General features: G+C 39.3%; 2 protein-coding genes, 1 non-coding gene and 3 pseudogenes across 21 annotated transcripts; 2 read left to right on the top strand and 4 right to left on the bottom strand.

Annotated features, from left to right (window-relative positions):
- Window positions 1-29,698: 29,698 nt before the first annotated feature.
- Window positions 29,699-278,462, bottom strand: NEK10 (NIMA related kinase 10). Of its 11 annotated transcripts, none has more exons than XM_058442270.1 (38): window positions 278,300-278,462; window positions 261,984-262,094; window positions 261,636-261,696; window positions 255,239-255,369; window positions 253,425-253,523; window positions 231,431-231,515; window positions 222,841-222,882; window positions 220,660-220,738; window positions 219,511-219,578; window positions 217,494-217,573; window positions 216,432-216,518; window positions 213,315-213,539; window positions 210,266-210,405; window positions 205,753-205,814; window positions 204,191-204,268; window positions 202,167-202,231; window positions 200,094-200,196; window positions 199,872-200,000; window positions 199,233-199,370; window positions 196,341-196,386; window positions 193,735-193,856; window positions 193,497-193,599; window positions 176,110-176,185; window positions 122,199-122,328; window positions 121,287-121,357; window positions 112,149-112,362; window positions 94,581-94,764; window positions 94,399-94,485; window positions 91,787-91,841; window positions 82,632-82,669; window positions 82,392-82,532; window positions 63,395-63,424; window positions 61,438-61,538; window positions 51,790-51,900; window positions 39,669-39,777; window positions 35,935-35,987; window positions 35,800-35,855; window positions 29,699-29,712 (listed from the first exon to the last, which is right to left on the bottom strand). In XM_058442270.1, the coding sequence occupies exons 2-38, from the start codon at window positions 262,055-262,057 to the stop codon at window positions 29,706-29,708; spliced, it is 3,480 nt and encodes a 1,159-aa protein (XP_058298253.1). In that variant the 5' UTR covers window positions 262,058-262,094; window positions 278,300-278,462; the 3' UTR covers window positions 29,699-29,705. The 11 variants fall into 11 exon arrangements, with proteins under 11 accessions (XP_058298253.1, XP_032018156.1, XP_058298252.1 ...); XM_032162265.2 differs by lacking the exon at window positions 29,699-29,712 and adding an exon at window positions 31,214-31,391; XM_058442269.1 differs by lacking the exons at window positions 29,699-29,712; window positions 63,395-63,424 and adding an exon at window positions 31,214-31,391.
- LOC116473895 (MICOS complex subunit MIC10-like) lies at window positions 132,596-133,959 on the bottom strand (annotated as a pseudogene).
- LOC116473931 (U6 spliceosomal RNA) lies at window positions 177,171-177,274 on the bottom strand. The gene has a single exon (XR_004249494.1). It is a non-coding gene; the product is annotated as a U6 spliceosomal RNA (small nuclear RNA).
- A 3,322-nt stretch (window positions 278,463-281,784) lies between the features above and the next one.
- Window positions 281,785-387,316, bottom strand: SLC4A7 (solute carrier family 4 member 7). Of its 9 annotated transcripts, XM_032162262.2 has the most exons (26): window positions 386,974-387,315; window positions 356,261-356,342; window positions 352,555-352,701; window positions 346,681-346,819; window positions 345,661-345,821; window positions 343,178-343,366; window positions 340,558-340,929; window positions 333,327-333,442; window positions 330,921-331,078; window positions 329,997-330,084; window positions 327,788-327,934; window positions 321,000-321,106; window positions 318,712-318,886; window positions 314,215-314,348; window positions 312,522-312,767; window positions 310,146-310,251; window positions 307,587-307,748; window positions 307,083-307,196; window positions 304,020-304,181; window positions 303,584-303,835; window positions 300,820-300,888; window positions 299,015-299,188; window positions 294,991-295,122; window positions 292,257-292,354; window positions 288,330-288,437; window positions 281,785-285,922 (listed from the first exon to the last, which is right to left on the bottom strand). In XM_032162262.2, exons 1-26 carry the CDS (start codon window positions 387,031-387,033, stop codon window positions 285,841-285,843), a joined length of 3,780 nt encoding a protein of 1,259 aa, XP_032018153.1. In that variant the 5' UTR covers window positions 387,034-387,315; the 3' UTR covers window positions 281,785-285,840. The 9 variants fall into 9 exon arrangements, with proteins under 9 accessions (XP_032018153.1, XP_032018154.1, XP_032018149.1 ...); XM_032162263.2 differs by lacking the exon at window positions 288,330-288,437 and having other exon boundaries at window positions 343,217-343,366; window positions 386,974-387,316; XM_032162258.2 differs by lacking the exon at window positions 340,558-340,929 and having other exon boundaries at window positions 386,974-387,314.
- A 992-nt stretch (window positions 387,317-388,308) lies between these two features.
- On the top strand, window positions 388,309-389,778 carry LOC116472475 (ubiquitin-ribosomal protein eL40 fusion protein-like; annotated as a pseudogene).
- Window positions 389,779-420,010: 30,232 nt separating this feature from the next.
- On the top strand, window positions 420,011-420,164 carry LOC116474062 (U1 spliceosomal RNA; annotated as a pseudogene).
- Window positions 420,165-513,537: the final 93,373 nt, after the last annotated feature.

Below are 513,537 nucleotides of genomic sequence, written 5' to 3'. Positions count from 1 at the left end.
ACCTCAGTTTCAATCTGTCCCCATGATGTCTCATGCTCAATGTTGGCTCTATCCTCAAAGTATAGCAGAATGACTACCGCAGCTTCAGGTTTTCACATCCAGTATCTAGATGGAAAAGGGACTCCTCGGCCCTCTCTTCAGGGTCAAGGAACTACCCAGCAGAAGAATTCCTCTTCCTTCTCAGTGGATATAATTGGGACAAGTGTCCATTCTTAAAGCAAAGGGTGTGAGGTTTACTTTGACTGAGCTGCATGGCTCTATGGAGGAAGGATAGAGGCCTGCACAAAACTATAATTCAGTTGGAAAAAACAACAAAGGAATGGATACTGGGCAGGCGGCAAACCATTGGCCACTATGTGACAACTATTGCTATCTTCTGAAAGAGAAAAGAAAGTCCAGGGAAAATTGAACACACTTCCCAAGGTCACACAGCAGTCAAGAGGCAGGACCAGGATGCCTCCCCAAAATGTCTGATTTCAAAGCCTACCCCTTAGGCCTCTGGCCATACGCCCATGTTGATAAAAGAGGAGGGAAATGTTGAAATCAAAAGAAACTACCCAAGAATATCTGGCAGTTATCTTGAAAGCAGACATTCAAGGTCCTAGAGTGCTTTGGCATTTGGTCCCTTGTCATCGGGACTCTAGCCAATAGCTGTAACAAAGGGAGCAAAATTCAACCTTCTCAAATAATCAGGCCAAAAATGAGACAGAGAATTAAGATCCCAGACATGCACACAGGCTAACGCACTGCAGCAGGGTGAGGGTAAGTTCAGCAGATAAGAAGACCCCCCTACCTAAGGCCACATGACTAACTCCAGGCCCTGGGAAAACAGAACGTGGCTGAAAGTTCTGGTGAGACATAACCCAGGGAGGAGATGAGGCTCAGCCAGCAAATCAGTGAGCCTGGAGAAGCTAGAAGCTGGCTGGGGAAGTCAGGGGCTGACTCTGCTTGTGAAGCTCTAGTTAACTTTGAAACTAGCAAAATAGGGGAATCCACAGTCCCAGAAGAACTTTGCAATTCCCTTAGGAGTTGCTAAAATGCATACTAAGCAACAGGCACCCACCTTTCACCACCACAAGCCTCTAATCAGAAATGGACTATTAAATACTTAAAATGTCTACAACTGGAGCAATGGAAACAGAAGTGTAAAAATAATAATAATGATAGTAACAAAGTCACAGTGGGATTTTTTTCCCAGTAGGGAGGCTGACAATTACTCAAACTCTATATCATGTCTAAATTAAAGACATAAAGATTTACTTCAAGGACATATTTGATACTAAATTTTTAGAACCATCCTTGAAAACACACTGTATTGTACTTCAGGCCCCTACTTGTGTCTCAATACGATCTTTTCTGACCACTTCTCTTAAGACATGAGAGCCCTCCTCTAATTCTCTCTGTTCTTGAGAAGGGACTGCCTAAATTAGTCACCTTAATGCAACCTCTGAAAACACAAGGGTGAAGGACCAGTACTATTCTCCAATAATTGTATTCCTATAGAAAATATCTACACATTTCCCCTCTTGGGTGAAATCATTTATATTTAAATCAAAACAAAGCAATGTATGAAGCGGAAAGTTGAGCAAGAGTCTGGCTCATTTAGGCAACAGGGCCCCAGTTTCTCTTTAATTATCTGGACAGTTTGCAAACACGACGAGTGGGTAGGAGGTGATGTAAACTCTGTGTATCATGATTTTTTTAAAAAAAGTTTTAAACAAATCTTTGTATTATTCTTCTGCAATTTTCATTCACTCCTATCCTGTCCCTGCCATTCACCCAGCAACAAAGACTTTCTGCTCTACATGCTGCCCTCAGGGTAAGGTTGTTACAGCAAAAATGCATTGAAAAAGAAAGAGTAGTTGCAGGGCCTGAAATTCCAAGCACACTTCTGAGGTTCTTGGTTTTAAAAAAAAAAAAAAAAAGTTGCTTTTAAATGAAAGGAATTTCTTTGCAAGAGCCTACGTATTCAGAGTAGCAAAAGAAAAACATTTTATGGTTAATAACACATGTGGGGATGAAGAGCTGGCTATCCCCATCCCATTCTGAGAGGATTAGAAAGAATAGCTCAGGGAGAGATGTGTGTATCTTGGAGTGGGCAAGGGGACACAGTGAGGAGTTAGGAAGTGGAGAGGCTGGAAGGGACCTTGTAATCAGCAGCAGAGTTAGTGTCACAAAGCTCCTCAGAGTTGGCCTGGTAGAGGAGGTCAGTGGGCAACACTAGCAACTATCAGGAGCTGAGGCGGTGTCTAAAGATCCTCCACTTGCCAGGGAAAGATGTACCACACTATTACCTCTACCATGTACCAGTCATCCTTCTCAGGTCATCAGTAAACAGGATTCAGCAGCCAGTGACGAGCCTGTACATTGCCCACCAAGAGTAGCATCATTTGATCCCTCCCCCAGTTTGCTCAGTAGTGTCTGAATTACTCCACGGGTCAACTGACACTTGTCAATGGCCCAGGGCAAATGGCAGCCACATAAGATGCTCCTATCCTCCTGACGACAGGAGCCTGAATGCCTAGAAAGTTGCTGATGTTGAAGATGGGAAAGACTCTACTAGGGTGAATGAACAAACTTGCTTGAGGGGACTCTTGAGTCCCTCCGGTGATGAAAAATCTTATCTCTTCAACATTGTAGGCTTATAACTTTGGCCTATGTAAGCCAAGTCTACCATACCAGTTATAAACCTAAAATGGATCAAATCTCCTTCAATAATATTGTTGTAGGACTTTCTCCTTAGTTCAGCTAAAGCCAGGTTCTTGTCACACGACCACGAAAGATTAGGCTCGCAGACAATTTGAAGGGTGAGAAGACAAGGGTTTATTGGGTAAAAAAGAAAAAAAATGGAAACACCTAATCTCAGCAAAGCGAGAGTGCTGTTAGTAGGCTTCCTGCCTCACAGATTGAATCCCAGTTTCCCACTCCAGATCAGGAGAGGCCAGGCTCCTCCCCACTGCAAACAGCACGAGCTTCCATGGCTCCACTCCATTCACCCAGTGCTCAGGCCACTCAGAGTTTCTCCAGGGAATCCTTTGTTCTTGGCTGTCTTAATATGATAATAATTTCCTTCAGTTGCCACAAGTGCTCACAGATTTAACCTGAAAGACTGAAAGTCATTCCATTTCAATATTAGTAGTAATACGGGGACCAAACTTTCCAATTGAATCATTCAGCACACCCCAGCCTCAGAAAATCCCGTGAGCTCCAAAGACCTTGCCTGCCAGTGAGACAATGACTTAACCTCACAGGCCTCATTTCCTAATCTGTAAAGTGAAGGAGTTGGGCTAGACGGTTTCCACAATAACGGCTTCTATGATTTCCAGATTTCTGGGCTGGACTCCAACAGAAATCTTTCACTTTGATTTATTCTTGCCTCCAGGACTAAAAGCTGTGAAGCTAATTGGCAATCGCCAAAAAGATCAAGAACTGCAGAGGAGAAGAAAGCCATCTGCCACTATTAAAGATACAACCAACAGCTGGAGTTCCAGTGACTCTAGACATCCCTATTTCCTTGGAAGACCTGGCCACCTCCTAACTGATTGATGACCCCTGTGAGAAACAAAAAAAAAAACAAGAATATGAGCGAGAGGGGAAAATTCCTTGCCAGGTTGTCACTGCAGAGTTAACGGAAGAGTTTTCTTCTTGAAGGAAGGGTATGCCTCAAATGTGAGATGAGCTCTTTCTTATAATTCATTGGTTTGGGGCTCATTTATGATTCCTTAGTGACTCATGCAACTGATGTGAAATTCCTGAGGTTTCTAGAAATCAAAGGTCATACAAGGGTACCATAGGCCAGATTAAGCCTGTGGACATGATTTATTTAGCCCACTCAGGTCTTAATATTTTTAAAATAAATTGCTGATATTTGCCAGAGAGAAAGGCTTAGCAATTCTATTGGATCTCAGTAGCAGAGGACATGAGGTCTCCACTCTCCTCTCAGGACGTGGGGCCTTCGTTCACCTCAGTCTCCACCTGCTCACTTTACCTTCCATAGTCCTGGCCTGCCCCTGTAGGCTTTGGAATGTGTAAACCCTGTTGTGAAATCACACATACAGAACAAAACCCATATCCTCCAGCCTGGAGGGTTCTAGGAACTCACAAAATAATTTATCGACTTTCCTGTAAAATTCTATGCCTTTTACGTGGATAAGTAACACTATTTCATTTAAGTAGAACTTGAAGCTGTTTGCATGAGAACAGTTGGCAGTTTATGCTGAGATTCCTCACACTATTTTTGGGGGGTGGCTGGGGGGAGGCATGCGGTTAGTAAAATAAGCTCCATGGGGACTAACACAAAACTTCCAAAGGGAGATGTCCCCGAGAAGACTTTACAGTGTCTCCTGATCTCCAGTGATTTTCTCACGGCCTCTCCTCCCATAGCTGGCTCCTCCCTCCAATATGTGTTACATATTCAAGATTACAGCCCTGATTGCATTGTACTGTAATTATTTGATTAGAAATCAATCAACCTTTCTCACCTGGGAGCTTTTCTAGAGGAATAAAACACAACATCTGAAATACTTAGCTCATGCCTGACACCTATTAAGTGCTAAGTAGTTGAGTCCTCAAATCGTCGTCTAGGAGCTGCTTAGGCAGTTGCCGTACCCATCACCCAACCCAGGGGCATTTCCAAGGACAGAGCCTTGATTCACATTATGTACGTGTGTGTGTGTGTGTGTGTGTGTGTGTGTGCACACCACAGTCACAAACTGTCTGTGGCCTTTGTCCCTGAGGTGGCAAATTAGTAAGAATAAAAACAAGCACAGTCAGGTTATATGCTAGTGCCCCCAGAGCAGCTTGTCTTCCAGGTAGCATGTTCCCCAATTCAGCTCTCCCCTTCTCTAACACACCTCAGCCCTGTCACGATTACCAACTTATGTGGCCAACACATCACCTATAAGGTAAAGTTCTAGTCACTTGGCAGACGTTCAAGAACCTTTACTGTCTCATCTCAACCCACTTTTCCAATTACTTGCCACATGTCCCCCGCTTTTCTTTTTCTACCCCCTACCTTTGAGAATCTACAATGCTCTAGGGCCATAAAATGCTGTGGCAGGTTCCACAGCAGAGCCTATTTTTAACACTGCCATGTCTTTGCCCCTGTTATGTCCTCTGCCAGGAACGCCCTTGCTCCCTTTCATCATCTGGTCCCAGCAGAACATGTGGTTAATGCCAGCTTCTCTGTCACAGTGGCTGAGCTGCAGAAACAATGCCTGAAGAGTTGGGCATGTGAGTGCAAAGAACTGTATGCTTGGAACACAAGTGTGGGCCTCCATTATTGCTTATGCAGTGAAATGAAGGGGTAGATGGGTCATCATGCCAGCCACAAACGTGTGAGATCATATGGCATCGGCAGGAACAATGACAGCCAAAAGACAGGCCTGCCCATTTCTGACCAGACTCCCCAGTTATACTGCTTCCTATTATTATGGGTATGCAGTAGCTTCAGTGATAAATATGCAGAATAAACTATCTTTTGCTAAATGTAGACATGAACCTGATATAGCAGGTGGCACCTTCTTATGTGAATGTTCTCTCAGCATAGATCATACCACCCTCTTTCCTCATCCTGGAAGAAACGACTTGGGAAGTAATAAATTTTCAAGCCAGACTGTGTATACTCTATCTGTGGTGCAAGACTGGAAAATTCTGTCAAATAGTGAAGCTTGCATTTTTGAGCTTTTGTTATATGTTAGGCAGTTTGCTAAGAACATTGCAAACATTATCTCACCTCACTTAAAGCTCATGAAACACCATAAATCATGCCTGTTCTTAAAGAGGGTACAGAGATGCCTGTGTGTTTATGACCTAAAGACCCTTGTTTGGCTTGGGCAATACAGCATGCAGTGGTTAAGTCACATCCAATAGAGTTCTAGGAAAATGACTCTTCTCTATTTTGGCCTGTCCAAGACTTTTCAAGAGGGAGAGAGAAAAGCTTGATAACCGCAGCAATTTTGCTGCCTATGATTAAAAATCTGAAACCAAAGGCTGCAGATGAGGCAAGTAAGTCTGAACCTGGTGTATTTTAGTATTTTAGCAGAAGAGGAGAGTTAGTGGGAGGATATAGAGGTCACAGGCTCTTCCAAGAGGAAACAGGGCCCATTCAGGACATTCTAACTGTGATGTGGGCCTGATTTACACTTAAATATATGGCCTTGAGTCCGTGTCTGCTGGGTTTCCCTGGCAGCTTTGCAGTCTATAAAATGAAGGCAAAAAAGCAGAAAGAACAAACATTCATAGGTATTGTGCATACCGTGTGCCAGGTACTGTGGGAGTGATAACCATTCAGTTCATCTTGTTTGATCTTACAACTCTACCAGGTGGAGAATGTTATGACTGTTTTACAGATGAGCAAACTAATTCAAAGACACCTGCTATCTTCCCCCTTCCTAAGCTTTTAGGACTTTCTTCCTAAGCTTTTAGGACTTTCAAAAGCTTGGGTCAGGGAGTAGGAACTTTGATCTGTTTCTTTCCCTCCTCCAGAGATAAGCTAGCCAAGGAGACAGGGATTAGGAAAAGAGCAGTCTTACGTGGTCCTGTTGTGATCTTGCTGTAGGAACAGATAGTTCATTCTCATATGAATCATCATAAGTCATATAAATATGATACAGCAAAAGTTATCTATCACCTACTAAGTACTGTTTCAGGTACTTGAATACAAAAGCAAACAAAAGAGACATAAACCTTTGCCCCCATAGAACTTTCATTCTTTAGCTCAGGCCATTTCTGTGGGTTCTTAGGGACTCCCCATCATTTGAAGTAGGCAGTACCTCTCCTCCTCTACTTGCTTCCTGCCACATCAGCATCTGAAAGGGCATTTCCAGCCTTTTGGACAGTGGATGCTTAAGAGGAGGAGCTTTTCAAACTCAGCCCCAGCCCACTCCCTTCTACAGCCCACTTTCCACAAGTTCACTTGGCGTGCTCTTGGAAGTTTTGTGTCTTTGTGCCTTCTCCAGGAGAGTGGCACCAGCCATTCTCTTCACCTCTGGTCTTTACCAGACGGAAATTACATGCCAAGCCTTCTGTTGTACAAATTACAGGTGGTGTACACCAAGGCCTTTGAGGAGACCCGTTGAATCCCTGTCACTTGGCTTGAGGTGAGAGGATGCACTCTCCTCCTAATTCCTGTGGAGAATGCAGAGAAGAAGTCTATTTTGTCAAAAAAAAAAAAAAAAAAAAAAAAAATCTCCTCTCCAGGCCTCATCAACTTTTACCTTTTCATGGACTGTGTATCTGCCATGACCAATGCTAACCACATGTGGCTTTCGAGTATTGAAAACATGACTAATCCAAATTGAGATGTGTTGTAAGTGTAAATTTACAGACCAGATTTCAAAGACTTGGTGTGAAAAAAATATAAAACCCAAAAGTAAAATATCTTCTGAATTTTTATATTGGCTACATGTTAAAATAATAATTTGGATATATTGGATCAAATAAAATATATTATTATAACTAATTATTTTTAAAAACACTAACAACAATAACAAAAGAACCACAAATTGCCTACATGGCTCACATATTTCTATCAGGTGTCACTGTTGTGGATGAACAATCTAATATGCTAAAAGAACCAGTTTCACAGCCTGTCTTGCATATATGGCCTGAAATCTCTACTGCGAGCTCGCAGTATTGAACATCTATTATATTATATTGTTTTAGGCCTTTGGGGGCTCAGACTTCACAGAAAATTGAATTGTTACATCATTTTATATATGTGTTTCTCTCAATAGAACTACGATAGGTTTCTTTGGATTCTTTATAGGTCATCAGATTTTTTTATGAGCCTGTCATTCTTTCTCAAAAAAATTAATAATTTGTGTTTAGTACATTCCTAATATATTGTTGGATCTAATGCATCAGAGACCATTAAAACCTAGGATATGAGAGAAACACAGCAGGTTCTTGGTCTACAAACCCAGTAGTATTCCCAAGAGTTTTAAGAAATGCACCTAAGCAGTGGCCTGCCATCCATATATGGCACTCTAGGACTGAGACTCAATTTTTTTCTCCCTTACATGATGTATTTTAGTATTTTACTATTTTCAGATATTAGATATCATTTCTTTTTCATTATACTTTGTTATTTTTCCTCTAAAAATGTAACTCCATTAATTAATTAATCCCCAAAGAAACAGAAACACAAGAAGTAAAAAGAAATATGAAAAAGAAAAGAAAGGTAGTATCATCCATAACCCTTAGTCTTAGTGAATCTGGATCCATTTGGGGGAACTTCCTTTTGTTTTTTTTGCAGCCTTGAGCAGACATTTGACCTCTCTGAGCCTGTTTTCTCATCTGTAAAATGTGGATAACTATGCTATATAAAAAATGTTTTTGAGAATTAAGAGAAATAATTAATTGGAAGAATTTTAGGAATGTTATTTTGTTTTTCTAATCCTATCCACCAAACATAAATACTGGCAATATTTTTGTATATTTTCTTCCAAGAATTTTTCCGATGCATAAAAATTTGATTGTAGTGAACAAAATATGGACATAATTTTAGTATGTTTTTCCAAATTACTAATATGAAATAATTTCAGACTTACAAAAAACGTAAAAATAGGAGTTTCTGTATATCATGCATCTAGCTTCGCTATTGTAACATCTTAAGTAACCACAGTAAATTATCAAGACTACAAATTAACATTTATGCAATACTTTAAATTACAGTCTTTATTTGGATTTCACAAGGCTTTTGACTGTCTTTTATTTTATAATTGATAAATGTTTTGTGGCGGATACTTTGGGACTATGTAAATATCCTATTTCTCCTCAAACTTCTTCCATTAATTTTTGCATCCATTGGTGCCTCTTTCCTTACCTGCACCGTTGTTAATAAGGCATTCTACTTGTGATTTTCTATTTCCTTCATTTTTTCTGCATGTTTTCATTGGAATTGTTCTGTAAGGAAGAGCTGCCGCTCCTACCCTTCTCCTACTTTTGTTCATTTAGATATTATTGTTTCACTATGGAGTCATGGATCTGGCATTTTATTATGTACTCACGTTAATTATTTTGCTTCTCAGATTGTTTCAGCTCTGGCCCATGGGTGTTTGTCTACTTTGGCTCCTGTGCCCTTTCAATATATCCTCATCCTTTTTTGAACACAGTCTTACCGTATTCTTGTCTCTTCCCAGGAGCACATGTGTTTTGCTTTGTTTTTTTCTATTCCCTTCCTGAGATACAGTGGGTTCACCAGTGCCCCATGGCAATATTTCTATTCTTCCTCCTCCAGGCTAAGGGTTTTGCTCCATAGCAAAGATAGGGAGCAGTGTTTAAGGGTTTTGTGCCTGTCCTGTTGTCACTGCTTTTTATCTTCCTTAACTAGCACTAGGGTGAAAGTTTTTTCAGGACTCTTCTCTGTGTTTCCTGTGTCTGGTGTGTTTAGAAAAGTCTGTAAGAGAATATAAAATCTTGCTATGCCTGCAGCCTCAGGAGTTTCATATTGTCCCAGCAGCCCATATTTGGCCTCCGCCAATTTGTCAACAATTCCAGCTGAAGTCTCCTTGCTGGAGTGTAGTGGTAAGCTCCCTGCAGGGGCCTGCCTATCTCCAGATTTTAGGCTAATTTGTTGCCCTATAACTTTAGTCATCTGACAGGTTTAAGAAAAGTTGAGAATTTGTATTCACTGTGTCTTTATTATTGCTGGAAGTGTTGGAGTGATGCTCTTTCCAACTCTATACTCCGAGTAGAACCCAGGAGACCCAGAAGGGCTAGGAGCTTACATTCGCTCTTCTTGGCAAGTTTTCTGCCTCCCTGGGTCATGGACCCAAACCTCATTAGCCTAACCTTCTTGCTTAGTAATCATCCTAAAAACATGCACAACTCCCCAAGTGCTATTAAGCTTAGCTTTTTATAATTACAAATTTGGTTAACCTTTAGACTTCTCTGTTATTCTTCAATAGCTGCTTCTTGCTATTCTGGTTGAAATCCAGGGACCTTAGAATATCATTACAAGTTCTTAGTGAAGATGCTGGTAAAAACAGGGATTTAGAGAAAAACTGCTGATGCATCCCAGCCATGCTAGAATAGAGCAAGGGGCTGATCAGAGAAGGAGAAGTCAATCTAAAACACTTGTGTTTGATCAGTATTGGGTGCCTGCTGTGTGACAGGTACATGCCAGGCAAGGAGGCTACACGAATTAGAATGACATGACATGAGTCTTGCCTCTACTACATCACAGTCCAACACATAAACAATTTTAATAAACCGTTATAAATGCTACACCAGAGATATGTACAAATGTTATAAGAAAATATACGGGGAAGCAATTATTTTTCTTGGGGCATTCTCAGAGAGCAGAGAAAAGGGAAAGCAGACCCTGAGATAAGAATCTGAGGGCAAATAATTTCTTTTGGAAATAATTCCCAAGAAATACCAGCAGGAAAGTGGGCAGGACAGGCAAAGAAAGGACACTAATAAAGGGCATGCTACCAAGGGGACCAATCTTGCTGCAGAGCATGGGGGCCAGTGTACAACAAACACCTCAGAGTTATTCTGTCCAAAAGCAATCCTGCTGGTTACAGATGAGAACTGCTGAGGCCAGGGAGACGGATATTAAGTGAATTCTCCTGTGCTTGCAGTGAGCCTTGCACAGGCAAAATGGACTGTGTGACAGTAGAGGGCTCCAAGGCACAGTCACAGGGACTGGCGGTTGGAAGTCAGGTTGACATGCACAGAAAAAGGAGTCAAGGGGACATGGGTGGGCTGCTGACAGCAGTAGCTACATCATGTGTCATTTGAATTGAGCATTGAAGGATGAGTGGCATCAAAGAGAGAAGAAGGAGACATCAGGCAGAGGGACCAGCAGGAGCAGAGGATGAGAGACAACCACGTCACAATGTGGTCAAGAGAAGATGCATAGCTTAGAGAGGATAGAACATTCAGAAAGGGGGTAAACAAGCCAGATGTGGAGGGTTTGATAATTATTCTGTGAGCAACAGGAACCATCAGAAAGGAGCAAGTGGGGAGAGATGAACAACTGAAGAATGAGTGTGGTCAAGAACATGTTGTGATGATGTGTCTTTCTCTCTACCTTTCTCGACAGTGGCTTGGGTGACGGTGGTAGAGGTGGACAAGATGATCTGGCATTGGATCCTGGATATATTTTGAAGGTAAAGGCAGCACGATTTGTTCAAGATATGAGGAATGTGGGATATGAGGGAAAGAAAAGGACAAGATAATCAAAAAGCTAAAAGTTTGGGAAACTGAAATAAGGGAGTTGACATTTACTGAGATGGGAAAGACTGAGAGGAGAAGTTCTGAGGGCCAGAAAAGCAGGATAACTAGAGGACATTGAATATTAGAGATACGGAGTGAACCTTGACATGAAGCTAGTCACTTGCATAGATGAGCTTAGAGCACAGAAGAGAGGTCAGGTTAGCTATAAATTTGGGAGTCACCAGTACATGGGCTTTGGATGGTATTTAAAGGAGGAGGTGAGTGTAGATAGAAAAGAGAAATCACTGGAGTCCCCGGAAACTCCATATTTAGAAGTCCTAAGAACAACGAAGAGTCAGAAAATGAGGTGGAAAAAGAGTGAACAAGTAGGTAGGAAGCAAATCAGAAAATCATGGAATCCCAGAATCCAAATGAAGGAAACGTTTCAAGCATGAAAGAGTGATTCACATGAAACAGTCACCAGATTTAGCAGCATGGAGATCACTGGTGACTTTGACAAGAACAGTTTTGTTGATGTAGTAGAGATGAGAACCCAAGTGGAGTGGGTTTAAGAAATAATGGGAGGAGAGAGAGTAGATACTGTGACTACAGAAAACTTTCTGAAGAAGTTTTGCCATAAGAGGAAAATGATTTGGAGGCTGGACAGTGAGTGGAATTAAAATACATTTTTAATAATTTTTTTAAAGATGGAAGACATCATAGCATGTTTATATGCATGGGAAAAGAAGGAAAACTAATGATGGAGGAGAGAGAGAACACAGTTCCCTGGAGCTGCATATTTGAATTAATGAGAAGAGATGTATCTAGTACATAAGGAAGGGGTTGGTTTTAAGAGGAAGGCTGGTTTGACCCTGGGAGCAGGAGGATAGGTAGAGTGATGGGCACTGATGCAAGAATTTAGGAAGATATGCTAGTAAGAACTGGTGGACATTCCCTTCTGGTTGTTTCTGGTTGCTTAGTGAAAGAGTAAGCAAGGTCATCAGCAAAGATTGGGGACGGGGGAGAAGGTATTACAAGTTTGAAAAGAATGAAATTAAGTGATGATAAAAATCAAATAAGGAATAACAGGAGGTTATGAGAGTAAAGGGCCTAGAGCAACATAGTGGTACTGCTAGGCTGCACCAAGAGCCCATTTGACATTCATAAACCAGCTAGCAGGTTCTGGCTAGGCTCAGCTACATTGGTATAAGTGTGGTATAGGGTGAAAGTTTGATGTAATTAAGGTAGGAGTTTCCCAAATTATAAACTTTAGTATGAATGCAAGGAAGTAATTATAATGATAAACTATAGAATCTGTTGGATACAAATAAGGCTATAAGGAATGTAAGGGATGGTGGAAATGTGACAGGATCAATTGACCACAGGACCAACGAGGTGAAGGAAATGTTGAAAATGGGGTGTGTTTAACACCATTCCAAAATTTAATGGCTTAAAACAACTACAATTATTCTTTCTCAGTTTGTTATAGTTCAACCTAAATTGATTCATTTAGATTGGGCTTGGCTGGGCTTGCCTGCAAGCTGCAAACTAAGCCAGGTTTGCTTCACGTGTCCCTCATTCCCCTTAGAATACCAGGCTTGCCTGAGTACGTTTTTTTCAAGGAAACAGCAAACTTATCAGGTGCAAGTCCCATCACACAAGTACATGCCAAACCACTGCTTGCAGCATGTCCTGTCAATATCCATCGGCCAAAATAAGTCACATGGTAGCGAAAACAACAATGAGGCTAAGGAGCTATAAGTACAAAGCTCCACCCAATTATATGTCACATCCTATCAAGTTGGGAGTCTCAGGAAGCTGCACACGTTATTTTTGCTTAGGGTCAACCTGCCCTTAGAATGAGTGTTGAAAAGGAAAACATTCCCCTTGGAAACTGGGCCAAGCTTGAGAATTCTCAGGTATTTTTTTATATTACTCCTCTGTATATAACATAATGAGTTTCCTGCCCAGTAAGAAATCCTAGATTGACAGCTGTGACTTTTCTAAGAATAATATATGTAGATCAAAGGGAAGGAAAAACAACTGGGCCCTGGAACCCAAATCCAGAACATGACATCATAGTCAGGAGGGAATGTGTGTGTGTGTGCAGAGCAGCAGCCCACGCAGGGATGCACTGCATATCCCTTGAGGTGCCACTCACAAATATTACTGTGCAAATGGAGCCTCCGACAAGGATGTACTCACAGTTCCCCCGAATATGGGTGGGGAATAAGTAGGGGTTCTAGGAAAAGTAAACATAAACTGCAGCCTTTTCTTCTTTCCCATGAGACCACCTCGTGTATAACCAGCACAGTGCTTTACAACAGTAGTTATAATAATGCCTGCAAGTGACACCAGTCGGTCACTTGCAGCTTACATAAAGTTTTTCAGTCCATTACTGTATTTGTTCCTTATAATAACCATTTTAGTGATGAAAAACAAAGTTAGGGGTAGGAAGACGGGAAAACAAAGCAAATAGTAGCAGAGCTGGGACTAAATGCAGGCCTGTATATTTCCAAATCCCAAGCACTTACCAGTATGTCATGATTTCTTCAACAGCCTCTCTGCATTTTAATGAAAATTCACCAACAAACCCTGACAACTTAACCAAATAGGCCAAGTACCCTGGGCAAGCTCCTATCTCAAGGCCCGAAAGCAGTGGAGCTCAGACAGGAAGTAGCCTGGACAGCTTTTCTACCTTCCGGCTTACCTACACGCCCCTCCCCTAGGAAATGCACTCAGATAAGCAACTACTTCTGTAGGAGCAATCACATGGTTAACCCAGTGACAGCTGCTGTAATACATTCCCAGCTCATCAAAGTTCCTAACAAACAGTTTGTCTGCAAGAATTCAAAAAGAAGCATGTATGTTCTTTAGGCAAAGGACTTTTTTATAAAAGCAAGAAAGGAAATGATTCCTCAAGTAGATCCTAATGACATAAGACTTGTCTCTCTGTGTATATGGGTTTTTTTTTTAAAAAAAAAAAAAAAAAGAAAAAAGAAAAAAAAAGGTTCTCTCTAGTCTAAATAAACCTTGATGGCGTCCCAGAAGTTACGGCAGCCTGTTGAATAAACAGACAGTATTTACATCAACATTTCTTTAGTTCTGTTTGCATGCAGTGGTTTTTCTTACTAAAAATAAAAAACAATTTCAGCGCCATGATGCAATCCTTGGCTTTAGGAGCCTATGCTTCCTTTATTCTGTCAACTGGATTTTAGAGAGAAATTGGTATAAGTAAAAGGTGGACTTAGGTCCACCTAAAGTAGCACTTCTCAAACTTTAACATGCATAATAATTATCTGGGAGGGGGTCTTAAAATGCAGATTTTGATTCTGATTCCATGGGTCTGGAGTACAGCCTAAAGTTCTGCGTTTCTAACAAGCTCACAGGTGATGCCATTGCTGCTGATCCGTGGCTCGTACTAGGAGTAGCAATCATCTAAAATTTAGACTCTAGTGGATTCCACATGGGTGTTCTTCAGGATAGGCCCTTATTTCTGGAGTCTTCTCTTTCTTTCCACTTTCATGCACATTGTTAAGGGTCTACTCTCACCAATGCACTAGCAATTCCAAAATCTTCGTATCCAATCCAAAACTTGGACTCTTCACCTGGGTGTCTCTCAACTTGACAGGCCCAAAATTGTGCCCATCCTCCTCCTCACCACCTCCTATATTTGCGCTCTTGTTTGTTATTGTCTAATGTCCAATGGAACCATCACCCATATAAATGTTCAAGCTACACATTCATAAATCAACCCAAATTCTTTCCTTTACTTCTTTTTCATCACTTTGACTTTATTAATGGTATCATTTATGTATTACAGAATGCACCTATTTGAAGAGTTTATACTTCAGTAAATTTTGACAACCGTATACATTTATGTTACCACCACCACAATCAAAACATAGAAGATGGTCATCATTCCAAAAGATTATCTCAATCCCATCCCATCCAAGGCCCCTAATAACCACTAATCTATTTTCTTTCACCATGGTTTTGCCTTTTCTAGAATTTCATGTAAATAGACTCTTGTGTCTGGCCTCTTTCACTTAGCACAATGCTTTTGAGATTTGCCTGGGCATGCTTCAGTAGTTCAGTCATTTATATTGCTGTATAGCATTTCATTATATAAATTCTCTTACTCAGTCTCTGACTGGCTGGGAAGTCACCCTTTCCACTGGCGTGGAAGAGAAAAAAGCCAACAGAACTGGTCCCACTAAGATTAAGTGCAGTGCCAGGTTATCCCACACAGAGAAAAGAAAGCTGAGCTTATATACAAAATCAACTAGGTTTTTTCCAGCAGAATCTTTGATATTATTAATATTAGGTGTATACTACATATATTATTAATATTAGGTATATATAAAGATTATTATTAGGTGTATATAACACATATGCACCTAATATAATTAATATTAATAATATTAAAGATTATATTTGCCTTTGAGTAAATATATGTAAACACGTGTGTTTTAGGGCCATAAGAAGTGGTTAACAAGTGAAGATACCGGATAAATGTTCCCCACTCTTTTCTGCTTTACATTTTATCTTTCTCTCTGCATTGTGAAGAGATGGAGGCTACTTTAGACAAAATGCCCAGCATATATCAGGTTATAAAGGGGGTCCTGAGGAACTTAGGGCTTAGACCTAGTGCTATATAGCAGAAGCATAGCAGACTTCTTCAGGCCCTGGCTAAAGAGAAACCTGAAACAGAAATAACTTAACTTGCCGCATTCCATCCATGGCAGCCTCCATCACCCGAGAATAGGCAGCTACCAAACCCTGGGCTATTAAAGGCTGGATTTGATTACTTACTCTTAGTGTCATGACAAACTCATAAAAGACATAACACAAGCCCCCCAGTCAAACCACACTTGTTATCTCCAAGCTGGCTCCACAGGCTGACTTTTGAATGAAGGTGTTTTTATGAGGATGTGGTGTACGCTGAGCTGAAGGACAAAACCATTGGAAGATAGATCATCTCTCAGTCCTTGTTTTCAGCAATTGCTAGGGCTGCAAATTTGGAGCTTGATAATGGAGTGTGCCCCACTGCCAAGTTCCATTAGATGGTCTGTGTGGTCTTGAAGTCTCGTGCTCTGTGAGTATAGTTTTGTAGATGATAGGCAAGAGAAACTATGGAAAGGGCAACCCCTCTGTATCAGCTATTATCACAATAATAAGAGCTCCTCTATGTAGAAGTGGAAAAAATATGGGAATGGCTACCAAAATCCCTTTAGAAGATTGAAAAATCCTTTAATCTAGTAATTTTTAATCTTCAGACTACTTCTTAATGGGATGTAAAGATATAAGCAATGATTAATGATGTTAGAGCCCAGTGTTCCATGCAATGGGAAAAAACCTAAATGTTATTTAAGACAGGAAATAACTTAAATGTCTCTCAATAAGGACTGATTAAACAAATAATTATATGATGATGCAATGAAATGTTGCTCAACTATTAAAACATAATAATGTAGATCAAGGGTTAGAAACATTTTCTGCAAAGGGCCAATAGTAAATATTTTAGCCTTCATGGGTAAGGTTATCTCTGTTGCAGCTATTCATCTCTGCCATTCTAGCTCAAAAGCAGCCAGATATCATACATAAATAAATAGGCATGGCTGTGTTCCATTTGAACTTTATTTATAAAAACAGGCATTGGTCAGGATTTGGCCCTTGGACCATCATTTGCTGAAACCTGGTATAGATGATGTTCTCCTTGACATATAAAGATGCCCACATTATATTGATTAGTGAAAAAAAATCACATTAGGAAGCATATAGTATCCTTAAAGAATAATAACAACATATAAGCCTGGAAAAAGCCCTAAATGGCAGGGTTGTGTTTTACATTTTTTCTTCTTCATGCATGTATTCTTTTCCTTCCCAGGGGAAGGGGAATATAAAACAGAAAATGGGTTTTAACTTTAAAAAAAAGTGATTGTACCAGAGAAAGAAATTGTCCTAATGTAGAGTTAACAATGGCACTCTTATTAAATAAAATCTTCCAGTATTTTGCCACTGTCAATCAACACAGAAGCTGAAAATACCACACTGTCACCAGCCACAGTAAAAAGCTAAATTGCATTCATGGAACAAGTCCAACTCAAGCCATTTTTTTATTCAAGTATGACTTTTTCAATTTATCCTTTCAAATTCAGCCTGAGGGCTCCCCCCAATCTGTGATTCTTTCACTAGTCTGAAGTGGTGTGACATTTGACAAGTTTTTGAACCTGCAGAGTGAAGCCTTAGAATTCTTCTCTCTGAACCCTTTCTGCAATAAAAGTTCACAATTTGGTGACTCTTTGTGGAAGCACCTTTTACTGTTGACAGAGAGTAGTTTCTGCCCCAGGATGCCTAATAAAGTTGTAATGGTTATCACAGTTAGGACGTTGAAACTGTGGTCAGCTACTGCCTATTCAGGAAGTTGTTGTGTGTCATGGGTTGTTTCCTAAAGCCTGTTCCATTGTGGTCATGGGACATGCACATTTTCTATTCATAAGCTCAGCTAAGCTTAAGTTGACAGCAGTTTAAATTGAAATGGTGTGCCAGCTGAACAAGAACTATAATTTTCTCACTTGCTATCTAAGTTGGAAAGAGAACCCATTCCAGAGAGAACAAATGAAATTTAATATATGATGGGGTTGGACTTAGGAGCAAAGCCAAAGTTGTTTAAGTTGATGTTCTCTTAACATAAAATTTGACTTTCAAAGATATAGCTCCAACTTGACATATCTGAGGAACCAGAGGTCTCTACAATTCTTGTCTGGGACCATGGAGTCTATGGTCTAAGACAAGAATGCAGCAAAGAGAGGCATTTGGCGGAGAGGCAGGGAGATAACTAACACATGAGCATTCCATCATTTCCAGCGAGTTTTAGTTAAGGGAAAATTGTTCATTAAATGGAGAGCCAGAGTTCTGGGGTAGGAATGACAGCCCTAACATTTTCAGCAGGCATTTTTATCCCCCATCTCCTGATCCCAGCCTCTTCTTCGGGCCTCTTGGGGACCTCTAAAATGAGCTCTCCACAAGGCAAGATTCCTATTATCGAAAGAGAACGGGCTCCCAGCTGACCTCTGTGAAATAATTTACCTTTTACCTGCTGAGTTCCTTCTTTAGAGAACAAACCGCACCACACATTATGCTGTGAGCTAAAAATGGAACTTTCTGGGAGTACAACAGAGTGTTTGCTTTGTGCAGTAAGAAATCTGTGTTGGCAAAGAAATCAAGCCAGAAAGAGTCAGCAGAAAAAAAAAAATAGGGAGAAGAGGGTTTGTCTCTAGTGTGGTATTCTAGTACTTCCTCTTTTCACCTGTTTTGAGTTTCTGTGGCATTGCTGAGAATCTACATAGACATGAAATGCCATAAAATGTCTTGATATCCAGTAGGGTTGGGGATGTACATTCCTTGTTATACCAAAATTGCCAGTGATTGGGCATTGTGTGTGTATGTGACTACAAAGCCATGCTTCTGTTGAGAATGTTGAAAAACTATGGGTGTGGTTCAAAAAGAACAGGCTTTAAAAGTCAGGCAATTGGAATGCTAGTCTGAAGTTGGCTATCTTATTCCCTTAGCAAGAGGCAGGGGAAATGGGTCAAAGGCCATTAGAATGGATAATGAGGGGACAACACCAGGCAAGACTCATTGGCAAAGGCTACAGCATTTGACCCATTAACTGTCATTTACCAGTAACTCCATCAACATTATACTTCTCTTTTCTATCTAAAGTGAAACAATTATTCAAAGCTTTTATTCAGATTTTCATTCATTTAACATTCAACAAATACTTCCTGAGTTTCTATAGTCCTTGCTACCCAAATTCTGGTTCATAAAACATCAGCATGCACATCACCTGGGAGCGTGTTAAAACGCAGAATCTCAGGCCCTATCCCAGCCCTACTGAATCAGAATATGCATTTTAATAAGATCCACAGGAATTTGTATACATACTCAAGTTTCAGAAGCACTAAATTATGTGATTAATATTCATTGTATGAATAAATGAATGAACACCATTAGTTCACTAGAGGCTCCCCATCAGGATAGTCCAGTTTTGCTGTGTTTACATAGGAGAATTCCCACCGCAACCCCCCAACTTCCCTCTATGCCATAGATCATGAAAGCAGGCTTGGTGCCATTGCGCACTGGGACCTCAGAAACACATGAGTACAGAATTGGGTGAGTGAACAGGAAAAGTGGGACCTTTGTGAACTGAAAGAGTGAGGGTTGTTGCTCAAATTTCATGTTGAAAATTTGGGCTTGATCTGGGTGAGCCATTTGCAAGGAGTTACTCTGATGTTTGGTGTACAGCGGGCTAGGTTTTAGATTCTAGAAGGTAAGTTTGTTTTGGATTCAACCAAATGGGTTGGAGTCAAAGGCCAGACCAGGATTTGGGTTACAATCAGGCGGGTAACCCCTGAAAGAAGGTTAGAGGACAGGCTAACACAGGGACCTATGTGAATGTTCAGGGATCTGACATACCTGACTTAGCCCAGCAGGAGTAATGCAAGACCTTAACAGTTGCAAGAGATGGGAGAAGTTTTGTGTGGCTCTGAGTTGGCCAGCAATATACTGCTGGCTGCCCTAATTAAGATGGGCCCAAAGTTTGAAGGACTGAGCCTGTAGGTTAGTAATCAATGGTGCAGGCTGAGGAGAGGAATTTGGAGAAAAGCTGGAGCATGCTTTCACCCAGAAGGAGGAGGGTGGTGAAGAGAAATAATGGCATCCCTGCACAGAAACAACATCCCTTTTGAACTGAGTATTATAAAACTGAAAAACAGAGAGTTAACAGGTGTTACTTCAGCAAAGCTGGAAACTGACCACAGGGCATTTGCATATTCTTGCAGCTTGTTTAGTGTTACTATTCTGTCCACTCTTACCCAGTGGGCTCTGTGACAAATGAAACACAAGAGCTATGCAAATATTATTCATTTTTTCCCAGACTTCCTAGCCTGCCTTGATTATGCTTCTCTGCTGATATGTTTTGCTTAAGTGATGGTTTATCTCAGTACTTCTAAGCTAACTGAGGTGATGGAAGAGGAAGGCAGGAGCAATTGGTCAGGAGTCCCAGCCAATGATCAGATACAAACGCTTTCTTGCAAGACTAAGCCAAGTTCATAGACATCTGCTTTTCATCTACCAAAAACCTAGTTCCTCATTATCCTTAGACTCATGATTTCCCCCATCAGCATCCTCGCAGTGTTATTCCTTCCCACTCTCAAACCATGCTGTTCCAGGGCTCCTCCGCTCTGGGCTCCAGGGATGGACACTGCATTCCCTTGGCCAGTGATTGGTTCAGGTTTGGCCCATGACACAGGCAATTGGCATATCCCATTATACCATCTTCTCCCAGCTAAAGCCCCGAGTCTGTTACTCACGTTGGCCTATTAAGACTTGATTCTGGAACTTCTGTCAAACTGGTAAGGGAATCTTCTGATGGCCTGGAAACTGGAAGGGTTTCATCTCCATGTTCCTGGGAACTACCATGGGAAGAAGGGAACCTACTTGAGAGTAAGGCCATGATGGACGAGAGCAAAGGCCAAAAATGAAACAGAAACAGGTAGGGGGGCAGTAGAAAGAGAGAGAGAGACTTGTTGATATCTTCTGAGCCCTTGCATTTAGCAATGCCTCAAGATTGTCCTTTTGTGGACAATTATCATTTCAATTATATAAGCCAATAAATTCCCTTTTACTTATTGAACCAATTGATATTCTATCTCTTGCAACTAAGAATTGAACAGGATGCTAGGTTATCAGCAGTCCTCTGACACTGTCACACTGCAACAGACACCCTTAGAGCTGGACATCCACAAAAGAGGAGGCAATGCTGACTGGGTCATTTTTTAAATGAGGAAAATGAGACAAAAAAGAGTCAGCAAGTGCATTCCCTCATCTCTGGGAAATTACAGCTTAATAAAACTAATTGTTTTTATTTATTTGTTTCCTTGATCTGCACATTGAACTTACCATTTCTCATGTTAGTCACCACCTTTAATCTTATGATAATACAATGGAAAGCACTACTATCTTAGAAAATTGAGGTTCAGAGTGGTTAAGTCATTCAACTTAGGTCAAATGGCCAGTATATCTCTCACTTTGTCTCTGAAAGGAAATGCTTCAGTCCATTGACTTTTTTTCTTTCAGTCCATTGAGTTTAGGAGTCAAAATGCCTGACTGATTCTTGAGCCACTTAATTAGTAATATTACTTGAGCTCTCATTATATATCAAGAGTTGACATGAGCAGAGTTACCAAAGCGCTTTATGGAAAGTTGGGTCCAAATAAAAACATAAAAAAGGCTGGGTTGTGAGTAGTCTGGGGAGGCTCAGTCTCCAGTAGTAAAATAATTATTTAAATGCTATGTAGGCACCAGGTGCGGTGACTCAAGCCTGTAATCCCAGCACTTTGGGAGGCTGAGGCGGGTGGATCACCTGATGTCAAGAGTTTGAGACCAGCCTGGCCAGCATGGTGAAACCCCATCTCCACTAAAAATACAAAAATTAGCCGGGTGTGGTGGTGGGTGCCTGTAATCCCAGCTACTCGGGAGGCTGAGGCAGGAGAATCACTTGAACCTGGGAGGTGGAGGTTGCAGTGAGCCAAGACTGCATGTACCCCAGCCTGGGCAATAAGAGTGAAACTCAGTCTCAAAAAAAAAAAAAAAATCCTATGTAGGCTACATTTGTGCTTTTGAAAAGAATTAATTGAGCATTTTTCCCCTACAACTATTTATAATCGTATGCATCAATGACACGCACAAAATGGCCACTAAGAGCTACAGGCAAGGCAATACCATTAAATAAGGCCCATATAGAATGTTTAAATCCCATAATTTTAATAATCTTATCTCTATGATATAAACATGGTTTTGCTTAGTGTAAATGGGGAAAAAAAGCATGGGTATTGGAGCAATGTAAAATCTAGGTTTTTTTCCTTGCATTCTGCCTTTTTTTGTTTTTTACAACTAGCTACTGTCTTCTTAATGCCTCTGAACCTCAGTTTTAAAAATATCTACAATAGTGTTAGTTATTGTAACACCCTTCAGAGTGGCTGTTATAATGAATAAATAAGGTGCCTTGCACAGTGCCTACCACATAGTAACCATTCAACACATCTCTCCCTCTCCAGGGGAAGGTAAGAAGACTGATTTTCTGGTGAGAATTTTAGAAATTATCCTCATGAACACATGGTCCCCTGTAAATCTAGCACTCCTTTAAATTGATCCAATTAACCTTTAAGTGAACAGAACTTCTGATTTAAATATTAAGTTATTTGTCAAACTCTTATTTGTGTTTGTTTTTAAAACTCTATATAGCTCCATAAAGCTTTTTAAATACTAGTTAAAGATGAAACATAATTTTATTTTAAAGTTAGTGATTCATCTGTATTGTTTCTGAGGTTATACAAGTAGACTATCATGGAGCTGGCATTCATATCCAAGTCCATGTGTGCTCAGGTTCTAAATTCTTAATGATCCTTACTTCTTATGTGCAAATAAATTTAGGAAATTCTAGGCTTTCAGTGATTTGTTTCTTGATCCTTGAATGGTGTACAATATAAGTATCTATATACTTATGAAAATTACAAGTATTTTCCTGAGTTATATAAACAACTTTTTTGCACATCCCAAAGATGGTTAAAATGTCTGTGACAAACAGCATGGCTCAAGAGATTAAAAAAACAAGTGTATGGACAAAATAAATTTATGATATTTTAGTCTTTCTAGTGTGATGACAAATTAAATCTGCATTATAGAAGTAGCATCATATTAAAAGTAAAATGAATATAAAATTATATGCTCAATCTTGAGAAGAGAGACAGAATCTTTAAATTTGGGAGACTTGGGAGACATTTTCCTTTATTCATGGCTTTTAAGGTTTTTCTTTAAGATTGTAGTTTGTAGCTGTATCAAGATATACTCTATAATTCATTTATTTAATTCCTGTTCTCTGCTATATGAACATAATTACTACGAACAATCAATATGTCCCCATTTGATAAAAGACTAAAATAAGAATAGCAGATTACAACACACCGAATTTTAAAGAGGTGAAGGATGTTTACTGTGATGCTACTGAAAGCTCCTATGGCTTCTAGAGAAAGAATAATTTCCATTCCTCCTTCTCATTCCACTGACTGAGGTTTGTCTGTTTGCTTGGTGGATTAGAAATGATTTTCAAATAGCCTGCTGGATACATCTAACAGAATCCTGGGATGGGGACTGGAAACATTCTGGAATTTATGTCCTGCACTCTGAGGTCATTTTCATAAGACTCCCACACAATTCTTTCTTCTCCAGACCATCGAGCAGTCTTCCATCACAGCTGTTTGGGAGGAAGGAAGTGGGTGCAGTTTCTGGGCAGAAGAGCCATGATCCCACATCAGGGGGATGAATGTGTGTGAGTGCCAAGGTTCTGCTGGGGGCCACACACCTTGGCAGCCAGGGTACAGGTGGCCATATGCACCTAAGCTCAGGGGCAAAGGAAGGCAGCGGGGAGGCATCTGCTCAGGACCCTGTGTGATACCATCCAGAGACCTCCCGTCGAATATAGGGCTCTCGGCGTTTCTCCAGCATTTTTATCATGTGGTAATTTGATATTGTGGCATTTGGTACTTCATGGCCCCAATTTTTCAGGTCTACTTTTTCTGTGTTCTTTGGTATTGCACTCTGTGGCAGACACCATCCAAGGTGACCCCAGTGACCTTGCTCTTATATAACCCCCTTCCTTTGAGTGTAGAGTACACCTGTAACTTGCTTTTACCCACTAGAATATGGCAACAGGTTATCATTCCTGTGATTTGGTTATAAGATTCTATCTTGGCAGACTAGAGAGAGAAAGAGACTCTCCTGTGGACCTTGAAGCGGCCAACTGCCTTAATGTGAACTGTCTCTGGAGAAGGCCACATGGCAGGGGACTACGGGTGGCATCTATGGTATCTAGCTGCTGAGGACCTCAGTCCTACAAACACAAGGAAATAAACCCCGTCAATAATCACAGTATCTTGGAAAATGATCCCCAAGCTCAGGTGAGACCCCAGCCCTAGCCAGCACGGATTATAGTTGTGAGACACTGAGCAGAGGACCAGCTAAGCCCTGCTCAAACTTCCAACACACAGAAATTGTGAGATAATAAATGTATGTTATTTTAAACTGTTAAACTGATAGCAATTGGTTGCACAGCAGTAAAAGCCTGATACAGCTCCCCACACTAATGATAGATTTGACCGTGAGAATGAAGAAAACAACACAGAAGTGGCTTGTCAAAATAGGAGTGCATTTCTGCATTCTCTTTTCAACTCTTGATACTGCCACAAAAACACATCTGGGCTAAGTTGCTGAAAAAATGTGTGAGACCAGGGTAGAGAACTGATTTGTCCCCTCTAGGTCCATCCTAAATCAGCTAGACCTCAGCCAACCTGTCAACTAACCATAGACACAGGAGACAGTCTAGCAGAGATCAGTGGAGCTCTGCTCAGATAGGCAGAACTTCCAACTGACCCATGAACTTATAAGAAAAAAATAAATGGTTGCTACCTTAAACCACTAAGTTTTTAGGTGCGTTGTTACACAACATGTGTAGCAATAGATAATTGCTACAGGGACCCACCAATGAAAGCTGAGGTATGCATTTGAGCTTTCACACATATATGATTGTTTTCTGGAAAATTTTTTTTTAATCAAAAGACTTAAGAGCATAAAAGAAGAAATTAGGGAAGCTGGTGAGAGAAAAGAGATGATCATTTACTGTAAATTCTCAATAAAAGAGAAATCATTTTCCAATAAAATTGAAAATAACTTTTTAAATTATTTTAGCATTTTACAGGGCATATTTAATCATAGCAAAAATAAAAGCTGCTTGCATATCTTATATAAATCTTTTATAGAATCATTTCTTTCTCCTTCTTTTGAGGATCTCTGACTTTGAGGTCATTCTAGAGTAGGTGTGCTCATGAAGGAAGTGTTGCGGAGGTTTTAGAAAGATAGAAATCACGTACAGAGAAGTACTTCCCTCTGCCTTCCACATGGCACACCATTAAATAACTATGGAACATTCATTCCCTCTAATAACACAGCTCTGTGCAAAAAACCTTGTTTGTTCCTTGGGTAGGAATAGTGGAAGGGGAAGAGGTGTCAGGAGAGACACCCACATGGGAGGGGTGCTAGAACAACAACAACAAAAAGATACTACGTTAGAGGCTAATAGGGAAAAAAAAGCACATTGCAGGTATTTTTGCTTCTGTGGGCACAGGCCTTTGTCTTGGATCCTGGGCTGTCCAGAAAATAGAAGCTCTGGGCAACATGATAGATTAGGGGGTTCTCTTCCTTTCAGAGGACAGCTCTGTTCTTTTTTATCCTCACAAACTCACCACTATGAACAATGGAATACAGGAAGCACTATAGTTTTGTTTTGACCCACTAAATGTCAGTAAGCAAAATGCACCCAAAAATTTTTCAAGTAATTTTTGTTTTTCAGTTTGGAAGAGTAAAATAATAGAATCTTTCTACAGCCTGATTATCAACTGGTTTGCTTGCAAACAACTAAAATAGCTTGCAATGTTTCTTTTCTAATTTAACTGGTATAAGTATATTCAAATCTGCCTGCACTTATCCATTTAAGTTTCACATACACTTCTTGTAAAATATGCATTGTCAGACAAAATGGGCCTGAGCCCATGGATTAAAGATGGGGAACATAACCCCTAGGGCAGAATCGCACTCACTTAATGGCAGATAAAACTGCTTCTTTGAGGAGTCTAATGTCTTTGGAATGCCTCCTAGGGACCCTGTCCTACGGATTCCACCAGCCAGCAGGTTATGAAGAGACTTTGGGGCCTTTTGCTACTGTTCTGGGTGGTCAACTTGTTGGTGACGGTGCCTGGCTAAACGTCCAACAACAGCTGCATGCTGGGGAAGCATCTGGTCAGCTGCTTCTGGGAAACCCAGCAGCAGGAATCACTGAAAGCTCTGGAGCTACCCTTTGCCATTGCTCACCCGCTAGTGGGCAGCCTGCTGGGCGACCCAGGCACTAGGGAATTCCTTGCCTTCTTCTTGCTCTCCGACTTCTCAAAACATAATTTCTATTTGAAGATTGTTCCACCTCCATGAAAGATCCTTAATCTTTAGCAAGTCAAGGTTTCCCTTCTGAGTGCTTACACTTATTAACCTCCCTCAAAGTAAGGTTAGGTTCATGTAAATACTTCATGTGTTTTGTCATGACATGAAGTATCCCTAAACCAGCTCCATTTCCTCCAAAATTCACTGCAGTATGAGGCAAACACATAGAACACGGAGGGCAAGAGTTTTAGCTAAAATTTAATAGCCACTTACAAGCTTTATATTCTATTTCAGAATCTTGACTCAAATGGCACTTGAAATGCAGAGCTAAATCATGGGTTAAGAACATCATTTTGTTAAGTGACCTTCACAGTCTGACTTAAAGGTGCTAAGGCCTTAAAGCAGTTGTTCCTCTTGGTTTGTTATTTCTGGCACAAACTTGTCTCTGCATGTTTTATGGGACCAGTTTTTCACGTTTGCAAAAACTTCAGCTAATTTTTCATTTGTGAACTCACCATATCAATTCCGAGTATCCATCTGAATTTGTTGATTGTCAAAATGACAGTCAGCCATAATCCTCCATACATAAAGACAAAGTTCCATCTTTGTTCAGGAGAAAGAAAGGTAAGCTATTTCCAAATGACAGCATTTAAACAGTCACACACTTCTGTTATCACTAAATACAGTAGATGGGGCCAGTGCAAATCTTCACAGTACAAAAGGAGAGGGGAGAAAAAGGCAGTTTCTCATGTTTTGAGGAATAACATTCAGTTTTGAATTAAGACTACAGTTCATTTACTTTTAGGATAAAGCAATGCACTGTATCTTAATTTTTTTATATTATTAGACAATTGTTACATACATGCAATAAAGCATCTAGTATACCTCACATAGCAAGTATGCAGCTGTGATTTTAGGGTATGTGATCTTCATTTTTAAAAACAACTATTGCGCATGAACTCAAAAAATACATAAATTGGCCATATCTATCAGTCACCCCATGAAACTCATAAAATCTTTCCTGTCCCTCTTGCAAATCTCAAAACAACATCACAGCGGGACTATAATCAACCACAACAGTCATATTTACAATATGCAATTTACTGTAATGACATACATAAGAATTCCTTTATCACAAAGTTGTTTCCCTGAGAAATTTGTGTCTTCCTATCAATATGAAAAACAGCATTCAAGGGTAGCAACACATTTCAACTGAAAAAATAATCTACCCAAAGCTGTTGATTCCCACAAAAGGATAATTAATATAATCTCAAAGATATCATATAAGTATATATGAAATTGTTAGCAACACATTTCAACTGAAAAAATAATCTACCCAAAGCTGTCAATTCCCACAAAAGGATAACTGATATAATCTCAAAGATATCATATAATTATATATGAAATTCATTTATTACATTTAGTTGTTGAACATGAAGAATTTTATATTTGGACAGAATTTCACCCAAGGAGTCAATGTCAATATTCGGAAGCATTAAGCTTCCCTTACGTTGGAGCCCTTCATGGCTGTAACTCCAGGGTGCCAAGAAGCTGTTTCAGATAGATTTCTTTGCATTGCCTCTCCAAGTGATTTCAGTGCTCATGAAAACCATCATAGAAAAAGTAAAAGGCAATGATGAAAATTCCTTAAAAAGAAGTTTTTCCTGCCTTCAGACAGAAGCTAAAGTCATTTCTAAAGGAAACCAGCATACTGACTGTGCATGATTCCTCACCACTTCAAAAAAAGAGAAAAATAGCAACACATACATGTTATAATACATCAAATCAAAAAGAGGAATGTGGGTTCTATGCATATTAATACTGATAAAATTCACTAGCCAATATTACAGTCTTCACACGTCTTAAAAATGAGTGATTAATTAATGATATTTCTGGAATTGTACATAACCAGTCTTGTATTTGTTTTTGGACATCCAAATTCATAGTATTTAATGAGTCATAGATGATACTTACAGGAAGACCTTAACTCTTAATCAATTATATCATTTGAGTAAATTTCCTAACAGTGTTTCTTAACTGTGTTCTGCTTTAGAATGCCTAAACATTCTGTGAACACTGCCTAATGCCACACAAATGTCCACAATAAACAAGCAGCATCTCTTTAGGTTTCTGAAATTCATCCACAAGCAGTGGGTCTAAGTGTCCATGTTACTATTCCCTTGAAGACTCCATTTGAAGACTACCTGCCTGGAGGAAGATAAAGTTAACAACAAGCAAGCAAATATTCCTGCTGCAGTCGCTTCCCTGAGAATGAAACATTTTGCTTTTAAAAAGCAAATTAAGGTTTCAAGTACACATAATTCAGAAAGGGCTGGTGGATCGAAACATAATTAACAGAAGCATTTGTGTTTCAAAAATACTCCGAAAAGACTTATTCATATTCTATTCCATAAAAATATTCAGTTACGGAAATTAGGTGCATTCGTAGGGATTTCATTGCACAACAAATCATTAAAAATTATACAAGAGAAAGGGAAAAAATATATAAATGCAATCAAGAAAAGATTAGGAGGTCTATTAAGTTCATGTAACAACTCCTTTGTACTAATAGACAGTTTGGAGAATCAAAACAAAATGATCATTCTTGGTCATGAGGAGAGGTGCTCCATATTTGAGTTAGAAAGGCTTCTGAAAAGTTAACTTCACTGTTGGGATGTGACTATGTACAAAACGGTGCTTTTGCCAGAGCCTGACTTTCTCTTAGAGAAATGGGAAAATATAGACTCAGTGATTGTGGTAGTTTAGGGAGAATTCAAATAGAGCATATTCATACTTTTAGCAAAACAATACATCTATCCACATAGAGTTGATAGGCCTGAAGCTGTTGTTGAAAAGGACAGCTTCTACTTACTTAACTTTCACTGACTTCTAACATAATAAATGCCCATTCCTATCACCTAAAAGAGTTACATGCAATGGTTGGGCACAGTGGCTCAGGCCTCTAATCCCAGCACTTTGGGAGGCCAAGGCGGGCAGATCACCTGAGGTCAGGAGTTTGAGACCAGCCTGGCCAACATGGTGAAACCCCATCTCTACTAAAAATACAAAAATTAGCTGGGCGTGGTAGCACATGCCTGTAATCCCAGCTACTCAGGAGGCTGAGGCAGGAGAATTGCTTGAACCCAGGAAGCGGAGGTTGCAGTAAGGTAAGATCTCGCCATTGCACTCCAGCCTGGGCAACAGAGTGAGACTCTGTCTTTAAAAAAAAAAAAAAAAAAAGAGTCAGATGGAAACATTTTGCTCACTTTCTGGTCAATAAGACCAACTATATGCACTTTAAAACATCTTCAAGTAAACCATTTATCTTCTCTTACCACGGTATGCCTTTTGAATACTGTTCTTTCCTAAATTCTGTTTACTATATATTACCATTTGGGAAATAACTTGATTTCAAACTCTCACCCCACAATCAGAATTTGTGCCCCTCCAGGTCTGTGCTTCCTGCATGAAGAAGAAATGTGCCCCTTTCATACACTGAAAGATATAAAGAATTATAAGTGCAGGTTCAAATTAACTTGGAACAGAAATAAAATTTTCCCTGGGTAAATCAGTATCATAGCATTCTGATTTTATGAATTTCACATATGGATAGAATTGGTTTGAAAGCTGAAACTGAAATTTTCATTACTATATTTGCATCTATTATCTTACATTACAGTGTATCTGTAATTATTAATTTGGCTTAAAGAAAGATCCATTGACAATCTTCAAAAGCATTAGTGTATGATTAAAGGGAATTTGGATATAATTTAAGTATTAAATACACTCATTAAAAAAATAGTGTAGATTTTCATACTATACAGGAAGAAGGTTATGGTCTTTCAACCACTGTAAATAAATTGAACTAAAATCGATTCAATTATACTAAAAAAAATCAGTGTAAACAAGGATGACAGAACTCCATGAAAAGTAAATAAAAAATATAATTTCAACTTTCAGGTTACTAATTACGTAGAATAAATTGCTCTTTAGGTAGCTAGAAGTGTAGACAGATTTCACAATGAGGGCATTTCTTGACATTACACCAGAGTTTTAAGAAGCCTATTGAAGGGAAGGAGTTTAAGCCCAGTGAGAATCTAGCAGATTTTCATCATAATTCTCCCTGTATAAAGGATGTTACACAGTTTGGCATTCTGATTTCACTTTCGTCGAGCTGCTTCAATGAGTAAAAAAGGGATTTAACTTATTTTTCATTTCAAATTCCTAAACAATAACAATTCATAAACAATTTAGGTAATTGTAAAAAGGAGGGATTTAGGATGAGGAATATTGCATCTTTTTCATAGATTCTATAAACTCTTCAAAGTGCTCTAAAAATACTACAAGTTTGATTAGCAGCAAAGCATTAGTCTAATCAAAACCTCTCTCCTTCCGCCCTCATATATGTACATATACACACACTGTCAGCAATATATTCTATTAGTCTAACTTAAATCTGACAGTTTGACAGCTACCCCCAGAGGCTGTGCAAGGTTACAAATACTGTCTACACTGTATCACAGTTCAAGACCACTAGCACCCAAGTGGTTAAGCGAAAACCAACCCGACCACTAAAAAAAAAAAAAAAAATTCAATCACATATTTTGAATTTCTTTAAATATAAAAATGGAGGATACAGTGAATCACCCAATATATTATTCTGAGTCCTGTAACTGTCTTTATCTAAAATATTTTTTACATATAGAAGGCTAGATGCCTTTAAATATACTTTTAGCAATTCTGAGTACCAAATGTGCCTTTGAAAAATATGACAAGTTTTTTTTTTAATGTTGAGGAAAATTCTGTAAGAGAGTTTTTTTGTTGTTGTTTTTGGGTTTTCCCCCCACCCCCACAGAGATGAATTTTGCAGCATTTTCTCCCAGCAGCACACTGACAGCTCTGACATCCTGTATATAATGTGTTCTGGCAATGAAGCCCTCAAGTACTGCAGCTGTCATATACTCCAGCACAGGACCCCCAGAAAGAAGTCCTGCAGGCCCCATGGCATCTTGGTCTTTTCCACACCCTCTAGCAGCACCCAATCCTTGGGCATCTTGCAATAGCGGCTGAAGTCCAGAACTCAAACTTCACTGAGAAAATCAAGTCCACTCAAAATGCAGCATTTTCATCTTTTGGTTGGGTGATTCTTGGTCCCCCATGGATAGGAATGATATCTATAAGATTCAGAAGTGGAAAGAATTCTCTATAGTTACAAATATTTTAGTTCATACATTCAATTTCAAAAACTGGGGCTCAGGCATATAAGTAAATAAATCACAGTAAATAAAGATTATTTTTGTTGGGATGGGGACATTTTTAGAAAGCTGCCTTTGGCTGAAGTCTGGTGCTAACAAGGCCTTTCTCAAATTATGAACTCAAAAGGAACTGATAACACTTTGTAGTAGAAAAACAAATACTCATTCAAAGTAGCTTGTACATTTGAATACCTGTGTAGGTTAAAATAACTATTTTACATGCTTATCAGTCAATTGGGGAAATAAAGCAATTCAAGTGGATTCAATGTAGATTTCTTGTTATCGTGTATATTGTTATTTCTCAACATATTTTATTATTAAAAATAAAATATTAATGTAATACATAAGTATATTCATAAAGATTATACGCTCATTATCTGTTTATTCCTGACTCAAATGATTTTATCCTCACAAACAACAATGATAAAATTAAGGCATATTAAGTTGCACCCTTCTGGTAAGCGACCTAAATGCTTAAGTACGTAAAATGTAATTTATCATACAACCACGCAAATGATCAAAAATAGAGCCTGCTTTGGGAACAGCTATGAGGCTGGCCAAGCCTTTTCGACCTTCTTTAACTTTCTTTACACAGCTTTCTTCTTTCCAACTCGGTCCTAGCTCCCTTTTTCCCAGAAGCCCAGAAACGAGAAATACCCAACCTTGGTCAGAGGTCCTTGCTGCTCTTTCGGTTCCTGTTACCATTTTCTTTTTCTAATGCAGCATTTTATGCCTGAGACATTCTTCCTAACTGTCCAAGCAGTCTCCTCATGATTTAAACAGTTCCAGAAATCTTTCTCAAAGATAGATAATGGCTTTATCCTGAGACTTTCAGTCTGAAAATGGCACCTCTCTATTCTCTTCCTTAACTAAATATAAAACCTATAATTTAAGCCAAAAATGTACCTTACCTTGAATTAATCCTTTAGTGAGTGGCTGGCTAGATTATGTGTGCACTATTCAAACTGACAGTCTTGAATTGTAAACTTGAATAACACAGGAATTATGTATGTAACTTTCTCAGCATGGTGCTTAATTCATTTAAGACAAATTTTGCAATGATGATGATGACAATGATGACCATGCCAATGAGAACAACAGGGATCTGGGTAGACCCTGGTGAAGGAGTGAAAACAGTGTTCCCCATTTCCAACCACATAGCTAAAACAGCTTTCCTCAATTGTGTTCCATGTAAAGAGTGAGGAAAACACTGAGGTCAACAAACAAGGTCAACAGATTTCTTTCCTGTAGTACATCTCAGAGTCTTTAATATGGCAATAGGTGTCAATATTCTCCAAAAATAAAAAATTGTACATTCTGAGTTTCCCAAATATATGTGGTCATGAAACTTTATTTTTCAGAGACTATCTATTAACATCTTTGATAATATTGCCCATTCTATGAAACCTACTCGGGAAAAATGCAGTCTACTAATTCTAAATACTGATTCTAAATACCTCTACATATGCTGTGACATTTAGCACCCTCCACCCTTTGACTGTGGAAAAAAGCATGACAGTACCAGCTAATCTGATTTGTACTTGGAGTTATGTGTTATTTGCAGTTTGTGGATTATTAGGTGCTTCTAATTTAAGCCTGACTTATTTCTTGGGAATTATTTTGGAACACTAGTAAACAAACAGTGGCTTTAGGCACACACAAGGGTTATTTTTACAAGCAAATTCTGGACAGTTTTTCTCCCAAGATATGTTCTATCATTGCTATTAGAAGCCAAAAGGGGGTCAGGTGTAGTGGCTCATGCCTGTAATCCCAGCACTTTGGGAGGCCGAGACAGGTGGATCACCTGAGGTCAGGAGTTCAAGACCAACCTGGCCAACATGAAGAAACCCCGTTTCTACTAAAAATACAAAAATTAGCCAGGTGTGGTGACAGGCGCCTGTAATCCCAGTTACTCGGGAGGCTGAGGCAGGAGAATTGCTTGAACCTAGGAGGTGGAGTTTGTAGTGAGCTGAGATTGCACCACTGCACTCCAGCCTGGCCTGAGCAACAGGGCAAGATTACATCTCAAAAAAAAAAAAAAAGAAGCCAAAAAGGGAATACCATGGATATATGGATTTTTAAATGTGATTCATTTTAATTTGGAGCCCTTTAAGGAAATTTAATGCAATACCCAACTTGTATTGACTTGTATTGCTTAAACTTGACTGTTTCATCATACCTTCATAATAGATTCACAATTACAAATACAACTGAATAATTTTTTGCCTTTGTTATAAGGCATCTTATTATCTGTTTATCATAATAAGAAAATTTACAGTATCTTTCAATAAAGCCATATGTTTTTGGAACTAGATCTGTTTAAAACCTAATGAAAGTAGAATTGAAAAAGAATAATGATAAATTCCAAAATAAGACTTAAATATTTTTTAATAAAGGGAAAATAAAAGTTCTTGTAAGAGCTTCCTTAAGTTCCTTGCACACTTAGTTTTCCTTAATGTTTTCCTTAAATGTTTCTGCAAAAAATATGAAGACACTCCTTGCCCATGATCCCAAGTTTCTGAGAAAATGCAGATAAAATAACAAGAGTGATCTTTGCCCCAGTACAAGCCAAGGGCACTTGAAATAATAAGGCTCAGAGTTAAAAACAGAAACATTCATACTATCCATGAAAGGGTGGATATACTCAGACCTTGAATAGAAAATGAAAATTCAAAAATCTCTCCAGGGATGGTGGGAGGAGAATAGTTGTGGAGATGGTAATTTCTATTAACGATATATCTTTAGAAAATAAGAATTACTCATCGTTCCTCTGCAGTTATAAATCACAACAGATCTAAATTTATAAAGGTAGTATTTTGAAACTCTGTTATCCAGTCAAAAGAGCAAGTAGTTGAATAATTTTACTTGTGATTCATAAGAAAAACTCCTTGAAATGGGAGAAGAAGAAGAAAAAGGAGAAGAAACACTGGAGACTGAACTAACCTTAAAAAAGAATCTAATTTCTATATAATGACCTTAACAGGATGTTCTTGAGCCTCTTTCTCTTCCTTTTGTTACTAGTCATCTTTGGTGAAGACTTCTGGAATAATTTAAATGGTGGTCACAAAATAGTTTCAATAATTGAAAAGGAAGGCAGTCCCTCCAGGCATAAAAGACCACTTTGAGAGAATAGACTCCAAAGGACTATGCCTCCTAAAACAACTGTGGCCCATATAGAGTGTGTGTGTGTGTGTGTGTGTGTGTGTGTGTGTGTGTGTGTGTGTGTGGATACTTGCAATCAATTTGATGACTCAGCTATGAGTAGGCTCCTTAGGTAAGTCAAGAGACAACTCTTGTGTAGCAGACACTGTAAACGCCCATACCCCTATCTATTCCACTTCAAAGCATGCTGGCGGATTTCTACCTGCCAATACATAAAGAAATTCATAAAGAAATACCTGCATTTCTTTCCCTGAGGATTTCTCTGACCCCTGGAGTCTTCTTTGTTCATATTTACAAAAGGCCAGAAAAAAACAGGGAATTAACTCTTCCTAAGGAAAGGCCTTAAACAATGACTGATGGAGATTGGAGGATAAATACCTCAGCTCTCTCACTCTTCATGTGGGATGGCCCTGGTACATGTTCTATACCAGCTCTTAGATTTCCCCAGTGGGATCAGGCTCCAATCAACTACAGTGCTAATTTGCTTGATTATAAAATCTTTCTTGAATAACTTCTTAGTAAACTAATTGTACTCAAATTGTTGTGCCAACACTATTTCCAAAACTAAAATTATAAAAATTGATGTGGTTGATAAAATAGCATATATTCTTAGAACAACAATAATAGCTATATTGGAAGATAACATACAGCTCCAGTAAATGGAGGTTTTTTATTTAGGGTAAACAAATGGCAACATACAATAGCAAAGTCTCTTCTCCACAAATATATCTCAAATTCACAAGAAATGATTCTTTGTTCAGTTGCACTTTGTCCCTAGCCTTCTGTGCAAATAGTGGGTAGATTTAAGTGATAGGAGTGAGTTTTCAGCTCTTCTAGAATGAGACAAACAAATATTTGATTTTTAAAAAACCGATCTAGAAATGCTTTTCCACTTACTTATGTTTATTATTTTTTATTGGAATAAATTTCTACTAAGCAATCACCCTTTTTGTTTCAACTGAGAATACAGCAACTGTGTCCGCACAAAAGATGGGCACATATATTCTACTTATAGATGTATCTAGTGTAAGCAAAGATATTTTATAAAAGTATTTAAAATAAAATTTGAAAAAAAACCCTCTGGAATAAAGGATAGAGAAATTAGATCTAACATCTGATTACCTCAATTCATCTTTCACAATTGAAAGTAAACTCTAGCTGTTACCTGTTAGATGTAAAATTGTAATAGCCACTTTCCTCAAGGACTTCTTCAATCACAATCTAAAATTTTAAAAATCAGGTTAGTATTGAATTAAAAGCAACAAAATAAAATCATTCAGAGACACTGCAAAAACCTCACCTGCATCTGTTCATACGTTATTCCTTCCTCCAATTCAAAGCTGGTTGGTAAACCTAAAAAAGATAAACTATGGAAAGTCTGACATTTGGGTTCACATTTTCTTAGTTATTTTTACTGGCAATTATGACTTCAACCATAGGGCAAACAGGTCAATTTCTTAATGATAAAGATGGAACGAGCAAATTCCAAAGCATCTGCCTTGGCTTTGAATATTCAAATGTTTTGTTTTTCTTTCTTTAATAACTGACTTCCTTGGGCATGGCCATCACAAAATGATATATGAAGATTAAGGGGCATTGCTCATAGTGTCCAATTAAGTTAGAGGTGTGTGTGTGTGTATGTGTTAAAGGCAAGTGAGGGGTGATTCCAAATGCAAATTACCTGATGGTTGTTTTCTGATTAAGAAACTCTCCCTAATCCACAGGCTAAGAAGAATAAATATACGTTAGAAAGAAAATTGATTCTTACAGAGAGGCAGATACAGATGTAAAGAGACCAAAGATCTCACCCTTTCATATAGCTGCCTAGAGGGAAAAAAATATATTTATTGCCAGAAGACTTTTAAAATGTTTATTTTTACTATTATTATTATTACTATTATCATCATCATCTTGTAGAGATAGGGTCTCACTATGTTACCCAGGTTGGTCTTGAATTCCTGAGCTCAAGTCATCCTCTTGCCTACAGCCTTCCAACGTCTGTATATTATAAGCATTTGCCACCATGGCTGGCCAGACTTTTTTTTTTTTTTTACATTTAACTTAATTTTAAGTTCCAGGATACATGTGCAGGATGTGCAGGTTTGTAATATAGGTAAATGTGTGCCATGGTGGTTTGCTGCACCTGTCAACTCATTAGCTAGGTATTAAGCCCAGCATGCATTAGCTATTTATCCTGATGCTCTCCCTCCCCTCACACACTCCACCACCCCGACAGGCCCCAGTGTGTGTTGTTCCCCTTTCTGTGTCCATGTGTTCTCATTGTTCAGCTCCCACTTATAAATGAGGACATTTGGTGTTTGGTTTTCTGTTCCTGTGTTAGTTTGCTGAGGATAATGGCTTCTAGCTCCATCCATGTCCCTGCAAAGGACATGATCTCATTCCTCTTTATAGCTGCATGGTATTCCATGGTATATGTGTACCACATTTTCTTTATCCAGTCTATCATTGATGGGCATTTGGGTTGATTCCACGTCTTTACTATTGTGAATAGTACTGCAATGAACATACGTGTGCATGTATCTTTATAAGGGAATGATTTATTTTTCTTTGGGTATATACCCAGTAATGGGATTGCTGGGTCAAATAGTATTTCTGGTTCGAGGTCTTTGAGGAATAGCCACACTGTCTTCCATAATGGTTGAACTAATTTACATTCCCAGCAACAGTGTAAAAGCATTCCTATTTCTCCACAGCCTTGCCAACATCTGTTGTTTCTTGACATTTAAATAATTGCCATTCTGACTGGCACAAGATGGTTTCTCATTGTGGTTTTGATGTGCATTTCTCTAATGATCACTGATGTTGAGCTTTTTATCATGTTTGTTGGCCGCATAAATGTCTTCATTTGAGTAGTGTCTGTTCATGTCCTTAGCCTACTTTTTAATGGGGTTGCCTTTTTCTTGTAAATTTGTTTAAGTTCCTTGCAGATTCTGGATATTAGACCTTTGTCAGATAGATAGATTGCAAAAATTTTCTCTCTTTCTGTAGGTTGTCTGTAAACTCTGATGATAGTTTCTTTTGCTGTGCAGAAGCTCTTTAATTAGGTCCCATTTGTGAATTTTTGCTTTTGTTATAATTGCTTTTGGCATTTTCGTCATGAAATCTTTGCCCATGCCTGTGTCCTGAATGTATTGTCTAGATTTCCTTCTAGGGTTTTTATAATTTTGGGTTTTACATTTAAGTCTTTAATCCATCTTCAATTAATTTTTGTATAAGGTGTAAGGAAGGGGCCCAGTTTCAATTTTCTGCATGTGCCTAGCCATTTCTCCCAGCACCATTTATTAAATAAGGAATCCTTTCCCCATTGCTTGTTTTTGTCAGGTTTGTCAAAGCTCAGATGGTTCCAGATGTATGGTCCTATTTCTGAGTTCTCTATTCTGTTCCATTGGTCTATGTGTCTGTTTTTGTAGCAGTCCATGCTGTTTTGGTTACTAAAGCCTTGTAGTATAGTTTGAAGTCAAGTAACATGATGCCTCCAGCTTTGTCCTTTTTGCTTGGGATTGTCTTGCTGGACAGACTTTATGATGGTTGATCAGAATTTGGTATACCAGCACCTTAACCCACTCTGATGCCACCCAAAGCCGTGTTGACCAGCTTTCACTCAAAGCAATCAACACTGACATGTAGAGGCCTAGGCCACTTCTCTGCCAATTCAAATAGAGAAGAGAGAATGGCTTTGGGGTCAAGAAGAGACATGAAAATGTGAGTACTGGTAGCTCATTTTTAAAGGCATTCCCCAGAGTACTGGCAGCTCATTTTTAAAGGCATTCCCCACAGTACTGGCAGGCTCTGCTGTTTTTGCTTTTGCCCAGCTGGCTGTGACATGGGCCAAGCCTAGTCAGCTCTGGGGTGGGGCATCCAGCTGCCCTGGGAGGAGTTTGTCAACTCACCCTCAGGTTTTTGAGAGACTTTTATCAAAGTTCTTCATTTCATCAGAGTTTCTATAATGAGGAGAAGTTTGGCCTGCAGATAAACTTCCCTGTCTTGGAAATGCTTTTAAAAGCAAATGACTTTAAACAACATTTTATCTTGGATTTCTCAGGGATTATTTTAAATAAAATTCTGCATGCATAGGGGTTAGCTTTATCCCAGAAGACCAAAGGAAAGTTTGTCAATTAATTCACGAAATAATTCGTTCAGTCAACAACAAAAGCACAACAAAAGTGAGCATTTTTTCCAAGCTAAAGAGATGGCAAGTCTTCATTTAACTGTAAAATCTTCACTTCTATCCACTCCTCCAAGTGACATAGTTACCGTTTATAAAGATTCAAAAATTATTTAAGAGTACTGAAACCTAAGAGTAGCTTGAAAGCTTCCTCTCCAAATTCAGATACGACAAGAAGAGTTCAATTATGCTGAGCCCCCACTAATAGACAAGCACTTTTTATTTTTACTCTAATCCTCACCATAACCTTAAGATGCAAGTATTTATCCCCACTTTACAGGCAAGGAAACTGGGGTTCAGAGAGGTTAAATAATTGTCCATAGTCAGCTACTAAATGGTTTAGCCAAGATTTGAATCTAGGCACCCAGGTTTCCAGAATCTGTGCCTTTAAATCCCTATGCTATACTGCCTCCCTATGTGAATTTTATGTAAAAGAGAAAAAAATTCAAGTGTCTAATGTGGATTCTTCAGGTGAGTTTCAAGGTTTCTCTATTTTGAATATTTAAACTCTTTATTTCTGCTCCTTATCTCCCTATATGCTTTAGGAAATTTGATTTCCCATCATCAGATAAACAAAAAGAAATAAAAGGAAATACAAGTCACCCACACAGATTCTACTATTTGTTTATGATATTAATAAATGATCAAGGAAGCTGCCACAACTGGGTAAGATACATTTCAGGGAATTTCTAGATTCCTACCATATGTGCCTTCCAACTATTGCCATAAATAATCAAAATAAGCTCTATTTAAAAAAAAAAATTGGAGATAATCTTTTAGAAATAGCTGTTGATCCAAACAATATATTTCTTCGTGAAAGCCAGGTTACCCACGTTGATCACTATTACCTGTAGGGTCATTTGGGGACATGCTGTTTCCACTGGATGAATGATGTAATAAATGGTAATCTGCTGTGAAAAAGTTGGGCTCAATCGGTTCTGGAGATCCCTGAGATAACTGAAATAGAAAAAGCAAAATCACTTCTTAGTTTACACTCAGAAGGAAATGGCAGGAGACGTCTGTGTGGGGTTTTTCATTTCCGTATGTCTCTGCACAGAAAATTTAGTGTTCTGTGGTTTTCAATCCCCTGTAAATTGATAAAGAAATAATCTTCTTTCCAAAAGAACTTATAAATTGGATGCAGCAAAATTACAGTGAAAGCAAGTTAGACAATTCTCTGGTCATATGAAAAAATATACTTTATGGCCTTATGAGAGCAAAAGAAAAATGAATATAAAAATACTGGCATGAAGCTGGGACATCAAGATGTTATTTTTATCAGGCATGGGAGGAATAAACTCCAATTATTCAACAGAACAATATGTTTAGCTCAAATCACTATTTCTTTTCCTGTATCTGCTTTGAATAATTCCTTTTTGTTTGATCAAGGGAAGTAAGTTTCTTTTTGTTTCTTTTTTTTTTTTTTCTGCGACAGTGTCTCACTCTTGTCGCCCAGGCCGCAGGGCAGTGGCACAATCTTAGCTCACTGCAGCTTCCACCTCCATGCTCAAGTGATTCTCCTGCCTCAGCCTCCCAAGTAGCTGGGATTATAGGCACCTGCCACCATGCCCAGCTAATTTTTGCATTTTTTCTTTTTTTTTAGTAGGGATGAGGTTTCACCATGTTGGCCAGGCTGGTCTCAAACTCCTGACCTCAGGTGATCCACCCACCTCGGCCTCCCAAAGTGCTGGTATTACAGGCGTAAGCCACCGCATCTGGCCAAATAAGTTTTTTAATACACTTTTCTAAATTACTATTAATTAATTTTAATCTCCTATTATTAATTCCCAGCACTCTGAAGGAAAGAGTAATTTGCCAAATGACAGTATTTATTAAAGTTTCAATCATTTAATGCCTTTCTCTAAAGCTGAATTTTTAAAGTAGAATTTTAGACCATAAATGTTTTTCAACCTCCTTTCGCCTTTAATTCCAATTATCACTTGGGCTGGCCAAGTTTTAGTGCCTAAGTTACTTTTAAAATATAAATTCATAATAACAAATCAGAAAAAATGGCATAATTTGTACTATGCAATAGTAGTTAGCTTGTATTCATATACTTTATGAGTTAAAATACATCATTGTTCAATCACTTGAGAAAACTACTTGGCAATATACACTACAATTTAATAACAGATGCCTACCCTATGACCCAGCAATCTCACTCTTAAGGATTTATATGAGAGAAATAAGTGCATATGTCCCATCAAAAGATATGTATAAGAATATTCATCACACCTTTTTTTCATAATAACTAAAATCTGGAAAAACCCCAATTGTCCATGGAGAAAAGAATGGATAGATACACATCATGGTGTGTTCATACAATGGAATTCTGCAAAGCAATAAAAAAGAACAAACTATGGATACTCATAGCAACATGGTTGAGTGTTGGACAAAAGAAGCCAGAAACAAAATACATAGTGTATGACTTCATTCTTATAAATTTTCATCATCAGTGATATGGTTTGGCTGTGTCCTCACCCAAATCTCATCTTGAATTGTAACTCCCACAATTCCCATGTGTCATGGGAGGACCTGGTGAGAGGTAATTGAAACATGGGTGTGGGTCTTTCCTGTGCTGTTCTCATGATAGTGAAAAAGTCTCACAAGATCTGATAGCCTTAAAAACTGGAGTTTGCCTACACAAGCTCTCTCTCTTTTTGCCTGCTGCCATCCGTTTAAGATGTGACTTGCTCCTCCTTGCCTTCTGCCATGATTGTCAGGCTTCCCCAGCCACGTGGAAATGTAAGCCCAATTAAACCTCTTTCTTTTGTAAATTTCCCAGTCTTGGTATGTATTTATCAGCAGCATGAAAACAGACTAATACAATCAGACAAAACTAACCAAGGGTAACAGAAATCAGGTAATGATTACACTGTGGCAGGAGATGTAATGTGGCTGGGAAGAGGCACAAAGGGGGCTTCTGCAGAGCTAGAAATATTCTATATATTGATGTGGGTGGTGGTCGTATGGGTGAAAATGTGTTCATAAAACTTCATGAGGCTGTATATGTACCTCATTGTACTCACTATGCATTTATACCTTAAAATATTTTATATTAGCAATTTAAAATTAAGTTTTTCTATCAATGTACTTTGGATATTGTAAATACAAATCATTTATGGATTTCCTAGTCTCCATGTTGACAAACACCTACTACCCTCTAAGGAAAAAAATATATGATTATATCCATTTTTATCAGTGATAACCGATAACTGAGGTAATTGGGTCATGGGGGTGGTTTCCCCCATGCTGTTCTCATGATAGTGTGTGAGATCTCACGAGATCTGACGGTTTTATAAGTGTCTGGCATTTCCCCTGCTTGCACTCATTCTCTCCTGCTGCCCAGTGAAGAAGTGCCTTCCACCATGATTGTAAGTTTCCTGAGGCCTCCCGAGCCATGTGGAACTGTGAGTCAATTAAGCCTTTTTGCTTTATAAATTACCCATTCTCGGGTATTTCTTCATGCAGCCTGGGAACGGACTAATATATAACCCATCTGTAATATGACAAGATTGTAAGATTATAAATACCGTAATACGGGAGGCCCTGATAGTCACACACTTAATAACTTTCTGATCTGTGCTGTAGGGTATCATGGAGGTAGCCCTGAGCATTCTGTATGTCTCATATCCCAGCTTGTAGGTGGCTACAACTAAGCTTTTTAACGTCTTGTGATGCTGAAAGTGATTTCCTGGTATTACCTTTCAAATGACTTCAGATGGAATTTTTCATATGGTTTAGCACAGGAGTAATTGGCTGCCTGAAATATCATCCTAATTATAAAAAGCTTACTTAATTTAATTATTAAGTTTATACCTTGGAATTCTAAAGATTTCAAAGGCAGAAAGATATTTAAAGCCTTAAAAAAAATTATGTGAATTGTGACTTGGAGAGGTCAAGATTGCCATTTTAAGATGACAAGGACAAGTCCTTTTCGTTGATCTCAAACCCTGAAGAGAGGAGTTTTCGAGATTTCCAGTGCTTATGTCATGTTGGAAGCCTCATTGAGCTTAAGAACTGGAAATTCTTAGAGAGATCTTAGAAGGCAAGGACTAAAATTCATTTTGTGATGAATCCCAGATACACTGACTTTCATTCTAAGAACTTCCCAGAGCTACTTTTTGCAGTTCAGTTTCTAGATATACACATTGTTTTGGCAAACTATTTTTTACCCCCTAGTATATGTTGGACAGCATGGTTTATGATCTGAGCAGGATGCAGAAATGATCTGGTTTCTGTGAGACTTGTAATATGACTAGGAAAACAAGATAATAATGTGAAAAAATAGGGTGATATCATAAATCATGAACTATGAAATGAAATAGTGATTTGTAAACTGACAAAAAGAAGGGTCCTTCATGAAGACTAGCATGGTTTTTTTAGAGGTTCTGTAGAAGAAACACTGGAGCTGATCTTTGAAGGATAAATTTAGGTAAATCATAGCAATCAAAGTGGACATTCCAGGTAGGGAGAACTTGGAGGTAAAGGTTGGGCATTGCATTTTAATGGAAAAATGATGACAGGGATATGACATGATTCCATGTTATAGAGATATGGGCATTCATGATGAAATGGGGAAAACAAGTTCCATTCATTAATGTATTATTTTTAATCAATTATTTTGTGCCAAGCACAGGTCCAAACAATGAAAAAACCCATTGATGGGCAAAAATTATACTCTTGGAGTTCGCTAACTACTTAAGGAGAAATAGGTCTGTGAAATATCCACCTAGATACATGTAAAATTGCAACTGTTCCAAATGCATCAAAAGATAGGTTTGTGGCTTTAGGAGGTAGCAGATAGATTTGACTTAGTCAGCAAAGGCTTCCATGAAAAAGTGACATTTACGCCAAGAGCTGAAAGAATGAGTAAGAATGAGTAGAAGGGGTGAGAAGAACATTACAGGCAGAGGAAAAAGCATGTACAAGACTATAAAGGAAGCAGCATGCTAGATAAACAAATTTTAGAAAGGGCCTGGTGGCTGACGTGGAGACAGCAAGGGGCAAGAGTGATACGAGATGAGGGTGAACAGAAGGGCAGGAGTTAGACCTGATTTTGGCATTTTATACTGAGTTCCTTGAAGGATTTTCTGTGTTGTGTGTGTGTGTACAAGTGTAACATGATCTGTTTTGAAAGGTTCATCCTGGATGTAACACACAAAACAGTTTAAGAGGGGCTGGGATCATCAGGGTGAATGCAGACAGACTATGAAGAGGCTCCTACAAGTAAGGGGGACCTGGAAAGCTGGATCCCAGAGTTTAGATGATGAGACAGAAAACAGGAATCTACTAAGATTTTTGAGTATGCTAATAAAAAAATGCTTAATAACTATTAGTCTGACAAGATAGATTGGAGAACAAGAAGATCTGCAAAGAAGCTGTGACACTAATGCAAGAGACAAGGGCCCAGAACTTAGACTAGATGGCAACCAAAGGAAGGAATGGATATGGAAGACTGAATATTCTTATTTAACAATAGTAGCACTAATTGACATGTATTGGATACTTACAACATTCTAGACACATTAGATATTCTATTTGATTCTTACAACTACCCTCTAAGTCAAGTATTACCCCCTTTTACAAACAAGGAAATGGAGAATGAAAGTAATTTACACAAGAAACACAGCTATTAAGTGGCAGAACCAGGGCCAGAAGCTAGGGCTGACTTACATCAAAGGTCAGAACCTTGGAGACTACAGACTACTCAGGCATTAATGACTTAGGGGGTAAAAGAAATGAAGCAGAGCAGGTGAAAAAGTGTGAGGTTTAAAGAATGAGCTGAAGGAAAACTGACGCTTTCAAGGAAACTGATGTAGACACAGGAAGGGAGGAGAAGGTGGTGAGTCTAATTCCAGACATGCCAGATGGCAAAGTAAATGTTCACCCAGCAGGTGGAAATATGGAGGACACAGCAGAACATCTTTAAGCAGAGGCCCCAGTGGCTGGATGAGGCCATGAGATGGTTCAGTAGTCTAATGCCAATGTTGTGTGAGCCCTTTTTTTTGCTTTGTGAGCATTCAGCTTATAGTTGTACCTCCTTTTTAGCATTCAAACTGTTTGAAAGGATGTGTAAGAGCCTCATTCTGAGCTGACATAATAGGGCCCTCCTGCTCTGAATAGACACCGACAGTTCTAAAGAGCAAATGATTGAATATACTTTTGAACTAAACTAATATATTAAGGAGAACAGACTGTATCATTGTTACTACCTCTCCCCCCCAAAAAAAACATTGATTTTTGAGCAAGTATTGAGCAATTTTATCCTTTATTTGGTCAATTGGGAATATAGTACTTTTTAGGCAAAACCTAAATAGAAAAAAAAAAGAAACTATACATGTAATATTTATTAAATTTCCCAAACTATATCTTTTTCATATGATAAAATAGGGTTATCCTCACTGTAGAACAATTACACACAATATTGGGGAATCTAATCAACTGAGGTAGAACTCTGAAGGAAACTGAGCCAAACGTAAATAAAATGAGGTGCCAGAAGTGAGAAAATTTTCAACACATTTCATCACTCTGCACTCGCCAGTCTTCCGGTCTTACTTCCCTCAGATTTTCCTTATCTTCTTTGACTGAACTACACTATTATAAGATACAACAGATTGCCTAATTTTTTTTATCTTTTCTAACCTACAGCTTCTCCATATGAGTTTTTATTAGCTTTCTATGGGACATTTTGTTAACAGAAATGTCCAGTATTCCTACTCACTATTTTCTTATACACACACACACACAAACGCACATATGCATGTGGACCCATACATGCATGGCCCATCACTGGCTCCACCACACTTTCTAAGCCCCAGGGATGTACACCTCACCCTCAACCCCCTTTCTGCCAAAAGTATTCCTGTTGCCGTGGTGTTTACATTTCCAGCAAGGATTGTGTTCCTAACAGAAAATCCCTAAACTAAAAGAAGGCTGGGAAACCACTGTTCTACACTACTTACAACTAGGAGATCATCCTCCCAGGAACTTGACTCAACACTGAAGGTGATGTCAAGGAAGAGTGAATGGTGGCTTGACCTGGCTGGGCAGGAGAGCCCTGCTATAGGAGCTTCTCTACTTGTTCAGAACAGGTTGCTGCTGGGCATTGCTGATTCACAATGCCTCTATGGGGCCCTAATAAGAGTTGGGCAGATCTAAGTCATGATTATTATATGCATAAAGAGCCATTAATTCAAGTCTGAGGACCCAAGCAACCTGCCTACTTGGAAAAGAGCTGAAAACTTGGAGTTAGGAATTAAAGTGCCAGCTGCTACATAAAGCAAACTTGACCTTGCTGATCTGCATTGAAGCAGAGATTAGGAACTAAATAGAAATGTCAGAAACGCCCATGCCTACAAGAAGCAATCTGGGTAATAACACAGGGAAAATGTTACTGGGTTTTGTCTGGGCTTTCTTATCAAAAGCGTGATCTATAGAATTACAGCATCGGTAACATCTGGGAGCTAGATAGAAATGCAGAATCTTGGCTCCAGGATACAATTGCATCTGGATAAATATTTGGCCTATTAGACAACCTGTCTTTCTAATAAAAAGTCTCAGGCCTGTTGGATATACCATAAGTTCACAGTGCGCAGGTACTATATTTTATAGCTTTGCCACTCAAAATGTGTCCCTGGATCAGCAGCAGCAGCAGCCATCACCTGGAAGATGATTGGAAGAGCACAATCTCCACCCTTCCCCAGACCTACTGAATCAGAATCCACACATTAACAAGATCCCCAGATGATTGATATAAACAATGAAATGTAAGAAACACTGATCCTACCAGGCCACTGATTCTCACCCTTGGCTGCAAATTGGAATCACCTGGGAGCAAAAAACCACAAAAAACAAACAAAAAATCCTTAATCCAACTCCTAGAGAGCCAACTAGCCCCTACTGTGTCTTAGTGCAAATTAGAAAAAGTCACTCCCTTCTTCCAAAGGATGCAACCCCAGTCAGTCTCTTCATCCAGGTGCTCTTGAACAGAACATAACCTGTCCAATTCTAACTGGCAGCTTTGATGGGAGAGTTGTTTTCAAAATGCTAATGCCCAGTAATTGATCTAGGAGAAGCCCAGAATACACTAAAACAAACAAACAAACAAACAAACAAAAAACCCATACATATTTTTATTATAAAAAACTTCAAACATTTACAAAAGTAAAGATAACAATTCAATGAATTCCACGTACCCATTACCCAGTTAAAACATGTTCAATCTTGCTTCATTTAAATCTTCCCCACTTCCCTTCCTACCTTGTCTCACTCTCAAGAATTGGAAAGCAAATCCCGTACAACATATCACACTATCCATAATATTTCAGCATGGCTCTTTAAAAAAGATAGATTTCTTTTTTAAAAAACAAAACCACAATATAATTATCCCACCTAAGAGGTTATTGATTCCTGAATACTGTCATGCACTGCTTAACAACAAAAATCCATTCTGAGAAACACATTATTAGGCAATTTCATCATTGTGCAAACATCATAGAGTGTATTTACACAAAACTAGATGTTACGGCCTACTACACACCTAGGCTATATGCTAGCAATAGGAGCAATAGGAGCCTATTGTTCCTATGCTACAAAACTATGCAGCATTTTACTGTATTAAATACTGTAGGCAACCGCAACACAATGGTAAGTAGTTATGTATCTAAACATATTTGAACATAGAAAAGGTACAGTAAAATTATGCTATTATAATCTTGTGGGACCACTGTCATATATCCAGTCTCTCACTGATCACAACATCATTATGTGGTGCATGACTCTCTAACAAATATATAATCAATGTTTTAATTTTCCCAACTTTCTTGTAAGTATATATTTCAAACATTTTTAGAGTTTCTATGTTTAAGTCAGGAATAAATAATTCCATATATTGCAAGTGGTTATTTTCACTAAAATGCTTTAATCTTTACAGGCAATCCCTCTCCTCTTCTCCACACTCTTTCTCTCCCTTTTCTTTCCTTCTTCTCTCCTCCTCCCCTCTTCCTGAAATTTATTTATTGAAGAAAACAGGTCACTTTTCCTATGGATTTCTTAGCTGGATTTTGCTGATTATCCCCCTGGTGTCATTAAACATGTTCTCTTGTCCCCTGTATTTGCTGCAGGTAGATAGCTAGATCCAGAGCAGAGACTGACAAACTTTTCCTGTAAAGGATCAGATAGTAAATATTTTTGGCATTCCAGGCCATATGGTCTCTGTAACCGCTATTCAACTTTGTCTGTAAACAAAAGCAGCCATAGACAGTATTAAGTGAACCTCTGTGGTTGCGTTGCAACAACACTTTGTTTACAAACACAGGCATCAGAAATGATTGGCCTGAGGGCTACAATTTGCTGACTTCTAATCTACAGCCTTAATCAGATGTAGATTCAAGCTTTTAGCAAGAATATTTCATAGACAGTGCTGTACACTGCCATCAGGTGGCATATAATGCCTGATTTTCCTTCTTGTGATGTTAACCCCCATTGGTGATCATATCTAGGTGCTATCATTTAAATAGGGACTGCAAAACGGGAATATTCTTTATCCCTTTTGCACTTATTAGCTTAAGTACTTCTACAATAAGCAACTTTTCCTCTCAATGATTTTGTTAACATGGGATAGAATTCATAAAGGAAAGGCAGAATAAAAGCTTTCTTCTTTCCTATGTAAACAATTTTCAATATAATAAGTTGGTTACTTAGCATCTTCCAAAGGTAACCAATGAGGGATTCTTTTTTTCTTTTTTGGTATTATGAACTCTTGGGTTTAAACTTTATTTAATGATTTCAATTTATTATTCTTATTGATGTTCCAATTATCCCATAAATAGCCAGTGGGAGCCTCTTCAGTTTGGCTCCTGAGAACTTTTGATATACTCTCAGTAGTCCTTGACACCATATTTACTATGCTATCTGTATGTCCAAATATTCCAGTCTAATCTTGTACAGTTCCTGCTCTAGACCAAAACCAGCTATATCCCCAAGGAGTCATGGGTGGAGGAGCTCATTGCTGCTTGATTAATTTCTAGACTATTTCAATGAAAATATTAGGAAATGTGTATATTTTTTAATAGATGAGATTTATCATGAACTCATATTCATTCACACTGATACTTCCAATTCCAATTTAAATGAATCTCTTCTATCTTGCTGCTGTTTCCCCTTTCCTCCATGCTGAAAATCCTAGTTCCCAAAGGTACCTATACAATTACTTAGTTGCTTTATTCCCCTCGCAATTCTAGCCAAGATTGAGCAGACTGGATTGAAGACCAATTTAGGTGAGGTATAAATAAAGAGCTTAATTTCTTAGAAAAGGGCTTTTGCACTTTTTGAATCTTCTGTATCCTTCTGGGTCTTAGGCTATTAATAAGTAGGCACAATCATCCCATAATGGCTCCTTCAAACTAGGGACACAGGGCCCGTGGATTTTAGAAGTTTCAGTGAGAAAGGTAGAAATCAAGTGCATTTATGGGCTGTCACCACTTACTGCTCCTATGGCCCTGGTATGGGGTGACTGTGTCAGTCAAAGGCTAATTGGCCACTCCTCTATGGTTATACGGGGAATGAAAAATCCATTTATGAACAAAAGTTGTTGCTATCAAAAGATTATATCAGAAAGGGGGTAAAAATGGAGGTCACAAACTTTTCTCATTTAAGTTTAGATGAAGCCAGGAAAGCTACATATATGAATATATTTTATCAGTATACCAATAAAGAATAGAACAACTACATATTATACAGAATATATATTAATGTATTATATATCCTATCTCCAATTATTAAACATTAAGTACCTACCACATGCCAGGCACTGTGCAAGGCCCTGGGGAATCAAAGATAAATAAGACACACCCACTAACTTTGGGGGAAACAGAATGTAAGGTAGATAAAAAGCTATTTAAAACACAGTAATACAGGTGAAAAAGTGGATTTCACTCATAGAGAAAGGTAAGATTAATTCTGGACAGGGAAAATTAAGAAAGGTTTTTTTTGTCAGAGCTATTTTTTTCAGTTCGGTGGTAAAGAATAGGAATTGTTTTAATATCCCAAGCTGAGGATTTCTTTAGCGCCCAGGAGGCCTGCCTCTCTGACTAGGAGGATACACCCCCATGAAGGTATCATCCAACTTCATGGGGAGATGGCGCAAGCCTGAAGCTGCCTGTAGAGGAATGGAACCACAAATCTGTTGATCATGAGCCCTAAAACAATATATAGGGCCTTTCCCTACCTAAAGGTCCATACTAGATGTCCCAAAGACCACCATGGGCTTGTAGTATCAGAGAAGAGAACCATGGCAGTCTTTATACGAGAGTATAATCTGCCTCTTAAACAAGTTAACAATAAGGATGAGTCTATTCCTGAGGGTTCTCTCACCCATGCTTCCCAAACATCTACTACCACCCTATCAATTCCTGTTTTTATTTTCCCAGACAAGGTGTATCAGAAGGTAAATGCCCAGTGAGAGATGCTGCCACAATGCACAGGAAGGAAGACAAGGAGTGGGTGGGGGAATTTAACAAACAAACAAAATCTTCTCTATCAGGAGAGGAAAGAAAGTGAGGAATAGTTGCAAAACCAAAAACACAAGTAATAAAAGAGAAAATAAAGAGAAGCACTGATGGAAAATCACTCAGTGGGAGTTGAAGTCACCTTTATGTCTCAGACAGTTTGTAGCAGATGCTTTCATCTCATAAAACTAGGATTTCTGTTAAAATAAGTCTATGCTCAAACCAGATTATTCTGACCTTAGTAAGAATAAAAAATAAGAGTTATATGACCTTAATAAGAATAAAAAACCAAGCAACATATTATCTTTTCATGGGAGATTTAAGCTTTTGTCTTTTAAAAATGTGTTTATTATGATACAATATATAAATATCATAAGATAAATATATGAAGCCTCTTCTACTGCTTTGATCTCCTTCAGCTTTGTTTCTTGGCCCTATTTGCCAACACAACCCAGGAAAGAAACCTTGCTCTCTAATCTCTGATGGAGTAGGCTTTATGTTTTCTTTACCTGCAGCTGTGTCTTTTTCCCCCATCTGTTTTTGGTGTATGCGCAGATACCAGTGATGTGAGACAACAAAGCTAAACCATGTTGTTTGCATTTCTTATCAAAGAGCCTATCATAGTTTCTAAATAATGAGTAAGTTTATGCTGAAGCTTTGATGCATTAAAGGAAAGTGAAATCTTAAAGGAAAAGTTCACGGGCAGCATGACTATGCTACTCATTTAAAAATATGATGAAACTTTCTAAAAAATATGAAATTGGGGTGGTACCAATTGTCTTTACTTAGGTGGGCCTGAATTGCTTGTACCTTGGGGCTTTCAGGGGAGCTTATGGCCACTTCTAGGGCTGCATCTAAAGGTCTACCAACCAGGACAAAGGGATTTTCCAACATCAAGTTTTGTTAACCAGAGGTAAACAATTTTCTTTCTGCCCAGTTGATTTAGTATTTTTGTAGTTTAGTTGCTATATGTATAGATAGAAAAGTCTGCTAGTATCGAAGGTCTAGAAGATTGTAGAATATCTAAGATGGAAGAACCTTAGAAATAGTTCAGTCAGCTTTCATAGATAATAAAAAATCAATGGCCCCAGATGGTTAAATGACTTCTTCAGAGTGACAAATCTCAATTTTGGAGCTTATTGAAGATTATTCTAATAAAATATCAGAATGTAATAATCTAGAAGAGGCTAAAATATACACATTTCAAATTAAATATTACTTTTGCTTAGGAAAACATACAAAAATACTGAAAAAGCTATCCATTTGTTATGTAAAAATAAGGGCCACAGGATTAGAGAAAATCAGAAGCAAAGACATATCCTCAATTTAGTATCTAAAGCAGCAATAAGAAACTTTAATAGAGGATAGAGCTTAAAGTATGAAGTAAAGGAGGTACAAAATGTATCTCTTATGATGTGTTTTTGTCAGCAAAAGAATTGCTATATATAGAATACCATACCTTTTTAATTTCAGATTTCAAATTACAAGGGTTACTCTGCTGGCTGAAGAGGGATTTCTTGAATCTCTCTATAACCCTTCTTTTCAAATTGTGGTGCAAAGCTGGAGGAAGCTGCATAAAATAAGAAAACAATCATTATAAACAAATTGTTAACACTACACAGCTGACTACAAAAAGCATTCACTGAGGGCCCATGGAACAATATTCACTCAATAGGACTACATAAGAATTTAAATTTTACTGCAAATAGCATGACTAGATGCTACAATTTTTTACCCTGCGATTCAGAAGGAATATATTATTTTGCTCTTTTTGAAATGGCTGCTTCCATTTATCTTATTGTTTCTTCATTGATTGATATTATTTTTTGTTTAACAAATTATTTGTTAATTGCACACATATACTGAATTTTGTGAAGAACAGTCTTGACACAGAATGGTGCACTTTTATCAGATGTTTAGGTGCTTATAATATGCCCAGAACCATGCCAAACACTGTAGCCGTGGTACTATAGGATCTGACACTTTGGACCAGGAAACACATATCTGCATTAGTAGTATATATGGTCAGATGCCTGTCTGGGAGTGCTCCTGAAAATTCAGCTGCAGAGAGGTCAGATTTAGGTACCAATCATTCCAGAAGAAAGAGAGGACAGAGCAGTATATATTAAGACCAGACTAGGATGAGTTACATTTAGTAAGTGAGTAGTAGAAAGTCATGGCAGGACCTTAGAAAACACGGTAACAACCAAAAAAATGGGGATTAAAAAAATGATTTGTCATGCTTTGTAGGTTGGATCTCTATAAGAAAATCAAAAGTCCTGGAAAGCACAGAAAGATGAAGTGACATTTAGAAGAAGAATAATAGAAAAGAAATTGGGTCAAAGGGTCTCAGAGTGGAAATAATATTTGGCTTTGTTTAAATTATGGAGAGAACTTGAAGGGAGAGAAAGAGGAACCAGTCAGAAAAAAAGATGGCTAGGTGGAAAGGAAAATGTGATAGTAAGAGATCTCAATATTAAACAAGAATATAATTCAAAGTTCAGATCAAAAGAAAGAAGAATGTATCAGAAATAATTATTACTCCAACCCTGCTCTATTTTCTAGGCTCCTTTACAGGCTTAGTTAGTACCATGTGACTACTTTTGGTCAATAAAAATGATGTGTGTCACTCTGAGGATAAGACAATTCAAAGTCAGTGTGTTTTCTCCACCAGTGTCCTCCCTACTGCAAGGAGCTTGGCATTACCATCCTATTCTGACTGCACAGCCACAAGAAGGAACAGAGCACCTGAGCAGCCCAAATGGAACTGAGTAAGAAATAAACCTCCATTGTGTCAAGCCAAGGAATTTCAGGGTGTAACTGTTCATTCAGCATAACTTATCTTATCCTATTTACTCAAGTTTTGTTAGACAGGAGGACATATAAAAGATAATGGCAGAGCAAAGTATAGGGCCTACAGAGAGGGGCTCACAACACTGATCGCACGGCCAAATAAAAACTTTTCATCATCCCAATACGGTAGAATGTAGGGCCTGTTGTGAAGTACTGTAATTATATAAAACAGGAAAATAATTCAATTGAAAAATGTTTTAAAAAATATATCTTTGGCCGGGTGCAGTGGCTCATGCCTGTAATCCCAGCACTTTGGGAGGCTGAGGCAGGCGGATCACCTGAGGTAAGGAGTTCGAGACTAGCCTGACCAACACGGAGAAACCCCATCTCTACTAAAAATACAAAATTATCCGGGCATGGTGGTGCATGCCTGTAATCCCAGCTACTTGGGAGGCTGAGGCAGGATAGTCGCTTGAACCTGGGAGGTGGAGGTTGTGGTGAGCCGAGATCATGCCATTGCACTCCAGCCTGGGCAACGAGAGCGAAACTCCATCTCAAAAAATAAAAAATGTATCTTTTATCCTAGTGTTTGAGTCAAAATAAGTTAATTAGTGAAGAAATAAGACTCTTCTGGAGATACTGAAGCACTTTAGTGTACTTTGAAATGTTTTGTAGGTTGGCAGCACTGAGTATCCACTGACCTCTTTTCATGTCAATATTATAGTTTCTTTTGCCTTAATCCAGATGGGATCCCTCCCTCTACTCCCTGCAAATAGTCATAATTATTATTGTCCTTTCACATGAAATAAAAGGAGGAAATTTAAAAAATGTGGAATAGAGAGAAAGAAGAGAGAGGAAGGGGGGTGCAGGGAGAGAGAGAGAGATTTCTCAGCATTAAGGGGCAAATTGAAGACAGATGAGAAGGAAAATGAGTATAAATGACATATGCGTGTGAGACAGAATAGCAAAAGAGAAATGAATTTAACTTAGAATAGAAACAGACATGAAGGTGAGGAGCATGTGCATGTATATTCCTACCAGGAAGATGGGATGGAGTGATGAGGGGACCAGAAAATACCTGGACAGAGCACAGTTTTGATAATTCCCTTTTGTAATGCGCCAAAAGTTGCCACTTCCCCAAACCAAACACCAGAGAGCAGTATTGGCCCAGATCCCTCTAGTTGCTGCCCAGCTGACTGCAAGGGGCTGTCAAACAGAAAGGCAGCGAGCCTTCTCTGCTATGACAAACTTTTGAAAGTGTGGAACACCAGTGGGCTCATAGCTTCCTTCAAAGGGGACTCAACCCACTACTGGAAGCTATGAGTATCAGATTATTAATTCAGGTATTCTGAGAATTCTTGTGATTTATTTAACTTGAGAAGCCTCTAGTTAACTTAGAATTGTTTTTACTGCTCCTGATGGCCTGAATTAAGCCTCAAAAACTCATCTGAGTAAGTTAACATTCAGTCAAATTAAGCTGCATATATATTAGAAAGCTATTGATCTTACTGGAATAATTATCACAATGGACAGCACCCCATCTTTAAAGTTTTCATACAAGAATTTAAAATTTTACAAAATGATGACTCATGCATAGTTTAATTGCAGGTGATATAAACATAATAATATATATAAGGACTATAATACTAAGAATAGAATATTAATGTATATGATTCATTTGAGCCAGACACTATGATTACTCATTTATGTCCAGCCTCACTTTTTTCTCCACGACAAACTTATAAAGCAAGTACTATTTCATAAGTGAGGAAGTCAGAGCTTAAAGACATTATGTACCATGCAAGAATACTTTCTGAGCAGTGCCTTCTAGCACAGCCATTATTCTAGAACAGATGCCACCATGACTAGCATTACTGTAGGATAGCACTTTATAGTTTAGAAACATTTTCAGCCAGGCACGGTGGTTCATGCCTGTATTCCCAGCACTTTGGGAGGCAAAGGTGGGAGGACCGCTTGAGCCCAGGAGAGTTCAAGACCAGCCTTGGGCAACATGGCAAGATCCATCTCCAAAAAAGAAACAAAAAGATAAACATTTTTACATACTTTATTTCATTTGAGGCAAGTAGTCTCATAAGCTCCCCCATCTTACAAATGAAGAAAGTGATTCTTAAAAAGATAATTACTTCCTCAAAGTCATACACCTAAAAGCTTGGTTTTTGTTTGCTTGTTTTTACTGTACTACACAAAGTAACAAAATAATGAAAACCGATCTGCATCTTTTATACTAGTTTTCCCAAACTTGTGTAATATTAATATTGGAATAGAATATACAGATTTCTACATATGGAAGAATATATGGATTCTTTTAAAGAATTTACTATATTCTCTAGTACCTCCAAATATACATCAGAAAACTATCCATTGCTCACAGGACTCCATTTGATAAAAAGTGACTTAAGTTAGTACCTAATTCTATTTTTAAAAAAGTTATTTTGACTTCACTGCATAAGGGATATTTCCCTAAATACTAAATACTAAATACTACTGCATAAGGGATATTTCCCTAAATACTAAATACTAAATACTAAAACAGAATGTTCAAAGACTGTTATCAAACTAAATACACAAAACATAACACTTCTCTTAGAATTTACAAACCCTGAAAACGGCAGTGAATTTAAGAAATACAACTTTACCCTAAATATCTTATTCTGTTAAATCTAGGTCACCCTTGCCATTAGTACAGGAGATCCAGATGAGCAGGTGTGGATGGTTCTAGTCTTATCCCTCACTACTGTTGAAAACACACAGAACGTTTCACCAGTGACAGTCAGTAGTATAATTGTCATCAGAGGATAACACATTGCTCTTCTGAACCACATTTTTTTCCATTGGCAATAACTGTGGTTGTGAAGATGGGCAATCCAAAGGCGCTTCAAATAAATGGCTTGCCTGTTCTCTAGGAGACCAATGTTTGATTTTTTTTTTTTTTTTTGAGATGGAGTCTCGCTCCATTGCCCAGGCTGGAGGGCAGTGGCGCCATCTCGGCTCACTGCAAGCTCCACCTCCCAGGTTCACATCATTAACCTGCCTCAGCCTCCTGAGTAGCTGGGACTACAGGTGCCCTCTACCACACCCAGCTAATTTTTTGTATTTTTAGTAGAGACGGGGTTTCACCGTTGTTAGCCAGGATGGTCTCGATCTCCTGACCTCATGATCCACCCATCTTGGCCTCCCAAAGTGCTGGGATTACAGGAGTGAGCCACCGTGCCCGGCCCTGATGTTTAATTTTTAAAAGATGCTATATATCCTGATTTTCAAAGCATCTATTTAACAAAACAATCTAAATGTAAGTATAAAGTTAAATCCAGTGCTTCTTTGGGTTGTGCAGGTGTGACCTAAGCAATAACACATAAAGACTCATACTCAAAGGTAACATACGTACTTTAGTCACCTTATATGCCCAAAGGTAGATTCGGGGTTCCAGAAATAGAAGTAAACCACTGATTTCATTCTTAGCTTGCTGGTCTTAAGATTACCATTTCAGTTTTGATAAAAACAGAGGTCAAATCAGTAAGAAAGCAAGGTAAGGATTTTAACATCCTGCCTTATAAAATAGTTGCTTTTAGATGATTTTCACTGATCTGTCTCCATGGAAATGAGATAGAAAAGGCCACCACCAACCAAAAGCAGGAAGTTTTCCTTGTAAGTTCATCTGATGGTTGTCAGGAGATATGTGGCCCCTCAGTTCAGGGCAGCTACCAAGTGTAAGTCTGAGAGAGTTTGATTAGTAAATAAATATGTGAAAAAATTGTCTTTTTGTTTGTTTTTCCAATTCATTCTTACTTTCAGTCTTCCTTTGCAATTAGCAGAGTTAGAAAACTGATCTTGGTCTTTAACCTATAGCAAATACACTAGTATAATATTTACATGTATTTTTCTTTTTTATTTGAAAGTCTTTGACTTTGTTTAGCACTATAAGTTAAAGTTCCTCAAAGGGGAATCATTCCCGACTGTGTGCAATGTCATAAACTTTAGAGTATTCTGGAAATACATTTTAAAAATCACAATAGTTATATTTGAACTTGTAGCAAGGAATGCCATTCTGCCAAAAAATATGAAATCATTTGTTACACTGGCAGTTCAAGAGCATAATAACAGGATATTTATAATAGTTTTACTCTTGCTTTAAACTACTTTGAAATCCAATAAGAAAATTGTATACATTAAAAAGTTTTTTATTACATAAAAATTAGCAAGACAGGCATATGAAAACTACATTTAAATTTCAAAGGATAGTTCTCTCAATTGAATAGTTAACAGTTAAGAGAACTAAAAAGCTATTTAAAGGTATTTCTATAACACTAAAGTTAAGAATGCTTTTTCCATATTTCTATATCAGTATTTAAATGGACATGCATTAATATAATCACTTGACTCAATATAGATATGGCAGATTATATTTTGATGTATTAATCAAGCTGCCCCCAATATTTCCCTGTACTCCTTCACCCTCTTTTATGTAAATAGTTAGACAATTCTGTGGTTGCCTAAGAGAAAGCTTGACAGCAGAATATAGAAAAGTAATCAGTTTTAGACTCCTGCATCTCAAAAAGGCAGCCATCAGGAAAGAAAAAAGAACACCAGAGTTTGGACAAAACTTGATAGATAAGACCCAGGCTACTCAGCCCCAGGCTTAAAGACTACCAAGGCTAAAGGGAAAGCAATGAGAACTCAGAGGTAGGGAGACACCAAAGAAGGCAGTTCCTTTTCTAGTCCCCTAGGTTAAATGTGTCAGTAAGCAGCCTGTCAGCTCCAAGTCCACCCTTTCATTATCCAGCTTGTGATACTGGAACATTTCTCCCTTGCCATTTAGCAGGATGCTAAGCTCTATCAGAAGAGAGCCCTGGAGGGATGCTGGAGGAGGATGGATCTTGTTTCCTGGCTCCAGTGATGCTCCTGCGTTGCCTTGCTGCGGCAGCTCGTAGTAAACAGCACATGTGGGACCCCTAGAGGTTGGTGCTAACCGCCAGTCAAATCCAGTGGTACCAACTCTGCAGATAGCTCCCCAGAGAATTCCATGGAGCAACACCTAACTCGGGGTGGCCTCCCCTGGTCCCATGGAGGGTGCTACCCAGCACAACACCCTCAAGTGCTGATTCCCAGTTATTTCCAGGGCATAGTACCTCACTGTGGAGGGCTTGCCCAGGTCCTCCAGAGGGACCCTTCACTTCAAGTTTCTCCAGTATAGCACCTTACTAATTTTTCTGATCTTTTCAGTAAGGTCAGGACTTCGACCCAGTGTGGGAGTGCCCACTTCTATATTTGTTCCTTTCTTGGTTGCTCTGCCTCAGCCCTAGAGGTTGTGACTCCTTTAAGTGCTCTTCCTACATTCTTTAGATTTCTCTTCCCCTCCCTAGTAGATAATACCCATCATAGTGAATAATTCTTTACATTAAACCTTCCCTGCTGAAATTATGGTATGGTTTCTGACTAGACCCTCAATGATACAGATACAGGTTTTAGGAATGTCCCAGAAGAGCCCACACAGATAGGATTTGGGAATTGGTTTGATTGTGCTCTTGGAACTGAGCCCAGTGCTGAGTTTTGTTTGTTCCTTTGCTTGTTGCCAATAGGACATGAGATGCTAGTAATCCATGGCATGCAGTTGCATCACAATTAATCAGGTTATCATCCTGATGAAGCGCCAACTGAAGCAGGTGCCTTGGAAGCCCAAATAGCTGCTGTTCTTGACTGGTACACAGTAATGAAGAACACAAGGACTATGGCACAGAAGGGATTCTTTTGAATGCACTGGAGCACTTACAGAAAGAAAATGACAAGCTTGGGTCCTTCACAGCTCAGCTCAAGTCATGGTCTGAAATGTGGAAAGATCCCATGATAGCCCTAAAAGAATCTGTTGCTTTGTTCTGCTACAGTGCTGATATGGCTGATAATCGAAATTTAATTGAGCAGCTTACTAAATTACTAGGTCGGATGAAGTCACACGTTATCAAATTTCTCATGTGAAACTTAGAAAAAATAAGAATTGTAAAACTTGGAATAGGAACATCTTGTTGAGACCACCCAAGTAAAACCAACAATCCTGAAACCAAGGTCACTCTGAGCCTTCATAGCAATTAAAAATAGCTTGCCACTCTGTGTCTGAGAAGACGAGCCTTTCTTTGCTTGAAAACCCTATGATAACCTCATCTAGGACAAATGTCTTTAAAAGGGATGTTCATTTCTTCATGAGACCCAACACAATGAGGGTCAAATCCATAACTAGGGTCCTATTTCAATATGATCCAGGGGAATTCATGTACATCGTGACCCAGTAGGAAATAGGAAAAGAATTGCAAGATTTTGCTATTACATTTCAGCAGCAACCCAGAGAACATGTACAGGAGTAGATTCTAAGAGGGATAGGCCAAGAAGGGTAAAAACTATAGCACTAGATCAGGCTGAATTCATTGATATGAGTACACGTACTACAGATTCCAGATTTCACATGTTAGTTCATGCAGCTGGAAGTAGTTTAACTGGTTGTTTGACTAAAACTGGTACTTAACCATGGTCTGTGTTTGATGAGGGTAAAATGCCAGAGCTTCTCTGGCATGTGAAGGGGTGATTTCAAAGGCTCAGAGAGACGGGCTTATTGGGGTAGATTTACCATGTGTGACTTGCACACCCAGTCCCCAACCACATTCAGCAAGAACATCCAGAAGCCACTCCTTTCACTAAGGCACTGAGAAATACATTGCAGAGGGGAGCACCAGCATCCTTGAAAAGCCCTGTGGTTGCTCTCCTTTGGAGGCCAGGTATGACACCGAACGATACATGATTTCAGTGTATCCAGTTGGCAAGGGCCAACTGACAGCCCTTGACCACCAATAGCAAACTGAGAGCATCTTCCAGAAAGGGCAGCAGGGAGGTACTATCATTTAGAATGCCTTAGCCAACAGAGATTTTTGGTAGTGGTTAGTTGACTAGGGTGTTCCTGGAAAAGAAATAGATGGTCTGCCTATTAAAGTATTCCTTGATCAGTTTAACAGAAAAGAATATCTAGGTGTGGTAGACAGAAACCTGCCCTAAGTTGCCATTGCTACAGTGGAGAGTTATAGCCTCTCACACAGTTTCCAGATGCAAGTCAATTCAAAGACTCAAAGCCCCTTGATTGAGTGGAAAGCTGGGACCCCTTGAGGAAGGGCCCTGAAACATTACTACAAGTGCACACTATAAATTTTCCTCCAAACCTCCCCAAGGAGAACTGCAGCCATTTACTAGAGTGACTGTTTACTGGGGAAAAGGAAATACAGGCTTCCAGCGAATACTAGACACTGGTTGCAAACTGACATCAAGATTCCTAGAGTCTTATAATGTTACTATGGTACACCATTTTTAATGACTTTTTGTTTGGGGATGTTTTGGGTAGGGATGGGGGTTAGTTAAATGGAATATGAGCCCAGTGGGCCCAGTTGGTCCATTTAACTTGTGGTATTTCTCCTCAGTATCTGAATATTTAGTTGGAATTGCCACAACTGGCAGCTGACAGCATCCCCCGTTGGTTCTTTGAATCTAGAGCAAGGCAATGTTTATGTTTTGCTCGTGGATGTATCTCAAGTCCCTGAAATAGCATCTGGCACATAGTAGGCACCTAATAATTATATGTCAAGTGAGTGAATGAATGAATAAACCACATAAGATATACAATTTTAGACTTCAAAATAACAGGGACTTTCATGTCTAAAGGTCTTCTGCACTTCTTTGTCTAAAAAAAATTTTTATTAATCATATATAACAATGCCTTCAAGTTGTTTATTTCTAGACATATTTCTGTCAATAATTAAAATAGCCATTTTTTAGCACTGATTATTTTCTCAGTGCCAGGAGTCAGAGATTTACAAGTAGAAAATTTTAACAATCCTGGATTTTGTGTGGTTTTGGCTTTCACTCTCTGAAAGGTCTTATTTTCAACCTAGCATTCTCAGAATTAATGTGTGGGCACTATTTTCCTCTTTCTTTCCTATAGTAAAGCTGCTTAAGAGCAAAGAATCCCAACTCTGTCTCCACTTTCACCCCTACAGAAGGGTCATTTGTGTTGAAGTTTGGTTTGTTTGGGCACTAACAGTAAGAGAGGATGTTAGGAATCATAGGGAAAATCCTATATATTTGCTTTTTTACCCTACTACCTTCCCAGCTCTGCTGCTAAACTGAAGTGTCCCCACATGTATGTAGCTGGGGAGGATAAGAACAAGTATTCAATCTAAAGTCCTACAAAATAGTTCTTCAGCAATATTAGCACCAAACTTGCATTTAAGATGAAAAGGAAATAAAAAGCTAGAACACTGACCTGTGTGATATAGATTATTTTGTGCAGCTGTATTAATATCTGCTGAATAGGATCGCTGATCTGACGCACTTTCCTCTGGGACACAGCAATTCCTGCCGATGCTGTGGGTGATAAATTTTGTAGTTAGTCAAGTTCTCTTTCAAAAGTTACATTAATGAAAAAATGAAGTAAAATTCTAACACAAATTTTAAAGCAAAGACTTCACCTTATCAATGAGACAATATGCAGAGACCCTGTAATACTTCAATATTTTATGACCTGGAATAAAAAGTATCTTCCCTTTACTTCTCAGACTTCTAAGTAACACAATGATATTACCTATAATAACATCTGAAAGACTGCTTATCACTTGGATATTTTGCTGGCAATTACAGCAGGCTGCCATCCGGAGTCAGCAGTGCCTTAGATACAGTGGCCACTGAAAAGCCAGGCTTCAGACATGTATAGTTAAGAGGCTATCATGCTTTTAAATTTTAAATTCATTATGCCCTCCCTAACATATTTTAAGACTAATTTCATCAAAACTATGAAATGTAATCACTGAATAGACATTCTTACAGAGCAAAAAAAAAATGAAAATTCTTTTAGCTAGAATTAAATAACTTTCAAACCTTTGATTATTACGAATTATAATTTTCACCTAGATTTCTTTCCAGGTCTAAGTGGGGGAATATTTATAATTTATCCTGAATTCTCATCATACAGCCACACCACCTTCACAGTTTTCAGACTAATTTGGTGTCAAATTGTATATTAGTTGCTTTCCCAGCATCCTCTGTCATAGCCACAGTCTGTTCTTAACCTGAGGACTATAAAACTATTTAAAGGAATGATTTTTTTTCTCTAGATTACCTACAAGGCCACCTCTGCCTCTTTTCACCCACAGAACCATACTGGATAAAACAAAAAGAGACTTCAGATATGTGATGTGCATTATCTTCCTTCCTTTCTCTTCCTTCTCTTTCTCTTTCCTTTCCTCCTCTTAACCTAGAGTGTGCTTTCCGCAATAAAACTTCTCTTGCCAATTTCCTTTTAAAAAAAAAAAAAAAGCTGAAAGTTCCAAAGACCCTCTTTTCTTCCCTTCACACAACAGTGAGACACTATGAAGTTAAACACGAATATAGTCCTCGCTTTAACAACAGCTAAACATTTTTTAAAATGCTTCTATTATAAGCACTTCCTGAGAAAGCTTGCGTATTTTACCATAAATATTTTGTTTTCAAGACATTTAAAGAGAACATTCAATGTGGTCATTTAAAAGAGTCAACTTGTTTTATTATAAGCACAGGAAAATGTATATTTAAGACATAAAATGCAAAAAAGAATAAAATATAAACATTCAAAGAAATACTACTTTCTTTACAGATAGCTTTACTGAGTCGGTTTAGAATTTAGCACAAGAAATAATCTAGTTCTAGCTCATCTTCAGTTAATACCTTGTTTAAATGTTTGAAATTTAAAGAGTCTCTATCCCATGGACAAAATGTTTACTCCTTTTAATATGAATTATTTGATTATTAATATGAGGTTTAATAAATACCCTTGGGATAAAAATGTAAAGGGGCCAATAGAGTTAATGTAGCTCTAAAATAGAAAACAGAGAGCTGGAGTTGTCTGCTCCATCTTCTGGAGATGACCAAGGGTACACATGCCATATTTTCTACAGTAGTGCTTCTTGGAGAAATAATTCTTAAAATATAACCGTTTGTCCAGACCCAAACCAAATACTAGACACTGTGTAACATGACCAAGTTGCTGTTGCTACAGAAAAATTAACTTTGCATTCTCTGAAAATGGAAAGCTTGATTTTTTAAAATCATTTTTATACTAACTACTTTATGTTTTTGATTTGTAGATGCAACATTCATAGGTAATGAGTTAAAATCTCACAACATGGCAGAGAGTTCTTAGGTCTGTGATGCCTTTTGAAGGGGATATCACATAGGTTTGACTCTACCTTGCCACAAGAATGTGCCCATCTGTGGCCCTAAATACAAAAACAAAGAGTTAGCTAGAATGTCTGCCTTCTAAATTAATCAACTATGCAATATTTTTAACTTAAACATTATTTTTCTTGAGACCCTTTGACCACTACCCTCACAATCCCAATACATCCTTGACTTTTGGAAATACTTTTGATTACTTAGTTATTAAAAAATAAAGTTAAAAAGATTTAATTATGCATGCCCCTATAAAAACAAGCAAGCAAACAAACAAAAATGTTAGTATTACAAATGAGATTCAAGGCTCCCAGGAGCCACCACCCATCACAGCCACCTCCCCAGAAATAACCTGTGATATCAGAGGGGTGTGTTGACTTCCACTCACTTTTCTATCCATTTACATACATAAATGTATACTTCAAAACAGTATTTTTCAAACCATACTTGAGTCCTGAAGCCAATTTTAATGTGTCATGATCAGCATTTTGAAAAATGATATCAAGTGAATCGGAACTAGATTTTAAAATTTCAGAGTACATTGGAAGGGTCCACTCAGTCAAGACATAAAATGTGTTTTCTATTGACAGTCATTTCCAAGCTTTTGAAAGCTACTATTACGGAAAATCTATAGTAGTCTGTCCGTCCTGCCTCCCTCCTTTCCTCTCTTTCTCCCTTGCACTCTTCCTCCCTTCTTTCCTCCCTCCTTCCTTCCCTTCTTTTGTAAACAAATGGTGACACATCACATCACATGGACTGTTATACAATTTGTTTTTTTCACTTAGTCTATCATGGAGATTGTTTATGATCAACACATGCAGTTCTAGCCCATTCTCTGTAACCACTGAAGACTACTATGTGTCCTGGATGCACAGTAGTTTACATAGCCACTTCTGTGTTAGTGGACACTTCATTTGCCTTCAATTTATCATGATAATAAGTGATGCTGCAGTGAATATACATGGGCATGCCTCATTGTGCATAAGTACAAGAGTTATTTTAGGGTAGATACAGTGAAGTGAAATAGCTGGACCCAAGGATACATTTTAACAAATATATTTTTAAGTGGCTGAGTCAATTTACACTCTGACCAGAAAAGAATCCATTTTTCTACACCTCGGTCAACACTATATATTATCAAACTTTTTCACTGTGCCAATCTGATTGTTTTTGTATTTATCTAAATGCTAGTGAGGTTGCTGTACTTCTTTGGTAAATTTCTTGCTTGTATCCATAGTTCTTTGTTCTTATTGATTTGTAAATGCTCTTTAGATATTCTGAATACTCATCCTTTTATTACATTTTTAAAAAATTGAAACAGGGTCTCACTCTGTCAGTCAGGCTGGAGTGCAGTGGCATGATCACAGTTCACTGCAGCCTCTGCCTCCTGGGCTCAAGCAATCCTCCTGCCTCAGCCTCCCGAGTAGCTGGGACCACAGGCATGCACCACCACACTTGGCTAACTTTTATATTTTTAGTAGAGACAGGGTTTCGCCACATTGGACAGGCTCGTCTTGAACTCCTGGCCTCAAGTGATCCACCCAACTCGGCCTCCCAAAGTGTATTTTTATTCTTTATTTAAAGGTTATTAATTGTCAAACATTTGGCAAATTGTTAGCCATATCATTTTATCTAGCTTTAAAAACATTCTCTCTCAGTATATCTTTTAGATTAGCCCACTGAAAACACTACACTTCCTGACTGTTCACCAAAAAAAAAAAAAAAAAAAAATGCAGCATATATTCATATTACCAATTTTGTACTGAGAAGATTTGTATTAAAACAATTTTTTATTAAAGAGACATCTGTGAGGCTGATCACAGTTCATGTGCAATGTCAGTCATACATAATATGCCCATGATTCATATCTATGCGGTATTTCCTACTGCAAAAATATATACACAATATTTGGTCTCCTTAAAATTTAAATAAAATCAAAGTTTAAAATATTGGGATACTTTGTATTCTTTTACAGTTTTTATTAAAATAGTAAATTTGACTAGTGTTTTAAAACTTAGAAGGAAACTACAAAATTTCTTATAAGAGGCAATTGACTTAAAAGCGTCAAAAAGTCATTACATAATTATATTTGCTAGCTTACTCTGTTGCAAGCATGACACTAAAGAGCTATTTGTTTCCCCTTTGCAGTGTTAGGTCAGAGGACTTGCAAGAAGAGCATCCTTCTTTTTTAGCAAGAACTTGGGTGAGAAACTGGGAGGTGTTTTACGCATTTAGTCTCCTTTAATCCACGGAGGAGACTAAATGCATAAAACACCTCCCAGTGCCTGTAAACTGTCTGCTCCTTTATTGGTGTAGATTCTATCCCCATTTTACAGATGAGGAGACTGAGTGCTATGGTCTAAATGCTTCTGAACCACCAAAATTCACAGGTTGAAATCCTAATCCCCAAATGGCATTTGGAGGAAGTGAGCTTGGGAGGTGATTAGGTCATAAGGGTGGAGGCCTCATGAATGGAATCAGTGCCATTATAAAAGAGGCCAGAGGGAGGTGGTCACCCCCTTCCACCATGCAAGGACACAGCTAGAAGGCGCCTCTGGTTACTGCAAATACAAAACAATATCTCCTTCCCATAATGAAATATTATTTCTCTCCTTAAAAGGAATGCTACTTTTAACACGATGTTCTACCTATATCTCTCAACATTGAATTAATTATTTTTGGAAAGCATGTAGACATAATAAGCTGGAAGCATTAGGTATTTACAACTAGTGCTGTGCACTACATTCTGCTTTAGTATCTCATTGCATAATAAAATAGCCAAGTTAGTTGCCCATCCCTGGTGCTTTGACACTTGACTTATACTATATGTCCATTCTATTGAAACTATAATTCACAACATACACTTTGAAGATGTTAATAACTACAAATTAAACCCAAAAAAGTGGGTTACACTGTATTCTCCCAGTTGATCAAAACATGGTATCAATGTATTATTTTTCTGATTTCTCTCAGCTAAGGATCAGGAACTTTTGGACAACTGGAGAAAAAAAGATTAAGGAAGGAAATCTGTGAAGAAGCAAAAAATATATTGTTTTCATGAATGGGGGGCCAAAACACACACGAGCTTCTCTATATTGGACCAACAGTCTTGTCAAACTACAATACAAATTTACTCTCACCTCTTTACTATCATAACAATGAAATAAAGTAACGTAATTGTAGTTCAAATCTGTAAGTGTTCAGCAATCAATCCCTGTGTCCCTGGTTAGATGAAGAATCTTGAACTCATAAGGATTTCATAGAAGGTTCACCCAGACAACCATGGATGTAGGATAAAGAGCAGATTCAAATGTTACATTTGAGAAGACCAGGAAGAATTAGAAGGTCTTCAATAGCACAGGAAATGTATTGGGTGTGAGGGAAGTTGTATGTGAGTGTGGGTTCTTAGGAGAAGGAATAATTCCAGCAAAGGGCGAAGTCAGCTAAGTGAGGGCTGCAACTGAAGAACAGCAAAGTGTTCAGTTTGGCTGGTGTGCAGTACAATAAAAAAAGTACAGTATGTATACAGCTGAAGAGGTAGCCAGGGGCCATACACAATGGTGAGGAACAATAAGGCTGACTGTATTTCAGGAAAGGTGATCTCACGGGAAGAGGCTCATACAGTTGAAGTCAAAGGCCTGGCTTGCATTGTCTCTCTGCTAGGTACTAGCAATATGGTTTTCAGAAAGTCACAACTTCTTTGGGCCTTAGTTTCTTCATCTGAAATGGCAGCATGGTAAAAATGGGACTAGAACCAAGGGGGCTGAGCTCATACACGTTGCGGGGTAAATCAATCTACAGTGCACTGTAGCTGTTTCCACGTGGGGAGCAGGAGCCAAGGACTGCTGAAGCTTGGGACTGAGACACTGAGAATATGATGTTCCATCAGAAGAGAGAGGGAAGTGACAGAGGAGATGGTGCATGGACAATGAAACTTCCCTACACAGACCAGTAGACCATTCTATAATCAGACAAAAATTGTTTGGAAGGAGCTTGGCAGTCTAGGCCTAGATGCCCCTGCTACCCTCGCCTCCGGTGGAGTTTCTCACACAATGGCAGGAACTGAGTCAAAGCATCAGCTCCTTTCACCTCTGGGTGATCAGGCAACAAACTTCCTTTCATTTGAAACTTCAGGAACAAGCTGTTTAAAGGCCAGGTGCAAGGCTGCTTTGAAGTCCTTAACTCTTGAATTCTGGCTGAGCCTCTTTTAAGTAATGTGTCTTATATTCCTGTAATGGGTAATGTCACAGTATATTTAACTAACAATCTACACCAATAAAGGAGCAGACAGCTCACAGGCCTGTAGTGTTAGAGGTTAACCTGAAGAAATTAATATACTGGTATGATTTTACACCCAGTCAAGAACTTGATTACAAAAATGGTATCGTTTTATTGCCCTATAGAAGTTCTACCACTCACACTTAATTTAGCAATCTTATGTCAGCTTTTCTTTCTTGCCTAACTACATAAATCTCTGTTCTTCAAATGCTCTGGAATCAGCATTTTTGTCTTCCACCTGGTTCTATCATTAATGCGTTCAATAAAACTCAGACACTTGCTAAAGAATAACTTTAAGAATTGTGCTTTTGCACCCCACTATAAAAAATAATAAGTAGTTATATAAACAGAAAAATTTTTAATTGACACACTATATGAAACATCCCAAATAAATTATTGAATCCATACTGAGCAGAGTCAATTAAGAATGAACAAGGTTCCAGCTATAGTGGAGGGCAGGCAGGTAGCCCAGAGAGAAGAAAGAGGCCTCTTGCTTTCAGGAGAGGGAACTGCTGTAACAAACATTATAGAATGGTTTGGACACAGCCTTAGTTGTATCATCACTTTTCTTGAAGAAAGGGAATTAATAGAAGCTTAATGACTGATTCAATGATTAATACTCCCTTATGGTTTAAATGTACTCTGAGATCCTTAAAAAAAACTACTCCCTAGACAGGAGCCAACACATGGATAGATTCTTAGCTACTGGTGCTTACATTTCTACACAGTAATAATTTGGTTAGATGTCCATATGTATGTCCAAAATGGTATGGCTCATGTGCAAAAGACTCCACATGAACCTAAGGTCTTTGATATCCAGGTTTCTTCTTATTATAATTGGCTCTTCTGTCACTGTCCTCAATTCTCAAATTGGTAATTCAACAAACTAATTCAAAGCATATTTGTAAATACTTTTAACATATTTTTAAAATCCACTATGAATTACTAATAATGGCAATTTGGAATTTGAGGGTGATGCTTTTCTCTATTGATTCAATTATTTTGTACACCATGCTACAATCATCACCCAAGTCATGCTGACCTACCTCCCTTTACTCCTACCAGACAGTGGGATACCTTTCAACCCCTACTTCCTTTAGCCTTTCCTCCCAGGCAGAAACCCAAATGGCATGAGTATGAGCTGCCATTTAACAGGTGATATGCAATTTGGATTTAGGCTTGAATTGGAACCACCAGTAACTCTTGTGAGATGACTATCCCTTTGAAAACACATTACCCTAAAATGACCATGAAAAAAATCTACATCTCCAAGCAGCATCCTCCTGGCACCTTGTACACAGTCGTTTGGCACCTCCCTTGGTATGAAGAATGAGGAAGCAAATAATCATTGGTAAAGGAAATTTCTTATCTCAATCTGAAATCTAAAAAAATATATGTATGTATTTTAATATAATAAAATAAGTTTAAATAAAATAAAATATTTTAAAAGTCTAATACAAAAAAATCAGTGATTCCCTTACTGCTTCGGATTACTCATGCAGTTGCTCTCAATATAATAGCAAAGATAAACAAGAGTTTATACAGTGATGGGTCTAAATCAGTTACTCAATAAATAGTTTTCAAGGGCTTGATCTCAGAGGAAACACTCCAAGATATTTACAGGCATACCTCATTTCATTGCACCTTATTATATTGCACTTCAAAGATGTTGCTTTTTTTTTTTTTTTTTTACAAATTTAAGTTTTGTGTCAATTCTGCATTGAGCAGGGCTACTGGCACCATTTTTCCAGTAGCATGCATTTACTTCATGCCTCTGTGTCACATTTTGGTAATTCTTGCAATATTTCAAAATTTTCATTATTAGATCTGTTGTGATGATCTGTAATGACTGATCCTGCATGTCACTATTGTAATTGTTTTGGGGCACCACAAACTGCACTCATATAAGATAGTAAACTTAATGGATGGATGTTGTGTGTACTCTGACTGTTCCACCAACCAGCCATTCCCCCATCTTTCCCTTCTTTGTAGGCCTTCCTATTCCCTGAGACACAACAATACTGAGATTAAGCCAGTTAATAATCCTACAATGGCCTCTAATTGTTCAAGTGGAAAAAAGAGTCACATGTCTCTTACTTTCAATCAAAAGGCAGAAATGATAAAGCTTAGTGAGGAAGGCATGTCAAAAGCCAAGATACCAGAAAGCTAGGCCTCTTGCATCAAATAGTTAGCCAAGCTGTGAATGCAGAGAAAAGATTTTTGTAGAAAATTAGAAGTGCTACAACAGTAAACACATGAATAATAACAATGACAGCCTTATTGCTTATATAGAGAAAGATTTAGAAGATAAAAGACCAAACCCGCTACAACATTCCCTTAAGCCAAAGCCGAATCCAGAGGAAGGCCCCAACTCTCTTCAACTCTATGAAATCTGAGAGAGGTGAGAGAGCTGCAGAAGGAAAGCTGGAAGTAGTAGATGTTGGTTCATGCAGTTTAAGGAGAGAAGCCATTTCCATAACATAAAAGTACAAGGTGAAGCTGTAAATGCTGATATAGAAGTTGCAGCAAGATAAGATCTTCTTATGATCCAGCCAAGATAACTGATGAAGATGGCTACACTACACAATAGATTTTCAAGGTAGACAAAACAGCCTTTTATTGCAAGTAGAGGCCATCTAGGACTTTCATAGCTAGGGAGGAGAAATCAAAGCCTGGCTTCAAAGTACAGGCTGACTCTCTTGTTAGGAGCTAACACAACAGGTAATCTTAGGTTGAAGCCAATGCTTATTCACCATTCCAAAAATACTAGGGCCCTTAAGAATTGTACTAAATCTATTCTGCCTATGCTCTATAAATAGAACAACAAAGCCTGGATGACAGCACTCTGTTTACTGAATATTTTAAGCCAACTCTTGAGATCTACTGCCCTGAAATAAAGATTCCTATCAAAATATTGACATTCATTGACAAAATACTTGGTCACCTAAGAGCTGTGATGAGGAGGTACAGGATATCAATACTGTTTTCATGTATGCTAACACAACATCCATTCTGCAGCCCAATGATCAAGGAGTCATTCTGACTTTCAAGTCTTTATTTCAGAAATACATTTCATAAGGCTATAGCTGCCATAGATAGTGATTCCTCTGATGAATCTAGGCAAAGTCTATTGAAAACCTCCCAGAAAGGATTCACTATTCTAGATGCCATTAAAAACATTTATGCATTTTAGCTCCAGATCAACTCCAAGAACAAACTAGGAATCCCGAGAGGACTCACAGACCCTCTGAAGGAAGCAGACTGCTCCTGCAGGACCTAGGAGACACCCCAAATGCTCAGCTGCAGCAAGATCTGCCCAAGGAGAGGCTGAGCTCAGGCATGCCTAGCTCTGCCCCCACCGGATGGTCCTTTCCTACCCACCCTGGTAGCGGAAGACAAAGGACATATAATCTTGGGAGTTCTAGGACCTCACCCACTGCTAGTCCCTCTCCATGCTACCATAGCTGATGCTCTTTGGAAAACACCACCTTCCAGAAGGAGGCCAACCAGCACAAAAATAGAGCATTAAACCACTAAAGAACCCTCATGGAGTCCATTGCAACCACCACCCCGCCACCTCCACCAGAACAGGCACTGGCATCCACGGCTGAGAGACCTATAGACGGTTCACATCACAGGACTCTGTGCAGAAAACTCTCAGTACCATCCTGGAGCTGGGTAGACTTGCTGGGTGCCTAGATCCAGAAGAGACACAACAATCACTGAGGTTCAGTTCACAGGAGGCCACATCCATAGGAAAAGGGTGAGAGTACTACATCAAGGGAACACCCCATGGGACAAAAGAATCTGAACAACAGTCTTCAGCCCTAGACATTCCCTCTGACAGAGCCTACCTGAATAAGAAGGAACCAGAAAACCAACCCTGGTAATATGACAAAACAGGGCTCTGCAACACCCCCAAAAAATCACACTTGTTCACCAGCAATGGAGCCAAACCAAGAAGAAATCCCTGATTTACCTGAAAAAGAATTCAGGAGGTTAATTACTAAGCTAATCAGGGAGGAGCCAGAGAAAGGCGAAGCCCAGTTTAAGGAAATCCAAAACACAATACAAGAAGTGAAGGGAGAAATATTCAGGGAAATAGACAGTTTAAAGTAAAAACAATAAAAAATTCAGGTAACATTGGACACACTTATAGAAATGCAAAATGCTCTGGAAAGTCTCAGCAATAGAATTGAACAAGTAGAGCTTGAAGACAAGGTCTTTGAATTAACCCAATCCAACAAAGACAAAGAAAAAGGATAAGAAAATATGAACAAAGCCTCCAAGAAGTCTGGGATTATGTTAAATAACCCAATACCAAGAATAATTGGTATTCCTGAGGAAGAAGAGAATTCTAAAAGCTTGGAAAACATATTTGGGGGAATAATCGAGGAACAATTCCCAGCCTTGCTAGAGACCTAGACATGAAAATACAAGAAGCACAAAGAACACCTAGGAAATTCATTGCAAAAAGATCATCACCTAGGCACATCGTCATCTGTTATCCAAAGTTAAGACGAAGGAAAGAATCTTAAGAGCTGTGAGGCAGAAGCACCAGGTAACCTATAAAGGAAAACCTATCAGATTAATAGCAGATTTCTCAGCAGAAACCCTACAAGCTAGAAGGGATTGGAGCCCTATCTTCAGCCTCCTCAAACACAACAATTATCAGCCAAGAATTTTGTATCCAACAAAACCAAGCATCATATATGAAGGAAAGATACAATCTTTTTCAGACAAACAAATGCCAAGAGAATTCATCACTACCAAGCCACCACTACAAGAACTGCTAAAAGGAGCTCTAAATCTTGAAACAAATCCTGGAAACACTCAAAACAGCACCTACTTAAAGCATAAATCACACAGGACCTAAAAACAAAAATACAACTTAAAAAGCAAAAACAAAAAAACAAACAAACAAAAAAAACAAAAGTACACAGGAAACAAATAGCACAATGAATGCAACAGTACCTCACATTTCAATACTAACATTGAATGTAAATGGCCTAAATGCTCTGCTTAAAACATACAGAATCACAGAATGGATCAGAACTCACCAACCATCTGCTGTCTTCAGGAGATTCACCTAACACATAAGGACTCACAAAAGTTTAAAGTAAAGGGGTGGAAAAAGGCATTTCATGCAAATGGACACCAAAAGTGAGCAAGGTAGCTATTCTTATATCAGACAAAACAAACTTTAAAGCAACAGCAGTTAAAAGAAACAAAGAGGGACATTATATAATGGTAAAAGGCCTTGTCCAACAGGAAAATATCACAATCCTAAATATATATGCACCTAAAACTGGAGCTTCCCAATTTATAAAACACTAATAGGCCTAAGAAATGAGAGTGGCCAGGCGCAGTGGCTCATGCCTGTAATCCCAGCACTTTGGGAGGCCGAGGTGGGCAGATCACAAGGTCAGGAGATCGAGACTATCCTGGCTAACATGGTGAAACCCCATCTCTACTAAAAATACAAAAAATTAGCCGGGCATGGTAGCGGGTGCCTATAGTCCCAGCTACTCGGGAGGCTGAGGCAGGAGAATGGCATGAACCTGGGAGGCGAAGCTTGCAGTGAGCCGAGATCATGCCACTGCACTCCAGCCTGGGCGACAGAGCAAGACTCCATCTCAAAAAAAAAAAAAAAAAAAAAAAAGAAAAAAAGAAATGAGATAGACAGTAGCGGGGACTTCAGTACTCCACTGACACAATTAGACAGGTTATCAAGACAGAAAGTCAACAGAGAAACAATGGATTTAACTAAATACCTTAGAACAAATGGACTTAACAGATGTATACAGAACATTTCATCCAACAACCGCAAAACATACATTCTATTCAACAGTGCAGGGAAATTTCTCCAAGATAGACCATATGATAGGCCATAAAATGAGCCTCAATAAATTTTTAAAAACTGAAATTATATCAAGCACTCTCCTAGACCACAGTGGACTAAAAGTGGAAATCAACTGCAAAAGGAACCTTCAAAACCATGCAAATATATGGAAATTAAATAACCTGCTCCTGAATGAGAAATGGGTCAAAAACAAAATCAAGATGGAAATTTAAAAATTCTTTGAACTGAATGACAATAATGACACAACCTATCAAAAGCTCTGGGATACAGCAAAAGCGTTGCTAAGAGGAATGTTCATAGCCCTAAACACTACATTGGAAAGACTGAAAGAGCACAAACTGACATTCTAAGGTCACACCTTAAGGAACTACAGAAACAAGAACAAACCAAACTCAAACCCAGCAAAAGAAAGGAAATAACCAAGATCAAAGCAGAACTAAATGAAATTGAAACAAAAAATATACAAAAGATACATGAAAAAAAGCTAATTCTTTGAAAATATAAATAAAATTGATAGACCATTAGCAAGATTAATCAAGAAAAGAGAGAAAATCCAAATAACCTCACTAAGAAACAAAACAGGAGATATTACAACTGATACTACTGAAATACAACAGATGATTCAGGTTACTATGAACACCTTTATGCATATAAACTAGAAAACCTAGAAGAGATGGATAAATTCCTAGAAAAATACAACCCTCCTAGCTTAAATCAGGAAGAATTAGATACCCTGAACAGACCAATAACAAGCAGTGAGACTGAAATGGTAACTAAAAAATTACCAACAAAAAAAGGTCCAGGACCAGAGGGATTCACAGTAGAATTCTACCAGACATTCAAAGAATTGGTACCAATCCTTTTGACACTATTCCGTAAGATAGAGAAAGAGGGAACCCTCCCTAATTCATTCCATGATGCCAGCATCACCCTAATACCAAAACCAGGATAGGACATAACCAAAAAAGAAAACTATAGACTGAAATCCTTGATGAACATAGATGGTAAAATCCTTAACAAAATACTAGCTAACAAAATCCAACAACATATCAAAAAGACAATCCACCGTAATCAAGTGGATTTCATACCAGGGATACAGGGATGGTTTAAAATACATAAGTCAATAAATGTGATATACCACATAAACAGAATTAAAAACTAAAATCAAATGATCATCACAATACATGCAGAAAAAGCATTCAACAAAATCCAGCATCCCTTTATGATTAAAACTCTCAGCAAAATTGGCATGCAAGGGACATACTTCAATGTAATAAAAGCCATCTATGACAAACCCATAGAAAACATAATACTGAATGGGGAAAAGTTGAAAGCATTCTCTCTGAGAACTGGAACAAGACAAGGATGCCCACTCTCACCACTACTCTTCAACACAGTACTGGAAGTCCTAGCCAGAGCAGTCAGGCAAGAGAAGGAAATAAAGGGCATCCAAATCAGTAAAGAGGAAGTCAAACTGTCATTGTTTGCTGATAATATGATCATTTACCTTGAAAACCCTAAAGACTCCTCCAGAAAGCTCCTAGAACTGATAAAAGAATTCAGCAAATTTTCTAGATAGAAGATTAATGTACACAAATTAGTAGCTCTTCTATACACCAACAGCAACCAAGTGGAGAATCAAATCAAGAACTCAATTCCTTTCACAATAGCTGCAAAAAATACAAATACTGGCTGGGCGTGGTGGCTCACACCTGTAATCCCAGCAGTTTGGGAGGCCAAGGTGGGCAGATCACAAGGTCAAGAGATCGAGACCATCCTGGCCAACATGGTGAAACCCTGTCTCTACTAAAAATACAAAAATCAGCTGGGTGTGGTAGCGTGCACTTGTAGTCCCAGCTATTAGGGAGGCTGAGGCAAGAGAATCACTTGAACCCAGGAGGCGGAGGTTGCAGTGAGCCAAAATTGCACCACTGTACTCCAGCCTGGCAACAGAGTGAGACTCCATCTCAAAAAAATAAAATAAAATAAAATACTTAGGAATATACCTAACCAAGAAGTTGAAAGACCTCTACAAGGAAAACTACAAAACACTGCTGAAAGAAATCATAGATGACACAAACAAATGGAAACACATCCCATGCTCAGGGATGAGTAGAATCAATATTGTGAAAATGACCACACTTCCAAAAACAGTCTACAAATTCAACACAACCCCCATCAAAATACCACCATCATTCTTCACAGAATTAGTAAAAAACAATTCTAAAATTCATATGGAACCAAAAAGGAGTCTGCATAGCCAAATCAAGACTAAGCAAAAAGAACAAATCTGGAGGCATCATACTACCTGATTTCGAACTATACTATAACACCATAGTCACCAAAACAGCATGGTACTGGTATAAAAATAGGCACATAGACCAATGGAACAGAATAGAGAACCCAGAAATAAACCCAAATACTTACCAACCAATTTTCGACAAAGCAAACAAAAACATAAAGTGGGGAAAGGACACCCTTTTCAACAAATGGTGCTGGGATAATTGGCTAGCCACAAGTAGGAAAAGAAACTGGACCCTCATCTCTCACCCTATACAAAAATCAGCTCAAGATGGATTAAGGACTTAAACCTAAGACCTGGAACTATAAAAATTCTAGAAGATCCTAGATCTTCTAGAATTCTAGAAAAATCCTTCTAGAGATTGGCTTAGGCAAGGATTTAATGACCAAGAAACTAAAAGCAAATGCAATAAAAACAAAGATAAATAGCTGGGACTAATTAAACTATAGAGCTCTTGCATGGCAAAAGGAACAGTCAGCAGAGTAAACAGACAACCCACAGAGTGGGAGAAAATCTTCACAATCTATAAATGTGACAAAGGACTAGTATCTAGAATCTACAACAAACTCAAAAAAATCAGGCAGAAAAAAACAAACAATCCTATCAAAAAGTGGGCCAAAGACATGAAAAGACAATTCTCAAAAGAAGATACTCAAATGGCCAACAAACATGAAAAAATGTTCAGCATCACTAATGAGCAGGGAAATGCAAATCAAAACCAAAATGCAATACCACCTTACTCCTGCAAGAATGGCCATAATCAAAAAATCAGAAAACGGTAGATATTGGCATGCATGCAGTGATCAGGGAACACTTCTTCACTGCTGGTGGGAATGTAAACTAGTACAATCACTATAGAAAATAGTGTGGAGATTCCTTAAAGAACTAAAAGTTCTTTAAGCCAGCAATCCCACTACTGGGTATCTACTCAGAGGAAAATAAATCATGCATGTTTGTGGCCACACAATTCACAACTGCAAAATTGTGGAACCAACCCAAATGCCCATCAATCAAGGAGTGCATAAAGAAACTGATATATATATATATATGATGAAATACTATTCAGCCATAAAAAAGGGAATGAATTAACAGCATTTGCAGTGACCTGGATGAGACTGGAGACTATTATTCTAAGTGAAGTAACTCAGGAATGGAAAACCACATCGTATCTTCTCACTGATATGTGGGAGCTAAGCTATAAGGATGCAAAGGCATGAGAATGATACAATGGACTCTGGGGACTTCGGGGGGAAGAGTGGGAAAGGGGTGAGGAATAGAAGACCACAAATATGGTGCAGTGTATACTGCTCAGGTAATGGGTGCACCAAAATCTCACAAATCACCACTAAAGAATTGTACCCCAATAACTTATGGAAAGAAATTTAAAAAGTAAAAAAAAATTATGATTAATGGTCAAAATATCAACAGTAACAGGAGGTTGGAAGAAGATGGTTCCAACTCTCATGGATGACTGTGAGGGTTTAAAACTTCAGTAGAAGAAGTAATTGCAAATGTAGTAGAAATAGCAAGAGAACTAAAATTAGAAGTAGACTGAAGATGTGACTGAATTTCTGCAGTCTCATGATAAAACTTGAATGGATGAGCAGTTGCTTCTTAGGGATGAGCAACAAAAGTGGTTTCTTGTGATGGAATCTACTCCTGGTAAAGATGCTACGAACATTGTTGAAATGGCAACAAATAATTTAGAATAGTCTATAAATTTAGTTCATAAAGCAGCAGTAGGTTTCAGGGGACTGACTCCAGTTTTTGTAAGAAGTTCTACTGTGAGGAAGATGCTATCAAACAGCATCGCACGCTACAGAGAAACTTTTGTGAAAGACTGAATTGATTGGGCAAACTTCACTGTTATCTTATTTTACAAAATTGCTACAACCACCCCAATCTTTAGCAACCACCAACCTGATCAATCTGCAGCCATCTACACGGAGGCAAGACCCTCCACCAGCAAAATGATTATGTCTTGTTAAAAGTCTCAGATGATCTTTAGCACTTTTTAGCAACAAGGCATTTTTAATTACAGTATATATATTTTTAGACATAATGTTATTTTGCACTTAATAGACTTAGTATAGTGTAAACATAACCTTTATGTGCAATGGAAAACCAAAAAATTCAGGTGACATGTTTAATTTTGATATTTGCTTTATTGCTGTTGGCCGGGACGGAACCTGCAATATCTGTGAGATACACCTATATCTATAAAAGTTGCAATGAAGATGCTTACAATCTGGTTGGAAAACATAAGTAATACTTCACAAATCCCAACAATGTATGTAATTATATGCCAAATTATATAGTATCGACTAGTATCATAGAAGTTTTGACTAAAACCTGTGAGCAAATTTTTATATGATTAAAAATGCTATGCAACATAATAAAAGATGGTATGTACTTAAAATCACTTTGGCAATTGTGAAAATGAGTTTTAAGTACTTTATGTTAATAATTAACTTGAAAGTAAACTACTAAAAGTTGTTCGTATAAGGACAACTAGAATGTTAGCTATGCTTTCTAGAATATTTGAGGAAAAAAATTGACAATTTGATTTAGATCTGCCTTTACTAACAAGATGGAAGCATAAAAATAGATTCACAGTCATCCAATAAGAAAACATAATTAAGGACCCAGAAATCATAAAGTGACAATTTCTATTCAAAATGCAGTGCATAAGAACCCATACATCAGTTCAGTGCCTGAGTGTCAGATGCTGTCTAAATAAAAACCTGAGCAAGGGAGGGGAAAATGTCAGTGTTAATCTGGTCAAATTAGGCCATATTTTTAGTTGACATTATATTTGCACTTGAAAATTTAGGTTTGACCTACACACCCCAAAATTTACATTTGACCCACACTAATAGAATCCATAACATTATAGTATGTACTTGAACACGTTTCCTGTGTTATATTTTTGTGTGGTTTAATTTTCACAAATATATACCATTTCCCTTGCCTTGAAAGGAAACGATTATTTCTTTTTTATACAAGACAGACCTGAGACCTTTTTCCCCAATTCCAAATACTTGGTAATATCCAGTTGTTTGATTAACTGATTTGACTTTATAGACCACAGAATCAATCTATTTTTAAAGAACTGAGTTTCCCAAGGCATGGGACACCTACACAGCCTAATTTCATTAGTAGGTAGATCAGGTATGAAATAGTCCAGTAGGAAAGGTATTCCTTTTACAGTTTTCTTTCTGTTGTTTATATCAAGGATTAAGTTTCAGTATCGTGCAAGTATGTTTTCATCATTTCTCAAATATTAGGTAATGTTTCTTTACAGCAAAGACAACAGACCTCAAAATAAGCAGACAACAATATCTACCTGGAATTTAATGTTGTCTTTCTTAGATTTGTATTTACTTTTACAATGGTTACCTACTTATGGCAAGTGATACTATACTGGTTCTCATTTACAGAAATAATAATAACTTTCCTCTAAAAATGAATTTAAATTGAGTTAGTCAATGTAAAGAAAAATATTAGGAAAATTATAGTACACATAGTTCTCAGATATAGGTAAATTCGTACCATGGTAATTCACTAGTGACTAAAGTTGGGAAAACAGAGCTAAAATAATTAACATGTTAAAAATATTTCTTCATTCAGTTATTCATATTAATTATTGTTAATATTTTCATTTGTATAATATATGAATTCCTAAGTTTTCTTTTCTGTTGCCAGGGAATTGCAATCTATTATTTAATCGAAATAATTTGTAGAAAATAAATTATTGATACAATTTAGTTAGTATTAAAAGAACAAGGGGATTTTTAATACAAGTAGTGTAAAATAGTTTCACCGTTATTTGTTCTAGAAGAGTTTGGAGGTACTGCTGTTATTACCATGACATGAACCTAGAAGTTCAGCTTTTGGGAGTACCATACAGGCAAGATCATATTACAATATAGGCACTTGGCACTCTAAAATAATGGTTGTAACCCCGTATTCTGCCATAATACATGGAAAATAATGGTCACATACTAGATATATTCCTGAGGGAATACCCTGATTTTGGCAAAATTCTCCCCTTTCTGCTATTTTTTCCAGGACATTTAGGCAATACAGGGCTGTAAATGTTGGTTAGGCATAAGTCCAACGTGTTCCTTTCTATCCAAGAAAGCGAAACCAAATGTTAAGTAAATGAAAATACACTAATATAATCAGCTTATTTTTTTAAAAAAATAAATCATTCACAAATTTAAGTGCTTTACCTATTTTCATAACAAATACTTAAGGTATAACTCACTACTGACAGGACCAACAATGTCTCATGACACCTTGGTCCAAACGTACTACTTTATTGTTGGACTACCAGATTAATATCACCTCTTTATACTTTAGTTAAGACAGAGATACCAAGGTAATGACTGGATTACAGCATCGTTTGCAGATGGGGTGACCTAAATGAATGGCACTGGCACCAGCTGTTTATAATTTGATAAAGCAACTAATCATCCAAATTTACCTGCAACATTTAAAAGGTATGAGTTTTATAATTAATGGAAAAAACTTTCATATTAAGGTTGAGAAAAATAAAGGTCTCATTTTCTGACATGAAAGTAGAATAACTCTCAGGTGGTAACCCAAATATTCCCTGTGAATTAATGTGTTGTACAATATTAGTAAAACCTAACCACTCCTTTTATGTGTAAAATTTGGCACTCAGTGATAACATTTAAAATGGCCAGGAGTGGTGGCTCACATCTGTAATCCCAGCACTTTGGGAGGCCGAGGTGGGCGGATCACTTGGGGTCAGGAGTTAGAGACCAGCCTGGCCAACATGGCGAAATCCCGTCTCTACTAAAAATACAAAAATTAGCCAGGCATGATAGTGCACGCCTGTAATCCCAGCTACTCGGGAGGCTGAGACAGGAGAATTGCTTGAACCCAGGAGGAGGAGGAGGCTTCAGTGAGCTGAGATCACACCACTGCACTCAAGCCTGGGCAACACAGCGAGACTCTGTCTCAAAAAAAAAAAATGCTTTTATGTATTCTGATACAAGTTTTAACAATATATGAATCAGCAGATTTTAAAGAATTAGATGATATAGCAAACTTTAGGGATAAGAAAGAAATGTATGTAAACTGTGCCATAATGTAAATAGTTTGTTTAAAGGTCCAGAGATCTGATCAGTGTCACTGACATAAAATCAAGTCTTGCACTGAACTAAGTCAACATACTGACTGAACTAAGTCAACATACTGACTAGGAAAAAGAATTTCTAATATGGATTACAACAGAACTGCCAATTGCTTACATACATATGTGTGTTCCATTCTTGCTGTTATAACATCAATTAATAACAATCATCTTAATTTCATAATTATATTTTGAACTTACCTTTGCCAAATAACAGGAGCAGAGCATGGTCAACATGATAGTTTCAGGCATCTTAATAAAACCATTATTTTTGGCATCTATGCTGACATTGTAATGGCCTCAAACTGTCAATAACTCATCCAAAGCAAATTTAATAAATGTGGAGACATGGGCTAATATTACAGTCAGTTTGCCTATATTCACTATACACATTAGCTCTACAAAAGAATGTGAATCAAGGAAGCTGAAGTGAAAATAGCATTAAACAATAATCCCAAATTAACCAATAGTAAAGTAGAACTCTATGCTCAAGAGGCGTACACTCACACATACGATAAACGCATAATCATCAAACTCTTTTCTGAATTGCCTAGGTTAACTAATAATTTTAATGTTACTGATGGACTTTGGTCTTCTTTAACAAAAAATAGAAACATTAATTAACACATTCTTCTCAAACCTTTATTATAAACTTTTATGTTTAAGGATCTATAATTTTTCAATTATTAGGGAAACATTGTGATATGTCATTTTAATCGTGGGCGGATCACCTGAGGTCAAGAGTTTAAGGCCAGCCTGGCCAGCATGGTGAAACCCCATCTATACTAGAAATACAAAAATTAGCCAGGCGTGGTGGCAGGCACCTGTAATCCCAGCTACTCAGGAGGCTGAGGCAGGAGAATCACTTGAACCTGGGAGGTGGAGGTTGCAGTGAGCCGAGATCATGCCACTGCACTCCCGCCTGGGTGACAGAGTGAGATTCTGTCTCAAAAAAAAAAAAAGAAAGAAAAAAAGAAACATAAATAAGTAAAAAATAATTATTCGTGTAAGGGTAGAGGAGATAAAAAAATATGACTTACTTTCTTCATTCTACATGTATCATGTAGGTGTAGAGTTTACAGCAATACTTATGTAAAATATGGTTACATTTTTTGTTTGTAGGTAGGTACTTGAAGCATCAATAGGTCAACTGGCTAACATTCCCACCATGGCAGAAATGCAAATTTTGGAAAAAACAGCCCATAATATTTCAACCAACAGTGAACACAGAAGGCATTTTGTTACCATCAAATTGCCAAACTAATAATGGTGAACAAACAAGGCAGAATTCTCCTGCTCTTTGTATTAAAATTACCACTCCAGCATCGTTCAGACATCTCAGGCCCAACTATAATTCTGCATTTGCCCATTGTGTGCTTAATATCAATGTGATCTAGTAAGTACTACCATGATCTTTGAGATTTCGAAGAATCACAGCAGGAAGGCTATGGGACTGCCACCCTGTCACTAACTCGGCCTCTAGTTCCTTAATGTGGGCCCTGAGCATGAGGGGTGGCACTTTCAGAAGCAGGTCAAGAGGCAGCAAAGCTGAAGAAATAAAAGGGGGAAAGATATGAAACTGTAACATAAATTACATTGAATTTTAGAGAGTTGTGTTTGATTTTATTGCTACCAACACTAAGTTACCTGGTCTTGGTCTTGATCCTGTTCCTCCAGTGAAGTCCCTGAAAATAGAATTACAGGCCATTAGAATGACTTGTTCAACTCGGATTTGACAAACTAAGAGCCTACATTTTGCTATGGTCTACATTATAAAGATTAATAAAGATTATTTTCCCTCAAGATGCTCTCAAGAGTTTAATTAAGAGGGAAATAAATATATTGCAACACACAGTACAAATGACATTCTACTGACAAATGGCAGAATTGTCTCACCACAGTTGTTTTTTAGGCTCTAAGTATGACTAAGAGCCTAAATTTTAGGATCCTGAATAATTTTCTTGTTACACTTAAACTCAGAATACGATTTTGCACAAGGATATAAGATTTAAAATGTTATATTCAGTATTTTCTATGATTTGTTCCTGCTCTATTAAAAAAACAAAAAAAACCTTATACCTCTTCCTATAAAATGTTTTTTGCATTGAAAATAATTATCTTTCCTAAGGTTGCCAGTGTTAACATCCCTTGTATGCCTTGCTCCAAAATTCTAGGTTATTTGATCATTTTACGAGTTGGTCTCAGTGTCTTCTCCTCTGTGGAGGTGGCCTTGGACCCCACCAGGGATATCTGTAAATTACCTTCAGCCTTGTTTTTTCCACTGTACCCGAGAACCAATTTTTTTTTTTTTTTTTTTTGAGACGAGTCTAGCTCTGTCACCCAGGCTGGAGTGCAGTGACGCGATCTCAGCTCACTGAAACCTCCATCTCCCAGGTTCACGCCATTCTCCTGCCTCAGCCTCCCGAGTAGCTGGGACTATAGGTGCCTGCCACCACGCCCGGCTAATTTTTCTGTATTTTTAGTAGAGACGGGGTTTCACCATGATAGCCAGGATGGTCTCGATCTCCTGACCTCATGATCCACCTGCCTCAGCCTCCCAAAGTGCTAGGATTATAGGTGTGACCCCCACACCCAGCCTAGAACCAAGTTTTTAATAGTTTTCTGGAATGAAATAGGAAACATCTGTGCCCTGACAAGTTGTAAGAATCATTCTTAAACTTAATGCAATCCAACAAAAATATATCATACATCTACTAGGTATAAGGCACATGATAGGTTATTTGTTAAGTAGGAATAAATATAGGAATTCAAATACAAGTAAACATGGCTGATAATTCTCTTGTCCCAACCTTTTCCTTTCAATCACAGAATTTTTGATACATGCATGCAACGCCTACCTAAGTTATTAAGCGTGGCAAAATTGGGACTCATTTACCTACCACCCAACTTAAGCACTAGAATAATGCCAAAATCTTTGCATCCACCTGAGTTTCTTCCCTGTTCCTTTCCATTCCCTCTTGATCCTCACCAGGCTAACACTCTCTTGATCTCATAATACATTCTGTTCCATTCTGAGCTCGTTTCCAGAGCCTTGAAAAGTAAATGGAACCTGCCAGCCTTTAACAGTTTATATACTTTCCCTAACCCTGAGATAAGGAGCATGTTTAAAAAAAGAAATGAAGCTGATCCTGCCCTCAGAAAGTTTGAAAAGAGGCATGATGACAGCAGTGCCCATGTGTAGGCAAGACAGCCCCAGGGCTGAGCTGAGGAACAGAGCATGTGTTCCAGCTCCTCGTATGACTGCACAAATGCCATACCCCAGCAAATGCTTTCCGAATAACTTTGCCCCTTACCCTTCTAGATGAGACTAGTACTGTCTAATAGAAACCGATTGTAAGCATCAAACATAATTTTAAGTTTTCTTGTAGCCACAGTTTCAAAAAGTAAAAAGAATAAAGTGAAATAAATCTATTTTATTTAATCAAAAATATCCAAAATATTATTTCAACATATAAAAATTGAGATATCTTATTATTTTATATCTAAATGAATATTAAATGAAATTAAAAATTCAGTCCCTCAGTTGCACTGGCCATATTTAAGCTGCTCAAGAGTCACATGTGCCCAGTGGCCTCCATACTTAACAATGTGGTCCAGGCCCTTCCTTGAGTGTTGGTCATTGTCTTCATACACTTATTACATCCATGCCATGTAGCTGCTAAACCTGCAATACCTCCTGAATCCCACTCTCTTAAAAAGTGAATAAAAATGCAACTTGTGGCAAACTTGTATCCATCAGGTTATACATGTTCTTGAAAAGCTGATAATCACTCACATGATGAGTTTGCAAGATGACTATTCCAGATGTCCTGAAGAATCTAACATTTCAAACATTTTTACATATTAACAAATGTTACGCATAATGTGTGCTAGTGGGATATGTGACATAGAACACCCTGACAATGCTGAGTTGCTGCCGCTTTTGCTATTCCTCTATATAATTTTAAATTCCTCTTTAATAAACTTTAGGGAATCTTTAAAAAGAACCATTACACATTCATTCATTGATTCAAGAAATATTTATTAAGTGCCCACGATGTGTAGCCACCATGCTAGACACTGGAGATGGTATGGCGAAAATAAATAGTTTCCACAATCTTGGAATTTACAAGATTGCACAGAGATAGCAGAAAATAAAATGTCAATTTCTCTGGAAATTATATCACTAACCACAAGAAAATATAGTCATCTGAAATTTCTAAATAGAACAGACTCATTGTTACCAGAAGTGACAGCTTTTAACTATGCAATTGTTGGGTTCACAGATGGACAAACGATTGAAATTATGCAGAGCCTGGGGGAAGTCTGCCTCTAGATTGAACCACATTGAATGTTTACGCCTAATAGAGCATTATGGCTACAGAGGGTGGTGTTCCCATCGTATCACAAGCTGAAAATATACCAAAGTGGTTTCATACAGAGAACATTCCAGAAATAGTTTCTGGTGAAGAGGCTTAACATATTACAGTTTGTGTTCTCTGAAAATTTTGAAATGGGCATTGACCAACAGCACTTCAGGCTGATGGAAGAATTTCAGAAAAATAGAAGGCTGAAAGAATTCTATAAGGCCATCCCTTCCAGCTCTCTTCAGACCTAGTGTGACCTCATCTGGAATTAATAAGGCAAAAGAGAAACTGAAGTGCTGCAAATGAGTGTTAGCCTACAACTTCCACCCCAAAACACTAACAGATAAACTGAATAATCCAGGAATTAGCGTTGCAATTTTTTAAATAGACTTTTCACTGAATTAAGTCAAGAGCAAGGTGAATTATTTGGATAATAATTTTGCCAGCAGAGTCCTGGCCAAGAAGAAGATGAAGCCCTAGAATTTCATCTCTCGTAAGAATTCCTTGAAATATGTATGTGAACAAAGAAAACATTTTCAAATGCATTATAAGGGTATTCCATCATTTAATTCAATTGTGAGAAGTATCAATGTTATTTGATATTGATAAAAATAATTAAACCTTATGAAATGAGAGGTTTGGCTTACAATAGTAAGGTAATGCCTTCGGAAACTACTGCAACCACACCATGTGAGCTAATGAGCATTTTATAGCTGAAGGTCTCTTTCAGGCAGTAACATTCATAAATATGTCCTGTGTGAATAAGCAACATTATGTAGCTTTGAGTTCTCCTATTTATCTATAATGTTAATAGAGTTGGTATCATGACGACAAAGTAGTATAATGCTCCTGTGGCTATCCCCTCCTACTCCAATAACAGCTAGAAACAAATGAGCAATAAACCAGGAAAGTATACAACTATGACAGAAAAGAAACAAAGTGGTCTTACTATGTGTTTTTTTGTTTGTTTGTTTGTTTTAAGACTGCTGGAGTGTGACATTAGCAGATGGGCCAGGTTGATTCTAGCAAGGAGTAATCATGCAGTATTTATTCAACCAAAGTAAAACCAGATACAGATTATGAAAAAGATGGAGGGAGAAGAGCTACAAGTAAAAATAAGCAAGACTTCTGCTTTTAAGAGGCAAGATCCACAGGTCCTGAAAATACACAAGGTCTTTCCAGTCACAAATATGATGCTGAATGGTCACAAACATCCACAATCATCTTTACATATAAAGACTTAGAGGCCTGGCGCGGTGGCTCATGCCTGTAATCCTACCACTTTGGGAGGCCCAGGCGGGTGTATCACCTGGAAGTCAGGAGTTCGAGACCAGCCTGGTCAACATGGCGAAACCCCATCTCTACTAAAAACACAAAAATTAGCTGGGTGTGGTGGCAGGAGCCTATAATCCCAGCTACTAGGGAGGCTGGGGCAGGATAACTGCTGGAACCCAGCGGGTGGAGGTTGCAGTGAGCTGAGATGGCGCCACTGCACTCCAGCCTGGGCGAAAGAGCAAAACTCTGTCTAAAAAAAAAAAAAAAAAAAGATAGATTTAGACTTAGGAGAGCACACTGTCAAATACAATTATGCATACACTGATGAATCAAAAAAGTTGTGAACCACAGGCATCTCTGATACCACAAACATCCAGTGTCTCAAACCAGCCTGCCAACTATACCCTGTTGCCTTGGTGACAGGAGGCAAGCAGACGTGGAGAAATCTTGTTGCAGGAGCAACAGGATCCTTTAAAAAAAAAAAAATGTGCCTTAAGCTGTGGCTATGGCAAAGGCTGTCAGTAGGCAGGATTTCAGTCCTTGGTAATGAGATAAAGAATTTACACTGAGATAACAGTCATTCATGTATTAATTAACAAGTATCTGTAGGTTGGTACCTATGTGCAATACACTGTGCCCTGGAGAATGCAAAGATGAATTAAGCATAGTTTGGCGCAGGCCTGGCACACAGAAATAAATATCCATCAATTAAACGAATGAATGAAGGTTCTTAAGATGGTCGTAAAACAATGACTAAATTTTACTAGGATCTGAGAATATGTGATAAAGAGGCTGAAGCCCCAGCGAGCATTACCAAGTTCCACTATACAGAGTATTTTATTTATAAGTTGAAATAACATGCTATGATTTGCTGGATTAGAATCCTTCAATGTGTATATACTAGGTCAGCCTATGAAACCTGCATAAAAACTGGTAAAAGTCAAGCCCATTCTTAATGCCTTCCTAGCAAATAGTAATAGATATAAAAGATTTCATATCAAGTTTGAAAATGATTAAAGTTGGAAATTTCAAATAAATTGGGGCTTATTCCTCTCTTGATCTTGCCATTAACTATATTCCTTAAAAAAAAGTTTTATCAACTGATGATGGCTTGGATTCCCAGGTGCCTTTCAGTTCTAATATCATTCTCCAGCCTTGAGACTTCAAAACTTCTCTGAGCAGGCAGGGGCTATCCCTCCTAGTTCCATTTGCTCATGTTTTATCCATTTGTCTGGCTCATTTGCCCAAAAGCATATCCTAAGTTATTAGGGAGTTATATTAGTTCTTCCGCAGGCAATTGGTTTAAATCTGGCTCCTGATACCTGATATCTGACCAAAGTTATGAGTTCATGCTTAAGCTTTCTCTTGGTACTATTAATATTTAGCCAGGGCCACGTCTGACTTCTATATTTTGGAGGCTGTGGTCAGAACAGGTATGTACTTCCCTGTGACTTCTCTCATTGGGCCTTTTTAAAGAGTCAGTAAGGGTCCCCAAGTGAGAGAGCTGCCTAGGGTCTCCTTGAAATTGTTATACCATTTTATACATGGCACAGAATAGGAAAAAAAAAAGAAAGAAAGAAAACCCTCTACAGGCTTGATTTTCAATTTATTTTTTTTCTATTATGTAGCTTTGCTATCTTCTTTTATATTCAAACTTATTTAGCTTCTAAATATTTTGCAGGATGGGTTCACATTTCACATTAATAAACAAAGAAACCCAGGAAAATCCTAAACAAATTAGATTGCAAATAACTTTAGCTCTATTTAGCGTTCTTTAAAGAATTATAAATACATTTTGGTATTGTCTCCTTTTAATTCAGAGAAGCCCCAGGGATTACCTGGGAGGCAGTCAAAAGTTATTAATTTTCTCTCCTCTTATTTGGCATAAATCAAAAGCTGTCTTTTATCATTTTTCTTCTGAAGTCGGCCCTTGTCTTTCAATTTCGCTGTGAGCTCCCTGAAGGAAGAGAGTTTGTCTTAAACAAACCTGTGTTCCCTGGTGGCATGTCGCGCTGTATTACCACATTTCACGGCACAATTTTGCAAATGTTGCTTTAGGTCAGGTCCTGTTCACCTTGGAACATATTTTCCAAAACATCAACTTCAATGTATGGGCCACTTTCCATATCTCTCTGTTGACTTGGTCATAACCCCAAGTTAAACCTTGTTCTATAACCCTGTTTCAATGGTCTTCAGATTAAACTTTGCCTTTCTGCTGATTCTAGCTTACCAATTTGTTATAAAGTATTTAATTAATGACTAACTTTTTAAAAACCATCTCAAGCTCTAAAAGATATAGACCATATGGGGTTTTTGTTTGTTTTTGAAGGAGTGGACATCAACCAGATTTGTGCAAATAAGACAATTTTCCATGGATCCTTTCAAAAAAATAATAGAATTATTTTTGACAGAGCCAAGATACCTACATTCATCTGATTGGAAATTTTCATTTTAATATAAAACTCATTTAATTGGGAGTACATCATATATCATAATTTACTTTTGAACTAAAATACTTGCTTTGTTAGCAATAGAAAGTCAGTAAGTGGCGAATGTTGGGTACTAGCAAGCCCTAAAGATCCTTTGGAAGATCTTCTAACTCAGATCTCCAGTCCCCACAAACACCCATTGTGGTTCTCTTTGGCATTTTGGAGTACTTTTCTTTCCCCTGCCCTCCCCATTACTTCTGACCATGACTCCTCTGCACTTTGGCCCACTAAAGAACGTCATGAGGTCTTACAGGGTTTTCTCGAATACCTTTCTGATAGATCACACACCCTGTTGATAAGTTTTCCTTGGGTTTTCATTCCCAGAAACATGGAAAAAAAGTTAGGAAATTAAAAGGCTCCACCCTAACTCCTCCTGATCTTCATTTGAAGATAAATGTATCAGTGATGCATCTTTGACTAAACAAGAAAAGGATTTGTCTATAGGAACCTTCCTTTGTCACCTAACTGAATCCCCCAGGAATTTTCTGAGCAGGATCTTCTGAACTTCATTTATGTTATGTGATTCCCAGCACCCTCAAACCCAGAGGTAGATCCAAGTGGTTCCATTGAGGCTGCCCAGCACTAACACCTGCTCCCTTCAGCAAGCACCCCTGATGGACTAGTCAAGGATCTCAGCTCTCCTCAAGGCAGTAAACAGGAACCTGATCCCAGCCAGGCCAATCTGGCTGTCTCTCTCTGAAGATTTTGAATCCTAAGAAAGGTGACATAAGAATGGAATAAACAAGCTGGGAGTTCATTTATCCCAGAGTTCTTGAGCCTTTATAAGCCTCCCCAAAATGTCTCCTTTATAGACTTCAGGGACTGAACTGGCTCCTATGCCTTCCTAAGCTTGATCCTCCAGAGCCTAAATTACACAAGCCCCACAATGCCTTCTAAAGAACCCCCTGTCACATAAGTTAGCTAGAGTCAGGCTCCTTTGCTTGTATCCAAAAAGCCCTGCCTGCTATAACACATCGCAGCCTTAGCCTTTTGTCACACAGATGCTGCCACCTCCTGAGTGGGAGTCATCCCACAGCTCTGAAGACTCCTGCCTGGCGTCACCACTTATATGCGGCCCAACCTCAACAGGTGCCCCAGCCTCAGAGAAATCTGGCAGTTCTTCCACCATTCTCTGCTCAGTTCTCACCTCAACATTGGCTGCTCCTAGCTGAATATACTTCTCAAATCTAGACATTCCTCTCAGCTGTCTAGAATATTGGCCTAGAATATCAACTAATACATAGAAACCGGCAGGGCACAGTGGCGAAGGCCTGTAATCCCAGCACCTTGAGAGGCTAAGGTGGGTGGATCACCGAGGTCAGCAGTTCGATACCAGCCTGGCCAACATGGTGAAACCCCATCTCTCCTAAAAATACAAAAATTAGCCAGGTATGGTGGCAGGCGCCTGTAATCCCAGCTACTCAGGAGGCAGAGGCAGGAGAATCACTTGAACCTGGAAGGCAGAGGTTGCAGTGAGCTGAGATCATGCCACTGTACTCCAGCCTGGGCGACAGAGCGAGATTCTATCTCAATAATAATAATAATAATAATAATAATAATAATAATAATAATAATATAAATATATAGAAACCATAAAGTATATTCTTCCTTAATCTGCCTTTCTCTATTTCTCTAGCTTAATTTTATCTTCACCTCCCTTTCTCCAGACACAAAGAAGGAGTTGCCACTCATCTTTTCCAGGCCCACTCCTCTGGCTCTGGTCTATGATGCAACTGTATACTGTCAGTTATCTCTTTTCCTCTCTAATCTCTCCTCTCCATTGGTCTCTTCTCCTTCTGCTGTCCCAAATGCCCTGAGTTCATCCTGATTCTAGGAGGTCCTTTTCCATCAAACATTCCCCACCAGCTCATTCTCCCAGCTCATTTCTCAACTTCTTGAATGCCTCCTATCTCTGCCTCTGGAACATTGCAATCAAGTTTCTGCTCCCTCTAATCTCACCCAGTGCCAGTGAAGGGGCTCTCATGAAGGTCAGGAGAACTTGCAGAAGGCTCAATCTAATAGTTTTGTTTCAGTCCCTACTCTAAGAAACAACTGTCACTGACACAGCTAGCTGTCCCAAAATAACAATTTTGCTTTGCTTTTAAAAGACAATCTCTCAAACATATTCCATCCTCCCTTGCAACTAGCTATGGTCATATGAGGAAGTTCTGGCCAATGGTATGTGAACAGAAGTGATGAGCATAACATCTGGGTCATATCCTTAAAAGGAAGAGGGGTGCCTCTAATTCCCCTTTCTTCTTCTTGCTGGCTTGGAGGTAGGATGTGGTCTCATAAGTCATATTGGTCAAAAAGATGAAATCTATACCCTGGGGATATGGAAGAACAAGGTATAAGACCAAGGCTCCAGATGACCTCATGGAGCACAGCTGCCCTACCCGCTGGCCCACCCTTGAGCTCAGAGAGGCTAACTGATTTGCTCAAGGTCACAAAGCTAGAAAAAGGCAGAACTAGACTAAGACGCAGGTCCAAGATCAGTACCTGTTTCAGTATGCTACTTGGTGAACTATAAACGGTTCTGGGCAAGTAAGCTCTAACTCCTTCTATTTCTGCAGGCACATGGAAACTTCTGGCTATCAGGTTTCAATTCAGCCATCAATAACTCAGCTCTGCAAAACCAAAAAATATTTCTAGGAGCTCAATTTGTACCTACCTTGTTTGGGATTGTCTTTCTCCTCCTGAAGCACTAAAACTTCTCTTTAAAATGTCTGAGACGAGAAAATAGAAATAATTTTATATTATTTCCTCTGCAAATCTTTTATTTTTTATGTTTTAATAAAACAATACTGAACAACAAATGCTGGTGAAGATGCAGAGAAAAGGGAACTCATACACTGTTGGTGGGACTGTAAATTAGTGTAGCCATTATGGAAAACAGTATAAAGGTTCTCGGCCGGGTGTGGTGGCTCACACCTGTAATCCCAGCACTTTGTGAGGCCGAGGTAGATGAATCATGAGGTCAAGAGAGTGAGACCATCCTGGCCAACATGAAATGCCGTCCCTACTAAAAAGTACAAAAATTAGCTGGGTGTGGTGGAGCATGCCTGTAGTCCCAGCTACTCGGGAGGCTAAGGCAGGAGAATCACTTGAACCCAGGAAGCAGAGGTTGCAGTGAGCTAAGATCGTGCCACTGCACTCCAGCCTGGTGACAGAGCGAGACTCCGTCACCAAAAAAAAAAAAAAAACTTAAAACAATAAATAAATAAAGGTTCTCTTCAAAAAACTAAAAATAGAACTTCTATATGATCCAGCAATCCCACTACTGGTATATATCCAAAAGAAGAGAAGTTAGTATATCAAAAAGATATCCCCACTCTCGTGTTTATTGCAGCACTACTCACAACAACCAGGATATGAAATCAAACTAAGTACCCATCAGTAGATGAATGAATAAAGAAAATGTTTAACAATAACTTATTGAATATTTAAAAATAGCTAGAAGGGGAGATCTGAAATGTTTCCAACGCAAATAAATGGTAAATGTTTGAGGTGATCAATATCTGAATTACTCATACAATGTGTAATTTAATGACTACACATTCTATGCATATATCAAAATATCACAAGTATCCATAAATAGGTACAAATATTATATATCAAAAAATATTTTAAATAAGTTTTTTATAAAATTAAAAATAATAAAGAACATATATATTCCATGAACGGCTTTGTCTATAAACACTCTCATATTGTTCTAAAGTCAAACTTTTCTCTGTAAACGGTGGGTAGGAAATATTCTAGGCTTTGCAAGACATACTATGTATGTCACAACTGAATTCTGCTGCCATTGTAGCATGAAAGCAGTCCAACAACATTCAAGAAACAAACATGGCTTTATTCATGGCAAACCACAATAACAACAACAAAAAACAATGCTGAATTTCTGTTACCTGAGCAATTGTACATACTGTAAAAATTGTCTTTGATTATGAAAGCATGAGCTAAAATATGTTACAAATTGTTATTTATTTGTCAGGTTTAAGGGCTTTTTTTCTAAAGCTAATGTGCTAAACAAACAAAAAACAACCCTGTTATTAATATCTAACAAAACACAATAAAATGTCATGTAATAAAATGTCATAACCATCCTTGCCAAGTTACCATATGCAAATTTAAGGGTCAAGCATCTCTTTCCTACCTCCCCACTAACCCTCCCACCATTGCTGCCAGGTATATAGAACACTGAACTTATCAGTCAGTAATAAACTTCTTCTGGAATTTGTTACATATGTTTATATGCATAAATATTTTTTCCCATATGAGATTCATGTTTTCCCAATCGCAAATTAATACACCTAGAAGGCAGGGATTTACAGAGAAAATAGGACAGAATATTGAAAACTGGAGTGGTCCCAGAAAATCTGGAACATCTAGTCATTATTTCGATGGACCAATTAAGTTTGGAAAGGACAAAGAATGTAGCTAAATCCTTAGAGTTCTACTTTGATCCTTAGAGAAGCTATTTTAAATGTTCTTTTATGAGATTTTCATAGTATAGTCACTGAGGAGAGAGAATTATTTTCACTTAATTTATTTCAGAATATTTCTATCTAAAGTTTTTAATATTTTATCAACTTACTCTTTTTTAAAAAAATTGTTTCTCTTCATTTTCTATTTTAACTTCTCTTTAAGTTTCAGGTTTGTTCCATGTATTTGATTCTATCTCTCTTTATAATCTTTAAATTTTATCTAAATATACCTTCTCCTTTTCTTTCCCATATCCCAGTATGACTATTTTCTTTACTATTTTAAATTAAGTGTCAAGATTAACACTATGGACTGAATTTATAGGTCATATTTTTTATAACTCTAAAAAAATTTCTTTTATTTTATTGTTTTAAATGTAACACATCCCTTTAGAGTTATATAAATAAAATTGCACAAAAATTAGTCTACACCAAGACCAATTTCTTCTACAGGCTTTGAATTCATCTAACCAACAGGCTCATAAAAGGTCATATCCATTACTCCTGTGGTTATTTGGCTGTCTCCAAGTTAGATATCTTGACTCTCTAGTTAGAACCTGAAATTGCTGGTAGAAATAATAAGACTATTCATCTGACAGCTGAGAAAATATAAAACCACTGTGCTGGCTAACCTTTGGGCTCTGTCAGAGAGACAGACATATCTGTCCTAATTAGCAATGTACCTGAAAAACAAACCACTGGGTTATGTATATGGTGATATTTGCTTGACTCAAGTATGATTTCCAAACTACTGTCTTCCGGAATCCCACAAATAGCAAATTGATAAAAGAAAGCTTACTGAATGTAGATTCTTTCAGAGGGCTTGAACTGGAGCTGCTGGAGTTATCCGAAATGTCCAATTCATCATCTACCTCTGAATATGTACCTGTACATTAATAAAAACAATAAAAAAGCAAATGAGTCTTGAATCAGGAAGGAGTCCAGAATACATTCATGTTGACACACCGCCACTAGCAGTACCTTTCTCAGTATTTTCCAGGTTGAAGTTATCATCTGATAGGATTTCGTCACAGGCCCTGTCTTCATCTTTACCACAGGAGGCCTGGAAGCCTTCAGGGGGCAGGTCTGCGCTTTCTGAAAGTTCACTTTTCAGGCTGGCTGCTCCACTGCTGCTGCTACTCAAGCTTGCCTTCTCAAAGGTCTCCTGGAAAGAAAAATTCAGTTTTTCATAGCCTCTTTCTCCATCCTTCCTTCTATAGGACCTAAATCTTGTTAGAACATATATTAACTGCTTCAAATATCAATATAAATGTTTGATGCAGAAGAAGCATCAGTAGTTCCACCTATACACCTGTTATAGAATCTATTCAGTCCATAAATACAAAAAGATGCAGGTCTATAAGCTACATTGGATCAAAAAGGATGGAAGTGGCAAGAGTGCTCAGTAGAAAAGGCCCATACAACCCAGTGGCGGGGCGGCGGGTGGCGGGGCGGGGGTTGGGAATGAACTTTTAAGAAATAGACTATATTAATTTAGGAGAAATTTCTCTCCTTTAAGTTTTTTCAAAAATATTTGATAGCAAATATTTTTGAAAATAAGTAAGGCTTACTCTCTTCAAAACTCCAGGAAAATTAGTAGCAGACAAAGCCAGGCCATGGAGAGTGAGAGGCAAGGTCTTCCAAAAAAAGAAGAGCTACAGAGAACAGAACTTACAAACCACTTGGGACTCTAACACTACTGCCTGGCTTGAACACTCTCTGCAGAACTAGCCACAGGGTCCTCCTGAATCCTCCAAAACAGATGGATGCATTTCCATTATGATAGCACTACAAAATCATCAATCTGGTTGTGTAATTCCACATTTCCCTAAATAATAGTATTAGAAACTGCAAAAATTATGTCTCAAGGGTCAATAAAAATTAATTAATTAATGCCACTAATGCTGGAAGTTTTCATTTTTCTAAGAAAAAGACCGTGCGGAAGGAACGACTATGAATCAGTAAAAAATTACCACTTGTTTCTTTACCCAAGCAATTCCTAAGATGTTCATTGTATGGGGACTATTTGCAGCAAGTGTGAAGAGCCTTTTTAGGCCGTGAGGCTAAACAGTGCTGGCAAAGTAAAGCTACAGATCAGGTAGACAAAAAGACAAAGAAAGGCCGTGATGGAGGAAAGGATAACAGGCAGAGAGTGTGAGAAGAAAGAAAAAGGTGCATTTATTGAAGGGGAAAGAATTCCCTCTATGAATTGTGTCCAAGATGATTTAGTCGCAAATTACCTAGCACTTCTTGACTAAAAAGGCTCCAACGATGCTCATTTGAGAGACAGACTTATTTATTTCAGATTTATGTGTTTTTATTTTTTTCCTACAGTAAAATGACACAGCTCCAAGGCACAGGTTTCTAAAAACTCCATAATAATAGAATTTGCAGATGAAGAAAACCTAAGAACTTAGGGATAACTAGAATCAGAAGTAAACCTCTAAAAACTTTTATATGTTTATGTTCTACAGGTAAGATGAAAAGATTTTTAAAATATAAAAAACATTTGCGCATTGCAAACTGTCTGATCAATTGCTGTTTATTCTTTCTTTTCCCTGAGATTCTTTTCAGTGATTCTTCAAAGTTTCACCAAGCTCCTTGTTTTGTTGAAGTTAATTTGCAGGTGAAGGAGTATTTTAACTTTGATTTTCCATAATTAGTACATCCAATGTTCAAAGACTGTTTTATGACTCTGAGTTGTTAATTTCTGCTTCTGAGGTCCGCCCTGGTTGGCTAACTTACAACCTGAGATGGGAAATGCTTTGGCCGCTCTCTGGCAAAAGATATATGCTACTCAGAAATTTTTCCAATGCCTAAGGCTAGTATGGGGCTTCTAAGGCCAGCCTCAGCTCTGCCACACTCAACCCCTGATACCAAATCCAGGAGCTCTTTCTAAGGCTCAAAACTTTAGTGCAAAACCAACTCAACTTCTTCCATGCATACCTTTTTTCTTGGTCCCAAACCACAAAACCCTTCTTCCTCTAACTATCCTCAACTGAAGTCATTAGAAATTTACGTAGAAGTAAAAACCCAATTCAAGGCCTTTTCCTTTTATGACCTTTTTTATTCTAAGTAAATCATCTTCTACCCTATCCTGAAGACCACAGCTGGCATCTGCAATCTTTTAAGGACTTTACACCCAAGATGTGTCAACGTTACCAAGGTTGAAAAAAGATGAAGGAGAATTTTTGAATTGAGAAAACTTTTAATTTTGTCGATGCAATTAAGATGCTGGAATTCGAATATCTCTAAAACTAGTAAAACTTTAACAAAGGCTTTGTTTCTCTTAAGAACAGTCATGGATAAAACATCAGAGGAAAACATTTTCTTTAAACAAATGAAGAGTCAGGAGAAGCTGGAGTCCCCACTGAAAAAGGCAATACGAGACTTAAGAACGCTGGACTTGCAATCAAAACCCAAGAACCAATTGGGTCATAAATCAATAGTCACTTGTAACTGCCAAAATTTCATCCATGGGTAATTGACTGTTTGCATAAATTCTGATAAAGGGGAATTTACAGTCTGAGAGAGATGCTTTTTCAGACTCTGTATGCATAAAAATATGATAATATAGATGGATAGTTTTGGTTTAAAATTTGTATTTCTAGGCCAGGCATGGTGGCTCATGCCTGTAATCCCAGCACTTTGGGAGGCTGAGGCAGGTGGATCATGAGGTCAGGAGATGAAGACCACCCTGGCTAACAGTGAAACCCTGTCTCTACTAAAAAATACAAAAAAATTAGCTGGGCATGGTGGCGGGCGCCTGCAGTCCCAGCTACTCCTCGGGAGGCTGAAGGAGGAGAACGGCATGAACCCGGGAGGCAGAGCTTGCAGTGAGCCGAGATTGTGTCACTGCACTCCAGCCTGGGCGACAGAGCAAGACTGTCTCAAAAAAAAAAAAAAAAAAAAAAAAATCACATTTCTATAACAGTCCCTTGCAGCAGTTTTTGCTTCAAAAAAATTGATATAATTTTTGACCTTGCCATAAACCATATGCCACACATTTTCCCTACTGTGATTTCTGGAGTTTTTCACTGTGAGTATTTGAGTATCCAGCTCTTTATAAAATTGTTCCTTGAAGAACTGGGGGCACTTTAGTCCGTTTTAAATCCTTCAGTGCTTTGCACAATGCCTTACACATAGCAAAGGCTCAATAAATAGTTGAGCCATTAAGTTGTCCTCAGAAGACACATCCAGCAAGTACATTAACCCATTAAAGGGATTTAGGCAAGAAAAAAGACAGTTTTTGGAGACAGAATTTGGCTGCTATCATCTTTTTCACTTTCTAATTACGAAGATTTTTCAAGGAGTAGGAGAGGGAGTTAACTAGATTTTTTTGGCATCTGCATGCATCTATCCTAGGAATGGATAGACACATTCTGGATATCAGTACGGCAGCAAGGAGAATACAATGCAAATCAGACAATAAAATTATCGCTGATATGGAAATCAGCACCATTATAGAAGATGCTTCCTGTCACCACGCTAGTATAGGCACAATTATGTTTAGCTCGGTTTTGCGCATTATAATGTAATATTTTTATGTGTGCAGCAGATCATAATACATTTTCAGTTGAATAGCAATTCTAACAGTAACAGACTGACATTACCCAAATTAACTGCTACAGTAGGAAAATTAAGGGCATCTATTTTATTAAAATCAGTGCAATTTTTTTAAATTGCCAGAACGTTAGTTTTAGGAGAGAAAGAAAATCAAGAAATAAATATAAAGCATAACACCAACTATATCCCATAGATGCTTTACTTTAGAACTCTAAAAAATACACTATTTCTTTGTGTTCTGAAATATTCATATTCTATTAGGTATATTTTTACCCAGTTTCTTCCATCTGTTTTGTTAATAAACTGTACCCTTAAATATCTCAATTTAGTGCTACCAGGTGCTAGAAATTCATCCGGCTGAGGTGATCTTTTATCAGTGGCACCGCATTCTATGCTTTTCACGGATGATTGCACAAAGAAAATTCAAACTAGGAGACAGGCCATTGATTGCATACTATTATAAATAAACTTAGTTCCTACATTTTAAGGTATATTTTTAAAAATCAACCAGTGTGGTCAGATGATTAAGGAACCTTGTGGACTAGACCATAGCTGAGTGAACTGCTCACTGTAGTGGTGAGATAGGAACCTTTTCTCCAGGCCTCCCTATGGAAGACTTGGCTTTGCCACATCAGACAGGTGGGCTGATGAAATAAGCCTGGAGCCTGGTCCCACCCCGCCCCCACCCCAGTGGTAGATGGAAATCTTTCCACCTTTGATCCTGAAAGTTAGTTTTTGTTTATTTTTTAGAAATAGGTTCTCACTATGTTGCCCAGGCTGTTCTCGAACTTCTGGGTTTAAGGGATCATCCTGCCTCGGTCTTCTGAGTAGCTGGAAATACAGAGGCACACCACTGTGTCCAGCTTTCCCAAAATGGTTTGGATGGTAACATCGTCTATTTTCATCAGGGAATCTTGAAGAATTTCCCTTCTCCCATTCTCCACATATAGTTAAGAGAGCAATAGTTAAATTTAAACCAGAAAAACTGGTGTTTTGGGACCCTAAAAATAACTAATTTATATGGATTATATAATAAAGAAAATATTCTCTTTCGGTTGGATCTTATCTATTTTGAACTTCTTAAATATTTACACAAAGCTAAAAATTTTACTGTCATGACATAGTTATGATCTCATTATTATGATACTATCTTAATTAGAACTTCTTAAAAGCACTATTACATATTAATGAGCTGTGATTAAATTAAATAAATTAGGGAATAAATTGGTCATTACAATTCAATCTAAAAATCCAGTATCAAATTTATTATGGTTAAAAATGTTTCACTGTTATCCCATAACAAACCTAGTAGTGCATCAGAAATGAATGGATTTTCTATCACTTTTAACTCAAATGCAGGTTTTCTAGAAGGAATAATACTAACAAAGAGGAGAAGAAAAACAATGTCATAATCTGAAATTATCATTTGTTAAGAATGCAGAAGATCTGGTCCATCACAACAATACTGACCACCATGTTTTTCTGAGACAGCAGACTAACATGTCAATAGAACTAAATGTATATACCAATATATTTAAAAGCATTTCAAATGAGGCCAGGATCAGGTAATTCTATTTAACATTTAAAAGAAACAATGGGGGCTGGGCGTGGTGGTTCACACCTGTAATCCTAGCACTTCAGGAGGCTGAGGCAGACAGATCATCTGAGGTCAGGAGTTTGAGACCAGCCTGGCCAACAAAGTGAAACCTGGTCTCTACTAAAAATACAAAAATTAGCCAGACATGGTGGCGGGCACCTGTAATCCCAGATACTCGCAAGGCTGAAGCACAAGAATTGCTTAAACCTGGGAGGCGGAGGTTGCAGTGAGCTGAGATCATACTACTGCACTCCAGCCTGGGAAACAGAGCAAGACTCTGTCTCAAGAAAAAAAAGAAAAAAAGAAAGAAACAATGGGCCAGGCATGGTGGCTCATGCCTGTAATCCCAGCACTTTGGGAGGCCAAAAGTGGACCGATCATTTGAGGTCAGGAGTTTGAGACCAGCCTGGCCAAATGGTGAAACCCCGTCTCTACTAAAAATATAACAATTAGACAGGCATGGTGGTGGGTGCCTATAATCCTAGCTATTGAGGAGGCTGAGGCAAGAGAATTGCTTGAATATGGGAGGTGGAGGTTGCAGTGAGCCAAGATCACAACACTGCACTCCATCCTGGGTGACAGAGTGAGACTGTATCTCAAAAAAGGAAGACGGGAAGGGAAGGGAAGGGAAAATGTACAGAGAACAATTAAGTGGGCAAATTTTTTTTTTATTATTATACTTTAAGTTTTAGGGTACATGTGCACAATGTGCAGGTTTGTTACATATGTATCCATGTGCCATGTTGGTGTGCTGCACCCATTAACTCGTCATTTAGCATTAGGTATATCTCCTAATGCTATCCCTCCCCCTCCCCCCACCCCACAACAGTCCCTGGAGCGTGATGTTCCCCTTCCTGTGTCCATGTGTTCTCACTGGAAATTTTTTGTTTCTCAAAAAAACAATGCCATTGAAACTTACCAATGCTTAAGGAATTAAAGAGTATGGAATTAGAAATGAGTGGTTATCAACAGGAATGAAATACACAAATTAGAACCTCATTAACAGAGTTACATAAGGAAAGGTCAAGTTCTTGTTAAACTGCACATTTTGCACATGTTGTCAAAATTCCAAACTGATTAAATGCCAGTAGAGAAAGAATTAAAGGTCAAGAAAAAGAGTCACCATTGTCTTTTGCTTGGCCCACTGCAATCTCTTCTTAACCAATTTCCCTGATTTCATTCTTGGCTCTCAGTGGTTTATTCCTACTCAGCGGCCAGCTATATCATTTTAAAGCCTAGTGGTGCCACCTTGGCTTGCTCAGAACTCATATCACTCAAGTGCATGCCAGGGACTATGGCACCCGCATGTCCAACTGTCTCTCCCTGCTTCACCGCACTCTGGACACACAGGCCTCCTTGCTGTTCCCTGAGCTTGGCAGGCTCACTCCTACCTTAGGATCTTTGGGCATGCTACTCCTTCTGCTACCAATGTTGTGCCTTCGGATATTTGCAGAGCTCATCCCTTTAACGTGCAGTTGACCCTTGAACAACATGGGGGTGAGGGGCACCAATCCTCCATGCAGTCAAAAATCTATGTATAACTTTTAACTTTCTAAAAACTTAACTACTAATAGCCTACTGCTTACTAGAAGCGTTACCAATAACAGAAACAATTAATACATACTTGATGTGTCATATGGTAAATATAGTTTATCTTCCTTGTGATTTTCTTAATAACATTTTCTTTTCTCTAGCTTGTTATTAAGAAAATCACAAAGAAGAGAAACTATATTTACTATTCATTAAGTGGAAGTGGATCATGATAAAGGTCTTCGTCTTTGTCATCTTCACATTGAGTAGGCTGAAGACAAGGAAGAGGAAGAGGAGGGGTTGGTTTTGCTGTCTCAGGAGTGGCAAAGGCAGAAGAAAATTCATGTATAAGTGGATTCATGCAGTTCAAACCCAGATTGTTTAAAGGTCAACTGTATTCAAGTCTCTGCCCAAATGTTATGTAATTATAAAGCCCTTCGCTGACATCCCTGTTTAAAATAGCCTGTCTCCCTGTGTCTACAACCACTTTCTATTACCTTGCCTTCCTTTATTTTTGTTCATAGCACTTAAATATAGTTTTATTTATCTATTATTTGTCTTCCTCACTATGAAGGAGGGAGTCTGTGGCTGTTTGGTTCACTACTGTATCAGGAGAATACTAGAATAGGTCCCAGGAAAGAATAAATGCTTAATAAATTTTGTTGAATAAGTAAAATAAAAGATTGATTTTTTAAAATGTTGCCAAGATTCTCCATGTTAAAACAAAGGGTAAAAATAAAAATTGTAGGTATGATTTTTTGAAGAAATTGACAAACTTATTCTAAAATTAATAAGGAAATACAACAGACCTAGAATACCCAATTCAAATTTGACAATGAACAACAAAGTTGGAGGACTTACAGGGCTTGTTTTAAGACTTATTAAAAAGCTACAATATCAAAAGATACAGAGTTTCGGTTAGATGGGAGGATAAGTTCAAGAGATCTATTGCACAGCATGATGACTATACTTAATAACAACATATTGTATTCTTGAAAAATACTGAGATTAGATTTTAAGTGTTCTCACCACAAAAATTATACTGTGTGGTAATGTATGTGTTATGTGGTAATGCATATGTATGGTAATGCATATGTTAATTAACTCAGTTGAACCATTCCACAACGTATATATATTCAAAACATCATGTTGTATACAATATATATAATTTTTTGCCAATTAAAATTAAAACATTTTTTAAAAGCCACAAAAATCAAAACGGTGTGGTATTGGTCTAAGAAGAGATGTATAATCCATGGAACAGAATAGAGTTCAGAAATAGATCTGCAAGAAAGGGGAACCCTTGCAGACTGTTGGTGGGAATGTAAATTAGTACAGCCACTATAATGAATAGTATGGAGTTTCCTTTAAAAACTAAAAATAGAAATACCATATGATCCAGCAATCCCATTGCTAGGTATTTATCCACAAGAAAAGAAATAAGTATGTTGAAGAGATATCTGCATGCTCATTTTTATTATAGCACTATTCACAGTGGCCAAGATTTGGAATCAACCTAAGTACCCATCAACAGATGAATTGATAAAGAAATGGGAAATTTTTCAGTGATAAAAAAGAATGAACTCTTGTCATTTTCAACAACATGGATGGAACTGAAGGACATTACGTTAAGTGAAATAAGCCAGGCACAGAAAGAGAAATACAAAATGTTCCTACTTATATGTGGGAGCTAAAAAATATGAATTCACGGAGATAAAGAGTGGAATAATGGTTACCAGAGGCTGGGAAGAGGAGAGGAGAGAGGTGATAAAAAAGGAACAGTTGGGCACAAAAATACAGTAAGACGCAAGGAATAAGATTTAGTGTTTGGTAGCAAAATAGGGTGGCTATAGCTAACAATAATTTATTGTATATTTTAAAATAACTAAATGAATGCAATTCATTTACAAACAAATGATAAATGTTGGAGGTCGCTGATACCCCAATTACCCTGATTTGATCATTAAACATTTTATGCTTGTATCAAAACTTCACATGTACACCATAAATATGTACAACTATTATGTACCCATAATAATTAAAACTTTAAAATTTAAAATTTAAAAATATCTATAAACAAAGAAAAAAGTAAATAGATCTACATATATATTGTCAAGCAATTTTCAGTAAAGATGCTTAGCAAAATCCATGGGAAAAGACTAGACATTTAAAGAAGTGATGCTGGAAAAACTGGATACCCAAATGGCCAAAAAAAAAAAAAGTCAATCTCCTCATTATTCTATACACAAAATTAAATCAAAAGGGATCATAGGTCTAAAACATTTACAAAAATATAAAGAATCCTATTTTTGCAACCATGGGGTAGGCAATAATTTCATCACAAAGAGGCAAAAAACACTGACCACCACAAACAATTACATGAATAAGTCTTTATCAAAATTAAAATTTTCTGTTTATCCAAAAAATGCCATTAATTAAAAAAAAACAGGCAAGCCATAGACTATACAAAATGTTTGCAATACATATGTTTGACAATAGGCTCGTTATCTGGCATATATAAAGAACTCCTACAAATCAACAAAAACAGACAAGTAATCCAATAAAATCACAGGTGAAAGATTTGAACAGATATTTAACACATACACACACACAAAGATATATAAATAGCTAAAAATCAAACATAAATGTGCTCAACATCATTGATCATCAGGAAAATGCAAACTAAAACCAGAAAGAAGTACCATTACACCGCAAAGGCTAAAATCGGAAAGACTGACAATACCCAATATTGGCAAGGATGTGGAACGCCTGGAACTCTCATATACTGCTTCTGAAAGTGTTAAACAGTACAATTTTGAAGAACTATTGGTGCTTTCTTTAACAGTTAAACATACAACTACCTATAACCCTGAAATTCTATTTCTAGGTCTTTATCTAAGAGAAAAAAGTTATAAATATTTTTGTATGGGTCTTTTTGTAAATATGTTTTCAACAGTCTTAGGAAATTCCAAATCTGGAGAAAACATAAGTGTTCATCAACAGGAGGACAGATAAACAAATTATGGTGTAGTCATATAATTTAACACTGCCTAGCAATATGAACAAATTACTAATACACACCATGTGGGGGAATCTCATAGATATTTTGTCATGGAAAAAAAGCCAGCCACTAAAGAGAACACATGTTTTATTTAAATGAAGTCAAACAACAGGCAAAAGTAATTTATAGTGACAGAAATCACCAGTCTTCATCCTGGGGCAGAGAATTGTATAGAAAGAGGCTTAAGGGAACATTCTGAGGTGAGATAAATGTTCTGATTCTTGTTTGGGGTAGGGGTTACACATGTGCCAAAAGCCCCAGAACTAGGCACCTAAAGATGTGTACATTTTACTACATGTAAATTATATGTCAATAAAAAAGAGAGAATTGTAGTGTCGATGTGAGAATTGTGTCTGTATTTGTGAGGGAGCCTATAAGGCATTGCTTTATTTTCATATAACATAATGAGCATAGAACATTTCCAAAACAAGTCATGATTTTTCCTAATATTTCTCTTCCTACATCATTACTTGTAGCATTTTCACAGGGTTGGGAGAAATTCAGTCAACAATTAACCAGACAATAAAAGCAAAGATGTTCACAAAAATATTGTCCTTTAAAAACACATCATTTTCTACATGGCTTAATTTAATCTCCTAGCAGAGGATTGCAGACATATGCCTTTAGTGGTGTGCTCAGCAATTGTAAATGACATATGGTATAATAAAAATAAAGCAACCCAGATAAATAAATGGCACATTTTTCTAATTTGCATTAAAAAAAGAGAATCTAGATGCTTACATATCTGTTCAATTCTTATATGCTCAACTTTAAAGACATCTGAGAATTTATGAAAAATATCAGTATCTGTCAATGTCTGCTAAAAATCATAGATTAGAAAACTACAGTAAGAATTTTATAACAAAGAAGTGAAGTTATGAACGGTTTGTGAATTTAAAAAATAATATTTGCTAATAATTGCTCTACCAGCCTGGTCCTCCACAGTAGATAGAATTTAAGATGACACTTATGTATGCCATATTTTGACTCTTTGGCAATATCAAATCATCATAGGAATCTTTTTTTAGATTCACCAAAAGCTTAGACAAAATTTTTAGGACTCACTACATGAGCATTTACTTATTGTCCTAAGCATGAAACAATTTACCAAGATCAGATATGTTTTTTTGGAAAATAGTTTGGGTAGGAATGTGGAGGATGGCTAAAGGAAGGAGATGATCCCCGATAATCTGGATGGAACTGATTTAATCAGGTGGCAGGTCTCCAAACTGGAGCTGAGGCATCTCTGAGATGAGGAAGAGATTCAGCCTGTGGACAACAGCTTCAGCCCATGACCAAGATTTCCAGCCTGCTCCTCCTGCCAACCATCCCTATGGATTTAGCACTTGCCTCGTCAGTCCCCACAATCATGTAAGCCAGTTCCTTGCAATAAATATCTGAATATGTATCTACTGCTGGTTCTGTTTCACACATTTTGTGCAGGACTGTCAATGTATATGACATATCAGCATCCCTGGCTGCTAACAGTGATAAACAACAATTATACCACCCCACCCCCAGTACACACATTCCTTAATGGCCCCTAGTGGACAGTGCAGAGGTGATATACTGACTGAATCACTTGGTAGAGGTAAGGAAAAAACTAGAGACAAGAAAGTTGGATCTTGCAATGATCCAATGCAAGATAATGAGAATGAGAACTGAAAGGATAAGATGGATTTGTCAGACATTTCAAAGACAGAATTAGTAGAGCTTGCTAACAAAATGAATACAGGATTTTAGAGAGTGTGAACTGAAGATGTCAAGCTTACAATTAAGGTGATATGAGGAGACAGAACATGGCTGATCAAGGGAGGAGAATCCGTTCATTGTGGACTTGCCGAGCATAAGTACCTGTTAGACATGCAGGTGATGTTCGGTTCAAAATATAGGTCTGGCACACAGAGAGACTGAGATCAGACAGGCAGCTTTGGTGATCTCCAGCAAATGGGTGTGGAAATTATGTTGTGAAACACATCCCAACATATCTTGCCTTCGCAGAAAATGTTGTGCACTTCTCCAGAGCTCTTTTCTTCTACTATTAAGATAAGTTTATGAGGCTGAGATTTATAGACCCAGGAGAAGATAGGGGAAAAGAATACCTGGAGAAAAAGAAGGATATAATAGATGCAAGGGTAGCTTCTGGCAGAAAGGTGGGAACTGGAAATTTCTTCTGGAGCTCAAAATAAGAGCCTGCCAGAAGGAAGAGAAAATGAAAGAGCAAGTGCAAGCCTCCTTGTTTTTCCTTCTCACATCCACTCCAGCAGATGTGAACCTTGGGATTAGAGCTGGGCTGTTGATGGAGATACACGGAGAGTTTGAGGGGGAAACTGGGGCACAGACAGAAAAGACTGGGAGCTTTGAAGAAGCTTCATGATCATCATAACACTATATACATAAGGCCCATGAGAGCAGAGGCCTTGTCTATTTTGCTCACTGTGGTATACTTTGTACACATAGTGCCTGACACCTATTAGGCACTCAGTAAATACTTGTTGAATGAATAATTGCATTGTAGGCACCTGGGATAGAAGAATAGAAAAGGATGAAGAAGGCACTGGAGCTGATGGGGCTGAGATAGGGTCCCCTAGTGCCAGTGAGTTCCCCATGGGCTGTGTGTGGTGTGGATGGGAATACAAAGCCCCCACGTGTCTTGTGCCAATGTAGAAGACAGCTCTAGGGCTGGCAGGTGAGTTCACTTGGTCATCACTGCACTGAGGGCCACAGAGTAGGCTGTTTAAACTAAGAATGCCAAGAAAGTCACAATCAAGCCTCAGAGCATCAAAAATAGTAACCCCAAGTTGAGAGTTGGGGCATCATGTGTAATTCCTTGGGTTTAAACCATGATGACAAAAGAGGCCATGAGTTACAGATGCCATAAACGTTTAATAAGGACAGAGGTCAGCATCCCAAAATCACAGGGTTCATGTCGTCTAAGTTCAGCAAGGGCCAATAGAAGAAGACCAGAGCCCCTGCCCCTCTCTCATCAACATGGAGATGCTTAAGCTTTCTCCTGTACTCTGTTGCCATCTTCAAAAGAGGGCATGGAGAAGAGAACCCTTGGGACGGTAAAAAACTTTTAGACCAAAAGAGACCGATATAATTGATCCTGACTACTACTACCATTTTCTGCTACCAGCACAAACAGGGGTTCAAAACAAAATGATATATAATTATAGAAAATACAGTTTCCATCTTGTACACCAATTTTTACCCAAATTCATATGAAATGAAATACCATGGGACTAGATGGAGACCAAGGGAAGTGCAAGAGAGGCAGAACATTTAAAGTTAAAAGGCCAGGGATGGAAGAGAAAATGAGCAAGAGTATTCAAAGAGAGAAGACAGAAACCAGGACAGAGGAGTGGAATGGAAAACACTGGGGGGTAAAAAACATTAAAAAGCAGGTATGTACAATAAGAAATAATTAGCCCGTAGTGAGGTGGAGCTTGCAGTGAGCCGAGATCGCACCACTGCACTCCAGCCTGGGCGACAGAGTGAGACGCCATCTCAAAAAAAAAAAAAAAAAGAAAGAATTAGTTCATAGTTTGGCAATTTGCTTGTTAGGTATTTTGGAGAAATTCAAAGTTTTAGTCCACGTTACCCACAGGATTTAATTTAAACAGCTTAATGAGGTATTCACAAACATCCATCATCTAGCTCCAGCCTACTTCCCCAGGCTTTTCAAACTACACATATAAAAATATGCATTGTAAATCAGCAGACCCAGTTTTCGGTCCTGGGGCTGTCTCTAACTAGCTAGATGACCTTGGACAAGTCTTTTAACTTCTCCTGGTTTCCCTTTCCTTGTGCAATTAAAACATAAAACAAATCCATTTCTAAGTTTGATTCTTAGTATTAAGTGAGCTGAGCTGGAATTTCTGCACTTAACGTTATTCTTTTCCATCCAGGAATGACTTCCTTATCTAGTTATCAAGACCCTATCTTCGTTTGGCTCTGAGATCCTCCTCCCTAGGCCTCATTAATTCATTTCCCTCCCTTATCTCATTTATTTACCCAAACTGTTCGGAATCATTAGAAAGTTCCTCCTGCATATGCACATCTATCTTGTCTTTCCAAGTAGATTATCAGCTACTTCATGACTGGGGTCATTGTTTATATTTTTTTATAAACTTCACTATACCAAACATAATGCCTTACATTCAGAAGACATCCAACAAATCCTTGTTCCTTCATTATTAATTATATACCACAGGGATTTTCAATCTTTCTCTCTTTGTGTTATAGATGTGAAAGCAGTTCTCCAAACTGAACAAACTTACTAAACTAGTAAAAAGAAATCATCACTCAGCCTTTAAATAGGGGGTGGTGAAGATAAACTTCCTGTCAAATTTCACTGGAAAAGTAGTTGTGATTCCTCCAAGTCTCGCACTGAGAGCATGCTTCTCTCATGATTTCTCTTCAGTCTCCCTGGAACACTCAATTCTGCTCCATTTGTACACTTAGAAATATGCTTTTTTCACCCATTTAAATATTAGTCTAAAGCTGTCTCTACAAAATCCCAATAATTCTAACGGAATTGAAGTTTTCCATTCATTCTCCAGGTTTTCTCAGGCTGAATTTCTTTAATACACATTATTGTATTTGTTGGGAAAGATATAAGCAGTAGACTCTTCAGAAATGTCTTTGATTTTTCTGCCTGGGATATAAGATCGAAAGGGTAATGATTCCCTGTGTTCACTACACTGTGAACAGTGCCAAAACATGGATCACGATTTTCACTACTATGATGCCACAATACCCTCTACATGACAATATTCTAATTATTACACATTTAAGTTAAAATTTTACTTCCTTTTATTCTGCATGATTCTTATCATTCTCAACTCTATGCTCTCCTTATGATCTCTTATTTTAAGTTATAAGAATCAGAAAACATTCTTCGAAAAGAAAGGTTTGCTTCACTTTCATAGTGGGTAAACCACAGCACGCAGAGTGAACTTTTTAGTGAAGACTTCTCTGTCCTTCTAAAATACATATTAGTACTTACCTTTACTAGGCCACTATAAAAATTGCCATAATTAAGAATAGACTAAAATATGAAAGTAAATAGAATACTTGCCCATGAAATAGAAACTTTTAATGTTTCTTATCAATTGTTTGCTTACCCACTAATTTGCAAAATTTCAGTAATTCACAGTGGATCTCCTTATTGATGTTGGGAATTCATAAAGTTCTACTGAACCCACTAATTTCTCTTTCCCTTGACTATAATTTATCACTGGATTATGTAACTGCATTATTGATAATAACTGACCTGGGAGAACATTTCAGTATATCTGAAATAAGATAATCATAATACTGCTTAAGAAAAAAGAGTCATAAAATTTTAAACCTATAATTTTTCTGCAGCAATGGTGTAGATGTAAGTTTTTAAAAATAATAATTGGTCCCCAGCGAAAAAAATGCCAATTAACTGCATACTGTCTTTTGATGAAATGCAATCATACTTCCTTCGTGCTTCTTTAATAAAGCTGCATTTTTTCCTTTTAGTTAACATTTGGTTAACCTTGAAATGAAAATATATCAGTAGACTTAAAATAGTGCGAAAGGAGAAAGTATTGTATGACTATTTAAAGCAGGAATATAAACTTTGCTTTGAAGTAAAGCATTTCTGTATGGTCCATAAAAACCTGAATGCTCAATGAGGGCACTGAGGCTGGCTAGCAGCAGGTGCTAATATATATGCATTAACTGTATGCCTGACATAAAGATTTAATGTAGAGACTACTTGGACAAGTTAGCACTAGATTAACAAGTTCCATCAACAAACTATTCTAACAAAAGCTATGCTCATTTATATAACTGATGCTATCTTACAATTTACGCCACTTTTAAAGTCTTGCAATATATTCAAACACATTAGCTCATTTATCCTAGTACCCTCTGAGGTAGATAATATCCTCCACCCCTTAATTTACAGATGAGTATACAACCTCTGGAACATTAAAATCCCTCCCTTGGCTTCAGAGCCTTCCCTTTATTTTACCTGGCGATAGCCTGAAAACTATATTTCTATAGCTAAAATGACTCTCCAAATACATATGGAAATACTGATAGAGGAAACTATATGGTATCTGGGATTTACTTCAAAATAATCTGGGGAAGGAAGGAAGCAGGTGGGAATAGAGATGATACAGGATTAGCCCTGAATAGCTAACTGTTGAAGCTGGGATGGGTACAGGAAGCAATCTTTGCATTTATAAATGTTTGAAATTTTCCATAATAAAGAATTTTTTAAGCTGAGAAGTACAAATAAATAGATAAGTAATGGTCCTTCTCAAGGTGTTTTGCTAAAGATAACAGACTTTCTGCTGTTAGATTGTAAACTAATGCCACTCAGCCCCACATCAGCCACACGAATCTAATATGAAATGACTCTTTCACATACAACTGGAAATTAGCTAAGTAGCTCTGCAGTGCAGAACTTAATAATAGAAGGCCCCAAATACCTAAGATATATAGAAATAGCTAAATCTCTTGCATTTTAGTCTACTAGGAATACTCTATTTAGAATGCAACATGACATACATAGAATGATGCATTGTTGCCTAGTTATTATTAAGTCAGGTAGTAAAATAAAAAGCAAAGTGAGCTCTAACTCCCTGTCTGAGATTTAACTGTGTTTAGTAAGGGCTATAACTCCAAGTTATATGCTCCTTTACATAAACATATAACTTAAATAATCATCATGGAGTGTTCTGCAAAATTACAGCTAGGCTCAGCATTTAAGGCAATGAAGATGAAAGAGTTTCCTTTCCAAATGAAAACTGCATTCAGTCTTCAACTTCTGGATTCCAAGTACCTGAAGACAAACCCACTAAACAGTAGTACTTTCCTTCTTTTCAGAAAGCAGTTCACTGGAAACACTGTTATTCAAGAAATCAGAACTGCCTCTCTGAGACCAACTTCTTACCTAATTTTCCCAGCTGAGATGGAGCAGGTCCTTAGGATCCTGGGAAGGAATTTAATGACCAGGTACCCTAAGAAAGAGTTTTATGATCCAATTGCCTTGGGCCCACCCCCAGGACAGGGAAAAAAAAAAAAGGGTGAAAGTCCCCTTACGAGGTCGCCATTGGGTGGAGGCCCAAAGCATGAGCAAACAACAGAACATTGATCGTGATTGCAACAAAGACACAGAAGAAAGAAAATAAGAGACAGCAACAAGAGCATCACTGGCACCATCGCTTGCACATGTGGACATTTGTAGCTTTGGCATCTCTTTTCCAAGCAATGTTCAGAAATATACTTAAATATCAAAACAATCTAAAGGTTCTTGGCAAGAAAAATAAGACATATTCTGATTTGAAGCATGGCAACATTATTAATACCACAAACGGCAATGAAAGAAATTGCAAAGACCAATATGAACAATTTTAAAGGCAAATATTATTTCTTTCTCTGAATTAACTCACAACATTTTCATCCATATTCCCAAAAGTTGCAGTCAGATTGCTAAAGAAATTAAATATAAGTATTCACTGCTAATTTTACAGTCTGTAACTTAAACTTCGCTAAGAGAACTTTGTGATACCTCTGATTTTTGCAAAAATACAATAAATTATGGATTCATTCTTAGGAAGGTCAGTTATATTTAATTATTTTAATTTGTGTATAAGATACAGAAATGGATATAAATATGTAACTATACTACTGAAATATTGCATGTAACTATTTTTCTAACTTTTTGATGAATGTTCCTTAAAACAAGCATGAACAACTTCAGACAGCCCATTGGAGTGCATCATGAACAGATTGAAATATTTGCACTTACGTGAGATAGAAGAGCCAGCTCATGGTGACATGTGACGGTGTTCCGGTTGGCTTCCATAAAATACCTTTGTGTGCGTCTTCGTTCCCGTTCTAGCTTCTTCTCCAAGGACAACTGGGATGTAGATAAGTTGTCTAAATATTTCATCATGACATCTGATATCATCGAACTGACTTCTACAATATCTGGACGAGCTTCCGCATCAGGAGTGAGGCACCTAAGATAACATAAGATAATTATAACACTCTGGTCAATGTTGGGAACAGGCCACAGAGTGTAAAGGGTCAAGGTTAAACCACTGTGTGTCCACTATGGTATTTTCACCTAAGGTAACCTGGGATAAGATGGATATCAAGCACAGCTTTGAGTCCAAGACTTCTCAAGAGGCATTTGGAAAGCTAAGGAAGGAAAAAGAGGCAGTGTTATTCTCTTTGCACTTGGGCTGGAAGGTAAGGTTTCCAGGCTGAGCACGAAGATGCTCTTTGGATGGGCAGATGGGACCATCTTCTCCTGCATGGGGTGGCTGCTTTCTGAAATCACTGCCAACTCACTGGCAGGTGGAAAAAAAAAAAAAAAAAAAGCCCAGTATCTAAGCCTTTCATTAGTGTGGATATTCTAAATTCTTAGACTGCAGATGTTCAAGCTGCTTCAAGGTAATATTGGCAGCTGAATTATCAGCTGAGCTTTTTTAAAAATCAAAAAAAAAGCAACGTAAACTAGTTTTATAAATTATATAGCTACATATTATGGTATATGGGAATGGAAATGACCTTTGTTCTCCTGGCATATAGTCATCTCCTTGCCCAAAGTTACTCTCCTGGTCCTGTATTTGCCATCACTAGAAAAGGCACCACAAAGAAGATGCAGTTTAGCATCATAACTCAGCATGCAGGCTCTGGATCATTTTGCTGGGGTTTAAAACCTCATTTACCATTTATTAGGTCAGATCCTCGGCAAGTTACATAGCTTCTAAGATGCAGATAGCCCACCTGTAAAATGGGATAATTATAGTATCTACCTCATTAAACTGCTATGGTGTTTGAATGAGGTAATCTCTGTGAAGTGCACACACATTGTAAAATTTCAATACATTGAAAACAAAATCCACACTTTTATGTATCCTCCACCCCTTCCTACATTTAACAAACACTAAGTCCTGTGACTTCTACCTTCTAAATATTTCTTGAATCCACATCCTTCCCCTGTAATCCCACAGCTATTTGGCTATTACAACGTCACTTACTTGGACTACTAAAAGAGTCTCCTAAATAACACACTCATTTCTTGTCTACCTCTGGTCTGTACTGTAAACTGCTAACCGGAATAATATTCCTAAATCTGACTATATTATTTCTCTACTCAAAATTCTTCAATAGTTCTCATGGTCCAATAGGATAAAATTAAAATTCCCAGAATGCTATACAAGGTCTCTCTTGAACTGGCCCTTAAATTCCTCCACTCTTTCCCCTCCTCCAGCAACACATCCAATGCGGCTACCTGCACTTCCCCAAATAGCACCTGTCTCTCCTATACCCCCATTTCTTTGCTTATTTTATTCCACATGCTTGATTTCTTTTTTTTTTTGCCAATGGTATCTTGTCTTTCCAAGCCACCATCTCTTATATACTTGCCAAAATCCCACTCTTTTTCCAGGCTCCATTAGGAATACTTTTGGACTGCCCTCAGACAGATATCCTGAGCCCCTTTTGTACATTCTTTTTGCACCATTTGCACTTAAGTACTTAAAACTATTGTAATTATTTCATTATAATGGTCTGTTTCACCACTAGACTGGAAACTTCTAGAGAAGAGGGACAGGTGTCCCCTTCACTATGATCTCCCAGCATATACAATGGAATCTGAGTCCTGATAGGTATTCAGCAAATGAATGAATGAATCAATGAATAAATCCACAAACAAACTCAGCCTAACATCTAAAAAGTTTACCTACCCATAACCCAAAATATTTAGCCATAGACTTTTGGATTCCCAGGAACATTTCCTACCAGAAGTTCCAGGATAGTCTCGTTGCTCTGAAATGACTCCCTGCTTAGGTATTTCAGAGAAATTCTTAAGAGCAACTGAATCAGAGTAATAATACATGCTAAAGATTGTGTACCAATGATTCTGTAAACAAATAAGCATAAAATCTGGTCCTAAAAAAAATTGGGGATATTCTCACCTCATCCACTTTGTCCCCACTCCACTCTGAAAGGCCAGATGGAAAGAATTAGGATATCTTGTTCAATTACATTCATGTCATGTTTTAAGATACAAAGAATTGAAAGGGGTGAAAAATATAAAGATCCATTTGTCCTTGGAGCTAGCTGAAAGTATTAACTTTGTTAGTCCTCATGACTGCTTCTGAAGCAAAGCACCAGGCAGCTTATGCAACCAGGCACAGAGAGAGAAAAATAAGGCAATTATTTTAATAGAATATTTTATGCATAAAAGGAAATGTTCTTCCTTTTTAAAAAGCAAACAGACAATATTCTCTTAATAGCATACTGGTAGGTAAAAATAGTAATCCTAGTACTGAGCAGAACAAAAAAATATATTTATTTTCTGCCCCAAACTCCTCAGGGTTGCTAAGTTATTCTCCCAATTTGAAGGCCTGCTAGGAAAGACAAGTTTCAATAACAAATGTGCTTGTATACCACATGAGCAAACAGGAAAAAGGAAACATGCTGCACATTAGAAATGCAAACTGTGTGAGCTCTACTTGACAAGGATGTGAAAAATAATGAGAAGATAGTAAAATAGAGAAAAGAAGATATATATGATTAGAAATAACATATTGTTTAGGAATGATTATAATAAACGTTTCTGTCAAGAGCTGTCTTCTATTTCAAAGGCCATATCAAATTACTAAAGATTGGCTGTGAGCCTGATCTGTTGCTGAGTCATAAATGATCATTAGGAACACTTGCCTTTATGTGTCCCTTGCATCACTGCTTTAAGAAAATAGGAAATTTGAGTTTGTTCCCTAATTCTCCCAGAACTCAATTTTTTAATACTAAAAATCCAAAGTAAATTAAATATGCAATTGCATATAATGCATGATTGATTTCAGTTTTAAGTCAAATTTTCTGAAGATAAAACTTTATTTGGAATGTAAACCCAGACAATGAGGAGTCTTAACTTTAAACGGAAATAAATTTATTACAGAATGCACCCTGCAATCTTAATTTATTGTCAGATATAAAGTTGAATTGTCAGTTCTAACTTATTATGGCATCTTAGTATTTTGAATTAAAAGCAACCTCAAATTAAGAAGCTCTTTCCCTCAGCAAAGCCTTCACAGATGCTGGTCTGCGAAATGCTGCTTACTATTTGAGAGTTAATGAATGTTCCAGGTCTCAGATTACATGTCCTTTCTTCAGAGAAACTTTTCGCAAATTCCCAGAGTAAGACAGGTCCTTCTGTAATCTCTCATTGCCCCCTTTACCATTTTTCGTCACATTTATCACAATTTGCTTTATAGACTTCATTCTGTAAATAATATAATATCATTAATAATAATAATAATACCTAATTTTATTGAGTGCCTACCACTTGCTGGGTACTGTGTTAAGTGTTTCAGAAGCACTATCTGATTTAAGCTTTAAAACAAGCCCATGAAGTTAAGGGAGGAGACCACCCTCATATTGTCTTATGCCCAATTTCTGCCTCCAAAGAAAGAAGTAAAAACTAAAAGGCAGAAATGGAATCCACAGGCAAATAGCCCAGCACTGTGCCCTGGACTTGTTAGTTAAAAATCAACCCCTGACCTAACCGCTTGTGTTATCTATAGATTTCAGACATCGTATGGAAAAGCATCGTGAAAATCCCTGTCCTGTTCTGTTCTGTTCTGATTACCAGTGCATGCAGCCCCCAGGCAAGTAACCCCTGCTTGCTCAATCAATCACGATCCTTTAACACAGATCCCCTTAGAGTTGTAAGCCCTTAAAAGGGACAGGAATTGCTCATTCGGGGAGCTCAGTTTTTGGAGACGTGAATAAAGCCCTTTCCTTCTACAACTCAGTGTCTGAGGAGTTCATCAGACTCATGAACTCATCCTGCTACAGAGCAATTACTACTGCTACCCACACATCATAGATGAGAAAATTGGGCCTCATCCTGCTGCAAAGTAGTTACTACTGCTATCCACACATCATAGATGAGAAAATTGGGCCTCAGGGAAGTTAAATTGAGTGGAAGAGGAGGCATTAGAATCCAGTTGACTCCAGAACCTGGTGACGCTCTAAACCTTTACACTCTAATGTTGCTATCTGACTCCCCTACTAGTATGTTAACCCCAAGAGTCCTGGGTAGCCATAGCCAGGGTCTATTAGTTTCAGAAGAGATTTACAGTCCTATTTGCCCAGATTTACAAAATCAAAGCAATGTCTCTGCAGCTTGTTATTTGCGCTACCCCTCCCTCGCCCTTTGTGGCACTCAAATACCTATTAAAAGGAGAAATTAAATGAGCAAATATGGTACTTTTGTCTTGACACCTCTGACGACTCTGTCAATTTTTAATGTACTTTCCAAAAAACAATAAAGAACAGGAACAAACATAGAGATGAGCAGTTTAAATATATTTGGATTCATTAACAACAAGGCATGATCCAGTGTTTGTGGAATCAAATGATTTAAAGACAGGTTCGTCTCATTTCCCATAATATTAACCACGATGATTGCCAAAATTGCTCAAGTATTTACCATTCTGCAAGCCCTATCCTAAGTGATTTGCAAATGTTACTTTGTGTAATCATCACATCAGCCTAATGAGACTGGTACTATTATGATTCTCATTCTACTAGATCAGAAAACAGGGATGCAGAAATAATGGTCAAATCACTCTTTTTTTTTATTTTTATTTAAAATTTTTTTTTGAGATGGAGTTTTTTTCTTTTCACCCAGGCTAGAGCGCAATAGCTCAATCTCAGCTCATTGCAACCTCCACCTCCCAGATTCAGGTGATTCTCCTTCCTCAGCCTCCCGAGTAGCTGGAATTACAGGTGCACACCACCAGGCCTGGCTAATTTTTGTATTTTTAGTAGAGATGGGGTTTCACCATGTTGGCCAGGCTGGTCTCAAACTCCTGACCTCAGGTGATCTGCCTGCCTCAGCCTCCCAAAGTGCTGGGATCACAGGTGTGAGCCACTGCACCTGGCCTCAAATCACTTTTTAGAGTTTGCAACTGTTTACATGACTTAGCCCCAGGTAGGCCTGTCTTCAGAGCCTGAGGCCTTAAGACTGTAGATTTTGGCTTCACTGTTGTTGTATAGAAATGCTAGTGATTTTTGCACATTGGTTTTGTATCCTGCAACTTCGCTGAAGTTGTTTATAAGCTTAAGGAGCTTTTGAGCCAATACTATTGGGTTTTCCAGATATAAGATAACGTCATCTGCAAACAGGGATAGTTTGACTTCTTCTCTTCCTATATGGATGCCCTTTCTTTCCCTTGCCTGACTGCTCTGACCAGTACTTTCTTTTTTTTTTTTCATTATACTTCAAGTTTTAGGGTACATGCGCACAACGTGCAGGTTAGTTACATATGTATACATGTGCCATGTGGGTGTGCTGCACCCATTAACTCGTCAATACTATGTTGAAGTATTGTCTTGTGCTGATTTTCAAGAGAAATGCTTCCAGCTCTTGCCTATTCAGTGTAACATTGGCTGTGGGTCAAGCCAAGAGCCACATCAGGAATGCAATCCCATTCACAATTGCCACAAAAAGAATAAAATACCTAGGAATACAGCTAACCAGTAAAAGAGCTTTACAGAGAGAACTACAAAACACTGCTCAAAGAAATCAGAGATGACACAAACAAATGGAAAAATATCCCATGCTCACAGATAGAAAGAATCAATATCATTAAAATGACAATACTGCCCAAAGCAATTTATAGATTCAATGCTATTCTTATCAAACTACCAGTGACATTGTTCACACCACTAAAAAAAAGATTTTTAAATTTACATGGAACCAAAAGAGCACCTGAATAGCCAAGGCAATCCTAAGCCAAAAAAAAAAAAAAAAAAAACAAAGCTTGAGTCATCATGCTACCTGACTTCAAACTATACTACAGGGCTACAGTAACCAAAACAGCATGGTATTGATACAAAAATAGACACATAGACCAGTGGAACAGAAAAGAGAACCCAGAAATAAGGCTGCACACCTACAAACATCCGATCTTCAAAAAACCTGACAAAAACAAGCAATGGGGAAAAGATTCCCTATGTAATAAATGGTGCTGGGATAATTGGCTAGCCAGATGCAGAAAATTGAAATTGAACCCCTTTACAAAAATCTGAACTGAACCCCATATACAAAAGTCAACTCAAGACAGATTAAAGCCTTAAATGTAAAACCCAAAACTATAAAAACCCTGGAAGACAACCTAGGCAATACCATTCAGAACATAGGCACAGGCAAAGATTTCATGACAAAGATACCAAAAGCAAAAATTGACAAGTTGGGGGCCAGGCATGGTGACTCACGACTGTAATCCCAGCACTTTGGGAGGCCGAGGCGGGTAGATCATGAGGTCAGGAGATGGAGACCATCCTGGCTAACACCGTGAAACCCATCTCTACTAAAAATACAAAAAAACGGAGGTTAACTGAGGCATGCTCCACTCACGAGGCGAGACAGGAGAACGAACTGGAAAGAAGAACACAAAAAAGAACTACCACTGCACTAAAAAAAAAAAGAAAGAAAAAATCAACAAGTGGGATTTAATTAAACTAAAGAGCTTCTGCATAGCAAAGGATACTATCAACAGAGTAAACAGACAACCTATAGAAGAAAATTCTTGCAAACTATGCACCTGACAAAGGTCTAATATGCAGCTTCTATAAGGAACTTAAGCAAATTTACAAGAGAAAAACAACTCCATTAAAAAGTGGGCAAAGAACATGAACAGACACTTCACAAAAGAAGACATACATGTAGCCAACAAGCATGAAATAAAGCTCAACATTACTGATCATTAGAAAAATGCAGATCAAAATCACAATGAGATACCATCTTATACCAGTCAGAATGGCTATTATTAAAAAGTTAAAAAATAACAGATGCTGGAAAGGTTCAGCGAAAAAAGAACACTTATGCACTGTTGGTGGGAGTGTAAATTAGTTTTACCATTGTGGAAAACAATGTGTAGTGATTCCCCAAAGACATAAAAACAGAACTACCATTCAACCCAGCAATCCCATTACTGGCTCTATACCTAAAGGAATACAAATCATTCTATCACAAAAACACATGCACACATATGTTCACTGTAGCACTATTCACAATAGCAAAGACATGGAATCAACATAAATGTCCATAAATTCTAGACTGGATAAAGAAAATATGGTATACATACACTATGGAATACTATGTAGCCATAAAAAGCAACAACCTCATGTCTTTTGTAGGAACATGGCTGGAGCTGGAGGCCATTTCCTTAGCAAACTAATGCAGGAACAGAAAACCAAATACTACATGTTTTCACTTATAAGTAGGAGCTAAATGAGAACACCTGGACCCATAAAGGGGAACAGCAGACACTGGGATTTATTGGATGGTGGAGGGCAGGAGGAAGGAGAGTATCAGGAAAAATAGCTATTGGGCACTAGGCTTAATACCTGGGTGATGAAACAATCTATACAACAATCCCCCATGACACAAGTTTACCTGTATAACAAACCTGCACATGTGCCTCTGAACTTAACAATTTTTTAAAAAATCAATTAAAAAAATCAGACTGTAGATTAGTATTGTGCCAAAGAAAGAAAGGTTTAGATATCATCCTACAAAAACAGGTGAGGAGTAATATTAGCACAAACAATGGGCTAGGAGGAGAAATCAAAGGGACAGGGGTATAGCCACAATAATACATCTATTATATTTCATCAGAGATGGGGCTAAGTGCTAGCACAGATACCAACCCAAGTTTTAAAAGACTCAGAAGGCAGATGAAAAAAGATTCTATCTGGGGTGACTCTAGAATTTCTACAATCCAAAATACTGAGGATTTGGCTCAGTTTGATGGGATGGAGAAATCCCATCAACTTAAGTACCCAACTTAAGTACTCAAGATGCAACTTAAGTACCCAACTTAAGTACCCAAGATGGTCCAGAAATAGCAATCAGCCAGATACATGAGTCATTTATTCTTACAAGCAATATTTATTAAGGGTCTACTCTGTGCCAGCCACGGCTTTGGGCAATAAAAGCTGCAAACTAAACTGACTAAGTCCCTGCTCTTGAGTTTCCATTTTGGTGGGGAAGAGACAGACAATAAACAAAAAGCATGTATGCACATGTATAATATGTCAGGGATGATGAGTGCTGTGAGCTTTTTAAAGCAGGCAAGGAGGTTAGAGAGTACTGCGAGGTAGTGGGGCCATCAGGGTGGGGAACATTTTAGCAGAGACCTAGAGGAAGTGAGGGCCTGTGTCACACATATATCTGAGGAAAGAGAGTTCTAGGAAACCATGAAAGCAAGGGCAAAGGTCTAGAAGGAGGGTGCATGCCAGGACTGGCGGGAAGCACCATGTGGCTGGAGCAGAGAAAACAGAAGGGGAAGTGGGAGGGAGCATGGGTGACAGGCCAGCAGGCATTGGCCAAAACTTTGGAAGTACAACTAAATAATGACTTTCATTAAACTCCTGCTATAGTGGTAGCTGGAGCTCCTGATTCTCTATGAAAAATTATGATAAATCACATTATCAGTTTAAAAATGGAAATTAAAAAGTACCTGCAACTTTATCATCTAACATAGCTTTTTGTTTCATGTGTTCTTGTCTGGCCTTTTTCCAATTTTTTGCATATTTTTATGGGGTTTGTCATGGTTACAAACACCTTTACATCATATTTGTCTTACCCACATATCACAATGTGTTTTACGGGTTGTTACAAACCCTTCCAAATAATCGTTCTAGTGGTTGCACAGTAAGTGAATGCTCTACTTCCTCTTGGATACTTAAGTAGTGTCCAAATAGTCACTGTTACTGATGATGCACAAACATCTTTCTAGATTTGGATCATGTAGGGACTCTTTCTCTTCATGAGCTTTTATCCATAAATAGTGATTAATTATAGACATGAGGTATTTCTTGATTGTCCCTACATGTCTGAAGCCGCAAGACTAATTACCTGCTGATGGTGTCTGTTACTTTTTCAGAGTAGATACCTTCTGGCACTGGTTCATATACCGCCTCCACTATCTGCAAAACAAACAGACTAGAGTGATGGAAGCAAAGGGGCCACGGATGTCTTTGAATAGTTAGTACTTGACCATAACCTGAGAGTTACTAATTAAGCAGGATAACTTCATACACAAATTTTACTCAGAAATCCTGACCAAATAAAACATTTGCATCAATTAAACAGTTCTTGAATGTGGAATTATATTCTCCAAGCTGAGTTAAAAATTAACCTTAGATTCATAATAAAATGGTGTATGAGATAATATAAGGTGCTGGATTGTGAGTAGTCCAGACTGCAATTAAAAATAAAAGACTAGCCAGGTGCAGTGGCTCACGCCTGTAATCCCAGCACTTTGGGAGGCCAAGGTGGGTGGATTACCTGAGGTCAGGAGTTCAAGACCAGCCCGGCCAACATGGTGAAACCTAAAAAAAATAAATAAAAAATTCAGGCATGGTGGCACATGGCTGTAATCCCAGCTACTCATGAGGCTGAGGCAGGAGAATTGCTTGAGCCTGGGAGGCAGAGGTTGCAGTGAGCCAAGATCATGCCACTGCACTCTAGCCTGGCTGACAGAGTGAGACTTTGTCTCAAAAATAAATAAATAAATAAAAAATAGAAGACTAAACGTCTTTTTAAAAATAATTTTGTATTATAAATAAAGACAATTATAGAGGGAAATAAGCCATTACATGAGATATATACTTAGAAGAAAGCGGAAAAAATAAACTGGATCATGCAGTTAAAAACAATTCTTGCTTTTAATGGGCAGTTATATACAAATCACAGAGATCTGTTTAATAAGAAAAGGAATTGCATTTTTAACTACACGAGACCCTTTTGTCTCCCAGCGTTGCTTACTTTTGTAGCCAAGGACAGCATGTTAGTGCTGTAGAAGGGGGGATTCAAAGTCGCCATCTGATAAAGGATGCAACCTGCTGCCCAGACATCAACCTTCTCCCCATACGGCTCACTCTTCAGTACCTCAGGGCTGACGTAAAATAAGGACAATACATGCTAAGGAAGGGAGAATCTGCTCAGAAAGATCCAATTTTCAAGCTTTATTAGAGTTATTTTTTAAGTATCTGAAATGCTTAACTTAATCACTATTTCAGGAAAGGATATCAAAAAGTCTGTTTGAAATTTCCCAGCCTCAGATGAACCAGGAAGCATATCAAGCAATTCCAGCTTAAGCACTAAATACCAATAACTCATATAAATATCACCTAGTATGCATCCAAGGATGTGTTTATTTCCAGAAAGAGCTAGCCCACTGTGGTAGATGGAGTTGCTGGCCCCAGTTCTTTGCTGCCGTGGGAGCTTCTCTACATCCCACCCTTGCCGTAGCCTCTTCTGGGCAGTGTTCATCATCTGCTCCTGCCTTTGGTTTTGACTGTGTTTTCTTCCTTTGACCAGTGGAATGTGGAAGTGACAATAACCTGATTAGAGCCTCAGTCTGAACAGGTACCGAGGGCTTCCATTTATCCTTCTAGGAGCTTCGGTCCACTACCAGAGGAAGAATGTGTAACAGGTAGCTTCCACCCTTGCAGCCGGGGCCCAGCATAAGACACACAGAACCCGTCTGCCCCCAGACAACCCATATACCAACAGGCTGGAGAACTAGCCTAGCAGGCTCACATACCTGTGATTCTGAAGTTGAATGCCACTGAGACTTTGTGGTGATTAATGATAAGGTGTTAATTCGGAAAAAACTGACTGATAGAGCCTTCTCCTTTGCTATTCAGCTCTAGCATATAAAGTAGGGGGAAGACCATATTTAAATATGTTGCGGGAAATGACAATATCTACCATGTTCACTGCTTCTGAATTTGCCACACAATTTAAACAACATTTAAATAATCTGCAAGGGTTCTTGAATCTATTTTTTAATTTAATTGGATTTAATTTATGTGGAGGCGAGTGTAGTTCCCTTGGACATTTTGTAATAATAGAAGTTTCCTTTAACATATATGTACACTAAAAAACAAAGTACTAAAAGTACTCAACACACACACACCCTAAATTAAGTAGCTTGCTAATTCAGTTCCATAATAAGTACTTGGGTCTGGCCTCAGTACTCTAATGGAGTAAAGATTAATATAGTTAGCATTGACAGTGGGTTAAGGTATACAGAAATTCATAAATTAGCATCAAAACAATCAGGGCAGGTATACATCAGCATTGACTTAAAAATAATCAACAAATTACTGTTCTTGAGAGGAAGAAGAATTCCTAGTGTAAGATTTATAGTATGTATTTGCAAAGAAAAGTATGATTTCTAGGTCTATCAGTTAAGCATTTTCATTTTTAGTGTTTTTCAGTTCAATAGTATGGAAATGGGGGAATTGGGGCTTAGATTTCCACAGGGCTCTGCTGGTTTTAACTGTGCAAAAAGTATTCCCTGCCATCCCTTCATCAGCTGCTCACATTAAAAAAAAAAAAAAAAAAATGCTTTAACAAGAGGAAAACATGCTCAACACAGAAAATGTCTTTGGCTCCCCACAGACAAATTTCTCATATTCTCATCTACTGAGATCTCAGAAGATTTGCTTCATATTTGCAAAAGATCACGAAGCACAAGCTGTGAGTGTTCCACCCAGATCCCCTCAAATCCCTTTTGCATTTCCTATTTTTGGTGTGCTTTCACTCCCCACAGCCAGCACCTGCACTTGTTTGGAGGACAGCTTTCCATTTTTTCCTCAAAAGATAAATTTTCAATGTCTCGTTTATAAGGGCACTAATCCCATTGGTGAGGGCAGAGCCCTCATAATCTAATCACCTACCACAGGCCACACTTCCTAATACCATCACGTTGCAGGTTAGGATTTCAATATAAGAATTTTGGAGAGACACAAGCATTCAGTCTGTAGCAGACTTTCCTCTCGAAACACTGCTATGCTTTTCACTCATCCAGTAAATATGACTAAGCACCTCCAAAGTACTAGTCACTCTGCTACCTGCTTGGAATCTGTCCTCATGGGGCTTACCTTCTAGTAAGGGACAGGAGGCAGAGAAGATATAAAATAAAACACAAGAAAATAAAAGTAAATGATGTAGTATTTTAATAAGTGAAAAATGCTATAGGAAAATAAACTTGACTAGAATAAAGGAGGTCTGGAGAGGAGATAAGGTGGCAAGTTGCAATATTAGAAAAAATGGCTCCTTCCTCCCTCTCAGATACCATATAATGACCCTTCAGTGGCTTCCTCCTTCATTCACTCGTTCATCTTCTCTTCATACTTTACTCTCTCCTTGGATAATTTCATTCACATCCAAGGCTTCTATTGAAACCATATGCTGGTAACACGCAGACCTAATTTCCATTCCTCAAGCCCCTCAAGTGCACACAGAGATGAAGACTCTGTTACAAATCACTGACTAAAATAGGGTTAAAGCAGTGGACTCTAAACAATTTGCCTATTTTATAAATTAGGGTGGAGAACTCATCCCAAGTCTACAATGCTTACTTTCTTGAATTTCAAGCACTGTTTCTGAGGTGTACAAAACAACCCTGCAGGACAAAGGCGTGAGCATCTGCAACAGGAAGATAGCTCCCTGGGAGATATCTTAAAGCCCTGGGCCTGTGACTGTCTTTGCCCACACATGACTTCCTGAGGCAAACATTTCTATTTATTTTTCTACTTCCACCTCTGCTTCCATTTGCACTTCAAAACTAGTCACTTCAAGCAATCCTTTTAAATATGTGTGTGTGCTATGGGAGCTTTTTCTTAATCTGCAAGACTCCGGGGTGACTACTCTGCATCCCAGGGAACCTTTCTGATGTCAAGAGTTAATGTTTCCAGGACATCTGCTGGTTTCAGATTTGCCCCTAATTCCTGGTGTGTCCAGCATTACCACATTAGCAGTTAAATTTATCCTCTAAATGCTAGTTCTTTCCTCAAAAGATAAGATTATAAGATTTGACAACTAAGAGTTTATAAGAACTAGCTTATTTTCATCACTAATGAGCTGAAAGAAATACTGGGGCACAGGTATGAGAAACTGAAGAAGAAATTAAAACCTTAAGAGAAATTGAAAAACTATCATTGAAGAAGTAACTCATTGACAATATAATGATATAGCAACTTGGAAACAATGACATTTAGAGATGTCATAAAAGAAAATGTTCCCTTAACAAGCGTTAGAAAATACTAATAAAAGAATCTCAAGGAGTTTGGGACACAGTGAGGGCTAAATTGTTTGAAGACTATTACAAAGTCTATTTGATAAATAAATAAAAATAGACTTACTACTGTAAGTCTATTTTATTGAAGTTATTTATCCAATAATATTTGCTTCACTAGGTACAGATAGAAAAGGGATTTTTGCAATCCACTGCAATGTGTTAATTCTGAGTCTATTAAAAAGTACACTTAGTTCTCAGGTATTGGCTATCACAACTTCATCTCCTGGGAGTACCTTAAATATAAAGGAGAAAGAGAACTAACTTATCGTTACTGAGAAAAGAACATAAACCTTCTGTATGAAGATTTAAGATGCATTATTTGTGCACCCAAGGAGGCAAAACTCCATCTGAACTCATGAGGATAAAATTCTGACCTGAGATGACATAATTAAGTCTCTGTGCCAATAAGTAACCATTTATTTAGACTGAAAATCAAATGATGCTCTAATTATAATTCATCGTGCAGCATGTAGCAATATAGGATGAATAAAATGTGTGTGTGTGTATTTTTGTGTGTATGCATGTATTGTGGATGTCTGTGTATTTGTATGTGTATGTGAATGTTTGTGTGCATGTCCATGGATATTTATGGTTGCTGAAGGTAGGTGAACCGTTGCTGAGAAATGGCTCAAAAAACCATCACTGTGGTAGGATAGGAGTTAATGAGAACTAATGAGGATGTGGAAACTTGGAAAAACCATGGGGAAATAAATCTCAGTGCATTTTCTGGAAAAACTGAGCAACATAATATTCAGATATATGGTGAGATAAGCATAGCTTAGCAGAAAAGACACTAGGCAGGAATCATGAATGTAGAGAGATTCATCCATGCCTTGATCTTTTTCTATAAGGTCCTACTTATTATAAGCACTTAATAGCATTGATAAAATATAACCTGGTCCCACAAGAGCCACAAAAATTAAAGAGCACCCTGATCAGCCTTGTGGCATTCTCCACTATGGAGGAGTAAAGGGATTGAGCCAGAAAAGAGACTGGAAGGCTGGACAAGCCCACTAATGTGGTGATCAGGGAAACGAGAAGATGAAAGCCACAGGACTTCAGAATTGATTGGATGTGGGAAGGAGAAAAAGAGAAAGGAAAGATGATCCCCTCCTTCTCTAGGCTCCCAAGTATTTGGTTCTGGTGACTAAATGGGTATAAGAGTCATTAACACAGATACAGGGGGAGCAGATGTGCAGGAAGAAACTACATCAATTTGGAATATATTAATTCATGTATGTCTGCAAGATCCACAATTGGGGATATTCAATGGGCAACATCATTCTAGATGTGAAGAGTCTCTCAAAACCTTATCCTCAGAGCATGTGCTGTCTATAAGCCTGGCATCACGGAAATGTTCTCAGCTCATAGATGACTACTGCCATTACGCAGTTAGTTAAAAAGATTTGATACCTAAACAGCTCTGACTTTTCTGAACACAAACCTCTTACAGAGAGACAAGAGAATTAGAAGACACATTCAAGAGCTGTGGAATAATATACTATGCCACTAAAAGAAATTGGCACACCTTTAACACAAATTTGAGAGCCTGCCTGCTTCTGGACAGCATCCAGCATTGACAGCTTTATCCACTAAAAATACAGGACAGCCAGTTAAATTTGAATTACTTTTAAAAATGCAATAGTTGAAAAATATGCTAAAAAATACAGTAAATGGGACATAAACTAAAATGTTCATTGGCGTTTATTCAAAATTCAAATTTCATTGGCCACCCTGTATTTCATCTCGCAATCCTAAATTGCAGTATTATTCATGTACTCTTCTTTGTTAGTGTTTAAGTCATCTTTATTCCAGAAAGGCACAAAAAGAGCTATTTAAACACTATCTACGGTTTTCTGTACTTACGTTACAAAAATAGCAAAGCAGGGTGTTTATACTGGGCATTTGGGACACTTCTCTAAATGCTATTTCTCTCATGTTGCATGAAGCTATGCATTAACATGACTTAACCGCCAATGAAATCAATGATTTAAAAGTTCTTTAAAATATAAGCAGCATCTTAAAGTACAAAACACATTTGAATATATGAAATGTTAAATTCAGGCCTAGTTTTTACAAACATTTTTACCAAATGTCTCTGTAAATGTTAAGTTAGATAATAAACAAACTGGAGTAGAAGCCATCAGAATAGCCTCCGTAGTCCCATAGCAAAGGTGGGCCACTACTGGTTTCTAGATGCCAAACCCTCTTTTTAGGTCACCTAGCTCCTGTGGATTGTGTTTAGGGACATGCATGTGAACAAAATCAGAATATCTCACCCCCAAAAAACACTTCTTTGGCATATTTCCATATAGCTATTCAAAGGAACTGCAAACCACGGAAATCTTCTTGAAAATCTCTTTTGTGGAGAATATTTGCATCTGTAGAGAAAATCTACATTCATGAAATAAACAGCTAGGGTTTCTCTGAGCCCACGCCCACCCCAGTCCTATCCAAATCCAGGAAAGATTAACTCACAGGAATGAGAGGGAGAGTATGATACCTCTGAAAGTCTGACAGAGACATGTTACCACAGGCCACCATCTATTCTGAGAACTGCTACCTGTGAAATTTCATGTGTCTTAGTCTGTTTTCTGTTTCTGTTCCTTATAACAGAATACCTGAAACTAGACAATTTATAAAGAAAAGGAACTTATTTCTTACAATTCTGGAGGCTGAAAATCCAAGGATGAGGGGCTGCATCTGGTGAGGGCCTTCTTGCTGGTGCAGACTTTCTGCGGAGTCCTGAGGCAGCACGAGGCATCACACAGCAAAGGGGCTGAGAGTGCTCACTTGGGTCTCCCTCTAGTCCCATTCTCATAATAACTCATTAATTCCTTAATCCATGAATGGATCCTCATGATCCACTAGATCATAAGGGCTCTTCTCTCATGATCCAGTGATCTCTCAAAGGTCCCATCTCCTAATACTGCCACATGGGGAATTAAGTTTCAACCTAAGTTTTGGAAGGAATAAACTTTCAAACCATAGCACTCTGTATAAGAAGACCACCTTCACTAGCCAGGCCTTTTCTTGTCCCTCCCTCCCATAACCTGTCTTGCACAATCCAAGCCCCTATTCCTTCTGCAACTTCCGGATGGTATAAAACCTTCAGTCATCTGGCCTTTTCTGAGTTTTCATATTTCATATTGTTCTCATGTACACATGCGCAAGTAATAATTTGTATACCTTTCTCCTATCAATCTGTCTATTATGCATTTGTTTTATAGACTCAAATTATCAAACCTTCAGAAGGGTGAGGAAGGAGGAAGTTATCTTCACCCCTACACATGATTCAGACCTCTAAATAACATTTTATGAACCAGAGTGACAAGACACTCCACCTGGAAGAGTTATCAATGTACATTTTATGAATGAGTGGTAGACAACTGCTACAACTAAAACCAATCCTTTATTTGATAGATTAATGCAATACTTCTTCAAGTTAGGGCAACATTTTATATCTAATATATATAAAATTCATAACAGTAAAAAGCAGAAGAGACTGACACTGCATTATGGAAACCAGGATCTGTGATTACCAGTGTAGCTGTTGATCTGCCTTTAATTAGTTTCTTGTTTTTACTGCAAAATGATGAGTCAAATTAGACTAAATTTTCATCTCTCCACTAGGATCAGTGGACACTGACTGAATGATACAATTGATTTCAGATCATTTCATGCGACACTCCAAATTATGTAGAATCTGTTCATGAGATAATAAATGTGCAAGTGCTGTGAAAAATACTAAGTACTATACAAATACAAAGTGGCATTATTATTACATAGAGAGATCTGTCACATTTCATAAGGACTGTGACAATAAGTGAGCTAGAAAAAAACAGGCAGCAGAATAAATATGGTAGTGAAGAAGGGACTGTCATATTCCTGAATTCTGAGGAGTTCTGAGTGGACAACCAAATAGTTGACCTTCTGTCTATCAAAGTCAGATAGACCAAGAACCTTTACTATTACAGGTAAAAATGTTGGTAGTGGTGACAGGGGTGTCAGTTGTCCTTTCCATTAGGTCCAGTTTGGTAAAAGTATGTATGATCTCAAAACACGAGTGGCAGCCTACTCTCACCTTGTCCCACCCATGTTAGCCTCCCTCCTGATCTTTGCCCCTAGTTCATGGAAACCCCTATCTGGCAAGTTTACCCATTCATCTCCAAGCAATACTATGAGCCAGGAGCACGTAGTAGAATACAGGAGCAAACAAACACACACAAAATATCTGGCCTCATGGAGTTTACATTCCAGTAAAGGAGACAACCAATATACTAATTGATTGATTGACTGATTGATTGATTGACTGATTTAAAATTTATTAGATGCCATGAAGAAAACAGACTATTTTTTAAAATAACATTTATCTCATGAATTGACTTTTAAACTGTTCTGTGGCCTTAATAGGCTGTTTGACTTTGGAGGTGAGGTTGGGTAGATATTAATTTCCTCACATCTGTAAGACAGAGAGATAATTTGTAGTATCTATTCCTGTTCCAAATGCTATGTCCGTCGATTAAAGATTGAAAATACCTTCGTGACAGATATGCACATAGTTTTAAATAAAGATTACATTTGTTTTTCAGTGTGGTTTAATCTCTGAGGACAGAGTCAACAATATTTTCCAAATTAAAATGTGTTCTATCAAAACAAATTCATGAACATGTAAATAATTTTTGATTATTGCTTTGGTACGGTATTAAAATCTGTGTTTTAAGATTTTTAAGCAAAATAAGGCATTTTTATTTTAACAGATAGCTAACACATATTTCAAAGTCACTTTTAAGAATTATAGATGTCTTAACCTGAATCATCACCACATTTGCTCAAAAAATGCTGGGCAAATAGATCCTAAATCTGTAAACTTATGTAGCTGAAGAACAAAAGAAATGCTTTCCTCTTTCATCTCTGAAGCAGAAGTTCCCTCACTGAATATGCGAAAACCAATGGCCATGGCCTTTGACAACTTCCTCATAACCAATTTCACTCTGTCTCCCTATTCCCATTTGCTGAGCAGATACAAAGACACCTGTCAACAGAAAACACAGATTTGATGACATCTGAGGACCAAGGAATGTCCTTTACCCAAAATATCTTCTCTGACACCAATGTGTGAGTTCTCACAATTAGTGATTTATTCTTCTATGTTATATAGTAGTTATTTCTGGGAAGTAGATAAGGAGAAAATGAGGAAGAGGGGTGAAAACATAGGGAACCCAGGGCTTGAGTATGTTTGACAGTGACTGTTGGTTGGTGGTGGACTAAAAGATAATAGCTTGATAAGATACTGAGGCCAAGGCCACACAGGGAGTAACTTTATCGTAATTTCCCTCAAACTAGAGTGTGAGATGGAGGCAGGAGAATAGAGTCTGGAGGCAGGAAACATAAGGCCAATTCATACTGACTTCCTGGAACTAAATTAAATGGGAAATTTAATTAAATGGGAAATTAAAATTAATTTCCTATGACAGGAAATATCCTCTCCATTTACGTTGGGCGTGCCCCAAGTAAATGACTGTAACTTTACTTCATCCTCTTCATTTACATAGGGCATACACCAAGTAACCAATGGAAACCTCTAGAGGGTATTTAAACCCCAGAAAATCCTGTAACAGGGCTCTTGAGCCCCTATGCTCAACCCACTCCCACCTGTGAAGCATACTTTCATTTTAAATAAATCTCTGTTTTTGTTGCTTCATTCTTTCCTTGCTTTGTGCATTCTGTCCAATTCTTTGTCCAAGATGCCAAGAACCTGGACTCCCTCCACTGGTAACAAGATAAAGACAGAGTAGGGGGAATAAAGAAAGAAGGGGTTTCAGAGAGGAAGGGAGGAGGAACTTTAAGTCACATTTTATTAAAACTGATCTTTGCTGTCTGTACCTCTGACATGACAACAAGCCGTTTTCCTTGGTATTTTGCTTTATTGACATTCTGGTTTGCCATAATTGGTCATAGTTTCTACTAACCTGACCAAAAATTAAGGTTTGAAAAAATGAGCAATTGTCCAATATATGACTCCTAGGTTTTGTAAACCAAAACTAAAATTCAAAGCCCCTCAACCGAATCCATGGACCCTTCCTGTTAGGCCAAGGGAATTCCAAAGAAACCTAAAAACTAGTTCAGGCCATGATAGGTAAGGGTGCTCAAACATGCCTCATTATACCCTCCTCTTTTTGGAATTCAGGCACAGCTGACCAGCATTAACATTACAACAGCGATCTTAGAACTGATCTTTGTAGGAATAAGATACCAAATTCCAACACGACTCTAGTGTAGCATCACAGGACAGATAGCAGGCCCTGAAAAAAATCAAAGTATTTTATCCCAAAATATATTCCTTTGACATATTTTTAAAGGCCCTGCAAAGCTGTCTCTTGTGGGGGAAATGCATTTTGTAGAGAACCCCCTTCCCTTTCCAGGTCTTTTTCTGATCCTGAAGAGATTAACTGAGAGTCTAGAACCTTTTAAAGGTTGGAATAGAAAGCATTTGCCATCTATTGCCTCTAAGGGCAGGCACCTATGCAACTTCATCTACATAATAAGAACCTTGCTCTCCACAATCCCGTATCTTAACCCAGACACTTGTTTCCACTGATTCCAGGTCTTTAGATAATACCAGTTTTAACTAATCATCAATCAGAAAATCTATGAATCCCACCCACACCTCCTGCTTCAAGTTGTTCTACCTTTCTGGACCAAATCAATGTATACCTTACATAAGTTGATTGATGTCTTAGGTCTCCCTAAAACATATAAAACCAAGCTGTAACCCAACCACCCCTAGGCACATGTTATCAGGACCTCCTGAGGCAGTGTGACGGGTCACCGTCCTCACATGTGGCTCAGAACAAATCTCTTCAAGTATTTTACGGAGCTTGGCTTTTTTCATCAATAATTTCTAGGTAAAAGTTAAAAAATGAGAGTCCATATTTACTACCATTTTACCTGCACTAAATCGCTAATTTCCCTCCTCCTGTAAGCAAGAAGCTGAATGGCCTACCTCAGCTTCCCTTTACTTATTCAAGTCATTCAAATGCAATGCAGGCAGCTTTTACTTTCTTTCTTTTTTTTTTTTTTTCCTTTTTTTTAAATTTATTTAAGACCACCTCCTTACAATTTCCAGAGAGAAAATACAAAACAAGAAACAGACTTGGTTTCAAATACATAACCAGGTGCTGGAGTTTAAAGCATTACTGATAACATTGTTACAGAAGAATGGCAGCTTACTCCAGGGCACTTCAGTATTCCTGAGGAATAAACACGATTTCTCTTGTCCTCCTACTGGGATGTTTTCAGGTGAAGTCACTGCTCCTGCTCTTTGACATATTTTCCGTGTAGAAGATAGGGAGCCTGGAAATCACGTGACAGTTGGAGTACGCCATTCCTAATCCCATGCCAGAACCGGAGGCTAACGGCCACATTCTTCCTTTAAAGAAGATGAGAAAACAATTCCTAATCCAAAACCAGTGCCTATCTTCACGACCGCATCCGCCAGGCATCGGTCCCACTTCCGGCCGGGCTCCAACTCCGACCTCTTCCCCACCCGCGCCTCCAGCTTTCCTCTCGGCCGGCCTCCTGCTCCAACCCCTGCAAGTCTCGCGAGCTATTTTTTTTAAAAGCATTACCCTTGAAAACTTCCATAGTTTCGGCTCTTAACACCCTCAAAATCAGTCTTAATCTCTGAACACATAAAGATAATCCTTTCTTTTCTCTTTCTGCAAAATATAGATTTTCAAAACAGAGGGAAATAAAGCACTTTATTTAGTTCCAGATTTATTGTGTTCCATTTGGGAATGAACTACTATCTGGGTAACCCATGGGATGCCAACTCTATAAGGAGAGAATAAACCATTTTAGCAATGGACCTGGTGTGGCTGAATGAAATGACACTTCAAAATTGTAGGACTGTGGAAAACAAGATATTTGCTTTGTGCCTTAGCTTCCTTTCTTATACAATAGGAGAATGACCGGTTCAGTGTGTTATAAGAATTGCCAAATGCAATACATTTTTAAAATACAAGGCATAGAATATCTTTATATTTACTCAAATAAGTTTTGAGTCTTCTTTCCTTGGATGTTGGCAGTTTAAATGAGAGAAAGGCAAAAGGTAAACAAAGCTGAAATAAGGATTGTACTTTGTTTTGTTTATCACATTTAAAGAGTGTATGAATCCGTTCTTGCACTACTACAAAGAAATACCTGAGACTAGGTAATTCAGAAAGAAGAGAGGTTTAATTGGCTCACGGTTCTGCAAGCTATACAGGAAGCATGATGGCATTTGCTTCTTGGGAGGCCTCAGGAAGCTTCCAATGATAGCAGAAGGCAAAGGAGGAGCCAGCACGTTTTATGTGGCCAGAGCAGGAGCAGGAGAGCGAGGGGAGAGGTGCTGCACGCTTTAAACAACCAGATCACACAAAAACTCACCATCATGAGAACAGCACCAGGGGAGAAATTTGCCCCAATAATACAATCACCTCCCACCAGGCTCCACCTCTAACATACTAGATTAAAATTCAACATGAAATTTAGGTGGGGACAAAGATCCAAACCATATCAGAGAGTATACCTTGATTGTACCAACACTAAAGTTTCACTGATTTTAAATTGACATACAAATTACTTTAAAATTTTTCTCTACTGTCTCAAATTTATGAAAAGTATAAACTAACCAGCTTTGTGAATGGGGTCATTGAGAAAGAAAAGAAACAGAAAGAAAAGAACCCCTGCCCAAGAGAAGGGTCCTTAATAGTCAAAGAAAAGACAAATAATTCTAGACAGTATCATTACAAATTCAATACAGTAAATATAGTTGGATAAATATATATTGAGTACTGCAGTCTAAAAACAGAACACATTATCTTCAAGGAATTCATAAAACTTACATAAACTTTTCTATATATCAGGTGTGGCAAACTCTTACTTTGGTGATCTATTGAAAAAACACTTTTACTAGTATATATGCCCTTGTGTAGTCCCTCCATACATTATTTCTGGTTCTGGCCATGTGACTGGCTTTAGCCAATGGGACATTAGCAATTGTGATGCATGCCCGTACATGCAGGCTATATTTTCAGAACTCTAACTCTTGGAACATTCCCTCTCAGATTCCAACCACAATACTGAAAAAAACAAAGCCCAGTCTAGCCATTTAAAGAGAACGCATGGAAGTAAACCAAGAACCCAGCCAATATCCCCAGGTAAGCTCCTAGCCAAAAGCCAGTACCAATATCCTCCTTAAAAGAGATTCCTCCCATTCCACTTGAGTTGCCCTAGTTAATGCCGCATGGAGCAGAGATAAGCTGTTATTAATAAGCCCTGTTGAAACTGCAGAATTTGAGCAAATAAATTATTATTATTGTATTAAACCAATAAGTTGGGGATAAATGCTATGCAATGATTATCTGAATCATCAGAGTATGAACAATTTATCAATTTATTCTAAACTATAATTGTTCAAGCTTTATTCTGACATAGTAAAGCCAAATAAAATATAAGCTTTGAACAAAGAGAAAAAACCAAAAACTTTGAAATAAAAAACATTTTATAAATTACTTACAAGTGATAAAGATAAAAAAATTTTACTGACAGTCTTCTTAGAAAATAAGGACAATGAAAATGATGACTAACCTCTGATTTTTTTTATCTTGCCCAAATTCCTATCTAAGGCATCTGGCGAGTCATGGCCTCAGATAGGTTTTATTTAACCCTACACATCATGATTTACTTTCCAACCCAACTCTGGCATAACATTACGAAACAAAGAAGAAAATCCTGTATTAGTCCATTCTCGCATTGCTATAAAGAAATCCCTGAGACTGGGTAATTTATACAGAAAAGAGGTTTAACTGGCTCACAGGCTATAGAAGAGGCATGACTGTGGAGGCCTTAGGGAACTTTGACTCATGGCAGAAGGTAAAGTGGGAGCAGGTATCTTTGCATGGTCAGAGCAGGAGGAAGAGAGAGAGTAGGGAGGTGTCACACACTTTTAAACAATGAGATCTTGTGAGAACTCTATTACAAAAACAGCACCACCAAAGTGGGACATCCGCCCCCATGACCCAGTCACCTTCTACCAGGCCCCACCTCCAACACTGGGATTACAATCCAACATGATATTTGGGTGGGGACACAAATCCAAATCATGTCACTTCCCAACTCATTCTGTGAGGTCAGTGTTAACCTGCTACAAAACCCGGGTAAATAAAATCACAAGAAAGAAAACAGACCAATATCCCTTATAAATGTAGACACAAAAATCTTCAATAAAATAATAGTAAACTGAACCCAGCAACATATAAAAAGAATTACAGTAGTACCCCCTTATCCAGGGAAAATATGTTCTAAGACCCCCAGTGGATGCCTGAAACCAAAATAGAAGAATTATAACAATATGCCAGCATCACTACTTTGATGCTTTGGGGCTATTATTAAGTAAAATAAGGGTTACTTGAAGAGAAGCACTGAGATACCATGACAGTTGACCTGATCACTGAGAAAGCTAAGTGACTACTGCGTAGATAGAGCATGCAGTGTGGATACACTGGAAAAAGAGCAGATTCACATCCCAGGTGAGAAGGAGCAGGACAGTGCAAGATTTCACCACACTGCGCAGAATGGTGCGCAATTTAAAACTTACAAATTGTTTATTTCTGAAATCTTCCATTTACTATTTTCAAACTGCAGTTGGCTGAAACTGTGGAAAGTGAAATCATGGATAAGAGGGGACTACTGTGGGCTGGGTGCAGTGGCTCACACCCGTAATCCCAGCACTTTGGGAGGCCAAGGCGGATGGATCACAAGGTCAGGAGTTTGAGACCAGCCTCACCAACACAATGAAACCCTGCCTCTACTAAAAATACAAAAATTAGCTGGGCTTGGTGGCGCATCCCTGTAATTCCAGCTGCTCAGGAGGCCGAGGCAGGAGAATCCCTTGAACCTGGGAAGTGGAGGTTGCAGTGAGCCGAGATCACGCCACTGCACTCCAGCCTGGGCAACGTATCAAGTCTCCATCTCAAAAAAAAAAAAAAGAGGGGACTACTGTGTATACCATGACCAAGTGGGATTTGTCTTAGAAAAGCAAGGACGGCTTAAAATACGAAAATCAATCAAGGTAAAACATCATATTAACAGAATGAAGTCTAAAAAAAAAAAAAAAAGGATCATCTTAGTAAATGCAGACAAGAGCATTTGACAAAGTCCAACTGTCTTTCATGATACAAGCACTCAGCTAGGAACAGAAGGAAACATCCTCAGCCCAATGAAAGACATCTGCACGATTCTCAGGTAACATTATGCTTCATGATAAAGACCAACAGCTTCCACTCAGACGGGTAAATAAGATGAATCTTGAAAAACACACATATACACACAACCACCTACGTTCTCCCTCAACACAAGAAGGGTAAGAGATTTTCCACACTCTCCGCCTTTTTTTAGTGCATATACCTTAGAAAATTTATAATTGTTCATTCTTTCTCTGCCTCTTTAAAATGAACTCTGTAAATCTTTCCAAAACTTAAATAAGCCTCTTGTCAGTGTTATAACCCAGGAACCTTTTCCTTAAAGGCGTAGCCACCATCTCTTTGAAATGAAGCCAATGAGGAAGACAATGCATCTACTAGGGGAGTTTCCATGGGAGGGTGGGAGCCTAACTCAGCAGGCACCTGGGTCCAAACTACAAACCTACCTCCTATTGTAAAGATATGATAAATTTGTTTTTCTTTTGGATTAAGGCAATTAGTAAACACAGATGGCTACCCCAATTATCAGGTGAATTTAGGATGAACTATGTGTGACAAATGGTGAGTCAAGTCCTCTTGCTTGAAGACTAGTTATCATTTATCTTAAGAATATGTATGACAAGGGTTACATCTGCTTAGCTGTATGAGATTTCTTTCTGTCTTTTCTATCTCTTTAGTGGATTGCCTATGTTGAAAATGACATCTGGTTTAATGTTTATTCAAAAATCCAAACTGTTTTCTTTTCTACTTTTGGGTTGAGCTTGTCTGGGTTGGCAAGAGATTTTGTTTTTTAATTTATATTCCCCTAACACTTCTTCAGATCAGGAATAAGACAAGGAAGTCTGCCCTTACCACTTCATTCAACATTGTACTAGAATTTCTAGTCGAGTCACTTAGTCAGAAAGGGAAATAAAAGGCATCCAGATGGGAAAGAAAGAAGTAAGACAATTTCCATTTGCAGATGATATGATATTTTATGTAGAAAACTGCAAGAAATTCACAAAAAAATTACAGCTAATATATGAGTTCAGTAAGTTTATAGTATACAAAATCAATATACAAAAATAAATTATATTTCTATACTCTAGCAATGAACAATCCAAGACGAAATTAAGAAAACAATTTATTTACAATAGCATCAAAAAAACCCAAAACTTAGGGATAAATTTAACAAAAAAAGTACATGACTTGTACACTAAAAAGAGCATAACATCACTGAAAAAAGTTTTTTTAAAAAAGACCTAAATAAATGGAAAGACATTTTGTGTTCAAAAATTAGAAGACTTGCCATTGTTTAAATGGCTGCATTAGTTTCCTCTTGTTGCTGTGCAAATCACCACAAATTCAGTGGTTTAGAACACACATCTTATAGTCCTGGATTGATCTAAAATGGTTCTTGCTGGACTAAAATCAAGGTTTTGGTAGGGCTGCATTTCTTTCTGAAGGGTCTAGGAGAGAATCTATTTCCTTGCCTTTTTCCAGCTTCTAGAGACTGCCCACATTCCATGGCTTATGGCTCACTTTCATCTTCAAAGTCAACAATGGGCAGTCAAGTCTTTCTCACAGCACATCACTCTGGCACTTAATCTTCTGCCTCCCTTTTTCATGTTTAAAGACACTTGTCATTACACTGGGTCCGGTAGCCTCAAATCCATCTGCTACCTTAATTCCCCTTCACCATGTAACATAACACATCCATAGGCTCTAGGGATTATACTAGAATGTAGACATCTTGGGGGGGGATCATTTTTCTGCCTATCACAATAGGCAAATTGATCTACAGATTCAACACAATTGGCTTTTTTTTTTCTTGCAGAAATTGACAAGATGATCCTAAAATTTATCTAGAAACACATGGGACACAGAACAGCCAAAACAATTGTGAGAAATACGAACGAAGGACTCATACTTCTTGATTTCAAAACTGACTACAAAGCACAGTAATTAACACTGTGTGAGAGTGGCATAAGGATATGCATATAGACTGATAAAATAAAACTAAGAATCCCTTGAGAAATAAACCTTATATATATGGTCAACTGATTTTTGACAAAAATGACAAGAAAATTCAATAGGAAAAGAAGTTATTTCAACAAATGGTACTGGGACAACTGGATACACACATGCAAAAGGATGAAGTTGGAACCTCACCTCATACCATATGCAAAAATTAATGCTAAATGAGTCATAGACCTAAATAAAAGAATTAGAACTGTAAAACTTATGGAAGAAAATATAGGTGTAAGTCTTTGTGATTTTGGATTACACAATGGTTTCCTAGAATGACTCTTAAGCACAAGCAACCAAATCAATAAGTTGGATTTTATCAAAATTGAAAACTTTTGTGCCTCAAAGGACATTATCAAGACAATGAGAAGAGAACACATAGAAGAACACACTTACAAATCATATATCTGATACATGTCTGCTTTCCAAAATAAGTAAAAACTTTTATAACTCAATAGTAAAAAACACAAGTAACCTAGTTTAAAAATGCACAAAAAAAAGGTGTTAAACTTAATGAGTTATAGAGAAATGCAATGAAAAACCATAGTGAGATACCATGTCATACCCACTAGTGTGGCTATAATCCAAAAGACAGATTAAATAATAACTATTGGCAAACAAGTAGGAGATTGGAACCTTCACATATTCCTAGTAGAGATGGAAAATGGTGCAGTCACTTTGGAAGACAATTTGGCAGTTTCTCAAAAAGTTAAACATAGAATTACCATATTGAGGAGTATGGCTGCAGGCCAAAATTCTATGTATTATCTTTCAGGCAGGACCCTAGACAGTTACAAGGCTTTGCCCGGTAGACCTCATTGGGGGAAACTGCCATCTCCACACCAGACTTGGTACACAGCTAGTATGTTACAGCTTCTGGAGGGATTTGCAGCCAAGAACTCACTCCCTGTGCCCTCCACCCCAACCAGCCCTGCTCATAGGCTTCTCTGCTTTCCTAGCTCAGGCACTTCCGTTCAGAGGCTTCAGCTCAGGCCCTTTTCAGCAGTCCCAGCTGAGACCTCCTTAGGGAGGGCTTGGCTGAGGCAGCACTTTCAGCTACTAGTGATACTTCTTCATATTGAATGAACAGTTACACACATCATAAAAGTATAAAAACATAGAAACGATGCATACCACCTTCTAGATAGTGGTTACCTCTGGGTAGGAAGGGGAAGTAGGATGAAGAGGAGCCTTCAGTTGACTCCATAACATTATTTCTTCAAAAAACTTTTCCTGGGCGGGCACGGTGGCTCATGCCTGTAATCCCAGCAATTTGGGAGGCTGGGGTGGGTGGATCACCAGAGGTCAACAGTTCAAGACCAGCCTGACCAATATGGTGAAACCCCATCTCTACTAAAAATACAAAAATTAGCCAGGCATGGTGGCCGGTGCCTGTAGTTCCAGCTACTCTGGAGGCTGAGACGGGAGAATTACTTGAACTTGGGAGGCAGAGGTGGCTGTGAGCCGAGATCATGCCACTGCACTCCAGCCTGGGTGACAGCGAGACTCCATCTCAAAAAAACAAAACAAAACAAAAATCTTTTCTTAAGAAAATATAATAAAGCCATAATGTAGTAAAACCTAGTATGCATAAATGGATATTTGTTACACATATGAAATATTTCATAATACAAAAGAATGAAAAATATTGAAATAATTCTTAGCCCCAGGTGGTGAAATTATATGTGATTGTGATTTTAGTTTTTTCTTGATATGTATATACATTTTTTCAAACTCTTCCAACCAACATGAATTTCTTTTATAATGATAATAAATAATACATGTGTTTCACAGAGGTATTACTACCCATAACTTTAGTTAAGCAGAGAGCTATAAAAATATATTTTGTTAAACTGTAATATATGGCTTAAAAATTGAACCAGTATTAAAATCTCATTTTCATGTAAAAAAATCTCTACAAATATTTTAATAGTTCAGTGCTGAGAAATGCTTTTATTTTTCAAACGCAAACTAAAATTTAAAAGCTGAAATTTACACATGTCCAAATTGTAAGAGCTAGTCAGGAACTGAAATGCAAATAATTACAGCTTTAATAATTATTCCTATTAAGTTTTTTTTTTGGCAACATGACCTTAAATAGCCCAGGATTATCTGAATGTGGTCATTCAAGCTATTACTATAAATTACTCAGTGTAGAGGTATAATTAATAATTAATAGAACTTTTTAGAGCTAGGACATCTAATTCAACAGTTTCCAGTGATTTTCTAGAAACCTTTCTTCATATTAAATAATGTGCAGAAGCTCAACATGTAGAAGAAGCCATAACAAAGGTGCTGTGTTTGAAGCTGGGAGCTGCATTCTGAGCCCTTGCTTGCTACCTTTCTCACACCTTTATCCTCTTCCTCCATCAACGGCTCTTTCCTGTCTGGAAACAAGGATCGTCAAGTCTCCTGATTTCTAACCACACCTTCTGTTCTCATATTTCATCATAGCAAAGTTTTCCTCTATTGGCTGTTGCCACAGTTCTACCTACCATTGCTTGTCATGATCCCCCTGCACCCCAGCCCTTACCACTCCCCTGAAACCTCTCTGGATAACCATTGTCCATCTGCAAATCCAAGGGATATTCGTCCATCCTTTAAATGGACTCATATGAAATCACCATACAAAAACAATTCTCAATACCTGGCTGCTCTGTAGTACTATTGAGCTTACAAAAGCATTGTGTTCCTCCTTAGGAACTTTCTCACATCGTGTCTGACACTACTTTCTCCTAGTTTTTTTCTTTTGAACTTGCTGTCTGCCTACTCCTTGTAAGTCACCCCAACCTTCCTGTCTCTGTGTTTTCCTCTTAAGCGTTGTGGCTCCTCAAGGTTTTATTCATCACTTGTCTATTTCACAGCAAGTTTCACACAGATGCTGATGACCCTATGTCTCCTTACCAGCCAGAAACACTCCCCTGAGGCTCCAGAAACATATTTGGGTTGCTTATTGGACATTAACAGTCTTACCGTCTCAAAAGCAATTCAAACTCAACCTACTCAAAACTAAATTAATCACTTCATTTTCTCTGCAAATTCTATCCATGTCTTCTCTAATCATCAAGATGTTGTGTGGGTTGGATTGTGTCCCCCGAAAAGATATGTTGAAGTCCTAACTCACAGTACCTGTGAATGTGACCTTGTTTGGAAAGAGGATCTTTGCAGAGGTAATCAAGTTAAGATGAGGTCATACTGAATAAGGGTTGGCCCTAATCCAATATGACTACTGTACTTCTGAGAAAACAGACACACAGGCATAGACACACAGAGAATGCCAGGTGAGGCAGAGACAAGAGTGATGTCTCTTGTCAAGTATGTCCCTTCCCAGATCTGTCCCGTCCCAACTGCCTCCTCGGCTTTTGGTAGCCTGTTCAATGGACAGTCCCATTTCTTAACACTTTCAGCTGTCTGGCTTCTTAGGGTGAGGGCTGGCTTCCAGCATGAGTTCCCTCATGGCAGTGTGGTGAGAGCTATAGCGGCTTCTGTACCCAGGCCCCTGCCAATTGCTCTAAAAGAGGTGCTGGCTGCATACTTCTGCCCCCACAACACTTCCAGTGGGGTTGAGTGACACAATCCAAAAGAATCTGGCCTATGAGCAAACTTTCATCAATGAGAGACAGGAAATGAATTATTCTTCCTTCCCTCCCAAAATCGACTCTTCTAATGCACAGAAGTCCCATAAGATCTGTCCAGAGACATCTCCCATGACCAAGTAAATGCTGCTTCTTAATAAAGCTGTGACAAGCTCAGTAACAGTACATTGTATCTGCTGTCCTTCCTTCCCTTCTTTGTTTCTTGGTTTTTTCTTTACTCTCACTACCCTGGGATTACTACCTCTGCTCTCCAATAAAAAGCTCACATGTAAGCTCCATTTTCTATGGAACCCAGGCTAAGATAGCAAGTTGCTTAAACATCATTTTTTCTCTTCTAAAAATAGAGATAATGATGGCTCTTCTCATAGGACCACCAAAAGTATTATATTAGACAATATCTGAAAAGCACAGTAACTTGAAATTGTTAGTGTACACAAAATGTCACTTGTTACTATTAATTATAACTATATGAAGATCCAGAGCTATTTTTGCATTCTTCTCCCACTGTGTTAGTTCAGGTTCTCTGGAAGGACAGAACTAATGGAATCGATACGTATATAAAGGGGAGTTTATTAAGTGTTAACTCACACAATTGCAAGGTCCCACAATAGGCAGTCTGCAGGCTGAGGAGCAAGGAGAGTCAGTTGGAGTTCCAAAACTAAAGAACTTAGAGTCCAGTGTTCGAGGGCAGGAAGCATCCAGCATGGGAGAAAGATGAAGGCTGGGAGGCTAGGCCAGTCTCTCTTTCCACATTTTTCTGCCTGCTTATATTCTGGCCATGCTGACAGCTGATTAGATGGTGCCCACCAAGATTAAGGGTGGGTCTACCTTTCCCAGCACACTGACTCCAATGTTAATCTCCTTTGGCAACACCCTCACAGACACAACCAGGATCAATACTTTGTATCCTTCAATCCAGTCAAGTTGACACTCAGTATTAACCATCACGCCTACTTTGCAGGAAGAAGAAACCGGAGAATGTGCACATAATGTCCCTTCTTTTCTTTAATCCTACTGTGCTACGTTAAAAACCATTACCACTGTACCTTGCACTATGGAAGCATTAAAGTTCATTTACACAGGAAAACACTTATTAAAGGCTGTCAGAAGGCTTAGAAAGTCCCTGGAGTACCCAGCAGTCAGGCTTGAACGCCATACGGGGAGGAAAAAAACTTTAGCCAACATCGTATTGGGTCAGGCACAACTTGTACCACCGACAGTGGAAAGTTGACCCAATCCTGCCATCTTCCAACACCACCCTTTCCCCAACCCCAAACTGGAATCTAGCCAATACACACTTTCTCCCATTTCTCACTTGCAAATCCAAGCCTTGCTGACGTAATCTGATTGATGGAGTCTAAGTCACATGGTTGTGCTTCAGCTGCAAGGGAGGCTAAGATTACACATTTTTCTGTTGACTTGCTTAAGGAAAAAATATTCATAAGGTAGGAAGTCCCCTCCAAATATAGAAAATGAGTTTGTAAGATTAACTGAACAGCCAGAAAATATGACAAATGTACACTCTATATCTACTTGAAGAAACGTCCCAAACCAAATAAAATATGGTTACAATTTTTTTTTTTTTTTTTTTTTTTTTTTGAGATGGAGTCTTGCTCTGTCACCCAGGCTGGAGTGCAGTGGCATGATCTTGGCTCACTGCAAGCTCTGCCTCCTGGGTTCACGTCATTCTCCTGCCTCGGCCTCTGGAGTAGCTGGAACTACAGGCGCCTGCCACTACACACGGATTTTTTTTTTTTTTTTTTGTATTTTTAGTAGAGACGGGGTTTCACTGTGTTAGCCAGGATGGTCTAGATCTCCTGACCTCGTGACCCGCCCACCTCGGCCTCCCAAAGTGCTGGGATTACAGGCATGAGCCACCATGCTCGGACACAATTGAAAAGAAAAGAAAAGAAAAGAAAAAAAAGAAAAGAAAAGAAAAGAAAAGAAAAAAGAGAGAAAGAGGAAGATGGGAATAATCTACTAATTGAGGGAATTCTTGCAAAGTATATTCCATGTCTAGATAGTCCATAGTGCACTAGCTATTTCTTGAGTGGACCTAACGGCTGCTGCAGAGGTCACAGTAATGCTTTCAGATGCCCTGGGCAAAGTGGGCTAAATGCTTTTTAACTCTGGGTCACCTCTTTCTAGCCCTCTGCTGGCTCCAAAGAGTAATTACAACTCGTAGTGAACAGAGGCAAATTCCTCTGTCTCAACATTAATAATCTACCATTAGTTATTAAATCTTAAAAGAAAACATTCCCTGGCCAATGCACATATGTAATATTAAGATGATAAGATTTTTATTCTTAGAAAAAAGATATATGAAAAAAATGGAAATAAAAATACTTGAAGGAGGAAAACAAACCACTTCTATCAAGTATATCCTTATTAGTTATACCACAAAATAATCTCATTATCAAACACACAATCCTAAAATTACAGGTTATTTCCCCTCCTGTATTACATATGTATATAATAACTAACCAAGGATTTTTAATTCTTTCTTCAAAGTTTATATCCTACCTCCCATTTCTTTTTATTCTCATTGCCAACAAGTCCAAATCAGCCCACCCCTAAATTATTACAAAAGCCTTACTCCCTTAAGTGCTTTCATTCATTTATTCATTCATTCATTTATTCATTGAACAAGCATTTTCTGAGCACTTGCTATGTGCCAAGTCCTCTTTTTCATGGATTATTTTTCTAATGGGAAAAATGACAGAATGCTAGTAAATTGGCAGAAACGAACTAATGGAGGTGTAGAAATTGATACATGACAGAGAATTGCTGGAGTGATGCCCTTGAGGAAATGGACAGACAGGAGGAGGGTTGGCCTTAACCAGGACCATGGAAGCAGAGTCACATGAGAGAAGGTCGGTTACAGGAACACAGGTATGGGTAAGGGCAAAGACATGGAAGCAGGAGCTTGTGGAATTTCTCTTCTATAGCTCCCAGCTTCTCTGTGAAGTAGGGAGCAGGCTCATTAGCATAAAGGTTAGAGTCAAAACTTCTTCCTCCTGCCAAATCCTCCTAATCCAAATATTAATTATAGTCAAACACCTCCTCAGACATCGGGCACATATTGAGTTCCCATTTCATGGACCTCCCGCAGCCCCTTCAACTCCTGTAACCTTCCCAGGCTTGCTCTGCTGTTCCCTACTGACATGGTGGCTGAAGGGGTACAGGATGAACACTTGATTCCATCATAACACACATTGTATGTCAGCAATTCAACAGCATAAAACCTGAAAGTAAATATCACTAAGTAGGTGATACCCATAATCAAGGAAACATTATTTTATTTATATGAACAGGTATAAACAGAGAATAATAAAAATGTTTTTCTAATTGTACATAAATAGTAGAAGGGCCCTGTTGATCTGAGAAGTGCCACAGGCATGGCTACTTTGCCTATAGCCCTTGGCCACTCTTGAGTGATATAATAGTGTGGCAGGCAATTTGAGTAAAAACTGCTTTGTCAAAAAGCATTCAAGTTAAAGCAGATCTTGTTTAAACTCAGACACTGACACATATAAGGGCACAATAACTTCTAGTTAGTTATTATTACTTTAATAACTTGCAATAGTCAAGAAGTGAACATTTTCCTGCATAAAATGAGAAAATGATCACCTATGAATATTCCTAGTCACTGGACATTCTACATCTTAATCATTATCTTGCTACTAAGAAAACCTTTCTGTCCTTTCCTTTTTTTTAATGCTGTATCAGGCGAGACCAAGTTTAAATTTTCACTGCCCAATTTACTAGCTATGTGATTTGCTTATTAAAGCAAAGATATTAAACCAACCTCCACTTCTTACACATCTTACTCTCTTCATTTCCTCATGACGACTTAAAATAATATATTTGGAATTACCACTTTCCTTCCCATTGCTCAGATTTTGTGCTCTCTTCAGGCCCTCCTGCTATCTCCTATTATAGAGAAACTATCTGGCCCTATTTTCTCAGTGGTCCAAAACAATTTCAGTAAATAATGTTAGCTAGATGCTGTTGTTTTCTCCCTGGCAATTAGCACATTCTGCTTATTTCTACCACGGCCCATCACATCTTGGCAATATTTGAAAGCTGCATAAAGAGATTTCATGTAGGACAACATGATCTAAGAGGCAGGAGCTAGTGGAAGCAGGTTGTTTCAGATGAGAAAATGGAGGGCATCAACCTATAGACAGCCTTCCTGGAACAACTTAGAATGATTGTAGCCCCACAGGAGGAGCACTCCCCAGATTCAGGCTTGCACAAGAGGCAGAGTGACAATTTCTCCCTACTTGGAACATCAACATTCCTACAGATGAAAAGAGATGCCACGGCCGGGCGTGGTGGCTCACGCTTGTAATCCCAGCACTTTGGGAGGCCGAGGCGGGCGGATCACGAGGTCAGGAGATCGAGACCATGATGAAACCCCATCTCTACTAAAAATCCAAAAAATTATCCGGGCGTGGTGGCGGGCGCCTGTAGTCCCAGCTACTCGGAGAGGCTGAGGTAGGAGAATGGCGTGAACGCGGGAGGCGGAGCTTGCAGTGAGCCGAGATGGCGCCACTGCACTCCAGCCTGGGCGACAGAGCGAGACTCCGTCTCAAAAAAAGAAAAAAAAAAAAAAAAAAAAAAGATGCCTGTCTGATCTGAATAGCTGGAACTCTGGGATAGGAGTAAGGCTGGGAGGTGGATTCCTTTCCTGCTGGCCTAGCAGAGGAGCTGAGGTAGCTCCCACGCTTCACCCTGATAAAAACCTCAGCACATCGAATGGAGAGCTCCCCCAGCAACCTTCATGGAGACTGGGACCTCTGGGTATTACCACTGGGTATTACATCTACCCACCTGCCCTAGCTACAACTGGTTCCTATTCAGGGATACCCCCCCTACTGGCCTGAAGCCTGAATCATCAACTCAGTAAATAAAATACTGGGGGAAAATTAAATAACTAAATAAATTTTGCACCTTGAGAGAATGAGATAAGCTTCAAGATACCCCTGCCATTCCAACCCAATAGAAGACAGTGAACTTGCCCACACACCAAACACATAATTACTACAACCAGCATCTAGGAAAGCCAGTGCACAAAGTCTACAACTTAGGAACTCATACAGAGTCTTTACCCCTAACAGTACAAAGAATCAAATTAGGCTATAATAAAATATAAACATTAAAGTCTGATCCTTAAAATGAAAAATAGGAACTCATGAAAAATAGAGTCAAATCAAAAATAAATTCAAGAACAATCTGAAGAAACAGTCTACCCAAATGAGAAGGAACCAGAAAAGTAACTCTGGCAATATGACAAAACAGGGTTCTATAACACCCTCAAAAGATCACACTAGTTCCACATTAATGAATCCAAACTAAAGGGAAATCTTTGAAATGCTAGATAAAGAATTCAGAAGGTTGATTATTAAGTGACTCAAGGAGATAACAGAGGAAGGTTAAAACCAACATAAAGAAATTTTTTAATCTAGAAAATGAATAAAAAATTTTCTGGAGAGATAGATATCATAAGGAAAAACCAATCGGAACTTCTGGAAATGAAAGACACACTTAGGGAAATACAAAATGCAATGGATAGTTTCAACAATAGACTAGAACATGTAGAAGAAAGAATTTCAGAGCCCAAAGAAAAGGCTTTCAAATTAACCCAGTCAAAGATAAATAAAAAAGAATCAAAAGACATGAACAAAGTCTCCAAGAAATACGAGATTATGCAAAACAGTCAAACCCAGGAATAATTGGTGCTCCTGAGGGAAAAGAACAAATAAGTTTGGAAAACTTATTTTAGGGAATAATTGAGGAAAACTTCCCTGGCCTTACTAGAGATCTAGATATTCAAATACAAGAAGCTCAAAGAACTCCTGGGAAATTAATTACAAAAAGATCATCACCAAAGCACATAGTTATTAGGCAAACCAAAATCAACATGAGGAAGAGAATTTTAAGAGCAGTGAGACAAAAGCATCAGGTGACCTATAAAGAGGAACCTATCAGACTAACAGAAGATTTCTTAGGAGAAACCTTACAAGCCAGAAGGGATTGGGATCCTATCTTTAGCCTCCTTAAACAAATTAATTTTCAGCCAAGATTTGTATAGCCAGAAGAACTAAGCTTCATAAACAAAGGAGAAAGAAAGTCTTTTTCAGACAAATAAATGCTGAGGGAATTTGCCACTACCAAACTAGCACTACAAGAAATGCTAGAAGGACTTCTAAATCTTGAAACAAAAGTTCAATGTGCACCAAAATAGAACCGCCTTAAAGCATACATCTCAGAGGGCCTACAAAACAATAATACAATGTAAAAAAAGTATCTAGGTAACAACTAACATGATGAATAGAACAGTACCTCACATCTCAGTATTAACAATGAATGTAAATGGCCTAGATGCTCCACTTAAAAAGTACGGAACAGAAGAATGGATAGAAAACCACCAACCAAATATCTGCTGTCCTCAAGAGACTCACATAACACATAAGAATTCAAATAAACTTAAAGTACAGGGGTGAAAAAAGATAATCCATGCAAATAGAAACCAAAAGCGAGCAGGAGTAATAATTCTTATATGAGACAAAACAGACTTTAAAGCAACAATAGTAAGAAAAGGCAAAGAAGGATGTTATATATTGATGAAAGGATTAGTCCAATGAGAAGACATTACAATCCTAAATACATATGCACCTAACACTGGAGCTCCCACATTTATAAAACAATTGCTACTAGACCCAAAAAATGAGATAGACAGCAACTCAATAATAGTGGGGGACTTCAATACTCCCAACAGACAGATCATCAAGACAGAATGTCAACAAAGAAACAGTGAACTTAAACTATATCCTACAACTAATAGACTTAACATGTATTTACAGAACACTCTTCCCCACAACTGCAGAATATACATTCTTCTCTTCAGCACATGAAATATTCTCCAAGATGGACCATATGATAGGCCACAAAACAATTCTCAATTAACTTAAGAAAATCAAAATCATATGAAGTATCTTCTCAAACCACAGTGGAATAAAACTGGAAATCAACTCTAAAAGGAACCCTCCAAATCAAACAAATACTTGAAAATTAAATAATCTGCTCTTGAATGATTTTTGGGTTAAAAATAAAATCAATATGAAAATTTAAAAATTATTTGAAATGAATAACAGTGACACAACTTGTGGAAACCTCTGGAATACAGCAAAAGTGGTGCTAAAAGGAAAGTTCATAGCATTAAATGCCTATATCAAAAAGTCTGAAAGAGCACAAATTGATAATCTAATGTCACACCTCAAAAAACTACAGAAACAGGAACAAATTAAACACAAACCCAGCAGAAGAAAAGAAATAACAAACATCAGAGCATAACTAAATGCAAGTGAAACAAAAAAGTACAAAAGATAAATGAAACAAAAATCCAATTCTTTGAAAAGATAAACAGAATTGATAGGCCATTAGTGAGATTAACCATGAAAAGAAGAGAGAAGATCCAAATAAGCTCAATTAGCAATGAAACTGGAGATATTACAACCAATACCACAGAAATAAGAAAGATCATTCAGGGCTACTATGAACACCTTTACATGCACAAATCAAGAAATGTAGAGGAAATGGACAAAATCTTGGAAATATACAACCCTCCTACATCAAATAAGAAAGAAAGAGAAAATCTGAACAGACCAATAACAAGCAGTGAGAGTCAATCAGTAACAAAAACACTGCCAACAAAAAGCCAGGACCAGACAGATTCTCAGCTGAATTCTACTAGGCGTTCTAAGAAGAATTGGTACTGATTCTACTGAAACTATTCCAAAAGATAGAGAGAGAGGGAATCATCCCTAATTCACTCTAGGAAACCACTGTCACCCTAATACAAAAACCAGGAAAGGACATAACAAAAAAAGAAAACTACAGATTAATAACCCTGATGAATATAGATGGAAAAGTTCTCAATAAAATACTAGCTAACCAAATCCAACAGCATATCAAAAAGATAACACATCATGATATGATCATATATGCAGAAGACCTAAAGACTCATCCAAAAAGCTCCTAGACCCAATAAATGGATTCAATAAAGTCTCAGAATACATAATCAATGTACACAAGCTAGTAGCACTGCTACACACCAAGAATGACCAAGCTGAGAATCAAATCAAGAATGCAACACTTTTTACAAAGACTGCAAAACAAATAAAATACTTAGGAATATACTTAACCAAGAAAGTGAACGATCTCTGCAAGGAAAACTACCAAACACTGCTGAAAGAAATCCGAGATGACATGCACAAATGGGAACATACCCCATGCTCATGGATGGGAAGAATCAATATTGAGAAAATGACCATACTATCCAAAGCAATATACAGATTCAATGAAATTTCCATCAAAATATCATCATCATTCTTCACAGAATTAGAAAAAACAATCCTAAAATTCATATGGAACAAAAAAAGAGCCCACATAACAAAAGCAATGCTAAGCAAAAAGTGTAAATCTGGAGGCATCACATTACCAGACTTCAAATTATATTACAAGGCTATAGTTACCAAACAGCATGGTACTGGTATAAAAACAGGCATGGAGACAATGGAACAGAATAGAGAACCAAGAAATAAAGCCAAATACTTACAGCCAACTGATCTTCAACAAAGCAAACAAAAACATAAATTGGGGGAAAGGACACACTATTCAATAAATGGTTCTGGGATAATTGGCAAGCCACATGTAGAAGAATAAAACCGGGTCCCCATCTCTCACCTTATAGAAAAATCAAATCAAGATGGATCAAAGACTTAAATCTAACACCTGAATCAGAAAAACTCTAGTGGAGATTGTTTTAGGCAAACAATTCATGACTAAGACCCCAAAACCAAATGCAACAAAAACAAAAATAAGTAAATGGGACCTAATTAAACTAAAAATCTTCTGCACAGCAATAGAAATAATCAGCAGAGTAAACAACAGACAACCTCACAGAGTGGGAGAAAATATTCACAAACTATACATCCAACAAAGGACTAGTATGCAGAATCTACAAGGAACTCAAAACAAATCAACAAGAAAAAAACAAATAATCCCATCAAAAGTGGGCAAAGCACATGGACAGTTCTTAAAAGAAGACATACAAACAACCAGCAAACATATGAAAAATTCTCAACATCACTAATCATCAGGGAAACACAAATTAAAACCACAATGAGATACCACCTTACTCCTGCAAGAATGACCATAATTAAAAGGTTTTTTTAAAAAAATCCAAAACAATAGATGTTGGTGTGGATGTGGTGAAAAAGGAACATTTTACACTGCTGGTGGGAATGTAAATTAGTACAATCACTATGGAAAACAGTAAGAAGACTACAAAAAGAACTAAAAGTAGAACTACCATTTGATCTAGCAATCCCACTACTGGGTATGTACCAAAAGGAAAAGAAGTTGTTTCATGAAAATACATGTTTGTAGCAGCACAATTCACAAATGCAAAGATATGAAACCAACCTAAGTGCCCATCAACCAACAAGTGGATAAAGAAAATGTGGTATAAGATGTACAAAGAAGAGCTGGTACCATTCCTACTGAAACCATTCCAAAAAATTTTAAAGGAGGAACTCTTCCCTAACCCATTCTATGAGGCCAGCATCATCCTGATACTAAAACCTGGCAGAGATACAACAAAAAAGGAAAACTTCAGGCCAATATCCTTGATGAACATCAATGCAAAAATCCTTAACAAAACACTGGCAAACTGAATCCAGCACCACATCAAAAAGCTTAACCACCACGATGAAGTAGGCTTCATTCCCGGAATGCAAGGTTTGTTCAACATACGCAAATCAATAAATGTGATTCATCACATAAACAGAACTAAAGAAAAAAAAAAACAACATGATTATTCTCAATAGATTCAGAAAAGGCTTTCGATAAAATTGAACAGCCCTTCATGCTAAAAACTCTCAATAAACTGGTATTGAAGAAACATACCTCAAAATAGTAAGAGCCATATATGACAAACCCACAGCCAGTATTATACTAAATGGGCAAAACCTGGAAGCATTTTCCTTGAAAACCAGCACAAGAATGCTCTCTTACAACTCCTATTCAACATAATATTGGAAATTCTGGCCAGGACAATCAAGCAAGAGAAAGTAATAAAGGATGTTCAGATAGGAAGAGACAAAATCAAACTATCCCTGTTTTCAGATGACATGATCCTATATCTAGAAAACCCCATTGTCTCATCCCAAAGATTTCTTAAGTTGGTAACCAACTTCAGCAAAGTCTCAGGATACAAAATCAATGTGCAAAAATCACTAGCATTCCTATACACCAACAACAATCAGGCCAAGATCTGAATCACAAATGAACTCCCATTGACAATTGCCACAAAAAGAATAAAATACCTAGGAATACAGCTAACAAGGAAAGTGAAGGATCTCTATAAGGAGAACTACAAACCACCGCTCAAAGACATCAGAAAGGACACAAACAAATGGAAAACATTCCATGCTCATGGATAGGAAGAATCAATACTGTGAAAATGGCCATACTGCCCAAAGCAATTTATAGATTCAATGCTATTCCCATGAAACTACCATTTGACATTCTTCACAGAACTAGAAAAAGCTATTTTAAAATTCATATGGAACCAAAAAAGTGCCCAACTAGCCAAGGAGATCCTAAGCAAAAAGAACAAAGCTGGAGGTATCATGCTACCCGACTTCAAACTATACTACAGGGCTACAGTAACCAAAACAGCATGGTATTGGTACAAGAACAGACACATAGACCAATGGAACACAATAGATAACTCAGAAATAAGACTGCACACCTACAACCATCTGATCTTTAAGAAACCTGACAAAAACAAGCAATGGGGAAAGGATTCCCTATTTAATAAATGGTGCTGGGATCACTGGCTAGCCACATGCAGAAAATTGAAACTGAACCCCTTTCTTATACCATACACAAAAATCAACTCAAGATGGATTAAAGACTTAAATCTAAAACCCAAAACTATAAAAACCCTAGAAGAAAACCTAGGCAATACCATTTAGGGCATAGGTACTGGCAAAGATTTCATGATGAAGATGCCAAAAGCAATTGCAACAAAAGCAAAAATTGACAAATCAAATCTAATTAAACTAAAGAGCTTCCATACAGCAAAAGAAACTATCAACACAGCACAAAGACAGCCTACAGAATGGGAGATAATTTTTGCAAACTATGCATCTCACAAAGGTCTAATATCCAGCGTCTATAAAGAGCTTAAACAAATTTACAAAACAAACAAACAACGCCATTAAAAAGTGGGCAAAGGACATGAACAAACACTTTTCAGAAGAAGGTATACATGCAGCCAACAAGCATATGAAGAAAAGCTCAACATCACTGATTATTAGAGAAATGCAAATCAAAACCCCAATGAGATGTCATCTCACGCCCATCACAATAGCTATCATTAAAAAGTCAAAAAATAACAGATGCTGATGAGGTTGTGGAGAAAAAGAAATGCTTTTACATTGTTGGTGGGAGTGTAAATTAGTTCAACCATTGTGGAAGACAGTGTGGCAATTCCTCAAAGACCTACAGACAGAAATACCATTTGACCCAGGAATTCCATTACTGGGTATATACCCAAAGGAAGAGAAATTGCTCCATTACAAAGAAACATGCATGCACTATTCACATGTTCATGCACATGTTCATTGCTGCACTATTCACAATAGCAAAGACATGGAATCAACCTAAATGCTCAAAAATGATAGACTGGGTAAAAAAATGAGATACATATAAAGAAAATGTGATACATATACACCATGGAATACTATGCGACCATAAAAAAGAATAAGATCATGTCCTTTGCAGGAACATGGATGGAGCTGGAGGCCATTATCATTAGCAAACTAATGCAGAAACAGAAAAACAAATACCGCACATTCTTACTTATAAGTGGGAGCTAAATGATGAGAACATACGGACTCATAGAGGGGGAACAAGGCACACTGGGGTCTACTGGAGGGTGGAGGGTGGAAGGAGAGAGAGGATCAGGAAAAATAACTAATGGATGCTACGCTTAATACCTGGGTGATGAAATAATCTGTATAACTAACAATGTAACAAAACTGCACATCCTACACATGTACACCTGAACTTAAAAGTTAAAAAATAAGTAAATAAATAAATGAAATATTTTTAAGAACAAAATGTATGTATACACTATGGAATACTACTCGGCTATAAAAAGGAACAAAATAATATCTTTTGCAGCAACTTGGGTGGAGCTGGAGGCCATTATTCTAACTGAAGTAACTCAGGAATGGAAAACCAAATATCATATTATCGGGGGAACCAGCCCCCAGTATTTCAATATAGGCTCTATTTTCTCTAAGTGTCAGCCGGTCTGAGAAATAAAGAGAAAGAATACAAAGAGAGGAATTTTACACCAGGGCCTCCGGGGGTGACATCACATATCGGTAGGCCTGTGATGTCCCACCTGAGCCGCAAAACCAGCAGGTTTTTATTAAGGACTTTAAAAGGGGAGGGGGTGTATGAACAGGGAGTAGGTCACAAAGATCATATGCCTTAAAGGGCAATAAAGATGACAAGGCAAAGGGCAAAGCAAAGATCACAAGGCAAAGAGCAAAATTAGAATTACTGATGAGGTTCTATGTTCAGCTGTGCACATATTATCTTGATAAACATCTTAAACAACAGAAAACAGGGTTCAAGAGCAGAGAACCGGTCTGACCTCAAATTTACCAGGGCGGGATCATAAGACAGACACTCCTAAAGTGGCCGTTTATAGATCTCCCTCAAGGAGTGCATTATTATTATTATTATTCCTTGCTGGGAAAAGAATTCAGTGATATCTTTCCTACCTGTATGTCTGTTTATAGGCTCTCTGCAAGAAGAAAAATATGGCTCTATTCTGCCTGACCCCACAGGCAGTCAGACCTTTGGTTGTCTTCCCTTGTTCCCTAAAATCGCTGTTATTCTGTTCATTTTCAAGATGCACTGATTTCATATTGTTCAAACATGCATGTTTTACAATCAGTTTGTACAATAGCGGTCCTGAGGTCACATACATTCTCAGCTTACGAAGATAACAGGATTAAGAGATTAAAGTAAAGACAGGCATAAGAAATTATAAGAGTATTATTTGGGAACTGATAAATGTCCATGAAATCTTCACAATTTATGTTCAGAGATTGCAGTAAAGACAGGTGTAAGAAATTACAAAAGTATTAATTTTGGGAACTGATAAATGTCCATGAAATCTTCACAATTTATGTTCCTCTGCCATGGCTCCAGCTGGTCCCTCCGTTCAGGGTCCCTGACTTCCCACATCATACGTTCTCACTTATTAGTGGGAGCTAAACTATGAGTATGCAAAGGCATAAGAATGATATAATGGATTTTGGGAACTCGGGGAAGAGTGGGAGTGGGGTGAGGAATAAACGGCTATATATTTCATACAGTGTACACTGCTCAGGTGATGGGTACACTAAAGTCTCAGAAATCACCCTTAAGAACCTATCCATGCATCCCAAAACCACCTGTACCACAAAAACTATTGAAATTTTTTAAAAGTAAAGAAAATGGTGGGCATCAAATCATCAAGTCATCCTTTCAAAACCAGCTCTGATATGCGAAATTGTATAAAAAGGGCTTGTGTCACCAATAATACACCATGCTTTCCCCAAACTCAAGAGTAGAGAAGATTAGTGAGCTGCATACAGCAGAAGGGTTTTAAATACTATAGCCAATAACAAAATATTCACCGACAAGTGTAGTTAGGGTTTTTTATTTGGGGATTAAGAAGGGGATGGTGTGCTAGAGGCTAACTTTGCCACAGATAACTTTTGTTTTCTTATTTCTAATTTAATTTTAGCCAAGTATACATGCCCTGTGTAATATGAGTTAGGGAAAAGCTGGTAATAATTTGCATATCTAAAAAAAGGAGATTGACTGAATGAATCGTGATTTTAACCAAGTAATGGGATTCGATCCAGATGTTAAAACTGCAGCTACAGAAAAGCACTCATTAATATCAGTATTTGTGTATGTGTGTTTGTGTGTTCACATAGAAAGCAATTTGGAATCTGGACAATAAGCTGTTTTCTGTGAGTTTTTTCCATTTCTGGGTTAGTAGGATTACAAATATTCTTAATGGGATTTTTTTCTTCATTTTCTGCACTGAGAATATACTGATTTTCTAATAAGAAAACAATATAAGAAACTTTAATCAACAAATTATATACTTTTTTCAGATTTGAAGTTTTGTTGTTTTTATTTTGTTATATGTATTAATATTCCTTTAATTTCTAATTCACTTTTATCTGTGATGTCTGCTTGACTTGACAATATTTTCAGATATTTCTATTTGTGATAGGATCATAAAATATATGCCATTGGTAACCTATCTTTTTATTTAATATTGCAAATATGCTTCTGGGTTAACAAATACATTACTGTATTACCAGGTTAGTGTTATTTATCTAACCAACCTCCCCTTTCGTGTGTGTGTGTGTGTGTGTGTGTGTGTGTGTGTGTGTGTGTGTGTGTATGTGAAGCAATGAAAGCAAAGATTTATGGAAATGAAAGTACACTCCACAGAGCAGGAGCGGGCTGGAGCAAGCAGCTCAAGAGCGCTGGTTACAGAATTTTCTGGGATTTAAATACCCTCTAGAGGTTTCCCATTGGTTACTTGGTTACACCCTCTATAAATGAAGATTTGGCCCACAACTAGTCTGATTGGTTGCAAGAGTCAACCAATCAGAGGCTGAAGTGAAGTTAACAAAGTTACACATGAAGACTTGGCCCACAACCAGTGATTGGTTTTGGGAGGGACCAATCAAAGGTACTTTCCATTTTTCATCTGTGATGCAGTGGAAAGGGGCCAATCTCCCATTTTAATGCGTAATACTCACAATTGGCTAAAAATGAATTAAGAAATAAAATGTCAAGTTCACAAAAAAATTAAAATAACTAAAAATGTGAAGTGCCCAGAAAGAATGTAAAACTTCCTGAATATTATCAATAGATTTTAAAAATCAGTGATGAGAAATATTCAACTGTAGAAATTTTGTTATTTTGATTATATTGTCACTGAAACTAATTTACTTTCAAAATTTTCCCCAATTGGCTGGAGCCCAATGGAAGGGAAGCTCCAGCATTTGTAGTGAGGGTTATTGTGGGTAGGAGAAAGGGAGAAGAAGGCAGACTGGAAAATCTCTGTGGAAAGGGAAGGAGAATTTATAATTTTAATTTGCTTCATCAGTCCTGAAGTAAATAAATCCTTATTTGGAGAAGAAAGAAAATCTGTAAGTTAAAAATGCAGCACTAAAATCACATTTTATAAGAGACTTGTATCCCTTCTCATCAGATGGGTTCACATGACTTTCCTAAGGTATTGAAAGGTTTTCTATCCGATGTTTGTATGTAATATCTGGAATTCTGAATCAAAAGGTTACAAAAACTACAAATGAGCAATGAAATTTAGGGAAAAAAGGCTTAAAATAACCTTTCAGTACATGAAGAATCATTAAATGTTGGGTAGTGACCATTTGCCTTGCCTGGCCACTAAAACCCAAAAAGAATCTCAAGTCATAAGAGAAAAACTTCAATTATATGTAAGAACACTAGATATTTTTAATTTTCTGGCTATAGAAATGTTCATAGGCCAAAACAGTAAAAATAATTTATAAAGCACCTTCCTGAGAGTCTTTTTCTCCCTCACTCTGTTATGAAGATGGTAAAAAATGAAATAGATGAACACATCTTACAACTTGGCTTCAAGAAAGGACTCAAACTAAATGTTCCTTTTCGGGTTTCTCTAATCCTACTGTTTTATGGTCTCTATTAAGAGGACCTTAATGGGAACCAATTAACTGTAAATACAGTGAGGAGTCTGGGCAATTAAACAAATGGATTACATTCACCCAGTGATTACACTCCAGCCATCAAATGATTATCCAGCATTGCCTACTCTGAGTCACAAACACAAATTAAATTCAGATCCAACAGCCTTGAAATTTCTCATTATACATCAACTGCCATTTGCTTGTCTCTAATGATTTTTTGTAGAAAAAAACAAGCTGGCATTATAGGTTGACATCACACATTTTGTATTTGTATTCAAGCCAAATAGCAGCAGCTCTTAAAATTCAAGTACATAACTAAATAATTATGGTGATTTCACAAAAAAGATAATACAATCTCCCAATTATAATACATAATTATACAAATGCCTTTCTCTAAATATAAAGTCACATAAAAATGTGTATTCTTGCTCCTTAACAGACTAAGAAATAAAAAAAGACAGTTGAGTAACTTCCATGTAAACATTTGATAGTCTTTATTCAAGGTAGCAGAGACCCTCACACGAGAATATTCTTATCTCATTCCGATTTACATTTATTACTATCACATCTTTTTTTTTTTTTTTTTTTTTGAGACAGAGTCTCACTCTGTTGGCCAGACTGGAGTGCAGCAGCATAATCTTGGCTCACTGCAACCTCCGTCTCCCAGGCTCAAGCAATTCTCCTGCCTCAGCCTCCTGAGTAGCTGAGATTAAAGGCGTGCACCACCACACCCAGCTAATTTTTGTATTTTTTTAGTAGAGACGGCGTTTCATCATGTTGGCCAGGCTGGTCTTGAACTCCTGACCTCCGGTGATCTGCCTGCCTCGGCCTCCTAAAGTGCTGGGATTACAGGCATGAGCCACCATGCCTGGCCTATCACATCTATTTTTAAATGATCATTACCTCATCAGCCTGGTATTGCTATTTTGTTTGCAAAGTTGGCACAGGGAGAAGCACTCCAGAACCACAGGGAGGCAGACAGTCTCTCTGGGCGTGACTGTGGGAAAAAAATTCTCAACTCAATGTAACTGTGAGGAAAATCTAAAACCAGACTTCAGGGACATCTTTAATGACTTCCAACTATTCAGCATAGAAGAATGTGTTCAGAGATCATGGGTGGAAAATTAGATTTTTTTCAGACAACCTGGCATGTACAGACTTTGAGGCCACCCTACAACCATATCTCTATTGTGACAGTCAAAGTTGTTTCCATTGTTAACTTGAAGCAGATGTTGTAGGTGTCCTCTTAACATCCCCTGACCCTTACTTCTTGCGAGCACACTGGACTGAATTCCAACCATTTGCAGGTTTGTCAGAGGATTTTCTTTAATCCCATGACTTTCTGTGCCTGCAACATGATGAGCCTGAAGTGCTGATGAATCACTGTACCCCAGAAACAGACCTTACTCAGTGACTGGCAAGAGCAGGTGTATAAACACCCCTCTCTCTCCTTTTGGGTATTCAAATAAATGGCTCCCAAGTTCCTCAACAGATTTGAGCCCTAATTGCCCACAGTGGTAACTTGCCCAAGAAATCCGTTATCTGCTTACTTCCCTACCCTGTCTCACTTCCCCTACTCTTTTATTCATGTTTCCTAGGATCACCTCCAGAATAAACCACTTGCACTTCAATTCTTTTCTCAGGGTCTGCCTTCAGGGCAACCCAAACTAAGAGACAAGAGAAAGAAACCCAGCAAAGTTAGGCAAATAGAGGACTTTATTGATAGGCTCCTGTAAGTGCAGGAAGAGCAAAGCTGCAGCTGGGACTTAAGAAAATGGAATCTTGAGCGTGGACATTGCCACCTCTTATTCTTAAGTATTGACCTCACGCTGTCCGACTGACTTCCTCCCTGGCTACAACCATGGCCACCAAAACACTGCTGGGCCTTTTGCCTCCCAGCTTCAACTTTTAACTGAGCCTCAGCTCAACACGTTCTCAAGAAAGAATTCTGAATGGTTAAACTTGAATCAAGAAAACACTTCTACTTTTAACATTTTGGGCTATAGGGACATGAATACTAGAATTGTTCCACCATGTAAGGCCAAGGAGGCAGGATCTCTAAAGCAATGGGACTTTTGGCATTGATACTTTTTTGAGTATTCCCAATGCATAAGCCATTTAAACCATGTGCTTGAAGTAAAGGCAAGGAAGAAATATTTTCCTAAAGAATGAGGCTGTTGCTTCCAGCCTGACAATAGGTAATGTTTATTAAATCCCTGCTATGCTACAGATAATACTATTTATCAATCGATTGATCAATCTATTGCCATCCATCCATCCTTCCATCCATCCATCCAACTATCTTCTCAATCCTCATAACAACCCTATGTTGTAGAAATTATCATTACCACCCTCTGCCCCCATTTCAGGTGAGGAAATTGAGGCCCAGAAAAATTAAGTAGTTTGCCCAAAGTCAAACAGGAAGGTGTAGATCCAGGATTGGGCCCAGGCAATCCAGGTCTAGAGTCTGCACTATGTCCTGTTGGCTCCTAGGGGAAGGGACAGCCACACAGCACAGTTGCCCACTGTGCACAGATGCACCCATGTCCACTGGCATCTTACTTCTCTCACTGCTGAAGTTCTGAGCATTATTTACTAAATTTATGAACAAAGTACACTTTGTTATGAAAATTACAAATGAACTCAGAAGAATTAAGGTGAGGAGGAGCTCAACAGACTGAGAGGCAAATGCTTTACTGAGGAATAGATGTGGCCTTCCTGGAACCCTAGAGTACTAAAATGAAATTGGCCAATATATGTAAAATCTTCAAAATTTAACTGCCAAATGTGAGGATCCTAGAAGTATGCCTTGCCGTGAAAATGAAGGTTTTAAAATGGTTGAGTATTGCCAATGTATCAAGGTTACATAAAGTTAACATTTTAAAGTCTTTATTTTGACATTTTATGATAGGCCATAAAATTGTCACAGTTTAACAGTTTATTGTCTTGTTTTTAAATGTATTTTTTTAAATCCTTCTCCAAAGAGACGCTTGAATTTCAAAATATTGGCCTTCTAGCTAATATTCTACTATTTTAGAGAAAATAATTTCTGGCACTTCAAAGGAAGGTTTTCTTGTGTTAGCATCGTGTCATTGCTTCTAGGGTTGTTATGAACAGTCTGAAATGCCAAGATCAAAAAATTAATAATTAAAATTAAATATAAAAATTAATAAAGTACTAATAGCTAAATGAGTTAAGAAATAAATTGATGTAAAGGGATATATGACTGGTAAGGTCACCTTGAGTAACTCATTCACAAGAATAAGACAAATTAAATGTAGCCCTGCAAAATAATGAAAATGTTTATTTAATTCTTTTGCCCCTAATATGGTAATTTCACTTTCATATTTCCCCACTGTTTAAATCCTCTGACTTCTCCACTCTTTCCATTATCTGTTTACCCTCGTCACATTGCTATCTTTTTTTCTTCTTTCCTTGTGATTTCTTGTGACCATTTTATCCATCAACCAGACTCCCTTCTACGCATATACTGTCATAATGTCTGAATTCGAGGAAAATATGTCTGTTTGTGTAATTCTTAGTTAGTGCATAGAATATGGCACATTTATTATACAGAAAAGCAGAGCATCCACCCCAGCCTCAATGCCCTTTCCCTCGAGTTCTGCAGCTCTGTGCTGGGAGGTCCCTGTTCTACCCTGACTTTCTATATTATCCTGGGGACTTGCTATGCACCTGATGGAGACTCATTACAAGCATCATAGGGTTTTGTAACCCTTTACTCTTCTACACTTGACTGACACCATGGGTGTGTGTGTGTGTGTGTGTGTGTGTGTGTATGTGTGCGTGTCCCCAAATTAAACTGAATTCTCCTAGTGGTAAAGCACTAAGTCATCTGCTCCTGTGAGGTAAATATTGGAATGTCCACTTCAGGGACAGATAAAATGATGAACACACATCTCTCCTTCCCTTTTCCCAGTTTCATTCCACAGATATTCCCCGCAAAAAACCGCACTTCCATTAAGTAACGGTCAGGCTGAGGGATATCTTCTGGCTTTACAATGCCAAGAGGAAAATTCTAGGTCTTCCAATGTCACAGCACAAACTCAACCCAGCCAAACTATAGCTCCTACTTTTCACCAAATATGCTGAGCCTATTCAGAATTGAACTGAAAGATTTAATTTTCACAATTCAAAAAGACACTCTGGAGATACACCAAAAGTTTGGAGGCACAGAGAAATAAAACACCAATTTTACAGAAGAATTAAAGGCATTGAACATCCCCTAGCAGGGGTGTGGCCCTATTCTACTAGTTGCCCAGTACACTGTTACGCTGGGCCAAGCCCTGACATTTCTTATTGTGTCTGTTATTAATTTATTGCCTGTTGTCTCTTAATGTACTCTTCAATAAACAATGGAATTCCTTTAAATATTTCTCCTTTAAAGTGAGCACAATATTAAGCTTTCTCTGTACGTGGATTGGAGGGACACTGGAGGAAGAGGTTTCCTGCGATTTCTGACATGGGCCACAAGTAGGCAGTATAGGTATAGGACTAACCAGTAGAGCCTCTCCCAACCATAGCCCATTCTCCCTCTGCAACCCTGCAGCCTCAGCCTGGTGATCATTTTTCTTCAACCTTCTCAAACAGAAACCAGAGCCCCTGCGTAGCCTGCCCCCTCTGAAGGCCTCCTGCTTGTGCAGTTCCTGGACTCGCCCCCTCTTCTCCCTTCCCTGTGGCCCTTAAACTCTGAAGGGCACCTGTGGCAGCTGGACTCCCACTATGTGCTCACACCTCGGATGCTGATGCCTTTCTCCCTCACCTGCACGTCAGAGGGTTGCTCCCAGCTTGCCCAGCAGCTCCAGAACAGCTTCAGCCTGGACCATCCAGCCAACTTCTCTGCTGCCTGTTGGGCTACCACACCTTTTCCAATGAAATCTGAACCCCTTCCAAGTTTATCCTTCCTTGGTACTGTCACTCAACCCTAAAGTACCATGTAGTTTTCTTACATCTTATAGTTACTATTTTATCATAATTATTCTTCATATTAAACTTCCCCTATTTAGCCCACTGCATCATTTCTATCTCCCAGTTGGATCCAGGCTGCTATACTTCATTCTAAGGAGATGTGGGGCTAACGTGCCAACCGTTAGTGTTTAAAATAGACTATTTCTTTGTTTCACATGTCTTGATTCCTGAAGCCATTTAGGGGATTATTCTTCTTTTTTAAAGAAATACGGTGCTACATTATGATTTCTTGAATATGGCCACAAGTACTGTGCACCTCCTTCCATCTATAGATAAATGTATTTCACAAATTTGGGCTGGCCCTTATGTGCTTTGACCAATAGAATATGGCAGAAGGGATGTTTAGTGACATCCAAGGCTAGCCCCAGTTGGGCCTTGCAGCTCAGCTTTTACTTTCTTGGAATGTTACTCCACTACTGTCATGTAAATGAAAGGCCACCTGAAAAACATCCGAGGGACTCTAAACAAGCATCAACACCAACTGCCTTATTAGTGAAGCCATCTTGGACTGCCCAGCCAAGCCAATAATTCAGCCAAATGCATCCACATGAGTTCAGGGGAACCAACAGAGGAATAATCAAGCAAACCTATATAAACCATTGTGGTTTTAAGCAACTAAATTTTGGGATGGATTGTTATGCATCCAATAGATAACTGAAATATACATCTCCCCATCATCAAATGATTCTAATTTGTTAATTATTCAATACATTAATTTGTGGTAAATACATGAGGAAACTTCTTTTGACCACACCCCTCCCACCCTCAGAAAAACATGTTAAAGTATCACATCTTATCACTATGTATTTTCTCTTGCATCTTGTTCCAATAGGAAATGGGAAATACTATACATAACAACTAGGTATTAAATGTTCAAAATGACAAAGTAGATAAATAAACATGAAGAAGGAAATCCAGTGCTTATGATTCACTTTTACTTGTAAAAGTAAAGACTATAAAAGGGCAAGAGAAAAAGAATGTAGAGACTGAAGATAAGTGATTCTGAATTTCCAATTGATAAAAGAAGCAAGGACTTCCACTGGCAGAATCAATCATCAGAGAGCTCTCTTTCTTGCATTTTGTGATTCTGAGGAGTTCAGAACAAATCAGACTGAAAAATGCATAATGTACAATGGCATTATGTACCTACATTCACCCTTTTTTATTATAACTTTTAGGTTCAGGGGTACATCTGCACGTTTGTTATACAGGTAAACTGCATGTCACAGGGGTTTGTTGCAGATTATTTTGTCACCCACCAGTGAGCATAATACTCAATAGGTATTTTTTCTGATCCTCTCTCTCCTCCAACCTTTCATCCTCAAGTATATTTATATTTTTTAATTTTTTATTTTTAAATTTACTTGTAAATATATAGTAGGTGTATATGTTTATGGGGTTTATGAGATATTTTGACACAAGCATGCAATGAATAATAATCACATCACAGTAAATGGGGTATCCATCACTTCAAGCATTGTGTTAAAACAATCTAATTATACTCTTAGTTATTGTAAAATGTATAATTAAATTTTTTTAACTATAGTCACCCTGTTGTGCTATCAAATATTAGTTCTTATTCACTAATTCTATTTTTTGTACCCATTAACCACCCCAATCCCCCCAATCCCTGCCCACTACCCTTCCTAGCCCCTGGTAACCATCCTTCTACGTTCTTTCTCCATGAGTTCAAATATTTAATTTTTAGCACCACAAATTTTTATTCCCACACAATTTTTATTCCCATATTTCACTTCTTTGGTTAAGTTAATTTCTAGGTATTTTACTTTATTTGTAGCTCTCGTAAATATTCCTTTCTTGATTTCTTTTTCACATTGTGTGCTGTTGGTGTATAGAAATGCTGCTGCTTTTTGTATGTTGATTTTGTATCCTGCAGCTTTACTAAATTTGTTGATCAGTTCTAATAGCTTTTTGGTGGAGTCGTTAGGTTTTTCCAAATATAAGATCATATAATCTGCAAACAAGGATAACTTGACTTCTTCCTTTCCAATTTGGATGCCTTTTATTTATTTCTCTTATCTGACTGCTCCAGCTAGGGCTTCCAGTACTATTTTGAATAATAATGATGAAAGTTGACATCCCTGTCATGTTCCAGATCTTCAAGAAGAGGTTTTCAATTTTTTCCCATTCAGCATGATGCTAGCTGTGGGTCTGTTGTAAATGGCTTTTATTGCGTTGAGGTATGTTCTTTTTGTACCCAGGTTTTTTAGGGTTTTTCATCATGAAAGGATGTTGAATTTTATCAAATGCTTTGTCAGCATCAATTGAAATGATCATATAGTTGTTGTCCTCCAGTCTGTTGATACAATGTATCACATTGATTGATTTACATATCCTTGCATCTCTGGGATAAATCCCACTTGATCATGAGGAATAATCATTTTAATGTGTTGTTGGATTTGATTTGCTAGAATTTTGTTTATTTTATTTTATTTTATTTTATTTTATTTTTTTGAGACAGAGTCTCTGTCACCCAAACGGGAGTGCAGTGGTGTGATCTCAGCTCACCTCAACCTCCACCTCCTGGACTAAATCAATCCTCCCGCCTCAGCCTTCCAAGTAGCTGGGACTACACATGCACACTACCATGCCTGGCTAATATTTTGCATTGTTAGTAGAGACAGGGTTTTGCCATGTTGCCCAGGCTGGTCTTAAACTCCTGCACTCAAGCAATATTGGCCTGCAGTTTTCTTTTAATTTTCTTTTAATTTTCTTTTCTTTTCTTTTCTTTTGGAGGCATCTTTGTCTGGTTTTTGTATCAGGGTAATACTGGCCTCACAGTATAAGTTTGGAAGTATACCCTCTTCCTTCATTTTTTGCAATAGTTTGTGTAGGATTGCTATTAGTTATTCTTTAAATGTCTGGTAGCATTCAGCAGTGAAGCCACTGGGTCCCAGGTTTTTCTTTACTAGGAGACTTTTCATTATGGCTTCTATCTCATTACTTGTTATTGGTCTGTTCAGGTTTTGAGTTTCTTCATGGTTCCATCTTGGTAGGTTGTATGTGTCTAGTAATTTACTCACTTCTTCTAGATTTTCCAGTTTATTGGCACACAGTTGTTCATGGTAGCCACTAATTATTCTTTGAATTTCTGCAGTAACAATTGTAATGTCTCCTTTTTCATCCCTGATTTTATTTATTTGGGTCTTCTCCGTTTTTTTCTTAGTCTGTCTAAAGGTTTGTTAATTTTGTTTAACTTTTCCAAAAAACAACTTTCCATTTTGTTGATCTTTTGAATACAAACCAATAGTTTTCTTCATTTCCATTGCTTTCATATCTGCTCTTTATTATTACTTTTCTTCTACTAATTTTGGGTTTTGTTTGCTTTGGCTTTTCTAGTTCTGTTAGATGCATCATTAGGTTATTTATATGAAGTTTTCCTTCTTTTTGGTTTAGGCACTTATAGCTACAAACTTCCCTCTTGGTACTACTTTCACTGTATCCCATAGGTTTTGGTATGTTGTGTTTCCATTATTACTTGTTTCAAAAATTTTTTCAATTTACTTCTTATTTATTCATTGACCCACTGGTCATTCATGAGCATACTGTTTAATTTCCATATGTTTATATAGTATCCAATATTCCTCTTGTCACTGATTTCTAGTTTTATTCTATTATAGTCAGAGAAGATGTTTGATATTATTTCAACTTTTTTTAATGTTTTAAGACTTGTTTTGTGACCTAACATATGGTTTATCCTTGAGAATAATTCATGTGCTGAGAAGAATGTGTATTCTGTAGCCATTGGATGAGATATTCTGTAACTATCCATTAGGTCCATTTGGTCTACAGTGAAGATTAAGTCCACTGATCCTTCATTGATTTTCTATCTGGGAGGTCTGTCCAATGCTATGGGGTATTGATGTCTCCAGCTATTATTGTTGATATGGTTTGGCTGTGCCACATCCAAACTCTCATCTTGAATTGTAATCCCTATAATCCTCACAAGTCAAGGAAGAGACCAGGTGGAGGTAATTGAATCGGGGAGGGGCGGGGGGGGCGATATCCCCCAAGCTGTTCTCATGATAGTGAGTTCTCATGAGATTCATTTTGTGTTTGGTAGTTCCTCCTGCATTCATTCTCCTTCCTACTGCCTTGTAAAGAAGGAGCTTTGCTTCCCCTAGTCTTCCACCATGTTTATAAGTTTCCTGAGGTCTCCCCAGCCACACTGAACTGTAAATCAATTAAACCTCTTTCCTTTATAAGTTACCCAGTCTCAGGTAGTTCTTCATAGGAGTGTGAAAACAGACTAATACAATTATACTGTTGTCCATCTCTCTTTCTTTCACTCTAATAATATTTCTTTTATATATCTGGGTGCTCCAGTATTGGGTGCATATATATTTACAATTGTTATATCGTCTTGCTGAAGTGACTCCCTTATCATTATATAATGACTTTCTTTGTCTCTTCTTATAGTTTTTGTCTTGAAATATATTTTTTCTGATATAAGTATAGCTACTTCTGCTCTGTTCTTTTTTGGCTTCCATTGGCATGGAATATCTTTTTCCTTCTCTTTATTTTCAGTCTATGTTTCTTTAGAGGTGAAATGCATTTTTAATAGGCAACAAATCATTTTGTCTTATTTTTTTGTCCACTCGGCCACTCTGTCTTTCGATTGGAGACTTTCATCCATTTACATTCAATGTTATTATTGATAAGTAAGCACTTATTCCTGCCATTTTGTCATTTATGTTTTCTGTTTGTTTTGGGGTATTCTCTTCCGTTCTTCTTTCCTGTCTTCCTTTTAGTGAAGGCGATTTTCTTTTATGGTATGATTTAATTTATTACTTTTTACTTTTTGTGTATCTGTTGTATATGTCTTGATTTGAGGTTACCATGAAACTTGCAAATACTATGTTGTAACCCATTATTTTAAACTGATGATACTGATGGCATAAACAAACAAGCAAAAAGAAAACATAAAAACTGTACACTTCAATTTTGCCCCCCCACTTTATAGCTTTTTATTGTCTCTCTTTATATGTTACTGTGCTATGTCTTGAAAAGTTGTTGTAGTTATTATTTTTTATTGATTCATCTTTTAGTCTTACTTAAGGTAAGAGTAGTTTATACACCACAAGTACATTATTATAATATTCTTTGTTTTTCTGTGTATTTACTTTTTTTTTTTTTTTTTTTTTGAGACGGAGTCTCTCCCTGTCACCCAAGCTGGAGTGCAGCGGCACGATCTCCGCTCACTGCAAGCACTGCCTCCCGGGTTCATGCCATTCTCCTGCCTCAGCCTCCCGAGTAGCTGGGACTAGAGGCGCCCGCCACCATGCCTGGCTAATTTTTTGTATTTTTAGCAGAGACGGGGTTACACTGTGTTAGCCAGGATGGTCTCAATCTCCTGACCTTGTGATTCGCCTGCCTCAGTCTCCCAAAATGCTGGGATTACAGGTGTGAGCCACCATGCCCGGCCTGGGTATTTACTATTACCAGTGAGTTTTGTATGTTCAGATGATTTCTTATTCCTCATTAATGCCCTTTCATTTCTGATTGAAGAACCCCCTTCAGCATTTCTCATAGGACAGGTCTGATGTTGATGAAATCCCTTAGCTTTTGTTTGTTTGGGAAAGTCTTTATTTCTCCTTTATGTTTGAAGGATATTTTCACCAGATATACCATTCTGGGGTAAAATTTTTTTTTCCTTCAGCACTTTCGATATGTCATGCCACTCTCTTCTGGTCTGTAAGGCTTCCACTGAAAAGTCTGCTGCCAGATGTATTGAGCTCCATTGCATGTTATTTGTTTCTTTTCTCTTGCTGCTTTTGAGATCCTTTCTTGATCCCTGACCTTTGCGAGTTTGATTATTAAATACCTTGAGGTAGTCTTCTTTAGGTTCTATAACCTCCTATATATGCATAATATAATATATACATTTATATATATATATACATTTAAATGAGGACTATCCTTTCAAACTTTAGACTAACAGGAAATAACAATCACTATTATCTAGTGAGTGCTTACCATATGCCAGCCAGGCACTGTTCCTAGCACCAGGCATGTATCACCTCATTTAATCTCACAATAATCCTAGGACATGGGCACTATTATTATCGCCAGGTTGCAGATGAGGAAACTGAGGCACAGAAAAATTCAATCATTTAAAACTCTCAATAGCAGATCTAGGATTAAACCCAGGCCATCTGATTCTAGAGCTTGTGCTCTTGATAATGACCTGTCTCTGTCAATACTATGGTCTTTTTCCAATTATGCTTATTTTTGAAAATCCCTGCCCAAATCTCATATTGAATTGTTATTCCCAGTGTTGAAGGTGGGGCCTAGTGGAAAACGATTGGATCATGGGGGTGGATTTCTCATGAATGGTTTAATACCATCCCCTTAGTGCTGTTGTTCTGACAGTGAGTGTGTTCTCACGAGCTCTGGTTGTTTTTAAAGTGTGTGGCATTTCCTCACTTCCTCTCTCCTGCTCCTGCTCTGGCCATGTGATGTGCCTGCTCCCCCTTCACCTTCCACGATGAATGTAAGTTTCCTGGGGCCTCCCCAGAAGCCAAGAAGTTACCAGCATCATGCTTCCTGTGCAGCCTGCAGAACCATGAACCAGTTAAACCTCTTTTCTTTATAAATTATCCAGTCTCAGGTATTTCTTCATAGCAATCCAAGAATGATCTAACACATCTCTTTTTTGAAATTTCCCTCAGGGCCACTTTATTGGTCACTGAAGAATACATATTTCTATAATACATAATCTTTACACATTTTATTTTGTTAAAATGTTAACATCCTACTTGATCTCATTTACTCACTGTTGTAGTAATTATGTAATATATAAAGATAAAATAAGCAAAGAGAAAACAAAATAAAATAGACCCTACCATCGAGGTACTTACTATCTCAAATGAAAAGCATTTTCTTCAGGCTTTATTAGGGTAAAAATCAGAAAAGTTCAAAGATATACTAGAACTCAATAAAAATATACACTAATTTTTAACACATTAATATGAAAAAAATTACTTGTTTTCACTTCAATGATTCAAAGTGTTTCTTAAGATTCTGCCAGTCGACTCCTCTAGGGAAACAGTGGTGAACAAAGGAGACACAAGTCCTATGCTCATGAAGCTTGTGTGTAGTGGAGAGACACACTATAAGCCAATTCAAGTACAACATAAGGCCAGGTAGAGGCAAAGACTATGAAAAAATAAAGCAGGATACAGGGATAGACTATGAAGGGAGGTTGCTATTTGGGGCAAGTGATCAGAGAAATCCTCTCTACATAAATGGCATTTAAGCAAAGAGCAGAATGAAGTAAAGAAGTAAACTCTGCAGCTATCTCTGAAGGAAGAGTATTCTAAGGAGGAGCATTTTGGAGATCTGAAGGAACAGCAAGAGGGAAAAGGATAGGGAATTAAAAATTTGTCACAACAGTCCCACCAACAGTGTAAAAGTGTTCCTATTTCTCCACATCCTCTCCAGCACCTGTTGATTCCTGATTTTTTAATGATGGCCATTCTAACTGGTGTGAGATGGTATCTCACTGTGGTTTTGATTTGCATTTCTCTGATGGCCAGTGATGATGAGCATTTCTTCATGTGTTTTTTTTGGCTGCATAAATGTCTTCTTTTGAGAAGTGTCTGTTCATGTCCTCTGCCCACTTTTTGATGGGGTTGTTTGTTTTTTTCTTGTAAATTTGTTTGAGTTCATTGTAGATTCTGGATATTAGCCCTTTGTCAGATGAGTAGGTTGCAAAAATTTCCTCCCATTCTGTAGGTTGCCTGTTCACTCTGATGGTAGTTTCTTTTGCTGTGCAGAAGCTCTTTAGTTTAATGAGATCCCATTTGTCGATTTTGGCTTTTGTTGCCATTGCTTTTGGTGTTTTAGACATGAAGTCCTTGCCCACGCCTATGTCCTGAATGGTATTGCCTAGGTTTTCTTGCAGGATTTTAATGGTTTTAGGTCTAACATATAAGTCTTTAATCCATCTTGAATTAATTTTTGTATAAGGTGTAAGGAAGGGATCCAGTTGCAGCTTTCTACATATGGCTAGCCAGTTTTCCCAGCACCATTTATTAAATAGGGAATCCTTTCCCCATTTCTTGTTTTTGTCAGGTTTGTCAAAGATCAGATAGTCGTAGCTATGCAGCATCATTTCTGAGGGCTCTGTTCTGTTCCATTGATCTATGTCTCTGTTGTGGTACCAGTACCATGCTGTTTTGGTTACTGTAGCCTTGTAGTATAGTTTAAAGTCAGGTAGCATGATGCCTCCAGCTTTGTTCTTTTGGCTTAGGATTGACTTGGCGATGCGGGCTCTTTTTTGGTTCCAAATGAACTTTAAAGTAGTTTTTTCCAATTCTGTGAAGAAAGTCATTGGTAGCTTGATGGGGATGGCATTGAATCTATAAATTACCTTGGGCAGTATGGCCATTTTCACGATATTGATTCTTCCAACTAGTTCAACCATTGTGGAAGTCAGTGTGGCGATTCCTCAGGGATCTCGAACTAGAAATACCATTTGACCCAGCCATCCCATTACTGGGTATATACCCAAAGGACTATAAATCATGCTGCTATAAAGACACATGCACACGTATGTTTATTGCGGCACTATTCACAATAGCAAAGAGTTGGAACCAACCCAAATGTCCAACAACGATAGACTGGATTAAGAAAATGTGGCACATATACACCATGGAATACTATGCAGCCATAAAAAATGATGAGTTCGTGTCCTTTGTAGGGACATGGATGAAACTGGAAAGCATCATTCTCAGTAAACTATCGCAAGGACAAAAAACCAAACACCGCATGTTCTCACTCATAGGTGGGAATTGAACAATGAGAACTCATGGACACAGGAAGGGGAACATCACTCTCCGGGGACTGTTGTGGGGTGGGGGGAGGGGGGAGGGGGGACGGACAGCATTAGGAGATACACCTAATGCTAAATGACGAGTTAATGGGTGCAGGAAATCAACATGGCACATGGATACATATGTAACAAACCTGCACATTGTGCACATGTACCCTAAAACCCTAAAGTATAAAAAAAAAAAAAAAAATTTGTCACAACAAAAAGAAATAATTTTCTTTGTAATATATTATTTCCAGTAATGTTTATAATCATGCAAGCACTGGATCATTCATGTAGCAAATATTACTTGTGAGTTTTAAAGTACCAGACTTAGGACTGCTGGGGATTGTGATGAACAAAATCATCATTGCTTATCACAAAATCAACAAAAAAATCAATTGTGTGAAGGAAAAGTACATGGAGTGTGTAGATCAGAGGAAATACACCTTGTCTAAGGGGGTTCAGCTGAAGGCAGGTAAGAGTTAACCAGATGACAAGTAGAAAAGAGTATTCCAGGCAAAGGGAGCTGCATGTGCAAAGGCCCTGTGGTCAGAGGGAGCCCAGTTGAAATAGCTAGGAATTGTTAAAGTTTGGTTTGTGGCAAAGCTGAAGAACTTGGCAGAGGCCAGAGAATGCAAGGTTATCTGCTTGTGGCCATACTGAGGGCTTGGTCTTTGCATGAGCAGCTGGAAGTCACTTAAGTGTTTTAAGCCACTTAAAATTCTCAAAATTTTGAGTGTATTATAGCTTTCTTAAGAATTCTATCAACTTTATGTATCAAAAAAAATTTTTTTTTAATTTGAGAAGTGCAGTTAATAGGCATGCTTCACTTTGTCTCTACTTAACCAGATTTACTATAGGTTTGTTTTGATCCAACCAATTTAAAGTTCATGAGCTTCTCTTTTAATTATCTAGTATCATAATATGAATGGGATTATACTAAGCCATAGGGTAATAATTCCCATTCCAGGAATAGTTGAAGTTTTCCATTTTTATTGGAAAACTTTTATTGTATTTTATACATCATACTAGCTTCATAAATCCCATATATGTTCTGTGAAGAACTAGCTGAAAATGCTTCCCAGAGCCTCAAACTCTATACTCTTCTAAGAAAATGAAGTTGAAGGTGGTGTCTAATTTTCTTCTCTGGAATTGGAGGAAGACATAGAGATCAAAAATGGAAACAAGTACCATATTTGGATATTATTTCCCTTGAGAAGGATAACAAAGACCTGCCTAATAATAAATCACATCAGATAAATGAAAAGAACCTTTACTGACCTTCTGTTCTAGTACAATTGGTCCAGCAATGTGCCCACAAACTCTTTATCTAGCAGCTGAATACAGAATAAATGCTCTAAGGCACTTCCTACAAGAGTTGACAAAGAGACCTTTCTTCCATTCAATAAGTTAGTATCTGAGGAAGCAAAAGCAAATGGAAAGGGCAAAATGACATGGGGACATCAAACTCTGGGGACTCTGCAGGGAAGGGAAAGGGGTGCCTACGCATCTCTATGGCATCCGAATGTCCACAACCCAGGTCCACATTTATAGGCTCAGACAAGCTTAGAAAAATTACATGAAAATAATTACAGAATTACAAAAGAATTCTGGAATGTTGGGACCCTAGCCAGACTCCTATTCACATTTCGTACAAGTCTATGGCATCATATCTCAAGCAATGCCCCTCAAGCTCTCTGCCTGGAGGGCCCCAGCCCACGCCCTGGCATGCCATAAGCACCTGGGCATAAGCTCCCCAGAACAGCCCTCAGTCAGATGCTGAGGATTCCCCCTTGTGATTGGAAAAAAAAATACTCCAACCTCTCATCCGGGGCACAGGGCAACTCTAAAACATCCTGTACACCAAGCTAGTCCAACCCCCGGCCCACGGACTGCATGTAGCCCAACACAAACTCAAAAGTCTTTCTTAAAACATTATGAAGTTTTGTTTTTTTTTTCAATTTTTAAAAGCCCATCAGCTATTTTTAGTGTCAGTGTATTTTGTCTGTGGTCCAAGACAATTTTTCCTCTTCCAATGTGGCCCAGAGAAGCCAAAAGATTGGACACCCCTGCTCCACACTATATCCCAGATAATACTCTATGAACCTAATTATTAATGTTCACTGTACTGGCTGCTTTCCCTCCCAATCTCACTTCACCACTCTCCTAACAGTGTTTCCTGGGACCTCCTCCTAAATAAACTATTTCACTCAAATTCTTGTCTCAGATTCTGCTTTTGGAGAATCCCAAACTAAAAAAGAAGCACAATATGATGTAGGACTGAGTTCTTTTAACTCCATATTCAGTTAAGGACATCAAAAACTAGCAAGAAAGATGGTTTGTGAGCCTGAATTCATAGTAAAACCTATCAGACAAGGGGCATTTCTAATAACTCGGAGAGATGAGAGAAGGGAGTAGAAAGAAATTTTTAAAGCAATTTAAAAGAATAAGAAGTTGACAGAAAGATAAATGGTAGTAAGATATACTGTGCATGCTATTAAAACAATCATAGTACACATACATGAAATAATAGCTTATCTATATAAGTAGGTTCAGCTTACAAACTCTTCAGTTAATTTAAAAATTAAATGAAAATGTGAAGCCATGTTTGGGCTAATACGGCAAAAAAGTTGTCATGTTTTGGATTTCTTCCTACATATTCTATGGATTCTCTCTCTTTCTGTTACACACACACACACACACACACACAGTTGATACTATCATACGAGCAATTCTAAACTTAATTCAAAGTCTCAGGAATAAAAATATGCTTTCACCAAGTATGACCAGCAGAAATTTAAGTTTGTGTTTTAATTGTTCCATAATTTGACTGACAATCAAATCTGTTCAGAAATATATGATTATTTGACACTTTTATGATCAAATTTTACTGTTTATTTTATAAAAACAGTACACAGTGAAACAAAAGAAAATTATTCTTCTGTCAGCAAGTAATGAGTAGGTCAGCCTTACTGTTAAGAGGTTAAGTAGACATCATATAAGCTTGCAGCTTACAAGGTACATATTAGCCTGCCACAGCTTCTTTGCATCTTCTCATGAAACCAGTTTCAAGAATAAAGATGTAAAACATTTCCAGTAAGATAAGTGAAAAGTCACCCTCTTAAAACATTATTCTGAACACTTCTGCATAAAAGGACTTTGTAAAATTAGGCTGTTATTTTTAGACAACTTCTACTCTTCCTCAAGAAGAGTCGTGTTTAATTCTATCCCCAGGACTCAATTGTACAACTATAAGCTAGATTTAAAAAAAAAAAAGTGTCTTGATTACTTGACCTGTTGAATCAGATTTCAGGATATCTCCCTGAAATCTGCTTTTCTACTCACTACCACAACTGTTTGCTAATTTCAGCAGATTCAGACAAATGACATGTGATCAGTAAAATAAGATTCTTACTTCATAATAATTAATGGCTTGCAAAGGAACCCCCAAAGTATGCGAAAGAATTTAAGTGTCTCGATTTATCAAAATACAAACACTCATTTATCCAAGAAGCAACTTACTTTGTAAACATATGTTTAAGTACACATGTCATTATTTATTCATTCATGCAACAAAGTTTCTTCAGTGCCTATTATTTGCCAGATACTAGGATAGGTATTAGGGTACAAAAATCCTTGCCCTGCACTTGAATGTTTATAGGTAGAAAAGAGAAAAAGAGTCATACACACAAGTGGGTACAATAAAATGTTCCAAGTATCATGTTGGGTAGCATATCTATTACTTCATTCTCAGATTCATTCAACAACTATTGCACACCTACTATATGCCAAGGATCATTTCAATTTACAATTGATAAAAGTAATCCCCATGAGGGGCATGATACCTTAGAAGAAAGATTATTTTTGTGGTGGTTGTTTTAAGCATACATAATGATCCTCAATTCCAGTAATGTGTATTACCTAGATAATTGAAAAAAACTTATAAAATAAGCTTTCTTTCCTGAAATTCTCTTTCCTTTGCAAGTCAATAATAGAAATGAAAGCCCAAATCAGTTAAGTATGATGTTTGAGAGCCATAAAAGAATTGTCCTTACCAAGAATACAGGATTGTTCCAACAACAGACGTGAGTTTACTGTTTTCTTGTTTTTGCTTTGCCAGGCCAAAGTCAGCTACAATTCACAAAACAATGCAGTATGTTATTATATTTTCCCAGAGTTAGCATTGTTCCTTAGCATTTGACAATCTACACAATAACTACCACACTTCATAACCCAAGGCTTTTCTTTTCTTAATGCTATATATTTTGATATAATGAGGTTTATCATTTTAAAAAAACATAAAATAAGTCTTGCTGACTGAAACATAGGACAAAGTACTTATTGAAATTGTGATTCCATTTTTTAGATTATCCTTTATAATTTTTAAGTAAACAGAATGAATCTAACATTTGGCATACGGCAGTCATGACCTCGTCAGGCTAAAAGAAAAGTAAGATACACCCGAATAAATACCATGAAGGCCTGAAAACCTAAAATTAACTGGCGTCAGCGTGTACTAATCACAGTACAATTATGTTCAAAATAATCTCAAAATATTTATATATCAACAAAATATTCTGATTTTTATCACAGAACACCAAATTTCTATATTTAATATTAGCACAATCTTGTACTTTTCAAAATATCTTCAGATGCTTGTCTTTTTTTCTCTGTTTTTTTTTTTTTTTTTTTTTTTTGAGACAGAGTCCTGCTCTGTCGCCCAAGCTGGAGTGCAGTGGTGCGATCTCGGCTCACTGAAACCTCTGCCTCCCAGGTTCAAGTGATTCTCATGCCTCAGCCTCCCAAGTAGCTGGGATTACAGGCACGTGCCACCATGCCCGGCTACTTTTTGTAGTTTTAGTAGAGACGTGGTTTCACCACATTGGCCAGGCTGGTCTTGAACTCCTGACCTTGTGATCCACCTGCCTCAGCCTCCCAAAGTGCTGGGATTACACGCATGAGCCACCATGCCCACCCTGTCTTTTATAAACCACTCAACAACTTAGGTCAAAATAATAAAAACAGATATTTTTCCTATCTGTATGCTACAGATTCAAGAACTTATTGGTGTTGAACACTTTTCATGTACCTATCTGCCATCTGGGCATCTTCATTTAAAGAAATGGACCACTTCATGCATTTGCATGTCATCCTTGTGCAGTGGCCATGCTAATCTCTGTATCGTTCCAATTTTACTATCTGTGCTGCCACAGTGAGCACCTGGGTATCTTCCTTAGTGAAGTAGCTACTCAAATTTTTGCATTTTTCATTAAGTTATTTATTTTCTTATTTTTGAGTTTTAGATACAAATTATTTATCAGATATACAATTTGCAAATACATATATATTTTTTGAGATGGAGTCTCGCTCTGTCGTCCAGGCTGGAGTGCAGTGGCGCAATCTCGGCTCACTGCAAGCTCTGCCTTCCAGGTTCACACCATTCTCCTGCCTCAGCCTCCCGAGTAGCTGGGACTACAGATGCCTGCCACCACGCCCGGCTAATTTTTTTGTATTTTTAGTAGAGACGAGGTTTCAATGTTAGCCAGGATGGTGCGATCTCCTGACCTCGTGATCCACCCACCTCGGCCTCCCAAAGTGCTAGGATTACAGGTGTGAGCCACTGCGCCCAGCCTACAATTTGCAAATATTTTCTACTAGTCTACAACTTATCTTTTCATTCTCTTAATGTTTTTCAAAGAATAGAAGTTTTAAATTTTGATTAAGTCAAATTTATTAGTTTATTTTACATGTTATGGCTTTGATGTTATGTCCAAGAAATATTTGCCCAGCCCAATACTGCAAAGACTATATCCATTTTTTCTTCCAGAAGTTTCATAATTTGAGTTTCATATAGTGCTATGATCCAAGCTGAGCTAATTTTTATATAAGATACAATACGTAGGTTGAGGTTCTGATTTTTTTATGGGGATTTGCAACTGTTCCTGAACCATTTGTTGGAAATAGCCCCTTCCTCTCTCCGAGCACCAGATTTACATATTCATCTGGATAATCAAAACTTTCACTTAAGGGTCTCCTAGGCATCTCAATATTAACACACTCAAAGAGAATTCTCAATGTCAACCCAAACAGCAAAAAGATTATGACTTGCTGAAGGCTCAGATGATTTTTAGCATTTTTTACCAACGAATTATGTTTTAATCGAGGTATGTGCCTTAATTGCTTTTTAGACATAATGCTATTATTACACACAAATAGACTATAATATAATGTGAACACAACATGTGTACAAACTGGAAAACCAAAAAGTTTACGTGACTTGCTTTATTGTAATATTTGCTTTATTGTGGTGTTCTGGAACAAAGTCCACAGTATCTCCAAGGTATACCTATATATGCTCTTCCTGTATTCTTTATTGGGTTGCCTTTAACACTTTGTAGTTAATGTTAGTACTAGTTAAAAATCATTTTATACATGAAAACATGAAACTTGTCCTGTTAAAATTACTCAGTGGTTTCTGTCTCATGGATTAATCCTGACTGATATAGTTCCTCACTTTCCTTTACCACAGCAAAATCCTATTGTTTCTACAAAAAAAGTTATATATATATAGAGAGAGTGAATTAGGCCACCTCTCATCACCTCCACTGAAGTTACAGTTTTGAAAAATGTTTACCAGTTCTTTAACATTCCTCCCTTCAGGAAGTGAATCTTAATTATCCTTCTCTTACATGTGGATGAGACTTGGTAACTCATGGCTAATTAACTGAATATAGCAGAACTGATGAGATGTTACTTCCAAGGTTAGGTTATAAAAAGACTGTGCCTTCCAATTGTGTTGTGCTCTCTCTTGCTCACTGACTCTCTTTCAGAACCCAGCCACTATGTAGAATAGTAAAGGTTATTCTGCTGAAGAGGTTACATAGAGAAGAGCAGCCCTTGAGGATAAAAGGCCAAATGGAAGAGAAATGAGGCACTCACTCCAGCCAAAAGCCAGAACTCATTGCCAGCCATGGTAGTGAGTTTTCTTGGAAGCTGACCCTCCAGCCCCAGTCCAGGCTTCAGATGATGCATCTCTGGCTGACAGTTTGACTACATCCTCATGAGAAACCCTGAGTCAAAATCACCCAGATAAACTGCTTCTGGACTCCTGACCCTCAGAAACTATAAGAAAATAAATGTTTCTTATTTTAACCCTCGAAATTTCTGGGGAATTTGTTACCCAGCAATGGATAATGAATACAACTGCTATCATCCTAGTCCATGCTGCTGTGACCTCTCACTGAGGCTACTGAGCTATTCCGCCTGAACAGACTCCCTCCTTCCATCTCTCCTCATGAAATATAATTCTCCACTACAGATCCCAAATGATCTTTTAAATATCTAAAGCAGCCATCACGATTGTCCATTTACTCATTTGTCACTACTTACAAGGTTAAAATTCTACAAAGACTTTTGATATATACTAAGAATAAAAGCCAAACTACTACCAGGTCTATATGACCATACACGATCTGGGCGTTCAGACTGACTTTTCTAGTACACACTATAAAAAGGATGCCCTCTCCTTCAATATTCTTCTATTAGATTTATTTAATTCTTAACATATTTCATTATCTGAAATTACTTTATGTATTTATTTAGTATTTTTTCATTCATTTAGGGTCTGTCGTTTTTAACTAGTATGAAAGATCCATGAGAGGACTTTGTATTGCTTATCCCTGTAGATTGATGGATACATATCTTTTAATACACGTATATGTACATATATATGCATAACTATATGTATATCCATCTGTCTATCTATCTATCCATCCGTCTATCTGTCTGTCTAACCTCTCCACCTAGTAGTACTATTCACATATAGGACATATTAGAAGACTAAATCATATAAGGTGGTGTTAACAACTATTCACAAACTAGATGGCTTGCTGTCTTTCCTTTCCCCTTTTATGTACTGGAGAAAGTTAGTTAAAATTAAGCAATCACTATAGAAAAAAATTGCATTCAATATTCACAACCTCAATAATTTTAGGGAGCCCACTATAATTTTAACACACAATTCTTGACCAACTTACAACCAAAAACAATGCTTTGACTTTTCGTTCTAATGCTACATAAGCGTCATCTTATTCTTATTAAAATGTCATTTATTTTGAAAGGCAAAAACTGAGGAGCATTACAATGATTTTATTCACTCCAGTTAATTTAGATAATAGCAGACACTTGGGACAGATATCCGTAAAAAACAGATAGTTGAGAAGTATTCTTAAAATGAGCAAAAATTAATATTGTTTGGACATTTGGGAGACTTTGGTGGTAACAGAAATGTTTCTATTACTCTTTCCTCATTTGTGATCATATTTGGAGAAGAAGAAAGTGTTTTATTTCAGAAATTGTACTCATAAAAGCATTCATGTGCTATTATAGGTATTCGAAATGACAACAGAAAACATTTTGCATACAGCACATTATGAAAAAAACATAGGATCCAAAGAAATTCTCCCCTTTGACAGAACAAATGATATAGAAAATGTTAAATTCTATAGCACGTTTAGACTACAGCCCTACAATTACCAGCCTTCATATGGAAAAGTTGTGTGGGCTTTGGCTGAGTCCCTAGATTCTTGCTCTCTGGTTTTCAAAAATGACCTATAAAACTTACCTTACTGTTTGCAAAGGCTTGCTTCAACAACAGCATGACAATAGGTGAAAAGCAATTTGAAATACCGTACAGATGTAAGGTATTCCCATCCCTATCCACATGGAACCCAGCTGTTCACAACCTTTCACCCATCACATACGTGTCAGTGACTTCCAAATTCAGCCATAAAATCCCAGCCTTTGTCTGGGGTTTCACCTCTAGCCCTATAAAGCACCTGCCACTTCCCACCCAAGACTGGGCTCATCATTCAGTCATCAGGGATATCCCAGTAAACCAGATGGCATCTCATCTTCCCCATTTCCTGGGCTTGAAATCTTTGCCTTTTCTCACTTGCTGCTATATTCAACCCCTCACCAGCTCTTGTATCTGCATCTTTCTGTTGATTTGTCTGATTATAGTTTAAATGTGCCAGGAGCTTAGGCTCTCACTCCTCGTGCAAAAAAGGGGATGCACTTCTTTAGAAAGCTTTTCCTTTTAATCCACCTACAGGGTATTTGACAATGAAACAATCTACCAACACCTGCCTTCATCACATCAGGCTCCCACTTATGTACCAGAAGGTCTTCCAATTGCTATTTTTTACACAGTTTCCAGCTGCCTTATCTGGACTTCATGATTGTCCATTTACTCATTTGTCCAACACTAAGAGCATATGTTCTAGGTACTGAACCAGGTCAAGATAAAATGATAATCAGGTCAAAAACCATCCATGATGACACAGACTTTAGGGACCAGTGGTGTAGATACACATTAAATAAAGAATCACACATATAAATGTAAACTTACAGTTGTGATAAGATCATTAAAGAAGACTGACCTTCAACGAATCCCTGTCCCACTGACACTTCCTTCTCTGAAGGTCACTCAGATTCTAATCTCTGCCCCCCAACTGCTTCCTGACCTTCCCCCATATATGGGGTTAAGAGAGGGTAATATAAAGAAAACAGCTGATTGGGAAAAGCCTCTGTGACAAATGGTGACTGGGTTAACATCTGAAGGAAGGCAGACGTTATCTAGGTAAGAGGAGAAAGTGAAGAAGAGACTTTTAGGCAGAGGAAATGGCATGTGCAAAGGCCCTATGGTCAAGGGAAAATGGTCCACTGAGGAACTGCGTGGCCAAATGGGGGTTACTGGCAGGCTATGCAAGTCCCTGCAGCCACGTTCAGATGACTGACCTCTCTCATAATTGCCCAAATTGAAATGTCCATTCCAACAAAGCTACTCATCCTTGTACGGCACTTGACCATAAGCATCTTGGTGCCTTTCAAACATGTCCTTTTCTTTACCTGAAATGGCTTCCTCTGAGAGAATACTATAGAGAAACCCGGTTAAGAGATGACCTCTAGAAGTAGATATGGTTCATTGCTGACACTGTCAATCTATAAACAGGGTAATTTGAGCAAGTTTTCTAAACTCTCTAAGCCTTTTTCACTATCTTTAAAAGACATCAGAGTATCGAATGAGAAAATGCATATCTATCCTTTTATCCCATAGTAAATGCTCAAGGGATGTAACTATGGGTGGTTGTTCCTTTCCTTCAAAGCACAGCTAAAATTTTTATCATCTTAAAGATGTCTTCCCTAAGTAAAATGAAAATAGTTAATGACTCTGACAACTTCAGGAAATGATTATTTGAAACCTCTATAATACTAGGCAATGACAGAGGAGTCTACTTGAGCACAACTGTGAAACAGACCAGAATAAAGATCTCCAGCTCATTTATCACTCTACTCTTTCCTGCTGCCTCAGTAAATGGAATGGGTAACCTACAATGTCCACAGCAATAGGACCATCAGTAACATCCTCTCAGTGCAGGAGTCAGTGAGGGATGGGAAGGAGTTTCCCAGGATAATGCTCAGAGTTTTCCCTCAACGAACCCCTGTCTCATTGGCACTTCCTCCTCTGAAGGTCATTCAGATTCTAATCTCTGCCCCTCAAACTGCTTCCTGACCAATAAAGCCCAACTACTATTAATACCAAAATTATTTCTAATTCAACAAATGGCATGCTAATTAAGTCTAAAGTGGATATTCCTAAACAAAGAGTAGGGGGCAGGTGTTTGGTGTTGGTGTGCCAGGGACCCCTGTACCATGCCACTTTCCCCTTCTCCAAAGCTTCCTTCTCCAGTGCGGACTCCACCAGGGATGAGGGAGAAGGAAGGAACTTCTCTTTCTCAACAGCATCACTATTTGCTTGATTTTATTGATGGAGTTATGATGACACAGAGTTTCATGATGAAAAATTCGACACCTGATAAAAGAGTGTTTTCTGAATTCTAGGTAACTCCATATCTGTGGTACATAAACATCACCTAGCTCTAAGATGTCTATCAACAGACTGGATTCTTGGAGAAACTAATGTCCTTAGCTCAGACTCAAATAGACACTATATCTGGGGTTAATGGGAAGCAAACCACAGAGGGCTCTTCTAAAATCATTCTTCAGAATGGGGTTTGTTTCTGGTTACTATCAGTTGGAATAATGGAGCTCTGTACATATAGCTCTAATATTACATAAAAGTGCCAAGGGCCAGACTTCTATAAGGATGGGAAGTCAGGGGTGCACTCTCTTTTTCTCACATGTGTGTACACAGGCAGGCATACACACACACATGCACACACACACATACTGTGCGTGGCATGATACTAGTTCTTAAAAGGCCTAGGATGGAGATCAAGGCAGTACCTCTGAAGCTCCAGTGGCTTTAGTAGACAGCTGGCTGGAAATGCTGATGACATAATCAGAAGCACAGTACTCTGTACCACTGAACTAGTCTCTATAAAAATAGGTACTACTGCCTACTCACTATGTTGCTTCAGAAAACACACTTTGAGAAAACTCACAGAGTGAAAACAACTCATCCAGAACACATCACACATCAGATTCTACCCCTTTCATTTAAAAGCTCTCAGAGAACCAAATCATATCCCAAATACACAATAAAATGAACTCTATTGTATTAACCTTAGTCTTTGGTGTTTTTATTTGGCCTCATAACCTCAGTTATGAGGTTGCTATTTCCAACTTTCACCTAAGGTCATAAAAATTTTGTGTCTCCTTCTGTGCTCACCCAGTTCACTGTCTCATCAGAGGAGTGTAACAATTGTCAGGGTTAGAAACTAACCCCATCTGGCTCTAACTCTGTTGAATTTCCATTCTTATCCTTTTCTTGTAGCCAACTCAAAATTACAGAATCTGACAAATGCAGAATGATCCATCAAAGGTGTAAGAATCTTTAAAGTACTTCAGAAATTGGATTTGACTGAATTTCCTTTGACATTTCCTTTTTATGTTATGAGACCCAATGGCAATACAAGGCAACTGTGATAACTTGACAAAAATATTCTTACTTTCTTACTAACATGAGGCCAATATGTTGACTGAGAAAAATTCCATGGTGATCCTTCTTAAAACAGTTGCTATGAGGGTATTTAACACAAGTGGCTCAATATTCTGTAGTCTTTTAAGAGTACTCAAGTTGTGTCAGCTCAAACTCAAACAGACACTATATCTGGTTAACGGGAAGTAAACCACAGAACAAGTTCAAAGCAAGGCATGTCGACAGACCTACAAAAACCATGAAGAGTCCATCATATATGTATTTGACCAGGAGGTTTTGTAAGTATATGAGTAATGTGCATATGAGGACTTTGAGTTCCCTATCAGAAGTGCAATACTAACTCTTTTTTTTTATATAACGACACAGATTTCTCAGCCGCAGTTTAGCTAACCAATAACAATTAAAAGTCCTCTAATCCTCTGAAAAATTTAAAATACTGAAGATTCTGGCAATACAGCGTAGGTCCAATTTAATGTCTGAAACTTTGGTGGCATTCAAGAAAGTAAAATTTTTTCTTTGGGTTACTGTTTGCTAAGATGACAGTGGGAACTGCTTGGACTTTTGCCCATGTGTGCATGCAATTTCTACATTAATATTCAGCTCCTCTTGTTTTAAGCCCTCTTTCTAGACAATCTTGGCTATCAGATGGAGATCTCAAACCCAGGTATCGCCTCAATCTCTGCTCCCTATTTGTAAACGGCTTCTGAATATTTCCACCTGGAAGTGTTTTTGTTCATTTGCTCATTAATTCATTCTTTTGTTCATTCATTCTTCTATTCATTTAGTGAATAAAAATATTAAGTGCTATCAGAGAAACAAGGTCAAGAAAGTTCATTTCTCTTACCTGGAAGGAGAAAATGGCAATAAGCCAGTGTTTTCAATATTTTGTGCCATGTGCTATGAGACAGGCAAGCCCAGTGTACTAAGGGATCCCAGAAACTGGACATATCGGATGTGGATGTCAAAGATGCCACCTGGAGGAAGGGCATTTGACTTGAGTGGCAGAAGGTAGGAAGAGCATTCCAGGCAGAGGGATGGCATGTTATAAGTCCCAGAGGTATACAGCCACATCTTGTTCAGGAAAGTGCAATCTGTCCCAGGAGGTCAGAGCAAGGAGCAAGGAGGAGATTACGAAGAAAGCGCCTTGGGTGCCATAAGGAAACTAAACTTTATCTTAAATATTATAGGCAACTACTTGAAGGATTTTAACCAGAAGAAAAGCATAATCAGATTTTAACTAAGCAGGTCCAAAACCTTACACCTAAATCTCTGCCAATGGCAGAGCAATCTTCACAAACTCAGCCTCTTCCTGTTCTCATACCTCACATCTCATTAACTGGCCACCAAATCTTTTTAATTCTGGGTCCCAAATAACTGCTGAATTGAGCCCCTTTTTCACATCCTCTTCTCCTGCTGTCATTGGAAAAACCCACATCATGACTTTCCTGGACAAGTGCAAGAGTCTTCAGTGGCAAACATTGTGGGCCAGCTCTGCAAAAGCCATCAACCAAATCCTCTCCCTTTCTCATCTCCAACTACAGAGGCTGGAAGCTCACCTCAACAGTCTCTCTTACAATGAGGAGTAGTCACATGACTTGGTTTCAGTCAACACAATATAAGAAGGCTAATGGAGACCTTCTTTGAAGGATTTTCTTTAGCGGTAAAAGCAGACGAGACAGCATTCGAAGAAGACAATTTTTTTTTTCTAGATTTTACCCAAGCAGCCACCTTGCCTCCTGTCTTTGAATTTGGTAATAATGTCTGGAGCTCTGGCAACAATCATGTGACTATGAGATGACAAATATATGGAGAAGAAGTCAATCTACTGGGGATACTGGAAAGAAACGACAGAAAGGCCTAGATCATGGCTGATCTCCCTAAGCTGCTGAACCCACCCTAGAACTACTCACCCTCAGACCCCTTGTTGTGAGATAACTAAATATCCTCATGGTTTAAGCCATCGTTAGTCTGGCTTTTTGCACCTGAACATATCCTAACTAATACATATCCTAAACTGAGTATCTGGGTCCAGTCTTTCTCCAGCATGCTCCCTCACCTGCCATTTTAATAATCCTTCTACCTCCCAGATCTGATCATATAATTTCCAGTCTGAAAAATCTCTGAGGATAAGTCTTTGACCAAGCTCCCCACCACCAAGGCTCCTTCATCTCTTGCCACATCAAACACCTTGATAGTCCCTAGACACACTATACTCCTTCATGTCCCTATCCTCCGCATGTGCTATGCCCCTGCATTAACTGCTCTTACCCTTCCTGCTTAACTCTGCACCAAAAGATCCCTAAGGCAGAGTTAGTCACATTTTCCCCAGTGCTTATACAGCTGTGATAGACTATATAACCATTCATTCATATTCTCTCAGAGGAGGAACGCATCTGCATCCTGTTAAACCTGACTTCCTTTGACCAACGAAATCTGAGTAGAAGTAACATGTGTTACTTTGGGACAGAAGTTTTAAGAGCCACAGCATGGTTTCCCATGTTCTGTCTTTCCTGCCTCTGGGATGTAGAAGCAAGTACAGAGGAAGCTCCCTTATTGACACATAATGCACATGTAGCATTAGCAGGATAGGAATCTTGTTAAGTCAGGGGCAGACAAAATTTTCTGTAAAGGCCAGATAGTAAACATTTTAGGCTTTGCCTAAATGGGACATATATGGTCTTTGTCATGTATTCTTCTTTTTTCAACAAGCATTTAAAAATATAAAAACCATTCTTAACTCACAGGACATATAATAATAGGTCACAGCTCGATTTGTCCCACAGGCTGTATTTTGCCACTGTTTTAAGCTGTTGAGACTTTCGGGTTACTTATTACATGTTACAGTATTTTGCACATACGTTCTAGCCTTCATCACTCTGTAACAGAATTATAAGCTTCATGAAGACAGGGGTTATGTCCTTCATGCTTGCTGTGCTCACTTGTAGGATGTGTCAGCTAGGAAGGTAATTGCTGAGTGAATAACAGACGTTTTCCCCATAAGACTGTGAGCTTAGGGAGCAGAAACCATGGCTTTTCATCTTATATCTATCCCAGCAATGCCTGACCTTTGATAACATTTGATGATCCTTGGAGCCTTTGATAAACTTTACACTGAATCAGGTTTGTCCTTGTCGTTATCATCAGAGCAGGTGCCAAATATCACTTGAGAAACAGAAATTCACACAGCCTGTTTGTTTGAAAGATGAACATGTGACCCTCTGTGCACTTGAGAAACAGAAATTCACACAGCCTGTTTGTTTGAAAGATGAACATGTGACCCTCTGTGTCATGTACTAAAGCCCATGTCTGAAATCTATTAACTATAGTTAAATGAGTTTTGTTTTTTTCTTTTTTATTTGAAAGCAGAGGAGACAAGGGGACATGGAAGGTTTACATTAAAATAATGGTATTTGAAAAGGTCAAGAAATATGGAATGGTGGGTTCAAGGCTAAGTTCATTTTTACGAAATTCCCTTAAGAGTCATTTTGTAATGTGATGGCACAATATGGACATTACTTGGCAGGTGACAGTATTTAGGGCAAATGTTGACTGTGTTTCACTCCATGTACCACTGAATTGGGGTCTGTTTCCTTGTATGGTTTCAAAGGCTGCAAATAAATGGAGGAGCAAGACCTGAACATGTGTCACGGCACATGTCATCAAAAGATAGTCTTTCAAATGGAAGTATATTTAGACTTAAAAATATATAGCATTTGCAAAACCAAGCATAACAGAATATGTGAGTACTTTCTACTCTGCTTCCTCATCACAGGAAACTCCTGCCAGTGTGCTTACTATAAATAATTGCAAACCAACCTCAATCTTAAAGCATTTAATTCACCTATACTGGGAAAAATGAGAAGATGAAAATTTTAGTTTTCTGAAAGCTGTTTTTCTGGTCACATTTTCAGTACACTTTGTCTCATGCATCTTAAACATCATTTGGCAATTCTGTGTTTCTTTTCTGGAAGTAAATAAACCCTCTAGTGCAAGTAAAGAGAAAAATAAAACATTACAAGGCTGCCCCTCTGTGGTGACGTGCTTTCACATCCACAGCAGCCAGCCCATTCTCACAGGCTCTACTAATTGCAGCTGCATTCCACTTCCTAAAATATGGAAATTTTATACACTTAGTTTTAAATTAATGCTGCAGGGTTTTAATTTAACCGTAATCCCTCTTAAAGATAAGAGACTAATGGACATATTTACATTATATCAATAGAGATAGACACTAAAAAATATTTCAGCACTATTATATTTAAAATACTTTTTAAAGAATGACATCAAATCTCTGGGGATTATCTTTTCAGTCATAAAATCATTTTATATTCACTGAAAATAATGGGAGTACATCAATGCCCTAACCACACAATTGCTTTAGTGAAGAGAAACTAGACTAGGCTAGGATCCCATTCTGAGCTCACTGCTTCTGTATCTGAAGGCTGCTAGCCTCACCAGTATGCCACCAACCTGTGCTGCTTCTGTATTTGAAACTAGGAAAATACTGCTTCACTTAAAGCTAAACAGCCTTAAAACCTGGAAGTAGGCCAGGTGCGGTGGCTCGCGCCTGTAATCTCAGCACTTTGGGAGGGCGAGGCAGAAAGATCTTGAGGTCAAGAGATTGAGACCATCCTGGCCAACATGGTGAAACTCCATCTCTACTAAAATACAAAAATTGGCTGGGTGTGGTGGCATGTACCTGTAGTCCCAGTTTCTCGGAAGGTTGAGGCAGGAGAATCGCTTGAACCCAGGAGGCAGAGGTTGCAATGGGCTGAGATCGTGCCACTGCACTCCAGCCTGGCGACAGAGTGAGACTCTGTCTCAAAAAAAAAAAAAAATCTGGAAGTAATTCTTTAATTTTATAACTCCTAAGTAGAACTCTGATAAATATTAATAAGATGGAGTAAAATAACATTGAGGGGCAGGACAGAGAAGGACAAAACAAAGGTTTGCTTATTTTTGTAAAACAAAGCGACTTTTTCTAGGGAGTCCTAAATGACTTGAATACAAGTAGAAATATATATATTTATTAGAGAGTCAACATGAAAATGGGATGTTTTAAGTAAAATGTGTAAACTTAGAATGTAACTAGCCTGCCCATTTTGGGTTAAAAGGCGAATTGACCATATGTTTTAATCTCCTCTAAATCTCAAACCCTGCTAAAATGGAAAAAAAAAAAAAAAGCTGGGAGAGGGGATATTCTTTGGAATGTTACTAACCCACAGGAACAATGAGAATGGGCTTGGCAACAACAGAGGATGAGATATTCCAATAAATGTGTGGCAGATGGAAAGTAGACAGAAGATGGTGTCAGACTCAGCAGAGCAAAAATGCCACCCATGCATCTGAGGAGGAAAGGCTGAAGGGAGCCCATTTACCCTGCTGAGCCCAGGGTGCCATCCAAGGGAGAAGAGAAGCAGAAAGCTCAATACATAGAATTGAGATCAAGTTCCCAGGTGCCCTCCCACATACACACAGCCAGTAAATCAAGCACCCTCTGCCACTAAGAGAAAATATTCATTTTTCAAAGAAATAAACCAGCAAGGAACCAAGCACAGTATAATTCAATGAAAATCTATAAACTGAATGTGGTTCCTTGAGCCCCGTTTGTGCGACGCTGCTCTCAGAATGACAGCAAACAGGTGTACATACCCCCAGGCAAGATACTTGAAGAGCATTCGCTAGAAAAAACAAAGTTTAGATACTGATTTTGGAGTCTTCAAAGGAAAATTTCCATTTTATTATAATGAAGGGCACCAGAAGACAGCCTCAACTGGAACTCGCAGTGCTTCTGACAGCCTTTTTCATGCCTTCCTCAAAATTATTAAAGACCAGCCCAGGGTCACAAGACAGTAGAGAAAAGCCCCCAGCCAGAAAGACAGATAATACTAAGTAGGAATAAAACATGTATATATACTCCTGTTTAGTTATATATGTATTATATGTGTGTGTACGTGTGTGTATATGTACATATGGGGTGTGTGTGCATATATGTATATGTATATATATACATATATATATACACACCTTCAGAAGATGCAGAAACAATTCAGGATGCTGAAGAAAAAAAGTCTATATTACCCTGAGAAGAATAAAAACAGGGTTCCATAAAAATAAAACACAAAATAAGATAAAAATTTTTGAAATTAAAATATGATAATATAAATTTAATATTCAATGGAATGGAAAAGACAGTTGAAGAAATAATTACAACAAAGAGACAAACATTAAAAACTAAGATAATTACGTTTTAAATCAGGAGATCATTTTGTACATATGGTATCTAAGACTGAAAAGATTCTAAAAATGAAAACAGAGAGAGCAGAGGGGTGAAAAGTAGTGAAGAAATAATGCAGGAAAACTTCCCAGGACTTAAATTTTAAGTCTCCAGATTGAAGAGCACATGTAGCTACAGACACATTGAATTTTAAAGATCCATCCAAAGCAGTGGATAAACGGAACATACTGAAATTTTCCAGAGTGATAAAACACCTCATGTATCAAGAAATAGGCATCAGAAGAACATTGGATTTCCTGACAGCAAAACTAGACACCAGAAGACTAGAGAAATGCCTTTAAAACTTGAGAGAATAAGGACTTTCATCTGAGAATACATACACTAAGCCAAATACCAGTCCAATAAGAGGGTCCCATAAAAATATTTGCAGCAAACGAACATCCAAAAAACATAGCGCCCAAAGCACTCTCTCTTAGAAAAGTACTAGAAGACTTACTTCAGGAGAGCAGGGAAGTTTACAAAGAAAAAGACACAGAACATAAGAAACGGAGTCTACAATCGGAAGACCAACAAACAATAGTTCCATGACAATGGCTGTGCAGCAGGCCTAATGTGAAATCCAGTATACACTGCAACAAGCAGCTGCAGGAATGAGGATTCCAGGAAAACAAAAGTGGGAGTACCTGTCATGTTTGACCATGTGGAAAATAGTACTGATAGGGCTTTATAATTCTTCTGGAAGATTTGGAGAAAAGTAAATAACAGGTACAAAGAAAACTGGGAACACAAACAAAAAGGAAGGCAATCATTAACTCTAAGAAAAACAAAACTATCTATGAGAAAGTATAGGTAATCAACATCGAACAATAATTACACAGCAGCAATAATGTAAACATTGAAAACTGACTTAACATAAAATTCTGATGTAACTGCACTGGCAGGATGGTAGATGGGGAAGAAGAAGAAAGAAAACTAAATTCTCACCCATTACAATAGAAAATCAAATACCATAAGAAAAAGAACAAAAAATGGAGAAGTGGCCGTTTTGTGGGAACAGAACTAAGGGTTTCAAAGGGGTGGGTCATAAAACTATTTTTCTCTATAAGCTTTTTATTTTGTAAACTATTTTGATGTGTGATAATGATTAAACAAAGTAAATATAAGTTTAGAAAAAAAAAACCAGGCTACTGCAATAAAAGACTAAGCTTAGTACATTTAAATGTAATGAAAGGAAATGATTACAGCTAATCTTCATAAGAAAATAAAATGCAGAGTTGGCTATTACTCAGAAAATATGGCCTGAACAGCCATTTAAGGAGGATTAAACATATTTGTTCTGTTGTATATATACATAACTGTGTTATATATGTGTGTATATATATATACTATTTGTTATAAAATTAAAACACAATTTATGATAATCCTTATTAACTTATAAGTTGACATACCAGCAAATAAATAAATTGTAAAAAATTTTCAGGAAATATAAGTTCAACTTATACAAACAGAAAACATAAAAAGCCTAAAGTAAACAAAGTTATAATTAATTTCAAATCATTAAGCAAATGTGTGTCTAATATAAAGATTCACAGTTATTTTCTCTCTTTTTTTATTTCACAATGCATTGGCTTGGAAATATTTCCAAGTAGCTTTGTATTGAAGGTTATCTAGAGTTTCTGTTGTAGGTTGTTTTTTTATTTTTCAACAAATATATTAATATGATGTTCTACTTATGAAAATTTGGACAGTAAATCTTATCATCATTCCTGAACACATGTTGTTATAGCAAATGTGTACATTTGGAATTGCCTTCATGGGTGCTGAAATTCTAAAACTAAGGAACTCAGCTTTAGATGCTGTCATAAGTTGTCATATGACATTGATGACTTGTCCACATCAATAACACTGACGGCAGTAGTCTCCAGCACTAAGTTTCTAAGGCAACCCAATGTGGGCAGGGGCAGCAAAAATATTAAGACCTCTATTTTTATTTTTAAACGTATCCCTTTATATTTTATTTCTGTAGATTCTGTTATTTACTATAGAATCTTTGTTCAGTAATATATATGTATAGAATTTATACATAAGCCTATGTATATTGGCAGTGTATTCTCAAAAAATTTTTATTGCTGGGATGTTATGATGAAAAATATTTGGAAACTGCTGGTTTAGGAAGGTGTCTCCCTAATTGTAGTTAGTGAACCATTAAAGTCCATGAGGGTAACACAAGTGTTCACGAGGCAGGCAGGAGAAAGCTAATATGTAATCCTAAGCTAAAAACTTAATTTTAAGTTATGATTAAGAATTGAACAACTGGGAGGAGAAAATAAACCTTCTCATTTGCAAAATTTTATCCAACATCAGGCCTACCTGCTACAGATGAAGTAAATTGTGATAAAAACTCTATGTAGAAATATATAAATGGCTAGAGGATTTATAGCCCTCGATATGTACATTTGTCACTCATAAGGCACAGACTATGGTAAAATGGTTCAAAACAATGTGCTCATGTGGTGGTCATAAAAGCTTTTGTTGATGAGGCAGTGTTCTACAGTAAGAAAAAACCTGAAAACCATTGATTTTGGAATTAAACACTTCAGTATTCTAAGAGTACTTCATTCTCTCATATGGGCAAAATATAGCTCAGTCCTTTAGAACTATACTAGTCACTGTCCAACATGGTAGCCACTCATCACACAGGCATGTCTAAATTAAAATTTAATAAAATTAGGCCAGGCATTGGGGCTCACGCCTGCAATCCCAGCACTTTGGGAGGATGAGGAGGGTGGATCACACAAGGCCAGGAGTTTGAGACCAGCCTGGCCAACATGGTGAAACCCTATCTCTACTAAAAATACAAAATTAGGTGGGCATAGTGGTGGGTGCCCGTAATCCCAGCTATTCAGGATGCTGAGGCACGAGAATCACTTGAAACCCAGGAGGTGGAGGTTGCAGTGAGCTGAGATCATACCACTGCACTCCAGCCTGGGTGACAGAGCAAGACTCTATCTCAAAGAAAAAAAAAAAGAAAAAAAAAATTAATTAAAATTTAAGATGTATTTCCTCAGTCACACTAATCACATGTCAAGGGCTCAATAGCCACATGTGGCTAGTGGCTACTGTATTGGACAGCATAGACAAAGAACATTCCCATGAGTGCCAAAAGTTCTACCGGACACTACTTACTCTAGGATAGTATTCAGGAATTCTTTAGTTAAAAGTTTTAAAATCTTTATACTTACTAACTGTTACTTTGTCCTTATCCCCCAACATAACGTTGTTTGGTGTCAGATCTCTATGGACAATCCTCTTCTCCTTGTGTAAGTATCGAAGAGCTAAGCACAGCTTGAAACAATGAATAGAAAACAAATTTTATTTCCCCCAACACACATATAGCCAATGATGACTACTGCACATCTTTAAGAAGCCAGCTCAGAACTTTACTGTTTTAAGAAAAATTTAATGAAGATAAAAGCATACCTGTATAAATATTTTCCATAGTCTTTCTTCAGTAAAATGGTAATGTTTTTCCTTCAAAGAACTGAAATGCTCTCCAAGCGGGGCTCCTTCTATAAGTTCCATAACTATGTACAACCTATCGTCTATATAAATATCACAAAAGGTCACAGAAATTTAAACTCAATACAGACATCTTGAAAAAGTTTACGAATGAGAGTTCAAGCTTCCCAATGTCTGTGCGGGACACTAACACTAAGAATTAGGGATGATGTGCTAAAATGTGGATCCACTCAGCCCTGGAAGAGGTGGAGGTGAGGGGGTCTTAGGGAAACTGGGGCCCAGCCACTGTATCTTCTGGCTACAGGCAACCCCTTAGCATAAGTTTACACTGACAAACATATCATTTTCTATGTATGCCAGAATGTGGAATGATTGAAAGGTGCCACAGAGAACAAGTAAATGATCTCCAGTCATGGAGGATTCCCTGAAGAACCTGTAAGCCCATCCTTCCTCCCAGCAGTCTAAAATTTACCCTCAGAGCAAGTCACACATTCAGAAAATTGCATTTTCAACTGTGTTGTTTCATAGTCTGATAGATTTACCTTACAGAATTTTACACTGGAATAATGCCATGGTCTTGCAATGACACAGTTGAAAATAACACACGATAGAAATTTCTGTTATGCCTTTCAAAAGCAAAAAAAAAAAAAAAAAACTGGACTTCTCTAGGTTTTATCTTATGGATACGGAGAACTTCATGACTGATTGTGTTTGTCTTTTTGCTTTGGATGCCAAGAAACAAAGGAGTAAATTCTACTTCCTCCTCTAAAACCAATAGGGTTTATTTACAATGGGATGTGATATGTGTCTTTTGAAACTATGGGATGTATACAAAATATGTGTGTAGAAAATGTTGACAAAAATGGAATCATACATGTTCTGCAATTTATGCTTTTTTTCATTAAGCAGCTTTATATTTCAGTACACACAGATCCATACCATTCTTTCTGCTGGTTGTATGGTATAGCACAATATGGGTATACCATAATTTATTTAATCATTTAATTTTCTCATCCTTCATTCCTCTTTATTGCAATTTCCTCATATATTTTATCATATTTTATGTATTTTTAAGCCATTTCCAATTCTTTTTTTTTTTTTTTTTGGAGATGGAGTCTCGTTCTGTCGCCCAGGCTGGAGTGCAGTGGCGTGATCTCGGCTCACTGCAAGCTCCACCTCCGGGGTTCACACCATTCTCCTGCCTCAGTCTCCCGAGTAGCTGGGACTACAGGCGCCCACCACTACGCCCGGCTAATTTTTTTGTATTTTTAGTAGAGACGGGGTTTCACCGTGTTAGCCAGGATGGTCTCGATCTCCTGACCTCGTGATCCGCCCGTCTTGGCCTCCCAAAGTGCTGGGATTACAGGAGTGAGCCACCGCGCCCGGCCTTTTTTTTTTTCTTTTTGAGGCGGAGTCTTGCTGTGTCGCAAAGCTGAAGTGCAGTGGCGCGATCTTGACTCAGTGCAACCTCTGCCTCCCGGGTTTAAGCAATTCTCCTGCCTCAGCTTCCCAAGTAGCTGGGATTACAGGCGCCTGCCACCATGCCCAGCTATTTTGTGTGTGTGTGTGTATTTTTAGTAGAGACAGGGCTTCACCAGGTAGTAAATTTTTTTTTTATATTAAAACAATTTATATCACTTCAGTACAAGTTGGAAGGCAACCCTGATTTTTTTGAAGGGATATACACTAAATTATAGAAAATTATTTTAATATCAAGAACAAATGGCTAAGGGGACAGGATTTACTGCATGAGTTTTAGCACTGAGTTTTTCTGAGTCATCTAGGGGAAGGGAGATGGGTAAAATCGTAACAAATGCCAAAATACACACACAAAAGGTTTTCTTAAATAACAATAGCACTGATAAAGAGGTAGTCCGGAAGCCCCAGTCATTGCCTTATATCTCTTTAAATCATTCTTCAAGTGGAGATTTATTTCGACATTTCGTATGTGACACATATCATTAAAGCTTATCAATACTTGTATTATTTCTGTCATAGGCCCTATTTAAAAAAAAAAAAAAAAAAGAGTGGCTGAGTTTAGCTTTATCTGTGTTTTGGTTCTAGTTCAGCATTCCAAAATACCTGCAGAAAGCAAACCTGCCCGCCTGCAGAATCAGTCTGGCCTCCATCGCCACCTTGTGGCATTTACCTGAACTTCAGGTAAAAGAAATAAAGACCTAGCTCTCTCCAACTTATTTTGGGGATGGAAAATGACACCTGAGTCAACAAAAACAACTTTCTTTCCTTAAGGAAACCACCATCTGTTAGTTTTCTTTTTCCTTGGTCCTATTAAGTGATTTTTTGCATATGAGAATAGCAATAACTATTTTGGTTTGTTCATGTGTTTTTCACACAGGGAGCTAAGTATTTTATAACTATCTTCAGGTCACTGACTAGGTCACCGTTTCACTAGTCAAGAAAGTGAGGCTTCAGATCATCTACTGTCATATTAACAAAAAAAGGTCAATAAAATAGTTGATTAGGTTTCTTTTGTGACATTTCGATATGAAAATATATGTGACAAAAATGTTTCCTTATTTAGAAATATCATGAAAACTCATACTTACTTTCCAGAAATGTTTTGTAATAACGTACAATGTTGGGATGATAAAGCTATAAGAAAATAAATAACAAACATGTGTTGCACTGCTTCAAAATACAAGGTTTTCACTGACTACTTAGTTGGACTTCATGTTTGAAAACTACAAAGAAATTATATTTATTTATAAAACTAAGTAGTTCAAGATATCATCAAACTGAGATGGTTGTGATTTTTAAAAACTTGTGGCTTATAAACTGATCTGAAAATAGCAATCCTATATAGCCTTATTAAATAAAATTAAAAACGTTCTATCACCTAACTTTACTATCTAACTTAACCGGGAGAACTATAGAGGTAGAAGGAATCTTAAGAATTCCTTTAGCATGCCTTGTCACAACCCCACACACAGACTGTATAAAGGAGAAAAGTGAAATGAGGTAACTTCTGTTGACTACAAATATTCATTGTTCTTTACCTCTCTCTACCATCTAAATATTTATATAAAGTTTGTGCCTATTTACACTATTTCTGTCTTTCTATGCTCTCCAAAACGATCAGTAGAAAATGACATAATCTAAGAGTCAACTCAGTTTAAATCATAATAACAGTTGACAAGGACTTCCTACTTAACCAAGCTTTAGTCAGGCTCCTCTGAGTCCTCTTCGTGACTAGGCCTCATCCTTGGTCTGTCAGTTTTAGCAACTTATATCCTGCTAAGTCAGTTTGTGGAAAAATTTCCCACCCTTGACATCCAATTAAGTTTCTCATCCACTCACCCTTGATATCTAACCAAGTTCCTCTTAGTAAACTTCCATCCACTGAGCCCCCCTCACCCTAACCATTGGCTCTAAGTCCCCAGCTGTCCAGTTCTCGAATTCAGAGTTGAGTTCAATCTCTCTCCTCAATTACAATAGTTTGACTTCTATTGCAATAGTATTGAATAAAGTCTTCCTCACCATTTTTAAAAAATGTCTGGTGCAATTTCTCTTTGATATAAGAATGTTAGTGGAATTTCTAATTTTTTAATTAAAAAAAGATCATTTTCTAGAAGAATGCCAATAATTTTGTAGTTTTTGCTTATAATTTGAGTTTCTAGATAAAATTTGTCTCAGAACGGTCACCATCACATCAACAAATGGCTCGCTTGCATCTCTTTTTGGTCTTTCTGCAAGTCTTTTTGAAGGGAGATTGCTAGCTGTCCACCAAAAACCTGCTGTCTCACTGCAATACAGTTGTAGCTGGACATGGCTTCCCAGTTAGAGAAGACTTCTCAGACTCCCTTGAAGCTGGGGGTGAAGCTACCACTCAGTTCTGACCTGTGGAATATGAGAGGAAGCATGTGTGCTTCCTGTGTGAACTCTAAACCTTGGGAATAGCCCTCCATGCTCCTCCTCATCCCACCTCGGATGTGAGCATGGCTATGGCAGTTTCAACCACACAGATGAAGACAATGCACTAGGAGGTAACAGCACAAGAAGAGAGAAAAAAGCCTGTGTCCCCAAATGATCGCATGGAGCAGAGAACACCTTCAACCTGGTTTACTCACTTTGGGATTGTTCCGTGAAAGAGAAATAACCCACTGTACTGTGAGTCCTCTTTCTAAGCACCTGCATTTGGGATCCTCTTTGTTAATGCAGGTTAATCTTAATGTACTCTCCATTCTAGCCCCATTTGTTTTGCTTCTGCCTGCCACTACCTCCTCCTTTAAGGACTCAATGTTATCATCCTTTCCATCAGTTTGATCCTCTAGTGAGAGGGCAATTTTGAGTTACCTCAAAGCCCAAGCATATGCTCCTAACCCTAGTTTGACAGTTTCTTTTCTTAGGAAATGTGCTAAAACAAATAATCTACTTCATCAACTAGCGAGTGGCCAGCAGACCTTAAACAATATGTGACCAGATAACCAACCAGAACCATATTCTGGACCTGGCTCACCCACAAGGACTAAAACCATATTTGGGTCCAGATGAAAACACTGGACTGGCTTAGGTCAGAAGCCCTGTTCTAGCCTTGTGCTACAATGAAAGAGCACACTGTGGAAGGCTAGATGACCATACAAACACATGAACAAACTTTTTAAAGTCTAGTCTATTAGTATATAAAATCAACTATAAAATAAACAATTAATGGTAATATTTACTATAATGTACACACTGGAGTAGAACTATCGATTTCTATGAACAAAGTTCTCATGTTTATGGAATTCAAGACATCCCAACACAGATGCTATGCAAATGTGACCAGTGGAGGACAAAAGCAGCAAAGCTGATAGTGCATCACAGGAATTATAAATGAACAGTATTTGTGATGAATGTGCAAATAAGGAAGGCTGAAAAAGAAACCAATGTGTTCTTGGATCACACAAAGAAATCCCATTTCTCTTTGAAATGTTTATTCTTCCTCCTCAAACAAACTTGCATAATGAGAGTTAACTGAGCTGTTACATTATGTCAGAGTATTCTGCTCATGCCAATAAATAATAACCCATTTTGAAAATCTACATTTTAGATTTAATAAAGTCATATTTGAGGAATGTTAACAGCTTGGTTCCATTTGACAAAAGTCAAGAAACTCTTAGTCATATTTCTATGTATGTAACTAAGTAACCAAATATCCTAAAATATAATGAGAAAAGAATATATATGCTCACAGTGAAAAGGATTTCTCATATATGATGCATTCTGTACTGTAAATCCAATTGTTTTGCATCCATGACCCTGATATAAACTCCAGACAGTGTTTTATACTTCAGTGTCAAGCCTTAGGAAAAAAGCTGGCAAAAATATCACTGCTTCAATGTCAATTATTTCACCTGGAACTAGTTCATAAGCAGCATGGACAAGAGCACCACAATTCTACTTTCTTGCAATGACATGTATTTAAGAAAAACATCTTCAGAAACAAGGAAAACATTTACCTGCTCTTTAATTATTGTTAATTCAGAAACAATATTCCTTACGCTGCTGTCTCGATCTTTCTTATCCTTTCCAAATGCTGGGTTATGTAAATTGACCTCTTTCATTGCTAGAAGATTTTGACCACTACGCTTTCTAACCTAAAATAAAGAAAAACAACAACAACAAAAGAAACAGGGTAAAGAAAGAGAAGATAGAAAGGGGAAGAAAGAGATAGACTAACGAAGTCACATGAGTAACTAAGTTATATAAACAAGTCATAGAGCATTTAAAGTTCCAGCTGTATTTACATTAAGCTCAGCTCAAAACACTGGCATCCCCTGGGTCAGTCTGCAATACTTAGTAGCATTTTTTAATTTAGAGAGTGCATCATGCATTGGGAGAAGCTATTTTGAATACCTTTGTGAGAGATTAATAATGCCTCTTGTCTTAAAAAGTCAGTGGCCAATTTCTAGAGCTTACAGCTAAAACAATATTAGTGTGGCTATCTCTGTTTGACAAAAACAATCATTCTAATTTTCATATCTATTTGTTTGCTATTTTTCAATGACAAGAGTTCCAACTCAATTGAATATCGGTGTGCAAGTGTGACATCCTGTTTGGTTGGGAGTATCAGAAATGTTCCCCAAGGGGAAAGTCACCTTGTAAACACAGCCAAAAGCTCCACTTCCAAGATAATCCAAAATTGCATAGTTGCCTATATATTTCGAAGGAGCTTTGTTCTGATTAATGCTTTCAATATTTTCAGCAATTTGCTTCAGTTCATCCTCCTAATCAAAATATAAAAAGGAAATGGGTTTCTGTGATAAATTCCATCCTGACTACATAGCAGCCTGCCAAAATATTGAAAACTCAGGACTTACCACTAATAAATTCAGCTTGGATACCAATTCTTCATAAGCACTGATATCACGTACATAATGCCCTATGTCAATGAAGATCTCAAACAAATCTGTGGGGAAAAGTCTGCAGAGAAAATTACACACACTTAAAGTAGAACTTGGACACTGTTGATCATTACTTCCCTTTTTTATTTTTTTGAGATGGAATCTCACTCTGTCACCCAGGCTGGAGTGCAGTGGAACGATCTCGGCTCACTGCAAGCTCCGCCCCCTGGGTTCATGCCATTCTCCTGCCTCAGCCTCCCAAGTAGCTGGGACTACAGGCGCCCGCCACCATGCCCGGCTAATTTTTTGTATTTTTAGTAGAGATGGGGTTTCACCATGTTAGCCAGGATGGTCTCGATCTCCCGACCTCGTGACTGCCCGTCTCGGCCTCCCAAAGTGCTGGGATTACAGGTGTGAGCCACTGCGCCCGGCCCATTACTTCCCTTTTGAATGCAGCTCACTCACTGATTAATTACATGAAACAAACTTAACTTCTTTTGGTTATCAACAACCTCAAAAAAATACACTATTTACAGTTTTTGAGGGGTAAGAAAAAAACAAATGCAGAAGAAAGTTCTAGAGATCTGCAGTACAACCTTGTGCTTACAGTTAACAACACTGTACACTTAAAATTTTAAGAAGGTAGATGGCATGTTAATATTTTTACCATAATTTAAAATTAGATATGATACAGATTACACAAAAATCTTACTTGTAAGATATTTGGGGGTATAGGTATTCAATATATTAGAAGGAAACATTTATTAGGTTTTTTTTGGGTGTGGAGCACTTTCACAAATGTCATTTAACTCAGATTTTAGTAAGAAGTAAATACTAACCCAACTTTTCAATAAAAGTTTCATGAAAATAAAAATACTGGTACATGAAAAATAAAACAAAGAGATTCATTTATCATTCCCAGGACACTGGTTTCAAGGGCTTTTAAAATATTTGAGTTCACGAAAAGAGATGGTTTAGAGCTTTGAAATGAAAGATTATAAAGAATAAGTAGCGGGGTGTGGTGGCTCACGCCTGTAATCCCAGCTCTTTGGGAGGCCAAGGCAGGCGGATCACCTGAGGTCAGGAGTTCAAGACCAGCCTGGCCAACACGGTGAAAACCCGTCTCTACTGAAAATACAAAAATTAGCCAGGTGTGGTGGTGCATGCCTGTAGTCCCGGCTACTCAGGAGGCTGAGGCAGGAGAAGTGACAGAATGAGCCTCTGTCAAAAAAAAAAAAAAAAAAAGAGAACTAATTTTACTTTATTTTCTTCTAAATCCAAATATAGTACAGAAATAAAATAACAACATAAAATACTCCATGCTTTCTGCACTTGATCTCAGCCAAAAGGCTGAAAAGTGATGCTCCATGCTTTCTGAACAAAAGATGCTATATTAACTCAATACTTTATGTCTATTCTGCCTTATTAACAGAATTTTAATAAAAACTTGGGCCTATGATTTTGGCTAACCCACCTAACTAAATGGTGTGCAGAACACCACTGAGGGAACCAGTGTTTGCTTCCCGAAATGGTGACCTTTTGGTCAGGCTTACCAACACAGTATCTTGACCCCAGAACACCCAGCCTCCCCTTCAAATGAGCTCCTACACCATCAAAGACACACACAAAAATAGTTTGTTTTCCCTTTGATTAAATTCCCTTTGATTAAAGGGAAATTACCAGATCGACTTTCAAATTTCTAGCTGGAAAAAAATAAGCTCATATTTTAATGCCATCTTTTAAAAATGTTATTATCTTTAATTATCAAAAAGAAAACTAAAATCATAGCAGTCACATGTAATTAAAGGGAGTTGTATTGATACAGCGATTTATGCTCTTTCATCATCATTCTGTTAATATTCAGTGTGGCTGGATACTGAATCACTACAGTAGCTCACTTATGTCTGTGAAATAAGAAATCTGAAGACACACGGTTTGCATACTGATGCATTATTTTCCTTCTGTTGCTTCTAAGCCAAGTATGTGAAAACAGTTCAATCTAATGATCTCCTAAACATAATGATCACTTATATTTCTCTAACCTCATACCTTTTAAAGAGTGGTCTGTTTCTTTCCATACTGAAGAGAAATCTCAAGGCTCTGAAAGCATAACACTAGAAAACAAAAGGATATGTGATTCTTAAATGGTAGCTCAAGAAATTACAACTTTTTCGGGAAAGAATTAACAGGAAGTAAACATTAACATGACTTTATTGTAAGTGGCTGGTCCAAGCTGGAGCCAAAGCTTGTAAGTGAAAACAAAAAACGCCAACACCTGGGGTCATTCCTGTATTTAAAAAGTGTTTATGTTGTAGAATGCTAGGAATATTGGCCTTGCTTCTCTTGGTACTCGTCATTAATTTCTTTCTAGAAAGTACAAAATGAGTACAGAGACAAGAAATAAAATTCCGATGCTGAGAAAACCAAATGTCTAAAGATTTCCAGGAGCTCAAGGTTTATTTTGTTTCTAGCCTGCTATGTATACCTCAATATTTATATGGTTTCTGTGAGAAAATAAACACTAGAAATGATGACATATAAAAATAGCCACAGGCACACTGGACTCAAACTTGACAAATTAGTCTCTTGAGTAAAAAGTCTTAAGCATTCCCCAAATAGAACAATCTACAGTAACTCTCTAGAACGCTCAGAAAGAGGCCTGTGAGCCTTTACCTAGGAAAAATAAACATCTGACATTTTGCAGTACTGAGAAAAAAGAGTGTGCCCAGCCTGCAGCGTGCACGCACAATAGGCCACCATTGGAGTGATCAGGGTCTGCTGAATCAAATCTGGGATCATTTACTAAAATCAGTGATCTGAACACAGAAGGGTCCCAAACAAAATTGCCCAGGGACATGAGGCTGGTAACAAAATGACATGAAGGAGCCAGGTGAGAGCAGTGGAGACTGTGAGAAAGGGAGAGCATGCATATTCCTCAAAAGTCCTCCATCTGGAATTCTAAAAAACTCTCTACTGGCTTAACAAAATGTATCTTCAGGATGGGTTTGTCTTTATCTGTTTAACAGCACAGTGTCATATATCTGTGATGCACTGAAGAAATCAAGTTCCATGCCTGCACCTTCCCATTGGTAGCTCTCCAAAAACCCCCACCCTCCAGCACAGAGATACCCCCAAAGCGTCTGCTGGGTTTGGCCATCATTTTGGATGATAACTCTTAAATCAGATTGGAGACAAAGGTTGTTTCTTTCTTCCTTTTCAAAATGACTTGGGGGAAAAAAAAAAAGATGAGCTACAACTATTGCAAAGACTAACTTTAAATCAGATTTTGACATTAGGGCCACTGCCCCCCACCCCCACTCTGCCAATACCCACTCCTCAAAAACGAACATAGAACCCTGCGTAACTGTTCCCCTTTCTTACATGTGAGGCCTCAACTCCTGGAGCACTGCCTCCCCAAACCACACACCCCAGTTCCACTGAGCAGCTCACCCTTTACGCAGCTCCCCCAACGCCCACTCCTCAAAAATGAATGTAGAACCTGTGTAACTGTTCCCCTTTCGTACATGTGAGGCCTCATCTGCTGGAGCACTGCCTCCCACAACCACACAACCCAGCCCCACTAAGCAGCTCACCCTTCCTTCAGCACACTCTAAGCTCACAATTTTCACACTTGGTACAGGCTGTTCCCTCTGCATGGAATGCCCTTCCACCCTGCAGCAGATGCCATTGGTGCCCCACCCAATATCCCCTTATCCACTTGGCAAGTCCCTTCTCATCCATCAAGATCCATGATGGCAAATAATTTTCCCCCTGTTGTTATATTCTGATACATAAGGATTGCATATTTTTTAAAAAATAGAACTTATTGATAAGCAAAGAAACACCTAAATAAATCACGTAATTCTCCCACACAGAGAAACCACTGTTAAGCCTTCTGCATTGTTTTAATATTATTTGATTCCATGCCAGTCTTCCTTGCCAGATATTTTTCCCTCATAGTCAGTACAGGGACCAGTACTAACCTAAACATTCTAAAAATCATAGATCATTTTACCATAGTTATCCACGATTTCAATAACTTGATATTGAAGGACAATAGACATGTTTATTACCTGTAATAGATTAGTTTTTGCTGCAGTCTTTTGCTTATTTGGTAAAATTAATTTTGCTATTGTATATACACCATTTTCCTGAAAGAATAAAGGGGTCATACTATGAGTGACAACACTGTAGTGATACACAAGCAAAAAGAGGCAAATAATCTCAAAAACTAATATCAAAGAAGAAATATTAGTATAACTTTGGACCTTGAAGTAAACATTACAGGACAATATTTAAAATGTCAACATAACACTTTTAAACACCAAAGAGTACAACTATAATCTTAAAATTTCAACTGTCCGTGAAGAATCGAGATTGTAATAAAGTACATAAACGTAAAGTGATTCAAATATCTTAAAAACAAATAATAAGAGATTAAAAAAGGACAGAGTAAAGGTGTCCAAATATCTTAGATTTATATCTTTGATATTTATTTATATCCTTAATTACTACAACCATAAAGGGAGAAATTATATTCCAGTTATTAATTTATGTCTTTATTATAATCTTGACATCTTTCTAGATTTTTTAATTGAAATATACACACGAAGGAATGAACAAATAATAATACCTTACAGCCACTTTTCTATTATCTAGTAAATACATAATGCACTGATCTTTACTGTGTGCAGGCATTCCTATTATAACTGCAAAGAGCTTTGCTTTATTGCATCTAATCTCTGTAACAACTCTGTGAAATTAGTCTATAATTTCCTTGTTTTATACATGAGAAAACCAATACTTAGAGCGGATACATTATTTTTTTAGAAGCCAAGCCAAGAAGTAATAATTCCAGGAATTGAACCTCAATCTGGCCAACTTCAAATGCCCTGCTCTATCAACTACCCCCTGATCTGCTGAGTTTCTCTTATGTCCTAATTTAATCATTGATGAGCTGATCCCTTACTAACATGTATGGATCTTGAAGTTGGATATCGTATTGACACAGCCAAAAATGGTTTCTCTGTAAAATTCACTAAGTAAGAGGTAACTTTTGCAATAGAAACCCACATAAGGGTTGTACATATACGTGTGTATATTTATTTATATAGATCTATTAATTTATATTTATGTGTATATATACATACACACACAAACATGTATATATAGCTGTACATATAGTAGATTAATTAGTGGATTATACTTTGCAAAATCAGTTTCTTGGCAATAAATATTTTGTTTGCTGTGTCTCAATCATCATTTTTAACTTAATAATCTGATGCATAGTCTTAATCAAAATGACTGCTCTCCTTACCTTATGGTATTCTATACGCCCAGAATTAAAGCAATTTAGAGTATTCCTTTCGGAAAGAAAAAATAAAAGGGACTGCACATAACATAATGAAGAAACATCAATTAACCACATGTCAGTCCTTTTTAAGTCAAATGAGTTAAAGGAGGAAGGACAAGAATATAAAGTGGGACTTTATTAGTTAAATGAGAAATGTTAAAATAGTTTTAAAATCACATGATGGGAATCCCAAAACCTATGTTCTAGGATACAGACTGTACCACAAGGTGAATTGACTATGAATGGTTATGGAGACCTGACCTTGAGAAGGAGTGCTCTCACCTGAACCACCTGGTGGGCATTGGTGTCGTTGAGCACCAGCTCAGTGAGGGCAGCACAGCAGGCTGGAATGACAACAATCAAATGCATAGTGTGCATCATTACAATAAATACACTTTCACATAAATACTCCTACTCCACAGGGTATTTTTATTATTTTGCTATTTTTATTAGCAAAGTAACTTCTCAAGAAACACTAATTTTCCTTCTGGCACAGCTCTGGAAGAACAGAAGTTGACTTGTAATGGCTTCTAATTCTCCTCCCCATGTAATTCATGTGCATGTCTATTCCACAGCAACCATTTATTGAGCACTTTCTGCGTACCAGGAGGCAAGTACTGCATCTGTCCATTTCATTGTAATCCCCAGTGCCCAACACATGCCTGGCACTTAGCAGGTGCTCAACAAATATATCTATAATGGTTGATAAATAAAAGAATGCTTTAAATATGTTATCCAACTCAATCCTTACAATAAGAGTATGCACTGTGATTACCAGTGTTACTGGTGAGAAAACAGTTTCAAAGAGTTACTAGACTAGGCCACACAACCAGTAAGTGGAAATGACCAGGAGTGCAGCCCCAGTCTGCCAGACGTTAAATCCCCAGCCCTAAGCAGCACCACTCTTGCCTCCTGACAGCCACAGTGGCAGCCTTTGGTGGCATTTTGCACTGAGATACTTGTGCTCTCAGAAGTATACCAGACTCTATAGCACAGAGCTCCTATAAAGGATAATTCCATTTTACTGTGCTAAATATTTTACATATATTCCCACATAATTCTCACAATGATCTTCTATCACTGATACCATGATTATCATCACCATTTTACATAAGCAAAACTGAAGCTTGGAGAAGTTAAGGAATTTGCCCAAGGCCATATAGCCATCAATGAGGGTGGAGCCAAAACTCAGACCCTACTCTTAACCCTTTATGTTTTTAATTTTTATTTTTCCATTTTTATTTAGGTATTAACATGGTTTGGCTGTGTCCCCACCCAAATCTCATCATGAATTGTAATTCCGACAATTCCCGCATGTCATAGGAGGAACCCAGTGTGAAGTGATTGAATTATGGGGGTGGGTCTTTCCTGCACTGTTCTCGTGATAGTGAATGAGTCTCACAAGATCTGATGGTTTTAAAAATGGGAGTTTCCTTGCACAAGCCCTCTCTTTGCCTGCTGCCATCCACTTAAGATGTGACTTGCTCCTCCTTGCCTTCCGCCATGATTGTGAGGCCTCCCCCGCCATGTGGAACTGTAAGTCCATTAAACCTCTCCTTTGGAAATTGCCCAGTCTCAGGTATGTCTTTATCAGCAGCATGAAAATGGACTAATACAGTAAATTGGTACCAGTAGAGTGGGGCTTTGCTGAAAAGATAACAGAAAATGTAAAAGTGACTTTGGAACTGGGTAACAGGCAGAGGTTGGAACAGTTTGGAGGACTCACAAGAAGATAGGGAAATGTGGGAAAGTTTGGAACTCCCTAGAGGCTTGTTGAATGGCTTTGACCAAATACTGATAATAATATGGACAATGAAATCCAGGCTGAGGTGGTCTCAGATGGAGATGAGGAAATTGTGGGTAACTGGAGCAAAGGTGACTCTTGTTATGTTTTAGCAAAGAGACTGGTGGCATTTTGCTCCTGCCCTAGAGATCTGTGGAACTTTGAACTTGAGAGAAATGATTTAGGGTACCTGGCAGAAGAAATTTCTAAGCAGCAAAGCATTCAAGAGGTGACTTGAATGCTGTTAAAGGCATTGAGTTTTAAAAGAGGAACACAGCATAAAAGTTTGGAAAATTTGCAGTCTGACAATGCAATAGAAAAGAAAATCTCATTTTCTGAAGAGAAATTCAAGCCAGCTGCAGAAATTTGCATAAGTAATGAGGAACCAAATGTCAGTCCCCAAAACAATGGGAAAAATTTCTCCAGGGCATGTCAGAGACCTTTGTGGCAGTCCCTCCCATCACAGGCCTGGAGGTTTAGGAGGAAAAGATGGTTTCACGGACTGGACCCACGGTCCCTCTGCTGTGTGCAGTCCAGGGACTTGGTGCCCTGCATCCCAGCCACTTCAGTCATGACTAAAAGGGGCCAAGGTACAGCTCAGGCTGTTGCTTCAGAGGGTGGAAGCCCCAAGCCTTGGCAGCTTCCATGTGGTGTTGAGCCTGTGTGTACACAAAAGTCAAGAATTGGGGTTTGGGAACTTCTGCCTAGATTTCAGAGGATGTATGGAAATGCCTGGATGCCCAGGCAGAAGTTTGCTGCAGGGGCGGGGATCTCATGGAGAACATCTGCTAGGGCAGTTCAGAAGGGAAATGTGGGGTCAGAGCCCCCACAGAGAATCCCTGCTGGGGTACTGCCCAGTGGATCTGTAAGAAGCAGGCCACTGTCCTCCAGTAGAATGGTAGATCCACTGACAGTGTGCACTGTGTGCCTGGAAAAGCCAAAGAAACTCAACACCAACCCATGAAAGCAGCCGAGAGAGAAGCTATACCTCACATAGCCACAGGGGCGGAGCTACCCAAGATCATGGGAACCCACTTATAGCATCAGCATGACCCAGATGCAAGACATGGAGTCAAAGGAGATCATTTTGGAGCTTTAAGATTTGACTGCCCTGCTGGATTCTGGACTTGTATGGGGCCTGTAGCCCCTTTGTTTTGGCCAATTTCTCCCGTTTGGAACAGCTGTATTTATCCAATGCCTGTACTCCATTGTATCTAGGAAGTAACTGACTTGCTTTTGATTTTACAGGCTCACAGGCAAAAGGGACTTGCCTTGTCTCAGATGAGATGTTGGACTGTGGACTTCTGAGTTAATGCTGAGATGAGTTAAGACCTTGAGGGACTGTTGGGAAGGCATGACTGGTTTTGAAATGTGGGGACATACGATTTGGGAGGGGCCGGGAGTAAAATCATATGGTTTGACTGTGTCCCCACCCAAATCTCAATCTTGAATTGTAACTCCCACAATTTTCATGTGTCATGGGAGGAACCCAGTGAGAGGTGATTGAATTATGGGGATGGGTCTTTCCTGTGCTGTTCTCATGATAGTGAATGAGTCTCACTTGAGATCTGATTGTTTTTAAAATGTTTTCTTTTGTAAAACCATTGAAAGTGCACTGAGTTTCCCTGCACAAGCCCTCTCTTGCCTGCCATCATCCATGTAAGATGTGACTTGCTTCTCCTTATCTTCCATCATGATTGTGAGGCCTCCCCAACCATGTGGAACTGTAAGTCCATTAAACCTCTTTCTTTTGTAAATTGCCCTGTCTTGGGTATGTCTTTAGCAGCAGCATGAAAATGGACTAATACGAGTATAGAATAAGCTATATAATGTAAACACATCTTAAGTATACGGCTCAATGAGATACTACATATCTATGTGCCCTGTAACCATCCTCCACCCAGAGGAATGCATAGGCTATATTTCCAGCTCTCAAAGGCTCCTTGTGCCCCTTCTCAGGCACTCACTCTCCTATAATTCCACATCTAAGTAACTGTTCTTCTGAATTCTATCACCATCAATCTCACCCACTCTTTGAATGATTGCTAGAAACACTCAGAGCTCTGAGATTCCACTGGATTAGACTTCTGGGGAGTCTTCAAACAGTAAACCCTCAGCACAAGACCTTGTACTGAGACAGGGACCTTTCAGAGTCAGCAGAAATGGCACTTTGAGGAGGAGCTCCTATGTCCTTGTTTTCACACCATCTGTGAAGAAATATCTTCTGTATTCTTCAGGAGAAAATAGTAGACAGCATGGAAAGCCTGCCTTCTCCCACTTCCCCACTCCCTCTATCCCTCTCCTGCAGTCTGCTGTTTCCCCTCAGAGTCCCCCTGTCTCCTGCTGGCCCACACCACACCTCTCTGCTCCCTTTCTGTGGGCTGCTCTAGGGCACCCAAATTGACCAATAGCACTCAGACTGCACTGTAGCTCCAGTTGTCCCAAAGGCCAGGTGCCCCCAGGCAGGGCACAAACTGCATGACTGCTCAAGGTGGCCCTGCCAAAAAGCATTGATGCATTGCTGCTCCTGCTTGCATGTGAAAATCCTAGACAGGGCAGCATCCTTCAGTCTTCTCTTTGGAGCTCAAGAAGCATGGGGAAGGTACTCTCTTGCACCTGGTGAGACAAGTGTGTGCACTGTAGATTTCCCCTTATGCAGGGTGCCCTGGGATCTAGAAAATTCTAGAAAGCATGATTCTGGCCACAGATCAAGCTGCATCCCCTAATCCAGCTTCCCTCATAATAAAGCTAATGTTTTGTCTCCTTATCTCTGACGTCTGTGTTTATCTCTTGCTGGGTTCAGAACACAGAAGACAAAGAAACATTTGTTGTATCATTCATCTGCAAGTCCATCACTGGGACCAAGAAGTTTCTGGCATCCACGTGGATTTCACTTTACATTTTTGTAAACTTCTAAATTGTGCCTACTTAACACTATTACACTAATCTATAATAGTGAATAATAATACAACACAATAAATTATAACATATCAAATAATAAAACATAAATACCTGCTTGAAGTGAGAAAGTATTTTCTTGTATTTCCCTAGGGCTCAAGTCTTCTGATAAATGAAGCTGCTGGATTCGGCCTGCAGCATTTGCACTGGACAGGCTTCCAATGGAGGAGCAATCAGAAACAAAATTTCTGTCTCTGAAAAAGAAAAGTTAATGCACAGACCATTTATCAATTTCCCTTCACCATCAGTCCTTTCTGTGTCACATTTAAGAAATCTTTGCCTCCCTCAGGTCACGAAGGCATCATTATTGTTTCACTTTCCAATCCACCTGGAACTGATTTTTGTGTATAGTGTGTGGTAAGAATCATTTTTTTATGGTTACTGATTTCTCACTATTTATTGAAAAGTGTCCTCTCCCCACTGCTCTATATGGCCACCTATGTTTTTGAATTTTCTGTTTTCCTGGAGTTGATTCACCTGAATACATCTCAGTCTTGATTATTCTCAGTTTTCTTTTTCCATGAACTTTCAATCTTCCTTTATTTTGAGAAAGTTCTCTTCTATCGTATCTTGGAAATGTTTGGCCCTTTTCATTTTACTCTGTACTTCAGGGATCTCAATTATCCACATGTTGAAAACCTATCTTCTTCTACTGGGCATATCTTTCATTTTCTAATTTCTTTTATTCATTGGTCTTTTTCTTCTGCATTATATGTAATTTTTTTCAAGCTTACCCTACATTTTACTATTTCCATTTTTTTTCTGGTGATCTAGCTAATTTATTGGTTCTGTAGGTGTTATTCAATCCTTGTTTTCTTTCCTAGCTCTGCAATCTTCTTGCCTTTTTGTGTCCAAAAATTTGTTTCATCTTTAATCTCATTTCATAAATTCATGCTCTGCTTAATGTCTTTGATGAAATAAAGCATTCGCTTTTCTGTTTACTCAGTACACTTTCTTCCATAATAGGTTCTTCATCTGTCTTTTGCCTGCTTTGTTCCCCTTTGTTTTACATAGTTACCATTTTTTTCCATGTATTTATTTTTTATAGCAGCAACTCTACCTGGATTTCTCTGTGCCTAAATGTAACGTGGATGGAGTTTCCTTGACTTCCCTCTCATGTCATCTGGGTCCACTAGTGTCCTCCCTGAAATGAGCATGGGGAAGGTAATGGAGCTAGGCCTAGGGACAGTCACAGGTGGCGATCTTATCTGTCGACATTATTCTCTTCAAACTCAAATTGTAGGGATCTCTTCACCTGATCAAGAGAGCCCTTTGGGAGCTGCCTTTGAGTTTGGGATGGCAGGTGAACAGGCATGAGCAAGTTTCCCGGAAACTGCCCTGAAAACAGTGCTGTTCATACTCCAGCCACAAGACAGCCTGGAAACCTCTACCCCTAGTGCCAGCTGCAGTCAGCCCAGGGTCAGGCACAAGCTCTGAAAAGAAACTGTTTATCCAGCTGGGGTAATAAATTCTCCCAGAGCACCAGTACATATTTAACATAGAATAAGAGTTAAAATATGTCATTGTCCCGGGAAAAGTTTGCTAACATTGCACCATCAAAATGGACTGGAAAATGATTCTTTAGATGTGAAAGACCTCTTTTTTACCAAGGATAGTTACGACTTCAGCAAAAGAAGAGAGCTAGATTCAATTCTATATGAGAAAAAGGCAGGTTTTGTCTTTGAAATTCTGCTTAACTATTACAGAATTTCATTTTATCCTTAAGAAAATAGCTGTTCTCCAAGAGGGCAACCCACACCTATTGTAATAGGTATGATTGTCCAATAATAAAGAATAACCACCACCATGATCATCATTACTATCGTCATCCTACAAACCTAAATAAAAAATCTTTGGCAATTGTAATTATTTTGACCAAGGGCCTGGCTTATTATGTCACAGCACTAATGAATGACTTATAATTTATACTATAAACTAATAGATACTTTTATGTCACATTCATGAAGTAGATTGTCAACAGTCTATAAATTTTTTCCTTTGTTTAGGTAATGACAGATATTGTTAACAAAGCGACTGTTCATATCTCTACAGTCTATTCTTATGCTCTGAATGTTCCTTAAGATAAAATGAAGTTGGTAACACACAGTTCTGCAATATCCCTAGAAGCATAACAAATACAAAGTCATAACAATATTGATTTGACAATATCTAGTTATATGAAAATTGATAAGTCCCTCTGCTTGTATTAGAATGAGCTCTATTTATGCTGCAGATCATAAACACAATCCAGTTCAAGGAGGCATACTCATTTTTAACTTTGGTTCAGCACCCATAGAACTGAATTATACTTTATAACAATATTAGGTAATAGAATCTTCCCATGGATGGTACCACAAGATATTATTATTAAATACTTCAATCTATTTAATTCAGAAAATACAGAAGTTAGATTGCAACATACTTCTAGAGAATTTCAACTGAGAACTAAACTATCCATTCTCCATGTTCCTGACTTAGAATGTCACTGGAATTCTACTTTTAAAAGAGAGATAATGCCCACCTTAGAGGACCGTAATGAAGATTAGAGAGAAAAGTAGAGAACTGGACTAGAGTTAGTAACATGGCAACCACTTGATTAATGATATCATCTTTCAAAAACAAGGATTATACACCTGCTCCTTTCATATAGGCTTTGTTTTCTCTTTATAGATAATAATATATGTGCACACACAAACATTTTAGGAAAATATTAGTAATCATTATACTTGGAATGACAAAATGCATATACTAATTCAAGGAAAAGGTGGCAAGACAAAGGTTTTTTTTTTAGGTTACTGGATTTCCATTCAGCCTTCACTATATTTGCAGATTGATGGCCTTCTACATTCCCAGAACTGTACTGGAGGTTGGTGAGGCAAAGATAAATATATCTGGGTCCCCAAGGAATTTAAAAGATGAATGCCCCTGACATTGATCTAGAACATGCTTGTGACAAGTCTAGATGACTTTGGAAATCATGAATTACCAAAGAAACCCCAAAGCAGGAGGGAACGAGCTGACACACACCAATCTGCCATCTCGTCACAGAGTCCCCAGACTTCAACAAATAGGGCAAAGTAGGCCAAAGCTCACTTTGACTCACCCTCGTAAAATATGAAGAAGCTGTTTGATGCCTCCCCAAATGCGAATTTCCACGCTGGTCTCAGGGTCCTCACAAACCTGTACCAGAATCCAGACAACGCTCCAGAGCAGCTTCAAGTGGTCCGAGTGGAGCAGACTGAGGAGGACAGGTATCCCCTCGTAGAGCTTCACCTGCTCTTTCACCTGGGGCTCTGCACAAAGTAGGCGCAGCAACTCCGCTGTTAGTCTGAAAGGGGTACGGAGGGTGGGGTGAGAATCACAGCATCATGAGTTGATGACTTTACATTAAGACTAAAGCTATCATCGGTGCATGAAATATAACCCTAACATTTTGTAAGTCATGGGTCAATGTGCCATTTTCTGTAAGAAGCCCAATCAAAGCCAAACACTTTTAGCTTTACTAACTGTACAATCTGTGTCACAACTACTCAGCTATGCTGAGATAGCATGAAAGCAGCCATAGACAACATATAAAAATAAATTAGCATCCCTATGTTAAAATAAATCTTTATTTACAAAAATTAGCAGTGGAATAAACTTAGCCTGTAGGTCATAGTTTGCAGACCACTGTTCTAAATTATAGGCTCATTGCATCATCACTGGTCTGGTTAAAAACCTACTGACCAGCATTGGCAGGGCATGATGGTGTGTGCCTGTAATCTCAGCCACTTGGGAGGCTGAGGCAGAAGAATTGCTTGAACCCAGGAGGCAGAGGTTGCAGTGAGCCAAGGTCACTTGCCAGTGCACTCCAGCCTGGGTGACAGAGCGAGACTCTGTTTTTTTTTTTTAAAAAAAAAAAAAAAAAAAAACCTACTGACCAGCAAATAGGAATATCAAGGACAAACAATGACATCTGTATTGTGCTAAAGACTAAAATAATAATAATAATAAAAGCCTTATTCTAGTCTTCAGAAACTTACTATGTAATTGCAAAATAAGACATTCTTAGAAAATGTCAAAAACACTACAATGTAGGTAAGTTAAGGGCAAAGCACTCAGTTACTATACACTCAGTGCAAAGTGCATTAAATTGATGGTAAAGACACAAGGTTCAGCTGTGCCATGAAATATTATGATGATAAATGTTTTATAGAATCATCCTTAGTCCTCCAGTCTCATTCTCTAAACACTCCCCTCCTGGATGGTGTCATCCATTCCCATGATTTCAAACACTCTTTCTACCCTGTCATCATGATCTCAGCCCAGGCATTGCTCCTAACTTCCAGAAGTTTTAGCCGCATGGGTATTCCACAAGTACTTTCCATACTACTCCTAAACTCAAAGTCATTAGCCTCCTCCCCAGGTCTATTCTTCACCTTATATCCCCAATCTTGACTCGTGGCACCACAGTATTTTCAATCTTCCAAGCCACAAGACTGGGAGTCATCAAGACACATACTCCTCTTTTCACACTCCTCCACTGTCAATCAAGAGCGCTTAGTGTTTTCTATTTCCTGGGCAACTGCTGGGATTCTTTTGAACACAGGCAGCTAGCTAACCCCACTGCTCCTCTCATCCTTGTAATCCTTGGTCATGCTCAAGATATAAACCCCTCTTTCATCTACTTCTCCGATATTCTCATTCTCATACAGCTTTCTCATTCCTTTCCCCTGAGCTGATTATCTATGGCTCCTCTCCCTCCCAAATTTTGTGCTCTGACATTAATAATAAATGTTCCTTGATAAATAGTATTCTTTACCTTCACAAACTTTCTACACCAAACATCCTCTCCTTGTTGTAAGTGGATCTCAATGTGTGGATATAAACAAACACCCCCCACCCCACTCCCACATACACTGCTATCAAAGTGATCTTTCAAAAAACAAATTTGGTCATGCTTAAAATTTTTCCATGAGTCCCCATAATGTTCATGATAAAATTCACATCGTTATTTATCAGAGACCATCATGACCCGGATAAAGGTGTCTTGTTGCCTTATCTATAAAATATGGGAAAAATAGGGTTAATGTGCAGATCACATGAGTTAATAAGCAAAGTGCTTAGAGCAGGTCTTGGCATATAGAAAACACTGATCAAAGTTTTCTACATTTTAAATTTATCATTAACTATCTGCTCTAGTTCTCTGGCACTTTCGTTCTTATGCTCCTGCTGTGCCCAACCATCACATTCCTCTAACACACCCAATTTCATGCCTCCATGTCCAAGCACATACTGTTTTTATGTTGTCTCTCTCTCTCTGCCTAGATATCTCCTCTTTCCTCCAGGAAACTTTGCATGACTCCACATTCTAATTGGGAAGTCTCTGCTCCATGCTCCCAGAGTACCCTGTGCATCTGTCTACTGTATCAGTTATAGCACTGTCTGACCCTCTTCTACACTACATATTTATAACTTATTCGTCTTTGGTTTTCAACACCTGGTACCAAGCTTGGAACCTTGTTTGTTCAGATCACCAAGTCAATAAGTATTATCTATATTTAATGCTCTTTTATGAGAGTTTTGAAGAAGAATCCAAAAGGATTTACTATGAGTTAAGCATCAGGGCTTCGTTGCTGGAGACTTCTTTTTATCTATTTTGCCTCTTTAGAAAATTACTCAACTAAATATCAAATGATGTAGATTGCAACTCTATTTAAGTACAATCTAATAACTATCTGGATAGTTATTAGAACAATATGCAGTTCAAGTAAAAATGAATCCATTTTATTCTAGATTTTATTTTGAGTTATTATAGCAGGTGATCACAAAACAAGTCAGTTGCTATCTTATTTTACTTGCCTTAATGCAAATGGATTTTAGCAATGTAATCATTTATTATAATATACAATTTGAAATTACTAAAAATAGAGCCACTGCAGAGTTTCTTTCCCTAAAAAGGCAGGATATAAATAAATGCAATAAACAAAACATTAAAAATGATATCAGAAAAATTTATTTCATCAGCTTCTATGCCCAGATCTAGACATAATGCAGGACTAAAGATAAATGGATATACTTCTTTGCTCTATTTTCTTTATATAAACTTAAACAGAAAATAAATGCCAAGCTGACTCATTATATTCAGTTACAATGTAAATAACATGACGTAATAAAAATAATAAGTGTTTCTGTCAAATAAAGGCACTGCATTGTCTTTTTCTACTGTTAGCAATCCTACCTTTTAGAAAGCAAGTCATATTCATGTAAAATCATCAACAGATTTTCTACAATGTGGAGTTCACTTATCTTCTCCCTACATTCTGGACTATAAATTGAAAGATATTAGCAATTACTAAAAGCATATTTTGCTACATCCATGTACTAGTCCTTTTTCAAACTGGTATAAAGAACTGCCCGAGACTGGGCGATTTACAAAGGAAAGAGGTTTAATTGACTCACAGTTCAGCATGGCTAGGAAGGCCTCAGGAAACTTACGGTCATGGTGGAAGATAAAGGGGAAGCAAGGCACCTTCTTCACAAGGCAGCAGGAAGGATAAGTGCCGAGAGAAGGGGGAGAGCCCCTTATAAAACCATCAGATCTCATGAGAACTCACTATCATGAGAACAGCATGGAGGAAATGGCCCCATGATTCAATTACCTCCACCTGGTCTCTCCCTTGACATGAGGGAATTATGGGGATTATAGGGATTACAATTCAAGATGAGATTTGGGTGGGGACACAAAGCCTAACCATATACATTTATTTATTTAATATCCTAGCTCCAATATTATCTTTGGAGAAGACATGAAAAAACAAGAGGAATCATATGTCACTCACAGAAAAGCAATGGTCCACTTATTGTCATAAAAACATTTAAAATAATCATGACATTTATAAGAGGAAAGAACTTCTTGAAAATTTTTCAAAGCCCACAAATATTTGAAAATGTTCTGTATGCTAAAATTCACAGGTAAGAATGAATTAAGACGGTCAGAAAGATTCAACTGCCAAAGAAATATTATGGTAATTTTGAAATTAGAAGTAACTGAGGCTTAGATGAAAAGACTAAAGATTTCCAGTCAGGAAATAAAAAGAAAATTTTAAACTGCAATTTGCCTTTCCAGTTTAAATTTTTAAATAATGCTTTCTATCCAAGATTCTCTTCAACATGTTATTTCACACCTATTTATCAAGAAATTGTATTAAGTAGTTGACAAAGTAACTGATTATTTTGCATCCTTACTACCTAAATTGCTATAGTAGCAGAACTGGAAAGTATATTAGAATACACTACTTACCTTTCTGCTAAACTAGCCAGAGCCAGAAGGGAACCCAATAGAACATTAGTATCTCGGGCACCAAGTAAATTTACTAATGTCTGAAAAATGAAGTAAAATAAAGTTTAATTATATAAGTACTACAAGCTTCTTTTTTCAACATTAACATTAATTTATTTTCCATTACCAGCTGCTTGAATGGCAAAATGTTTCCCTCTCAAGATCATACAGGCTTAACTGTTTTTGTTTTTTTGTTTTGCTTAGTAGTTTATAATGTATGTGTATATACAATTAAGCACAAACTATATATAATGTTAAAGCTGCTCTCTCTTATGTTTTTTCTTAATGTTATCTACTGAAATTTTTCATGGCATTAAATATATCTTTATAAACGCTTTTTGTCAATATAATCAAGTTGTTTATTTTACTATGGCTTTACCCATAGAATAGTGAAAAAATATTATGCCCTATCAAGCCTTATGCAGTTTCTTTTTTATTTTTTGCAGTCAATGTAAAAGTTTATTCTTAAAAAGAGTTTTATTAAACATTCAAAATATCCAGTTCTTTATAGATGGCAGGAGTCCATCTCTCCTTACTTTGGAACTCTTGAGAGTAACCTCTTGTAGCCATTCCTTGCCCAGGACAGGAAGCAAAAGGCATCAAGCTACAAGACCAGCCTGGTCCTCATACTTCCCTCTATTTCCATGTGCCCAAGTATTCTCTGCCCCTTCTGATCCCACCCTGGGAAGAACCAGGAAGATTAATGACATAAATTACAATAGTGGTAGTGATCAGCCATTGAGAACTCACTTTGACCCAGGCATTGTGCTAGGCACTTTCCAAATTATGAAACTATTTTTCAACAAAATATTGAAACCTTCGTTCTTTTGCCAAACTAAAAAAGATATGAATACTATCAAGCATTCCATTTGCCTCTCAGATTTCTAATTGATGTTGAAAGTGCATCATTGATGCTCCCAAGCATCATCTTAACTAACATGACTTAGCTGGAAATCTGTATCTTGTCAGTGGCTTTCCCTGAATTCTCATTAAGGGAAATTTTCTTATTTGGAAAATTCTCTACATTTTCAGAATGCGGAGTGCCCCTGAAAAGTGCCTCCCAAAATGTCCCAGGTCAGAGCTGCAACCTGCGCAACAACTGCTAAGGTAATTTTTATGTTTCCAGTATATGGATTTTTTGCCTTTATGATTTCATTTTATCTTAATGAAGTTATCATTATCTTTATTTGTCTGATCCTTTCCTCTTTTTCTTCTCTGTCTTCTAATGTTTCCCAAACTTCAATCATTTTATATCATTTTCACAATTTTTGCCATATTCAATTAACATCTTTAATGTTAACTCAAAAAAAAATTTTCCAATTGTAAGCGATAATATCTGTGAAATAGATGGCTACTGAAACAAAAAACGTTGACCTGTGTATCACCTAGAATCATCCTCTAGACCATGAGCGGCATGTGTTAACACATTTTAGGCAATCTTGCTCCCATATACACTAGAAAGTGGCTTCCCGGGATATGAAACTCAACAGGTTACTGAAACTTAGCTCCACATGGCTACAGTCTAAACAGTTTTGCTATAAATATAGTCTGTTTTGACTTACAATGGCAATCATATATGGTTCAAACTAATATAGCTCCATATGCCATATGGAATTTATATGTATACATATGTACATTTTGTTTATTTTTGTTGGCTTATTTATAAATGCACACCTAGGGTGAGTTTATACATAGCTGGGGCTTTTCAAATAACATTTAAGTAATAAACCTAGTTGGTATTAAATGGCATAGAAAAAAAAGAAAAGAGTTCCAGAAAACTTGTATTTATTATATCTCTATTAACTTGTAACGCTGGTAAAGAATATAAAAGGGTTGACAAAGATCCACAATCTTAGGCCAGGCTGGCAGGTTTGTGGATTCTAATTACACATGACTTAACCGCAAAGGCTCTGAACTTCCCTAATGTGAACTATTGCCATAGGGAGCTGAAGCATTAACTCTTTCAGGGGCCACTCACCTTGTGGGCTCCGCTTGTGGTGACCCATTCTCTTTGATCTTTGACTGCAGCAAGTTTTTGAAAAATATCTATGAAGGAAAGAAAGAACGCAAAGACACATCCAGAGATTAAAGGGGAAGTACTTCTAGGTGCACAGATCTGCAGTACATATGGGCAGGCAGACAAAGGGCAAACGGAACACAGCACAAAAGGAACAACAGATGCAGAAGCAGCGTGGCTACTTTTTCACCCCAAGAATTACTCCTCAAGCTCCACTGGTATTTATTTTGTAATATTATTATAATAATGAAATATAAAAATACCAAAAAAGGCAAGCCTCTCTTTCCACTTGAAGTTCCTTAACATCATTACCAGTTCAAAGTGAGGCCTATTCTTCAAAGGTCCTCTCTGTGAAGATTTCAACTTAGAAAGAAGAGAGGGAAGGCCAGCAAATGAGAAGAACCTGCACGTTTCCTCAGCTGAGGAAAATAGTCATCCTCAAAGAGACTTCCTAGTGCCCAGGGCTTGCCATAAACTCTTCTCTCCCCAGATCTGAGAATCACTGTGCTGCTCCACAAGCAGATATGAAGAGCCAGTCCAGTCACACAAAGAAAACGGACTGGCATCCCACACGGCAGGATGTCTGTGGCTCACCAAAGCTGGAGTGCAGGACAGCAGGGCTGGGAAGAGCCTCCAACAGGAGAAGATTCAGTGACTAAGGAATACCTCACACTCACAGCCCAACGTTTTCACATTCACAGCATCAGATAAGCTTTGTTGTTATTTTTCTTTTTCATGCTCTGGATGTTTCAGATTCTATGAGGTAGGTAATCATGATTAACCCAATTTTATAGAAAAAAAAACTGGATAATCTCTGACATTTTAACAGAAATAAAAAGAGGCAAAAATAGATTTTACCAAAATTTGCTTTTATGGCAGCCTGTCTTGCATTAAATAAATTGTGCTTTTCAAGGTAAGGGTTGTAATCTAAACATCTTCCTTCTGGCTGTGTTGCCACTGAATATAACAATTGGCCTGGATGCTCAACACTTGAGCTGTGTATGCGAACATTAATAAATATTTAAAGTATCCTTGTTTCCTGCTGCAAACACCATACTGCTTTTTCCAGCAAGTCCACAAAATTGGCTGTGTCCTCGCAACAACACTTACATGTCATGTTGACCAGCTTGTCCACAGTGTGCTGCTCTTCTCCATAGCCGAGGTACTCATTGGCTACAATCTCCATATACTGCATGAAGGACCAAACCAACAAGCCAGTCAGGAGGACACCGAAAGCACACAAGGAAGCAAGGAACAAGATGCTGCAGTTCTTAAAATAAACTGTAGGTGGCACAACAGATTCATCAAATAATACTCTCGTGCTCCTTCTGTAACTGTTACCACTCAAGTGCAAAAGGTGGCTGGGTTTCTAGATTCTTTGGCTTCTCTTGCATGCTATGAAGTTGAGGGAAAGACCATCTCAAGACTGACTCTATAAACTCTCGAAAGTCTCAAAATTACTCTTAACTAAATAAGTTTGTGGTGTTATTTAGTATCCAAATACAAGATACATATAATATATAGCATATAGAATGTTTATTCTTCAATGTTATCTTTTTAGGAGAATTTTTATAATACATTGTATACATTTTACTGATGTTATATTTTATAATCTCTGAATATATGTCTAACCAGCATACATGCAGTTAGCAATAATCAGAATAAAATGGGTACTGAGTAGTCTGATAATTCTCACTGTGGATAATTGATTATAATAAACAGGTTCAGGGAAACAGGTAATTTCTAATATTATAATGGAAGTTAAAATGGATAAGAAGATGCTTTGTAACATAATCTTATGAAATATTATGTTATTAAATGAGGTAAACCTCTAGTCAATTTAAAAAGTTTCCTGAAAACAAAAAATAAACATGAATCAATTTTCTAAGAATATAATAAAGTAGATTTAATGTTAAATTGCCACAAACTTAATTTTCCATTAATTATTCAGACTGAGTTTGCAGGGCCACATGTTTATTATGAAAATCATTCTTTCTGTAAACATTATACAGGTTTTAGGAGACTAGCCTGTTCCAACTCAAAAACATGATCAGAAATTTTGTTTTATTCCAGCCTGGCCAACATGGTGTAACCCTGTCTCTACTAAAAATACAAACAAAAATGATAAGGGCATGGTGGCGCATGCCTGTAATCCCAGCTACTTGGGAGGCTGAGGCACAAGAATCACTGAACCCGGGAGGCAGAGGTTGCAGTGAGCTGACATCACACAACCGCACTTCAGCCTGGGTGACAGAGTGAGATCCTATCTCAAAAAAGAAAGAAAGAAAGAAAGAAATTTTGTTTTATTGTATTAATAAATGCAAGCCTCTGAGTTGCTCAGTATATATACTCACTTGCTTACCCTCCCTCAGTAGTTAGCAAAGCAGAAAAATAAATAAGGTCAAGATAATTCCTTTCTTTGTCATCTATTTATTAGTATTTTAGTGAGCACAGTAATCGTTTTCTTGTTTGAAAATGTTTTGAACATCTTCATAATCAGTTTATTATCTTGCCAGGCCCAGTGGCACACACCTGTAATCCCAGCTACTCAGGAGGCTGAAGCAGGAGGATTGCTTGGGCCCAGCATTTTGAGACCAGCCTAGGCAACATAGTAAGATACCGTCTCAAATATATATACATATATATACATATTTATTTTCCTCCTGCCATATGGTATATACAATGCTAAGGGCTTGAGCTTTCCAGCCATCGCCCCTTTTGTTGTTGTGAGGCAGAGTTTCGCTCTGTTGCCCAGGCTGGAGTGCAATGGTGCAACTTCAGCTCATTGCAACCTCTGCCCCCAGGTTCAAGCGATTCTCTGCCTCAGCCTCCCGAGTAGCTGGGATTATAGGCACCTGGCACCATGTCTGGCTAATTTTTGTATTTTTAAGAGACGGGGTTTCACCATGTTGACCAGGCTGGTCTCAAACTCCTGACCTCAGGTGATCCACCCACCTCAGCCTCCCAAAGTGCTAGGATTACAGGCGTGAGCCACCACACCCCGCTGCCTATTTCTTATTATTACTAGCTAAAGACATGTGACCTTTTATAGCACTCTCTTATTTGATCAGGATGAGTAAAGTGAGCCCAATTAGCCAGAACAAAATGTCGTGGGTTCCTCCCTGCTCTATGAGTATGATGCCTCACATTCACGCTTAACGCTGTCTGTCCCTCTCTGGGGCAGACAGCATAACATAGGAAAGCCACCTTCTGTCACATATCCTTTTAATTCTTGCTCAGAGCAGGCACAAAATGAAAAGGCAAGACCAGCCACCACAAAAGGAATCTTACCTGAGCTAGGTTTTCAATCCCACCTAAGCTATGGAGTATTTCCTAATAAAATAAAAGCAACAAAACACATGTAAATGATGAGGGTAGAGGGAGAAGTATATTTTACATGCAATTTCTTTACTAAGTTGTCATATTTATAATTATTTTGTGAAGGTCTACATTCTAATATAAATATGGAAAACTTATGGTATGTCATTCATACTACCTTTAAAATAAACTATTAATAAATATGAAAGTTGGGTTGAGATTAAGAGAATGAATCTGTGCTCAGAACCGCAGCCTGCCCCCTCCTTCTTACCTCCTCCTGTGTCATCATAAAATGTTTGAGTTGAGAAGAGCCATTAGACACCATTTCATTCAGTATTCTCATGTTACAGATGAGGAAAACCAAGACACAGAAAGAAAACCACTTTGCATAACTGACGAAGCTGGATGAGTTCGTCACCAAACTCCAAGAACCCTCAACTAGGTCTCTGCCTAGTGTCCATGAACCAGCAGCACCCGCATTACCTGGGAGCTGAACAGAAATGCAGAATCCTGCACCCACCCCAGACCTGCTCAATCACACTCAGTTTCAACAAGATCTCCAGGTCATACGCACGTACAGTACAGTTTGAGAAGCATTGCTCTAGGACAGAAGGAGCTTCTCAAAATTATTAGATGAATGATCTTATTAGACCCATGCTCTAAATAAATGTAAAGATAATTTTTGACAATGTCTCCTGATACAGGACTTTAAATTGTGAAATGGAGCAGCCTAGAGATCTACTAATAATAAGTGCTCTTAGGTTAGCCACATTGTCATTTATCTATAGACAAATATTCTCAGGTGGATTTAACCTGATTAATTACATCTGTATTGACATCTCTCTCCTTACTTAACATGCACACAAGGAAGTTATTTGAAACATAAACAAGAGCCATAATTTCACTTCTGGGAAGTGCACAAGCATGAGTACGTGAGCATGGGAGAGAACAGTCTAGTTCTGCCATGAAGCCAGTGAGTGGGCAGACTGGGAAAAGGCACAGGGGCCTTTTTCTCTCGAGGCCTCCTGGGTCAAGGTTTTCATACTCTGTATAAAGTGAACTTGGAAATACTGAACACACTTACATCTAAATTAAATTTTCAAATAACATTTAGAACTCAATTAAAAATAGTTCTATGACTACCTACTAATTTGAAGCCTCATCAATGCTATTCACTCTAGAAAAGCTATAATTAAAGAGCACGAGAATATTGTACATATGATCTCTATTTATGGTAGGAGGTGTCGTACACATAAAAATTAAAATAACATTTAAAACCAGTTATATTTATTCAACAAACATTTTTTCCATTCCACCTATGTAAAATCCTTGAGTTAGGCTCTGGAGACACAAATATGTAGATGGCAGGGGTGTGCTTTGCTGAGCTGTAAGCAAGCATAAGGTGGGTATACAAACAACTAGAACTTAAGACAGAACAAGATAACTGTTAAAAGTAAATTATACATGCAGTGTTATGAGGGGCCAAAATAGAGACACCTCATTCCTCCTGAGAAGACTAAGAGATACCTCATGTGGGTGGTGGTCTCTAAATGGGGACTGGAAGGATGGATGGATTTGCTGAGTAAAGATCGGAAAGAGATGAAAATAAAGGAGATTCCAGCAAAGAGAACAGGAGGCTCAAAGGTGAATAGAAACTGTGCAGACAAAACATCAAGACATGCTGTAATTCCGAGAGAAGCAGTTCCATAACTCCATGAAGGGTATTATTGGGAAAAAATGTCAGAAACTTAGGGTGGATTCACACTGTGGGAGGACTTAGATGTGAGCCTGAATCTGAATGTTTTCATGCAGACCATGATACCCAATGAAAACATGTGAGCAACGGACTGGCCAGAATTAGCTGTGGGGACTTCCTTCTAGTCATAAAATGAACCGGAGATGGGGAGGGTATCAACTGGGAGCTCAGGTGGGGGTCAGTGACAGCAGGAATAAGAATGGAGAGAAAGGGGTAGTATTTGAAGCGATATGATCAACTGAACATGAAGAAAGACTGGAAGAAAAGAAGCAAAGTCAAAGACATCAGTCTATTTTAGTGGGAGTGGCTGGGAACAATGTCATAATGAACTAACACAGGGAAAAAGAAAGGAATAGGCTGAGATAGAGGAGAGGACTCTATTTTGGACATACTGCAGTGCTGATGGGAGGCCCAGGTGAAAAAAAATACAACAGGCCACAGAAAATGAGGTGAGGGCAAAAGATTAAAACCTGGGAGTCGTTCACATGAAGGAGATTCATCTGAAGCTTGGGAGTGGGAAGACACCAAGGAAGAGAATAATGTTTAAATGGTCATGGTAATGTTATTTTTAAATGTTTGCCATGACAATAAATTTATTCAATAATTTTGATGATATGGGACTAACTCAATGTTTCCTAAACCATGTCCTGGAAACAGTCATTTTATTTTGTGCAGTGGATGGAATTAGGCATTCTACCAAAAAAAAAAAAAAGAGAGAGACAGAGAGAAAGAGAGAGTTTTATTGTCCAATCAGCTTGGGAAATGTAAGGTAAAACAGATTTAACAAATTCTCTATCTCAAGACTCTTTGGAGCTGCTGTACACTATAAGTCTCTAAAAGAAGAACTAGTGTGCAGCTTTTTCTAAACATCCCTAACCAAAGCACACTTCATTTCCAAGGACACGTATTACTCCTGTGGAATAAAGTTTGAGAAGTGCTGCTATAAAGTAGAAGAATGAGAAAGACGGTTACTCCCTCTTAGAGAATTTTGTCATTATGTTATGTACTCAAGAATTTAACCTTCGTTTATGAAATGAACACTTTCCCTCCGTGCTCCCATGGAAAGTGGAGCAAGGCCAGGAGATTGTTCACAGACCCTGGTCTTCCTTGCATTTCCTTTCCTTATACCAACAGGACTGTACAAACCCGAGAGTGTAAACTAAAGAAAACCATGACTACAAGGTATGTATACACATGGGCTTAACACTTCTAGTTACTGACCTGAAAAGCAAATATGACTGCAAGCTTAGATTACAGCAATGCGCCCTGTGTGCCCTTTTAGCCCTCAGCATCTTTCCCTTGTCACAGGCCAGAGGGCCATAAAACTGGTTTCTATATTTCTGAGTCTAATGACTTGGAGAAAGTCCCCTAGTTAATCTGAACTTCAGTTCAATCTGTAAAGTGTGAACAATGTCCTTCCTAAGCTTACCCCTGAATTGTTCCTTTTTAAAAAAAAATAGAGTCAATAATATAATACTGGTAAAAAGTATGTTTTTAAAAATGGAGCACATTTTGCCAATATATTTTTATTACAGCCAAAACTGTCATTTCCATTTGGGTGCTCTCATCCTAAGCCTACGTGGCAACTAAATCAATGAATGCTGAACACACTGCATAACCATTAACACTGAATTACTGACATGACCATTTACTCCTCTATTCAAATCATCAGTGGCTCCATAAAGTTTATTCTTTTTTGTTTGTTTGTTTTTGTTTTTGTTTTTGAGATGGAGTCTCTCTCTGTCGCCCAGGCTGGAGTGCAGTGGTATGATCTTGGCTCACTGCAAGCTCCGCCTCCCGGCTTCACGTCATACTCCTGCCTCTGCCTCCCGAGTAGCTGGGACTACAGGCGCCTGCCACCACGTCTGGCTAATTTTTTCTATTTTTTAGTAGAGAAGGGGTTTCACTGTGTTAGCCAGGATGGTCTCAATCTCCTGACCTTGTGATCCACCCACCTCGGCCTCCCAAAGTGCTGGGATTACAGGCATGAGCCACTGCGCCCGGCCAAAGTTTATTCTTTGGTTATGATTTTAATGCCCCTCTGTGGACTGGCCTTTACCTATCTTTCTAGGTTTGGAACAGTAACCACTCTTCTAAAAGGCTTGGTATACTTGATTTGTAGGAGGATGAGAAAAAAGGAAATACAAGAGATACTTCTAAAGTTTTCTACCCTAAGTCTGACAAAATATGGTGCCATTAAAAGAATCAGGAATTGATTCCAAAAGTTCAAGGATGAGGGGAAGAATTGAAGAGCTCCATTATAAAGTTATTGAGTATAATATGCTACAACTGCTGTTCTCAAAGTTTTGGTCTCAAACCCCTTTACACTCTTAAAAATTACTGAGAACCTCAAAGAGCTTTTGTTTATATGGGTTAGAATGTATCTGTTTATATTTATTGCATTAGAAATTAAAAGTGAGAAATTTTTAAAACACAAGAATACACAAGTACACGTTCCATCAGCTGCCAGGGCCATGATGTCATGAGATGTTGTGTAGCTTACAGAAAATTCCACTGCACACATGTAAGAGAGTGAAAAGACAAATAACATCATTTCGAATAATTTAGCATCATGTTGAAGATAGCTTTGATCTTATGGAACCCCTGAAAGGGTTTTGGAGACCTGTAAACAGTACATGGGCCCACACTTTGAGAACCATTATGCTACTGTGTCATCGAGGTGGTTGTCTAGCATGTCTCTGGAAACTTGGGACTTAAAGGGGAAAGTTTGAGGCTGAAGATATGAACTTGTCAACAAACAACAACAAAAAGATAGTTGAAGCCAAGAGCTTGGAAGACATGGGAGAAGACAATAAAGAAAAAAAAAACTTTGGGGAAGGTTATTTAGGAAGACAAGGTTAAGAATAGGAACGTGTAAATAATACCCAAAAAATGCTGAATAAATGCTAGAGGTTCTCAGGATCAGTATAGGCAAAGAGAAAATGTGAAAGTGTGTCTCCTGCTAAAAACAGGTTGGGGAACATAAGGGCTGAGAGAAGACTACTCAATCCCACTATTTTTTATTATTGTTTCTAACATAATTGCAATTCAGGATCTTTTAAGGTTTTCTCTTTATCTTTGATAAGCAATGTGCTATGGCTTCACTATAATGAATCCAGGTGAACATTTATCTTTATCCTGCTTGGGACTCCAGCTGTAACTGAAATCTCAAAACCTCAATACGTGTCTTCCTTTAATTCTGAAAAACTCTAAACAATTATATCTTCAAAATGGCTTCTCTGTCATTCCTTCCAGTCTTTCCTGGCTGGAACATTCACTAAACATATAATGGAAACTCTGTACCGGCAGGAAAGATCCAGTCTAGAAGCCACCAGTTTGCAACCTCTGAGTCGAGGAATGAGGACTGCAGCATGGCCCAGTGTGGTCTATTTAAATGACTTCCAGAGAGAACCTTGTACATAGAATTCAATGTGCAAGTTATGCAATACATCAGTCCTGGTGGAAAGGAACTGGATTCAGGAGACATAGCCTGACCTTTCAAAAAATATAGTATAAAAGTAGGAGGAGGCCGGGCGCGGTGGCTCACGCTTGTAATCCCAGCACTCTGGGAGGCCGAGGCGGGCGGATCACGAGGTCAGGAGATCGAGACCACGGTGAAACTCCGTCTCTACTAAAAATACAAAAAAATTAGCCGGGCGTGGTGGTGGGCGCCTGTAGTCCCAGCTACTCGGAGAGGCTGAGGCAGGAGAATGGCGTGAACCCGGGAGGCAGAGCTTGCAGTGAGCCGAGATTGCGCCACTGCACTCCAGCCTGGGCGACAGAGCAAGACTCCGCCTCAAAAAAAAAAAAAAAAAAAAAGTAGGAGGAGGACTTGAAGAAATAGCTGGGTCAAGAGAAGGACATTTTTATGATAAGGAAAAATAGAAAGAGAGCAGGTAGAAGGGTAGGCCTTGGCCAGGGGGAGGAATATTACTTCTGAAATATGAGGGAAGTAGAGTTGCAGGATAACCCAAATATTTCAAACAACAAAGAGAAAATAAGATAGCTCCCACTGGGATGGCCTTGGGCTTCCCTGTAAAACAGAGGATGATATAATTTGATGAGAATAATGGGGGCAGGAGAGGGTTTGGTTGAGAAAAGTGAAGATGGCTTGGAAGAGCCGCTATGGACCCTGCGGTACTGACTGAACAAGAGAGGAAAGGAACAGATACCCATGAAAAAGGCATGCTGAGAGTCACTGGCGTAAGTCGCAAGTTGTAGTAAATCCCAGCATAGCTTTGTGACTTCAGCCAACAATTCTTGGCACCTCAAGATGTTAAACAACTGCCTGAGCACGTGGTCTTCTGTGTGGAAAGAGTGCCAGGCAGGACAGACTCGGAGATAATTCCCTTCTATGGAAAGGCTGGCCAGCAGGACAATATTCGTTTAATATGTGTCTTGGTCACAAAATCTCATAAAGTTGTCTCTGAATTTTTTCCTTCAGAGGGCAGTACAATCAACCCTGTTCAATCCACCCAGAATGAGATTAAGAAAGGCAGAACTTTGGATGGGAGATCAGCAGAGTAAGACACTCTTATCAACAGTTTTTCTGAACAAACAGAACATCTCTAGGACAAATATTTGCTAGTTCAAGTCAGATTAACCGGAACTTCCTCCTGGAAAACTTTATTAATATTACACATATAATGTTTTCATCTAAACTGAGACACATCGGGGAATAAAAGACGGTGCTATGAATAATTAAGTGGGAACAGTAAGAGCATAATAAGACTGATCCAGGCAAAAGGAAACTTATGGCCCATGCTCATTTATACATGACCCAAAGAGAATTGCGAAAAGCAGCTCAGAAATGCATGGAACACACAGTTCTGTATGGTTGGTCACAGGAAAGTAAGGAGGCTTACCTACCCAGAAAACTGTGAGCAACAAGGACAGAAAGCCATTTCAAGGATGCCCTGGCTCACATATCCAAAGGGCTGTGGTTAGCTAAATTACAATAGCACAAGGCCAGTTTAGAATACAGTATGAGGAAGAGGACGACTCTTCTAATCGAAAGATGGGTAGTGCCCATGAATCCCAGAAGAGTTCAATCAGAGCAGGCTCTGTGGCTGGTTGGTACCAAAATACTTTCTCAAATGCCAAATATGGAAAAGATGGTTACTTCTGAAATATGAGGGAAGTAGAGTTGCAGGATAACCCAAATATTTCAAACAACAAAGAGAAAATAAGATAGCTCTCACTGGGATGGCCTTGGGCTTCCCTGTAAAACAGGAAATGGTTACTTTTCCAAACTTGGCACTTAAAGGAAACATATTCTGAGTTAAATAACAATTCATCAACAAAATCGAGTTCAAAATTAAAGGTGTGAGCTTCCTAGTAGCTTATGAGGACAGGGCATAAAAGGAGATACTTTTTCAGTTAAAAAAAAAAAGTGTTAAGTAAGCTTTTCTTTAGAGCCTCACAGCTAAAGCACTATGTCTTCGCTACTCAAAGTATGGGCCGTGAACTAGTAGCAATAGCATCCCTGGGAAACTTGTTAGAAATGAAGAATCTTGTTTACACCTACTGAGTCAGATTCTGCATGTACAAGATGTCCCGGTGATTCCCATGCACATTAAAGTTTCAGAGGCACTAAAAACAGAGGCCAGTTCATGCCTGTAGTCCCAGCACTTTGGGAGGTAGAGGCAGGTGGATCACCTGAGGTCAGGGGTTTGAGACCAGCCTGGACAACATGGTGAAACCCCATCTCTATTAAAAATACAAAAATTAGCCAGGCATGGTGGTGCATGCTGATAATCCCAACTACTTGGGAGGCTGAGGCAGGAGAATTGCTTGAAACTGGGAGGTGGGGGTTGCAGTGAGCCGAGACCATGCCATTGCACTCCAGCCTGGGCAACAAGAGAAAAACTCTGTCTCCCAAAAAAAAAAAAAAAAAAAAAAACAAACAACAACAACAAAAAAACCCAGAGGTGGCACATCAAACTAACTACTGAAAGAAGGAAAAGATTCTTTTTTTTTTTTTTTTTTTTTTTTAGACAGAGTCTCGCTCTGTCACCCAGGCTGGAGTGCAGTGGTCCAATCTTGGCTCACTGCAACCTCCACCTCCCAGGTTTAAGCAATTTTCCCTCCTCAGCCTCCTGAGTAGCTGGGACTACAGGCACGCGCCGCCATGTCCGGCTAATATTTTTGTATTTATAGTAGAGATGGGGTTTCACCATGTTGGCCAGGCTGGTCTCGAACTCCTGACCTCAAGTGATCCACCCACCTTGGCCTCCCAGAGTGCTAGGATTATAGGCGTGAGCCACCGCACCCAGCCAGGAAAAGATTCTTGACCTCAGTGCCCTCCTTTGGGACAAGCGGGAGGCTCCTTGCTCACCTCTAACTCAAATTTGACTCTAGAGGTTGGAAAGGGATTGACCCTGGAGCAGCTAGTAAAGCTCCATTGGCTGCCTCTCAGCCACATGAGCAGGCCACCACTCATCACTGCTGACTTTGACCTAGGGAGCTGCTTGGCCTTGAACATGTTTGAAGATGTGGCCAAGTGTATACCTCCTTGAATGGTAAATGGTTTAAAATGCCAGATAGCAAAGAAAAATATGGACCAAAAAGTTCAATCCACTTAATCCCGTAAGTAATACAACAGAAATATACAAATTTTTGGTCCCCATTAAAGCGCTCCTCTCAAATCTTTTTAAATAGTAGATGAGACATTCCCCATATATGGAAGCTATTGAGTTGTGAGAGAGAAAACAAAAAGTATACATGGACTACTTCAAAGAAAAGCCGATCAGTCTTTTATTACGACTTTATAACAAGTAAAAAAATAATTGTATTTATCCAACCAACCTGATAACATGGATCCCTCATTAGTAGCCTCAGACAGATTAACACTCTCAGAAAATGAATAGATGGGGCTCGATTAACCCACTCTCTGAAAGAAGAAAACAAGAGAACATGTTCACGTTTAAAACCCCAGTGTGACAATTCATAAAAATGCAAGGCTATGAAGGAGTATAAAGAACACACGAAGCACTTAGTTAATTTGCACTGGGGACTGTTATTTGGTACTTGAACACTTGACCCATTTTAATTCAAAACACATTTAAACTATCAGTGTGGAGGAGAGGCCCCCCAAACTTATTTGGTTCATGCCACCACCCTTACTGACTCAGTAATATTTCATAGTACCTAAGATCAAAAGAAAGAGCTAAATATTCCAAAATTTATGTAGGTCCAACTTGGTAAAAATTTATGCCATAACAAATTGGTATCCATTTGAAAAAATAATACATTACATCAAAAGATTATTTTCATAACCACACTTACTTATTAATGGGGGTGTGTGCATTAGTGGAAACAAAACAATTTCTCAATCCTGGGAATCAGTCTGGACTTCACCATCTTTGTTTTCTCTTCCCCCTTTCATAGAGTACTTGCCTTTTTATCATAGCAACCACTGAAAACTCAGCTTCTGAAAGGTATGCCATCAGCTAAAGGAAGGCAGGACGACCTAACATTGAAATCACAAACTGCCTTCAGTTGTTCATGCTGTGTCTGATGGATGTTGAGTAGCACTGAGGGTGTTTTTGGTTTTGTTTTTTAGAAAACTGAAAATATCTCACAGTGTCCCCTGGGAGTTCTCCGCAGCCCTGAGGCAGTTTGGTGCTCAGTTTGGGAAACAGGGATAAAGTATTTTTTTAGATTAGTTTCCCCAGAAGCAGACCCTGAGCTGAAGATTAGTGTATGCCAATTAATGATTGAAAGCATGCTCTCAAGAGAGGCCAGTAAGAGAGTGGGAGAAACAGGAAAGGGAAGAGAAATCCAAGCAAGGGTATCACATCAGCCAAAATCTCCCCTCAACCCAATCAGTGGGGCTCTGGAATGTAAGTTACTGCTCAGAGTTGTCCCATACTGAGGCAAGGGCACTGGGCTTTTCTATACTACTGAAGCTGTTGCCATTCGCTAAGAGCTGCAGGAGGGACTGATGGAACATTCCCAGACACTCCCACTGGCTCTCTGTGCCTGAAGGCAAGGCAGACTCAAGGAACCTGAGGGTGGTTGGTGCAAGCGTTGTTGGACAAGAAGGTGCCAAAACCAAAAGGGTGAGAACGGGAGGATTCTGGGCAAAGCACCAATATTACCCTACAGTTCTATAGTGAGATTCAGCAGAACCCTTTGAAATCAAAGTCACAGTCACTGGAGAAGTCATATTATGACAGAAATTGAAGGTGTATTTGCCACAGGTCTGTTCAGAGGGAAAAAAAAAAAAAACCTGGATTTTTGCTTCGAATATTGAATATAGCCAATATCCAAAATACCATCATCAGACTTCTAAAGAACTATTTAACTTAAAAGTATCACTTCAATGTCATCAAATGCTACAAGTATTCACTCAACTACCTTTTGAGAGGCTTTCAAAAAGTATGTTTCTTTAGCAAAGAACGATTTAGTTGCATCCTTCAAAGGTCTTAAAAATACGGACAATTTCAATTTTGCAATGTTTTTGAAAGAAGCCAGACACTAATCAAATTCAGAGGTGGTCACAAGGCCTTGCACCTAGCAGCTACTCAAATACACATGGATGACCAATTCTCTGATTTAAACCAGTGTGGTAAAAGTAAGCACATATTGGTCTCATTTTAGGCACCTCTCACTTAGATTTAAACCTAAGGGAGCACATCAGTCAAGACAGAATCCCTCCACTGACATGCCTCTATGAGCTCAGAAGCTGAGGTTAGCTTAGAAGTAGGAAGTCAGGGTAGGGATAGTCTATGCTGTTTGGTGACACCCACATCCCTTCCTGACCCTGCTGAGCCACTGTGAACAATTTCTATTTTGTCGCTCAGCTGTCCCACATCCAGTTATAGCTAGTAGTAAATGCAGTCAAAATGTTAAAGCTTTTCAGTCCGCTCCCAATGTTGCTTCATAGGCCATAGAATGTGCACAATGCAAGGTGCATTTCACATCAGTTGTTGAGGATACTTGTACCCAAAGAGTTGGAGCAACAGAGCCCAGACTGAAGCTAGAACCCATGGCTTCCTGAATCTCAGTTTGATAGTTAGCATGTCTGAAATTGACTTCATGAACCCCTCCTCAAGCCTGATTCTTCCAGTCATCTAGAAACCCTTGGTGTTCTTCTTGCCTCCTCTATTTCCCTCACATTCTTTGCCAATTCCTCAGCAAATCCTGTCTGCTCTACCTTTAAAATATCTGCCTCCACAACCTATCCATTTCTCACTATCTCCTCCACCACCAGCCGGGATCAAGCCACCATCATCTTTTGCTTGAGCCATTGCAAAAGCCTTCTATCTGGCATCTTTGCTTCCAGCTTTGCCCCTTCCTTTACTCTCTCACATCTGCCAAGATGATTCTTTACAAACACAAGTCCATTCACGTCACTCCTCAGCCCAAATCCTCCAACAGACCCCATCTCGTTCAGAATAAAAACCAAAGTCCATACCATGACTCATAGGCCCTCCAGGGCCTGGCCTCTCCATTACACCTCTGGCCTCATGTCTTTCCACTGCCCCTTGTTCACTCCCTCCCAGTCATGCTGACCTTCTCATTACATGGCTGGGCCAAGGTCCAGTGCCTAAGGTGCTTCCCATGAAAGCCTTTTGTGGCTTTTCAACACTGGAACCTCATAAAGAATTTGAAAGATGTTCTCCATGATATGAGGCCAGTCACCTGCAGTTGTTCTAACCACCGTGTATGTTGTGCAGAAGTGGCCAACACAGCACAGACTGAACTCCTGAGGTGAGAAAGAGAGACTGAGTGCTGCCATGTACTGGAACTTGGAAACAGAAGGTGGTCTTGGCCAGGTGACACTTGCTCACATTGCCCTCCAAGCTAGTTCCATAGTGGTGCTTGGTGCACACGTTAACAAAAGCCTAAAACACAAAGCATCTTCTATTTCATACTCAGCCAAGAAAAAGTGAGGGAGATAATGGAAGCTATTCTAGACTAGAATCTATATAACTTCTCCCACATCTCCCACCTCCACAGCTGAGCTGATTGTGTATCCAGCAAGAATAAAGATCTACCCCCTTGTCAAACAGAGCAATTACTTGAGCTGTGGACCCAAGCCATCCATTGCCTGGCCTGTCCCACACTGATCCTCTGCCTCTGGGTACAGTTCATCTTTGTCTCCTCTATGATCCTGAGAAATTCAACTCTGCCCCTAAACCTGCATGTCTCAAACCTGAGTGAATGAGAACCACCTTCCTCAAAGTTAGGATGAACATTTCTAGTGACTGCCACTAGAGGTGCTACTCCCCACCCCACCCCACTCACACTCCACCCCAAGCCACTCACCATTCCTTCCATCTACAAAGACTGACTTCATGGGAAGGAGGTTGATAGGTAGGCTCTTCCCAAAGCCTTATATTCCTGAGTGCTCATTATAGATTACAGTCCCCCAATAAGGCCTGGCTCTGTGGAGAGATGTTGAGTAAGATGTCCAAAGAATTTCACTGGCTGAGGATTACTCTTCCTCCCATCACCAAGACTCTTGGCAGCTATGCTGCCCACCACAGTTGCCATTAACACCTTGGCCCCTCCTCTGGCCCAAGCACCCTGTCAGTGACCCCTTTTTGCCAAGGGGTCAAAGCCCATTTTCCTCTGAAAATAGAGTCAGGATTCAACCAATCCCAAAACTGCCAGCCAGGCAGAATTATCCAAGGCCACATCCAGGATGTACTATGGGTTCATCCTGAATTCAGATCGGACATAACCTGCATTGGGAAAAATAAACCAAATTTGAAATACATTTTGAATTCAAAATAATCATCTATGGGGGCACTTATTAAAAATATGGTTATTCTAAAGCTCCTAATACAGAGAGGATATCTTTAATCTTTATAATTAGGAAGAGGGCACATGACAAGTTTCTCTTTCAGGTGTTGGGTTAGCTAAAGATAGCATGCAGTCTGAATTATAGGGCAAACATACTACATCCCAAAGATCTAACAGAAATAATGATCAGGTTGCAACAGCTGCTAGCAACCTAGTGACGTTGAATGCTAATTACTTTTCATTATTTAAAGGAAAAGCCATGGGGCATTTTAAGAGATGATTCATGCTACAAAAATGTGTACAGTTGGTATTTTTACCATTAGCCATATACAATCATCATGAGGAAATTTTACGACTTTTCCAGTGATTTTTCATATTAATATAAATATAAAAAGTTTGTTTCCTTCCCACCTCCCAGGAAAAAGAAAAGAACAAAAATTCCAGAATAGTTTTTTTTTTAACTAATAAAGAAGTGTATATAAATGAAGAGTTCCAGAAAAATCTCAGAGTTGAAATTTCTGTTTCAACCAAATGGCATTTTTGTTTTGTTTTGTTTTGCAATTTGGTAACTGAAGCCCAAAGCTATTAATATTTCTACGTGGCCTCTGCTGCTGTAAATGTAAATAGAATTCCTGGTGTCTGAGTCCTCTGGCTTCTCCTCTCTTTGCACTGACCTCTGAAAGAGCAGTTGTTCCTTCCTTGGCTCTCAGCCCTTAACCCACTGCAAGGATGGGGCACATGGGATGAAGTGCTGGTGTTCAAGGAGAATTGCATGCTCTGTAAGACTATATATTTATATATCTGTTTGCCAAGAGCTGAGGGACTAGGAAACACACAGCTTAGTGCAACCGGAGAATTACAGTGAATAATAGTGACAGATTATAAAGACAGGCACCTTTATTTTACTGACTCAGCAATTGTGGCCTGGAGGAGCTGAGTGTCTGGCCCACAGCTACACAATAAGTAATAGAGCCAGGTGCCAGACTCCCATTCCAGTGCTCTTGCCATCCCTCCCCTCCACCTGAGTCTAACAGGGATGGCTGAAAAGAAAGTGACTGCAGATATGTTTAATATGGGAACAGTAGCATTCAGCAGAGTGGCATGGGGGCAGCCCTGAAAAACCTGTCTGCAAAGATAGTATTTCTCTAGAGGCCATGTCTCAATATAGCAGCCACACAGAAGCAAATTCATGAGCGGGCAAATATTTGTCCCCTCTTATGACTGAACTTATGCCACTGTTTTCACAGGACTATTAATACATGGCAGCGTGATGAGCTCCCGCCACCCCTGTCCATGACCACCTGCCATTCTGCTGTCAGCATCAGGTGCCATCTTCTGCCATCAATATAAAAAGAAGGAAAAGCACTGGAGACACATTATTTGAAAAGGGAAAGAGTAGACAGGGTTTCAACTTCTTACACAGTAAGAGAAACAAATATGTGATGTGAGGGTTCCAAGTAAAAAGTCAGTCCATGAAGCTGTGCTATTATAATGAAGCAGGGTTAACTGAACCCAGGAACTGATGCAAATGGCAGAAGTGACAACATTGACCGTCATTTGTAGCACACTCTGTCTCTTTCATGTCACAGCCCTTTTCATGTTGTAGTACTGTTTTCATTAACACACAAGACAAACCAAAACAACCTGACATCTTTGACTCATTAAAAATAGAGGAATTCAAGCCTATTTCAAAACAAATATCACCTCAAATTCATAAGACAGAGTCCCATTTTTTTGGAGAGCTGAAAAACCAAAATTCACATCTATGCAAAACTTAAAAAAAAAAGAATATATGTGAAGAAATCCATCCTAAATGATTATTTAGGGAATTCTCACTGACTTATTTTGTTATTCTTAATAGGTCTTTGTTCTTTCTCTGTGTCCCCTATTAAATCTAGCATGAAATGTACACCCAATCAGAAACCCATCAAATGGATCATGTTGGCCCCTAAAATCAGGATATAAATGCATTCTTAGAGGTATTTCTTCTACATAATTAATGAAAATTTCAGAATGTTTTCAAATATTTAGTATATACTCATCACCTGTGATCAGCCAAGTACTGTTATAAGCCCAGGAGTACAGCACAGGAAAAACCCATGCACTTGTACTCATGGAGCTTACATTCTGATCACAAAAACAAATAAAAATGCATATCAGGTGGTGGCCAGTGGAAAATAATCAAGGTTAACGATTTAACGAGTACTGGGCATGCTATTCTAGGACAGTCACAGAACAGTTCTTTGGTAAGATTAGCATCTGAATTCTTTGAGGGATTGATCCATATGGATGTCTAGGTCAGAACAGCAGAGTAGTTAAATACATAGTCCCTGAGGCAGGAATACTGTAATCTGCAAAGAATAGCAAGGAAGCCAGTGGGGGCTGGAGCAGAGTGAGCAAAGATAGAGCAATAGGGATTGGAGTGAGAGAGACAGGAGAAGCCAGAGCTTTAACAGCCTTGTAAAATAAGAACAGGGCCTTTGGATTTTCTATTCAGGGAAGTCACCGGAAGGCTCTGGGCAGAGGATTGACATAATAGGAAGGAGATTTTGAAAAAATCCTTCTAAATTCAATGTTGAGAACAGAGTATGAAGAACCAAGCATCAAAAGCAGGGAGCCCTGTTAGCCTACTGCAATCGTCCAAGCAAGAGATGATGGGGGTTTCGACTAGCCGATGGGGAAGACTAAAACTGAGGCATTCTCACACATTGAGTGAGAAAACTCAAAAGTACTGTCTTAAACATCTTAACTTTGAGATGCTTAAAGAAGGAAGAGCCCACAAATCAACAGTATAACAAAAGATGAATTTACAGCAAAGGAGAGTGATATGGTTTGGCTGTGTCCCCACCCAAATCTCATCTTGAATTCCCACATGTGGGAGGGACCTGGTGGGAGGTATTTAATCATGGGGGCAGGTCTTTCCTGTGCTGTTCTTATGATAGTGAATAAGTCTCATGAGATCTGATGGTTTTAAAAATGGGAGTTTCCCTGCACAAGCTCTTTTTGCCTGCTGCCATCCATGTAAGACATGAATTGCTCCTCCTTGCCTTCTGCCATGATTGTGAGGCCTCCCCAGCCACATGGAACTGTAAGCCCATTAAACTTTTTTCCTGTATAAATTACCCAGTCTCGAGTATGTCTTTATTAGCGACGTGAAAACAGACTAATACAGAGAGTGTACTTAGAAGGCCCCATTTCTTGGAGCAAAGTGGATAGGAAAATTTAGGAAAGGTCAGGTTTCACAAGGCTGTTTGGGGATTGGTTGATTTTTAGCTGTGGAAATGCAGCTCCCAGAATGTGATTGTCAGTTACTGCCCGGCTCTCAGAAACTCGTGTACTCATGAGAAAATGTCATTTATTGATTTGGCCAGGTTTAAAACTGGTTCTGGTGGTTACCTGTAGCCAAGGAACAACCAGTTCTTTCCTAGGAAGGTAGGAACATTTTCATTTCATGCCTATTGACAGCCAAGTGAATGAGCTACACAAGAAGCAGTAAGTCTGGTTACCAAAGTGATACTTTTCCCTGGTGCATACCTAAAACAAATTTTAAATGTGCATTGATTAGTAAAGAACAAGGGAATCCATGAGGCATAAGAGAAAAGAGTACCAGCCATGGCTTTGTCTCAGGACCTTAGACCTTACCTGCTCATCTCCCACATCTATCAAATGAGGCTTAAGAAGGTTTTCTTCAGAGTCCATTCTACCTCTACAATTATTTCATGACCTTTTTGGTATATATAGTCATCCCTTGGTATCCTCAGGAGTTCCAGGACCCCCATGGTTACCAAAATCCACAGAACCTAAACATATTCTCACATGTACTATAAATCATCTTAGATTACTCATAATACTTAATATGATGTAAATGCTATGTAAATATTTTTTATTGTTGTGTTTTTTATTGTTTTTCCTGAATATTTTTTAATCTGCAGTTGGTTGAATCTGATGATGCAGATCCCTTGGATATCGAGGGCTGACTATGCCTGTGTGTGTGTGTACATGTGTGTACACATTTACCTAAAATACTCTAGATAATATTGCATGAGAAATAATAATATAAGAGCTAGATATTTGCTCCAAGTTAGGTGATGCAAAGAAGGGAAATCATCATTTGCTTGAGGACTACCTGAGATCTTAGATTGTTAAAGCTTATTTGCTTCATGTCTATGTTTAAGGTTGTGAAGCTTCGAGTAAAAGAGAGAAAAAAAAGACAAATTTCATTCTCAAACAATGATCCAGTCTGTTTAAAAAGTTCTACTCTGGGTAAGAGCAGAATGTAGTTTTGTATGTGCATAATAATCTATCAGATAAGTGAAGGAAAAAAACATAAAATTGTTAAAAGATTAGAAGGAAATATAGCAAAAGTTAATACAGCTGTTTCCAAGGGTGGTATAAATAGTAAACTTTCATGTTTTTATAATTTTCTGTGTTTTCCAAAATTTTTAAAGCAATCAAAATAATTTAATGAAAAGAAATTCCAAATGAACAATCTTAGCCTCAATGTTCCCCTAACAAAACCAGTGTCAATGGCTTGAGCAGGGGATAAAAGACTATAAAGAGGTAGAGACAGAGTGCTTCAGGCAGAGGAATACCACGGTCAAAGGATCAGAGGTGACAAAAAGAATAACTTTCAAAGGAACAGAAATTTCACTCTGACCTCAATGAGTCCAGGAAAGACACTGGACAAAATAAAGAGATGAGGCCAAGAAGGAACAAGATCTCAGAGAACTATGTGAACCAACTAAGGAATAGGCCGTTATAACATTTTTTAGTACATAAAGACACAAACCTGGCTGGACGCAGTGGCTCACACCTGTAATCCCAGCACTTTGGGAGGCCGAAGCAGGCGGATCACCTGAGGTCAGGAGTTCAAGACCAGCCTGGCCAACATGGTGAAACCCCGTCTCTACTAAAAAATACAAAAATTAGCCGGTCGTGGTGGCAGGCACCTGTAATCCCAGCTACTCGGGAGGCTGAGGCAGGGAGAATCGCTTAAACTCGGGAAGTAGAGGTTGCAGTGAGCTGAGATCAGGCCACTGCACTCCAGCCTGAGTGACAAAGCAAGACTCTGTCTCAAAAAAAAAAAAAAAGACACAAACCTAAGACTTTAGAGGCCTTAATGAAACTTTATCTGTGCCCAGTTTATGGTGCTAAATTGAAGCTCTATCTCTAGGGAGGTTCTGAACTATCTGACAGGCTTTACCAAGGTGACCAGGATTCTCCTTTCTTAGGCAATAAGGAACCTTCAAAGGTCTCTATTGGCCTCTGTACTGGCTGAAGAGATAAATTCACAGAAAAAGCATCTCTTCATTAGCTTCATCTATTTCAAGAATTTATTCAAAACACTGAAGAGATTCTCCCTGTATCCTAACTTCTGGTCCTCTCATCTAACCTCCCTCTGTGATGGAGTCTGGATAATCAATGCTGAGGACCAGGTAAACCTCGAAAGGAAGAGTCACTTGCTTCATGATCTAGGTCCTGGAGTGGACATTGATAACAAATTGTCTGACAGCTAAACAAATAACTATATTAATCCTCTTGGCTATAAGTATCTATGATGTTCTCAGAATAATTTTTATGATAATTTCTAATAACGTTGTGATGTTTTCTCCTAATTCAACAAGTTTTCTCTTATACATTATGCAAACATTTCTCATCTAGACTTCCTACAGACTCATTTCCAAAATTCTTCAAATTTGTAGCAGATATCTCAGGAAACTGGGGTATAAAATAATAAGGATACTAACTTATTCTTTTCAGAAAAGTAAATTAATTTTTTTACAAATAAGGTCATACTAAATGGTTTCTTCCAACTCATTCCAACTAGAATGAGTACCTTGGACAAGCTTACCTATACAAAAGTTACAGGCAAAGGAAGAGGTGTATCCTGGTTATTCTAGAATGACAGTACCAGAACGAGGCCAGTTAAGTAAACTCACTTCAAAATAACACCAAATTTCATATTAAAGAGCAGGAGGAAAGATTGAAACAACACCTTAAAAAATAAATTAGGAAACCAAGATGTATTTTATTTTACATTTAACAAAATTTAAGTGATACTACAACATTGCCCTGGTAACTAGAGCAAAGCAAGAATAAATTCTGCTGACATTTTTGGAACACTTTTTCTGAAAAAAATTCATATAACATGATCCAATTCTTTCTTTACTTTTGATTTTGCAAGAAAAAGAGGTTTATTTTTGTGACTATACTGGAAGGATTCATTATTTTTTCCCAAAGTCCTCTCTTATTCTTTGTTTTTCCAAACTACCTTCATCATTTTCCTTGTTAACACTCTCTTCCTTCATTGTCAGGTGACCTATTTCTGCCTGAGCCTTATTTGTCATATTCCACCAGCTCAGCTCCATCACTTTCAATAACTTCATAAAATTCTACAACTTCAGCCAGATTTGCAAGTTTGTTTCACAAATAAATAATATTTGCCTTGTAATACAGAATCTTCATGTCAGCAAGGAATGGACTAACAAAGAGGAATTCCAGAGAAGCAGATATACACAAGAGATATCTGAATAGAGATCAATTTTATGAGAGGTCAATTAATTAGAGAATATGATAATGTTTTGACAACTTCCCTACACAGCTCATAACAACCTAGTCTTGGATACCAATGCCCTTTGTACTTTCCCGTTCAGGCAGATGAGCTGGAAATGAAATCAAACTCTACTACAGACAAATGACGTCACCACAGAAAAAAAGATTGGGAGAGCACAATTTGTTTCCATATGTTGCCACATCTCAAGATTAGTTACCAGCAGTAACAATTCAAGAGAGCTGACTAGGGGCATTTTGTACTTGCTTCCTCCACTAAGAAGAACCAATATAGTGAGCAGATAATTATGCTTCAAATAGGTCAGCCAAGAGAGAATACTGGAATTCAGTAGAAAAGTGGCAGGCAATACCTAAAGTAAAGAAGGAGAAGGAAGTGAGGAAGCCTGCTTAGCCAAGATCAGCTGGGAGCCAAGGGAGACTACAATACAGGGAAAGGGTGAGTGAGAGACTCTCAGTGGTCCACATTATCACCATGGACTCCTGCAATCCTAGCCATGGGAGAGCTCCTTGACCCACGGCCAGGTGCGGTGGCTTACACCTGTAATCCCAGCACTCTGGGAGGCTGAGGCAGGCAGATCACTTGAGGTCAGGAGATCAAGACCAGCCTGGACAACATGGTAAAACCCTGTCTCTACTAAAAATACAAAAATTAGCTCAGTGTGGTTGCAGGCACCTGTAATCCTAGCTACTCATGAGTCTGAAGCAGGAGAATCATTCAAACCCGAGAGGCAGAAGTTGCAGTGAGCCAAGATCACATCATTGCACTCCAGCCTGGGCAACAAGAGCAAAACTGTATCTCAAATAAAAAAAAAAAAAGAACTTTGTCTTCAATAGACTGCATGCTATCCTGCAACCCAGTAGCACCAGGGCTGAGGTGCGAGAGAAGCATGGGCTGCTGCCCGCAGGGCTTAGGCACAAGCAACCGTGGGCTACCATACCCAGGTAGGAGGCATGATCAAGATGCAGGCTACCACCAGGGCTGAGCAAGACACCATTCTAGAGCCCTACCCCCAACAGAGTGTGCACTATCCTGGAAGCCAGCAGTGCTGGGACAGAGGTGCAAGAGAAGAGCTGGCTGTTGACCCCAGGGCTTAGGAACAAGCAACCATGGGCTACCATATCTGGGGCTGAGGCACAAGGGGCACACATGCTTAACATCTGCTGGCCTAGGCTGCCATCACTAAAAACATTGCCTCCCCACCAACACCACCCAGTGGCATTCTGCCAGTGGCCTGGAGGTTGCCCCCATTCCTGCCTACCATGGCCACCACCTGCACACACAACTACAAGGCCCTGAGGACCAGCCAGCCTAGCCCAGCTTCACCCTCCCCTCCACGCCAGAGCATACAGTCCAGGGGCCAGGGGATTGCCCAGCCTAGTCTACCACCAGTGGCACCTAAACCCCTCCCAAGGGCCTGAAGTTGAGCCTACCCACCAAGCCACTACAACCACAGCTGGCACCTACCAGCATGTGCTGCCTGCAGGGCTGGAGACTAGTGTGCCTAGCTCATTGCCACCACCACCAACACCAGCATGCATTACTTGGGACCTAGAGGGTAGCCCTACAACTGCCACGACCATCACTCACAACACACCAGCTGCTCAGAGGCATGAGAACCCTTCTACCTGTCCAGCCCATGGTTGCCACTACTGGCATCCAAGTAAGCCACTTGGAGGCCCAAGAATAGACCCAACTGGACCTGCTAACACTAGTGGCAGTGTATGCCATCTAGGGTCCCCAGGATAGGCATGCTATCCCACTGATGCCTCCCCAGGAGACTGAAGACTAGCCTACCTTGTGTCCCAGTCTACACCAAAACTACACCCCAGCCTCCAAGAATAACTACAGCCTAAGCCACTGAGGAAATCTCAGATACCACTGACACTGTTTATAGAGAAAGAAATCATACAGAGACTGCACAACTGTACTCACCCAGAATCAAAACCAAAGTACCCTACCCAACCAACCTTATAGATTCATCCTCAGGAAAAAGTCTTCCCATACGAAAGCCAATTTTAAAAATTAGAAGTGACTATTATACCAGATGTGCAGATATCACTGTAAGAACACAGGAAACATGAAAAAGAAAGGAAATATGACGCCTCCAAAGGAGAACAATGATTATCCAACAATAAATCCCAATCAAAAATAAATTCACAAAATCATGGAAAAAGAATTCAAATTGTTTCAAAAGAAGTTCAGTGAGATATAAGAAAAGTCCAAAAAAATATAAATAAATCAGAAAAACAATTCAGGATACAAACATAGATATCTTAAAAAAGAACCAAACTGGCTGGGCACAGTGGCTCACACCTGTAATCCCAGCACTTTGGGAGGCGGAGGTGAGTGGATCACCTGAGGTCAGGAGTTCGAGACCAGCCTGGTCAACATGGCGAAACTCCCTCTCTACTAAAAACTACAAAAATTAGCCAGGCTTGGTGGCAGGCACCTGTAATCCCAGCTACTTGGGAGGCTGAGGCAGGAGATTCGCTTGAACCTGGGAGTTGGAGGTTGCAGTGAGCCGAGAATGCACCACTGCACTCCAGCCTAGGTGACAGAGTGAAACTCTGTCGCAAAAAAAAAAAAAAAAAAAAAAAAAAAAAAAAAACCAAAGCAAATAATACTAGATCTAAAGAGAGAGATAGACTCTAATATAATAATAGCAGCAGTAAGCAGAGGTTCTAGGTAGAAATCAACAAAGAAACATTGGATTTAAACTGGACATTAGACCAAATGAACATAACAGACATTAACAGGACATTTTATCCAACAACTCAACAACTGCAAAATACAGTTCTTCTCCTCAGTACATAGAACATTCTCCATGATAGACCATGTTAGGCTAAAAAGTAAGTCTCAACACATTTTTAAAAAGTGAAATCATATCAAGTATCTTCTCAGAGCAGAATGGAATAAAACTAAAAATCAATAACAAGAGGAACTTGGAAACTACACAAATACATGGAAATTAAACATTTGCTCCTGAATGACCATTGGGTCAATAAAGAAACTAAAATGTAAATAGAAAAATTTCTTGAAACAAATGAACATGGAAACACAACATACCAAAACCTGTAGGACACAGCAAATGCTGTACTAAGAAGGAAGTTTATAGCAATAAAATGCTTACATCAAAAAAGTAGAAAGATTTTAAACAATCTAATAATATACCTCAAGACACTAGAAAGGCAAGAACAAACCAAACCCCAAATTAGCAGAAGGAAAGCAACAAAAAAGATCAGAGCAGAATTAAACAAAATAGAGGCTAAAAAACAACACAAAGCATCAATAAAACAAAAAGTTGGTTCTTCAAAAAGATAAACAAATTAATGAACCGCTAGCTAGACTAGCAAAGACAGAAAGACCCAGAACAAAATCAGAAATGGAAAAGGAGATATTACAACTGACAACACAAAAATACAAAAGATCATCACAGACTATTATGAACAATTATGTGGTAACAAACTGAAAAACCTAGAGGAAATGGATAAATTCCTGGAAACTACAACTTCCCAAGGTTGAAGCAGACCAATAATGAGTAGCAAGATTAAATAAGTAATAAAAAGTCTCTTAAAAATGAAAAGCCTAGGACTGGTAGATTCACTGCTGAATTCTACCAAACATATAAGGAAGAACTAATATCAATCCTCATGAAACTATTCCAGAAAATTGAAGAGGAAGGAATTCTCTCTAACTCATTGTATGAGGCCAGCGTTACCCTAATAACAAAACAAGAAAAGAACAAAAAAAATGAAAACTATAGAACAGTATCCCTAATGAACATAGATGTAAAAATCCTCAACAAAGTACTAGCAAACCAAATTAAATAGCATATCGGAAAGATAATACACTATGACCAAGTGGGATTTACACCAGGGAGACAAGAATGGTTTGGCATGCAGAAGTAAATAAATGTTATACATCACATCAACAGAATGAAGAATAAACAACATATGATCATCTCAATAGACGCAGAAAAAGCATTTGATAAAATCCAATATCCTTCCTGATTAAAAACTCTCAACAAACTATGCATAGAAGGAACATACCTCAACATAATAGAGGCCATATATAACAATATCAACTTTAGCCAACATCATACTGAAGGTTTTTCCTCTAAGAAATGGAACATGACAAGGATGTCTACTTGCACCACTCAAATTCAACATAGTACTGGAAGTCCCAGCCAGAACAATAAGTCAAGACAAAGAAATAAAAGGCATCCAAATTGGGGGAGAAAAAAAGGAAGATGTACCTCTTTGCAGATGACAGGATCTTATATTTAGAAAAACCAAAGACTCAGGTATGATAAATAAATTCAGTAAAGTTGCAGGATACAAAATCCACATACAAAAATCAGTAGAGTTTTTATACACCAACAATGAAATAGCTGAAAAAGAAATCAAGAGGACAATCCCATTTCTGTTAGCTACCAAAAAAATAAAATACCTAGAAAAATAATGTGACCAACGAGGTAAAAGATGTCTACAAGGAAAACTACAAAACACTGATGAAAGAAACTAAGGAGGACACAAAGGAAAGACATTCCATGCTCGTGGATCAGAATTAATATCATTAAAATGACCATACTACCCAAAGCAATATACAGATTCAATGCAATCCCTATCAAAAGATCATATTTAACAGAAATAGAAAAAAAAAGAAATAAAATTCATACGAAACAAAAAAAGAACCAGAAGAGCCAAGGCAATCCTGAGCAAAAGAACAAAGCAGGACCCATCACACTACCTGACTTCAAAACATATTACAAGGCCATAGTAACCAAAACAGCATGGTGATGGTATAAAACCAAACATATAGACTGACGGAACAGAATAGAGAACCCCAAAACAAATCCACATATTTACAGCGAATTGATTTTTAACAAAGGCACCAAGAATATTCACTGCAAAAAGGACATCCTCTTCAAAAAATGGTGCAGAAGAAATTGGATATCAGTATGCAGAAGAATGAAACTGGACCCCTATCTCTCTCTCACCATATACAAAAATCAACACAAGATGGATTAAAGACTTAAACATTAAGATTCAAAACTATGAAACTACTAAATAAAAACAGAAAACATTTTCCTATGAAACATAGGAAGGTCTAGGCAAAGATTTTTTTTTAGGGTTTTGATTGCTAGTTTTTAATTTTTTTCTTTTTTTATTATTATACTTTAAGTTCTAAGGTACATGTGCACAACGTGCAGGTTTGTTACATGGGTATATATGTGCCATGTTGGTTTGCTGCACCCATCAACTCATCATTTACACCAGGTATTTCTCCTAATGCTATCCCTCTCCCAGGCCCCCAACAGGCCCTGGTATGTGATCTTCTGCTCCCTGTGTCCATGTGTTCTCATAGTTCAGCTCCCACTTATGAGTGAGAACACGTGGTGCTTGGTTTTCTGTCCTTGTGATATTTTACTGAGAATGATGGTTTCCAGCTTCATCCATGTCCCTGCAAAGGACATGAACTCATCATTTTTATGGCTGCATAGTAGTCCACAGTGTATACATGCCACATTTTCTTTATCCAGTCTATTATTGATGGACATTTGGGTTGGTTCCAAGTGTTTGCTATTGTGAATAGTACCGCAGTAAACATACCTGTGCATGTGTCTATAGTAGAATGATTTATAATCCTCTGGGTATATACCTAGTAATGGGATTACTGGGTCAAATGGTATTTCTAGTTCTAGATCCTAGAGGAGTCGCCACACTGTATTCCACAATGGTTGAACTAATTTACACTCCCACCAACAGTGTAAAAGTGTTCCTGTTTCTCCACATCCTAAGTTATTTCCTGACTTTTTAATGATCGCCATTCTAATTGGCATGAGATAGTATCTCATTGTGGTTTTGATTTGCATTTCTCTGATGACCAGTGATGATGAGCATTTTTGCATATGTCTGTTGGCTGCATAAATGTCTTCTTTTGAGAAGTGTCTGTTCATATCCTTTGCCCTCTTTTTGATGGGCTTGTTTTTTTCTTGTAAATTTGTTTAAGTTATTTGTAGATTCTGGATATTAGCCCTTGGTCAGATGGCTAGATTGCAAAAATTTTCTCCCATTCTGTAGGTTGTGGTCTAGGCAAAGATTTTATGACTAAGACCTCAAAAGCAGAGACATTAAAACAAAAATAGACAAATGGAACTATATTATACTAAAAACTTCTGCACAGCAAAGGAAGCAATCAAGAGAGTGAAGAGACAACCTGTTAAATAGGAGAAAATATTTACAAACTATTCATCAATAAGTGACTAATATCCAAAATATACAAGGAACTCAAACAACTCAATAGCAAAAAATAAGCAAATTATACCATTAAAAAGTGGGCAAAGTTGCCTGTTCACTCTGAGGATAGTCTCCTTTGCTGTGCAGAAGCTCTTTAGTTTAACTAGATCTCATTTGTCAATTTTGACTTTTGTTGCAATTACTTTTGGTGTTTTAGTCAGGAAGTCCTTGTCCATGCCTATAAATGGGAGAAAATTTTTGCAATCTATCTGACAAAGGTCTAATATCCAGAATCTACAAGAAATTTAAACAAATTTACAAGAAAAAAACAAACAACCCTATCAAAAAATGGGCAAAAGATATGAGCAGAGACTTCTCAAAAGAAGACATTTATGCAGCCAACAAACATATGAAAAGGAGCTCATCATCACTGGTCATTAGAGAAATGCAAATCCAAACCACAATGAGGGCTGGGCACAGTGGCTCACACTTGTAATCCCAGCACTTTGGGAGGCTGAGGTGGAAGGATCATGAGGTCAAGAGTTTGAGACCAGCCTGGCCAATATGATGAAATCCCGACTCTACTAAAAATACAAAAATTAGCCGGGTGTGGTGGTGTGTGCCTGTAGTCCCAGCTACTTGGGAGGCTAAGGCAGCAGAATAGCTTGAACTCGGGAGGCGGAGGTTGCAGTGAGCCGAGATCGGGCCACTGCACTCCAGCCTGGGCCACAGGGTGAAACTCCATCTCAAAAAACAAACAAACAAACAAACAAACAAAAAACCCACAATGAGATACCATCTCACGCCAGTTAGAATGGTGATTATTAAAAAGTCAGGAAACAACAGATGCTGGCGAGGTTGTGGAGAAATAGGAACACTATTACATTGTTGGTGGGAGTGTAAATCAGTTCAACCATTATGGAAGACAGCATGGTAATTCCTCAAGGATCTAGAACCAGATATAACATTTGAACCAGCAATCCCATTACTGTGTAATACCCAAAGGATTATAAATCATGCTACTATAAAGACACATGCACACGTATGTTTATTGCAGTACTATTTTCAATAGCAAAGCCTTGGAACCAACCCAAATGCTTATCAATGATAGACTGTATAAAGAAGATGTGGCACATACACAACACGGAATACTATGCAGCCATAAAAAGAATGAGTTCATGTCCTTTGCAGAGATATGGATGAAGCTGGAAGCCATCATTCTCAGCAAACTAACACAGGAACAGAAAACCAAACACCGCCTGTTCTCACTCATACGTGGAAGATGAACAATGAGAACACATGGACACAGGGAGGGGAACATCACCCACTGGGGCCTATTGGGTGGTGGGTGGCAAACACCTAATGCACGTGGGGCTTAAAACCTAGACAACAGGTGGATAGGTGCAGCAAACCACCATGGCACATGTATACCTATGTAACAAACCTGCACGTTCTGAACATGTATACCAGAACTTAAAGTAAAATAAAATAAAATAAGTGGGCAAAGGACATGAATTGACAACTCTCAAAAGAAGACATACAAATAGCCAACAAGTATATGAAAAAAAGTTCAACATCACTAATCATCAGAGAAATGCAAATCAAAACTACAGTGAGATATCATCTTACCCCAGTTAGAACAGCTATGATTAAAAGACAAAAAACTAACAGAAGAGGATGTGGATAAGAGGGAACTCATACACTGTTTATGGGAATGCAAATTAGTACAACTGCTGTGGAGAACCTTATGACAATTTCTCAAAAAAATAAAAATGGAACCACTGGTCCAGCAATTCTGCTACTGGATATCTATCCAAAGAAAAAGAAATCAGTATAACAAAGGGATACTTGCACTCACGTGTTTATTGCAGCACTGTTCACAAAAGCAAAGCTATGGAATCAAACTTAGTGTCTACCAACAAACAAATGAATTTTTAAAATGTAGTATATATACAAAATGAAACGTTATTTGGCCATAAAAAATTTAAAAAATCACATCATTTATAGCAACATGGATGGAACTGGAAGGCATTATGTTAAGTGAAATAACCCAGGCATAGAAAGACAAATATTATGTGGTCTCACTCATACATGGGAGCTTAAAAAAAGTCAGCTCATAAAGATAGAGAGTAGAATAACAGATACCAGAGTCCAGGAAGGGTGGGTGAGTGCAACGGGGGATAAAGAGGTAGGTTAACAGGTACAAATGTATTGTTAGATGAAAGGTATGAGTTCCATCATTTGACAGCAGAGTCGCGTGACTATAGTTAACAACAATGTATTGTCTATTTCAAAGCAGCTAGAAGAGAGTTCTCAACACATAGAAATGACAAATCCTCAAAGTGATGGGCACCTCAAATACCCTGACTTGATCATTACACATTCTATGTATTTAACAAAATACCACATGTACCCCCATAAATATGTGAAATATTATATAGCAGTATATTATAAATAATACTATTATAAAAGGATTTTTTCAAAGATTAGTTACCATTGTGTAACTAGGAGTAATCCCAGGCTCAGGGATGATACTTTCCCTTGTCCTTTGAGATTTACTGTGAGGTATTTGCAGTGTTACCTTATCTGACTCTGGATTAACAAGTCTTTTCCAGTTTCAGATGCCATCTGGCAATTTCATTCTGAGAATGGGGGAGTAATCACAAATAAATCTTAGGAAAACACAGAAAGGAGGTGTCCACAAATGTGATTTAGGGAAAGGCTGGAGCTCGGGTAAGTAAAATAGAAGAGGAACATTATCACCAATTGGGTAGACATTGAGAAATGAGTTGAAAGGGGTCACACTTCACAAATGAGACTAAATTCCCAGTAAGTCACATTTTCAGGGCAAAATTGAGTAGCATAACATGCTGAATGTCTTATCTACAGTCTTATCTACAACCTTAATTGGACCAAGGACCCAAATTCCACCCACCCCCCAATCTCATGCAGCCTTTAGTTAGTTGTGTTAATACAAACTGTATATATTTAGTACATTTTCCTTTATTGGGTAATTGTCTTGCTGATCAGAGTAGAATTTGAGTCCCCAGGGAGAAGAGGACCACATGTCCTGTTAATTTTTTTAATTTCACCCTCTTGTCCTTCTTCACCCTTACATCCTCCCTTCCTTGCACACAGTACATGCTTACCAGTTTGTTTATCAAATTGAATCTAAGCCTTCAACCCAACACTAAATCTCATGTTTGCAAAGAAAGGGGATAACAAGCCATACCAGAAAAGGTCCTGAGGTGTAATTCTTCTACAAGTCTAAAGTTAGAAGGGAAGAAAAAAAAAAGGAGGGATGATCGTGGCTATTGTAGCAAGGTTATATGGGGTGAGGCACAATGGAAAACCTTTATATTTAAGCCATCTTTTACCCAACGCCTTTAGAATAGAACTGAACATAACAAGCTGTCAGCAGCCACAGGATGACATAAAAGGATGCCCTCAATGTTCAACATTCCTAAATTCCATCTCATACTGTGAAAGCAAAGAGATCTACAATTATCTCTTCCTAGTTTGAAGACTTACAGGTACTACTCATGTTACAAGCCAGTAACTGCATCCAGCCTAAGATGCTCCTTTAATCACTAAGAATTTTAAAACACCCTGAAAAGAGATCTCTCAACTTTAGAATTGTTGAGATCTTTTTCAACTAGTTGATGCCAACCAGTGCCCGGTTATTTTCCCTAACAATTTCTGCATCTAGTGCCTTCCCCCAAAGTATTGACCCAATAAATAGTCTACTGGGCATCTCTTGAAGAGTCCATGTGAGCTGGCTTTAAGAAAAAAAAGAACTTTATTTCCCAATACCATTTTATGCATAATGATTCTGCTATTACCATTGTTTCACTCCATTCAATCTAAGCAAAAAACAGTTGAAATATATATATAACTTCAGGTTCTTTGCAGTGTTCATTAATCTTTGAACAATCTTTGAGTGTGTAATCGAGAACTGAACAGTGACCCAATTATATAACCTTGGTAAAGATTTTAGGCTTCTTGTATAACTGAAGTGACCTAATTACATAACCTTGGTAAAGATTTTAGGCTTCTTGTATCATCTGAGCCAGTCTAATAATCCTCTGCTTAAATTAAGTACAAAGGCATGACAGATGCAGTCTCAATTCTGTATTGTTTTAAACAAAAGTAATGTATTGGACAGTCATTTAAGTCCAATACTTAAATACGTAATACTGAACGACCCCATCCAAAAGATGGAGATATGAGGTCATCACTTAAGCACGTATTGAGTAGCTGACTCATCATGGAGGACTCGTCAGAATGCTGTTCTATTTAAAATCAGCTATTACACTGGGCCAAGTCAGAGTTTTATTTTGATCAAGGTATTAAAATATTAATACTCCTATTTTTATTTTTCACAATAAAAATAATGTTTTTCAATTTTCACTGGGATGGAATTCACATCTCAATCAAATCACAAAGTGACAGGGAAGATTTAAGGTTCTTTATAGGCATTTTTCAGCTGATGCATGTGTGAAGAGTATGCACCCCCTGAAAACAGCAAAAGACAGGACCCTACAGTGACACACTGTTAGGAGCCTCCTTTGCATCTGGCAGCAGAATACCCAGCTCTTCTATGAAGCAGCTCAGAATGGACAGAAAACTCATTCCTGACTGCAATCCAGCAACAATCAATGGCTCCCTGAAAACCCCTGATATTTGTGAGACAGAATCCAGAAGACTTGTTAACTAATCCTTCCTCTATAGTCCCAACACTGCACCTGTGTTAAGAAGGCAAAGAAAGGAATGTTCGATTTGGTCCTGAGAAGAAACATCTTTATGAGGCTGTGGCTGGATGTTACACACTCATCCTTTCTTTCCTCAAGATCAAGGCTTGCGCAGTCCATTTAATCAGTCATTAAATCACTGCAAAAGTGCAGCATAAGAATGTTGTCCGTGGTATTGTCCAATGTCTCTTTCATAAGGTCCCACACAATAAACTCCTCCTTGAGTATCAAAACTCAAAGAAAATAAAGAAAACATGATAACTTGAGTGTTTTCCCATTTTTCCTTATCTGTCATAAAATTCAGCTAAATTCAGTACCTAATCAGTGATTTTAATGAGATCATCTGTAATGCCCACTCATTTGCCTCCTTCTTTCCTTTAATGATATGTTCAATCCTGTAAGATGTTTCAAATCATTTTCTAGAGACAAGAGAGATGACATATGCCACTCTTGAGTAAAAGCCTGTTTTCCAGGAAGAATCTTACCTGCATATGAGTCTATTTTTCACCAAGGCGGTAAAGATCTCCTGAAATAGTTTATGCTGAGGATGTTTGCTGAAATTTCTCTCATTCTTGTAGTTTATACTGAGACAAAACAAACAGAAAAGGATTTTGTAACAGAGATCAGGCTGTCTCAAAGTTGCCAATGCAGACAAAGATCATCTATATTCAGGTAATGTTTTTATTATTACTAACCACTATACTAATGAGGACTCAGGCAAATATTGAAGGAGGCTTGCATTTAACATGTTGCTAAAAGCAACTATCAGCTGTTAAAAAGGAACTAGAAATTCAATTATAAGGTTAAAAATAAAATATAGTCAAGCATATGTATTTCCTTTTACCATATTCATTAAATTATTCCCTATAAACACTAATGGCCAAAATTGGTTGGAGGGAAGAAAAGGGTAAATGGAGAGAAAGAATGATTGGGACACATTATTTAGACAGCTGGGTAACAGGAAGAGAAGAATTCCCTCTCCACTTTTCCACATACCCTCGACCCCACTGGCTGATCTCGCTATCAACACCAGTGGTTATCATTTATAATTCCTTCTAGATAAGAAGAGTTTATTAACACAGTTTATACACCTTCAGCCATGTTGACTGTCACTGTTGATTGTTTACATGGTTTTGTGTGTGTGTTTAACAAAATTCTGAGATATTCCAGCTTCAGCTTCTTTTTGCTGATCTTACAGCCCACCAAAGAGGTTAAAAATACCTCTAAAACATTCTATTTTAAAACTGGAAAAGCATAAGAGATAATAAAAGGGTCACATTGCTACCAAATACATGATACAGTATTTTTGCACATAATTAAATAAAACTAATTTGAAGATCTAGGACAAATAAGCTGGAATTCCGTGAACATACAACCTCAAAGGAAAGCTGTGTAACCTTATGTTGCCATGTGCAATGTTCTGCCTTCTCAGTGTTTCAGATGCCATTGGACAGCATGTCTCCATCCTAGTCACCTGAGGGCTGTAATCGTTTCTTAGTACATGGGCACTGGTACTCACTACATGACAATTTTTTAAGTATTTAAATGTTCCTCACTAAAAATATATTTTTAAAATATGAACCCATGAAATGTCATGTAACTTTCCCATACTATTAAATTTGTTGTCATAAGATGACAGGGAAACAAAAACAAAATCTAGGCCAAATAAACAAATGATCTTTCTAGAATATTCATATTGATATTTCATGCCACTCACTATTTACATGGTACTTAGTGCCAAATGACCCAAGCACACTGTAAAACTGAGAGAACCAGCTCCCGAGAGGGGAGTGGCCCACAAGAATGTGTAGCTTTGCAGCGGTCTGCGTGGCAACAGAGATGAACATTACCTGACACTTTCAATGTTAGAGGTGTGCCGCAACCCCTTCAACTGAAAACCTCAGTTGTTTTGACAACGACATACTTTAACCACCACATCTGTTCCCAGCAACGGCTCCTTTTATGCCATCTCATTACTGGCAAGATCTAGACAGACAAAGATTGGGACAAGCCTAACCAGGTCAATAATCTGGAACCACTTCCTCGTTGAGCAATGCCAAACGCATGTCAGCATAGGGTCCTAAATCTCCCAGGTCAGTTCCACCTGTACCCATTAAACCTGCTATTTACATATTATTTCTGGGAATGGTTTAAGCACTAACTGAAAATATTAAATTAAGAATCTCTATGGTAAATTTTGAAGCGGGTGTTAAATTTTAGCTCCTGGGATAAACTTAAATAAAACTGTGAGCTAAGTAGAATAAGTTACTGAAGACGAAGGAGATGCTGGATTTCTTACCTAAAATTTTCAAGTTCAACAGCTTCTGTGGATTCATGCCACTGACCCCGAGCTCTGTGTCCACCCGCCCTGATGGCGGGCTCAGACTTTGTCATGCTATTTTGGGCACTATCGAAGTTAATGGCTGGAAGCTACAGAAATAGAAGCATAGAGTACATGAGGATCACAATTCAGCACGGGATGAAGAAAGTAACAAAATATGGGGAGGATGAGGAGAATGAGATTTTTTCCAGGCCAATAGTTAAGATAACAACCCTTTCAAATGTAAGGGTTTTCCAAGATTCAAATCAAGTATCTTTGACTTAAACATCTACCTTACACTGTTTTATTTTTCTTCATAGCTTGTAACACCACTTGTCATATCTGACAGTTATTTACGTACTTTTATTCTCCCTTGATTATAATGTCACCTCAACACAAGCAGGAACTTGCCTGCTTTTGTTCAATGCTATTACCCCAGCACCTAAAACAGATATAGGTTTGGGGTGACACCTGGGCATCAGGAGGTTTTGAAGTTTCTCACGTGATTCAAATGTGCAAGCTGACTAGAGAGCTCCTGGATCCAGGTAGAAGACTCTGATATAGAGCAGAGTGCCCAAATTAAGAATGAGTCATCATACATTCATTCACTCTTCAATATTTACCAGGTGTACACACTATTTTTCTGGTGCTAGGGATATAACAATAAAGAAGATTCTATCATTTTTAATCAGTCTGAACATCCTGATTACTCAATTATATTTATAAAAGACATTAAAATATATTATCAAATTTACCATAAGTAAAAATTTAACTACAACAGCTTCACTATGCTTCCACTTGCAATAATAAATTGTCAGGTTATCAGTATTCAAATAGTTTCACTTACCACTATTTGTCTATAATTGGGATAACCCTGAGGTTTCTGATAACACAATAAAGTTGAGCATGGTATAGACAAATAACTTGTTTTTTTCCAAAGTACAAATGAAGGACATTCTATAATTAGCTAAATTATTACAGATGAGGTAAGCAGAGTATAACATAACAAAAAAATTATTTTTCAGTAAATTATTCCATTTTATGTATTACCAAACAAAGTTATAATATGTTGCACTTGTTGTCTTATTTCACTGAAGTATTTAATGTAAATCAGTACGAAGACATCATTTCCAGCCAGGCGTAGTGGCTCACGCCTATAATCCCAGCACTTTGGGAGGCCCAGGTGGGTGGATCACCTGAGGTCGGGAGTTCAAGACCAGCCTGACCAACATGGAGAAACTCGTCTCTATTAAAAATACAAAATTAGCCGGGTGTGGTGGCACATGCCTGTAATCCCAGCTACTTGGGAGGCTGAGGCAGGAGAATCACTTGAACTCGGGAGGCGGAGGTTGCGATGAGCCAAGATCGCGCCATTGCACTCCAGCCTAGGCAAGAAGAGTGAAACTCTGTCTCAAAAGAAAAAAAAAAAAAAAAGACATAATTTCTTTATTCAAAGAGAATATGCCTGACTTTTTATAAGGTCAGCTTACAGAAAAATGTATTATAATAAAGACATTGTTTAATAGTTAACAAAAAAACTAAAATCCTTTTTTATCATATGCCAGCCACAGTCAGATTTTCAAAATGTTAATAATAAATCTTCCATCCTATAAAACTACTTCTCTATCTCAATTTGGTCAGCCAGTCTACAACCACCAAAAGACAATAGGCTGAGCCAGCAATGCTTAGTGGTTAAGAGAACAAATTCCCTGGCCAGATTCTATGAGTTTAAATCTACCATTAACTAGCTGCATAATCTTAGAAAATTTACACAATCTCTCTGTACATCAGTTTCGGTATCATTAAAATGGAAATAATAATAGTATATAACTCAAGAGTTATGAATATTGCATGAGTTACTATTTATAAAACACTTGCTATGTGTCAAGCATAGTTCTAATTGCTTTGTACATTCTCTTTTAATCCTCATAATTACTCCTATTATACAGATGAATTTTGCTAAACGAATAAAATTTGTCATTACAAATTAGGTGATTTCTGAATATGAACTATTAATCCAAATGATATCTAACATGAAGTAACAGCACAAGCAAATTTTCCTATGTTATACTCAAAATATCATAATACACGGCAAAAAAAAGGCAGGTTTTCCAGGCCCAAGAGATTCTAAACCCCCTTACCATCAGCACAACTCCTAGAAAAGTTTGCAAGAGAGAAATTAGCCAGCAAAGAGAAAGCAAGCCCAGGTGATTCCAAGGGAGGAGTGGAAAGCTGCCACAGCTTGCAGCCATTCCCTTTGCAGGCAGAGCAGGCAGCCTGTATCGGAAATCAACTCATGGAAAACGGGTGGATAAGATGGATTTGGCATCGATAGTTGCAAAGACCAGGAACCTAATAGTAGGCACCTTGAAGCAAGTATCACTGCATATGAAAGAAATGTACATTCAGAATCCAGTTCAAAACCTAGAGTCTTTTCTCTTGGGTCCCCAATTTGTCTATCTTCTGTGTGTCTGATCTCTCCACACCTGGGCATCTGCAGCCTGTTACTCCTGATCTTGGGTCAGGGTGTGACTTAACCTCCTGACAAGCACTTGCCCAAGCCTTCCTGGATAGAGCTGTTCATTCCTTTCCTGGTGGCAATACCATGCTTACCTCTCTTTGAAAACTTATCTCAGGCTAGTATAATGTATAGCTTACACAACATCCTTTCCCCTTGAATTTGGCCACCCTGAGGGCAGCATCACATCTATTAATCTTTGCGTTCTTAGCACCTCTCACAGAGCTGGGCATATTGTAGGTATTCAAATGTGAAGCTGTGGAACAAATGCTCACTTTGTTCCCAGTCTCTTTGCCAAACTAATTCATCTGCTAAACCACCTCCAGAAAAGTTCATCCATTAATTCAGTGTATTTGTTGCAGACATATCATATACCAGACATTGTGTGAGACACTGTATATATATAGTAAGCAGAACAGTCATGGCCTCTGTCTTCAAGGAGCTTACAGTCCCACGGGTCACGGGAGGGGGTTGCAGTCCATGGACCAGAATGTCAAGAATGTCGTGTCACTTCTGCTTGCAAACTTCAACGTTCTCTGTTGCTTATGGAATCAAGTCCAAAATTCATAGATAGGCTTTCAGACATTACACAGTGTCTTCCAGCTTTATTTATCGAGTAGAAATGTCTAGTCACCCTTTTACTTAAATGCTTGTCATTTTCCTTCCTTCAGATATTTGATTATTTTACTCACTTCACCTAGAATGCCCTTTCCATCAATTCCACTGACAGAAAACCAGCCTATTTTTTAAGAACCACCTCCTTCCCTGTCATTCAAGCTAAAACTGGCTTCCTATTCCTCAAAAGCTATATCCTCACTGTATGCATCATTCAAGCAGGATGGTGTCTTGCCTCATACCATAATTATCTGTGCCTACTCCTGCTCTCTCAAAACATAATAACCACCACCATGCCTTATACGTTTTCTTTCTACAGCATCTATCAAAACCTCCTTTATTTCAAGACAATTAACAAGCCCATAACAAATTAATTTTCTTCTTTCTTCCATCTTTTTTTAAAATTGCAAATAAATTCCTTAGCTTCCTATGGTTCTAAATGTGGAGGAAGAAAATAATCTGAATTCCAGGTGTCATCAGGTTGCTTCAAGGTTTGTGAAAACCTCTGGTGACATCTCCAATCAGCTTTGTAGTTTCACTTTGCCTCAGCAATCCTGGGGCAGTTCCTTTTCTTGAGTTACTGGGTTTTCCTGGATTATGATTATTCTAACCCTGCTCATCCTGAAGGAGGCCTTTCTGCCTCTGTGTGTCTCTGTCTCCAGTTCTGTCACATTATGAGACTGTCGAGAGATATGCAGAGATACACAGAGTGTAGGTCAGGACAAAGAACAAAAGTAGAACACCGGAACACAATGGAACAACGGGGGAAGTAGCCTCGCTCCTTAGAGATCCAGAGGAAGGGCCTTCAGTTCTCTGCACTTTCTACCCACAAGGTAGATTTCCTCTGTAACCTGAATTTGGCCAGCCTGATTCATTTGCAAAAAACAGGCCACAACTTGTTAGCGCAGAAATGCAGCTGAGTGGGCCTTAATCACAGGTTCACTTTTCAAATTGCGTACTGAAAATCTCAGAACCAAATATGTTGCCCATGTGTATATTTTGTTGAGCATTTCTGCTTGACCCCAACTCTACTTTGCTCCCAACCCTTGTTTTCCTCTTATTTTGGACCCTGGTTTTAATGTATGACAACCTATCATACTTTCTGTCTCTTTATAAGCTCTTAATGACTCTTTCTGGAACGAGCAAAGTATAAATAAGTATAACTTGAGTTATTTTCTCCAATACCTTCCCTCTCCTATAAATGTCTCCACATTATTTTACCAAAAGGAGAACAGGGTAACATTTCTTATTTCAAAATTACAAATGAATGAAACTTTATAATTATAAACACAATTAGGCATTAATTTTGTAAACCTAAGGATCTTCATTAAATTGACAGTATTTTTATTTTTTTAGCACCATCTATTTTCTGAATAACTCAAGCATTACAAGTATGCATTTTTGTACATGTGAAAGATTTTACAAAAATATACGCCATGTAAAGTTGTCCCACAACAGATTGCATATTTGAAAATTGGTTAAAGGGAGAAAAAATGACTAAATTAACTTTAATTAAGCCTACCAAGTGTTATCAAGCAAGCAGTGTTGAAAGGGCACACAAGAGATCAAGTCAGCATAAACTTCAAAGTTGGAAAATTAGAGCCAGAAAAACCGTATTGGTTTTTGATTTTTTTTTCTGTTTTTTTTTTTTGCCCTGGCTAGGAGGTTATACATCCTCATGTGGTGACCCAATTCTCAAGTCACAATTCAATTTAGCAAAATCTGGCCAAGAACTCATCAAATATAGTGAACCAGAGGCAAAAGTCAAAGTTGCTGGCATTAGGAAATACAAGATCTTGTCAGGAAATAAGACATGTAAACAAGAGTTTCCAAAGCACAGGAGAAAATAATGCCACAGCAGTAAAAGAAGGAGCCTTGGGAAGACAGAGATCACCTCTAGAATGGAAACTATATGGAGGTAATACCATTAGAGTTGGGTCTTGGAAATGGGTGAGATTTTATAAGAAAGAAATTCAGGAGAAGGAAATAGTAAAAGCAAAAAGTAGAAGTCTTTGATATTATGGTTATATCACAGGACGTACAGGGGGAAAGAATGGGCACTACACTCCAAACTGTATGCCTAGCCATCTTGCTTGCCTCTTTAAGAAAGAACAGACTTAATTTTGCAAGTCATTTAACAGGTATCTCAGTATTTAGAAGCACACACTGCAAAGATGGGGTGTCTGGGTTCAGAACTAGACTTCACCAATTAGGAGGCCGTATGATCTTGGGAAAGTCACTTGATTTCTTTGTGCCTGTTTCCTCATCTGTAAAAATGGGAGTTGTAAATTATTAAGCAGGGTAATGCAGGTAAAGCAGCGGGCGCATAGAAAGTGTTCCCTAAATATGAACTATCATTATTTGGCTTTTATACTCCATCAAATCATTTTCCAGTATAAGCAGATAAAAATGCTATAGTTCTCTGGTAAATGTGGTTGATATAACAAAAACTATCAGGGCTGGATTACCAAACACATGAGCTCTTAAACACATTTACTTAAGCAAGAACAATGTAGACTTTAGAGCCAGACTACCAGGGTTCAGGTCCCATCCCTGCCATTTATGAGTTAAGGTGCTAAATAAGTGTCTGCTATTTTCATTATTATTAGCAATGCTATGCTGTTCCCCAAGCCTCCCTGGATAGCCTCTAATCTCATGACTTTCCAAAGTCTCACAGGTGCAAAACCAAAAGGAAAATTTTGGAGATAAATTCAAGCAGAAGTACCATTTTTTCTCTAATAAAAACATTAAAATGCTACTATAAAAATAGCCAAAAATCACTCCTTGCCCCTCTTTTTGGTGAGGTACATTGTGCAGCAAGCCTCAAGAGTGGTACTGTAGCAAGGGGGCAGGATTGGGAAGAGTGAGGGGGAAGGAGGAGAAAAATGTGGTAGAAAGTGCTTTGAAAATAACAATTTCCCTAAAGCTCGGAAAGCCAAAGGTTGGCCATTCCGTAAAAGAGTATGCAGTTTGTTTACAGACCGAAGAGGAAAGGGTTTGCTAAGTAGGACACAGGGTGACAAGCATTGGCTAAAGCAGGACCTGGCCTGAGAGAAGAATGTGGATGCCAAGTCTTGGCAAAGCCTGAACCAGGTGTCAGAGAAACAGCCAGATGAAGAAAGAGCAAAGATGCGAATGAGCAAAGGAGAGCAGACATATCATGCATAGAGATGTTAAATGGAGCCCTTGGGAAACATATGATTTTTCTTTTATTACCACGTGAACATTCTTTGAAAACACTACCTGTAGTTTGCTTGATTGGACGTTCAAAAGGCACCGAAGTCTTTTAAGATCTGAATAGTCCCTAGGAGAGAGAATAACACAATGTGAACCCACAGAAGGCTCCAGGTGAACAAGATCATGTTACCCACTGATGGCATTGCCACTTGGAGGCCTGCTTTTATCAACTGGAATGTATACACACACTAAACATTTTCTTTAGAACACTAGAAATGACCAAATGTTTCAGTAAACACTGTAAACTCTGAATAGTAGTTGTCAACAGTCTTCTCTATTTCTCAAAAAGCCATTAAATCTGTTCAATGGCCACTGCCTGAGTTAATAATTAGCAAACACTCAGTAGGGAGTTACCTGATGGTGATTTCTTGCTGTTTTTTATCAGTTGATTTTTCTGTGGTCTTCACATTTTTGTCTTGATCAGGCATTGTAAAACATCAATGCCCCAGAATTAACATCGCATTCCTTTCAAATTAAACCAGAGGGAAAATTTTAGTTGGGTTGTGTGCGCCAAAATATTCTCAGTTAATACAGACAAAACCCACTTATAACATCTGTTTAAACATGGAAAACCTAGATTTAGTTCTAATACAATAATAAAAGTGTTAATATGAATACCACTATTTATCATTCAAAGGACATTGGGAACATTTAGGGCACGCTTTACCCTCACTCAAAAGATAAGTATGGGTTTGCCAATAGACAAAGAACATTGGTTTGCTTTTATTTTTCTTAATCAATTTCTAATGCAATTATTTCAATTTTCAGAATATAAATAGAAAGTTGAAGATGCCCATATTTTCAATTATATAACAAATACAAAATTAAATGTGTTCTATGGGTTTAATTTGACAGATGTAAACTTTTCCAAATGTGCTTCAATGCCACAGTTTGACTTCAATGTGTTGTTCAGGCATGAAAAAGTATGCATTATTGTCTTATAATAGCATGCTTCAATGTATTGTGAAATCTATGGTCAAAATCCAAGTGTTTCAGAAGTATTTAGAGGCAAAAGGAATGTACCAATGGGCATTTCACTTCCACTGAATCTAGTAAAATTTAATTTTGTGAAATGCTCAAAGACAGTTTAAGGATTTAAAAATGATTTTCCCAATATATTTGTCATATTTTTGACAAATAGTTGGGCTACAACTAAGAGCCAGGGACCAAGTCTCTCAGCACAGGAGCACAACAATAAAAGGTACAATATTAACACTTTAGAATTGTACCGAGGATATAACACCACCTCTTTCATTCCACAAATATTTTTTGACCCTTTACTATGCCCACTCTCAGACTGAAAACTGCTAAAAGGTTAAAGAAGCTATTACAGGTATGCGTTTCCACCACAAGCAAAAAAACAAACAAAAACCCACTCATGAACTTTAAAACATGTTTGTGAGGTGTTCAGGTAGAGATTTAGCATCTATTTTTACTCTAAAAGAAAGAGAAGAGAGAAGGGAGAGAAGGGGAGGTAAAAAGAATGGAGGATCTGTAAGGTAGTGTTTAAAAGCAAAAGACCCAAGTGTTTTTAATATGCAAATACAAAAATGCCCCGTAACTTCTACAATAAATGGAAATCCGTTCAAAATAAATAGAATCTAACTTTACTCTTCCCTCAAAGACAGAAGAAAAACTCTACATAGCCACACTGTCCTGCTGTTGGCTTCGAATTCCTGCTCAAACTAGCTACAGACTGTTTTAGAAGCAGAAAATAGAAGCCACAATGACAAGCACAGGAGAACCTATGGAAAAGCTCACAGGCTTCTTCTGCTAGAAGGGGATCGCATTTACCACTATCAGACTCGCTAAACATCCTGTCTTATTCTCTTGCTTAATTTCCATAATTGTATTGAACAAGTGTGTGAACAGGAAATAATGATCTAATTGTTATATCTGTTTGAGATCAGCATGTACTCTGTGAGCTGGAAGGCTGAATATAGATGACTCTTTGGAAATGTTTCACTTAATTAAACAGTAAACAAATTCACCAGTATCAGCAGAAACAGACAATTGCCTTTAGGATAAAAAACAAAATCCTTTCCATTTAATGGCTGCTCAAATGGAGATATTCTGTAAAAAAGCTTTGAGAAGTTGGGAATGCTTCAAAATATTTAACCTAATCCCATTTTAAATTAACAAAAATGATTACATTATACTAATGTCTATACTATAATACAAAATGGGAGATGGGGGAAGGAAGGACAGTTCATATGTTAAGTTGCCCAAAGGCAGACAATGTATTAAGAAAGCATTCCCAATAGAGGTCAGGCAAGGGTGCTAACACAAAAGCTCTCTAGAGGGTAGCTTCATTCTAAGCCCATGGAGGAATGCTGCAGTGTAGATTAGTCCTCAGAGTTCTCTAAACTGAGAGAAGTGAGAGCCTGCCTCTCATATTCCTGTACCCTTCAGTCATAACTCCCCAGGCACTCCTCTCTTGTGGTAGTGACTCCAAGTCACTTAGAGGCAGTCCTCTAAAAAAGACATACAGAATCTAGCTGGTAAAGCAGAACACTGAAGCCAATACCAGGACACACAATTCCAAGAAATGGGAGAGGTTCTGGGCAGAGTGCCACTAAAATCACCCACTCTATGCGGAAGAGCTGCGGATAATGAAGGTAAAGGATCTTTGCTATGGATACAAACTAAGCAGCGCCTACTGCATTAGCTTCCAACTACTGAGTTGAATTTCCCTCTTTCTTTGCTTGACCTCGCCAGACGTTGGTATAATCTCATGTCCTAGCAGCTCAGTCCTTGGTCCTCTTCCCTTCTCTATCTGCCCCCTCTCCCAAGGATCTCTTGCAGTCCCATGGTTTTACATACCATCAGCAATTATAAATTTATATCTTCAGCCCTAACCCCATTCTGACCTCCTAAATTCACAAAGTCACCATATGGATGCCTAACGAGCATCCCAAATTTAACATACCCTAAACAGAACTCTTGACCCCCACCCCCTAGTACCAAATGCCCCTAGTGCTCCTCATCTTGGTAACTGGTACCACAATGGCTCTCCAGACAAAAGTTCAGGGGACATTCTTGGCTCCTCTCTTTCCTCTACCTCCCATATTCAAGCCACCAGCAAAACTAGTTAGCTTTCCCTTCTTTCCACTCCTACTATTACCCTACTCCAAGCCACCATCTTCTCTGCCTGGATGACTGCCACAACCCCCTCAACAGTCTCTCTGCTTCCACCCTTGCTCCTCTACATTCTCAGGAACCCCAGGGAATGCTTTAAAATGTAAATCAGATCATACCACTCCGTGGCTTACAACCTTCCAGTGGTCTCCTACTGGACTTGGCTTCCAACCATGACTGTCACTGCAGTGATCTTGCCTCCTCCCCTCTCCCTCTTGCTTCCTCCACTTCAGCCATGTTGGCTTTCTAGAGAGAAACATGAACCCACGAACATGCCAGATGCTATGGTTTGAATGTCTATCCTCTCTAAAATTCATGTTGAAATTTAATTGCCACTAAAACAGTATTAAAAGGTAGGACCTTTGAGAGATAATTGAGCCATGAGTCTGTCCTCATGAGTAGGTTTAGTGCATTTTACAAAGGCCTTTCAGGAATGAGTTCTCTGTCTTTGCTCTTCTGCCATGTAAGAAAAAGTGTGACTCTCTTCCAGAGAAAACAGCATTCAAGGCTCCATCTTGGAAGCAGGGACTGGGCACTTACCAGACACCAAGCCTACTAGCACCTTGATCTTGAACTTCCCAGGCTTCAGAACTGTTCTTTATCAATTACCTAGTCTGCCAGGCATGAAGGCTCATACCTGTATTCCTAACACCTTCAGAGGCTGAAGTGGGAGGATCGCTTGAAGGTCAAGAGTTTGAAACCACCCTGGGCAACATACCAAGACTCCATCTCTACAAAAAATTTAAAAATAAGCCAAGTGTGGTGGTGTGTACCTGTAGTGCAAGCTTCAATAAGTTGAGGCAGGAGGATTGCTTGAGCCCAGGAGGTTGAGGCTGCAGTGAGCCCTCATGGTGTTACTGCATTCCAGCCTGAGCAACTGCACAAGATCCTGCCTCTTAAAAATAAACAAATAAATAAATACCCCAGTCTGTAGTATGCTATCATAGCAGCACAAAACAGACTAAGACCACTTGTGCCCATGAAAATGCCAACTATATTCTTGCCTTAAGCACTTTCTGCCTGCTTGCTGTTCTTTTCCTATAATCTCACACTGGCTTCTCCATATCCTTTGGGTTTCAGGTCAGATGTGCTCTCCTAAGTGGGGTTTCCTCTGATGAATCTCTGTGACATATTCACCCCTACACACTCATACTTACCACAGCACTCTGTTTTCTTTCCTTCTGGAGTTCATCAACATCGGAAATCCTCTTGTCCATTTATTGACTTATTTGAACTAGCTTATAAGCCTCATACGGCTTATAAATATGTCCCTGACACATAGAACAGCACACAGTGCATGACACAGTGTAAGCATGGCACAAGCCCTCAAAAGATATGTATCACAATCTGTAAGGAGTGACTTATTTTGTGAGTTATTTGCTTTTAACAGTTACTTATTTTAAGGCTTAGAACCTCCTCTGACATCCCAAGTCTGGTGTTCCTTCTCGATGCCCCCAGGGCAGCCTATACTCCCCACGTATTACTATTATGTGGTAATCAGGAAAATCCAATATCAAATGTATGGGTTTGCTCTGGGAGGTTTTGATGTTGCAATTGCCTTATTACCACAGAAGGCCAGGAATTGGGCTTCCATTATTCACCAGAGAATGGTGAGTTGTAGGCAAATAATAAATACTTATTGAATGCAATGCCTAATAAATGGATGAACGGATAAAAGGATTATTTTTTTTAAAAACCTGTGTTATTACTTTTTTAGGTCAACAAATCGCTCATAAAGCTCATTTATAAATAAAATCAGTTGATGAGCATTTGTGATGTTGTAATAATCCTGAGCACATTCAGGAATTTTTCAGTCATTGGGGGAAACTTAGAGTTCTATATACGAAAATACTCATCGCTGTGCTTCTAAAACTATCTGTAATAAAGAACTCTTTTTAATTTCCAATCTTTTATGGACTGATACTTTTGGTTCAAATCCTGTTCAGTGAGACAATGCCACTGGTGATGTGCCTAAGATGTCATGGCAATGCTGAAGTGCTGTAAATATTTCTAAACTCTTACTCTCAATTTCTGTCTTTATCTGCTCATGGACCAGTAACACACCAGTCTGAATATCACCTGAATACCACTGGTCTGGATTATTAAAGTCTATCTTTTTAAGTAACAAAACTGTTTTCACAGCAAGCCTAGATGAATCTCTAATTGAGAACCACAGCCCTAAGTACAGAGTCTGAGGGGACTAACCCAGTAATTGACAATTCCATGACAACCAGGAGAGGGCGAGAGTGAGGCTGGGAAAGGAGAACTGTGGAAACCAAAGCAATCATACTTCTCTGGGGTTCTGCATACAGCTTCATTAGAGAAAAGGATTCTATTGCTAAAAATAAAAATAGAAAACCACTGATTCCCCAACACTTATTTTACCAATGAGATGAGGCCAAAAACTTTGGCTTTTTACAAAAACTTTTGGCCTTATCTGTAAAATAAATGTTAGAGAATTTGCTATACAAATACTTGTACCTATATGGGTTTTTCTTCCATTCTAATGAGAAGGTGGAAATTAAGTTTGTTATTTTTTTATATAGGGAGTAGTCACAGTAGTGAAAGATTATATATAAAAACCAAAGGCATGCTACTTTAAAAACAAAAACTTTCGGTGTCTTTGCTTTTTTTGTACACCTCAGTCATGGGACCTGAATACCATCTCAGACGGGAGAGAAGAGACTTTTCCAAACCTCAGGGTTTGGTGCTTACAGCCCTAGACAAGTACAACTATAATCACAGTTATGATTCATTGTTGAATTTTTAAATCCATTTTTTAAAAGAAACTCTCAGAAGTAATTTCTATCCTCTATTGTTTGAACTTTGGGTTAATGCTAAAGAAGTCCCCAGAGATGCACCTCATTTGCACGTGATATCTTGGTAATTGCTGAGTAAACACACATGACAGAGAAAAAAACACATGCCATGGCAAAATTACCTGAGTGTAATTAATCTAAATTGTGCAATATTAATCTACTAACTAAATAACATAGGGAGTATTTGTGATATGGTTTTCAGATCTCTACCCAGAAACCTGTTTTTATTCCATGGTTGCCTTAGCTACTCAAAAGATCCTCAGGTGGCCTCATATTTACTAAATATAAAACAGAGTCATTTGAATCATTATGGTAAATTGCCCACAAATCCACAAATATCTTTTTTTCCTACTAATCACTTAGGTTGCATCTTTGTAAATACACCATTTTATTTACTACATTTACTAAGGGTTAAAAACGGTACTTATAAAGTAATAACAGGCCAGGGAGTGGTGGCTTATGCCTGTAATCCCAGCACTTTGGGAGGCCAAGGCAGGCAGATCACCCGAGGTCAGTTCGAGACCAGCCTGACCAAACCAGCCTGACCAACGTGGTGAAACCCCGTCTCCACTAAAAACACAAAAATTAGCCAGGTGTGGTGGTGCACACCTGTAGTCCCAGTTACTCAGGAGGCTGAGGCAGGAGAATCACTTGAACCCAGGAGGCAGAGGTTGCAGTGAGTCAAGATCATGCCACTGCACTCCAGCCTGGACAACAGAATGAAAATCCGTTTCAAAAATAAATAAATAAATAAATAAATAAATAAATAAATCAAAAATAAAGTAGTAACTGTGAAAATACATCAGATTAAAGTTAATTACCACTTTGGCTATGTCAGGTTTATTATTTTGAAAAAAGCACTAAAATAAACTGCAATGAACCCTACCACAAAAGGAAGTTAGAACTTCCTGTACTGACAAGAAGTCTCTATTTCTTCTGATGAATAATGATTAACCTTTCATTTTAGATGACAAGTAACAGTTCTGTCTGTTTTCAAAGAGACATATTAAAAGAATTTAGAGAACTTTCAGCCCCGTAACTAACTAGAAGTACAAAATGGAAAACCATTTCTCTAATTCGTTTACTGTAGATACTTTTCTAAAAATTCCTCTAATAGTGATTCTTTGAGAAAAGTAGTTAAAATAAGATAAAAATTCACATAGAGCAGCCAGAGATAAGACAAACATGTTAAAATTCACTGGTTAAATGTTTAGTTCTCAGTTTTGATGACTGTAACATGGTGATGGCAAATGTCAACATTAAGGGAAGCTGAGTGAAGGGTATATGGGAATTCTGTGCTGTTTTTGCAGTTTTTATGTTAAGTCTAAAATTATTTCAAAATACACACTTAAAGTGTACTCACCACTTCAGCAGTTTATATAGTTAAAGTGCTTTGAGAATAAAGAAACAATTTTCTTTTTGCAAAGAATATTTGCACTAAATCTCACAAATATATAGTGCTTGGACTTTTCAAATTATGTATGCTTTAGAAAACTATAAATCCGCCACAGAAAATGTCAAGTTAAATTGGTCAAATTGCTGGAAGATAAACACACACACATTTTGAAAATAAGGTGAGCAAAAAGTTGAGGAAATCCTGTAAGAAACATAACTTGCTAATACCCATTACAGTTTAAAAAGGACATCTGGTTCTCTAGTCTCAACTGTTGTCTTGATTTTATCCCTTATATTACATTGTTATTGTTCTTCAGTGGGAACTATATGCGGAGTTAGCAGTAAAGAGACAGCTATGACAAGAATAAACCTCAGAGAACATGCAGTATCAGGACGTCTAACACCCTCCAGGCCCAAGAACAGACTGTAAATGAATGAACACAGGTGTAGAGAGTGGTAGAGCTTCGGTCACACCTGAGAAGGCACATTCTCCCAAGAGGGATTCAAAAGCACATTAAAAATAAAGCAAAACAAGACAAGACACTAGCACAAAATAACAAAACAAATCTACAGGTCACCAGTTGCAGACCATGATTCAGCTCCCTTCTACTAGAGGAGGAAATTAAGACCCAGAGAGGAAAAATGTGCCAAAGGCCACACTGCATCTTTAGGAGTAGAAGGAGAACAAAGCCCACTTCACCTTCAGGACCTAAATCTTCATGGAAAACTCTAAGGCAGATGGGAAAAAGAGAACTTGTTGATATTGGCCCTTAGCCAAGGGCAGAGGGTGATATAATAACAACTGATGTTTGCATAACTTCACCTCCTGGACCCTGGGGTGCTTGCAAACATCCATTCATTCATCCTGGTTCACTCATGTGAAATATGTAGGTGGTGTATTTTAATCATCATAGAGTGGTAAACAAAGACACAGTTGGTACAGAATCTCCAAGGGCAGGAGTGTGTCGCCAGCTAAGGACAAGCATTATTATCATGGCCTTGCTCCTGAGTCAGTATATTTGCCACCTTCCTTGTGCAAATAGTCAATACTTTAAGCAATTTTCTATTTTATATGTAAACAAGCACTTGTGGATAAAAAGAACCAAGAATTCTAATACTATTCTAACCCTCTCCCACTTAATCCTCCAAATAGTTACTGACCACCTGCTATGATGATGGACACTCCTTTAAGTGCTGACTTTCATTTTCCTCTGGCTAATACTGACCCAAGTTGGTCTGAGTGCTGCTCCAAAATTAACTAGAATGTGTGACAACAGATACCACTATAACCTCCCTATTTTCTGATTTATTCTCATTCCAACTCATATCTTTTATTGTAAAGGGAAATCTGCAGATATAAATGTAGATTCTGTGGATCCCCTCCATTGTCATTGCATAGTGATATTTGTGGTGTGCTACGTCTGTGCCTTGCGTAGCTGCTACAGCATCCAAGTCTACTCATCATATGGTCTACAATGTGCCTGTGTTAGAGCAAATGAACCTGAGACTCACATATTAAGCAGCGATATTGAAAAGAGTAAAAAAGGCCCAGATGATGTGAAGGAAGAATTTATATTAACCCGTCAACAAAAATAACTAAAGTAGCACACTAAATTTCTCTTTTCTCATTGACCCCAAATAGAATAAGACTATATTCTATTTCCCGATTTTGTGAGAAACAGAAAGGTGAGAATTATATTTATTCATTACTCCAAGAAATATTTATTGAGTCCCTAGTATATGCCAGGCACTGAGGATACAACACTGAATAAGACATGTTCATAATGTCTTCCAATAAAATAGTTAACCATCATTGTAATAAGTAATAAAGTAAGTACAGATTCAACCCAAACCCCTAGAACTTTCACAAGTGAAGAGAAGACTGAATCAACAAATTAATGTTCATATGTTTGGTGGCGCTGCAAAAACTAGAAGTACTTTCTGAGCTATAAAATAAAATTGAATTTCATCTAATAACATTTTATTTCAAGTGCATTTTATTATTTACTGTGCTCTGACTGTGCACAAGACCCCTGGGCACTACAAAAAAAAAATCTCTTTACAATCCAATGTGTCTGGGAAATCATAAATATATAGGGGAAAGCATATGAAACTGCTGATAATGTCTCTTTGTAAAAGAAGACATTTTTTAATGGTTCAGGCAAATACAATGGATTAAATAAGAACACTAGAAGTGTCAAAAAGCAGAAAAAAAAATGTCCGAATGAGATTATAAACTGAATGAAATCAGAGGAAAGATTATAGAAAGATTTTGTGAACTGCGAACTTGAACAAGGTCCAGAAGGATGGGCAGGGGGGTGAACAACGGGCCTGGCCAGTGAACACAGGGATGCAGGCAAGATGCTGAAAGTGGCTTGAGGAGACAGTGAGTAGATGAGTTGAGCTGGAGCTGAAGGATCTGGAAGAAGGCGAGTGTTGGGAAAAGGAGTAAGTGGCAGCCTTCAGTCTGCAAGCCAGCTTACGGAACTCCTAATGGCTAAAGAGTTTGGAAGCAATGCTATTCTTGGAAATGTAAAACATCTATATGCAGATCATTCAGTTTATCATCACATTCCATTAATCTTTGGCCAACTCTTTTGGATAAAGAAGAATTGACCTGAGGTAATGTTAGAGTGTTCATGGAATTCAAAGAACTGCATTAAGTAGCAGGAACACCAGAGGTCATTATATGAGGCAAGGAGAATGCAAACATATTAGGTGGGCGCAAAACTAATTGCGGTTTTTGCCATTACTTTCAATGGCAAAAACCGCAATTACTTTCGCGCCAACCTAACACATTCATTCATCCTGTCTCAAATAGTCTCAAATAAGAGAGAGTCCTTTGGCATGGACGTCAGAAAAATGACACCTTCCTCTTCCTCACCCCCGTTATCTGATATTTGGCTACTAAGTCCTATTTTTCTATTAAATATGACACTTATCTGTCCACCCTTACTGCCAACGCCCGAGCCCAAACTTAACATCAGTGATCACCTGAACTACCATTATCACTTCCTAAATGATCTCCCAACTTCCAATTTCTCCCTTTCCCCAACTACAACAAAAAAATCTGTCTCCACACATCAACAAAAGCACTCTTTGTATGGTACATATTTGACCAGTTATGCCCTTATATGCTTCCCATTTCTCCTGGGATAAAAAGAAAATTTACCAAGGTCTGCGAGGTGCTGCATGCAATTGACACTCCTGGGCGCCTAGCCAGCTGCTACTCACACTTGGTCCTGAACTGCCACCCCAGAGTTACTTCTCCTGAATATCCCCAGGTCTTTACTCCTGGACTCAAGGGCTACAGTGGTATGGAAAGGCTGGAAGTCTCATCCTTCATGTCTCAACTGAAGTATCCATTCTTTGGGCTGACCTCCTAGACAGGGTCACAACCCTGCCAAGCACTGCCTTGCAGCTTTTGACAAAGAGGCTGATTCAGGTCATAATTCAATGAGTACGTATGTCCATCTCCATTAGTTTACTGTAAACTAGTCAAGCATATGGAGGACAGCTTTTTGGCTCATTCCCACTATCTAGCACATACTTTGTAGTTTACAACAAAAGAGGGATTCAATAAATAATTGCTGAATGAATCAATCAATGAACAAATCCCAAGTTAAATGTGATTGGGAAGCTCCAAATATAACTGGAACATCATGATGTAGCTATGGAGAGTAAAGACAACGAAAAAGAACAGCAAATAAGTTTGCCCCAGCTGACTAGTATCCAGTGATTGCAGCATGTTGATTTGACAAAATCTCTCTATAAATACAAGGAAGCCACAAAGAAAAGAATATAAAGTATTACATTGATGTTAAAGATGGACTACCTCAAGTATAAATGAACAGGACAATAAGGTTTCCTAAAGGAAAGATGAGTATTCACATTGTGTCAAGTGTAGCATACACATGTGTATTATATGAATGCCACTGTCTCCACTGATGCAAGTTGGCAAGTCTGGGAATGTGAATTCTTCTGGTTACACCACTGGAATACAGTCAAAAAGAATAACAGGGGTAGAGGAGACTTGGTTTCCACTTGCCCACTGAGTGAACTCAGAAATGTCACTGGACTTCTCTATTTTCTCACTGACCGAAAATTAGAAATAACAACATGCCTATGACAAGGTGGTAGTCGGGACTAAATAAAATAGAGTGACACCCCTTTAGAATCGTCAACAACTAGAGAAATATGTTACTGTTATGACAGCTGTTGTAAGTATTATCTTTTTGTGTGTGTGTGGAGAGTGCGGTCTCACTATGTCGCCCAGGCTGGTAATATGACTTCATTTGAAGAGTTTGTGTATTTACTTTATTTTATTTATTTATTTTTTGAGATGGAGTTTTGCTCTTGTCGCCCAGGCTGGAGTGCAGTGGCACAATCTCGGCTCACTGCAACCTCTGCCTCCCAGGTTCAAGCAATTCTCCTGCCTCAGCCTCCCAAGTGGCTGGAACTGCAGGCGCCCACCACCATGCCCTGGCTAATTTTTTTTTTTTTTTTTTTTGTATTTTTAGTAGAGATGGGGTTTCACCATGTTGGCCAGGCTGGTCTCAAAGTCCTGCCCTCAGCTGATCCACCTGCCTTGGCCTCCCGAAGTGCTGGGATTACAGGCATGAGCCACAGCACCCAGCCGTGTATTTATTTTAAATCATTTGTCTATATTCATTGACTTTGACTCATTAATGAAAAATACTAGAGATAAAATTAAAAATAGGGTTTAAATTCAATGTCACAAATGGTTTTCATTTTAATTTTTAAAAACCTATTAAGGGTTATTCTTACGAGCACATTAGTATATTCATTTAATCCTCAAAACAACCCTTTGAGGTGATTAGTATTATATCTCCAACTTACAGATGAAGAAACTGAGGCACTAAAATGTCAAGGAACTTGGCCAAGATCTTATATCTAGTAATAACAACAGTCATAATAAGAGCAAACATTTACATGGTGGTGCCAGCACTGTTCTAAGTGCTTTCTATACATTACCTAACGTTAACACTCCTAATGAATCTGTAAGGTAGCTGCCCTTACTGTCCCTAATTTACACGCGAAGGAAATGAGTCCCAGTGAGGTTCATTCATTGGCCAAGGTCCCACCGCTGGTGAGTGGCAGAGCGGAGATTTGAAGCCAGGCAGAACCCTTCCTGTTAATCTAATGCAGTACTAACTCTCATTTATTGGTGGCATTTATCCAGCTCTCTATTCACCTAAGTGAATTTTCTAGATAAATATTTACTTCTTTAATAAACAAATATTATTTTATTCATACTTTTCATATTAACAATTCCCTGTCTTTTGCAAAATATACTAAATACTGTGCAACTTTTTCCTGATGGCCCAAGGTCAGTGTTATGGCTGTTGTGCTTTATCTGTCCTGCTTGTAGTTTTTACTTTAATTTTTACGGGAGGGCTTAGGTATCTTTTGTAGACATGAGCCAGTCAATTGTCATTTTGTCACTTTGATTCTGCTGACTGCTTTGAAGCTAGAATCTGTGTCTATCATAACTATTTCTAATATAAGATTTAATAAGCTTTGAATTGATGCCAACTCTATGGACTTAAGTCCATGACTTTCATTATGACCATGGCAGATTTTAGCTAAGATGAGGGGAGTCTGACCTATAGATAAGTAATTATTTTACCAAATGAAAAACTATGTATTTTATCCAGTGCTCATATTCCTGTTTTGTTTTTGTTTCTGTTTTTGTTTTTTGTTTTTTTGGTTGGTTTTTTTTTTTTTTTTTTGAGACGGAGTCTCGCTCTGTTGCCCAGGCTGGAGTGCAATGGCGCGATCTCAGCTCACTGCAACCTCCTCCTCCCGGGTTCAAGTGATTCTCCTGCCTCAGCCTCCAGAGTAGCTGGGATTACCAGCACGCATCACCACACCCGGCTAATTTTTGTGATTTTAGTAGAGACGGGGTTTCACCATGTTGGCCAGGCTGGTTTCAAACTCCGGACCTCAAGTGATCCTCCCGCCTCGGCCTCCCAAAGTGAGCCATCGTGCCTGGCCATTCCTGTTTCTTAAATCATGATACATATCAGGCATATGCATGAGTTTGTTTAAAGTTCACTTTCATCTAGAAGATGAAATCTTTCAAAATGTAAGACTTATTCCCAAATCCAAGCCATACACCCTATCCACAAGCTGATGATTACTATTCCCTCATCCTGCTTTACTTATTTCTCTCCTTGTATTGTGTTCCAAATAGAACATAATACAAATAAATAACATTTACATGCTCCCGAGGCACACTGACCACTGTTCAAAGAAATTTTTCCATATTAATTCACGTAATGTTCACAACCACCCCATTTTACAGATGAGGAAACTGAGGTGCAGAAAGATTAAGTAACTTGCCAATCCCATATCTAGGATTTGGGGAGCTAGGATTAGAACCCAAGAAGTATGGCTCTAGAATCTGTGTTCTATGAACTCTGCTCTACTGTGACCTGAGAACTGTCCTAAGAGAATAGTGCCTTTGTTTTGTTCACTGCTGAAGGCCCAGGTGTTCAATAAATATTTGTTGACTGTCTGGATGAACTTCCAGCTTCTCTCTGCCTATCCAAGTGCTCAACCCAGTTCACTTTGACTTCAGCCTCAAAGCTTGACTGGCTCTAACAGGCAGAGTAACATTCCAGGCCCTTCTTCCACCTCCTGAAGACTTTATTTGTTGCACTGTCTTTTGGCTCACCCTCACTGGGCATGGAGCCCCAAACCCATTAGATGGTCAATAAATATTCACTGAATGATTGAGATTCTGAGCTGTATCAGAGCTGTCACCAAACACAAAAGTTTGTGATCAAGTACTATAACAACAGGATGGTGTCCTAGAAATTGCACTTGACTGAATCAAAAGATTTTTACCTTTTGTAAACTGACCATGACAATTTCACAGCTCTAGACTTCAGTGTGTTTTGTTTTTGTTTTTTTTTTTTTGAGACAGAGTTTCACTCTTGTTGCCCAGGCTGTAGAGCAGTGGCATGATCTTGGCTCACTGCAACCTCTGCCTCCCGGTTCAAGGGATTCTCCTGCTTCAGCCTCCCAAGTAGTGGGGATTACAGGTGTGCGCCACCATGCTCAGCTAATTTTATATTTTTTGTAGAGATGGGGTTTCACCATGTGGGCCAGGCTGATCTTGAACTCCTGACCTCAGATGATCCACCCACCTCATCGTCCCAAAGTGCTGGGATTCACGGCATGAGCCACCATGCCCGGCCCAGTGTGTTCATTTTTAAACGTGAAATCTTACTATATATAAAGCACTATACCTTTGGTATGAATTATGTACATATAATATTTTAAAAAATCCTTTGAGCTAGGTGCTATTATATGCCCATTGTGCAGATAAAGAATCTGACTAGAGGCTAAGTAATTTGTTATGTGTTACACAACTAAAATGCTAGAGCTAGGATTCAAACCCATGTATGTATGACTCCAAAGCTTAGCTCTTACAAACCATGCTGTACTGTCTCTCTCACTCTTTACCATTTTAAGTTTATGTCATATAATAACAGCTACCGTGATAATGATTATGGCTTGAACTATAAACTGTGAATTGAAGTAGTTTCCAATTACTAAGGGTCTTGAAATTAAAGTAAAACCTGAACCTTTTATAACATTTTCTCAACATTTACCTTTTATAACCAAAAGCTTCATTGGCCATTTCTGACTTTTCTGGAAGAAATAAAGATACCATGGCAAACAGTAACTTCTCGTTTTACAGATTCAATCAGTTAACAAGTATTTGTTGAACACCTGTTACGATGTCTTGTACTGGGCTAAATGCTGGATATATATAACAATAGTGACTGAGACAAAGATGGCCTCTGCCATCACAGAGGCAGTCTAGAGAAACAGTAATCAAGCAACATACAGAAAATGATTGGGGAGTGAGAGCAGGAGCGTGGGGGCGCAAAAAGGAAAGTCCATTCCAGGCCGTGTGAGCAACAGGTGAGATAATTACACACAGGAGAGAATGTGACATATTCTGGGAACAATCAAGATGGAACTGCTGATAGAAGGCCTAACTAAAGACTGGATTAGGGTAATGGGGAATCATTGCAGGACTTTAAGTAGGGAAGGGAAATGCCCTCATGTGCGTTTTAAAAAGATCAGTTTAGCCAGGCACGGTGGCTCACGCCTGTAATTCCAGCACTTTGGGAGGCTGAGGCGGGTGGATCACCTGAGATCAGGAGTTCGAGACCAGCCTGGCCAACATGGTGAAACCCCTTCTCTACTAAAAACACAAAAATTAGCCAGGCGTAGTGGCTCGCGCCTGTAATCCCAGCTCTCTGGAGGCTGAGGCATGAGAATTGGTTGAACCCGGAAGGCGGAGGCTGCAGTGAGCTGAGATCGCTCCACTGCACTCCAGCCTGGCAACACAGCAAGACTCCTTCTAAAAAAAAAAAAAAAAAATTTATATATATATATATCAGTTTAACAATGGTGGGAAAAAAAAGTGGATTAGATAGATAGGGCCAGACTAGAATCAGAGAAGCCAGATAGGTGTTGAATTTAACCAAGCGACGGTGGAAATTGAGACAGTAAAAATGGAGATGGTAATGTGGGAATTGATTCAACACCTATTAAGAAGGGATAGTCTTGATAATTGATAGAGATGCAGAGGAAGCAGCAGTAAGTGTCATGGATGTTGTCTAGACTGTAGTTTTTGAAAACTTAATGGATAGTGATGCCCAAAATAGGGAATCCAAGAGCAGTAGCAGACATGGGGAAGATGGCGTTCATAGTTGCACATGTGTGGCGTTAACTTGGCAGCTGGATTTTGGGGTCTGACGGTTAGTAGAGCAGGCTAGGTTCCAGGTGGAGGCTTTCTAATCATCGTCAGATAGATGGTGCCTGAGGCGAGGAAGTGGAAGGGCTCAGCGAAGTAGAGCAGAAAAGCAGAGGGGCAAAGTCAAAGCAGCATCCTGTAAGGAGAAGGGAGAAAAGCGACGCTCATAGAGATGAAGAATGAGCCTCCAGAGGCGTCGGAGCAGATTGGAAGAGACACATTCAGGCTCCATTTAACCAGAATAATTCCGTTATCAAAATGGAAGCGCCATGAAGCATCGATGATGGCGCTTTCCCACCATCTATCCGTCCAACACAAACCCACCTGCTTTGAAAAGACTGCCTCACGCAGTGACTCACTTACCCACCACAGCTGCATTCTCTACCCCTGCCTCTTGTCTAGTGAAGCTGGCTCCGGAGGCTTCGGGGCCGCTCCACAGGGACCTGAGGACGTCTCCCCGGAGACCCTGACTCAAGCTGCGCGCCGGCACAGCCGAGCACCGGCTCCCGCCTACTCACCGCGCGGGAGGGACGGTCCCTCCTTCAGGCCAATCTCCTTATCATTGTCCCTGCTGCTGTCACCTGCTGCTGCAGTCTCAGCCCGTCCTGTCCTCCCCCCAGCCTATTCCCGGTCCCCTCAACCTCAGGGACACCGCGGCCAGCTGCACCGTTGGTTTTCCAATCAAACCCTCCTCTAGGCCACCAACCAGCGCTCGCCAGGCCAATGCCGACAATTCTTCCTCCGCCACCTGGGGCGCCTCAGCCAATCAGGAGCAGCCATGCTGCGCAGTGCAGCGCGCCATAGCGACGGATGACGCCTGCTGGGGAACCGCCGTAGCAACCAGAGACGCGCTAGGTCCACCACCAAGCTTGCAAGCAGAAGAGGCGGCAAGGGATGCTGAAGGCTGTGCTGCAGCCACTTCACGGGAACCTAGAGCTACCTGTGAACAGGTCTCCTATACGTTGAAGATTTTTCTGGATTTAGGGTGTCTAACCTTTGATGGGAAAGGGCAGCTTCAGCTTGGAGTGTTTACTTTCAAGAATTGCTATTGGCTAAAAATCAATTCTCTTTAAAAGCAAAGATTTAATCTGATAAGGAATCAATGCAGCACGCTAAATACCTTTCATATGGCATGAAAACGTCTTGAGTTACTCAAGCCACAGGCAATGAGAATATGGTGCCACAGCACCATATTTTTCACAAAAAAATAAGAGTGACCTGGTATTCAAGAAACCTGTATAGTACAACTATCGCCAGTTCGTTTTGTGGCCTTGGGCAAGTCACTTCACCTTTTGTGAAAGTCTGAAGCTTCTTTAAAATTTCTGAACTACATTAGAAAACGCTTTAAAAACATACCTGACATTCTGTAATTTTAAATAAATGAAAAATGCCAATCTATTAAGTGCTTAATTTTGTGCTGGGCACGATTTCAAATTCTTTCCTTATTTCACTTAGTTATAAAATGGAGGCACAAGTAGTTTCCTAAGTAGTCCAGTATGGCAGAGCTAGTGATGGAGTCAGGGTAGAACCTACTTGAGTCTGGTCTTAACCACGATGATGCTCCTTCGACGATTTCTTCGAGTACTGGGCCCTATTCAACCTCATCTTAGTATCACTAAACGCTCATGAGTGTGTCTGGTGATTACATCTTCCCAAACGGGATTTTAAATGAATACAGTGAACCCTAACGTTTTTCCGGTGTGGATAGTATACTAGGCCCGCTGGGTTAACAATACTTAGGCTTGGGTAATTGAAAGCATTTTTTAAAATGAAGACGGTCCTATTTTGGAAATGCAGAAAGGCGAGATGAAAGCCAAACTCTGGTGAGTATAGCAGAACTAATTAAACTTCAGATATAAAACAATCAGGATTAATGTTACCAATAAAACAAAACAAGGTGACGAGGCAGGAAGACCGATGCTGAGTAGAAAAAGTATACTGTACATACATTCTAAATGTTAAGCAGTCGGCCTGGTTTGGTGGCTCACGCCTGTAATCCCAGCACTTTGGGAGGCCGAGGCAGGAGGATCACTTGAGGTTAGGAGTTCGAGACCAGCCGGGCCATCATGGCCAAACCCTGTCTCTACTAAAAACACAAAAATCAGCCGCACATGGTGGCACATGCTAGTCCCTACTACTCAGGAGGCTGAGGCACAAGAATTACTCGAACCCACGAAGCAGAGGTGCAGTGAGCTAAGATCACGCCACTGCACTCCAGCCTGAGACAGTGCAAGACTCTATCTTAAAAAATAAATATTAAGCAGTGAGACATGACTGCACTGAACTTCTCATCTTCACCAGAATACCAATTGTGCTTCCCATCTTTCCACTACTCAGTAAAATTAAAGTCTTAAACTAATGTTTTGGCCATCCCAGAATATTCCTGAACTTCCCTGAAAGCTGCAGAGATTAAGAGGCAAGAATGACACTGCCTCTAACAGACACACACACTATCATCTCACATGTTAAGGGTCCCTCTGTAACATGACAAAAAATAAAATCCCACAAGAGATCTTGCACCAAGCTTATAGCTCATATAGCAAGGCTCAAAACTATGAAAACATATTTTTCTAAGGTCTTTTTTTAAATGAAATGCATAACGTAAGTTATACAGTTCAAAAGTAAAACAGCATAATGCCCTAACTACAACATAAAGGTAACAAATCTGCATGTAAGTAGATATTCAGGATCAACTCAACAAGAAGATAAAACCACTTCCCAAAATTTATAAAGACTTTAGCCCAATGGTCTAGAATAAGAAAAGGCTATTCACACACACACACACACACACACACACACACACACACACACACACACACACACAAAGTGGAGGAATGAGAATGACCTTGTGGACCGAAAGCAGAGGGCTGAGTACAATTTGAAGTAAAGGCAGAACTTAAATTGGGCTTTGAAAGAAAAGCAGAAAGAAAGGTTTTCTAAACAGCAGAAATGTTTTCATTAAAAGCATAGAGGTAGGAACGTATGGGTCAACCATGAAAAGAAGTGATACTCAAGAGATCAGATATGCCTTTATTGGCCAGATCAAAGAGAGCTAACTCTTTTCCTCTCTCCTCTTACAGACTCTCAAAGGTCTGTAGCTAGGAATTATAAATTGACAAAAAAAAAATTTCCCCTAAAATAAATGTGAACTAAATTTTCAAATGAAATTTCCAAAAACATAAGTGTCTATCCCCATCTTATTCCAAAGGCTATCAAATTCATGGTGAGGTTATCAGATGTTTTTCAGTGCAGAAAACACAAAAGGAAAGTGTTCCACCCATGCCAAATGAAAAACAAACTAAGACCTGTAATTTGCTATTAAGGAAATTAATAAAGTAAGTCACTAAAAACAAAGAAAGAGGCCGGGCGTGGTGGCTCACGCCTGTAATCCCAGCACTTTGGGAGGCCAAGGCGGGCGGATCACGAGGTCAGGGGATTGAGACCATCCTGGCTAACATGATGAAACCCCGTCTCTACTAAAAAAAAATACAAAAAATTAGCCGGGTGTTGTGGGGGGCGCCTGTAGTCCCAGCTACTCGAGAGGCTGAGGCAGGAGAATGGCGTGAACCCAGGAGGCAGCTTGCAGTGAGCAGAGATCGGGCCACTGCACTCCAGCCTGGGCAACAGAGCAAGACTCTGTCTCAAAAACAAACAAACAAAAAAAAAGAAAGAAAAAAAAGCCCTGGAGAGTTCGGTAATATCATGCAGATCATTACACATCACACAGCAACATTTCTAAAATCGGGGGGGAATAAATGGATCAGCCTTTTCTTAGCTTTAATATCAATTATTTCTTAACTATCGAACACCTTTGTGAAACAAACACTATTTTATTTTTTCCTCAATGTTTCCTCTTTTCTCTCTCCTATTGAAGCCTAGGAATATTAGGAGGCTGGAAACAGACATCACTCATTTTCCTTCCTCTCCTATCCCATCTCAAGCTGAGACAGAGATGTGGCTCTTCTAATAATCAGAGTACAAAGTAAAGACAATAGCCAACAACTAATGAAGTAGACTTTTATTGCTCGATCAACTTCAGTAACATCTCCAAAAAAATAGTTTTCATCTAACAATTATGAAACAAATTTGAAAGGCAGGATCATTCACAATATAGACCCGGTAGAGGCTTATACTTTATATAAATGAAAAATATCAGTTCTACAATTTAAATGTTTACTTTGGATTTTATTATAGAAGAAAATATCATTGTAATTATAAAAGCCATAAAAATTGGAACTGTATTGTGAAATTACATCAAGGTATCAAATTTTATATAAATGAACAATAAAATTCAATTTTTATTTATTTAAACAAAGTAAACATTGGAAGACAATCTCCCCCATGGGGAAAAAAAAAAAAAAAAAAACCTTGAATAATAAAGCAACAAAAGCCACAACACAAAAACTAATCAATGTGCAAAAATCTGATTAAAAAAACAAAATAAAACTGGGGTTTAACAATTAAGACAAATGTTGAAGTCAATATGTGCTAATTAAATTTCATTTTAAAAATGATCTTTGGATGATTACATTTCCAACTATGTTTTCCTATAATTGACATTTAATGTTAGTTTTTGAAAAGTTAGAAAAGAAACCAATTTATATTAAGATTGCCAAATTTTGCAATTTGAACACTATTTTAAACTTTGAATGTCCTTAAAGTCTTTAAATTTACTTTCTAAAATAAATAATTGTTGGAATAAACCAAAAGACATTTCACATATTTGCACTGCATACGATAAAAATGATGTGATCTACATAAATAAATTTAAAACATTAAGTTATTTCATATAAACATTTTTAATTACAACGTTGTATCAATGGCTTACACAGTTGAAATCTAAGCATTTTAAAACAGGATTCACATGTTAAACTGCTGAGCACATTTATAGAACTGATGTACATCATGTAATCCTTTAAACAGCAAGCTCTGGTGTTATACCTCAGTTTCAGAAAGGATTTTTCTTTCAACAGAATTTTGAACCTGCCTTTGTGAAAGAAAAAAATTAGAAAGCTAAATTATACCCACACAGAAAATTTAAGTATGTGGAAGAAATAAACTTTTTTGGATGAAGAAAACAAGTTAATTTTGAGTGGTAAACAAATCTGGTTTACAAATACATGCATTAGCACATAAAATATTTTGTCCTAGACATCTTTACAGAAGACTTGGCAAATATGAACAATGGTATGCCACAGCTTTTTAAAACAACTTTTAACAGATATAAGATCAGTATCATTCACATTCACACAAACATACACACACTTTAGAAAGACTGTGTGCTTGGCTTCGGCATATTTAATATCATTAAAGAATATATAGAATCATCCTTTTATCATAAGGAATTTATGTCATTGTTTTCTCAAAAGCTGCTATTTTAGATTGAAACAGCATTCAGAAAAAAAGTACATTTCAGATGGTCAGCATCAGGATTTACTACAGACTTTGTAAACAGATATCTATAAATAAATAAACTAGGGTGGAGAAAAGAATATCCTGAGGTGGCTCTGTGGCCAGGGTATTCAGTAGCACTAAGCTCCATTCTGGAAATCAAGGCATCTAAAGAAAGTGCAGGGCTGAATTTATTTTGTAAATGGAATATGTACAGGTTTAATTATTTTGCACCTTGAGGTAAATCAGTACACAGCAACTACTACTGCTTATATACACTTATTTAAGGCAACTTTATTTAAAAATCAATATATGTAGTAAATTATATCTGTCACTGTCTCTCAATGAATGCTATCTATGATTATTTTTCAAAAACAGTGGAAGAAATATAATCACTTAAAACAAGCAGTTAATTACTTAAACATGAGTTACCTTTGCTCTTAAATGGAGTAGTCAGATCATTTTGTCAGTCAAGTAGTCAAAAGAAAGCAGAAACCAGTAACAATTAGAAGCATTGTAAAAACATTTTGAGTGCAAAGTATTTTGCAAGTGACGGTTTTTCTGGCACTGGATAATTACTATACACAATTAAATAAAATCACAGAAACACTATGATCCCAGGTAGTTTTCAGTTTTAAAATTTCTTCCTGTAAAGTAAGTACAGTTGTTACCCCTGATGTCCAGACACAAGGAAATGATGTGAGGAAATCCTCTTGTTCAGGTACATCAGGGGAGTTTTAAAAATAGCAGCAAATACTGGGGTCTTTGGAAATAATTATGCTGCTACAAATAAAAAGGAATCATTACAATGGAAGCTCATAAACAATAATAAGCACCGTGGGTGGGTAATACTCTATCAATTGCCAATAGAGTCTAACTCTTCTTAGGCAGTACCAAACGATGACAGCTATATATTTTCTAAAGAAAAGCAGCTACATTTCCAACCTCTCATCCGAGGCAGAAGTTGAATCCATCATTTTACTAGACTCTTACAATATGGTCTTAGAGGAGGACATTACATTAGTTAATGAATAGTTTATAATGAATTTAAAACACCAGACTTACTAAAATTTCAGCTTTTGGCATTCCTCATGATCCTTTATTAGATTAATTATGTATACTTTTGTAATTTAATTATATGGTTAAAGGGAGCACTGGAATTTCATTAAAATTTTCATCCTAATAGTCATGTCACCATTTTTTATATTTCTGTGGCTTCTCAATACTCATTTGATTTTTGTAAATTATTCTCTTGTCAAATCAGTTTCACAACCCCATTCATCCAGTCCTACAGGCTTAACAACATTTATTTCATGTGGAGCTAAAAGTATATAAAAGATGACTAAAAAGATTTGTTAGACTTTAAAAAGCTCAGAAAAGCAAAAACTAATACACAAAATAAAAATGCCATTAATCTGAGCTACATATAAAACGTCTAATTTCCTTTTAAAATATAAATATGGCAGTGCTTTATATCAAAGATGTAAAATCTATCAATTGCTTTAAGATAATAAACATAAATGCAAGTGAGCACCAACTATTTACATTAACAATTTACTCTATTTGTTACTTTTCCAAATGTTTATATAATATTTAAGCATCATATCAAAATAAATATTTTAAAATAAAATCACAGGTAACAAGCTACTAAATGTAATCTACAAAAGTGAAAGAATAACAACATAAAGAGAAATGAAAGGTAATTCTTAATAAAGTAATACTGATCATAGACCCATCTGAGAGAATTCTGACTCCTGATTATTTACGCCTACTACTCATAAGAGAAAAAAAGTCAAGAACTTGAACCTGATGGAAACTAAACCATTTTAAGACAAAGAGAGACAAGGCAGAGAACAGAGTGGGAATTACAGGCTTTAAAAGAGTCTAAGGATTCAGAAAAAAAATTCTACAAAGGTATCAAAATCTAACTATTGCAAACTGGCATTGTATAACTTTTTAAATTCATGAAGTTATAAATGGTATGGGTGCTTAATTATCAAATCACCTGCAATTTTACTTGTCTGTCACAATGGATACCTAGATATGAAGGTTTTAAGATTTAAAAAAATTTAAACATAAAAGTTAAAAACTATCATTATTAAAGTTTCCATTGTTCTACAGTCATCTCTATGGCTAAGAAAACGCCAGTTAGTGAAACATGATGGACGTCTACAGAAATGAAACACAAATAGAGAAGCCCTGAAATGTTACCACTTTTCCCACAGCACTGGTATAGACTCCCTAATTCTTCCCATAAAGCACTAACAAAAATGAAATAATATGTGAAAATTTCAAGAAACACATAAAAATTATAAACATATAAGCAAAGTATCAGTTAAGGTTTTTATGAATTGCCACTGATGAACAAAGAGATTTAAGAAAAGCAGACTGAAAGCATTTCTCCACATCCTTCTACTGCAAAACAGAAATTTTTTTTTCTAACAGAATAAATATTTGAATAGTTAAGAACCATGTACCTCACTTCAAAGAGAGCATTTCATTAAATACATAGTTTCCACGGTGCTCATTACAAACTCCAGACACTACTTTTAAAAACCCAGTAGTCACACATAAACAGCATGACATACAATATTCTTACATATGGTGACATGATACACACACATTACATATGTATCTATCTATATGTATAATGCCTCTTGGTTCAATTCTATAATGAAGTTTCAGCATCCACGTATTTCTTTCTTGGTTCATCTTCAAAACTTATTTTCACACTCACAGGTTTATCAGGACTATTTAAAACAAAGAATGAAAATAAATAATTTTTAAACATAAATATTCAACTCTAAACATGGCTAACAATGAGTATATTAAACCTTCTGAGATTACTATTAACACTACAAACTTATGACTTGCTAATTTTACCTTTTCTAAATCAATAAACATAACTGGAAAAGCAAATATTAAAAATTCTGTTTTTAAAAAATTGCAAATATTAAAAATTCTGTTTACAATTTAAATTCATGTTTTTCTTACAACTAAAAAGGGGGTCCTTAAAATAGGGCAGTATATGGTCAGAATCTGTTGGATTACTTTCATTTCATATATGAACAGGTTACAGCATGAGACTTTTATTTTACTGAAAAATCTATTAATATATGAGCCTTTGTTAATACAGATAGGTATCAAATAATTTCCAAGGTTATAAATTTATAAAACTTCTCACCCCAAATTTGATTCATAAATACAAAACCAATACATCTATATATTCTATATACATGTATTGGTTTTGTATTTATGAATATGTATTCTATATGTGGAGAACAAATATTTGAAATATATATATATATGTTTTTTTGAGAGACAGAGTTTTGCTCTTGTTGCCCAGGCTGGAGTGCAATGGCACAATCTCAGCTCACCGCAACCTCCGCCTCCCAGGTTCAAGTGATTCTCCTGCCCCAGCCTCCAGTGTAGCTGGGATTACAGGCATGCACCACCATGCCCAGCTAATTTTTGTAGTTTTAGTAGAGATGGGGTTTCACCACGTTGGTCAGGCTGGTCTCGAACTGCTGACCTCAAATCATCCACTCACCTTGGCCTCCCAAAGTGCTGGGATTACAGGCCTGAACCACTGCACCCGGCCGACCTATTCTATATTTTCAAGTCAGTATCACACAGTGACTCCACATACATGGATTTTAATTGATTAGTTGTAACATATGAATATCTGGGTTCTGGAAAAAGTTTTCAGAAAGTGTAAAAACACACTATGGTTTGCTGTCTTCTCCAGACAAAAACTGAAGAATAGACCCCCATCCCCAAACATTTTCCTGTTAAACAACATAGCCAAGACATTCTCTTTCTTCCTATGTGATTTTGAAGTGCAGGACAACCCAAACAAAAAGCAGAAGCATAAAAGATGTTAGTTATTATTGTAAGGCCTTTATTTTTTATGATAATTATACTAACAAGGCCAGAGGTGCTGACACAGTGTGAATAATCACTAATAGTAAAAAGAATATTTAGAAAAATTCTGGCTGTACTGAATGATCCAAAATTACAAAGAGTTTAACTTTAAAACTTTTTAAGATCAAAAACAGAAGAAAGGAAACAGCCAGCTGAGAAATTAGAACTCAGATGACAGAAGAGAAAAACACATGATAGAGAGTAGGTAGGAAAAAGGTTCTAAAAGAGGGTAGTGAAAGAATGAGAAAAAGCTAATCAATTATTGTCAGAAGACAGAGCTAAGACAGCAAGTGAACAAAAACAGCTACGTGACTGAAGGCCTAGAAAAGTTTTCACCTGATGCCCAAGCAGAATATACAGACACCCAACATAGCATCTCACACAAACTGTATATAAAAAAGAAGTATTTGCTGAGTATGAATGACTGAGCACCCTACAAGACAGTAATTCATTTCTCCAGAGGCTTAAGGGATTAAAGTACTAATGATTACCAAACAGAATCCCTGAGGGCTTAGTTCTTGAAGTGAGAACAAAAGAAAGAAAAAAGGTTACATAACAAGAAATGTAAGAAAGAAGTTACATAATACTTTCAATACATGGTCCACTGTAAAATTGAATGGTCTTTATGTCAATGGATTCAATTTCTTCCAAATATCTCCAAGCAAAATGTTTACCTCACCTGAACAAATGGCATACTAAACCAAAACACAAGAAGGGAAACAACTTGTGTTTTTCTCTTTTCTTAGACCATCAGAAAGCATGACTGAAATAGTATTCAATTACAGTATGTAATCCCTAATAGTTATCTAATCTTTATATGGTTTCTGATCTTTATGTTTACTCCATACTGCTATGTGAAATTTACTTTTATTATAAAATAGCTCAAATTATTATTATTATCTTTTGAGACAGAGTTTCACTCTTGTCCCTCAGGATGGAGCACAATGGCACGATCTCAGCTCACTGCAAGTGACCTCAGATGATCCTGACCGCAGATGATCTGCCCACTTCAGCCTCCCAAAGTGCTGGGATTACAGGTGTGAGCCACTGTGCCTGACTCAAATTATTTTTTAAAATAGGTAACTATAAATTAAAAGACAAAAACATAATCATTATTTATACCTTATTCCAAGTATACATTAAAATGATGGATGAAAGGAAGAAAGGAATGAAGCTATCATAAGTAAATGAAAATTGGCTACAGTTAGAAAACACATAAATAGTTATAACTACCTCATGTTAGATCTGGTTACTTTGGCATTCTCAGTATTCATGGAAAGTGCCTTCCACTGTGCAGTTTTGGCCATTTCATCTGATATGTTAACAACTGAGGGATCAACACTGAAGAACAAATACACTTTTTGGTTAGTATTCAGTACTTGCAAAAGCATTAATATTGTCATTCTTATTATCTGCTTTCATCAACTACATTGAGAAAATCTTTGCCAGATATCAGAATTTGAGTTCTGTTACAAAGTCCTTATGAAGAATTACACCTTTCTTTCTAATAGAAACTAGGAGTGAGATTAAGTAAGTTAGCAAGATTTATTTATGGAACTTTGCTTCAGAATCCAATTTGGGGTTTCAGTAGTACTTCGGCAGCACTCTAGCAATGATGCTCTCTGATCATCTTGGCTGAAAATATGCTACTGAAATAACATACGACTATGTTAATGTGCTTATACATACAAAAAATAATACAATCTCAAGTCAACTAGAAAACGTTTATAATTGGCACACATTTAATCTTATCAAATAAATACCCAAAGTATGTAAGGAAAACTTAAGATTATGATTTTTAAAATCTTATTTTTCATAGCTTTTACAAATCATTATAAAGAATGCTTGGAAAGATAACCCTCTGAAATTGAAAACAAAGCTCTGAAAATATTTCAACAGCTAACACAAAATAGCCTCATAGGTACCGCTTTTACCTGTTATTCACATATTTAGTGTGATAAAAGTGGTATTTTATCAAGTTTATCAAAATTAAAAGAACAGAGTAGGCCGGGCATGGTGGCTCACGCCTATAATCCCAGCACTCTGGGAGTATGAGGCGGGCGGATCACGAGGTCAGGAGTTCGAGACCAGCCTGGCCAACATGGTGAAACCCCATCTTTACTAAAAATACAAAAATTAGCCAAGTACGATGGCACTCGCCTGTAATCCCAGCTACTTGGGAGGCTGAGGCAGGAGAATCTCTTGAACCCGGGGGGCAGAGGTTGTAGTGAGTCGAGATCGCACCACTGCACTCCAGCCTAGGCAACACAGCAAGACTCCATCTCCAGAATTTAAAAAACAAACAAACAACAAAAAAACCCCAGAGTACTATCCATTTATTACAATAAGAGACAAATGTTTCTGTTTCTATATTTCTATGAAAATTACTTCAAGACCTCAAATCCAATAATATCCATAAGTAATTAATTTGGGGCTCAAGGTTGTCCATCACAAGTAATAGGAAAGTATCATAAAGTTAATACAAATACATTTGCAAGTCCTTTTTCTTTGATTAAAAAAATACATTCAGACAAACAAGCTACAAATACAAATGTCAAATTAGGTAATGTTAAATTAACAATGTGATGGCAACTAGTTTACAAATGACTAAACAGCAGTCATTTAGAAAGTGCTCTGTTCATATTTAAAATCAGAATGTTGTTTACAAATTTAAGATTGAAGAGAAGCGTGAGGTGGTCACTGAAAAGTCTCTATGAATGGCTTCTTTACCTTCGCTAGGTCAGATTTTTAAAAGTACACAAAGTCTGAATACCCAAGTTTATAATGGCATAGCCATCCAACTTGAAACTCTGCCTACCCCGAGTAAACGTTTATTCACTTGGTTGCCAACTTCAAATAAGTGAAGAAAGGAATTCCTGATAAACCTTCTAGCTTCTAAATATCCTCCACTATGAAGAAAGTATATATTTTTTTCCCTCAAAATGAAATTAGATGGGAAAAACTTCGCCTGCGTTACATAAATTATTTTCATCTTTTATAAGGGCTTTACAGTTTCCAAATACTTTCATATACTATCTCATTTGTTCTTCCACACAAATAATCCAAAGCTATTTAAGATATAAAATTCTGGCAAATAAGCACATTAGCCATTTCCTGGCATTCCTGATGTAAAAAACTTTTAAACATAGCCACATTAATCATGGCTTATGTCACCACTTAAAAGACAAAAGGAAAACTACAGATACCCATCTTTTTCTTTAGGAAGACTATAGACTCCACTTAAATTTGTCAAGGTCCATATATAATTACACTGAAAAAGTGATAAAGCAGGATATAAAAATTAAGCACAAATACTCTTAGCAAATTGGTGATAATTACTAACAACCATCATGGTAGTTCCTATACTCTTTTTACAAGTACATCAATGAAGCTAATATATTAAATCATTTAACAAGTATTTCTAGAACCCAGCAAAGCAGATCGCTGTGGCTGGATATATTAAATATCCATATTAAATGCCTCTACGCTTGGCATTTAAAGTATATAAAAATTTGAGGGGAAATATTAATACAGAATAATACCAATAGTGAAAATTAATAGCAAAATGTATAGAGGAAAATTAGTTGAATGCATTCATCGCAACTAATCAACATGTACAAGTCAAATGTTACTCCTGTAAAAGCTATAAATAGCTAAAAAAAAAAAAAATGGAAGTTAATGAAATACCAATAAAACATCTTCTATCAACTGGTCAGGGAAGAAACCTGTATATTTTCTAAGACTGATTTCACTAACTAATCAGAAATGGAATAGATGTGTAGAAATAGGAGGGCCAGGCACAGTGGCTCATGCCTGTAATCCCAGCACTTTGGGAGGCCAAGGAGGGCAGATCACCTGAGGTCAGGAGTTTAAGACCATTTTGGCCAACATGGTGAAACCCCATCTCTACTGAAAGTACAAAAATTAACCGGGCATGCTGGCAGGCGCCTGTAATCCCAACTACTTGGGAGAACCCAGGAGGCGGAAGTTGCAGTAAGCCGAGATCACACCATTCCACTCCAGCCTGGGGGACAAGAATGAGACTTCATCTCAAAAAACAAAGAAAAAAAATAGAAATCAGGTGTGTACACAAATATAAGTTGTTATTATTATTATTATTATTATTATTATTATTATTATTATTATTTTTTTTGAGACTGAGTCTTGCTCTGTTGCCTAGGCTGGAGTGCACTGGCATGATCTTGGTTCACTGCAATCTCTGCCTCCTGGGTTCAAGCAATTCTCCTGCCTCACCGTCCTGAGTAGCTGGGATTACAGGCACCACCACACCCAGCTAATTTTTGTATTTTTAGTAGAGACGGGTTTCCCCATGTTGGCCAGGCTGGTCGTGAACTCCTGACCTCAGGTGATCCACCTGCCTCAGCCTCCCAAACTGCTGGGATTACAGGCGTGAACCACCACGCTAGGCCTCTAAGACTGATTTCTCTAGCTAATCAGAAATGGAATAGATGTGTAGAAATAGAAATCAGGTGTGTACACAAATACAGGTTAATCTTTTAAAACTAAAAAAGTCTGCATTTCCCAACCTCTATATCTTTAGTTCTTAAATTTAAATATAAATCATCAAAATCACACATAATGAATTATACATAAAATATTAATTCTTACATCATATGAACCCTCACTGCCAATAATCAAATCACATCTTTGAAAACTAAGAGACTTATAGGGCCTCTAAACATAGTTATATATTGGAAGGCTATCAGAAAATGAATTACTGGTATTTGAATGGATACTGACAAAGATTACCGAAAACGTTTATTTTCCAGCATCCACCGACCCCAGCCCTAATGAAGGGCACAAAGGAAAAAGCTACACTACTGGGAAAATGGAAATATTCTCAGACTCATGTACTGATTTTAAACTTCACTAAGATAGATGGAGTGATAGAAGACAAGCGAATTTTATTGGCTTGGCATGGAAGTTAGTTTAAGGCTCTAGTCCAAGTCCCGCTTGGGTGGGAAAGGAGCAAGGGACTTCCTTTTCAAATTGTGTTAAGCCCTCCTTTAGTTGATACACCATATGCAGATTTTATCATCTTTTATAAAATAGAAATCATCACTTTAAAGAAGCATTATATGACTTATTAATACACTTGACATGCATATAAAAGTTTTAGAGCATAAAGTTATGTCTCACCTATATTTTAGGGCCTTGACTGGAATTTGCAAGAGACTTCCCCCTTCAAATGGAAGATGCACAGTATCATCATCGTCTTGAAGCATCCGTTCAGCTTCCTTTATAACACATGTGTGAAGAGGTTACTTTTCCCAGAATATTTTCCATGAGAATCGGTTAATATATAATATTTTAAAGACTTAGAAACCCAAACTGACATTATTTAAATATATCTGCCATTACTGAAAAATTTTATAATCATGAACACATACTTGTAACATAAAATAAAAAAAACCACTTGTAAAACATGACTAATTTAACACTGATATAACTTTCATTTCTTTATGTAAATCACTATCACTTATACTATTTAAGATTTAACTACAATTTAACTACATAAATATGATTATCAATTATTATGTAGGTTTATAATGAGAGATAACATTCTGTGAAACCTTATCACAATACAATATGAGCAGAATGTCATTTGGATAAGGCAGGGTTTCTCAGCCTCAGCAATACTGACATGTAGGGTATAATATTTATCTTTTGTAGTAGAAGTCCTGTGTATATACAGTATTTCACAGCACCCCAGAATTCTACCTATCAGATGCCAGTAGCAGCCCCTCCAGTTATAACAATCAAAAATATCTCAGAAATTGAAATACTCTCGGCAATGTCTCAAATACTCTCAGACTAACTTACTGAGAGTATTTGCTGTGTAATTCCCTCCAGCCCACCTCAGTGATAATTACTAATAACCATCATGGTAGTTCCTATACTCTTTTTAAAAGTACATCAATAAAAGTACTATCTTAAATCATTTAGCAAATGTTTATAGAACCCAGCAAAGCAGACCGCTAAGGCTAGTTAAGATCAAGGCTCAAGCTCAGGTTGAGACCAACTTGGACAGTGGACACGGAATAAAATTAGGATGTTAACAATGGGGGTGACGGATAGGACAGTAGAGGAGACACTGAGAGAACATTCATATTTCTTTTCCTTACTAATAGAAATTTGACTATTTTGAGGTTTCAATTTGCCCAGATCCTAAAAACAAACAAAAACCCCTAAACTGAATATCCCAGCATTCCTTACAATTTAGTAGGATCATGAGGTGCAAGCAGAACTTACTGGATGACATTCTGGAAAGACTCCTTAAACTTGACAATATGGTAAAGCTATTTTGCCTTCTATCCCTTCCTTTTTCCTGCTGTCTCTAATGCTAACACAACAGCTGGAGTCTGACAGCCATCTTGACTCATGAAGTGAAGATGAGGATGGAAACTATATGCTGAGGTCAGGAGAAAAGTAACAAGGAGCCCCTGATAACTTTGTGGGGCTTAACACTACATCACTTGCTTTCAAGAATTCTTTTACTTGCAACACAAGAATAACCTTGTGTTTAAAGGCCACTTTCACTTTTGTTTTTTGTTATATATGACGAACTTTATTCTAATTAACACATAAAGTAATAAACAGGCAATTTGGCCCATATATTTTATAGGCAAATTATATCCTATTTGAAAAATCACGAAAAACTCACACAGGCCAGGCATAGTGGCTCACGTCTATAATCCCAGCATTTGGGGGACCAAGGCAGGCAGATCACCAGTGGTCAGGAGTTGAAGACCAGCCTGGCCAACATGGTGGAACCCTGTCTCTACTAAAAATACAAAAATAAGCCCAGGTTGGTGGCGGGTGCCTGTAATCCCAGCTAGCTTGGACCCGGGAGGTTGAGGTGGTTGCAGTGAGCTGAGATCATGCCACTGCCCTCCAGCCTGGGCCACAGAGCAAGACTCCATCTCAGAAGAAAAAAACAAAAAAGCCTCATACATATTTACATATATAACTCTGAAGAAAACCAAAATCTTAATTTTAAAAATCTGGTGTCTTAATTCAAATTAATATTCTAATTAGTATCTAATTAAAGAATTTCAATTTTTGTTGAAAAATAAACATAAAATCAATAACATTTTAATCTTTATTTAAACAGGACCATAACGTTTAAAAACATGTATCTTTCTTATCTTTGATTTTTAAACAATACTCTGAATGGGAAAATGGAGCAAGAAACTACAATCAACAAAACCATCAATGCTGTATACTCAAGTCTCTACTTTTCCTTCTTATTAACTGATAGTATCAAGTTGGTTATTAAAAATCAAATTCCAATTCAGAATAAAGTATGTTTAAATCTCGGCATACAAATCAACTAATGGTGGTAGACAGTAAGTGCATATAAAGACTAAAATTTTATTATACTTTTCAAAAAAGATAATTACTTAAAAATCCTTGTCATTATGTATGCCAATTATTAAAACGCTATTAAAATTAAATATATGCTAAAATTTATATTAAATGTATTTAAGGTTTTCTCAGATAATAAACTCTGATGTACAACTATTCTGTGTTACCTATATTTTAATATTGCTAAAAGCTCTAATTCTTCTGATTGCTGATTTAGTAAGCACATGATATGTAATTTTTGAAAAGTATTACTGTGTCAGAGCTATGGAGGTATAACACAGTGAAATGGTTAAGAGCCTACATTTGGAACAGTTACCTAACCACTCTATGCCTCAGTTTCCTCATTTGTAAAATGGAGATAACAACAGTACCTACTACACTTTTATAAAGTTCTTAGAAGGATGAAAGGAACTGATTCATGTAAAGTGATTATAATGGTGCCTGCAATATGGTATAAAATATTAAATAAGGAAGTGGTGTAACTTTAAAATTGTTATCTTTTTACCTCTTTCTCTTTTTTCTTTTTGTCATCTTCTTTCTTTTTCTTACTTTCTGGCATGAGATCATCAAGCCAACTAAGTTCTCTCTTCGTGAAACACAGGTCCATGAGTTTGCGTATAAACACTAATGCAAGAACCTTTAAAAAGTGGGGAAGGAAATATTAAGTAACACATAATACAAACTATATCACTTAAAGAGGAAAAGCATATTTATTAAATCTTATTAAAAAATGCTTCATTTAGTTTAAAAATTATTCACACATCATTTTGTTTCAAAGGAATTGAGTCAATTATTTATCTTTTTTTACTTTCTGCTAAAAAAAAAAAAAAACTATAAAGAGAGGAAAAAAGGAAATGGCATTCTTAACCTTCTCCTGAATAAATCCCTTGCACTACACATAAAATTATGAAGCAGGTTAAACACTGAATATCAAAGCAAAAAAAATTAATTTTTAAGACATTATATATTATGTAAGTATATATAATTTTTAAAAATCTCTTGAGCAATGCATTAGAGTACCTATTCCCAACATTAGGTTTTAACTTTTCAATCATATGGGAGAAATGAACTACTTTAATTTGCTTTAACTGCTGCTGAAGATGAGCATGTTTTTGAATGCTGACTGGCCAATGAGATTTCCACTTCTGCACCTATTTCCTAAACTTTGACTGTTTTTTCTGTTAGTTTTTATGACTTTTGTTTATGAATTTATGGGTTCTGTGTAGTTTGAATAGAAATTTTTTATCTGCCTTATATGTTACACGTATTTTCTCCCAGTTCACAGTCTGATTTTACTGTTTTTTATACTTTTTGAACATGTAAGAAACATTTGATTATCATGTGGTCAAATACAGCATATCTTCCTTTTACACTTGGGTTTTCCTATCTTCTTTGAAAAGTTAGTCCTGATCAATGGATTATACAATACTCTTTTACATTTTCTACTACAATTTATTTTACCATTTAAATACTGAATTCAATTATGATTTCTGAACACGGTCTCAGATAAGGAGTACAACATTACTTAGCTTCTAGTATACATTTAAATCGTCCAATACTAAATTCTCCCATACAAAAGAAATACTACCTTTAATGAAATAACCTGCTTATGGTATTCAAGTGATAAAATTCCAATGTATTCAGATACATTTCTGAACCCATTTGTCTGTTTTTCTGATTTGTCTATTCATATGCCAATTCTGTATTATGGTGGCTACACTGACTTATCAGCAATTTTTAAATATTTGGTTATTAAAACAGTACAGTATCAGCACACAAACAGTGAAGTAGATGGCAAAGCAAAGCCTTCTATGCCAAATCCTAGCCAGGAATCCTTCTTAGTTATAATTATCATTATCTTGTTATTCTCCAGTAGTTATGTCTTTCTTTCTAATGAATATGTAATTTACATATAGAAAAATTGAAAAATAGCATGTGTACAGTTTGATACTTTTGACAAATGTATATACTACTCATATAATGCACACCCAGACAAGATAGAGAACGTTTCTACCATCCATGTTTTTGAGTTAGGCATTTATTTTTTATTTATCCAGTTCCAAATTATTTATCCAGTTCACAATGACACCACCCCCCACCCCAACACATACATTCAGATAAAACTCCAGTAGAATTTGTACTTGGCACTGTATTACATTCAAATGCGATTTTTCAGAAAACTGAAAGTTTTATAATATGAAATCTTTAACACAAAGAACACGGTATTTGTTCAGCTCTTATTTGTTGTCCCTTAATACTGTTACTGATTGAATTTTGTTCCTCATTAAAGACAGTTAAGTCTTAACCTCCAGTACCTCAGAATATGAACTTATTTGGAAATAAGCTGTTGAAGAACACCATGTGACAACAAAGGCTCCAACTTCAGTTACCCAGCTGCAAGCCAAAGGAATGCCAAAGACAGCCAGCAAACCTCCAGAAGAGAGGAAGAGACAAGACAGGATTCCCCTGGAGGCTTCAGAAAGAGCATGTCACTGCCCACCCCCACATACTGTCTCTGGTTTGTGGTACTTTGTTACAGCAGCCCTTGGAAGCTAACACAAATGCTATTACAAAGCCTTTTTCTTTAAAGGGGTCTTTCTTTTAAAATGTATTCGTAAGTATTTTATGGTTTTTGATCATTGAGAGAGACTGCCTACTAATTCATCAAGTTTTCCAACATCCAGGCACCCTAACACAATTCTTATTAATTCTATTAAGGACTCAGTCGTCTTTGTTTTTAACTAAAATCACTTGGGTTAACAGGTATACGATCACATTTTCAACAAATATGTTAATAATTTCTTTGAAGCCAAAGTATCATTGTCTATCTACTTAAGATATATTACTCTTAGAAATTCTGCTAAATTTGTTTACTTGCTAATATTTTAGTTTAAGGTTTCTGCATTTATATTAGTAAGAAGGCAGCATAGATCTTTCGTGCAACTTAATTAGCCTTGGGTATTAATAACTTGTTAGTGTTTTTTGAGAAAAATTGCATAGGTTTCCATCTTTTCCTTCGGTCTAGAATAATTCAAGAGGGTACTGTAATTATCTGTTCTTTAAAATTAAGCTTTTAACCAATCTGACCCTGATACTTTAAGGACAGGTCTTTAACCACTTTTCCAGTTTCCTCTACACAAATTTTATACTTCTAGTGTCAATTTTGGAAATTTAGATATAGTATGAAAATAATCCATTTGTTCCAGGTCAGAGGTCAGCAAACCATAGCACCTGAGTTAAATTTCATCCACCATCTATTTTTATATAGCCCATAACCTAAGAATGTTTTTTTTACAGATAAACATTTGGAATTAATTTGATGGTAGAGAACAATAACCATGAACCCCAATTAAGTAAAATAATGTCGAATAAAAAATAATTCCATTCTTCTAATAGTCCTATATTTTTTAAATTATTTTTAAAATTTCATCAGTAAGATTACATAAGTACCCACATAATACTCTCGTGACCTACAAAGCCTAAAATGTTTACTATCTGGCCCTTTACAGAAGAAAGTTTATTGACCTCTGCTCTAGATATTCAAATTTGTTCATATTCATGCAAGTGTTATTTTCATCAAGTCCCTTGAATCACCTCCATATCTCTGGTTATCTCTCTTTTCTTCTCTTTAATGTTATATATCCATTCTCTCATTCTCCTCTTTACATGGGCTTGGGAGTGGTTTATCCATTATTGATTTTTTTAAAAAAACAACTTAGTTGCATTGAAGTCTTCTTGAATAATAAAGGCAATGAAGTGCATACACCTTTCTCTCAGTGTAACGTTAGTTGTACTCAAAGTTTTAGACATTGTTATAATTTTCTCTCTTTTAATACCTCTAGATGATTTTTTAACTGTTTTCTATTCAGAAATTATTTAGAACAGTGTTTAATTTCCAAATATTTAAGATTATTTTAGTGGCTTTCCATTATTTATTTCTAATTTAACTGTTATTAGAAAATACTACTTGAGTAATTTTTATAGCTTTTTAAATTCTGTAAGGTTTTCTCTGTGGCCATGTACAAAACCAATTTTTACGTAGTATTTACAGAAGAATGTACATTCTCTATTTGTAAAACGCAATATTCTGTGATAATTTAATGAATTATATTGTCTTATTAAAGTCATCGGTAGCCTTCATTACTTTTTAACCTCCAGATCTGTCAATTTCTGAAAAAGATGTATCAAAATATTTTAATAATGAACCATGTTGTTTTGGTTCCTTTGCTTTTACATTTGAAAATGTATTTGTTCCACAAACGTCCTGAATTCTGAAGTTATTTAAAAACACAAAACCGAGTCCTACAGCCTAAGGACTAAAAAGCAAAACAAACAAAAATTTACAAAATAATAAAACTGAGGCTGGGAAACAACTGGTTTGTATATAGTAACAGCTAATTCACATTTTCAAACACCTAAGGTACTTAAAATGCATTATTCCTTTTCTCAAGGTCAATTATAAATATTAATAAAAAATTACTGTAAACATATTATTAATTAGTGACAAAATAAGTCTGAAGAAATCTTACCATCATGGGAAAAACCACTGCAGCAGCTGAAACTTTTATCACCCATAAAAGGACCAAACAAGTAAGCTGAATAACTGTGAAAATATGGACCTTCCAGAGCGGCACATAACGGAGGTATATCAAATCAGGCTGATGCTTAGCAGGCATTCCAAATAATTTTATACGGTCAAATAACTACATATAGAATAAAAAACAAACAAAGAAGTTTTCAATAAAATATTTCTGCTATTTAGAAGAAGAATCTATGCTCAACTTTAGGATTTTGTGTATTAAATTGTAACTTCCTTGACATTTTCTGATAGTACAGGAGAATGTTACAGCAAGGATGCTCTGGATCCAAAGGGGGGTGAGGGGGGTGGCAGGTGGGAACCAAGCAACCACTTGCACTGCCGTAATTAATTTAATCAGAAAACTCAAGCCAAAATGTTTAATTTAGAGGATTAAAATATCTAGATAAACTTATCTGCTATAATCGAATGCACAAGTCATTTATCTCTTTGAACTTGTTTTCTAATGTGCATTACAAAAGAATAGTCTGAGTGACTTCTAAGGTTCTTTCCAAATCTAACCAGAAAATAACTTGAGATAACAATTACAATTCTTCACTAATTGAAAATAAAACTGAGCAAATGCCTTCATCTTTTTGAGCTTTAATTTCCTCATTTACACACTGTGAATAAGATCAGCCCTAATCATCTCACAAAACTCTTAAAAATCAAGTGAGATAAGGAAATAATTTCTTGACCAGTGAAGAGTAGATGCTGGATGGTGCTGAAAAAATAAAGATGCTTTCCTGACACTAGCCTATGAATTGGAAACTTTAGACAACATCCTTTTTCATGAGAAAAGGTGGTCATGTAGTGCTAACTGTGCTTTATGATCTTTTTTTGTTTGTTTGTTTTTTTGAGACAGGGTCTCACTCTGTCACCCAGGCTGGAATGCAGTGGCATGACCACAGCTCACAGCAGCCTCAAACTCCTGGGCTCAAGCAATCCTTCTACCTCAGCCTCCTGAGTAGCCAGCACTACAAGTACACACCACCACAGCCAGCTAATTTTTAAAGGTTTTCTAGAGGCAGGATCTCACTGTGTTGTCCAGGCTGGTCTCAAACTCCTGGCCTCAGGTGATACTCCTGCCTCAGGCTTTCAGAGCGTTGGGATAACAGACGTGAGTCAGGATAGCCAGCATAAATGTTTTATACTAAAATTACATTAGTACAAATCTTAAGAAGTTTTATTAGGTTTTTTTCCCAGTAACTATTAAAACAAAACAAAATAATGAAATCACTGGTTTAGCTAATAATCTTCAATAAGTCCTTCTATTTCTGTTTCCTGATTTACATTAGGATTTCTTCCTTTCCTCTCTCCCAACTGGTTAGTATTTTGAGGATCACAAAATGATGTAAGTGCTAGGCTTCATAAGCTGTACTGTGTTACACAAATGGCGGGTCTTGCTATTTTTATAGGAAACTAATATCTACCTTTTTAAGTACCAAACCTTTTTTTCAATACAATCCTTTTGATCCTCCCTCTCACTATACTAGTCTTTATTGAGTTATAAGGCTTTTCATTGGCTTCAATTAAAAACAGGTAAGGACCATGTCAGCTCATGATCTCACTCTCTGGAGGAAAAAATGTGCAGTAAGCAAACAATCACTTGGCAAATGTCTGAAGTCATCAGTTAGAAAACTAACCTCCCCTCAAAATGCCAGAGTTGAGAATAAATCACTACCATCATTAAAACAATCTTTGCATACTTACAATTATCAAGTTTCTATAGAAAATCATTAAATACTTAAAACTTGCCTGGATTCCTTTTAATGAGGAAACTCCCATATAAAGGAAAACACCATACAGAACAGGCATCGGAATAAACTGTAAATAAAATGACCACAATTAGAACTCATGAGTAGTAAGTAAACAAAAACATAATCAGTGAGTAATTATAGGGCTAGAATTAAAAGATCTTTCAATCATGAGGATTAGACCAACCTAACATTTCCACACATAAGAAAATTGCTAATATACAATAACCTGCTTGAAAAATGACTCATCTTCTACATGTTGCTTCCTAAAAAGGGAGTATGTTCACTTAAGATCGGGGTACTGCAGTCAGACTTAGTTTTAAGTCAAACTTAACTTTCTGTACCTCAGTTTCTATATCAGATTGCTGTGAGGATTCAATGACTTCAAATACATAAAACACTCAGAAAAGCACCTGACACATATTAAGCACACAAAAAGTGACAACCATTATCATTGCTATCACTACCTGCTGCAATGAATACTAAGCAGTAGCCTTTACTGAATATAGTAAGTAAAATCCATCTCCAAAATAAAATCCTTACTACTTTGGCAGTTATGACAATCCCAAACTGTCTACACAGTTCACACCTATTCATCCTGCTAGAAAGTCTGGCTATTAACAGAGCCCATCCATTTACTCGAAAACCACAAAAAGCACTCTGACCTAAGGGAGAAGTGTACTATAAGGAAAACCAAATTAAAAAATCACAGACGAAAACCACATCTACTACATCTCTTCTAAACAACCTAGCGTGTCTTTCTAAGGACACTGGAAAAAAAGAAAACAATTTATGAAGCAGACATATTTTTAAAAATCTAAGTAATGCCTGTAATCTCAGCATTTTGGGAGGCTGAGGCAGGCAGATCACTTGCGGCCATAAGTTTGAGACCAAACTAACATGGTGAAACCACCATCTCTACCAAAAACACAAAAATTAGCTGGGCATGGTGGCACGTGCCTGTAGTCCCAGCTACTCAGGAGGCTGAGGCCAAGAATCATTTGAACCCAGGAGGCAGAGGTTGCAGTGAGCCAAGATCATGCCACTGCACTCCAGCCTGGGTGATGGAGTGAGACTCTGACTCAAAAGAAAAAAGAAAAAAAAAATGCTAGGAAAAAGAAAAAAGAATGGGAAAAGCTCGTGAAAATTAATTCTATAAATATCAAAATAACAAAAATTTTGTAGTAATAATTTTCATAAGACTGAAGACCAATATAATGATATGAAAAAGGAGGAAATTTTCTTTAATAGCAAGGGGGAGGAGGGATAAGAATATTAGAACAAATCCAAAAGGTCTGAGATGTTTAGCTGGAGTTGAAGAAATCTGTAACAGAGACAATAGACGAAAAGGGAAGTAAACAGGGGAAGAAAATTCTCACAGCAGAAGGCACAAGTTTCTTGAGGAAACTAACAGAGACTAAGCAGGGTAAATGAAAAGCCCCTAACTGCCTCCGTAAGTATCTGAGATTTCACAAAAACAGAAGTTAAAAAAATTTTTTTGGTTTATCTTAAAGAGGAAAAAGGTCTCCATCAAAGTACAAAAACCAAACAGATCTCAGATTTCTCATCAGAAAATTGGTCTCTAGAAAACAATGACTTTAAGATCCAAAACAAAACTATTTTGAACATCTAACTATGGATCAAATGTTGAGGTAAATAGAGACATTTTGAAATACACAAGAACTCTCAGTAAGTTCACCACTAACGGTACCATATGCAAAAAGAATTTATCAATACAAAAAGTGAATACAAGAAAAAAGGAACCTGCATATACAACTTTTTACAGTAAGGGAAGGTAACAGATATTAGAAAGACTTATTTGGTCTTGAGGCTTGGGCTGGAGTAAAATAGGGTATATTTCTGCCTCCCTGCAGGCAACTCACACTGCTTAGTCCTCACAATCACACTGCTTAGTCCTCAGCAAATACCATCGTAATACCATTTATGTGTTCCCAGAGGGTTTAAATTTCTATAATCTAACTTAGAGGAGATGCAAGGAAGGCTTAATTATCATCATAGCACAAAATGTAAATGTTAATAACAACTTTTACAATAATAATAAAATTAAAAATAAAAGCCAACAAGAGGGATGTGATGGAAGACACAATGAGGATGGAGTCATAGGTGAAAGACACAACTTTAGGTCAGCAGCTCTCAAACTCTGTGGTCTCAAGACTCCTTTACACTCTTAAAAATTACTGAGGTCATTTCCCCTCCCCCATAAATACTTTTATTTTGAGTGTTTTATACATATATTTGCCATATTATAATTTTTTTGTTTTTTGAGACAGGATCTCACTTTGTCACCCAGGTTGGAGTGCAGTGGCCCAATCATGGCTCACTGCAGCCTTGACCTCCCAGGTTCAAGCGATCCTCCCACCTCAGCCTCCTGAGTAGCTGGCACCACGGGAGCACGCCACCATACCTGGCTAATTATTTTTATTTTTATAGAGACAGGGTCTCATTATGTTGCCCAGGCTGGTCTTGAACACCTGGCCTCAAGCAATCCTCCTGCCTTGGCCTCCCAAAGTGCTGGGATTACAGGCGTAAGCCACTACACCTGGCATATATTATTTTAAAAATATATACAGCTTACCACTGAAATGCTTGCTATACTAAAAACCTAATGAAATTATTTCCCAAGTAAACTGTGGAAAACAAACCTAATTTTAGGTATTTTAAGCATATTTTAAAGTTTCATGTTCACATAACTAAGTATAAATGTTATAATAAGATTGTAAAACACTGCAATAAAGAAATTTTACCTTTAGGACTGAAGTCATGAACACAGAGAGGCCCATTAGAATAAAAATCATTAGCCCTGTAACCCGCTGTTCACGAATTCCCAAAAACTTGGGTTGTTCCCCTGGAGCAGAACATTCAGATTCAACTTTTAAGCTGTTGACGTGACTTATTGACAACACTGTTGCAGCCACAAACCATGGAAGTCCCATGACAGAGCAAACTCCCAACATAACGCCAACCATGAGCAAATCAAGGTGATAGCCAGCTCCTTTCTGAAAAGTGAAATGAACATAAATATCTGTAAGTCTAAATTGTTCCCTCAATTTAAAATTCTACACTAATCATAAAGAGGGAAGAAGCTAATTTTCATCTTACATCTTTTAATGTTCTAATCATTACGAAAACAGCTCAAACCCTTGAAGAATCACAATGCTTAAGGCAAAATTCTAAAATTACCTTCAATTTGTGTTCCTTTCTGTTTATAATTACAGCTGTGATTTGTTGATCCATAAAGATGAGAATGGTACAAAGCAAAGCAGGAATAGCAGCTATTAATAAGGTCCACCAAGGATTATCTCCCAGTGGGCTTATGATCCACCCTCTCTCTGGATGAGTAGGCTGTTAAAAAAATTAAAAATAATTTTCAAAAAGTCTCCCTGCTGTATTGCACTAAATTTCCATAACATAGACTTGATCTGTTCCAAGAAATACCAAGGAATGGGAAATAACTTAAATCTTGAACTATATGGTGAATTATTTTCAAAGATGGCCACAGTAATTCTTCTTATCCCTACAAGCATACCTCCTGCCATGTGACTCAGTCAATCTTTCCACCTAGAGGTGGAGTCTGCTTCCTTCCCCCCTGAAACCAGGATGACCCTGTGACTTTAACCCACAGAATAAGGCCAAAGTGACACTATGTGATTTCTAAGTCTTAACCTTAACGAACCTTGCAGCTTCTTCTCTAACCTGCTTTGAACCCTAAGATTATTACGCTGTCGAGTAAGCCTAGATAAGCTTTCTTGAGGATAAGACTATCCTCAATATAGTCTATATGGTAGTGGGTGTCGGGGGTGGTTCCCCAGGCAACTATTCCAGCTGTTTCATCCATCTGATCTGAGGCCTCAGACATATGAATGAAGGCATATTACCCCCATTGATGACTGCACCCCATAGAGCAGGCCACAAACCAGCTAAGCCTAGTCTCAAGTGCCACAGAATTATAAGCAAATAAAGGGCTGTTATTCAAAAGTTTGTTATGTAGAAATTGATAAGCAAACTGGAATGTATTTCCACATGTTCCTGCATAATTCATATAAGGTGAAATCAATCTACCTACTAAACTCCTAAACTAAACTGCTTTATAGGTCCTGCAGACTTAGTGATTTTGACAGGGTCAGTACTAAATCAGAACTGGTCCTCAATACATGATACTTCCAAAGGAACTACTAACAAAAATCTGGCACTTTATGAGGTACTAATACATTTTGATGGTACAATGTAAGATTTATTTTATAGCAATTTTTTTTTTTAAAGATCAAGAGAGTTTAGCATGTTTGGGAGAACACTGCATATATTGAAACCTAAACATATGTTTTTATTACCTCAACTTGGTATTAAGCTTGCTTCTTCTTCATGAAAACATTTGTCAATATAAAAGGGAAATTCAATACTTTCAAAGTTCAGGTAATTCAATCTTTCCACACTAATATATATTAAACTACCTCACACTCAATGTTGTGTATGAATAAAAATATTTTATTCTACTTATACAATGCCATTTACTCTTAAGAGTTCCTTGATTTGTTTCCCCAAGTATATTTTAGGCCCCTTGAAATCAGCCTATTACCTGAAAGCCATATCAGTAAATTAATAACAAGGACATATTTAAGAACCAGAATAAGGAACTTAGGCCAGGATTACAGGAAATTACATCACGTTTTTAACCAATATTAATTCACAGTTTCATTTATTTATATATTCTCATAAAATAAACTTAAAGTTTAATATTTTCATATTTTTATGTTAAAAACATAGACTTTCTAAAAATTGTTGGCAGATCATTTTCCACCTGTGTACCCTACTTTAAAGACCACTGGTTTTAAAAATAACATTTTTTGGTCTCAGTGCAATATTATAAAATTAGATTTTATAATATAAAATAAAATGATCTTCATTATATTCTTTATTTCGGATCCCTTTTAAACCAGCTGCTTCTGAAAGATGTCACATAACTTGTTAAATGAAATATAACCAGTGACACTATTCACAATGTCTTTCCTCTTAGCATAAGCAAAGGAGGATGGAAGAAAACAAAAACACAGCAGAAGGAAAATGAATATATTCAAATTTGCTAATGAAAGCAGAAAATTCAAATGGATGCTCAGATCAAATAGCATTTTTCTTATAGAACACATTTCGTTTTCTCCTTATGCTACTGGAAATTGTTACATGGAACTTTCCAACTACTGTCAGATATATTACCCTTCTAGAAATTTAACTAGACCCTCTGTGCCACTCCTAGAAAATTCAATTTTAGGTTACTTTTTTTTTTGAGATGGAGTTCCTCTCTTATTGCCCAGTCTGGAGTGCAATGGCATGGTCTCAGCTCACTGCAACCTCCGCCTCCCGGGTTCAAGCGATTCTCCTGCCTCAGCCTCCCAAGTAGCGGGATTACAGGCGCCCGCCACCACGCCTGGCTAATTTTTGTATTTTTAGTAGAGACGGGGTTTCACCGTGTTGGCCAGGCTGGTCTTGAACTCCTGACCTCAAGTGATCCACCCGGCTTGGCCTCCCAAAGTGCTGGGATTACAGGCACAAGCCACTGCACCTGGCCTGGGTTACTTCTTTATAAAAGAATAAAGGGTGTTTCCTTCTCCCTGGAAGGTACAACAAGAACTCCAGGTAGGAGAGCAAAGACTTTTTTTTTTAAATGGCTCCCTGCATCTTACCACAAATATTTTCATTCACTCTCTCTAATGAACCAGCACTGACACTTTATTTTTATTTTTATTTATTTATTTATTTTTTTGAGACCGAGTCTCGCTCTGTCGCCCAGGCTGGAGTGCAGTGGCGCAATCTCGGCTCACTGCAAGCTCCGCCTCCCGGGTTCACGCCATTCTCCTGCCTCAGCCTCTCCGAGTAGCTGGGACTACAGGCGCCCGCCACCACGCCCGGCTAATTTTTTGTATTTTTTAGTAGAGACAGGGTTTCACCGTGGTCTCGATCTCCTGACCTCGTGATCCGCCCGCCTCGGCCTCCCAAAGTGCTGGGATTACAAGCGTGAGCCACTGCGCCCAGCCCAGCACTGATACTTTTAAGGTCACATGTCTCTTTTCTGTCCATATTGTCATTGTTTATATATACATGAAAAACACATATAAATTATTTCCTTTCAAAGCATCAGCCCTTCAAAGAGACTGCATACTTTTAAAACAATAACTACTGAGAAAATAGTATCTTGCTTTAAAGTAGTATGGTATTCCCAAGTAACAAATAGCCACTTGTTTTAATCCTTACCTCAAATTTTTCAGGAACATGAAGTTTAGGAGATGGGACTCCTACAAGGTAGTCAATTGTAACCATTATTACTATTGTGAGAAATACGGCAAAATCACTGATTGTCGATCGCACCTATGTTAAAGGGATTATGTTAATATAAACACAGAAATACTATGTGTTCTTTCTAAATCACATCTTTTATTGACAAAATTGTCACTACAACGTATAAATGGAGCTTTTAACTAGCGACAATGTTAACAGAGAAACACATTTATATTTAATTCTTTCCAAAAATATAAGAAATACATTTCACAACTAACCTAACAACTCTTATGGTACCATCATCTTCCTACTGTGAGCTCAGGCATGCAATATACATTTTTCACTATGAATAATTTCTTTATTAACCAGTTGGCATGGAGTATTAACCTCAAAAAATATATCACCATTTTGAAATAAACCAAGGAAATAAAAAACAAAAATATGAATATTACCAGAATTCCAAAATTATATCACAGTTACCTTGGTAGGAAAGTAACGCTTGGTCTTAAATTGCTTGAGGAATGAAGACAGAAAAAATGTTGTGAAAAACAAGATGACACACCAAAAGAGCACATCTGGAATATAAGGTCCATGATGACCACAAGCTGACCCTAAGAATACACCATGAAGTTTTTTACATTCCTGGAAAAAAGGAGAAAGAAAAAAGAGAATGGGGGATTCTTAAGTATTCAATAAATTATTATGAGCTTCACTGACTCGTAAGATGCAACTGATTGTAAGAGGCACCATTACTTTGTATTCCTTATAAAGAAAAAACATTGTCCAGTCAACTATAACACACTAATTGTAATATATATCCTGAGTTCAATACTATAATTTGAAAAATACGTGCATCTCAAATCACTAAAATACAGTATTTTGCCAAGTCACTTCATATACTCCTTTCTTTCAGTTCCATATTCCCTATAGTGAAAGCCTCGTAGTGAATATTATTTGTGAAATGTTTCTTCTGCATTCTTGCTTGCCCGCAATTTTACCGCTTTTGTTTCTGAACAAGTGGTTTAAAACAAAAGCAGCAGATAGAAAATTAATACTACGCTCTTTTACGATGCTGGATAAGAGATGGCTACAGTACCTAAATTAAAATCAGTAATAAAAATTGTGTTTAGCTTTTCTGACTTGATTCAGTACCTTCAGACTAAAAACACAGGGACCATAAGCAGTAAAATGACCGTTAAAATATTTCCATTAATAAAATCAGTAACATAATAATATAGCATAATAAAATGCAATTATAGAAACTACTGACTTCATTTTCCTTTAGGGAAAAAAAATAACTGAAAGGCAACCAGAGTTTAACAGAAGCACATGCCACTAAAGTTCTCTTTTTTGTTACTTATAATCTAATGAAGCTCATTTTAACAAAACAAGTCAGTTGTACCCAAAGAAAAATAGTTAAATGTTCCATTATTTTCACATGCCATGTGCTGAGATTAGTAAACCTAATCCATTCCATGGATCGTGAAAATAAAAGCTATACCATTACCAGAAAAACAAAAATACCCACCCTGCATGGCCCTTTGGGATAACATGAAAACACTTATATCTATATATCAAGACATCTGACCCATCATGAAATGAATTCTTTGTAACAAATCACTTTCATTTGAACACCTCTATTAACTATACCTCTTCCTTAACAAAAATGACTTTTTAAATATAAAGTAGTTAAGCATTAATCTACGTTTTTTCTTTTATTTGTTTTTAGAGACAGGGTCTCATTCTGTCGCCCAGGCTGGTGAGCAGTGATGCTATCACAGCTCACTGTAATCTCCAACTCCTGGGCTCAAGTGATTCTCCCTCCTTAGCCTCCCAATAAGTTAGCTACAAGTGCGAGTCACCATACCAGGTAATTTTTTAATTTTTGTAGAGATGGTGCCTTGCTATGTTGCCCAGGCTGGTCTCTAACTCCTGGACTCTAGCAATACTCCTGCCTTGTCCTCCCAGAGTGCTATGGTGTGAACCACCATGCCTGGCAATTTTTACTGCTTTAAATCAGCACTGCCCAATAGATACATTAGATGATGCAGATAATGTAACATTTCCAACACAGAAATAATGGAAATACAGAAGCCAGTAGTCACATGAATTGACTGAACACCTGAAATGTGGCTAGTTAACTGAAAAACTAAACTTTTAATTAATCTTAAGTTTAAAAAGACGCATGTGGCTAATGGCTAATGTATTGGACAATACAGCCTTAAATTATCAGTGGGATAAAATTTCAGATAATATCCTTCAAATTATATAGTTAGGAACTAACTATCACCTTTAGTGAGAAAGGAATGACCTACAGTTACTTATATGATATAAAAACCACAACGGTAGCTCAAGGGATCTTAGTCTTAATTCTAACTACTGGCAAACTTTACATCTTTATTTCTAACTCCCAGGCTTGGAAATGTCAAAAATAAATATTCTAGGATTAGGACAATATTCCCCCAGCAGAACACAAACATCTGTAATAGTATTCAGCACACGGTAGGTGTTCATTACATGTTTTTAATTCTTTTTCCTTTCTCTTCCCTTAATGTTCGACCCAGACTAGTCTTGATGAGTTAGACAAGGTTAACTTAGACATTTAGGACATTAACACAGCACTTCATGATCTAAATAAGCTGTCGATGGAGCAGATAACAGATAAAAAGGCAGGACAAGTGGATATAAAATATCGTGAAGTACAGTATATGTATCCACAGTCCCAGTAAACACTTCCTTTGAATGTATCAATCTAAGTAGAATTAGAAAACAGAAGTATATTCACATCTTTATACTGTTCATATCTTGGAAGTCAAATATAATCCACCTTCATCTCCCGTGCCAGTTTCATTCTTTTCAGCCTATACTTTCGAGCGCATGATACATAAAAATGTGGTAACTACTATCTGGTCAAAACAATACTACATTCTGAAAACATACTACCGATCCATCAATCAAGAAGAAAATGGATGTCTAATTAGAAAAAGCTAAAAGAACCAGATCAATATTATAAAAACCTTTATTTCAAAATATACTCACAGAAACAGTAAGATTTCTCCAGGAAATATTGTGTGCTGTTATATTCTCTTTCTTCCATTGTGCTAGAGTTTCATTGCTGGGGTAAGGAGGTTCAGTACAAACACATCTGAGAAATTAGAGTAGGATACATTTTTAAGGATCCTGAATTTCATGCTTATATTTTACTGAATCAATTATACAATGTGGTAGTTTTTAACTTCTTTTTTTCCCACATTGCAAAGCATGGAGACTAGAAAGTGAAAAATACATAAGAAACAACAGAATGGAATAAAGTTCGGGTTATAGAAATAAAATAAAACCAATACAAATATCAAAATGTTTAGTTAATGAAGCTAGTTATGTCCTTGGCAGGGGCACTATTTTACTTAAAAATCTGACATGATTCCACCATGTTTAGCAAGATTAGTCTCCACTAAAGCTTATCTACTCAACCTTCATAGCAGTTACTGCTGTCTCCCCCCACTCCCCCACAGCACGTATAGATTCCCAATAAGTTATACTACCATTAATTCTTTATAACTGACAAGCCCTACCTACTCACAGTCACCCTTTGTTGATCTTAAGGCTCAATCTTAAAGAAATAAATAAAAAATAGTTTCTCATCAGGACAGGACTAGGAGAGTCATAAGGAAATCAGAGTTCAGTTCATATCCAGAACTATTTCAGCCACCTAAAGCTAGAACACAGGTAAGCAAAGAAACTTTTAAACACGGACTTAAAAGATGAAAAGTAATAATCATGAATGTTCCAAACTAGATTATGAACTGTTTGAGAAAAGGCAAGAAGACAGACTTTGGAGTCCATCCAGGCGCTTTTAGTAGCTGACTGACCTAAGGCAAGTTTTAACCTCCAAGGCCATCAGCTTCTTCATACACAAAAGGGGCTATGATGTGAATAAGTAACACTACAAATACAAATTTATAACATAAATTAGGCAACACTCCTAACACAGTGCCTACAGACGCTCACAGAATGTTGGCGAAATAAATGTAATTCACATGTAATTACCCAGTTAACCAGAAGGAAACACTGCTCTAACTGGCTGACACTAACTATAAGTCATGCTTTATAAAGGTCAAAGAAGCAAAAGGCAAGGAAAGAAAGATAAAAAGAATTTTGTTTAAATTAAAGCTTCTAAGAGCAAAGAAGATAGTATATAATAGATTTGGCATCATAGTGTCACTAGTATATTGAAACAGGTCAATGTCTTACAGGAATTTTCATACCCTCTTTATTCTGTCCGTCAAAGTTGAGTGTGTGCAAGGAAAGGTAGCAGGGGAAGAACGAATGAACAAAAGGGGGAAGTACATGTATCTGGGGCTTAGGTGGGTAGAAAAAGAAAAGCTGTATCCTTTTGTGTATTTTGGTAACCATATTTTTCCCTGTAAATCAATCAAATGCAGTTCCACATTTACACCAAGCATGACTGCTAAAGACAGCACATAAAGGCATGTACTTAAATATGTCTACTTTTAAAAGCCTATTTTACACTTATTGAATATACTTGCCAAACTTTTGTAACTATTACACATTTCTTTTCAAATCCCACTTTATTCTAGAATTTAAAAAGATTTTCATTGCACTTTTTTTTATCAAAACGAAAACACATATTGAATGTATTGAAATAACTTTCAGTAAAAATTATCAAGCTTCAGCCAGGCGCAGTGGCTCACGCCTATAATCCCAGCACTTTGGGAGGCCGAGGCAGGTGGATCACCTGAGGTCAGGAGTTTGAGACCAGCCTGGCCAACATGGCGAAACTCTGTCTCCACTAAAAATACAAAAATTAGCCAGGCACGGTGATATGTGCCTGTAATCCCACCTACTAGGGGGCTGAGGCAGGAAGACTGCTTGAACCTGGGAGGCAGAGGCTGCAGTTTGCTGAGACTGTGGCACTGCACTCCAGCCTAGGCAACAGAGAGAGACTACGTCTCCAAAAAAAAAAAAAAAAAATCAAGCTTCAAAAATATTAATAAAGATGCAAAATTTGAAAAATATAAAAAAAGTCTACATTCTATTATACATCTAGCACTTAAAGAATATAAGATCCAATGTAATAATTGCCTGATTCAAATATGTAGTGGATCAGTTGCCAATCAAATTTAAATTGGCCAATCCAATTCAAACAGAAGACCAAAACATACACATGTGAATAAGCTATTTCAGTGAACAAAAAATACTGAATTTAATCAACTTTATTTTTGTTCATTGAATGCTGTGACAAAATCTCATCTGAAACAACCACGTCACTATCACATGGCTAGTTAAGTAGTTATAGCTAGTTACACTATCATACTGCAAAAAAATTCATTTTCTGAGGCTCTGACATCTCTGTAAAAACACATTTTAATATTAGGAGAAAAGAGAAATACTTACGAATAGCTGGTAAGTTTATCTAAGTTGTTGTGCATATTAAATGCATATGTTTCCCCTAATTCAAAGAGCTTCTCCAAAGCCTCGTAGATGAATATGATGCAAATAAGGGCTGCAAAAGCCTCTTCTGTAAATCGAGTAATATAACACACAAGGCTGCTTGCATCTGTTGCAACCAAAACAATGCACAAAAAAGAAGTCCACAGACCAATACTGGTTCTTAAAGACAGATAAGAAAGTTGATAATCTCTGTTTAGAAAGAAAAATATGAATATGATAAACATATGTGGAATAGTATTTGTACCTAAAATTTTTCAGAGCAAGCAATGGGAAGAGCATGAAAACATGATTCCTAAAAGAGAATGAATTACAGAATGACAAAATAACAACTAGAGAAAACTCTGTATCTTTTTCTGCTTCAACTGAAGACTAGCTTATTAATAGATTTATTATTAATAAATTATTATAATTTATTATTAATAGTTTATTACACTTATATAAAAGATTTGCAGTAAAAATCTACTGGGCGATAAATATTTCAAAATCATTACAGCTCACTTTATAAATCAGTTATGAACAAATGACAGGTATGGTGTCTATATGAAAAAACAACTGCATCTTACTCCTTCTAAAGATCCAGATGTCATATGTATCAATACAGTAACCAGCTCCAACATCATTACCATCACTACCACTACCCTCCTCTTCCACCATTATCACCACAAAAAGTGATTTCTTATTTTAAACTTCAAGAAATTACTACCAGAATCTATACTTCGGGTCACTGCATTCTCTATTAGTCTACGTGGCATGCCAGATTGGAATCAGATTAAGCTTGTTTAGTGGGTACAGAATCAGAAAAAGAGAGCTGGATCCATCAAATATGTAATAGCATCAAGTTGTTTCAAACTAAAATATACAAACTTCATTTATGTCACAAAAGGAAGAGTACTAGAGGCTGGGTGCGGTGGCTCACGCCTGTAATCCCAAACTTTGGGAGGCCGAGGCAGGTAGATCACTTGAGGTCAGTTTGAGACCAGTCTGGCCAACATGGTTAAACCCCATCTCTACTGAAAATAGAAAAGTTAGCCAGGCGTGGTGGCAGCACCAGTAATCCCAGCCACTTGGGAGGCTGAGGCAGGATAATCACTTGAACCTGGGAGGCAGAGGTTGCAGTGAGCCAAGATCGCACCACTGCACTCCAGCCTGGGCAACAGAGTGAGATTCAGTCTCAAATAAATAAATACATAAATAAATAAAATAAGGAACAGTATTAGCCATGCTGAATTCAAAGTCTAACAGCTACAGTACCCTATATTCATTTCTACAGTGTGAACAACCTCACCAATGGAAACTGACACTTCACTCTGATTGCTTCATCCCAATTCAGATTAACACCTTCTTACTGGTTTAAATTTGTTAGCACAAAGGATTTGTATTCAGCTCTCAAGTGATCTGCTTATCAGCATTCAAATCCACTGATTTTATACTCAAGGACAATCTTACTTTCTTCATCTCCAAGTTACTGGATTAAGAATGGAAGGGGCCAGAGTATGGTCAATCATACAGTAGCTCAAAAATAATGAGAATGCATATATTGACCAAATTACTTTTCAGCAATTAAATAATTCCCTTCTAAGTTAATAAACAATTTCATATATAACACATGTGATAAGTAGAGAGGGCTATTACTTACCTGCAGAATTTATATAAAATTTTTTCAAACACTAGAACTGGACCTGTGCTCCCCAATATTGTTAGAGGTTGCCCAGCAAACAATGAATAGGCAATCCCAGTTAATGATGCTCCAAAAAGAGACTCTATTGCACTCTGTTTAAGGAAAAAAGAAATGAATAAAAGCAATACATCATAAACATTTCTCTAACCTACTATAATACATGTAAGACATCTGGAAAATAAAAATACCCATCAAGCAGTTATAAAACCAACACCACCTTGAGTTTTTAATTTAAAATATAAAAAATTACAAATACATTTTAAATACACAAGAAAAAATGCTTTCTTTTTGCATATTAAAAAGAAACTTTTGTGATCATCCTTAATTCAAAACTCAATACAGGTTGAGTATCCCTAATCCAAAACTCCACACTCCAAACTTTTTGAGTGCCAATACGACACTCAAAAGGAAATGCTCATTAGAGCACTTCGGATTTCAGATTAAGGATGTTCAACCAGAAGTATAATCAAAAAATCCAAAATCTGAACTACTCCTGGTTCCAAGCATTTCAGATAAGGGATACTCAACCTATGCTGTGGGATGAAAGGAGCAAAGAGTAAACGGGACAGACACACACAAGGGCTTCAACTTTATCTATATATGTTTTATTTCTTAAGTCTGTGAGTACAGAAGGATATGTATTATTTTGAATACTTTTATATGGCAGAAATAGTTCATTTTAAAAATAAAAATAGTAAATAATATGGTGCTACAAAAAAGAACTGCTATAAAAAGATCTTTCGAATAGGTGATAAATCAACATGCGACTATCTTTCTCAAACTGATTTCTAAAGAGCAAAACTTTCCACATGTTTTAAAGAAATTAACCTAATATGATAGGCTTAATCAATTATCAAAACTAAAATACTTAACAAAATAAATGAGAAAAATCTCCTCAAAAAAATTTATAGCAACTATAAATGACAAAGTATCACTAAAGTTTGGCAAGAAAACATAAACAGAAAATGAAAGACTAAGGGAATTTAAATCAAAGTTAGTACACGAATTTCGTACAATCACCACCATTACATTCTAACTAATTAGGCTATCACATGATTAGCTATGCCACTAGAAAAAGGGGGAAAGAATCAGAAGGTAAGGAAAGAATAGTTTACCATATACAAACATCAAGGTCAACTGGAATGTACTATCCAGAAAAGCCAGCCCATTAATTGGTAAAGGGAAGGAGAAAAGAACCTTGTAAGAAACAATCCTGCTGAGATGAGAGGCAGCACAACAACAGGCAAAGAGGCAGGCTTCCGAAACTAGATTTCCAGTGGGAAGACTGACTACTACCATGTGTTCAGCCATGGCCGTATCTTAACCTTTCTAAAGCCTAAGCTTTCTCACTTTGAAATGGGGGTGATGATAACTAGAATATAAACAGTATTTGCAAAAACACCTAGCAAGCATGGTGTCTGGCACACAGAATATAGTCAATGAATGGGTAGCAATTCTCATCATCAGCTAGAACAGCATCTTCCAAAATCAAAAATTACAAAATAACAGTACGCAATGAAAGTATAATTCAACTATTAGAATAAAAACAGGATCAAACTCAAAGATAAACAAGTTTATCTTTTCGCAACATAAAGGAGAAGTGTCCATGTTAATGACACATTTGTTAATTATATGGGCTAAATTTGTTTTCTTGTCTGTGGAGAAAAATGTTTGTTCTTAGAAGACACTGCTAAGCCATGAAAAATCCTTAGTTCAGTTACAATAAGCATATTTAGGAATGAATTTATGCACAGCTTAAGTCAAAGGAAAAAAATGGGCTCACGCCTATAACACCAGCACTTTGGGAAGCCGAGGTGGGTGGATTGCTTGAGCCCAGGAGTTCAAGACCAGCCAGGGCAACACGGCAAAACCTGGTCTCTATAAAAAAATACAAAAAATTAGCTAGGCGTGGTGGTACATGCCTATAGTCCCAGCTACTCCGGAGGTTATGAGGGAAGTCCAGTGAGGTCAAAACTACAGAGAGCTGAGATCATGCCACTGCACTCTAGCCTGAGTGACACAGTGAGACCCTGCCTCAAAAAAACAAAAAGCAGAAACAAAGGAAAAAAATGTCTAAATGGTATACATACAGAGAAAGAAAGCAAAACATTGAGACACGAAGCAAGGAGATGTCAAAAAAGACATTAACACGGGCAAATGGGTATAAAATTAAGGTTCCCCTCTCCTAATCTTGGGTTGAAAAGCAGATATTGCCATATGAAGTTTTTTTGTTTTTTTTTTTCTAATTTTTGAACTGTTTCTATGTTCACTGCCATACTGTTACCTGTCTTTTCCCCTAAAGAAATCACAGCGTGGCTGGGCACGGTGGCTCATGCCTATAATCCCAGCACTTTGGGAGGCTGAAGTGGGCAGATCACGAGGTCACGATATCGAGACCAGTTTGATCAACATGATGAAACACCGTCTCTACTAAAAATACAAAAATTAGCCGGGCGTGGTGGTGGGCACCTGTAGTCCCAGCTACTCAGAAGGCTGAGGCAGAAGAATTGCTTGAATCCGAGAAGCGGAGGTTGCAGTGAGCCAAGATCTCGCCACTGCACTCCAGCCTGGTGACAGAGCGAGACTCCGCCTCAAAAAAAACAAACAAAAAAAAAACACAGCCTATTACACTGCCTGCCTACCTCATTCTCACATTCAGAAGTTTCCACTGTACCCATCGGAGGGCCTATCTACCCTTACCTTCCCCTCACACACCTATAAATACACCTTCTCTACTGTACTATCCTTTCAAATCATCAAATACTCCTGCTAATCTTCCCTCCTCAAAACCTCTAGTTTGGTTTTCACAGAATTTCATCATTCTGATTCCTCTTCTAGGTCTGTGTGTCTAATTTGCTGGGATCATTTTCTTCCTCCATCCCATCCCTCCTTCATTCCATAAATCTGGGTAATTTCACACTTTTTCCCTCTCCTTTTCTCCCTGTAAATTATCTTTCTTGTTAACTTCCTCTGTTCTATTTCAACCTTCACTCCTATACAAACGATTCCCAATCTTTGTATTTCCTGCTCACTACTCTACACACTCTGTGACTGTATCTCCTAATATCTCCATTTCCACCTGAAGTTCTAATAAAGCACCTGATAACTAATACATATCCTTATCATTTTCTTCTATAATATTTCTGCTTCCTCTATTTCTATTACTTCAAATCCTACAGCTCTTCCTTTATCTCACTCATGTGTGGCAAAGCACTGTGTATATACTATTTTGTCTTTTTCACTTTTTTCACTTAGAATCCTTGAGGACAGGAGATACTGGCTCTTCTTACACTTATCTATATTCCTCCAATGCCAAACACATTGTCACATGTACAAGATATCAAATAGCGAGATTAGATGGGCAGGTAATGAATGACAGTCCACGGACAAAGAGGCAGCAATTCCGTGATGGTAACAGATAAAACACATTTCCATGGGGACTAGCAGAGTGACATGCACAATTTGTGACAGCACATAAAGCAACTTACTAAAAATATGGACCTTTGATACAATGATTAAACACTAAGGTAAAAAGATTTTACATAATCCAAAATAAATTCAGAGTTGAAAGAAAATTTCAGTTGTTAGGTTTATTTCATGCTTAGATCATGAAACATTTTAATTCAATAATTATCATGCCTTAGCTTTGGTTATTTTTTAACCTTTCATCTATAAAAAAATGAATGTTCTCCCAAGAATAAATACAATTAAGTAAAATACACTTAAGAATTACAAATTGTCTCATTTAAATGCCATTAAAATGCATATCAACAACAACAAAGAAATGCCTTTCAAGATTTTACAAAGCACCATAGCTCTGAATACAGTATAACCAGGAACAGGAAAACATAAAAACTTTCATTTTAGTCATATCAAAGAATGGATGGAGCTTTCAATTATATTTTCCAAATAAAAGTTTTAGCTATTTTCACATAGATTTAATAACAGCAAAATTAAATGCCACTTCAAAAAGCCACAGTTTCCATAATTATGTTCTATTCTTCCAGTCTAGTCTAGGCCTACCAGCCAGGACTGAGGAGTTAATATTCATCATGTGGCTCTAACTAATCCTATGATACCTTATAGGATATGAAGCAGCCCCACTGATAAAAACCCCCATGACCCCACCCAGAATCAGTTCAACTGTTGTCTTCTCCCAGTCCACCCCACCTCAAAAGACAATCCAAGCCTTTTACTCAATTTATAAAACCATTCATCCAGCAAGCCAAAGTAAACTTTTTTTTAATTTTTTTTTACCTCAACTGTGCATCTTCTGTTCAAATGGCTTCCCCATGTTTTCCACAGCAATTACCTTTGGGGAAAGTCTGCTTTGGGTCACGTTAATCATGCTGTGGGTAGACTCTTCAAATAAAAGTATGAATAGTGAGACAAATGCATACAGACACTTGCCTCTGAAGAGCTAAGAGCCTGGCCACTACCAATCTTTGTACTCACTATTCTGCCTTCTGTAGCTTCTCCAAGCAGCCCTCCAAAAGTGATTACAGGAGACATACAGGCACAGTATAGGAAAAGAATCGAGGCCAGGCACTGCAGGCTTAATGCATCCTTGAAGTCACTCAAGAAAAAAGGTGCTTTCCTTTTGATGTCAAGTATCAAACCACCAAAAAGCCTAAATAGGTGAGATGAAACTCGTCAAACTGTACACTAGAGGATTCTAGCTAGTTCAAACTAAAACTATGGGCTACACAAAACTGCTGGTGCCTAGGTGTTTTGTCAACAAAATGTTAAATCCAATTTAACTTATAAATTACAGAAGATACACTCATTTAATCTAATCTAATGATAGAGGAATGTTATATTTCATTAAGAGACAAATATCTGTATTTTACAGACTATATAATGAAAAGACTGCAGGCAAATGATTTTATATGAGTAAATGTAATTTTAGACGCAAATGTGCAAGGCAAGGTATAACAAAATAAACAAAACCCAACAACCCATTTCTGAAAATGTGCATAAGCAATTCTATTAATTGTCTATATTAAAATCTTAAAGGCAACAATCACAAATACGAGGAAGGCAATTATTATCCAAATACACTTTAATATAAATGCAGTATGCTGTGCTTAGATGCACAAGTAGTACGAATTCAATAACTTTAAAAACTTTTAAAACTAGTACTTCAATCATATAAAAGGGGAAAAATATCCCTAAAAACCATTTCAGTATATTTAATTTACTGTGTATGTAGACAAACTAATATGTACATTAATAAAACTAACAGGTTTCAATTAGTAGATTAAAAATATGTTTGTACATCAAAGCCATACCATTTCAACATTTTTAACAACTAGTCTTTTGGATACATCTAACTTGAAGACATTCCAATAAAATATAAGCTCCATGAGGGGAGACTTTTTCTTGTTTACTGCATTATCTACGTGTCTAGAACACTACCTGGGAAATAGTAGGCACTCAACAAACACTGGTGACTAAATCAGTAATTCGTTTTAATACTCAAAAAATAGATAATCATTCAAATCCCAACTGCAAGAAAATTGACCAAAAAAACTAACATTAAGCTTTAAAATGGATAGTTCAAGCTTTACCACTGTAATTTTTTTAAGTTGATACTGAAATCCTAAACACAAATTGACAAGTAGTACTCTGTTCATAATCTGACAGCAAGGGAAATCAGCTTGCAATAAAAAACGTGCCATCAATAATCTAAAATATGAATCTATAGTATATCATCAAATCGATAATTACTTAGTAGAAGGCATACAGATGCTCTCAGGTGACTGAGATCAGTGGAGGCCTGACACAGTGCTTCTCAATGACTAACCCTATCCCAGTTTGAAGAAGCAATAATAGCTAATAACAGAACAGTACTGTTCACACAGGGTCAAAATCTTTTCTCTATTATATTCACAGAGACAAAAACACTTCATTAGTCAATGAATTGTGAATTTCAGTTTCTCTAAAGTCTATATTCAGTATGCCAGTTACTTATTTTTATGATATAGTACCCTTTAAGGATGTCATCAAAATTCCTCATATTGTATCTGTATAAGATATCCTGGTTTTTTTTAAAACAAAGATTTAATATTTAAGATTATTTAATTCCATACTGACCACCAGTGGACAATAAAGAATCAATAGCCACATGCTTTTCCACATTATGAAAATACTATAACATTTATCTACTTCTACAAAATATTAAGGCAATGTTTGCATCTGCCAGTATTTCTATTTTTTGTTACAAAAATTAACTTCTTAAACAATTTTTCTAGCTAGGTTTCCAGAGAGCAATACAATGGTTTAATCATGCTTGTCCATGGAAGATCACCTCATGATATAATGCTCATTTAAGAGTTTTAAATCTGTGCACATATACAAAGAAATTATTAGTTGTAATTACTCTCTGTTCCCATAATTCTCTAACTCAAGATGAAGAATTATAATAAGACTCTACACCTTCTTCAAGAACCTTCTGTATAAGCAATGGAAATTAACCTATACACTATATAACTGCAATATTCTGAATATACAGTCCATTATTTTCCTTTTAAACTAAAGCTTCATACATACTATTAAAATTATTTATAAATTCTTACATATTTATACATATAAATTTTCCTTATATATAATAATGCAAATTTTTCTAAATATGAAAAAATACTGTACAAGATTAGGTTCCAAACACTTGGAAAAAAATATAATATTTATGTTTTCATCAAATCATCCCCCAAACCCCTCAAAATATCAGTATTTGCACCCACCGTCCAGTCCTCTGTAGCTCAGGCCCAGCATGATGAGCGGCCTCTTTAGGAGTCTCACCCGATGTGGGGGTAGATCCATTGTGAAACACAGGAATCTTTCTCTTTTCCTGAGTTTCACAAAAAACATTATTTTCAGAATTCTATTTTAAGAAAACTTGAGATGGCATCTTCAATTAGAGTGAATATCAGATTTTATATTGATTATGTATCTAATCAGTTCTCCTAGAAAAGAATGGTTCCTAAAATAAACTCTCTTCTGAAATAGATTGCTCTTTAAAAATAGAATCTAATATCAGTTTCTATTAATATTTTAAATCTGTAATTAGCTTTTTGCATCTTATATTCTAATTATCAATATACTATAAAATATATTCATACATACCATTTCAAATTCCTATTCACCAATAGCTACAAACGTAAGTAACCTCCAAAAAAGCATCTCTCCCACCAAAACTTTAAAAATACTGCTCCTGTTAACTATTGAAAAATACGCTTTACATTAAGAAAAAAGCAAATGTCATTTTTCTTCTACTAAAATATGTCCCTTAAAAAATAAGAGCTGTTTGATAAACGTTTCCACAAAAATCAACTTCCCATTACATTTTATTACAAATTCAAGAGTACTATTCACATGATACAGGATTTCTCCCCTTCTGTTAAAGACAAAGAAATGAACTTTTAACTTGTTACATCAAGAGATTGCTGGGGCTAAAAACATGTGTGTGCATGTGCACATACAAGGGGAAAGATGGAAGAAAAGGAAACAGAGAGGTAAAGGGAAAGGGAGACAGAGATCTGTCATCCCAGGAGGTTTACTGGGTCAAAGGCTCTAGCTGAATTAAAGACTTAGGCTACCTGGTTTACACGTTCCGTATTTAGAGAGTAGCAAGGCTCATCTACAAATATAAGACTGCCATTTGAAAATGTCAAAATCTCACTTACAAAATTTCAGTTTTCAAACTTACATCTTAAAGAGGAAAGGGATAAAATTTAGACTCCTAGTAAACAAAAATAATTTTTAAAACTACAAATTATAAAAGTAATTGTGGTTTTGGCTATTATTTTTAATTAATCATTTAATTGATTTAATCATTTAATTGATTTGATTAAAAATAATGGCCAGAGCCACAATTACTTTTGTGCCAACCTAATAAAACCCATGAGACCTAGCCAAAGCACATTCAAGAAAATTAAGGAATTATATTAAGAAAAATGAAAGAAGGAAAAAAAAGTGAATTAAACAACTACCTCAGAAAATGTGAAAACAAAAAATCTTTCCTGGAAGAAAGTGAAAGGAATGAAATAAAACAGCTAACAGCAGAAACTAAGATACAAAATAAAATGCATTTTTTTAAAGTACTAAAATAAATTTTAAAGGCTGCTGTTTGAAAAATACAATAGAACTTTAGCTAATAACAAAAAAAAAGCAGAGGCAATAATTTCATAGTGAGCACATTTTATATACATACACATATACATACTATACTTTATATAACTCCATGCAAATAAATTTGAAACCTAGATGAAACTGGTAATGTACGAGGAAAATGACTTACCAAAACTGACACCAGAAAAAAAAGTTTTACATTTACCAATTTTCAAAGAAGAAATAAGCTAATTGTTGAAGTCTACATGACAAAAGATTCAAGCTCAAAAAACTTTACAAAGGAATTCTTCCAAACTTTTAAAATCAACTTATTCCACATCATTTAAAACTGTTTAACAAAAATGAAAACTTACAAATTTTTTTATGAAACAAGTATATTGATGTGAAGTATAAAATGTGAAGATGGCACAAAAATCTATAAACCAATCTATAGTAATACAAACTAGTAGACACAGACCACTACCACTTTAAAATCCAAACTGAGTTGACTCCAGGAATTCTTTCATATTCAAAAATCTATTCATGATTTACCATAATTGATAAATAAAATATAATCATTTGCCAGAGATGCTGAAAAGGCATTTGATAAAATTCTACATCAATTTATATTTTAAATGTCAATAAAAAAGAAATAATGTTACTTTCTTAACATGATGAAATGTATATTTTGGCTCCAATGTCATTATCTTACTTAATGGGAGAAATACTAGAGACATTTGACTACAGTGAGAAACAAGTTAAAAAATGCCTATTTAAAGCCCATGCTACTTAACACTGTACTTGAGATTTTAGTCAATACAATTAGATAATAGAAAACAATTACATGTATAAAATTTAGAAAAGGAGGAATAAAACCATCTCTTACAGATTATTTGACTGAAAAACTATTACAAACAATTAAGGATGGTAGCAGGATTAAAAATACACAGCTGAGGCTGGGCGTGGTGGCTCACACTTGTAATCCTAGCACTTTGGGAGATGGAGGCAGGTGGATCACCTGAGGTCAGGAGTTCAAGACCAGCCTGGCCAACATGGTGAAACCTCATCTCTATTAAAAATACAAAAATTAGCCGGGCATGGTAGTAGATGCCTGTAATCCCACCTACTCGGGAGGCTGAGGCAGGAGAATCGCTTGAACCCGGGAGGCAGAGGTTGCAGTGAACTGAGATCTCGCCGTTGCACTCCAGCCTGGGTGGCAAGAGCAAAGCTCCATCTCGAAAAAAATAATAAAATACACAGTTGACTCGAATAAACAAGGGAGTTGGTACCAACTCCCATGCAGTTGAAATTTTGGGTATAACTCCCTGAAACTCAATCTAATAAGCCTACTGTCGACTGGAAAGCCTTACTGGTAACATGAACAGTCGAACACATATTTGGAATGTTAGAGGTATTATATCCTATATTTTCACAATACAGTAAGCTAGCGAAAAGAAAACATTAATGGAAAAACATCACAATTTCTCTTTCACTTTATTTCATTTCTCTAAAAATGTGGACAGTACCAATCCTTGTTTCCTTTAGCACCCAAACCATAGAAGGATCCATGTCGCAAAAGAAGTCAAAAGCAATCCTGAATAATCAGAACCCTTCTGCCAGTTCAGCTGACGTCAATTTGTTTTCTGGCACTACTACTTCTATATCTTTGTCCTCATCACCAGCACCGGTTCAGAAGCACTCATCTGCATCAAGTTGTGTTCTGTTAACTCCTCTGGTGTGGTGTTTATTAGTTTTTGAGCTTCTCCAAGATCCACATCTTGAAACCCTTCAACCTCCACCTTTTTTGCCATATACACAATTTCCTTGAGTGGCTCTGCTGTAAAACCTGTTAAGTCATGCACAACATCTGCACAGTTTTCTCCAAGAAGGAATTTATTGTTTCAGGCTTGATAACATTCCTGGCTTTTTCTATAATAATGATGGTGTCTTCAATGGTGTAATCCTTGCAGACTTTCATGATGTCCTTGCTTTCCAAGGTTCTCTTCCACAGCATTAATAATCTTTTCTATATAGCATCTAATGTAACAAGCCTTAAAAGTCCTCAGCCCCCTAATCTAGAGACTGAATTAGAGATGTTGAGCTTGGGTGCAAGTAGACCACTTCGACACCTTTGCTGTTGAACTAACAGGTTTTGGGTGGCCAGAGGCATTGTCTAATATCAAAAAGATTTTAAAAGGCAGTCCCTTACTGGCAAGGTACTTCCTGACTTCAGGAACAATGCACTGATGGGACCAATCCAGAAAAAGGGTTCTCATCCAGGCCTTCTCATATAACAAAGACTGGAAGCTGGCATTTACCTTTTCCCTTCAAAGCTCAGCATTAGCAGCTTTATAGAGAAGGGTAGTCAAGATCATAAATTGCACTGCATTTCCACAAAACAGTTAGCTAACCCTTCCTGCATTAAATCCTGGTGCTCACTAATCTTCCTTACGAATAAATGTCTTCTGTAGCATTATTTCCAGAAGAGGGTACTTTCATCTGCATTAAAAACCCGTTCAGGGGATATTCTTAACAGGATCTGATCTGGGAACTCATCTGCTGCCTCCTGGACGGCAGAAGCTGCTTCTCTAGTTATTTTGACATTTTCTAAGCCAAACTTCTTTCTAAAATTATCAAATAATCTTTGCTGGCACTAAATTATCCGATCCTTCGCTTTTCTTTTGCTTTATGTTGTCGTAAAATGACTGCTTTTTCTTGGTCATATCAGAATCTACAGGTATGTCTTTCTTATAGCAATCTGCACCCACATAAAAGCTGCATTTTCAATATGAGATAAAAAGGTATTTTGCAAAAAGCAAAGGTGTTCATGCCTGCTGGCACAGCTACAGTGACGACTTTACGTTTCCTTTTCTTTTTACAATTATCCTTACGCTACATTCATTTATCTTGAAATGGCAGGCAATGGCAGACTTCATTCTATGGTACATACCAAGCGATTCAACTTCATCTTACATTTGCATGACTTTTCTCTGTTTCTTAGGAACACTTACTAGTATCACTAACAGGACTTCCTATGAGTCCCATGTTGTTATTTGAAAGTTTACAGTACTGCAGTAAACATGATGAAAAATATATGAGAACCTCATGATCACTTTTTAGGGTAAACACAATTTACTGGAGAGACAAACTGCTGATGTGGAGACGATGAGCAACACACAGCATTTTACGCATGTTAACTTGCAATACTTGAGCTCACTGCAATAGCAACAGGTAGTAACTATGAAATTACAATGACAGTGGTACGGTATTTACTATAGTTAATTTTATGCAGTTAGGATTTAATACTGCATCTTTACTTTTATTTACATTTCTCTCCACTGAGAATGGTGCCATGTACACTCTTAGTGTGTATAAGTTTTTGATAAATTTTAGCTTTTCAGAATAGATTTGTATATATTTTATGGTAATAAATTATTATTAAAGAAGTCTAGTACATACATATATTTTATGCATTCAGGAATACCTAATCTTAATTTTTTGATGTTTCTAGGCTATGAAGTTTGCATGCAAATTTGTTCAAATTATTAAAAAACTTTCCAATGTTTATTGAAAAACTCCACATAATTAGAACTGCACAGTTCAAACTCATATTGTTCAAGGGTCAACTGTGTATGCATATATGCACATAAAAATAACAAATAGCCTTCATTTCATATAAAAGCAACAAAGATACAATACTCATGAATACACTCACCAAGAAACATGTAAATTATAAGGAAAACTTGACAACATTCTTTAAGAATACAAAAACTTGCTTGAAACAGAAAATTAACTGGTGAGAGACACTCCATGTTTTTGAATAGAAAGACTCAAAGTCATGAAGATGTCAGTTCTCCCTCAGTTGAATGAGAAATTCATCATCACAACTTTTTAAAAACCATTACGCATATTTCTGAATATAGAAAGCTGATTTTAAAGCCTATACAGAAAGATAAATACGCAAGATAGCCAAGAAAATGCAGAAAAACAAGAGTAAGAAAGAGAGCAAGAACAATTCTAGACCTACCAGATATTAAAATATACCATAAAGCCTCAAAAACTGGAGTGTGGAATTGGTCCAGGAATAGACAGACCAATGGAAAACAAAACAAAGTCCAAAACAGGCCTGAATGCAAATGGAATGTTAGCTAATAAAGGCAGCATCGCTGACCAAGGGGAGCAATGTTTAGCTCTTAATGAACAGGGAGAACCAGGCAGCAATTTAGAAAAAAGATGAAGCTGGGTCTATACTCACATAAAATACGCTACGATAACCTCCAAAGGATCAATGAACAATTTAAATGTTAAAAAAAAAAAAAAAAAAGATGGTGGTGGGGCAATGAACAAAAGATAATCAGAAATATTCAACCTCACTAATTATACAAATGCAAATTAAAACCTCATTAAAAGGCTGGAAGCAGTGGCTCACACCTGTAATCCTAGAATTTTGGGAGGCTGAAGCAAGAAGATCACTAGAGTCCAGGAGTTTGAGACCAGCCTGCACAACAAAGTGAGACAGCATATCTACAAAGTATCAAAAAATTAGCTGGGGCTGGTAGTGCACACCTGTGGTCCAGGCTACATAGGAGGCTAAGGCAGGAGGTTTGCTTGAGCCCAGGAAACTGAGGCTGCAGTGAGCCATGTTCATGACATTGCCCTCCAGCCTGGGTGACACAGCAAGACCCTGTCTCATAAAAACTCAATTAAAAACCTCATTAAAATACTTAAAATGGGAAGATAAAGATACCTATTAGATTGACAAATATCCAAAAGTCTGGCAACACACAGTGTCAGTGAGGATGTAGGGAAATAGGCCCTTCCATACATCACCGTGGGAGTCCAAAACACTCCAGCTGATGGAGGGAATTCTGGTAATATCTACTAAAATTATAAATAAATTCCCCTTTGACCCAGCAATCCTATTACTGGGGATCTACTCTACAGATATATCTGCACAAGACTAAAATGACATGTGATATTGTCATGCATGGTTTGAAACAGCAAAAGACTGGTAACATCAGAACCCAGGAATAGAATAAATTATGGTACATTCATGCACAGAATACAATAAAGCTGTGAAAAAGAGAATAAGGGATATTTTCATGATTTCTTATGTCAGATCTCCTAGATATACTTTTATATGAAAAAAGCAAGGTACAGAACGGTATATGCAGTACGCTAACTTTTGGTGAGAGAAACAAGACTACATGTTCATAGTTTCAAGTACTGAATGAAAAATGAAAAGGATAAACAAAAAACTAGTAAAAAATGGTCCACCTATAGGAGGTAAGTATGGGGATAAGAAGGTAAAGAGGATGAGGTGGGGGTACAACTTCTCTGTTTTAGTTTTTGAATCATAGCTAATAAAAAAAAATTCTATTAAAATAAAGTAAGTCACAGAAGACTAGCTCTGGATTCTTACCTGAGAAGGGACACTTTTTGGTGGTTCTATGCGTATAGAAGGATCCCACTCTCCTGGAGGTAGGACAGTTACTTGATCTAAAAATTCATCAATTCCAGATAAGAGGTCATTTCTGTCTTTTGCTTTATAAGCTACATCATGGAAAATCTAAGTGAAAAAAATATTGGGTAAAAGTTTTTAAAGTTGAAAAAAATTTCTACACATAGTAAATCCACTCTGGATATCATAAATAGCTTCACAATAAAGATAACCCCTAAACTCTTATCTCAGGCAGGTATTCAGCCCAGCCTGGGTAACAACTATAAAAGGTAATCCACTCAGTATTATCAGATGAATTAACAATAACAAGCAATGAAAGACAACAGTTACATGTTATGACAGAACAATTTTTTTAAAATAAAATTTTGCCTGGGAAATAGTAATTGATTAGAAAATAAAACACTGTAGTATGTCATTCTACTTCTATGACATTTAAATGTCACTTATCCTAAGAAAATAGTCATGGATATGCAAACAACTTTACTTAAATAATTTATTTAATGACCAATATTTATTGGCTACCTACTAACTGCTAAAATACAATTCTAAGCATTATGGATAATGCAATGGTGACAGGTAAGGCAAGGTCCCTACACTCAAGAACCTTTTTTTCTAGGAGGAAAGACAGTGAAACGAGTTATTAAATAAATAAATAATTATAGGTATTGATAGACACTCTGATAAAAAGAAAGTAGGGTACAGAAAGGGAAACTGATGGGAAAGAACGAAGGAGCCAGGAACGTTCTCTTAAAGGAGGTAACTGACCAGGCACGGTGGCTCATGCCTGTAATTCCAGCACTTTGGGAGGCCGAGGCAGGCAGATCGCCTGATGTCAGGAGTTTGAGACCAGCCTTGCCAACATGGTGACACCCCATCTCTACTAAAACTACAAAATTAGCCAGGCGTGGTGGCGCATGCCTGTAATCCCAGCTACTCAAGAGGCTGAGGCAGGAGAACTGCGCCACCACGCCCAGCTAATTTTTGTATTTTTAGTAGAGACGGGGTTTCACCACGTTGGCCAGGCTGGTCTCAAACTCCCGACCTCAAGTGATCCACCCACCTCGGCCTCCCAAAGTGCTGGGATTACAGGACTGAGCCACTGCGCCCAGCCAAAAGTTCAAATTTAAATTTCACTATACGATAGGAAGTCATTAATACCTTTGGACTAAGGAAATGATACATTCAAATTTGCATGTTACTGAGAGTGTAGAAAAAATACTACACAATAAAGACTCATAAAGTCTACTTGAATCAACAAATAAAAGGCTAAGCCAGAGAAATGGCAGTAGAGATGGAAAGAATATGACAGATTAAATGCAAAACAAATTGAAGAGGTAAAAAGAACCTGGTGACTGGCTGGTTGAAAGAAGGTAGAAAAATGGGACAGATGCAGGGGCTCACGCCTGTAATCCCAGCACTTTGGGAGGCCGAGGCGGGCAGATCACGACGTCAGGAGACTGAGACCATCCTGGCCAACACGGTGAAACCCCGTCTCTACTAAAAATACAGAAAAATTAGCTGGGCATGGTGGGGCGCGACTGTAGTCCCAGCTACTCGGGAGGCTGGGGCAGGAGAATTGCAGTGAGCCGAGATTGCACCACTGCACTCCAGCCTGGCAATAGAGTGAGACTGTGTCTCAAAAAAAAGAAAGAAAGAAAAGAAAAATATAAAGAAAAATTAGCTCAGGTTCAGATATGGGGCATTTCAAATACCCTTGGGACACATAGCATTGATCTTTGGCAAGAATCTGATTACAAATCTCTCTTCAAAAGAAAGACAAGGTCCTGATTAGTATGTAGGTTATTCTCAAAGATCGGGACCCCATATGAGAGAAATTCACAGGAAAAAAAATGTTCTGAGGAAAACCTAGAGAAACGATATCCTGAAATCTAGGATAAAAACATCCCGAAATTTTGAAAGTTCAAGAAGGCAGTCAATTACAAACGTTTAAAATAAAAAAAAATTTTAAAGTACCCACTGATCTTGATATATAGGTCTTAAAAACCTAACCGAAGGCAAATAGGAGGAGTAAATATGAGATAAAACAGTATACACAGCAAGGAAAAGTTTTAGAGCTTCACTATGAAAGAAAAGAGAACTGTAATCTAATATATACTATATGCTGCATAATCAGTGTCTACTTCAAAGAGACTTGGAGTATTCTGATTACCTCATCTGTCATGAGAGTCGCTATTGATCTTCCAATTTCATGGTACTGTGGTGCCTTGCCTGCTGGACCCAATAACAAAAACAAAAACCTAAGGAAATATGAAAATACAATTTTAAAATAAACATCATACACCCACAAAGCTAGGCAATCATAAAAAAGAAACCATTCAAATATAAACAAAGAAACAACACTCTGACATCTTTTCTACTCCCCCACACCAATCACTGAAAAAAGATGGCAACTCCACCTGGACTAAAGGAAATCACAAAACTAGGAAAAGCATCCATAATTAACTTTCTACCAAATCAACCTTCTATCAAACTCCTGACCTCAGGTGATCCACCCACCTCGGCCTCCCAAAGTGCTGGAATTACAGGAGTGAGCCACTGAGCCCAGCTGATATTTATTTTATTGTACTTTTTAGTTCCAGGAAGAAAACGATTTTATGCCCTATTCATAGTAGTCTTATATTCAAAGTATTTGGTACAATGGCTGAATATTAACTATTAAAATGAGCTTTTGGCTGGGCACAGTGGCTCACGTCTGTAATCCCAATACTTTGGGAGGCCAAGACAAGCAGATCACTTAAGTAGGAGTTCGAGACCAGCTGAGACAATGGCAAAACACCGTATCTACTACAAATACAAAACTTAGCTAGGCATGGTGCCGCACACCTGTGATCCAGACTAATAGGGAGGCTAAGGCAGGAAAATCGCATGAACCTGGGAAGTGGAGGTTGCAGTGAGCTGAAATTTTGCCACTGCACTCCAGCCTGGATGACAAAGGGAGATTGTCTCAAAAATAAAATAAAATTAAATAAAATGAGCTTTTATTACACAAATCAACATGCTTGTTCATTCGCTGGATAAAAACTTGTAGATTTTGAAAATGCTTAGAGAATGTTACTTGGAACTAACTCTTTACCTGGTTGGAACAGGGACCTCAGTCAACCCTGTGAGGAGGACAGCAGGAGCCAGTCTCACAAATGCAATTATAGGCCTTTCCAAAAAGTCTACTTCGCCCACCAGGACGTTGGATGCCTCAGCACCCGTAGGAATTTTTCTCATGAAATTCATATCAACCTATTGACAAATAAATAATAATTAAAAATAAAGTTTCCATGGTATTTGTTAAGACTAGAGTTCAGGAAAGAAAAACTGCTTTATAAGACTACTATTTGCTAATCAAAACTTGTGATCTAATGAATGTTTAAAATGTCAAAATTTTCACAACTATAAAGAATGGAGTAGACAAATACAAAAAAGCAAGCAAACATATTTGAATCAATGCTACTGTTTTAACTGTCACAATCTTTATCAAACATGAACTTGAGAAATTTTTCAATGAATACTGCATTATTCATTAAAAACTATTAAGGACAAATATGTAGTTCACAAACTAACAATGGTTCATGAAATTATACACAGTGCTAAAAAATATTCATGGTTTTATATTACTTAACCTTAGAAAACCTTTACATTTTATGTAAAGCCCCCCTAAAAACAAACCAAAAAATAACTCTGGGCATTTCCCAGTCTCTTCATTAACTGGAAAAAAATCATTACTTTTATTTTATTAGTAGTATTTTTGAGACAAGGTCTCACTCTATTGCCCAGGCTGGAGTACAGTGGCAGGAACATAGCTCACTGTAAACCTCAAAATCCTGGACTTAAGCAATCCTCGCACCCTGGCCTCCCGAGTAGCTGAGACTACAGGCATGCGCCACCATGCCCGGCTAATTTTTGTTGTTTTTTTGTAGAGGTGGGGGGCTTGCTATATTGCCCAGGCTGGTCTTGAACTCCTGGCCAAGTGATTCTCTTGCGTCAGCCTCCCAAAACACAGGGATTACAGGCATGAACTACTATGCCTGGCCCCTTGTTTTTATTTAAAACAAAAATCTATAGCCCTTATTGGCACAGATATATGATAATGTTATAATAGTAAAATTTAGTTTTCTGTGTATAATTACAAGGAAAAGGTTACACATGGTATTAAATTATGTGAACTTCATTTATATGCAGTTTCACACAAGTCACTAAACAACCACTTACAGGGCTATCTATGAAAAGTAAAACCAGCACTTACAGCGGGCCTCTTGAGTCCCACACCCAGTGTGCCACAACTACAGTGCCAGGAGGCAGACTCCTGCCCAACAGGAGACAAGGAGGTATACACAAAGATAGGCCAAGTAAAAAAAAGTAAGACTGTGACAGAGGAACAAAAATAAACGGCAACTGCCATGCCTAGAGGAACACTATAATGTAAACTATATTAATTTATTCATTTAACAAGAAATAAATTGCAATTTTGTTACTAAGTACTTTGCACTATCTGAAATAACATGAGCACCAGTAAAATGTGATCAGGATAGATCAGAAAAATTTAAAATACAACAGGCTTTCTGCACAGCCAATATCCTTAATGCTAGGCTTCCTATAGTTTTAGACTACAACACTCAACAAAGCTATAATGCAAACCATTTAAACTCCTTTTCTGTAAAATATATCTTGTAGACTTTTCATCAAAGAATAAAAGCCTTAAGAAATGAAATCAGCTTGACATAATTACATTTATTAAAAAGTCTTATACTGGATACAAAAATATTAAAATACCATGAGTATCCACCTATAGCAAATTAATATTACTAAAAAATTAGTGGCTAGACAGAATCAATTGTTCATAAGAAATACACATAAAGTACATTTTACATTCCGTTATAATTTGAACTTAGTAGTCTTTTGCCCTGTTCTTTTAAATTAAGGTTTATCTATTTCAACAAAATACTCATTTACCAAAATAAAAAAATCATAGTTCACATAGGTATTTTTTTTTAATCCATGCCTTTATCTACCCATGGGGAAACACCAATATATTTCTCAGTGACATTCCAAAAGTACTGACACCGTAAGACAGTAATTCTGGGATCGCATTACAGCCCAGGAAAGACTGAATCATTAATGCTGTAACATCACTCCCAGAATTAACCTTCTAGTGGTGGTAGCTCCAGAACAAATGACTGTAGTTCAAGAAGTACTGACGTTTCACGTTATCTATGGGTAGGTATGGATGGAAATATCATATTATTCACATATTCTTTTTCAGAATTTCTAACACCAGTAATGGTGCAAAGTTATTCAAGTACTCACAGGTTAACTGTAACCCTTCTCACAGTTGTTTACCTTAAATTAACATATCACAGACATCACATGCAGGTTTGTAAGCACCAGTCTACTAAAAAATTACTATAATCAATGTTAATAAAGCCACAAATTACTACTTATTTTCTCAGTAAGAATAATTATGAGAATTTTCAGTTAATGATAGAATTACCTTGCTGAAGTCAACAGTACTATTTTCTCTGCTTCCACCACTTCCATTACCTTTAATTTCTCCACTTTTACTATTGTCCAAGTTTCCAGGAGCAGACTGGGGAGAGGCCAAAATACCTACGTTTAAAGACAAATTCCAAATTAGTAAGGAGAAAATTCACTTTGCAACCTGACTCTGCTCACATTCTGAAAGTGATGATTTATTAATATTATAAAAGCAAAAGTGCAAAGTTAAAAAAAATAAGTGCCCGGTGTTAGTAACATACCAGCAAAACTAGAACAACATTTTAAGCAATAATAAAGCTATACATTTTAATATTTAAAATAATACAATTAGAATTTACAAAAATTGTGGTCTTTTGCAAAAAGAAATAAAACGTGAGTTGGTGTGAACCACAAAAGATGGAAGACCTGAGTCTGATTACTGTTAAAAATACTTAGGGAATATACTTTTAATTATCATAAACATGTGAAATGCATGGAGCTTAATGAAGCCTAGCTATACTTAGCGTGCTTTCAACAATAAATTCTCTGACAAATCCTCAGAAAAAAGCTACACTAACTAAATGCAGGTTGAATTAACATAATCTCCCATAATCAGAAGTTTCCTCAAGACTTTTCATTTTTCTTTGGTAACATTTATGTCTATAATACCTATTGTCATTACTCCTAAGAAATCCAACTTTAAAATATAACAAGCAAGTTTTTCGCAATGAAATTGGCAGAGTAAGAGTTTTATAACCAAAGGGATCTGTGTTTAAATTATGCACTCTCTGCCGCTTTGTATCTACGTGACTGTAAGAAACTCACTCCATCTCTAAGAGTCAGACAAACTCATAAAAATAGCTTATTTGGATTAGAAATGATACCTGTTTGGATTTCAAAGGATAGACACATATTGAAGCATTAGTATATTCATTTCGAAAGTGACATTCAACACCAACATTTCACAATAATAAAATAAAAACACATCTTAATGAGACTAATCATTAACACTATGAATTCTAATTCTAAAAAAAAGTTAAAATTTAAAAAATTTTAAATTCAGCCGGGTGCGGTGGCTCACGCCTGTAATCCCAGCACTCTGGGAGGACAAGGTGGGTGGATCACCTGAGGTCAGGAGTTCAAGACCAGTCTGGCCAACACGGTGAAACCCCATTTCTACGAAAAATACAAAATTAGCCAGGCGTGATGGCGTGTGCCTGTAGTCCCAGCTATTTGGGAGGCTGAGGCAGGAGAATCAATTGAACCCAGGAGGCAGAGGTTGCAGTGAGCCAATATTGCGCCATTGCACTCCAGCCTCGGCAACGAGAGAGAAACTCCATCTTAAAAAAAAAAAAAAAAATGCGCCAGGTGCTGTGGCTCACCCCTGTCATCCCAGCACTTTGGGAGGCCAAGGCGGACGGATCACCTGAGGTCGGGAGTTCAAGACCAGCCTGACCAATATGGAGAAACACCCTCTCTACTAAAACTACAAAATTAGCCGGGCGTGGTGGAGCATGCCTGTAATCCCAGCTACTCGGGAGGCTGAGGCAGGAGAATTGCTTGAACCCGGGAGGCAGAGGTTGCAGTGAGCCGAGATTGCACCACTGCACTCCAGCCTGGGCAACAAGAGCAAAACACTGTCTCAAAAAAAAAAAAAAAAAAAAAAAATTTAAATTCAAGTACACTACACAGATTTCTACTATTAGGTTGGTGCAATTTCCTTTGCTCCAACCTAATATTAAATGCATCTCATTTTTTTCAAAGCATCCAAGGTTTTCTAGTGCAAGAATATAGACTAATAACTCCTAAAACACTGAACATTATAGGAGGAAAAGGTACTGAAATACAATAGACTTTACTTTTTGTTTTAACTGTTCCATGCACAGCAACACATGGAAGTTCAGTTAAAATCTGTTTTGTGGTTAGATTCTGTAAGCTCCGAAGATGTATTGGTAATCAAGTTCCAGAATTTAAAGTACATCAGATATACCTGACACATCTAAAGGAGTTTTCACTTTTGTAAAACAGAATATACTATAACCAATGAATACTGAAACTAAGTCATCTGGGTTTATGGCTTACGCTTAATGACAGAGACTGCTGTCATCGTCACTTCTCTGTAAATACCTAAACTACAATGTTGATGTGATGAAAAATCTTAATTTGCAATCTATTTTAGCCATGTGCTCACTTTCTGGAAAAGTTAAACAATTCCGAAATAAAAACGATTTCCCAAGCCTCAACTCATTTCTTACAATCTTAGCTTGGCACACCAAGAAGATTCCTCTTCTTTGACCTTTGTCCCTAAACTTCTAGAAGAGTCCCTTCCTTGCTCAAGAGATAAAAAGTTAACCAGTATTTTTCAGGCACTTCCAACTACTTCCACACAAGAAAACTGAGAGTACCATTAGGCCCTGGTGGCAAATGCAGCTGAGCATTACATACTTCCAAAGGCTAAATGTATTCCACCTGTGTATATATCATCAAAAGCAGACATAACGCAGTTTTCCAGAATAGTTCTAGCTGCCAGATTTGAGGGAAAAAAGTGGAATGATGAGAAGACTCTAAGGAAAAGTAAGGATATGCCAGCAATGAGAAGAAGAAATAATGAAGAACTCAACATTGACAAAGTTAGCAGGTATAACCTGAAGTCACATGGCTAACCTGGTCATCTTGAAAACCTGTCCCTTTTTCAAAACTGGCACACCAGATGCATGCTACAGTTCTTCATTATTATGATTTGTGTAGTCTTTCCCAACCTCAGCTAAACTAAAACTGTTTTCTCAATCAGTTAAGTCTCCTTGCTCCTATAATAAATTCCCAGCATTCACAATTAAATGAGCAAATCACAAAAAAATAAAGCCATCATTAGCACAAACACAGAATGACTATATTACTTTGCTTTAAGGAAAAAAATATATGTATAAGGAAATCAAAGATATAAGCATTTTCTTTAAATTTTTCTTTAAACTTCAAATTTCAAACTTTTCATTAAAAATTTGAAAGTGAGGTAGTTACAGCAATGGTACCCAACCAGGAAAGATTATGACCCCCAAGGGACTTGTGGCAATGTCTGGAGACATATTTGGTTGTCACAACTCGGGGGTGCTACAGGCAGCTAGCCAAGGATACTGCTAAACATCCTATAAAGTACAGGACTACTCCCCTGCCACTCAATCACCCAGCCAAGAATCATCCAGCCTAAAATGTCAATAGTGTCAAGATTGAGAACCACTGAGTCAAAAAAAGGTATTTACAAGTACTAAAAATAAATTCACTTCTTTTTTTTTTTTTCCTTTCCCTAGAGATGAGGGTCTCACTGTGAACTCCTGGCCTCAAGTGATCCTCCCCTCTTGACCTTCTAAGATGCTGAGACTACAGGCATGAGCTACCATGCCCAGCCACAAGTTTTATACATATTAATTTATACAATTTACAATTTTATACATATAATTTTTATACATGTAATTATCTTCTAAAAAGTAACTAATAGGAAATATCACTTTTTTATTATAAGTATGCAAAATATGACTCCATGACACAAAAATCCATGGTGTTAGTCGCTTGAGATATAATGATACTGAGGCCACTTTCTTCCACTAAGACAGTACCAGACTTCAAGGAAACTCCATTAGAGTTTCTAGATGCTTTAAGCACCAAAAGTAATTGAACAGAGAATAATGTATAGCTGTCCCTATTTTTCCTCAGCAATTACATACTATCTGCAGTCGTCTTTTTAACCGTAATTCTTGTCTTTAGAAATTCCCTCTCTCCTCTCCATTCTAATTTCTTCTGTTCAAAAAGGCTGATAAATCTTATCACAAAAACTTGTGGGAAAAAATGTATGTTGGATTCTCAGTTAATTTATCCCTTTAAAATGGCCTAAGAAGCCAATGTGAACCCATCTCCCCCTTCCTTCCTATATAAAATTTATAGTTCCTAATTATTTATAACATAGACGCTAGTAAAACAAGACGTGTTCATTGTTACTGATCAATGTAATATTGGAAAAAATGGAAGGAAGTAGCTTTTAAAATCACTTTTGTTCAAGGAAAAATAGTAAATCTTGTTAGTTCTTAAGATTACAATGCTGATTACTTCTGAATAATTATTTCTAGGGTTGTTTTCCTCTTTTATGTTCAGTTACTTCATCATTAAGCTTTATCTTTTTCATGAACTGATAAAGTTCACAATGAAACACTCTACTATAGATTTTGTTGTAAGTGGACCTGAGTTCAAATCCTCGCTCTGGTTGATCTTAACATTTCCAAGTCTTTTTTCACTGAAAAACAGGAATACCACCAACCTCATCAAATCATTACAAGAATTAGAAATATATTTGAAAAGCACTTATCACTGTCTCTGGAACAAACTATAAAACAATGGCAGCCATATTACTATTATAACTAATGTCATAATGATTTAGCCATGAAGCTTCTATTTGTACTTCCAAAAGTATATCCTTTTTTGCAACTACAACGAGCTTTGGCTAAATGTAATTGGTGTGTTTCCATAAAGCCAATAGAAAGAGAGGTTTACTTCATAATGATAGGAACACAAGGATTTCCAGTCAGAGGATTTAGGCCATCAGTTACTAGTTGTATGATGCAGGGGAAGATAACTAACTTTTCTAAGTTTCTGAAAATGGGTGTGTCCATCTAACTTACACATATTTGTATATACATTAAATAGGCTAATAACCAAGCTACCCACTGAAGTGTTGGATGTTGTCAGTATTTTGGAGAAATGTGATTAATACTTATGTGATTAAAACCAATGGTTAGCATTAGTATCCATCACATTGAGGCTTAGCTGAAATAGTAAAAAAAAGTCACTAAAATATATTTATTTTATACTAATTAGGCAGAAAGATATATGTACAAATGTACATGTAGTCAACATAAGGATAAACCAAATTTTCATACTTTATAGCCCTTAAGATGAGTTATAGGCTGGGCATGGTGGCTCACACCTGTAATCCCAGCACTTTGGGAGGCCCACGCAGGCAGATCACGAGGTCAAGAGATTGAGACCATCCTGGCCAACATGGTGAAACCCTGTCTCTACTAAAAATACAAAAATTAGCTGGGCGTGGTGGTGCATGCCTGTAGTTCCAGCTACTTGGCAGGCTGAGGCAAGAGAATCACTTCAACCCGGGAGACGGAGGTTGCAGTGAGCCGAGATCACACCACTGCATTCCAGCCTGGCGAAAAAGCGAGACTCCATCTCCAAAAAAAAAAAAAAAAAAAAAAAAGTTATAAACATTTTATCCACTAAAAAAATAATAATTTTTTGCTAATTTGCACATACAAGTTTTTTTTCCCTAACTACAGGAACTCTGGTCCTGAAAATTTCAAGGTAAATTTGGATTAAAGATAAATAACAGCATGAAACAATGGACAACTAAAGTCTATTCCAAAACATAAATCCAAGTCTGGATATGATTCCAGGCAGTCAGTCATTAGAGAACTTCAATCTTCTCAAAGACAAAATGAGAAAAAGAACATTTGATTCTATCTTTATTTAAAAGACTAAAATGTGGCTGGGCACGGTGGCTCACGCCTGTAATCCCAGCACTTTGGGAGGCTGAGGTGGGTGGATCATTTGAGGTCAGGAGTTCAAGACTAGCCTGGCCAACATGGTGAAACTCCGTCTCTACTAAAAAAATACAAAAGTTATCTGGGTGGTAGTGGCACGAGCCTGTAATCCCAGCTACTCAGGAGGTTGAGGCAGGAGAATCACTTGAACCCAGGAGGCGGAGGTTGCAGTGAACCAAAATGGTGCCACTGCACTCCAGTCTGGGCAACAGAGTAAGAACCTGTCTCTCCGCCCCACCCACCCCCGCAAAAAAAAAAAAGCCTAAAATGTACTACATTCTTTGGAGAAAAGCATTAAACAGAAAAAACGGTATGGCTGGGCCTGGTGACTCACACCTATAATCCCAGCATTCTGGGAGGCTAAGGCAGGAGGACTGCTTGAGGCCAGGAGTTCAAGACCAGCCTGGGCAACACAGCAAGATCCTGTCTCTACAAAAAAACTAGCCAGATGTTGTGGCATGTGCCTGTAGTCTCAGCTACTCAGAATGCTGAGTCAGGAGGATTGCTTGATTCCAGGAGTTCAAGGCTGAGGTGAGCTATGATTGCGGCACTGCAGTGAACTATGATTGTGGCACTGCACTCCAGCCTGGGTGACAGAGTACGACTCTATCCCTATTTAAGGCACATCACTTCACTGATATTTATTTGTATGTGTTCATTCACCTTATGAGTGAACTGCATGCACATACACACACACACACAAAACCAAGCTACCAAGGCAGGACGCAATGGCCCACACCTGTAATCTCAGCACTTTGGTAGGCCAAGGTGGGTGGATCACTTAAGCCCAGGAGTTCAAGACCAGCCTGGGCAACATGGTGAGACCTGGTCTCTAAAAAACACAAAAATTAACCAGGCATGGTGACATGCCCCTGGGTCCCAGTTAATTGGGAAGCCGAGGCAGGAGGATTACTTGAGTCCAGGAGGTGGAGGTTGCAGTGAGCTGAGACCATGCCAGCCTCCAAAGCAAGACCCTGTCTCCAAAAAAAAAAAAAGTTCACCCAGCCTGGCCAACATGGTGAAAACATGTCTCCACAAAAAAATACAAAAATTAGCCAGGCGTGGTGGCTCACACCTGTAGTCCCAGCTACTCAGGAGGCTGAGGCATGAGAATCACTTGAACCCGGGGGGCAGAGGTTGCAGTGAGCTAAGATCACACCACTGCACTCCAGCCTGGGCAACGCAGTGAGACTCGGTCTAATAAAAATAAATAAATACAAAATAAGTTCATGGCAAATTAAAACATTATAAAAAATGTCTATGTTTTACTGAAGCGTTCAAATGCCTTGACCTTCAAGTGAAACTTTTTAAAAGGGCTTAAATTATGTGTAGTCTTCTTTGTAGTCTTTTTGTAACTCAAATTTTTAATAATCTTCCTCTTTTTTATTACGTTGGTGTAAAAGCAATTGAGTTCTTGCCACCGAAAGTAATTTTTGCCATTGAAGTAAAGCAAACTTTCAATGGCGAAAACCGAAATTACTTTTGCACCAACCTAACACAGTATATCATAAAGAAAAAAAACATGCAGAAGTCAAAATAAATTATAAGCATTATCTACATATGCTGCTTAAGCTATGTGCTAAAAGGCATTCCAAGTGCAAGTGACTCAGAGGCAGAAAGCACCACACATGGAGGATTTTGGATAGTTGCCTGGAGTTAAGTCAACATTTTCCTCATTCTTCTGCTCCTCGCCTTTCAGCGCTGCTTCTAAGTCTTCCTCAGGCGGATGAATTACTACTGTGGGAATACCATCACTGGCAGGTGAAACCAGTAGTTCTGGGGCCTGAAGCTGCCTCTGTTGGGAACTTCTGGAGGTCAGGCGGCTGATGCTAGGGCTAGAAGGAGGACTGTTCTGAGGGGTGGGTACTGGGGTTGTACACCTTGAGCCTGCAGGGGTTCCAGCTCTTGAAGAAGGAAGGAGATGACCGAGAAGAAGAGATAAAGGTGATTCTCCTCTCAAGGAAAGGTTTGAGGCAGACAGACCTGTTCGCAAAGAGTGGCGGGAGGCTGAAAGGCCTTCCCCTGAGATAAAACAAATAAATGAAAAATGATGAAGTTCACTGCAGAAGGCAAATAGAGACATTTAAAAAAAACCAATTTACACTATAAATTGCATACTTCAAAGGCCCAAAATTTCAAAGTCATGTTGTGATGGTTAGCATGTCAATCGGGTTTTTACATGTTAGAAAGTCACTAAAAAGTTGCTTAAAACTGTAATTAGTTCTCAGAACACATAAAAAAAAATTGTTAATGACAGATGGTAAGGGCAATATCCTGTCAGAAATTAGAATGACCAATAGCATGGCATTTTTAAAAAGGACAATATCAATACAAAGTCACTGCTTAAACAATAAATAGCAAATGAAAATATGTAATACAAAATTAATATAATTCAAACCAAAAATAACCAAAACTAATAGCTTATATTTAGCGTATTTTTCCTACATTTTACCAAACAGCTACAGACAATTATCTCTTAGAGAAAAAGTTCATGTTAACATTAAGTAATAATTTCTAACTTAAAACTGGTATTAAATATTTACAATATTAAGTCAGTAACACACCATCTACAGGTGGTGCTGCTCTCAAGTTTTAAAAAAAGACAAATAACAGAAATTTTTTAAAAAGAGAAACACAATGTCAATTTTAAAAGATACATATTCTTGAGCTCTCTAAAAATATTAATAAATGTCCTAAAGTATGCTTCTCACTTCTGATATGTAGCAGATACATTAAAACAAATACATATAATTTTTTATTTCACTAGCTAAGAATAAAGTACTTCTCACCAACAACAGCAATATGGCAGCAGGTCTAAAATATTTCAAAAGGTCATGCATACTTTTAATTAAACCCCTCATATTTCTACTAAGTGTATCTTAAAAGAATAACATTCTTTATGAAAACCATGCAAATACAATAATCAATTCCATATGGCCTAAGTAATCAAAGTTACATGCTCAAGAGGTTTCAGAAATAGTTAAACTATAATCCATTAGAAAACACCATTTAAACAATAAGCTACATGCAGGAAAAACTCAAATTATAACTGTATTTCAACAAAAGAACATGCTAAAATGGCATTTAAAAGAAAACAGCCAATGTCTTATGATGACCAAATTACAATTGGACAATAGTGAGGAACAACTGCATATGAAGATTAAAGACTGAATAGGGTCCCTCTGGATAAATGAACTTATTTCACCAAAGGAGAGAATATAAACAACAAATAAAAGACAAAAAAGACAGTTAAAATGCGCTATACATGCCTTGTTTTTACATTGAATTTTGGTCCATAAGAGATATTCTTTTACTCTTAAGATTGCTTAAATGCACCATGGCATAATTTTAAATGGATTAAAAAGGGTTTTCATGGCCAAGTGGAAGATACAAAAGATGATTATTTTCGACTTTAGAAAAAATTAGACCCTCTCACCTATGCTTGATTGTTGGTAGAACACTTAAAAGTTATACTATTATTTCAGAGACAAAAAAGATGAGTAGGCACTGTGTCCCATACTCTACTAGTCCTCACTGTAATCCTCACAAGCTTTGGGTAATAGTAGCAGCTTACAGCAACTGCTGCAGGCTACAGTGACTCTCCATAAGCCACTCCAATCCTTTGCACCTGGGTTTTCCAGACTCACTGTTAGAGTTCTCAACCCTACTGATGCATTCCTCTGCTTTACGCAGAAGAATAAGGAAAGGCAAAACCTCCAAGTACCCAGCATTAGGACACTGACAGAGGTAAACGACTGCAAAAACACTGTCTTCCCACATGCCACACAACCTGCCCGTAACCTAAAAATGAGAGTGGAAAGGCAGAATATGTAGACCTGGGTCTGAGCCATTCTCAGTGGATTAGAAGACACCAACTAGGTCACCCTTAGTGTAAGACTGGAACAGTCATAAAAGCCTTTCACAAGTTGTACAAATAAAGAGTCGTGAAATCAGCAAACCAATCCAAGAACACTTGTTTATACCAGCAAATCAAGTATATTCAGGAGAAAAAAAAACTAGGAAAAATCTAAAATAAAGGTTCAAACCCAAGATTTAGAATTTCAAAAAGGTAAAATTAAAAATTATAGATAATATATGCCTCTTTAATTAATTATACAAGAGGACTTGAAAAGAAACAAAGCAGGAAGGAGAAGTAATTCAGAGGTAGGTATACTGAGTGTTTAAATATCCCCAAATGTTAAGCGTAACGTACTGGAAAGCTCTTACAGTAGAAGTGTTAGCAAAAATTGGATGCCACAACTTATCTCACCATTCCTTTCAAGCAAGTGAGGGTCAGAATGTTTCTTGCCTATATCTGCAAAAGATCGAACAAGGGGAATCCGACTGGTGAATCTTTTCTCATTCTGATGATGATGTCTCTTCAGAAGAGCTTCTCTGACATTCTCTCGTATGGACTCGTCTAATTGGCCAGAAGCTATCATGTTGTCTAATACCATATCTATTCAAGGAAAAAAAAAATAAATTACTAAACACTCAGTTGACCATAATATAGGAATAAACTGTGAGTGAAACCTTATGACAAAAATAAGAACCTTAAATAGCTCTAGAAAGTTTTATTCTGTCACTATTAAATAATCAATGCATAAATGAACATTATCCCAACCAATAAAAATGAATTACAAAGACCGCCTTATTTTAATAAATACTATTATTTATAAAGAGGCTACTATTATATACCAATAGCCTTCCTATAGCTGAAAGTGCTTCCCTGTATGAATACGGTAAATTCTATTAAGCTGCATATTCAATAATACTGGCTTCCTAAGATGTAAAGGTATTTTATTGCCAAACCTCATATATTCTCCCCCAAAACTGTTCCAGCAGATGAATTATCAGGACCCACTCAGTCATTAACTGTTCACTGAGCGTCCGCTGTGTGTTGGGAATACAGCAGTTTAACAATAACAAAACAGAGCCAAGTTTCTGCTCTCTTTGAGAAGTAGAGAAACCAACATACAAACAGATAAAACGTCATGAGGTCGTAAGTTCTAGGAAGAGGAGTAAAATCAGGTTGTGAAAGGGATGTGGGGAATGGGGAAACCGATGGCAATGCCATTTTATACATTACTGAAGTGATTAAACTTTTTAATTTATAAAATATATATTAATATTTTTAAACAGTGGTACTAACTTGGAAGAAGAGGGTCAAATTTTCAAAACTATATGGCTACTCTAAAAAAAACCTTGGAAGGACCAGCCTAATAGGTAAACTGTTAACGTTAACACGACAGCTACAGTTTAGCAAACAAATGAACACTAGATTATACAACATATACTAAAAGTACTACATGGTGTTATGTGATAATTGCAAACCAAAGTCTGAAACCCATATGTATTATACAAATTCAATATTCCCAACCTTAATTTTTCAGTTATTCATGTAAGACAAGAAAGCAAGGACTGACAATTTAAGTATTTGCAGCACACAGTCAAATCTAACAGTCGGCTAAAACTGAAGTATTTCTAGCCTGAGAAATTGTATTAAGTTCATGGTTCTCTTGAAGATTAAATACTACTGATTTTTTGTTTTTCCATGGGAGCAATCTACAATGGTAGTCCCACCATCAAATTCATTACCACCAAACTTAATTTTGGTTTTCATTAATTTTAGTTAGTGGACAAAAAGCTGTATTACAGCTGCCTTTTTCTACTTTCTGCCTCCACATTATCCTTCAAATCTCCCCCTTTCATTTTCACTGCTCAACCTACCAGAGCTCTTTCCTTGCTTAGACTGTTCCTAGAGAATAACTGGCCTACTTGCTTCTAAACTCTTCCTAATCCAAAGCCACCCTACATTCTGTTGCCAGAATGATCTTCCTGAATATGTATCTCAAATCACACTATTCCTCAACTTAAAAACCATCAAGACCACCAAAATGCCTACCAAATAAAATCCTATTTCTTGGCTAGGCACCGTGGCTCACACCTGTAAACCCAAAACTCTGGCAAGCCAAAGTGGGCAGGTCGTTTGAGTTTAGGAGTTCAAGAACAGCTTGGGCTACATGGCGAAAACCCGTCTCTACAAAAAATACAAAAATTAGCCAGGCGTGGTGGTGTATACACCTGTGGTCCCAGCTACTCGGTAGGTTGAGATGGGAGATCACTTGAGCCCAGGAGACGGAGACTGCAGTAAGCCCAGATCGTGCCACTGCACTCCATCCAGCCTGGATAACAGTGAGAGACCCTGTGATCTCCCCCTCAAAAAAAAATCCAATAATTCAAGGCTAGTCACCATCTAATCTCTAACTGGGTTTCCCAACATACCTCCTACCACTACTGAAGAAATATGTATATTCACACAGAACTGACTTTCCTGAGATTCCTGTCTATACTTCTCTAGACTTTTCTTTACTCTTCCTTAAAATATTTTTTCTCTTGTATCACCTACTCCTTGTTCCCATGTGTTCACATTTTATGAGTAACTTGTACAATTAATGTTCTCTGTGGCTATTCCCCACATCCCCATTCCAAAAAACAAGGAAACAAAAAACTCTTTTCTGAATTTCCACAGAACAGACTCTGTATTTTCTTGTGCCACTATTCACTCTCTTATTGACACTACACTTATGTCGGTTTAATTTAATCTCATCTGCAAATTTATCAAAGACAAAAAGTCTATCTTATTTCCTTATACTGCACTCCACAGGATAGAAGTTCAGCATACAGTTGTTAAATGAATGTCTAAAATTCTACTACATCTTACATATTTTTTAAAAGTCAGTTTACTATAACCTGCTATTTCATCTAGAGTGCTTGCTCTCATATCCAGCATGACTGTTCCATTGAGGATGCAACTCCTTAGTTCAAAAAGACTGTGCAAAGAGAGAGTTGCCACATAAGGTTTACTCCATCGGTCACCGCCATCTTCAACATCCTCTTCAAATTTCAGCCATCTGAATGCATAATATATAAAAATTTTTTATAAGTAATGAAGATTCCATTTGTTTATCTTAATGTGATAAAGAAAATTTTTTTCTTTAAAAAAAAAAAAAAGAAACAAAGAAAACCACGACCAAACAAACTTTGGTTACAAACACATTTTCACAAATTAGGCTAAAGGTCTACAATATCTATAGTCACAAATTTCCTTTGTAGTTCCTCTTTCTATTCTAGGTATCATAATAATAAGCCTACAAAAACAAACTATGGAATTTCATATAGTTTCTACTTTTATTCCTCTTCTAAACTTGCAATACACAAAATTGCAGACATTAAAATCTACAATGACATAATTTCTTTATTAAAGTATAAAGGATTATTTAAGTAAACAAATTTGAGAATAAAGAGAAAAATTAAAGATAGAATTTCTATCAATTAATAAGGAAATTCTCTGCTCACTGGTTTAAAGCACCAGATATCTCATACTTTCAACTTAATATTCCCATTACAAAAAGAAATCAAGTAAAGCCAATTTAAAAATGAGACTTAGGCCGGGAACGGTGGCTAACGCCTGTAATCCTAACACTGTGGGAGGCATAGACGGGAGGATAACCTGAGGTCAGGAGCTCGAGACCAGCCTCGCCAACTTGGTGAAACCCCATCTCTACTAAAAATACAGAAATTAGCCAGGCGTGGTGGCAGGCACCTGCAGTGTCAGCTACTCGGGAGGCTGAGGCAGGAAAATCACTTGAACCTGGGAGGCAGAAGTTGCAGTGAGCCCAGATCGCGCCATCGCACTCCAGCCTGGGCAACAAGAGCAAAACTCCGTCTCAAAAAAAAAAAAAAAAAAAGAGAGAGACTTAGCAGTATTACCTAGCAGTTTCTTTCCATTCATATTCTTCTCCATCTCTGTAACACAGTTCATCCATTTCCGTGAAGAGATCATGGGGAATATGTTCTTCATCATCATCTTCAGTACCAAGGATAAACTGAACTCTCTGGGATGGTGTATCTTTACAAAATAAGAATTTACATACACTCAAATTTTTCCTCAAGTCATTCAAAGATAAATTCACAGTTTTGAAAATGAAACACTTTTGTTACCTGTATAAACAAATATATTTCATCAAAACTCTCTTAATTATTGAACTATCACAATTCTGAAAGGAAATAAGAACCAACAATCCAGGAAAAAAGTCACAGAAAACCTCTATAGAAAAAAAAGAAATTATGTTGAAAATAAACAAGTCAAACTAACTTTATAACTGATCTAAACAAACAAAAATAAAAGTAACATTTCAAAACATGAACATAATGCTCAAAGGCAGCCCTTTTTCCTCACCAAAACTACATGGAAAAGTCAGAACAGAACATTTAAAATATAAGCTAAGGCCAGGTACTGTGGCTATGCCTGTAATCCCAGCACTTTGAAAGGCAGAGACAGGTGTATCATCTGAGGTCAGGAGCTCGAGACCAGCCTAGCCAACATGGTGAAACCCCGTCTCTACTAAAAATATAAAAATTAGTCAGGCATGGTGGTGGATGCCTGTAATCCCAAATGCTCGGGAGGCTGAGGCAGGAGAATCGCTTGAACCTGGGAAGTGGAGACTGCAGTGAGCTGAGATTGTGCCACTGCACTCCAGCCTAGGCGACAGAGACTCCGTCTCAGTCAATCAATCAATAAAATAAAATAAAATATGGCCGGGCACAGTGGCTCACGCCTGTAATCCCAGCACTTTGGGAGGCCGAGGCGGTTGGATCATGAGGTCAGCAGTTAGAGACCAACCTGGCCAACATGGTGAAACCCTGTTTCTACTAAAAATACAAACATTAGCCAGGCATGGTGGCGGGCACCTGTAATCCCAGCTACTCTGGAGGCTGAGGCAGGAGAATCGCTTGAACCCAGAAGGTGGAGGTTGCAGTGAGCCGAGATTGTGCCATTGCACTCCAGCCTGGGCGACAGAGCAAGACTCCGTCTCAAATACATAAATAAAATAAAATAATAAAATAAAATAAAATAAAATAAAATAAAATGTAAGCTATATTAAAGAGTGAAAAATAGAAAATCTCCAAGTTCCAAAAAATGATGAGAAAACTCAAAGCTCCAACTATACAGAAACTATATTTTCCTACTATCATGGAGAAACAAAACTGTAAGCTTGGGGTTTTGGGGGTAGAACAAGTCACTACGAAGAACAGATAACCCACTCATGGCATCTGAAATTAAACTACTTGTGTAGTATAGGAGCCCGAAACAGATGAATTAGCATAAACACTAGTCCAGGACAGTTGAAAGCCCTAGGGGTCCATATAAACAAATAAACCACCACAAATAGTTACCCTGAATATGAGAGATGAGTTCTCACTCAAAATTTACACCTAAGTGAACAATCCTCCAAGTACTTGTGGATGCAACAAGGATATTTAAACAGGATAAAGAGTAGATTCAATAGCATTGTTTTCGTAAAAGTCAGATCTGAGAAAATTTCAGAGAACGCAGAAACAACAGATAAGAAGGAAGAAAACAAAAGATTAAGAAGGATGCAGAAAGTCAAGAACTCCAGGACAAGGAAAATAAAAGAATAGGAGGAGAAGCATATAAAAAACATATCTGAAAATTTTCCAGTATGTTTATGTCATGAGCCTTCATATTGAAGAAATAACCTCAGACCTATGCAGGATTAAAAAAACACATATTGTGATTGAACTTCCTACTGTATTAAACTTTCTAGCATTTAGGTCTTGCACAAATCTTTGTCAGAATGATCCCTAAATACTACTTTTAGTGCTACCATAAGCAATAATTTTAATTCCAATTTCTCATTACTCATTGCAACTATATAGAAATATAATTGATTTTATGTCGTGGGACCTGCTAAACTCACTTCGTTCTCTTAAGTATTGTAGATTGCTTAGGATTTGCTACCTACATGATCCTGTATCTGTGAATAAAGACCATTTTACTTTTTCATTCCAATCTGTATGCCCTGTATTCTTTCTTGTCTTATTACACTGGCTGGTCTTCTAGTATAGTGTTGTATAAAAGTCACCAGAGAGGACATCCTTTCCTTTTCCCAAATTACAAAAAATATTCAGTCTTTAATTGTGAAATGTGATGTTGGTTTTTGGTTTTTGTAGATGCCCTTTATCAGGTTAAGGAAGTTTCCTGCTATTCTTAGTTTGCAGAGAGTTTTATCACGGATAGGATTGAATTTTGTTTATATGGTGGTTTTCTTGGTTTTTGGTTTTTGTAGACATCCTTTATCAGGTTAAGGAAGTTTCCTGCTATTCTTAGTTTGCAGAGAGTTTTATCACGGATAGGACTGAATTTTGTTAAAGGCTTACTTTGAACCTATTTAGATGGTTGTATTGCTTTTCTCCTTTGTATTGTTAATGACATTACTTAGTTACATTGACAGACGTTTAAGTTTTAAACCAACCTTACGTTTCTAGCTTGGCCATCATGCTAGCAACAAATTTAATCCACAAACCTGGTGGATTAAATAACACAAATTTATTCTCTTACAGTTCTGGATACCAGAAGTCCAAAATGAGTCTTAGAGGGCTAAAATCATGGTGTTGGCAAGGCTAGTTCCTTCTGGAGGCTCCAGGAAAATCAAATTCCCTTACTTTTTCCAGCTTCTGAAGGCATCTTACATTCCTGGGGTCAGGATCCCTTCCTGACGTCACTGTAGCCACTTGCTTCTTTTTGTGACATCTATATCCAGTCTGATCTTCTGACCTCCTCTTACTAAGGATCCCTGTGATTATATCAGGCCAACCTGCATAATCTAGGATAATATTCCCACTCCAAAATTCTTAACCCAGCCAGGCGTGGTGACTCACAGTTGTAATCCCAGCACTTTGGGAGGCCGAGGCAGGTGGATCACCTCAGGTCAGGAGTTCGAGATCAGCCTGGCCAACATGGTGAAACCCCATCTCTATGAAAAATACAAAAATTAGCCAGGCATGCTGGTACACACCTGTAATCCCAGCTACTCAGGAGGCTAAGGCAGGAGAATCACTTGAACCCAGGAGGCAGAGGCTACAGTGAGCCAAGATCATGCCACTGCACTCCAGCCTGGAAAACAGAGTGAGACTCAGTCTCAAAAAAAACAAAAATTAAAAAAAAAAAAAAAAATATATATATATATATATAGTACCCTTGAAATTTGCTAAGACAGTAGACTTTAATTATGTGTGTTCTCGCTATACACAATAAAAGGCAACTATATGAGCTTAAGGATGTGTTAATTAACTTGATTGTGATAATCATTTAACAGTGTGTGTGTGTGTATATAAATCATACTGTACACCTTAAATGTATACAAATTTTATTTGTTAATTATACCTCAATAAAGCTAAAGGAAAATGCAATGGAAAACAGCACCCAAATAGGAATAATTATTAAAATAAAATGGTGAGAAAATTTAATCCCCGTTATTCCATCCTGTTTAGAAGCAGTCCTGTGTAATCCCTTTAGAGAGCAGAAACGAAGAGACTTCATCTTTAGCACTTTCTTGGATACAAATTGGTAGTTAAAAACTTCAGGAACATAAATCTTTTCTAGGAATAGTTATTCCTTTGAAAAGTCAAATATTTTCTTCATTATAATCTATTTTTGAAGCCCCTATACTTACACTTTTAATCCCATATCCTAGCTTAAAACATCAAACCACACACTTAGGTGAACATATCAATATACTAAGAGTTAAGTAAACAACATTTCTGTCCATAAAAATACTGTGTGCCTTTTTACTCAGTATGAATTAGAGAAGCATACTGATCCATTTACTCACAGAAGAACCCAGGATATCCTAAACTGAATGGCTGCTATGTACAGAACAGTTTTTTACTGTTTAAGTATTTTTTACTTCTAAATTACTTAGCATCACCAAAAAAAAGTTCACTAGTGACCCTTTCCAAATTCAGTGTTTGTTTTTCCTTTGCTAGCTACATGACCACTTAGTATTATATTTACTAGATATACTAGGTCATCAGTATCTCTTAGTAGAGTTTCTTGGTTTTTTGTTGTTGTTGTTATTGTTTTTTTAAAACAGAGTCTCGCTCTGTCACCCAGGCTAGAGTGCAGTGGCATGATCTCTGCTCACTGCAACCTCTGCCTCCTGGGTTCAAGCAATTCTCTGCCTCAGCCTCCCGAATAGGTGGGATTACAGGTGCCCATCACCACACTCAGCTAACTTTTTTTTTTTTTTTAGTAGAGACAGGGTTTCACCATGTTGGCCAGGCTGGTCTTGAACTCCTGACCTCATGATCCACCCGCCTCGGCCTCCCAAAGTACTGGGATTACAAGCATGAGCCACTGCGCCCAGCCTAGTAGAGTTTCTTAATGGATTCCTGTCAGTCTTGCTGAGCTGAAGTTTCCTGATCTATAAAATGAATTTAATATCTGCATTTTTAAAATGCTAAGATGGTTATATATTAAAAATACTAAGATGGTTAAATATAACACCATTTGTCTAGGGCTTGGTAGAATGTTTAGACACAGAATTTGCACTTTAGATTTTACCATGCCATCAGTATTTTCTTTCCTATGTTCATGCAGTAACTATATTATACATAACAATTTTTTTGTTCTTTGCCTTTTCACAAAAACTTTCTTTTAGCGTAGCACGCAACTGCCTATAGAATGTGGCTCACATAGCACATAGCTTTCTCTGCTAGAAAGCACACACTAGGACCCATGATGTACAGATGGCCTTATACTAATAATGCCCTCTATGATAAGTATAATGTCTAAGAATCCTCCTCAGGTTTTACACAGCCTTTTTTTTTTTTTTTTTCGTTCTTTCCTTTCCCACTCTCAGGACCACTTAAAACATGGCTATCCCTGTTTTTCTTTCTGATTTCTATTGGTACCGCTAACTTCTCTGCTTTCAAGTAACAAACAAAAAAACCCTGTCCTTTTATATAACTAATACTATCAAATAAGAGTACTCTTTTTTGCACAGAAAACCAAATAATCCAGCCTAGTGGATAAAATCTTCTGGCCAAAACTGTGGTGTAAGAAGGAAAAAAACAGCCAAGAATGGTGGCTCACACCTGTAATCCCAGCACTTTGGGAGGCTGAGGCAGGTGGATCACTTGAGGTCAGGAGTTCAAGACCAGCCTGGCCAACATGGTGAAACCCTGTCACTACTAAAAATACAAAAATTAGCCAGGCATGGTGGCGTGCGCCTTTAATCTCAGCTACTTGGGAGGCTGAGGCACAAGAATCGCTTGAACCCTGGAGGCAGACGTTGCAGTGAGCCGAGATCATACCACTGCACTCCAGCCCAGCCGGGGTGACAGAGCAAGACCCCATCTCAAAAAAAAAAAAAAAAAAAGAAGAAGAAGAAGCAAACAAAACTTTAATGACTTCCATGACAGCCTTAGCATTCCCAATGTCTATCCACTGCATATGTAAGTAATTAAAAATTTAGTAAAGAAAATGAAACACTACTAAATTTGAGCCTAAGTGACTAGGCATAACTTTTACAATTTCAAGGATGGGATACAATGAAGAAAACAAAGCCCTTTATTTTTTCACTTATACGAAAGAGATCTTGACCTATGAAGATTTTTCTTATAAAAAAAATTCTTACTTCAATTGGTATTCCCCAATGTATACAATGTGACTATATTACTGCAGACATACAATTTTTAAAAGAAATATTCAATTAAAAGAAAATACTTTCCAGGAAAATAGGAACTTTAAACTGTTAAAGAAGAACTGTTTTCTCTTACCGTAAGAAGGAGATTCCTGTCCATCTTCTTTATCTGATTCTTTATCTTTTCTTCTCCGGTGGTGATGTTTGTGTCCGCGATGCCTATGACGCCGACGACTCTCTTTACTAAACGGGACGTGAACACCAATATATACAGCTCTATGACCTATTAAAAGGTTCGGAAACATGTTTCTAGCTTTCCAAAAGAGAAAAAAGTGATATACACAAAAGTACTCCAAAATCTACTCTGATAAAGAATATAAGTTCACGTAATTAACAATGTTAGTCTCCAGTTACTTCTCTTATTTTACAAAGCACTACACAGAATATTGTGCCCAGGGCTAATATCACTGACAGATCATTACACTAAATCTACAAATCACTTATGTAAGTATTTGCACATCTAAAAAGATATCTTTTGTTTTGTTTTTTGTTTTTGTATTTTTAGTAGAGATGACCATGTTAGTCCGGCTGGTCTTCAACTCCTGACCTCATGATCCGCCTACCTCGGCCTCCCAAAGTGCTGGGATTACAGGCATGAGCCACCGCGCCCGGCCTAAAAAGATATCTTAAGAAAGAAGAGCTTAGCCCACCTGAAATCATACTATGTAGACATATATTTATTCCATCTACATTTATGGCCAACCATAGTTAGTAGAGGTCCTTAAGAGATACATTTTAATAACAATTAAATACTTTGTAATAAATATAATGTATAAATATTTATGAATATTTACTAATTTTTTAGAGTTTTGAAAAAAAAATCAATAAAGACCAAAATAAAAATAAAGTCCAAATTACTGAGAGCTACATTAAATGTAAATAATCCAAATAAAGGTTAGAAACTGTCAGATTAAATAAAAAAGCAGTAAGTAAAGCTATTGTATGCTTTTAAACTAGAAAAAGCTACTGCTGATATTGCATTATCCCAGCTTTGCAGTATAAATAACAAAACAGTTATGAAAGGCAGTCTGCTTTTGCTCACTAGATGAAACTGAATAGGGAAAGCTACACAGCTAGGAGCACTATGTCAAGTATCAAATGAGCGTTGAGTGAAGAAGGATGTGAAGTACAAGGTCAACTAATCTGCAACTATGTACACAATTTAAAAAGTTAATAGGCTGAAATACAAATGATTAATGACATTCCTTTCCTAAAAATTCCATAAAATGCTCAGAAAATAAGTACTTAAAGAAACTTAGGACTGCCATCTTTATATGTGATTTGAAAGTACAGTTGATCCTCATTATTCATGGGATTCCATATTTGCAAAGTTGCTGACTCACCAACATTTACTTGTAACCACAAAATCAATACTTATCGAGATTTCATGCCATTTTTCGGACAGGCAGAGAGCAGCATAAAATTTGAGTTGCCTGACATTCATGTCCCCAGGTAAGGCTGAAAAATGTGATACTCTGACATCTTATTTCAGCTGCCAATATATTAATCTCATAAATAATCACCTTCTAAATTAAAAGAGGGACAACTTAACAAAACATTCTGAACTAAAATTATTTGTTTAAACTTCTCCCAGTACTCAGCCTAGCACATGGTAAGTACTCAATAAATGTCTCTGGAATTAAATCTCAACTACTAGAAAACAAAAATTCCAAATGTAAAAACTAATTATACAGGGTTTCTTTTTGGAATTATAGATATGTTTCGAGAATTAGACAGTGGTGTTGGTTGCATAATATAGTGAATACATTAAAAAAAGTGTATAATTTAAAATGGTTAATTTTATGTTATGTGAATCTCATTTAAAAAGCAATAAATAAATATAACAAAACCTCAATTTTATTTTAATGAAACTACTTCCTTCAAAACATAAAGAAAAGTGGAAATTAAAGGGTCAAATTCCCATCACTGCACTGGGAACTACAAAGTTGTTCCTCCAATTAGTACTAATGGGTCTTGGCCCAGAAGCTCCAATGCACCAAGGTAAAAATAAATGCTATGAGTATGCAGTTTAGAAAGAAAGGGATAGATAAAATAAATAAAAACACACTACAATCCAAAGATTGGTAGATTAAGGCTTATTGTGTTTTCTTTTTACTATTGCTTCTAGTGTCCTCTGTTTTAATTATTTTCTTTTTCTTTCCTTTTTCTTCTGCCCTTACTTTATTCTATCAAAAGCCTATTTACTCAAACTCTCTTAATCTCTCCCTCAAACTTGATACCAAACTTGCAGATGTGTACAAAGTACACAGAGCTTAGGGCCTGTGATAACCAAAGGAAGCGAAGGAACATCCAGGTTATGTATAGGTGAGGGTTGACATTAAACATTAAATGTATGACTGTACATCTGAATTAGTAAAATTACTGCTAAAAATTTTAACCTCCCTAGCTCCTGTAATTCACAGGATCTAACCATAAGCTTCTAGATAACTGAGGTTCTTTTTGGAAACCCTAACAAGCCTAGGCTCTTAAAGCCAATTTTTAGAGTTAAAAAAAAAAAAAAATTTTTAGAGTTTAAAAAACAAAATCTTACAATATAAATGAAAACATTTACAACATAAATGAAACTTTGTTTCTCTGTACATCTCTTTATTAAAATAAACAATAACTCAATATAGTGCTAGCTCTCACAGAAGAGTTTTAACTTAAGGATGTAGTTCCTATAAACATCCCCCAAAAATGTCTATCAAAATATTTGCCATAAACACCACTTTAACCACATGTTCATGGTTAACATCATCAATAATAAGTCATGTTGATATCATATTGTCCACAGATATGATGCACTGAAAAGGGAACGTTACTTCTGTGGTATGCTTCCCAAATAACCATAACCTCCACCTATTCATGCCATAACATCAGACTAAACCCAAACTGAGAAACGCTGTACAAAATATCTAACGACTACTCTTCAAAAGCGTTAAGGTCATGAAAAACAAAAAAAGAATGAGAAACTGGTATAGATTAGGAGACTGAGGAGACCTGCAACTAAATGTACTGTTATAGATCCTGAACTGGATCAACTGAATCCTAGAACAGAAAAAGGCCATTAGTGGAAAAACTAGTGAAGCCTAAATAAAATCTGTGGTTTAACAGTAAACTGGTAATTAGTCAGATTCTAATTAAATTTGTAATTAATCAATGTTAATTTCTTCATTACACAAACGTATGATGGATGCGCAAAATGTTAACATTAGGAGAAACTGGGTGAAGTGTATGGAGGAACTATGTGCTGTCTTTGCATCTATTCTGTAAATCTAAAATTATTTTCAAAAGAAAAGAAACCATTTGCCAGGACTTCTTCCTGTCTAAGGAAGAAAGATGGACAAATAACTCAGTTGCTCTACAACTCTAGAGAGAGGTTATTGCAACATTTTAAAAGGCTAATGTAACACCTATAAAATGAATGTTGAGATGACAACTAATGATAACTGTGGTTTATTAGTCTGGCACTCTAGTGTACTCATAATACAAATTACTCAGCCTGCTAGAAATGAAAAAAATAAAAGAGCTAACTAATTTTGCGCCTGTGTCCTTTCAGTTTTCCAAGTTAAGGTAATTAATGGTAACCACCACTAAATTTTGAGAAGCATTCTGAACTCTATCTTTTGCCAATACTTTCAAACGGCACTCTTCTAAATGTATGCTTTACAACAATAACAAAAAAACTCAACAAATACTAGGTAAAATTTAAAAAGATACTTACAAACGTTAATTAGTAAATTATCCTACTAAGCAAAGTAAGTTATTTTAAACCAACTTACTTTCTAGTTCTTCTTTTTCAAACTTGGTGTTCACAGTTGAGCTAGTTTTGCCAAGATCCACAACAGCTTCTTCATCAGGACCCTAAAAACAAATTATTCTCATTGACTCATGAGATCACAATCTATTGAGGACCTATTAAATGCATCCTTCGAAATGGCAACAAAATATAAAACAGATTGCTTTCTCTCAAAAACTGAACTCATTACAGCTAACTGCAATCTTTTAAAATTATGTTTATAGGTTTTTTAAATCCACAGAAGACCATTCAAAAATCCCATAGTAAGATGTGAAATGGCAAAGATTTTTAAATGGTTTTCCATGCAAATTACTAAATAACTGGTAATATATTAATTTCATTCTCAAAAGACAGACCTTCCAGGGTCAGAGATTAAAGAAAATGTGATGTGAGAGGAATCCTTAGATGTCAACATGGAATGCTTTCTTTCTTCATCTTTGCTCTTAAGTCTCCTAAATAACAGGAAACAGTTACACTGGATTGAATTATGGTCAAACATAAAATTGTCAAAAATAAGAAGACTCAACATGCAGTACCACTTCAACTGATTAATCAAGAGCTAACAAAAGTTAAAAGAACTTTTTCTTTTCCCCCAAAGTAAAATTCTGCCAAAATTTAACCTCTAGGGAAATTCTAGCTTCAGTTGTTAAAATCCCACCTTCATAATTTTGTTCTCTTTTCAGTTCAACAAAAAGACTAAACATATTTATTAGAAAATGTTGTATAGGCTATTTTTAAAAGGATAAAATTTTAGCTTTAACTTCCCTTCTCAACTTGTAACAACTTTCAAAAGGACATTCTAATCATCATTAACTACTTTTATTAACTTATTATACACAAGATTCTATGGCACTGCTAGACAGAGAAGAACAAATACCCTTCCCTCAAAAACTCAAAAAGGCTTTGAAGCCGGGCACGGTTGCTCACGCCTGTAACTGGATTACTTTGGGAGGCCAAGGTGGGCAGATGACCTGAGGTCGGAGTTCGAGACCAGCCTGACCAACATGGAGAAACCCCGTCTCCACTAAAAATACAAAATTAGCCGGGTATGGTGGTGGGCGCCTATAATCCCAGCTACTCAGGAGGCTGAGGCAGGAGAATCGCTTGAACCCGGGAGGCAGAGGTATTGGGGAGCCAAGATCGTGCCGTTGCACTCCAGCCTGGGCAACAAGAGCGAAACTCCGTCTAAAAACGTATACAAAGTAAACTGAGATACAATTGTTGCTGCTATGGAAACCTTCGGTGTCCAAATTCTCAGTAAGTAAACTCAGGAACTGAACTGATTTGATTAAATTTTCAAATAAATTCCTTGCTATCCAAACTACCACTATTTGTTACCCAAAACTCAGAACAGGACACAGTATATTAAGAAAAGGCAGATCTTTTGATATCCAAATTTACTTTCTAAAGGGTAGATATCCAAACTGTAAATCAAATACATTTGGATATCAGGAGATACATGTATATGACTCTGAATGATTGGTGTTCAATTTAATATAGGTAACAGAGATATTAAATGACTTGGCTATAGTTCCATACTTAAAGGAGTGGGAGCAGGCCATGTAGACCATGAGACAATTTCATACAATGGACTAACAAGATGGGCTGGGTGTGGTGGTTCACACCTGAAATCCCAGTACTTTGGGAGGCTGAGGTAGGAGTATCACTTGAGTCAGGAGTTTGAGACCAGCCTGGACAACATAGCAAGACCCCCATCTCCATTTATTTAATAAAATTTTTAATTAAAAAGAAACTTAAGGCTAGGCATGGTGGCTCACATCTGTAATCCCAACACTTTGGGAGGCCGAGGTTGGTAGATTACCTGAGGTCAGGAGTTCGACACCAGCCTGGCCAACATGGCAAAACCCCATCTCTACTAAAAATGAAAAAATTAGCTGGGCGTGGTGGTGGGCGCCTGTAATCCCAGCTACTCAGGAGGCTGAGGCAGGGGAATCGCTTGAACCCAGGAGGCAGAGGTTGCAGTGAGCCGAGATCACGTCACTTTACCCCGGCCTGGGAGACAAAGCGAGACTCTATCTCAAGAAAGAAAAAAAAAATTTTTTAATAAAAAACAAGACAGACAAATTAATCAAGCCACCTTACAGCATTCACTTCCTCAGTAACAAGGAAAAGCCAAAGTAGGAAACCAAACCAAACCCCAAAAGTGCAAGAATGAATAATAATTTCCATCCATCAACCAAGTCATATTCTAAAATCTTGAGCTACATATTCCAATGACTTCATGTCACTTAGTCTCTGAACATGCACAGATACAAAAGATAAGCTCTCCTAAGTAAAAGGCACAGAAGTTGTATCCTGAGAGGTAGCATACTGCCTATTCTAAAAGGGATTAACTGCTCCCATTCCAAACTTTCATTTAGGTCATGCAATTGCCAGGATATGAAGCAAAACAATTAACTCTCACCTTCAAATAACAACAAAAAGGACTCAGAAAACAGCTTAAGTTATATAATCTCACAATACTTATAAATATATTATTTACTATACTTATTTAAAATACACATACCCTTTGACCTCTAAATATCTATCATAGATAAATGCTCCCACATGTACCAAACATGACATGTTAAAAAAAAAAAAAAAAAGAGCACATCCTCTCATGGTCTACACAGGCTGCTCCCCCTATATACTGTCTGTGAAGTCTTGGGCAAGAGAAAGTTCAACTTCTCTGAACTTTCATTTCCATTGAGGCATTGTTTCCAATATTTAAAAAAATGAAACAAAAATGTGTGTCAATAGTAAAGAGACAATCTCATACCAAGGAGTGCTAGGAAACAGTTTGAGAAACCAGACCCAAAAAAATGGAAGTAGATCTATGTGTCCTGGTAAGAAAAGGTCTCAAAGATAGTTGTTTAGTGCAAAAGCACATTGTAGTGAATAAGATCAAGTTTATGTTAAAAATATTTACAAGACTAAACCAAAATTTTATTTCCATAGACATGTTTTCATATGTATTTATTTGTATTAAGTAAAAAGCAGGGGAAAAGGCTTGATGGGATACACACCAAATTCTTAACTGCTCCTTTCTGGAAAGGGAACTGGGTTTGAATGGAAGTCAAGTTAGAGTATTAATTTATTGTTATTGTTTCAGTTTTCAATGAGAGTGTTTTCATGTGTAACTTGCATAACTAAAATTTTTTTTTTTTTTTTTTTTTTGGAGACAGTCTCATTCTGTCACCCAGGCTGGAGTGCAGCATTTGGGAGGCCGAAAAAGGCAGATCACTTGAGGTCAGGAGTTTAAGACCAGCCTAGCCAACATGGTGAAACCCTGTCTCTACTAAAAATACAAAAATTAGCTGAGTGCAGTGGAGCATGCCTTTAATTCCAGTTACTTGGCTTGAACCCAGGAAGTGGAGGTTGCAGTGAGCGCACAGAGCACCACTGCACTCCAGCCTGGTTAACAGAACGAGACCTTGTCTCAAAAAAAAAAAAAAAAGAAAAACAAAAAAAAACCTAGTTCATAAATTTAAAAACCCAGCATCAACGCATTACAAAATCAAAATTCAATTCAACATGCAAATCCCAGCAAAATCAAATCTAGTTTTGTTAGAAACAGATTTATGCCTTCATAAGATATTTTACTAATTCCTCTCATAGTTATTTATCTTGCCTGAAAAAGCAAAATCCACAATTTATATTTTTGTTGGTCAAATTATCAAAAATGACACTTAACATGCCAAAAGCAAAGTATTAGAAAAAAAGGATGTTAAAAGATTCCTTTAAAATATAGTGTCTAATATCCTTTCGACACCCTAAGGTTTACAAAAATCCATTAAAACAGCCATTAGAGATCCCTGTCACAAACTAATTTTTCCATTATATAAGACATATGGCTATAGCCTAAAGTAATGCCTCCCATAAATTATGATGAACCATATGGAGCAATTTCATAGTTATCGAACACTTCAGCTTCAAAACACACTTGACCATTAAGATAAAGTGATTTCTTTCCTAATATCTTAACCAAATAATTTTTAAAGACTCGTTCAAGTAATATTAACTATCCAAAGAGTTAGTTTTATAGAAGAATAAAGATGCTACAATTATTTTTAACTTTACACAAGGAATTACTCTTCAACAGATGACTTCCACAGCCAAGGACACAAAGGATGATACTATTCTAAGCCAGTGCTAACAAGCCTGACATTTCTTCAAGCTTCACTATTAAACTCGATTCAAATTTGTTTGTAAATAAAAGACAAGATCATAATTAGGTACATACAGGTAACTTCTTCTCTAGACGAAATCTTTCCATAGTAATATAGAAATGCCTTGTTTCTGATGATGTAATGCAGTAAGTCCCTTGAAGATTCCAGGGACAGTGAGCACATATCTGATTTAGGTCACTGTGCTTTGCAGAGATGAATTCTTCTAAGTTACTTTTATGGTACAGCCAATCACTGTGTTCTAAGTTACCTAATCTTCCAAGCTAATAACTACAACTTACACAGGGTCACAGCAAAACAGATTTGGAAAGTAATATACACATTTAGTTATAAGTAAAAATACCAAGAGGAATGCAGCAATCCATTTTCAACTAAAACCTTTCTGCAATGTTAGTACAAAGAGTGCATACTCTAAGAATATATGTGGATGGATGTGTGGGAGTATGGTTTATAATTATCATTGTAACCAAAAAACAAAGTATTAATATGGACAATAGCTAGAAAAAAAAAAAAGACTAGCACCCCTCTAACTACTGGACTTGGGATTCTCTACATTCTTAAAAATTCCTGAAAACCTCAAAGGACCTTGGTTTATATAAGTTACCACATCAGGATTAAAACAGAAAACTTCAACGTACTTATTCAGAATTATTTACACAATAATAAAGCCATTACATGTTAATATACATAACATTGTAATGAAAATAACTTTTCAAAAACAAGACAAAACTTAGAGGAATACCTCTGTTTTTCATTTTTACAAATCTCTTCAATTATCTAACTTAATAGAAGACAACTGGATTCTCATATCTACTTCTGCAGTCAATCTGATGTGATCTGCCCTTGGTTAAAGTACATTTAAAAATCCAGATTCACACAGATATTCTGCTGGAAAGGGGAGGCATATTTCAAGATTCTCTTCAGGTAGTTATGGACATTCCTCTTTGATATTTCATCAAACTCAACAAGTATATTGTTTCTTAATAGTTGCAATGTAGAAACTGAAACCATTCCAAATGAACATTTTATACATTGTTACATCAAAACCCATTTGTCTACTATGCACTTTGAATGGATCTCCCACATTTTTGGAATGTATGTGTTCACAGGGTATTAGAGCTTTTCCAAATGTCACATTTCATTAAACAATATCAAAAATTTTTTTTAAATCACACTTAATAATATCACCAACAATCTCATAAGTCCAAGTATTGAAAAATTGTCAAAGTCAGGTTAGCAGATGCAAGTTTTCCAAAATTCTAAGTTTAGCCTGAAAGCTTGCATTATTATCATGGGTAACAAATACTATCGGTTGTTTTTCTTGAAGTGACAAGTTTGCTCCATTCATTTTTAACAAAATACCTGTCAAATGCCCAAGTATGATTAACCAAGTCTGTCAGTTTTTCTTTCAGGTAAAAATGGTGTTCCATGAAAATAACAGCTAGTTGAGTTCACAATTCAGGCAATTAACCAGTGATTTTTCTCCAAACAATCATTCTATTTGGATATGCAGCAGAAATGTTTTTACAAATGCCTATTTTGTCATTCAGAATATTAAAACAATACACAAAGGCAAAAATTTAATAAGATAACTGGTTTTTACTGCTGCATCAAAGTGCTCTTTGTGTATACAGATTTGTTTCTTGGTACCCTCAATTCTATAAGGTAGCGAAATAGATATTTAATATTTTCTATAAAAATATCTATATCCCACAGCTAAAGTCTTACTACCCAGCTCATCCTGGAGAATTCACTGATGGCGTGCACTAAATAAGTAACAAAATTAGAAATAAATCTTTCACAACTTTACGTAGGGAGACTGACTGTAGGTAACAGGTGATAGATATGTCATACACTTCAAATACAACTAAGGCTTCTAAACTTCTCCAAGAATAGAAATCCCAATAACATCAACAGCTAGATAACATATATAATTAATTACATATTTGAAATCTTCACCCTTGTTATGCATGATATATACTTGGCAAATAAACATAAATCTGAAGAATCAAATACAAGAATAAGACATATGTCAGTCAATGATTGTTTTAAATTCTCAATACATTAAGCCCCAAAGAACATCTGCAAACAATCAGGTTAAAAACCAATTTCTGGCTGGGCAAGGCGGCTCATGCCTGTAATCCTAGGACTCTGGGAGGCCAAGGTGGGCGGATCACCTGAGGTCAGGTTCAAGACCAGCCTGGCCAACGTGGTGAAACCCCCGCCTCTACTAAATACACAAAAATTAGCCAGGCATGGTGGTGCCCGCCTGTAATCCCAGCTACTCTGGAGGCTGAGGAAAGAGAATTGCTGGAACCCGTGAGGCGGAGGCTGCAGTGAGCTGAGATCATGCCACTGCACTGTACTCCAGCCCTGACAAGAGAGTGAGATTCCATCTAAAAAAAAAAAAAAAAAAAAAAAATTCCAAAATGACCTCTTGAAACATACTTCCTATGGAAAATCTTGGCCCTCCCCACCAGTACTTAAGAGCTTAACCTCCTGGTCAAGCACATGTCCTCTCCTCCCCCACTGGATTATAAAAACCATAAGCATAGGGATTTGAGTGAGAGGAAGGGAAGGTGAAGCAACCCCAGAGGGAAAAGAAGAAACTAGGTGCCCGTAGACTTTTTAATTTCCCAAATACAAAACAAAATATTATACACCAAAATACATAAGACACACTTCTCCAACATTTCCCATTGTAACACTATCATGGACACTACCAAACCAATACTCCAATAAAATTTTAAAAATCAAAGTTTATAGGTGAAATGGTGAAGTTAGTTTTAGTTTAATACATTATTTGATAAAATAAAAATATAAAGTAACTCAACAAATAAACTTTAACCAATACGCTTTCGTTTGGCTAATTCTTTAAAGATTTATTTTCAGTATAATTTTATTTAATAGCAGGCACACACAAACATCTCACTTGATCCCTTGGTCTCTGCACTCCATTTTCAGCCTTCTAATATTTTTATGCAAATGGAAATATATATATTCTTACAAAAACGATAGCATTCATTACACACTTACTGTTTTATATATAACTTGCTTTTTTCACTTAAACTACATTTTTAAGTAATTTATCAATCTGTAAATGGTAGAAAAATCCAAGGTTACAGAAGTGTCCCCAAATAAGCAAGTATTCCTCCCATTCCCACTTCCACTCATGAGATATAACTACATTCTGTTGTGTCTTGTAACTTTTTAGTTGCTAGAGTTGCTATTATAACTTTAAATACTTTATTTTACGTCTTGGTTTATCAATTTTAGACAGTATCTGTTCCACAAAAAGAAAAGAATTTTCTCTAACACACCCATATCCTTTCATTTACAATCTCTCTTCCACATCTCAGTGTTTTATTTATATATATATATATACGTGTATATATGTGTATATATATACGTGTATACACGTGTATATATATGTGTATATATATACGTGTGTATATATATATACACACATATACATATATAATTTTTTTTTTCTTTTGAGACAGGGTCTTGCTCTATCGCCCAGGCTGGGTGCAGTGGCAATCTTGGCTCACTGCAACCTCTGCCTCCCAAGTTCAAGCAATTCTCATGTCTCAGCCTCCCTAGCAGCTGGAATTATAGGCGTCTGCTACCACGCCCGGCTAATTTTTATATTTTAAGTAGAGACCAGGTTTCTCCATGTTGGCTAGGCTGGTCCCAAACTTCCGGCCCCAAAAGATAACCACTCGCCTGGGCCTCCCAAAGTGCTGGGATTATAGGTGTGAGCCACTGCACCTGGCCTATATATTTTTGTATCAAGATGCATAACATTTACATTCCATTCAATATTTATAATAAAGCCTTCTAAGCTGTGTCCTCTGGTTAATTCTAAAACTGAAAACTCATATTAAAAAGCATTTGAAGTACTAGAATTAAATACTGTATTGTCTGTGCAGAACCAATAATTAAAATTGGACCATCTGAATCAATGTCACCAAATCCCTACTGCTCACAAGAGACTATTTCAAACATTAAAGTAGATCCCTCTATTAACTTATTATCAAGGGTGTTTTCCCCTGATTTGTCTCAGTGATGTTCAGCTCATGTTATTCCTTTCTCATTTTCATTTAAGGCCTTGAGAAATATGCTTCACGATGAATATATGGGTGATAAAGAAAACCTTTCATGTTCAAAAATCATTTTACTCGATATGTATTTTGGATAGATACCTTCTCTCAGGTACTGCGCCATGGCCTTTAAGAATCTAGTGTTGTTGACCAGAAGCCTAATATCCACCAGGTTTTTGTTTGTTTTTCCACTTCTGGCTCAATAATTTCATCAAGATGTGTCTAGATGTGTGTCTTTTATTATTCCTTCAAGACTCCCAGTAGACCTTTACAACATGATCAAGTATAATGAAAATAAAACGAACCTGTTCAAAAGTAATAAAATTATAACCAGAAACCAAGAGCAAACATACTAAAGTGTAAAACACTAAAGATTTCACTTGTTACGCGAGCTGTAAGATTCCACTGTCTATAGGAAAATCCATCAATTTGAATGTGGAGCTAATGTAATGAAAATACAACAAAAAAACAAAATTATCTTTATTTGCAGATGATGTGACTGTGTACCTAGAATGACAGATTCAACCAATTAGCACACACACACACAAAAACACATTCATTTGGCCAGGCGTGGTGGCTTGCACCTGTAATCCCAGCTACCTGGGAGACTGTGGCAGGGAGAATTGCTTGAACCCAGGAGGCGGAGGTTGCAGTGAGCGAAGACCACTCCACTGCACTCCAGCCTGGGTGACAAAGCAAGACACTGCCTTAAAAAAAAAAAAAAAAAAAAAAAAAAAAACCAGATTCATTTGAAGGCAGCCAATTACAAGATAAATTAAAACCAATAGCTTTTCTTTAAGCAGTAACAGGCCAGGAATGGTGATAAGCCTACAACTTTGGTAGACCAAGGCTGGAGGATTGCTTGAGGATAGGATTTTGAGACCAGCCTAGGCAACACAGAAAGACCTCGTTTACAAAAAAAAAAAAAAAAACCAATATTAGCCGGTCATTGTGGCATGCTCCTGTAGTCCTGGCTACACGAGAGGCTGAGGTGGGAGGATCACTTGAACCTGGGAGGCAGAGACTGTAGTGACCCAAGATTGTACCACTGCACTCCAGCCTGGGAAAGAAAGTGCCATTTCATCTCAAGAAAAAGAGTATGAACCAAGTAATTCCCTTACGTAAAAATACCAATGGCCAATAACTAAAGGGACACTCTCACTAGATATTCAACAAATGGAATTTAAGACCCATCAGATTAGCAAAACAAATTTTTTTAATGGACCATCCATGAGATTTAATTTTTTCTTTCCATAAATTTTTTTAAATTCACATTTAAAACTAGTAAAGATAGGGAGACACAGACACTCCTGTACTTCCTACTTGGGAATGTAAATTGCCCAAAACTTTGGAGAGTAAACTAGCAAGAATTCATTTACAAACTTTTCAGCATACATTTGGTGCAGCAATATAACTTCTGGGTATCTACTCAACAGAAACAAAACCAACAAAATATAAAGTCAAGAACATTTGGGGTTTTTTAAGAAGACACATTCGCAGGTACTGGGGAGCTCTGGTCAACCCACTCCTGCTCCTGACTCACATTGTTCCTGAGTCACTGATGTTTGGTGTCACTGAGGAACAAGTTGGTCAGGAAGCAATACCATAGCCATGCTTCTAAAGATACTGGAAAGAACCAGAGGTGGAGCTTTGACAAATCGGAATTATGCTAAGCAGTCGCAATGTAAAATCCCCGAAGATGATGTGTGCTGGCTTGAACAGAGGTGCAAAGGAAAGGAATCTTAAAAGGACCAGTTCAGATGCCTAAGACTTTGAGAATCACTACAAGAAAAACTCACGGTGAAGGTCCTAAAACATGGGATGGCTTCCAGTTGAGAATCTACAAGCAACTCATAGACTTGGAGAGTTCTTCTAAGATTGTTAAACAGATTACTTCTATCACTACTGCACTAGTAATAGAGGTTGAAGTTACCACTGGAGATGCTTAACTATTTAATAAACTGATTACCAGTTGGGTTTAAAAAATGTTTACTGTTCAAACCGGGAAAAACAAAGAATCTGAAAGCAAAAAGAGAAATGGCTGATTACCATGGAATATTATAACGATATTATGAACAACGAGTTACAATTACAAAGTCCCATGCAACAGATGTCGGTAAAGTATTAAGAAAGCAGGGACTGGGCGCAGTGGCTCACGCCTGTAATCCTAGCACTTTGTGAGGCGGGGGCGGAGGTGGGCAGATCACCGGAGGTCAGTAGAGACCAGCCTGGCCAACATGGCGAAACCTCGTCTCTACTCAAAATACAAGTTAGGGCCGGGAGCAGTGGCTCATGCCTGGAATCCCAGCACTTTGGGAGGTCGAGGCGGGCAGATCACGAGGTCAGGAGATCCAGACCATCCTAGTTAACACGGTGAAACCCCGTCTCTACCAAAAATACAAAAAATAAAATTAGCCAGGCGTGGTGGCGGGCGCCTGTAGTCCAGCTACTCAGGAGGCTGGGGCAGAAGAACGGCGTGGACCCGGGAGGCGGAGCTTGCAGTGAGCCGAGATCGCGCCACTGCACTCCAGCCTAGGAGACAGAGCGAGACTGTCTCTTAAAAAAAATAAAATAAAATACAAAAAATACAAAAATTAGCCGAGTGTGGTGGTGGTTGCAGTAAGCCGAGATCGCACCACTGCACTCCAGCCTGGGCAAAAAGAGCGAAACTCCACCTCAAAAAATAAAAAATAAATAAAGCAAGCCCAATGCGGTGGCTAATGTATGTAATCCTAGTGAGACAGCCAAATGAAAACGGCTCCCAAGAAAATCTACGAATGGCCTGCGCACTGGGAGGATGAGGATGGGGTGGAGCCGCGAAAAGTTCGCGCCATCTGCAGGGTGGGGAAGAACCTGACCCCTCCTGTTCCCATTTGCAGCGGGGAAGAGCCTGACCCCTCCTGTTCCGGGATAGTAACCTGCAATTCAATTGGTGAGATGGGCAGCCTGTTAGCAGAACTCCATCTCACTTTGCTGTGTTGTTCTTTTCGCCCGGTAAGTTCATAACCCCTCACCTTTCAAAGTGGCTGTGTGCCTAATCTTTCCCTGCCGTATGACAAGAACCCGGTTTTGTCTACAACACCAGCACTTTGGGAGGCCAAGGCGGGCTGATTGCTTGAGCTCAGGGGTTTGAGACCATCCTGGGCAACACAGTGAAACCCTGGTCTCTACCAAAAACACGAAAATTAACCAGGCGTGCCTGTTATCCCAACTACTTGCAAGGCCGAGACACGAGAATCGCTTGAACCCAGGAGGCGGAAGCTAATGAGCCGAGATTGTGCCACTGCACTCTAGCCTGGGGGCAAGACTCCGTCTCAAAAAAAAAAAAAAAAAAAAAAAACAAGCCAGCCAACCAGCCCAGCGTGGTCGCTGATGCCTGTAATCCTAGTGAGACAGTCAAGTAAAAAGGGCTCCCAAGACAATCTACGAGCACTGGGAGGATGGGCTGGAACCGCGAAAAGTTCGCGCCATCTGCAGTGGAGAAGAGTCTGGCCCCTCCTGTTCCGGGATAGTAACCTGGAATTCAATTGGTGAGATGGACAGCCTGTTAGCCAGGACTCCATTTCACTTTGCTGTGTTGTTCTTTTTTTTCGCCCAATAAATTCGTAACCCCTCACCTTTCAAAGTATCTGCGTCCCTAATCTTTCCCGGCCGTGTGACAAGAACCCGGTTTTTTCTACAACACCAGCACTTTGGGAGGCCAAGGCGGGCGGACTGCCTGAGCTCAGGGGTTTGACCAGCCAGGGCAACATGGTGAAACCCTGGTTTCTACCAAAAACACGAAAATTATCCAGGCGTGCCTGTAATCCCAGCCACCCGGGAGGCTGAGCCACGACAATCGCTTGAACCCGGGAGGCGGAGTTTGCAGTGAACCGAAATCGCACCACTGCACTCCAAGCCTGGGCAACAGAGCAAGACTCCATCTCAAAAACAAACAAACAAACAAAAAAAAAAAACACAAACCTACAATCAATTCTTGTTTTAAGTAGATACAACTTTAATAAAAAAGCAAGTAACATTTTTGAAAAAGCATTTCACAAGGTCAGCTACCTACAGAAGATGGTTCAAAATTTTCCTAACCATTCTCCCATTTTCTAAAACTGAACCTGGTAGGCACACTAAAAAAAAAAAAAAAAAAGTACTAACATGTTTACTGCTTTACAATCCTTAAATTATGTAATCAAATTAACTGATTTTTTGAAATCTTAAATTCTGGAAAAAGAAATACTACACAGCTTAAAATTCTAATTGTGAATTTCAATTGGCCAAAGCGGGGAGAAACCGAGAAATTTTAAATTAGGTAGAAAACTGTACAGGAATTAGGCCAGGCGCATGGCTCACGCCTGTAATCCCAGCACTTTGGGAGGCCGAGGCGGATGGATCACGAGATCAGGAGATCAAAACCAACCTGGCTAACATGGGGTTTTCTCTACTAAAAATACAAAAAATTAGCTGGGCGTGGTGGGTGGTGCCTGTAGTCCCAGCTACTCGGGAGGCTGAGGCAGGAGAATGGCGTGAACCCAGGAGACGGAGGTTGCAATGAGCTGAGATTGTGCCACTGCACTCCACCCTGGGCGACAGAGTGAGACTCCGTCTCAAAAAAAAAAAAAGAAAGAAAGAAAGAAAACTGTACAGGAATTAAAGTGATTAAGAAAGCATATGTAGTATCCATTTAAGTTCCTTTAGAGATGGGAAATTACTTTTTCTGTATAGGAACATAATACAGGAATGTAACTAGATGTAAATGATACTGCTGACAAAGCAGAGGGCCCATGTTTTCTCTTTATATGACAGAAAAGGGGGTACATTAAGGTGCACAATTTTAATTATAAGAAGATATGTTTTAAATTCTTTAAAATTTTTACTTTCTTGGACGGGTGTGGTGGTTCACACCTGTAATCCCAGCACTTTGGGAGGCTGAGGCGGGTGGATCACCTGAAGTCAGGAGTTCGAGACCAGCCTGGCCAGTATGACGAAGCCCCATCTCTATAAAAAAACACCAAAATTAGCCATCTCTATAAACAATACCAAAATTAGCCCGGCATGGTGGTGCACGCCTGTAGTCCCAGCTACTAGGGAGGCTGAGACAGGAGAATTGCTTGAACCTGGGAGGCAGCGGTTTCACTGAGCTGAGATTGTGCCATTGCACTCCAGCTTGGGCAAAAGAGCAAGACTCTGTCTCAAGGAAAAAAAAAAAAAAATTTATTTTCTTTATATTTTCCTAAACTCTTTAGAAATATAAGTTTGGGAAGAATAATATCCATTAATAATGGACGGGTAAGGAAGTTAGCTTTATTTAGTATTCCACAGTCATACACTGTGGTTCTTACTAGCTTTTATGATAATAGTCTTACACTAAACAATTTTAGGAGCAAGTATTACTCTCCCAAATATGTGAAAGAAACTTGAGACTCAGAAAAGTTAAATAGTTTTCCCAAGGTCCCATTGCTTCAGCTTGGATAAGATATAATTTAAAATCATGTCCCGCTTCCAGGGACAATGCACTTTTCACTGGGCCACTTACAAACATTATTTTTAATTCTCACAAAAACTCCTTATGGTAACACAGCTGATCATTATTCAAATCAGGGGTATCTTATTTCAAAAAGCCCATGTTCATTTCACTAGGCCACATACCTTCCCCTATATTAAACTACATATAATTTTACTCATATGCCTTATTTATGGAATTGTAAGTAAAATATAATTAAATCAATCACAAAAAATTTCACTTCATTATTTTAAAACACTTTACTAGCAATTCAGTAACAGCTAATAAAATTGAAATCACAGCAATAAGCAGCACAAATGTCAACACAATAAATCAGCATTAATACTATAACAAACATGAAGGTTTTAATTTAATTTACACATAAATTTGAAGTAAGTAGCTGAGAAAAGAGGAAGGAGAAATCCCGTAAAACAAATGGAAACCTGTCTCACTTTAAAACATATGTTTCAGTGAGGAGCACAGCCAGTCCACTCCTTTCACACTGCTAAATATCACTGCTGAGTTCACATTGCTTAATGTGGGCAACCATTTCAGTATTTAACACCACTAAAATTTAGGCTTCACCAATGTATAAGATCACCATCTAGTGGTTATGATTCGAATCATGGAATTTTTCTCTCATGCTGTGATTATGGTTAAGAGAACGACTAAAGGCAAAGAAATTCAGAGTTTGAAAAAACTTCTCTAGCAGTTGCTTTAAGAAAGCTGTACATTTAATTTCATTCAGAAAAAACTTAATTATTAAGGCAAAGTACTATTAAATATTTCATTTTTATATTAGCCAAATTTAGGATATAGTAGAGTAGTATTCAGATAGGCATTTTATATGTAAATAAAATCCTCTCAGGTTCAAGAGATTCTCCTGCCTCAGCCTCCCAAGTAGCCGGGATTACAGGTGCACGTCACCAGATCCAGCTAAGCTAACTTTTCTATTTTTAGTAGACATGATGTTTCACCATGTTGGCCAAGCTGGTCTTGAACTCCTGACCTCAAGTGATCCGCCCGCCTTGGCCTCCCAAAGTGTTGGGATTACAGGCGTGAGCCACCAAGACCAGCCTTATAAATTCTTATTAAGAGATTAAAACAATTTAAACGTTTGTCAACAGCTTCTAATTAATGACATAATCCAAAAAATTATCTCCATAAGTTGTATATTAGGATAAAATTAAGACTACTGAAAAACTGTACATAAACATATGCAATGCAATTTGTCAACCAATTTATTTTGGCTGAAGATAATACATGATCTAAGCTGAGTGCAGTGATACACACCTGTCACACTGAGTCAAGAGACTGAGGTGGAGGATTGCTTGAGCCCAGGAGTTAGGGCTGCGCTGTGCTATGAAGCCACCTGTTAATAGCCACTGCACTCCAGCCTAGGCAACATGGCTCTAGGAAGAAATTAATAATAATTGTAATAATACAGGTTCTAGATCTAGTAAGACTGTCTGAATTGAAATCCTGGCTCTTCACTTACTAGGCTGGGTAGATTACTTAGTCTCACTGGATCTGTTTCTTCATCTGTAGAATAGGGATAACAACAATATTTATACAAATGATAGGCTAAAAAAATTAAACAAGATGTTGCATGCAATGAATACAGTTTAGAAACATTTCTGGTACAATACAAGCATTCAATGAAATACTAGGGGTGGGGCGTGATGGCTCATGCGTGTAATCCTAGCACTTTGGGAGGCCGAGGTGGGCGGATCACTTGAGGTCAGGAGTTCCAGACCAGCCTGGCCATTAAGCAAAATGCTGTCTCTACTAAAAATACAAATATTAGCCAGGCTTCGTGGCGCACACCTGTAATCCCAGCTACTTGGGAAGCTTAGACAGGAAAATTGCTTGAACCCAGGAAGCGGAGGTTGCAGTGAGCCGATTTTGCACCACTACACTCCAGCCTGGGTGACAGAGGGAGACTGCATCTCAATAAAAGAGAAAAAAAAAAAAAAACTTAAATACTAGGTATTAGTACTCTTTGGAAAAAACTCAAATCATTTTTCCTGTGCTCTCACAATAATCATCACCGTAGAAGACGACTTCTATGACCAAATATCAGGGGATTTCTCCCCACCAGCAAGCCAAGTAAGCAATCAATTCTGCAGTAGACACCAGCTGGGTATCCTCTAATTTATTAATTCCAACACTACCTGGAGATAGTGTTAGATCCCACAGGTTGAGGGCTCAGTCACCAAGCCTCCTCCTCACCACCCCATCCCCTACTAATCACAAGTCCAGGCCTCTGGAACTTTAAATTGGGGTTTCCACAATCCCCTCTTTGGGTTCAATTAATGTCCTGGAGCAGCTCACAGTACTCATAGACACACTTACTTATGTTTACTGATTTATAAAGGATATTACAAAGGATACAAATGGAGTTCGAGACCAGCCTGACCAACATGGAGAGACCCCATCTCTATTAAAAATACAATTAGCAGGGTGTGGTGGCACATGCCTGTAATCCCAGCTATTCAGGAGGCTGAGGCAGGAGAACTGCTTGAACCCAGGAAGCAGAGGTTGCAGTGAGCCTAGATCACACCATTGCACTCCAGCTTGGGCAACAAGAGCAAAACTCTGTCTCAAAAAATAATAATAAATAATAATAATAATAATTAAAGCCATTGCTGAGGTGCTAAGATGATGATACAGTTGATAGTCTTAGAAAAGCTGATCATTTTGTCCAATCACTGCAAAATAAGTTAACTCTTTTAGAAATAAACATTCAACTAACCTTTGAGAAGTAGCTGTAACAAAATAACTGAGAATAATAAGTCTGAGATTATCCTAAAAAATAAATACTTGTCTTCTTTCAAGCCTCCTTTAACCATGTATTGGCATACATAAAAAACATAAGAATTACAGTTTAGTGAAATTAAGCATTCCATGTATCTTATCTTTCTTCTTATCAAATCTAGTAATTGGCTCAATTGCCACAGCATTAAAGACATTTTTCTCAATAGTTTTCCATTAAGTCCTTTCCAAATTAAACACATTGCAATATTTCAAGTTATTTCTGAGTCGAACTGACTAAACAGTCTTGCTAATCGTAAATCTTTCTTTTTTTTGCTCATGAGCTTAAAGGCTTAAGCAGTTGATTTGAGTTTGAAATTGAACAGAAGATAATCTGTTGGCAGTTCTTTCTTCTCATTACACCTCAATTTATTAATATATATGGAACAAGTAAGCTACTATTAATGAAATATGAAGTTAAATTTGCCAAAATAAAAACCTTTTGATGTACTGTTAATTTATAAGCCAAATAACAGCATTTAATCTAAATACTTGGGTGTTAACATTTTAATGAATATATATATGACTGATACATATAATGAATACATTAAAATATAGGTATGTATTATTTCTAAAAGAATGAAATCGAATGTTAATCTACAGCAATGGTTTTCCAACTTTGTTTTAAGAAAAGGAATAAAAGGGTGGCTACCTCATGGGCAGAGTAGCTCCAACTTTAAAAAAAAAAAAAAAAAAAAAAAACAGCCGGACACGGTGGCTCACGCCTGTAATCCCAGCACTCTGGGAGGCTGAGGCGGGCGGCTCACGAGGTCAGGAGAATGAGACCATCCTGGCAAACACTGTGAAACCCCGTCTCTACTAAAACTACAAAAAATTAGCTGGGCGTGGTGGCAGGCGCCTGTACTCCCAACTACTCCGGAGACTGAGGCAGGAGAATCGCTTGAACCCGGAAGGCGGAGGTTGCAATGAGCCGAGATTGCACCACTGCACTCCAGCCTAGCGACAGAGCAAGACTCCATCTCACAAAAAACAAAACAAAACAAAACAGCAAACCCTGGAAAGAAACACATTTTGCACCACAACCCAGTACATAACATACCGCTTCACTGGATCTTAGCCAAACGGCCGAGAAGCAGAATATACCTCTTTACATGCCATGTATGTATGCATGTATAAAACAAAGTTTCACAAAACAATATATGCCCCTACTATTTGCAACGTATTGTTTTAATTTTCTATTCTGTTCCTTTCTTTTCTAACACTTATAATCCACTAAATTGTTTTTACAAATTATTAATAAGTCACAACCTGCAGTTTGGAAAAGATTCAATCTGCAGTAAGGAAGAGATTCAGGAAATGAATATTTGGGGTATACCCTTCCTGAATTTTATTTAACAATAACTACATTAAAGCAGGCAGAGGCTAGTCAGGATTTCCGCCCCATAGCTATTCTGATTGGAGAACAAGGTGAAAGGGGGAACATTTGAAGAATTTTTTTTTTTTTTGAGACGGAGTTTCACATTCTTGTTACCAAGGCTGGAGCGCAATGGGGCGATCTCAGTTCACCACAACCTCTGCCTCCCAGGTAGCTGGGATTACAGGCATGCACCACCACGCCCAGCTAATTTTGTATTTTTAGTAGAGATGGGGTTTCTCCATGTTGGTCAGGCTGGTCTCAAACTCCTAATCTCAGGTGATCCACCCACCTCGGCCTCCCAAAGTGCTGGGACTACAGGTGTGAGCCACCGTGCCCAGCTTCAAATTTGAAGCTTTAATACACCATCAACAAAGTGAATAAAAAATTCCCATTACAGGTCCCAGGCCTGCATTTTATAAACCGTGGTTCATGCTAATTTGTTTCAGATAACAAACTAAAGCAAAAGCCTTAACATTTGAGTGATTCAAGGCATTAAACAGTAAATGATTGCTAACCAACAGACCCAACAAAAATTTGTTAGCCAGTGCTCTATTTTTTACACTTTATACGCCATTCCTGTGAGGCCAATTGAAAAAGCTGAAAATATTATCATTCTGGCTTTATATGAAAATCTTCTCAATGAACAGCATTTACTCCTCCAATCAGCTATTCTAGATTAGCAGAGAGGCAGCAATCCCCCAACATCTGAAATTCACTGCTACCAAATTACAATCTCAAACTGCCCCTCCCTATTCAAAGCTCACAACCATAACAAAGAAAGCACTGGCGTGGTATAAAACAATCCCTCAGAGCTAATCCAGTCAATACTCATTTATTAACCTTTGAAGCCATTTATTGCTAAACCAATGCAATTAGCAGATGACAGCAAATAAGTTATATAAAAATTGAATACATGAGCTTAAGTCAGTGACAAGATATTAAATTTAAAAATGTCTTTTTAAATTGAATGCAGCTGGTTGCCGCAATGCACACCTGTAACCCCAGTGCTTTGGGAGGACACAGCGGGCCGATCACCTGAGGTCAGAAGTTCAAGACCAGCCTGGCCAACATGGCGAAACCCCATCTGTATGGGTTGCGTCACTGCACTCCAGCCTGGGCGACAGAATGAGACTCCATCTCAAAATATATACATATAAATAAAAATATATATAAAAATAAAATAAAATAAATAAATTGAATGCAGTGATATAAAGTGTATAATTTGCATTTTTCAACTGTGATCTGAAATGATGAAATTTAATCTAAAAATCATTTCCTCCACTCCCTTAACAACCTTATCTCCCACCTCTTGCCTCACACTTCCAATATGAATTCAAATTCTGATGGGCTCATACTTTGCTATGGAACCATATTAAAATACTGTTTTGATTTCTAATCAATGAAACAATTTCTATTTGTATCTTACCTCTATCAAAATTGCTTTTCAAAAACGAATTGCATCAGGCTGGGCACAGTGGCTCATGCCTATAATCCCAGCACTTTGGGAGGCCGAGGCGGACAGATCACCTGAGGTTAGGAGTTTGAGACTAGCCTGACCAACATGGTGAAACCCCATCTATACTAAAAATACAAAAATTAGCTGGGTGTGGTAGCGCAAGCTAGTAATCCCAGCTACTCGGGAGGCTGAGGCAGGGGAATCACTTCAATCTGGGAGGCAGAGGTTGCAGTGAGTCCAGATCACGCCACTGTACTCCAGCCTGGGCAACAGAGGGAGACTTTGTCTCAAAAAAAAAAAAGGATTAGAATCAGCTTAAAAAATGGAAGTAAGAAAACATCTAACATCTATCTCAAAAATTGATAAGCTGGGCATGGTGTGTGTGTATGTACCATTAGTCTCAGCCACCTGGGAGGCTGGGGCCAGAGGACCACTTGAGCCCAGGAGTTCAAGGCTCCCGTGCACTACGATTATGCCTGTGAATAGCCACCACATTCTCGCCTGTGCAACATAGCAAGACCTCATCTCTTAAAAAAAAAAAAAAAATGTAATTAATAAAGTCAGTACATATACGACTGGCTCTTTAAAACAAGCTGAATTACTTTAAAATTCCTACTTTAACGACCCTTTGAGAAACCACATTTCTGTAAACTAGGCAGCTTGAGGCCAAGATCATGCCCGTAATCCCAGCACTTTGGGAGGCCAAGGTAGGCAGATCACTTGAGCTCAGGAGTTTGAGACCAGCCTGGGCAACATGGCAAAACCAAAAATACAAAAAATTATCCAAGTGTGGTGGTGCATGCCTGTAGTCCCAGCTACTAAGGAGGCTAAGGTGGGAGGATTGTTTGAGCCCGGGGGGTGGAGGCTGTAGTGAGCCGAGATCATACCAGCACTCCAGCCTGGGTGACAGACTGAGACTTCATCTCAAAAAAAAAAAAGGCAGATTGAGTATATTAACCCAACAAAATTCAATGCTACATAGTTATTCTGGAAATTCGTAAACATCTTTTAAGTTATCTAATAATACAAATACATATATAAAATCACAAAGAGTGTATGTGCACAAATTGTTGTGTGTACACAAAATTTAGAAGACAATCACTTTACTCAATAAAATTCATGGTAATTCTTATTTCATATTACAGGAAAAATACATAAATGGTAAATTTAAGATGAAACTATGAATATGAACCCTTTATAAAGTATAATTTATTATCGTCCTGCCTCAACGGAATAACAACTAGAAACTATCTTACGCCTGTTCGGCTGAGCACTATGCTAAGCTCTCTGACTTTCTATACTCTAGACACTAAATTTTAAGTCTAACATTATCAAAAAGATACAGTAAGATCTCATCAAAACAAGCTATCTACAACAAGAATCAGAAAGCAGTCTTAGGAGGTAAAATTTGTGTCTCAGAGAGTAAATAAGTGAAATAACAGAGGCTCGATTAAATAACTGTGATTTCATTTGTTATCAATAACAAATCTACAGCAGGTAAGAAATTCAATGATAAAACAGTTAAACACAAGGTAAGTTTTAAAAACAGTCTAAAGCTAGTTAGTGATCAGTACTCTATTTTTAAAAAGAGAGATATATCACATTTTAAATATTTTGTCAAAATGGTTAAATCATTTAAAGGTAATCCCAGCACTTTGGGAGACCGAGGCAGGCAGATCACGAGGTCAGGAGTTTGAGACCAGTCTGGCCAACATAGTGAAACCCGGTCTCTATTAAAAATACAAAAAATTAGCCTGGCATGGTGGCGGGCACCTGTAATCCCATCTACTCGGGAGGCTGAGGCAGGAGAATCACTTGAACCCGGGAGGCAAATGAGATCACGTCATTGCACTCCAGCTCGTGCGACAATACAAGACTCATGGAGACAGTGACTCCGGCAGACAGTGCAAGCCTCTGTCTCAAAATAAATGAAGGAAGATAATTATATTATGCTTTAACTAGGCTTTTAAACAATTTTGTCAACACGTCATATCCTTTAAAATGTGAAGCTTTAGGCAATAAACCAGTATCAGGCCAGGCGCGGTGGCTCACGCATATAATCCCAGAACTTTGCCAGATCACTTGAGGTCAGAAGTTCGAGACCTGCCTGGCCAACATGGTAAAACCCCATCTCTACTACAAACACAAAAAAATTAGCCAGGCATGATGGCGCATGCCTGTAATCCCAGCTACTTGGGAGGCCAAGGCAGGACAATCGCTTGAACCTGGGAGGTGGAGGCTGCTGTGAGCCAAGATTGCGCCACTGCACTCTGGGCGACAGAGCGAGACTCCGTTTCAAAAACAAAAAAACCAGTATCAAATCCCTGCCCACAGAGTTATCTGGAATATCTAAACACCAGGGGTTTAAGGACAGCCAAGATTTTTTTCTCTGTCCTCATTCTGTACACAAACTCTTTTAGAATTTTATTATGTAGGACACTCCATAAGAACACAGGCTGATTATTAATATTAAGTTTCCAAGAGGCACATTTAGCATTTTATACACAGTATTCTACCTGATCCTAAGAGAAGCCCTACGAGGTAAGTTTAATATAGTAATTCCAATTTGCAAATGAGATTCAAAGTTGTCAGCTGCCCAAAGCCACCTAAGTGGCAGATTAGAAATAGGGAAGCCAGGTATATCTGAAACCCAAACACATACTTGTTACATCTAGGTTAAGCCACCCCGAAATTTTACCTTGTTTTGAAAATGAGGGTTAGAGTCTATGATTATTTACTGAATTTCCTATTACTGAATAAAATAGCTCAATAAGATAAAATGAAAGGCCAAACGAAGGCCAATTTTAGACTGAATGAATCCCTTATTCCTAACAAATGACCAACTTCCCCAGATACAAACAGGCTTATAACAAAATCTTATCCCGAGGATACTGCTAATGGCATATGCAAAATGGATAAGGAAGTTCCTCTTGGACATTTTATAATTAAGGTCATTTGGGATTATGAACAAAACAAAAATAAAGACAAAATATTACTGAAAGGACTCTACTGAGTCAGTGCATTGGCTAATTACAGCACCTGTATAAACATTTATGCATGGATTGGCAAGTTAGGGAGGCAGAGTTCAGGAAGAGGGTCCACAAACCGCAAAATCACAAAATTAAAAGCAGATGAACAGAAAGAAATTATATTATGTAAGTAATAATTCTAAAGAATAGAATAGCATAATTTCAAACCAATACATATAACAGCTGACATCTGGAACCTGAAATTGCTTGTCATTGGTGGTTTTATAATCATATATATCAAAAGTCACTGCTTTTCATGAAGCAAAATTACACAAGTATTAAGATTTAAGTAAAATATCCAGTTTTCCAACAATCAGTGTAAATGTATTTAAAATTGGTGAAAACAGGGTAAATTTTCATAAAATTTTCATTTTAATGGTGCTTAATATTCACTTGCCTAAAATTTTCTCTCAGGTTTAAAAAATGTTATGTATTCTTTGGAATCAATCCAACTTGCATTTACTGCATTTACTCAACATTCTCACTCAAGGAACCAAGGCAAGAAACATTCTCTTCTACTGGCAGTTGTATCAAGCAAAGTAGCATGCTTTTTCTTAATGGTTAATACCATAAATAAAAGCCATATAACGTATTACTTAACAATTAACTAGCAGTATATTCAATTTCAAATCTTATTGAGTCATGATATCATCTGCTATCGTTTGGCTCTGTCCCCACCCAAATCTCATGTCAAACTGTAATCCCCTCATGTTGAAGAAGGGGCCTGGTGGGAGGTGACTGAATCATGGGGGCAGATGTCCCTCCCCCTCATTGTTCTCGTTAGTTCTCATGAGATCTGGTTGTTTGAGAGTGTGTATCACTTCCCACTTCTCTCTCTCCCGCCACCATGTGAAGACTTGCATGCTTCCCCTTCTGCCATATTTGTTTCCTGAGTCCTCCTAGCCATGCTTCTTGTACAGCCTGCAGAACTGTGAGTCAATTAAACCTCTATCCTTCATCAATTACCCAGTCTCAGGTACTTCTTTATAGCAGTGTCATAACAGACTGATACATTATCCTAACATTCACCCATTGAACAAATACATTTGTTCAATGTGTAAAACCCTAGGCTAGACTTAATTGAGAATTTAGCAATGAATGACCCGGGAAAACTCTATCCCCAGCCATCAGGGAATCTGGAGGCAGAGAGGCAAATATCAGATACTTAATTTCTATAACATTAGCAACTTAATTCACAAAACTTACATAATAAAACCTTTTAAAAATAGAAGGAAACTACTACAGCTAACTCTGAATTAATAACTTCAGCATTATTCTAGCCCCTCAGAAGAAATAATGAAACTCCACTGAAGGTTCTACCATACTCTTCCTCTAATTCTAGCACTGGGCAGGAGGAATGTCATGTTTCTTGCATTGATGTAAATCCTAATGTAAGATTTATGATTTTGTCCTTTGCTGTGTGGCAAGTTAGTGAACAGGTAACTTTTTAGAGAAAGCCTGCTCTGAACAATGCATTGTATTAGGTCTCTCATTTAATCACTTATTAGTAGTATCTCTGTGTTAAAGATGTGAACTCATGGGCAGAGAGATTTTCTAAAAATTTTCAGGCCCTACCATTGCAGGCTAAGCTAAGATCTGAATCCATGGTTGATACCAAACCACTGCTCGTCCCCTTCTCTTCTGTTTCTCATTAGGCTGGAATAATCAAAAATCTCTGTTTGGCAATACCATGTAATATTAAGCTGCATTCTCTCCCCATCAAAGTTTAATGTCTTTATTTATTATAAGGTTTCTCAGAGCCCTTTTTTTTTTTTTTTTTTTTTTTTGCTCTGTTTTTAGTCTTGCTCTGTTGCCCAGGAGTGCAGTGGTACGATCTTGGCTCACTGCAACCTCCACCTCCTGGGTTCAAGTGATTCTTCTGCCTCATCCTACCTCAGCCTCCCAAGTAGCTGGGATTACAGGCGCACAGCACCACGCCCTGGTAATTTTTTGTATTTTAGTAGAGACGGGGTTTCACCGTGTTGCCCAGACTGGTCTCGAACTCCTGAGTTCAGGCAATCCACCTGCCTCAGCCTCCCAAATTGCTGGGATTACAGGCATGAGCCACCGCGCCCGGCTTTCATGCTCTTTTGAAAACCATTCCACACTCCTTTCTGTGACGAAATAAAAGAGGCATCTTCCAAGTGTGAATCTACTGTCAAACGTATAACCATTTCTCATGTTCCTAATCAGAGATGATACACAATTCAACAGCTTTTCCAAATTGGGAAATCTGACTGAAAAGAAGCAATACAGTCCTGGAATCCAGAGAGAGGGAGAAGACAACTTCTCTACTGTCTAAGATGTGAATGAACAGAATCAGAACCAAATGATACTAGTTCACATAAAATTCTCTGTAAAATGAGAAAAAAAAAAGGTCATTTAAAACATTAAAGCAGGCAGGGTGCGGCGGCTCACACCTGTAATCCCAGCACTTTGGGAGGCCGAGGCGGCCGGATGACCTGAGGTCAGGAGTTTGAGACCAGCCTGGCCAACATGGTGAAACCCTGTCTCTACTAAAAATACAAAAATTAGCTGGGCATGGTGGCGTGCGCCTGTAATTCCAGCTACCTGGGAGGCTGAGGCAGGAGAATCACTTGAACCCGGGGGACGGAGGTTGCACTGAGCCAAGATCATGCCACTGCACTCCCGGGCGAAAGAGCGAGACTCTGCTTCCAAAAAAAAAAAAAAAAACCCAACAACATTAAAGCATCTTCCCTATTTCACTATTAACAGTGGACTATGCTTTAACCCCTTGATACTGAAAACTGCTTAAGTACACTCACTAAAATGGCTTAAGAAAAATTAAAACATTTTAAAACATCCTCTTTGGAAGAAATCTGAAAATCTGCTTAAAACCGCCAAACTAGGCCAGGCACAGTGGCTCATGCTTGTAATCCCAGCACTTGGGAGGCCGAGGCAGGTGGATCATTTGAGGTCAGGAGTTCAAGACCAGCCTGGCCAACGTAGTGAAACCCTGTCGCTACTAAAAATACAACAAAAAAAAAGAGAGAGAGAGGGGCGTGGTGGCACACCCCTGTAATCCCAGCTACTGGGGAGGCTGAGGCACAAGAATCTCTTGAACCCAGAAGGTGGAAGTTGCCGTGAGTCAAGTTGGCGCCACTGCACTCCGGCCTGGGTGACAGAGTGAGAACCCTGTCTCAGGAAAAAAAAAACAAAAAACAAAAAAAAACCGCCAAACTAGAACCTGTCTGTATTGGCATATCAGCTCCAGATAAAATGCACATCTATATTATAAACACATTAACTTTCTAAACCAAGCACTGAAAAGATGTGTTGCCAAGGTATATGGCTCACGCCTGTAATCCCAGCACTTTGGGGGGCAGAGGAGGGTGGATCGCTTGAGCCAAGGAGTTCGACATCAGCCTGTGCAAAATGTTGAAACCCTGCCTCTATTTAAAATACAAAAAATTAGCCAGACGTGGTGGTGTGCCTGTATTCCCAGCTACTCAGGAGGCTGAGGTGGGAGGATCACGGGAGCCCGGGAAGTCGGGGCTGCAGTGAGCCATGATGGTACCACTGCACTTCAGCCTGGACAACCCTGAGCATGAGACCTTGCCTCAACAACAACAAAAAAGAAGTATTAGGCCACTCTCTTAACAGTCATTTGAAAATGTCTAGTCCATGGAAGGAAAGAGTTACTAATTTAGGCAAACTAGTCTACTCTAATCAGCTAGCCCTCTGCCTTAAGGAAGATTGTCAACAGCAGCACTGCCAAACACTACCATAACACTAGATCAACCAAAGACCTTTTATGATTTGTCACCATTATAATTGCAAATAATCCTAAGTTTCTCCAAATTGCAAAAATGCAACAAAGTACACATTTTGTTGTGTATTTTGCCTGCTAAATGAAAACAGAGGTAAAATTCACTGCTTATTACAAAACTAAAAATACTGTATGCATAAAAAGTGATAGCCACAGAGGAAATTGTAATCATCAACAACAAACTATAGTATAAATCAAAAGCTATACTGATCTGTAACTAATCTTTAACATTAACCCTATGGAAATATCTCTAAGCGCCTAAATGGCCCACACAGTTTAGTCAGTTGCAGATCCTATCCGCTTTAAGATCATATTTGTGGTAAGATACACTAAGAAGGAGGGGGAGGAAAAGAGGAAGAAAACACCCATTACAGGATGTTGACAATTATAACTAGCAAAGTTTTAGAATATATTGGTTAGCACACCACATACCACTAAAATAATATACCAGGTTCCTCCAATACCAGGTTACTTTGGCTCTGTATTCTAACCTATTCAAATAACAAGTCTAATGTAACAAAATTCTCTAAGCTCTTAGAAGAAAACCTGTGTACTTCCCAGTCTCAATTACCAGGCAAAATAATTCATCAATCTAACTCAAATGTCCTACAGCTTTGTTTCATCTTGTATTGAGACAGGGCTTCACTCTGTCACCCAGGCTGCAGTGCAATGGCATAATCACAGCTCACTGCAGCCTCAACCTCCCAGGCTCAAGTGATCCTCCTGTCTCGGCCTCCCAAGTAGCTGGGACTACAGGCGAGCACCAACACATCTGGGTAATTATGTTTTGTAGAGACAGGGTCCCACTATGTTGCCCAGGCTGGTCTCGAACCCCCTAGGCTCAAGCGATCCTCCCACTTCAGCCTCCCAAAGTACAGGGGTTACAGGATGAGCCACAGCACCCAGCCTTGTCCTACAGTTTCAGATTTGCTCTCTCCCTTTATTACAACTCCATGGATTGTGGCCCAAAGACACTTAGAATAAGGCAATAGGGTAATTGAAATCCTGATACTATTCCTAGGGTGCCATATCAATACCTAGTATCAATACGTAACTGCAGTTCCCCAAAGAGAATGCCTACTTACAGACCCACACAAAAAAACTTCCATTTGCCAATCACTACCGAATTCATACTGGGTTGTTTGGGTCTGTCATTTATTCTAATGACTATTTTTTTTTTAATTTCTTACAGACTCATGAAATGTTTTAACTGGCACTCACAAATGGAAAGCATAAATGTAAATGCCATCACTGTGTTCACACCATATGCCAAATAAACTCAGCGAAGGGAGGATTCTGTCTACCTTGTTTGACTATATCCCCATTACCTGGCACCTATAGGATATTTAATAAATATGTGCAAAATGAATAAAATCATAACAAAATCATGGAAAAATATCATGGTCCCAAAATGTCAGTGGTATCAGAATTGTCTTAAATCATGCACTGCTTAAAAGAAAGTAGATTATCTGCTAAAACTTAGAAACCTTCTAAACCATGCTATTTATAAAAGGATTTAACCTATACTGGAAAATAAGACGGACAACAACAACAAAAAAAGACTGACGAATGAATTCCAAGTGAGGCTTACAATTATGAGGCTTTATAGCAAAAGCAAAAGACAAGTTACATTTTTTCAAGATTAATGACTTTCCTTTCTCTATCCCAACACCCTGATCAGTGAAAATTAGAGAATTTTAGGAGCAGAAGCAACCATAGAGGCTGAACTATGAAACAGATGGGCTCCAATTTCAGAGTAATATAAACTGCCACCAATCTATTCAACATCTTTTTGCATAATTACAAATCTAAGATGGGATTTTATGAATATTAATTTGTTCTACTTTTTGGCTATGCTGAGCAGTCTGCTGCGAGTTAAGAGTTATGAATGATGAATATCATAATCTCTCACTTTTACGACTTTCATTTACCAAAACCGGGTGAGCGAAGATTTAATTTTATCAAAGCCAATAGTTTCTCTTTCCTGTTTTCAAATCAGTTCAACCTACAGCTTTACTATTCTCCCATTCTATTCTTAGACTATATGCTAGTTTACTGTATTTGATTTCTATTACTGATTTATATATGTTAACTGTAGCCAAGCCTTATCTTCTCAAAGACTTAGGAGGTTTACCCTTCTAAAGTGCTCCCCTACCACATCATTAACAGCAGTGTTTAATAATTCCTTTGTCATCTGTCTCCCAACTCAAATACCACTTCTATTAGGATAGAGTTGGGTAGGGCGCCATGGCTTACACCTGTAATCCCAGCACTCTGTGAGGCCGAGGTGGGTGGATCACCTGAAGTCAGGAGTTCGAGGCCAGCCTAACCAACAGTGAAATCCCATCTCTACTAAAAATACAAAATTAGCCGGGTATGGTGGCACATGCCTGTAATCCCAGCTACTCGGGAGGCTGAGGCCAAAGAATTAATTGAACCTGGGAGGCAGAGGTTGCAGTGAGGCAAGATCAGGCCATTGCACTCCAGCCTGGGTGACAGAGCGAAACTCCGTCTCAAAAATAAATAAACAAATATTAGGATGGAGTTGGTTCTGCCTTGTTGGACACTACAGTAAATAGTGTAAATAATAGTCTAAATCGCATAAATACTAGTCTAAATAAGTGTTATTACAATGAATGAATGATTTGGAGGGCAATGGCCTTATCATATGCTTCCTCTACTAGCTAGGCAGGCAATATTTGAGAACACACCATAGTTTCTATCCAGCTCCGTGAAAACTCGAATGCACTTTACTGCTCAATTGAGAATTTGCAAATAAATTTAAGAACAGACAACATCATACTTGAAACACACAGAGAAAGTACTATAAAACAGTTTATTCAAAGGCTACACAAAGAATTACAGAAGGCCAGGCGCGGTGGCTCACGCCTGTAATCCTAGCACTTTGGGAGGCCGAGGCAGGCGGATTGCCTGAGGTCAGGAGTTCCAGACCAGCCTGGCCAACATGGCAAAACCCCGTCTCTACTAAAAATACATAAAATTAGCTGGGCATGGTGGTGCGTGCCTGTAATTCCTGCTACTCTGGAGGCTGAGGCGGGAGAATCGCTTGAGCCTGGGAGGCAGAGTGCGTTGCAGTGAGCCGAGATCGCACCACTGCACTCCAGCCTGGAAGACAGAGCGAGACTCTGTCTCAAAATAATAATAACAATAATTACAGATTATTTAGGATGAGTTTCCAGTACTCCATTACCATCACTGTGAATGATCTTCCAATAACCACTGCTAAATGACTTCACTGTCTGGTGACTGAGTTTTCCTCTATGTTAGAGAACTTATATGAACGTACTGAACTAATGAATGACTACTTTCCATAACCTTAACTATAATCCTAAAAGTTAAAAGGGAAAGCCGGCAGGCAGTTTTAAAGACAACTCTTGAATAAAAACATAGGAGAAGTAATTTTCCTCTTGGTTGTGAAAGACCGGACAATTTTCCCTGCAACCTTCCCGCCTTTGCTGGTTGCATAGTAAAAATTAGAAGTAGGAAAATTTAGAATACTTCCATCTCCTTTGAGTCACGAACTTGGAAAGGAGAAAGAGACAACTGCGGGGACGCATGTGCTCTAATGAAAGCAGGAAGTCCGCTTCTTGAGCACGGGCCATTCACCCATCATCACAAATGGGAACTCCGGCCTTAAGTCCATCCCCATTCCCTTCTAACCCTGAAACCAAAGCCAGTCTCAGTAGGAAACGCGATCTTGCTAGCTGAGTTAGAGAAGCAGCACCAGACAGCTCAGGACACCCTCCTCCTTCTACTTGGCCTGCGGCAGGAGGATACTCCCCGGGTTCCAGCCAGTGGAGAAGGCGGACCCGGCAGGCAACAGCGAAAGAGCCTTGGCCGGGAAGGAGCGCGGCCAGTCCACGCGGCCGGAGAACTCACCGAACAAAGCGCACCGCGGAGCGGGAGGGGACACTCGGAAAGAGGGGGAAAGATTCAACCAGCTCTTCACCACTGCCTGGGGCTAGAGACAGGTGGAGCCGCCGTCCTCCTTAGAAGGAGAAGAAAGATAGGTTTTCGAGGGCTAATCTGAAACTCCTGCGCCAAGGCAACCGGAACCGGGACCCCGCCTGGGGAGCGCGCTAAGAAACAGGGGAGGTGAGCGCTGAGGGAAGGGATGGATGGTCGGGGTCACAGGCGGCCTCTGCGGAGACGTCGGGGTCCCGCCTGAGCCGCGCAGAGGATGCCCGCGGCGCGCCGCCGGCCGCCCCGACTCGGGCCTCCCGGGCGCAGCCGCCGGCCCCCTCGCAACCGCGCCCCAGGCCGCCACACAAAGGGGATGGCGAGGCGCGCCGGCCGCCGGGAGGTGGAGGGGCGACGTGTCTGGGACTAGGTGGCCGAACCGCGACGCCCGCCGCGCCCCCCGCCTTTGTCTGCCTCGCCCCGTGCCCTCCCCCTGCCGAGGAGCCCCACCGCCGCGGCGCCCTCACCCTGCTCGTTACCCGGGTGAGTAGCGGTCTCATCTGCTCGCCGGCCCCATCAGCCTCCATGGCCTGCCGGCCGGCCAGCCCGTAACGGCCGCTACGGTACTGCCCCGCGCGGTCTGCCTGCTTCTGCCGCTGCCCCCGCCGCCGCCGCCGCCGAGCCCCCCGGCGCGCGAGGACAAACGTTGGTGCGTCCGTGCGCTAGGTGTGCGCGCGTGGGGAGAGCCGGGCGCCGGGCGCGGGAGACGCGGGGCGTGCGTGTGCGCGCTGCGACTGCTGGGCTGGCTCTAGTAGGAGAGCGAGGCCGAGGCGTGGAACCTGAAGCTAGAACTGAGCGAACCGGAGGACCGAGCGGGAAGGAGGAGAGCCGCGTAGGAGGAGGGGTTCGGGGGCGGAGCCGCAAACCGTGACGAGCGCGGCGCCGGGGCCAGGCAAGACACGCCCCCCCCGCCCCGCCTTCTCGGGTCACGCCCCCTGCCAGTCTGGCACCGCCAGCCTCCTCAGCGCGCCCGCGGGCCGCGCCGCTAGGCCACCGGGAGATGGGGCGGGAGGGAGGCAGGACGGACATTTGTCCCAGCCAATCGGCGGCTGGCGGACTTCCGCCCGCCTGCCCCCTGTGCCACCTCCTCAGGACGCACCGCCTCTCTTTGTATAAGCTTAATTGACCGAAGCTGAGCGTCTAACTAGTTTTTCAAGTCGGAAGCTCCCCTGACGTTCTCAATGGGGTGGGGGGTCACCACCTCCCTTGGCTCCTAACTACATTCTTTAGAGGCTGCAGGGAAGGAGGACGCCACCTCTCTCAAGGACGCCCAGGATAACCCTCCGAAGCAACTAACGAGTCTTCACGACTCCTCAAAGTTTCTTTTCTGTTTGTCCAGTAGGCACGAACCCCAACTCAGAGACCGTGAAAGATGGGGTACACTTGACCAGGTGTCCTCCTGTGCTTGCTCGCCCACTAAGCACCACGACAGCTGCCACTTTTTTTTTTTTTTTTTTTTTTGAGACGGAGTCTTGCACCAGCCCAGGTTGGAGTGCAATGGCATGATCTCGGCTCACTGCAACTTCCGCTGCCTGGGTTCAAGCTATTCTCCTGCCTCAGCCACCTGAGTAGCTGGGACTACAGACGCGCGCCACCACGACCGGCAACTTTTTGTATTTTTAGTAGAGACGGGGTTTCACCATGTTGGTTAGGCTGGTCTCGAACTCCTGAGCTAAGGTGATCCACCAGCCTCGGCCTCCCAAAGTGCTGGGATTACAGGGGTGAGCCACCACACCCGGCCAGCTGCCACATTCTTGAGTCCACCCTGTAGGCCGTCTCTCAAATATCCCTTCTGTAACCGAATGATTGTAATACCTGCCACGCAGGCTCATTGAAGGATTAAAGGGATTTATATTCATAAAAGTGCCTGGCACATAGCATGCTGATAATTGTCATTATTGTTAACAGGTTTCTCTTGAGTGTTTCATAAAATGAGAAATTTGGCCGGGCGCAGTGGATTACGCCTGTAATCCCAGCAGTTTGGGAGGCCGAGGTGGGCGGATCACCTGAGATCAGGAGTTCGAGACCAGCCTGACCAATATGATGAAACCCCCCGTCTCTACTAAAAATACAAAAATTAGCCTGGCGTGGTGACACGCGCCTGTAATCGCAGCTACTCAGGACGCTGAGGCAGGAGAATCGCTTGAACTCAGGAGGCAGAGGTTGCAGTGAGCTGTGATCACGCCACTGCACTCCAGCCTGGGCGACAAAGCTAGACCCTGTCTCAAAAAAAATAAAAAAAGATAAGGAGAGGTTTAGTTGGGAAGAACTGAAGCCGTGCAATGGAAGGATATATAAATACATCAGCGGATCCGGAGCTCACATCCTATTCATCTCCAACAGGGTATTAGTAAAGCTTTTTGTCAGCAATAGGTAGCTAGGTATGCTGGATGACTCGTTCCTTCTTTGGGCCCTAGTCCCCTTTTGTCCTAAATTTCCCAGAGAGTTACTTCCAGTCCAGCACACATTGTTCACTTACTTGTACAAGAGCAGATGTGCCTCTATTAATAGCTACTATGTAAAGAGGCCTACAATTAGAGACTGTGACATTTGGCAAACATATTTCATTTCTAATCCTCTCAATACTGCAAAATATCTGCCATCCTCTTTTTCTTCAGCAAGGCAGCCGAGCTGCAGATGCAGAGACGCAGATCGTTGTGAAGACCCTCACGGGCAAGACCATCACTCTTGAGGTCGAGCCAAGTGACACCATTGAGAATGTCAAAGCCAAAATTCAAGACAAGGAGGTATCCCACCTGACCAGCAGCATCTGATACTTGCCGGCAAACAGCTGGAGGATGGCCGAACTCTCTCAGACTACAACATCCGGAAAGAGTCCACCCTGCACCTGGTGCTGTGCCTGCAAGGTGGCATTATTGAGCCTTCCCTCTGCCAGCTCTCCCAGAAATACAACTGTGACAAGATGATCTGCTGCAAGTGCTATGCTTGCCTGCACCCCTGTGCTGTCAACTGCTGCAAGAAGTGCGACCACACCAACAACCTGCACCCCAAGAAGAAGGTCAGGGCTCTTCCTTCCTCGAAGGGCAGCCTCCCTGAAGCCTCAATAGAGTGTCTCTTTCGTTGACTGGAGCAGCAAAAACACTTGATCTTAGCCAAAAGGCCGAGAAGCGATAGGAGCAGCAAAAACAAACAAAACAACAATACTACAAAATATGTTATAGTTCCATTTTACAGATGAGGAAGCTGAAGCCCACAGAAATACTGGTTTTAAGTTCTGGTGAGTGGAACTGCTCTTACTATTGGCACCATTCTTTTTTATTTATTTATTTTCGAGGTGGAGCCTTACTCTGTTGCCCAGGCTGGAGTGCAGTGGCACGATCTCGGCTCACTGCAACCTCCACCCTCCAGGTTCAAGGGATTCTCCTGCCTCAGCCTCCTGAGTAGCTGGGATTACAGGCGCCTGCCACCGCACCCAGCTAATTTTTTGTATTTTTAGTAGATACGGGGTTTCACCATGTTGACCAGGCTGGTCTAGAACTCCTGACCTCCGGTGATCCACCTACCTTGGCCTCCCAAAGTGCTGAGATTACAGCTGTGAGCCACCACGTCTGGCTATAACATTCTATATATTTTATGATTTATTATGCTTATTGTCTACACACACACACACACACACACACACACACACAAATGCGAGCTCCATGTAAGCTTCATGTGTACAGCAAATTTGGTTTTTGGTTTTTGGTTTTTTCTCGGATATCCCTATGCCTACATGAGTGTTTGGCCCCTGTAAACTCTCAGCACATGTGTTAAATGAGTAAATGTACAAGTGGGGCAATACATCTGTTCTTCTTAAGACCTAAGAGCATCTTAGATGGCAGCTGAGGATGTGGCCATAGTAACAAGAACAAAGTAGGAGACAAGAACCATGGTGCCAGAGTTGAAAGTGTTAAATAGTCAGCTTCAAGAAGGTCTTAAAAATATATGCTTGGCAGACCTTCCTAAACAATGAACTTCTGTTCATCTATCTTGCAAGGAGAAAAAATTATTGGTTTATTTAATCCACAAATATTTTTTTAGTGACGTCTTTGTTGCCATGCACTTTTTCCGCTCCTCATTTCATCCCAACTGCTAGAAGAGGAATGTAGCAAAGATCTGAATTATTAAATGTATCACTCAGTTGCCCACTTAATTCAACCTCAGCCAAAGTTCATTCAAGAAGATAATGTGTTAAAATTGCTTTTGTGCAACCAGAGATGGCTATAAAGTGTTCCAAGGTGCTGAAAAGTAAATTGTATTCTTGAATATTTTAAATATTCATCTGGGGCCAGGTGCAGTGGCTCACGCCTGTAATCCCAACACTTTGGGAGGCCAAGGCAAGTGGATCACCTGAGGTCAGGAGTTTGAGACCAGCCTGGCCAACACGGTGAAACCCCATATCTACTAAAAATATAAAAATTAGCTGGGCGTGGTGGCGGGCACCTATAGTCCGAGCTACTCAGGAGGCTGAGACAGGAGAATTGTTTGAACCCCGGAGGCCAAGGTTGCAGTGAGCCAAGATCACGCCATTGCACCCCAGCCTGGGGGACAGGTCCAGACTCCATTTAAAAAAAAAATTAATTTGAAATGTGGCACAGGGAAACATTTGCTAAACAAAGGTAAATGTAAACCTAAATTCATCAGTAGCAATGAAGTGGTAGTACCTAAAGTTAATGAGTTTTAGCTGTATCCTGAATTCAGAATACTTCCTATCTGGAGCAGTAGATAATCCTAAAAACTCCTTGGCAAGATCTCCATCCTGAGGAGTGAAGTCTTCCCAAGAACAATTCTCTATAGGCCAAGGTATAGTTTATAAAGACAGAGAGCAGCTTCTTTGGTATTTTGAAAAGTGTGAAACCATTCTTTTTTTTTTTTTTCCGAGGTGGAGTTTCACTCTTGTTGTCCAGGCTGGAGTGCAATGGTGCGATCTCGGCTCACTGCAACCTCCACCTCCCGGGTTCAAGTAATCCTCCTGCCTCAACCTCCCAAGTAGCTAGGATTACAGGCATATACCACCACGCCTGGCTAATTTTGTATTTTTAGTAGAGATGGGGTTTCTCCATGTGGATCAGACTGGTCTCAAACTCCCGACAACATCAGGTGATCTGCCTGCCTCAGCCTCCCAAAGTGCTGGGATTGCAGGTGTGAGCCACCGCACCTGGCCACATGAAACCATTCTTAACTTTTAGCAGAGGGTTCTTTGGCAGTTATATGTATCTTCATTGCCTCTTCTTGGTCATAGCTAAAATTTAAATGTTTTCTATCATCTGATCCTATAAAGAAAAGTAAAATCATTGGAATAGTGTTTTCAAGAGCACCAGAGCAGCCTCAGCGGGGCAAAGACACAAGGAAAATTACTTCATTGTTCTTTATTTCTATAGGCTGGGCATACAGATAAATATTCAAAAGATGAGGAAATAAAAACAGACCTTGTCCCTATCTCATGGAGTTCAGAGTGCAAAACACCAATATATAAACAACTGTCAACAAAGCAATGTGTGTAGTTCTGAGTCCTAGGAACCTCAATGAAAGAAATGGAATGAATTCCACTGAGGGTGGGAGGGGATAAGGCTGCCCTCTGTGGGAGAAAGGTGAATATGAAGATGTTTGGAAAAGCTATAGAGAAATGTAGTAGATTTAAACTGATTCATGATGGTATACGTGGTATAATATAAAACATATTTGATTTTTGTCCTAGGTTCCTATTATAGCACTCACTCCTAAAACCTTTAGAATTTCCTGAGTGATAGCAATGTCTTTTGTTATTCAAAACAAGACACTTTCATAACTTCTGAGTCTATGCTAACTAATGTGATTACCTACAGTGGGACCACTAGATAGTCCAGTCACCAGAAATGGGGTCAGTCACCAGAAACACCAATTGATTAGAGGATTAGAGGCTTGGAATTTTCAGCCCAGCTACCAACCTTTGGGAAAGAAGAGGGAGGCAGGGATTAAATGCTATAAAAACTCTGGAATAACAAGATTTGATGAACTTTCTGGTTACTGAACATGTGAAGGTGGCGGGAGAGGGCAGGAGAGCTCCACGTGCCCCCATAACTTGCCTTTTCCATCACCTCATCTAGCTGTACATCTCTATCTTTTGTAATATTCTTTCTAGTAAAACAGTAAATGTGTTTCTCTGAGTTATGTGAGGCATCTCAACAAATTATTGATGAGAACTCTGGTTTGTAGCTGGTCAGTCAGAAGTACAGGTAACAACCTACTACTTGTGATTGGCATCTGAAGTTGGGGTTGTCTTGTGGGCCTGAGCCCTCAACAAATGGGATCTGACACTATCTCCTGGTAGGAAGCATCGGAATTGAAGGTAATTATAGGATACCCAGTTGGTGTCCACCGGAGATTGCTTGGTGTGTGAGAGTAGAAAGAAAAAATTGTTTTTCCGACCAGGTGCGGTAGCTCATGCCTGTCATCCAGCACTTTGGGAAGCTGAGGCAGGAGGATCACTTGAGTTCAAGAGTTCAAGACCAGCCTGGCCAACATGGTGAAACCCTGTCTCTACTAAAAATACAAAAATTAGCCAGGCACCTATAGTCCCAGCTATTCGGGAGGCTGAGGCAAGAGAATCGCTTGAACCCGGGAGGCAGAGGTTACAGTGAGCCGAGATCACACCACTGCACTCCAGCATGGGAGAGGGAGTGAGACTCTGTCTCAAAAAAAGAAAAAAATTTTTTCCTTTTATAGTATTACATCATCAAATAAATGGGGGGGAGGGGGAGAAGGGCATTACAGATAGAGGTAACAGCAACAGCAAGATCAGCAACATTGATCTGAATCAGGGTTGCTCAGTGGTGAAGCCTGCCTGGTCTGGGGGCAGACTATCCCGGCCGATTCTCCTTGTGCTAGTTGTGTCTTTAGGCAAGTTATCTCATCTTGCCAGCCTCTTTTTTTTTTTTTTTTCCGAGACGGAGTCTCGCTCTGTCACCCAGGCTGGAGTGCAGTGGTGCAATCTCAACTCACTGCAACTTTTGCCACCCAGGTTCAAGCGATTCTCGTGCCTCAGCCTCCCAAGTAGCTAGGATTACAGGCGTGCACCATCACGCCCAGCTAATTTGTATTTTTAGTATAAACGGGGTTTCACCATTATGGCCAGGCAGGTCTCCAACTCCTACTAAGTGATCCACCTGCTTCAGCCTCCCAAAGTGCTGGGATTACACACTGAGGTGTGAGCCACCACGCTCAGCTAAAAGCCTCCTTTTAGAAGATGTTTTGGGGATAATAGTGGTACCCTCCTCAAGGGAACTGCAATAAATATTAAATGAGAGCATCAAGTATAGCATCTACATGCAAGAAACACTCAATAAACGCTTATAATTATTATCTGATTGGGAAACCACGAGGTGGGAGAAAGGTGGGCTCAGGTTCATGTAAAGGGAAAGGCCTTGTATACCAGGCCCCTGAGGAATTTATATTCTCATTAGAGTGAAAACTCCTTAAGTGCAGGATGTTCCTTGTCACTGGGAACATCCCAGAGTACCTGGCACATAGTGGGCATCAAAAATATGTTGAATGAATAAGTGCTAAGGATATTGGATTTTTTTTTTACACAAAATTGCAGACCCACCATTAGAGGGTATTACGGAGGGAAATGACTTGAAATGTAGCTAGTCTTTTTTTTTTTTTGAGACAGAGTCTCACTCTGTCGCCTGGGCTAGAGTGCAGTGGCGCGATCTCTGCTCACTGCAACTTCTGCCTCCTGGGTTCAAGCGATTCTCTGCCTCAGCCTCCCGAGTAGCTGGGGTTACAGGTGCCCGCCACCATGCCCGACTAATTTTTGTATTTTTAGTAGAGATGGGGTTTCACCATCTTGGCCAGACTGGTCTTGAACTCCTGACCTTGTGATCCACCTGCCTTGGCTTCCCAAAGTGCTGGGATTACAGGCGTGAGCTACTGGGCCTGGCCGAAATGTAGCTAGTCTTAATTGAGATATGCTTAAGTTTAAAAGATTTAACATACACACCAAGAAAGTAATCTTGTTAATAATCTTATATTCATTACGTGTTGAAATGACAGTACTTTGGATAATTTGGGTTAAATAATGGCCTCTCAAAATATCCGGGAGTATACTAGCCTAGGTATTTTGTTGTCTCCACTGAAGCAACAAAATACCTAGGCTAGTATACTCGCGGATATTTTGAGAGGCTATTATTGATCAGATATTCATCCAGGGAGAGAGACAGAGAAGAATGTAGATCACTAAGATCAAGCTACATAACATGGAGTCTCTGTGTACATGTATAATTCACATAGAGTGTAACACCACCATCATCACCATTCCTTGGAGCACCTGTTCCTTGACAGTGTGAACCCCAAAAGTCTGACACAAGTTAATTTAGAAAGTTTATTTTGCCAAGGTTGAGGACACACACAGGTGACACAGCCTCAGTAGTTCCTGACAATGTGTGCCCATGGTGGTTGGGGCACAGCTTGGTTTTATACATTTTAGGGAGACATGAGACATCAATCAATATATGTAAGATATACATTGGTTCTGTCTGGGAAGGCGGGACAACTCAAGCAGGGAGGGGGCTTCCAGATCACAGGTAGGTGAGAGACAAATGGTTGCGTTCTTTTGAGTTTCTGATTAGCGTTTCCAAAGGAGGCAATCAGATATGCATTTATCTCAGTGAGCAGAGGGATAACTTTGAATAGAATGGGAGGCAGGTTTTCCCTAAGCAGTTCCCAGCTTGACTTTTCCCTTTAGCTTAGTGATTTGGGGACTCCAAGATTTATTTTCCCTTTACAATAGGAACACATCCCCTTCCAGACTTAAGAGGCATTTTCATCTCTTTTCACTTCTAAAATACTGTGGGTAGAGGCCAGGCGCAGTGGCTCACCCTGGAATCCCAGCACTTTGGGAGGCCGAGGCAGGCAGATCACGAGGTCAGGAGATCGAGACCATCCTGGCTAACACAGTGAAACCCCATCTCTACTAAAAAATACAAAAAAATTATACAGGTGTGGTGGCGGGCACCTGTAGTCCCAGCTACTGGGGACGCTGAGGCAAGAGAATGGCATGAACCCAGGAGGCAGAGCATGCAGTGAGCCGAGATCGCGCCACTGCACTCCAGCCTGGGCGACAGAGCGAGAGTCTGTCTCAAAAAAAAAAAAAAAAAGAAAAGAAAAAAATACTGTGGGTAGAGTATATGTTCACATATGGTCACTGAAACATTTTTGATAGAAAAATAAACTGGTAATCATCAATATGTCAGTCAAGGGAGATTGGTTAAATCTATTTTACTACTACAAATGATGAAATGCAATTTACGATTAAAAAGAATGAGTTAGACAGGTGTGCTGAGAAGGAAAGGGTTTCAAAATATATTATGAATATTATTAAGTTACAAAAAAGCACAAGGTAAGTAACAATGGCTATACTATGATTCTTTTTACAAGCTAAAAGAATTATATATCTATGTATCTATTCCCTTCTGGAAGTAAGTTAAGACACTTCTAAGAGTGGGCATCATTGGAGAAGGTGAGGGTATCTGTCTTACTGTACGTTTAACTTTTTTGAGACAGGGTCTCGCTCTGTTACTGAGGCTGGAGTGCAATCGTGTGATCACAGCTCACTGCAGCCTCAACATCCCAGACTCAAGCAATCCTGCTAACTCAGCCTCCTGAGTAGGGACCACAGGCACGTGGCACCAACTCAGCTAATTTTTTTTTGGTAGGGTCAGGGGTCTCACTATGTTGCACAGGCTGGTCTAAAACTCCTGGGCTCAAGAATCCCTCCTTCCTCAGCCTCCCAAAGTGCTAGAATTATAGGTGTGAGCCACCATACCTGGTCCTTTTTTTTTTTTTTTTTTTTTTTTTTTTTTTTGAGACAGAGTCTCTCTCACCCAGGCTGGAGTGCAGTGGCACTATCTCAGCTCACTGCAACCTCTGCCTCCCGGGTTCAAGCGATTCTCCTGACTCAGCCTCCCAAATAGATGTGACTAGGGGCATGCACCACCACACCTGGCTAATTTTTTGTTTTTTGGTTTTTGTTTTTGTTTTTCTGAGACGGAGTCTTGCTCTGTCACCAGGCTGGAGTGCAATGGCGCAATCTCAGCTCACTGCAACCTCTGCCTTGCCTCCTGGTTCAAGCTATTCTCATGCCTCAGCCTCCCAAGTAGCTGGGATTACAGGTGCCCACCACCACATCTGTCAAAATTTTTTTTTTTTTTTTTTTTTTTTTTTTTGAGACAGAGTCTCGCTCTATCGCCCAGGCTGGAGTGCCATGGTGCAATCTCAGCTCACTGCGACCTCTGCCTCCCGGGTTCAAATGATTCTCCTACCTCAGCCTCCTGAGTAGCTGGGATTACAGGCATGCACCACCATGCCTGGCTAATTTTTGTATTTTTAGTAGAGACAGGGTTTCACCATGTTGCCAAGGCTGGTCTTGAACCCCTGACCTCAAGTGAGCCACCCGCCTCAGTCTCTGAAATTCCTGGGATTTTTTGTATTTTTAATAGAGATGGAGTTTCACTATGTAGGCCAGGCTGCTCTTGAACTCCTGGCCTCAAGTGATCCACCTCCGTCAGCCTCCCAAAGTGTTAAGATTACAGGTGTGAGCCACTGCCTCCAGCCACCTGGTCTTTTTATACTTTAATATTAATGAAAATTGTATCGACAGTAAAAACAAAGGTCATATATTGTTTCTTTATATTTAAAAGCATTTTATGGCCGGAGGTGGTGGCTCATGCTTATAATCCCAGCACTTTCAGAGGCCGAGGAGGGCAGATCACTTGAGATCAGGAGTTTGAGACCACCCCGGCCAACATGGCAAAACCCCATCTCTGCTAAAAATACAAGAAAAAATTAGCTGAGCGTGGTAGCGCACGCCTGTAATCCCAGCCACTGGGGACGCTGAGGCAGGAGAATTGCTTGAACCCAGGGGGCGAGGTTGCAATGAGCCAAGATTGCACACTGCACTCCAGCCTGGGCCAGAAGAGTGAAACTCCAACTCTAAAAAAAAAAAAATTTATTAAAGAACATTTAATTTTAAATGTTATATATTTTTAAGTATAATGTAGATAAGTTATACAATGAGATTTGATTTATCCTTACCTTCAGGTTTTAAGAAATAACCTATTTGGTAGAGTCCTCTATTGGTACTTCAAAAATTCCCTTTTACGACGGGCACAGTGGCTCACACCTGTAATCCCAACACTTTGGGGGGCCGAGGCGGGTGGATCATCTGAGATCAGGAGTTCGAGACCAGCCTGGCCAACATAGCAAAACCCTGTCTCTACTAAAAATACAAAAATCAGCTGGATGTGGTGGTGTGTGCCTGTAATCCCAGCTACTCTGCAGGTTGAGGTAGGAGAATCGCTTGAACACAGGAGGCGGAGGTTGCAGTGAGCTGAGATCTCACCACTGCACTCCAGCCTGGGTGACAGAGCGAGACAGTCTCAAAAAAAACAAACCCTTTTAATCATTTCCCAGTATGCTCTCTAATCAACAAAGTTCTCACTTAAGAAGAATAGAAATTTTGTATTATCACAATATAAAACATCGCTTTATTTTTTATTAATTTTTTTTTAGACAGAGTCTCACTCTGTTGCCCAGGCTGGAGTGCAGTGGCATGATCTTGACTCACTGCAGTCTCCGCCTCCCAGGTTCAAGCAATTTTCCTGCCTCAACCTCCAGAGTAGCTGGGATTACAGGCATGTGCCACCATGCCCAGCTAATTTTTGTATTTTTAGTAGAGATGGGGTTTCACCTTGTTGCCAGGCTGGTCTTGAACTCCTCATCTCAAGTGATCTGCCTGCCCCAGCCTCCCAAAGTGCTGAGATTACAGGCGTGAGTCCGCATGCCTGGCCACTATTTTATTTCTTGATCATGTTAGTTACACAACTCTATAGATGCATTTGCCAAAACTCACAGTACTGTACATTAAAAATGATGAATATCACTGTATGTAAAATAATACCCAATAAACGTGACTTAACACAAAAAGTGGCATATATAAAACTGATCAAGATACATTTTACAATCTGTGAAATACAATTCTCTTTGACATTCACTTGATTTTTATATCAAGTGATTATACAGCAATTCTATGTTGCTGTGCTTTAAAAGAGTATGTCACAGTGTATTAGTTTATTTTCACACTGCTGATAAAGACATATCAGAGACTGGGTCATTTATATAGGAAAAAGGGTTTAATGGACTTAGAGTTTCACGTGGCTGGGGAGGCCTCACAATCATGGTGGAAGGCAAGGAGGAACAAGTCACATCTCACATGGATAGCAGCAGGCAAAGATAGAGAACTTGTGCAAGGGAACACCTCTTTATAAAACCATCACATCTTGTGAGACTTACTCACTATCATGAGAACAGCAAGGGAAAGACTTGCCCCCTTGATTCAATTATCTCCCACCAGGTCCCTCCCACAACATGTGGATCTCAAGATGAGAACACAAGATATCAAGATGAGATTTGGGTGGGTACACAGCCAAACCATATCACACAGCATCCTTAATAAAATAATAATTTTTGAGTTCTCTTCAATTTTTTTATGAATATATACCAAACTATGTTTATGTCTGTTTCTGAATTCTATTATGCATATATTTATTCAGAAGAAACTATGTTTATCAAAACTAAAGTCTCGACAGGCATGGTGGCTCTCACCTGTAATCCCAGATTACAGGATTACGTGACCCAAGGGCAGATGACCTGAGCTCAGGAGTTCGAGACCAGCCTAGCCAACATGGTGAAACCCCATCTCTACTAAAAATACAAAAAATTAGCCAGGCACGGTGGCGGGTGCCTGTAATCCCAGCTACTCAGGAGGCTGAGGCAGAATTGCTTGAACCCAGGAGGTGGAGGTTGCAGTGAGTCGAGATCATGTCACTGCACTCCAGCCTGGGCGACAGAGCAAGACTCTGTCTCAAAGAATAAAAATAAATAAATAAAATAAAGCCTGGAAGCACTGTCATGGTCAAATAACACAGGTAGGAAGTGTTCTGGAACTGACCCCTAGACAGGCTAACATTCATCTCATTGTTTCTTTTGCAGTGCTGACTTTTTCCAAGTCAGGTTAAAGTCACTGATCACCACATAGTTTGCTCAGGCATCAGGCTCAAATGCTGTAATCTACCATTGAGTAACAGGTGGCAAGTACTGAATAGTGTACGTTGGCATTCCAAGATGTGCCAGCAAATTTCTTTTAAAGATCATTACATGTTTTGATTTAGACAATGTTCTTTAAAAGTTAGAGTCCATATCAGTCACACCTAGGTAAACCTGGGTGTGGTTGTTTTTTTTTTTTTTTAAGTTGTTTCAGAAGACTGTTCCTCTTAGTACTTGAGCTAGGGAAGCATTAAACAACAGATTCCTATTGCTCATTTGATATAAAGAGAACCACTCTTTATACAGCCCTCAGTTACAATAAACACTTCTTTTAGGAAAATGGTCCCTTCAGCCAAGTCCATGACTAGGACTGAGATGAGTTTTGGAGAAGAACCCAAATGAACCAAAGAGGACATCTAAAATCCCAAGGTCCCATTTTAAGAAGCACAGAAAAAGATATAATAGACTTTTAAGGAGCCAGAGGTGGAGAAAGAGATTTCTTGCCATGGGATCAAAATTATCAAAACAAAGTGTTTTCATGCAATCATGTTAAAATAATTGCTTGAATTGGATTGAATCATCTTGGAATATTCATAATTATTTTACAATAATCTAAAACTGGCAGAAAAAAGGAGACTTGGGTTCTACATGACACAGGACATGTCACTTAACACCACTGGACTTCTATTTTCTCATCTGTAAATGGGAATAATTCAGGCCTCAATCTGTTCTCCTCAATTATAAAATCTATAGAGCCCTGAAAGACTAAAAGTGTTTTGTAACTCATCTGACTGCAAAAAAAAGCCTAACCAAATTGACATGAGGCTGTTTATAATCTTTATTGCATTATTGTGAATATTCATAGATCTCCTTGCAGAAATATCTATCTGATAAAAAGATATTGTCAGCCGGGCACAGTGGCTCAAACCTGTAATCTCAGCACTTTGGGAGGCCGAGGCGGGTGGATCACGAGGTCAGGAGTTCAAGACCAGCCTGGCCAAGATGGTGAAACCCAGTCTCTACTAAACATACAAAAATTAGCTGGGCATGGTGGCAAGTGCCTATAATCCCAGCTACTGGGGAAGCTGAGGCAGAGAATTGCTTGAACCCGGGAGGCAGAGGTTGCAGTGAGCCAAGATCATGCCACTGCACTCCAGCCTGGGCAACAGCATGAGACTCCATCTAAAAAAAAAAGATATTGTTTCAGACCCTGTTCTGGGTGTTTCATTACATACATAATTGTCATTATACCACCTATCTAAACTTTAAAAAGTTCTGAACTCTAAAAATATAAAGCCCTAAGTGTTTCAAATAAATGACCTCAGACCTACAATACTTGTGTTTATTTCAAAGACATTGGAAAGGCCAGTTAAGGTAACAGATAAGAAAATACCTGGCAGAAGAAAGAGGGAGCTGTAGGGAGCCGTGGGGAGCCGTGGGGATCCAAGTGTCTAGAACTCCTTGGGTGGGGAGGCTCTCTCTTACACTGGAAGCAGTTTTCAGCTTCTACCTGTCCTATAGCTCCTTCTGTCCCACACCTATGCTCTCTCTCCTTCTCCTTAAAGATCTCTTTAAAAACAGCTCCCTGTGATGGGGGCCAGTCTGGATGTCCTTGTTCTGTAGCTTTGCTAAACTCCAGCTCATAAAGAATTGGCAACAGAGTAGAAGACAATTAAATCAAGTGGGAACTTAAGCCCTGGGATGCTTCCAAATGCTCTCTAGGAGTTGTGGAGCCTTCTATAGTCTTCACCGCTTGAAGCTAAGTAAGAATACAGGTACAATCTGTGCTTTGTGCCTGCATTGAAACAAGGCACATACTTCCTCCCTCTCTGCCTCTCTTTCTCACTGTTTCTCTCTCTCTCTCTCTCACACACACACACACACACACAAGCAACACAAGCCGTGGTCTGTTCAGATAAATTATGGCCTTTTCTTATACCAACAGATTCATTTGGTGGTAACAGCAAGTTCATTACATGTTGGTGGGCACACTGACCCACATTATACTCCACTTAAATATAAAGAATGTAGCTTGAGGTTAACTAGGACTCAGAAGTGGTAAGTTTTCCTTTCACTTGTTTTTCATAGTTGAGGTCTATCGAGACATCCTGCACAACTGAAAGCTGAGAATGGGAAGGGAAAGATGAAAAAGATATTTTCATACAAAGTTATAAGCACTAGCATTTTGTCTTTGCTTAAAGACAAGTAATCAGAAAAAGCACTGAGACTTTGAAATGTTTCCATTTGAGGACTGAGAGTGTATCCCTTGCAAATGGGATACACTGGTATTGTCATTCACCAATGGACTCACTAGCTATATCTCTCTTTTATTTATTTATTTATTAATTTATTTATTTATTTATTTTGAGACCGAGTTTCTTTCTTGTTGCCCCGGCTGGAGTGCAATGCCGTGATCTCGGCTTACCGCAACCTCCTCCTCCCGGGTTCAATGGATTTTCCTGCCTCAGCCTGCTTTGTAGCTGGAATTACAGGCACCTGCTACCACACCCGGCTAATTTTTTGTATTTTTAGTAGAGATGGGGTTTCTCCAAAAAAATAAATAAATAATAAAAATTTAAAAACTGATAAATAGTTGCTTACGAATATGATGGAATAGAATGCATTCATTAGAAAGACATTCTAAATTGTAATGAAAAAATCCTCATGGTATCAAGTTTTATTACGATATCTATATATAAGCTTTTTTTCCTTTTCTTTTCTTTCTTTTTTTTTTTTTTTTTTTTTGAGACAGAGTCTCACTCTGTTGCCCAGGTTGGAATGCAGTGGTGCAATCTCGTCTCACTGCAACCTCTGCCTCCCGGGTTTAAGCAATTCTCCTGCCTCAGCCTCCCGAATAGCTGGGATTACAGGCATGCACAACCATGCCTGGCTAATTTTTGTATTTTTAGTAGAGACAGGATTTCACCACGTTGGCCAGGCTGGTCTCAAACTCCTGACCTCAGGTGATCCTCCCACCTCAGCCTCTCAGATTGTTGGAATTACAGGCGTGTGCCACTGCACCTGGCTATATACAAACTTGATATAGAATATAATCCCAATCATGGCTATCAACCTATGAATGATCAACAACACAAAATATTTAAAAGTTAAAAATCAAGTGATGGAAAGGAAATAGACTAAAGTGCTAACGATTGTTATTGGTGGGTAGTAAAATCACAGGTGTTTTTTGTTGGTTTGTTTTTTGAAACAGTGGCTTGCTCTGTCACCCAGGCTGGAGTGCAGTGACATGATCGTAGTTCACTGCAGCCTCAAACTCCCAGGCTGTAGTGATCCTCCCACCTCACCTTCTTGAGTAGCTGGGACTACAGGTGCGTGCCACCAGGCCCTGCTAATTTTGTATTTTCTTTGTAGAGATGGGATTTCACCATGTTGCCCAGGCTGGTCTCCAACTCCTGGGATCAAGCAGTCCTCTTTCCTTGGCCTCCCAGAGTGCTGGGATTATAGGCATGAGAACAGATTTTAAAATTTTATTTTTTTAAATTTTATTTGGCTTCCACAAATTCCTACAATGAATACATTATTTTATATTGAGAAAAAACATAAACATTGTTTTAATTATTTTAAGACAAAATACAATGCTAGTGACAAATGTTTCAACATTCAAAGGAATGTTTCAAAGTTAAATACCACTTTCTTTTCTTTCTTTCTTTCTTTTTTTTTTTTTTTTTTTTTTGACAGAGTTTTGCTCTTGTTGCCCAGGCTGGACTGCAGTGGCACAATCTCAGCTCATCGCAACCTCCGCCTCTTGGGTTCAAGCGATTCTCATGCCTCAGCCTCTCAAGTAGCTGGGATTACAGGCGTGTGCCACCATGCCCGGCTAATTTTTGAGTTAAATGCCACTTTCTAAAAGTCAAACACATTAATAGTAACTAAAACTAAACAGTGTAATTGCAGTGTAAGGGTACTCATAACCTGTTAGGAGGGACCACTATTTGAGGCCAAGTCAAACACTGAATGAGTTAAACTAGAGTCTCCCTGGAGGTCTGTTGAGTATGCTCTAGGGATCCAAAATAAGAAGAATGTTAAATTGTTAGAGTAAATATACTCAATGGCATCTTTTCTGGAGAAGGGAGACAAAAAGAATATTTTAACAAAGAGAAAGAAAACTGCAGGAGTGTCAGGAAGTCTTATGTCTAGGAAACAAAACCCAGTTGGTAGAGCAGCGCATTGCTTAGCAACCTAATGATGGTTTCATAAAGGTGGCATTTAAGTCCATAGGTCATTGGCATCAGCAAACACAAATATGAATTGGAAATTTTCTGCCAATTATTATAACAAATCTTCAAAGATCTTGCCAATAATCCTTTAGAATAAAAGCATCTAAGATTACTGCCGGGTGGGAAGCTAAAGTTTTTGTCTTTGTTTTAGATTCTATTAGACCAGGGTTTCCCAACTTTGCTTGTTTATAAGTAACATCTGGGGTACTTGTGAAATACATGGATTTCTCTGAATATTATGATTTAGTAGGTCTGGGATGGGGCCAGGGAACTCATCATTTCAAGGGCCCTAGATAAATCTTATAACCAGCAAGTTTGAGAAACATTATTTTAAACTTTCATTTCCTTCCTAGCACTTCTTGCTAGTTATAATTACATTCTGTCCTTACTTGTTTAATAATTTATTTAATGTCTCCCCCTACCATCAAACAGTAAGTTCCACGAAAACAGTGATGGTGTCTATTTAAGGACCAGTATGCACATTTTTTTTTTTTTTTTTTTTTGAGACGAGTTTCACTGTGTCGCCCAGGCTGGAGTGCAGTGGCACCATCTCAGCTCACTGCAACCTCCGCCTCCCAGGTTCAAACAATTCTCTGCCTCAGCCTCCTGAGTGGCTGGAATTACAGGCTCCCACCACCACGCCCGGCTAATTTTTTTTTTTTTTTTGTATTTTTAGTAGAGACGGCCTTTCACCATCTTGACCAGGCTGGTCTTGAACTTTCGACCTCGTGATCCACCCATCTCGGCCTCCCAAAGTGCTGGGATTACAGGCATGAGCCACCGTACCCGGCCAGATATTTTGATATAGATATGCACAAACTTGATATAGAGTATATAATACCGCCATATAATAAGAAATATTTACTTGGTTGCTGACCCCAGTTCCTGGCACACAGCTCCTAAAACTCTTGTAAAATTTCCTGATCAATAAGAGTGCTGAGTGCATCTTTTGTTCTAATATTTGGTCTTTGACCTCAATCCCTGACACAGACCTACTAATCCCTTGAAATGTCCTGGGTGATGATAGGAGCATCTTTTGTTCTAGTAACAATACTTGATGCATACTCCTGAATGGGGCTGGTCACCAGTAAGTCCAGGTCATAATTGGAGGATTAAAACTTTCTTTCTTTCTTCCTTTCTTTCTTTCTTTCTTTCTCTTTCTTTTTCTTTCTTTCTTTCTTTCTTCTTTCTTTTTTTTGAGATGGAGTCTCAGTCTGTCACCCAGGCTGGAGTGCAGTGGCTCGATCTCTGCTCACTGCAACCTCCACCTCCTGGGTTCAAACGATTCTCCTGCCTCAACTTCCTGAGTAGATGGGATTACAGGCACTTGCCACCACACCTGGCTAATTTTTGACTTTTAGTAGAGATGAGGTTTCACCATGTTGGCCAGGCTGGTCTTGAACTCCTGACCTCTGACCTCAGGTGATCCTCCTGCCTCAGCCTCCCAAAGTGCTTGGATTACAGGCGTGAGCTGCCTCACCTGGTGAGGCTTGAAACTTTCAGCCACAGTTCTCATACTCCAGAGAGGGGAGAGGGGCTGCAAATGGACTTAATAATCCAGAAGTCTATAAAAATTCAAAAAGTATGGGGTTCAGAGTTTCAGCGTTAGCAAACACATAAATATGTCAGGAGGGTTGTACACCCCAGCTCCACAGGGACAGAACTCTGCCAGTCCTCGCCCTATGTATCTCTTGATCTAGTGGTTCTTCTGTGTCCTTTATCATATCCATTATTAATATAATAAGCTGGCCAGTATAAGTATTTCCCCCTAGGAGCCACTCTAGCAAATTAATCCATCTGAGGACAGGATTGTGAGACCCTCCAACCAAGTGGGAGAGAAGTTGTAAGTAACCAGAAACATGCTGCTTGGGATTGGTTTCTCAAGTGTGGGACAGTCTTCTTGTGGGATTGAGCCCTTAACCTGTGAGCCCTTAACCAGTGCAGACTCCAGTTAGTGTCAGAATTGAATTGAATTGTAGAACATCCAGCTATTGTCCACTAGAGAATTGCTTGGTGTGTGGAGAAAAACCCACACACATCTGGTGTCCAGTGTTCAGTATGTGAGAGTAGAAGGAAATTTTTTTTTTTGTAGAATCAATTGTAGCTATCTATACATGATCAACTGAAGGTAATACATATAAATGTTAACAATGAGATGATGGAAAGGAAATAGATTAAGATGCTAACATTAATATACTTCCTGAATGAATCAATCTAAGTCTTTCGTTATATATCATAAGAGCCCAACTTAAGTCTGGATCATCCTCAGGATTGTAGGAAAAGCACTACCCCTGAAAAGCACAATGTGAATCCAGACTACCTGGTACTCAAGCACGGAATTCTTGTTATCTTAAGGAGAGTGCCACACAAAACTGGCAGACTGTTGCAAAACAGGACATGCTGACTGTCAAGTGCATTAAGACATCAAATTCATAGAGAAAACAAATATATATCTGTCTAGATCTACTTTACTATCTCTACTTAGGCAATCATATGAAGCTTAACTTTCTGGTTCCTTTGAGGGCAGTCCTGAGGGAAGTAATTGCCAAGCAGGTCAGGGGCCAGTATAACTAAATAGGTTCCAGTTTCTCCTAATACTTAGGTTCACCAAAAACTGTAAGAATAAAGAATGTAGGCTGGGCACAGTGGCTCATTCCTGTAATCCCAGCACTTTGGGAGGCCGAGGCAAGCGGATCACCTGAGGTCAGGAGTTCGAGACAAGCCTGACCAATATGATGAAACTCCATCTCTACTAAAAATACAAAAATTAGCCAGGTGTGGTGGCATGCACCTGTAATCCCAGCTACTCGGGAGGCTGAGACAGGAGAATCTCTTGAACCTGAGAGGCAAAGGTTGCAGTGAGCCGAGATCGCACCATTGCACTCCAGCCTGGTCAACAAGAGCAAAACTCCGTCTCATTAAAAAAAAAAAAAAGAATGTTATAGAAATCTGGGGCCTGCAACACCCTCAAAAACCTTTCTCTAGTTTTTAAACAATTACATTAGAGATGGCTACTGAATATTAGCTGGTTGAAATATGGCATTTGCGTAGGTACATAGTTTACTGTAGATCAATAGTAAACTTCTACATACATAGGCACTGAGTAGGTGTTTATAAAATGCTCACTGAATCAATATGTCAGGACAAAACTAATTCTGGAAAGTGAAATACATGGAGTCATCTTCCTGTTCTCCAGCTGTGGCCTGTCAGCTCCACTACCTCCACTGTCCATGGGGATGCCAAGTCTGCCCTTACTTTTGGCCATAATATCTATAGAGGCCTGTTACTACTCTGACCTGGGCTTCAGATGACTGGGGTCCTGTTGCTCCTCCATTCTTGACTCCTGGCTAAGCCTTTCCCAGCCATCCACATGCAAACCCTAGTTGAAAAGACCTAGTCAGGGATCAGCAAATGACAGCCCGTGGGCCAAAACTGACCAGCTGCCTGTTTTTATAAAGTTTTATTGGAACACATCCATGCTCATTCACTTATGTATTATTTAAGGCTGACTTTGGTGTTACAATGGTGGAGTTGAATAGTTGTGACAGAGATCATCTAACCTATAAAGCCTAAAATATCTACTATGTGGCCCTTCTGAGAAAAACTTTGTCTACCTCTGACCTAGATGCATAGGGCCAGATAATAATAATTATTGGGACCAGGCACGATGGCTCATGCCTGTAATCCCAGCACTTTGGGAGGCCAAGGCAGGCGGATCACTTGAGGTCAGGAGTTTGAGACCAGCCTGGCCAACAGGGTGAAACCCTGTCTCTACCCAAAATACAAAATTAGCCAGGCACGTGCCTGTAATCCCAGGTAGCTGGGAGGCTGAGGCAGGAGAATTGCTTAAACCTAGGAGGCAGAGGTTGCAGTGAGCTGAGATCGGGCCACTGCACTCCAGCCTGAACAACAGAGTAGAGTGCAGTGACGACGCAATCATAGCTTACTGCAGCCTTGCGCTCCTAGGCTCAAGCAATCCTCCTGCCTTAGCCTCCCAAGTGATTAAAACTACTGGCACATGCCACCACACATGGCTAATTTTTAAATATGTTTTTGTAGAGACAGAGTCTTGCTATATTGCCTGGCTGGTCTTCAATTCCTGGTCTCAAGCAATCCTCCCACCTTGCCTCCCAAACTGCTGGGATTACAGGGATAAACCAACACACCCTGGCCTATAATAAAGTTCTTATGTGGCATTTACCATATGCCAGGCAGTACGCTAAGGTCTTTGCATATGTTAATTCCTTAGTCTTCACTACAATCCTATGAGGAAGCTGAGGCATAAAGAAGTTAAGGTAGCACAGCTAATAAGCCTGTGTCTGGCCTAGGTAGAGAAGGTATTGCAAAATAAATAGATTATCACAAGGATTCAAGAAATGAACAAAATCATAATTTGGAAGCTCCAATAAATCAGCAAACAAGTCATGGTGGAAATTATGAGAATAATGTGATTGTGGAAATAGGTTATTCCTAATAACCACATTCTGGCCAGCTGCAGATTCCTTTTGTGTGTGGGATTATGTGAAAAAGTAATGTTTAAGAAAATAAAAAAACCAGGCCGGGTGCGGTGGCACACGCCTGTAATCCCAGCACTTTGGGAGGCCGAGGTGGGGGGGATCACTTGAGGTCAGGAGTTCGAGACCAGCCTGGCCAACGTAGTGAATCCCCATCTATACTAAAAATACAAAAATTAGCTGGGCATGGTGGTGGGCACCTGTAATCCCAGCTACTCAGGAGGCTGAGACAGGAGAATCACTTGAACCCAGAAGGCAGAGGTTGCAGTGAGCTGAGATCTCGCCACTGCACTCCAGCCTGGGCAATAAAGCAAATCTGTGACTCAAAAAAAAAAAAAAGATAGAAAGAAAATAGAAATGACAATATAGAAAAATGGAACTGACCAAAAAAAATTTTCTTTTTTTTTTAAAAAGATATTTACTATAGAACTTCTACATTTAAATTGTAATTTCTGCATCAAGGTAGTAACCTTGGGATACTCTACATTTATTAAGAAATAATTTTCAGCCAGGTGCTGTGGCTCACATCTGTAATCCCAGCATTTTGGGAGGCCGAGGCAAGTGGATCACAAGGTCACGAGTTTGAGACCAGCCTGTCCAACATGGTGAAACCCCCGTCTCTACTAAAAAGTACAAAAATTAGCTGGGCATGGTGACATGCACCTATAATCCCAGCTACTTGGGGGGCTGAGACAGGAGAATTGCTTGAACCCGGGAGGCAGAGGTTGTGGTGAGCTGAGATCGCGCCGCTCACTCCATCCTGGGCGACAAAAAAAGAAAAAAAGAAAGCAATTATCGTTTGTTTAAAAATTTTTATAATTCAAATAAGGAACATTATATATATATATATATATATATATATATTTTTTTTTTTTTTTTTTTTTTTTTTTTTTTTGGGGTGGATCCATCAGTGGTGCAGTCTTGGTTCACTGCAACCTCCACTTCCCCAGCTTTAAGCGATTCTCCTGCCCCAGCCTCCCAAGTAGCTGGGAGTACAGGAGTGCACCACCACACCTGGCTAATTTTTTGTTGTGTTTTTTTGAGACGGAGTCTCGCTCTGTGGCCCAGGCTGGAAGGCAGTGGCATGATCTCGGCTCACTACAACCTCCACCTCCTGGATTCAAGCGATTCTCCCACCTCAGGCGTCTACCACCATGCCTGGCTAATTTTTGTATTCTTAGTAGAGATGGGGTTTCTCCATGTTGGCCAGGCTGGTCTTGAACTCTTGACCTCGTGATCCGCTTGCCTTGGCCTCCCAAAGTGCTGGGATTACAGGCAGGAGCCATTGCGCCCGGACTAATTTTTGTGTTTTTAGTAGAGATAGGGTTTCACCATGTTGGCAAGGCTGGTCTCGAATTCCTGACCTGAGGTGATTCACCCTCCTCAGCCTCCCAAATTTCTGGGATTACAGGCATGAGCCACCATGCCCGGCCAAGAAACCCCATGTGTTTAATTTGTGGTTTCATTGTTATAAAGTTTATTTTAGTCTCAAGTCATATGATTGCTCTAATTTAGCTTTATAGTGCACTTTATTCGCCAAATGTGATCCCCAGAGACTTCTGGCTACTTTCAAAAAGTCGGTCCACCCCAAAGTAATTCCAAGAATAGATTTTCCAGTATTTTCTGAATAATTCACTGCTTAACACCAGAATCTGGCACATAGTAGATGCTCAAAAAACTGTTAAACAAAGGAGTGACTTTCTCAAAAGTTCCAAAGTATTTTAAGAAATGACAACACTGTTGGAAAATCTCTCTAGGTGACTGCTTTGAAGAAACAACATGCAGTTGGTTCATCAAATTACTCTGATTAATCTTTTCAACAAATACTCATTGAGAACCAGGGCTTGCTACATAGTTTGTGGGGCCCAGTGCAAAATGAAAATGGAAAACTCCTTGTTCAGAAAGCAAGAAAAAAGTATTTTTCTTTCTTCTGCAGTCTCCTTCTCAACCTGAAATTATGTTTTATATTTGCTAGTCAATGTCATGTTCCCTTGGGCATGTGGATATTCGCAGACCCTTGCAGACATTGCAGACTCTGTGAGTTACTCCACAGGTGGTCATAGTGCTCCTCCTGTGCCCAGATTGTTGGTGGGTGTGTGGGGGTGTAGAAGGACGGCAGTAGTCACTGAGTAGGGGCAGGAGAGCATCCAGTGAGGTGGAACCAGGCTAGAGCCGAGACTTCAAACCCCTGGTACCTGCTCCATTGTTCCACTGGACTTCATTTACAAAACACAAATTCAAAAATAAATTATTAAATATAAGAGGACAACTGCTGAACATTAAATCTCAAGCCCACAGCTCCCTTCTGAGTGCTCATGAAGGTGGATCTGTTGAGAATCTATTACGTGCTACTCCCTGAGGGTACAATGTGAACAAGGCAAAGACTGGTGAACCTTTCTGCCTAACAGGGAAAGCAGACAAGAAAACAGGAAATTACTCTGCACTGGGTAAGGGCATTGATGGGAGTACAGGCAAACCCTGGTAGCTTCAGTCCTGGGGTCAGGGGAAGAGGCTCAAACATAGAAACTGCTGGGTGAGACCTAATGTACAAAAAGGAATAAAACTAGAGAAAGTGTGCAGATAGAGGAAACAGCACTTGAGGAACCAGGGGTAGAAGAGAATGGGACATTCCAGGAACTAAAACAAACTGGCTAAAATGGCAGGTGGGGACTTTCTCCATTATGTTAATGAGTTCCAACATTTTTTGCATTTTTTGAGGGCAGTGAGAGCCATTTGGAGGAATTTAAGGCAGAGCGACTTGATCAGTCTTGTGTTTATGTAAGATCACTCAAACTGCAATGAAGAGAATAAAAGTCCCAAAGGGCAGGATGGGAAAGTTTGGTAGGAAGACCCATCAAGGGCAAAGAAGAGGAAGCAGAGATTGGTTTGGGGATGTATGGGAGGCACTAGATAACTAGAGGGGCTTACACTGGGGTAAGAAAGACCCAGGATATTAAAGATTAAGCCATGAAGAATTCATTTCAATATCAACTGCTGGTAGGCTGGGTGCAGTGGCTCACACCTGTAATCCTAGCACTTTGGGAGTCCGAGGTGGGTGGATTGCTTGAGGTCAGGAGTTAGAGACCAACTTGCCAACAAGGCAGGAGAATTCCTTGAACCCTGGGAGGTGGAGGTTGTGGTGAGCTGAGATTGCACCACTGCACTCCAGCCTGGGCGCAGAGTGACACCCTGTCTCAAATAAATAAAAATAAACTGCGGGAGGGGGACAAAATATATCAAACAAAACAGGCTGAAGCCTGCACTGTGTGTTTTATTTTGGGGGGGAAGACTAGGCTAGATTAGCAGCAGGCTCTCACCACGCATGTACCGTTTTAGAACTGTTACACAGCATTGAGGCTTAATAGTTGTTCTGGAGCCCATGACCAGCACTCAGTTCCACACCCTTTCTTACAAAAGAACTCACTCTGCAAAGCAAGTATAATAACCCTGCGGGCGGGCGTGGTGGTACATACCTGTAATCCTAGCACTTTGGGAGGCTGACGCGGGTGGATCACTTGAGGTCAGGCGTTCGAAACCAGCCTGGCCAACATGGTGAAACCCCCTCTCTCTGAAAATACAGAAATTTAGCCAGGCATGGTGGTGGGTCCCTGTAATCCCAGCACTTGGGAGTCTGAGGCAGGAGAATCGCTTGAACTCAGGAGGTGGGAGTTGCAGTGAGTCGAGATGGTGCCACTGCACTCCAGCCTGGGTGACAGAGCAAGACTCCATCTCAAAAATAAAATAAAATAACCCGAAGGAAATGTTAACTGAGCAATTCTGTGGATAGACCAGAGTTAAAATACAAAGACACATGTTTCATCCTCTTTAAAAAGTGCAGGATAGGCCGGGCGCAGTGGCTAACACCTATAATCCCAACACTTTGGTAGGCCAAGGCGGGTGGATCACCTGAGGTCATGAGTTCGAGACCAGCCTGACCAATAAGGTGAAACCCGTCTCTACTACAAATACAAAAATTAGCCAGGCACGGTGGTGTGCACCTGTAGTCCCAGCTACTCGGGAGGCTGAGACAGGAAAATTGCTTGAACCCGGGAGGCGGAGGTTGCAGTGAGCCAAGATCATGCCACTGCACTCCAGCCTGGGCAACAGAGCAAGACTCCACCTCAAAAAAATAAAAATAAAATAAAATAAGTGCAGGATATGTTCCTATGTTTAATCTTTAGGCTTAGAGCACACAGAGTAGCACCAAGAGGGTAAATGTTGGGGAAACAGTATTCTAACATATCCAATTTGCCTTATAATTTGTTGAGCACATGAAATATCTACCGTGTTTTGAGAACTTCCTAACTAGTTTTCCTGGCGCAATAAGAGTGATTGATAGTTTCAAAATTAATTTTGCAATCTTGAATCTTCAGGTGTTTTCTGAACAGTGTGGCCAGAGCTACAGGGGACAAAAGAGATGATCAGAGGACCAGCAGTCTTGGCCTCTGGGAGATTGCTGGACATGCAGAATCATGGGCCTTTGTATACACTTAGGAAGCACTGCTCTGAAGATCTGCTTCCTGACCTTAAATAAATTATCATTTGAGTTGGAAAAACCATAGGGAACTACGGAAGGTAGAATTTTAAAAACTTCTATATAATGTATTATGAAACATAAGGGCTAGAAGGGTTAATGAGAGAGGGGCTATTAGCATCATTAATGTTCTCACGTGATATCAGAACACTAACTCTACTCTGGGTTGTTACAATTAATTGCTTTCACGCCTTCTGAATTCAAAATTAATACACTCCATAAAGTTTAGAAGCATGGACTACACATCTCTGTATTCCTCTCAACAGTCTGTACATAGTAGATGAAGTACATAAAGATCTGTTAAATAAATTTGATAATATGATCCTGGCTGGTTGGTTGGGATTTTACAGATGAAATTTTTAGGGGGATTTTCTTAGTAAAAACATAAGAGAATGTTTAGGGTCATGGCATTTCTTGCTCTAGTCTTTATTTCATTTTGGAGGAGACACAGAATTGTTCTTCAGTCAGCTCTGTGTCGGAGGAGAGAGTAAAGCTGTTCCTTCATCGTGCAACAGTAATCTGAGTCAGGGATATGAAACAAGCCCTTCAGGAAGTGAGCCAATTAAATGTTATTTCCTTAGATATGAAGTTAATAAACAAAATATAGCTAAAGCATCAAAACACTGGAGAATCTTATATTCCCTAAGTGGTAGAAATAAATTGATGGCCCATGATAAAAATAAACGAGATCCATGGGAAATTTTTCTTGTTCTTCCCCATCATGTTGTCTCATCTCTCACACATTATGCACAATGATATGAGAAAATCAGCAGAAGAACTTTTCTCGTTTCTTTCCTCTTTTGTTATGTGGTAAATACCAGCTGGAGCTTTGTGAGCAGTGAGTAATACACCTGGCACAGAACCAAGGTAACTGCTACCTGAAAACTTTCCACTCTGCTGTTATCCTTCTGTTCAGGAATCATATAGTCCAAATGAATGAATGGAAGAAACCACCTCTGTGGGCTTTCATACATAGCACTTTTCTGGGAGCATTGAGTGCCTTGTTACGCTGCTGTCAGCTTTCAGTTTTGCCCTTGTACCTAGTCCACACTCAAATGCTTAATCTCAGAATGGTTTCCTCTTGTGTCTCAGCACCCATCTGGGCACTCTCCCCTGGCCACAACCTGGTTTGTTCTCAGGGGATGGAAACTGACTATATCATAACAAGTAAAATATATTTAGGACTGTCAATGTATCAGAGGCCACAGTGACAGGTCCTTGCACATATCCCTCAGGTCTTCTCTGCAAGCTTCCAGCTGTCAGTACATGCCTCTCTGCCCTCAGGCCATTTCCCCAAGCCCAAGGAGCCTGCTCTACCTGTGCACAAAACAGGCCTGAAGTTTAGAATTACTATGCCCAGGAGGAGCCATTACCAATGACCAATAAGTGCTGGTGATTGATACCCCAGCTTCCTAGTCCTTGAGCCAAGGTAATTCTAAAGTGTGTGTTTTATTTCACAGTGGGGCTAAGCTTCTAACGTACCTTTGAGTGGCTGCATTTTCTATCCCTGTGTCGTACACCCTGCCATACCAGTGTTTCCTGCAACTTTCAAATAAACCACTAGTCCTCGAATCTTGGTCTCAGGGTCAGCTTCTGGTGGAACCCAAAGTGTGATGGCCAGTAGGCAAACAAAATATTCTCATAATGGATTCCAAAGCCAGATATACATAAATTTTGAATTTCCCAGGGGACAATTAAAAGTCAGCAATTCATAGATAAGCCAAGACTCAAAGTTGCTAAACCTAAATTCCTTTACTCACAGCATCAATATTCATCATACTGCCTCTTCATGCTCTGAAAGTGTTCTTCTGACTCAATGACCTCTGCTGGTAAATCGTTTAACAGAATGCATTTCCAATCATTTTAATGTGCTTTGAAGGTTACAGCCCAAGCCTCCGAACATGATTCACAGGTGTTTTCTATAACTCTAATTCTGATGTACCAAGTGACCTTGGCCATTTTAATGCCTGTTTTCAACTAGAATGCACTGTGTTGTGAAACGATTGTTTATGACAGATAATTTTATATTTTAGTGTTACTTAATTATTTTTCAATTTCTTCTATATTTTCCCTTTTCCTCAAATACTGATTTATGCTTTTTTCTCTTTCCTTCTTACTTGAATTTCTCCCTCTGTTTGTTTCTATCCTGTTATTATTCTTTTTGTAACAAAATAATACAGTCCATCTAATATGCATACAGTGTATGTTATGTTCCTACCAGATCCCTTTTGGATCAAGGAACTCACTCCTCCAGCTGCTGGGTATTGCCTACTGATGGCTCACAACTCAGTTTCTCTCAAAGAATTGCCCTGTGCTGAAAGAAGTTATCTAGCCCAAAGTTATACTCCTTGGCCGGGCGCGATGGCTCACGCCTGTAATCCCAGCACTTTGGGAGGCCGAGGGGGGTGGATCAACCGAGGTCAGGAGTTCGAGACCAGCCTGGATGACATGGTGAAACCTCGTCTCTACTAAAAACACAAAAATTAGCTGGGTGTGGTGGCATATGCCTGTAATCCCAGCTACTCGGGAGGCTGAGGCAGGAGAATCACTTGAACCCAGGAGGTGGAGGTTGCAGTGAGCCAAAATCACGCCTTTGCACTCCAGCCTGGTGACAAAAGCAAGACTCCCTCTTAAAAAAAAAAAAAAAAAAAAAAAAAAGGGTTACACTCCTCCCTGGGGACAGCCAGCATCCAAAATGGCCCAGACACTTTGCCTCCATTTGGAACAACTTCGAAGGGCTATCACAGCTGCAGAGCTCTCTGTAGGATCAGCAGACACCTCTTTTGCAATTGCATAGGAGTTCAACTTCTGCTTTTACCTGGTTCTGTTTTCTTTACTCTTCACAAGTGCTGATCCTGAAAGCGCACCGCAGTTAACCTTCTGCACAAAAATCTCAGAATCTCAGAATCTCAGAATCTGTTTCCCAGGAAGGTCCCAGGAACTTCCAAATAAAATTAGAAAATTATGAGGGGATCAGGTGCAGTGGCTTACACCTGCAATCTCAGCACTTTGAGAGACCAAGGCAGGAGAATCACTTGAGCCCAGGAGTTCAAGACCAGCCTGGGCAACATAGTAAGGCCCTGCCTTTATTTATTTATTTATTTTTTATTTTTTATTTTGAGACAGAGTCTCACTCTGTCACCCAGGCTGGAGTGCAATGGTACAACCTCCACTCACTGCAAGCTCCGCCTCCTGGGTTCAAGTGATCCTCCTGCCTCAGCCTACTGAGTAGCTGGGATTACAGGTGCCCACCACCATGCCTGGCTAATTTTTGTATTTTTAGTAGAGACAGTGTTACATCATGTTGGCCAGGCTGGTTTCAAACTCCCGACTTCAGGTGATCCACCAGCCTTGGCCTCCCAAAGTTCTGGGATTATAGGCATAAGCCACCACGCCTAGCCTGAGGCCCTGTCTTTAATAAAACAACAACTTGGTGGACTGTCCTGGAGTAAAAAAATAAATACTACAACAACAACAACAACAACAACAACAACTAAAGGAAATCAAGAGGGATAAAAATGTCCTCATTTTAATCTATTATTTTTTGTGCACTCTGCCTAGTATATATAAGTTGGTATCACAAAACCTTAGAAAGTGCAAATACAGGCCGGGCACGGTGGCTGACACCTGTAATCCCATCATTTTGGGAGGCTGAGGCAGGCAGATCACCTGAGGTCAAGAGTTTGAGACCAGCCTGACCAATATAGTGAAACCCCATCTCTACTAAAAATACAAAAATTAGCCAGGCGAGGTGGCAGGCGCCTGTAATCCCAGCTTCTTAGGAGGCTGAGGCAGGAGAATCACTTGAACCCAGGAGGCGGAGGTTGCAGTGAGCTGAGATTGTACCATTGCACTCCAGCCTGGCCAACAAGAGTGAAACTCTGTCTCAGAAAAAAAAAAAAGAAAGAAAGAAACAAAAGAAGGTAAAAGAGTTATATTTCGAAGGCATATTTACCATGCCTTCTGTGAAGGCACATCTGTTGGCACTGCTTCTTTTAATTGCAATACTTCAATTACTAGCCATTCCAATCAGTTAGTAGTTAGGGTGCTATGGCCTGAATGTTTATGCACTCCTCTCCCAATTTATTTATTTTTTTGAGATGGAGTCTTACACTGTCACCCAGGCTGGAGTGCAGTGGTGTGATCTTAGCTCACTGCAACCTTCACCTCCCGGGTTCAAGCCATTCTTCTGTCTCAGCCTCCCTAGTAGCTGGAAATACAGGCACCTGCCACCATGCCCGGCTAATTTTTGTATTTTTAGTAGAGATAAGGTTTCACCATGTTACCCAGGCTGGTCTCAAACTCTTGACCTCAGGTGATCCACCTGCCTCAGCCTCCCAAAGTGCCGGGATTACAGGCGTGAGCAACCGTGCCCAGCTCCTCTCCCAATTAATATGTTGAAACCCTGACCCCCAAGATGATGGATATTAGGATATGAGGACTTTGAGAGGTGATTAGGTCATGAAGCGCCCTCATGGAGGGGATCCTTATAAAAGAGGCTGGAGAAAGCTCCCTTGCCCCTTGCACCATGTGAACTTACAGTGAAATAACCAAATTCTATAAGCCAGAAAGCAGGCTGTCACCAGACACTGAATTTGCCAGCATCTTGATTTTGGAATCCCAACCTCCGGAAATATGAAAAATAAATTTTTGTTGTTTATAAACCACCCAGTCTATGGTAATTCGTTATAGCAATCCTCATGCACTGCGACATAGGCTCGTACTAACAGCTGTAATAAATAGACCTCAAAATATATAGTACTAAAACATAGTAACAGTTTATTTCTTGCTCACCTAAGAGGTTGTTGTTGCTGAGGGATGGTGGACCCTCTCTGTATCAGGCCCCCTTATGTTAAGTTTATTATGTAGCTCTCCTTTCCTCAAATCCTCACTGTCATCAGCATCTAGCCAGTAAAGGGGGAAACAGAGCAGAAAAGAGACTTACGTATTTGTTAAAATAATGTCATAGATCATTATTTTGTTCCATAGATCAGAATTTGTTCCATAGATCAGAATCTGTTCCATAGATCAGAATTCAGTTGTGTGGCCACAACTAACTACAAGGCAAGTTTAGAAAAATAGTCTAGTTGTGTGCTCAGCAGAAAGTGGAAACTCATTTTTGCTGCACAGTTGACAGACTGAGACACAGAGTCTTTGTGTAGCATAAGAAAGACAAATACCAAGCTCTTCAAACCATACTAGATGGATCTTAAAGGTGTCAGTCGGCTGACTGCTAGAGTCAGTCAGTAGCAGAAACGCTATGGATGAGAATCCACCTTCTTTAGCTGTCCTGAGAGTGCTTAAAACTTAGTATCTAAAAATAATTCTAACATTCAATAATAGTTGTACCAATATACCAAAGTAGGCCCCATAGTAAAGCACTTTGTCTGCTTTAAGACAGGATAGATGGCCTCTTAGGAACAGACTGAGTTGGCCTTTTCTCCCCCTTCCCCCTTCCCCCTTCTAATGAATCAGCCCCATTGTTTGGGAAGCCTTCTGAGACCATTATCTGGGTGTCTCATTGCTCTGACACTACCACTTTGGGTGCTAGAATTTCAATCATGACGACCAATGAGACTTAACCAGTTCATTTTCTTAACATTTTGTCAACAAATGAAATATGCTTTTCTTATAAAATGGCTGTTAAGAAAAAAGTTATTTCTCTTGACCTATTCGCACAAGTAAACAGTAAATCAGCATTCAAGCCAGAGATCAGAATTTTATTTGAAGAAGATGACAACTTTGTGGTTAATGGTATTCTTTTTGTACTTACTCGCTCTTCCAGATCAACGACAGAGAATAATTGGCCATTCTGTAGATGGCTTCATGAGAGAAGCGTTTACAACCCATGTTGGGTTTCTTTTTTTTTAGTTCGAAAAGGATGTTCCTGGGGGAAAATATAATCATGTTTATATTTCAGACGAAACTGTCTGGGTTGGAGGTTTTCAATTTGTAGCCTAAATGGTTGACTCAGACATGTCTACACATAGAACAGCCAAATAATAATTAAGAGCTATCAGTGAACACCACCACACTAGATATTATCAGTGTTTACCCGTAGTGTCTGCTCATATTTACAAATCACTTTATAATATTCATGAAAGTATTTTCCCTCAATTATTTATTTCTAACTAGTCATATAGCATGGGTGGATAATCTTTCTTTTTTAAAAATTGCTGATTACATTCACTAAAGCAAAACCAACTATGTCATTAATTTAGAGTTGTTTTTGCTTAAAGAAACATTAAACATCAAAATCGTGTCCTTTTCCGCCTAAGCAAACAAAAAAGCACATAATTCTTACAAAAATGCTTTAAAATATTATTTATTTCCATTTTGTGACGAGTTAGGAGAGAGGGAAGCAAATAGGAAGGGAGAAGGAAGAAGCAGGAGGCAGGAGGCAGGGGTGGAAAGTAGAGACCTGGATAGAGGGATGAGAAGACATAAAAAGGAAAAGGAAAACATAAGTGATCAAGGAATGAGTTGAGAGGGGAAACAAAGCAGGGGAGAGAATGAGAAAGAAAATGGAGGAAGAGGCTGGGCACAGTGGCTCACGCCTGTAAATCCCAGCACTTTGGGAGGCCGAGGTGGGCAGATCACCTGAGGTCAGGAGTTCGAGACCAGCCTGGCAAACATGATGAAACCCTGTTTCTACTAAAAATACAAAAATTAGCCGGGCATGGTGGCACACACCTATAATCCCAGCTACTCAGGGGGCTGAGGCAGGAGAATCGCTTGAACCCGGGAGGTGGAGGTTGCAGTGAGCCGAGATCGCGCCACTGCTCTCCAGCCTGGGCAACAAGGGTGAAATTCCATCTCAAAAAAAAAAAAAGAGTGGGGGACATTTGGATAAAGTGAAGAGCAGAACCTACCTATTAGGGAAGGGAAGTGGATTGGGTTTCCTACACTGTCTGTAGACTCCGTGAAGAGCCATGTCTCTCCAGCCAGAAAGATATTCTTGCTTAAGTAACTCCTTACAACCTACTTCTTCATAAATTTTGTAAATTCTTTCTTAAAAATTGAAATATAATTTACACACCATAGAATTCATCCTTTTAAAATATATAGCTCAGGATTTGCGGTAAGTTCACAAGGTTATGCAATCTACACCACTAATTAATTCAAGAATATTTTCGTACTTACCTAGGAGGTGAAATACCATCATCACAAAGGTGGTTATCCCAGGGTGAGGTTTATCCGTTGCACCCTGGATGTGCAATTTCCCCAAATGTGGAGAACTCAACTGCATAATCTTTGGCAGTGGGAAACTGTGTTCACGCTCTCTTCTGTAACAACAACAATGGAAAAAAAAAAAATATATATATATATATATATATATATACATATATATTTATCACCCCTAGGAAATCATGTGTTTTGCTATATTAGCAGTAACTCTCCATCTTTTCCTCCTTCTAGCTCCTGGAAACCAATAATCTCTTTTCTGTCTCTATATTCTGGAAATTTCTTTTTTTTTTTTTTGAAACAAGGTTTGGCTCTTTTTGCGCAGGCTGAAGTGCAATAGCGTGATCTCGGCTCACTGCAACCTCCGCTTCCCAGGTTCAAGAGATTCTCCTGCCTAAGCCTCCTGAGTAGCTGGGATTATAGGGCGCCTGCCACCACATCCGGTTAATTTTTGTATTTTTAGTAGGGACGGGGTTTCACCATGTTGTCCAGGCTGGTCTCGAACACCCAACCTCAGGTGATCCACCTGCCTCGGCCTCACAAAGTGCTGGGATTACAGGCGTGAGCCACCGTGCCCAGCCTGGAAATTTCATATAAACAAAATCATCAAATATGTGGCATTTGTTGTGTGCCTTCTTTCACTTACCATAATGTTTTTAATATTTGTTCATGTTATAGCATGTATTACTATTTCATCCTTTTTTTTTTTTTTTTTTTTTTTTGAGATGGAGTCTCGCTCTGTCACCCAGGCTGGAGTGCAGTGGCGTGATCTCCAATCACCACAACCTCCGCCTCCTGGGTTCAAGCAATTCTCCTGCCTCAGCCTCCAGAGTAGCTGGAATTACAGGTCCCTGTCACTATGCTTGGCTAATTTTTGTATTCTTAGTAGAGATGGGGTTTCACCATGTTGGTCAGGCTGGTCTCGAACTCTTGACCTCATGATCCGCCCTCCTCAGCCTTCCAAAGTGCTGGGATTACCGGAATAAGCCACCGCACCTGGCCTGTGGTGACTTTTAAAATCAAAACATATGAGTCCTCTAAGTTTGTTCCCTTTTAAGATTGTTTTCACTATTTTGGTTTCCTTTTGGATTTCCATGTGAATTTCAGCATCACTTTGTCAATATCTGCAAAGAAGCTAGCTGGGAATTTGATAGGGATCAAATTAAATCGTTAGATCAATTTAGGAAATACTTCTTTTTTAACAATATTTTACAATATTTAACAAAATTAAGTCTTCTGATCCATGAACATGAGATGTTTTTCCATTCATTTAAGTCTTCTTTAGTCTATTTCAACATGTGTTTGGTTTTTTCATTTGTTTGTTTGTTTTCAGACAGGATGTACCTCTGTCACCCAGACTGGCATGCAGTGGCACAGTTACAGCTCACTACAGACTTGATCACCCAGGCTCAACTGATCCTCCCACCTCAGCCTCCTGAGTAGCTGGGACCACAGGCATGCACCATCATGCCTCGCTAATTTTTCACTATTTATTTATTTATTTGAGACAGAGTCTCACTCTGTCACCCAGCCTGGAGTGCAGTGGTGCGATCTTGGCTCACCGGAACCTCTGCCTCCCAAGTTCAAGCGATTCTCCTGCCTCAGCCTCCCGAGTAGCTGGGATTACAGGCGTGTGCCACCACGCCCAGATAATTTTTGTATTTTTATTAGAGACAGAGTTTCACCATGTTGGCCAGGCTGGTCTCGAACTCCTGACCTCAGGTGATCTGCCCGCCTTGGCCTACCAAAGTGCTGGGATTATAAGCATGAGCTACCTCACCCGGCCAAATTTTTCACTTTTTGTAGAGATGATGTCTCACTATGTTTCTCAGGCTGGTCTCAAAACTCCTGAACTCAAGTGATCCTCCTGCCTTGGCCTTTCAAAGTACTGGTACTGTTTCAACATGTTTTGTAATTCTTTTAGCAACAGAGTCTCACTCTGTCACCCAGGATAGAGAGCAGTGGCACAATCATAGCTCACTGCAGCTTGGAACTCTTGTGCTCAAGCAATCCTCCTGCCTCAGCCTCCCAAGTAGGTGGGACTAGAGGAGTATGCCATCATGCCCAGCTAAATTTTTAATTTTTTGTAGTGATGAGGTTCTCACTGTGTTGCCCAGGCTGGTCTTAAACTCCTGGCCTCAAATGATTTTTCTACCTTGGCCTCCCAAAGTACTGGGATTACAGGTGTGAGCCACTGTACCTGGTAAGAGTATATGTTTTGCACTTCTTTTGTTTAGTTTATTCCTAAACATTTTATTCTTTTTATGCTGAATGAAATTATTTTCTAAGTTTCATTTTCAGATTGCTAGTGTATAGAAAAACACTAGTGTATAGAAAAACAATTGATTTTTATATATTGATCTTGTATCCTACGAACTTGCTGAACTCATTTATTAGCCCTAACGGTTTTTTGTGGATTCTCTAGAATTCTCCATATTTCATATATGTATGTATGCAAATATAAATAAGTTTAGCCCTTCCTTAACAATCTGGCAATCTGGGTGCCTGGGACTACAGGCACGCACCACCACGACTGGCTAATTTTTGTATTTTTTGAAGAGATGGGGTTTTTGCCATGTTGTCCAGGCTGTTCTCCCACTCCTGACCTCAAGTGATCTACCTGCCTTAGCCTCCCAAAGTGCTGAGATTACGGGTGCCAGCCACTGGACCTGGCTGCCCTTTTAGTTATTTTTCCCGCCTAATCACCCTGGTTAGAATATCTAGGACAACGGTACATAGAAATGGTAAGAATGAGCTGGGCACGGTGGCTCACGCCTGTAATCCCAGCACTTTGGGAGGCTGAGGTGGGAGGATGACTTGAGTCTGGGAAGTCGAGGCTGCAGTAAGCCATGATTGTGCCATTGCACTCTAGCCTGGGTGACAAAGCAAGACCCTGTCTCCAAAAAAAATTTTTTTGAAAAAGAGCTAAAAGGCACCGAGATTGCCAGATTGTAAAGGAAAGGCTAAAACTATTCCTATTTACATACATACATACATGAAATATAGAGAATACTAGAGAATCCACAAAAAACTGTTAGGGCTAATAAATGAGTTCAGCAAGTTCGTAGGATACAAGATCAATATATAAAAATCAATTGTTTTTCTATACACTAGCAATCTGAAAATGAAACTTAGAAAATAATTTCATTCAGCATAAAAAGAATAAAATGTTTAGGAATAAACTAAACAAAAGAAGTGCAAAATATATACTCTTACCAGGTACAGTGGCTCACACCTGTAATCCCAGTACTTTGGGAGGCCATGGTAGGAGAATCATTTGAGGCCAGGAGTTTAAGACCAGCCTGGGCAACACAGTGAGAACCTCATCACTACAAAAATTTAAAAAGTTAGCTGGGCATGATGGCACACTCCTCTTTGGGAGGCTGAGGCAGGAGGATTGCTTGAGCCCAGGAGTTCCAAGCTGCAGTGAGCTATGATTGTGCCACTGCACTCTAGCCTGGGTGACAGAGTGAGACTTTGTTGCTAAAAAAATTACAAAACATGTTGAAATAGTATTAGTACTTTGAAAGGCCAAGGCAGGAGGATCACTTGAGTTCAGGAGTTTGAGACCAGCCTGAGAAACATAGTGAGACATCATCTCTACAAAAAGTGAAAAATTTGGCCGGGTGAGGTGGCTCATGCCTATAATCCCAGCACTTTGGTAGGCCAAGGCGGGCAGATCACCTGAGGTCAGGAGTTCGAGACCAGCCTGGCCAACATGGTGAAATTCCATCTCTACTAAAAATGTAAAAATTATCTGGGCGTAGTGTTGGGAGCCTGTAATCTCAGCTACCCTGGAGGCTGAGGCAGGAGAATTGCTTTAACCTGGGAGGCAGAGGTTGCAGTGAGCTGAGTTCGTGCCATTGCACTCCAGCCTGGGCAACAAGAGTGAAACTCCGTCTCAAAAAAAAAAAAAAAGAAAGAAAGAAAGAAATGGCAGGAATGGACATCCTTTTCTTGTTCCTCATCTTCAGGGGAAAGCATTTAGTCCTCCACCATTAAGTATGGTGGTAGCCGTGTGATTTTTGTTGATGACCTTTATCAGATTGAGGAAGTTATTTTTCTTCTCTTTTTTTTTTTTTATTATACTTTAAGTTTTAGGGTACATGTGCACAACGTGCAGGTTAGTTACATATGTATCCATGTGCCATGTTGGTGTGCTGAACCCAGTAACTCGTCATTTAACATTATGTATATCTCCAAATGCTATCCCTCCCCCCTCCCCACACCCTACAACAGGCCCTGGTGTGTGATGTTCCCCAAGGAAGTTATTTTTCTATTTGTGTTGAGTGTTTTTATTCACAAAGAGTGTTGGATTTTGTCAAATGCTTTTCTGCATCTACTGAGACGATCATATGATTTTGGTTTTTATTCTATTAATATGGTACATTATATTCATTTATTTTGTACATCAAACCAATCTTACATTCCTGGGATAAACCTCACTTAGTTATGGTGCATAATCCTCTTTTTTTTTCTTTCTTTTTTTTTGAGATAGAGTCTCGCTTTGTCGCCCAGGCTGGAGTGCAGTGGCGTGGTCTTGGCTCACTGCAAGCTGCGCCTCCCAGGTTCACGCCATTCTCCTGCGTCTGCCTTCCGAGTAGCTAGGACTACAGGCGCCCGCCACCACGCCCGGCTAATTTTTTTGTATTTTTAGTGGAAACTGGGTTTCACCGTGTTAGCCAGGATGGTCTCAATCTCCTGACCTTGTGATCTGCCTGCCTCGGACTCCCAAAGTGCTGCGATTACAGGCGTGAGTCACCGCTCCCGGCCAGCATAATCCTTTTCGTATGCAGTTTGCTAGTATGCTAGTACTTGGTATCAGGCTAATATTGGTCTCACAAATTAGTAGAAAAGTGTTCCCTTCTCATATTTTCAGAAGGTTTCGTGAAGGATTGGTGTTCATTCCTCTTTAATACTTGGTAGAATTCTCTAGTGAAGTCATCTGGTTCTGGGCTTTTATTTATAGAAAAGTTTTGGCCGGGTGCGGTGGCTCACGCCTGTAATCCCAGCACTTTGGGAGGCCAAGGCGGGTGGATCACCTGAGGTCAGGAGTTGGAGACCACCCTGGCCAACATAGCAAAACCTCATCTCTACTAAAAATACAAAAATTAGCCGGGCGTGGTGGCGGGTGCCTGTAGTCCCAGCTACTCAGGACGCTGAGACAGGAGAATAGCTTGAACGCAGGAGGCGGAGGTTGCAGTGAGCCGAGATTGCACCACTGCACTCCAGCCTGGGCGACAGAGCGAGATTCTATCTCAAAAATTAAAAAAAAAAAAAAGAAAGGTTTTTTAATGATTCATCAACCTTTCTACTTGCTATAGTTCTATTCAGGTTGTCTGTTTTCTAAGCAGTTTGATAGTTTGGATCTTCTTAGGAATGTGCCCCTTTCATGTAGGTTATCTTATTTGTCGGCATGTAATTGTTCATCATATTCTGTCATCTCTTTCATGCCTGGTTTTAGTACTTTGAGTCTTCTTTCATTTCTTCTTTTGTCACCCTAGCTAACTGTTGTCAATTTTGATTATCTTTTCAAACAACCAACTTTTAGTTTTGCTGATTTTCTTCATTTTTATTCTATTTCCTATTTCCTATTTTGTTTCTACGGCCATACCACTCTGAATGCACTTGATCTTGTCTATTTTCTATTTTGTTTATTTCTGCCATAATAGTTATCATCTTCTTCCTTGTGTTTGCTTGATTTGGGTTTAGTTTGCTCTTCTTTTTCTATTTCCTTAGGGACAAAAGTTAGGTTATTGATTTTTGACCTTTACTCTTTTTAAAGTATAGGCATTTAGAGCAATAAATTCCCCTGTAAGCACCAATTTAACTGCATTGAATTTAAGGTAGGTTGTAGTTTTTTTTATTTTCATTCATCTCAAAGTATTTCTAATTTTCTATGTGATTTCTTCTTTGACCCGTTAGTTATTTAGAAATGTGTTGTTCAGGCCAAACGCAGTGGCTCACGCCTGTAATCCCAGCACTTTGGGAGGCCAATGTTGGTGAATCACCTGAGGTCAGCCTGGCCAACATGGTGAAATCCTGTCTCTACTAAAAATACAAAAATTAGCAAGGCATTGTGGCCTGCGCATTGTAGTCCCAGCTACTTGGTAGGCTGAGGCAGGAGAATCGCTTGAACTTGGGAGGCGAAGGTTGCAGTGGGCTGAGATCATGCCATTGTACTCCAGGCTGGGCAACAAGAGCAAAACTGTCTCAACACCAAAAAAAAAAAAAAAAAAAAAAAAAGAATTGTGTTGTTCAATTTCCAATACGTGTGAATTTCCTGAAATTTCTTTTACTATTATTTCTAATTTTATTTTACTGTGGTCAGAGAACATACAGTGTATTATTATAGTCTTTTAAAGTTTTCTGAGTGTTTTTTTATGGCCTAACATATGGATTATCCTGGAGAATATTCCATGTTCACTTGAGAAGAATGTGTATTTTTTAATTTATTTCAATTTATTTTATTACTTTTTTTTTTTTTAAGACAGGGTCTCACTCTGTCACCCAGGCTGGAGTGCACTGACACAATCTTGGTTCACTGCAACCTCTGCCTCCCAGGCTCAAGCAATCTTCCCACCTTAGCCTCCCGAGTAGCTGGGACTACAGGCACTCACCGCCACGCCTGGCTAATTATTGTATTTATAATTGTCCAGGCTAATCTCAAACTTCTGGACTCAAGCGATCTGTCCGCCTTGGCCTCCCAAAGTGCTGGGATTACAAGCATGAGCTACCACACCTGACCGAACATGTATTTTATAGACACCTATGAATATCTTAGAATGTTGGGTGTTATTACTACTATTATTATATTTGTAGAGATAGGTTCTTACTGTGTTGCCCGGGCTGTCTCAAACTCCTGGCTTCAAGCAATCGTCCAACATTGGCCTCCCAAAGTGTTGGTACTATAGGTATGAACCCCCATGCCTGGCTGAATGAATATTGGATATTCTATAGATGTCTTTCATGTCAAGTTGATTTATAGTATTGTTAATATCTTCTATTTCCTTGGCCATCTTTTATCCAGTTGTTCTACCCATTATGGAAAGTGGGGGCTAGGCACAGTGGCTCACAACTGTGATCCTAGCACTTGGAGGCCAAGGCTGGAGAATTGCTTGAGGCTAGGAGTTTGAGACCAGCCTGGGCAATATAGCAAGACTCCATCTTAAAAAAAAAAAAAATAGAGGCCAGCATGGTGGCTCACACCTGTAATCCATGTACTTTGGGAGGCTGAGGTGGGTGGATCACCTGAGGTCAGGAGTTCAAGACCAGCCTGGCCAACATGATGAAACCCTATCACTACTAAAAATACAAAAAATTAGCTGGGCATGATGGCATGCACCTGTAATCCCAGCTACTCAGGAGGCTGAGGCAGGAGAATCACTTGAACCTGGGAGGCATAGGTTGCAGTGAGCTGAGATTGCGCTAGTGCACTCTAGCCTAGGCAAGAAGAGCAAAACTCTGTCTCAATAAATAAATAAATAAATAAATAAATAAATAAATAAATAAATAAATAAATAAATAAAAGTAGGGGCTAGGCCTGGTGGCTCATGCCTGTAACCACAGCGCTTTGGGAGGCCGAGGTGGGCAGATCACTTAAGGTCAGGAGTTTGAGACCAGTCTGGCCAACATGGTGAAACCCCATCTCTACTAAAAATACAAAAATTAGCCGGGGTGATGACAGAGTGAGACTCCGTCTAAAAAAAAAAAAAAAAAAAAATCCGTTCTACCAATCTCTACCTACTAAGTGAAGTGTTCAATTATACACATTTAATGTAATTGCTGATAAGGAAGGATTTACAACTGCCATTTTGCTGTTTGTTTTCTATATGTATTGTATCTTTTGTTTCTCTTCCTCCATAACTGCCTTCTTTTGTGTTAATGTCAGGCTTTCCCACAATGCTAATTTTGATCATTTGATGACCAAGAAATATTAACTATTCTGAGATTGTACATATGACTTTAAATTTCATTTGAGATACTGACTGTTCTTCACTCTTCCAAAAAAAAAAAAAAATCATGAGTAAGATCTCAGAAGGATACAGTTTAGGATTTATTCACTGCTTACTTGAAAAATTTGCCAGGTGTGGTGGCTCACGCCTATAATCCTAGCAGTTTGGGAGGCCAAGGTGGGAGGATCACTTGGGCTCAGGAGTTTGAAACCAGCCTGGGCAACATAGTGAGACTTCATCTCTTAAAGAAAAAAAAATAAAAGGCTGGGTGCGGTGGCTCATGCCTGTAATCCCAGCTCTTTGGGAGGCTGAAGGCTGGTGGATCACCTGAGGTCAGGAGTTCGAGACCAGCCTGACCAATATGGAGAAACCCCATCTCTACTAAAGACACAAAATTAGCCGGGCACGGTGGCACATGCCTGTAATCCCAGCTACTTGGGAGGCTGAGGCAGGAGAATCGCTTGAACCTGGGAGACGGAGGTTGTGGTGAGCCGAGATTGTGCCATTGCACTGCAGCCCAGGCAACAAAAGCGAAACTCCGTCTCAAAAAAATAAATAAATAAAATAAAAATTAAAAAAATAGAAAAGAAAAATTGAACATATCATCAGTGACAATAAAATATTTTTAAAAGTTTTGTGTCTCAATTTTTTCATTATTTATTATCACAAGAAATTACATGTCTTCTAGGCCAGGCGTGGTGGCTCATGCCTGTAATTCCAGCACTTTGGGATGCCGAGGTGGGTGGATCACTTGAGGTCAGGGGTTTGAAACCAGCCTGACCAACATGGTAAATCCCCATCTCTACTAAAAATACAAAAATTAGCCGAGTGTGGTGGTGGTTGCCTGTAATCCCAGCTACTCAGGAGGCTGAGGTGAGAGAATCGCTTCAGCTCGGGAGGCAGAGGTTGCAGTGAGCCAAGGTCGTGCCACTGTACTCCAGCCTAAGCAACAAAGTGAGACTCCAGCTCAGAAAAAAAAAAAAAAAAAAAGGGAAAAGGGCCAGGCCCCGTGGCTCACGCCTGCAATCCCAGCACTTTGGGAGGCTGAGGTGGGCGGATTACTGGAGCGCAGGAGTTCGAGACCAGCCTGACCAACATGGAGAAACCCTGTCTCTACTAAAAATTCAAAAAAAAATTAGCCAGGCATGGTGGTGCATTCCTGTAATCCCAGCTACTTGGGAGGCTGAGGCAGGAGAATTGCTTGAACCTGCGAGGTGGGCTTGCGGTGAGCCGAGACTGTGCCATTGCACTCTAGCCTGGGCAACAAGAGTGAAACTCCATCTCAAAAAAATAAGTGTCTTCTATATGCCAGGCAATTTTATAGGCACTGGGAAAATTACAGTGAATAAGACAGACTGGGTCCCTGTCCTCATGAAGCTTGAATTTCAGTGGGAGAGACAGTTAATAAGTAAGTGAATGAGTATATTCTAAAATACACAGAAAGACAAAGGACAGAAAGAAAATGAGGCAAAGGAAAGGTGTGGATCATCCTGGAAGGGCTATCTTAGATTGGAGGGTTAAAAGTAGTAGTTTCTGAGGAAGTGACATTTGAGCAGACACCTAAACGAAGAGAGAGTTCAAGTCTTAAAGATCTACTGGAATAGAGTGTTAGAGGCAGAGAAAATAGTAAATGCAAAGACATACATGTGCTTGGCCTATTTCCAGAACAGCAAGGATTCCCATGGGACTGGGTAGGAATAAGCAGAGTGACTGCAAGTGAGGTAGCCAGTGATCACACATATATGATTTTATGGGCCTTTTAGATTTTAAGCCATTAGAAGGTTGTGAGCAAGGGAATGGCACTGTTAAGTTTGACATTTTAAAAACATTACTCTGGGTTTTGTATAGAAGATAAACAGTAGGAGAGCATGCGTGGAAGTTGGGAGACCAATTTGGTTGACACAGCCTTAGTTGACCTCCAATGAGTCATGCATTGTGTAATATTCTCCCTTGAGTGCTGACAGAACCTGTGACTTGCTTCCAATGAACAGAATATGGCAAAGATGATGGATGTCATGCTCATGAATATGTTACATTACATAAGACTTCATCTTAGCCGACCAGAGTGTGATTCTGCTGAAGAAGCAAACCACCCTGGTGTGAATTGCTGTGGAGAGGGCCACTTGTCAGGGAACTATGAGACACCTCTACGACCTACAGATAGCTCCCAGCCAAGAGCCAGTGAGAAGCTGGGTCTCCAGTTATATAACCACAAATAATTGACTTTACCAACAATTTGAATGAGCTTGGAGTTAAATTCTTCCTTAGTCAATCCCTCAGATGAGAATATAGCCAGCCTACATCTTGATTACAGATTGTGGAGGCTGAAAGCTGGGTATCTGGTTAAGCCATTTTCAGACTCCTGATCCATGGGAACAGTGAGATAATAAATGTGTGTGGTTTTAAGCTATTAAGTGTGTGGCAATTTGTTACACAGCAACAGAGAACCAACACAACCAATTAGGATGTTTCTGTAGTAGTCAGGTGAGAATTGATGGTGACTTGAACCAGGCTAGTAGCCATTAAGGTGGGGAGAAATGGTTGGATTTGGGATATGTTTTGAACACAGAGTTGATAGATTTGCTAAGGGCTTTTGCCAAAAGCTTGGGTATGTTATACGTGAGAGAGAGAGGAGTCTAAGGTGACTCCAAGACTGGCTCAATAAATACAAATACTCAGCTCATAAAATTCAATTAATTTATATTTTGCTCACCTTAGAAATCAGATCTGGGCCAGGAGCGGTGGCTCATGCCTATAACCCCAGCAATTTGGGAAGCTGAGGCGGGCGGATCACCTGAGGTCAAGAGTTCGAGACCAGCTTGACCAACATGGAAAAATCCCACCTCCACTGAAAATACAAAAATAGCCTGGTGTGGTGGCGCATGTCTGTAATCCCAGCTACTCGGGAGGCTGAAGCAGGAGAATCGCTTGAACCCGGGAGGCGGAGGTTGCAGTGAGTGGAGATGGTGCCACTGCACTCCAGCCTGGGCAACAAGAGCGAAACTCCATCTCAAAAAAAAAAAAAAAAGGAAGTCAGATCCAGTTGAATCCTACTGATGTGCTGTAGCACCTCTTCCAGGAATGCACTTGACACTTTTCTAAACCAGGCTTGTTCTACTAATACTTCAAGTTTCAAATGAAATGCTTTCCTTCTCTGAAAACTTTCCCATGCACGTTAGCTAGCTTAACTCTTTACTCCCTTTGCTCAAAAATTTCTTATAGCATTTGTCTCATTAATCATAATTTATATGCACTGTCTCCTACAGCTTTTTTTTTTTTTTTTGAACAGAGTCTCTCTCTGTCACCCAGGCTGGAGTGCAGTGGTGGAATCTCTGCTCACTGCAACCTCTGTCTCCCGGGTTCAAGCAATTCTCCTGCCTTAGCCTCCCAAGTAGCTGGGATTACAGGTGCCCACCACCACCCCCAGCTAATTTTTGCATTTTTAGTAGAGACATGGTTTCACCATGATGGCCAGGCTGGTCTCGAACTCCTGACCTCAGGTGATCTACCCACCTCCCAAAGTGCTGGGATTACAGGTATGAGCCACTGTGCCCAGCTGGTAAATAGCTTTAAAAAAAAAAAAAAAAAAAAAAAACTTTATATTCCCAGAGCCTAGAACAGAGTCTGGGACATCTAGGAAATATCCAAATGTTTAATGACTGAATAATTGTAGTCATTCTGAAAACATTTGAAATCATCAGATTAACTGTATTTTACCTAATTCTGTCTTCTCATAGCAACATAGTTCCTCTCACTATATGATTAACTAAAGCAGACAAGATATGTATGTAGGCATATATTACCTGCGTCATAAGTATAATGCAATATGCCCATTTGACAATGTTAACTCCATAAATAATAACACTCATAATTGACCCACTGTGCATATATGTCTGTTTGTGTGTGTGACAGAAAGAGAATTCTATAAGCTACAAAAGTTTTTTATCCAGTTGGGGTTGCAGATCCAGGATTTATCCTCTTGATTTATTGCTTTCTAGCCTTGTAAAAGGACAAAAGTAAAGTTTTTGAAAAGACTTTGTGACAAGTCTACTTCAACTATTCTAGAATATGAAAAAGGGATAAGATAGATGCTGGGTCACTTTAAAAAGGAAAAGGAATGTTCCAATGTAAAAAATATGGTACTCGTGGGCTAGTTTGTTCAAATACACCGGAGTGACTTTCCAGGCTTCGATCCAATTGTATGATGCATTCAGAAACCCTGTGCCTACTCATAAAAATATCTCAGATGAAAGATTTTGAAATTTGTTTATGAGTTTAACTGTCCCGAAAACTGCAATGTTGGCCATTTCATTTTGTGACCAGAGGGAGGAACTTCTATTCAATATTGAACCTAATACACCAATGACTATATTTTCCCTAATTCCAGAAGACAGCACACACACACACACACACACACACACACACACACACACACACTTCCTATAAGGACAAGTAACCTCAAAAGATTGGAGGAGTCTCTCTGAATCAGTTCAGGATTTGCCTTAAAGTGTTCATTTTCCTACTCATGTCACTCTGGGACACCCAAACTCACCAATAAATCTCAAATACGTAACTGCTGTCACTTGGGGAAACTTTTTGGCAACAAGACTTATGACCTGAAGCATGATGGAATTTCCGTCTCTCCAGTTAAAAATGATGCTCAAAGCAGCCCATTAATTTGGTTAGTTATTCACAGATTACAAGCAAATCTGAAATGCCAAGCCCAGAAGAAAGCACGGCCTAAAAACAACTGAAATGATTTTCCATGGACAAAATATAAAAGCAGAAAAAATCCAGGTTTTTCAAAAGGTTACTTAATCCAAACTTAGTTCTCAAACAAAGATGGAATAACAACTGATAATGACTGATATGCCTTTACCAGTATGAGTTCAAGAAATCCAAAGAACACTACCACATGGCAAGTCTCAAAATTTGGCCTGGTACCTTGTAAACATTCAAGGGATTCTCATTGCTGAAAATGGATAGCAATTAGCATCTACATTTTTATTTTTTTTTAAGAGACAGAGTTTAGCTCTGTCATCCAGGCTGGAGTACAGTGGTGGGATCATGGCTCACTCTAGCCTCCGACTCCTGGCCTCAAGTAATCCTCCTGCGTTGACCTTCCAAAATGCTGGGATTACAGACATGAGCCACCATGCCCAGCCACAATCTACACGTTTATTACACTCTATTCACTATATACTATATTCACTAAGCCTCTCATAGCTCTATCAGTGACTCTGTTAATGGAGTCGACAGAATGATCAAGAATGCCATTTAGGTGGACACCCTGGTCAATGCCTCCAAGCTTGTCTCAGGCCCTTGTCCTGGCCCCGTGGCCTGCAGGGTTTCCCCTGCTCTGCATCCTCCAACGCTGGGCTTCAGATTGGGCCACAGCTTGTGGATCCTACCATGCCAGCTTGTACCTCCACTGTCTCAACCAGATTCTGAAAGTTAAAAAGCACAGTGTCTATTTGACAAATTTGAGGAAATCAGGAACTTTGGGTGACCTAGGCTATCTAAATGAGATGACCTATAAAATACCAGCAGAGGAAATGCTGGACTCCTAAGCAGAATTTTTTTGGAAGACCTTGCAGACGAGGCTTACCAATTTGAGCACTAGGATGTCTCCTTTGGGAGTGGTGTCTTAACAAACTGAGTGAAGATCTAGGAACCTATATGATTAACAGCAGACCCCAAATAAGCAAATCTGGTTATTTTCCCCATACAGCATCTGAATAAGTTGCACTTTGTCTTCAAATCAAGTTAAAGTTTGACCTCTACTTTGTTTTGAGCATCTCAGCTAACGAAAAACACATGATTGTGTTGGAGGCACAATGCAGCCTGTGCAGCATGAAAACCTGAGGCCATGCAAGGAAAGATGTCCCTCATTCCTCCTCTGTCTGGCTGCCAATGAAGTAGTTGTAAGAAAGCAAAAGTGAACTGCCCACAGAAAGCTCTCAGACCTACCTCCCTGGGTTATTCATTTGCACTTCCAAAGAGAACATCATGTTGACTGTGAACTGGGGAAGGCCCAAATACAGCCAGGCTGAATTCCTTGAAAACCTGGCTGGGCAAAGTGGCTCATGCCTGTAATCCCAGCACTCTGGGAGGCCGAGGCGGGAGGATCATCTGAGGTCAGGAGTTTGAGACCAGCCTGGCCAACATGGTGAGACCCTGTATCTACTATAAAGACAAAAATCAGCCGGGCATGGTGGTGGGTGCCTGTAATCCCAGCTACTCGGAAGGCTGAGGCAGGAGAATTGCTTGAACCCAGGAGATGGAGGTTGCAGTGAGCAGAGATTGCGCCATTGCACTCCAGCCTGGGTGACAGAGCAAGACCTTGTCTCAAAAAAAAAAAAAGAAAGAAAATCTAACTGTATTTGCATTTAAAAACAATTATAACCCTACTCCACCTCCAACACTGACATCATTTTAAGGCAGTTAATATTGTACCATTTATCATGCTGTGGTTTGTATTTCTTTGTTCAGAATGAAGTGCATGCCTCCTTCAAAACTGTAAAATAAAATATACATGCTCGTGAAATTAAACAAAATTAGCAGGTAAAGAAATATTTGCTCTATGGTTACAAAAGTCATATTTCAGAGCCAGAAAATATGCATATTTTCTTTTAGAGAAAATCAGGTAATTTGCTAATCCAAATAAATAAATAAATAACAAAACCAGGCCGGGCATGGTGGCTCACTCCTGTAATCCCAGGCACTTTGGGAGGCTGAGGCAGGCAGATCACTTGAGCTTGAGTTTGAGACCAGCCTGGCCAACATGGTGAAAACCCATCTCTACTAAAAGTACAAAAATTAGCCGGGCATGGTGGTGGACACCTGTAATCCCAGCTACTCAGAAAGCTGAGACAGGAGAATCACTTGAACCTGGGAGGCAGAGGTTGCAGTGAGCTGAGGTCCTGCCACTGCACTCCAGCCTGGGTGACAGAGCGAAATCTCATCTCGAAAAGAAAAAAAAAATAAATAAATAAAACCAAAACATTAGTAATGTAAATTAGTAACCCCACAGGTTTAAGCAAGAGAGCTATGCTAAATTTTACACAGCTGTTTCCATAAAGATACTCATGCACAGAAAAGAGACATTTTGAAAAATGTTTTCATGTTGGTTTTCTAGACAGGAAACCAGACTCATATTGCCGTAACACTTGGTTTGCATTTCATACCAGTTAAATTGAAAATTATTGTTACTTAATTTCTCAGCAAACCAATTTTCTAATTTAGCCTTGTTCCAGATTTAATCATTTTTAAACATAAATGTGGAGTTTTTCTGTCCTTTAATGTTTATGAGATGGTTTATTGTAGCCTTGTGGGAGCTAGCTTAAATAGATTTATGTTTCTGGGATTGAAATGACTAACTTTTATAATTCTGGGCTTAAAGGATACAACATTTTGATGAGTTTGGTACTATATTCTTTTAGGAGGTTAGCCTAGATTCTAATTTATTCAGGGGAATTCTTTAGAGATACATAGTTCTCAGTTTTCATAGTAAGATGAAACTCTTACTTCTTTCATTACTTTCTTAATTCTTTTTTTTTTACTCATCTCACCACCACAGGCCTTCTTTTGTTCTAATGCAACTGAATTATCATTACCAACTCTTAATTTATTTTTTCAAATTTTAAGTCCAGCCAGGTGCGGTGGTTCAAGCCTGTAATCCCAGCACTTTGGGAGGCTGAAGCGGGCGGATCACCTGAGGTCAGGAGTTTGAGACCAGCCTGGCCAACGTGGGGAAGGCCTGTCTCTGTGATCTCAGTTCACTGCAACCTCTGCCTCCCAGATTCTCGTGCCTCTGCCTCCTGAGTAGCTGGGACTGCAGGTGTGTGCCACCAAACCTGGCTAATTTTTGTATTTTTAATAGAGATGGGGTTTTGCCTGGTCCTGCTGGTCTTGAACTCCTGGCCTCAAGCGATCTGCTCCCCCTTGGCCTCCCAAGGTGCTGGGCTTACAGGCATGAGCAATTGCGCCCAGTCATGACCTCTAACCCAGAGCCCAGGCAGGTCACTCCACACATTCAGAGCTTCCAACCACTTTTACGGTCTACCATTATTAACCATAATGGAAAAATCAATGGCTACCAAATCTAAGGAAAATCTCTAATGTAAAAAATTAAACAACAAAACATGGGGGGGGGTAAAAAGACACTTGGAGGAAACAGCTATGCAGAAAGGAGAAAATTTCAAATTAATATTAATATTTTTAGAGAAATAAGAAAACATGTCATAGCCACAAAACAGGAACAGGATACTACTTAAGAGATAAAACAAACAGAATGAAAAGAGCTTTTGAAAAATAAAAACATTTAGCAGAAATGAAAAACCCAATAGAATAATTAAAAGATAACATTTTTTGGAAACTCCCAGAAAGTGGAACTAAAATACAAACAGGTGAAAAATAGAAAATAAAATGTAATAAGAAGAGAGGACCAGTCATGAACATCCAACAACTATTTAATAGGAGTTCCAGAAAGACAGAACATGAAAAACAGAGAGGAGGAAATTATCAAAGAAATAATATAAGAATATTTTCAGGCCAGGTGTGGTGGCTGACGCCTGTAATCCCAGCACTTTGGGAGACTGAGGCAGGCAGATCACCTGAGGTCTGGAGTTCGAGACTAGCTTGGCCAATGTGGTGAAACCCCATCTCTACTAAAAACACAATAATTAGCTGGGCATGGTGGCATACACCTGTAATCCCGGCTACTTATGAGGCTGAGACAGGAGAATCACTTGAACCCAGGAGGCAGAGGCTGCAGTGAGCTGAGATCACGCTACTGCACTGCAGCCTGAGCGACAGAGCAAGACTCCGACTCAAAAAAGAGTATTTCCGTAAGTAGGGGATGCTAGTTTCTGTAATGAGAGATTCCACCAAGAACTGGGACAATAAACGGAAATTAACTATGCCAAGGCATATTATCATTAAAATTTATAATAGTGAGATAAAAGAGAATATCTTAAAATCTTTTTGAATGTAAAAATAGGTAACATACAAATGGTTGGTTATCATAATGGCAGTGGATTGCTGAACAAACCCCTAGAACCCAGAGGATAATGAATGGATCAATGTCTTCAAAATTCGGAAAGCAAATGAGTCCCAATCCAGCATTCCCAACCAAACTATTTACCAACTATAAAGCTAAAATAATGATATGCTTCAATAAACAAAGCCTCAAATGATTTTCCTCTCATACAACCTGGAGAATATGGTTAGTGGAACATATCCTCCAGTAGCCCAGGAAGCTCACGTAGCTACTGGAGGATATGTTCCACTAAAATGAGAAAGTAAGCTAAGAAAGAGGAAAGCAGAGATCCAACATGAGAGAGAGGTCTAGGTTTTTCCTGAGATGATGGTGAAGGGAGATCCTAAGACATCAGCTTTCTCAAGTCTGGAGCACAACCAGTCCGGATTGGAGCATACACAAAGAAAGCACCAGTAGCAATCATTGTTTTTAAAAAACAGAATTTGATAGAGTATCTGATGCATGCAAACATATTCACAGGAGATGTATTCTTCTGGAAGAGTGTTTGAAGACGACTTAATATAAGCTACATAGAAAATTGAGCAAATCAAAAATGATGGCCAGGTGCAGTGGCTCATGCCTGTAATCCCAGCACTTTGGGAGGCCAAGGTGGGGGAATTGCTTGAGCTCAGGAGTTTGAGACCAGCCTTGGCAACATGGCAAAACCCTGTCTCTACGAAAAATACAAAAACTAGAGGGGTGTGGTGGCAAGTGCCTGTAGTCCCAGCTACTTGGGAGGCTGAGGTGGAAGGATCACCTGAACCCAGGAGGTCGAGGCTGCAGTGAACCGTGATCACACCACTGCACTCTAGCCTGGGTGATAGAGTGAGACCCTGTCTCAAAAACAAAAGAAACAAAAAACTGGCCGGGCATGGTGGCTCATGCCTGTAATCCCAGCATTTTGGGAGGCCGAGGTGGGAGGATCACCTGAGGTCGGGACTTGGAAACCAGCCCGGGCAACATGGTGAAACCCCCCTCTCTACTAAAATACAAAAAAAAATTAGCTGATTGTGATGGCAGGCACCTGTAATCCCAGCTACTTGAGAGGCTGAGGCAGGAGAATCACTTGAACCTGGGAGAGGGAAGTTGCAGTGAGCTCAAATCGCACCATTATACTCCAGCCTGGGTGACAAAAGCAAGGCTCTGTATCAAAAAAAACAAAACAAAATAACAAAAAACTACATGGCCCAGCTTTGAATAATATTACATAATTAACTGAATACTGATCTAACCAAAATCTATGCCTTAATTAGGATATCAGAGAGTATGTATTTGTCTATGTTGTAGAGGTAGAGTGAGAGAGTTAACTCTATCTTTCACATTAGGAAGCCACCAGATTGTCTCTAAAAGTAAGAAATCAAGAAATAGCAGGGTAAACCTATTACCTAAACATAGAGTGGAAAATGTTAAAAGAACAGCCGAAAGGGCAAATGTGGGTACCTCTGGGAAGTGGAAATTAAGGAAAAAGAAAGGTAAAAGCAGAGGATTGCTAATTTCCACAGTAACATTGAACTTTAAAAATGATGTACATATAAAACTTTGATAAAATTAAAACTTGTAAAAAAGATTAAATGACACACTGTGTCTCAAAATAACCTATCAGAGTACCTAGTTGTAGTAAATAGCTAATATATGATTTTTTTCCGTTGTTTTTAACAGAAGAGTAGGAAAATTAGGTTTTTGCTGTAGGTTTTTTTTTTTGCACAAGACAAAGGCAATGACCGAGAAGGTGGAACTTAAGAGCATACTGTCCAAGATAGCATGATGCTGTTACATCACTTGAAATTATGCAGGTCAGACACAGTGGCTCCTGCCTGTAATCCCAGCACTTTTGGGAGGCTGACGTGGGATCCCTTGAGGCCTTGTGAGCTCAACGTTGGGGCAAAGGAGGCCAGGAGTTCAAGATCAGTCTGGTCATCAGAGCCAGACCCTATCTATCCAAAAAATAAAATAATTAGCCGGGCATGGTGGCAAGCAACTGTAATCTTAGCTATTCAAGAGGCTGAGGCAGGAGGATTGCTTGAGCCCATTAATTGAAGACTGCAGTGAGCCATGGTCACACAATTGGACTCCAATCTTGGCAACAGAGTGAGGCACTGTCTCAGAAAAGAAAGAAGAAAAGAGAAGAGATGAGGTTCTTGCTCTCAGAGGCCATCTGGCATGGTTCTCAAATCTGACTATTTGTAAGCTTCATATGGAAAGATTTTTAAAAATCCTGATGCTCAGGATGCATCCTAGACAAATCAGAATCTATTTTTCAACGTACCTCAAATGATTCCAATGTGTAGCCAAGGGAAAGAACCACAGCCCTAAGTGTGAGTTTATGAGACTGGGCTATCTGCCATTTCCAAATCTCATCAGAGCCCAGAGAGGGGTAGAGAGAAGTACATGTTATGGGGAGAGAAGTTGGGTAGCCCTCCCTCTGCCAGGCCAACCTGCACTTTTAACTCAACCCCACTGTCACTTGGTAGTTAGATGAATGCATACTCTGGGTGATGTTTGTAGGGAAAAGAAAGAGAGATCAAACTGTTACTGTGTCTATGTAGAAAGGGAAGACATAAGAAATTCCATTTTGACCTGTACCCTGAACAATTGCTTTGCCCTGAGATGCTGTTAATCTGTAACTTTGCCCCAACCTCTTTGCCCTAACCTCTTTGCCCCAACCTTGAGCTCACAAAAACATGTGTTGTATGGAATCAAGTTTTAAGGGATCTAGGGCTGTGCAGGATGTGCCTTGTTAACAAAATGTTTACAAGCAGTATGCTTGGTAAAAGTCATCGCCATTCTCTAGTCTTGATAAACCAGAGGCACAATGCACTGTGGAAAACCGCAGGGGCCTCTGCCCTGGAAAGCCGGGTATTGTCCAAGGTTTCTCCCCACGTGATAGTCTGAAATTGGCCTCGCGAGATGAGAAAAACCTGACTGTCCCCCAGCTCGACACCCAGGAAGGGTCTGTGCTGAGGAGGATTAGTAAAAGAGGAAAGCCTCTTGAAGTTGAGATAGTGGAAGGTCACTGTCTCCTGCCTGCCCCTGGGAACTGAATGTCTAGGTATAAAACCTGATTGTACATTTGTTCAATTCTGAGATAGGAGAAAAACTACCCTATGGCAAGAGGCGAGACATGTTGGCAGCAATGCTGCTTTGTTATTCTTTACTCCACTGAAATGTTTGGGCAGAGAGAAACATAAATCTGGCCTAGGTGCACATCTAGGCATAGTACCTCCCCTTGAACTTAATTGTGACACAGATTCCTTGGCTCACATATTTTCTTGCTGACCCTCTCCCTATTATCACCCTGCTCTCCTACCACATTCCTCTTGCTGAGATAAAGAAAATAGTAATCAATGAAAACTGAGGGAACTCAGAGACCAGTGCCGGTGCAGATCCTTGGTATGCTGAGTGCCGGTCTCCTGGGCCCACTGTTGTTTCTCTATACTTTGTCTCTGTGTCTTATTTCTTTTCTCAGTCTCTCGTCCCACCTGACGAGATATACCTATAGGTGTGGAGGGGCAGGCCACCCCTTCAATGCTGGGGCTTTCTCAATAGGGTCTCATCCTCCATTCTTACCAATCAGAAGAAAAGTTGTGATTGGTCAAAATCTGAGACATTAATGGGGCCACATTTTGGGGTGTACCTCAAGCTTCATTCTTTCTCCTATATTTCTAGCACTCGGGTGAACTGGACCATTTTTCTCTGGCCAGGCCACTTGCCTTAAAGTGGTGGGCTCAGGAACATTGGCCCCCTCTGTCTCAGTATCTCTGCACCTGGAACAAGGTCTCTGAGAATCTCCGGATTGGAAAGTAGAGAACTTTAGCCCCATGCCTGGGCCTTGCCTCCCGCACAGACTCCCAGAGGTTATTAGACCTTCAGCTGGTGCTTCCTAAGTAGAAGGGTATTGTTTCCTATCCAGTCACTGATCCTTTTGTGTGCCCTCCCTTGGTTCAGAATCCCAAAGAGAATGAATTGAGAACTTGAGTTCTAAATTCTCTCTTAGAAGCACTCAAATACAGTCTGTAGGGAAACTCCAAGCTGGTCTCTCACTACCCTGACAGCCTAAAAAAGCAGCTCGAATTTTCCATTCTCTTCCCCTAACCAATTGGTATATGCATTTCAAATACTATGCATAATATGCATATTAGTATATACAAGATATGCTAAACACTGTGTGAAACTAAGAAGGTAAACCCTCTCCTAGCTTACAAAAAATTGGTACAATTAAAAATATTTGACAATGGTGAAGGCATGGGCAATGGCTATTTACAAATCAAAATATGAATATTTTAATATTTTAGTAATAGGCATGGTGGTACCAGTGTGTCTCAGTTAAATAGTAGTCTTGCCCCAGAGAGCTTTTGAGTGCTTTGCCACGTATGCATCAATGGATTCAGGAATGTAATGAGAGTTCTCAAAAGTAATGGAAGCAAAGCCAAGCAAGTCTCCCACTCCACACATCTCACTTTTCCCTTTCTGTGTTGAACTTTGGATCTTCCACAAAGGGGACTAGGTCCCCCTGCGGAAGCCCAGCCAGGGAGCACTCAGACCTCGGGAGACAGCATGGATTTCAAGTCTGAATTTGCCTTCCCTACCAGACAAGCTCTGGCTTGAGGAATAGAGAAGCGAAAGAAAAAAGAGGTGCTTCGACTCAGTTGGAGACAGGGAGGGTTATGAGTGGAGTGAAGACCAGGCTCTTAATTCAAGCTGCCTCAAATTACATTTGTCCACACACGCAGCAAAATGCTGCTTAAAAAATAAATGAGGTTAATTTCTCTTTACGGGTTCCCTTTCATCTCAGGATTTCAAAGCACTTTGCCACAAAAGATCCTTTATCTTCACAATTCTTTTTTTATCTAAATATAAACTGAGGGCCCTAAGTTTATATTTAAAGTTCAGTAAAGCCCTAAACTTTGGGAAGAAAAAGTAGTTTAAAAATTCTTTTATCATTATAAGATCCAAGTAGCCAATCAAGGACCACACAGACAGAAAATCCACATTCAGATGAAAGGCCACACCTCTGCTCAGATGACCTGCTTGCTAATTAAAATCACAATTAAAACAAGCAGAGGGGATGGAGAGTGGTGACTTAACATGCCCTTATCCCAGCAGATACACTCACAACTGACTCACACAGGATAGATACATCGGATTTTCTCCAGGAGGCATTTGGAAAAAAGCAAAGAAGAAAGTCTAGTTTTAGCTGCCCTCCATCTACTAACCCAGTAAACTCCATCCCTGGGTCGGTGACACATCCCTGACTCGCAGCCACCTCAGCAGAGCCCCAGTCCGTGCAGGAATAGCCAGCTTGGCCTCCTGGTGATGGGAATGTTGTTTGCATATGCATTTTTTCAGCAAAAGAAAGTCTCAAAATCTCCCTGGTTCCAGGGTGTGAGTCATTAGTGGCTGTTTGTTTTCTGGGTTCTGAGTGTGAGTCACCACCTTTCCTGCTGTTGGTCTTCTCAATCCTAGGGTAACAACTAAAAAGAGATGACTAGAGATGCCTGTGATGCTAAAAGCGGACACCTGGACATTATTCATTTGGCAATTGTATCAACAATTAACTTTAAAGTTTGTTCTTTTCTCTGTAAACAAGTATATAACGTTTATAAATAACAGTGGGAAAGAGGAAGGTGGGGGAAGGGAGAGAAACAAATCTAAAAAGGATATGACTGAGGTAAACGGAAGTAGAGTCTAGTCAAAGCCAAAATAGACAACTGCCTGTTTGTCAGCTATAGGAGGGCCGGGGCTGGTGATGTTGACCAAACTCTACACATGAACAAGCATCTGATGCTGCTCTCTAGGACTTTTCCTCATTAGCCTGGGAGTGTGGGTGGGGAGGGCAGTCAGGAGGGACTGCCAGTGTTAACCATCAACTCTAGAATCTGAAAGAACAACATGGCTTTGAAATGACATCTTCTGGCCGGGTGCGGTGGCTCACGCCTGTAATCCCAGCACTTTGGGAGGCCAAGGCAGGCAGATCACAAGTTCAGGAGTTCGAGACCAGCCTGACCAACATGGTGAAACCCCATCTCTACTAAAAATACAAAAATTAGCCAGGCGTAGTGGCACACGCCTGTAATCCCAGCTACTCAGGAGGCTGAGGCAGGAGAATCACTTGAACCTGGGAGGTGGAGGTTGCGGTGAGCCGAGATAGCACCATTGCACTCCAGCCTGGGAGACAGAGTGAGACTCTGTCTCAAAAAAAAAAAAAAAAAAAAAAAGGACATCTTCCTGATGTTCCTCCCATTGGTGCTATGCCTGGTACCATTTAGTACTGGGAAAGGACCTCAAGACCACCCAGAATTCTATAACGGAGAATGTTCTATAAAGTCACAGTGTCATGCCAGGACCAGGAACCAAAAAACAGCAGCTTGAAAACCAGTGATTTGAGAATTTGGGCTACCCTAACAGCTAGTTTTTATTTCAGTGACATTCGGCAGTAAATCAAGCCATTTAAGATGGTTGAAAAAAATCAAGATGACCACACACACACACACACACACACACACAGAGCAGGTTTTGAGCTCATGGAGGACTCAACCTGGATTTGACTCAGAGAAGGCATTTGACCACAGGCATTTCAGTTTGCTTTCAGAAAGCGAGGAATTACAAATGAAAAAAAGCTCTGACTTTTCAGCTGGTTTGAGTGTGGAAATCAAAGTTTGGCTTTTCTCTACCCAGAGGAGTCTAGGTACTCTGTGTCATTTCTAGTATATAATCACAATATATCTGTATGCCCACATATTGTCACTATATTAGGTACTTTACAAAGCCCAGAAAAACAGAGCCTCTGTCCTGGTGTTCCAAATGTTAGTCAACCTATTTAAACTCTTGGTAACAATGCTGAGGTAATGAAAATGAACTCAGCTGCCACTGTTGGCATAGACACAGCGGAAGGAAGAAGTATTATTTGATTCAAAGCATTCTTATTTAGGGGAGAAAAAATTATAATGCACATCACCACCAAGTGGAAAATAAAGATTATAAACTTGGAGTTGTATTCCTGAAACCTTGTTTGCAGAACATTTTTTTCATTAATGTCTCAGTTACTTGTTTTTAAGGATAATTATTTGTGGATATTACAAAAGAACTTCCTGAACTACCCATTTACTTGTGGACATACACATTTGAAACATGCCCGAGGCCCATTCCAAAGCAAAACAATACACACACCTAATTGTGACTTTATGCCTAACTAGCCTGGTATTCATGACACATCTTTAAAAATTCTCTCAAAAAAGTGACCAGTTGTTTGGCTCCTGCCTGTAATCCTAGCTCTTTGGAATACCAAGACAGGAGGATTACTTCAGGCCAGGAGCTTGAGACCAGCCTGGGCAACATAGTGAGATTCTGTCTCTACAAAAAGGTTAAAAATTAGCTAGGTATGCTGGTGTGTGTCTGTAGTCCCAGCTACTCAGGATGTTGAGGTGGGAGGATCACTTGAGCCCAGGAGTTCAAGCTTGCCCTGAGCTACAATTGCATCACTTCACTCCACCCTGGGCAACAGGGAAAGACCCTGCCAGGAAAAAAAAAAAAAAAATTAAATTTAAATTCTATGAAAAACACGAAGACCTGGGATCAGACTCTGGCAGACTGACTTGTTAACACTTTTTCAGAAGAATTCTGCTTTTATCTCACTCAACCTTGGGTATCTCTTCTCAGAAAAGTGACTGATGAGATGTTCTCAAATCTTATGAGAACCCATCAAGTTGCTTCCACGCTCATTCAGCTCAAGATATCCAAGAAGTCGGTACCTAGGGGCCATGTCTTTGCTGTCATCCTGATTCTTTAGCTGTAGATTATCAGTGTGCCTGTCCCAAGTCAGGCTAGTTTGGCAGAGTATCCCATATTCTCTTGCATGAGAGCATGGGGTGTGAAATTTGGAGATGTGGTGTTCCTTGCCATATGGAGGAAGCCAATCTTCAGAAAGAAAAAAAAAGAGCTCACACTTTGAGAGATGAGACGGAGAAAGTGCTGGCCGCATTTGAGTTTTTGGTTTTATTTGTCCCTAAGATCATTCAGCTTGCCACTTACGGATAACATATGCCACAATACTTTTTAAAAATGATCACCACTGCCTTCTCCTTTTTTTTTTTTTTTTGAGACAGAATTTCACTCTCATTGCCCAGGCTGGAGTGCAATGGCGCGATCTCTGCTCATTGCAATCTCTGCCTCCCGGGTTCGAGCGATTCTCCTGCCTCAGCCTCCCGAAGTAGCTGGGATTACAGGCACCCGCCATCATGCCCAGCTAATTTTTTTGTATTTTTAGTTGAGATGGGGTTTCACCATGTTGGCCAGGCTGGTCTGTGAGCTCTTGACCTCAGGTGATCCGCCCTCCTCGGCCTCCCAGAGCGCTGGGATTTTAGGCATGAGCCACCACGCCGGCCTTTTCGTTTTGTTTTGTTTTTGGCCTAAGCTACTTCAGGTTGGGTTTCTAAAATACCGATCAAGTTGATTATGAAAAAAAGTATCAAGATCAACAAAATTTTTTTCTTAAGGAAAATTAGACCCAAGGGACTATAGAAAGATATTTATTTACATTGGTAAGAATCTTTCAACAAATGACTGGAGAGCACGCAAATAGAATGTGCTACCTGAGTGCTACTACAGGGCTTTCAGACCAGGGAATTATTATTATTTTTTATTTTATTTATTTATTTGAGACAGAGTCTTGCTTTGCCGCCCAGGCTGGAGTGCAATGGCACTATCTAGGCTCACTGCAACCTCCAGCTCCTAGGTTCAAGCGATTCTCCTGCCTCAGCCTCCCGAGTAGCTGGGTTACAGGCGCCCAGCACCATGCCCACTAGGTTTTGTATTTTTAGTAGAGGCAGGATTTCACCATGTTGGCCAGGCTGGTCTCGAATTCCTGGCCTCAGGTGATCGGCCTGCCTTGGCCTCCCAAAGTGCTGGGATTACAGGCATGAGCCACTGTGCCTGGCCCACCACGGAATTATTTTTAAGACCAGAATTATTATTATTTCCGTCCTTCTAGGAGATTGAAATCTTGTTGATATCGAGAGGTGACAGCGTGCTGTCAGTCCTCACAGCCCTCGCTCGCTCTCGGTGCCTCCTCTGCCTGGGCTCCCACTTTGGCGGCACTCGAGGAGCCCTTCAGCCCACTGCTGCACTGTGGGAGCCCCTTTCTGGGCTGGCCAAGGCCAGAGCCGGCTCCCTCAGCTTGCAGGGAAGTGTGGAGGGAGAGGCGCGAGCAGGAACCCGGGCTGCACGCGGCGTTTGTGGGCCAGCTGGAGTTCCTGGTGGGAGTGGGCTTGGCGGGCCCCGCACTCGGAGTAGCCAGCCGGCCTGCCGGCCCCGGGCAATGAGGGGCTTAGCACCTGGGCCAGCAGCTGCGGAGGGTGTACTGGGTCCCCCAGCAGTGCCAACCCACCAGCACTGTGCTCGATTTCTCACCAGGCCTTAGCTGCCTTCCCGCGGGGCAGGGCTCGGGACCTGCAGCCCGCCATGCCTGAGCCTCCCACACCCTCCATGGGCTTCTGTGCGGCCCGAGCATCCCTGAAAAGTGCCACCCCCTGCTTCACGGCGCCCAGTCGCATCGACCACCCAAGGGCTGAGGAGTGCGAGCGCACGGTGCGAGACTGGCAGGCAGCTCCACCTGCAGCCCCGGTGCAGGATCCACTGGGTGAAGCCAGCTGGGCTCCTGAGTCTGGTGGAGACGTGGGGAACCTTTATGTCTAGCTCAGGGATTGTAAATACACCAATCGGCACTCTGTATCTAGCTCAAGGTTTGTAAACACACCAATCAGCACCCTGTGTCTAGCTCATTTTGGGAGGCCGAGGCGGGTGGATCACCTGAGGTCGGGAGTTCGAGACCAGCCTGACCAACATGGAGAAACCCCATCTCTACTAAAAATACAAAAGTAGCTGGGCATGGTGGTGCATGCCTGTAATCCCAGCTACTCAGAAGGCTGAGGCAGGAGAATCACTTGAACCTGGGAGGCGGAGGTTGCAGTGAGCCAGGATCGCACCACTGCACTCCAGCCTGGGCAACAAAAGCAAAACTCCATACCCCTCCCCCCCCAAAAAAAGAGTATACTGGGATGGAGTGTATTGTAGAAGCACCTTACAGCAATAACTTAAGAAGAAGAATGTGTGTTCAGAGTTCTCAGGTTAAGGAATCCAGGAGTGGCCAACCTGGAGATTCATTCCTTATCTATGAGGAACTTCTGAGCCCCCAGACTGTCTCATGAACACGGGCCATACAGGGGATTGACGTCCTTTGTTTTGGGTTGAATGAAGGTTGCCACGTGGAGGTTGCTAGGGGGAGGATGCTAAGTGAAAATGTTACCTAAACTGCATGCTTTCTGCAAGCAGTCTTGGTTCTTCTGTCCAGCCCACTGCCACTGGGCCGTCCGTTTATGGAAATTACCCCTAATAAAACTCAATATTGGCCAGGCTCAGTGGCTCACACCTGTAATCCCAGCACTTTGGGAGGCTGAGGTGGGTGGATCACTTGAGGTCAGGGGTTCGAGACCAGCCTGCCCTACATATAGTGAAACCCTGTCTCTACTAAAAAATGCAAAAATTAGCTGGACGTGGTGGCGAGCACCTGTAGTCCCAGCTACTTGGGAAGCTGAGGCAGGAGAATTGCTTGAACCGGGGAGGCGGAGGTTGCAGTGAGCCGAGATCGTGCCACTGCACTCCAGCCTGGGCGACAGAGCGAGACTCGGTCTCAAAAACAAACAAACAAACAAACCAACAAACAAACAAAAAACCTAATACAGTGTCTGACACAATATAAGCATAATGACTCTTCTTGTAATGATAGTGATAGTGGTAATAATGAAAGAAGATGAGGAGGAGGAAAAGGGAGAATGGGTGGTAACGGAGGGAAAGAAGAGGGGGATGAGGAGAAGAATAGGAAAACTATTCCTGGACTAGGTTGGTGGGAGTGAAAATGAATAAGAAAGGGTGACTGCAGCCTGTAATCTCAGCGCTTTAGGAGGCAGAGGCTGGAGGATTGCTTGAGCTCAGTACTTTGAGACCAGCCTGGGCAACATAGTGAGTCCCTGTCTCACCCCACTCTAAAAAAAATAATTAAAAAAGAAGAAAAGATGGATTTGAGAGCTATTAGCAAACATCAATAAGACTGTATGTAGTCTGGAAATGGGAAGTGAGGTAAAAGGAAAGGTCACTCAGTTATGATTCAAGTTTAAAATATCAGTTGAATTGGCTGATTCTTGAATTTCATCATTTGCATCCACCAGTACCAAAAATAGGAACAACGATGATGAAAAATAACTCTGTGGTGTGTGTGTGAGAGTGTGTGTGTTTGTGTCTGTGTCTGTGTGTAAGAAGCTAAAGATTTCATTGAGGGCCGGGCGCGGTGGCTCACGCCTGTAATCCCAGCACTTTGAGAGGCTGAGCCGGGTGGTCACCTGAGGTCAGGAATTCAAGACCAGCCTGACCAACATGGTGCAAAAATTAGCTGGACGTGGTGGTGAGCACCTGTAGTCCCAGCTACTTGGGAAGCTGAGGCAGGAGAATTGGTTGAACCGGGGAGGCGGAGGTCGCGTTGAGCCGAGATCGTGCCATTGCACTCCAGCCTGGGCAACAAAAGCGAAACTCTGTCTCAAAAAAAAAAAAAAAAAAAAAAAAAAAAAAAAAAAAAAAAAAGATTTTCTTGAGTATTCTCCTTATCCAGTGCCAGCTACATAATTTGTGGGACTCCATGAAAAATGAAAATTCAGAGGCCCTTGTTCAGAAACTCAGGAAAACCATTTATTCCCTTCTTTCATGGCCTATTTCTTCATCTGTCATGTGATGCCCTTTATTGTTATTATTATTTTTGACTACTTAATGTCAAATTACTTTGGGCATAGGATGCTCATGGTGTGAGCACAAACCCTTCAGTTGCCTGGGGCCCTGGGGTGCATGTGTCCAACCCCGATCCTCCCCACACTTGTTCTCAGGACTCATGTTGCGGGCAAAGGACAGCAGTGTACATGAGGCAGGGGGCAAGAAACAGGCAGACAGGACCTGGTTCCAGGAGGTAGAGAGGTGGGATGATGGTGAACCAAGGCTCCAAGACCCTAGTATATGTTTCACTGTCCACTAGACTTCAGTTAGGAAATAGGAATTCAAAGAAAAGAGTATTAAAAATGTCTAGTTGGTGACCACAGATCATTAAACTCCAAGCATGTGGTCCCTTTTTGTGACTGTTATTTTATGTTGCAGCTTGACCAGGCCCCGGGATGTCCAGATATTTGGTTAAACATCATTCTGGCTGTTTCTGTGAGAGTGTTTTGAAAGAGATTAACATTTCAATCTGTACACTAAGCAAAGCAGATTGCCCTCCCTAATGTAGGGGGCCTCATTCAATCAGCTAAAGGCCAGAACAAAGGGCTGACCCTTCCCAAATGAGAGAGAGGTTTTCCCTGACTTCAGATTTAAACTGGCCGGGCGTGGTGGCTCACGCCTATAATCCCAGTGCTTTGGGAAGCCGAGGTGGGCAGATCATGAGGTCAGGAGTTCAAGATCAGCCTGACCAACATGGTGAAACCCCATCTCTACTAAAGATGTAAAAAAATTAGCCGGGCATGGTGGGGCACACCTGTAATCCCAGCTACTCGGGAGGCTGAGGCAAGAGAATCACTTGAACCTGAGAGGCAGAGGTTGCAGTGAGCCGTGACCACACCACTGCACTCCAGCCTGGGTGACAGTGAGACTCTGTCTCAAAAAACAAACAAACAAACAAACAAAGATTTAAACTGAAACATCACTCTCTTCCTGGGTCTTGAGCCTGCTGGTCATCATACTAGAACCACACCATCAGCTCTCCTGAGTGAGTCTACAGATTGCCAACTCACTTTGCAGTTCTTGAGACTTGACAGCCTCCATAATAGCAGGAGCCAATTCCTTATAATAAATCTCTTTATACACACATATGCGAGTGCGTGTGCACACACACACACACACACACACCCCTACATCTGTTTCTGTTTCTCTGGAGAACCCTGACTCCAGAGAAAGTGCAGGATCTTGTGTAGCTGCACTGATCACATATCCATGAAGCCGACCCTGTTCCTATTTTCCCTACTTGCCAACACATAGCACAAAAAGAGAGAGAAAGAAAAAAGTAGGGAAGGAGAAAGAGAAAGAGGTGAGTTAGTGGGAAGAACAAATTGGCTTGGTTTTTTATGAGCTGTCAATAATCTCTTGCTGTCACTATAAAGCATATATAATTTTTTATATATAGCAATAAAAGTATAGACCACATAACATAGCTTAGAAATTTCCAGGGTCCTGAGATCACATATTGAAACCTACTGATTTAGAAAAATATTAATTTCATATGCTAACGAGTGAGAGTTCAGAAATAATATTAACTGAACCAATGTCCTTCCTTTGTACAGTTATGTCTGCTCTTATAGGACAACAAGGCTTTATCTAAAACCCTGGGGCCAGATGTCAGAATTCAGAATTATCTTGGATTTTTAGAAAAGTAACACAATGTATGTACTGTGTATTATTTACACTCCCAGCAGACTCTGGGACAGCACTCTGTACTAAAATACATTAATATTTCTGCAGTAAAATGTGAATATTTATGCTACTTGGCCAAATAGTCTCATGTAGGTCCAGGTAAAGTTTTGCTTTCAAATGAGTTCAGGTGAGGTCAGATTTTGCTGCCAAATAAGCTACAAAAACTCAGTTTGTAGTGCTTTCTGGATTTTGGAATGCAGATCAGGATTAGTGGATGTGTGGTTCCTGTTTCCATCAGTTGGCCTCTCCTGCCACTCACATTCATATTCCGGTTGCAATGAGCTCAGGAGAACAAAATGAGAGAGACGAGTTTGCTGGGAGAGAATCCCATGATACATGGGAAAGGCCAGGAGGATGGCTCAAGATTTAACCTTGCAACTGCTTTCCACACCCCTTGGCCCAGATAACTGAGAGCTACGTGAGCCTAGAAAATGAATCAGAACTAAGGTACAGGGGACAAAAATCCCCACCGACCTTTCCCGGAGTTGTTCCTTCATGCACCGTAGCACACCCATGGAAACTTCCTCCTAGGTTATCCTAAGTCAAAGTGGCTGCTACCACTTTGGGCTCTGAACTGGGGGAAGTCCTCTAGCTCTTTAAGCATATTCATATATGTCAACTGAAGGGCTGGTGGTAGTTAACTGTAGGCAAAGTGCTTCAACAGGCTGTCTACAACATTCAGCCAGATAAGTAATTATTTGGAATCATTGTTTTCTTTTCTTTTTTTTTTGGCTTGAGACAGAGTCTCGCTCTGTTGCCAGGCTGGAGTGCAGTGGCGCAATCTCGGCTCACTGCAACCTCCACCTCCCAGGTTCAAGCAATTCTCCTGCCTCAGCCTCCCAAGTAGCATGCACCACCACACCCAGCTAATTTTTGTGTTTTTAGTAGAGACAGGGTTTCACCAAGTTGGCCAGGATGGTCTCTATCTCCTGACCTCATGATCTGACCACCTTGGCCTCCCAAATGGTGGGATTACAGGTGTGAGCCCCCGCGCCTGGCCTGGAATCATCTTAAAATACATGTATTAACACACTAAATATGGCTATATGTAATTATCACATACATAGATAATGATCCACACCATGTTTACTCAACATATCTTTAGTCATGCTCTTAAAATGTATGTAGAAGTCTTATCAGCATCTTGTGACACTACCTTGGCAATTCTCAGATGTGTGGCCATTGTATAAATATCGCTTGAAGCCTTCTTTAAAGGATGTAATTTTTAAGAGATTCAATGTTGCTCATATTAAAGGTAAAGGAAGACTTTGCCTATGGGGATCCTTCTGCATGGTGGTACATTCTCATCCATCCTGCCCTCAAAGCCCAGGACCAATGCCACTTCCTCTACAAAAACCTGAAACAAAGTCTCACCTGGTTCCTCTACTTGGAAGGGAACTCTCTTACATCTTCTGAAGTCTCACAGAAGTTTTTCAGCATCTTTGTGTAGTGTCAATTACTTTTTATCTTGCCAAATTTTTCTGGAAAGCATTTACTTTTACATCTGCAACTGTCCCTAGGCTAAAACCTTAAATGGAGGTAAATACTTAATCATTTAAAACAATTTATTTTAGAGATAGGGTGTCACTCTGTTACCCAGGCTAGAGTGCAGTGGTGCCATCATAGCTCACTGTAGCCTTTATCTCTGGAATCAAGTGATCCTCTCTGCTCAGCCTCCCTAGTAACTGGGACTACAAGCACATGCCACCACAGCAGGTTTTCATTTTTATTTTTTTGTAGATATGGGAATCCCACTATGTTGCCCAGGCTTGCCTAGTACTCCTGGCCTCAAGTGATCCTCCTGCCTCAGTCTTTCCAAGTGTTGGGATTACAAGTGTGAGCCACCTTGACCGGCCTCAACATTGATTTTTAATATGAACATTTGTGCACTTAACTTTTTAAGTATTTGTTTCTTTAAGTTCACTGAAAAAATGAAGTTAGTCTTAAAAAATTTCTCTAGGCCAGGCATGGTGACTCGTGCCTGTGATCCCAGCACTTTGGGAGGCTGAGGCAGGTGGATCACCTGAGGTCAGGAGTTTGAGACCAGCCTGGCCAACATGGTGAAACCCCGTCTCTACTAAAAATACAAAAATTAGCCAGGTGTGGTGGCACATGCTTGTGGTCCCAGCTACTCGGGAGGCTGAGGCAGGAGAATCCCTTGAACCTGGGAGGCAGAGGTTGCAGTCAGCTGAGATCATGCCACTGTACCCCCAGCCTGGGAGACAGGCTGAGACTCCATCTCAAAAAAAAAAAAAGTTTCTCTAATAAGTTGTTGATGAAACTGAATTAAAAAGAGATATTCTATTTTTCAAAGGAAATCAGATTACTCATTAATTACTCAACATCAGTCACTATGAATTGTGCAATAATGAAAGTAAAATTTAAAAACAGGAGACTCCAAAAAGAGTCAGCAAATTAGATTATGAATGGAATGTTTAAAAGATGAGGATTGAGCAATTTTAAGGGTCACAGCTGTCTCTAGGAACTTAACCAACTACAATGTTCAGAACAATAGTGTATGTAAAGGAATGTGTATTAGATCAGATCACATAAAGCCAAGTATTGAAACACTGAAATTCAAGCAAGGAACCTACACAATCCCCACTGTTAAAAGGAGGGAGAGGGAGAGAGAGAGAGAGAGAAAAGTAATTTATTCATCTCCAGTAACATGATCATTCACTATATTGAAATGCTAAGGCAGTAAATAATCTAAGATTTGGGTTTGATGAAATTAGTATGTTTATTTCTCAGACATGCAGAAGGAGGTATTTAATTAACAAGCAAGATTGCCAGATGAAATAAACTACTCTCAATTAAATCTGAATTTCAGATAAACAACAAATAATATTTTAGCATAAGTGTATCTCACATTTTTAATGGATTTATATCTCAGTTCTGATTCTCTGCTACTAATTATTGTGATTCATTAATTCAATTACTGATTCAACACTAATTTATTGAGGGCCTTATTCTATGTCAAGTACTGTGCGTGGAATTGACCACATGGTGATAAGCAAAATACTCATGATCTTTTCAGTAGGCTGATTGAAATGAGTAAATAGGCAATTACTCTAACATAATACATGCCATGATTCACAGTTTATTCATTAGAGGGACAATTAACCCAGGCTTGGGTCAGAAAAAGACTCCTAGAGAAAGTAATTTAGATTAGGCCAAAGGCAAAAAGGTTAAGGAAGTAGAGGGAGAGTCTAATGAGAGTGTACCTATGACAAGGGGAAAGCTTGGTAGACAACGGATATCACGGGACATTTGAAAAACCGAAGACTCCAATAAAGTCTAGTTGAACCATAGACCACAAAGCTGTGAGTGGCAAGAAATGTGACTAGAGAGGTATGCCATGGTCAGATCATGAGGGGCCCTGTATAAATCCAATGGAAGCCTTACTGAATGGTCCATGCAGCAAAGTGACAGTCTTATTTACAAATTAGAAAGCTCACTCTGGCAGTAGAGGAGAAAATAGACTGAAAGTGAGGACACCGTTGTTGTGGGTTGGGAATGGGTATAGAAAGAAGTAAATAGATACAAGAGCTATTTAGAAGGTCACTCAAAAACTGTTTTGCTCTTTGGATAGGTGCAAAATTGGAGACAGTGTCTCCCTCTGTCACCCAGGCTGGAGTGCAGTGGCACTCCAGGAGTTCAAGACCAGCCTGGGCAACATAGTCTCTATGAAAAATAAAATTAGCTGGGTATGGTGGCACATGCCTGTGGTCTCAACTGCAGTGACCCAAGATTGTGCCACTGCACTCTAGCCTGCGGTGACAGAGAGAGACTCTGTCTCAAAAATATATATATATATATATATATATATATATATTTGGCTGGGTGTGGTGGCTCATACCTGTAATCCCAGCTTTTTGGGAAGCAGGTGGATCACCTGAGGTCAAAAGTTCAAGACCAGGCTGGCCAACATGATGAAATCCCGCCTCTACTAAAAAATACCAAAAATTAGCTGGGCACGTTGGCGGGTCCCTGTAATCCCAGCTACTTGGGAGGCTGAGGCAGGAGAATCGCTTGAACCCGGGAAGCGGAGGTTGCAGTGAGCTGAGATTGCACCATTGCACTCCAGCCTGGGCAAGAAGAGCAAAATTCCACCTCAAAAAAAAATTAATAAAGTGTACCTGATTTACCTATAATGTGATTTTGGTTGACTTGGAGTTACTGGAAAACCAGCCCATAAATGGGCACTTTGCCAGGGTTATAGACAGAAATTTCCAAGGGCCTTATTCGACTGGCTGCCTAAGAGGATCACCAATTATACAAACTATCTGTGAGATAGTTTTTATTAATAGAGGAGTATGTTTAGTTTTTTCTCATGAAGATGATCTATGCCCTGCCTTGATGACAGAAATAATTCAAAAAGGAAGCCAGAAAGAGAAATCAATGATACGCAAAGGAATCAAGACCAGTGACAAACATTGGCAAATGGAAAAGGGAAAGAAGCAATGTCATCAACTAAAACAAATAAGCAAACACAGCCATAGTTTCTCTTTTTATTATTAATTTTTTTCTTTTAAAAATAGAAGTGGGGGCTCTTGGGCCACTTCGTTGAACCCACTCCCACTTTGTGGAGTGTACTTTCATTTCAATAAATCTGTGCTTTCGTTAAATAAATAAATAAATAAATAAATAAATAAATAAAGATGGGGTCCTGCTTTTTCAACTATACTGGTCTTCAACTCCTGACCTCAAGTGCTCCTCTCACTTAGCTGGAATTACAGGCACAAGCCACTACATCTAGCCCATAGTGACGATTTATTGAAAACTGGGCCAGGCGCAGTGGCTCATGCTTGTAATCCCAATACTTTGAAAGGCCAATGTGGGTGGATTGCGTGAGCCCAGGAGTTCAAGACCAGTCTAGGCAACATAGTGAAACCCTGTCTCTACAAAAAATACAAAAATTAGCCAGATGTGGTGACATGCGCCTGTAGTCCCAGTTACACGGGGAGCTAAGGTGGGAGGATCACCTGAGCCTGGAAGGTTGAGGCTGCAGTCAGCGGAGAGACCTTGTCTCAAAAAAAAAAAATTAAAAAAAAAGAGAAAATGGACTCCTGTGCCATGCCCTGGTTTAGGACAGTACATATATTATCTAATTTCATTCTCACAAATGTACTAAGAATTAATTGTTGTTCCTGTTTTACAGATGAGGAAAATTGTGGCTCTAAGTAACCCCCCCGCTAAAATCACACTGCTTGTAATCACTGAAGTCAATATTTCCATCCCAGGTTTCTCTACCTGTAGAGGACTATTGTGCTGCTCAGAAAAGATAATTTTCTCATGGAGGGTCAACCTGGCATTTCTGAAGCAGTACCTTTGCATTCTGAACAGAACAACAAGGACAATTCATAGGCACCATTAAGTTTATGAAATGCTGGCATCTTTCTATTGGGAGGTAAAAAAGCTTCCATGCATAGATTTGGTGAGGCTAATAGAGACATGTTTTATAATTTGTGAAGACATTATTCAAGATTCAGTACCAAAAAAAAAAAAAAAGATTTAGTACATCCACCTATTACATCTTTATTTATTTCTTTGTTTTTAGGCTCATCAGGTGAAGCAGTGGGAATGGAAAAGGAACAAAGAAATCTGTAACTGGTTGTGACCAATTAGTTGTAAACACCACTGCTCTTGGACTAGCCACCCACCTAGTACTTCCTAGTTCTACAGATTTAGGTAAGGATAGCAGATGTAGCCAAAATAATTAAATTATTGCTCGTTGATTTATGACGACTTAGAAAACAGTAACACTCATTTGGAGTTAGCAGTAGGAGCTATGTTCACCAAGAACAAGCCATGTCATGCTAATCTCATTTTCATCCATATCTATGCTATTCTGCTGAACAAGAAGATTAAGGGAATGCTGTAGAAACATTCTAACTTGATTTGATTAAGGTTCTTAGAAAGATGCTTCACAATATCATTGTGAAATGAGGATGGTAATCTGAATACTAGTTTAATTGAAGAGAGCTGTAGTTACTTAAACAATCATATCCTGAAATAATCAATATTGACTGGATATCTCTGGTGAAATTCCATAAGGCATCATATTTTTTTGTGTGTTTGTTTGAGACAAGGTCTTGCTTTGTTGCTCAAGCTGGAGTGCAGTGGAGAGATCACAGCTCACTGCAGCCTCAACCTTGAGGCTTCAAGCAATCCTCCCACCTTAGCCTCTTAAGTAGCTGGGACTACAGGTGTGCACTAACACGTGCCGCTAATATTTTATTTTATTTTTTTTGTAGAAACAGGGTCTCACTATATTGCCCAGGCAGGTCTTGAACTCCTGGGCTCAAGTGATCCTCCTGCCTCAGACTCCCAAAGGGCTGGAATTACAGGCATGAGCCACTGTGCCTGAAGGCATCATATTTGAACTTGTCTTTTTCAGTAAATTTTTAATAACTTGGATAATGCGATTATCTTATTGAGCTTCAGATTCCTAATAAAAGGATTCCTAGAAATCTTCATGTGAATGTCCAAAGCAACTCAAACTAACAAGTTCAAAACTGAACTCATTATCCTCTCTCGGAATTGCCTCTGTCCATTTCTCCCTAACTCAATTAGTGGACTATCAAATAGTCAAGATTCTCAACTGCAAGTGCCCAAACTCAATTTTAAGTAGTTTAGGCAACAAAAGAAGTGTATTGCCTCATGAAATTCGAGGAAAATTTATATAACCAAATTGTAGGAGGGGCAGGGATGCAGATGGGCCCCGGGAACAACTATAGCCAGAGTCTTCAGTATTAGCAGGACTCTTCTTCCTGTTTCTCCTTGCCTTTTGCCTTCATTTTCTTTTGCTTCAGACTGACTTCTTCTATATGATGAAAAATATGGCTGCCAGCTGCATCATTTTATATCTACCTATTGCAATTTCTATTCTTTATAAGGGACTGACTAAAGTTCACTTTGGTTCCAAGTTAGAAATTTTGGAGAAGTCTGATTGGCTTGGATTGAATCAGTTGTTCTCCCTGTATCCATCCCTATCTATGCCAGTGGGTTGGGATATATGCTTGTCATAGGTGAGGTGTCTTCCTACACCAATCAGTTAGGGCCATTGTGGCAAAATTATAGGAAAGCCAACTCCAGCTCCCTTGAAGTAAATTGTTAAGCAGTTTCAGAAGACAAGTTGGGAATGTCTTTTTTTTTTTGAGATAGGGTCTTGCTCTGTGACCCAGGCTAGAATGCAGTGGTGCAATCATGGCTCACTGCAGCCTCAACCTTCTGGGCCCAAGGGAGCTTCCCACCTCAGCATCCTGAGTAGCTGAGACTATGGGTGATGCCACCATGCTCGGCTCATTTTTTGTGGAGATGAGGTTTCGCTATGTTGAGCAGGCTGGTTTCAAACTCCTGAGTGTCTCACGTGTCTGTGTGAAGAGACCACCAAATAGGCTTTGTGTGAGCAACAAGGCTGTTTATGTCACCCGGGTGCAGGTGGGCTGAGTCCCAAAAAGGAGTCAGCAAAGGGTGGTGGATTATCATTAGTTCTTACAGGTTTTGGGATAGGCGGTGGAGTTAGGAGCAATGTTTTGCGGGCAGGGGGTGGATCTCACAAAGTACATTCTCAAGGGTGGGGAGAATTACAAAGGATCTTCTTAAGGGTGGGGGAGATTACAAAGTACGTTGATCAGTTAGGGTGGTGCAGAAACAAATCACAATGGTGGAATGTTATCAGTTAAGGCTATTTTCACTTCTTTTGTGGATCTTTAGTTGCTTCAGGCCATCTGGACGTATATGTGCAGGTCACAGGGAATATGATGGCTTAGCTTGGGCTCAGAGGCCTGACATTCCTGTCTTCTTATATTAATATGAAAAATAAAATGAAATAGTGGTAAAGTGTTGGTACAGTGAAAATTTTGGGGGTGGTATGGAGAGATAATGGGCGATGTTTCTCAGGGCTGCTTCAAGCGGGATTAGGGGTGGCATGGGACCCTATAGTGGGAGAGATTCAACTGAAGAAAGATTCTGGGGTAAGGGGTGATATTGTGGGGTTGTTGGAAGGAGGATTTGTCATATAGAATTATTGGTGATGGCCTGGATGTGGTTTTGTATGAATTGAAAAACTAAATGGAGGACACAAGGTCTGAAGAGAAGGAGAAAAATAGGTATTAAAGGACTAAGAATTGGGAGAACCCAGGACATCCAATTAGAGAGTGCCCAAGGAGGTTCAGCATAGCCCTGCCAGCAAAGATTATTTACTTTAAGAGGGAGTTAAGAGTGGTGGTTTGGGGATAGCACCAGGAGATATCAGCTGTGATGGCTTGGAGAAACAGTGTAAACTGGCGGTGTAAACAAGAGTAGGGCATTTATGAGTAGTTGAGAATGGTGTAGGAGTATGACTAGACAGAAGATAGTAGGGATGACTAGTTTTTGGGGCTCAGTCCAAGTAGTGGGGGTGACTTCGTAAAGACCTGTTGCAAAAAGTAGGGTAACGACGAACAGACCTAATAGAATGTAGGAATGTATTAGGCGCATAAGGGTTATTACTCTTCTTCAGAAATGCAAGTGAGTTTAAGGGAAGTAGGGGAGAGTACTTGCGACTTCCAGGAGGAAGAGGAGAGATTAGGCTGGCTGTCCGATGGACACAGCTTTATCCTGGAATGGTGAACCTGGTGTGGAGGATACTGCAGGTGGATGGCAGTTGGGGTACTATAGATGACTAAGCGGGATAAGGGTGATTAGGTTTTAATGGGATGGTAAGGGGTGCATGATTGGTCGCCAAGAAGGGAGTAGAGGTGTCCTATACTTGTGGTTTAAGGTGGGGAGGTACAAGGGGAGGATGTGAAGGAGGGTTTGAACTGGGGAAAAGGGCGGCACTGAGGTGTGGCTGTAGCCTAGGAATAGTCAGGGAACAGATAATTTAATTAAAATGTTTCAGCCTAATAAGGGAACTGGGCAGGTGGGGATAACTAAAAAGGAGAGCTTAAAAGAGTATTTTCTAAGTTGGCACCAGAGTTGGGGAGTTTTAAGAGGTTTAGAAGCCTGGCCGTCAATACCCACAATAGTTATGGAGGCAAAGGAAACAGGCACTTGAAAAGAAGGTAATGTGGAGTGGGTAGCCTCTGTATTGATTAAGAAGAGTACGGACTTACCCTCCACTATAAGAGTTGTCCAAAGCGTCTGTGATGGTCCAGGAGGCTTCCGAGGCAATCGGGCAGCATCAGTCTTCAGCTGCTAAGCTGAGAAGATCCGGGAAAGAGTCAATCAGAGAGCCTTGGGCCAGAGTTCCAGGGGCTCTGGGAGTGGCTGCCGGGCGAGTTGGACAGTACAATTTCCAGTGGGGTCCTGCACAGATGGGACACAGCTTAGGAGGAATCCTGGGTGCAGATATTCCTTGGCACAGTGGCCAGATTTCCGGCACTTGTAGCAAGCTCCTGGGGGAGGTGGTTCTGGAGGAACCCCTGGCAGCTGTGGTTCAGGCATTTGGAGTTCTTCTGTGCTGGAGATATGGCTGGGGTTTGTCTCACAGTGGAGGCAAGGAATTGCAACTCAGAAATAAATTGCTACTTGGCTGCCTGTACTCTATTATTGTACACCTTGAAGGCGAGGTTAATTAAGTCCTGTTGTGGGGTTTGAGGGCCGGAATTTAATTTTTGGAGGTTTATTTAATGTTGGGAGCAGATTGGGTAATAAAATAAAATGCATATTGAGAATAAGATGGCCTTCTGACCTTTCAGGGTCTAGGGCTGTAAAGCATCTCAGGGTTGCTGCCAAACGGGCCATAAACTGGGCTGGGTTTTTATATTTGATGAAAAAGAGCCTAAATGCTAACTGATTTGGGAGAGGTCAGATAAAGAAAAAGGAGCATTAACCTTGACTATGCCCTTAGCTCCAGCCACCTTTTTAAGAGGAAATTGCTGGGCAGGTGGGGGAGGGCTAGTCGCTGAACGAAACTGTAAGCTGGACCAGGTGTGAGGAGGGGAGGTGATAAAAGGATTATAGGGCAGGGGAGCAAAGGCTGAGGAAAAATTGGGGACCTAGCTTGGCCTGGCAAGGAGCAGCTTGGGGAGGAGGGGAGAGGTCAGATGGGTCCATAGAAAAGGAATATCCAAAAGACTCAGAGACACTTGGGGTTGGGACTGAAGGGACAGGCGAGAGGGAAAGAAGGAAGATTTGGGACGAATTGCATTGGGAAGAGACTAGGGAGGGACCAATGTGTAAAAGAATGCCTGGACGTCAGGTACCTCACACCGTTTGCCCATTTTATGACAAGAATTATTTAGATCTTGTAGGATGGAGAAATTGAAAATGCCATCTTCTGGCCATTTGGAACCACTGTTGAGTTTGTATTGGGGTCAAGTGGTGTTGCAGAAGAAAATAAGACACTTAGATTTTAGGTCAGGCGAGAGTTGGAGAGGTTTTAAGTTCTTGAGAACACAGGCTAAGGGAGAAGAAGGAGGAATGGAGGGTGGAAGGTTGCCCATAGTGAAAGAGGCAAGTTTAAAGAGAAGGGTAGAGACATGAAGAGAAGGGGTGGGGGGTGCTTGCCCCCCAGGAGAGTGGAAAAGGGGTGGGAGGTGCTTGCCCCCCAGGAAAGTGGAGAAGAGGTCGGAGAGAAGGGGTGGGGTGAGCAGCCCTGGGCTGCAATGTGGGTGAGCAGCCAAAGCAGGCATCCCTACAATCGACTTGCCACCAAGGGAATGTGGGTGAATGACCAAGGCAGGCATCTCCGTGGAGATCAGACACCAGTGGAATGTGGGTGAATAATCAGGCAGGCATCCACTAAATGATAAAACACCAAGGGAAGGCTGCCTTCCCAAGTCCGTGACAGGTGCCGCAGTTTTGGGTCCATGGATAAAATATGTCTCCTTCGTCTCTACTAGAAAATGAAAGGAATTGAAATTAAGAGAAGGGAGAGATTAAAGGGTGGCACCAAGATTGAAAGGAGAAAGAGGTTGAGGGATAGTGAGAGGGGTTGGACAAGAGAGTAAAAAGAGGCCGCTTACCCAATTTAAAATCGGTGAGATGTTCCTTGGGTTGGTTGGTCTGAGGACCAAAGGTCGTAGGTGGATCTCTTCACAGAGTGAGGGTGAGGACAGGGGACTGGTCTCCCGAAGGAGTCCCACTGACCCGGGTCTTTGGCACCAAGTGTCTCACGCGTCCTTGTGAAGAGACCACCAAACAGGCTTTGTGTGAGCAACAAGGCTGTTTATTTCACCTGAGTGCAGGTGGGCTGAGTCTGTAAAAGGAGTCAGCAAAGGGTGGTGGATTATCGTTAGTTCTTATAGGTTTTGGGATAGGCGGTGGAGTTAGGAGCAGTGTTTTGTGGGCAGGGTGTGGATCTCACAAAGTACGTTCTCAAGGATGGGGAGAATTACAAAGGACCTTCTTAAGGGTAGGGGAGATTAGAAAGTACATTGATCAGTTAGGGTGGGGCAGAAACAAATCAAAATTGTGGAATGTCATCAGTTAAGGCTATTTTTACTTCTTTCATGGATCTTCAGTTGTTTCAGGCCATCTGGATGTATATGTGCAGGTCACAGGGGATATGATGGCTTAGCTTGGGCTCAGAGGCCTGACACTGAGCTCAAGCAATTCTCCTGCCTCAGCCTCCCAAAGTGTTGGGATTACAGATATGAGCCACCATGACTGGCCTGATTTTTTTATTTTTAGTAAAAAATGCAGTGGTATAAGCAGCAAAGCCTTAGGTGCCACAATCATGACAAATCCATCCATTCAAATGAGAGAAAGTCATCCTAGACCTCTATTCCTCTTGAACTCTCTTAGCCAATCAGCCAACAAATCCCCAAATGTATTAAATTGGCTTCTTCCCATTTTTACCAACTACATTCTACTTTCCAACTTCAGATCCTCCCTGTATCTTGCCTGAGCAATTGGCAGTGGTTTTATCTGGTGGCACTGCCTTCTGCTTTCACCACTCTTCCTGTTTCCATCAGAATGAGCTTCCTAAAACACAAGTCTGATCCTAATTACAATCCTTCCAAGACTCAGCATCACCCAAGGATAAAGTTCCAAACCTAACATAAAGCAAAATCCTTCTAACAAGGTTTGATGCCATTTCTCCAGTCTCATCCTCACTGACTCCTGATTTATTCATATTTCATGATTTCAGCACACTTCTGGAAATTCCCTCAGATGTCTCACCCAGCAAATGCAAGGAGAATCTGCTTAACTGTAGGACTTTAGAAGTTAGCAAGATAATTCCAAAGACCTCCTCTGTCAGCCACTGATGGGGCATCTTAACTTACACAGAATCTAAAGAGATAGACAGAGACACTCTAATCCACCTTGTTTTATTTTTACAGATGAGATCCTGAGTCCCAGCAGAATAAATTTACTTTATCTATGTTATGGTGGGCAACAGCTTAAGTCTTCTGATTCTCATTCCAATGCTCAAAATCCAGTGAGAAGTGTGAACAGATCTTATAAACAAAAGGGTTGAGAAGGAGGAGGGCATACACCCCCAGGGAGAAAAGGTCCAGAACAGAGTTCGCACATTCATTTCCCTAAATCAGACTCCAAAAGTTTAAAATTAAACCAAAAAAGCTTATGAAGGTTAGGGAGAAGAGGGACTAGAAACTACAAAGGGGAAGTGGAGACAGAAGAAAAGAAATGGAGAAACAGGGAACTTAAGAAATCATCTCCTCGGGAGAGGGATGGGTCCAGGGCCAGGAACAAAGGACCCAGATGGTTTTAATGACCAAACTCTGCCTCATTACTTTCATCTGACTGCAGCAGGAACTGTCACCGGTGGTGAAGGCACCACTGGTGCCTTGGAAGTTTCTCATTGAGTCTGGGATACTTTCCCACTTGCCAAATCTCACACCAAGAAACCTGTTTACCCACTCAGGACTGCTGCAGTATTCAAGCCTAGGTTGAAATTTATAAAGTGAGTAACAGTCTCTGAAGTCTCCTTTGGTCCTGCCCATGATTTACTTTAAAATATAATTTATGTTGGAATATGATTTCTGGCTTATCTCAGCCTGCTTGATAAAGCAGAGAATTGTTAACACCTGTGATAAATACAAAAACACCAACCGATGTGTGGTCAAAAAGAATACTTTGAGGCTGGGCGTGGTGGCTCATGCGTGTAATCCCAGCACTTTGGGAGGCTGAGGCAGGCAGATCACAAGGTCAGGAGTTCAAGACCAGCCTGGCCAACATAGTAAAACCCCATCTTTACTAAAAATATAAAAATTAGCAGGGTGTGGTGCCATGCGCCTGTAGTTCCAGCTACTCAGGAGGCTAAGGCAGGAGAATCACTTGAACCCGGGAGCTGGAGGTTGCAGTGAGCCGAGACCACGCCACTGTACTCCTGCCTGGGTGACAGAGTGAGACTTTGTCTCAAAAAAAAAAAAAAAAAAAACTTTGAATACATTTGATTTTAAGGAAAATGATTGGTAAAATTCATTTTGAAACAACTCTTCTCTCTTTTCTTCTTGTTGCCCAATCCCTGCAAAAGTTGAATTATTATTATTACTATTTTTTTTGAGACAGGGTTTCACTCCTGCCACCCAGGCTGGAGTACAATAGCATGGCTCACTGCAACCTCCACCTCAAGCGATTCTCCTGCCTTAGCCACTCAAGTAGCTGGGACTACAGGGGCATGCCACCATGCTCAGCTAACTTTTGTATTTTTTGTAGACATGGGGTTTTGCCATGTTGCCCAGGCTGGTCTCCAACTCCTGGGCTCAAGCGATCCTCCCACCTCGGCCTCACAAAGTGCCAGGATTACAGGCATCAGCCACCACACCTGGCCTAAAAGTTGAATTCTTAAGATATTCCAATGTTGGAGTTACCTATGTTGGGGCTCAAAAACCAAAATACCAAAATACGGCATTTTGACACGCTAAACTAAAAAAGCCTCAAGGTCTCTCTGATCTCCCTCCCTCCCTCCCACCCCCCACCACCTCTCCCAGAATCTTTATCTGCTTAAGATCCAAACCCACCAAAAAGAACAATTGTTTTTCTTCCCCTTCCAGTAAGACCAAGAATGTTACCACACCTGAACAAATCCTTTTACCTTCGAAGAGAAATAGATGCAGAACAAATTAATGCCTGTTCCTAGATCTATTCATTCTCCCTTGTAATCCCCTCAACAGAATTTCTCTTCTCCTCCCTCCCATAGCCTGTTTTGCGGAGATGGTATACAAGCTTCTGAACCACACTGGAGATGGGCAGTGTGTGCTTCTCAGGCACACATTGTACATGTGTTAAATACATTTGTATGCCTTTTCTCTAGTTAATTTGCCTTTTGTGATTTGACTTTTCGGGTAACTCTCAGAAGGCCAAAGAAAAAGCTTTCCCTTGACCCTTACACCTACAATTAATGAAATATTCAGAAACAAAAGGTTTCCTAGCCAGGCATGGTGGCTCACACCTGTTATCTCAGAACTTTGGGGAGCCAAGGAGGGAGAATTGCTTGAGGCAAGGAGTTCGAGACCAGCCTGGCCAACATAGCAAGATCCCCGTCTCTATAAAAATTTTTAAAAATTAGCAGGGCATGATGGCACACTCCTGTAGTGCTAGTTACTTGGGAGGCTAAGGAAGGAGGATTGCTTGAGCCCAGGAGTTCAAGGCTACAGTGAGCTGTGATCCTGCCACTATATTCCAGTCATGTAATGGAGTGAGACCCTGTCTCTAAATAAAAAAAGAAAAAAAAAAAAAAAAAAGAGGTTTCTCCATAGAAACAAAACAGTAAAGTAACTCCATGAATTCTGAAGTGAATCATTGGCCTTCCATAGACCCACCCAAATTTCTTTTCCAACAACTCGAGTTAATATCAGCATCATGAGATCCCAGACTGTGTTCTTTTTATTAGTTTGGAAAGAATGACTAATCCCTGTATTCTATTCTTGGAAACTGTTATTTTCACCAACTTAGGAAGAATGGACTAATACTAATAGTATCTAACATTTATAGCACGTTCACAGTTTACAAAGTCTTCTTCCATATAATCCTCATAGCAGTTCTGAGCCGAAGTGACTTGCCATGGCTCACCTGTAGCTAAGTGGCATAGCTACGATATAAACACAGGTTTTCTGAATCTGGCCTTCAGTTCTAACTGTGCACTGGACAGGACATGTAATCGTAGCTGCTGAAACTAATGACATCCATGTTTCAGTGGTGGAGCGCAGTAAAGTTGATTCCTCATTCTTGTCACAGCAGTATGGGTTGATGGGGCGGGGGATTCTGCTCCAGGTAGTCATGCAGAGACTCATGTTCTTTCTACCTGTGCATCAATATCTTCCACATGTGGCCTCCAAAGCTACTAGAGAATGGGAAATAGTGGGAGATCACACATGGGAGTTTTTATGGGCCAGGCCTGGAAATGGCTCACATCGCTTTTGCTCATGTCCTTTGGCCAGAACCCAATCTCAGCAAGGAAGGCCAAGATGTAATTCAACTGTTTTCCCAGATCCACAGCCTTGGGAAAGTAGATCTGAGAACTTTGTCTTTTAGTACTTTAGTTTATCAGGCCTCCGTGAAGTCCCTTCTGCTGAGGAGGCCATGCTGAGCAGTCTCTGGAAGTTTTTTATTTTCCTTCCCACATGAACCTTTTGCTTCTCTGAGCTCCCAGAACTCCTCTTTATTCCTCCTACTTTTCAAACCTTTCTCAGAGGCTGTTTTAAGATATATAATGTTATCTTCTTCTTTTCCGTAACTTTTCACTTGTGTATTTCTCCCTGACATGAAATATAAACTCTTTAAAAGCAGAATTATATCTACTATTGCAATACTATGAGATACATTTCCTCTAGTCGCCTTAATCAACCCTCCACTTTATCCAAAGAAATTAAATTCTGCCAAAATTGTTGGAGGCTTATTATGTACAAGGTGCTATGCTTGGTGCCATTGGAAGAAGCAAAGAGGAATTACGCATGGGTCTTAAAAACCTTGTAAAAAAAAAAAAGGCTATATGTGAAAGCACAATCAAGAATGTAGAAATACACTGCTAGGAAAATATAGTTGGAAGAGGCTGATTCTGAATTGAGAGAAAGGGGACTGGAAAAGTTTTCACTGAAGAAATTATAAACTTGATAGAAGTAGCTAGCAGTTGTCCAACTTTTCCTATAAGCCAGGCACTGTACTGTTTTATATATGTCACCCCATGTCATTCTCATAACAATCTTATGAGAGGGCACCATCATTGTTCCCATTAACCAAATTAGAACAAACATGGGGAGAATTTGCTATAAAGGACATTTCTGAGTCAATTGGTGAGATGTCAACATGGACTGTAGATTAGATAGATAATATTATTGTATGAATGCTAAATCTCTGGATTTTGATCATTATTTTCTGGTTATATAAGGAATGTCCTTGTTTTTTTTTTTTTTTTTTTTTTTTTTGAGATGGAGTCTCACTTTGTTGCCCAGGCTGGAGTGCAGTGGTGTGATCTCGGCTTACTGAAACCTCTGCCTCCCAAGTTCAAGCAATTCTCTGCCTCATCCTCCCAAGTAGCTGGGATTACAGGTGCTCGCCACCACGCCCAGCTAATTTTTGTAATTTTAGTAGAGACTGGGTTTCACCATCTTGGCCAGGCTAGTCTTGAACTCCTGACCTTGTGATCCACCTGCCTCGGCATCCCAAAGTGCTGGGATTACAGGCATGAGCCACCACACTCAGCCAGGAATGTCCTTGGTTTTTTTTTTTTTTTTTGGAGACGGAGTTTCACTCTTGTTGTCCAGGCTGGAGTGCAATGGCGTGATCTCGGCTCACCACAACCTCTGCCTCCGGGGTTCAAGCCATTCTCCTGCCTCAGCCTCCCGAGTAGCTGGGATTACAGGCATGTGCCACCACGCCCGGCTAATTTTGTATTTTTAGTAGAGACGGGGTTTCTCCATGTTGGTCAGGCTGATCTTGAACTCCCGACCTCAGGTGATCTACCTGCCTCGGCCTCTCAAAGTGCTGGCATTACAGGCGTGAGCCACCTTACTCAGCCGAAAGTCCTTGTTAATAGGAAATTTACTCTGAAGTATTTAGGAATAAAGGGGCATGATGTCATAAATTTCCTCTCAAATACTTCAGAAAACTGTAATAATTAGATGTGTGTGCATTCATGCGTATGGAGAGAGAGAGAGAGAAGGAAAGAATGATAAAACAAATGTAGCAAAATGTTAACAGTTGGTGACATATGGCAGGTTGGGCTGCTATAACAAAATACCATGGACTAGGTGGCTTACACAACAGAAGTCTATTTTTTTATAGTTCTGGAGGATGGAGGTCCAAGATCAAGGTGCAGCATGGTCAGGTTCTAATAAGAACTCTCTTCCTGGCTTGCAAATGGCTACCTTCTTACTGTGTTCTCACATGGCAGGGGGGTAGCAAGTTCTCTGGTGCCTCTTCTTCTAAGGGCACTAATCCCATTATGAGACCCAACTCTCATGACCTCATCTAAACCAAATCACCTCCTAAAGGCACCAGGCTAAATACCATCACACTGGGGGTTGGGGCTTTAACATAGGAATTGTGGGGAGACACCATTCAGTCCATAGCAGTGAGTGATGGGTATAGTGGAAATTTTGTACTATTTTTGCAACTTCCTGTAAGTTTAGAATTATTTAAAAATAAGAAGGCAAAAGAAAAAAGAAAAAACATTGGCATAAAGTGTTTTACCCAGGTCACGCAGCTGGTGAGTGGTAGGAAATGGTCTTTTCCTATGTTCTTTAGAACCCACTCTCTTAGATGCTGTACAGACGCAGATGCTTTGTGACTTCTCATATCCTCTGGCATGGTCCACTTCCTCAATCATACCGCAGCTGAGGACCAACTAGGCCCTCCCCCTTGGCTAGTGCTCTGCGGCTGGGTCAAGCAGATGCTCTTCCAGAATGTCTGGCTTCTCCCACTGCTTCCGGATTTGGATGCAATGCTGTGCTGCAGGGCATAGGATCAGACAGGTGAAAGGAAAGAATGATGCAAGCAGGAATGCAAGGTAGTTTCTGCCTGCAGAGCAAACTTTGGCCAACTGGGGCCGTGTGCAGTGGCTCATGCCTGTTATTCCAGCACTTTGGGAGGCCAAGGTGGGCGGATCACCGGAGTTCAGAAGTTCGAGACCAGCCTGGCCAACATGGCTCTACTAAAAATACAGAAATTAGCTGGGCGTAGTGGTGGGCGCCTGTAATCCCAGCTACTCTGGAGGCTGAGGCAGGAGAATTGTTTGAACTCTGGGAGGCAAATGTTGCAGTGAGCCGAGATCGCGCCATTACACTCCAGCCTGGGTGACAAGGTGAGACTCTGTCTCAAATAAAACAAAACAAAACCACAATTGGCCAATTGGAAGCAGGAGGCAGGGTTTCCTCTACCTTCCTCTCTTCCGTGGACTACCTCAATGTGAGGGAAGTTCTGTGTGCTGAGCAGGCACCTACACAACAGAGTAAAACATTACTTTATATTGCATTTTATATTATTATTGCACTTTATATATTACCTTAATATAGTATAATATTATAATTATATAATAATATATATTTATATATAATACATTATATTATTGCACTTTGTATTGCACTTTATATATTACTTTATATTGTGCAATGTATTACTTTATATTGCACAACAGAGTAAAACATTACTTTATATTGCTCCACATCTTTTCTTGCCCCACTTCCCCTTTTCCCCATCCCAGCTACCGTGGGTTTGCACTTCTCAAAGGAAGCATTAGCACTTTAATCCCTGCCTTGGGCTCTGTTTTCTAGAGTACTAGGGCTAATTAGAGAAGAAAAAAAAAAAAAAAAAAAAAAAAAAGGCCGGGCATGGTGGCTCATGCCTGTAATCCCAGCACTTTGGGAGGCCGAGGCGAGGCAGGCGGATCATGAGATCAGGAGATCGAGACCATCCTCGCTAACATGGTGAAACTCTGTCTCTACCAAAAACACAAAAAATTAGCCGGGCGTGGTGGTGGGCGCCTGTAGTCCCAGCTACTCAGGAGGCTGAGGCAGGAGAATGGCATGAACCCAGGAGGCGGAGCTTGTAGTGAGCTGAGATTGGGCCACTGCACTCCAGCCTGGGCAACCGAGCAAGACTCTGTCTCAAAAAAAAAAAAAAAAGCTGAGCACGGAGGCTCACGCCTGTAATCCCAGCACTTTGGGAGGCCCGAGGTAGATGGATCACGAGGTCAAGAGTTTGAGACCATCCTGGCCAACGTGGTGAAACCCCGTCTCTACTAAAAATACAAAAATCAGCCAGATGTTGTGGTGTGTGCCTGTAGTCCCACCTACTCGGGAGGCTGAGGTACGAGAATCAGTTGAACCCAGGAAGTGGAGGTTGCAGTGAGAACTGCACTCCAGCCTGATGACAGAGTGAGAGACTCCCTCTCAAAAAAAAAAAAGAAAAAAAAAAGAAAAAAAAAAAAGACTATGCTGTACTGCCCCTAATTTGAGCTGAGTCCTAAAGATAGGTAATATTTTGACAGCCAGAAATTTGAGAGAAAGGCAATACAAAAAGAAGGAATGGCTTTATTTATTTTTGAGACAGCGTCTCACTTTGTCACCCAGGCTGGAGTGCAGTGGCATGATCATGGCTCATCACAGCCTCACACTCCTGAGCTTAAGCAGTCCTCCCACTTCAGCCTCCTGAGTAGCTGGGTCTACAAGCGGGTGCCACCATACCCAGATGATTTTTTTAATTTTTAAAATGTTTTTGTAGAGACAAAGTTTGCTATGTTGCCTAGGCTGGTCTTCAACACCTGGCCTCAAGAGAGCCTCCTGCCTCGGCCTTCCAAAATGCTGGGATAACAGGCATGAGCCACAGCCAGGCGAGAAGTAGGAATGGTCTTAGGTAAAGCATGAGGGATAACAGTAAATGGCTTGCTGAGACTGTAGTATGGGGCAGGCGGGTGGTAATGGGATACAGGGAATGAATTGAGATTCAATAAGGTTGGGCACGGTGGCTCACGCCTGTAATCCCAGCACTTTGAGAGGCCAAGGTGGGAGGATCCACCTGAGGTTGGGAGTTTGAGACCAGCCTGACCAATATGGTGAAACCCCGTCTCTACTAAAAAAAATTAGCTGGTGTAGTGGTGGGCACCTGTAATCCCAGCTACTCGGGAGGCTGAGGCAGGAGAATAGCTTGAACCTGGGAGGCAGAGGTTGCAGTGAGCCAAGATCATGCCATTGCACTCCAGCGAGACTCTGTCACACACACACACACACACAGATGCAATAAAAGATGATTGGCATAAATGCCTGCTGTAGAGTTTAGACAACATTCTGTGGGCATTAGTGAGCCATGAGGACTTTTTGAGGTAGGATGAATAAAATAATAATAAAAATGGTGATGATGATAAGCATGAGGATGATGATAGTAGCATTACTAATGAAAACTAATGTTTATTAATACTTATTAATACCATTTGCTCATCTTTGTACTAAGCATTTTTCATAAATTATTTCCTTTTATTCTATCAATAATCCTATGACATGGGTACTGTTATTATTCCCTAAAGCTTAGAACGGTTAACAAACTTGGTCAAGGTTACACAGACTTTGAACCCTAGAATTCCAAGCACTTTGCCACCAGAGCTGGTTTTAGGAACATAATTTTGGGAAAAGTGTGAAAGCTAAAGACATTAGAAGTAGGGCTGCTCATAGTCAAAGATTTTTCCAGATTTTACCAAAAAAAAAAAGAAAAAAAGATGGAAAGAAATGCAAAACACAACTTTCCTTGCCCATATTTATTTATTTTATTTATTTATTTATTTTCTTGAGATGGAGGCTGGAGTAGAGCTCACTGGAACCTCCACCTCCTGGGTTCAAGAAATTCTCCTGCCTCAGCTTCCCGAGTAGCTGGGATTACAGACACGTGCCACCATGTCCAGCTAATTTTTGTATTTTTAGTAGAGACGGTTTCACCATGTTGACCAGGCTGGTCTCGAACTCCTGGCCTCAGGTGATCTGCCTGCTTTGGCCTCCCAAACTGCTGGGATTACAGGCGTGAGCCACCTTGCAGGGCGTATTTTCTCCCTCTTTTGTTTTACTTCAGCCACACTGGACCCCTTGCTGTTCCATAAACACCTCAGGCCCACCCCTCACCTCAGGGCCTTTGTACTTGGTGCTCCACATATCTGGAAACCCTCACCCCTCCCCTAACCACAACTAGCACTTCCTAGCTTCCTTCCCTGTTCCATAGTAATCCTTGGGTTGCTATAACAAAATACCACAGACTGAGTGGTTTAGCAACAACAGAAATTTACTTGTTACAGTTCCAGAGGCTGGAAAACACAACATCAGGGCTCCAGCAGATTAGAGATCTGTGGAGGGCCTGCTTCAGGTTCTTAGACAGCAGCTGTCTTCTTACTGTATCCTCAGTTGGTGGAAGAGGCAAGGAAGCTCTCTGGTGTCCCTTTACATGGACAGAAATGTCATTCGTGAGAGCTCTGCCATTATATCCCAATCATCTTCCCAAAGACCCTACCTCTTAATACCATCACCTTGGGGGTTAGAATTTCAATATATGCATTTCTTGGGATGGGGGGAGGGGGTGGGCAGCAAAAACATAAGCACCATAACAGTCACTGTCTAACATACTGTGTCTTCTGATCAGCTCTTCTGTTTAGGATCTGTGTGCCCCCACCACTAGAATGTAAGCTCTATTGTGTTCACTGTTGGGATGCTTTAGCATTCAAAACAATATCTGCCATATGGTTGAAATTCAGTACAGTAAGTGGTTGTTAAGTTAATTAATTAACTTTTGGGGGTGATTGTTCTGCAAGGCACTTTGCTATTGCATTAACTCAGGATGAAAAAGATAGCAGGTCTTGGAAGCCCAGGCCTCTACAGCAAAGGGTTTAATTACTTTTTTTTTTTTTTTTTTTTGAGACGGAGTCTCACTCTGTCACTCAGGCTGGAGTGCAGTGGTTTGATCTCGGCTCACTTCAACCTCCAACTCACAGGTTCAAGCTATTCTCCTGCCTCAGCCTCCCAAGTAGCTGAGATTATAGGCGTGTACCACCACACCTGGCTAATTTTTGCATTTTTAGTAGAGACAGGGTTTCACCATGTTGGCCAGGCTGGTCTCGAACTCCTGACCTCAGGTGATCCACCCGCCTTGGCCTCCCAAAGTGCTGAGATTACAGGCGTGAGCCATGGCGCCTGGCCTAGATACATTACTTTTGTGATGCATAGGTCAGACCATTCTTCAGGAATGAAGGTCTTATTCCCTCAGCTGACAGCCTTTTTGGGAGATTACCTCAGCCGAAGAGAGGTGCCTCGTCAAGTGTCACACTTTCATCTCAGGGCAGCCCAAATCTAGTGACTGATGTGTGTAAATTTTAGAGGCCCTGACCTCTTGGCTCAGTTTAGGACAATTCTGAAGTGTCCCCCATCTTTAGAACTCCCCGTGGGGTTGGCTGTGGCCTTCATCGTGTCTGTGTGGTATCTCCACTTCTTCCTGTGCCCAATTTTGCTTCATTTTCTTTCCTTCCACAGGTGTAGATTGCAAATGCACTCCCCCGTACACTTCCTGCACACTAACTCCATCCCAGAGTCTGCTTCCCAGGGAACCCTACCTGTGATAACTTCCCAAATCAAGATGCTTCTCTATTTGTGATATTTAGACTCACAAAGACTGACCCTTTGTCATAAGAGGGAAAAACAGACTGCCTCCTGGAAAAGACAATTAGCTTAATAAAGGCCAAGAGGTAATTTACCTCGGAACTCTCAAAATCAATGGCATGCCATTACTGAGGAAATACAAAACATATCCAAGCAGTTCTAAAGAAACGGACTGTTATCACTGGGGCTTTGGGAATTTTAGTGTCATGCCCGGGTAACATATACTCTTTTAACTGGAGCCTCCTGAAGATAGCTCATGCACTTTTATGACAATGCTGGGAAGACCGTAGTCTTCTCTGTACCTTGGCATCTAAAAATAATCAGAATTAATGGAGTCTAACTTTCAGGAAGCCTGAGGCAGGGCGGGGTAAAGTGAAGCAGTTACAGGTTTTTATACGTACTACTGTGTTATTTCAACATTTTAGGAGAAAATATTTAGGTTTATTTTCCAAGTCAAACGAACAAAACATTTAAAGACTATAAAATAAAATACATGTTTTCTGAACATCATTGAATCTGGGGACACAGGAGTCCACTCCCTGGCGGTGTGCCTGGTGTTCCCATTCCAGCCCTTGTTCCCTGCTGCTACTCCCTATCAAATACATCTGAGCAGATCTTGAGCCATCTTAGGTGCTGCTTCTAGATGTTCTGTGCTGACAACACAAAGACCAGCCTCCTTACCACAATATTGAATGCCTTTCACAGTCAAACTGCAACCAGATATACTCCAGGTTCCATTGTAAGGCTTGGAACATTTTCTTTCCTCCCTGCCATTGACTTTCAGAACCACTTCCTGTTCCCTTCCCAGCTCTTTGTTTTTGCATCTACTAAAATTCCTCTTTCTCTCTTCCTCTAATTCTGTGCCTGCTTTAATGTCACCTGTCTACCAGCTTTCAGACTCCCCCAGTCCTCCATTCATCACTTCCACCTTTGTTTTCATGCAGCATCTTGTATTTATCGCATTTCTACCTTTTTTCTTTATTAAAAAAAAATCACAATATTAGTAAATGTTTATGTAAAAAAGAAACATTAGGCCTAGCGTGGTGGTTCACGCCTGTAATCCTAGCACTTTGGGAGGCCAAGGTGGGTGGATCATCTGAGGTCAGGAGTTCCAGACCAGCCTGACCAACATGGTGAAACCCCTTTTCTGCTAAAAAAATACAAAATTAGTTGGGCATGGTGGTGCATGCCTATAACCCCAGCTACTTGGGAGGCTGAGGCAGTTGAATCACTTGAACCCGGGAGGCAGAGGTTGCAGTGAGCTGAGATCGCATCATTGGACTCCAGCCTGGGCAACAAGACTGAAACTCTGTCTCAAAAAAAAAATAAAAATAAAAATAAAAAAAAAGAACAAGAAAAAGAAAGAAAAGAAATATTTAAAAAATATACAATTACAGGCCAGGCGCAGTTACTAATCCCTGTAATCCCAGCGCTCTGGGAGGCCAAGGCAGGTGGATCACTTGAGGTCAGGAGTTCCAGACCAGCCTGGGCAACATGGTGAAACCCCATCTCTACTAAAAATATAAAAATTAGCCAGGCATGGTGGCATATGCCTGAAGTCCCAGCTACTCCAGAGGCTAAAGCACGAGAATTGAACTTAGGAGGCAGAGGTTGCAGTGAGCCAAGATTGCACCACTACGGTGAGCCTAGATTGCACCACTACAGTGAGCCTAGATTGCACCACTGGACTCCAGCCTGGGCAACAGAGCTGGAATCCATCTCAAAAAACAAGTACATAGAGTGGCAAGTGTGAATCCCTTCACCCATGTTTTTATTCAGAAGCTGGCTGGCAGGGTTAGAAGAGGTACCCAGTACAGAAGTGCTCATTCTATTATTTTGTATACATTTTTGTATCTGAACTATTTCATTCAAAAGTAATAGTCTTTCATTTTCTTTGCCACTCATCTTGTTTGCTAGAAAAATGACTGTTAATAGTTTATTGGGTGCTCATTTTTCTCGAGCATTTGCCATGTTTCCAAACCTATAAATAGACACAAATATGTAATTTTTTATACACATAGAACCATACTATATCTGTTGTTCTATAATTTAAAATAAATTAATAGGCTTTATTTCTTAGAGAAGGTTTAGGTTTAGAGAAAATCAAATAGAGTCCTCGGCTGGGCACTGTGGCTCATGCCTGTAATCCCAGCACTTTGGGAGGCTGAGGCGGGCAGATCACCTGAGGTCAGGAGTTCAAAACCAGTTTGGCCAACACGGTGAAACCCTGTCTCTACTAAAAATACATAAAAAATTAGCTGGGAGTGGTGGTGCACACCTGTAGTCCCAGCTACTCAGGAGGCTGAGGCACAAGAATCCCTTGAACCCGGGAGGCAGAGTTTGCAGTGAGCCAAGATCACGCCAGTGCACTCCAGCCTGGGTAACAGAGTGAGACTTGGTCAAAAAAAAAAAAAAAAAAAAAAAAAAAAGGAGAGAGTTCTCATTTACTCCTCTCCCCGCTCACAGTTTCCCATGTTATTAACATCTTGCATTGGTGCCGTACATTTGTTACAATTGATGAGCTAATATTGATATATTATTATTGGCTAAAGTCCACAGTTTACATTAGGGTTCACTCTGTGTTGTACATGTTATGGGTTTTACCAAATACAGTCATGTATCCACCATTACAGTATCACACAGAACAGTTTCACTGCCATAAAAGTCCTCTGTGCTCTGCCTATTCATCCCTCTCCCCTAACCCTGGCAACCACTGATCTTTCTGCTGTCTTTGTACTTTGGCCTTTTCCAAAATGTCATATAGTTGGAATCATACAGTATGTAGCCCTTTCAGACTGGTTTCTGTCACTCAGCAATATGCATTTAAAGCTCTTTCCTGTCTTTTCATGGATATAATTTATTTTTAAATAAATTGAAAAATAAAATAAAATAAAAATAAAATAATAAATGATAAAAATAAATCCATGGATATGAATATTTTTCCATGTCCTTACATAGAGATCTACCTTTTGCTCTTTAATGTCTACATACATATTTTACAGTATGACTGTACAAACGATTTTACTCTATTTATTTATTTATTTATTTGAGATGGAGTCTCGCTCTGTCACCCAGGCTGGAGTGCAATGGCGTGTTCTTGGCTCACTGCAACCTCTGCCTCCCAGCTTCAAGTGATTCTCCTGCCTCAGCCTCCTGAGTGGCTGGGATTACAGGTGCCTGCCACCATGCCTGGCTAATTTTTTTGTATTTTTAGTAGAGACGGGATTTCACCATGTTAGTCAGGCTGATTTTGAACTCCTGACCTTGGGTGATCCACCCACCTTGGCCTCCCGAAGTGCTTGGATTACAGGTGTGAACCACCATGCCTGGCCTGATTTTACCCTTTTTCTTCTTGACAGACACATAGGTTTTTGTTTTTGTTTTTTTTCAAATTTTTGAATTGTCTGTTTAGCTTCTACTAAACTTTGTACTTCTTAGCCTTAAAACATCATATTCAGTAAAAAGTCATTATTGTTTTTGTCAACAAAGAAGACCTATTTATACAAGGAAACGGTGGTGGTAACTCAAAGAAAGAAGACAGAAGGGTCCTATAAGTGATGACAGAGGCATTTAGAGGAGGGAAGGTGCAGCAGGCTGGCACCAGATGATCAGGAAGGATGTGATGGAGGGGGTGGGCTTTTAAATTGAGCCTTGAAAGAATGGGTAGGGACTGGGACGACTGGGAGATTTTGATCCTTTCTGTTTCTAAAATGAAGAAGCCACCTCAGCCTGTTGGTGCTGGCATCGGCATTGTTGCTCAGCAGCCCGAGGGCTTGGAAACATGCCCACGCTGTCTGCTAAAGCCTTCTCCATCTGCCTTGCTTCACCCGAGGGAGCATGTAAAGGAAAGGCAGACACACTATTAAACAGGGCTTCCTGAAAACATAGATGGTTATGCTTGTGCGACTCCCAGGCAGGCCCTGACCAAAAAAGGCAAGGAGGCCTGGCCTCCAAGAGCTCTTGTTCCCAAAATATTCTTTGCTTGTGAAAATCAAATAAATGTCAAAGGACTCATGGGGTAATTGCCTGACAGCTCCTGGGGCTACAATCTCATAACATTCCTTACCCTCTCTGGTACAGAAAACATCACGATACATCTCATCTTCTTCTACCCTGATTGTTCTCATACTGAAGAACCACATGTCAGTCACCTTAACTTCTGTAGGATCTACTCCTCAGAGTAACCCCAGTGTTGGCTGCTGAATGACTGCCATGGTTTGAATGTGTCCCTCAAAGTTCATGTGCTGGAAACTTACTCCCAATGCAACAGTATTAAGAGGTAGGACTTTTAAGAGGTGATTAGGTCATTAATGGATTATTATTATTATTATTATTATTGAGACAGGATCTCATTCTGTCACCTAGGCTGGAGTGCAGTGGTGTGATCCCAGCTCACTGCAGCCTCGATCTCAAGGGCTCAATTGATCCTCCCATCTCAGCCTCCTAAGTAGCTAAGACTACGGGTATGTACAACAACACTTTGCTCATTTTCTTTTCTTTTTCTTTTTTTTGTGTAGAGACGAAGTTTTGCTATGTTACCCAGGCTGGTCTCAAACTCCTGGACTCAAGTGTTCTGCCTGCCTTGGCCTCCGGAAGTGCTGAGCTCACGGGCATAAGCCACCATGCCCAGACCAAATTAATCTTTTTATTTTTATTATTTTTATTTTATTCTTTTTCCTTTAAAAAAATTTTTTTAATCTTATTTCTTACAGAGACAGCGTTTCACTGTATTGGCCAGGCCGGTCTTATACTCCTGGGCTCAAGTGATCCTCCCCTCTTGGCTTCCCAAAGTGCTGGGATTACAGGCACAAGCCACTGTGTCTGGCTATGGATTGGTGTTTTTAGCACGGGAGTGTGTTAGTTACTGTGGGAATGGTTTTGTTATAAAAGTGAGTTCAGCACTCTTTTGCTCACTCTTGCCATGTGATGCCTTTTGTTGCCCTGTTATGATGCAGCAAGAAAGGCCTCAGCAGTTGAAGCCTCTGGGTCATGGACTTCCCATCCTCCAGAACAGTGAGCAAAATGAACATCTTTTTTTTTTTTTTTTTTTTTTTTGAGACACAGTCTCACTCTGTTGCTCAGGCTGGAGCGAAATGGTGCAATCTTGGCTCACTGCAACCTCTGCCTCCCCAGTTCAAGCGATTCTCCTGCCTCAGCATCCCAAGTAGCTGGGATTATAGGTGCCCTGTAATCACCATGCCCAGTTAATTTTTGTATTTTTAGTAGAGATGGGGTTTCACCACGTTGGTCAGGCTGGTCTTGAACTTCTGACCTCAGATGATCCACCCACCTCAGCCTCCCAAAGTGCTGGGATTACAGGCATGAGCCACGGCACTGGCTATGAACATCTATTTTTATAAATCACCCAATCTGTGGTATTCCATTGTAGCTGCATGAAAACTGACAACTAAATGAACAAACACTGTTAGAAGATACTTCTCGGCCCGCTGTGGTGGCTCACACCTGTAATCCCAGCACTTTGGGAGGCCGAGGCAGGCCTATCACAAGGTCAGGAGTTCAAGACCAGCCTGGCCAATATGGTGAAACCCTGTCTCTACTAAAAATACAAAAATTAGCCATGCGGTGGCAGGCGCCTGTAGTCCCAGCTACTTGGGAGACTGAGGCAGAGAATTGCTTGAATCCAGGAGGCGGAGGTTGCAGTGAGCTGAGATAGCACCATTGCACTCCAGCCTGGCAACAGAGCTAGACTCCATCTCAAACAAAAAAAAAAAAAAAAAAAGAAGAAGAAGAAGAAGAAGAAGATACTTCTCCTAATTTGGGTCTCCCTAGAAGCATACACTGGAACAAGGATTCCTGTGTAAGTTGTTTAGTTGGGAATTGATCCCAAGGACACCATAAGGGAGAGAGGAAGCGAGATGGGGAAGAGGAGGGGAGGCAGCCAATAAAAGGGTGTGTTATTAAGCAAGTTTTCTCTGTAGGCAGCTGGAGTCTAATCTCAGGGAAGCTCTGGGAAATGGCACAAAGCATCTCCTCAGAATTATCCCAACCCAGGGTGAGGTGGCTCAAATAATTTATATGCCAAATCCTGAGAGTCATTTGTTGAGGGCTGCTCCTGGGGGTGTCATAATTTCCCAGCCCTTTCAACCTGCCACACATAGAAGGACAGGGTGGCCTTCCACAGTTTCAGAAACTCCCTCAGGCTCCATGATGCAGATGCTGGAAGGTGGAAGTCAGCCAGAGCACACTGACGTGGAAAGTCTGAGGGAAAGTCTATGGGCGAGGCCCACACTGCATTTTCTACACGCCTTTCCAGGGAAAAATGTCCACGGGAGACCTGAATCCTCTCCATAGCATTTGTGACAATTGGTGTTCCCATACCCACTCCACACCTGAACTGAGAAGAAACTTAGTACATATCAGGGCAAATGATTTCATTGTTGGCAACTTCAAGTGTTGAAATGCTTTCCCATGTATCCTAAAATCTCCCTGTCCCTACATTCCCCAGTGGCTGCTAGTTCAACTCTCTGGAGCTGCTCAAAACATCTAAAGCCTTTTCTGCATGTCAGCCTTTAAATATCTGAAATAGTTATAATAGTCCCTCTGTATACCCGCGGTTCCCTGTTTTTTAAACATCTGCAATTCTTTCAACATAATCCTTACATGATATGATTTTGAGTTCCCAGCCATCCCTCACACACCTAAGACAAATTTTTTATAAAGGGAAAATAAAGTATCCACTAAGGACTATGTACTAAATTGCTTTTAAACACTGGCATCCCTTCAACCCACATGCTTTAAATATGTGATGACAACATAGTGAGAAAAGAGGCTGGGCTTCCTGGGGGAGATGGATGGAGGGTGAAGGTTGTTAACACACTCAGTGTCCCCTCTACATTCCAGCACAATTAAACTCTTGTTACAAATTTGCAAATACCTACAACAAAAATAAAGCCCTGTAAGTAATTGTTGTATCTTCTCCAAAGGCATATTAGGGATTTGAGTTCTTGTTCTCTACCCTCACCCTAAATTGTTTATGAATATATTCCCTTCAGTCATGTGTAGCACTTTTCCTGAGTGGACTAGGGGAATTTGATTTTCTCCATCTTGTTACATTTCTAATACAGTCTTGTTGAGCCCTCTGCTCCTTTCATAGATTAATTCCTTTCCCAGCAGTTGCTCAGCTTTCCTGACAAGGCTTATAGTACTTTCTGTAATGCTCATTGCACCCCTTGGAAAAAAAGATTATTCCTGTTATATTACAGAAGAGGACATTGAGGCTCAAAGAAGTGAATATTTTTGTCTAAAGCTAAAATGGGAACCTAGGCTTGCCTGACTCTGAGCAATTTCGGTTATCTTTTTCCTGTTTAGGATCCATTCCTCCTTATTCTGGTATAGTGCCCACATTTATCTTTTGGAAACTGCCCCCTCTACTTCAATCTTTGTTATTTGGGTGAAGATGTCTCCATCCCGGATTCCAGGCACAAGCCAGTCACCATACACTCTTCCTTTGGCCAGTATTGGTTCAAAGATGAGCACGTGACCAGAGTTAGGCCCTTATTTTATTTTATTAAATTAATTACTTTATTTTTTGAGATGGAGTTTTGCTCTGTGACCCAGGCTGAAGCACAGTGGTGCAATCTCGGCTCACTACAATCTCTGCCTCCCAGGTTCAAGTGATTCTCTTGCCTCAGCCTCCCAAGTAGCTGGGACTACAGGTGTGTACCACCACGCCTGGCTAATTTTTGTATTTTTAGTAGAGACAGGGTTTCACTATATTGGCCAGGCTGGTCTCGAACTCCTGATAGGCCTGCCTCGGCCTCCCAAAGTGCTGGGATTACAGGCGTGATCCATCGTGCCGGCCAGGCCCTTATTTTAATGGGATGAAAGAAAGCAAGAAATTCTTTCCAATGAGACTAGAAGTTGTAAGGGTGATGTAAGCCTGAATCTACCAGGAGGCACCACGAAGAGCCTAATAATGGAGCCATCAAAGAGGATAAGTGAGATAAGGGGCAGAGAGGGTGAGCTCAGATGGCATCACTGCAGTCCCTAGATCCAGCTGTATCTATTTATCTCTGGACTTCTCTGTTACAGGATCAACAAGTCAAAATCAGTCTCTCTCTCTCTCCACCCCACCATGTTCTTCTCCCTCTGCCTCTTTCTCTCTCTTCCCCTTCCTCCCTCCCTACCTCCTAAGCAAGTTTGAGCTGAGATTTATTATTTGCAATGGACCAACCAAAATAATCGTAACAAATTAGTACTCTTCTCCCCAGGCTCTTCCCACGACAGTACACAGATTACATTTTGGTATAGACACCACACATATCCACATCCACGCAATCATTTATTTTTTTCAGACCCATTTGCTCTCACAAACTGATATGGTTTAGATGTTTGTCCCTTTCAAATCTCATGTTGGAATGTGATCCCTCATGTTGGAGGTGGGGCCTAGTGGGAGGTGTTTGGGTCATGGGGGCAGATCCTTCATGAATGGCCTGGTGCCATCCTAGTAATAATGAGTGAATGCTTGCTCTATTAGTTCACGAGACAGCTGGTTGTTAGAAGGAGACCAGCACCTCCTTTCTTCTCTCTCTTTTGTTCCCTCTCTTGCCATGTGACACACCTGCTCCCTCTTTGCCTTCTGCCATGAGTAAAAGATTCCTGGAGGCTCACCAGAAGCAGATGCTGGTGCCATGCATCTGTAGCCTGCAAAACTATGAGCCAGATAAACTTCTTTTCTTATAAATTTCCCATTGTTGGGTATTCCTTTACGGCAATGCAAAATGGAATGACACACACTTTGAGAGAAGCTGGGGCTGGGTCCGTATTAAGTTGTTATAGTGTTTGTTTTTTTTTTTTTTTTTCTGAGACAGAGTCTTGCTCTGTCACCCAGGCTGGAGTGCAGTGGCACGGTCTTGGCTGACTGCAACCTCCGCCTCCCAGGTTCAAGCCATACTCCTGCCTCAGCCTCCCGAGTAGCTAGGATTACAGGCATGCCTCACCATGCCCGGCTAATTTTTGTATTTTTAGTAGAAATGGGGGTTTCACTATGTTGGCCAGGCTGGTCTTGAACTCCTGACCTCGTGATCCTCCCACCTCAGCCTCCCAAAGTACAGGATTACAGGCAAAAGTCACCATGCCCAGCCTATGGTCTTTTTTATAAGTGAAGAAACCGAGACTCAGAGAAGCTAAATGACTTATCTAAGATCATACAGTGACCCTGGGTCTTAGGCCAATGTTCTTTCCGCTGTATCTTGCTGGATTCCTGGGCTCATGACTCACTTAATCAATCAAGCTATGTGATTTTCCAAAAAAGCCAAAAAAGCTCATCTCTCTAGACTTTAATTCTCATCTATAAAATGAGGAAGTTGGCAACTATGATTCCAAAGCGCTCTTCCAAAACTTGTATTCAGGTGCTCCATGATATTGCTTCATAACTGTGGCTAGGACTGGCTGGGTTGACTGTAAGACCCTAATGAGAGAATGTCACATCAGTCAGCACACACACACACACACACACACACACACATACACACACACTCATGTACACACCTGTCATTAAAGTCTCTAGTGTTCTTGTACTGAGAAGGAGCAAACATTGGTAACAACCCAAGAGTAATAAAATAATTGTGTAGATGCTCCGTACCCCATCTGTTCTATTCCAGTTTTTAAAACAAGTGCCACATGCCTTAATCTTTTTGTCTTTTAGTCCTCAAACAAAATGAAATAAAGCAGTCTTTATGTTGCTGCATTTCCACTGACAATGAGACAACGGGCTCTGCATCAGTCCTGGGTCACTCACTGAGCTCTGCACTGGGGAGTGGGAAAGTGGAGGAGCTGAAAAGCCTGCCTCCTCCCAGTTCCTTAGGTGTGGAGACAAGGTTCAGACATAGCTCTGAGCCAAACATGTGTTCTCCCAGCTGGGGCCTATGGCTTCTTAAGATGTCAAACAGGGAAGTAGTATGTCCACACGCTGATGTATTACTGATAATTCATTTATCTCTCTTTTTTTTTTTTTTTTTTTTGAGATGGATCCTCACTCTGTTGCCTAGGCTGGAGTGCAGTGGCACCATCTCAGCTCACTGCAAACTTTGCATCCCGGGTTCAAGCAATTCTCTGCCTCAGCCTCCTCAGCAGCTGGGATTACAAGCTCTCGCCACCACACCCAGCTAATTTTTGTATTTTTAGTAGAGACGGGGTTTCACCATCTTGGCCAGGCTGATCTTGAACTCTTGACCTCGTGATCCACCTTCCTCGGCCTCCCAAAGTGCTGGGATTACAGCCACCACACCTGGCGATAATTTATCTTGTTATTTTATTTTTATTAGTACCAAAGACCAAGACTAGTGGTTTTTTGTTTTGTTTTGTTTTTTGTTTTTGAGATGGAGTCTCACTCCATTGCCCAGGCTGGAGTGCAGTGGTATGATTTCAGCACACTGCAACCTCTGTCTCCCAAGTTCAAACGATACTCCTGCCTCAGCCTCCAGAGTAGCGGAGATTACAGGCTCCCACCACCACACCCAGCTACTTTTTGTATTCTTAGCAGAGATGAGGTTTCACCATGTTAGCTGTGCTGGTCTCAAACTCCTGACTTCAAGTGATCTGCCCGCCTTGGCCTCCCAAAGTGCTGGGATTACAGGCATCAGCCCCTGCATCTGGCCCAAAACTAGTGTTAATGAGAATCTAAATCCCACTTAGACTACCTGCTTGTTGTGGGCACCTCCCTGGCCTTCATTTACTTTGCAGATTCTTTTAGTCGCTCTTGGACTTTTCTTTTTCCTGCATACTGCTTTAAAAGATTTCTAAAAGGAATAGGAGCACAAAGGATATTGCCTTGCTATATTGTGTTGAACCCTAATTGTGTCAGAAAAAACTCAAACCATCTGTCTGCTATTCTCACACCACAATAACAATGAACACAGAAGACTTCTTTGAGCAAATGTGTGGGAGTTTCTCCCCACACACCATGCAAGCAATCAGTTTTGCAGTGGATCCCAGCTGTATAGCATCAGAAACCACAGGATGAGGGCTCCGTCTCACAAGTCCGCCCCCGCTCCTTCCCACCAGTCAGGAGTCTAGGCCCCTGGAACATCTGACCAACCAGCTTTAACTTGGGGTTTTCACAAACCCCTCTTCGGGTTGGATTAATTTGTTAGAGCAGCCCACAGAACTAGGGAAATACTTATATTGACCAATTTAATGCAAAGGATATCTTAAAGGACACAAATAAACAGCCACATGAAGAGATACACAGGATGAGTTCTAGAAGGGTCCCTGAGTGCAGGAGCTTTTGTCCCTGTGAAGTTGGGGACATTCTCTTGGCACATGGATGAGTTCTTGTTCACTTCCCTGAAAGCTGGGGGATGGGGCTGAAAGTCCCACCCCCTCTAACCCTGCCTTGTTCCTTCTGGTGACCAGGCCCCCATCCTGAAACTACCTAGGGACTGCCAGCCTTGAGTCAACTCAGTGTATGAAAGACACTTATCACTTTGAATATTCCAAGGATTTTAGGAGTTGTGTGCCATTACACAGGGTCAAAGACCAAATATATGTTTCTCAGTATCACACCAATACGAATCCTTCCCAGTGAACTGCAATCAACTGGCTCATGAGAATCAGGATCATTAGCCACCCAAGAACGTTTCTTGAGTTCCTGCACTCTCCTCATGCAGAGCTCCCGCCCAGTCATTGTTCTAGCTGCTTCACTGCTCCCTTCATAAGGGAGACACTAGGTCCTGACAAAGCATTACTTGCCCAAAGTAATGTCCTGTAGTCTGTCTGTTCTTTAGAAAATTAGCATTACACTGTCACATGTTCACCTTTTACTATCCCAGATGTTATCTCTGAATTCAGAATTAGTTTTAGTTAATAGGACTTTAAAACTTTTGCTGGGGTGGGAGGGTAGGTGAGTATACTGGAGTGTAGAAGCATATTCCAAAGCTCAACAAGACAACAGCAAAGCCTCACTCATTGTTTAATTTAGAATAAGGTGGGACATGGTCTTCTATGTGAAGGAAAAAAGGCACTTGGTATAATTCTGACTTTCTTAGGAGACAGGGGTTTCCACATTGGCCTCTCTATTTTTTTGAGACAGGGTCTCACTCTGTTGTCCAGGCTGGAGTCCAGTAGCATAATCAGGATGAACTGCAGGCTCTACCTTCTGGGCTCAGGTGATCCTCCCACCTCAGCCCCCCAAGTAGCTGGGACTATAAGTGCGTGCCACCAGGCCTGCTAATTTTTTTTTTTTTTTTGTAGAGATGAGGTTTTGCCATGTTGCCAGGCTGTTCTCAAACTCCTGAGCTCAAGTGATCCACCTGCCTTGGCCTCCCAAAGAGCTGTGATTATGGCATTAGCCACCATGCCCAGACCAGATTGGCCTATTATTGATGTCCAAGCTCCTTCAGAGAGAACCTTAATGAGAGCTCCATACCTTGGGCAATATGTACATTTTAACACTTCAAGAAGGAAAAGTGATAAACTTCCCAGATAGATTTCCTGCTGCACAAACTGACAAAAATGTCCCAGAGTTCATAAGATGTCCCAGATGTTCGTAAAACACTGGGGTGTTGTTTCTGTAGGAAGAACACCTCTGTCATGGCGTCCATCTGTAGAAACCCTGCCCTGTATCATAAGCCTGGATCCTCTGCTTAGATGCAGACAATCCCTTAATATGGACATCAGATCCATTACTTAATTCTTGAACCACTGGGGAATTAAAGACCGAGAGTACTCATGAGGCCAGGCATAGCGCTTCTCACCTGTAATATTAACACTTTGGGAGGCCAAGGCAGGAGGATTTCTTGAGCCCTGAAGTTCAAGACCAGCCTGGGCAACATAGGGATGCCTTGTCTTTACGAAATATAAAAATAACTTGGCCAATTGTCAGTGAGCTGTGATCATCGGATCACTTCCTTGCAAACTACGCAACAGAGCGAGACTGTTTTTCTTTTTTTAAAAAAAGAGTGCTTACGGAACAGTTGGCCTCAGATCAGTGTCTCTTGTTAAATTGTTGGCAACCACAATATCAGCTTGCTGTTCCCTTATAGGCATAGACCAAAATTTGCTTCTCCAGTTTCCTGAAATAACTTCCTGGTCTAATCTAATCTTGCCAATCCCTTAAGGGTCAGCTCAAACCCCATCATCACTGGTTCCATAAAGGCATTCCCAATTACCTCTCTCTAGCCACAGCCTGCAGTCTTAAGCTGTCTTATTTCTTTCTTCTTCAGAATCTAATTCAAACTCCCTACACCCGCCTTTGTTCTTGGTCTATATTTTGGAGGTTTTTTTTACCTCTTCTTGTCTCTTCCTCTTTCTCCCTAACATCTTTCTGATTTCTGGGGCTCTGGACCTTGTGTCTCATTTCCTGTATTTAGCCTCACACTTGCCCCTGGTATCTGATACTGATTCTCTGGAAATGACCAGAGCTCCCTTCTTCGGCTCCAATATTGGTACTTGCCTTTTGGATTTTGTCCACTAATGAAAGATCTGGATACTTTCCCTGACTCACTCCATTCCTGGAACCTACCTCAGTGCTGACCTCTAAGGCCAGCTAGTTTCTGGTCCTGTCCAAAGGAAACTGAACAACTATAGCAAGTAATGTATTTTCCTTTGGCTAAATGTCTTACCCCAGGTAGGCAGTAACTCTCCTGATGTGGGACCACAAATCATAAAACAGGTAAGGCCTAGCCTTGTAAGTTTTGGAGTTAGATGTTTCTGAGTTCTAATCGTAGTTTGCCATTGAATTCATTTACTTATTATGATCCTGGGCAAGTAATGAGCCTTTTTGAACCTCAGTTTTTTTTCTTATCAGTTAAATGGGAATAATAATAATAGTACCTAATAGGATTAATTGACGATTAATGAACAATAAAGTGAAACTTTGAAATGTTAACAAAATCCTTTCACACTAGTACAAACTCTAATGCTTGGTCCAAGGATGGTGTGGGGTATGTGTGTGTGTGTGTGTGTGCGTGTCACTAGGAAAAAATTTCCAAGAACTATCAGGATTTATGCAGAATATCTGGCACACACAAAGCCCTCAATAAATGTAAGCTTAAAAAAGAAAAGAAGGCCGGGCGCAGTGGCTCACACCTGTAATCCCAGCATTTTGGGATGCCGAGGTGGACAGATCACTTGACATCCGGATTTCGAGACCAGCCTGGCCAACATGGTGAAACCCCATCTCTACTAAAAATGCAAAAATTAGCCAGACATGGAGGTGCGCTCCTGTCATCCCAGCTACTTGTGAGGCTCAGGCAGGAGAATTGCTTGAATCCAGGAGGCAGAGGTTGCAGTGAGCTGAAATCGCATCACTGCACTCCAGCCTGGGTGACAGAGTGGGGACTCTGTCTCAAAAAAGAAAAGAAAAGCAATAGAGGATTGAAAGTCAACAGATGGGGCCAGGCATGGTGGCTCACACTTATAATCCCTGCACTTTGGGAGGCCGAGGCAGGTGGATCACCTGAGGTCAGGAGTTTGAAACCAGCCTGGCCTACATAATGAAACCCTGTCTCTACTACAAGTACAAAAATATTTAGCTGGGCATGGTGGCAGGCACCTGTAATCCCAGCTACTTGGGAGGCTGAGGCAGGAGAATTGCTTGAACCCGGGAGGCAGAGGTTGCAGTGAGCCAAGGCTCACTGCACTCCAGCCCGGGCGACAACAGTGAGAGACTCCATCTCAAAACAAAGAGAAAGTCAACAGATGGATCACCATCCTTCCAGATCAGAAAAACAGGCTGGGGCAAAGGGCAATTGCTTACGCTTACTTTACAGATTTTTCCAGGGTTTAAGCATGCTGTGGAAATTTAAATTTCTTCCTTTTCTTTTCTTTTTTTTGAGATAGAGTCTCGCCAGGTGCAGTGGCTCATGCCTGTAATCCCGGCATTTTGGGAGGCCAAGGCGGGCGGATCACCTGAGTTTAGGAGTTCAAGACCAGCCTGGCCTGGCCAACATGGCTTAACCCTGCCTCTACTAAAAATACAAATTTTTCTTTCCTTTTTTGTTTTTTTTGTGACAGAATCTCTCTCTGTCACCCAGGCTGGAGTGCAGTGGCACGATGTCGGCTCACTGTAACCTCTACCTCCCTGGTTCAAGCGATTCTCCTGCCTCAGCCTCCTAGGTGTGAAAGCCCAGGGAGAGCTTAGTAAAGGAGAGAGTTGGGGTATGGACTCTGGATTACTTGGCTTGCATGTAAAAGGTAAACTTTACTAGGTTTACCTAGTAAAGGTAAAAAAAAAAAAAAGTAGGTGAGTCCTTTACTATTTCTAGGAATTGGCTAGCCATTAGAGGGTCAGACCCTCCAGGGTGCAAAAAGCTGCAGATGTCAAAGCACCCAAAACCCTTGGTTAACACAAGTTTCAACAATCGCTGTCAGAGCCAGGGACTGTATTAGTTTGAGAGAGCTGCTATAGCAAAATAACACAGACTGGGTTCCTTATACAGCTATGAGAAATTTGTTTTCTCACAGTTTTGGAGGCTAGAAGTCTAAGATCAAGGTGTTTGCAAGGTTAATTTCATTCTGAGGCCTCTCTCCTTGCCTTGCAGATGGTCACCTTCTTGTTGCATCCTCACATGGTCTTTTCTTTGCGCATGCACCTCTCTGGTGTCTCATTGTGTGTCCAAAGTTCCTCTTATTATGAGGACACCAGTCAGATTAGATTTGGGCCTACCTTAACAGCCTCATTTTAACTTCACCTCTTTAAAGACCCTGTCTTTAAATATAGTCACATTCTCAGGTACCGGGGGTTAGGGCTCCAACGTTTGATTTTTAGGAAGACACCTTTTTGATCACTTGAAAATAAGAGATAGATTTGGGGCTGGGCGCAGTGGCTCATGCCTGTAATCCTAGCCATTTGGGAGGTCGGGGCGGGTGGATCACCTGAGGTCAGGAGTTTGAGACCAGCCTGACCAACATGGCGAAACCCCGTCTCTACTAAAAATACAAAAATTAGCTAGGCGCGGTGGCACTGCCTGTAATCCCAGCTATTTAGGGGACTGAAGCAGGAGAATCGCTTGAACCTGGAAGGCAGAGGTTGCAGTGAGTGGAGATCACATGACAAGAGCGAAACCCCATCTCAAAAAAAAAGACGGATTTGGTAGAGGGAAAGACAAACACATGAGGACGATGAGCTAGCAACATTTGGGTAGTATGTGAATATGACCTCATTCATATCTATGAGCTTTGGGGGCCTAGACAAATTTAGAGTACAGAAGTGTTTGCTTATGTGAAAGATTATCAGTAAATCTATACGGCCAGGAACGGTGGCTCATGCCTGTAATTCCAGCACTTTAGGATGCCAAGATGGGCAGATCACCTGAGGTCAGGAGTTCAAGACCAGCCTGGCCAATGTGGTGAAACCCCGTCTCTACTAGAAATACAACAATTAGCTGGGCGTGATGGTGCATGTCTGTAATCCCACCTATTCGGGAGGCTGAGGCAGCAGAATCACTTGAGCCCAGGAGGCAGAGGCTGCAGTGAGCCAAGATTGTGCCATGCACTCCAGCTTGGGCAACAGAGTGAGACTCTGTCTCAAGATAAATAAATAAATAAATAAATAAATAAATAAATAAATAAATAAAATAAATCTATACTGAATCAAGATTCAATCAATACCAAAGGCCAATGCCCATAACTCCAGGGGGATCAAATCCCCTTTCAAAAGCACATCGATCATATTTACTTGCATTAATAGTTAATGCCCTGACAATGTAGAGCCTGGGTCCTCTCTTTGACAGCAAAAGTTCATTCAGATATTGCAGGGAGAGAGGGTCAACGGGCTTGACTGTCTGAAAGAGAGTACATGATATACAGGTTTTAAAGTTCAATGGACCAACAAATTGGCCATTGACTTGTTTCTCCTCTGCCATGGTCAGGAGAATCTTGCATAGGCTCTCTTCTTGAACACACACACACGCACACCAAATCTGTTGCAGCCCTCCAAATTTCTCCCTCACTAGTTACCACGCAGGACTCTAGAGAATTCCTTTCGTGCCACCTAGGCTCTGCTTGAAGAGGTGGTTGGGAACAGCTGGCAGAAGCCATGCTGCTTGCCTCTCCTCCTCTCCATGCCCCTTCCTTCTCACAGGAAGTATAAAACCTTTATTATGAATAAAGAGAGAGAGAGAGCATAGGTCATGCCAGGAACCCTGGCTCCAGCTCTTCAGGAGTAAAGGGTCCAGATTTGCCAATAACCATGGTGTTTCTAGCAGTATTTGGGTTTGTTTGTTTGTTTTTTGATGGAGTCTTCGCTCTTGTGGCCCAGGCTGGAGTGCAATGGCGCAATCTCGGCTCACTGCAACCTCTGCCTCGCAGGTTCAAGTGATTCTCCTGCCTCAGCCTCCTGAGTAGCTGGGATTACAGGCACACACCACCACGCCTGGCTAAGTTTTGTATTTTTTGAAGAGACAGCGTTTCATCATATTGGCCAGGCTGGTCTCAAACTCCTGACCTCAAGTGATCTGCCTGTCTCGGCCCCCCAAAGTGCTGGGATTACAGGTGTGAGCCACAAAGCTCAGCCTTCTAGCAGTATTTGAATTAACCAAGCAATAGGACTGATGGAAGCAGATTTACACAAAGTGCTCTGAGAGGCTTTGTACCAGTCAGAGGTGGTGAATGCCAGTAAGGAAAACCAACGCTGGATAACTTAAGCAAAAAGAGAGATTCCTGGAGGGTTATCAGGAGGGAGTTCACAGGATCCACTAGGTCTGGAGTAAGGAGAGTAGAAATCCTTGGAAACAGGTTGGAAATGAGAAGGCTTCAGAAATTGTCACAGAAACAGTCTGGTTGGGGTTCTCATTATCTTTCTAAATGTCAACCTGTTGCTGGACATGACCACAAAACATGGCCACCAGTGGATACTGTTGCCACTCTGCAAGTGCACACCAGCAGGCCTATGCTTTTTGCATTATACTCTGCCAATTCAAAGTGCCAAGAGTGATCATCTGATCAATTGGCCTAGCTTCCTTGCTTGAACCCCTACTACTAGGGGCAGGAGAAAGTGGGGGCTATCTCCTCTTTGTCTTCCCCTGGTCTTGGAAAGTTGGGAAGAACAGTGTCTTATAATAATAGGGTTATTGGTGGATTTCTCCAAAGTAAAAAGGGAGGTTGAATGTTGGAAATGCAAAACAATTAATGAAGATTCACCACAACTATGACTCTAGCTACAGAAATTAAAAGCTATGTCAGGAAAAAGAATACTGAATGTAGAATTGTATTAATATGTATGTACCAGCCGTTAGCTGGTGAAGCAGAGAAAGCAAGATGTACACTGAAAGTCTGGGCCCTTCCTTTCAAAGTATAAAGTTGTCAAAGGGAAGTGGCTTCCAAGCTACAGACTACATTTACAGACACTCTTTTTTTTGTTTGTTTTTTTGAGGCAGAGTCTCGCTTTGTCACCCAGGCTGGAGTGCAGTGGCGGCACCACAGCTCATTGCAGCCTCAACCTCCTGGGCTCAAGTGATCCTCTTGCCTCAGCCTCCCGAGTAGCTGGGACTACAGGCACACACCACACCAGGCTGATTTTTAATTTTTTTTGTAGAGACAGGATCTGACTATGTTGCCGAGGCTAGTCTTGAACTCCTGGGCTTAAATGATCAAACTTCTGGGATTACAGGCATGATCCACCATGCCTGGCCCCTCAGTACTCTTTTTTTTTTTTTTGAGATGGAGTCTCGTTCTGTCACCCAGGCTGGAATGCAATGGCGTGATCTTGGCTCACTGCAACCTCCACTTCCCGGGTTCAAGCAATTCTAGTGCTTCAGCCTCCCAAGTAGCAGGGATTACAGATGTGCACCACCAAGCCTGGCTGATTTTTTCTGTTTTTAGTAGAGATGGGGTTTCGCCATGTTGCCCAGGCTTGTCTTGAACTCCTGAGCTCAGGAAATCTGCCCGCCTTGGCCTCCCAAATGGTCAGGCAATCTGCCCGCCTCGGCCTCCCAGAGTGCTAGGATTACAGGTGTCAGCCACTGTGTCTGGCTCCTTTACAGTACTCTTTACAGTAAGGTGCAGCCAAGTGACTGGGTTATATCAAATGGAATGTACAAGTAATACACTCCCACTTCCAGGCTTAGCTTATAGACATTTTCCATATGGTGTTCCTCCATGTTGTGTTTTTTTTTTTTTTGAAACGGAATCTCGTCTCTGTCACCCAGGCTGGAGTGCAGTGGTGCGATCTCGGCTCACTGCAACCTCTGCCTCCCGGGTTCAAGTGATTCTCCTGCCTCAGCCTCCCGAGTAGCTGGGACTATAGGTGTGTGCTACCACGCCTGGCTAATTTTTGTATTTTTAGCAGAGACAGGGTTTGACCATGTTGCGCAGGCAGATCTCGAACTCCTGACCTCAGGTGATTTGCCCGCCTCGGCCTCCCAAGGTGCTGGGATTACAGGCATGATCTGCTGGGCCTAGTCGCTCTTTTTTCCTTTTTTTTCTTTTTTGAGAAGGAGTTTCACTCTTGTCACCCAGGCTGCAGTGCAGTGGCTGGATCTCAGCTCCCTGCAACCTCTGCCTCCTGGGTTCAAGTGATTCTCCTGCCTCAGCCTCCCAAGTAGCTGAGATTACAGGCATGATCCACTGTGCCAGGCCTAGTCTCTCTCTCTCTCTCTTTTTTTTTTTTTTCTTTTTTGAGACGGAATTTCACTCTTGTCACCTAGGCTGGAGTGCAGTGGTGGGATCTCAGCTCACTGCAACCTCTGCCTCCTGGGTTCAAGCGATTCTCCTGCCTCAGCCTCCCAAGTAGCTGGGATTACAGGCATGCACCATCATGCCCGGCTAATTTTTGTATTTTTAGTAGAGATGGGGTTTCACCGTGTTGGCTAGGCTGGTCTTGAACTCCTGACCTCAGGTGATTCGTCCACCTTGGCCTCCCAAAATGCTGGAATTACAGACATGAGCCACCATGCCCAGCCTAGTCTCTCATTTGAAAAATAAAATTAATAGTATGTACCACAAAAGGTAGATGTCAGGAATAAATGAAATTGTGAATGTAAAACACCTTGCATGGGGCTTGGCACACAGTAAGTTCTTAATGGGTGGTATGCTGCTGGCAGAACATGGTGTATATGGTGAGGAGAGGGGTACAAACTGGGAAGTAAGAGACTGGAATTCTCATTCCAGGACAGCTGCTTTCTGTATAACTTTGGGAAAATACCTTTATCTCTCTGAACTTTGCTTTTCTTATCTACAAAGCAATGGCATTGGATGGCACCTGGGATCTTCACACTGTTTCCTGTAAAAACTATTGGCTCTGCAAATTTCCTCAGGGAATCCCCTAGGAAGAGGCTGTGTCAAACCAAGCAGACTCTGGTCCCTGTCTCTGTTTCAAACAGAGAAGCTCCAATTCCGTTTGTTTGACATGTTGAGCTTTCAGCAGAGTGCTGGTTTAAAGAAAAGGTATTGAAGCAGTTTAAAAAAAAAATTAAATATTAGTGTACTCCAAGATTTAAGTCTTCCCCACTCTAATACTCTAAGATTCTGTGAAGGTCTGAGCAATGATGGGTTAGTCCACTAAGTCATGTTGGGAAAGGCTATAGTTTTCCTCCTCCACTTGACCAATTTGAAAGAAGCCAATGGAGTGACCTGCAAGTCCCAAGACTGCCCGGGCATAAAAGAACTCAGGTGGGGCAGAATCATGACTATGAATAGGAACTCAAAATGCAACCAGCAGGTACAGTCCCTGGCACTGGGACTCAGGAAAAGGGCAAGTGCACACTGTTCTGGTTGGAAAATGAGTAAGCCAAGTACGTGACTGAACAGGCTCTTTCTAACCAGTAACTAAGGAAAAGAAAGCAGCCGGATTTGCAGGCTTATAGAGCTGTCGCTGAGGAGAAAGTAAGCGGCTTCTGGTCAAGTCATCAGCATTCCAATATGGCTTTCTACCATACGCTGTGTGGCCTTATAACTCGCAAAAGTCCCAGGAAGATAGTGTGGCCACAGGCTACATATAGTGCTGGTGCTATGACTTTTCATTTACTCAGCCCACATATGGTGCCAAATGTGCTAGGCAGTGTTTCAGATGTTGGGGATAGAGACAAATCCCTATATTCTACATTTCAGTCGGCAGACAGACATAAATCTCTTTTTTTTTTTTTTTGAGACGGAATCTCACTCTGTTGCGCAGGCTGGAGCGCAGTAGTGCGATCTCGGCTCACTGTAGCCTCTGCCTCCTGGGTTCAAGTGATTCTCCTGCCTCAGTCTCCTGAGTAGATGGGATTACAGGCACGTGCCACCACGTCCAGCTAATTTCTGTATTTTTAGTAGAGACGGGGTTTCACCACGTTGATCAGGCTGGTCTCGAACCCCTGACCTCACGATCCACCCGCCTCGGCCTCCCAAAGTGCTGGGATTACAGGCATGAGCCACCGCGCCCAGCCTTTTTTTATTTTGAGATAGAGTCTTGCTCTGTCGTCCAGGCTGGAGTACAGTGGCACAATAGCTCAATGCAACCTCCGCCTCCTGAGTTCAAGTGATTCTCCTGCTTCGGCCTCCCAAGTAGCTGGGATTACAGGCGCCCACCACCACACATTTTTAGTAGAGACTGGGTCTCATCATGTTGGCCAGGCTGGTCTCGAACTCCTGACCTCAGGTGATCTGCCTGCCTCGGCCTCCCAAAATGCTGGGATTACAGGCATAAGCCACCACGCCCAGTCCTGACAACTGTTTTTGACAAAGGCACAAATGCAGTTCAGTGGACAAATAGTCTTTTTAACAAATGGTGCTAGAACAATTAGAAATTCATATGCAACAGAAAGAATGTCAATCCATTCTTGCACCATATGAAAATAATGATCTAAATATGTATTATCCCAGCCTGGCCAACATGGTGAAACCCTGTCTCTACAAAAAAATAATAATAATAGCCAGGCGTGGTGGTGGCCACCTATCATCCTAGCAACTTGGGAGGCTGAGGCAGTAGAATCACTTGAACCCGGGAGGCGAAAGTTGCAGTGAGCTGAGATTGTGCCACTGTACTCCAGCCTGGGCGACAGAGCGAGACTTTGTCTCAAAAAAAGAAAAAAAAATTATTACAGACTTAAATATATCAGCTAAAGTGATTAATCTTCTAAAAGAAAATATGGTAGAAAATCTTTGTGATCTTGGGTTAAGCAGAAATTCATTAGATATTATACAATACTAAAAGCATAATTCCTCAAAGAACAAACTGATTAAATAGACTTCATGAAAATTATAAACTCCTTTTTTTTTTTTTTTGAGACAGAGTCTTACTCTGTCGCCCAGGCTGGAGTGCAATGTCACAATCCAAGCTCACTGCAGCCTCTGCCTCCTGGGCTCAAGTGATTCTCCTGCCTCAGCCTCCCGAATAGCTGGGATTACAGACATGAGCCATCATGCCCAGCTAATTTTTGCATTTTTAGTAGAGATGGGGTTTCACCACATTGGCCAGGCTGGTCTCAAACTCCTGGCCTCAGGTGATCTGCCCGCCTTGGCCTCCCAAAGTGCTGGGATTACAGATGTGAGCCGCCACACCCAGCAAACTTCTCCTTTTTGAAAGACACTCTTAAAATAAAGAAAATCAGCCAGGCATGGTGGCTCACACCTATAATCCCAGCACTTTGGGAGGCCGAGGCAGGCAGATCACTTGAGGTCAGGAGTTCAAGCCCAGCCTGGCCAACATGGTGAAACACCATCTCTACTAAAGATACAAAAACTGGCTAGGAGTGGTGGCGGGTGGCTGCCATCCCAGCTACTCGGGAGGCTGAGGCAGGAGAATCACTTGAACCTGGGAGGCAGAGGATGCAGTGAGCTGAGATTGGGCCACTGCACTCCAGCCTGGGTGAAAAAAAAAAAAAGAAAATACAACCCATAGAATGGAAGAAAGGGTAATCTGATAAAAGATTTATATCCAGATATATTTATATCTAGAATACATATTTACACTCAGAATACATAATTTAGATTAAAACAATCCATTTTTGTAAGTGGGCAAAATGATTTATTTTATTTTTTGAGACACAGTCTCGCTTTGTCACCCAGGCTGGAGCGTAGTGGCTCAATCTCGGCTCACTGCAACCTCTTCCTCCTGGGCTAAACTGATCCTCCCACCTCAGCCTCTCTAGTAGCTGGGACTACAGGTGCATACCACCACCAAGTCCAGCTAATTTTTGTATTTTGAGTAGAGATAGTGTTTTGCCATGTTAGCCAGGCCTGTCTCAAACTCCTGACCTTAAGTGATCCACCCGCCTTGGCCTCCCAAAATTCTGGGATTACAGGCATGAGTCACTGTGCCTGGCTTTATTTTATTTTTAATTAACATGGAATAATGTACATATTTATGGGTACAACGTGACATTTTGATATCTGTATACAATGTGTAATGATTAAATAAGGGTAATTAGTGTATCTATCACTTCAAAACATTTATTATTTCTTTGTTTTGGAAACATTCAAAATCCACAGGGTGCCATGCCTCATGCTGGTAATCCCAGTGACAGAACCAAGCTCTATGTCAAAAAAAGAGAAACATTCAACATCTTCTCTTTTAGCTATTTGAAAATATACAATAAGTTATTGTTAACTATTGTCACCCTATAGTTCTACAGAGCACTACAACTCACTCTTCCTATCTAGCTGTCGTTTGTATTCCATATCCAATCTCTATCTCCCATCCCCCACCCTTCCTAGCCCATAGTAACCACAGTTCTCCTCTATTTCTGTGAGCTCAACTTTTTAGCTCCCACCTATGAGTGAGAACATTAGAATTCCATTGCTGTTACTACATGCTCTTTCTCTATTCTATCTCTTTCCTCCTCCCAGGAGAGGAGATTTCCTCCTGAGCAAAGGAGGTGTGTGGGTTGGGAAGGGAAAGCAAAGTAAAGGGATAGAAAACAAAAAACAAGATATAAATGCAGCAAAAAGTAAAAATAGAAGAGTCAAAGAATGAACACAAACAGGAGAAGAAAAGCAAGAATGAGAAAGATAGGAATGCTATTCATCTTTCTGGCTTTCTCATCTCTTTTCTTCTCTGTTGATAACATAAAAGTGAAAAGAGGTTGATTTCTTTTTCAGCAAAAGCCTTCGTGGAAAACACTGGTGACTGTTTTGTTTTCAGTGGGTATATGCACAATGCAAGGTTGAAGAAGGAGAAATAAATTTTCTGTAAAGAAAAATAAAAATCAGTGCTGGAGTGGTAGGTGCATGCTCAGAGATGTAAATTCAATTAATCATCACTTTTGATAAAGTCCAAGTCTTGCACAATAATGGGTGCTGGCCTAGAATGTTATTTCCTCTTCTGTCTTCGAGGAGAGAAAAATCTGATTTCCAAAGAAAAATTCATCATCTCTCCTGGGTCCCCTTCAACAACCACAGAGCTGGTTTTCTGAAGTGATGTGTCATAAAGTCACAGTACCCTTGAAGGTAACCGGAAATCATTGTTTTCACAGGGAAAAAGGCAACCGGAAGTTACAACTTCCACTGGAGAATATAACCATATCCTCTTGCCAATGTGGCTGGAACATTCCCTGACCACTGTAGCTTTTTGATACTGTCAGTGAAGGAAATAGTGATTATAAATCTTGATGAAAGATTAAAGGAGTCATTTCAGCCTTAGAGAACTGCAATGTGTTCAAGTGTTTAACATAATCTTAAAATGTAATAGGAACTGTCCTCTAATTTAATCTTCAGTCTTTAGCTGTCAACACAGATGCAATAAGTTGGTAAATGGCAAAGGAAAAAATAAAGAAGTGGTTGTGCACAGACCAAAAGATACTTTCATTTCCCTTACAGCTTGGTTTAGTCAACAGTTCCAAATAGTCACACAGCAGTCTGTTTGTATGAAATTTTGCCAGAGGGAATTAAGCTGAAAAAGAGCATTTTCCCTTCAGAATTTACAAGTTTCCAACTGGGACATTTTGCATAATAGATTCACTTTTCTATTGTGAACATGTGATCTATTTACGAAATGCTTCAACCAATGAAAGCAACAACAGAAAAGGCAGGACACATCCAGTATTATCAAGCTTCAATTGCTCTAAAAAGTTTTCTGCAATCTCTCCCTCTTTGTTCCTTACTCTCCTCATAGCCTTCCTCTTTTCTGTCCCATCAAACCCCAAACTAACAAGTAGCAGAGGCATTTTGAGATTGAGCCATAAAAAATAATCACTATGACACACATGGTTCCAGGCCTGCTTTCACCTTCCATCAAAGCTTTTGTCTCAACAACAGCTCTTTTCCAGCCTAGAATCTTGCCTTAAATTTTCTTGTCTTTTCCTCCCCAGAAGGACAGGATGTTAATGAATCATGGTCTACTAGGAAAAGCTTTTACCTAGGCTGAGGAATGGGCTTTCAAAGAAAAACCAATAATCTCCCTCAAGTCCTGGAAGCAAACTAACATTGGGTCTCCTTTCACCATTCTAACAAAGCTGTGCTCTCTCTTCATTGCTGTCTTTCTCTCTTTCTTTCTCTAACACACATGTACTCATGCACACATACCTTGTCTTTTGAGTGAAAGTCTCTCTCTTTGTGACACACAAACACACATCCACAGCCAAACACCAAAACACATACCCATTGTCTATTGAGAGAAAGCCTTTGGGCTTTATCGATAATTTTGACTCTGGAAACTAAGTAACTGTACCATTTTGGCAGGGATACCCGTGGGAGTTGAAGGTCAATATGCAGCTGACTGCATCTTACAAATTGTTTCAGTAATTTTTGTTATCTCTTCCTGGAGCAGAATCTAGCTGAATACATTAGATGTAAGAACAAAGCCCAGCAGCCACAGAATTTGAATAATCACTTCCGGGGTAAACCACTCATGTCTCAGAAACCAGTTGGTGATAGACAAGATATGGAAGCCATGGAAAACCCATAAATCATTGACCAATGATGCCAGAAGAAAGGGCTTGGGATAAAATGTCAGCATGGGAAGAATAGAGCCATTTATACCATCTTTAATTACACTACAACTTAAATTATATTCAATGACATTACTTCATACAGAGAGAAATACTAGATTCCCATAGATTTTGCTGTTTTTAAAAATCCATACCTGGCCGGGCACGGTGGCTCACGCCTGTAATCCCAGCACTTTTGGAGGCCAAGGTGGGCAAATCACTTGAGGTCAGGAGTTTGAGACTAACCTGGCCAACATGGCGAAACCCCATCTCTACTAAAAATACAAAAAAAATTTAGCTGGGCATGGTGGTGCATGCCTGTAATCCCAGCTACTCGGGATGCTGAGGAAGAAGAATCACTTGAACCCTGGGAGGCAGAGGTTGCAGTGAGCTGAGATCACGCCATTGTACTCTAGCCTAGGCGACAAGAATGAAATTCCGTCTCAAAAGAAAATAAGAAAATAAAAAAGAGCCAGGCACAGTGGCTCACGCCTGTAATCCCAGCACTTTGGGAGGCCGAAGCAGGCGGATCACAAGGTCAGGGGTTCAAGACCAGCTTGGACAACATGGTGAAACCCCATCTCTACTAAAAATACAAAAATTAGCCAGGCATGGTGGTGAATGCCTGTAATCTCAGCTACTTGGGAGGCTGAGGCAGGAGAATCGCTTGAACCTGGGAGGCAGAGGTTGCAGTGAGCTGAGATTGTGCCATTGCACTCCAGCCTGGGCAACAAGACCAAGACTCCACCTCAAAAAAAAATAAATAAATAAAAGAAAGAATGAAATACTTGAATCAGTAGAAACATTTATATTTCCCCCAACATCTTTATGGCTCAAAAGAAGTAGTTATTCTAGGCTTTTCATTGGGTTATGCAAAATTGTATGTGTGTGTGTTTATATATATAAAAAATACCATTTTATGTATGTATATATAATAAAATATATAGTATATGATATTATGTATTATACATTAATATAAATATACAAATAAGCATACTTATAAATATACTTATAAATAAACATTTATATTTTTACAGAAGAAATTTAGAGTATTGATGACATAGTAGCTTTTAATACATTTAATCTAAGCACATGATAAATATATATTTGAAATTTGGTGCATAATAAGTAATGCTGCTAAGAAAGTGAGAAACCTTGCTTTTTCAACATTATTATGCTTATTAGCAAGAGCAGCACATCACATGACTGCTTCCAAAAGTAAGCTAGCTTTTCAGTGAGGAGATTCGTGCTCACTTTGGAGCAAGCTTGTGTCATTTTCAAACTGTTAACCATGTTTAAATGATAATCCTATCAAAATAATTGTACACTAGTGTCCACTCATGTAAAATGTTCTTTTTTTTGTTGTTTGTTTTTTGAGACGGAGTCTCACTCTGTCACCAAGGCTGATCTCGATTCACTGCAACCTCTGCCCCCAGGGTTCAAGTGATTCTTCTGCCTCAGCCTCCCGAGTAGCTGGGACTACAGGTGAGTGCCACCACACCTGGCTAATTTTTGTATTTCTAGTAGAGATGGGGTTTCACCACATTGGCCAGGCTGGTCTCGAACTCCTGACCTTGTGATCCACCCACCTTGGCCTCCCAAAATGCTGGGATTACAGGTGTGAGCCACGATGCCCGGCCAAAATGTTCACTTTTTAATAGTGCCATCTTTTTGTCATTTGAGATTTCCACTTCTCTGAGGGTTTCTTACATGTTCTTATCCTTGGGGAACACGTCAGAGAAGAAAAACAGTTCAGGAAGTTAGGCAGGAGGATGAAGAAGGGGTACGTTGCCCAGACTGGTCTCCAAATCCTGGCCTCAAGCAATCCTCTTGCCTTGGTCTCTCAAGGTGCTGGAATTGCAAGTGTGAGCCACTGTGTCTGGCCCCTTGTTACTTTCTTGTCAGTAGATACTTGCTTTCCTGGCTTCCCTTGCTGTTACAGAAGCCAAGTGGTCAAGTTCTGGTCAACAAGATATGAGGAAAAATCTGCTGGGGGGTCCTAGGAAAGTTTTTGCTCTGCTTTCTTTAAGCTGCCACAGTCTCTGTTGTTGTCTTTTTGCTGTTGTGTCACTTGCACAACAAAAGTGAGGCGAATATGAGTAATGGCAAGACAAAACATGATCGATTAAGAGGAAAAGAAAGGTAGTCAAACACTGTGCAACTTGCCTGGCATAACAGGAACCAAAAAGAGCCTGAGGGAATCTCACAACATTTTTATTTGATATGCTTTTGAGAGTAAAATAAGATTGGAGAAAAAAGCCTTCAAAATATTCCACCTTACCAATAGCACAATCTGGGAAGTTAGCCAGATAATTTAAAAGCAAAACCAAAAATTAGACTGCAGTAGAGATGCAGTACAATCAGTCCACTATTCAGAAAGTTGCTTAGAAGGGAACAGGAGAAAAAGGGAAAAGATAGCAGGAAAGGAGAGAGGAAGGGAAGAAGGAAGGAAGAAACCATGTTTGTCCCATCACAAGCACTAAAATAGATACCTGTTGCTAGGTAGATGTCGGGGCTTCACCCATAGTGTTACTGGAAAGGGGTCCCGATCCAGACCCCAAGAGAGAGTCCTTGGACCTCATGCAAGAAATAATTTGGGGTGAGTTTATAAAGTGAAAGCAAGTTTATCAAGAAAGTAAAGGAATAGAAGAATGGCTATCCCATAGGCAGAGCAGCAGTGTGGGCTGCTTGACTGATTATACTTACAGTTATTTCTTTTTTTTCTTTCTGTCTTTTTTTTTTTTTTTTTTTTTAAATAGAGATGGAGTCCTGCTCTGTCACCCAGGCTGGAGTGCAGTGGCTTGATCTCGGCTTACTGCAACCTCTGCCTCCTGGGTTCAAGCAATTCTCCTGCCTCAGCCTCCCAAGTAGCTGGGATTACAGGTGCGTGCCACCACACCCAGCTAATTTCTTTTGTATTTTAGTAGAGACAGGGTTTCACTGTGTTGCTCAGGCTGGTCTCAAACTCCTGAGCTCAAGCAACCAGCCTGCCTTGGCTTCCCAAAGTGCTAGTATTAAAGGTGTGAGCCCCCGTGCCTGGCCTAGTTATTTCTTGATTACGTGCTAAACAAGGGATGGATTATTCATGAGTTTCCTGGGAAAAGGAGTGGGCAATTACCAGAACTGAGGGCTCCTCCCCTTTTTAGACTATGTAGGGTAATTTCTTGACGTTGCCATGACATCTATAAACTGTCATGGTGCTGGTGGGAGTGTCTTTTACATGCTAATGCATTATAATTAGCATGTAATAAACAGTGAGAACGTCCAGAAGTCACTTTTGTCCTCATGTTGGTTTTGGTGGGTTTTGGCTGTCTTGTTTACCACATGCTGTTTTATGACTAAGGTCTTTGTGACCTGTACCTTGCGCTGACCTCCTATCTCATCCTTTGACTAAGAATGCCTACCCTCCTGGGAATGTAGCCCAGTAGGTCTCAGCCTTATTTTACCCACCCCCTAGTCAACATGGAGTTGCTCTGGTTCAAACGCCTCTGACAATAGCCTCTTGGGTTCTTTTTGGTGCACACCACGTATTTTATGCACACTGGCTCCCAGGTGCTTTCACTCACAACAGTCCAAACCTGAGTGTCTTTATCAGGTGATTGTCGTCAGGTTACTGAAGCTACTTTGGCCTGTGTGTATGAAGGGCCAGAAGATTCTGGGGGCCAGGAGTTGTGGCTCATGCCTGTAATCCCAGCACTTTCAGAAGCTGAGGTGGGAGGATCACTTGAGCTTGGGAGTTTGAGACTAGCCTGGGCAACAAGGTGAGACCCCCATCTCTACAAAAAGTGCAAAAATTAGCCAGGTATGGTGGTATGTGCCTATAGTCCTAGCTACTAGGGAGGCTGAGGTGGGAGGGTTGCTTGAGCCAGGGAGGTTGAGGCTGCAGTGAGCCAAGATCACACCACTGCACTACATCCTGGGCGACAGAGACTCGATCTCAAAAAAAGAAAACAAAGAAACAAACAAAAAACTCATCTCCCCCAACACAACAAAACAAAAACAAGCAAACAAGAAAACCCCCCAAAACTCAGGAGATTCTGGGCATTTACACACTTGTGAGATGGCCTTTAACCAGTGATTTATAGACACAAGAGTATAAATACATCAACTTCGCCTCTGTTTGAAACAACTACCTTTTCCAGAGCTACCCGGCAGGTTTGAGGCAGTCCCATGGTGGCTTTGTACTTGATACTGTGCTTGCCTCTTTGTGCTTGAGCCTGGGAGGTCGACCTCCCTCTTGAATCAAGAGGGCAGTATCAAGCACAAAAGGGTTCCTTTGGTTCCCATCCAACTTCCCTTTTTCTTATTGTTTCTTCTCAGAAACGTTTTCTAATAAAGTACTTTAGCATGAATCTTGGTCTCTGGGTCTGCTTCTGGTGACCCATATCTAAAACTCCTTTTCTCCAGACTGTAAATAAAATTACTCACCCAAAGCGAGCCATGCATAAAAGCAAAAGAAGTTAAGCAGACAGTGAATCAAAAAGAAAATGAGAAGGGGTTTGCCAAAAGCCAAAAAACATGAACATAACTCTTTGGGCTGCCCATTCTGGCCTGATTGTTGATAGAGTGAAGCAGTAATATTTCCCACGGAAGTATGAAATAAATCTGATATCCTGCTAAACACCAAGGCATTTGCAATACTTGAATAGGAAATCTAATATTGCTTATAGTTAGTTAGAAGGGTCAACAAATGAAGGAGAACAGAATTGCGAATGCAGCCCAGCTGGCAAGGGTTCCAAAGCCTGGCCCTAGACCTATTCCTTCTATGGGGACACACACAGGAAAAGCAGAGCTCTCTTTATATCTTCATAAATTTTCCCATTCCATGTGGGTGACTTGATGCAAGGCTGAATTAAGGAGAAGTTTGGTGTCTTTCTTGTTAAGGAACTAGTCTCCAGTGAACTCAGGCTTCATCTTCATAACAACAAGAAATCCAGACCATGGGTCAGACAACCTAGTGATTCATGTGTCTTAATGACTGACCCTGCTGGCTGCATGGTGGGTAATTTTAGCTGGAAAATACCAGGTCAGTCATCATAGAGCCAGCGTGGTTACATCAAACAACCAAAGGATCAGTCTCTGAGGCCCTGGAAAGACTGGATTTGGAGTAAATACAGAAACTTTTTTTTATTCTCACTTTTAACTAAATAAAAACTTTGAGAACAAACAGGGCAAGAGAGAAAGGAAATCATATTTACAACATGAAAATTAATGTGACTTATAAGCTTATTGCTAATTACTCTCAAAAGAAAATATTCTGCTTCCTTGACAAAAAACAAAACCTTCCAGAAAATTTTAACCCCAAAGTGAACAATAACACCTTTAGTGAATCAAAATGCTAATTGACTAGGTATCACCTGAATTCAACAGACATGCCTAAATTCATTGCTAGTCTCATTACTAACATCAAAAACATATTTAGGATTTAAAAAATGAGTAGAATTATTCAACAGGAAAGAGATGAACTATGGACCTTTATGCATGGTTTTATCAAGTGTACTTTTAGCCCACATGATGACAGTCTCTGATCAGTCCACATGATAAATTAATTTTAAAGTAGGCCATATTAAGGAGATAAGATCAAGTTGAGTACGGTCAAAAGTTTACTTTTATAGCCATAATAAGTCATTTTACTTTTTATATTCTTATTTTCCATGGAAGTATAAATTACATACAGTAAAATGCATAGATCTTAAGCTTTCAGTTTGATGAGTTTTGACAAATATATACATGTGGCCGGGCGCAGTGGCTCACACCTGTAATCCCAGCACTTTGGGAAGCCAAGGCGGGCAGATCACCTGAGGTTAGGAGGTCGAGACCAGCCTGGCCAACATGCTGAAACCTCGTCTCTACTAAAAATACAAAAATTAGCCGGGCATGGTGGTGCATGCCTGTAATCCCATCTACTCGTGGGAGGCTGAAGCAGGAGAGTCACTGGAACCCGGGAGGTGGAGACTGCAGTGAGCCAAGATTGCGCCACTGCATTCCAGCTTGGGTGGCAGAGCAAGACTCCATCAAAAACAAGACAAAACAAAACAAAACAAAAAAACATAAAAAGCAGAAAACAAAAACAAAAAACAAATATATATGTTCATGTAACCAATATCCAATGCCCAATATCATCAGGGAGAACATCTTCTGTGCCCAGCAAGTTTTCCCATGCTTTTTTCCAGTTAGCTGCTTGCCTTCCATGGGCAACCACTTTTGGTGTCTTTACTTATTCTTGGACTTCATATAAACGGTATCAACCAGTGTGTACTTTTCTGTGCCTGCCTTTTTTTTTGAGACGGAGTCTCGCACTATTGCCCAGGCTGGAGTGCAGTGGCATGATCTCGGCTCACTGCAACCTCCACCTCCCAGGTTCAAGTCATTCTCCTGCCTCAGCCTCCTGAGTAGCTGGGATTACAGATGCACACCACCATGCCTGGCTAAGTTTTCTAATTTTAGTAGATACTTGGTTTCACCATGTTGGTCTGGCTGGTTCCAAACTCCTGACCTCGTGATCCACCAGCCTCGGCCTCCCAAAGTGCTGGGATTACAGGTGTGAGCCACCATGCCCAGTCAGTGTCTGTCTTTTTTTGCTCAGCATAATATTATTGACATTCATGCACACTGTTTTGTGTATCACTAATTTGTTTGTTTTTATTGCTCAGTTCTATTATTCAGTTGTAAAAATGTGTTATAGTTTGTTTATATATTCACTTAATGGAAATTTGGGTTGTTTCTTGGTTATTATGAACATGCTTATACAGGTTTCTTTGTAGACATGTTTTCATTTTTCTTGGGTAACATTTATTTATTTTTCAAGGCAGGTGTGAGGCCTCTGAGCCCAAGCTAAGCCATCATATCCCCTGTGACCTGCACCTACACATCCAGATGGCCTGAAGTAAGTGAAGACCCACAAAAGAAGTGAAAATAGCCTTAACTGATGACATTCCGCCATTGTGATGTTTCTGCCTCACCCTAACTGATCAATGTACCTTGTAATCTCCTCCACCCTTAAGAAGGTTCTTTGTAATTCTCCCCACCCTTGAGAATGTACTTTGTGAGATCCACCCTCTGCCTGCAAAACATTGCTCCTAACTCCACCGCCTATCCCAAAACCTGTAAGAACTAATGATAATCCACCATCCTTTGCTGACTCCTTTTTCGGACTCAGCCCACCTGCACCCGGGTGAAATAAACAGCCTTGTTGCTCACACAAATCCTGTTTGGTGGTCTCTTCATACAGATGCATGTGACATTTGGTGCTGAAGACCCAGGTCAGAGGGACTCCTTCAAGAGACCAGTCCCCTGTCTTTGCCCTCACTCCGTGAGGAGATCCACCTACAACCTCAGGTTCTCAGACCAACCAGCCCAAGGAACATTTCCCAATTTCAAATCAGGTAAGATCAAATTCAAAGCAGTCTTTTCACTCTCTGCTCCAGACTCTCTCACTACCCTTCAATCCTCCTATCCTTCCAATTCCAGTTCTTTTTCCTCTCTAGTAGAGACAAAGGAGACACATTTTATCCATGGACCCAAAACTCCGGTGCCCGGCACGGACTCGGGAAGACAGCCTTCCCTTGGTGTTTAATCACTGGGGGGATGCCTGCCTGATTATTCACCCACATTTCATTGGTGTCTGATCACCACAGGGACGCCTGCCTTGGTCGTTCACCCACATTCCCTTGGTGACAGGTCAACTGCGGGATGCCTGCTTTGGCTGCTCACCCACATTGCAGCCCAGGGCTGCTCCCCACCCCCCTTCTCTGTGTCTCCACCCTTCTCTTTAAACTTGCCTCCTTCACTGTGGGCAACCTTCCACCCTCCATTCCTCCTTCTTCTCCCTTAGCCTGTGTTCTCAAGAACTTAAAACCTCTTCAACTCTCGCCTGACCTAAAATCTAAGTGTCTTATTTTCTTTTGCAACACCGCTTGGCCCCAGTACAAACTCGACAATGATTCTAAATGGCCAGAAAACGGCACTTTTGATTTCTCCATCCTATGAGACCTAGATAATTTTTGTCGAAAAATGGGCAAATGGTCTGAGGTGCCTGACGTCCAGGCATTTTTTACACATTGGTCCCTCCCTAGTCTCTGCTCCCAATGTGACTCGTCTCAAATCTTTCTTCTTTCTCTTCTTATCAACCAAATTGTTTTGCCTATCCACTCAGTGGTGCCCCACCCATACACTCTTTTGTCCTCAATACCTTCCTCCACAACTCACTATTCCGTTCTTGATCTTAAAGATGCTTTTTTCAGTATTCCCCTACACCCCTCGTCCCAGCCTCTGTTTCTTTTACCTGGACTGACCCTGACACCCATCAGTCCCAGCAGCTTACCTGGGCTGTACTGCCACAGGGCTTCATGGACAGCTACGATGACTTCAGTCAAGCCCAGATTTCTTCCTCATCCATTACCTATCTCGGCATAATTCTTCATGAAAACACATGTGCTCTCCCTGCTGACTGTGTCCGGCTAATCTCCCAAACCCCAACCCCTTCTACAAAACAACAACTCCTTTCCTTCCTATGCATGGTTAAGTACTTCCACCTTTGGATACCTAGTTTTACCATCCTGACTAAACCATTATGTAAACTCACAAAAGCAAACCTAGCTGGCTCCATAGATCCTAAATCCTTTCACCATGCCTCTTTCTGTTCCTTAAAAACAGCCCTAGAAGCTGCTCCCACACTAGATCTCCCTAACTCATCCCAACTCTTTTCATTTCATACAGCCAAAGTACAGGGCTGTGCGGTCAAAATTCTTACACAAGAGCTGGGACCGCGCCCTGTAGCCTTTCTGTCCAAACAACTGACCTTACTGTTTTAGGCTAGCCCCCACATTATTCCTGATACCACAACTGACCCCCATGACTATCTCTCTGATCCAACCGACATTCACTCCATTTCCCCATATTTCCTTCTTTCCTGTTTCTCACCCTGATCACACTTGGTTTATTGATGGCAGTTCCACCAGGCCTAATCACCACTCACCAGCAAAGGCAGGCTATGCTATAGTATCTTCCACATCTATCACTGAGGCTACCACTCTGCCCCACTTCACTACCTCTTAGCAAGCCGAACTCATTGCCTTAACTTGAGCCCTCACTCTTGCAAAGGAATTATGTGTTAATATTTATACTGGCTCTAAATATGCCTACCATATCCTGCACCACCATGCTGTTATATGGGCTGAAAGAGGTTTCCTCGCTATGCAAAGGTCGTCCATCATTAATGCCTCTTTAATAACAACTCTTCTCAAGGCTGCTTTACTTCCAAAGGAAGCTTGAGTCATATACTGCAATGGCCACTAAAAGGCATCAGATTCCATCGCTCAGGGCAACGCTCATGCTGGTAAAGTAGCTAAAGAAGCAGCTAGCATTCCAACTTCTGTCCCTCACATCGTTTTTCTCCTTCTCATCAGTCACTCCCACCTACTCCACCACTGGAACTGCCACCTATCAATCTCTTCCCACACAAGGCAAATGGATCTTAGACCAAGGAAAATATCTCCTTCCAGCCTCATAGGCCCATTCTATTCTGTCCTCATTTCATAACTTCTTCCATGTAGGTTACAAGCCGCTAGCTTGCCTCTTAAAACTCTCATTTCCTTTCCATCGTGGAAATCTATCCTCAAGGAAATCAATTCTCAGTGTTCCATCTGCTATTCTACTACCCCTCAGGGATTGTTCAGGCCCCCTCCCTTCCCTACACATCAAGCTCGGGGATTTGCCCCTGCCCAGGACTGGCACATTGACTTTACTCACATGCCTGGAGTCAGGAAACTAAAATACGTCTTGGTCTGGGTAGACACTTTCACTGGATGGGTAGAGGCCTTTCCCACAGGGTCTGAGAAGGCCACCGCGGTCATTTCTTCCCTTCTGTCAGACATAATTCCTCAGTTTGGCCTTCCCCCCTCTATACAGTCCAATAACTGACCGGCCTTTACTAGTCAAATCACCCAAGCAGTTTCTCAGGCTCTTGGTATTCAGTGAAACCTTCACACCTCTTACTGTCCTCAGTCTTCAGGAAAGGTAGAACTGACTAATGATCTTTTAAAAACACACCTCACCAAGCTCAGCCTCTAACTTAACAAAAAGGACTCTGTCAAGGATAGAGCCCCAAAACTCACCAACCAAGCAATTATGCTGAACCCCCTTGGGCACTCTGTAATTGGATGTCCTGGGTCCTCCCAATTCTTAGTCCTTTAATACATGTTTTTCTCCTTCTCTTATTCAGACCTTGTGTCTTCCATTTAGTTTCTCAATTCATCCAAAATGGTATCCAGGCCATCACCAATCATTCTATACGACAAATGTTTCTTCTAACAACCCCACAATATCACCCCTTACCCCAAAATCTTCCTTCAGCTTAATCTCTCCCACTCTAGGTTCCCATGCCGCCCCAATACCACTTGAAGCAGCCCTGAGAAATATCGCCCATTATCTCTCCATACCAGCCCCCAAAATTTTCACCACCCCAACACTTTACCACTATTTCGTTTTATTTTTCTTATTAATATAAGAAGACAGGAATGTCAGGCCTCTGAGCCCAAGCTAAGCCATCATATCCCCTGTGACCTGCACATATACATCCAGATGGCCTGAAGCAACTGAAGATCCACAAAAGAAGTGAAAATAGCCTTAACTGATGACATTCCACCATTGTGATTTGTTTCTGCTTCACTCTAACTGATCAATGGACTTTGTAATCTCCCCCACCCTTAAGAAGGTTCTTTGTAATTCTCCCCACCCTTGAGAATGTACTTTGTGAGATCCACCCCCTGCCTGCAAAACATTGCTCCTAACTCCACCACCTATTCCAAAACCGGTAAGAACTAATGATAATCCCACCACCCTTTGCTGACTCTCTTTCTGGACTCAGCCCACCTGCACCCAGGTAAAATAAACAGCCTTGTTGCTCACACAAAGCCTGTTTGGTGGTCTCTTCACATGGACGTGTGAGACAGCAGGGTCTTGCTATGTTGCCCAGGATGGAGTGCAGTTCTATGATCATGGCTCACTGCAGCCTCAAACTCCTGGGTCTCAAGCAATCCTCCTGCCCTAGCCTCCCAAGTAGTTGGGATGACAGGCACATGCCACCACATCCAGCTAATTTTTGTATTTTTTGTAGAGACAGGGTCTCATTATTTGCCCAGGCTGGTCTTAAACTCCTGAACTCAAGGAATCCTCCTGCTGTGGCCTCCCAAAGTGCTAGGATTGCAGGTATGAGCCACTGATGCCTGGCTTCTCTTGGGTAATATTTAGAAATAGAGTTTTGGGTAATATTTAGAAATAGAGTTTTGGGTCATAGGATAAGTGTAGCCTTTATTTCTAAGAAACTTCTAAACAGTTTCCCCAAGTGGTTGGATCATTTCCATTTCTACCAGCAACATAAGAAGGTTCCAGTTGCTCCATATCCTTTCAGACAGTTGATATTGTCAGTCTTTCTAAATTTAGCTATAGGATGGGTCACTATAGGTAGAAATAGTTTGAAATAACAAAGTAGGGGCCAGGTGTGGTGGCTTATGCCTGTAATCCCACCACTTTGGGAGGCTGAGGCTGGTGGATCATGAGGCCACGAGTTCAAGACCAGCCTGGCCAAGATGGTAAAACCCCGTCTCTACTAAATATATAGAAATTAGCCAGGTGTGGTGGCACACACCTGTAATCCCAGCTACTCCACAGGCTGAGGCAGAAAATTGCTTGAACCTGCGAGGTGGAGGTTGCAGTGAGCTGAGATCGCGCCACTGCACTCCAGCCTGAGTGACAGAGAGAGACTCCACCTCAAAAAAAAAAAAAAAAAAAAAAAAAAAAAGAAAAGAATTAACAAAGTAGACTCAAATCTCATTCCAGTTGGCAGTTTATTCTTACCTCTTTGTAATTTATTCTGACGTCATCTCGTTTACACTAATTACTTGATCTCTGGTCCACCAAGAGTAAGCTGCTTCAAGGGGCCATGGAATGTCCTGTTCCAAAACAGACGAAATACATGTTTTTTTAAAAAAATTCCTCTTGTCGAATTGTTTGATCCTGGGAGGCAGAGGTTGCAGTGAGCCAAGATAACACCACTGCACTCCAGCCTGGATGACAGGTGAGACTCCATCTCAATAAAAAGAAAAAAAAAATTCCTCTTGTCTTATATCATTTCTACCTCTTCCTTCCTTCATTAGCACTGAAACAGAAGTAGTGTCAGGTTGTTTTATTGAACACAAATTCTCATATTAGCACCTTGCCTCAAAAACAAGAAAATGCTTTAATGAATGAAGTAATTTTCAAGTGCTATTCTCAAGAATTATAATGTGAGAAAAAGTGGTTTCAATAACCCATTCTCACTGAGATAAAACTTAAGCAATCATAATTTTTTCATATTTAAGCCACATAGAATGGGTCACATTAAATGGAAGTCACTTCAAAATAAATTCTAAAATTTTAACTGTTCGTCACCTAAACAAATTTATTGGTATGGTTGATTGGCAGAGTCATTAGGGGCTTCATGTTGTGAAGAATTCATCTGTTTGTGGTAAAAACAATATAATGGGGTATAAGATTACATACATGGCTCTGGACAACTCAAGTTCAAAGTTTGATTCCACTCCTACCAGCCAGATGACCTTGGGCAAGCTGTTAAAGCTCTTTCTGCCTTAGCTTACTCATATATAAAAGAGAGATAATACCATCTACATCCTAGAGATTATGAGGAATAAAATAGTAAAGATATAGTACAATGTTTAAAATTGTGTCAGGTACATTCTACACAAATAGATACATAAATGCACTATTACTATTTATTTGACAAGTATTTACTGAATGCCTTTGATGTACATTGCACATTTTTTTTGTTTGTTTTTTAGACAGGGTCTCACTCTGTCACCCAGGCATGATCACAGTTCACTGCAGCCTCAACCTTCCAGGCTCAAGTGATCCTTCTGAAACCACCTTTACCAAAATTATAACTGATGAAATTATGACAGTGACAGAAATCTGACATGGCTGACTCCATCTTGTGTCTAGCTCGCAGGTTGGCTGTGTTCATTTCTGGGCATGGGGTGAGCTAACTTTGGAAGAAATTTAGCTTATAATTTAAATAATAGGTCCTTCCCCCAAACTAAACTGTTCTTATAAAAATAATGAAAGGCCTCCAAGTAAGGATGACAGGGGGTTGAATTCTAAATAATTACCGGCCATTATTCCAGCGGTCATAAGATTTGCAACTTCCTTAATCATCCTTGAAGATAACATCACTATTGCAGAGCCTAACATTGGCCTTTTGAGATCTATTTTCAGGTTTTTGCATTTCTGACAACTGATGGCTCCACCTGGACCTGCCAACCAGTCCTGTGGCCTCCACCAAGGAACTGACAGAGGACAGCTCGATCCCCTTTGATTCCATCTCCAAGCCAACCAATCAACACTCCTGACTCACTGGCCCCCTACCCACCAAATTATCCTTAAAAACCCCGATCCTGGCCAGGCGTGGTGGTTCACGCCTGTAATCCCAATGCTTCGGGAGGCCGAGGTGGGTGGATTGCCTGAGGTCAGGGGTTCAAAGCCAATCTGGCCAACATGGCAAAACCCTGTCTCTACTAAAAATGCAAAATTAGCTGGGCGTAGTGGTGCATGCCTGTAATCCCAGCTACTTGGGAGGCTGAGGCAGGAGAATCGCTTGAACCTAGGAGGCGGAGGCTGCAGTGAGCAGAAATCGCGCCATTGCACTCCAGCCTGGGCAACAAGAGCAAAACTCCATCTCAAACAAAAAAACAAACAAACAAACAAAAACAAAAAAAACCCCAAAAAACCCCCACAAAACTCCAATCGCAGCCAGGAGCAGTGGCTCACACCTGTAATCCCAGCACTTTGGGAGGCCGAGGGGAGCTGATCAGCCTTACCAATATGGTGAAACCGCCTCTCTACTAAAAATACAAAAATTAGCCAGGCGTGGTGGCACATGCCTGTAGCTCCAGCTACTAAGGAGGCGGAAGCAGGAGAATCGCTTGAATCTGGGAGGAGGAGGGTGCAGTGAGCCGAAATCGCGCCACTGCACTCCAGACTGGGCGACAGAGAGAGTGTCTCAAAACAAACAAACAAACAAAAAAACCCAAAAAACTCCGATCCCTGAATTCTCGAGGAGACTGATTTGAGTAATAAAAACTCCAGCTTCCTGTACAACCAGCTCTGCGTGAATTAAACTCTTTCTGTATTGCAATTCCTCTCTCTCCATCAATCAGCTCTGTCTAGGCAGCGGGCAAGGAGAACCCGTTGGGCAGCTACACTCCCACCTCAGCCTCTGGAGTAGTTGGGACCACAGGCATGCACCACCATGCCTGGCTAATTTTCGTGTTTTTTGTAGAGACAGATTTTTGCCATGTTGCCCAGGCTGGTCTTGAACTCCTGGGCTCAATGGATCCTCCCAACTCAGCCTCCCAAAGTGCTGGAATTACAGATGTGAGCCACCGTGCCTGGCCTCTTTGAACAATTTTAAATGCTGACGATATAGGGGTGAGTAAAGCACAAGAATTATGAGAGCATATTCAGATTCAGAGGTAAAAAATGCAGCAATTGATTAGTGATGTCTGACATGGTGGGTAAGGTATGTATGTGTGTGTGTGGAGAGGATGGTTGAATAGCAATACACACGCCAAATATTGGTTACCCTGACTGAGGCACTTGGAACT

Source organism: Hylobates moloch, unplaced genomic scaffold (assembly GCF_009828535.3).
Source record: "Hylobates moloch isolate HMO894 unplaced genomic scaffold, HMol_V3 SCAFFOLD_8, whole genome shotgun sequence".
NCBI lineage: Eukaryota > Metazoa > Chordata > Mammalia > Primates > Hylobatidae > Hylobates > Hylobates moloch.
Note: the sequence above shows the minus strand (reverse complement) of the source record. Positions and strands in the feature narration are given on the sequence as shown.

Excerpts from the sequence above, each read along its gene's own strand:
- NEK10 (XM_032162265.2), bottom strand. The coding sequence starts at position 262,057 with ATGCCTGATCAAGACAAAAATGTGAAGACCACAGAAAAATCAACTGAT. Across the intron at positions 204,269-205,752 it reads ATGCCCACCAGGTGGTTCAG|GAAAATGGTGTATATACAAT; the intron begins GTGAGAGCACTC and ends TTATTCTTTCAG. Across the intron at positions 35,856-35,934 it reads TAACGTATGAACAGATGCAG|ATTGTGATTGAAGAAGTCCT; the intron begins GTGAGGTTTTTG and ends TTAAAATTTTAG.
- SLC4A7 (XM_032162262.2), bottom strand. The coding sequence starts at position 387,033 with ATGGAGGCTGATGGGGCCGGCGAGCAGATGAGACCGCTACTCACCCGG. Across the intron at positions 345,822-346,680 it reads GAATGGAAAGAAACTGCTAG|ATGGCTGAAATTTGAAGAGG; the intron begins GTAATACTGCTA and ends TTATGCATTCAG. Across the intron at positions 314,349-318,711 it reads AAGCTACAGAAGGCAGAATA|AGTGCAATAGAGTCTCTTTT; the intron begins GTGAGTACAAAG and ends TTCCTTAAACAG.